We start from the raw sequence: 576,716 nt of genomic DNA, 5'->3' as shown, positions 1-576,716 counted from the left end.
GACCCAAACACCTTTAACCCCGTAACACAAAAACTCTGCGGTGATATGTACTATGATTTCCAGGAACGAATTGAAACTTTAAAAAACACCTATGGTTTGAATGTACTGGTGATTTGGGAACACGCGTGGACGACCCTGAAGCAACAGGATGTGGGGGTACAACGGTTTATGGAAACCTTGGACTTTCCTGAACGTCTAGAGCCCAGGGATGCGTTATTTGGGGGTCGTACCAACGCCCTCTGTTTACATTATGAGGTAAAGGAGGGTGAGAGAGTAGATTACTATGATTTCACCAGTCTGTACCCTTATGTCAACAAGACCAAAATGTACCCGGTGGGGCATCCAACCATTGTTTATCGTGACTTTCTCGAAATCGGACAGTACTTTGGTTTGATCAAAGTCAGCATGTACCCTCCTCGCGAGCTGTTCTTACCCGTGTTGCCTTACAGGTGTTCGGGAAAATTGATGTTCCCTCTGTGTAGAACGTGTGTGGAAACTGAAAATCAAAATACCTCTTGTCTGCACAGTGATGACGAGAGAGCGCTGACGGGTGTCTGGTGTAGCATTGAGCTTGACAAGGCGGTGGAGAAAGGTTACAGAGTCGGTAAGGTGTATGAGGTTTGGCATTTTTCTGAAAAATCTGATACTCTTTTTGCTGAGTACATTATGACCCATCTGAAAGGGAAACAGGAGGCATCGGGCTATCCCTCATGGTGTGTTGACTCCGCTGCCAAAGAGCGGTACGTTCAGCAATATTTTGAAAAGGAAGGGATCCGTCTAGAGCCGGGGAACATAACTGTAAACCCCGCCAAGAGACAAATGTCCAAACTGATTTTAAACAGTCTGTGGGGTAAGTTTGGGGAAAGAAATAACCGTCTAAACACAACCTTGATTAAAACCCCTGAACAGTTTATAGAATTTATGTTTTCCAAACAACATGCAGTATCACACTTTCAATTCTTAAATGACCACGTGGCACAGGTCCAGTGGAGGGCCCCTAAAGATTTCCCCACCAAACAGGGAAACGTTAATGTTTTCATAGCGGTTTTTACCACGGCTTACGCCCGGCTTGAACTGTACAACTTAATGGATCAGCTGCAGGAACGCACGCTCTATCATGATACTGACTCTGTAATCTTTGTCACCAGGCCAGGGGATTGGGTCCCTCCCCTCGGGGACTACCTTGGGGAGTTAACGAGTGAGCTAGATCCTCAGGACCACATAGTTGAGTTTGTTTCAGGGGGTCCTAAGACTTACGCATACAGAACGGCTGCGGGTAAGACCTGTATGAAAGTTAAGGGTTTCACTCTGAACCATTGTAACAACAAGCTCATTAACATCAAGTCTCTGACGACCCTGGTACAAAGTTTTGTAACCGAGAAAGACGCGCCTCCTCGCGAGATTATTACAGCCGGAAATCAGATCTATCGCAATAAAAAGGGGTACACATTGGAAAATAGATCACTAAACAAACGGTTCAGGGTGGTGTACAATAAAAGAGTGTTGAAGACTGATTATACCACTCTGCCTTATGGATATTAGCGGTGGTTTTGATAACAGACTTCAACACCCTTTCTCCTGTATTATAGCCGGTCCCTCCAATTCGGGTAAGAGCTATCTTATAAAGAACATCATAGAAGATGTGGATGCAACCGTGTCCCAAGCTCTTGACAACATAGTGTGGTGTTACTCTTGCTGGCAACCTCTCTACGATGATTTGGCATCAAAAAAAAATAATCTGAAATTTGTGCAAGGTCTCCCCGCCTCGTTGTGTGACGATGACCTGTTCCCGCCCGGACAAACTAATCTAGTGATCCTTGATGACCTGATGGAGCAGGCCGGTGACAACAGTGAAGTGGAAAAAGCTTTACAAAAGTACACTCATCATAGGAATTTAAGTATTATTTATTTAGTTCAAAATCTATTTTTTCAAGGTAAAAAAAGCCGCACTATTAATTTAAATGCCAATTATATAATTCTTTTTAAAAACCCCAGAGATAAACTACAGGTCACCGTCTTGGCTCGTCAAATGTACCCTAACCAGACCAAATTCTTTTTGGAGGCATTTGAGGATGCCACCAAAAAACCCTACGGGTACTTGATTGTGGACTTAAAAGCACAAACCCCAGAAGACTTTCGCCTCAGAACAGGTTTGTGCCCGCCCGATTGGCCGGCAGTGTATGTGCTAAAGAAAAGGAAATAAATAAGAATGTCTGTTCGGATTAAAAGAAATCTGCCGCTTTTGCAAATGTTATTTGAGGGGAGCCCGTGCCATAGGAAAGCTGTGCTGGCAGGGGCCCCCTCGGATTTGATCGAGACCCTGTGTGAAATAGCTTTTAATATCTTACGCGGTAATATACCCCTAACCCCTTCTCAACATTCTAAACTCAAAAAACAAAAAGCGGTTATCAAGATCATCGCTAATAAGAAGTATTCTATTAAAAGAAAAAGAAAGAAGATTAATCAAACCGGAGGTTTTATAGGACCGCTGTTGAGCATAGCCGTGCCTTTCCTAACCAGTCTTCTAGCTTCCAGAGTGGGTTAATAATGGAATATGCTCAGAAAATGTTTTTGATCCCTCAGGAGCAGCTTGAGAAACTGAGAAAAAATGTTGTCGGGCCAGAGCCCATTAGACAAACGGCCGAAAACAACCTGGACTCTGAAATGAAAGCTATACTGGCCAGGGCCGATTTAAATCAGTATTCCAAAGCCCAGATGTATAGCAACACGTTACAGCTCTACCTCCGTCTGGTTAGACAGGGTGAAAAAGATCAAAACATTTTAACTTTAACCATGGCCTCTCAAGAAAATGGTTCTGGGACTGATGCGGGGGGTACGGTTGATAAAGATGTTGCGGTGCCCGAACCTGTTGAGAGTTCAGAGGGAGATGTTGTAACGGATGTTTTGAGAAACATGCCGGCCAGAAGCAAAAGACATGCAGAATATATTCTGCACAAAATGGTTCAGAAACCGCGGGTAACGACTTGGAATGAACAGGGTGAATTTGTTTTTAAAGGACAACTGCTCAAAGGTTCACACATGTTTGATTTGTTGAAGAGTGTCACTAGCACTAATAAGGTACCCGATAGTCGCCGACCTGTAGGCTGGAATGCTTTCCTACAGGCGATGGCCTGTCTGAACATACCCCAATCAACAGTCCCTAACCAGGAAACGCGACAAAAAATCCGTCTGTGTAAAGAGGTGGTGACTGATCTGACGCCGATATCTCATTACTCTGACCGTGTTGAGCAACCCTCCTCAGGATCTATCCATCGTTGGGAAGCTTATTAATCTCATGTTTTTATTTGTCTCCCCTGTAAATAAGGAACCGACAAACCATTTTTTTATTTTTATTTTTTATTTTCAAATGTTGTACATTTATTTATAACATAACCCTGCTTTGTATAAGATTTGTGCTGAATAAAAACAAAACTAATGATTCAAAGGCTGTTTTCATTATTTTTTCACTTTAACACGCATGACATCTTTTAAAATCCTCACAAGAACACCCCATCTGTATACATGGCTGGCTAGGGTCGTAAGTAATTGTGTTATAAGGGGGGGTCCACAGTGTCCTGACAAACTCTGCCACTTTTTTATCATTTTGGCCTAAATCCTCACTGTACAAGGACATAATATCGGGGTATGACCTTCCTTTAGATCTATGATATAAGAAAAACACACAGTGTTGACCACAAGTGAAGGTCTGAAGACTTTGTACTTGACGACCGCTGTAAATGGTTTCTTGACAGTTGTTGAGCAGAAAGTTATTGATCTTCCGAGGGAAAGGTCTGAAATCCGGGGGGTTTCCATAGGAATCAAAAAATTCCCCACGGCGGTCCTCCCTTAGATAAATAGCCAGCCAATGTTCTCCGGGCATATTTTTAGGGTGTGTGTTGATTATGTACATTGCAGGTAAATTCTTGATCTTAAATTTAGGCTGCTGGTCGCAGGCGTAGACTCCTTGAAACACTTTCCGTGAGCCGTCCAGGGCATTCATGATGTGGTTGAGCTCTCTGGTGTTCATTTTAATAATAATCATACAGAACGTTTCTCCTCTGATTCACCTCAATAATGTTGTCAAACACAGCATACACGACCATATTTACAGTGCGTGGTAGAGGCTGCTTGAAACGCATCTCCAAACGCATATTGCCCGTCTTCATCAGTGAAAAATGTTGTCCACACTCTTCGTCAGGGGTCAGGTTGAAACCGTACAGGGTGTAACCGCTGCAGTATTCCCGGCGATCGATCAGCAGAGGTTGATCCTTGAGATGGCGACCCGTAGCCAGTACTAGACTGTAATATTCACGAACCGCGTTGCCGTTTTCAAAGTCAGGTTGAAAAGGTCTGGATGGAACCTGCACACCATCGACGTACAGTGCTATAAATTCCGCGTTATAATGTTTAAAGTTAAAGGGGTTCTTGTTGTAAACCCCGGTAAATGCATCATTATCCACGAGACCTATAATAACCTGTTTTGGGAGCTGGCCTAGAAACAGATTTTCCTGGTTCATCACCCGTGTCCCTGCGGGGATACTGTGGACTTTCATATAGACTCTTTCGATCGGGTACTTGGCGTTTGCCGTCATTAAAGCCTGCGCATGTCCTAGTTTAACCGCCGGGGAGACGGATACTTTTTTCACAAACAGCGAGGCCGATAATATGGTCAGTTTATATTTTTCAGTATCAGGGGTCATCAGACAAAAAGCACTTTTACTACGGATCATTTTAATTTTAATGTCTACCCCGTTGAGCATGAGTTTTTCTTGGAAAAATATGTCTGCATGAATATGTCCCATTAGCTCAAAGGTCCTCCCTTCTGTTGAAAAGGCCGTTCTTTTTTGCAAACCCTTATTGAGTCCCTCTGGATCCTGGTCGTCCATAGCTTCCGGGGTGTCTTTGAAGAAAAGGCCGGGGCTGAACTGTTTGCTTAGGGTCTCCTCACTATAATTAAGGATACACTCCATCATGGCCCTATAGGGGTAAGTATTGCTGCTTTGACTAATGAGCCGATCTCCCAGGGTCACATCCACCTGTGAAAACATGGTGGCCACCGGGTAATTGATGACCCCAGCGTTGGCCGTCTTCTCGATTGCATCGCCATCCTCATCAGTCACTTTACAGTTCATTAAAATAAATGTGTTATTCAAATCAATATAATCCTCGCCATTGCCAGCTATAAAAAACTCCAGAGGGGCCGTATCTGAAATTGCGGAAAGAGGGGGTATCTCTATATATATGCTCTTATCTATACTCGTTTGAGTGTATGGAACTGTAAACAGATCCAGTTCTGATTTGACGCATTCTTCCGATAGACTGTGGACAAAAGACATTTTTAAAAGATGTATCCTGAGGCTCTATTTGTCTTTCTTTGAGACTTTCTTTTTGCAGGTTTTTTCTTGTGCTGCTTCCTTCTCCGAGTGTTTCCACGATATGTTGGAGAATGAGAGCTTCTTCGTTTTTTGTTAGCCACGGATCTTCGTCGCCCTGGTGGACACATACTGTTTCTTCTTTTACCCCCCCTCCTCGCCATTACCATGAGACCCGAACCCTCCTGCTGCTCATGGCTAGCTGCCCGGTTCATAACATTGGTGAACACGTCACTAACAATATTTTTAGCCGCTGATTTCAAGTGGGGTCTGGCTATAGCAAAGCCTCTCTTAAGCAGGGGTACGGCCATTCTAAAGAGACCACGAAAGAGTCCTCCTAGACCGGCTCCATACATTGTGGGGGCTCCTACAAAACCGGGCAAGCCGTTCCCGGCTTGCATCTTGTAATAATCCACATAGGCGCTAGGATCTACATAACCCCTCGAGGTAGCCATTTTAATAATGTACACACTGTTTCAGGGGTCGAAAATGTAGTTTGACAATAACTTTACCGAAGCGGAAGGGTACGTTGATATTCTGATCCGATTTTACTTCGATCGTGATGTTGTCAAAGTGGGTCTTTGAGACTGGTACGTAGTGTGGCTTGTCATAAGTAATTGTGACCATGTCATTGCTTTTACCTTTAATAAGTACATTTCTCAAAAGGGGGACATAGCTATCCCCGACCCTCTGGTGTGTTATGATATCCGTATACACATAAAGAGTGTAAAAGCCGCCCCTGATGTCAGCCGGGAAGGGGGCCACCACTTCTGAGAACCTGCTCTCTGTGTCAGAATAGAACCCTAATATACGCCCCAGTTGTCCTTTGGTTTGAATGCTAATACCAGGTTTTGACACCTTGTACACTCTGTTTTTAATAGGGTTGTAATATAGCTTGATGTTGGGGGTGCCTTCTGAGAACTGTTTATGCATCTCATCTAATATTGTATCCACATTGTCATAATAACCTCCTTGCATCGTGAATGTCCATTGACTCTTTTTAACATCGTCAAAAATGGCGAAGGTGGCATCCTTATCTTGTAAAACAGCCCAAGTGTAAGGATACTGTATTTCCGCCAACCCCACTTCCCACGACCCCCTTAGATCTATAGATTTTCCAAATTGTACCGTGTAACTGGATATTTCATTTTTAGGGTATATATCGAGAGAGGCGTTACTGGGTAGAGTCACGTAGAAGCCTCCTGATTCCATCTTGAGTATCGAATGTAATGACCCCCTCACACCGGCGGGCATGTTGTTATAAGGCTTGAATATCACAAACCTGTTGTTCAGGGACCCAACTATTGAACTTTTCAGGCCATCCAAGCCATTTCACCAACACATATTTTTTCCGGTTCTGGGTTTTCTCAGCTAATATCTTTTCAACTCTGTATACAATGTCTTTACCCACAATAATTTTTTGTAACTCGGCTTCGTAAAACGTTCCTTCTATATCCTCCCCGTCATAGTCTTTTAACCGGTACACGGGGGGGTCTCTAGCCACCTGTTCGGTAACTGTAAAATATTCGTCAGAAAATGTTTGTTCATAATCTTTGGCAAAAGTACTCCTTAGCTTTAAAACGCGAACCACATCGCCGATGTTGAACTTATAAGTAGTTTTCCCCTTCTTAATAAATGGGCCGTATAATTTTTTATAGACCTTAAAAGAATTACTTTGATCAACATCTATAGGCTTCATTTTAATACTGGCGTGATACCCTTGGTTGTAAGCATCGATAAAATCCTGAACTTTATCAAAATACTTGAACGTGTTGACCGCTGTAAAATATCTCCACATTTTGGTCTTTATGGTGCGGTTAAACCTCTCCACCACCGATGCCTTAAGCTCATTACCGGTGGTGAAATGATGTATTTTGTGTCTCTTCAGTAGATTCTGAAATTCTCTGTTGAGAAACTCTTTTCCTTTATCAGTCTGCAGTTTTTTAGGACATCGTCCCTGGGACAATATATCCTCAAAGGCCCTTGTCACCGCCCGACCTGTTTTATTATGTAGAATGCGAGCCCAGGCATATTTTGATAACACATCGATACACATCAACATAAATTTGTGACCATTGTTATGTTTTGATAAATTTGACATATCGACTAGATCCATTTGCCATTGTGAGTCTATGTCAGTTGCATATACACGGTTTCTTTTAAAGTTAATCCTGAGAGGTTTATGTAAGGTATAGGAGTCTTGTTTCCGTAACCATTCTGAAACAACCACATCATTAACCTTCACACCGGCCTCAGCGAGTCCCCTTTGAAAACCCTTCTTACCCGCCAAACCCCCAATCTTGGCTGGGTTGTAGTATAGTTCATGCATTTGGGGAGCTTGCCGAGTCATTCTGCCAAATAAACACACAGACCCACACTATGCGCAAAGTTTTTATACAAGGTTTTTTATTCAACTTCAGGAGAGCAGATACCCCTTTTTAGACATTTGAGAAAAGTATAACATACACAACAATTTTTTCTACGGTCCAGACAAAAAGAAATCAGATGATTCGTTACTTGATCTATATCAACAAATACCTGTTTCTTTATCTTGTAGGCACACACCTCAGTTACATATGTAAATAAAACAACAATATGACCTATTTTAAAAGTAAACAGAGGGGTATTAAACATGCTCAGTAAAAGGTCATACAGATGTTGATGAAATGGCCTAATATCATTCTTGGCCCCCTTGAGCGCTTCATCCCAGTGTTCATACCCCCCGGTCTTTGTTACAGCAACCATTAACTTTTCCAGGTTTGAAAGTTGATCCTCATCGATGGTTAAATCTGTAGAGAAAAGGCTCGCGTTGGCTACTTTTCTGTCAAGCACATGGTGTAATAGCGCAATCAGGTTAGCTGCAGAGTGTTGATGACAGAACCAGTTGCAGAAGCAGTCCAGAACATTCCCCATGTTCAAAGTCCCTTAGTTCAGGTCAGAGTCTGAATCAGTGGCGTAGGTGTCGAATTCTTCGTCGCTGCCCCCAGCTTTAACTTCTTTACGGAAGAAATAAGCTTTTAGCTTGCCAGCGGTTTTTCTACTTGGCTCATCCAGGTCATTGAGCAGCTGCCCAAGTTTCTCTATTATAAACGGCTCCTTTTTCAGCTCCAGCAAAATCTCATCTATGATTTTCTGGACTTGTCCAGCAGTGACATGTATGTGGGAGTAAGACAGAGCCTTGATTAGTGCCGGTTTCAGCCACGGTTTGTTCAGTCTTCTGTAAAACACGTTGAAATAGAACAGGAAATAGTAACGGTCTGGTTCAAACAAACAACTGTGTCTCAACTGACTGGGGTGATTCACTTCACACCCCCGACAGACTTCTTTCAGAGCTCGGTCGATGAGAGCACTCAGAATATACACCAGGGTGCTTTTAACCACTCTGCTTACTTGGACACCTACCCCGGGCATAAATCCTGCATCTTCATCACGCCCCCGAGACAGTCCAATGCTCATTGGGTCGCCTGGTGGTTTGTGGGGTGTTTCTACATCCATTGGACTGACCCCCTCCTGAGACGCACAGACGGTAGACAGTTCGGCAAAATCGAGGCCCTCCATGAGCTCCAGAGGCTGGGGATCCCCGAGACTCATTTGGACATCCATCGCTCCGCATGTTGTTTCGTCCTGAGGGACCGGGGTCTGAGGTCTTGGAGGGTAACCGCAGTCAGAGGGTTCCGGAGTGTATACAAAATCTGGGGAATAGAACCAGGGGTGATCCCGGGTTTGAAGAGGCCTGTAGAGCCTGTCGACGTCCACAGCTTTCGGGTAAGACATTCTCTTTAATTTTAAACCATGAATGAATTGTTGCGCCTTTTATCCTATCTCTTCACTACGTCACGACACACCGCCCTCTTAGAAGAGAGTAGACCCTGAGCCGTCAGACCCCCCTCCAACCCCCCACAGGTCGTCTGTTTTATCATCGTCGTCGTCATTCAAGGGGGATATATAATCCATAATCCAGCATATTCTCCTTCTAACAGAATCCAGTTGTGAACATTTGGTCAAGATGTCAAAACCATCATTTATACAGTTTATGACCTCTTTCAAGAACGGCCAGTCAACGGCGTCAAACATAATTTCAGTAACCTGTTTTTCTGGATCCTCCACAACCCCTTCAATAGGGTTTGTAATCAGGGTACTGCTAAACAAAACCTTACGATCAGTAGTTAGAGATAGACTCTTCACCACTGTACCGTAGTTCTGCAAGCTTTCCCATTCACACCTTTCAAAACTCTGAGTCGGAGACTCCGTTTCGCCTTCTCTTGGACCCTCTTACAAGCCTTCTAGAGTCTTATCCACAAGCCCCAGGTCTCTCCATGCCATCACCTTCAACCAGTCCTCAAAAGAGTATTCAATCACCGTCTCAAAAGGTTCCAACGTACCCTCCTTCTCTCCCAAAGCAAAAAGCTCCACTCCAACATAGCTGGGATCCCTTTTAAAGCGGTAACCCCGTCGACCCCCCCAGAACAACACCCAGGAGCGTTCAATCTTCAAATTGGTGAGTACAGGAACCCTTGCCCGGGATTGTTTCTTGCGGGGTTTCATGTTGATGTTGCTGGACATGTTGAAGAAGCGGGATGTTTCAGATGCTGAGAATTAAAGAGGTATTGCCTAAAAGCAGCGCGGGGTCTTAAATAGAGAGGAGAGTTTCGGGGCGTTGCCTTCAGAGGGGGGGGGGGTCTTTATGGGTGGCCTTGTTGTTCAGGGTTTTAGGGGTGTACACTTTCTGACGGATATGACGTAGGAATAATTAAGGAAATAACTCTAAAATCACGCCCCCCAATTATGACGTAGGAATATTAATAAGCTTAGGGCATACGTCATAACAAAATAGGCCGCGCCCAAAAAACCCTACTATCTACTGATGTGCGGTCCTAATTAATCGGCTACGTAAATCATTCCTTTCCGACCGAACCTGTAACGCTCAAATAAATAATCTGTATAATTTATTTAGCCATCTAACTTCAAGTTAACCTGACACTGAGCAGGTTTGATTTTTGTTTGTCCGTGTTCCACCTCGGGGGGTAAATTCAATAAACTATGCGCTAAATAAAAACTGACCTTTAAATAAACAGTATTCATCTATCGAGAATCTATGTTCATGGTTTGTATAGAAGTATTTCCACATATGCATCTGGACACTCGGGCAAGCCAGCTGAGAAGTCGCTCAAGTCGCCGCAGCTAAGTATCGCCTTTTTCTCTCGCGTTTCCTAGTTTAGTTAAGAGTTACATTGATTGTTTACATGGTTTGTTTAGCTAAGAATGATATATCTTGCACCTGTTTTGTAGTAAGAGCAGCGACTGTTTGTTAGTGAATTTAGCAAGTTACTTAGCACACTCAACATGCCCTGTCTGTAATCAGAAGCTTTACACTGTAGGCTGTGATTATTCGCATGTATCTAGTCAGATGAATGATCTGAAATGCATCAAAAGTCATGGAATGAGAGACTTTCTGGGCGTTGGTGGTATAGTGGTGAGCATAGCTGCCTTCCAAGAAGTTGACCCGGGTTCGATTCCCGGCCAACGCAACGTTTTCTTTCTAGGCTTCTGCCAATAGCCATCATTCAAGCTATTGCGACCCTACTAAGCCTGCACTTACCGCTGTTTTCACTAACACACTTCTGGTGAACCGTTGCGCATGAACAGATGACGAATAAATGGCCTTACACTAGTATCCCACAGCACCAGCTTCGTCTGTAGAAAAACAAAGGTTCCTCTGCCTGCTGCAGGATACCCACATCACACTTGACTCGCAGACCTTTACTGCGCCCTCTTGCTTGACGTGGGCCGTGCTCCCAGAAGCGCTGTAACATACATGTGCACTTGCGTGCAAAAGTATTCGGTATTACATTTATTTGACGTGTTCATTGCTTGAATATACTTTAAAAGCTAATACACTCCTCTCCATGCTCACCAACAACAATGTTGGCGACGATGACGGCTAAAGTAAGGAGAAATAGAAATGCCACTTCCATTCACTCCAATTACTATTGTTGTTATTATTACAAGGGAAAACTATGACCCTTGGTCATCAGTGTCTTGGGCGGACAGTTATGTCATTTAACAACATCCAAGATACCCGAGCCATCAGTCATGGCGGCAGTCAGACACTCATGCAATGTTTGAAGGAGAAGTGTTCAAATAGAGGAGCGCACAACTCTCTACGTGGCACCGATGTTAACTAGTTTTCACAGAAACCTGTGCTATGTGGCTCGTTGGTCTAGGGGTATGATTCAAAGGGTTCAAATCCCGGACGAGCCCTTTGTTTTAGTCTTCTCTCATTCATTTTCATTTTGACAGGGTACTTTTGCCAACATGAAAAACATTTCCTTCATGTATCATGACTTCATTATGGTAATATCTCATTTCGTATGTTTCCAAATAGGCCTCTTAACAATCATCTACAAGCCTACATATACCAGCATGATTTCATACAATGTGCACGATATGTAGTCCATGTCTGTCTCTCTGTCTCTCTAGATATATGTTTATAATTGAGTTGATGATAGTTGCATCTGTGCGCCAAACTGTGTCTGAGCAGCAGACTGTAACTTGAAATAATTGCATGAAAATGTCTGTATCTTCTTAATTTTATGCAGGTTAGTTCAGCTAGTAAAAAAGGTCACTATCTTTTTTATCTTTTTCTATAACTAAACCATTCAGTCTTTCTACATGATGCCGTAAATCCAACATTTCCCCAATTCGCTCCCTGCGAGAAGACAATGCGGTGTGCAATGAAAGTGATAGCCTGTCACTTGGCACTTCAGTTCTGCGTACCACCAAGTCTTATTAGACTCCTTAGTTCTAACTGCAAGTTCCCTGCCATGTCCATGAAAGGGGATTGAGTCCGTATTGAACCATTATCTAAAACACAAAACTATGAGAAAGCTTTCGTGATCTATTGGTGCGCATCGCTACCTTCCGAGTAGTGGCCAGTACTACTACTACTAAAGGTAATTATACTAAGGAACGAATGAACGAAAGAGAGAGTATCATTACTCAGTACACTTAGAGGCTATGTGTGTACTAGTAACTTGTTACTTGATTTAAGTCACGAAAAGTCGCATCCAACGTCAGTCCCATCCTATGTAATGTGTGATGTCCAGAGCCGGCCCTAGCCATTTGGGGGCCATATGCGAGATTTGATAGTAGCCCCAGAACCATCCCCCCTCTCGATGAAAAACATTTTAGTGGTGCCCATGTTTATGGCGTATAGAGAATGTTTAGTTAAAACTAAAATAAACACAAACATTTAAATAATGCACATCACAGAACATGTATTGCACTTTAACATACACTGTACTTGTTGAAGAAATTGATGTAATAATCAATACAAATGTAAATAGTGCACTATGCATATTGAAATCAGAGCAATAACTAATAAACTGTTTAGGTAAAATAACATCCACACCAAAAATACTCAATACTGAAAATACTATAGTGCACAAAAAACTGAATTTAAATAATACAATACTATCAAAAATCATTAGCTGACAACTGGCAAACTACTGCAGTACTTAACTACTAGCTGATCATTATCATCATTTGGATGGCAACTGGCAGTAGGCTAGCTAGCAAAGTGAGCTGGATTATTACTTTATAATGATATATAATTTATAAAGACATGTAAATTCCTCACAAAGTTATGACTTAAAGTCCCACTGCTTGGAATTTAGAAAACACAGAACATCACTAAAGTTCCCCTGACATTATCTTTATAAACTCCACCACAATATACATTATATCCATCATATTTACATTACATTTAGCATACATATCCCTGACGCGTGTATTGACCTCACTGGAGACAATATGCTCGAGTCACAGATTAAATGCCCCTCTCCCTCTCGGGTTTACATGGTCTTAGTTTATTGCACTAGAGACGAGTTGTTTACCCGCAGCACTGCACAGGGCAAAGGACTGTCTTGTGCATTGCGCCTTGTTTAATACTTTGTTTTAATGATCTTACCGAGTGGTTTTTTACGTCACTGGTGGGGCTACAAAGCCATGAATCGAAGTGTTTTATCAAGTTAGGATTAAAACACGATGTACAGTACTGAACAGTGTACAACAGACCCACAACAATTTAGAGAGCATAATGATAAAGGAAACCACTGATCTGCATTAACCATGAAACGTCCATCAGCAATGTACTTTACCTTGAAACCCACAATAAATGGACCAGACCGTTACCTTGCACTTTTAAAATGCGTCCATTTCCGGAATGTTACATGGATACCATCATCTCAGACATTAGAATTTGCACGTAAACTGTGGGCTTAGATCGTGGAAAATTGTGCGTGTTTTTAAAATTTCTACGCCATTTACTGGTGTTCTTGGGATGCTCCTTCTGTGTGACCGTATACCTCGAGTAAACGTTTACTCGGTCTGCTTGAGCAAGTGGGTTGAAATGACGTGTGTAAGCCGAAAGCCAGTAATGTATTTTGATACCAGACATTACAGCTTTCATGACCAGGGGCGCAGCCAGGATTTCAGGGCCCCATGAAAGTAAAAAAGGTAGTTACCGAAGTGTGACCCATCGGGAGGATAGCTAAACCCGGGGGTTATGCCTGTGAGGAGAGGTTGAGGGGTGGATGAGGAAGCTCGCCACTTGATAGGTCCGGTCGTTGAGGTAGGAGGAGAAACAAGTGAGAGCAGTCCCAGAGATTCCAAGGTCAGCGAGGCAGGAGAGGAGGGTGGAGTGATCGACGGTGTCAAATGTTGCGGAGAGACCAAGGAGGATGAGGATTGAGGAGAGGGAGGCTGCCCGAGCACAGTTGAGGGAGTCAGTGACTGCCAGGAGAGCAGTCTCAGTGGTGTGAGCGGTGTTTGGAAGGCGGATTGCAGAGGATCAAGAAGTGAGAGATGGGAAAGGAATGCAGAGAGCTGACAGTGGAAAGTGAATAAATAAAACAAAACAAGAAGCAATAAAAAACACACAAAACAAATACCAAAATAGGCTAACGCCCATTGCTAGTGATGCAATAAAGGGACACTGTTTGGAATGAATGAGAATTGTGCATTCTTACCGATGCCCCACAACGATCACACCTTTTGATCGATCAGCTATTTAACTCTTTCATCAACCTCCATTACCTATAACATAATTCTGAGAAATATACCTTTTCTTTCAAGTGTGCTGCAGGAAACATCCACTTATTTATAATTCGTTTTATGTCACTTGTTTGCTGCAAGAAAGGCAAGGCGAGTAAGGCTGTAGAACAATGCTACATTATGCATCTTGCACTATGGTGTCTGTAATATAGTTTTTTCGTGCAATACTTATTTATATTGTAGTCATAATTCGTTTTGTCACTTGTTTCTTGCATACTGTTTTTATTTTGTGTGGTTTTTTATTGTTTCAAAAATAAAGAAAATCTAAGACATGGAGCTATGCAGTTTCTGTGTGAGTGTATGAACACAATGATCGGTGGTGGAATTGGCTGCGATGCCAGGGGCACCAGCTAAAATCTTGCCTAGGGCATCAAATTGGTCAGGGCCGGCCCAGGGCGGAATGACTGATGTGCGGTCCTAATTAATCGGCTACGTAAATCATTCCTTTCCGACCGAACCTGTAACGCTCAAATAATTAATCTGTATAATTTAAATCTATAATCTCTATGAATTATTCCTCGCAGAAAAGCTACTGGGTCTGGATCACTACTGGATCTGTTAGGAACTGCGCCGTCATTGTTGGGGGACACAGTCAGCTGTCATTTAACTGGGCAGATGAAATACAGTCAGATTGTTAGCCATCTAACTTCAAGTTATCCTGACAGGGAGCAGGTTTGAGATGCTGGACATGCTGCTCTGGAAACATAGCTGGTTGAACTTTAAACTCGCTACGGAGAATGGAAAATCCCGAGTTAATGCCAAGTTATCCTGAAACTTAGCCGGCTAACCTACTTATCCAAGTAGGAAGAACACACCCAGGTGCCTATATGTTGTTGGTTTCTTTACAATGCTTGTGTAACTTAATAATATATATACTTTTCCTTGTGCAGAAAACATATCGGCACAATTCGAACTTATGCAAGTTTTATTGTAGAATACTACTACTAATAATAATAATTACAATTATTATGATAATAAACACGAAACAGAGACTGATTAGCATACGTTGAGGTTATCAACAAAGCTATTAACTCTTTACCATAATGCATTTTTACTATTAAGTTGTATCTGAAGCATATCATCTTTCGTGAAACTTGATTTGATTATGTACTTACCCAGCGTTACTTTTAACTTTTCTGTATGTGCACATATTCCTGTTATCCACAAACCACTGTAGTTATTTAAAGCAACTAAACGCAATAACTTCATCGTCACTCTTGTAACATTAAAACCCAATATTCACTGGCGCTGTTTAAACTGTGAATAACTAGGTGAGTGCATGTTTTTTTCAGATAATGGCCAATTCTACCTGTTCACCAAAAGCAAGCATGTGCAAATATGTACATTTATTATTTGGACCTTATTATATTAAACCTATTGTAAAATAAAATACAATATTAGTAAAGGCAAATACACTCACCTAAAGGATTATTAGATACACCTGTTCAATTTCTCATTAATGCAATTATCTAACCAACCAATCACATGGCAGTTGCTTCAATGCATTTAGGGGTGTGGTCCTGGTCAAGACAATCTCCTGAACTCCAAACTGGATGTCTGAATGGGAAAGAAAGGTGATTTAAGCAATTTTGAGCGTGGCATGGTTCTTGGTGCCAGACGGGCCGGTCTGAGTATTTCACAATCTGCTCAGTTACTGGGATTTTCACGCACAACCATTTCTAGGGTTTACAAAAAATGGTGTGAAAAGGGAAAAACATCCAGTATGCGGCAGTCCTGTGGGCGAAAATGCCTTGTTGATGCTAGAGGTCAGAGGAGAATGGGCCGACTGATTCAAGCTGATAGAAGAGCAACTTTGACTGAAATAACCACTCGTTACAACCGAGGTATGCAGCAAGGCATTTGTGAAGCCACAACACGTACAACCTTGAGGCGGATGGGCTACAACAGCAGAAGACCCCACCGGGTACCACTCATGTCCACTACAAATAGGAAAAAGAGGCTACAATTTGCACAAGCTCACCAAAATTGGACAGTTGAAGACTGGAAAAATGTTGCCTGGTCTGATGAGTCTCGATTTCTGTTGAGACCTTCAGATGGTAGAGTCAGAATTTGGCGTAAACAGAATGAGAACATGGATCCATCATGCCTTGTTACCACTGTGCAGGCTGGTGGTGGTGGTGTAATGGTGTGGGGGATGTTTTCTTGGCACACTTTAGGCCCCTTAGTGCCTATTGGGCATTGTTTAAATGCCACGGCCTACCTGAGCATTGTTTCTGACCATGTCCATCCCTTTATGACCACCATGTACCCATCCTCTGATGGCTACTTCCAGCAGGATAATGCACCATGTCACAAAGGTCGAATCATTTCAAATTGGTTTCTTGAACATGACAATGAGTTCACTGTAATAAACTGGCCCCCACAGTCACCAGATCTCAACCCAATAGAGCATCTTTGGGATGTGGTGGAACGGGAGCTTCGTGCCCTGGATGTGCATCCCACAAATCTCGATCAACTGCAAGATGCTATCCTATCAATATGGGCCAACATTTCTAAAGAATGCTTTCAGCACCTTGTTGAATCAATGCCACGTAGAATTAAGGCAGTTCTGAAGGCGAAAGGGGGTTAAACACAGTATTAGTATGGTGTTCCTAATAATCCTTTAGGTGAGTGTATAAGCGGAATATATTTGTTATAAATATAACAGATATAGTTATATTTTCACTGTATTTTCCATTTCATGGGATTCCAGAATAATTTCTGTATCAAATTTAAACTACTGAGATATCATATTAAAGATATAGGAAAGACCAAACACATGTGCAGTATCCGTTTTTTTTTCTTTCTTTCTGTAATTTCTGCTATAAGTTTAACTTGGTATTCACGTCATGCCATGTGTTCTGTGTCATGCTCACTGTCACTATCTCTTTAGCATTCTGTTTAACTTCTTCATCACGTCAATGCTTCAGTTGCCCATTCATTAACCTAATGGTCACTAGCAAAACATCACCATAGTTCCCAATATTTTTCCTTGACGTCCTGTGTTAACTGAAGTTTAAGGACCTCGTGGCGCAACGGTAGCGCGTCTGACTCCAGATCAGAAGGTTGTGTGTTCAAATCACGTCGGGGTCAGTCTTTTACTCAACATTCCCTGTAATATCACTCAATAATTCCTGCTCTGGAGAGTGTTATTAATATCCTAGAATGCAAACGTTGTTAGTCTAAGTAACATGCATCTACACCCGAGAGGATGCATAATAGTCAGTCTGGCCTCCTGCACGTTGAAATTATATTTGATTTTAAGAATCCGTATCGTTTGTTATATTTTAATCTGCCTTGTTATAGGCTATTAACAGTGGACTGTCACAATCCGTGTTTTATTCACCTGCTGTATAGCTCCCTTTTATGTATTTCTTGTGCTTTCGATTACCGCCTACCCTATACTGTCTCACTTTCTGATCCCTGGTCGACACAATTCATACACTAATAAAAACGTATAGAAATACTTTAGATAACATCAACACTACTAGGTAATAATAGTAGATGGGATTCAATGTTCATTTCTCGGTTCATGTTTGAGCGATTCCGAGGCCTCGCTAAGGTGCCTTTTAGTGATGCGCTAAGGTCGCTGCACTGTGGCGCGGCACACCGACCCCCCAGGATGTTGCCATATTATTAGGAATATTATTAGGGTTCCACTGTACAAGATCTGCTGCCGTGCTCGGCATTACCAGCAGCTTATCCAGACGGAGGCGCCGGGTGTCACAGAGAGATGCAGGTCGGTGCTGCTAGTGGAGCGAGTCACTCATACTTTGACAATCACTCTTTGGGTGCATCGGGGTGTGTATATTGAAGTCACTAGACTTTCATTGACGTACACGGAGTAGCCTACACAGCATCAGCTGAGTTTGCGCCTGTAGAAAAGCCTGGCTGAATTTCTGCCAGCCCCAGCTCCTCTAGTCCAATAGTGCTATTAGTCAGCAACATTAGATGGCAGTCACACACAAGGTGCTTGAACTTGAGACTGAGAAAGTTTCCAGCTGTTGGAGCGCACCGCTTTCTACGTGGCACTAGTGTAAAGATGTCACTAATGTAAGTTTGTTCGAGATATGATTCTCTCTTAGAGTGCGAGAGGTCCTGGTTTAAAATGCCTTTCTTTTACGGTTTTCTTAATTTCTCATTGTATAAAACACATTATTATTATTTTTATTTCTTGGCAGACGCCCTTATGCAGGGCGACTTGCAACATAAGTGCAAGAATACAGTTAAATACAAGGCATCAAACATTACAAATTCAAATTTACATTAAACAAAGCAATTCAAGATAATACATTTTACAACTTCCAATGTATACAGTTAAGTACAGTAAGTGCAGTCATACATTGTGAAAAGTAAAGCTAAGTGCCGTCAAGATGTACGACAATTGTCGAAATCAGGTATTTGGCCAGTGAATAAGATCTCTTCTCCTCTCATCAGCATTTTATTATGGTATTACCCCTTTTCTGTAAAGATTAGTTTATAATACACATGCATATACTACATATACTATTATCATTTAAAATATTGTAGACAGACGCCATCCGACTGTCTATCCGTCTATTTTTAAATCCATCTAGTTTTGTCCATTTGTCCAAAATGTGGCTAGAGACAGTGGCTTGCTTTCTACCTAGTTCCCCCAGTAAAAGCCATTAACCACTGAAGAAACTCAATTCATTTCTGACAGTCATTTAAGGTAAGGTACATCCTTGCCATTCTTAACAATGACTGTGATGTCATCTACGTAAGCCACCGCTTTGAAAAGTTTCATTAATACACCAGGAACAATCAGCCCAAATAGTCTGTAGGTTATGTAAATGCATCACTACCAGCAGGTGACACACACACACACACACTTTTTTCTCGAGTTTGTTTTTCCATTCCAATGGGTGTCCAAGTTACTCCAACAGTCCAAGTTACACTGTCAATCAAATACATCATTGTCCGTGTTCCACCTCGGGGGGTAAATTCAATAAACTATGCGCTAAATAAAAACTGACCTTTAAATAAACAGTATTCATCTATCGAGAATCTATGTTCATGGTTTGTATAGAAGTATTTCCACATATGCATCTGGACACTCGGGCAAGCCAGCTGAGAAGTCGCTCAAGTCGCCGCAGCTAAGTATCGCCTTTTTCTCTCGCGTTTCCTAGTTTAGTTAAGAGTTACATTGATTGTTTACGTGGTTTGTTTAGCTAAGAATGATATATCTTGCACCTGTTTTGTAGTAAGAGCAGCGACTGTTTGTTAGTGAATTTAGCAAGTTACTTAGCACACTCAACACGCCCTGTCTGTAATCAGAAGCTTTACACTGTAGGCTGTGATTATTCGCATGTATCTAGTCAGATGAATGATCTGAAATGCATCAAAAGTCATGGAATGAGAGACTTTCTGGGCGTTGGTGGTATAGTGGTGAGCATAGCTGCCTTCCAAGCAGTTGACCCGGGTTCGATTCCCGGCCAACGCAACGTTTTCTTTCTAGGCTTCCGCCATCACACTTGTGATGCTTCGGGGGAGTTCGACACCATTCAAGCTATTGCGACCCTACTAAGCCTGCACTTACCGCTGTTTTCACTAACACACTTCTGGTGAACCGTTGCGCATGAACAGATGACGAATAAATGGCCTTACACTAGTATCCCACAGCACCAGCTTCGTCTGTAGAAAAACAAAGGTTCCTCTCCCTGCTGCAGGATACCCACATCACACTTGACTCGCAGACCTTTACTGCGCCCTCTTGCTTCACGTGGGCCGTGCTCCCAGAAGCGCTGTAACATACATGTGCACTTGCGTGCAAAAGTATTCGGTATTACATTTATTTGACGTGTTCATTGCTTGAATATACTTTAAAAGCTAATACACTCCTCTCCATGCTCACCAACAACAATGTTGGCGACGATGACGGCTAAAGTAAGGAGAAATAGAAATGCCACTTCCATTCACTCCAATTACTATTGTTGTTATTATTACAGGGGAAAACTATGACCCTTGGTCATCAGTGTCTTGGGCGGACAGTTATGTCATTTAACAACATCCAAGATACCCGAGCCATCAGTCAGTCAGCACCGCTAGATGGCGGCAGTCAGACACTCATGCAATGTTTGAAGAAGAAAGTGTTCAAATAGAGGAGCGCACAACTCTCTACGTGGCACCGATGTTAACTAGTTTTCACAGAAACCTGTGCTATGTGGCTCGTTGGTCTAGGGGTATGATTCAAAGGGTTCAAATCCCGGACGAGCCCTTTGTTTTAGTCTTCTCTCATTCATTTTCATTTTCTCAGCAAAGCACCCTTGACAGGGTACTTTTACCAACATGAAAAACATTTCCTTCATGTATCATGACTTCATTATGGTAATATCTCATTTCGTATGTTTCCAAATAGGCCTCTTAACAATCATCTACAAGCCTACATATACCAGCATGATTTCATACAATGTGCACGATATGTAGTCCATGTCTGTCTCTCTGTCTCTCTAGATATATGTTTATAATTGAGTTGATGATAGTTGCATATGTGCGCCAAACTGTGTCTGAGCAGCAGACTGTAACTTGAAATAATTGCATGAAAATGTCTGTATCTTCTTAATTTTATGCAGGTTAGTTCAGCTAGTAAGAAAGGTCACTATCTTTTTTATCTTTTTCTGTAACTAAACCATTCAGTCTTTCTACATAATGCCGTAAATCCAACATTTCCCAAATTCGCTCCCTGCGAGAAGACAATGCGGTGTGCAATGAAAGTGATAGCCTGTCACTTGGCACTTCAGTTCTGCGTACCACCAAGTCTTATTAGACTCCTTAGTTCTAACTGCAAGTTCCCTGCCATGTCCATGAAAGGGGATTGAGTCCGTATTGAACCATTATCTAAAACACAAAACTATGAGAAAGCTTTCGTGATCTATTGGTGCGCATCGCTGCCTTCCGAGTAGTGGCCAGTACTACTACTACTAAAGGTAATTATACTAAGGAACGAATGAACGAATGAGAGAGTATCATTACTCAGTACACTTAGAGGCTATGTGTGTACTAGTAACTTGTTACTTGATTTAAGTCACGAAAAGTCGCATCCAACGTCAGTCCCATCCTATGTAATGTGTGATGTCCAGAGCCGGCCCTAGCCATTTGGGGGCCATATGCGAGATTTGATAGTAGCCCCAAAACCATCCCCCCTCTCGATAAAAAACATTTTAGTGGTGCCCATGTTTATGGCGTATAGAGAATGTTTAGTTAAAACTAAAATAAACACAAACAATTAAATAATGCACATCACAGAACATGTATTGCACTTTAACATTCACTGTACTTGTTGAAGAAATTGATGTAATAATCAATACAAATGTAAATAGTGCACTATGCATATTGAAATCAGAGCAATAACTAATAAACTGTTTAGGTAAAATAACATCCACACCAAAAATACTCAATACTGAAAATACTATAGTGCACAAGAAACTGAATTTAAATAATACAATACTATGAAAAATCATTAGCTGACAACTGGCAAACTACTGCAGTACTTAACTACTAGCTGATCATTATCATCATTTGGATGGCAACTGGCAGTAGGCTAGCTAGCATAGTGAGCTGGATTATTACTTTATAATGATATATAATTTATAAAGACATGTAAATTCCTCACAAAGTTATGACTTAAAGTCCCACTGCTTGGAATTTAGAAAACACAGAACATCACTAAAGTTCCCCTGACATTATCTTTATAAACTCCACCACAATATACATTATATCCATCATATTTACATTACATTTAGCATACATATCCCTGACGCATGTATTGACCTCACTGGAGACAATATGCTCGAGTCACAGATTAAATGCCCCTCTCCCTCTCGGGTTTACATGGTCTTAGTTTATTGCACTAGAGACGAGTTGTTTACCCACAGCACTGCACAGGGCAAAGGACTGTCTTGTGCATTGCGCCTTGTTTAATACTTTGTTTCAATGATCTTACCGAGTGTTTTTTTACATCACTGGTGGGGCTACAAAGCCATGAATCGAAGTGTTTTATCAAGTTAGGATTAAAACACGATGTACAGTACTGAACAGTGTACAACAGACCCACAACAATTTAGAGAGCATAATGATAAAGGAAACCACTGATCCGCATTATCCATGAAACGTCCATCAGCAATGTACTTTACCTTGAAACCCACAATAAATGGACCAGACCGTTACCTTGCACTTTTAAAATGCGTCCATTTCGGGAATGTTACATGGATACCATCATCTCAGACATTAGATTTTGCATGTAAACTGTGGGCTTAGATCGTGGAAAATTGTGCATGTTTTCAAAATTTCTACGCCATTTACTGGTGTTCTTGGGATGCTCCTTCTGTGTGACCGTATACCTCGAGTAAACGTTTACTCGTTTTGCTTGAGCAAGTGGGTTGAAATGACGTGTGTAAGCCGAAAGCCAGTAATGTATTTTGATACCAGACATTACAGCTTTCATGACCAGGGGCGCAGCGAGGATTTCAGGGCCCCATGAAAGTAAAAAAGGTAGCTACCGAAGTGTGACCCATCGGGAGGATAGCTAAACCCGGGGGTTATGCCTGTGAGGAGAGGTTGAGGGGTGGATGAGGAACCTCGCCACTTGATAGGTCCGGTCGTTGAGGTAGGAGGAGAAACAAGTGAGAGCAGTCCCAGAGATTCCAAGGTCAGCGAGGCAGGAGAGGAGGATGGAGTGATCGACGGTGTCAAATGTTGCGGAGAGACCAAGGAGGATGAGGATTGAGGAGAGGGAGGCTGCCCGAGCACAGTTGAGGGAGTCAGTGACTGCCAGGAGAGCAGTCTCAGTGGTGTGAGCGGTGTTTGGAAGGCGGATTGCAGAGGATCAAGAAGTGAGAGATGGGAAAGGAATGCAGAGAGCTGACAGTGGAAAGTGAATAAATAAAACAAAACAAGAAGCAATAAAAAACACACAAAACAAATACCAAAATAGGCTAACGCCCATTGCTAGTGATGCAATAAAGGGACACTGTTTGGAATGAATGAGAATTGTGCATTCTTACCGATGCCCCACAACGATCACACCTTTTGATCGATCAGCTATTTAACTCTTTCATCAACCTCCATTACCTATAACATAATTTTGAGAAATGTACTTTTTCTTACAAGTGTGCTGCAGGAAACATCCACTTATTTATAATTCGTTTTATGTCACTTGTTTGCTGCAAGAAAGGCAAGGCGAGTAAGGCTGTAGAACAATGCTACATTATGCATCTTGCACTATGGTGTCTGTAATATAGTTTTTTCGTGCAATACTTATTTATATTGTAGTCATAATTCGTTTTGTCACTTGTTTCTTGCATACTGTTTTTATTTTGTGTGGTTTTTTATTGTTTCAAAAATAAAGAAAATCTAAGACATGGAGCTATGCAGTTTCTGTGTGAGTGTATGAACACAATGATCGGTGGTGGAATTGGCTGCGATGCCAGGGGCACCAGCTAAAATCTTGCCTAGGGCATCAAATTGGTCAGGGCCGGCCCAGGGCGGAATGACTGATGTGCGGTCCTAATTAATCGGCTACGTAAATCATTCCTTTCCGACCGAACCTGTAACGCTCAAATAATTAATCTGTATAATTTAAATCTATAATCTCTATGAATTATTCCTCGCAGAAAAGCTACTGGGTCTGGATCACTACTGGATCTGTTAGGAACTGCGCCGTCATTGTTGGGGGACACAGTCAGCTGTCATTTAACTGGGCAGATGAAATACAGTCAGATTGTTAGCCATCTAACTTCAAGTTATCCTGACAGGGAGCAGGTTTGAGATGCTGGACATGCTGCTCTGGAAACATAGCTGGTTGAACTTTAAACTCGCTACGGAGAATGGAAAATCCCGAGTTAATGCCAAGTTATCCTGAAACTTAGCCGGCTAACCTACTTATCCAAGTAGGAAGAACACACCCAGGTGCCTATATGTTGTTGGTTTCTTTACAATGCTTGTGTAACTTAATAATATATATACTTTTCCTTGTGCAGAAAACATATCGGCACAATTCGAACTTATGCAAGTTTTATTGTAGAATACTACTACTAATAATAATAATTACAATTATTATGATAATAAACACGAAACAGAGACTGATTAGCATACGTTGAGGTTATCAACAAAGCTATTAACTCTTTACCATAATGCATTTTTACTATTAAGTTGTATCTGAAGCATATCATCTTTCGTGAAACTTGATTTGATTATGTACTTACCCAGCGTTACTTTTAACTTTTCTGTATGTGCACATATTCCTGTTATCCACAAACCACTGTAGTTATTTAAAGCAACTAAACGCAATAACTTCATCGTCACTCTTGTAACTTTAAAACCCAATATTCACTGGCGCTGTTTAAACTGTGAATAACTAGGTGAGTGCATGTTTTTTTCAGATAATGGCCAATTCTACCTGTTCACCAAAAGCAAGCATGTGCAAATATGTACATTTATTATTTGGACCTTATTATATTAAACCTATTGTAAAATAAAATACAATATTAGTAAAGGCAAATACACTCACCTAAAGGATTATTAGATACACCTGTTCAATTTCTCATTAATGCAATTATCTAACCAACCAATCACATGACAGTTGCTTCAATGCATTTAGGGGTGTGGTCCTGGTCAAGACAATCTCCTGAACTCCAAACTGAATGTCTGAATGGGAAAGAAAGGTGATTTAAGCAATTTTGAGCGTGGCATGGTTGTTGGTGCCAGACGGGCCGGTCTGAGTATTTCACAATCTGCTCAGTTACTGGGATTTTCACGCACAACCATTTCTAGGGTTTACAAAGAATGGTGTGAAAAGGGAAAAACATCCAGTATGCGGCAGTCCTGTGGGCGAAAATGCCTTGTTGATGCTAGAGGTCAGAGGAGAATGGGCCGACTGATTCAAGCTGATAGAAGAGCAACTTTGACTGAAATAACCACTCGTTACAACCGAGGTATGCAGCAAGGCATTTGTGAAGCCACAACACGTACAACCTTGAGGCGGATGGGCTACAACAGCAGAAGACCCCACCGGGTACCACTCATCTCCACTACAAATAGGAAAAAGAGGCTACAATTTGCACAAGCTCACCAAAATTGGACAGTTGAAGACTGGAAAAATGTTGCCTGGTCTGATGAGTCTCGATTTCTGTTGAGACCTTCAGATGGTAGAGTCAGAATTTGGCGTAAACAGAATGAGAACATGGATCCATCATGCCTTGTTACCACTGTGCAGGCTGGTGGTGGTGGTGTAATGGTGTGGGGGATGTTTTCTTGGCACACTTTAGGCCCCTTAGTGCCAATTGGGCATCGTTTAAATGCCACGGCCTACCTGAGCATTGTTTCTGAGCATGTCCATCCCTTTATGACCACCATGTACCCATCCTCTGATGGCTACTTCCAGCAGGATAATGCACCATGTCACAAAGGTCGAATCATTTCAAATTGGTTTCTTGAACATGACAATGAGTTCACTGTACTAAACTGGCCCCCACAGTCACCACATCTCAACCCAATAGAGCATCTTTGGGATGTGGTGGAACGGGAGCTTCGTGCCCTGGATGTGCATCCCACAAATCTCGATCAACTGCAAGATGCTATCCTATCAATATGGGCCAACATTTCTAAAGAATGCTGTCAGCACCTTGTTGAATCAATGCCATGTAGAATGAAGGCAGTTCTGAAGGCGAAAGGGGGTCAAACACAGTATTAGTATGGTGTTCCTAATAATCCTTTAGGTGAGTGTATAAGTGGAATATATTTGTTATGAATATAACAAATATAGTTTTATATTCACTGCATTTTCCATTTTATGGGATTCCAGAATAATTTCTGTATCAAATTTAAACTACTGAGATATCATATTAAAGATATAGGAAAGACCAAACACATGTGCAGTTTTCTTTTTTTTTCTTTCTTTCTGTAATTTCTGCTATAAGTTTAACTTGGTATTCACGTCATGCCATGTGTTCTGTGTCATGCTCACTGTCACTATCTCTTTAGCATTCTGTTTAACTTCTTCATCACGTCAATGCTTCAGTTGCCCATTCATTAACCTAATGGTCACTAGCAAAACATCACCATAGTTCCCAATATTTTTCCTTGACGTCCTGTGTTAACTGAAGTTTAAGGACCTCGTGGCGCAACGGTAGCGCGTCTGACTCCAGATCAGAAGGTTGTGTGTTCAAATCACGTCGGGGTCAGTCTTTTACTCAACATTCCCTGTAATATCACTCAATAATTCCTGCTCTGGAGAGTGTTATTAATATCCTAGAATGCAAACGTTGTTAGTCTAAGTAACATGCATCTACACCCGAGAGGATGCATAATAGTCAGTCTGGTCTCCTGCACGTTGAAATTATATTTGATTTTAAGAATCCGTATCGTTTGTTATATTTTAATCTGCCTTGTTATAGGCTATTAACAGTGGACTGTCACAATCCGTGTTTTATTCACCTGCTGTATAGCTCCCTTTTATGTATTTCTTGTGCTTTCGATTACCGCCTACCCTATACTGTCTCACTTTCTGATCCCTGGTCGACACAATTCATACACTAATAAAAACGTATAGAAATACTTTAGATAACATCAACACTACTAGGTAATAATAGTAGATGGGATTCAATGTTCATTTCTCGGTTCATGTTTGAGCGATTCCGAGGCCTCGCTAAGGTGCCTTTTAGTGATGCGCTAAGGTCGCTGCACTGTGGCGCGGCACACCGACCCCCCAGGATGTTGCCATATTATTAGGAATATTATTAGGGTTCCACTGTACAAGATCTGCTGCCGTGCTCGGCATTACCAGCAGCTTATCCAGACGGAGGCGCCGGGTGTCACAGAGAGATGCAGGTCGGTGCTGCTAGTGGAGCGAGTCACTCATACTTTGACAATCACTCTTTGGGTGCATCGGGGTGTGTATATTGAAGTCACTAGACTTTCATTGACGTACACGGAGTAGCCTACACAGCATCAGCTGAGTTTGCGCCTGTAGAAAAGCCTGGCTGAATTTCTGCCAGCCCCAGCTCCTCTAGTCCAATAGTGCTATTAGTCAGCAACATTAGATGGCAGTCACACACAAGGTGCTTGAACTTGAGACTGAGAAAGTTTCCAGCTGTTGGAGCGCACCGCTTTCTACGTGGCACTAGTGTAAAGATGTCACTAATGTAAGTTTGTTCGAGATATGATTCTCTCTTAGAGTGCGAGAGGTCCTGGTTTAAAATGCCTTTCTTTTACGGTTTTCTTAATTTCTCATTGTATAAAACACATTATTATTATTTTTATTTCTTGGCAGACGCCCTTATGCAGGGCGACTTGCAACATAAGTGCAAGAATACAGTTAAATACAAGGCATCAAACATTACAAATTCAAATTTACATTAAACAAAGCAATTCAAGATAATACATTTTACAACTTCCAATGTATACAGTTAAGTACAGTAAGTGCAGTCATACATTGTGAAAAGTAAAGCTAAGTGCCGTCAAGATGTACGACAATTGTCGAAATCAGGTATTTGGCCAGTGAATAAGATCTCTTCTCCTCTCATCAGCATTTTATTATGGTATTACCCCTTTTCTGTAAAGATTAGTTTATAATACACATGCATATACTACATATACTATTATCATTTAAAATATTGTAGACAGACGCCATCCGACTGTCTATCCGTCTATTTTTAAATCCATCTAGTTTTGTCCATTTGTCCAAAATGTGGCTAGAGACAGTGGCTTGCTTTCTACCTAGTTCCCCCAGTAAAAGCCATTAACCACTGAAGAAACTCAATTCATTTCTGACAGTCATTTAAGGTAAGGTACATCCTTGCCATTCTTAACAATGACTGTGATGTCATCTACGTAAGCCACCGCTTTGAAAAGTTTCATTAATACACCAGGAACAATCAGCCCAAATAGTCTGTAGGTTATGTAAATGCATCACTACCAGCAGGTGACACACACACACACACACTTTTTTCTCGAGTTTGTTTTTCCATTCCAATGGGTGTCCAAGTTACTCCAACAGTCCAAGTTACACTGTCAATCAAATACATCATTGTCCGTGTTCCACCTCGGGGGGTAAATTCAATAAACTATGCGCTAAATAAAAACTGACCTTTAAATAAACAGTATTCATCTATCGAGAATCTATGTTCATGGTTTGTATAGAAGTATTTCCACATATGCATCTGGACACTCGGGCAAGCCAGCTGAGAAGTCGCTCAAGTCGCCGCAGCTAAGTATCGCCTTTTTCTCTCGCGTTTCCTAGTTTAGTTAAGAGTTACATTGATTGTTTACGTGGTTTGTTTAGCTAAGAATGATATATCTTGCACCTGTTTTGTAGTAAGAGCAGCGACTGTTTGTTAGTGAATTTAGCAAGTTACTTAGCACACTCAACACGCCCTGTCTGTAATCAGAAGCTTTACACTGTAGGCTGTGATTATTCGCATGTATCTAGTCAGATGAATGATCTGAAATGCATCAAAAGTCATGGAATGAGAGACTTTCTGGGCGTTGGTGGTATAGTGGTGAGCATAGCTGCCTTCCAAGCAGTTGACCCGGGTTCGATTCCCGGCCAACGCAACGTTTTCTTTCTAGGCTTCCGCCATCACACTTGTGATGCTTCGGGGGAGTTCGACACCATTCAAGCTATTGCGACCCTACTAAGCCTGCACTTACCGCTGTTTTCACTAACACACTTCTGGTGAACCGTTGCGCATGAACAGATGACGAATAAATGGCCTTACACTAGTATCCCACAGCACCAGCTTCGTCTGTAGAAAAACAAAGGTTCCTCTCCCTGCTGCAGGATACCCACATCACACTTGACTCGCAGACCTTTACTGCGCCCTCTTGCTTCACGTGGGCCGTGCTCCCAGAAGCGCTGTAACATACATGTGCACTTGCGTGCAAAAGTATTCGGTATTACATTTATTTGACGTGTTCATTGCTTGAATATACTTTAAAAGCTAATACACTCCTCTCCATGCTCACCAACAACAATGTTGGCGACGATGACGGCTAAAGTAAGGAGAAATAGAAATGCCACTTCCATTCACTCCAATTACTATTGTTGTTATTATTACAGGGGAAAACTATGACCCTTGGTCATCAGTGTCTTGGGCGGACAGTTATGTCATTTAACAACATCCAAGATACCCGAGCCATCAGTCAGTCAGCACCGCTAGATGGCGGCAGTCAGACACTCATGCAATGTTTGAAGAAGAAAGTGTTCAAATAGAGGAGCGCACAACTCTCTACGTGGCACCGATGTTAACTAGTTTTCACAGAAACCTGTGCTATGTGGCTCGTTGGTCTAGGGGTATGATTCAAAGGGTTCAAATCCCGGACGAGCCCTTTGTTTTAGTCTTCTCTCATTCATTTTCATTTTCTCAGCAAAGCACCCTTGACAGGGTACTTTTACCAACATGAAAAACATTTCCTTCATGTATCATGACTTCATTATGGTAATATCTCATTTCGTATGTTTCCAAATAGGCCTCTTAACAATCATCTACAAGCCTACATATACCAGCATGATTTCATACAATGTGCACGATATGTAGTCCATGTCTGTCTCTCTGTCTCTCTAGATATATGTTTATAATTGAGTTGATGATAGTTGCATCTGTGCGCCAAACTGTGTCTGAGCAGCAGACTGTAACTTGAAATAATTGCATGAAAATGTCTGTATCTTCTTAATTTTATGCAGGTTAGTTCAGCTAGTAAGAAAGGTCACTATCTTTTTTATCTTTTTCTGTAACTAAACCATTCAGTCTTTCTACATAATGCCGTAAATCCAACATTTCCCAAATTCGCTCCCTGCGAGAAGACAATGCGGTGTGCAATGAAAGTGATAGCCTGTCACTTGGCACTTCAGTTCTGCGTACCACCAAGTCTTATTAGACTCCTTAGTTCTAACTGCAAGTTCCCTGCCATGTCCATGAAAGGGGATTGAGTCCGTATTGAACCATTATCTAAAACACAAAACTATGAGAAAGCTTTCGTGATCTATTGGTGCGCATCGCTGCCTTCCGAGTAGTGGCCAGTACTACTACTACTAAAGGTAATTATACTAAGGAACGAATGAACGAATGAGAGAGTATCATTACTCAGTACACTTAGAGGCTATGTGTGTACTAGTAACTTGTTACTTGATTTAAGTCACGAAAAGTCGCATCCAACGTCAGTCCCATCCTATGTAATGTGTGATGTCCAGAGCCGGCCCTAGCCATTTGGGGGCCATATGCGAGATTTGATAGTAGCCCCAAAACCATCCCCCCTCTCGATAAAAAACATTTTAGTGGTGCCCATGTTTATGGCGTATAGAGAATGTTTAGTTAAAACTAAAATAAACACAAACAATTAAATAATGCACATCACAGAACATGTATTGCACTTTAACATTCACTGTACTTGTTGAAGAAATTGATGTAATAATCAATACAAATGTAAATAGTGCACTATGCATATTGAAATCAGAGCAATAACTAATAAACTGTTTAGGTAAAATAACATCCACACCAAAAATACTCAATACTGAAAATACTATAGTGCACAAGAAACTGAATTTAAATAATACAATACTATGAAAAATCATTAGCTGACAACTGGCAAACTACTGCAGTACTTAACTACTAGCTGATCATTATCATCATTTGGATGGCAACTGGCAGTAGGCTAGCTAGCATAGTGAGCTGGATTATTACTTTATAATGATATATAATTTATAAAGACATGTAAATTCCTCACAAAGTTATGACTTAAAGTCCCACTGCTTGGAATTTAGAAAACACAGAACATCACTAAAGTTCCCCTGACATTATCTTTATAAACTCCACCACAATATACATTATATCCATCATATTTACATTACATTTAGCATACATATCCCTGACGCGTGTATTGACCTCACTGGAGACAATATGCTCGAGTCACAGATTAAATGCCCCTCTCCCTCTCGGGTTTACATGGTCTTAGTTTATTGCACTAGAGACGAGTTGTTTACCCGCAGCACTGCACAGGGCAAAGGACTGTCTTGTGCATTGCGCCTTGTTTAATACTTTGTTTCAATGATCTTACCGAGTGTTTTTTTACATCACTGGTGGGGCTACAAAGCCATGAATCGAAGTGTTTTATCAAGTTAGGATTAAAACACGATGTACAGTACTGAACAGTGTACAACAGACCCACAACAATTTAGAGAGCATAATGATAAAGGAAACCACTGATCCGCATTATCCATGAAACGTCCATCAGCAATGTACTTTACCTTGAAACCCACAATAAATGGACCAGACCGTTACCTTGCACTTTTAAAATGCGTCCATTTCGGGAATGTTACATGGATACCATCATCTCAGACATTAGATTTTGCATGTAAACTGTGGGCTTAGATCGTGGAAAATTGTGCATGTTTTCAAAATTTCTACGCCATTTACTGGTGTTCTTGGGATGCTCCTTCTGTGTGACCGTATACCTCGAGTAAACGTTTACTCGTTTTGCTTGAGCAAGTGGGTTGAAATGACGTGTGTAAGCCGAAAGCCAGTAATGTATTTTGATACCAGACATTACAGCTTTCATGACCAGGGGCGCAGCGAGGATTTCAGGGCCCCATGAAAGTAAAAAAGGTAGCTACCGAAGTGTGACCCATCGGGAGGATAGCTAAACCCGGGGGTTATGCCTGTGAGGAGAGGTTGAGGGGTGGATGAGGAACCTCGCCACTTGATAGGTCCGGTCGTTGAGGTAGGAGGAGAAACAAGTGAGAGCAGTCCCAGAGATTCCAAGGTCAGCGAGGCAGGAGAGGAGGATGGAGTGATCGACGGTGTCAAATGTTGCGGAGAGACCAAGGAGGATGAGGATTGAGGAGAGGGAGGCTGCCCGAGCACAGTTGAGGGAGTCAGTGACTGCCAGGAGAGCAGTCTCAGTGGTGTGAGCGGTGTTTGGAAGGCGGATTGCAGAGGATCAAGAAGTGAGAGATGGGAAAGGAATGCAGAGAGCTGACAGTGGAAAGTGAATAAATAAAACAAAACAAGAAGCAATAAAAAACACACAAAACAAATACCAAAATAGGCTAACGCCCATTGCTAGTGATGCAATAAAGGGACACTGTTTGGAATGAATGAGAATTGTGCATTCTTACCGATGCCCCACAACGATCACACCTTTTGATCGATCAGCTATTTAACTCTTTCATCAACCTCCATTACCTATAACATAATTCTGAGAAATGTACTTTTTCTTTCAAGTGTGCTGCAGGAAACATCCACTTATTTATAATTCGTTTTATGTCACTTGTTTGCTGCAAGAAAGGCAAGGCGAGTAATGCTGTAGAACACTGCTACATTATGCATCTTGCACTATGGTGTCTGTAATATAGTTTTTTCGTGCAATACTTATTTATATTGTATTCATAATTCGTTTTGTCACTTGTTTCTTGCATACTGTTTATATTTTGTGTGGTTTTTTATTGTTTCAAAAATAAAGAAAATCTAAGACATGAAGCTATGCAGTTTCTGTGTGAGTGTATGAACACAATGATCGGTGGTGGAATTGGCTGCGATGCCAGGGGCACCAGCTAAAATCTTGCCTAGGGCATTAAATTGGTCAGGGCCGGCCCAGGGCGGAATGACTGATGTGCGGTCCTAATTAATCGGCTACGTAAATCATTCCTTTCCGACCGAACCTGTAACGCTCAAATAATTATTCTGCATAATTTAAATCTATAATCTCTATGAATTATTCCTCGCAGAAAAGCTACTGGGTCTGGATCACTACTGGATCTGTTAGGAACGGCGCCGTCATTGTTGGGGGACACAGTCAGCTGTCATTTAACTGGGCAGATGAAATACAGTCAGATTGTTAGCCATCTAACTTCAAGTTAACCTGACAGGGAGCAGGTTTGAGATGCTGGACATGCTGCTCTGGAAACATAGCTGGCTGAACTTTAAACTCGCTACGGAGAATGGAAAATCCCGAGTTAATGCCAAGTTATCCTGAAACTTAGCCGGCTAACCTACTTATCCAAGTAGGAAGAACACACCCAGGTGCCTATATGTTGTTGGTTTCCTTACAATGCTTGTGTAACTTAATAATATATATACTTTTCCTTGTGCAGAAAACATATCGGCACAATTCGAACTTATGCAAGTTCTATTGTAGAATACTACTACTAATAATAATAATTACAATTATTATGATAATAAACACGAAACAGAGACTGATTAGCATACGTTGAGGTTATCAACAAAGCTATTAACTCTTTACCATAATGCATTTTTACTATTAAGTTGTATCTGAAGCATATCATCTTTCGTGAAACTTGATTTGATTATGTACTTACCCAGCGTTACTTTTAACTTTTCTGTATGTGCACATATTCCTGTTATCCACAAACCACTGTAGTTATTTAAAGCAACTAAACGCAATAACTTCATCGTCACTCTTGTAACATTAAAACCCAATATTCACTGGCGCTGTTTAAACTGTGAATAACTAGGTGAGTGCATGTTTTTTTCAGATAATGGCCAATTCTACCTGTTCACCAAAAGCAAGCATGTGCAAATATGTACATTAATTATTTGGACCTTATTATATTAAACCTATTGTAAAATAAAATACAATATTAGTAAAGGCAAATACACTCACCTAAAGGATTATTAGATACACCTGTTCAATTTCTCATTAATGCAAATATCTAACCAACCAATCACATGGCAGTTGCTTCAATGCATTTAGGGGTGTGGTCCTGGTCAAGACAATCTCCTGAACTCCAAACTGGATGTCTGAATGGGAAAGAAAGGTGATTTAAGCAATTTTGAGCGTGGCATGGTTGTTGGTGCCAGACGGGCCGGTCTGAGTATTTCACAATCTGCTCAGTTACTGGGATTTTCACGCACAACCATTTCTAGGGTTTACAAAGAATGGTGTGAAAAGGGAAAAACATCCAGTATGCGGCAGTCCTGTGGGCGAAAATGCCTTGTTGATGCTAGAGGTCAGAGGAGAATGGGCCGACTGATTCAAGCTGATAGAAGAGCAACTTTGACTGAAATAACCACTCGTTACAACCGAGGTATGCAGCAAGGCATTTGTGAAGCCACAACACGTACAACCTTGAGGCGGATGGGCTACAACAGCAGAAGACCCCACCGGGTACCACTCATCTCCACTGCAAATAGGAAAAAGAGGCTACAATTTGCACAAGCTCACCAAAATTGGACAGTTGAAGACTGGAAAAATGTTGCCTGGTCTGATGAGTCTCGATTTCTGTTGAGACCTTCAGATGGTAGAGTCAGAATTTGGCGTAAACAGAATGAGAACATGGATCCATCATGCCTTGTTACCACTGTGCAGGCTGGTGGTGGTGTAATGGTGTGGGAGATGTTTTCTTGGCACACTTTAGGCCCCTTAGTGCCAATTGGGCATCGTTTAAATGCCACGGCCTACATGAGCATGTCCATCCCTTTATGACCACCATGTACCCATCCTCTGATGGCTACTTCCAGCAGGATAATGCACCATGTCACAAAGGTCAAATCATTTCAAATTGGTTTCTTGAACATGACAATGAGTTCACTGTACTAAACTGGCCCCCACAGTCACCAGATCTCGACCCAATTGAGCATCTTTGGGATGTGGTGGAACGGGAGCTTCGTGCCCTGGATGTGCATCCCACAAATCTCGATCAACTACAAGATGCTATCCTATCAATATGGGCCAACATTTCTAAAGAATGCTTTCAGCACCTTGTTGAATCAATGCCACGTAGAATTAAGGCAGTTCTGAAGGCGAAAGGGGGTAAAACACAGTATTAGTATGGTGTTCCTAATAATCCTTTAGGTGAGTGTATAAGCGGAATATATTTGTTATAAATACAGCAAATATAGTTTTATATTCACTGTATTTTCCATTTCATGGGATTCCAGAATAATTTCTGTATCAAATTTAAACTACTGAGATATCATATTAAAGATATAGGAAAGACCAAACATATGTGCAGTGTCCGGTTTTCTTTTTTTTCTTTCTTTCTGTAATTTCTGCTTTAAGTTTAACTTGGTATTCACGTCATGCCATGTGTTCTGTGTCATGCTCACTGTCACTATCTCTTTAGCATTCTGTTTAACTTCTTCATCACGTCAATGCTTCAGTTGCCCATTCATTAACCTAATGGTCACTAGCAAAACATCACCATAGTTCCCAATATTTTTCCTTGACGTCCTGTGTTAACTGAAGTTTAAGGACCTCGTGGCGCAACGGTAGCGCGTCTGACTCCAGATCAGAAGGTTGTGTGTTCAAATCACGTCGGGGTCAGTCTTTTACTCTACATTCCCTGTAATATCACTCAATAATTCCTGCTCTGGAGAGTGTTATTAATATCCTAGAATGCAAACGTTGTTAGTCTAAGTAACATGCATCAACACCCGAGGGGATGCATAAAAGTCAGTCTGGTCTCCTGCACGTTGAAATTATATTTGATTTTAAGAATCCGTATCGTTTGTTATATTTTAATCTGCCTTGTTATAGGCTATTAACAGTCGACTGTCACAATCCGTGTTTTATTCACCTGCTGTATAGCTCCCTTTTATGTATTTCTTGTGCTTTCGATTACCGCCTACCCTATACTGTCTCACTTTCTGATCCCTGGTCGACACAATTCATACACTAATAAAAACGTATAGAAATACTTCAGATAACATCAACACTACTAGGTAATAATAGTAGATGTGATTCAATGTTCATTTCTCGGTTCATGTTTGAGCGATTCCGAGGCCTCGCTAAGGTGCCTTTTAGTGATGCGCTAAGGTCGCTGCACTGTGGCGCGGCACACCGACCCCCCAGGATGTTGCCATATTATTAGGAATATTATTAGGGTTCCACTGTACAAGATCTGCTGCCGTGCTCGGCATTACCAGCAGCTTATCCAGACGGAGGCGCCGGGTGTCACAGAGAGATGCAGGTCGGTGCTGCTAGTGGAGCGAGTCACTCATACTTTGACAATCACTCTTTGGGTGCATCGGGGTGTGTATATTGAAGTCACTAGACTTTCATTGACGTACACGGAGTAGCCTACACAGCATCAGCTGAGTTTGCGCCTGTAGAAAAGCCTGGCTGAATTTCTGCCAGCCCCAGCTCCTCTAGTCCAATAGTGCTATTAGTCAGCAACATTAGATGGCAGTCACACACAAGGTGCTTGAACTTGAGACTGAGAAAGTTTCCAGCTGTTGGAGCGCACCGCTTTCTACGTGGCACTAGTGTAAAGATGTCACTAATGTAAGTTTGTTCGAGATATGATTCTCTCTTAGAGTGCGAGAGGTCCTGGTTTAAAATGCCTTTCTTTTACGGTTTTCTTAATTTCTCATTGTATAAAACACATTATTATTATTTTTATTTCTTGGCAGACGCCCTTATGCAGGGCGACATGCAACATAAGTGCAAGAATACAGTTAAGTACAAGGCATCAAACATTACAAATTCAAATTTACATTAAACAAAGCAATTCAAGATAATACATTTTACAACTTCCAATGTATACAGTTAAGTACAGTAAGTGCAGTCATACATTGTGAAAAGTAAAGCTAAGTGCCGTCAAGATGTACGACAATTGTCGAAATCATGTATTTGGCCAGTGAATAAGATCTCTTCTCCTCTCATCAGCATTTTATTATGGTATTACCCCTTTTCTGTAAAGATTAGTTTATAATGCACATGCATATACTACATATACTATTATCATTTAAAATATTGTAGACAGACGCCATCCGACTGTCTATCCGTCTATTTTTAAATCCATCTAGTTTTGTCCATTTGTCCAAAATGTGGCTAGAGACAGTGGCTTGCTTTCTACCTAGTTCCCCCAGTAAAAGCCATTAACCACTGAAGAAACTCAATTCCTTTCTGACAGTCATTTAAGGTAAGGTACATCCTTGCCATTCTTAACAATGACTGTGATGTCATCTACGTAAGCCACCGCTTTGAAAAGTTTCATTAATACACCAGGAACAATCAGCCCAAATAGTCTGTAGGTTATGTAAATGCATCACTACCAGCAGGTGACACACACACACACACACTTTTTTCTCGAGTTTGTTTTTCCATTCCAATGGGTGTCCAAGTTACTCCAACAGTCCAAGTTACACTGTCAATCAAATACATCATTGTCCGTGTTCCACCTCGGGGGGTAAATTCAATAAACTATGCGCTAAATAAAAACTGACCTTTAAATAAACAGTATTCATTTATCGAGAATCTATGTTCATGGTTTGTATAGAAGTATTTCCACATATGCATCTGGACACTCGGGCAAGCCAGCTGAGAAGTCGCTCAAGTCGCCGCAGCTAAGTATCGCCTTTTTCTCTCGCGTTTCCTAGTTTAGTTAAGAGTAACATTGATTGTTTACGTGGTTTGTTTAGCTAAGAATGATATATCTTGCACCTGTTTTGTAGTAAGAGCAGCGACTGTTTGTTAGTGAATTTAGCAAGTTACTTAGCACACTCAACACGCCCTGTCTGTAATCAGAAGCTTTACACTGTAGGCTGTGATTATTCGCATGTATCTAGTCAGATGAATGATCTGAAATGCATCAAAAGTCATGGAATGAGAGACTTTCTGGGCGTTGGTGGTATAGTGGTGAGCATAGCTGCCTTCCAAGCAGTTGACCCGGGTTCGATTCCCGGCCAACGCAACGTTTTCTTTCTAGGCTTCCGCCATCACACTTGTGATGCTTCGGGGGAGTTCGACACCATTCAAGCTATTGCGACCCTACTAAGCCTGCACTTACCGCTGTTTTCACTAACACACTTCTGGTGAACCGTTGCGCATGAACAGATGACGAATAAATGGCCTTACACTAGTATCCCACAGCACCAGCTTCGTCTGTAGAAAAACAAAGGTTCCTCTCCCTGCTGCAGGATACCCACATCACACTTGACTCGCAGACCTTTACTGCGCCCTCTTGCTTCACGTGGGCCGTGCTCCCAGAAGCGCTGTAACATACATGTGCACTTGCGTGCAAAAGTATTCGGTATTACATTTATTTGACTTGTTCATTGCTTGAATATACTTTAAAAGCTAATACACTCCTCTCCATGCTCACCAACAACAATGTTGGCGACGATGACGGCTAAAGTAAGGAGAAATAGAAATGCCACTTCCATTCACTCCAATTACTATTGTTGTTATTATTACAGGGGAAAACTATGACCCTTGGTCATCAGTGTCTTGGGCGGACAGTTATGTCATTTAACAACATCCAAGATACCCGAGCCATCAGTCAGTCAGCACCGCTAGATGGCGGCAGTCAGACACTCATGCAATGTTTGAAGAAGAAAGTGTTCAAATAGAGGAGCGCACAACTCTCTACGTGGCACCGATGTTAACTAGTTTTCACAGAAACCTGTGCTATGTGGCTCGTTGGTCTAGGGGTATTATTCAAAGGGTTCTAATCCCGGACGAGCCCTTTGTTTTAGTCTTCTCTCATTCATTTTCATTTTCTCAGCAAAGCACCCTTGACAGGGTACTTTTACCAACATGAAAAACATTTCCTTCATGTATCATGACTTCATTATGGTAATATCTCATTTCGTATGTTTCCAAATAGGCCTCTTAACAATCATCTACAAGCCTACATATACCAGCATGATTTCATACAATGTGCACGATATGTAGTCCATGTCTGTCTCTCTGTCTCTCTAGATATATGTTTATAATTGAGTTGATGATAGTTGCATCTGTGCGCCAAACTGTGTCTGAGCAGCAGACTGTAACTTGAAATAATTGCATGAAAATGTCTGTATCTTCTTAATTTTATGCAGGTTAGTTCAGCTAGTAAGAAAGGTCACTATCTTTTTTGTCTTTTTCTGTAACTAAACCATTCAGTCTTTCTACATGATGCCGTGAATCCAACATTTCCCCAATTCGCTCCCTGCGAGAAGACAATGCGATGTGCAATGAAAGTGATAGCCTGTCACTTGGCACTTCAGTTCTGCGTACCACCAAGTCTTATTAGACTCCTTAGTTCTAACTGCAAGTTCCCTGCCATGTCCATGAAAGGGGATTGAGTCCGTATTGAACCATTATCTAAAACACAAAACTATGAGAAAGCTTTCGTGATCTATTGGTGCGCATCGCTGCCTTCCGAGTAGTGGCCAGTACTACTACTACTAAATGTAATTATACTAAGGAACGAATGAACGAAAGAGAGAGTATCATTACTCAGTACACTTAGAGGCTATGTGTGTACTAGTAACTTGTTACTTGATTTAAGTCACGAAAAGTCCCATCCAACGTCAGTCCCATCCTATGTAATGTGTGATGTCCAGAGCCGGCCCTAGCCATTTGGGGGCCATATGCGAGATTTGATAGTAGCCCCAAAACCATCCCCCCTCTCGATGAAAAACATTTTAGTGGTGCCCATGTTTATGGCGTATAGAGAATGTTTAGTTAAAACTAAAATAAACACAAACAATTAAATAATGCACATCACAGAACATGTATTGCACTTTAACATACACTGTACTTGTTGAAGAAATTGATGTAATAATCAATACAAATGTAAATAGTGCACTATGCATATTGAAATCAGAGCAATAACTAATAAACTGTTTAGGTAAAATAACATCCACACCAAAAATACTCAATACTGAAAATACTATAGTGCACAAGAAACTGAATTTAAATAATACAATACTATGAAAAATCATTAGCTGACAACTGGCAAACTACTGCAGTACTTAACTACTAGCTGATCATTATCATCATTTGGATGGCAACTGGCAGTAGGCTAGCTAGCAAAGTGAGCTGGATTATTACTTTATAATGATATATAATTTATAAAGACATGTAAATTCCTCACAAAGTTATGACTTAAAGTCCCACTGCTTGGAATTTAGAAAACACAGAACATCACTAAAGTTCCCCTGACATTATCTTTATAAACTCCACCACAATATACATTATATCCATCATATTTACATTACATTTAGCATACATATCCCTGACGCATGTATTGACCTCACTGGAGACAATATGCTCGAGTCACAGATTAAATGCCCCTCTCCCTCTCGGGTTTACATGGTCTTAGTTTATTGCACTAGAGACGAGTTGTTTACCCGCAGCACTGCACAGGGCAAAGGACTGTCTTGTGCATTGCGCCTTGTTTAATACTTTGTTTTAATGATCTTACCGAGTGTTTTTTTACATCACTGGTGGGGCTACAAAGCCATGAATCGAAGTGTTTTATCAAGTTAGGATTAAAACACGATGTACAGTACTGAACAGTGTACAACAGACCCACAACAATTTAGAGAGCATAATGATAAAGGAAACCACTGATCCGCATTATCCATGAAACGTCCATCAGCAATGTACTTTACCTTGAAACCCACAATAAATGGACCAGACCGTTACCTTGCACTTTTAAAATGCGTCCATTTCGGGAATGTTACATGGATACCATCATCTCAGACATTAGATTTTGCATGTAAACTGTGGGCTTAGATCGTGGAAAATTGTGCATGTTTTCAAAATTTCTACGCCATTTACTGGTGTTCTTGGGATGCTCCTTCTGTGTGACCGTATACCTCGAGTAAACGTTTACTCGGTCTGCTTGAGCAAGTGGGTTGAAATGACGTGTGTAAGCCGAAAGCCAGTAATGTATTTTGATACCAGACATTACAGCTTTCATGACCAGGGGCGCAGCGAGGATTTCAGGGCCCCATGAAAGTAAAAAAGGTAGCTACCGAAGTGTGACCCATCGGGAGGATAGCTAAACCCGGGGGTTATGCCTGTGAGGAGAGGTTGAGGGGTGGATGAGGAACCTCGCCACTTGATAGGTCCGGTCGTTGAGGTAGGAGGAGAATCAAGTGAGAGCAGTCCCAGAGATTCCAAGGTCAGCGAGGCAGGAGAGGAGGATGGAGTGATCGACGTTGTCAAATGTTGCGGAGAGACCAAGGAGGATGAGGATTGAGGAGAGGGAGGCTGCCCGAGCACAGTTGAGGGAGTCAGTGACTGCCAGGAGAGCAGTCTCAGTGGTGTGAGCGGTGTTTGGAAGGCGGATTGCAGAGGATCAAGAAGTGAGAGATGGGAAAGGAATGCAGAGAGCTGACAGTGGAAAGTGAATAAATAAAACAAAACAAGAAGCAATAAAAAACACACAAAACAAATACCAAAATAGGCTAACGCCCATTGCTAGTGATGCAATAAAGGGACACTGTTTGGAATGAATGAGAATTGTGCATTCTTACCAATGCCCCACAACGATCACACCTTTTGATCGATCAGCTATTTAACTCTTTCATCAACCTCCATTACCTATAACATAATTTTGAGAAATGTACTTTTTCTTTCAAGTGTGCTGCAGGAAACATCCACTTATTTATAATTCGTTTTATGTCACTTGTTTGCTGCAAGAAAGGCAAGGCGAGTAAGGCTGTAGAACACTGCTACATTATGCATCTTGCACTATGGTGTCTGTAATATAGTTTTTTCGTGCAATACTTATTTATATTGTATTCATAATTCGTTTTGTCACTTGTTTCTTGCATACTGTTTTTATTTTGTGTGGTTTTTTATTGTTTCAAAAATAAAGAAAATCTAAGACATGAAGCTATGCAGTTTCTGTGTGAGTGTATGAACACAATGATCGGTGGTGGAATTGGCTGCGATGCCAGGGGCACCAGCTAAAATCTTGCCTAGGGCATTAAATTGGTCAGGGCCGGCCCAGGGCGGAATGACTGATGTGCGGTCCTAATTAATCGGCTACGTAAATCATTCCTTTACGACCGAACCTGTAACGCTCAAATAATTAATCTGCATAATTTAAATCTATAATCTCTATGAATTATTCCTCGCAGAAAAGCTACTGGGTCTGGATCACTACTGGCTCTGTTAGGAACGGCGCCGTCATTGTTGGGGGACACAGTCAGCTGTCATTTAACTGGGCAGATGAAATACAGTCAGATTGTTAGCCATCTAACTTCAAGTTAACCTGACAGGGAGCAGGTATGAGATGCTGGACATGCTGCTCTGGAAACATAGCTGGCTGAACTTTAAACTCGCTACGGAGAATGGAAAATCCCGAGTTAATGCCAAGTTATCCTGAAACTTAGCCGGCTAACCTACTTATCCAAGTAGGAAGAACACACCCAGGTGCCTATATGTTGTTGGTTTCTTTACAATGCTTGTGTAACTTAATAATATATATACTTTTCCTTGTGCAGAAAACATATCGGCACAATTCGAACTTATGCAAGTTTTATTGTAGAATACTACTACTACTAATAATAATTACAATTATTATGATAATAAACACGAAACAGAGACTGATTAGCATACGTTGAGGTTATCAACAAAGCTATTAACTCTTTACCATAATGCATTTTTACTATTAAGTTGTATCTGAAGCATCTCATCTTTCGTGAAACTTGATTTGATTATGTACTTACCCAGCGTTACTTTTAACTTTTCTGTATGTGCACATATTCCTGTTATCCACAAACCACTGTAGTTATTTAAAGCAACTAAACGCAATAACTTCATCGTCACTCTTGTAACATTAAAACCCAATATTCACTGGCGCTGTTTAAACTGTGAATAACTAGGTGAGTGCATGTTTTTTTCAGATAATGGCCAATTCTACCTGTTCACCAAAAGCAAGCATGTGCAAATATGTACATTTATTATTTGGACCTTATTATATTAAACCTATTGTAAAATAAAATACAATATTAGTAAAGGCAAATACACTCACCTAAAGGATTATTAGATACACCTGTTCAATTTCTCATTAATGCAATTATCTAACCAACCAATCACATGACAGTTGCTTCAATGCATTTAGGGGTGTGGTCCTGGTCAAGACAATCTCCTGAACTCCAAACTGAATGTCTGAATGGGAAAGAAAGGTGATTTAAGCAATTTTGAGCGTGGCATGGTTGTTGGTGCCAGACGGGCCGGTCTGAGTATTTCACAATCTGCTCAGTTACTGGGATTTTCACGCACAACCATTTCTAGGGTTTACAAAGAATGGTGTGAAAAGGGAAAAACATCCAGTATGCGGCAGTCCTGTGGGCGAAAATGCCTTGTTGATGCTAGAGGTCAGAGGAGAATGGGCCGACTGATTCAAGCTGATAGAAGAGCAACTTTGACTGAAATAACCACTCGTTACAACCGAGGTATGCAGCAAGGCATTTGTGAAGCCACAACACGTACAACCTTGAGGCGGATGGGCTACAACAGCAGAAGACCCCACCGGGTACCACTCATCTCCACTACAGATAGGAAAAAGAGGCTACAATTTGCACAAGCTCACCAAAATTGGACAGTTGAAGACTGGAAAAATGTTGCCTGGTCTGATGAGTCTCGATTTCTGTTGAGACATTCAGATGGTAGAGTCAGAATTTGGCGTAAACAGAATGAGAACATGGATCCATCATGCCTTGTTACCACTGTGCAGGCTGGTGGTGGTGGTGTAATGTTGTGGGGGATGTTTTCTTGGCACACTTTAGGCCCCTTAGTGCCAATTGGGCATCGTTTAAATGCCACGGCCTACCTGAGCATTGTTTCTGAGCATGTCCATCCCTTTATGACCACCATGTACCCATCCTCTGATGGCTACTTCCAGCAGGATAATGCACCATGTCACAAAGGTCGAATCATTTCAAATTGGTTTCTTGAACATGACAATGAGTTCACTGTACTAAACTGGCCCCCACAGTCACCAGATCTCGACCCCAATTGAGCATCTTTGGGATGTGGTGGAACGGGAGCTTCGTGCCCTGGATGTGCATCCCACAAATCTCGATCAACTGCAAGATGCTATCCTATCAATATGGGCCAACATTTCTAAAGAATGCTTTCAGCACCTTGTTGAATCAATGCCACGTAGAATTAAGGCAGTTCTGAAGGCGAAAGGGGGTAAAACACAGTATTAGTATGGTGTTCCTAATAATCCTTTAGGTGAGTGTATAAGCGGAATATATTTGTTATAAATACAGCAAATATAGTTTTATATTCACTGTATTTTCCATTTCATGGAAATCCAGAATAATTTCTGTATCAAATTTAAACTACTGAGATATCATATTAAAGATATAGGAAAGACCAAACATATGTGCAGTGTCCGGTTTTCTTTTTTTTATTTCTTTCTGTAATTTCTGCTTTAAGTTTAACTTGGTATTCACGTCATGCCATGTGTTCTGTGTCATGCTCACTGTCACTATCTCTTTAGCATTCTGTTTAACTTCTTCATCACGTCAATGCTTCAGTTGCCCATTCATTAACCTAATGGTCACTAGCAAAACATCACCATAGTTCCCAATATTTTTCCTTGACGTCCTGTGTTAACTGAAGTTTAAGGACCTCGTGGCGCAACGGTAGCGCGTCTGACTCCAGATCAGAAGGTTGTGTGTTCAAATCACGTCGGGGTCAGTCTTTTACTCAACATTCCCTGTAATATCACTCAATAATTCCTGCTCTGGAGAGTGTTATTAATATCCTAGAATGCAAACGTTGTTAGACTAAGTAACATGCATCTACACCCGAGAGGATGCATAAAAGTCAGTCTGGTCTCCTCCACGTAGAAATTATATTTGATTTTAAGAATCCGTATCGTTTGTTATATTTTAATCTGCCTTGTAATAGGCTATTAACAGTGGACTGTCACAATCCGTGTTTTATTCACCTGCTGTATAGCTCCCTTTTATGTATTTCTTGTGCTTTCGATTACCGCCTACCCTATACTGTCTCACTTTCTGATCCCTGGTCGACACAATTCATACACTAATAAAAACGTATAGAAATACTTCAGATAACATCAACACTACTAGGTAATAATAGTAGATGGGATTCAATGTTCATTTCTCGGTTCATGTTTGAGCGATTCCGAGGCCTCGCTAAGGTGCCTTTTAGTGATGCGCTAAGGTCGCTGCACTGTGGCGCGGCACACCGACCCCCCAGGATGTTGCCATATTATTAGGAATATTATTAGGGTTCCACTGTACAAGATCTGCTGCCGTGCTCGGCATTACCAGCAGCTTATCCAGACGGAGGCGCCGGGTGTCACAGAGAGATGCAGGTCGGTGCTGCTAGTGGAGCGAGTCACTCATACTTTGACAATCACTCTTTGGGTGCATCGGGGTGTGTATATTGAAGTCACTAGACTTTCATTGACGTACACGGAGTAGCCTACACAGCATCAGCTGAGTTTGCGCCTGTAGAAAAGCCTGGCTGAATTTCTGCCAGCCCCAGCTCCTCTAGTCCAATAGTGCTATTAGTCAGCAACACTAGATGGCAGTCACACACAAGGTGCTTGAACTTGAGACTGAGAAAGTTTCCAGCTGTTGGAGCGCACCGCTTTCAACGTGGCACTAGTGTAAAGATGTCACTAATGAAAGTTTGTTCGAGATATGATTCTCTCTTAGAGTGCGAGAGGTCCTGGTTTAAAATGCCTTTCTTTTACGGTTTTCTTAATTTCTCATCAGCATTTTATTATGGTATTACCCCTTTTCTGTAAAGATTAGTTTATAATACACATGCATATACTACATATACTATTATGAAACATTATTATTATTTTTATTTCTTGGCAGACGCCCTTATGCAGGGCGACTTGCAACATAAGTGCAAGAATACAGTTAAGTACAAGGCATCAAACATTACAAATTCAAATTTACATTAAACAAAGCAATTCAAGATAATACATTTTACAACTTCCAATGTATACAGTTAAGTACAGTAAGTGCAGTCATACATTGTGAAAAGTAAAGCTAAGTGCCGTCAAGATGTACGACAATTGTCGAAATCATGTATTTGGCCAGTGAATAAGATCTCTTCACCTCTCATCAGCATTTTATTATGGTATTACCCCTTTTCTGTAAAGATTAGTTTATAATACACATGCATATACTACATATACTATTATCATTTAAAATATTGTAGACAGACGCCATCCGACTGTCTATCCGTCTATTTTTAAATCCATCTAGTTTTGTCCATTTGTCCAAAATGTGGCTAGAGACAGTGGCTTGCTTTCTACCTAGTTCCCCCAGTAAAAGCCATTAACCACTGAAGAAACTCAATTCATTTCTGACAGTCATTTAAGGTAAGGTACATCCTTGCCATTCTTAACAATGACTGTGATGTCATCTACGTAAGCCACCGCTTTGAAAAGTTTCATTAATACACCAGGAACAATCAGCCCAAATAGTCTGTAGGTTATGTAAATGCATCACTACCAGCAGGTGACACACACACACACACACACACACTTTTTTCTCGAGTTTGTTTTTCCATTCCAATGGGTGTCCAAGTTACTCCAACAGTCCAAGTTACACTGTCAATCAAATACATCATTGTCCGTGTTCCACCTCGGGGGGTAACTTCAATAAACTATGCGCTAAATAAAAACTGACCTTTAAATAAACAGTATTCATTTATCGAGAATCTATGTTCATGGTTTGTATAGAAGTATTTCCACATATGCATCTGGACACTCGGGCAAGCCAGCTGAGAAGTCGCTCAAGTCGCCGCAGCTAAGTATCGCCTTTTTCTCTCGCGTTTCCTAGTTTAGTTAAGAGTTACATTGATTGTTTACGTGGTTTGTTTAGCTAAGAATGATATATCTTGCACCTGTTTTGTAGTAAGAGCAGCGACTGTTTGTTAGTGAATTTAGCAAGTTACTTAGCACACTCAACAGAAATCAGAAGCTTTACACTGTAGGCTGTGATTATTCGCATGTATCTAGTCAGATGAATGATCTGAAATGCATCAAAAATTCATAGAAGGAGAGACTTTCTGGGCGTTGGTGGTATAGTGGTGAGCATAGCTGCCTTCCAAACAGTTGACCCGGGTTCGATTCCCGGCCAACGCAACGTTTTCTTTCTAGGCTTCCGCCATCACACTTGTGATGCTTCGGGGGAGTTCGACACCATTCAAGCTATTGCGACCCTACTAAGCCTGCACTTACCGCTGTTTTCACTAACACACTTCTGGTGAACCGTTGCGCATGAACAGATGACGAATAAATGGCCTTACACTAGTATCCCACAGCACCAGCTTCGTCTGTAGAAAAACAAAGGTTCCTCTCCCTGCTGCAGGATACCCACATCACACTTGACTCGCAGACCTTTACTGCGCCCTCTTGCTTCACGTGGGCCGTGCTCCCAGAAGCGCAGTAACATACATGTGCACTTGCGTGCAAAAGTATTCGGTATTACATTTATTTGACGTGTTCATTGCTTGAATATACTTTAAAAGCTAATACACTCCTCTCCATGCTCACCAACAACAATGTTGGCGACGATGACGGCTAAAGTAAGGAGAAATAGAAATGCCACTTCCATTCACTCCAATTACTATTGTTGTTATTATTACAAGGGAAAACTATGACCCTTGGTCATCAGTGTCTTGGGCGGACAGTTATGTCATTTAACAACATCCAAGATACCCGAGCCATCGGTCAGTCAGCACCGCTAGATGGCGGCAGTCAGACACTCATGCAATGTTTGAAGAAGAAAGTGTTCAAATAGAGGAGCGCACAACTCTCTACGTGGCACCGATGTTAACTAGTTTTCACAGAAACCTGTGCTATGTGGCTCGTTGGTCTAGCGGTATGATTCAAAGGGTTCAAATCCCGGACGAGCCCTTTGTTTTAGTCTTCTCTCATTCATTTTCATTTTCTCAGCAAAGCACCCTTGACAGGGTACTTTTGCCAACATGAAAAACATTTCCTTCATGTATCATGACTTCATTATGGTAATATCTCATTTCGTATGTTTCCAAATAGGCCTCTTAACAATCATCTACAAGCCTACATATACCAGCATGATTTCATACTATGTGCACGATATGTAGTCCATGTCTGTCTCTCTGTCTCTCTAGATATATGTTTATAATTGAGTTGATGATAGTTGCATCTGTGCGCCAAACTGTGTCTGAGCAGCAGACTGTAACTTGAAATAATTGCATGAAAATGTCTGTATCTTCTTAATTTTATGCAGGTTAGTTCAGCTAGTAAGAAAGGTCACTATCTTTTTTATCTTTTTCTGTAACTAAACCATTCAGTCTTTCTACATGATGCCGTGAATCCAACATTTCCCCAATTCGCTCCCTGCGAGAAGACAATGCGATGTGCAATGAAAGTAATAGCCTGTCACTTGGCACTTCAGTTCTGCGTACCACCAAGTCTTATTAGACTCCTTAGTTCTAACTGCAAGTTCCCTGCCATGTCCATGAAAGGGGATTGAGTCCGTATTGAACCAATATCTAAAACACAAAACTATGAGAAAGCTTTCGTGATCTATTGGTGCGCATCGCTACCTTCCGAGTAGTGGCCAGTACTACTACTACTAAAGGTAATTATACTAAGGAACGAATGAACGAAAGAGAGAGTATCATTACTCAGTACACTTAGAGGCTATGTGTGTACTAGTAACTTGTTACTTGATTTAAGTCACGAAAAGTCGCATCCAACGTCAGTCCCATCCTATGTAATGTGTGATGTCCAGAGCCGGCCCTAGCCATTTGGGGGCCATATGCGAGATTTGATAGTAGCCCCAAAACCATCCCCCCTCTCGATGAAAAACATTTTAGTGGTGCCCATGTTTATGGCGTATAGAGAATGTTTAGTTAAAACTAAAATAAACACAAACATTTAAATAATGCACATCACAGAACATGTAATGCACTTTAACATACACTGTACTTGTTGAAGAAATTGATGTAATAATCAATACAAATGTAAATAGTGCACTATGCATATTGAAATCAGAGCAATAACTAATAAACTGTTTAGGTAAAATAACATCCACACCAAAAATACTCAATACTGAAAATACTATAGTGCACAAAAAACTGAATTTAAATAATACAATTCTATCAAAAATCATTAGCTGACAACTGGCAAACTACTGCAGTACTTAACTACTAGCTGATCATTATCATCATTTGGATGGCAACTGGCAGTAGGCTAGCTAGCAAAGTGAGCTGGATTATTACTTTATAATGATATATAATTTATAAAGACATGTAAATTCCTCACAAAGTTATGACTTAAAGTCCCACTGCTTGGAATTTAGAAAACACAGAACATCACTAAAGTTCCCCTGACATTATCTTTATAAACTCCACCACAATATACATTATATCCATCATATTTACATTACATTTAGCATACATATCCCTGACGCGTGTATTGACCTCACTGGAGACAATATGCTCGAGTCACAGATTAAATGCCCCTCTCCCTCTCGGGTTTACATGGTCTTAGTTTATTGCACTAGAGACGAGTTGTTTACCCGCAGCACTGCACAGGGCAAAGGACTGTCTTGTGCATTGCGCCTTGATTAATACTTTGTTTTAATGATCTTACCGAGTGGTTTTTTACGTCACTGGTGGGGCTACAAAGCCATGAATCGAAGTGTTTTATCAAGTTAGGATTAAAACACGATGTACAGTACTGAACAGTGTACAACAGACCCACAACAATTTAGAGAGCATAATGATAAAGGAAACCACTGATCCGCATTAACCATGAAACGTCCATCAGCAATGTACTTTACCTTGAAACCCACAATAAATGGACCAGACCGTTACCTTGCACTTTTAAAATGCGTCCATTTCGGGAATGTTACATGGATACCATCATCTCAGACATTAGATTTTGCACGTAAACTGTGGGCTTAGATCGTGGAAAATTGTGCATGTTTTCAAAATTTCTACGCCATTTACTGGTGTTCTTGGGATGCTCCTTCTGTGTGACCGTATACCTCGAGTAAACGTTTACTCGGTCTGCTTGAGCAAGTGGGTTGAAATGACGTGTGTAAGCCGAAAGCCAGTAATGTATTTTGATACCAGACATTACAGCTTTCATGACCAGGGGCGCAGCGAGGATTTCAGGGCCCCATGAAAGTAAAAAAGGTAGCTACCGAAGTGTGACCCATCGGGAGGATAGCTAAACCCGGGGGTTATGCCTGTGAGGAGAGGTTGAGGGGTGGATGAGGAACCTCGCCACTTGATAGGTCCGGTCGTTGAGGTAGGAGGAGAATCAAGTGAGAGCAGTCCCAGAGATTCCAAGGTCAGCGAGGCAGGAGAGGAGGATGGAGTGATCGACGGTGTCAAATGTTGCGGAGAGACCAAGGAGGATGAGGATTGAGGAGAGGGAGGCTGCCCGAGCACAGTTGAGGGAGTCAGTGACTGCCAGGACAGCAGTCTCAGTGGTGTGAGCGGTGTTTGGAAGGCGGATTGCAGAGGATCAAGAAGTGAGAGATGGGAAAGGAATGCAGAGAGCTGACAGTGGACCGCACGCTCGAGGGTCTTTGAGAGGAAAGGGAGTAGGGCGACAGGGCAGAGACAGGTGCCTCTGAGGAGAGGTGGGGTCAAGGGTAGGTTTCTTGAGGAGTGGGATGACCGCAGCTTGTTTAAATGCAAGAGGGGAAACAGCCAGAGAGGAGTGAGGAGTTGAGGAGGGAGGAGAAGAAGGGGAGTTGAAATGGAGCAGACGCTTGCAGGAGGCGAGTAGAGAGAGGGTCCAGGGGACATATTATGGGTTTGTGACCTAGGAGGAGAGAGGAAAGTTCAGAGTCTGAGAGAGGAGAGAATGAAGAAATGGAAGCTTGATCGGTGGGAGACTTGGGCAGGGTGGGAGTGGAGAGGAGACTGTTGAAGAGCTTGTGGATGTCTGTGATCTTGTAGAAGAATGAGGCAAAATGATGAGGTGAGATGAGATGAGGGAGGAGGGGGGAGATGAGAGAGAAGGTGGAGTAAAGCTTGCAGGGGTTGTGGACAGTGGATTCAAAGAATGACTGGAAGTAAGACTGAGGTGAGCGAGGAGGGGAATGTGGGCAGTAGAGAGTGGTAGAGTGCGAGGGTCGTTGGGAGTTTGGATCTCTTCCACTTGTGCTCAGTGGTGCGCAGACTGGATCAGGTTGAGCGGAGAACAGAAGAGATCCAAGGCTGAGGAGGGGAGGGACGGACAGAACGAGAAGGTGTAAATGAAGAACTTTTTCCTGAATCAGGAGCGATTCAAACTTCCGGTTTGAAATAGCTGTAGAACTGTCGCTATTTCGGTTGGAATTTCATGAATAAATTAATATAGGGACAACCTATGGACTGCCTACAAGACGCACAATCCCAAGAAAAAGGGAGCAAAGTCGATCCACGAATTGTTTATGAAGGCAAAAAAAAAATAGGCAATTAACCAATCGTGAAGCATGAACCGATTCCAAAGTACTACCCTGCTAGCACATTGCCTCAATGCTGTAGCAATATAAATTATATTGCTACAATGTTATTGGCAATGTTGTGTGTTAGCAGGGAATACCTGTACAGTTTTTTTCCAACAATCTGCAAAGTTAAATACTGGTGCTGAAAAATTAGGTACTAATAAAACAGAAGTATTTGGCACACACAAGTAATGTGTGTTGGTTCGGCAGTTACTGCTCTCAGGAAGGTAATGTGACTGCCTCCCATCTCCCCAAAGCTCCCTTCATTGATGAAGCAGGCGTGACCGCACCTTCCCAAGCTCTTCACTATGACTTCACATCTTGTCGCTATTAAAATCTAGGATGTGTCACAGAGTGGAAGTTATACAGTACCACTGGGGGGTAAAACTTATGGAAGCACGACTACACCACCTAGCGGTTGTCTACAGCCGCTAGGACCCATTGGGAGGTTGTCGATTGCCCAAATATGCCCATTTTGCATTTACTACCTCTCAATTCTCCCTTCGATTTAGGTTATTTAAATTGGGGAATGTCAAGCCAGGAGCACACCACAGACCACACAAGACAGGTATACAATTAACTGGATTACAAATCTCTAATATAAAATCCATCAGACTTCCTCTTTATGTTAAAAAGACAAAAGTTCAAACTAAAAAATGCATTCGTGGAGGGTTCTGTTGGTCTCCTCCGGCAGCACCAGGAGCTGGAATGGGGCAGGCAATAGTCCACGTGTCCTAGTACAAAGTAATGAGGGGCTCCGACAAAAATTCAGCTTCTGCTCTGGTCCGGGTTTGGCAATACAAAGAAATTACAATGTCCATGTACAGTCCAAGAAAACAATGGCCGAGTAAAAAAAAAAAAAAACAGGTTGTTTGTTGTTATCCTTTGAAACACTACTGTAGTTCAAAAAGCCTGTACGCTATCCCTTCTCTGGACACTCTCGCTAGCGTTGCAGAGGTCGCCTCAGCTCTCCTCTGGGTCTCTTAGCCCTTTCCGTTACTTGTCCATCAAGTCCTTCGTTCGCCTTTGGCTCCACGTTTCGTTCCCGTTGCTCTGCAATCCCGTCCCCCCCAGCTCCACCCCGGGAGCATTTTATCTCCAGCCTAACAGGTGCTCCTCATGGTCAATTATTGAATTTCGTAGAACCTGGCGAATAAGCGGGTACTCTCATGAATGCGTGATTAGCCATGTGTATATTTAAATCAATCAATCGTAAATAAAACTCGTGCATTTCCGTGAAGTGGGGCGGGACATTCAAAGTAAACAAACGTGATTTTAATGGGAATAATGTGATAATATAAGAGGTTTAAAGTGAATTAATAAAACAAAACAAAAAGCAATCAAAAACACACAAAACAAATACCAAAATAGGCTAACGCCCATTGCTAGTGATGCAGTAAAGGGACACTGTTTGGAATGAATGAGAATTGTGCATTCTTACCGATGCCCCACAACGATCACACCTTTTGATCGATCAGCTATTTAACTCTTTCATCAACCTCCATTACCTATAACATAATTCTGAGAAATATACCTTTTCTTTCAAGTGTGCTGCAGGAAACATCCACTTATTTATAATTCGTTTTATGTCACTTGTTTGCTGCAAGAAAGGTAAGGCGGTAAGGCTGTAGAACACTGCTACATTGTGCATCTTGCACTATGGTGTCGGTAATATAGTTTTTTCGTGCAATACTTATTTATATTGTATTCATAATTCGTTTTGTCACTTGTTTCTTGCATACTGTTTTTATTTTGTGTGTTTTTTTCTTGTTTCAAACATAAAGAAAATCTAAGACATGAAGCTATGCAGTTTCTGTGTAAGTGTATGAACACAATGATCGGTGGTGGAATTGGCTGCGATGCAAGGGGACCAGCTAAAATCTTGCCTAGGGCATCAAATTGGTCAGGGCCGGCCCAGGGCGGAATGACTGATGTGAGTAGATAGTAGGGTTTTTTGGGCGCGGCCTATTTTGTTATGACGTATGCCCTAAGCTTATTAATATTCCTACGTCATAATTGGGGGGCGTGATTTTAGAGTTATTTCCTTAATTATTCCTACGTCATATCCGTCAGAAAGTGTACACCCCTAAAACCCTGAACAACAAGGCCCCCCATAACCGGTTTGTCTTGTTGGTCAACTGTAGAGTGTGAATGGGTCGGCTCTTCCTGTAGCGGTTGGGGGTCTTTTTTAAATATACATGTAAGGGGCCCAGGTCTTAACAATGCCATTTTGAATAGTGCGTTTATCATATTCACACTGTCTCTGTCTCTGTCTCTGTCTGTCTCTCTCTCTCTGTCTCTCTCGCCCAAGCATTTTATAAGATCAACAAGTTCTGTTGTCTGTAATGGTCCCAGGTCTTAACAATGCCATTTTGAATAGTGCGTTTATCATATTCACACTGTCTCTGTCTCTGTCTCTGTCTGTCTCTCTCTCTGTCTCTCTCGCCCAAGCATTTTATAAGATCAACAAGTTCTGTTGTCTGTAATGGTCCCAGGTCTTAACAATGCCATTTTGAATAGTGCGTTTATCATATTCACACTGGCTCTGTCTCTGTCTGTCTCTATATCTCTCTCTCTCGCCCAATCATTTTATAAGATCAACAAGTTCTGTTGTCTGTAATGGTCACAGGTCCTAACAATGCCTGTTTTGCATAGGGTACTTATGTTAACCCCAATGTATATGGCTCTGTCTCTCCCCTCAAATTTAATTAAAAATAAAATTAAAAAAAGTGGGTGTGTGTGTGTGTGGGTGTTTGTGGGTATAGGTTAATTGTATTTGTATAAAAAAAAAAAAAAAAAAAAAAAAAAAAAAAGCTGTGGTTATATTTTATCTCACACATAATGTGTTCATTCGTTTTACTTAAATACATTCTAGGGTCTTAAAGCTCATAAGAGTTAGACTTAAGATAAGGATATGTTTTTAAGGTATTTTAGCAGGCTCAATCCCTGATGATAAGGAATCATTTAAAAAATAAAAACAACTGATCACTCAATGCTAAATAGATCACAACACTCAAGGCTAAATCACTCACACCACGGGGGACGGGGGTGGGCTCAGACAAACGTAGGCATGGCGTGTGGTCTCAAAACATTCAGAATACTTTTAAACTATATAATTTATAAGCTTTGTAAAATAAACCCAAATATCTCTTTTGTGGGGATAAACGCTGTTCTGAGTAGTTTGTGACTTGTTTAATACCAAACAAAGCATCGCTATTAAAAAAAAAAAAAAAAAAAAAAATCACTGTAAAAGCGCTACTTATTTTAGATCTTTATAGTTATTTTCTTGGCTCAGGTTGTTTTTTAGCGCGTATAAAGGCCTGAAATATTCTTAGTGTTTATTGACTATAGGTCTTGATGCTTAAAAATGTTTTTTTGAGAGACCAAAAGGTTCTAATAAAAGTTTAGAGTAGAGAGGAGAGAGATCGTCGCCATCTTGGTTTCTATTTGAAATTGATGCAGGGTCATTTTATTGGTTGGTTTTGATATGTTAATTGATAACAGGACGGCACAAAGGCCAGCCCAGAACAATGCCTTACAAGCAGATCCGGCATCCGGCCATCAGTATAAGTATGAAGGTCTGGTCTTCAGCTCGACAGACTCATACTGACCTTTCGATTTAAGCCTAAAGATCAACAATGTCCGGAAACAACATCAACGACTTCGATTTAAACGAGTTTTTAGGTAAGTCTTCAGATTATTTTCATTGACTCAGAGCGTGGGCATGTATTGTAAATAAGGTTATAACATCTGTTTTAAGTTCTGTAAAATTATTTTTCAGCCAGTCAACAGGAGTTAATTCCCAACGCTGAGGAGATCATCTGGAACAACGACGGTAAGATTTTTGTGTTTGCGCTCAAGGGTTCTTATGTATGGGTCTGTGGTTGTGTTTTGAAGCGGCTCATTAGAGTTATGAAAACGTTTTAATATATATTAATGGCGGTCTCTTTAATTACACAGAAACTATCGAAAGGCCTGTGATTAATGTCTCCGAGGATCAACCAAGAGAAGTGGTTGTCCCTAGACAGGCTGTCTGCCGACCGTGTAAGAACTAAACCCCTGTTTGTTTGTATAACGTTTCGGTAAGATGTTTGAGGCCCGTTTTGTTAATTTAAAAAAATATCCTTTCTAACAGTATTAAGAAACGTGGTTCGAGACAACGAAAGGCCTTCCACATCGAGGGATTGTTTCGTTTTACCTTCGAGAACCGTAACCTTTCAAGAATCTGAAAGGCCGTCAGCCCCTGTATCTGATAGCGGTGAGTATATATCTGCCGCTTGTAAGAGGTTAAAGCTTTTTATAAAGAGGGGTGGTTAAAGGTTAAACATGTCTCTTACCTTCACAGAAGTGCAAAAAGCTAAATCAGCTGAAAAACATAAGAAACGATTATTCTTTGGAGGTAAGTAAGATCTTTCAAACTTTAATGTTTTTAAAAGGGTTTTGTTTGCCCGTTGAGGGCTAATATTTAAGCGAGGGGTGTCCATTTCCTGTAGGTCTTGGGGGTTCTGGGAAAGATCTTTAGAAGTCCGGACAGGTCTAGGCTTGTTTCTGGGGCATGTGTTTAGAAATGACCGATTGCCCGACCGTCTGGTTAGGAAGTAAAGCTGTCCGAAAGGTTTTAGTAAGTTGTTTGGCTTATCTCCCGCAATTATACTTCTGTTTTAAAGTGGCTGTAGGAAAAGGCTTGAAGGTGTTCATTGTATTTAATATTTAAACAGATCATGAAAACGTTTGTGAAACAGGAAGTCCCGGGATCAGGAAGCGTTTACACTTGGAAGGTTCGTTTAAAAATGAAATGTTTCTCTGTTTTACATTTATTATCAAGTCCTAATAAATATATTGTCTGTAAATAATAAGGCGTTGTAGTGAATGTCTAAGCCTATTTTCAAAGGTCTAAAAAAGCTAAAGGTTTTGAAGGTCCTGGACATGTTGTTTTAAGTTTGATTTCTGTCGCCGTTTAAAGATGTAAATGTAATGTATATTTTTATTCTTCCCAAGACTCTTGGGATAGTCATTCTGTGGATGAGCTATTGAGGACAATTACCCCGTCTAAGTGGGATCAAACATCTTCCCCGGAGAGATCACCGAGAGGATCCCCCACGGTGGTCTTGGAGACCCCCCAACATCTACTCAGGCCACAGCCTTCTGGGGGTAATTCAACAATCCAGATTCAGCCCGCCGCATTGTCGGGCGGAACAAATACAGGCAACCAACAACCTCAGGGGTCGCCGTCAGTCAGGGTTGACACACCACCCAACGACGGACTGGTTTCAACATCGTCCCCCCAGCCCCGTTTCTTGGCTACAGAAACGCTGAACAGTACACCGCGATTGGCCAGGGTGTCACCGCAAAGGCCTTCTTGGTCTCCGTCCGTGAGTATACGCTCGCTCCCTGCCTCCTTCGACCGAGATTTACCGGAGCGACCATCCTTTGCAGCTGAGCCAGGACACCATCCCCCGGAGCTACTTCCTGAAGGTCGGCATGAGTTGCTACATACCTTGTTACTAAATCAAAGACTTGTGTTAGTGGGGCAAAACCTTGTGATAGAGAGTCAAAACACCCTTATTAATACCCTTACTAACGAATTGTACCGTATTTAATGTTTTAATAGATACAAAACGCCTTACTATTGTGGGTTGTTGGAAAAATAAAAAATAAAAAAAAATGTCCGGACTTGGTAAAAGAACTCACAAACTAAAGGATTATGAACAAGTTAGGGCCCCAAAAAGACCTTCCCGAGAGAACACCCCCGGCCCTGTTGTGAACTCCTCTGATGTCCCAATGAACCAGGAACTATTACAAATGATAAATGATTTAAATAACCCCCAATCACCACCGATAGAATGTGAATTACCAGACTTACCGGTGAACCCCGACCTGTTACAGATGGTCAATGATCTAAATAACCACCTCCCAACGGTAGCGCTTATAGAGGTTCAACCCCTAGTTCACCCCGATTTGTTTGAAATGGTGGAGGCTTTGGAGACGCTACCCCGACCAAATTCTGCCCCTATTATAAATGATTTGAGACCATTAGAACACAGTATGGCGGCAGAAGCAGCCGTCACTATAGAGGAGGGTCTTGACATTAACCGGGTGGATATCTTTGAAGGACTTTTACAGGCTTTAAATGAGCCTCCTCAAAAAGGGGGTTTTGTAGATGTCAGCGGTGGGGGTGTTCGGAATGTGGAGGGTTCTGAGACTGATAAGGCTGTGGATGACATGCTCTGTGAGAATGTAGGGGTTGAAGGCTTTGTTCAAAATGATGATGTGTCCAAGAGTACCAGTGATCCCGTGATTATAGATAGACCGGCCTATAACAATTTTGAAATGATTCAGCGTTTTAATTTTGCAGAACTTTTAAATTGTGACAATTATGCAGAAATATTTGTCAACATACACGAGGCCTTGCAAAACATGCTTGAACAGGTTGCTGAAAGGGTCAGACCTCGAGATGTTGTACAGTTAGAACTCAGAGGGGATGATTTGTTTAGCAACCTATCTGTAATGCTGAGTGGAGATAATTTAGATGTTGATGAATTTCTGGCTAAAATCGAAGCGTTATTGCAAAGTAACGCATCCATCTTAGCTGATGAAAGTCTGTCTCTGGTAATGAATGTGGTTCGTAACCCTGAGGGTGGGGCGCTTAGAAGACTGTCGAAACGCTTGAAGAACGACATAATTAGGAACAAGCTCAGGCAATTAGTGGTGAGTTCCAATGGTGACAATAAGCTCTGTTTTGCTTACAGTTTAATAAAACTACTCACCCCCGACATGCCTGAACCCCAAGCTATGCAAGAGGCTTTAATGCTTCATCAGAGGGCCGGCTTAAACTCTCAACAGATGGTTGCCTTTTCAGACATTGCCATGTTTGAGGAGTTGTTGTCTTTAAAAATTGTTGTGTGGTACCGTTGTGAGGTAAAGGAAGTATTTGTGAAATTTCAGACACATCCTGAAACCCATACACAGACACTGTTTCTCTTCCTAAGTGATAGTCATTACTTTGGAATAAAGAGTTTGACGGCTTTTTTGGGTTGTTCGTATGTTTGTCATTGGTGTTATAAGGCCTTCAATGATAAGCTTAAGCACCGCTGTGACGGTTACTGTAACGTCTGTTTCAATCCGCAATGTCGTAAGGGTTTGGCCCCTACCATTCGATGTAAAGATTGCTTAAGGATTTGTCTCTCCGCGTTCTGTTTTTCCGAACATAAGGTGCAGAGGGCCGCTGCTGAGGGGGTTAAAAAACGGAGTTATTGTGATCAAACTAAATATTGCCCGCAGTGTTGCCTCCAGTACCGTTTTCATGAGGTTAAACCACACAAATGTCTGGAACCGAGATGTAGGATCTGTAATGCGGATTTAACCCCGGGGTCTGAACACCAGTGCTTTATTCAGCCGGTTAAAAAGGAGCCGCCGCACAACCGGTATGTCTTTTTTGATTTTGAATGCCGGCAAGAAAACGGGGTCCATGTTGCTAATTATATACACTGTATTGACATGTTGGATTGTGAGTGGTCAGCTAGCTAGTCCAAAATACCTCAATTACACATTTATTGCCCACAATGCTAAGGGTTATGATTCTTACATATTGATGAAGTATCTGGTGGAAAATGGGGTGACCCCAAAAATAATAGCTCAGGGTAGCAAGATCATGTGTTTCACCGACGAGGCTTTCAACCAACGTTACATAGACTCGTTAAATTTCCTCCCCATGAAATTGAGCGCTTTGCCTAAAGCTCTGGGTTTTGAGGCTCAGAAGAAAGGTTGGTTCTGCCATTTTTTTAATACTAAGGACACTCAAAATTATCGAGGGTCCTACCCGCCCGCCTCTTATTATGGGGTTGATACTATGATGTCTCATGAGAGGGAGGAATTCTTTAAATGGTACAATACGGTTAAGGGAGGTGTTTTTGATTTCCGAGAAGAGATGGCCGCTTATTGTAAAAATGATGTGGTGATCCTTAAAGAAGCCTGTTTGCGTTTCCGCGCCGAGGTTATCAACACGTCGGGTCTCGACCCTTTGCAAAGTGTGACCATAGCGTCTCTCTGCATGAAAATGTATCGATCCAATTTCTTGCAGAAAAACACTATAGCGGTCACCACTTCTGACAACTATCGTGCTAGACAAAAGAACTTTTCGACTGTCTCCATACAGTGGCTGGAATATCTGAGTGCCCGGGATAACATCTTCATCAGACATGCTTTAAATCAAGGGGAAGTCAAAATGGGTCCTTACTACTTAGACGGTTTTAGCGACGTGTCCGGGCGGCGTACCGCTTATGAGTTTGCTGGTTGTATTTACCAGGGCTGTCCTCAGTGCTTCGACCCAAACACCTTTAACCCCGTAACACAAAAACTCTGCGGTGATATGTACTATGATTTCCAGGAACGAATTGAAACTTTAAAAAACACCTATGGTTTGAATGTACTGGTGATTTGGGAACACGCGTGGACGACCCTGAAGCAACAGGATGTGGGGGTACAACGGTTTATGGAAACCTTGGACTTTCCTGAACGTCTAGAGCCCAGGGATGCGTTATTTGGGGGTCGTACCAACGCCCTCTGTTTACATTATGAGGTAAAGGAGGGTGAGAGAGTAGATTACTATGATTTCACCAGTCTGTACCCTTATGTCAACAAGACCAAAATGTACCCGGTGGGGCATCCAACCATTGTTTATCGTGACTTTCTCGAAATCGGACAGTACTTTGGTTTGATCAAAGTCAGCATGTACCCTCCTCGCGAGCTGTTCTTACCCGTGTTGCCTTACAGGTGTTCGGGAAAATTGATGTTCCCTCTGTGTAGAACGTGTGTGGAAACTGAAAATCAAAATACCTCTTGTCTGCACAGTGATGACGAGAGAGCGCTGACGGGTGTCTGGTGTAGCATTGAGCTTGACAAGGCGGTGGAGAAAGGTTACAGAGTCGGTAAGGTGTATGAGGTTTGGCATTTTTCTGAAAAATCTGATACTCTTTTTGCTGAGTACATTATGACCCATCTGAAAGGGAAACAGGAGGCATCGGGCTATCCCTCATGGTGTGTTGACTCCGCTGCCAAAGAGCGGTACGTTCAGCAATATTTTGAAAAGGAAGGGATCCGTCTAGAGCCGGGGAACATAACTGTAAACCCCGCCAAGAGACAAATGTCCAAACTGATTTTAAACAGTCTGTGGGGTAAGTTTGGGGAAAGAAATAACCGTCTAAACACAACCTTGATTAAAACCCCTGAACAGTTTATAGAATTTATGTTTTCCAAACAACATGCAGTATCACACTTTCAATTCTTAAATGACCACGTGGCACAGGTCCAGTGGAGGGCCCCTAAAGATTTCCCCACCAAACAGGGAAACGTTAATGTTTTCATAGCGGTTTTTACCACGGCTTACGCCCGGCTTGAACTGTACAACTTAATGGATCAGCTGCAGGAACGCACGCTCTATCATGATACTGACTCTGTAATCTTTGTCACCAGGCCAGGGGATTGGGTCCCTCCCCTCGGGGACTACCTTGGGGAGTTAACGAGTGAGCTAGATCCTCAGGACCACATAGTTGAGTTTGTTTCAGGGGGTCCTAAGACTTACGCATACAGAACGGCTGCGGGTAAGACCTGTATGAAAGTTAAGGGTTTCACTCTGAACCATTGTAACAACAAGCTCATTAACATCAAGTCTCTGACGACCCTGGTACAAAGTTTTGTAACCGAGAAAGACGCGCCTCCTCGCGAGATTATTACAGCCGGAAATCAGATCTATCGCAATAAAAAGGGGTACACATTGGAAAATAGATCACTAAACAAACGGTTCAGGGTGGTGTACAATAAAAGAGTGTTGAAGACTGATTATACCACTCTGCCTTATGGATATTAGCGGTGGTTTTGATAACAGACTTCAACACCCTTTCTCCTGTATTATAGCCGGTCCCTCCAATTCGGGTAAGAGCTATCTTATAAAGAACATCATAGAAGATGTGGACGCAACCGTGTCCCAAGCTCTTGACAACATAGTGTGGTGTTACTCTTGCTGGCAACCTCTCTACGATGATTTGGCATCAAAAAAAAATAATCTGAAATTTGTGCAAGGTCTCCCCGCCTCGTTGTGTGACGATGACCTGTTCCCGCCCGGACAAACTAATCTAGTGATCCTTGATGACCTGATGGAGCAGGCCGGTGACAACAGTGAAGTGGAAAAAGCTTTACAAAAGTACACTCATCATAGGAATTTAAGTATTATTTATTTAGTTCAAAATCTATTTTTTCAAGGTAAAAAAAGCCGCACTATTAATTTAAATGCCAATTATATAATTCTTTTTAAAAACCCCAGAGATAAACTACAGGTCACCGTCTTGGCTCGTCAAATGTACCCTAACCAGACCAAATTCTTTTTGGAGGCATTTGAGGATGCCACCAAAAAACCCTACGGGTACTTGATTGTGGACTTAAAAGCACAAACCCCAGAAGACTTTCGCCTCAGAACAGGTTTGTGCCCGCCCGATTGGCCGGCAGTGTATGTGCTAAAGAAAAGGAAATAAATAAGAATGTCTGTTCGGATTAAAAGAAATCTGCCGCTTTTGCAAATGTTATTTGAGGGGAGCCCGTGCCATAGGAAAGCTGTGCTGGCAGGGGCCCCCTCGGATTTGATCGAGACCCTGTGTAAAATAGCTTTTAACATCTTACGCGGTAATATACCCCTAACCCCTTCTCAACATTCTAAACTCAAAAAACAAAAAGCGGTTATCAAGATCATCGCTAATAAGAAGTATTCTATTAAAAGAAAAAGAAAGAAGATTAATCAAACCGGAGGTTTTATAGGACCGCTGTTGAGCATAGCCGTGCCTTTCCTAACCAGTCTTCTAGCTTCCAGAGTGGGTTAATAATGGAATATGCTCAGAAAATGTTTTTGATCCCTCAGGAGCAGCTTGAGAAACTGAGAAAAAATGTTGTCGGGCCAGAGCCCATTAGACAAACGGCCGAAAACAACCTGGACTCTGAAATGAAAGCTATACTGGCCAGGGCCGATTTAAATCAGTATTCCAAAGCCCAGATGTATAGCAACACGTTACAGCTCTACCTCCGTCTGGTTAGACAGGGTGAAAAAGATCAAAACATTTTAACTTTAACCATGGCCTCTCAAGAAAATGGTTCTGGGACTGATGCGGGGGGTACGGTTGATAAAGATGTTGCGGTGCCCGAACCTGTTGAGAGTTCAGAGGGAGATGTTGTAACGGATGTTTTGAGAAACATGCCGGCCAGAAGCAAAAGACATGCAGAATATATTCTGCACAAAATGGTTCAGAAACCGCGGGTAACGACTTGGAATGAACAGGGTGAATTTGTTTTTAAAGGACAACTGCTCAAAGGTTCACACATGTTTGATTTGTTGAAGAGTGTCACTAGCACTAATAAGGTACCCGATAGTCGCCGACCTGTAGGCTGGAATGCTTTCCTACAGGCGATGGCCTGTCTGAACATACCCCAATCAACAGTCCCTAACCAGGAAACGCGACAAAAAATCCGTCTGTGTAAAGAGGTGGTGACTGATCTGACGCCGATATCTCATTACTCTGACCGTGTTGAGCAACCCTCCTCAGGATCTATCCATCGTTGGGAAGCTTATTAATCTCATGTTTTTATTTGTCTCCCCTGTAAATAAGGAACCGACAAACCATTTTTTTATTTTTATTTTTTATTTTCAAATGTTGTACATTTATTTATAACATAACCCTGCTTTGTATAAGATTTGTGCTGAATAAAAACAAAACTAATGATTCAAAGGCTGTTTTCATTATTTTTTCACTTTAACACGCATGACATCTTTTAAAATCCTCACAAGAACACCCCATCTGTATACATGGCTGGCTAGGGTCGTAAGTCATTGTGTTATAAGGGGGGGTCCACAGTGTCCTGACAAACTCTGCCACTTTTTTATCATTTTGGCCTAAATCCTCACTGTACAAGGACATAATATCGGGGTATGACCTTCCTTTAGATCTATGATATAAGAAAAACACACAGTGTTGACCACAAGTGAAGGTCTGAAGACTTTGTACTTGACGACCGCTGTAAATGGTTTCTTGACAGTTGTTGAGCAGAAAGTTATTGATCTTCCGAGGGAAAGGTCTGAAATCCGGGGGGTTTCCATAGGAATCAAAAAATTCCCCACGGCGGTCCTCCCTTAGATAAATAGCCAGCCAATGTTCTCCGGGCATATTTTTAGGGTGTGTGTTGATTATGTACATTGCAGGTAAATTCTTGATCTTAAATTTAGGCAGCTGGTCGCAGGCGTAGACTCCTTGAAACACTTTCCGTGAGCCGTCCAGGGCATTCATGATGTGGTTGAGCTCTCTGGTGTTCATTTTAATAATAATCATACAGAACGTTTCTCCTCTGATTCACCTCAATAATGTTGTCAAACACAGCATACACGACCATATTTACAGTGCGTGGTAGAGGCTGCTTGAAACGCATCTCCAAACGCATATTGCCCGTCTTCATCAGTGAAAAATGTTGTCCACACTCTTCGTCAGGGGTCAGGTTGAAACCGTACAGGGTGTAACCGCTGCAGTATTCCCGGCGATCGATCAGCAGAGGTTGATCCTTGAGATGGCGACCCGTAGCCAGTACTAGACTGTAATATTCACGAACCGCGTTGCCGTTTTCAAAGTCAGGTTGAAAAGGTCTGGATGGAACCTGCACACCATCGACGTACAGTGCTATAAATTCCGCGTTATAATGTTTAAAGTTAAAGGGGTTCTTGTTGTAAACCCCGGTAAACGCATCATTATCCACGAGACCTATAATAACCTGTTTTGGGAGCTGGCCTAGAAACAGATTTTCCTGGTTCATCACCCGTGTCCCTGCGGGGATACTGTGGACTTTCATATAGACTCTTTCGATCGGGTACTTGGCGTTTGCCGTCATTAAAGCCTGCGCATGTCCTAGTTTAACCGCCGGGGAGACGGATACTTTTTTCACAAACAGCGAGGCCGATAATATGGTCAGTTTATATTTTTCAGTATCAGGGGTCATCAGACAAAAAGCACTTTTACTACGGATCATTTTAATTTTAATGTCTACCCCGTTGAGCATGAGTTTTTCTTGGAAAAATATGTCTGCATGAATATGTCCCATTAGCTCAAAGGTCCTCCCTTCTGTTGAAAAGGCCGTTCTTTTTTGCAAACCCTTATTGAGTCCCTCTGGATCCTGGTCGTCCATAGCTTCCGGGGTGTCTTTGAAGAAAAGGCCGGGGCTGAACTGTTTGCTTAGGGTCTCCTCACTATAATTAAGGATACACTCCATCATGGCCCTATAGGGGTAAGTATTGCTGCTTTGACTAATGAGCCGATCTCCCAGGGTCACATCCACCTGTGAAAACATGGTGGCCACCGGGTAATTGATGACCCCAGCGTTGGCCGTCTTCTCGATTGCATCGCCATCCTCATCAGTCACTTTACAGTTCATTAAAATAAATGTGTTATTCAAATCAATATAATCCTCGCCATTGCCAGCTATAAAAAACTCCAGAGGGGCCGTATCTGAAATTGCGGAAAGAGGGGGTATCTCTACATATATGCTCTTATCTATACTCGTTTGAGTGTATGGAACTGTAAACAGATCCAGTTCTGATTTGACGCATTCTTCCGATAGACTGTGGACAAAAGACATTTTTAAAAGATGTATCCTGAGGCTCTATTTGTCTTTCTTTGAGACTTTCTTTTTGCAGGTTTTTTCTTGTGCTGCTTCCTTCTCCGAGTGTTTCCACGATATGTTGGAGAATGAGAGCTTCTTCGTTTTTTGTTAGCCACGGATCTTCGTCGCCCTGGTGGACACATACTGTTTCTTCTTTTACCCCCCCTCCTCGCCATTACCATGAGACCCGAACCCTCCTGCTGCTCATGGCTAGCTGCCCGGTTCATAACATTGGTGAACACGTCACTAACAATATTTTTAGCCGCTGATTTCAAGTGGGGTCTGGCTATAGCAAAGCCTCTCTTAAGCAGGGGTACGGCCATTCTAAAGAGACCACGAAAGAGTCCTCCTAGACCGGCTCCATACATTGTGGGGGCTCCTACAAAACCGGGCAAGCCGTTCCCGGCTTGCATCTTGTAATAATCCACATAGGCGCTAGGATCTACATAACCCCTCGAGGTAGCCATTTTAATAATGTACACACTGTTTCAGGGGTCGAAAATGTAGTTTGACAATAACTTTACCGAAGCGGAAGGGTACGTTGATATTCTGATCCGATTTTACTTCGATCGTGATGTTGTCAAAGTGGGTCTTTGAGACTGGTACGTAGTGTGGCTTGTCATAAGTAATTGTGACCATGTCATTGCTTTTACCTTTAATAAGTACATTTCTCAAAAGGGGGACATAGCTATCCCCGACCCTCTGGTGTGTTATGATATCCGTATACACATAAAGAGTGTAAAAGCCGCCCCTGATGTCAGCCGGGAAGGGGGCCACCACTTCTGAGAACCTGCTCTCTGTGTCAGAATAGAACCCTAATATACGCCCCAGTTGTCCTTTGGTTTGAATGCTAATACCAGGTTTTGACACCTTGTACACTCTGTTTTTAATAGGGTTGTAATATAGCTTGATGTTGGGGGTGCCTTCTGAGAACTGTTTATGCATCTCATCTAATATTGTATCCACATTGTCATAATAACCTCCTTGCATCGTGAATGTCCATTGACTCTTTTTAACATCGTCAAAAATGGCGAAGGTGGCATCCTTATCTTGTAAAACAGCCCAAGTGTAAGGATACTGTATTTCCGCCAACCCCACTTCCCACGACCCCCTTAGATCTATAGATTTTCCAAATTGTACCGTGTAACTGGATATTTCATTTTTAGGGTATATATCGAGAGAGGCGTTACTGGGTAGAGTCACGTAGAAGCCTCCTGATTCCATCTTGAGTATCGAATGTAATGACCCCCTCACACCGGCGGGCATGTTGTTATAAGGCTTGAATATCACAAACCTGTTGTTCAGGGACCCAACTATTGAACTTTTCAGGCCATCCAAGCCATTTCACCAACACATATTTTTTCCGGTTCTGGGTTTTCTCAGCTAATATTTTTTCAACTCTGTATACAATGTCTTTACCCACAATAATTTTTTGTAACTCGGCTTCGTAAAACGTTCCTTCTATATCCTCCCCGTCATAGTCTTTTAACCGGTACACGGGGGGGTCTCTAGCCACCTGTTCGGTAACTGTAAAATATTCGTCAGAAAATGTTTGTTCATAATCTTTGGCAAAAGTACTCCTTAGCTTTGAAACGCGAACCACATCGCCGATGTTGAACTTATAAGTAGTTTTCCCCTTCTTAATAAATGGGCCGTATAATTTTTTATAGACCTTAAAAGAATTACTTTGATCAACATCTATAGGCTTCATTTTAATACTGGCGTGATACCCTTGGTTGTAAGCATCGATAAAATCCTGAACTTTATCAAAATACTTGAACGTGTTGACCGCTGTAAAATATCTCCACATTTTGGTCTTTATGGTGCGGTTAAACCTCTCCACCACCGATGCCTTAAGCTCATTACCGGTGGTGAAATGATGTATTTTGTGTCTCTTCAGTAGATTCTGAAATTCTCTGTTGAGAAACTCTTTTCCTTTATCAGTCTGCAGTTTTTTAGGACATCGTCCCTGGGACAATATATCCTCAAAGGCCCTTGTCACCGCCCGACCTGTTTTATTATGTAGAATGCGAGCCCAGGCATATTTTGATAACACATCGATACACATCAACATGAATTTGTGACCATTGTTATGTTTTGATAAATTTGACATATCGACTAGATCCATTTGCCATTGTGAGTCTATGTCAGTTGCATATACACGGTTTCTTTTAAAGTTAATCCTGAGAGGTTTATGTAAGGTATAGGCGTCTTGTTCCCGTAACCATTCTGAAACAACCACATCATTAACCTTCACACCGGCCTCAGCGAGTCCCCTTTGAAAACCCTTCTTACCCGCCAAACCCCCAATCGTGGCTGGGTTGTAGTATAGTTCATGCATTTGGGGAGCTTGCCGAGTCATTCTGCCAAATAAACACACAGACCCACACTATGCGCAAAGTTTTTATACAAGGTTTTTTATTCAACTTCAGGAGAGCAGATACCCCTTTTTAGACATTTGAGAAAAGTATAACATACACAACAATTTTTTCTACGGTCCAGACAAAAAGAAATCAGATGATTGGTTACTTGATCTATATCAACAAATACCTGTTTCTTTATCTTGTAGGCACACACCTCAGTTACATATGTAAATAAAACAACAATATGACCTATTTTAAAAGTAAACAGAGGGGTATTAAACATGCTCAGTAAAAGGTCATACAGATGTTGATGAAATGGCCTAATATCATTCTTGGCCCCCTTGAGCGCTTCATCCCAGTGTTCATACCCCCCGGTCTTTGTTACAGCAACCATTAACTTTTCCAGGTTTGAAAGTTGATCCTCATCGATGGTTAAATCTGTAGAGAAAAGGCTCGCGTTGGCTACTTTTCTGTCAAGCACATGGTGTAATAGCGCTCTCAGGTTAGCTGCAGAGTGTTGATGACAGAACCAGTTGCAGCAGCAGTCCAGAACATTCCCCATGTTCAAAGTCCCTTAGTTCAGGTCAGAGTCTGAATCAGTGGCGTAGATGTCGAATTCTTCGTCGCTGCCCCCAGCTTTAACTTCTTTACGGAAGAAATAAGCTTTTAGCTTGCCAGCGGTTTTTCTACTTGGCTCATCCAGGTCATTGAGCAGCTGCCCAAGTTTCTCTATTATAAACGGCTCCTTTTTCAGCTCCAGCAAAATCTCATCTATGATTTTCTGGACTTGTCCAGCAGTGACATGTATGTGGGAGTAAGACAGAGCCTTGATTAGTGCCGGTTTCAGCCACGGTTTGTTCAGTCTTCTGTAAAACACGTTGAAATAGAACAGGAAATAGTAACGGTCTGGTTCAAACAAACAACTGTGTCTCAACTGACTGGGGTGATTCACTTCACACCCCCGACAGACTTCTTTCAGAGCTCGGTCGATGAGAGCACTCAGAATATACACCAGGGTGCTTTTAACCACTCTGCTTACTTGGACACCTACCCCGGGCACAAATCCTGCGTCTTCATCACGCCCCCGAGACAGTCCGATGCTCATTGGGTCGCCTGGTGGTTTGTGGGGTGTTTCTACATCCATTGGACTGACCCCCTCCTGAGACGCACAGACGGTAGACAGTTCGGCAAAATCGAGGCCCTCCATGAGCTCCAGAGGCTGGGGATCCCCGAGACTCATTTGGACATCCATCGCTCCGCATGTTGTTTCGTCCTGAGGGACCGGGGTCTGAGGTCTTGGAGGGTAACCGCAGTCAGAGGGTTCCGGAGTGTATACAAAATCTGGGGAATAGAACCAGGGGTGATCCCGGGTTTGAAGAGGCCTGTAGAGCCTGTCGACGTCCGCAGCTTTCGGGTAAGACATTCTCTTTAAATTTAAACCATGAATGAATTGTTGCGCCTTTTATCCTATCTCTTCACTACGTCACGACACACCGCCCTCTTAGAAGAGAGTAGACCCTGAGCCGTCAGACCCCCCTCCAACCCCCCACAGGTCGTCTGTTTTATCATCGTCGTCGTCATTCAAGGGGGATATATAATCCATAATCCAGCATATTCAACTTCTAAAAGAATCCAGTTGTGAACATTTGGTCAAGATGTCAAAACCATCATTTATACAGTTTATGACCTCTTTCAAGAACGGCCAGTCCACGGCGTCAAACATAATTTCAGTAACCTGTTTTTCTGGATCCTCCACAACCCCTTCAATAGGGTTTGTAATCAGGGTACTGCTAAACAAAACCTTACGATCAGTAGTTAGAGATAGACTCTTCACCACTGTACCGTAGTTCTGCAAGCTTTCCCATTCACACCTTTCAAAACTCTGAGTCGGAGACTCCGTTTCGCCTTCTCTTGGACCCTCTTGCAAGCCTTCTAGAGTCTTATCCACAAGCCCCAGGTCTCTCCATGCCATCACCTTCAACCAGTCCTCAAAAGAGTATTCAATCACCGTCTCAAAAGGTTCCAACGTACCCTCCTTCTCTCCCAAAGCAAAAAGCTCCACTCCAACATAGCTGGGATCCCTTTTAAAGCGGTAACCCCGTCGACCCCCCCAGAACAACACCCAGGAGCGTTCAATCTTCAAATTGGTGAGTACAGGAACCCTTGCCCGGGATTGTTTCTTGCGGGGTTTCATGTTGATGTTGCTGGACATGTTGAAGAAGCGGGATGTTTCAGATGCTGAGAATTAAAGAGGTATTGCCTAAAAGCAGCGCGGGGTCTTAAATAGAGAGGAGAGTTTCGGGGCGTTGCCTTCAAAGGGGGGGGGGGGTCTTTATGGGTGGCCTTGTTGTTCAGGGTTTTAGGGGTGTACACTTTCTGACGGATATGACGTAGGAATAATTAAGGAAATAACTCTAAAATCACGCCCCCCAATTATGACGTAGGAATATTAATAAGCTTAGGGCATACGTCATAACAAAATAGGCCGCGCCCAAAAAACCCTACTATCTACTGATGTGCGGTCCTAATTAATCGGCTACGTAAATCATTCCTTTCCGACCGAACCTGTAACGCTCAAATAAATAATCTGTATAATTTATTTAGCCATCTAACTTCAAGTTAACCTGACACTGAGCAGGTTTGATTTTTGTTTGTCCGTGTTCCACCTCGGGGGGTAAATTCAATAAACTATGCGCTAAATAAAAACTGACCTTTAAATAAACAGTATTCATCTATCGAGAATCTATGTTCATGGTTTGTATAGAAGTATTTCCACATATGCATCTGGACACTCGGGCAAGCCAGCTGAGAAGTCGCTCAAGTCGCCGCAGCTAAGTATTGCCTTTTTCTCTCGCGTTTCCTAGTTTAGTTAAGAGTTACATTGATTGTTTACGTGGTTTGTTTAGCTAAGAATGATATATCTTGCACCTGTTTTGTAGTAAGAGCAGCGACTGTTTGTTAGTGAATTTAGCAAGTTACTTAGCACACTCAACACGCCCTGTCTGTAATCAGAAGCTTTACACTGTAGGCTGTGATTATTCGCATGTATCTAGTCAGATGAATGATCTGAAATGCATCAAAAGTCATGGAATGAGAGACTTTCCGGGCGTTGGTGGTATAGTGGTGAGCATAGCTGCCTTCCAAGCAGTTGACCCGGGTTCGATTCCCGGCCAACGCAACGTTTTCTTTCTAGGCTTCCGCCATCACACTTGTGATGCTTCGGGGGAGTTCGACACCATTCAAGCTATTGCGACCCTACTATGCCTGCACTTACCGCTGTTTTCACTAACACACTTCTGGTGAACCGTTGCGCATGAACAGATGACGAATAAATGGCCTTACACTAGTATCCCACAGCACCAGCTTCGTCTGTAGAAAAACAAAGGTTCCTCTCCCTGCTGCAGGATACCCACATCACACTTGACTCGCAGACCTTTACTGCGCCCTCTTGCTTCACGTGGGCCGTGCTCCCAGAAGCGCTGTAACATACATGTGCACTTGCGTGCAAAAGTATTCGGTATTACATTTATTTGACGTGTTCATTGCTTGAATATACTTTAAAAGCTAATACACTCCTCTCCATGCTCACCAACAACAATGTTGGCGACGATGACGGCTAAAGTAAGGAGAAATAGAAATGCCACTTCCATTCACTCCAATTACTATTGTTGTTATTATTACAAGGGAAAACTATGACCCTTGAACTATGACGGACAGTTATGTCATTTAACAACATCCAAGATACCCAAGCCATCGGTCAGTCAGCACCGCTAGATGGCGGCAGTCAGACACTCATGCAATGTTTGAAGGAGAAAGTGTTCAAATAGAGGAGCGCACAACTCTCTACGTGGCACCGATGTTAACTAGTTTTCACAGAAACCTGTGCTATGTGGCTCGTTGGTCTAGGGGTATGATTCAAAGGGTTCAAATCCCGGACGAGCCCTTTGTTTTAGTCTTCTCTCATTCATTTTCATTTTGACAGGGTACTTTTGCCAACATGAAAAACATTTCCTTCATGTATCATGACTTCATTATGGTAATATCTCATTTCGTATGTTTCCAAATAGGCCTCTTAACAATCATCTACAAGCCTACATATACCAGCATGATTTCATACAATGTGCACGATATGTAGTCCATGTCTGTCTCTCTGTCTCTCTAGATATATGTTTATAATTGAGTTGATGATAGTTGCATCTGTGCGCCAAACTGTGTCTGAGCAGCAGACTGTAACTTGAAATAATTGCATGAAAATGTCTGTATCTTCTTAATTTTATGCAGGTTAGTTCAGCTAGTAAGAAAGGTCACTATCTTTTTTATCTTTTTCTGTAACTAAACCATTCAGTCTTTCTACATGATGCCGTAAATCCAACATTTCCCCAATTCGCTCCCTGCGAGAAGACAATGCGGTGTGCAATGAAAGTGATAGCCTGTCACTTGGCACTTCAGTTCTGCGTACCACCAAGTCTTATTAGACTCCTTAGTTCTAACTGCAAGTTCCCTGCCATGTCCATGAAAGGGGATTGAGTCCGTATTGAACCATTATCTAAAACACAAAACTATGAGAAAGCTGGTGCGCATCGCTACCTTCCGAGTAGTGGCCAGTACTACTACTACTAAAGGTAATTATACTAAGGAACGAATGAACGAAAGAGAGAGTATCATTACTCAGTACACTTAGAGGCTATGTGTGTACTAGTAACTTGTTACTTGATTTAAGTCACGAAAAGTCGCATCCAACGTCAGTCCCATCCTATGTAATGTGTGATGTCCAGAGCCGGCCCTAGCCATTTGGGGGCCATATGCGAGATTTGATAGTAGCCCCAGAACCATCCCCCCTCTCGATGAAAAACATTTTAGTGGTGCCCATGTTTATGGCGTATAGAGAATGTTTAGTTAAAACTAAAATAAACACAAACATTTAAATAATGCACATCACAGAACATGTATTGCACTTTAACATACACTGTACTTGTTGAAGAAATTGATGTAATAATCAATACAAATGTAAATAGTGCACTATGCATATTGAAATCAGAGCAATAACTAATAAACTGTTTAGGTAAAATAACATCCACACAAAAAATACTCAATATTGAAAATACTATAGTGCACAAAAAACTGAATTTAAATAATACAATACTATCAAAAATCATTAGCTGACAACTGGCAAACTACTGCAGTACTTAACTACTAGCTGATCATTATCATCATTTGGATGGCAACTGGCAGTAGGCTAGCTAGCAAAGTGAGCTGGATTATTACTTTATAATGATATATAATTTATAAAGACATGTAAATTCCTCACAAAGTTATGACTTAAAGTCCCACTGCTTGGAATTTAGAAAACACAGAACATCACTAAAGTTCCCCTGACATTATCTTTATAAACTCCACCACAATATACATTATATCCATCATATTTACATTACATTTAGCATACATATCCCTGACGCGTGTATTGACCTCACTGGAGACAATATGCTAGAGTCACAGATTAAATGCCCCTCTCCCTCTCGGGTTTACATGGTCTTAGTTTATTGCACTAGAGACGAGTTGTTTACCCGCAGCCCTGTACAGGGCAAAGGACTGTCTTGTGCATTGCGCCTTGTTTAATACTTTGTTTTAATGATCTTACCGAGTGGTTTTTTACGTCACTGGTGGGGCTACAAAGCCATGAATCGAAGTGTTTTATCAAGTTAGGATTAAAACACGATGTACAGTACTGAACAGTGTACAACAGACCCACAACAATTTAGAGAGCATAATGATAAAGGAAACCACTGATCTGCATTAACCATGAAACGTCCATCAGCAATGTACTTTACCTTGAAACCCACAATAAATGGACCAGACCGTTACCTTGCACTTTTAAAATGCGTCCATTTCCGGAATGTTACATGGATACCATCATCTCAGACATTAGAATTTGCACGTAAACTGTGGGCTTAGATCGTGGAAAATTGTGCATGTTTTCAAAATTTCTACGCCATTTACTGGTGTTCTTGGGATGCTCCTTCTGTGTGACCGTATACCTCGAGTAAACGTTTACTCGGTCTGCTTGAGCAAGTGGGTTGAAATGACGTGTGTAAGCCGAAAGCCAGTAATGTATTTTGATACCAGACATTACAGCTTTCATGACCAGGGGCGCAGCCAGGATTTCAGGGCCCCATGAAAGTAAAAAAGGTAGTTACCGAAGTGTGACCCATCGCGAGGATAGCTAAACCCGGGGGTTATGCCTGTGAGGAGAGGTTGAGGGGTGGATGAGGAAGCTCGCCACTTGATAGGTCCGGTCGTTGAGGTAGGAGGAGAAACAAGTGAGAGCAGTCCCAGAGATTCCAAGGTCAGCGAGGCAGGAGAGGAGGATGGAGTGATCGACGGTGTCAAATGTTGCGGAGAGACCAAGGAGGATGAGGATTGAGGAGAGGGAGGCTGCCCGAGCACAGTTGAGGGAGTCAGTGACTGCCAGGACAGCAGTCTCAGTGGTGTGAGCGGTGTTTGGAAGGCGGATTGCAGAGGATCAAGAAGTGAGAGATGGGAAAGGAATGCAGAGAGCTGACAGTGGACCGCACGCTCGAGGGTCTTTGAGAGGAAGGGGAGTAGGGCGACAGGGCAGAGACAGGTGCCTCTGAGGAGAGGTGGGGTCAAGGGTAGGTTTCTTGAGGAGTGGGATGACCGCAGCTTGTTTAAATGCAAGAGGGGAAACAGCCAGAGAGGAGTGAGGAGTTGAGGAGGGAGGAGAAGAAGGGGAGTTGAAATGGAGCAGACGCTTGCAGGAGGCGAGTAGAGAGAGGGTCCAGGGGACATATTATGGGTTTGTGACCTAGGAGGAGAGAGGAAAGTTCAGAGTCTGAGAGAGGAGAGAATGAAGAAATGGAAGCTTGATCGGTGGGAGACTTGGGCAGGGTGGGAGTGGAGAGGAGACTGTTGAAGAGCTTGTGGATGTCTGTGATCTTGTAGAAGAATGAGGCAAAATGATGAGGTGAGATGAGATGAGGGAGGAGGGGGGAGAAGAGAGAGAAGGTGGAGTAAAGCTTGCGGGGGTTGTGGACAGTGGATTCAAAGAATGACTGGAAGTAAGACTGAGGTGAGCGAGGAGGGGAATGTGGGCAGTAGAGAGTGGTAGAGTGCGAGGGTCGCTGGGAGTTTGGATCTCTTCCACTTGTGCTCAGTGGTGCGCAGACTGGATCAGGTTGAGCGGAGAACAGAAGAGATCCAAGGCTGAGGAGGGGAGGGACGGACAGAACGAGACGGTGTAAATGAAGAACTCTTTCCTGAAATCAGGAGCGATTCAAACTTCCGGTTTGAAATAGCTGTAGAACTGTCGCTATTTCGGTTGGAATTTCATGAATAAATTAATATAGGGACAACCTATGGACTGCCTACAAGACGCACAATCCCAAGAAAAAGGGAGCAAAGTCGATCCACGAATTGTTTATGAAGGCAAAAAAAAATAAATAGGCAATTAACCAATCGTGAAGCATGAACCGATTCCAAAGTACAACAACCCTGCTAGCACATTGCCTCAATGCTGTAGCAATATAAATTATATTGCTACAATGTTATTGGCAATGTTGTGTGTTAGCAGGGAATACCTGTACAGTTTTTTTCCAACAATCTGCAAAGTTAAATACTGGTGCTGAAAAATTAGGTACTAATAAAACAGAAGTATTTGGCACACACAAGTAATGTGTGTTGGTTCGGCAGTTACTGCTCTCAGGAAGGTAATGTGACTGCCTCCCGTCTCCCCAAAGCTCCCGTCATTGATGAAGCAGGCGTGACCGCACCTTCCCAAGCTCTTCACTATGACTTCACATCTTGTCGCTATTAAAATCTAGGATGTGTCACAGAGTGGAAGTTATACAGTACCACTGGGGGGTAAAACTTATGGAAGCACGACTACACCACCTAGCGGTTGTCTACAGCCGCTAGGACCCATTGGGAGGTTGTCGATTGCCCAAATATGCCCATTTTGCATTTACTACCTCAATTCTCCCTTCGATTTAGGTTATTTAAATTGGGGAATCTCAAGCCAGGAGCACACCACAGACCACACAAGACAGGTATACAATTAACTGGATTACAAATCTCTAATATAAAATCCATCAGACTTCCTCTTTATGTTAAAAAGACAAAAAAGTTCAAACTAAAAAATGCATTCGTGGAGGGTTCTGTTGGTCTCCTCCGGCAGCACCAGGAGCTGGAATGGGGCAGGCAATAGTCCACGTGTCCTAGTACAAAGTAATGAGGGGCTCCGACAAAAATTCAGCTTCTGCTCTGGTCCGGGTTTGGCAATACAAAGAAATTACAATGTCCATGTACAGTCCAAGAAAACAATGGCCGAGTTGAAAAAAAAAAAAAAAAACAGGTTGTTCGTTGTTATCCTTTGAAACACTACTGTAGTTCAAAAAGCCTGTACGCTATCCCTTCTCTGGATACTCTCGCTAGCGTTGCAGAGGTCGCCTCAGCTCTCCTCTGGGTCTCTTAGCCCTTTCCGTTACTTGTCCATCAAGTCCTTCGTTCGCCTTTGGCTCCACGTTTCGTTCCCGTTGCTCTGCAATCCCGTCCCCCCCAGCTCCACCCCGGGAGCATTTTATCTCCAGCCTAACAGGTGCTCCTCATGGTCAATTATTGAATTTCGTAGAACCTGGCGAATAAGCGGGTACTCTCATGAATGCGTGATTAGCCATGTGTATATTTAAATCAATCAATCGTAAATAAAACTCGTGCATTTCCGTGAAGTGGGGCGGGACATTCAAAGTAAACAAACGTGATTTTAATGGGAATAATGTGATAATATAAGAGGTTTAAAGTGAATTAATAAAACAAAACAAAAAGCAATAAAAAACACACAAAACAAATACCAAAATAGGATAACGCCCATTGCTAGTGATGCAGTAAAGGGACACTGTTTGGAATGAATGAGAATTGTGCATTCTTACCGATGCCCCACAACGATCACACCTTTTGATCGATCAGCTATTTAACTCTTTCATCAACCTCCATTACCTATAACTTAATTCTGAGAAATATACCTTTTCTTTCAAGTGTGCTGCAGGAAACATCCACTTATTTATAATTCGTTTTATGTCACTTGTTTGCTGCAAGAAAGGCAAGGCGGTAAGGCTGTAGAACACTGCTACATTATGCATCTTGCACTATGGTGTCGGTAATATAGTTTTTTCGTGCAATACTTATTTATATTGTATTCATAATTCGTTTTGTCACTTGTTTCTTGCATACTGTTTTTATTTTGTGTGTTTTTTTCTTGTTTCAAAAATAAAGAAAATCTAAGACATGAAGCTATGCAGTTTCTGTGTAAGTGTATGAACACAATGATCGGTGGTGGAATTGGCTGCGATGCAAGGGGACCAGCTAAAATCTTGCCTAGGGCATCAAATTGGTCAGGGCCGGCCCAGGGCGGAATGACTGATGTGCGGTCCTAATTAATCGGCTACGTAAATCATTCCTTTCCGACCGAACCTGTAACGCTCAAATAAATAATCTGTATAATTTAAATCTATAATCTCTATGAATTATTCCTCGCAGAAAAGCTACTGGGTCTGGATCACTACTGGATCTGTTAGGAACGGCGCCGTCATTGTTGGGGGACACAGTCAGCTGTCATTTAACTGGGCAGATGAAATACAGTCAGATTGTTAGCCATCTAACTTCAAGTTAACCTGACAGGGAGCAGGTTTGAGATGCTGGACATGCTGCTCTGGAAACATAGCTGGCTGAACTTTAAACTCGCTACGGAGAATGGAAAATCCCGAATTAATGCCAAGTTATCCTGAAACTTAGCCGGCTAACCTACTTATCCAAGTAGGAAGAACACACCCAGGTGCCTATATGTTGTTGGTTTCTTTACAATGCTTGTGTAACTTAATAATATATATACTTTTCCTTGTGCAGAAAACATATCGGTACAATTCGAACTTATGCAAGTTTTATTGTAGAATACTACTACTACTAATAATAATTACAATTATTATGATAATAAACACGAAACAGAGACTGATTAGCATACGTTGAGGTTATCAACAAAGCTATTAACTCTTTACCATAATGCATTTTTACTATTAAGTTGTATCTGAAGCATATCATCTTTCGTGAAACTTGATTTGATTATGTACTTACCCAGCGTTACTTTTAACTTTTCTGTATGTGCACATATTCCTGTTATCCACAAACCACTGTAGTTATTTAAAGCAACTAAACGCAATAACTTCATCGTCACTCTCGTAACATTAAAACCCAATATTCACTGGCGCTGTTTAAACTGTGAATAACTAGGTGAGTGCATGTTTTTTCAGACAATGGCCAATTCTACCTGTTCACCAAAAGCAAGCATGTGCAAATATGTACATTTATTATTTGGACCTTATTATATTAAACCTATTGTAGAGGAGAATGGGCCAACTGATTCAAGTTGATAGAAGAGCAACTTTGACTGAAATAACCACTCGTTACAACCGAGGTATGCAGCAAGGCATTTGTGAAGCCACAACACGTACAACCTTGAGGCGGATGGGCTACAACAGCAGAAGACCCCACCGGGTACCACTCATCTCCACTACAGATAGGAAAAAGAGGCTACAATTTGCACAAGCTCACCAAAATTGGACAGTTGAAGACTGGAAAAATGTTGCCTGGTCTGATGAGTCTCGATTTCTGTTGAGACATTCAGATGGTAGAGTCAGAATTTGGCGTAAACAGAATGAGAACATGGATCCATCATGCCTTGTTACCACTGTGCAGGCTGGTGGTGGTGGTGTAATGGTGTGGGGGATGTTTTCTTGGCACACTTTAGGCCCCTTAGTGCCAATTGGGCATCGTTTAAATGCCACGGCCTACATGAGCATGTCCATCCCTTTATGACCACCATGTACCCATCCTCTGATGGCTACTTCCAGCAGGATAATGCACCATGTCACAAAGGTCGAATCATTTCAAATTGGTTTCTTGAACATGACAATGAGTTCACTGTACTAAACTGGCCCCCACAGTCACCAGATCTCGACCCAATTGAGCATCTTTGGGATGTGGTGGAACGGGAGCTTCGTGCCCTGGATGTGCATCCCACAAATCTCGATCAACTGCAAGATGCTATCCTATCAATATGGGCCAACATTTCTAAAGAATGCTTTCAGCACCTTGTTGAATCAATGCCACGTAGAATTAAGGCAGTTCTGAAGGCGAAAGGGGGTAAAACACAGTATTAGTATGGTGTTCCTAATAATCCTTTAGGTGAGTGTATAAGCGGAATATATTTGTTATAAATACAGCAAATATAGTTTTATATTCACTGTATTTTCCATTTCATGGGATTCCAGAATAATTTCTGTATCAAATTTAAACTACTGAGATATCATATTAAAGATATAGGAAAGACCAAACATATGTGCAGTGTCCGGTTTTCTTTTTTTTCTTTCTATCTGTAATTTCTGCTTTAAGTTTAACTTGGTATTCACGTCATGCCATGTGTTCTGTGTCATGCTCACTGTCACTATCTCTTTAGCATTCTGTTTAACTTCTTCATCACGTCAATGCTTCAGTTGCCCATTCATTAACCTAAATGGTCACTAGCAAAACATCACCATAGTTCCCAATATTTTTCCTTGACGTCCTGTGTTAACTGAAGTTTAAGGACCTCGTGGCGCAACGGTAGCGCGTCTGACTCCAGATCAGAAGGTTGTGTGTTCAAATCACGTCGGGGTCAGTCTTTTACTCTACATTCCCTGTAATATCACTCAATAATTCCTGCTCTGGAGAGTGTTATTAATATCCTAGAATGCAAACGTTGTTAGTCTAAGTAACATGCATCTACACCCGAGAGGATGCATAAAAGTCAGTCTGGTCTCCTGCACGTTGAAATTATATTTGATTTTAAGAATCCGTATCGTTTGTTATATTTTAATCTGCCTTGTTATAGGCTATTAACAGTAGACTGTCACAATCCGTGTTTAATTCACCTGCTGTATAGCTCCCTTTTATGTATTTCTTGTGCTTTCGATTACCGCCTACCCAATACTGTCTCACTTTCTGATCCCTGGTCGACACAATTCATACACTAATAAAAACGTATAGAAATACTTTAGATAACATCAACACTACTAGGTAATAATAGTAGATGGGATTCAATGTTCATTTCTCGGTTCATGTTTGAGCGATTCCGAGGCCTCGCTAAGGTGCCTTTTAGTGATGCGCTAAGGTCGCTGCACTGTGGCGCGGCACACCGACCCCCCAGGATGTTGCCATATTATTAGGAATATTATTAGGGTTCCACTGTACAAGATCTGCTGCCGTGCTCGGCATTACCAGCAGCTTATCCAGACGGAGGCGCCGGGTGTCACAGAGAGATGCAGGTCGGTGCTGCTAGTGGAGCGAGTCACTCATACTTTGACAATCACTCTTTGGGTGCATCGGGGTGTGTATATTGAAGTCACTAGACTTTCATTGACGTACACGGAGTAGCCTACACAGCATCAGCTGAGTTTGCGCCTGTAGAAAAGCCTGGCTGAATTTCTGCCAGCCCCAGCTCCTCTAGTCCAATAGTGCTATTAGTCAGCAACACTAGATGGCAGTCACACACAAGGTGCTTGAACTTGAGACTGAGAAAGTTTCCGGCTGTTGGAGCGCACCGCTTTCTACGTGGCACTAGTGTAAAGATGTCACTAATGTAAGTTTGTTCGAGATATGATTCTCTCTTAGAGTGCGAGAGGTCCTGGTTTAAAATGCCTTTCTTTTACGGATTTCTTAATTTCTGATCAGCATTTTATTATGGTATAACCCCTTTTCTATAAAGATTAGTTTATAATACACATGCATATACTACATATACTATTATTAAACATTATTATTATTTTTATTTCTTGGCAGACGCCCTTATGCAGGGCGACTTGCAACATAAGTGCAAGAATACAGTTAAGTACAAGGCATCAAACATTACAAATTCAAATTTACATTAAACAAAGCAATTCAAGATAATACATTTTACAACTTCCAATGTATACAGTTAAGTACAGTAAGTGCAGTCATACATTGTGAAAAGTAAAGCTAAGTGCCGTCAAGATGTACGACAATTGTCGAAATCATGTATTTGGCCAGTGAATAAGATCTCTTCTCCTCTCATCAGCATTTTATTATGGTATTACCCCTTTTCTGTAAAGATTAGTTTATAATGCACATGCATATACTACATATACTATTATCATTTAAAATATTGTAGACAGACGCCATCCGACTGTCTATCCGTCTATTTTTAAATCCATCTAGTTTTGTCCATTTGTCCAAAATGTGGCTAGAGACAGTGGCTTGCTTTCTACCTAGTTCCCCCAGTAAAAGCCATTAACCACTGAAGAAACTCAATTCATTTCTGACAGTCATTTAAGGTAAGGTACATCCTTGCCATTCTTAACAATGACTGTGATGTCATCTACGTAAGCCACCGCTTTGAAAAGTTTCATTAATACACCAGGAACAATCAGCCCAAATAGTCTGTAGGTTATGTAAATGCATCACTACCAGCAGGTGACACACACACACACACACACACTTTTTTCTCGAGTTTGTTTTTCCATTCCAATGGGTGTCCAAGTTACTCCAACGGTCCAAGTTACACTGTCAATCAAATACATCATTGTCCGTGTTCCACCTTGGTGGGTAAATTCAATAAACTATGCGCTAAATAAAAACTGACCTTAAATAAACAGTATTCATCTATCGAGAATCTATGTTCATGGTTTGTATAGAAGTATTTCCACATATGCATCTGGACACTCGGGCAAGCCAGCTGAGAAGTCGCTCAAGTCGCCGCAGCTAAGTATCGCCTTTTTCTCTCGCGTTTCCTAGTTTAGTTAAGAGTTTCATTGATTGTTTACGTGGTTTGTTTAGCTAAGAATGATATATCTTGCACCTGTTTTGTAGTAAGAGCAGCGACTGTTTGTTAGTGAATTTAGCAAGTTACTTAGCACACTCAACACGCCCTGTCTGTAATCAGAAGCTTTACACTGTAGGCTGTGATTATTCGCATGTATCTAGTCAGATGAATGATCTGAAATGCATCAAAAGTCATGGAATGAGAGACTTTCTGGGCGTTGGTGGTATAGTGGTGAGCATAGCTGCCTTCCAAGCAGTTGACCCGGGTTCGATTCCCGGCCAACGCAACGTTTTCTTTCTAGGCTTCCGCCATCACACTTGTGATGCTTCGGGGGAGTTCGACACCATTCAAGCTATTGCGACCCTACTAAGCCTGCACTTACCGCTGTTTTCACTAACACACTTCTGGTGAACCGTTGCGCATGAACAGATGACGAATAAATGGCCTTACACTAGTATCCCACAGCACCAGCTTCGTCTGTAGAAAAACAAAGGTTCCTCTGCCTGCTGCAGGATACCCACATCACACTTGACTCGCAGACCTTTACTGCGCCCTCTTGCTTCACGTGGGCCGTGCTCCCAGAAGCGCTGTAACATACATGTGCACTTGCGTGCAAAAGTATTCGGTATTACATTTATTAGACGTGTTCATTGCTTGAATATACTTTAAAAGCTAATACACTCCTCTCCATGCTCACCAACAACAATGTTGGCGACGATGACGGCTAAAGTAAGGAGAAATAGAAATGCCACTTCCATTCACTCCAATTACTATTGTTGTTATTATTACAGGGGAAAACTATGACCCTTGGTCATCAGTGTCTTGGGCGGACAGTTATGTCATTTAACAACATCCAAGATACCCGAGCCATCGGTCAGTCAGCACCGCTAGATGGCGGCATTCAGACACTCATGCAATGTTTGAAGAAGAAAGTGTTCAAATAGAGGAGCGCACAACTCTCTACGTGGCACCGATGTTAACTAGTTTTCACAGAAACCTGTGCTATGTGGCTCGTTGGTCTAGGGGTATGATTCAAAGGGTTCAAATCCCGGACGAGCCCTTTGTTTTAGTCTTCTCTCATTCATTTTCATTTTCTCAGCAAAGCACCCTTGACAGGGTACTTTTGCCAACATGAAAAACATTTCCTTCATGTATCATGACTTCATTATGGTAATATCTCATTTCGTATGTTTCCAAATAGGCCTCTTAACAATCATCTACAAGCCTACATATACCAGCATGATTTCATACAATGTGCACGATATGTAGTCCATGTCTGTCTCTCTGTCTCTCTAGATATATGTTTATAATTGAGTTGATGATAGTTGCATCTGTGCGCCAAACTGTGTCTGAGCAGCAGACTGTAACTTGAAATAATTGCATGAAAATGTCTGTATCTTCTTAATTTTATGCAGGTTAGTTCAGCTAGTAAGAAAGGTCACTATCTTTTTTATCTCTTTCTGTAACTAAACCATTCAGTCTTTCTACATGATGCCGTAAATCCAACATTTCCCCAATTCGCTCCCTGCGAGAAGACAATGCGATGTGCAATGAAAGTGATAGCCTGTCACTTGGCACTTCAGTTCTGCGTACCACCAAGTCTTATTAGACTCCTTAGTTCTAACTGCAAGTTCCCTGCCATGTCCATGAAAGGGGATTGAGTCCGTATTGAACCATTATCTAAAACACAAAACTATGAGATAGCTTTCGTGATCTATTGGTGCGCATCGCTGCCTTCCGAGTAGTGGCCAGTACTACTACTACTAAAGGTAATTATATTAAGGAACGAATGAACGAAAGAGAGAGTATCATTACTCAGTACACTTAGAGGCTATGTGTGTACTAGTAACTTGTTACTTGATTTAAGTCACGAAAAGTCCCATCCAACGTCAGTCCCATCCTATGTAATGTGTGATGTCCAGAGCCGGCCCTAGCCATTTGGGGGCCATATGCGAGATTTGATAGTAGCCCCAGAACCATCCCCCCTCTCGATGAAAAACATTTTAGTGGTGCCCATGTTTATGGCGTATAGAGAATGTTTAGTTAAAACTAAAATAAACACAAACATTTAAATAATGCACATCACAGAACATGTATTGCACTTTAACATTCACTGTACTTGTTGAAGAAATTGATGTAATAATCAATACAAATGTAAATAGTGCACTATGCATATTGAAATCAGAGCAATAACTAATAAACTGTTTAGGTAAAATAACATCCACACCAAAAATACTCAATACTGAAAATACTATAGTGCACAAAAAACTGAATTTAAATAATACAATACTATGAAAAATCATTAGCTGACAACTGGCAAACTACTGCAGTACTTAACTACTAGCTGATCATTATCATCATTTGGATGGCAACTGGCAGTAGGCTAGCTAGCAAAGTGAGCTGGATTATTACTTTATAATGATATACAATTTATAAAGACATGTAAATTCCTCACAAAGTTATGACTTAAAGTCCCACTGCTTGGAATTTAGAAAACACAGAACATCACTAAAGTTCCCCTGACATTATCTTTATAAACTCCACCACAATATACATTATATCCATCATATTTACATTACATTTAGCATACATATCCCTGACGCGTGTATTGACCTCACTGGAGACAATATGCTCGAGTCACAGATTAAATGCCCCTCTCCCTCTCGGGTTTACATGGTCTTAGTTTATTGCACTAGAGACGAGTTGTTTACCCGCAGCCCTGTACAGGGCAAAGGACTGTCTTGTGCATTGCGCCTTGTTTAATACTTTGTTTTAATGATCTTACCGAGTGGTTTTTTACATCACTGGTGGGGCTACAAAGCCATGAATCGAAGTGTTTTATCAAGTTAAAATTAAAACACGATGTACAGTACTGAACAGTGTACAACAGACCCACAACAATTTGGTCTGGATCACTACTGGATCTGTTAGGAACGGCGCCGTCATTGTTGGGGGACACAGTCAGCTGTCATTTAACTGGGCAGATGAAATACAGTCAGATTGTTAGCCATCTAACTTCAAGTTAACCTGACAGGGAGCAGGTATGAGATGCTGGACATGCTGCTCTGGAAACATAGCTGGCTGAACTTTAAACTCGCTACGGAGAATGGAAAATCCCGAGTTAATGCCAAGTTATCCTGAAACTTAGCCGGCTAACCTACTTATCCAAGTAGGAAGAACACACCCAGGTGCCTATATGTTGTTGGTTTCTTTACAATGCTTGTGTAACTTAATAATATATATACTTTTCCTTGTGCAGAAAACATATCGGCACAATTCGAACTTATGCAAGTTTTATTGTAGAATACTACTACTACTAATAATAATTACAATTATTATGATAATAAACAAGAAACAGAGACTGATTAGCATACGTTGAGGTTATCAACAAAGCTATTAACTCTTTACCATAATGCATTTTTACTATTAAGTTGTATCTGAAGCATATCATCTTTCGTGAAACTTGATTTGATTGTGTACTTACCCAGCGTTACTTTTCACTTTTCTGTATGTGCACATATTCCTGTTATCCACAAACCACTGTAGTTATTTAAAGCAACTAAACGCAATAACTTCATCGTCACTCTTGTAACATTAAAACCCAATATTCACTGGCGCTGTTTAAACTGTGAATAACTAGGTGAGTCCATGTTTTTTCAGATAATGGCCAATTCTACCTGTTCACCAAAAGCAAGCATGTGCAAATATGTACATTTATTATTTGGACCTTATTATATTAAACCTATTGTAAAATAAAATACAATATTAGTAAAGGCAAATACACTCACCTAAAGGATTATTAGATACACCTGTTCAATTTCTCATTAATGCAATTATCTAACCAACCAATCACATGGCAGTTGCTTCAATGCATTTAGGGGTGTGGTCCTGGTCAAGACAATCTCCTGAACTCCAAACTGGATGTCTGAATGGGAAAGAAAGGTGATTTAAGCAATTTTGAGCGTGGCATGGTTGTTGGTGCCAGACGGGCCGGTCTGAGTATTTCACAATCTGCTCAGTTACTGGGATTTTCACGCACAACCATTTCTAGGGTTTACAAAGAATGGTGTGAAAAGGGAAAAACATCCAGTATGCGGCAGTCCTGTGGGCGAAAATGCCTTGTTGATGCTAGAGGTCAGAGGAGAATGGGCCGACTGATTCAAGCTGATAGAAGAGCAACTTTGACTGAAATAACCACTCGTTACAACCGAGGTATGCAGCAAGGCATTTGTGAAGCCACAACACGTACAACCTTGAGGCGGATGGGCTACAACAGCAGAAGACCCCACCGGGTACCACTCATCTCCACTACAGATAGGAAAAAGAGGCTACAATTTGCACAAGCTCACCAAAATTGGACAGTTGAAGACTGGAAAAATGTTGCCTGGTCTGATGAGTCTCGATTTCTGTTGAGACATTCAGATGGTAGAGTCAGAATTTGGCGTAAACAGAATGAGAACATGGATCCATCATGCCTTGTTACCACTGTGCAGGCTGGTGGTGGTGGTGTAATGGTGTGGGGGATGTTTTCTTGGCACACTTTAGGCCCCTTAGTGCCAATTGGGCATCGTTTAAATGCCACGGCCTACCTGAGCATTGTTTCTGACCATGTCCATCCCTTTATGACCACCATGTACCCATCCTCTGATGGCTACTTCCAGCAGGATAATGCACCATGTCACAAAGGTCGAATCATTTCAAATTGGTTTCTTGAACATGACAATGAGTTCACTGTACTAAACTGGCCCCCACAGTCACCAGATCTCAACCCAATAGAGCATCTTTGGGATGTGGTGGAACGGGAGCTTCGTGCCCTGGATGTGCATCCCACAAATCTCGATCAACTGCAAGATGCTATCCTATCAATATGGGCCAACATTTCTAAAGAATGCTTTCAGCACCTTGTTGAATCAATGCCACGTAGAATTAAGGCAGTTCTGAAGGCGAAAGGGGGTAAAACACAGTATTAGTATGGTGTTCCTAATAATCCTTTAGGTGAGTGTATAAGCGGAATATATTTGTTATAAATACAGCAAATATAGTTTTATATTCACTGTATTTTCCATTTCATGGGATTCCAGAATAATTTCTGTATCAAATTTAAACTACTGAGATATCATATTAAAGATATAGGAAAGACCAAACATATGTGCAGTGTCCGGTTTTCTTTTTTTTCTTTCTTTCTGTAATTTCTGCTTTAAGTTTAACTTGGTATTCACGTCATGCCATGTGTTCTGTGTCATGCTCACTGTCACTATCTCTTTAGCATTCTGTTTAACTTCTTCATCACGTCAATGCTTCAGTTGCCCATTCATTAACCTAATGGTCACTAGCAAAACATCACCATAGTTCCCAATATTTTTCCTTGACGTCCTGTGTTAACTGAAGTTTAAGGACCTCGTGGCGCAACGGTAGCGCGTCTGACTCCAGATCAGAAGGTTGTGTGTTCAAATCACGTCGGGGTCAGTCTTTTACTCAACATTCCCTGTAATATCACTCAATAATTCCTGCTGTGGAAAGTGTTATTAATATCCTAGAATGCAAACGTTGTTAGTCTAAGTAACATGCATCTACACCCGAGAGGATGCATAAAAGTCAGTCTGGTCTCCTCCACGTAGAAATTATATTTGATTTTAAGAATCCGTATCGTTTGTTATATTTTAATCTGCCTTGTAATAGGCTATTAACAGTGGACTGTCACAATCCGTGTTTTATTCACCTGCTGTATAGCTCCCTTTTATGTATTTCTTGTGCTTTCGATTACCGCCTACCCAATACTGTCTCACTTTCTGATCCCTGGTCGACACAATTCATACACTAATAAAAACGTATAGAAATACTTCAGATAACATCAACACTACTAGGTAATAATAGTAGATGGGATTCAATGTTCATTTCTCGGTTCATGTTTGAGCGATTCCGAGGCCTCGCTAAGGTGGCTTTTAGTGATGCGCTGAGGTCGCTGCACTGTGGCGCGGCACACCGACCCCCCAGGATGTTGCCATATTATTAGGAATATTATTAGGGTTCCACTGTACAAGATCTGCTGCCGTGCTCGGCATTACCAGCAGCTTATCCAGACGGAGGCGCCGGGTGTCACAGAGAGATGCAGGTCGGTGCTGCTAGTGGAGCGAGTCACTCATACTTTGACAATCACTCTTTGGGTGCATCGGGGTGTGTATATTGAAGTCACTAGACTTTCATTGACGTACACGGAGTAGCCTACACAGCATCAGCTGAGTTTGCGCCTGTAGAAAAGCCTGGCTGAATTTCTGCCAGCCCCAGCTCCTCTAGTCCAATAGTGCTATTAGTCAGCAACACTAGATGGCAGTCACACACAAGGTGCTTGAACTTGAGACTGAGAAAGTTTCCGGCTGTTGGAGCGCACCGCTTTCTACGTGGCACTAGTGTAAAGATATCACTAATGTAAGTTTGTTCGAGATATGATTTTCTCTTAGAGTGCGAGAGGTCCTGGTTTAAAATGCCTTTCTTTTACGGTTTTCTTAATTTCTCATTGTATAAAACACATTATTATTATTTTTATTTCTTGGCAGACGCCCTTATGCAGGGCGACTTGCAACATAAGTGCAAGAATACAGTTAAGTACAAGGCATCAAACATTACAAATTCAAATTTACATTAAACAAAGCAATTCAAGATAATACATTTTACAACTTCCAATGTATACAGTTAAGTACAGTAAGTGCAGTCATACATTGTGAAAAGTAAAGCTAAGTGCCGTCAAGATGTACGACAATTGTCGAAATCATGTATTTGGCCAGTGAATAAGATCTCTTCTTCTCTCATCAGCATTTTATTATGGTATTACCCCTTTTCTGTAAAGATTAGTTTATAATACACATGCATATACTACATATACTATTATCATTTAAAATATTGTAGACAGACGCCATCCGACTGTCTATCCGTCTATTTTTAAATCCAACTAGTTTTGTCCATTTGTCCAAAATGTGGCTAGAGACAGTGGCTTGCTTTCTACCTAGTTCCCCCAGTAAAAGCCATTAACCACTGAAGAAACTCAATTCATTTCTGACAGTCATTTAAGGTAAGGTACATCCTTGCCATTCTTAACAATGACTGTGATGTCATCTACGTAAGCCACCGCTTTGAAAAGTTTCATTAATACACCAGGAACAATCAGCCCAAATAGTCTGTAGGTTATGTAAATGCATCACTACCAGCAGGTGACACACACACACACACACACACACACACACACTTTTTTCTCGAGTTTGTTTTTCCATTCCAATGGGTGTCCAAGTTACTCCAACAGTCCAAGTTACACTGTCAATCAAATACATCATTGTCCGTGTTCCACCTCGGGGGGTAAATTCAATAAACTATGCGCTAAATAAAAACTGACCTTTAAATAAACAGTATTCATCTATCGAGAATCTATGTTCATGGTTTGTATAGAAGTATTTCCACATATGCATCTGGACACTCGGGCAAGCCAGCTGAGAAGTCGCTCAAGTCGCCGCAGCTAAGTATCGCCTTTTTCTCTCGCGTTTCCTAGTTTAGTTAAGAGTTACATTGATTGTTTACGTGGTTTGTTTAGCTAAGAATGATATATCTTGCACCTGTTTTGTAGTAAGAGCAGCGACTGTTTGTTAGTGAATTTAGCAAGTTACTTAGCACACTCAACACGCCCTGTCTGTAATCAGAAGCTTTACACTGTAGGCTGTGATTATTCGCATGTATCTAGTCAGATGAATGATCTGAAATGCTTCAAAAGTCATGGAATGAGAGACTTTCTGGGCGTTGGTGGTATAGTGGTGAGCATAGCTGCCTTCCAAGCAGTTGACCCGGGTACGATTCCCGGCCAACGCAACGTTTTCTTTCTAGGCTTCCGCCATCACACTTGTGATGCTTCGGGGGAGTTCGACACCATTCAAGCTATTGCGACCCTACTAAGCCTGCACTTACCGCTGTTTTCACTAACACACTTCTGGTAAACCGTTGCGCATGAACAGATGACGAATAAATGGCCTTACACTAGTATCCCACAGCACCAGCTTCGTCTGTAGAAAAACAAAGGTTCCTCTCCCTGCTGCAGGGTACACACATCACACTTGACTCGCAGACCTTTACTGCGCCCTCTTGCTTCACGTGGGCCGTGCTCCCAGAAGCGCTGTAACATACATGTGCACTTGCGTGCAAAAGTATTCGGTATTACATTTATTTGACGTGTTCATTGCTTGAATGTACTTTAAAAGCTAATACACTCCTCTCTATGCTCACCAACAACAATGTTGGCGACGATGACGGCTAAAGTAAGGAGAAATAGAAATGCCACTTCCATTCACTCCAATTACTATTGTTGTTATTATTACAAGGGAAAACTATGACCCTTGGTCATCAGTGTCTTGGGCGGACAGTTATGTCATTTAACAACATCCAAGATACCCGAGCCATCGGTCAGTCAGCACCGCTAGATGGCGGCAGTCAGACACTCATGCAATGTTTGAAGAAGAAAGTGTTCAAATAGAGGAGCGCACAACTCTCTACGTGGCCCTTTGTTTTAGTCTTCTCTCATTCATTTTCATTTTCTCAGCAAAGCACCCTTGACAGGGTACTTTTGCCAACATGAAAAACATTTCCTTCATGTATCATGACTTCATTATGGTAATATCTCATTTCGTATGTTTCCAAATAGGCCTCTTAACAATCATCTACAAGCCTACATATACCAGCATGATTTCATACAATGTGCACGATATGTAGTCCATGTCTGTCTCTCTGTCTCTCTAGATATATGTTTATAATTGAGTTGATGATAGTTGCATCTGTGCGCCAAACTGTGTCTGAGCAGCAGACTGTAACTTGAAATAATTGCATGAAAATGTCTGTATCTTCTTAATTTTATGCAGGTTAGTTCAGCTAGTAAGAAAGGTCACTATCTTTTTTATCTCTTTCTGTAACTAAACCATTCAGTCTTTCTACATGATGCCGTAAATCCAACATTTCCCCAATTCGCTCCCTGCGAGAAGACAATGCGATGTGCAATGAAAGTGATAGCCTGTCACTTGGCACTTCAGTTCTGCGTACCACCAAGTCTTATTAGACTCCTTAGTTCTAACTGCAAGTTCTCTGCCATGTCCATGAAAGGGGATTGAGTCCGTATTGAACCATTATCTAAAACACAAAACTATGAGATAGCTTTCGTGATCTATTGGTGCGCATCGCTGCCTTCCGAGTAGTGGCCAGTACTACTACTACTAAAGGTAATTATATTAAGGAACGAATGAACGAAAGAGAGAGTATCATTACTCAGTACACTTAGAGGCTATGTGTGTACTAGTAACTTGTTACTTGATTTAAGTCACGAAAAGTCCCATCCAACGTCAGTCCCATCCTATGTAATGTGTGATGTCCAGAGCCGGCCCTAGCCATTTGGGGGCCATATGCGAGATTTGATAGTAGCCCCAGAACCATCCCCCCTCTCGATGAAAAACATTTTAGTGGTGCCCATGTTTATGGCGTATAGAGAATGTTTAGTTAAAACTAAAATAAACACAAACATTTAAATAATGCACATCACAGAACATGTATTGCACTTTAACATTCACTGTACTTGTTGAAGTAATTGATGTAATAATCAATACAAATGTAAATAGTGCACTATGCATATTGAAATCAGAGCAATAACTAATAAACTGTTAAAGGTAAAATAACATCCACACCAAAAATACTCAATACTGAAAATACTATAGTGCACAAAAAACTGAATTTAAATAATACAATACTATGAAAAATCATTAGCTGACAACTGGCAAACTACTGCAGTACTTAACTACTAGCTGATCATTATCATCATTTGGATGGCAACTGGCAGTAGGCTAGGTAGCAAAGTGAGCTGGATTATTACTTTATAATGATATATAATTTATAAAGACATGTATATTCCTCACAAAGTTATGACTTAAAGTCCCACTGCTTGGAATTTAGAAAACACAGAATATCACTAAAGTTCACCTGACATTATGTTTATGAACTCCACCACAATATACATTATATCCATCATATTTACATTATATTTAGCATACATATCCCTGACGCGTGTATTGACCTCACTGGAGACAATATGCTCGAGTCACAGATTAAATGCCCCTGGTCTTAGTGGTCTTAGTTTATTGCACTAGAGACGAGTTGTTTACCCGCAGCCCTGCACAGGGCAAAGGACTGTCTTGTGCATTGCGCCTTGTTTAATACTTTGTTTTAATGATCTTACCGAGTGGTTTTTTACGTCACTGGTGGGGCTACAAAGCCATGAATCGAAGTGTTTTATCAAGTTAGGATTAAAACACGATGTACAGTACTGAACAGTGTACAACAGACCCACAACAATTTAGAGAGCATAATGATAAAGGAAACCACTGATCTGCATTAACCATGAAACGTCCATCAGCAATGTACTTTACCTTGAAACCCACAATAAATGGACCAGACCGTTACCTTGCATTTTTAAAATGCGTCCATTTCGGGAATGTTACATGGATACCATCATCTCAGACGTTAGATTTTGCACGTAAACTGTGGGCTTAGATCGTGGAAAATTGTGCATGTTTTCAAAATTTCTACGCCATTTACTGGTGTTCTTGGGATGCTCCTTCTGTGTGACCGTATACCTCGAGTAAACGTTTACTCGGTCTGCTTGAGCAAGTGGGTTGAAATGACGTGTGTAAGCCGAAAGCCAGTAATGTATTTTGATACCAGACATTACAGCTTTCATGACCAGGGGCGCAGCGAGGATTTCAGGGCCCCATGAAAGTAAAAAAGGTAGCTACCGAAGTGTGACCCATCGGGAGGATAGCTAAACCCGGGGGTTATGCCTGTGAGGAGAGGTTGAGAGGTGGATGAGGAACCTCGCCACTTGATAGGTCCGGTCGTTGAGGTAGGAGGAGAAACAAGTGAGAGCAGTCCCAGAGATTCCAAGGTCAGCGAGGCAGGAGAGGAGGATGGAGTGATCGACGGTGTCAAATGTTGCGGAGAGACCAAGGAGGATGAGGATTGAGGAGAGGGAGGCTGCCCGAGCACAGTTGAGGGAGTCAGTGACTGCCAGGAGAGCAGTCTCAGTGGTGTGAGCGGTGTTTGGAAGGCGGATTGCAGAGGATCAAGAAGTGAGAGATGGGAAAGGAATGCAGAGAGCTGACAGTGGAAAGTGAATAAATAAAACAAAACAAGAAGCAATAAAAAACACACAAAACAAATACCAAAATAGGCTAACGCCCATTGCTAGTGATGCAATAAAGGGACACTGTTTGGAATGAATGAGAATTGTGCATTCTTACCGATGCCCCACAACGATCACACCTTTTGATCGATCAGCTATTTAACTCTTTCATCAACCTCCATTACCTATAACATAATTTTGAGAAATGTACTTTTTCTTTCAAGTGTGCTGCAGGAAACATCCACTTATTTATAATTCGTTTTATGTCACTTGTTTGCTGCAAGAAAGGCAAGGCGAGTAAGGCTGTAGAACACTGCTACATTATGCATCTTGCACTATGGTGTCGGTAATATAGTTTTTTCGTGCAATACTTATTTATATTGTATTCATAATTCGTTTTGTCACTTGTTTCTTGCATACTGTTTTTATTTTGTGTGGTTTTTTCTTGTTTCAAAAATAAAGAAAATCTAAGACATTAAGCTATTCAGATTCTGTGTGAGTGTATGAACACAATGATCGGTGGTGGAATTGGCTGCGATGCCAGGGGCACCAGCTAAAATCTTGCCGAGAGCATCAAATTGGTCAGGGCCGGCCCAGGGCGGAATGACTGATGTGCGGTCCTAATTAATCGGCTACGTAAATCATTCCTTTTCAACCGAACCTGTAACGCTCAAATAATTAATCTGTATAATTTAAATCTATAATCTCTATGAATTATTCCTCTCAGAAAAGCTACTGGGTCTGGATCACTACTGGATCTGTTAGGAACTGCGCCGTCATTGTTGGGGGACACAGTCAGCTGTCATTTAACTGGGCAGATGAAATACAGTCAGATTGTTAGCCATCTAACTTCAAGTTAACCTGACAGGGAGCAGGTTTGAGATGCTGGACATGCTGCTCTGGAAACATAGCTGGCTGAACTTTAAACTCGCTACGGATAATGGAAAATCCCGAGTTAATGCCAAGTTATCCTGAAACTTAGCCGGCTAACCTACTTATCCAAGTAGGAAGAACACACCCAGGTGCCTATATGTTGTTGTTTTCTTTACAATGCTTGTGTAACTTAATAATATATATACTTTTCCTTGTGCAGAAAACATATCGGCACAATTCGAACTTATGCAAGTTTTATTGTAGAATACTACTACTACTAATAATAATTACAATTATTATGATAATAAACAAGAAACAGAGACTGATTAGCATACGTTGAGGTTATCAACAAAGCTATTAACTCTTTACCATAATGCATTTTTACTATTAAGTTGTATCTGAAGCATATCATCTTTCGTGAAACTTGATTTGATTGTGTACTTACCCAGCGTTACTTTTCACTTTTCTGTATGTGCACATATTCCTGTTATCCACAAACCACTGTAGTTATTTAAAGCAACTAAACGCAATAACTTCATCGTCACTCTTGTAACATTAAAACCCAATATTCACTGGCGCTGTTTAAACTGTGAATAACTAGGTGAGTCCATGTTTTTTCAGATAATGGCCAATTCTACCTGTTCACCAAAAGCAAGCATGTGCAAATATGTACATTTATTATTTGGACCTTATTATATTAAACCTATTGTAAAATAAAATACAATATTAGTAAAGGCAAATACACTCACCTAAAGGATTATTAGATACACCTGTTCAATTTCTCATTAATGCAATTATCTAACCAACCAATCACATGGCAGTTGCTTCAATGCATTTAGGGGTGTGGTCCTGGTCAAGACAATCTCCTGAACTCCAAACTGGATGTCTGAATGGGAAAGAAAGGTGATTTAAGCAATTTTGAGCGTGGCATGGTTGTTGGTGCCAGACGGGCCGGTCTGAGTATTTCACAATCTGCTCAGTTACTGGGATTTTCACGCACAACCATTTCTAGGGTTTACAAAGAATGGTGTGAAAAGGGAAAAACATCCAGTATGCGGCAGTCCTGTGGGCGAAAATGCCTTGTTGATGCTAGAGGTCAGAGGAGAATGGGCCGACTGATTCAAGCTGATAGAAGAGCAACTTTGACTGAAATAACCACTCGTTACAACCGAGGTATGCAGCAAGGCATTTGTGAAGCCACAACACGTACAACCTTGAGGCGGATGGGCTACAACAGCAGAAGACCCCACCGGGTACCACTCATCTCCACTACAGATAGGAAAAAGAGGCTACAATTTGCACAAGCTCACCAAAATTGGACAGTTGAAGACTGGAAAAATGTTGCCTGGTCTGATGAGTCTCGATTTCTGTTGAGACATTCAGATGGTAGAGTCAGAATTTGGCGTAAACAGAATGAGAACATGGATCCATCATGCCTTGTTACCACTGTGCAGGCTGGTGGTGGTGGTGTAATGGTGTGGGGGATGTTTTCTTGGCACACTTTAGGCCCCTTAGTGCCAATTGGGCATCGTTTAAATGCCACGGCCTACCTGAGCATTGTTTCTGACCATGTCCATCCCTTTATGACCACCATGTACCCATCCTCTGATGGCTACTTCCAGCAGGATAATGCACCATGTCACAAAGGTCGAATCATTTCAAATTGGTTTCTTGAACATGACAATGAGTTCACTGTACTAAACTGGCCCCCACAGTCACCAGATCTCAACCCAATAGAGCATCTTTGGGATGTGGTGGAACGGGAGCTTCGTGCCCTGGATGTGCATCCCACAAATCTCGATCAACTGCAAGATGCTATCCTATCAATATGGGCCAACATTTCTAAAGAATGCTTTCAGCACCTTGTTGAATCAATGCCACGTAGAATTAAGGCAGTTCTGAAGGCGAAAGGGGGTAAAACACAGTATTAGTATGGTGTTCCTAATAATCCTTTAGGTGAGTGTATAAGCGGAATATATTTGTTATAAATACAGCAAATATAGTTTTATATTCACTGTATTTTCCATTTCATGGGATTCCAGAATAATTTCTGTATCAAATTTAAACTACTGAGATATCATATTAAAGATATAGGAAAGACCAAACATATGTGCAGTGTCCGGTTTTCTTTTTTTTCTTTCTTTCTGTAATTTCTGCTTTAAGTTTAACTTGGTATTCACGTCATGCCATGTGTTCTGTGTCATGCTCACTGTCACTATCTCTTTAGCATTCTGTTTAACTTCTTCATCACGTCAATGCTTCAGTTGCCCATTCATTAACCTAATGGTCACTAGCAAAACATCACCATAGTTCCCAATATTTTTCCTTGACGTCCTGTGTTAACTGAAGTTTAAGGACCTCGTGGCGCAACGGTAGCGCGTCTGACTCCAGATCAGAAGGTTGTGTGTTCAAATCACGTCGGGGTCAGTCTTTTACTCAACATTCCCTGTAATATCACTCAATAATTCCTGCTGTGGAAAGTGTTATTAATATCCTAGAATGCAAACGTTGTTAGTCTAAGTAACATGCATCTACACCCGAGAGGATGCATAAAAGTCAGTCTGGTCTCCTCCACGTAGAAATTATATTTGATTTTAAGAATCCGTATCGTTTGTTATATTTTAATCTGCCTTGTAATAGGCTATTAACAGTGGACTGTCACAATCCGTGTTTTATTCACCTGCTGTATAGCTCCCTTTTATGTATTTCTTGTGCTTTCGATTACCGCCTACCCAATACTGTCTCACTTTCTGATCCCTGGTCGACACAATTCATACACTAATAAAAACGTATAGAAATACTTCAGATAACATCAACACTACTAGGTAATAATAGTAGATGGGATTCAATGTTCATTTCTCGGTTCATGTTTGAGCGATTCCGAGGCCTCGCTAAGGTGCCTTTTAGTGATGCGCTAAGGTCGCTGCACTGTGGCGCGGCACACCGACCCCCCAGGATGTTGCCATATTATTAGGAATATTATTAGGGTTCCACTGTACAAGATCTGCTGCCGTGCTCGGCATTACCAGCAGCTTATCCAGACGGAGGCGCCGGGTGTCACAGAGAGATGCAGGTCGGTGCTGCTAGTGGAGCGAGTCACTCATACTTTGACAATCACTCTTTGGGTGCATCGGGGTGTGTATATTGAAGTCACTAGACTTTCATTGACGTACACGGAGTAGCCTACACAGCATCAGCTGAGTTTGCGCCTGTAGAAAAGCCTGGCTGAATTTCTGCCAGCCCCAGCTCCTCTAGTCCAATAGTGCTATTAGTCAGCAACATTAGATGGCAGTCACACACAAGGTGCTTGAACTTGAGACTGAGAAAGTTTCCGGCTGTTGGAGCGCACCGCTTTCTACGTGGCACTAGTGTAAAGATGTCACTAATGTAAGTTTGTTCGAGATATGATTTTCTCTTAGAGTGCGAGAGGTCCTGGTTTAAAATGCCTTTCTTTTACGGTTTTCTTAATTTCTCATTGTATAAAACACATTATTATTATTTTTATTTCTTGGCAGACGCCCTTATGCAGGGCGACTTGCAACATAAGTGCAAGAATACAGTTAAGTACAAGGCATCAAACATTACAAATTCAAATTTACATTAAACAAAGCAATTCAAGATAATACATTTTACAACTTCCAATGTATACAGTTAAGTACAGTAAGTGCAGTCATACATTGTGAAAAGTAAAGCTAAGTGCCGTCAAGATGTACGACAATTGTCGAAATCATGTATTTGGCCAGTGAATAAGATCTCTTCTTCTCTCATCAGCATTTTATTATGGTATTACCCCTTTTCTGTAAAGATTAGTTTATAATACACATGCATATACTACATATACTATTATCATTTAAAATATTGTAGACAGACGCCATCCGACTGTCTATCCGTCTATTTTTAAATCCAACTAGTTTTGTCCATTTGTCCAAAATGTGGCTAGAGACAGTGGCTTGCTTTCTACCTAGTTCCCCCAGTAAAAGCCATTAACCACTGAAGAAACTCAATTCATTTCTGACAGTCATTTAAGGTAAGGTACATCCTTGCCATTCTTAACAATGACTGTGATGTCATCTACGTAAGCCACCGCTTTGAAAAGTTTCATTAATACACCAGGAACAATCAGCCCAAATAGTCTGTAGGTTATGTAAATGCATCACTACCAGCAGGTGACACACACACACACACACACACACACACACACTTTTTTCTCGAGTTTGTTTTTCCATTCCAATGGGTGTCCAAGTTACTCCAACAGTCCAAGTTACACTGTCAATCAAATACATCATTGTCCGTGTTCCACCTCGGGGGGTAAATTCAATAAACTATGCGCTAAATAAAAACTGACCTTTAAATAAACAGTATTCATCTATCGAGAATCTATGTTCATGGTTTGTATAGAAGTATTTCCACATATGCATCTGGACACTCGGGCAAGCCAGCTGAGAAGTCGCTCAAGTCGCCGCAGCTAAGTATCGCCTTTTTCTCTCGCGTTTCCTAGTTTAGTTAAGAGTTACATTGATTGTTTACGTGGTTTGTTTAGCTAAGAATGATATATCTTGCACCTGTTTTGTAGTAAGAGCAGCGACTGTTTGTTAGTGAATTTAGCAAGTTACTTAGCACACTCAACACGCCCTGTCTGTAATCAGAAGCTTTACACTGTAGGCTGTGATTATTCGCATGTATCTAGTCAGATGAATGATCTGAAATGCTTCAAAAGTCATGGAATGAGAGACTTTCTGGGCGTTGGTGGTATAGTGGTGAGCATAGCTGCCTTCCAAGCAGTTGACCCGGGTACGATTCCCGGCCAACGCAACGTTTTCTTTCTAGGCTTCCGCCATCACACTTGTGATGCTTCGGGGGAGTTCGACACCATTCAAGCTATTGCGACCCTACTAAGCCTGCACTTACCGCTGTTTTCACTAACACACTTCTGGTGAACCGTTGCGCATGAACAGATGACGAATAAATGGCCTTACACTAGTATCCCACAGCACCAGCTTCGTCTGTAGAAAAACAAAGGTTCCTCTCCCTGCTGCAGGGTACACACATCACACTTGACTCGCAGACCTTTACTGCGCCCTCTTGCTTCACGTGGGCCGTGCTCCCAGAAGCGCTGTAACATACATGTGCACTTGCGTGCAAAAGTATTCGGTATTACATTTATTTGACGTGTTCATTGCTTGAATGTACTTTAAAAGCTAATACACTCCTCTCTATGCTCACCAACAACAATGTTGGCGACGATGACGGCTAAAGTAAGGAGAAATAGAAATGCCACTTCCATTCACTCCAATTACTATTGTTGTTATTATTACAAGGGAAAACTATGACCCTTGGTCATCAGTGTCTTGGGCGGACAGTTATGTCATTTAACAACATCCAAGATACCCGAGCCATCGGTCAGTCAGCACCGCTAGATGGCGGCAGTCAGACACTCATGCAATGTTTGAAGAAGAAAGTGTTCAAATAGAGGAGCGCACAACTCTCTACGTGGCCCTTTGTTTTAGTCTTCTCTCATTCATTTTCATTTTCTCAGCAAAGCACCCTTGACAGGGTACTTTTGCCAACATGAAAAACATTTCCTTCATGTATCATGACTTCATTATGGTAATATCTCATTTCGTATGTTTCCAAATAGGCCTCTTAACAATCATCTACAAGCCTACATATACCAGCATGATTTCATACAATGTGCACGATATGTAGTCCATGTCTGTCTCTCTGTCTCTCTAGATATATGTTTATAATTGAGTTGATGATAGTTGCATCTGTGCGCCAAACTGTGTCTGAGCAGCAGACTGTAACTTGAAATAATTGCATGAAAATGTCTGTATCTTCTTAATTTTATGCAGGTTAGTTCAGCTAGTAAGAAAGGTCACTATCTTTTTTATCTCTTTCTGTAACTAAACCATTCAGTCTTTCTACATGATGCCGTAAATCCAACATTTCCCCAATTCGCTCCCTGCGAGAAGACAATGCGATGTGCAATGAAAGTGATAGCCTGTCACTTGGCACTTCAGTTCTGCGTACCACCAAGTCTTATTAGACTCCTTAGTTCTAACTGCAAGTTCTCTGCCATGTCCATGAAAGGGGATTGAGTCCGTATTGAACCATTATCTAAAACACAAAACTATGAGATAGCTTTCGTGATCTATTGGTGCGCATCGCTGCCTTCCGAGTAGTGGCCAGTACTACTACTACTAAAGGTAATTATATTAAGGAACGAATGAACGAAAGAGAGAGTATCATTACTCAGTACACTTAGAGGCTATGTGTGTACTAGTAACTTGTTACTTGATTTAAGTCACGAAAAGTCCCATCCAACGTCAGTCCCATCCTATGTAATGTGTGATGTCCAGAGCCGGCCCTAGCCATTTGGGGGCCATATGCGAGATTTGATAGTAGCCCCAGAACCATCCCCCCTCTCGATGAAAAACATTTTAGTGGTGCCCATGTTTATGGCGTATAGAGAATGTTTAGTTAAAACTAAAATAAACACAAACATTTAAATAATGCACATCACAGAACATGTATTGCACTTTAACATTCACTGTACTTGTTGAAGTAATTGATGTAATAATCAATACAAATGTAAATAGTGCACTATGCATATTGAAATCAGAGCAATAACTAATAAACTGTTAAAGGTAAAATAACATCCACACCAAAAATACTCAATACTGAAAATACTATAGTGCACAAAAAACTGAATTTAAATAATACAATACTATGAAAAATCATTAGCTGACAACTGGCAAACTACTGCAGTACTTAACTACTAGCTGATCATTATCATCATTTGGATGGCAACTGGCAGTAGGCTAGGTAGCAAAGTGAGCTGGATTATTACTTTATAATGATATATAATTTATAAAGACATGTATATTCCTCACAAAGTTATGACTTAAAGTCCCACTGCTTGGAATTTAGAAAACACAGAATATCACTAAAGTTCACCTGACATTATGTTTATGAACTCCACCACAATATACATTATATCCATCATATTTACATTACATTTAGCATACATATCCCTGACGCGTGTATTGACCTCACTGGAGACAATATGCTCGAGTCACAGATTAAATGCCCCTGGTCTTAGTGGTCTTAGTTTATTGCACTAGAGACGAGTTGTTTACCCGCAGCCCTGCACAGGGCAAAGGACTGTCTTGTGCATTGCGCCTTGTTTAATACTTTGTTTTAATGATCTTACCGAGTGGTTTTTTACGTCACTGGTGGGGCTACAAAGCCATGAATCGAAGTGTTTTATCAAGTTAGGATTAAAACACGATGTACAGTACTGAACAGTGTACAACAGACCCACAACAATTTAGAGAGCATAATGATAAAGGAAACCACTGATCTGCATTAACCATGAAACGTCCATCAGCAATGTACTTTACCTTGAAACCCACAATAAATGGACCAGACCGTTACCTTGCATTTTTAAAATGCGTCCATTTCGGGAATGTTACATGGATACCATCATCTCAGACGTTAGATTTTGCACGTAAACTGTGGGCTTAGATCGTGGAAAATTGTGCATGTTTTCAAAATTTCTACGCCATTTACTGGTGTTCTTGGGATGCTCCTTCTGTGTGACCGTATACCTCGAGTAAACGTTTACTCGGTCTGCTTGAGCAAGTGGGTTGAAATGACGTGTGTAAGCCGAAAGCCAGTAATGTATTTTGATACCAGACATTACAGCTTTCATGACCAGGGGCGCAGCGAGGATTTCAGGGCCCCATGAAAGTAAAAAAGGTAGCTACCGAAGTGTGACCCATCGGGAGGATAGCTAAACCCGGGGGTTATGCCTGTGAGGAGAGGTTGAGAGGTGGATGAGGAACCTCGCCACTTGATAGGTCCGGTCGTTGAGGTAGGAGGAGAAACAAGTGAGAGCAGTCCCAGAGATTCCAAGGTCAGCGAGGCAGGAGAGGAGGATGGAGTGATCGACGGTGTCAAATGTTGCGGAGAGACCAAGGAGGATGAGGATTGAGGAGAGGGAGGCTGCCCGAGCACAGTTGAGGGAGTCAGTGACTGCCAGGAGAGCAGTCTCAGTGGTGTGAGCGGTGTTTGGAAGGCGGATTGCAGAGGATCAAGAAGTGAGAGATGGGAAAGGAATGCAGAGAGCTGACAGTGGAAAGTGAATAAATAAAACAAAACAAGAAGCAATAAAAAACACACAAAACAAATACCAAAATAGGCTAACGCCCATTGCTAGTGATGCAATAAAGGGACACTGTTTGGAATGAATGAGAATTGTGCATTCTTACCGATGCCCCACAACGATCACACCTTTTGATCGATCAGCTATTTAACTCTTTCATCAACCTCCATTACCTATAACATAATTTTGAGAAATGTACTTTTTCTTTCAAGTGTGCTGCAGGAAACATCCACTTATTTATAATTCGTTTTATGTCACTTGTTTGCTGCAAGAAAGGCAAGGCGAGTAAGGCTGTAGAACACTGCTACATTATGCATCTTGCACTATGGTGTCGGTAATATAGTTTTTTCGTGCAATACTTATTTATATTGTATTCATAATTCGTTTTGTCACTTGTTTCTTGCATACTGTTTTTATTTTGTGTGGTTTTTTCTTGTTTCAAAAATAAAGAAAATCTAAGACATTAAGCTATTCAGATTCTGTGTGAGTGTATGAACACAATGATCGGTGGTGGAATTGGCTGCGATGCCAGGGGCACCAGCTAAAATCTTGCCTAGAGCATCAAATTGGTCAGGGCCGGCCCAGGGCGGAATGACTGATGTGCGGTCCTAATTAATCGGCTACGTAAATCATTCCTTTTCAACCGAACCTGTAACGCTCAAATAATTAATCTGTATAATTTAAATCTATAATCTCTATGAATTATTCCTCTCAGAAAAGCTACTGGGTCTGGATCACTACTGGATCTGTTAGGAACTGCGCCGTCATTGTTGGGGGACACAGTCAGCTGTCATTTAACTGGGCAGATGAAATACAGTCAGATTGTTAGCCATCTAACTTCAAGTTAACCTGACAGGGAGCAGGTTTGAGATGCTGGACATGCTGCTCTGGAAACATAGCTGGCTGAACTTTAAACTCGCTACGGAGAATGGAAAATCCCGAGTTAATGCCAAGTTATCCTGAAACTTAGCCGGCTAACCTACTTATCCAAGTAGGAAGAACACACCCAGGTGCCTATATGTTGTTGGTTTCTTTACAATGCTTGTGTAACTTAATAATATATATACTTTTCCTTGTGCAGAAAACATATCGGCACAATTCGAACTTATGCACGTTTTATTGTAGAATACTACTACTAATAATAATAATTACAATTATTATGATAATAAACACGAAACAGAGACTGATTAGCATACGTTGAGGTTATCAACAAAGCTATTAACTCTTTACCATAATGCATTTTTACTATTAAGTTGTATCTGAAGCATATCATCTTTCGTGAAACTTGATTTGATTATGTACTTACCCAGCGTTACTTTTAACTTTTCTGTATGTGCACATATTCCTGTTATCCACAAACCACTGTAGTTATTTAAAGCAACTAAACGCAATAACTTCATCGTCACTCTTGTAACATTAAAACCCAATATTCACTGGCGCTGTTTAAACTGTGAATAACTAGGTGAGTCCATGTTTTTTCAGACAATGGCCAATTCTACCTGTTCACCAAAAGCAAGCATGTGCAAATATGTACATTTATTATTTGGACCTTATTATATTAAACCTATTGTAAAATAAAATACAATATTAGTAAAGGCAAATACACTCACCTAAAGGATTATTAGATACACCTGTTCAATTTCTCATTAATGCAATTATCTAACCAACCAATCACATGGCAGTTGCTTCAATGCATTTAGGGGTGTGGTCCTGGTCAAGACAATCTCCTGAACTCCAAACTGGATGTCTGAATGGGAAAGAAAGGTGATTTAAGCAATTTTGAGCGTGGCATGGTTGTTGGTGCCAGACGGGCCGGTCTGAGTATTTCACAATCTGCTCAGTTACTGGGATTTTCACGCACAACCATTTCTAGGGTTTACAAAAAATGGTGTGAAAAGGGAAAAACATCCAGTATGCGGCAGTCCTGTGGGCGAAAATGCCTTGTTGATGCTAGAGGTCAGAGGAGAATGGGCCGACTGATTCAAGCTGATAGAAGAGCAACTTTGACTGAAATAACCACTCGTTACAACCGAGGTATGCAGCAAGGCATTTGTGAAGCCACAACACGTACAACCTTGAGGCGGATGGGCTACAACAGCAGAAGACCCCACCGGGTACCACTCATCTCCACTACAAATAGGAAAAAGAGGCTACAATTTGCACAAGCTCACCAAAATTGGACAGTTGAAGACTGGAAAAATGTTGCCTGGTCTGATGAGTCTCGATTTCTGTTGAGACCTTCAGATGGTAGAGTCAGAATTTGGCGTAAACAGAATGAGAACATGGATCCATCATGCCTTGTTACCACTGTGCAGGCTGGTGGTGGTGTAATGGTGTAATGGTGTGGGGGATGTTTTCTTGGCACACTTTAGTCCCCTTAGTGCCAATTGGGCATCGTTTAAATGCCACGGCCTACATGAGCATGTCCATCCCTTTATGACCACCATGTACCCATCCTCTGATGGCTACTTCCAGCAGGATAATGCACCATGTCACAAAGGTCGAATCATTTCAAATTGGTTTCTTGAACATGACAATGAGTTCACTGTACTAAACTGGCCCCCACAGTCACCACATCTCAACCCAATAGAGCATCTTTGGGATGTGGTGGAACGGGAGCTTCGTGCCCTGGATGTGCATCCCACAAATCTCGATCAACTGCAAGATGCTATCCTATCAATATGGGCCAACATTTCTAAAGAATGCTTTCAGCACCTTGTTGAATCAATGCCACGTAGAATTAAGGCAGTTCTGAAGGCGAAAGGGGGTAAAACACAGTATTAGTATGGTGTTCCTAATAATCCTTTAGGTGAGTGTATAAGCGGAATATATTTGTTATAAATATAACAGATATAGTTTTATTTTCACTGTATTTTCCATTTTATGGGATTCCAGAATAATTTCTGTATCAAATTTAAACTACTGAGATATCATATTAAAGATATAGGAAAGACCAAACACATGTGCAGTATCCGTTTTTTTTTCTTTCTTTCTGTAATTTCTGCTTTAAGTTTAACTTGGTATTCACGTCATGCCATGTGTTCTGTGTCATGCTCACTGTCACTATCTCTTTAGCATTCTGTTTAACTTCTTCATCACGTCAATGCTTCAGTTGCCCATTCATTAACCTAATGGTCACTAGCAAAACATCACCATAGTTCCCAATATTTTTCCTTGACGTCCTGTGTTAACTGAAGTTTAAGGACCTCGTGGCGCAACGGTAGCGCGTCTGACTCCAGATCAGAAGGTTGTGTGTTCAAATCACGTCGGGGTCAGTCTTTTACTCAACATTCCCTGTAATATCACTCAATAATTCCTGCTCTGGAGAGTGTTATTAATATCCTAGAATGCAAACGTTGTTAGTCTAAGTAACATGCATCTACACCCGAGAGGATGCATAAAAGTCAGTCTGGTCTCCTGCACGTTGAAATTATATTTGATTTTAAGAATCCGTATCGTTTGTTATATTTTAATCTGCCTTGTTATAGGCTATTAACAGTGGACTGTCACAATCCGTGTTTTATTCACCTGCTGTATAGCTCCCTTTTACGTATTTCTTGTGCTTTCGATTACCGCCTACCCAATACTGTCTCACTTTCTGATCCCTGGTCGACACAATTCATACACTAATAAAAACGTATAGAAATACTTCAGATAACATCAACACTACTAGGTAATAATAGTAGATGGGATTCAATGTTCATTTCTCGGTTCATGTTTGAGCGATTCCGAGGCCTCGCTAAGGTGCCTTTTAGTGATGCGCTAAGGTCGCTGCACTGTGGCGCGGCACACCGACCCCCCAGGATGTTGCCATATTATTATGAATATTATTAGGGTTCCACTGTACAAGATCTGCTGCCGTGCTCGGCATTACCAGCAGCTTATCCAGACGGAGGCGCCGGGTGTCACAGAGAGATGCAGGTCGGTGCTGCTAGTGGAGCGAGTCACTCATACTTTGACAATCACTCTTTGGGTGCATCGGGGTGTGTATATTGAAGTCACTAGACTTTCATTGACGTACACGGAGTAGCCTACACAGCATCAGCTGAGTTTGCGCCTGTAGAAAAGCCTGGCTGAATTTCTGCCAGCCCCAGCTCCTCTAGTCCAATAGTGCTATTAGTCAGCACCACAAGATGCCAGTCACACACAAGTTGCTTGAACTTGAGACTGAGAAAGTTTCCAGCTGTTGGAGCGCACCGCTTTCTACGTGGCACTAGTGTAAAGATGTCACTAATGTAAGTTTGTTCGAGATATGATTTTCTCTTAGAGTGCGAGAGGTCCTGGTTTAAAATGCCTTTCTTTTACGGTTTTCTTAATTTCTCATTGTATAAAACACATTATTATTATTTTTATTTCTTGGCAGACGCCCTTATGCAGGGCGACTTGCAACATAAGTGCAAGAATACAGTTAAGTACAAGGCATCAAACATTACAAATTCAAATTTACATTAAACAAAGCAATTCAAGATAATACATTTTACAACTTCCAATGTATACAGTTAAGTACAGTAAGTGCAGTCATACATTGTGAAAAGTAAAGCTAAGTGCCGTCAAGATGTACGACAATTGTCGAAATCATGTATTTGGCCAGTGAATAAGATCTCTTCTTCTCTCATCAGCATTTTATTATGGTATTACCCCTTTTCTGTAAAGATTAGTTTATAATACACATGCATATACTACATATACTATTATCATTTAAAATATTGTAGACAGACGCCATCCGACTGTCTATCCGTCTATTTTTAAATCCAACTAGTTTTGTCCATTTGTCCAAAATGTGGCTAGAGACAGTGGCTTGCTTTCTACCTAGTTCCCCCAGTAAAAGCCATTAACCACTGAAGAAACTCAATTCATTTCTGACAGTCATTTAAGGTAAGGTACATCCTTGCCATTCTTAACAATGACTGTGATGTCATCTACGTAAGCCACCGCTTTGAAAAGTTTCATTAATACACCAGGAACAATCAGCCCAAATAGTCTGTAGGTTATGTAAATGCATCACTACCAGCAGGTGACACACACACACACACACACACACACACACACTTTTTTCTCGAGTTTGTTTTTCCATTCCAATGGGTGTCCAAGTTACTCCAACAGTCCAAGTTACACTGTCAATCAAATACATCATTGTCCGTGTTCCACCTCGGGGGGTAAATTCAATAAACTATGCGCTAAATAAAAACTGACCTTTAAATAAACAGTATTCATCTATCGAGAATCTATGTTCATGGTTTGTATAGAAGTATTTCCACATATGCATCTGGACACTCGGGCAAGCCAGCTGAGAAGTCGCTCAAGTCGCCGCAGCTAAGTATCGCCTTTTTCTCTCGCGTTTCCTAGTTTAGTTAAGAGTTACATTGATTGTTTACGTGGTTTGTTTAGCTAAGAATGATATATCTTGCACCTGTTTTGTAGTAAGAGCAGCGACTGTTTGTTAGTGAATTTAGCAAGTTACTTAGCACACTCAACACGCCCTGTCTGTAATCAGAAGCTTTACACTGTAGGCTGTGATTATTCGCATGTATCTAGTCAGATGAATGATCTGAAATGCTTCAAAAGTCATGGAATGAGAGACTTTCTGGGCGTTGGTGGTATAGTGGTGAGCATAGCTGCCTTCCAAGCAGTTGACCCGGGTACGATTCCCGGCCAACGCAACGTTTTCTTTCTAGGCTTCCGCCATCACACTTGTGATGCTTCGGGGGAGTTCGACACCATTCAAGCTATTGCGACCCTACTAAGCCTGCACTTACCGCTGTTTTCACTAACACGCTTCTGGTAAACCGTTGCGCATGAACAGATGACGAATAAATGGCCTTACACTAGTATCCCACAGCACCAGCTTCGTCTGTAGAAAAACAAAGGTTCCTCTCCCTGCTGCAGGGTACACACATCACACTTGACTCGCAGACCTTTACTGCGCCCTCTTGCTTCACGTGGGCCGTGCTCCCAGAAGCGCTGTAACATACATGTGCACTTGCGTGCAAAAGTATTCGGTATTACATTTATTTGACGTGTTCATTGCTTGAATGTACTTTAAAAGCTAATACACTCCTCTCTATGCTCACCAACAACAATGTTGGCGACGATGACGGCTAAAGTAAGGAGAAATAGAAATGCCACTTCCATTCACTCCAATTACTATTGTTGTTATTATTACAAGGGAAAACTATGACCCTTGGTCATCAGTGTCTTGGGCGGACAGTTATGTCATTTAACAACATCCAAGATACCCGAGCCATCGGTCAGTCAGCACCGCTAGATGGCGGCAGTCAGACACTCATGCAATGTTTGAAGAAGAAAGTGTTCAAATAGAGGAGCGCACAACTCTCTACGTGGCCCTTTGTTTTAGTCTTCTCTCATTCATTTTCATTTTCTCAGCAAAGCACCCTTGACAGGGTACTTTTGCCAACATGAAAAACATTTCCTTCATGTATCATGACTTCATTATGGTAATATCTCATTTCGTATGTTTCCAAATAGGCCTCTTAACAATCATCTACAAGCCTACATATACCAGCATGATTTCATACAATGTGCACGATATGTAGTCCATGTCTGTCTCTCTGTCTCTCTAGATATATGTTTATAATTGAGTTGATGATAGTTGCATCTGTGCGCCAAACTGTGTCTGAGCAGCAGACTGTAACTTGAAATAATTGCATGAAAATGTCTGTATCTTCTTAATTTTATGCAGGTTAGTTCAGCTAGTAAGAAAGGTCACTATCTTTTTTATCTCTTTCTGTAACTAAACCATTCAGTCTTTCTACATGATGCCGTAAATCCAACATTTCCCCAATTCGCTCCCTGCGAGAAGACAATGCGATGTGCAATGAAAGTGATAGCCTGTCACTTGGCACTTCAGTTCTGCGTACCACCAAGTCTTATTAGACTCCTTAGTTCTAACTGCAAGTTCTCTGCCATGTCCATGAAAGGGGATTGAGTCCGTATTGAACCATTATCTAAAACACAAAACTATGAGATAGCTTTCGTGATCTATTGGTGCGCATCGCTGCCTTCCGAGTAGTGGCCAGTACTACTACTACTAAAGGTAATTATATTAAGGAACGAATGAACGAAAGAGAGAGTATCATTACTCAGTACACTTAGAGGCTATGTGTGTACTAGTAACTTGTTACTTGATTTAAGTCACGAAAAGTCCCATCCAACGTCAGTCCCATCCTATGTAATGTGTGATGTCCAGAGCCGGCCCTAGCCATTTGGGGGCCATATGCGAGATTTGATAGTAGCCCCAGAACCATCCCCCCTCTCGATGAAAAACATTTTAGTGGTGCCCATGTTTATGGCGTATAGAGAATGTTTAGTTAAAACTAAAATAAACACAAACATTTAAATAATGCACATCACAGAACATGTATTGCACTTTAACATTCACTGTACTTGTTGAAGTAATTGATGTAATAATCAATACAAATGTAAATAGTGCACTATGCATATTGAAATCAGAGCAATAACTAATAAACTGTTAAAGGTAAAATAACATCCACACCAAAAATACTCAATACTGAAAATACTATAGTGCACAAAAAACTGAATTTAAATAATACAATACTATGAAAAATCATTAGCTGACAACTGGCAAACTACTGCAGTACTTAACTACTAGCTGATCATTATCATCATTTGGATGGCAACTGGCAGTAGGCTAGGTAGCAAAGTGAGCTGGATTATTACTTTATAATGATATATAATTTATAAAGACATGTATATTCCTCACAAAGTTATGACTTAAAGTCCCACTGCTTGGAATTTAGAAAACACAGAATATCACTAAAGTTCACCTGACATTATGTTTATGAACTCCACCACAATATACATTATATCCATCATATTTACATTACATTTAGCATACATATCCCTGACGCGTGTATTGACCTCACTGGAGACAATATGCTCGAGTCACAGATTAAATGCCCCTGGTCTTAGTGGTCTTAGTTTATTGCACTAGAGACGAGTTGTTTACCCGCAGCCCTGCACAGGGCAAAGGACTGTCTTGTGCATTGCGCCTTGTTTAATACTTTGTTTTAATGATCTTACCGAGTGGTTTTTTACGTCACTGGTGGGGCTACAAAGCCATGAATCGAAGTGTTTTATCAAGTTAGGATTAAAACACGATGTACAGTACTGAACAGTGTACAACAGACCCACAACAATTTAGAGAGCATAATGATAAAGGAAACCACTGATCTGCATTAACCATGAAACGTCCATCAGCAATGTACTTTACCTTGAAACCCACAATAAATGGACCAGACCGTTACCTTGCATTTTTAAAATGCGTCCATTTCGGGAATGTTACATGGATACCATCATCTCAGACGTTAGATTTTGCACGTAAACTGTGGGCTTAGATCGTGGAAAATTGTGCATGTTTTCAAAATTTCTACGCCATTTACTGGTGTTCTTGGGATGCTCCTTCTGTGTGACCGTATACCTCGAGTAAACGTTTACTCGGTCTGCTTGAGCAAGTGGGTTGAAATGACGTGTGTAAGCCGAAAGCCAGTAATGTATTTTGATACCAGACATTACAGCTTTCATGACCAGGGGCGCAGCGAGGATTTCAGGGCCCCATGAAAGTAAAAAAGGTAGCTACCGAAGTGTGACCCATCGGGAGGATAGCTAAACCCGGGGGTTATGCCTGTGAGGAGAGGTTGAGAGGTGGATGAGGAACCTCGCCACTTGATAGGTCCGGTCGTTGAGGTAGGAGGAGAAACAAGTGAGAGCAGTCCCAGAGATTCCAAGGTCAGCGAGGCAGGAGAGGAGGATGGAGTGATCGACGGTGTCAAATGTTGCGGAGAGACCAAGGAGGATGAGGATTGAGGAGAGGGAGGCTGCCCGAGCACAGTTGAGGGAGTCAGTGACTGCCAGGAGAGCAGTCTCAGTGGTGTGAGCGGTGTTTGGAAGGCGGATTGCAGAGGATCAAGAAGTGAGAGATGGGAAAGGAATGCAGAGAGCTGACAGTGGAAAGTGAATAAATAAAACAAAACAAGAAGCAATAAAAAACACACAAAACAAATACCAAAATAGGCTAACGCCCATTGCTAGTGATGCAATAAAGGGACACTGTTTGGAATGAATGAGAATTGTGCATTCTTACCGATGCCCCACAACGATCACACCTTTTGATCGATCAGCTATTTAACTCTTTCATCAACCTCCATTACCTATAACATAATTTTGAGAAATGTACTTTTTCTTTCAAGTGTGCTGCAGGAAACATCCACTTATTTATAATTCGTTTTATGTCACTTGTTTGCTGCAAGAAAGGCAAGGCGAGTAAGGCTGTAGAACACTGCTACATTATGCATCTTGCACTATGGTGTCGGTAATATAGTTTTTTCGTGCAATACTTATTTATATTGTATTCATAATTCGTTTTGTCACTTGTTTCTTGCATACTGTTTTTATTTTGTGTGGTTTTTTCTTGTTTCAAAAATAAAGAAAATCTAAGACATTAAGCTATTCAGATTCTGTGTGAGTGTATGAACACAATGATCGGTGGTGGAATTGGCTGCGATGCCAGGGGCACCAGCTAAAATCTTGCCTAGAGCATCAAATTGGTCAGGGCCGGCCCAGGGCGGAATGACTGATGTGCGGTCCTAATTAATCGGCTACGTAAATCATTCCTTTTCAACCGAACCTGTAACGCTCAAATAATTAATCTGTATAATTTAAATCTATAATCTCTATGAATTATTCCTCTCAGAAAAGCTACTGGGTCTGGATCACTACTGGATCTGTTAGGAACTGCGCCGTCATTGTTGGGGGACACAGTCAGCTGTCATTTAACTGGGCAGATGAAATACAGTCAGATTGTTAGCCATCTAACTTCAAGTTAACCTGACAGGGAGCAGGTTTGAGATGCTGGACATGCTGCTCTGGAAACATAGCTGGCTGAACTTTAAACTCGCTACGGAGAATGGAAAATCCCGAGTTAATGCCAAGTTATCCTGAAACTTAGCCGGCTAACCTACTTATCCAAGTAGGAAGAACACACCCAGGTGCCTATATGTTGTTGGTTTCTTTACAATGCTTGTGTAACTTAATAATATATATACTTTTCCTTGTGCAGAAAACATATCGGCACAATTCGAACTTATGCACGTTTTATTGTAGAATACTACTACTAATAATAATAATTACAATTATTATGATAATAAACACGAAACAGAGACTGATTAGCATACGTTGAGGTTATCAACAAAGCTATTAACTCTTTACCATAATGCATTTTTACTATTAAGTTGTATCTGAAGCATATCATCTTTCGTGAAACTTGATTTGATTGTGTACTTACCCAGCGTTACTTTTCACTTTTCTGTATGTGCACATATTCCTGTTATCCACAAACCACTGTAGTTATTTAAAGCAACTAAACACAATAACTTCATCGTCACTCTTGTAACATTAAAACCCAATATTCACTGGCGCTGTTTAATCTGTGAATAACTAGGTGAGTGCATGTTTTTTCAGACAATGGCCAATTCTACCTGTTCACCAAAAGCAAGCATGTGCAAATATGTACATTTATTATTTGGACCTTATTATATTAAACCTATTGTAAAATAAAATACAATATTAGTAAAGGCAAATACACTCACCTAAAGGATTATTAGATACACCTGTTCAATTTCTCATTAATGCAATTATCTAACCAACCAATCACATGGCAGTTGCTTCAATGCATTTAGGGGTGTGGTCCTGGTCAAGACAATCTCCTGAACTCCAAACTGAATGTCTGAATGGGAAAGAAAGGTGATTTAAGCAATTGTGAGCGTGGCATGGTTGTTGGTGCCAGACGGGCCGGTCTGAGTATTTCACAATCTGCTCAGTTACTGGGATTTTCACGCACAACCATTTCTAGGGTTTACAAAGAATGGTGTGAAAAGGGAAAAACAGCCAGTATGCGGCAGTCCTGTGGGCGAAAATGTCTTGTTGATGCTAGAGGTCAGAGGAGAATGGGCCGACTGATTCAAGCTGATAGAAGAGCAACTTTGACTGAAATAACCACTCGTTACAACCGAGGTATGCAGCAAAGCATTTGTGAAGCCACAACACGTACAACCTTGAGGCGGATGGGCTACAACAGCAGAAGACCCCACCGGGTACCACTCATCTCCACTACAAATAGGAAAAAGAGGCTACAATTTGCACAAGCTCACCAAAATTGGACAGTTGAAGACTGGAAAAATGTTGCCTGGTCTGATGAGTCTCGATTTCTGTTGAGACCTTCAGATGGTAGAGTCAGAATTTGGCGTAAACAGAATGAGAACATGGATCCATCATGCCTTGTTACCACTGTGCAGGCTGGTGGTGGTGTAATGGTGTAATGGTGTGGGGGATGTTTTCTTGGCACACTTTAGTCCCCTTAGTGCCAATTGGGCATCGTTTAAATGCCACGGCCTAAATGAGCATGTCCATCCCTTTATGACCACCATGTACCCATCCTCTGATGGCTACTTCCAGCAGGATAATGCACCATGTCACAAAGGTCGAATCATTTCAAATTGGTTTCTTGAACATGACAATGAGTTCACTGTACTAAACTGGCCCCCACAGTCACCAGATCTCAACCCAATAGAGCATCTTTGGGATGTGGTGGAACGGGAGCTTCGTGCCCTGGATGTGCATCCCACAAATCTCGATCAACTGCAAGATGCTATCCTATCAATATGGGCCAACATTTCTAAAGAATGCTGTCAGCACCTTGTTGAATCATGGCCACGTAGAATAAAGGCAGTTCTGAAGGCGAAAGGGGGTCAAACACAGTATTAGTATGTTGTTCCTAATAATCCTTTAGGTGAGTGTATAAACGGAATATATTTGTTATAAATATAACAGATATAGTTTTATATTCACTGTATTTTCCATTTTATGGGATTCCAGAATAATTTCTGTATCAAATTTAAACTACTGAGATATCATTTTAAAGATATAGGAAAGACCAAACACATGTGCAGTATCCGTTTTTTTTTTCTTTCTTTCTGTAATTTCTGCTTTAAGTTTAACTTGGTATTCACGTCATGCCATGTGTTCTGTGTCATGCTCACTGTCACTATCTCTTTAGCATTATGTTTAACTTCTTCATCACTTCAATGCTTCAGTTGCCCATTCATTAACCTAATGGTCACTAGCAAAACATCACCATAGTTCACAATATTTTTCCTTGACGTCCTGTGTTAACTGAAGTTTAAGGACCTCGTGGCGCAACGGTAGCGCGTCTGACTCCAGATCAGAAGGTTGTGTGTTCAAATCACGTCGGGGTCAGTCTTTTACTCTACATTCCCTGTAATATCACTCAATAATTCCTGCTGTGGAGAGTGTTATTAATATCCTAGAATGCAAACGTTGTTAGTCTAAGTAACATGAATCTACACCCGAGAGGATGCATAAAATGTCAGTCTGGTCTCCTGCACATTGAAATTATATTTGATTTTAAGAATCCGTATCGTTTGTTATATTTCAATCTGCCTTGTAATAGGCTATTAACAGTGGACTGTCACAATCCGTGTTTATTCACCTGCTGTATAGCTCCCTTTTATGTATTTCTTGTGCTTTCGATTACCGCCTACCCCATACTGTCTCACTTTCTGATCCATGGTCGACACAATTCAAGCTATTGCGACCCTACTAAGCCTGCACTTACCGCTGTTTTCACTAACACACTTCTGGTGAACCGTTGCGCATGAACAGATGACGAATAAATGGCCTTACACTAGTATCCCACAGCACCAGCTTCGTCTGTAGAAAAACAAAGGTTCCTCTGCCTGCTGCAGGATACCCACATCACACTTGACTCGCAGACCTTTACTGCGCCCTCTTGCTTCACGTGGGCCGTGCTCCCAGAAGCGCTGTAACATACATGTGCACTTGCGTGCAAAAGTATTCGGTATTACATTTATTTGACGTGTTCATTGCTTGAATATACTTTAAAAGCTAATACACTCCTCTCTATGCTCACCAACAACAATGTTGGCGACGATGACGGCTAAAGTAAGGAGAAATAGAAATGCCACTTCCATTCACTCCAATTACTATTGTTGTTATTATTACAAGGGAAAACTATGACCCTTGGTCATCAGTGTCTTGGGCGGACAGTTATGTCATTTAACAACATCCAAGATACCCGAGCCATCGGTCAGTCAGCACCGCTAGATGGCGGCAGTCAGACACTCATGCAATGTTTGAAGCAGAAAGCGTTCAAATAGAGGAGCGCACAACTCTCTACGTGGCACCGATGTTAACTAGTTTTCACAGAAACCTGTGCTATGTGGCTCGTTGGTCTAGGGGTATGATTCTCGCTTAGGGTGCGAGAGGTCCCGGGTTCAAATCCCGGACGAGCCCTTTGTTTTAGTCTTCTCTCATTCATTTTCATTTTCTCAGCAAAGCACCCTTGACAGGGTACTTTTGCCAACATGAAAAACATTTCCTTCATGTATCATGACTTCATTATGGTAATATCTCATTTCGTATGTTTCCAAATAGGCCTCTTAACAATCATCTACAAGCCTACATATACCAGCATGATTTCATACTATGTGCACGATATGTAGTCCATGTCTGTCTCTCTGTCTCTCTAGATATATGTTTATAATTGAGTTGATGATAGTTGCATCTGTGCACCAAACTGTGTCTGAGCAGCAGACTGTAACTTGAAATAATTGCATGAAAATGTCTGTATCTTCTTAATTTTATGCAGGTTAGTTCAGCTAGTAAGGAAGGTCACTATCTTTTTTATCTTTTTCTGTAACTAAACCATTCAGTCTTTCTACATGATGCCGTAAATCCAACATTTCCCCAATTCGCTCCCTGCGAGAAGACAATGCGGTGTGCAATGAAAGTGATAGCCTGTCACTTGGCACTTCAGTTCTGCGTACCACCAAGTCTTATTAGACTCCTTAGTTCTAACTAAAAGTTCCCTGCCATGTCCATGAAAGGGGATTGAGTCCGTATTGAACCATTATCTAAAACTTGATTTGATTGTGTACTTACCCAGCGTTACTTTTCACTTTTCTGTATGTGCACATATTCCTGTTATCCACAAACCACTGTAGTTATTTAAAGCAACTAAACACAATAACTTCATCGTCACTCTTGTAACATTAAAACCCAATATTCACTGGCGCTGTTTAATCTGTGAATAACTAGGTGAGTGCATGTTTTTTCAGACAATGGCCAATTCTACCTGTTCACCAAAAGCAAGCATGTGCAAATATGTACATTTATTATTTGGACCTTATTATATTAAACCTATTGTAAAATAAAATACAATATTAGTAAAGGCAAATACACTCACCTAAAGGATTATTAGATACACCTGTTCAATTTCTCATTAATGCAATTATCTAACCAACCAATCACATGGCAGTTGCTTCAATGCATTTAGGGGTGTGGTCCTGGTCAAGACAATCTCCTGAACTCCAAACTGAATGTCTGAATGGGAAAGAAAGGTGATTTAAGCAATTGTGAGCGTGGCATGGTTGTTGGTGCCAGACGGGCCGGTCTGAGTATTTCACAATCTGCTCAGTTACTGGGATTTTCACGCACAACCATTTCTAGGGTTTACAAAGAATGGTGTGAAAAGGGAAAAACAGCCAGTATGCGGCAGTCCTGTGGGCGAAAATGTCTTGTTGATGCTAGAGGTCAGAGGAGAATGGGCCGACTGATTCAAGCTGATAGAAGAGCAACTTTGACTGAAATAACCACTCGTTACAACCGAGGTATGCAGCAAAGCATTTGTGAAGCCACAACACGTACAACCTTGAGGCGGATGGGCTACAACAGCAGAAGACCCCACCGGGTACCACTCATCTCCACTACAAATAGGAAAAAGAGGCTACAATTTGCACAAGCTCACCAAAATTGGACAGTTGAAGACTGGAAAAATGTTGCCTGGTCTGATGAGTCTCGATTTCTGTTGAGACCTTCAGATGGTAGAGTCAGAATTTGGCGTAAACAGAATGAGAACATGGATCCATCATGCCTTGTTACCACTGTGCAGGCTGGTGGTGGTGTAATGGTGTAATGGTGTGGGGGATGTTTTCTTGGCACACTTTAGTCCCCTTAGTGCCAATTGGGCATCGTTTAAATGCCACGGCCTAAATGAGCATGTCCATCCCTTTATGACCACCATGTACCCATCCTCTGATGGCTACTTCCAGCAGGATAATGCACCATGTCACAAAGGTCGAATCATTTCAAATTGGTTTCTTGAACATGACAATGAGTTCACTGTACTAAACTGGCCCCCACAGTCACCAGATCTCAACCCAATAGAGCATCTTTGGGATGTGGTGGAACGGGAGCTTCGTGCCCTGGATGTGCATCCCACAAATCTCGATCAACTGCAAGATGCTATCCTATCAATATGGGCCAACATTTCTAAAGAATGCTGTCAGCACCTTGTTGAATCATGGCCACGTAGAATAAAGGCAGTTCTGAAGGCGAAAGGGGGTCAAACACAGTATTAGTATGTTGTTCCTAATAATCCTTTAGGTGAGTGTATAAACGGAATATATTTGTTATAAATATAACAGATATAGTTTTATATTCACTGTATTTTCCATTTTATGGGATTCCAGAATAATTTCTGTATCAAATTTAAACTACTGAGATATCATTTTAAAGATATAGGAAAGACCAAACACATGTGCAGTATCCGTTTTTTTTTTCTTTCTTTCTGTAATTTCTGCTTTAAGTTTAACTTGGTATTCACGTCATGCCATGTGTTCTGTGTCATGCTCACTGTCACTATCTCTTTAGCATTATGTTTAACTTCTTCATCACTTCAATGCTTCAGTTGCCCATTCATTAACCTAATGGTCACTAGCAAAACATCACCATAGTTCACAATATTTTTCCTTGACGTCCTGTGTTAACTGAAGTTTAAGGACCTCGTGGCGCAACGGTAGCGCGTCTGACTCCAGATCAGAAGGTTGTGTGTTCAAATCACGTCGGGGTCAGTCTTTTACTCTACATTCCCTGTAATATCACTCAATAATTCCTGCTGTGGAGAGTGTTATTAATATCCTAGAATGCAAACGTTGTTAGTCTAAGTAACATGAATCTACACCCGAGAGGATGCATAAAATGTCAGTCTGGTCTCCTGCACATTGAAATTATATTTGATTTTAAGAATCCGTATCGTTTGTTATATTTCAATCTGCCTTGTAATGAAAATGTCTGTATCTTCTTAATTTTATGCAGGTTAGTTCAGCTAGTAAGGAAGGTCACTATCTTTTTTATCTTTTTCTGTAACTAAACCATTCAGTCTTTCTACATGATGCCGTAAATCCAACATTTCCCCAATTCGCTCCCTGCGAGAAGACAATGCGGTGTGCAATGAAAGTGATAGCCTGTCACTTGGCACTTCAGTTCTGCGTACCACCAAGTCTTATTAGACTCCTTAGTTCTAACTAAAAGTTCCCTGCCATGTCCATGAAAGGGGATTGAGTCCGTATTGAACCATTATCTAAAACTTGATTTGATTGTGTACTTACCCAGCGTTACTTTTCACTTTTCTGTATGTGCACATATTCCTGTTATCCACAAACCACTGTAGTTATTTAAAGCAACTAAACACAATAACTTCATCGTCACTCTTGTAACATTAAAACCCAATATTCACTGGCGCTGTTTAATCTGTGAATAACTAGGTGAGTGCATGTTTTTTCAGACAATGGCCAATTCTACCTGTTCACCAAAAGCAAGCATGTGCAAATATGTACATTTATTATTTGGACCTTATTATATTAAACCTATTGTAAAATAAAATACAATATTAGTAAAGGCAAATACACTCACCTAAAGGATTATTAGATACACCTGTTCAATTTCTCATTAATGCAATTATCTAACCAACCAATCACATGGCAGTTGCTTCAATGCATTTAGGGGTGTGGTCCTGGTCAAGACAATCTCCTGAACTCCAAACTGAATGTCTGAATGGGAAAGAAAGGTGATTTAAGCAATTGTGAGCGTGGCATGGTTGTTGGTGCCAGACGGGCCGGTCTGAGTATTTCACAATCTGCTCAGTTACTGGGATTTTCACGCACAACCATTTCTAGGGTTTACAAAGAATGGTGTGAAAAGGGAAAAACAGCCAGTATGCGGCAGTCCTGTGGGCGAAAATGTCTTGTTGATGCTAGAGGTCAGAGGAGAATGGGCCGACTGATTCAAGCTGATAGAAGAGCAACTTTGACTGAAATAACCACTCGTTACAACCGAGGTATGCAGCAAAGCATTTGTGAAGCCACAACACGTACAACCTTGAGGCGGATGGGCTACAACAGCAGAAGACCCCACCGGGTACCACTCATCTCCACTACAAATAGGAAAAAGAGGCTACAATTTGCACAAGCTCACCAAAATTGGACAGTTGAAGACTGGAAAAATGTTGCCTGGTCTGATGAGTCTCGATTTCTGTTGAGACCTTCAGATGGTAGAGTCAGAATTTGGCGTAAACAGAATGAGAACATGGATCCATCATGCCTTGTTACCACTGTGCAGGCTGGTGGTGGTGTAATGGTGTAATGGTGTGGGGGATGTTTTCTTGGCACACTTTAGTCCCCTTAGTGCCAATTGGGCATCGTTTAAATGCCACGGCCTAAATGAGCATGTCCATCCCTTTATGACCACCATGTACCCATCCTCTGATGGCTACTTCCAGCAGGATAATGCACCATGTCACAAAGGTCGAATCATTTCAAATTGGTTTCTTGAACATGACAATGAGTTCACTGTACTAAACTGGCCCCCACAGTCACCAGATCTCAACCCAATAGAGCATCTTTGGGATGTGGTGGAACGGGAGCTTCGTGCCCTGGATGTGCATCCCACAAATCTCGATCAACTGCAAGATGCTATCCTATCAATATGGGCCAACATTTCTAAAGAATGCTGTCAGCACCTTGTTGAATCATGGCCACGTAGAATAAAGGCAGTTCTGAAGGCGAAAGGGGGTCAAACACAGTATTAGTATGTTGTTCCTAATAATCCTTTAGGTGAGTGTATAAACGGAATATATTTGTTATAAATATAACAGATATAGTTTTATATTCACTGTATTTTCCATTTTATGGGATTCCAGAATAATTTCTGTATCAAATTTAAACTACTGAGATATCATTTTAAAGATATAGGAAAGACCAAACACATGTGCAGTATCCGTTTTTTTTTTCTTTCTTTCTGTAATTTCTGCTTTAAGTTTAACTTGGTATTCACGTCATGCCATGTGTTCTGTGTCATGCTCACTGTCACTATCTCTTTAGCATTATGTTTAACTTCTTCATCACTTCAATGCTTCAGTTGCCCATTCATTAACCTAATGGTCACTAGCAAAACATCACCATAGTTCACAATATTTTTCCTTGACGTCCTGTGTTAACTGAAGTTTAAGGACCTCGTGGCGCAACGGTAGCGCGTCTGACTCCAGATCAGAAGGTTGTGTGTTCAAATCACGTCGGGGTCAGTCTTTTACTCTACATTCCCTGTAATATCACTCAATAATTCCTGCTGTGGAGAGTGTTATTAATATCCTAGAATGCAAACGTTGTTAGTCTAAGTAACATGAATCTACACCCGAGAGGATGCATAAAATGTCAGTCTGGTCTCCTGCACATTGAAATTATATTTGATTTTAAGAATCCGTATCGTTTGTTATATTTCAATCTGCCTTGTAATAGGCTATTAACAGTGGACTGTCACAATCCGTGTTTATTCACCTGCTGTATAGCTCCCTTTTATGTATTTCTTGTGCTTTCGATTACCGCCTACCCCATACTGTCTCACTTTCTGATCCATGGTCGACACAATTCAAGCTATTGCGACCCTACTAAGCCTGCACTTACCGCTGTTTTCACTAACACACTTCTGGTGAACCGTTGCGCATGAACAGATGACGAATAAATGGCCTTACACTAGTATCCCACAGCACCAGCTTCGTCTGTAGAAAAACAAAGGTTCCTCTCCCTGCTGCAGGATACCCACATCACACTTGACTCGCAGACCTTTACTGCGCCCTCTTGCTTCACGTGGGCCGTGCTCCCAGAAGCGCTGTAACATACATGTGCACTTGCGTGCAAAAGTATTCGGTATTACATTTATTTGACGTGTTCATTGCTTGAATATACTTTAAAAGCTAATACACTCCTCTCTATGCTCACCAACAACAATGTTGGCGACGATGACGGCTAAAGTAAGGAGAAATAGAAATGCCACTTCCATTCACTCCAATTACTATTGTTGTTATTATTACAAGGGAAAACTATGACCCTTGGTCATCAGTGTCTTGGGCGGACAGTTATGTCATTTAACAACATCCAAGATACCCGAGCCATCGGTCAGTCAGCACCGCTAGATGGCGGCAGTCAGACACTCATGCAATGTTTGAAGCAGAAAGCGTTCAAATAGAGGAGCGCACAACTCTCTACGTGGCACCGATGTTAACTAGTTTTCACAGAAACCTGTGCTATGTGGCTCGTTGGTCTAGGGGTATGATTCTCGCTTAGGGTGCGAGAGGTCCCGGGTTCAAATCCCGGACGAGCCCTTTGTTTTAGTCTTCTCTCATTCATTTTCATTTTCTCAGCAAAGCACCCTTGACAGGGTACTTTTGCCAACATGAAAAACATTTCCTTCATGTATCATGACTTCATTATGGTAATATCTCATTTCGTATGTTTCCAAATAGGCCTCTTAACAATCATCTACAAGCCTACATATACCAGCATGATTTCATACTATGTGCACGATATGTAGTCCATGTCTGTCTCTCTGTCTCTCTAGATATATGTTTATAATTGAGTTGATGATAGTTGCATCTGTGCACCAAACTGTGTCTGAGCAGCAGACTGTAACTTGAAATAATTGCATGAAAATGTCTGTATCTTCTTAATTTTATGCAGGTTAGTTCAGCTAGTAAGGAAGGTCACTATCTTTTTTATCTTTTTCTGTAACTAAACCATTCAGTCTTTCTACATGATGCCGTAAATCCAACATTTCCCCAATTCGCTCCCTGCGAGAAGACAATGCGGTGTGCAATGAAAGTGATAGCCTGTCACTTGGCACTTCAGTTCTGCGTACCACCAAGTCTTATTAGACTCCTTAGTTCTAACTAAAAGTTCCCTGCCATGTCCATGAAAGGGGATTGAGTCCGTATTGAACCATTATCTAAAACTTGATTTGATTGTGTACTTACCCAGCGTTACTTTTCACTTTTCTGTATGTGCACATATTCCTGTTATCCACAAACCACTGTAGTTATTTAAAGCAACTAAACACAATAACTTCATCGTCACTCTTGTAACATTAAAACCCAATATTCACTGGCGCTGTTTAATCTGTGAATAACTAGGTGAGTGCATGTTTTTTCAGACAATGGCCAATTCTACCTGTTCACCAAAAGCAAGCATGTGCAAATATGTACATTTATTATTTGGACCTTATTATATTAAACCTATTGTAAAATAAAATACAATATTAGTAAAGGCAAATACACTCACCTAAAGGATTATTAGATACACCTGTTCAATTTCTCATTAATGCAATTATCTAACCAACCAATCACATGGCAGTTGCTTCAATGCATTTAGGGGTGTGGTCCTGGTCAAGACAATCTCCTGAACTCCAAACTGAATGTCTGAATGGGAAAGAAAGGTGATTTAAGCAATTGTGAGCGTGGCATGGTTGTTGGTGCCAGACGGGCCGGTCTGAGTATTTCACAATCTGCTCAGTTACTGGGATTTTCACGCACAACCATTTCTAGGGTTTACAAAGAATGGTGTGAAAAGGGAAAAACAGCCAGTATGCGGCAGTCCTGTGGGCGAAAATGTCTTGTTGATGCTAGAGGTCAGAGGAGAATGGGCCGACTGATTCAAGCTGATAGAAGAGCAACTTTGACTGAAATAACCACTCGTTACAACCGAGGTATGCAGCAAAGCATTTGTGAAGCCACAACACGTACAACCTTGAGGCGGATGGGCTACAACAGCAGAAGACCCCACCGGGTACCACTCATCTCCACTACAAATAGGAAAAAGAGGCTACAATTTGCACAAGCTCACCAAAATTGGACAGTTGAAGACTGGAAAAATGTTGCCTGGTCTGATGAGTCTCGATTTCTGTTGAGACCTTCAGATGGTAGAGTCAGAATTTGGCGTAAACAGAATGAGAACATGGATCCATCATGCCTTGTTACCACTGTGCAGGCTGGTGGTGGTGTAATGGTGTAATGGTGTGGGGGATGTTTTCTTGGCACACTTTAGTCCCCTTAGTGCCAATTGGGCATCGTTTAAATGCCACGGCCTAAATGAGCATGTCCATCCCTTTATGACCACCATGTACCCATCCTCTGATGGCTACTTCCAGCAGGATAATGCACCATGTCACAAAGGTCGAATCATTTCAAATTGGTTTCTTGAACATGACAATGAGTTCACTGTACTAAACTGGCCCCCACAGTCACCAGATCTCAACCCAATAGAGCATCTTTGGGATGTGGTGGAACGGGAGCTTCGTGCCCTGGATGTGCATCCCACAAATCTCGATCAACTGCAAGATGCTATCCTATCAATATGGGCCAACATTTCTAAAGAATGCTGTCAGCACCTTGTTGAATCAATGCCACGTAGAATTAAGGCAGTTCTGAAGGCGAAAGGGGGTAAAACACAGTATTAGTATGTTGTTCCTAATAATCCTTTAGGTGAGTGTATAAACGGAATATATTTGTTATAAATATAACAGATATAGTTTTATATTCACTGTATTTTCCATTTTATGGGATTCCAGAATAATTTCTGTATCAAATTTAAACTACTGAGATATCATATTAAAGATATAGGAAAGACCAAACACATGTGCAGTATCCGTTTTTTTTTTCTTTCTTTCTGTAATTTCTGCTTTAAGTTTAACTTGGTATTCACGTCATGCCATGTGTTCTGTGTCATGCTCACTGTCACTATCTCTTTAGCATTATGTTTAACTTCTTCATCACTTCAATGCTTCAGTTGCCCATTCATTAACCTAATGGTCAAATCTCTAATATAAAAACCAAGCAGACTTCCTCTTTATGTTAAAAAGACAAAAAAGTTCAAACAAAAAAATACATTCGTGGAGGGTTCTGTTGGTCTCCTCCGGCAGCACCAGGAGCTGGAATGGGGCAGGCAATAGTCCACGTGTCCTAGTACGAAGTAATGAGGGGCTCCGACAAAAATTCAGCTTCTGCTCTGGTCCGGGTTTGGCAATACAAAGAAATTACAATGTCCATGTACAGTCCAAGAAAACAATGGCCGAGTTGAAAAAAAAAATGCAACAGAAAGACGTTGCATCAAAAGAGTTAATTAAAACCCAATGTCTTTGCTGTATAAAGTCCATTTGAGGCTAAAAATACTGATCCAAATCTTCAATAAGTCATCCTTTAATCCACAATGGGAATCCATAAAGGCAAAAAAGTTAACATTTAAATTCTAAAAGAGGATCTCTAAAATAAATGCTAAAAACAGGGGATGCCAGAGGAGGCATGAAAGTAACAGTATCCACAGGTTGTTCGTTCTTATCCTTTGAAACACTACTGTAGTTCAAAAAGCCTGTACGCTATCCCTTCTCTGGATACTCTCGCTAGCGTTGCAGAGGTCGCCTCAGCTCTCCTCTGGGTCTCTTAGCCCTTTCCGTTACTTGTCCATCAAGTCCTTCGTTCGCCTTTGGCTCCACGTTTCGTTCCCGTTGCTCTGCAATCCCGTCCCCCCCAGCTCCACCCCGGGAGCATTTTATCTCCAGCCTAACAGGTGCTCCTCATGGTCAATTATTAAATTTCGTAGAACCTGGCGAATAAGCGGGTACTCTCATGAATGCGTGATTAGCCATGTGTATATTTAAATCAATCAATCGTAAATAAAACTCGTGCATTTCCGTGAAGTGGGGCGGGACATTCAAAGTAAACAAACGTGATTTTAATGGGAATAATGTGATAATATAAGAGGTTTAAAGTGAATTAATAAAACAAAACAAAAAGCAATAAAAAACACACAAAACAAATACCAAAATACCATTGCTAGTGATGCAGTAAAGGGACACTGTTTGGAATGAATGAGAATTGTGCATTCTTACCGATGCCCCACAACGATCACACCTTTTGATCGATCAGCTATTTAACTCTTTCATCAACCTCCATTACCTATAACATAATTCTGAGAAATATACCTTTTCTTTCAAGTGTGCTGCAGGAAACATCCACTTATTTATAATTCGTTTTATGTCACTTGTTTGCTGCAAGAAAGGCAAGGCGGTAAGGCTGTAGAACACTGCTACATTATGCATCTTGCACTATGGTGTCGGTAATATAGTTTTTTCGTGCAATACTTATTTATATTGTATTCATAATTCGTTTTGTCACTTGTTTCTTGCATACTGTTTTTATTTTGTGTGTTTTTTTCTTGTTTCAAAAATAAAGAAAATCTAAGACATGAAGCTATGCAGTTTCTGTGTAAGTGTATGAACACAATGATCGGTGGTGGAATTGGCTGCGATGCCAGGGGCACCAGCTAAAATCTTGCCTAGGGCATCAAATTGGTCAGGGCCGGCCCAGGGCGGAATGACTGATGTGCGGTCCTAATTAATCGGCTACGTAAATCATTCCTTTCCGACCGAACCTGTAACGCTCAAATAAATAATATGTATAATTTATTTAGCCATCTAACTTCAAGTTAACCTGACACTGAGCAGGTTTGATTTTTGTTTGTCCGTGTTCCACCTCGGGGGGTAAATTCAATAAACTATGCGATAAATAAAAACTGACCTTTAAATAAACAGTATTCATCTATCGAGAATCTATGTTCATGGTTTGTATAGAAGTATTTCCACATATGCATCTGGACACTCGGGCAAGCCAGCTGAGAAGTCGCTCAAGTCGCCGCAGCTAAGTATCGCCTTTTTCTCTCGCGTTTCCTAGTTTAGTTAAGAGTTACATTGATTGTTTACGTGGTTTGTTTAGCTAAGAATGATATATCTTGCACCTGTTTTGTAGTAAGAGCAGCGACTGTTTGTTAGTGAATTTAGCAAGTTACTTATATATACTTTAAAAGCTAATACACTCCTCTCTATGCTCACCAACAACAATGTTGGCGACGATGACGGCTAAAGTAAGGAGAAATAGAAATGCCACTTCCATTCACTCCAATTACTATTGTTGTTATTATTACAAGGGAAAACTATGACCCTTGGTCATCAGTGTCTTGGGCGGACAGTTATGTCATTTAACAACATCCAAGATACCCGAGCCATCGGTCAGTCAGCACCGCTAGATGGCGGCAGTCAGACACTCATGCAATGTTTGAAGCAGAAAGCGTTCAAATAGAGGAGCGCACAACTCTCTACGTGGCACCGATGTTAACTAGTTTTCACAGAGAGCTGTTCTATGTGGCTCGTTGGTCTAGGGGTATGATTCTCGCTTAGGGTGCGAGAGGTCCCGGGTTCAAATCCCGGACGAGCCCTTTGTTTTAGTCTTCTCTCATTCAATTTCATTTTCTCAGCAAAGCACCCTTGACAGGGTACTTTTGCCAACATGAAAAACATTTCCTTAATGTATCATGACTTCATTATGGTAATATCTCATTTCGTATGTTTCCAAATAGGCCTCTTAACAATCATCTACAAGCCTACATATACCAGCATGATTTCATACAATGTGCACGATATGTAGTCCATGTCTGTCTCTCTGTCTCTCTAGATATATGTTTATAATTGAGTTGATGATAGTTGCATCTGTGCGCCAAACTGTGTCTGAGCAGCAGACTGTAACTTGAAATAATTGCATGAAAATGTCTGTATCTTCTTAATTTTATGCAGGTTAGTTCAGCTAGTAAGAAAGGTCACTATCTTTTTTATCTTTTTCTGTAACTAAACCATTCAGTCTTTCTACATGATGCCGTAAATCCAACATTTCCCCAATTCGCTCCCTGCGAGAAGACAATGCGGTGTGCAATGAAAGTGATAGCCTGTCACTTGGCACTTCAGTTCTGCGTACCACCAAGTCTTATTAGACTCCTTAGTTCTAACTAAAAGTTCCCTGCCATGTCCATGAAAGGGGATTGAGTCCGTATTGAACCATTATCTAAAACTTGATTTGATTGTGTACTTACCCAGCGTTACTTTTCACTTTTCTGTATGTGCACATATTCCTGTTATCCACAAACCACTGTAGTTATTTAAAGCAACTAAACGCAATAACTTCATCGTCACTCTTGTAACATTAAAACCCAATATTCACTGGCGCTGTTTAATCTGTGAATAACTAGGTGAGTGCATGTTTTTTCAGACAATGGCCAATTCTACCTGTTCACCAAAAGCAAGCATGTGCAAATATGTACATTTATTATTTGGACCTTATTATATTAAACCTATTGTAAAATAAAATACAATATTAGTAAAGGCAAATACACTCACCTAAAGGATTATTAGATACACCTGTTCAATTTCTCATTAATGCAATTATCTAACCAACCAATCACATGGCAGTTGCTTCAATGCATTTAGGGGTGTGGTCCTGGTCAAGACAATCTCCTGAACTCCAAACTGGATGTCTGAATGGGAAAGAAAGGTGATTTAAGCAATTTTGAGCGTAGCATGGTTGTTGGTGCCAGACGGGCCGGTCTGAGTATTTCACAATCTGCTCAGTTACTGGGATTTTCACGCACAACCATTTCTAGGGTTTACAAAGAATGGTGTGAAAAGGGAAAAACATCCAGTATGCGGCAGTCCTGTGGGCAAAAATGTCTTGTTGATGCTAGAGGTCAGAGGAGAATGGGCCGACTGATTCAAGCTGATAGAAGAGCAACTTTGACTGAAATAACCACTCGTTACAACCGAGGTATGCAGCAAAGCATTTGTGAAGCCACAACACGTACAACCTTGAGGCGGATGGGCTACAACAGCAGAAGACCCCACCGGGTACCACTCATCTCCACTACAAATAGGAAAAAGAGGCTACAATTTGCACAAGCTCACCAAAATTGGACAGTTGAAGACTGGAAAAATGTTGCCTGGTCTGATGAGTCTCGATTTCTGTTGAGACCTTCAGATGGTAGAGTCAGAATTTGGCGTAAACAGAATGAGAACATGGATCCATCATGCCTTGTTACCACTGTGCAGGCTGGTGGTGGTGTAATGGTGTAATGGTGTGGGGGATGTTTTCTTGGCACACTTTAGTCCCCTTAGTGCCAATTGGGCATCGTTTAAATGCCACGGCCTACATGAGCATGTCCATCCCTTTATGACCACCATGTACCCATCCTCTGATGGCTACTTCCAGCAGGATAATGCACCATGTCACAAAGGTCGAATCATTTCAAATTGGTTTCTTGAACATGACAATGAGTTCACTGTACTAAACTGGCCCCCACAGTCACCAGATCTCAACCCAATAGAGCATCTTTGGGATGTGGTGGAACGGGAGCTTCGTGCCCTGGATGTGCATCCCACAAATCTCCATCAACTGCAAGATGCTATCCTATCAATATGGGCCAACATTTCTAAAGAATGCTGTCAGCACCTTGTTGAATCATGGCCACGTAGAATAAAGGCAGTTCTGAAGGCGAAAGGGGGTAAAACACAGTATTAGTATGGTGTTCCTAATAATCCTTTAGGTGAGTGTATAAACGGAATATATTTGTTATAAATATAACAGATATAGTTTTATATTCACTGTATTTTCCATTTTATGGGATTCCAGAATAATTTCTGTATCAAATTTAAACTATTGAGATATCATATTAAAGATATAGGAAAGACCAAACACATGTGCAGTATCCGTTTTTTTTTTCTTTCTTTCTGTAATTTCTGCTTTAAGTTTAACTTGGTATTCACGTCATGCCATGTGTTCTGTGTCATGCTCACTGTCACTATCTCTTTAGCATTCTGTTTAACTTCTTCATCACTTCAATGCTTCAGTTGCCCATTCATTAACCTAATGGTCAAATCTCTAATATAAAAACCATCAGACTTCCTCTTTATGTTTAAAAGACAAAAAAGTTCAAACTAAAAAATGCATTCGTGGAGGGTTCTGTTGGTCTCCTCCGGCAGCACCAGGAGCTGGAATGGGGCAGGCAATAGTCCACGTGTCCTAGTACAAAGTAATGAGGGGCTCCGACAAAAATTCAGCTTCTGCTCTGGTCCGGGTTTGGCAATACAAAGAAATTACAATGTCCATGTACAGTCCAAGAAAACAATGGCCGGGTTGAAAAAAAAAAATGCAACAGAAAGACGTTGCATCAAAAGAGTTAATTAAAACCCAATGCCTTTGCTGTATTAAGTCCATTTGTGGCTAAAAATACTGATCCAAATCTTCAATAAGTCATCCTTTAATCCACAATGGGAATCCATAAAGGCAAAAAAGTTAACATTTAAATTCTAAAAGAGGATCTCTAAAATAAATGCTAAAAACAGGGGATGCCAGAGGAGGCATGAAAGTAACAGTATCCACAGGTTGTTCGTTCTTATCCTTTGAAACACTACTGTAGTTCAAAAAGCCTGTACGCTATCCCTTCTCTGGATACTCTCGCTAGCGTTGCAGAGGTCGCCTCAGCTCTCCTCTGGGTCTCTTAGCCCTTTCCGTTACTTGTCCATCAAGTCCTTCGTTCGCCTTTGGCTCCACGTTTCTTTCCCGTTGCTCTGCAATCCCGTCCCCCCCAGCTCCACCCCGGGAGCATTTTATCTCCAGCCTAACAGGTGCTCCTCATGGTCAATTATTGAATTTCGTAGAACCTGGCGAATAAGCGGGTACTCTCATGAATGCGTGATTAGCCATGTGTATATTTAAATCAATCAATCGTAAATAAAACTCGTGCATTTCCGTGAAGTGGGGCGGGACATTCAAAGTAAACAAACGTGATTTTAATGGGAATAATGTGATAATATAAGAGGTTTAAAGTGAATTAATAAAACAAAACAAAAAGCAATAAAAAAACACACAAAACAAATACCAAAATAGGCTAACGCCCATTGCTAGTGATGCAGTAAAGGGACACTGTTTGGAATGAATGAGAATTGTGCATTCTTACCGATGCCCCACAACGATCACACCTTTTGATCGATCAGCTATTTAACTCTTTCATCAACCTCCATTACCTATAACATAATTCTGAGAAATATACCTTTTCTTTCAAGTGTGCTGCAGGAAACATCCACTTATTTATAATTCGTTTTATGTCACTTGATTGCTGCAAGAAAGGCAAGGCGGTAAGGCTGTAGAACACTGCTACATTATGCATCTTGCACTATGGTGTCGGTAATATAGTTTTTTCGTGCAATACTTATTTATATTGTATTCATAATTCGTTTTGTCACTTGTTTCTTGCATACTGTTTTTATTTTGTGTGTTTTTTTCTTGTTTCAAAAATAAAGAAAATCTAAGACATGAAGCTATGCAGTTTCTGTGTGAGTGTATGAACACAATGATCGGCGGTGGAATTGGCTGCGATGCCAGGGGCACCAGCTAAAATCTTGCCTAGGGCATCAAATTGGTCAGGGCCGGCCCAGGGCGGAATGACTGATGTGCGGTCCTAATTAATCGGCTACGTAAATCATTCCTTTCCGACCGAACCTGTAACGCTCAAATAAATAATCTGTATAATTTATTTAGCCATCTAACTTCAAGTTAACCTGACACTGAGCAGGTTTGATTTTTGTTTGTCCGTGTTCCACCTCGGGGGGTAAATTCAATAAACTATGCGATACATAAAAACTGACCTTTAAATAAACAGTATTCATCTATCGAGAATCTATGTTCATGGTTTGTATAGAAGTATTTCCACATATGCATCTGGACACTCGGGCAAGCCAGCTGAGAAGTCGCTCAAGTCGCCGCAGCTAAGTATCGCCTTTTTCTCTCGCGTTTCCTAGTTTAGTTAAGAGTTACATTGATTGTTTACGTGGTTTGTTTAGCTAAGAATGATATATCTTGCACCTGTTTTGTAGTAAGAGCAGCGACTGTTTGTTAGTGAATTTAGCAAGTTACTTATATATACTTTAAAAGCTAATACACTCCTCTCTATGCTCACCAACAACAATGTTGGCGACGATGACGGCTAAAGTAAGGAGAAATAGAAATGCCACTTCCATTCACTCCAATTATTATTGTTGTTATTATTACTAGGGAAAGTGTTCAAAAGAGGAGCGGTGAAGGATGGTGGGTTCCTCAGCGCAGGGTTGAGTCCAGCACTGGCGCCTTGTGTTCGCCTCTCAACAGGTAGTCGCCGCCCGAAAGCTAACATCGCCTATGGACTATTTGTATTCGCTGCTTTGGACTGTCTTGTGTATATGTATAGTAGGTTTAGATATTGTAGAATGTAAGTACTGTTAGCCTGTAGTTGTTTTTTTCTAGGGTGACTGAGGCTCCCCTTGTCACCTTAATATCAATGTTGGGTGGCGTAGTGGGTGTTTGCTGAGGGTTGGTGGCGTTTAGCCGCGTCTCTCACACTGTACTTCTGCGGCGACATACGGTACAGTGTGGTTAAGCACTGCCATTGATCAAAGACGGGAAAGCGCTTTCCAGGTAGTTGACATATGTTGACCTATGTTTTTATTTTACTTTAACTAGGTTTCTGCTGCTAAACTGCCTGCTAAACTGCTTGGTTGATTTCAGATGTACCAAACTCTATGTAATACATGATAATTGTTGTTTCACCTTTTCGGAAATCATCTGAATCGTTTAATTTATCCACATTATCTGTTAACTTGTGTGTGAAGTGCTGATCCAGAAAGGTGGTATTGCGATCTTTCGGGAGCTTTATAAGCTACTATTCAAGGGATCACACAAACAATCTGGAAAGGCGTTACACGGGAACGCCTCCAGCTGCTGGAGAGGAGAGCGCCGCTTCCTACGTGGCACCATTCTCTAGTAAGTTTGCTGAAGTTGTAGAGATAGGTGGCTCGTTGGTCTAGGGGTATGATTCTCGCTTTGGGTGCGAGAGGTCCCGGGTTCAAATCCCGGACGAGCCCTTCTTCTTACTCTTTTCTCGTTTGTATACATTTGTTAATGTTTGAAGCCTATGCTAGATACAAGATTTACATACGGGGCAAATTGCACCATACGCGCAAATACACTCTGCAATAATTGGGCAATTGTAGCCACACCTGAGCGAATCACTGTATTAAACCCGTGAGTATTTGCAGGACAAGATCAGTTAATTATTTCACATCGTTTTTTGAACTGTGAAGGACCTGGGTAGTTTCTGAAATTGGTTTCACAAACCTTGATTAACGCATTGTGGTACAATAGTGATAATCGGAGTCTCTGAAACCAGCCCTTGAAGCTGCATTTTAACAATGTGAAATACACCGGTATACACAGAAAAATCCAGGGCATATTTTCGCATAAGGTGGCATTACAATCAGTGGCGTATGGAGGCGAGCAAAATGAGGGCGACGCAGAATATTTTGGGGGAAATGTGTGAGATTCTAGCAACAAGGTGTGAGACCGTGAGATGGAGCCTCAATGCGTGAGACTCTCTCCCACTTTGTGAGATTTGAGAGCTATGTGTAACCAAGCCTGCTGAGATCCATCTCCATGCGTGTGTGTGTCAGCGTGGTGATATGCTCAGCGCAGGATTGAGGGTGTCTCCTAGGTTCTTAGCGGATGAAGAGGGAGAGAGTGTCGTAGATTCTAAGGGGATTGAGATGGAGAGGTCAGCAGAAGCTGAGGTCAAAGGGAGAAAAAAATAGATCAGATTTGTAGAGGTTGAGCTTGAGGTGGTACAAGTGCATCCAGGTGGAAATCGCAGAGAAAGAAGAAGAGATGTGAGAGGGTGTCAGAAGATGGAAAAGACAGGAATATATGGGTGTCATCTGCATAGAAATGGTAGGAGAAACCATGGAATGTGATGAGGTGGCCCAGGGAGCTAGTATAGAGAGAAAACAGAGAGGCAGGAGAGGAGGATGGAGTGATCGATGGTGTCAAATGCTGCAGAGAGATTAAGGAGGATTAGTACTGACGAGACTGAAATTGCCTGAGCACAGCTGAGGGAGTCCGTGACTGTCAGGAGACAGTGGAAAAACTGTGAGAGTGGGGGGCTCCCCCCGGAACGAATTGAGCCACTGCCCCCCCCCCACGAGGCTCAATTGTACAGCACTGTATTTAAATGTCTTGAATATTGTTGCATTTGTTTTTAATTTTAGCATTAAATATGAACCATTTATGATGATGTGCAACTAATTTTATTTATTTATTTATTTTAAATAGTGTGGCACAGTGGCACAGTGCTCCTATGGAAAAAACTAAGCGTAGAGCCCTGGGCTCGCATTTTGGAAGCAGACATACCTCCTATCCCATCTCTGTTACTTTTAAATGATGATGACTATTTCTCTCACTGCATCTCAAGGGTAAATTCTGCTTGCAGGACTGACCGCTGCCAAAAAAAGCTATTGTCTGCCAATCTCCCAATGCTACACCACAGCATATGTGGCTGGGTATGTATAAGGACATTACTAGGCTGGAATTTACTACAGCCCACATTAACAAAGCTCAAACATCCACACTCCACGTTTGGGGTCTGACCCTCTCTGCACTTTCCAACATCCCAAGTGCTATGATTTTAGTGTAATTCTTATCTTTTATTTCTATTGTAATGTAATTTTCTTTTTGCAATCTCCGAGACTACTGTATATAGTTAATTGTCTGGTTTGACACTATCTGTCATTATCGTTATACATTATCTGTTTTGATGAAAATTGATCACAAAAAAAACATTGCAAGTATTTATGGGCCAAATAATGATGACCCATCCTTTTTTCATAATTTTTTCACAAAACTAGACTTTAACACAACCTCTAGCTGAATAGATCACTCAAATACTAATAATCATTCCAGAGTGTGGTGCTCTGTAGTAACATTCAGGCATAATAGTAATGATCTTGGTCTCTGCGATAGTTGGTGATTGCAACATCCATTAATCAAAGAATATACAGACTTCTCTCGCATTGATTTCTATTTTACTTGTAACTCAATCATGTCAGAAATATCAGACTACAATTCACCCCATTATAATATCTGACCATGCACCGGTCACATTTACGTAAACAATCGACTCTTACAACAACCTCCCACTAGATGTCGCCTCATAACGTCACTGCTTAAAAATGAAGAATTTGACACAGTCTTGGAGAAAGAGTGCACATTCTTCATGGAAATGAACGATTCTCCAGAAATATCATCATCATTACTATGGGAAACGGCCAAAGTAGTATTTATGGAGGATAATCCATGCCAAAATTAAAAATAAATACAGAGGGAAAAGAATAAATAAATAAATGTTGAAATAAATAAATGGTGGACATAATGGATTTAAAATGTAAAAGTGTTAAAAAGGTCTTTGATCAAAACATTGCGAGTCTGCGTGCCACCGAACAGAAGTGGAAAAGGACCAAACTCCCAGCTGCCCTCGCAGTCTACCGCTCTGCACTGTCCACATTCTCGTCCTCTCTCACCTCAGTCAAGAAGTCTTACTTCCAATCTCTCTTTGAATCCACTGTCAACAACCCCCACAAACTCTTCTTCACCTTCTTCTCCCTCCTTGCTCCCCCTCCCCCTCCCCCTCCCCCTCCTCCCTCTCCTCCTCCTCCCTCATCTCTCACTGCTGATGATTTCACCTCCTTCTCCTCCAAGATTGCAGACATCTGCAGGCACTCCAATAGTCCCCCCTCCTCTCCCATCACACCCAAACCTCCCTCTGATCAAGCTTACTTTTCTTCATTCTCACCTCTCTCAGATGCTGAAGTTTCTGCTCTCCTCCTAGGTCACAAACCTACAATGTGTGCCCTGGACCCTCTCCCTTCTCACCTCTTCCAAGCGACCGCTCCTGATCTTCTCCCCTTCATCTCCTCCCTCCTCTCTGGCTGTTTCCCCTCTGCATTTAAACAAGCTGCTGTCATCCCACTGCTCAAGAAACCAACCCTTGATGCCACCTCTCCTCAGAACTAATGCCCTGTCTCCCTACTCCCCTTCCTCTCAAAGACTCTCGAGCGGGCGGTCCACCATCAGCTCTCTGACTTTGTCCCAACATTCACTCCTTGATCCTCTGCAATCCAACTTCCGCACAGCTTACTCCACTGAGACAGCTCTCCTGGCAGTCACTGACTCCCTTAGCTGTGCTCGGGTGGCCTCCATCTCCTCAGTCCTCATCCTCCTTGACCTCTCTGCAGCATTTGACACCGTTGATCACTCCATCCTCCTCTCCTGCCTTGCTGACCTTGGAATCTCTGGGACTGCTCTCACCTGGTTCTCCTCCTACCTCAGCGACCGGTCCTACCAAGTGACATGGCGAGGCTCCTCATCCACCCCCCAACCTCTCCTCACAGGCGTACCCCAAGGCTCTGTCCTGGGCCCACTCCTGTTCTCGCTCTACACTCGCTCCCTGGGCCCCCTCATCACATCCCATGGTTTCTCCTACCACTTCTACGCTGATGATGCCCAGATCTTCCTGTCTTTTCCCTCTTCTGACCCTCTCATACCCTCTCACATCTCTTCCTGCTTGTCTGCCATTTCCGCCTGGATGCACTTGCACCACCTCAAGCTTAACCTCTCCAAATCGGATCTCCTGTTTTTCCCCCACTCTTCCTCACCTTGTGCTGACCTCTTCATCTCGATCCCCTTCGAATCCACCACACTCTCTCCTTCCGCTAAAAATCTAGTAGTCACCCTCGATCCTGCGCTCTCCTACACCCAGCACATCACCACGCTGACACACACCTGTAGATTCTTCCTGAGCAACATACAGCGGATCCATTCCTTCCTCACCAACTACTCGACTCAGCTGCTCGTCCAGTCACTGGTCCTCTCCCACCTGGACTACTGCAACTCCCTCCTGGCCGGCCTGCCTGCATCCACTACCCGCCCACTCCAGCTCATCCAGAACTCTGCAGCTCGTCTGGTATTCTATCTGCCACGGTTCGCACACGCTACTCCACTGCTCTGCTCCCTCCACTGGCTCCGATACTGGCACGCATTCAGTTCAAGACATTGACCCTCACCTACCGCTGTCTCGACCACACAGCACCAAGCTACCTTCAGACACTCGTCTCTCTATACATCCCCTCCAGACCACTGTGTTCCTCCAGTGCCAGAAGACTAACTCTACCTCCTCTCCACTCTCCTTCCTCCAGAGCCTACTCCTTCTCATCCCTGGCCCCTAAATGGTGGAACGACCTGCCCACCGAAGTCAAAACGGCAGAATCCTTGACCTCATTCTGGCGCTTACTCAAGACACATCTCTTCCGGCAGTACTTGTAATATTAGTCCTTTCTCCCTGCTAGATAGCACTTCACAGTTTTATTATGCTTCTCGTGTTCTTGATAGTTTTCCTCCTTGCTCCCTTTCCCGTAGCCCTTGACTGTGACCCTACATCTTGACAGCACTTAGCTTTCACTGTCCAGGACGTAGGACCTCACTTACTGTACTTGTGTAAATTGGAATTTGTAAAATCTATTGTTTTGAATTGCGATGTTTTAGTTTAATTGAATTTGTAATGATTGCCTTTTACTTAACTGTATTTTTGCACTTTGTTTTGCACTTATGTTGTAAGTCGCCCTGGATAAGGGCATCTGCCAAAAAATAAAAATAACTATACGAATATGCTAAGATAACTCCGCCTTTTATTTGTATTTATTTTTATCGATGCATTAAGGGATTTACACGGATTCGCTACTTCAGAGTTAGTTAACATGCATTCGTCACCGCCCACACAGTTCACATTTTCATTCATTTTGTGGCATATTTTTACTTTTATTCTTGTTTAAAAAACAATCACTATAGGCTAGTCTATTGATTATGGATGCGGCTGTTTTAGGAGTATTTGCAGCGCAGTCGTGGGCAGATCAATAAACTGTTGGACAATCTCAGGTGATGTTAATGGTTTGATGGGAAATTGTGCTTATTGATGAAGTCTGGGATGATGGTCCCAAATCACTGTTGCATTGTCCCTGTTGCCAGACACGCAGCAATGCTCAGATGTTCTGAAAGTCGCCTTGGATAAGAGCGTCTGCTAACAAATACACAATAATAATAATAATAATAATAATAATAATAATAATAATAATAATAATAATAATAATAATAATCCATTGTCAGCACTGCTGGCGTGTGATCGCTCGCAAAGCGCATCACTGTAACAGATCTTATTGTGTATTTGATCTTCTCTAACTGTAAAATATGTATGTTTTGTGTAATTCGCCCTGTGTTAAGAAAATTAATGTATTAATAAATTATTAATCCTGCGCAAACCAACCCGGGACACATGACTCGTAGGGGCACTGGATTCAGCGTAACACCAGTGAATGACCAGTTCATTAACAAACAACATTTCTGTCCAATCTATATCGTAACTCTCCATCATCATAATATCGCTGTAACACGGCAGGTGCGTTTAGTCGTCTTTCATTGCTGCCATTTGCCAACTCCTAACGAGTTAGTGGACCTGGTGAGACCATATTGTTACTGTATCTCTCCTCGACAGATCGCTGTTTGCTGCTCATTTCTAATCAAAACTCTCCTCAATGCTCGCGTCTCTGCTGGCAGTTTAAACATGACGGCTGCAGTCAAGCAAATAACTTTTGGTGGAGACGGCTTTACCCCGCCCCCGCCCCCTGATGTCACTGGTTCTTTGAATCCAGACCAGCAAGTTTTTGGTGCCAGAAAAAGTGGCTCCGTGCCGCCGGGAGCCAGTTCTTTTGCGGTGGAAAATCAAGGAACGGTACTAAATTAGGCACCGGCTCCGAACTGGCACCGGCTCCTTGTCGGTGGAAAAGCGCTATAGACTGCCGCTCTGCGTTCGGAAACATAACTGTGCGTTCGAGTTACAGCGAATACAAAATAAATAGCAATAGGCGGCTGTGTGTGTATTCATGTGTTTGTTGCGGTTCTCTTTCCTTTTGTGTCATATTATAATTCTGAAACTCTTTGATTCGGGTAATTAAAGAGTCGGTAATTATGACTGAAAAGTAATTAAAAGTAATTATTTTTCCACACTATTAAATCTACCCGCATTTGGAGGGTGTCGGGTGTTAATTTTATTCCCTGCTGCGGTGCTTATATCCACCCCGACCAAACCGTCTTCAAAAGTGTAAATCATACGACCTTATTTTGGCAAATATATACACAAATTCATATACCTTCCTAACTGAGAAGTGTAGGCTTGTGGTAAAGGAGTTAAGGAGAATGCTTTTAAGTTTTGTGTTTACGACAGGCCTGTGCTCACCAACGCACAACAGATAACGTCCATGCTGGAGCCGCCCAATTGACACACGGACTGCCATGCCCGTCTCCACAGAGACCAGCACCACATTGCAACTGAAGATTTATTTTGTGAAACTCAGACAATCAAGGCACTTTATATATTCCATAGACCAGGGCAACATACCCAAATACAAACTACATGCTGCTAACAGAAGTGTTACCCAGCTTTTTCCTCAGTTTGGTAACAAACAATAAAAGTTGACTTAAAACTAACGTACTGACAATTAAGTAATTCTACCTCCGAACCAAAACACGAATAAGCCATGTTTGGTCTTAAAAGAAAGAGCATTAGCTAGCTAGAACAATCATAGGACCATTTATATTTCACATGCAATGCAACATCAACATTTGGTAGGAGAATTATTCACACAACCTAATTGATCCTGCACTGACATGGGCATCAGATCCAATAAGCCTCAAATTTAACATCAACGAGAACGAACACCTGTCTTGTTTGGTATCAACTGTAAGGTTATGCTTTGAGGGACTTGAACGTGTAATTGATAGAACTAAAACTTGACAATATAGAGAGTTAGAAACTCTAGGTAATATCTGAACCATTTTCACATTCCTCAAAGCCATCACACCCCCGATACACATTCTGTAGGAATCAAGGGAGAGGAATGGCAAAGACTGCTTTGATTCAAATTTCAATTTTATTACCCCACCCCTGACCAATCAGAAGTTTGGAAGGAGAGAGATTAGAATCTCTTTGTATCAAATGTATAAAAACAGAAAGTTAAAAATTGCAATTCAGAGTGACACAACTGAGAGCGGAGTGGAGTTGAGTGTTTATAGAAACAATCGACAAATTAACCCTCTCCAAGAAACCATTATCAAAATGATATAATCTCTTATCTAAAAATGACTCATCAATATCCCTTCCAATTGGCGACTGGGAAGATGATTTAGCAATCCACACTGATACCAGTTTCTGGACACAAATCTGCAAGAATATATTCACAACGACACCCATATCTTCCTGTCTTTTCCATCTTCTGACACCCTCTCACATCTCTTCTTCTTTCTCTGCGATTTCCACCTGGATGCACGTACCAACCTAGGAGACACCCTCAATCCTGCGCTGAGCATATCACCACGCTGACACACACACGCATGGAGATGGATCTCAGCAGGCTTGGTTACACATAGCTCTCAAATCTCACAAAGTGGGAGAGAGTCTCACGCATTGAGGCTCCATCTCACGGTCTCACACCTTGTTGCTAGAATCTCACACATTTCCCCCAAAATATTCTGCGTCGCCCTCATTTTGCTCGCCTCCATACGCCACTGATTGTAATGCCACCTTATGCGAAAATATGCCCTGGATTTTTCTGTGTATACCGGTGTATTTCACATTGTTAAAATGCAGCTTCAAGGGCTGGGTTCAGAGACTCCGATTATCACTATTGTACCACAATGCGTTAATCAAGGTTTGTGAAACCAATTTCAGAAACTACCCAGGTCCTTCACAGTTCAAAAAACGATGTGAAATAATTAACTGATCTTGTCCTGCAAATACTCACGGGTTTAATACAGTGATTCGCTCAGGTGTGGCTACAATTGCCCAATTATTGCAGAGTGTATTTGCCCCGTATGTAAATCTTGTATCTAGCATAGGCTTCAAACATTAACAAATGTATACAAACGAGAAAAGAGTAAGAAGAAGGGCTCGTCCGGGATTTGAACCCGGGACCTCTCGCACCCAAAGCGAGCCTCAGTCACCCTAGAAAAAAACAACTACAGGCTAACAGTACTTACATTCTACAATATCTAAACCTACTATACATATACACAAGACAGTCCAAAGCAGCGAATACAAATAGTCCATAGGCGATGTTAGCTTTCGGGCGGCGACTACCTGTTGAGAGGCGAACACAAGGCGCCAGTGCTGGACTCAACCCTGCGCTGAGGAACCCACCATCCTTCACCGCTCCTCTTTTGAACACTTTCCCTAGTAATAATAACAACAATAATAATTGGAGTGAATGGAAGTGGCATTTCTATTTCTCCTTACTTTAGCCGTCATCGTCGCCAACATTGTTGTTGGTGAGCATAGAGAGGAGTGTATTAGCTTTTAAAGTATATATAAGTAACTTGCTAAATTCACTAACAAACAGTCGCTGCTCTTACTACAAAACAGGTGCAAGATATATCATTCTTAGCTAAACAAACCACGTAAACAATCAATGTAACTCTTAACTAAACTAGGAAACGCGAGAGAAAAAGGCGATACTTAGCTGCGGCGACTTGAGCGACTTCTCAGCTGGCTTGCCCGAGTGTCCAGATGCATATGTGGAAATACTTCTATACAAACCATGAACATAGATTCTCGATAGATGAATACTGTTTATTTAAAGGTCAGTTTTTATGTATCGCATAGTTTATTGAATTTACCCCCCGAGGTGGAACACGGACAAACAAAAATCAAACCTGCTCAGTGTCAGGTTAACTTGAAGTTAGATGGCTAAATAAATTATACAGATTATTTATTTGAGCGTTACAGGTTCGGTCGGAAAGGAATGATTTACGTAGCCGATTAATTAGGACCGCACATCAGTCATTCCGCCCTGGGCCGGCCCTGACCAATTTGATGCCCTAGGCAAGATTTTAGCTGGTGCCCCTGGCATCGCAGCCAATTCCACCACCGATCATTGTGTTCATACACTCACACAGAAACTGCATAGCTTCATGTCTTAGATTTTCTTTATTTTTGAAACAAGAAAAAAACACACAAAATAAAAACAGTATGCAAGAAACAAGTGACAAAACGAATTATGAATACAATATAAATAAGTATTGCACGAAAAAACTATATTACCGACACCATAGTGCAAGATGCATAATGTAGCAGTGTTCTACAGCCTTACTCGCCTTGCCTTTCTTGCAGCAAACAAGTGACATAAAACGAATTATAAATAAGTGGATGTTTCCTGCAGCACACTTGAAAGAAAAGGTATATTTCTCAGAATTATGTTATAGGTAATGGAGGTTGATGAAAGAGTTAAATAGCTGATCGATCAAAAGGTGTGATCGTTGTGGGGCATCGGTAAGAATGCACAATTCTCATTCATTCCAAACAGTGTCCCTTTACTGCATCACTAGCAATGGGCGTTAGCCTATTTTGGTATTTGTTTTGTGTGTTTTTTATTGCTTTTTGTTTTGTTTTATTAATTCACTTTAAACCTCTTATATTATCACATTATTCCCATTAAAATCACGTTTGTTTACTTTGAATGTCCCGCCCCACTTCACGGAAATGCACGAGTTTTATTTACGATTGATTGATTTAAATATACACATGGCTAATCACGCATTCATGAGAGTACCCGCTTATTCGCCAGGTTCTACGAAATTCAATAATTGACCATGAGGAGCACCTGTTAGGCTGGAGATAAAATGCTCCCGGGGTGGAGCTGGGGGGGACGGGATTGCAGAGCAACGGGAACGAAACGTGGAGCCAAAGGCGAACGAAGGACTTGATGGACAAGTAACGGAAAGGGCTAAGAGACCCAGAGGAGAGCTGAGGCGACCTCTGCAACGCTAGCGAGAGTATCCAGAGAAGGGATAGCGTACAGGCTTTTTGAACTACAGTAGTGTTTCAAAGGATAAGAACGAACAACCTGTGGATACTGTTACTTTCATGCCTCCTCTGGCATCCCCTGTTTTTAGCATTTATTTTAGAGATCCTCTTTTAGAATTTAAATGTAAACTTTTTTGCCTTTATGGATTCCTTTTGTGGATTAAAGGATGACTTATTGAAGATTTGGATCAGTATTTTTAGCCACAAATGGACTTAATACAGCAAAGGCATTGGGTTTTAATTAACTCTTTTGATGCAACGTCTTTCTGTTGCATTTTTTTTTTCAACTCGGCCATTGTTTTCTTGGACTGTACATGGACATTGTAATTTCTTTGTATTGCCAAACCCGGACCAGAGCAGAAGCTGAATTTTTGTCGGAGCCCTTCATTACTTTGTACTAGGACACGTGGACTATTGCCTGCCCCATTCCAGCTCCTGGTGCTGCCGGAGGAGACCAACAGAACCCTCCACGAATGCATTTTTTAGTTTGAACTTTTTTGTCTTTTTAACATAAAGAGGAAGTCTGATGGATTTTATATTAGAGATTTGTAATCCAGTTAATTGTATACCTGTCTTGTGTGGTCTGTGGTGTGCTCCTGGCTTGAGATTCCCCAATTTAAATAACCTAAATCGAAGGGAGAATTGAGGTAGTAAATGCAAAATGGGCATATTTGGGCAATCGACAACCTCCCAATGGGTCCTAGCGGCTGTAGACAACCGCTAGGCGGTGTAGTCGTGCTTCCATAAGTTTTACCCCCCAGTGGTACTGTATAACTTCCACTCTGTGACACATGCTAGATTTTAATAGCGACAAGATGTGAAGTCATAGTGAAGAGCTTGGGAAGGTGCGGTCACGCCTGCTTCATCAATGACGGGAGCTTTGGGGAGACGGGAGGCAGTCACATTACCTTCCTGAGAGCAGTAACTGCCGAACCAACACGTTTCATGGTTAATGCGGATCAGTGGTTTCCTTTATCATTATGCTCTCTAAATTGTTGTGGGTCTGTTGTACACTGTTCAGTACTGTACATCGTGATTTAATCCTAACTTGATAAAACACTTCGATTCATGGCTTTGTAGCCCCACCAGTGACGTAAAAAACCACTCGGTAAGATCATTAAAACAAAGTATTTAACAAGGCGCAATGCACAAGACAGTCCTTTGCCCTGTGCAGTGCTGCGGGTAAACAACTCGTCTCTAGTGCAATAAACTAAGACCATGTAAACCCGAGAGGGAGAGGGGCATTTAATCTGTGACTCGAGCATATTGTCTCCAGTGAGGTCAATACACGCGTCAGGGATATGTATGCTAAATGTAATGTAAATATGATGGATATAATGTATATTGTGGTGGAGTTTATAAAGATAATGTCAGGGGAACTTTAGTGATGTTCTGTGTTTTCTAAATTCCAAGCAGTGGGACTTTAAGTCATAACTTTGTGAGGAATTTACATGTCTTTATAAATTATATATCATTATAAAGTAATAATCCAGCTCACTTTGCTAGCTAGCCTACTGCCAGTTGCCATCCAAATGATGATAATGATCAGCTAGTAGTTAAGTACTGCAGTAGTTTGCCAGTTGTCAGCTAATGATTTTTGATAGTATTGTATTATTTAAATTCAGTTTTTTGTGCACTATAGTATTTTCAGTATTGAGTATTTTTGGTGTGGATGTTATTTTACCTAAACAGTTTATTAGTTATTGCTCTGATTTCAATATGCATAGTGCACTATTTACATTTGTATTGATTATTACATCAATTTCTTCAACAAGTACAGTGTATGTTAAAGTGCAATACATGTTCTGTGATGTGCATTATTTAAATGTTTGTGTTTATTTTAGTTTTAACTAAACATTCTCTATACGCCATAAACATGGGCACCACTAAAATGTTTTTCATCGAGAGGGGGGATGGTTCTGGGGCTACTATCAAATCTCGCATATGGCCCCCAAATGGCTAGGGCCGGCTCTGGACATCACACATTACATAGGATGGGACTGACGTTGGATGGGACTTTTCGTGACTTAAATCAAGTAACAAGTTACTAGTACACACATAGCCTCTAAGTGTACTGAGTAATGATACTCTCTCTTTCGTTCATTCGTTCCTTAATATAATTACCTTTAGTAGTAGTAGTACTGGCCACTACTCGGAAGGCAGCGATGCGCACCAATAGATCACGAATGCTTTCTCATAGTTTTGTGTTTTAGATAATGGTTCAATACGGACTCAATCCCCTTTCATGGACATGGCAGGGAACTTGCAGTTAGAACTAAGGAGTCTAATAAGACTTGGTGGTACGCAGAACTGAAGTGCCAAGTGACAGGCTATCACTTTCATTGCACACCGCATTGTCTTCTCGCAGGGAGCGAATTGGGGAAATGTTGGATTTACGGCATCATGTAGAAAGACTGAATGGTTTAGTTACAGAAAAAGATAAAAAAGATAGTGACCTTTCTTACTAGCTGAACTAACCTGGATAAAATTAAGAAGATACAGACATTTTCATGCAATTATTTCAAGTTACAGTCTGCTGCTCAGACACAGTTTGGCGCACAGATGCAACTATCATCAACTCAATTATAAACATATATCTAGAGAGACAGAGAGACAGACATGGACTACATATCGTGCACATTGTATGAAATCATGCTGGTATATGTAGGCTTGTAGATGATTGTTAAGAGGCCTATTTGGAAACATACGAAATGAGATATTACCATAATGAAGTCATGATACATGAAGGAAATGTTTTTCATGTTGGCAAAAGTACCCTGTCAAGGGTGCTTTGCTGAGAAAATGAAAATGAATGAGAGAAGACTAAAACTTACTTACTTAGACTAACAACGTTTGCATTCTAGGATATTAATAACACTCTCCAGAGCAGGAATTATTGAGTGATGTTACAGGGAAATTGAGTAAAAGACTGACCCCGACGTGATTTGAACACACAACCTTCTGATCTGGAGTCAGACGCGCTACCGTTGCGCCACGAGGTCCTTAAACTTCAGTTAACACAGGACGTCAAGGAAAAATATTGGGAACTATGGTGATGTTTTGCTAGTGACCATTAGGTTAATGAATGGGCAACTGAAGCATTGACGTGATGAAGAAGTTAAACAGAATGCTAAAGAGATAGTGACAGTGAGCATGACACAGAACACATGGCATGACGTGAATACCAAGTTAAACTTAAAGCAGAAATTACAGAAAGAAAGAAAAAAAAAACGGATACTGCACATGTGTTTGGTCTTTCCTATATCTTTAATATGATATCTCAGTAGTTTAAATTTGATACAGAAATTATTCTGGAATTCCATAAAATGGAAAATACAGTGAATATAAAACTATATCTGTTATATTTATAACAAATATATTCCGCTTATACACTCACCTAAAGGATTATTAGGAACAACATACTAATACTGTGTTTTACCCCCTTTCGCCTTCAGAACTGCCTTTATTCTACGTGGCATTGATTCAACAAGGTGCTGACAGCATTCTTTAGAAATGTTGGCCCATATTGATAGGATAGCATCTTGCAGTTGATGGAGATTTGTGGGATGCACATCCAGGGCACGAAGCTCCCGTTCCACCACATCCCAAAGATGCTCTATTGGGTTGAGATCTGGTGACTGTGGGGGCCAGTTTAGTACAGTGAACTCATTGTCATGTTCAAGAAACCAATTTGAAATGATTCGACCTTTGTGACATGGTGCATTATCCTGCTGGAAGTAGCCATCAGAGGATGGGTACATGGTGGTCATAAAGGGATGGACATGCTCATGTAGGCCGTGGCATTTAAACGATGCCCAATTGGCACTAAGGGGACTAAAGTGTGCCAAGAAAACATCCCCCACACCATTACACCACCACCAGCCTGCACAGTGGTAACAAGGCATGATGGATCCATGTTCTCATTCTGTTTACGCCAAATTCTGACTCTACCATCTGAAGGTCTCAACAGAAATCGAGACTCATCAGACCAGGCAACATTTTTCCAGTCTTCAACTGTCCAATTTTGGTGAGCTTGTGCAAATTGTAGCCTCTTTTTCCTATTTGTAGTGGAGATGAGTGGTACCCGGTGGGGTCTTCTGCTGTTGTAGCCCATCCGCCTCAAGGTTGTACGTGTTGTGGCTTCACAAATGCTTTGCTGCATACCTCGGTTGTAACGAGTGGTTATTTCAGTCAAAGTTGCTCTTCTATCAGCTTGAATCAGTCGGCCCATTCTCCTCTGACCTCTAGCATCAACAAGACATTTTCGCCCACAGGACTGCCGCATACTGGCTGTTTTTCCCTTTTCACACCATTCTTTGTAAACCCTAGAAATGGTTGTGCGTGAAAATCCCAGTAACTGAGCAGATTGTGAAATACTCAGACCGGCCCGTCTGGCACCAACAACCATGCCACGCTCAAAATTGCTTAAATCACCTTTCTTTCCCATTCAGACATTCAGTTTGGAGTTCAGGAGATTGTCTTGACCAGGACCACACCCCTAAATGCATTGAAGCAACTGCCATGTGATTGGTTGGTTAGATAATTGCATTAATGAGAAATTGAACAGGTGTATCTAATAATCCTTTAGGTGAGTGTATTTGCCTTTACTAATATTGTATTTTATTTTACAATAGGTTTAATATAATAAGGTCCAAATAATAAATGTACATATTTGCACATGCTTGCTTTTGGTGAACAGGTAGAATTGGCCATTGTCTGAAAAAACATGCACTCACCTAGTTATTCACAGATTAAACAGCGCAAGTGAATATTGGGTTTTAATGTTACAAGAGTGACGATGAAGTTATTGCGTTTAGTTGCTTTAAATAACTACAGTGGTTTGTGGATAACAGGAATATGTGCACATACAGAAAAGTGAAAAGTAACGCTGGGTAAGTACACAATCAAATCAAGTTTTAGATAATGGTTCAATACGGACTCAATCCCCTTTCATGGACATGGCAGGGAACTTGCAGTTAGAACTAAGGAGTCTAATAAGACTTGGTGGTACGCAGAACTGAACTGCCAAGTGACAGGCTATCACTTTCATTGCACACCGCATTGTCTTCTCGCAGGGAGCGAATTGGGGAAATGTTGGATTTACGGCATCATGTAGAAAGACTGAATGGTTTAGTTACAGAAAAAGATAAAAAAGATAGTGACCTTCCTTACTAGCTGAACTAACCTGCATAAAATTAAGAAGATACAGACATTTTCATGCAATTATTTCAAGTTACAGTCTGCTGCTCAGACACAGTTTGGCGCACAGATGCAACTATCATCAACTCAATTATAAACATATATCTAGAGAGACAGAGAGACAGACATGGACTACATATCGTGCACATTGTATGAAATCATGCTGGTATATGTAGGCTTGTAGATGATTGTTAAGAGGCCTATTTGGAAACATACGAAATGAGATATTACCATAATGAAGTCATGATACATGAAGGAAATGTTTTTCATGTTGGCAAAAGTACCCTGTCAAGGGTGCTTTGCTGAGAAAATGAAAATGAATGAGAGAAGACTAAAACAAAGGGCTCGTCCGGGATTTGAACACTTTGAATCATACCCCTAGACCAACGAGCCACATAGCACAGGTTTCTGTGAAAACTAGTTAACATCGGTGCCACGTAGAGAGTTGTGCGCTCCTCTATTTGAACACTTTCTCCTTCATACATTGCATGAGTGTCTGACTGCCGCCATCTAGCGGTGCTGACTGACCGATGGCTCTGGTATCTTGGATGTTGTTAAATGACATAACTGTCCGCCCAAGACACTGATGACCAAGGGTCATAGTTTTCCCTTGTAATAATAACAACAATAGTAATTGGAGTGAATGGAAGTGGCATTTCTATTTCTCCTTACTTTAGCCGTCATCGTCGCCAACATTGTTGTTGGTGAGCATAGAGAGGAGTGTATTAGCTTTTAAAGTATATATAAGTAACTTGCTAAATTCACTAACAAACAGTCGCTGCTCTTACTACAAAACAGGTGCAAGATATATCATTCTTAGCTAAACAAACCACGTAAACAATCAATGTAACTCTTAACTAAACTAGGAAACGCGAGAGAAAAAGGCGATACTTAGCTGCGGCGACTTGAGCGACTTCTCAGCTGGCTTGCCCGAGTGTCCAGATGCATATGTGGAAATACTTCTATACAAACCATGAACATAGATTCTCGATAGATGAATACTGTTTATTTAAAGGTCCGTTTTTATTTAGCGCATAGTTTATTGAATTTACCCCCCGAGGTGGAACACGGACAATGATGTATTTGATTGACAGTGTAACTTGGACTGTTGGAGTAACTTGGACACCCATTGGAATGGAAAAACAAACTCGAGAAAAAAGTGTGTGTGTGTGTGTGTGTGTGTGTGTGTGTGTGTGTCACCTGCTGGTAGTGATGCATTTACATGACCTACAGACTATTTGGGCTGATTGTGCCTGGTGTATTAATGAAACTTTTCAAAGCGGTGGCTTACGTAGATGACATCACAGTCATTGTTAAGAATGGCAAGGATGTACCTTACCTTAAATGACTGTCAGAAATGAATTGAGTTTCTTCAGTGGTTAATGGCTTTTACTGGGGGAACTAGGTAGAAAGCAAGCCACTGTCTCTAGCCACATTTTGGACAAATGGACAAAACTAGATGGATTTAAAAACAGACGGATTGACTGTCGGATGGCGTCTGTCTACAATATTTTTAATGATAATAGTATATGTAGTATATACATGTGTATTATAAACAAATCTATACAGAAAAGGGGTTGTACCATAATAAAATGCTGATGAGAGGAGAAGAGATCTTATTCACTGGCCAAAAACATGATTTCGACAATTGTACATCTTACATCTCGACGGCACTTAGCTTAACTTTTCACAATGTATGACTGCACTTACTGTACTTAACTGTATACATTGGAAGTTGTAAAATTTATTATCTTGAATTGCTTTGTTTAATGTAAATTTGAATTTGTAATGTTTGATGCCTTGTACTTAACTGTATTCTTGCACTTATGTTGCAAGTCGCCTTGCATAAGGGCGTCTGCCAAGAAATAAAAATAATAATAATGTGTTTTATACAATGAGAAATTAAGAAAACCGTAAAAGAAAGGCATTTTAAACCAGGACCTCTCGCACTCTAAGAGAGAATCATATCTCGAACAAACTTACATTAGTGACATCTTTACACTAGTGCCACGTAGAAAGCGGTGCGCTCCAACAGCTGGAAACTTTCTTAGTCTCAAGTTCAAGCACCTTGTGTGTGACTGCCATCTAATGTTGCTGACTAATAGCACTATTGGACTAGAGGAGCTGGGGCTGGCAGAAATTCAGCCAGGCTTTTCTACAGGCGCAAACTCAGCTGATGCTGTGTAGGCTACTCCGTGTACGTCAATGAAAGTCTAGTGACTTCAATATACACACCCCGATGCACCCAAAGAGTGATTGTCAAAGTATGAGTGACTCGCTCCACCAGCAGCACCGACCTGCATCTCTCTGTGACACCCGGCGCCTCCGTCTGGATAAGCTGCTGGTAATGCCGAGCACGGCAGCAGATCTTGTACAGTGGAACCCTAATAATATTCCTAATAATATGGCAACATCCTGGGGGGTCGGTGTGCCGCGCCACAGTGCAGCGACCTTAGCGCATCACTAAAAGGCACCTTAGCGAGGCCTCGGAATCGCTCAAACATGAACCGAGAAATGAACATTGAATCCCATCTACTACTATTACCTAGTAGTGTTGATGTTATCTAAAGTATTTCTATACGTTTTTATTAGTGTATGAATTGTGTCGACCAGGGATCAGAAAGTGAGACAGTATGGGGTAGGCGGTAATCGAAAGCACAAGAAATACATAAAAGGGAGCTATACAGCAGTGAATAAAACACGGATTGTGACAGTCCACTGTTAATAGCCTATAACAAGGCAGATTAAAATATAACAAACGATACGGATTCTTAAAATCAAATATAATTTCAATGTGCAGGAGACCAGACTGACTTTTATGCATCCTCTCGGGTGTAGATGCATGTTACTTAGACTAACAACGTTTGCATTCTAGGATATTAATAACACTCTCCAGAGCAGGAATTATTGAGTGATATTACAGGGAAATTGAGTAAAAGACTGACCCCGACGTGATTTGAACACACAACCTTCTGATCTGGAGTCAGACGCGCTACCGTTGCGCCACGAGGTCCTTAAACTTCAGTTAACACAGGACGTCAAGGAAAAATATTGGGAACTATGGTGATGTTTTGCTAGTGACCATTAGCTTAATGAATGGGCAACTGAAGCATTGACGTGATGAAGAAGTTAAACAGAATGCTAAAGAGATAGTGACAGTGAGCATGACACAGAACACATGGCATGACGAGAATACCAAGTTAAACTTAAAGCAGAAATTACAGAAAGAAAGAAACAAAACCGGATACTGCACATATGTTTGGTCTTTCCTATATCTCTAATATGATATCTCAGTAGTTTAAATTTGATACAGAAATCACAAGCCTGTGAATAGAAATAAAGAATCAGATCCAGTTTAACACCATATGCTCGAAATCTGTACACGTGACAACTGAATATCCAAGTTCTCACTCACAGCCAGCTTCTTATCCAACAATTCATTTTCTTTCTCCTTCCTCATCTTTAAGGAACTGTTATTCAAATAGGCCTAACCGGTCTCTACATTTAAATAGACTGTAATCAAGATCAAGAACATGTTCCAACAGCAGAGAAATATAGACGACTAAATTATGAATAGCCTATATATTTCAATACATTATACTGTTGGCCACCACAGAGCTCTATGTAATATCTGAATAAGTCCGGGATGAATTATATTGAACTTTGTTAACTAAACAGCCCTAAACACTTTCCCAACATTCTCTATGGTAGTGCTAAACCTCTACGGGTGTAATACTTCGTGCTGCCGCTACGTCTTCTGGCGCTGTTGCGCAGTTTCAGCCTGCGTTTGTAAAAGCCGTTTAGGTACTTTCTGTGTTTCGACAGCACGAAAAGCAGCTTTCTATTCCTCTGTATATCGATATAAAAGTGGAATTGAACGTATATATAAAGCACTCGCATTCATTCTACAGAGATCACATTTACTGGGTATTTTAAAGGATTACAAATATTTATATTTTATATCGTGGTAAGTTTTATTTTATTAGCCTTTTCAAAACATGACAAAGTGAAAATACTGTTATTTACGTTCTGTTATTTAATATCCTATAATGTTCACCTGTTTCAGTGACTACAGGAAGAACTGCTTAGATAATTTGTTTATTCTACATGATGACTGAAGTTATATTAGATGTAAATGTGTTTCAATTTTTCACTGTATTCATTTCGTTTTTTTAATAGTCTATCAGCACCCTGACTGTAAAAGCTTTATAATAGTTAAACAACAAATTAAATTCAAATGATAATTATTTGTATATGACATGCTTTTGACATCACACAGTTACACAGGAGGGGAAGGAAAATGGATGGGAATGTATATTTAAGGGGGCACCAGAAGCATTTAACTGATGAGAAAGTTATTGTCATGATCCCCTTGCACTCCCCCTCTGTCACCACTATGGGCCGTCATTTCCCTGCCTTCTCCCTGCTCTCGTCACTCAATTAACATTCCGGTCACCCATGTGCACTCCTGTTCTATCCCTCTGTTCCTATTCGCCCTGCACCTCCCAAGCCTGGTTCCTGCTCCCCTTTTAATCCCCTCACTTCCCTCAGTCTGGGCGAAGTTTTGCCAGTCCTTACTGCAATGCTGAGCCCCTGTTCCTCCGACCACGACCACGACCACGACCACGACCACGACCACGACCACGACCACGACCACGACCACGACCACGACCACGACCACGACCACGACCACCAATGCCCGACCCAGCACTGCACTTGGGTCCTCAGCTCCCTCAGGGAAACGTGACCGTTATACAGAATGATGGAGATACACTCACCTAAAGGATTATTAGGAACACCTGTTCAATTTCTCATTAATGCAATTATCTAACCAACCAATCACATGGCAGTTGCTTCAATGCATTTAGGGGTGTGGTCCTGGCCAAGACAATCTCCTGAACTCCAAACTGAATGTCTGAATGGGAAAGAAAGGTGATTTAAGCAATTTTGAGCGTGGCATGGTTGTTGGTGCCAGACGGGCCGGTCTGAGTATTTCACAATCTGCTCAGTTACTGGGATTTTCACGCACAACCATTTCTAGGGTTTACAAAGAATGGTGTGAAAAGGGAAAAACATCCAGTATGCGGCAGTCCTGTGGGCGAAAATGCCTTGTTGATGCTAGAGGTCAGAGGAGAATGGGCCGACTGATTCAAGCTGATAGAAGAGCAGCTTTGACTGAAATAACCACTCGTTACAACCGAGGTATGCAGCAAAGCATTTGTGAAGCCACAACACATACAACCTTGAGGCGGATGGGCTACAACAGCAGAAGACCCCACCGGGTACCACTCATCTCCACTACAAATAGGAAAAAGAGGCTACAATTTGCACAAGCTCACCAAAATTGGACAGTTGAAGACTGGAAAAATGTTGCCTGGTCTGATGAGTCTCGATTTCTGTTGAGACATTCAGATGGTAGAGTCAGAATTTGGCGTAAACAAAATGAGAACATGGATCCATCATGCCTTGTTACCACTGTGCAGGCTGGTGGTGGTGTAATGGTGTGGGGGATGTTTTCTTGGCACACTTTAGGCCCCTTAGTGCCAATTGGGCATCGTTTAAATGCCACGGCCTACCTGAGCATTGTTTCTGACCATGTCCATCCCTTTATGACCACCATGTAGCCATCCTCTGATGGCTACTTCCAGCAGGATAATGCACCATGTCACAAAGGTCGAATCATTTCAAATTGGTTTCATGAACATGACAATGAGTTCACTGTACTAAACTGGCCCCCACAGTCACCAGATCTCAGCCCAATAGAGCATCTTTGGGATGTGGTGGAACGGGAGCTTCGTGCCCTGGATGTGCATCCCACAAATCTCCATCAACTGCAAGATGCTATCCTATCAATATGGGCCAACATTTCTAAAGAATGCTGTCAGCACCTTGTTGAATCAATGCCACGTAGAATTAAGGCAGTTCTGAAGGCGAAAGGGGGTCAAACACAGTATTAGTATGGTGTTCCTAATAATCCTTTAGGTGAGTGTATAGTGGCATTGAGCTTGACAGAGGAAATTACATGGTGTGAATTCAAAGTATCATATTAAAAAATAAACTGAATACAGAATCAAGAGAAATAAAAAAAAATACTGTCAATATATTTTTTGTCTTTCTAACATTTTTATTTCTTTGAAATCTCAGTTTAAATTTGATACAGAAATCATTCTGGAATGGCACACAAGGAAAATAGTACAGTGGACATGAAAGTATATATGTAACATATGTTGTGGTTATATGTATTGCTGATTTTACTACTATTGTATATTATATTAAACAGTTTAAATTTAACAGAGGTTATTCTTCAAATCCAAATAATAAGTGTATATTTACACATGCTTGTTTTTGGTGAACCATTATAACTTGCCATTATCTAAAAATAATGCACCTACCTAGTTATTCAGATGTAACCAGTTCCAGCAAATATTGGGCTTTACTGTAACAATAATGACAACAAGTTATTGAATGTGCAGTATTTTTGTTATAGGTCACACAGACAGTGTGGTCTAATGGCTTTCTTTCAACTGTCCATTGGGGGAACAAAAACATTGTAATAAACTCTCTCTTACATTGTCCAATAACAGACTATGAAATGTAGTTATTTGCCATTTAATAATACATTTTACTATTTACTTATATTTTAACGTACAGCAAATTTTTCTACAATGTAGAATTTCTACATGGGAACCCGTGACTCCTAACTAACTAGTGTATTCTTGTGTTGACCTTTTTGACCTTGGACAGAGTGAAGCATGGTCTCATCACGCATTGAGCTCATGGTATAGAGGTGTTCCACTATTATTGGTGTTGTAAGAAAAATATAAACTTTTAAACTGAACAAATTAGCACACAAGAAGAACAACAATGACAACGAGCAGGACAGGAGGAAGAAGAGAGAGAGACCTGGCTGCCTGCTGCTGACTAGACTGACCACAACTGCTCTCTGTGAGGAACAGTGAGAGAAATCAGGTTTTATCGGTTTCTTTGCTGTTAGTTGTTTTAGAAATATAATTAAATTATATTAGTCTTCCCTCTTAATAATCTTATTGAGGTAAATAAATAGGCCTTCAGTTCAACTATTTATTGGATTAGCTGAAAAACCAAGCATAGAAAAAAAATCCTCTTACACTTATTATACACTTGCTAACTTAGTAAGATTAATTTAGCAGTTGGCTTAATTAAATTCAGTTATTTATTTCAACTGTCACAAGAACAAAAAACACAACTTTTCATCTTAACTTTTTAAAATGTACATATTTACCATTTACTTACTTAATGTACTTTATAACTAAGTTACATTAATCCATCAGTTGCTTGAAAGAACTACAATGGTATTTGAGTAATAGAAATGTGAGCACATACAGATAGGTAAAAAGTCACACTAGGTAAGTACACAATAAAATAAAATTACACAAAATAATATGCTTCAAATAAAACTGAAGTTGCATTACAGATAAAAGTAACTGGCATTCTTAATCACCTAGGCACTGAAAGTCTCTTTCATTTCTCTTATAATAATTGTAAGTTTAATAAGCAGTGGAGTTATTCTGCAAGCAAACTTTCATAAGTGTGATGATATTATGCTTTCCAAACAAAGAAAAGTATACATCACATTAAGTTACACAAGCAGTGTTAAAACAAAAGTAATACTTATAGGCACCAAGTTGTGACAATGTGCAATGACCACTGTAACAGGGCAATTCTCACGGTTTAGGGCTTGCAGTCTGTTACACCTATTCTCGACTGGCCGCACGGCGCTAAGCGAGAATCATACCCCTATACCAACGAGCCAGGTAAGTGTCTTAATGTATAAAGTTATATTACTGGCACGTAGAAGACGGTGCGCTGCAGTTGTCGGAATCTTCTTGATTTACACATTCTAGAATCTTTGTCTGTGAGTGCCATCTAGTGGTGCTGACTAATAATACTAAGAGGAGCTGTGGCTGGCAGAAATTAGTAGTTCCTGTTGTGTAAAAGACTGACCCCGACATGATTTAAACACGCAACCTTCTGATCTGGCGTCAGACGCGCTACCTTTGCACCACAAACTCCTTTAGTAAAAAATATTTCTGTACACAATTTCCACCTCCGCCAGTGGAAACGGGGCATCAGTTATTATTCCTGTTGTTTTGTTTGTTTGTTTTCAATTCCAGGTTGTGTGCTCCTTGAGGGAGTATAATGGGTACTGTGACTACCTGACCATGATCAAGATGGACTGGGAGAAGAGCTACATGCAGCAGCAGGTACCATACAGCTGACCCCTGTAGGCAGACAGAGCTCTACACACACAACAGCACTGCACAGTTACACATTCGCACACAGCTCACTACAGAAACACACAGATACAGCTCAGGTTTTATTAGTCCCTATGAAAGGTGCTGTTGGGATTGTGATGGATTAGGAGAGTATCCATCTGTCCCGTGTGAGAGTGGGTGGTGTAGGTAGGATTGGCCTGTTTGCAGGTGCTGTAAGGGAAGGAGATGGTGTCTTGCACAAAGAGCTGGTGAAGCAGTTCCTGGTCCGGCAAGACGAGAAGATGTGTCGGATGTGTCTGTCAGGGACATGAAGGAGTGGCTGCTGAAGCAGGGCTGGAGTATGGTCTGGCAGCAGGGGGAGGCACACAGGCTCAGGTGAAGGGGGGGCGGACAGACACAGCAGCAGCCCTGACTACAGAGAAGACAGAGAGGTGGACAGACGGGGGGTTAAGATCAGTGGTAGCATATATTGGGACAGATGGACACTTGGACAGGTAGACTTAAGTCTATTTGGAAGTCTAAAGTGGGAATCAGATGTTCGAGTGATGTTGGATATTTTGTGTAAATGTAGATATTTGTAAGCATGGGTATGTAAATAATGTGATTAAGGCTAGACAGACAGACGGGTGCACCTAGACAGGTGTTGTGGTGACCCACTCTGTGTCTGTGTGTAGGTGCTAGCAGGGCCAGCCCAGAGCAGACTGGCTTCTGAGCAGGGCTGAGTGGGTAAAAGAGAGAGGACACCGCCACCCCACAACAGAGTACACAGAGTACAGAATACACTTGAAATGCATTGATTTATTATATACTTTACTGCTTAACTAATATTCAATTTGTTAAAAAAATGTACATTTATTTATTTATTTATAACTTTTGAATGTTTTAAACTGGGACACCTGTTGCACATTACTTTTAGAAAGTAAACACAAGTGTCTGATGTGAACTGACTGATGACAGGAGGCCAGCTGCCATGCTGGTGTCTCCGCACTGTGAGGGGAACGTCACTGTGCTGATGCTGTGCACTGTGTTGACGCACTGTGCCTGGTGCTCTTTGACCAGGCCTGGAAGGTAAAGTAGCACGTGATGTGTCCTGCGTGTCCTTCACCTCCTCAGAGCTGCTTTAAGACCTGAGGTCTTGTTAGAAATTTAAATACAATAAAAGACATATCAGCTCTGCATCAATATATTTATATATGTATATATTTCTTTGCATGTAATATGTAAAATATTGTGTTGTACAGTTTTGTCTATCTCTCTCTCCCCTCCCTCTGCACATCCACTTTTCTCTCTTTGTCTGGTTCCACATGCAAAACACGTGTAACAACTCTCTCCCCCTCAGCCCTTCGTGCATCCCAGCAGGGGTGTTTTTAGGCATAGGCACCCTAAACAATATATACCCCCCCCCAAAAATAAACAATACCCGTCGCCGCCTCCGTGTCCATGCGGTGCAGTTCATCAGGGAAGGCGGAGGAGACCAGCGGATGTCGAGACTCCAGTTTAGTAGGGAGGTACTACAGAAAAGTATGGGCTTTGCTCCTAAAGACCTGAACTGTCTGGTGAAGCTGCCGCATAAATACAAAGACATCTTCGAGGTAAGCTTTGCTAATGTGATCTGCTAGAGGAGTGCTACAGTGTGTATAGAAGGGAGAAATACAGGGAGCTGGCGGGTTTCGCAATGATAATCCTGTCGGACATTCGCTATAGAATAGTGACTGTGCAGTTTTTCTGCGAGACGGTCTCTGGCAAGGACGTGGAGATCTGGCTCGTGAGGTTCAGTGAGGTCTCCACTCGAATAGATAAGGTGTTGTATGGGGACGGTGTGTGGGGGGGAGCGGGGCAGTGCTGGATCCGGTTGAGGCGGAGCGTGGAGAACCCGGAGAAGGTCTGCCACCTCCCCAGTACTATACAAATAGGAGAAGCTAGTGGGCTGGTCTACTATGATGTGATGCCAAAACTCTGCAGGCGGTGTTGGGGCCGAGACCAGATTGTTGCCCAATGCACAGCGGTGGTCTGCGGCAAGTGTAAAGGAGGTAATCTGATACACGCCTGCAGAGAAAAGATACTCTGCAACCTCTGCTGCTGAGGGAGCCATATCTATAAGAACTGCCCCCAGTCATACGCAAATAGATTCGGGTCTCCCTTCTCACAGACTAGTAATTCCATTCCGTACCCTGAGCCGAAACAGGAGGGAAGCCCAGCACGGGAGGAGGAGGGAGAGGGAGAAGAAGAACAGGTATATGCCCTGGCTCCAGGACCCCCCCCCCACCCCAAAGGAACCGCTCAAGAGAAAGGGGGAACAGTCGGAGGGAGGGGGTTGGGTGAAGGTGAGCAATAAAAAGAGAAAAGTGGTGGACAGAGAGGAGAATACTGGTAAGAACCCTAATATTGTCTCCTCTCTGGAGGAAGCCCAAGTTAGTCGAGCCCCCCCTCGCCCCCCCCACCCTGGAGCCAGGGCAGAAGCCCCCCTCCCCCCTCCAGCGAAAGCAGGGGTTGCAGAGCTACGCCGTGGTGGAAAAAGAAAAAAACAGAAAACCAGACCCACCGCGCCACCATGTGTGGGAGTGGAGAGCAGAGCCTCGGGAGCCGGGTCGAAGGACAGCGTAGCCGAGTCTGTCTCGCAGGAGAGAGCCAGCCCTCCCTCCGGCTGCGATGGGCTGGTGGTGAGAAAGAAAGCCCCAGAACCGTTGCAGCTGGAGGGTGAATTAGATCAGGTGCTGGCTCAAATAGAGAAGAAAGCAAAGGCCAGGAACATCGGCGCTGCACAGGTGTCTGACAGGGGAAGAGTCACAAAACCGCCAGCACAAAAGGGTGCCTCCTCTAGCCACCTCGGAGGTGTCGCGGCGGCTTCAGCCAGCGGTGGAGGCAAGGGGGACAGAGGGGGTGGACAGAGGAGTGGCCAGCCTACGGTCTCACCAGCCTACGGTCTCACCCTCCAGGAGTGGAGTGCACCAGCTGGACGTAAGTCCAAGGCTTTAAAGTTACTACGTCTGACTTAAATATTTGAATTACGCCTGTTGCACCAACCATGTATTTAGTCAGGCGTAACTATGCCCAGCGTTAATGATGGTTAAGTCTGGCTTATGAAATGCGCGTTCATGTGAATACAATGTATATGTAAATAAATCCACTAATTGTTTTTTAAATCATTTATACCTAATTGCAGTATGTGTAGACTGCATACATTTCCTTGGAAATCATCACTGGTAATTACAAAGTAGTTGCTAAGCACCCAGAAACAACTTTCTTAACGTTAGTTAACGGCAAGATGGATGCACCAAACGCCAAAAAGAGGAAAATTAACTTTACAGACACAGAAATTCGTAAACTAATTGAATTATATAACACAAATAAATCCTTTCTGACAGCAAAACAAAACAAAACAGTTACAAACAAGCGAAAACAGGAAATTTGGAAGGAAATAACCAATTCGGTAAATGAGTGCTGCGATGAGCATCGTAGTGTTGAAGAAATTAGGAAAAAATGGAAGGACCTTTTAGCAAGAGCTAAAAAAGACATGAGTGCTTGGAAATACCCTGCAACTGGTGGAGGACCATTGCCTAAAATATCTATTTGTAGCGACACAATAAGTGACATATTCGGAGAAGATTCTCCAGAATTTACTGGTTTGATCGGTGTTCAAGATGGCATTCAAGATGACAACGAAAACGGCCTGGCTTCTCTCGAAAGTGATGCTATTGTCGTCGAAATGACACCAGCAGGTGTGATATTTATCAGCTCCATTTATACTTAAAGTATATGAAATGGATCATATGCAGGCTACCACGTAACATTCACATTATGCTGCAAGTAATCTATTCAGTTAGAATTCGCCTACTGTAACTTTCTTATTTTTATGTAAGTTTATGGCACAGTCCCAACCCTCTACAATTTTAGTTAACACACTGGAAACGTTTGTTAAATAACAAGAAGAACAATTGCGACTTGCCTTTTTCTCTCATGACAGCGAGCATGTTTGAATTTAATTTAACCCTCCCACTGTTTACCTGCCAAAAAAGTATACATTGTAGCAATTGCCACTCACTAAAGTGATACAAATGTAGCACCCATGTTACAGGCTGCAACCAAATGCAAACCTACCGTGTAATGTAACGTTGTAGCCTATACGATTTTTAATCATTGCTACTTTTTGTAAATATATATATAAATGCATGAATTATCTCTCTGTGTGTGTGTGTGTGTGTGTGTGTGTGTGTGTGTGTGTGTGTGTGTGTGTGTGTGTGTGTGTGTGTGTGTGTGTGTGTGTGTGTAAAGAAAATGAGTGACAATCATATGCTGGTAAATTAGAAGTCATGTTTACTAAATATGTTTTACTTATTTATAGACACCAGTGTGCTCCTACTCAGTGAGTCTCAGCCAGAAACAACGCACTCTTTCACTGGGACACATAGCACACCAAAAGTGAAAGAAAGGAAAACTCGAATTGATGATTTTCAACGCTCACTCTTGGAGAAAGAAATTCTTAAAGTAGAGACAGAAACAAAGAAACTAATTGTAGAAAAATAAAAAATACAACTCGAGAAGATTAAATTAAATATGGAAATAGACATTTTGAAGCACAAGATGAAAGAGGACGGAATTTACAGCGACAGACAGAATAATGCTCTCGTGTTTGAAGATGGAGAGCAGTATTTTTTAGTTTTGTAAATTCAGAAAACAAAAGATGACTTCTTTGTATATAGTTATGTAGTGGTTTTAGTAAGTCCCAGGATACACCGATGAAGAAGTAACAAGTTTATTACAGAAAACATAAATACAGGTTAACCCGGAGCTCTCCTCTCACATGAAGTGAAGAAAAGAACTACAGATGTGAGTTGGAGAAGCCTTTTTGTATCTTCAGAGACAATGGGTTACAGTCTTCTCTGTGAGAAGTGATTACATCTCATTATGTTTACCACATACATATTAATTAACACAGACCTAAGTTTGTTACTGTTGTTGAAGTGTTTGAAGAGTTTATTGGTGATGGTCAGCATTGGTAGGCAACAGATGTTTATCAAAGACATTGTTGTGAGTCCTTAACCAAATACCTGTGCCCTAAAACACACAATCTCTATACTGTTTGACTGTTTCAGCTGATTGAATATCCAGAAGACAGTGGTTGAATGAAATCATGAAAAGTCAATGCTTGATTGAAGTAACCTAAGTTTATTGTCAGAAGCTACTCTTTTCCCCCAAACAACCCCATTGTGTAGAAACCCCCTCTTATATTGTTAAATACAGTTTCCTTGTTGCTTAAAGCTTGTCAAAGTAATTGATCTCTGTGGTTCTGTCTTGTATACATTTTAGGCGTTCTCCTCTCCCAGACCTTGCTGTGTTAACAAAGGTGGTGGCAGCTTCCATGCTACCCAGTAAACTGGTAACTTGCCTGTAGTTAGGTACTTATGATTGAACCCTAAAAATGAACCCTAAAAATGACAGACATTACAGTCCTGAAATATCTGAGTGGCATCAATTTGGTCCTACTTTTACTTTTAGGAGTAAAAGCTATTCATGAAGATTCCATAGATTTAAAAGCACTCCTAACCTGACCAACATTTAAGAGACCTCAAAAGCTCCCCTAACTAGTTAGGAGTTGGTAGATGGCAACAATGAGGACTTTAGCACACCTTCCATGAAACGAAAGTGTTACAGTGGTGTGATAAGTTATTGTGACTATATATATATTGGTCAGAAATTGAATATTGTTTGTTACTGAACTAGTCAGAAAAGCAGTTTCTTACGCCACTGTCAGCAGAAATACAGGTGTGACAATGTTGCGGTGTCTGGCCACAGTGAAAATGCAACAATGTAGCAGTGATGATCTGGGACCACCACAGCCTTCAATAAGCAGAATTGTCCATCAGACCATACTGGTATTAACAGCACCCAAGATCGTTCATCAGTTTATTGATTTCCCCACGACTGTGCGGCAAATATCCCCTAAACCAACCGCATTACATAATCAATAGGCTAACCTATATGAGACTCAAGGTCGCCTCTAGTCATTGAACTGTACAGTCCACCTCTAGAGCCAATCCTCCATGAACTAAGACCTGAGACTCCTGTCAGATTTCATCATACTACCTTGTACAATGATACAAGAGCTTCGCACATGAAAAACAACAATGACATTATGGCACAGCAGTCGGTGAGGCCAACGTCAGCACCACGCCACCATTCACATCCTCACCCATCAAAGCCACACCACAGTCACAGCTGAATGACCAAGCTAACATGAGTGATGTCGCAAGATACTGTGATGGATCAGATTCCCTGTATGGTCAATACATCTGAAAACTCACGCAACCAGATATAGTTGGAAGCGCCGGGGTGTATATTTATTGACAAAAAAACAGCAAACAAACAAAAACCTAACTCGTCTCTGAGCCCTCAAAATATACATCTAATGAAAACACCAATAGACCACAACCAAAAAAGGCTCTACCAAGATGTCCGCCTTGTCTTCAGCCTCCTTTCCCAAGATAGAGTGCACCTTCCTCAACCCGCAGGGTCCCAGAGCCTTCCACTCCAACTCTAGGAATGTATACTCCATCACAATACATAGTGTGCCGGGAGCTTGTCAACTCCGGGCTCATTAAGTTTGATGACTAGCCAGAAAGCTACTGGGCATGGAAATCATAATTTGTGAACACCATTGAGGGGCTACAATTGACATCCAGTGAATAGCTACAGCTGCAACCTCTCAAATGCTGCAAGGGCTTCAGAAGCAAGCCTCTAGAGGAGCACAAGGCTTTCCTCAAAGAGAATGGCATCTGCATTCGATGCTGCTCAACCACTACTCTGAGATTTGAAAGCCAGCTTAACAGACCACAAAACTAAGTATCCGTTCATCATTCCTGGCCACAACTATGCCGCAAAACTACTCGTGGAAAACTACCATGATAGTCAAGCACCAGGTGCTGCCGCATTCTGCAGTGTGTGACCTGCAACAAACTCTGAGGGAGAATCGAATAGAAGATGGGAGATCTACCCATTGATCGCTTGAGCATCGATACAACGTTCACGCATTCCAGACTAGACGTGTTTGGTCCCTCAACCATAGTCACAAGACTATGAGGAGGAGGTCAGGCAAGCAGTAAAAGATGGGCCATACTATTCACCTGCATGAGTACCTGTGCCCTATGTCCTGTGCTCTATGGACACAACAAGCTTTATTAATGACTTGAGAAGGTTCTTTTCCCTTCGGAGACCTGCCAAGCGGATCCGTTTGGATTGTGGAACCATATTTGTAGGCACCTGTAAAGAGGTGGAAATCCTGCTGACCGTCCCCAACCAACCCAGTGTGAGGAAGTACCTGGGTGAAGAAGGCTGCCCATGGATTTTCAACCCACCACATTCATCCCACAGGGGAGGTGCCTGGGAATGGATGATAGGTGTGTCACAACATATACTTTAATTTATGCTCCTTATGACAGGTCCCTCTCATCTCACTCATGAGGTGCTGTCCACCCTAATGGCGGAGGTTACAGCAATCATCATCTACCATTTCCACAGACTCAGATTCATCTTTTCACCTGACACCAACTATGCTCCTCACCCAGAAATTGTGCACCCCTCTTCTCCCTCCAGGAATCTTCAATGATACAGATCTTTACAGACAGTCATGTCACACATTCAGTGAACTTTACATTTGTTGTTTTCAGCACCACCTAGTAGTCAAATTGTGAAGCTACTTCATTGTATTCTTACAGGTCACATGACTTTGTATATAATTCAAGGTAATCAGTATTCTGTAACACCTTTTCTCTCCCAACAGTGTATTTGATCTTTATACTAATTTACTATACTATATACTATTTATACTAATGGTTAAAGTTTCTTCTACAGATATAAAGCATATTTAGCCTGAGGTCAGTTTAAAAAGAGAGATCTATGTGTGGTGACCCTGTCCAATGACTCGTATGGAACTATCGAGTATATAATTAAGTAAACATAGTTTTATATCCATGCTTTTATTTCTAGTGTTACAATATGCTGTTAAAACATTTTTGGCAACCATGTAAGTTTCAGAAAGTCCAGTGTGTCCACATTATGTATCATATTATTTGTGGTATTTGCCATACTAAAACTATGATGAATAGAAATGATTCACATTGAACAAAGATACTTTCCAGGATGCTGTATTTAAAAAAATATGAATGAAAAAAAACAAAAATGGGCTCGTCCGGGATTTGAACCCGGGACCTCTCGCACCCAAAGCGAGAATCATACCCCTAGACCAACGAGCCATATGCTAGATTGAATTTTGCAATCTTACTAGAGAAAATGCCACGTAGCAAGAGGTGCAATTCAACTACTGGCACATGGAGCTAAAGCAGTTGGAATTCGGCCAGGATACAGCAGGGAGTCTTGAGCATTTTCTAGAGAGATAGCTGATGCTGTGTAATACACGCATCTCGACTACTGCACAGGTTATGTATAGGTATTTATTTCGTTTTATATTTATTGTTAGTTAGATTACACAAACCCAGAAAAAGAACGTTGCGTTGGCCGGGAATCGAACCCGGGTCAACTGCTTGGAAGGCAGCTATGCTCACCACTATACCACCAACGCTGGTGCTAGAAATAAGTATTGCACATCTGCCTGTCTGTCTCTCTGTCATTATTTCCTTCTATCCCAAATTATCTGAGTTTCAGTGTTCCATTAGCGTCTGGTGTGTGGGGGTAGATAGAAAGGCAATAACACCCAGCTGTACAGAAGACACACCCACCCACCCACACACATACATTTATAACATTTTAAAGCTTTCATAATTCCATCCCCCAAGTTAATTCTGATCAAAGTCTGTCAATCTCGTCACCTTGGGCAATGTTTACTTCTAACGAGTAGCGCAGCCTCACAATCCTGTATCTTCCACAAGAAAGAACCAATACAAAGGAGCATACGTGTACAGGAAGTTGTTCTGCTTTCTCAGAGGTGAGAAGACGCCCGGCAGTCTCGCCTGCTACAGGTTAGGTTGCAGTCCACATGTAACTGAGAGTGATTCATAACTGCAAAAAATAATGCCCCCAAAATAAAAAATAAAAAAGTGCAGTCTCACCTAAGACATATGCACTGAGAACTTTCGCCTTATAATGAATACATTACCTTTAGGTTCCACGACAAGAAAATCCTGCTAAAAAGACTGACCCCGACGTGATTTGAACACGCAACCTTCTGATCTGGAGTCAGACGCGCTACCGTTGCGCCACGAGGTCTCAGCTCACCATATTTTTTGGCGCGAAATGAACGGACTAACTGAGTAATGATATGATCTGAATTGTATATCGTAACTTGACCACAAGTTATTTTGATATTTACACTGCACAAACATTTGCATATATCTATTTATATATGTCTATTTAAGTGTCACTCGAACTATTTGTATTTAAGTTATTGGATGTCTGTTGTGTAGGAGTGTCTCAGGGGTTCTCTGTCCTGTGCGGAGTTGAAGTTTGTTCTGTAGAGCTTTTACTGTATTAATAATAATAATAATAATAATAATAATAATAATAATAATAATAATAATAATACAATTAATTATATTAATATTCTTATATATTAATCTCTTGTCAGTCGATATTTTGGCAAAATTACATTTGTCTCTTTCTGATTATATAAAAAAACGTCATTAAAAATGGCATGCAAACTATATTGTACAAACTATAAGAACAATTAGGTCAATGTAATTGCAACTGAAGCACAAGGTTCCACTTTAATATATTACTACTGCTTTTATTTGGTCTTGTTGTACTATTTCTGTTTTGAATGTGGCACCCTAAACAATAATCACCACTTCCTCTCCTACCTTTAGTTTAGTCACATCTACATGTATTTCTGCATCTCCACACAGTAGCAGATCATATTGTACTAATTGTAAATGTACAGTGCCCTCCAGATTTATTGATACCTCATGCAATGTAACAAAACACAACAGTTTTTGTTTTATTTTTTGTGTAAAATATGAACTGGAAATAATTTGGAGGGGCACGTTCCACCCCCCTGCTCCAATGGCATGATGCCACTGCCTACATGTCAGTAGCCATACCATCCTGCACTCAATACTGGTGATCCAGTGCTTTGAGTGTCTTAGATAGAAAATTGCTGTAAGTGTAAAAATTATTATTGCTAATAACATTATTATTACAATCCAGTTTTGGGTTGGACATGGTTTTATAGCCCTATAGCAATCTTGAGTGACCGTGTCGATCTTGCATTACATTGCAGGAGTTCAATCATCAAAGTGGGCTCTGACATCATCATCTCCGAGGCATTTGGGGAGCTCCCCTTACCACTGGATCTCACATCCTTCTTGGCAGGTCTCCCAGAGGAGGACATCCTGAAGGACCTCCTCGTGCCCACCATGCCTCCAAAGCCAAGAGGGGCATTCCATTGCTGTGTCAGGTGCGAGGGGAAGCTGCCCTCAGACACCCACGCTCCCCCAGGAGAATATTCCCAGTACAGAGGCACTTGCTCTCCCCTAGGCACCCCTCCCTAGATGCACCCCACCCCACCGTTCTCCTCTGCCCAGGAGACAGGGAGCCTGCTTCAGCAGATGGGGGAGATGGCCATGTCCAAGCAGCAACAGATGGTGGACACAATGTGGGCAGAGAGACATGCACCCACATTCGCAGGGGAGTCATAGATGATGGGCCTGCCAGAGCACTTTGCGGGGCTGAAGGTGGAGTTCTGGAGGTAGTGGAGGTCCCAGGAGAAGGTGCCATGCAACTGGCTTATAAGGGAAATAACATCCAAGCCCTCAGAAGCCCTCCCCCTCTTCCAGGACAACGTCCAGTCCACATGGTCATGTCTGGCCTCAGGACCTGCAACCTATAAGAATGTGGAGGCCATGTACAAGACAGCGGGGGCATACCAGAAGGGCCTGGGTTCCTTCCCACGGAAGAGCACCTTTGTCCCAACAAGCATTGCAAAGTGCAGGACAACAGGTGCCATGCTGCGCAAGGCCTATGCAGCCTGTCCTGACTCAGCAGTCAGGGCAAGCAATGCACAGGCTATCTTAGTTGACAGGAACCCCTGAGGAGTTAGAGCTTGTGTCGGCTTACCTTACTGATTGGGCAGCCTGGTGGATGAGAGGCCCCCTAGAAATTACATTCCTCCTGCCCCACAACTGAGACTCTCCCAGGGGAGGGGTCAGGTATGCCCTCCCGGCAGTAGTGGGAGAGCCGCAGGTCCTCAGGAGATGAGAGTCGGCGCCAGTGTCCTTTCCCAGAAAGACATCAGGGACGTGATGGTAAGGTCACTGGCGCTGGGGGAGGAGGCCTGCGGCGGCAGACAGCCGGGAAGGGAGAGACCACCCCCTCCCCCACCATTAGTTAAAAGAACAACTAGCGGGGTCTACACAGTTTTCTCCCCAGTTGTACATAAAGCCTCTGCCCTGCCATCTGTTCGTCGGGCCTCGGCCTCAAAGGAACCAGGGAGAACCTCCAGCACCACGGGCCCTGAGCCCAGTGGAGTTTCGCCAGCCTTACCGGGTGGCGGGAGCCGAGCCCCCCCCATAGTCTTCCTAGAGGATCAAGCGGTGAGGCAAATGATTGAAATGATGGGTGCTAGCGCTAAGCTAGGTGAGGGAGAAGAGAGGAGTGGGGAAGAGAAAGGTTTCTTTACATGATTGTTACGGAGCGGGTAATTGCCCTCACAGCCATTATGGCATTAACTATTATCTCAATAAATGTGAGGAGCATTGCTGAGGTGAAAAAGAGGACCGATGTTTTAAACTCTCTGGCTGGAATGAAGGCGGATATTATTTGTTTGCAGGAGTGCGGCATCCCGTTCCAAAAAGAATATAAAGATCTCCGGGACACTTGGACCCTAGGAGAATCCTTCTGGTCGGGGTCCAATGTGTCCCGAGCGGACGGGATTGCCGTACTCCTGAAAAACCCCTTCATAACAGTTAAAACATTTAAGGTAATAGAGGCGGGCAGACTGGCCAGCCTCGATTTTAAATACAAGGGGGCTGTATTGAGGCTGGTCAATGTCTATGCCCCCACCAGCCAGAGAGAGAGAGTCCTCTTTCTCCCTCAGCTACGCCCGCTCCTGATCGGCACCTTGCCAGTTATCATTTCAGGTGATTTCAACTGTGCTCTGAGGGATGTAGACCGGAGTAAGCCCCGCAACGATAGATCCAGCAGGGATGCGTTCGTGGAGGACTTTGAACTCTGCGACGCAGGTCGGGACCTGGTCCCCTTGTTCACCTGGGTGAGTTCTTCTGGCTCCTCCTTCTCCAGGATAGATCTCGTCCTCCTCAGTAAGCCACTGGAGAGGACCGCCATGTCTTCGGAGGCGGTCTTCTTTTCAGACCACAGGCTCCTGACGACAGAGGTGCTCATTCCGAGCACACGGGAGTCGGGGCCTGGGGTCTGGAAGCTCAACACCTCCCTGCTCGATGACCCTCGTGTTATTAAGACCTTTAGCAGACGCCTCGAGGAGTGGAGGACCCTGAAGGACCTTTTTGATTCTCCCATAGAGTGGTGGGAGATGGTGAAGAAAAGAACCAAGGGCTACTTCATTCAGCTGGGGAAACGGAAAGCTCGTGAGAGGCGGGCGAGATATTCCCATCTAAACGCCCGCCTCCAGTGCCTGAGTCTTTTACAGCTCAGAGGCTTCGACCTAGCTGAGGAGGTGGCCCGGGTCAAACTGAGTCTCTCCGCCCTCTATCGGGAGGAGCAAGAGAAGATTAAGGTCCTTTCCAGGGTCCGCATCATGGAGGACGATGAGAAATGCAGCCGCTTCTTCTTCAAGAAAACGAAGGAGAGGAGGCCTGCAATGTCCTCCATGATCGACTCCTCGGGGCAAGAGGTGGAGGGCAGAGAGGCTGTTGAGACAGTGGTGCGGGATTTCTACAGGGAGTTGTACGATCAGAAGGTGGTGGATCAAAATCTGATCCATCACTTTCTGTCCCTGTTGGAGTCCCGCAATGAGGGGGACGAGGAGGAGGAGGAGGATCCAGAGATCACCACCACTGAACTCTCCCAGGTGATAAAGAGTCTTAACTCTGGAAGGACACCGGGTCCCGACGGGATCCCTGCTGAGTTCTATAAGATCTTTTGGGAGGTGCTTAAGGAAGATCTGGGCCAGGTCTTGGGGTCGATGTACAGAAAGGGCAGATTGGCCCCTTCTATGAAGAAGAGTATCCTCTCCCTTCTTCACAAGAAGGGAGACCAAAAAGATCTGAGGAACTGGCGGCCAGTCAGCCTCCTGTGCACCGACTACAAGATACTGGCCAAAGCACTGACGCTCCGGCTGCAGCGGCCACTCCCTCAAGTCGTGGGTCCCGACCAGGTCTGTGGTGCCCGGGGGAGATCGGCGGCCGACAACGCCATGCTGCTCAGGGATGTCGTGGCCTACTCGAACGAGAGAGGGCTTCCCCTGGTCCTAATCAGTTTGGACCAGGAGAAGGCCTTCGACAGAGTGGGCCACGAATACCTGCAGCTCGTCATGGAGAGGATGGGTATCGCTCTTGGCCTGAGGAAGTGGGTCAAGATCATCTACAGCGGCCTAAGCAGCAGGGTCCTTGTGAACCGCCACCTGACCGAACCATTTCCGGTCAGGTCGGGGGTCCGGCAGGGTTGTCCCCTGTCGGCCCTGCTGTACGTCCTCTGCTTGGAGCCGTTCATGCAGGCGATCCGCCGGGACGTCCGGGTGACAGGTTTCCATCTCCCGGGTTCCGGCGGAGAGCAACTGAAGGCCCTGGCCTATATGGACGACGTGGCCGTGGTCTGCACGGACGCTCCGTCCGTGGCCAGGGTCGAGGAACTGCTGGACGGCTTCTGCAGGGCGACGGGGGCCGCTGTGAACAGGGCCAAGAGCGAGGTCTACCTCTCCAGGGCATGGCCTGTCGGCCGGGGCCCGCCGACCGTGTTCCCTGTGAAGCCGTCTATCAAGGTTCTGGGGATCACGATCGACGGGACCAACACGGGCACCCGGAGCTGGGAGGAGGCGATAGCGAAGGTCCAAAGGAAGATCCACGGCTGGAGCACAAGGACCTTGACGATGGCTGGTAAGGTGCTGGTCGTAAAGGCCATCCTCTTCCCGATACTCCTCTACGTAGGAATGATCTTCCCCCCAGACAAGGTCATCGCAAAATTAGTGACCCGAATTATATTTCGGTTTGTCTGGGGGAGCAAAATGGAGAGGCTGAAAAGAGTGCAGATGGTGAAGGGTACCCTGGATGGAGGAAGGGGGGTCCCGGACGTTGTGCGGCTGATAAAGGCGCAGGGGCTGGCCTATGTGGTCAAGAACATCCAGGCTGCTGGCAAGAAAGTGAGTTTCATGAACCGCTTTTATTTTGCCAGCAGCCTGAGACCATTCGGCCTCTGCGCCATGGATAACACCAGGCCGCACTCGTGGGATCCCCCGCCGTTCTACAGGGCGCTCCGAGCCTTTGCGCTCGAAGTAGGCCTCCATAAAGTCGTGCTGGCCTCCTGGGATTACAAGACCATCTGTAGTCAGATGAGATCTACCCAGGAGACCAGCCGGATAGAAGATTTCCCTCCCGAAACCTGCCGGTTTATCTGGGCTAACGCTACGCACGTTTGCCTCACGAACACGCAGAAAGATGTCTCCTGGATGGCTGTGAGTCGGTGTCTCCCCACCCGAGTGTTCATGCACAGAAGGGGCATAGCTCCTTATGACACCTGCCCCTATAAGGGTTGCCTGGGGAAGGAGACGGAGGCTCACATCTTTAGTGAGTGCCCCTCCGCCCACAGGGTCTGGCTCCTGTTCTCTCCGTTCCTCCACAGGTTTGCCGTTCCTGCGCGGGCGACCGCCCAGCAGATCCTGTACGGTCCGGCCAGGGGAATTTCATCATCTACCCTGAGGTGCTGGTGGCGTGTCGTCTGCGCAGTGAAGCAGGCACTGTGGGAGGGACGGAACATCTGTCTGTTCAACAAGCAGGAGCTGGACCCGATCGTCATCGCGCGGAGGGGCATGGTGTTCGTAAGAGACTATGTCAATCTGGAGGTCCATCAGAGGGGCAAGGAGGAAGCCTATAAGAACTGGCACATACAAGATCTGGGGGAGCTCAGGATCCCATGATGGGACCCACCTCCGGGGACGGTCAGTTCCCCCTGCTGGAGCCCGAGTCCAAGATCTTTTAAATATTTTATGGATGATTGTTTTTAAAACGATTTAAAAATGAATCTTCATTGTTTTTAAAGATTTAGTTGTTTTTAAACCACTAATTGTTTAGGGTTTTTATGGTTTAGTTTTGTTATATTCTTTTGTCAAATACATTGACCGTTTTGGATTTAATTTTAAATGCATTGGACCTTTTTTGTTTGTTTTTTATTTTTACCTTTTTAATTGTTTCTTTATTTTGTCCAATGCATTTTCAGTTATTTTCAATGTATTTGACTTTTATGTTGGTGAGCAGTTTTTGCTTTAATCACATTTGTTTTGTTGTTTTGGGCACGTTTATTTTGAAGTTAATTGTTTTGTTTTTTGTTAAAATCACAGATTTTTTTTTTTTTTAGTTATTTTAAGAATTGAGTTTTAAAGATTTTAATCATAAGTATTAAAAAATTGAATTGTTTTTTTCATGTAAAATGTAAAATACTACACCAAATAAACAGTATTTATTTACCTTACTGACCTAGTTGTTTTTAAACCACTAATTGTTTAGGGGTTTTTTGGTTTAGTTTTGTTATATTCTTTTGTCAAATACATTGACCGTTTTGGATTTAATTTTAAATGCATTGGACCTTTTTTGTTTGTTTTTTATTTTTACCTTTTTAATTGTTTCTTTATTTTGTCCAATGCATTTTCAGTTATTTTCAATGTATTTGACTTTTATGTTGGTGAGCAGTTTTGCTTTAATCACATTTGTTTTGTTGTTTTGGGCACGTTTATTTGAAGTTAATTGTTTTGTTTTTTGTTAAAATCACAAAGATTTTAATTTTTTTTAAGTGATTTTAAGAATTGATTTTAAAAGATTTTAATCATAAGTATTAAAAAATTGAATTGTTTTTATGTAAATGTAAAATTCTAAATACAATAAAATAGTATTTACCTTACTGACCTGTCTGTTCAACAAGCAGGAGCTGGACCGCACGGAGGGGCATGGTACTTATTAGGGATTATGTCAATCTGGAGGTCCATCAGAGGGGCAAGGAGGAAGCCTTTAAGAACTGGCAGATACAAGATCTGGGGGAGCTCAGGATCCCATGATGGGACCCACCTCCGGGGACGGCCATCTCCCCCTGCTGGAGCCCGAGTCCAAGATCTTTTAACCATTTTATGAAAAGATAGGTTTTTAAAAATGACTTTAAAAAAAAATGAATTTTAACTGTTTTAAAGGTTTAGTTGTTTTTAAAGCACTAGTTGTTTGGGTTTTTTGGTTAGTTTTGTTCTGTTTCTTTTGTTTGTCAAATACATTGGCCATTAGGATTTTGATTTTAAATGCATCGGACTGTTTTGGTTTGTTTGGCTTACATCAACCACCAGGGGGGCATGCACTCACCCATACTATATCGTGGGTTGTGCAAACTTCTCCTGTGGGCCCAGGACAATCTCCATTTGAAAAGAGCAATACACCTGCCAGGTGTGCCCAACACAGCGGCAGATATCCTCTCTCGTGGAGGGCCAGACAGCTCGGAATGGAGGCTTCATCCCCAAATGGTAGAGCAAATATGGGAGAAGCAGGGACGAGCTTGAGTTGACCTCTTTGCCACCCAAGCCACGGCCCACTGCTACTGTGGTTCTCCCCGGAGACAGTAGGAGTCCCACTGGTAGTGGACGCCTTTGCTCACCCGTGGCCGCGGGAACTACTGTACACCTTCCCCCCACTACCACTTCTTCCACTGGAGAGGATTCACCAGGAAGGAGCTCATGTACTCTTGATTGCCCCCCGGTGGACGAGACAGCTATGGTTTCCAGCATTGGTGCAGATGCGCAGATGATGCAGATGGCACTGTCTTTGTCTGTATTCAGATATTAAACGGCCATTAATTGTGCTATTAGCAGTCCTGCGTGGGAGGGAGGGCCATCCTGACCAGCCTTGTGTCATTCAACGCAACACAGGTGTTTCTGTCCTAATTAGTTACAGATGTCGTATTTAACCGCCCCCCACCACTCTGCGCCAGCAGTCAACACCAGCAGCCTTCAGTGCCCCCCTTCTGAAGGGCCACACTTACAAAGGGCAGGGACTCTAGCTGCGGGGACTGCAGCGAGAAGACTGCGAGGAGACGCTGCACAGTAACAACACGCAACCATGACGATCTCTCTGATTCCTGTCCTGCTCTCTCCTCCCTCTCGGCGTGCACCTGCGCGCCATTGTTTCCCTAATCCCTCCAACCTCAACTCTCTGCCTCTCCCCCCCTCTACTCCACTCTCTGGGGGCCTGTGGAACTGCCACTCAGCTTCCAACAAGGCCGACTTCATCTCCACCTTCGCCTCCCACCAGTCTCTGGATTTCCTCGCTCTCACCGAGACATGGATCTCCCCAGACAACTCTACCACCCCTGCTGCATTATCCTCTCTGTTCGTCCTGTCCCACTCCCCTCATCTTACTGGGTGGGGAGGAGGAACAGGGCTCCTGCTCTCCCCTTCTCTCCTCTTCTCTGTGCCCCTCTCTCCTCTATCTCAACCCACAGCTTTGAATTCCATGCAGTGGAAATCACCTCTCCCTCTCATCTCTTCCTTCTAGTTCTCTACTGTCCACCTGGTCCACTCACCTCATTCCTGGATGAACTCGACTTTCTTCTCTCCTCCCTCCCCTCGCTGTCCTCACCTACCATCCTCCTGGGAGACTTCAACATCCACCTCTCCAACCCTTCCCACTGTGCCGGTTTTCTTCCTCTCCTTCACTCCTTTAATTTCTCTCTCTCCCCATCTCCCCCCACTCACAGGGCTGGCCGCCAGGTAGACCTCATCTTCTCTAGAGGCTGCTCCCCTTCAACACTCTCCGTGACCCGCGCAACCCGAACTAGTCTGCGTGCACCCGAACAGAAGTGGAAAAGGACCAAACTCCCAGCTGCCCTCGAACTCTACCACTCTCTACTGTCAACATTCTCGTCCTCTCTCACCTCAGCCAATAAGTCTTACTTCTAATCTCTCTTTGAATCCACTGTCAACAACCCCCGCAAACTCTTCTCCACCTTCTCCTCCCTCATCTCCCATCACACAGAAACCTTCCACTGATCAAGCTTCCTTTTCTTCATTCTCACCTCTCTCAGATGCTGAAGTTTCTGCTCTCCTCCTACGTCACAAACCCACGTGTGCCCTGGACCCTCTCCCTTCTCGCCTCTTCCAAGCAACCGCTCCTGATCTTCTCCCCTTCATCTCCTCCCTCCTCAACTCCTCACTTCTCTCTGGCTGTTTCCCCTCTGCATTTAAACAAGCTGCTGTCATCCCACTGCTCAAGAAACCAACCCTTGATGCCACCTCTCCTCAGAACTACCGCCCTGTCTCCCTACTCCCCTTCCTCTCAAAGACTCTCGAGCAGGCGGTCCACCGTCAGCTCTCTGACTTTCTGTCCCAACACTCACTCCTTGATCCTCTGCAATCCGGCTTCCGCACAACCCACTCCACTGAGACGGCTCTCCTGGCTGTCACTGACTCCCTCAGCTGTGCTCAGGCGGCCTCCCTCTCCTCCGTCCTCATCCTCCTTGACCTCTCCACAGCATTTGACACCGTTGATCACTCAATCCTCCTCTCCTGCCTCGCTGACCTTGGAATCTCTGGGACTGCTCTCACCTGGTTCTCCTCCTACTTCAGTGACCGGTCCTACTAAGTGACATGGCAAGGCTCCTCATCCACCCTTCAACCTCTCCTCACAGGCGTTCCCCAAGGCTCTGTCCTGGGCCTGCTCCTGTTCTCTCTCTACACTCGCTCCCTGGGCCCCCTCATCGCTTCCCATGGTTTCTCCTACCACTTCTACGCTGATGATGCCCAGATCTTCCTGTCTTTTCCCTCTTCTGACCCTCTCATACCCTCTCACATCTCTTCCTGCTTGTCTGCCATTTCTGCCTGGATGCACTTGCACCACCTCAAGCTCAACCTCTCCAAATCGGATCGCCTGTTTTTCCCCCACTCTTCCTCACCTTCTGCTGACCTCCCCATCTCGATCCCCTTGGAATCCACCACACTCTCTCCTTCTTCTTCCGCTAAAAACCTAGGAGTCACCCTCGAACCTGCGCTCTCCTACACCCAGCACATCACCACGCTGACACGCACCTGTAGATTCTTCCTGAGCAACATACGCCGGATCCGTCCCTTCCTCACCGACTACTCGACTCAGCTGCTCGTCCAGTCACTGGTCCTCTCCCACCTGGACTACTGCAACTCCCTCCTGGCCGGCCTGCCTGCATCCACTACCCGCCGCTCCAGCTCATCCAGAACTCTGCGGCTCATCTGGTATTCTATCTGCCACGCTACTCCACTGCTCCGCTCCCTCCACTGGCTCCCGATAACGGCACGCATTCAGTTCAAGACATTGACCCTCACCTACCGCTGTCTCGACCACACTGCACCAAGCTACCTTCAGTCACTCGTCTCTCCATACATCCCCTCCAGACCACTGCGGTCCTCCAGTGCTAGAAGACTAACTCTACCTTCCTCCAGAGCCCGCTCCTCCTCATCCCTGGCCCCTAAATGGTGGAACGACCTGCCCACCAAAGTCAAAACAGCAGAGTCCTTGACCTCATTCCGGCACTTACTCAAGACACATCTTTTCTGACAGTACTTGTAATATTAGTCCTCTAACCCTGCTAGATAGCACTTCACAGTTTTTATTATGCTTCTTGCGTTCTTGATTGTTTTCCTCCTTGCTCCCTTTCCCGTAGCCCTTGACTGTAACCCTACATCTTGACAGCACTTAGCTTCTCCGTCCAGGATGTAGGACCTCACTTACTTACTTACTTGTGTAAATTGTAAATTGGAATTTGTAAAATGTATTATTTTGAATTGCTATGTTTTAGATAAATTGAATTTGTAATGATTGATGCCTTGTACTTAACTGTATTTTTGCACTTTGTTTGCACTTATGTTGTAAGTCGCCCTGGTTAAGGGTGTCTGCCAAGAAATAAAAATAATAATAATAATAATGCGTTGTGGGACCTGCCAGGGTTCTGCACTGAGCAAGGACTTACTCAGTCAAGTGGACAGATTCCTGTGGCACCCCAAACCAGCACTGCTGCAAGTGGCCTACAAGTGGTAATTTTTTCAGAACTGGTGCCTGACCAGGCAAGTGGAACTGTGTCTTGTCCCATGGCAACCATACTATACTTCCTGCAGGATCTGATAGAGGAAGGCAAGTCCACATCCACCCTCAAAGTCTACCTGGTGGCTATATCAGCATGCCATGATTAAAAATGTCTCACCAGGAGCCCACTTTCTGGCTACTCGATTCCTGAAGGGAGCCAATTGAAGGTACTGCATGGGACTTGGAATTGGTTCTAAAAGCACATGAAAGACTGTAGACTGTAGGTGAGGTAGAGATTACGACTTGAATGTGATTTGCGTTTATGCAACTAAAACACAGTAGGCATATTTTATACATATATTTAGGAAAAGTCACGAACGAGTATCCACAGAGTATTCAGGAACAGAGAGTAATTAAAATTACATCGTTCAAACTCACCAGCCCTGTGCTTCTAGTGGTAAATTATAAAGGCGAATCACGCAAGAGATCACATCATGAGAAGTAGTACAGTATCTGCGCACAACTGCAGGGTTACAGCCGCTAATGGGAAAACTAAACTTTAAATTCTAACACAATTTGTAAAGAAATATTGAAGACAAATGAAAAGCTTTCTGTTTCATTTGCATGCAATGCTTTTGTTACAAGGGCAGTGTGAGTACAGTATCATTTGTAGTACCCGTTTGATGTAGCAATTACAATTTAGTTGCTGATTATAAGGATTTTAAATATACATTCCTATTTTATTTCTATTTTTGACCATTAACGTTACAGCATTGTTATACTGTAATATCAATGCCTAGTATTTATTAAATTGTGTGGCACAACCACTTAAAGTCCGTTACACTTATTTTAATAATTGCCCGATTAATCAACCAATGCCCATTGATTAACCAATCAAATATTTTAATTGACTGACAGCTCTAATATATATCTGTGTGTGTGTTATTGTAATGAAATATATGGTTTGTATTATTATTATTAGCAACAGTACGCTATCCTGAGACATCAAATATTTAACTTAAAAAGAAAAAGACGTGAAACAAAGACTAATCAAGGCTAACTTACCAGTATACAAAATAATATTTATAAATATAAATGTATAACTTTTCATGTAATTACTGGCCAAATATTTAACACAGTAACAACAAAAGACTAGAAATCTGTGAAAGAGAGCAACCCCATGTAAGATACACGACTATGATTTGAGGAAAACAAAATGGGAGGTAAGAAATACGAGACTGAAAGGAAATGCAAAACAAGTCACCTCTCTTGACATTTACATATAAATATTTACAATGCAATACAATTTAAGTGTGTGGTAGCCTTAACCTACTGTATAACTATAGACATACAGCTAATTGTACACACTGTACACACATGAAACAAAACATCAGGATAACTTTACATCATCAAGATCAAGTAGGCTACAACACAACGTAAATTGAGGCCTTTTTATGCATAAATGAAAATAAGCTTATCTTTCAAGTCGGAAGCACTGCCCAAGGGGGAGGGGTTTCTGCGCACTTCTGTAGGAACCCGATCGAAACGTCACTCTATCAAAGCTGCCATTGGCCCTGGCGCGCGTCACTCAGAACAGGTCCCTTCCACTTCCTGTTCTATAAAACGTGATGTCAGTGCAGGTTTGTCCTCTTTTGCCTCTTTGCTGGACCCGAGAATGTAAGCTCTCTGTGTCTGTGTTTGTAATAAACATTCAAACTGCGTATTTCGGCTGGCTGGCTCACTTCTTAGTGTTGTTCACCACCGTTTTTCGATACACATCGTCTCTGTCTTGTGTGTGTTTAGTTATTATTGATAGCTAATCCCGATTCTATCCTGTCCGCACACTGGAGGTCCGGCTGCGCTTTCGGTTTCAGTTTCATTCACAAGAAGAGCCTTTTAAAAATAATAGTCCTGTTTATATAGTGCTATATATATTCCGACTGCTTGCTGTGTTGTTTTTTTTTCCACAGGACCTCTTCCTCCACAGCAGGAGCGCTAGCAGCGGCAGTGTGTCATAAGAGATCTGACCTGCGTGAGGTGTTCCTCCGCCGGCTTGCGCCCGCACTACAGCCCGCAACTGTGGCTGTAGGAGATCTTGCTCTCTCAGTTCGCCGAGAACGAGGACCACTAGCCCTCCCAGTCCATGCGTGCAGGCCTCGGTTTTAGATCCTGCTATGGCTGGTGGTCTACTACCCTCGGCCCCCGCAGACCCCCGACTCTGCGTCACCCGGTGTCCCAGGAAACTGTGGCACACATGGTGTGGCCTACGGGCCTACGCTGCACTTGTATCCAGCACCTGGTGCTTGGTATACACAGTGTTCAGTCCAGCAACAGCAAGGTTGCGTGTGGTTGGTGTCGCAGTGCCCCCGTGTATATAAACGTTGCCAGGTGGCAACACTTACACTTACGCACTTACAGCAGTGGGCCTGCTAGGCACTCCACTTGTTGCAGAGGCGTTTCAGTTGTCTGCTGCACATTTCCCTGTGCACGTGCGTGTGCGCTTGGCGATGAGCTCCTCTAGCCCACCCAACTGTGCCGCTTGCGGCCAGTGCACCTTGCCCGCCTGGAGTGGGGAAGTCTTATTCCCTGTCTGTTTGAGCACCTCCGTCTCCTCCTCTAGGGCTGCAGTTACGGAGACAGCCGCGTCTTCTCCTGCTTCCGCTGCTGGGCCGGCTGCCACTACCATACCTGCCACAGCAGCTGCGCCCCCCCGTGGCTGCCTGCAGTGCCCGCAGTGCGTGCCGCTACAGCCACGTGCACGTGCATCCCCGCGGAAGCACGTGAACGACAGGGAAGAGCGGTGGAGCGACGCCCACAGGCTCTCTCCCCCTCTTCTGAGTCGTCGTTAGCCCCCTCCCTGCCACACCATTGGCGACGGAGAACCGGCTTCACAGACAGAGGTAGAGATGAAGCCATCCTTGCCCTGAATAGCAGGATGGACCACATCTGTGCCCTTCTGTCTGCACAGGCAGCGCAAACAGCAGACCCAGACCCTGGCCCATGTACCACGGGACTCTGAGGGGAGCCTCTTTGCCCTGTCTATGGACAAGGACAGTAGACAAGTCAGAGGTGGAGCTCATGGAGGAGGAACCTCAGGGAGATAGCGGTGGCGGCCGACCTGCTGGTCAATGTGATGCGTCACGGCGCAAAGGCAACTGGATGCTCCTTGGCAGCTATTGTGGCGGCACGCCACCAGCTCTGGTTGTCACAGGCAAGACGAGGGACTAGGTTAGTACCTTTACATGTATTCTTTGATGTGGGTATAATATGACTACCTCATTGTCAGGCCCACTTGTGGATGATGACTTGGAGTTACACTTACCCCTTCAGAGGCGTGGTGTGGCCGTGAAAGAGGGACCCGTGGCAGTGTTCTCTCCTGGAGAAGCGAGCAATTTGCACACTTCCTAGTTCCCATGGATAATTGTAACGGTTTGTTAAATTATATCAACTACCACTCAGAAATAAAAAAAAGAGGTGAGGTCCAGGGAATCAAAGCTAGAAAGAATAGATTACACAGTATATTGGGGTACAAATACAATAATGGGTCCCTTGAACATATCATCAGATTGGCCAAACCACTAACATAAACACATATTACTGATGACAGCAACATAGGCAACATGCAAAAGTCCAAAAACTCTTCCAGTGGTGCCACAGTCCCCAAACGTTCAATTGTCCATCCACAGTAAAATCAGTAAATCCCAGATGAAAGGTGGAAAACCCAAGCGCCAAAGAAGTCAGCAACAAATACCCAAAAGGTCAAGTCCATATCTTGTCAACTCCCAAAAGTAGATTCTTGAAGTTAAAAAAAAAACAGATGGTGATTCGCTCCTCCAGAAGAAAACCAAAATAAAAACTCCGTTGGCCCCAGAAAATGAAAAGTTCTTCTTCTATGGAGACATTACTGTCTTTGGCTAGCACCAAAAATAAAAAAACAAACATATACACAGACCAGATAGCCCTTCTCTATTGTTCTCCCAACAGCGATTCCCCATTTCCGCCCCATCTTGGATCAGAGACGCCTGAACCGCCACCTCAGGGTGGCTCAACCTGCAAACCATGTCCCAGGCCATCAGGCCCGGTGACTGGTTAATTTCAGTGGATCTGAAAGTTGTTTACTTTCACATCCCTATTGCGCAGATGCACAGGAAGTTCCTCCGCTTCACCTAAGAGGGCCGAGCGTTCGAGTTTGCTGTTCCCCCCTTCGGCCTGTCACATCTCATAGCAGAATTCCAAACTATTTGGCCTCTTCTCGGCGCCATCCTCCCCAAAACTGTCACTTTGATGCAAACCAGTTCCAAGCTGATGAGCTAAGGAAATCTGATAACTTTGGGGGGGGAGAGGTCTTCTTTAGATCAGTGCTTCAGCTCAGAGCCCAAATGCTCTTATCCAAATACACCCAACATAACGCTACATACCCCCTTTCTTGAATGGGACTGAGGTCGACTAGGACGTTATCCCCTTCAAGACAAAATAAGACGTTAAGCATTTATCTCAATGTTATGTAACAGAATTCAACAGTGGACTTCACCATTCATGACCCCGAGAAATCAAAGAAAAAAACGAATAGTTCATTATTTAAGCAGAATGTATTCCAATCAAATTGACAATCCTATACTAGCACATATACAGGTTACATATTATAACACAAGTACATTAAAACAAAAAAACAATTGGTATTAGTATTACTCAGGATTGAGTATGGTTACTGACGGTAACCAATAGGTGGAAGTTGATTAATAGAGGGAGGTGACTGGGAATTCAAGTGTTATTCAGGCACCTGACCTTCACTATATCTATAATAGTTGGTAGGGACCTGGGTTTGAATGGTTGGCTTACATGGTAAGCTGGTGCCCCCTTTAGGGACATGCACAAAAATGGTCTCATTGGGAAGTTGTACCTTGGTGGCTGTATCATATCGGTCATTCAATTCCACTTGCTTTGGTGATTGAACTTGAGCCCACAACCTGTTCAATAGATCCTGACCAATGATCAACTTCTCTGTTTCAAATTTGGAAATATAAACTGGATGAACCAACTTAATCTTCCCAAAGGTGAACTCTAACAACGCCTTTCGAGTGAGCTGTGCCTTACTCTCTGTGTAACTTGTAATGTTCACACTACAAGCTTCCACTTTCAGTCGTTGGTCTGAGGTTTCCATAATTTGTTTCAGTTCGCCAAATGTGGTGGCAGACATTAAACAAATATCAGCCCCAGTGTCCAACAAGGCTTCACACTCCCACACATTCTCAATGGTCACTTATATGTAAACTTGCTTGGCTCTGCCTCTCTGTGTCAGATCACCCAGTAACATCACCAAAGGTTCAGCTTGCCTGCAGGCAACTTCCCCCACTGGGAGGTCCCAGTGGGCTGATGTGTCAGAGAAACCCCCCTGCTGTTCCTCACATCCAATCAAAAACACGGAGGCGGGGACAGGGGGTGGTTCCAGAGCTAGTCATGCCTCAGGTGGCGAGTCCGGCCCTTTACCCTGGCTACTAACTTCCAGTTTGGGAAGAGGGGGCAAAGGGAGCAGAGCTAAGCGTAGCAGTAGCTCAGAAACTGCAACATTGCTCAGAGACTGAGTTAACCCAACTGGGTTAGGAGCAGATTTCTTTCCTTTATACTTTTTCTTGTACCTTGTTTTACTTTTAATCCACTTGGGATTTTCTTTCTTTTTTTTATTGTAAGCCTGGGTGTCTTGGGTTCCATCCTTGGGAGGTTCTTTCCTTCTTTGAATCTCTGTCCCCTCTAACTCCAGTGGAGAACTAGGGCTCTCAGAGCACCTTGCCAGTACTTGGGTGCTTGAATCTTTACGATCAGAGGCGCTATTGCTTTCCCAAGCTTTCTGTGCCATTTTACGAATTTCGGCTATGTTCGTATACGTTGCGTCTGCATGTAATATGATCATTTCCTTAATCGTTGGGAACAAATTAGCAACAAACAACCCTTTAAAGCTCACCTCTTCCTCGGCCCCGGGTCGATCTTGACCCGCAAAATAGGTTTTCCTAAGCTTTTCATAGTAATCACGGGGGGACTCATTCTTACCCTGTTTGATCTGGTGTGCGGCAGTCACTGCTGCCACTGGATCAATGAACCTGGAATAGTCCCTAACTAATGCTCTGCACAAGCGTTGAAAACTATCGCAGACCATGGACACTTGCCTCTCCATCCAAGAATGGACTTGGCGAGAGGTAGTTTTGCGGATTAGGAGAACCTTTTCCTTCTCCGTAGCCTCAGGATAGAAACGCAAAGCATACTTAATGTCCTTAATATACGCTTCCACATTTCCTTCCTTGTCTGCTGGGTTAAAGGTTTCACAATCTTTAGCCAGTTTGCTCAACTGGCGCATGTTAACCTTTCGGTCAGGACTCTCGGGAGAGGAAGTTCGTCTGTGCGACGAGCTTCTTACCCTGGGTGGAGAAAGACTACAGGGAGGGGTACGATCAGGACGAGGCAACCCGGGGCCTAAATGTGGAGACGTGCATTGGCCGGTTCCGGCTGTTCCTTTATGCTGTCAGGTGTCAGCTCTGCAGCCCACCGAGAGGCAGCTTTCAGGGCCCCTATTTGTTGCTTGAGACGCTCATTTTCAACTTCAGTTGATTTGAGTTCTCCCCTAAGCAACTGATTTACTCTCCTCATTTCTTCACTGTCCCTTTTTAAATGTATGACCTCGCCTTCGAGTATCTCCATTTTTACAGTGCCCAAATCTTTCTCCCTGACTGTTTTGCAAAGACGCATTTCCAAAACATCCCGGTCCTTCAAAACTATCCTTTCATTTTCAACCGCTTTACATCTGTCATTTTGCAGACCTTTTACTTGGATCAGAGTAGTTTCCAATTCAGCTTGACATTGTCTTAAATCATTTCCTAATTGCTCTCTCTGTTCAATTAAGTCCTCTTTTTCAGCATTCAACACAATGACTTGTTTTCCACAAGTATCTAGCTTTCCTTCAAATTCTAAAACCATTCCATGCCGTTTGGCTCTTTCTTCTTTCGCTTTAGGATACTTTTCTCCTAGCTTTTTCAGTTTTTCAAACTTGCTTATGCTCCAGTTCACTAACCTTGAGCTTGCAAGTGCTAAGCTAGCCATAACTTTCACCACCTCTATCGACTCTTTTTCGAGTTGCGTCGTAGTGTCGTTTACCAACTGAGTTCGACGCGACTCTACTTCAAAGTCCAAACTGCCTAGGCGTCCAAGGAATTCAGGAATCTCTGTTCCTGGTACCTTAACAATCAATGCTTCACATGGGGACATTTGGGTAATCATTGTTTTGGCTATTCAGTAACAACCCAACAGAACAGTACTCGATTAATCACCTAATGACTCTAATGCCAACGCTTAGGATATCAACAATTTATCACAAGTAACTAAAACAGACTTAACCTTTTGTGACTTTGGAAACCATACACATACCACGTGGGCAATTCTAGAGCGTCCTCTAGAGTACAAACAGTGTATCGCGCCTACAAAAGTTTTCTTGTTTCAAAACTTTGGAATCTGGATTTCTGGACAAAGCTATCCAATAACTATTACAGAAATTAGTACTTTTCAGTCTAAGATTCCTCACACGGGGCACCAATTATGTAGCGTAAGGTACACTTATAAATTTCAATTAAAGAAGTGAATTAATAGTATCACCTTATCACGAATCCTGGAATCTTGTAGAACTCAATTTCTGTAATAATTGGACACAGACACCAATTCCAAAGATATAAATTGTCAAATTTATTCAAAACAAAGACTAAATGTAGCACTACACTAATTATACAAAAGGGAAAAACTAATTAAAAATTCAACTGTAGATCAACAAATCAAAGACAAATCACTTCCGTGACCTAATCAAAGACCATGGGATCGCATATGATAACACAAATCGTTAAACAAAAAAGGTTATAAACACATTGACTACAATACCGGTTAGTAAGACGAAGGTGAGTCTCTCGTTAGTATTATTAGTCAGACATTAAATAACTACGCAGGTTAGTATTTATGTCAGGTAACTTCTCGTTATATATATATCAGTCTCATTTACGTTTAGGTGCCGAGAAAGATCCTATTATTACTTGTTACCACAATTTCCCTTAACTGATTATTATTCAATGATTAAGGATAGGCAGGGCCACCAATAATCTAATGTCTATTAACTTGTGTCAATTTCAGACTAAACAGTTAAACAGGAATGAGAAGATATTTCTCGGCGTTGACAGATTTCATTTCTAAAATTATCAACAAAACAGTTTAATGCAACACACATTTATATTTAAGAAAACTAAATGATATTACACATTCTAGAGTTATGAATCACAGATTAACATTTCTAATTGATTTCTCAAATGTCATGAATCATGAACTCCAAACTGTTAAACTTATCTGAACTTCGTCGCAGAGAGGCCTCTCTGCCTTCAGGGTCAGATAACAGCACACGGCACGAGGTCCGTGTGGTTTGGAACAAAGGCAGTCCGGTTCGGCTTTGTCCAAGAACTTCCACTCAGTCGATGCACGTGGAAGTTGGGGTTTCGCGAATGTAGTCTTTTCCAAACAGATTTTCCACTGGTTTGAAGGCTCCAAGGTTGTGCACAAAATCTTCTTTGTAAGCAGGGTTCCACCGTAGTTACTTGAAGACGAAGTCTTTGAGGAAAGCAGGGCCCTGTTTGTTCCAAGGGTCAAGTTTCTTAAGACTCAAATAGCTATTTAAATGACTGACACTTTCGTATACAGTCGACTTAGTCAATTGTCCAGCTGTATTCACTCCACTGATCAGGTGGGCACAGGCGGGCAGCGCAGTCTGTAAAGTTCTTTATTTAATAAAGTCCTTTAAAAGAATTCTTCGTACGGCTCAATCTCCTTCTCCCAGTTTAACTCTTCTGTTGCCGGCAAAGACTTGGTTGGTTTCTGGTTCCGGTTCGGGCAACAGAGCTACAGGTTGAGCTGTGGCAGCGAGTTACTGGTTCAGGTGAGAGAGAGAGAGAGAGAAAGACCGTCCGCTGTTCCTTATAGTCTGTCAGATCAATAGGTGATTGGTCCCTGAGTTCTTGAGATTGGATTTCGGTTTCAGCCCCCAGTGTCCTATTGGAGGGGGGCTTGATTTATGACTGATGTCAATCCATGCCATCTTTTGGAAATGCCGGTTGGCCTGGGTTCGTAGCTCTATGTCGGGATTTCGGCTCTCATCCACTTCAAAGAGTTTTTATCACCTACAGGCCCCTTTCTCCAGACATCTCATAGCAGAATTCCAAACTATTTGGCCTCTTCTCGGTGCCATCCTCCCCAAAACTGTCACTTTGATGCAAACCAGTTCTAAGCTGATGAGCTAAGGAAATCTGATAAGACCTCTCCCCCCCCAAAGTTCTTTAGATCAGTGCTTCAGCTCAGAGCCCAACATGCTCTTCTCAAAATACACCCAACATAATGCTACACTTTACAGATACATCCTCACCGCGATTATGCACGCTGAGTCACAGTCACTCCGACGTGCTGGAAGGCGTTCTGTTGGTGGTGGAGCCCTCACAATTTGACCCTCGGTGTGCCCCTGGGGCCAGTCTACCAGCGAGCAGTTATGACGACAGATGCCTCCAAGCAGGGTTGGGGAGCAGTCTGCGACGGACGTGGAGTCCGAGGCAGGTGGACGGAGCGAGCACGGGCCCTCCATATCAACGTCCTGGATCAACTCCTAGGATTGTCTCATTTGCTGCCAGTCCTGCGGGACAGACATCTGTTGATACTAACGGACAACACAGCAGTGGTCGCCTATATCAACAGGCAAGGAGGTCTCCGGTCGTGCAGACTGTACTGTCTAGCACGCCGTCTGCTTCTGTGGGCGTAGCCACGGTTCCGCTCCATCAGAGCAGTTCAACTCCCAGGCCTAGTCAACACGGCAGCAGACCTCCTCTGTCAGGGAGGCCCTCCAGTCTTAGAGGTGGATCTCTGCCTTGGCAGAGTCCACATGCTGCCCAGTTCTGCTGATAGCCCCTCGGTGGCCTCTCAGATTCTGGTTCCCAGACCTGATTGCCCTCCTCCACGGAGAGCCCTGGCAGCTCCCAGTGAGAGCGGACTTGTTGTCCCAGGTGCAGGGCACGCTTTGGCACCCCAACCCGGGCCTCCACCAGCTCTGGGCCTAGCCACTATTCAGTCGGCGAGAGCTCCCTCTACGAGGTCGCAGTATTCCTACCACTGGCGGACGTTTAGCACCTGGTGCCAAGCCAGCGGTCAAGACCCAATTCATTGTCCCATTGGGGTCATATTACAGTTTTTACAAGAGCTGTTGGACCAGGGCAAGTCCCTGTCCACGCTGCGGCTGTGCAGTTTTTAAAGGGAGCTCGACGGCTGCGGCCTCCTCGCACCCCTTCACTGCCCGCATGGCATCTTGATGTAGTGCTGGATGCACTTTTTTAAGCCCCATTTGAGCCACTGAACTCAGCTGAGCTCAAGCTGGTGTCACTTAAGACTGCATTTTTGGGGGAGTTACACGCCCTGTCCGTACACCCATCGTGTGTCCATTTTGCGGCGCGCAGACCAACAGTTTGTGTCTTATGGAGCACGGACACAGGGACAGGCACTTTTAAAGCAGCGCCTCTCGCATTGGATTGTGGACACCATTACCATGGTCTATGAGTCCACCGGGTCCCTGGTGCCTGAACACCTGGTGGCCCACTCGACTCGAGGTGTTGCCACATCTTGGGCCCTTTTTCAAGGCGCCCCCCTGGCAGACATTTGTGTGGCTGCAGCTTGGGCTTCACTGCTTACATTTGCCTGGTTCTACAGGTTGGACTTGACGGGATCGGTCCTTTCCATTGGGAACCCGGTGTTGGCTGCAGTCGAGCCCCAGTAGCCTATGGGCTCTGGCTCCTGCATTTTCCATCTCCCAGTCTGCCCCTGTTAAGTGCATCCTGAGGGAGCTAGTGAACCGTGTCTTCCCTTCCACTGGACTATGCCTTCCAGACGAGCACCCATGCGAGCTGCTCCTGGATTTACTGCCCTGTCGATGTGTTCCCAGGATCTGTCATGCGGCCTACAGGCACGTTGCTTTACGAGGCCACCCTGTATATAGTTCGTTCATTATGCATTGTGTCGCAGTGGTGCATGCGTCTGGCCTATACCCTGCTATGTATATATATAAATGTGATAAACAGCAGGACTGTGGCTCCATTTTACTTGTGCAGGATAGAGCTCACTGCCGCTGTTTCCAGCTGATGGCGCTCGAGTTTCGCTGCCTTGCTGTGTATATAGTTCCTTGGTCAGCAGGTCTGTGGCCCGCTCTGGCTGTGTACGCCATGGAGCAAGGGGACCGCTGCTGTTGTCCTCCAGTGGACGGTGCTTGAGTTTCTCCAGTGCCCCACTGTAGTACATAGTTAATTTATTCACACAGTAAGAGCTGTGGTTGCCCTGCGCTAGCTGCGCTATTCGGCAGGTGTCAACTGCTCCTGTGTTTCCACGTGTGGCGCATGAGCCGGCTCCTGTGCCCCGTGATGTATATAGTTAGTTTGTCACGACACAGTCAGGCTGGTGTGGCCTTGCTTCTAGTTGTGCTAGTGGAGCAAGCGGCCACAGCTATGATGTCCCACGTGTGGCGTATGAGCAGTCTCCTGCGTCCCGTGGTGTATATAGTTTGTTTGTATGAAATCTAATTGTCACCACAATAGAGCTCTACCAATCTGTAATATTCAGCTGATTTGGATGCTCCTGTGCTGTGTGCAGGCGGCATGAATGTTCCGATATATATTGTTGTTCATTTGTACAACATTGTAGCTCTGGTGTGGCCTCGCTCCTAGCTGGGACTTATGCGAAGAGTGGATGAATGCAATGTTATGGTTTGATGGTCATGGTAGAGCCTGCATAATGTCCTGCATTAGCTGCACTAATAGGTGAGAACTGCTCCCGTGCATGATTTGCTTCCTGCACCCTGCAATGTGTTTAGTTGTTATGACAGCACAGTGGAGCTGGATGCTCTGTACCATTCAGTGAACGTGATTTTCACGTGTTGCGCGGAGGCAGCATGAATGTTTCTGCTGCCACGCTGTGTATACTGTTATGTCCAGCTGTAGCTACTCGGTGAACTAGCCAGCTTTGTGTTATTCAGTGGGTCTGTGGCCCCGCTCCTGCAGGATCAAGTAGCTTGATTTCCCACGCTATATTTTGTGCAAGTAGATATACAGCCTCACTCCTAGATGCACTAGTAGAGCAGCCGGCCTTGCTATTGAAAGTGGAAGGCAAAAGAGTTGACTTCTGTAGCCCCGCTTTGTATATGCTGATTGCAGACAGTCCCCGGTAGAGCGTGACTAAGATCCTCGCTCCTGGACAGCCCAGTTTGGCCCCAAGGGGCCTTTGTGGGTCCTGTCTGGAGTTGTGTTGCCGAGGCCCCTAGCGGTACACCTCGAGGCAGGCTCCGTTATCAGCTCACTGCCTCCTCCCTTGCGACAGCTTGGTTATACAGTAACCCCTCCCCCTTGGGCAGTGCTTCCGACTTGAAAGAAAACGATAGGTTACGTATGCAACCCCGGTTATCTGAAAAAGGAAGCACTGCCCAAGGGTTACAAGGTTGCGCGGGAGTCCTAGCTCCCGACAAAAGAGGATGAATCTGCGCTGACGTCACATTTTATAGAACAGGAAGTGGAAGGGACCTGTTCTGAGTGATGCGAGCAGGGGCCAATGGCAGCTTTGATAGAATGACGTTTCGATTGGGTTCCTATGGAAGTGCGCAGAAAGCCCTCCCCCTTGGGCAGTGCTTCCTTTTTACGATAACCGGGGTTGCATACGCAACCTATCGTTCTTTATATAAAAAAATATTTTTCACTTAATTGTGGATTCGCGCATTTCACGGCACTTGAAGCTAATGTAGCTGTCCTGTTGCTGTTTCTCTCTCTGGTAACAGTACTGAGTACTCCACTCGCCTCTGCAGTGTAGCTGTTTGCACTATTCTTCTCTGTAACAGTAACCTGGCCTGCAACCCGCCCCAGATCTCTGCAACAAACATACACAACCCTCATTTTATTGTAATCATTTTAACATCAATTATTTAGACTATCATACAGTAGTAAGACTAGCCTCAATGACATCGTCGCGCTGCTCTGAGTCGCCAACGCCCTCTTCCTCTGCAGGACCTGTCGGCTCTGTGGAGGCCTCTTCTGGCGGATCCTCGCTGTCGTAATTCAGTCACTGTGGATGCCCCTTGCGCTGCTCCACCGTCTGAGCTTCCTCTTCGTCAGTAGCTGGGCTGCGCACTCTTGCTCAGTGTAGCCTCTCACTCGCTGGACCTCCTCACTTAAACATTTCATCAACTGTATCAGCTTCTCCCTGTCGCTCCAGTCACTTCCCAGTCCTCTCTGTTTCCAGTCCTTTTGACTCTCTCCCACCTGGACTCAACTGCCTCCTGCGGTTGCTTGGCACTGCTCACTGACTCAGTCGCTGCCTGTAGCGGGGGCTCATCACGGCCATCCTGTGGCTGCTGGGCCTCTTGCTGGCTTGTCACCGCCAGTCCGAGATCCCTGGAGCTTTCTTGCTGGCTCATCACAGCCTCAGTCTCGGGCCTGTCATCTTGCTCCACAGCCTAAACCACCCCAATTTGTTCTTAGGGCTCCCCCACGAGTGGGGTCTCCGCTGTCTCTCTCTCCTTGTGCGTGTGGCACATTGATTTTTTTGTTTCCTTTTCGAGAGGATGGAGATGTGGATTTGAATCTCTCACTTCTTGACACCAATGTAAGGAGACCGGCACTTTATTACAAGAACAGATTTTGACTGGAGTATATACTCTGCTGACTGACACAGAATCTCAGCTAAACTCACACTTAATCTCCAGTAAGAAAACTAAGTCGCGGGAACTGGGGCACCCCTATCTATTAACTAGTACCCTGTGAATGGCTCCCCCAATTCCTGTGCTTGGCCAACCGCTGACCTAAGTAACTAAACACTCTAAACAGTTACACAAGCATAACATAACCTGTGAACATATAGATCCCCAGTCCCAGATCGCTACAATATATATATATATATACACTCACCTAAAGGATTATTAGGAACACCTGTTCAATTTCTCATTAATGCAATTATCTAACCAACCAATCACATGGCAGTTGCTTCAATGCATTTAGGGGTGTGGTCCTGGTCAAGACAATCTCCTGAACTCCAAACTGAATGTCTGAATGGGAAAGAAAGGTGATTTAAGCAATTTTGAGCGTGGCATGGTTGTTGGTGCCAGACGGGCCGGTCTGAGTATTTCACAATCTGCTCAGTTACTGGGATTTTCACGCACAACCATTTCTAGGGTTTACAAAGAATGGTGTGAAAAGGGAAAAACATCCAGTATGCGGCAGTCCTGTGGGCGAAAATGCCTTGTTGATGCTAGAGGTCAGAGGAGAATGGGCCGACTGATTCAAGCTGATAGCAGAGCAACTTTGACTGAAATAACCACTCGTTACAACCGAGGTATGCAGCAAAGCATTTGTGAAGCCACAACACGTACAACCTTGAGGCGGATGGGCTACAACAGCAGAAGACCCCACCGGGTACCACTCATCTCCACTACAAATAGGAAAAAGAGGCTACAATTTGCACAAGCTCACCAAAATTGGACAGTTGAAGACTGGAAAAATGTTGCCTGGTCTGATGAGTCTCGATTTCTGTTGAGACATTCAGATGGTAGAGTCAGAATTTGGCGTAAACAAAATGAGAACATGGATCCATCATGCCTTGTTACCACTGTGCAGGCTGGTGGTGGTGGTGTAATGGTGTGGGGGATGTTTTCTTGGCACACTTTAGGCCCCTTAGTGCCAATTGGGCATCGTTTAAATGCCACGGCCTACCTGAGCATTGTTTCTGACCATGTCCATCCCTTTATGACCACCATGTACCCATCCTCTGATGGCTACTTCCAGCAGGATAATGCACCATGTCACAAAGGTCGAATCATTTCAAATTGGTTTCTTGAACATGACAATGAGTTCACTGTACTAAACTGGCCCCCACAGTCACCAGATCTCAACCCAATAGAGCATCTTTGGGATGTGGTGGATCGGGAGCTTCGTGCCCTGGATGTGCATCCCACAAATCTCCATCAACTGCAAGATGCTATCCTATCAATGTGGGCCAACATTTCTAAAGAATGCTTTCAGCACCTTGTTGAATCAATGCCACGTAGAATTAAGGCAGTTCTGAAGGCGAAAGGGGGTCAAACACAGTATTAGTATGGTGTTCCTAATAATCCTTTAGGTGAGTGTATATATATATATATATATATATATATATATATATATATATATATAATTGTATTGCGATTTGTACCGATATTTACCTTTTCCCACTAACGATAATGTCGGGTAAATTCATGAACTGAATTTCTCAGCCACGGCACTTCGTTTTCCCTGGCCCTTCGCCCCGCCGTTCTCGGAGACAATGACTGAAATGTTGTATATAATTCTGGAAATGAGCCCTGTGGCTACATATAAATTATATATTTATTATTATTATTATTATTATTATTATTATTATTGATTTCGTAGCAGACGCCCTTTTCCTTCTCATTGTGTCATATGATGTTATTATTGTGTGTAACTGACAAATAAAAAAGGGACTTTTGTTTGTTCACCAAAAAAAGCAATTGGGGTCACGTTTTAATATCTGAAAAGAGGCCCTATAATACAGCGCTGCCATGCAGGTAAAAGCGGTTTCTTTTCCAGCTAATAACAGTATGTGTTTCTCCTTCTCCAACAGCAATTACCATACACAGCCAACATACGTATCTTACTTTAAAGTCCTCCAGTGCAGGTTTGGTGCTCGCTTGTACTGAAGAGGTACTGTAATACGTAGAAGTGGCCTTGGGTTTCAAAGTATGTCGGTCGCGTTGATGTAGCGCAGATTTCCGCAGTTCTGCACAGATCTGCGGAATCCCTCAGATCCCATTGGTGCAGCATCGCAAACCCGCGCAGAAACGCGGAAATCTGCGCTACCTGAACGCGACCCTTGATGCGATCACATGACTACACTTTCCTCCAATCGCATCACTCCGGCACTTTGCTCGGAATTTCAAACTTTGTCGGTTGAATGGCGCTTCAGACAGAAAGATGCAGAAAGATGTCCTTCCGTAAGTGACGCGAAAAGACTACAGGACAGTGTTAACTGTATTTAAAATGAACTTCCAGGAATCTCGCATCGTCACCCCGGGTCCTTACAGGGCTACGAAATTGGTAAGGGTGAATTCAACGATTGACGCGTTTAATCTTTCACAAATAACAAGGCTGGTTACTAGTAGAGCATTATTTGTTAAAACAAGAATACGCCCAGTGTAACGAGTGGCACCAATTAGTCCTAACCACGGTGGCTTATAAAATCACAGGAAATGTTAAATAAGCAATGAAAATTACTGTTTTATCTTGATTAGTGTAATTCGACTCAGATCTGTCAAAGACTGATGTCAGTCTTGCTTCCGGGGTGTAATGGTTTGTTCTGCGTGGCATCATTTTTGTAAACATGCACCACAAATGGACGCATATTTGTAAATGAGAGTAGCATATTCGTCACTGACTAATAAACCGAGTAACATGTCCACACAGCAGGTTGCTTCTACATCATATTTTCTCATTTTAGTTATTAATTGGGGACTGGGTAATTGTCTGTTTCCGTTCTTTGTTGTACTAGTTGTATTGTTTCAAATCCAGCTGTGCTTTAATTATGTCGTTTTCCACTGTTTCTGCTTCGGTTTAACGCCAGATCATTACACTGCATTTGCAACTAATGTATGTACTAAAACATTTGTTTGTTCTAATGAATTACATTTAACTATTGCAATTGTTCCCTCCATCTCATTCCCATCAATTGCAGTGAGAATTAGGTCTCATTTCTGTGCATGTACAAGAAAAAACCGCTGTGTGACCAAAAGGCCCTGCAAATATAAACATTTGTATTTTTTATTATTATTAGTAGTAATATTTAAATGGTCTTTAGTGTTAGTAAAGGAATCGCAGTTCCTTTACTAACAACCTCTAAAATGCCCAGACCTGACTTTAATCTTGTACTACTACCACGTTAAGCTATTTTCCAATCTGCATTGTGAATTTAGTGCTGAAAAGAGAGTGCTATATAACCCGTTATTTTTAATGAAATGCTTTTAAAAATGTATTGTTCAAGGGAAAGTGTTTTAACTACAATTGCATGGTATATTTTCGGTGTGTACATAGATACATAAGCACAACCGCAAGGGGCTCAAAGTGCACTTCCTAAGATTTTCACCCAATAAGAGTGACAGTGTAATAATCCATAGAATAAGAATAAATCTCTTACTAGTGATAAGTAGGGCATTGCACTTGTTTCACTCTAACCATCATTCTCCCTCCCTCTCTCTCTCTCTCTCCTTGTAGTGGAATGAAGTCACAAAGCTTTTCCGTGCTGGGATGCCTTTAAAAAAACACAGGCAACACTTCCGAGTTTTTGGCAACAGTTTCACTGCTGTGGCAGCTGCAGACTGGTTACATGAGCTCCTTAGAAACAATAGCAATTTTGGCCCTGAGGTTACCAGGCAGCAGACCCTCCAGCTGCTAAGAAAATTTCTTAAAAACCATGTAATCGAAGATGTGAAGGGAAGATGGGGTTCTGAAGACCTGGAAGACAATAGTCAGCTCTTTAGGTGTGTATTGAATTTCAGGTTCCTGACAGCCTTGTAGCCACACTTCTAACGAACTTGCAATATGATACTCGTATCTGTCTATCTGAGAGAACTTAGTTTCATTTTATTTTATAGTTGCTAAACTTTTGCATAAATATACATATGCACAAGTCTGGCCGGGATTTGATTGCCTTGTGTGTTAAGTCACCAAATATCCAAAAAAGGAGGAGCACTTGGAAGGCTGTGAACCCCCAGGGGATATTTTGCTTTTACACTTCCTAGCTAATTGAAAACAGTCATTGAATGTAGAGGCCTCTCATTTCTGTCCAGAATTTCAGTGTACCTCATCCTAAAATAGGAAATGCAGCAGGCGTTAGACAATGCCTGTTTGTGGGACTACCTAAAAAAGGCATTGATAGGTTGAAACTCCAATTTTATTTTGTAAATTTAATTTGTTAGGACATACATGTATTTGAGAGAGCTCTTTGGGTTCCATTGAAGAACTGTTCTGTTTTTTTGTCTTTCATTTGTTTTTTGTCTGTCCATGCAAAATGAGTGGGTGATGCATGAAAGATAGTATTTCGATTCCATTTTGTGTACCTATTTGTTTTATTCAAAGTTCTGAAGAAACCAAAGCTTACAAATGATATGAGGACATCCGGACCATCTTGCTTGTTAAGTTGTTAGTAACTAATTGGCCTTGGAATTTCACCCAGCTGTTTATTGAGGGAACAGAGAGAGTCAGTTTGTTAAAAAGCTTATTAGTTGAAGTAAAGATGTATTTTCTCTCTTAATTGTGCCTTACCATTTTTCAAACTACTCTGATCCATGTTGAGATTTTGAACCTGTAGTCTGCGAGGTTGACTTTATCCATCCTGTTGAGAATGATGAATATCTGAAGTGTACAAGTTTGTGTGTCATGATCAGTAGGAAGTAAACCCGGATTATTTCTGAAAATATGAGAACTGTGATAGATGGCTAGAAAGGCATGGTGTATGTAATGATCACCAAAGTTTAAAATAAGAGGGGACCTAGTTAAAAAAACATAACAACAACAAATAAACACTTTAATCTACCCACCATTTACAAATATGAATTCACACAACATGATGGAGCCATCTATTTTTTTATGTTTTATTTTCATGATTTTTTTTCTATGACATAATTTCAACCTCTGCATTAAATACTTTTATTGACAAATGGGTAAAAGTTTAGATTTTTCTGGACCTCAAGCCTTTTCAGAAAAAGCTATTATTTTCCTTCACAGTTCACAAATGCATTGATTCCTGAACCATATCTATTTCATGTTCAAATTTCCATAGGTTTCCTCCAACATCACCATTAAAAGCAATTCCAAATCGACCATCGCCATTGAGGAAGAAAACGGCAGCCATTTCTACCAAGGATAAGGAGGGCTTTTTTGCTCAGTTATATAGGAGGAGTTCTAAAAAAATTGATTGTGACTCACAGGTGAGACATTCATGCTATCATGCATAGAGGAATGAATTAAATTTACATTACATTCTGCTATGAAATCCAACATTTGTTTTAAACGGCATTTGTGAAATCTTAATTTTTACTTAATTATCTAATTTGTAGGAAAACATTGATCCATTAATCCAAGAAGAGCCCACCAGTGCCCTTGAAAGGGAACAAGTACATAGCAGAGAAATAACCCAGGAAGATATTCATGATGTTTGGAGAAACATCACTCTAACGCAGTAAGTATCTTTATCTTGTGTGGAACAGACGTCTGGAAACAAAGTTTAAAGACTCTATCTGACTTTACAGGCTAGTAATTCACTATTTGAGTTGACTTTTTGTTTTCTTTTTGTTTTAGTTTGCATAAAACTTTGGGTTTGACCTCACTAGAAGATGTGATTGACCCAGCCCAAGTAAATCCTGAGCACATTGTGTACAACATGACCAATGTCAACAAGCATGGTGTTGTCACATTAGAGGACAAGTCAGGTAACTTTATTACATTAATTCAGATTAAGTCCTTTAATGCCAGCTGGAAATATACGTATGTCCTGGAAAGCAGTCATTTCAGATTTACAAATGTTTGAGGTGGTGTGCGGGTGGGGGGCTCCAGAGCGCGTATTTTGGTGACAGGTAGGGTGGATGCAAAGTGCCTTGAAAAAACTTGGTTCTCTCCTGTGGCTTCGCAGGAAACTGCAAGTTCAGGGTGTTGGCTTTTCCATCTGTATCTAATCCTCTGATTGGGCTTTCTGGGCAAAATACATATGAAATGAAGCAGCATAGAAGTTGTAGCAATGCTGAGTTTAGTCACTGGCGGTTCCAAATTGGGTGAACATTTGAAAAAAATGTAGTTGAAATAATTTGGGATTAAAAATTGTTGTGTGGAGTTGTGTGATTAAGGAAAAAAACTCATTTTTAATATTGGTCAATATTTATAGCTGCTGTGTAGCTGGTGGAAACAGCACCTTTGCGTGTGGAGTTTAAAATTTGAACTAGGCCTAGAGTGCATAGGATCTTGCAAATGTATATTGTATTGGCAAAACCGCTTTAATTCGCTAGTCTTTAAAACAGCCAACTCCAGAATATTCACAGCTGCTCCGAGGATGTGAATTTTTGATCGGTGTTATATCTTGATTTTGTTTTTTCCCCGTAGGAGACCTACCTCATTGGGTTTTGTCTGCTATGAAGTGTTTGGCAAACTGTAAGTAAAAAGCCTGTCTTTTTTTCTTTGTTATTGTTTCAATTAAATTGAAGATAATTTCAAGGATTTATTTCTTCATATTTTTATATAGATGTAAGATATGCTTTTATTGTGCATGTAAAAAGAAAATAGAAAAAAAAGGTCTGATTTTATATATATGTACATTTGTTATTAGGGCCATGTATAATTAAGGCCAACCTATTCCTGCAATAGTGTAATATTAATTGTAAAATTATTGTTATTTTTTTCCCATTCCATAAAGGGCCCAAGTATGATTCTAGCCAGCCATCCTATCCTGGGTTTGAGAGAGATGTGTTTAAAACGGTTTCAGATTATTTTCTAAACCTACCTCAGCCACTGCTCACATTTGAATACTATGAGTTGTTTGTCAACATTTTGGGTATGTATGCTGCATTTTTATTAGATGTATTTGTAGATTAAATGGTGAGGGACAGTCCTGCTGTTGTAAAATTAGCACAAGAGACTTGCACTGAGCACGTATGACCTAGGACTCAGAAACTGTGTGAAGATACATGAATGTGTATTGTGCAATATAGGACAAAGTTAATATCAGACTTTGATACTCGTACATCATTGTTAAAGAAACAAAGTGTATGTCACATTTATAAGTTCCCCCCATGAAATGCAGGCACTGTGTAGAATAGTGTACAAAAAGTGAAATGATTTTGACTGAAATTACTTTTGTAATGTTTGTATGGAAATTAGAAGGGTTTATAGAAATAATATACTTAAGAAAAGGAGTGTATCATGCCTACAGTTGTAGTCTACTATAAAGCCCAATCGAATGCCTCTGAAATGAGAACTGCTTTGAATAATGTAATTAATCGCACATGATGTATAATTGATCCTTTAAAGCAACACAAGTAAGTTAATGTATAACCAATCGCCTGTAACAGGATAGTCTTTTATATACATACTATTGCTTACATGCTTGTTGTGTTGTGTGTGTAATTGTATTTTGGCATAAGATAAAACCTTTTACTAACCCTGCGAAATGTATGTGCTGCTTGCCTTCCCCAATATACCCACCCACCAACCCAGCTTTGACTTGCCTTGCTTCAGAAGTCTTTTTTGTATGTTTTTTTATTTTATCTTGTATTGTCTGGTTTTCTGCTAGTGTGGTGTGGCTACATTGTGGTCCAAAAGCCTCAGTGCGGGAAACGCAAAAACCAGGAAGAGCCCTGCTATCCTCAGCCAGCCAAAACCCTGCACCTCAATGACAATAACCCTTTCAAATCGACCGAGTGCCTTTTGTTAAGCCTCCTCCGCAAGGAATCTTTAGATGAAAGCGAATCGCCAATGAAAGAGGTGCTGTGCTCTAATGTGGCAGCTAAGCACATGCTAAAAGGCTGTGAGAGGAGGATACAGCAGTATGGTGTGGCTGGTAGAAGAGCCAGTGACATAGTAGGCGGCAGCTGTCAGAACCTTTCAGGGTTTCAGAGCGGCGGATCCGTGCCCATGAAGTTCAGGCCGAGGTGTCATTCCCTGGAAGGAATTATGGACGTTTCTCACACCGGATCTTCGGCTTCTGCTTCACCGAGATCTTCAGAGAGCTTGTCTTTCAGTGGCACTGTGTTCAGAAGCTCCCAATGTAGAGCTGGCTCTCTGACTGACATTCGCCCACGGGCGGAACACCACGTTTCTGTTTCCACGACCAGCCTATTGCCCACCAGCGGCAGTGGAGCAGAAGTCTCCAGTTGCCAATCTTCTAGGGTTTGTACTCCATCATCCCAGAGAGTTCCCCCCGGAGAAAGTCCCCAGATTATCCGCTCCAAAAGCATCGGGAGCTGCGCTGATATCGGAGAGCATAAAGCACTCTCCTCCAGTTGCTTTAGCATCCACGCCCCTGTGGCTGAAATTACCATGAAGCCAGATTTTTCCTCCAGCATTGGCCTGAGGAGGCCCAGTGTGTTAAACTTAGCTGCCACCAAGAACCCCGGATGGAAAAGCGGGGCTGTGGGCAGACTCTACAAAAGCTCTTTGGATGTCTCTGAAAAGTTGCCCACTGTTCCAATATCCACTTTTGCACGTTACTTGAGTCCTGAACAAAGTAAGCTTACATTTGAATGTTATTGCATGCCTCCTTTTCTTTGTGTATTGTACTGCATGCTTTGTGGTTGTGTAGTGCATGCTGAAAGGAACAGTTCTGATTTTGTTTTGTTATTTGCACATTAGGAGCAAAACTTTCGCTAAAGAAGGAAGGGTTCCTTTCCATCCTGGTTTGCTCAGCAGCATTTATAACTTTGCATGAGTGTCAGAGTGACGAGCTTTTCCAGGAATGTTAAGTTGTTGCCTGATGGATAATGGGAATGGTTCGTTTACTCACATTTCAAATCTATAGCCATTGTTCTTATGCATTTTTTTTGTCTTTCTTTGAACGGTTTCAAAAATAATATTAATTTGTATTGAGCACTGGTAGGACAGAAACGTATTTTTTTAATTCTAGTTCTGCTGAAAATATTAATGAATTTAAATTGAAAGTGACTTCAATATTCAAATGCCATATGTGCTAAAAATAATGAGCTTACAGTAATACAGTGATGTCTTGTTTTAAGGTCTTTTCCAACCCCAGTTGGAAAGGGTTGCAGTAGAAGCCCTCCAGCTATGTACTCTTCTGCTGCCTCCAGCTAATCGGCGTAGGCTGCAGCTACTCATGAGAATGATCTCGCGAATGAGTCAAAATGTGGACATGCCACGTCTCCATGATGCTATAGGAACTAGGACACTGGTGAGAAATCAAATCCAAAAGAAAAAAGCATTTTTTTTAACCTTAATATATAAGCTCCTAAACTCCTCTAGTGGAAACATTGGATCTTTCCTTCTTACTGTCTACTGCTCTGATCCGTGGAAGACACGTGCCACAGCTGCTACTGTGCTCAGATCTCTCTTCCACTGGGGGGGTGGGGGTTAGGGGCTGGCTTCTTGGGTGGAGTGTTGACCACTGGGGGGGTTACTGGGTTGGTAGGCGAAAAGGATGTTTTTTTCGGTGATAACCGAAGTTTGAATTATATTTTAGTGTGTTTCCTTCCTGGATAGTTAAAAAATAAATAAAAGTAAAAGCATTTCTTAACAATACAAATGCCCAGTGTACCTCACTTTGAATAGAAAAGGTGTAGAATCGGATCGGGTGTGCATCCTTACTGATGAATCAGGGGCTTGCTTTTAAGCATCTTGGTTACTCTGATTTTTTTTTTTCTTTTCCGTTTTTTCCCGTTTTCCCAAACTGATGGAGTCATTCAAATATTACCCTTTCCTAACTGATCTCTGCCTATTTCCTAATTTTGCCATTGTGTTTTAGTGTAGGTATTGTAACATTCCTCCTGCTTTGTGTGTGTGTTGTTTTTTTGGGGAACATGACTTTGGTATGAACGCTAGGTGTCGCTGTTCTATTTCAGATGGTGCACACTTTCTCACGTTGTGTTTTGTGCTGTGAAGAGGAAGTAGACCTTGATGAGCTCCTGGCCACACGGCTGGTGTCCTTTTTAATGGATCATCACCTTGAGATTCTTCAAGTTCCGGAGTACTTGATGACTGCTGTTCAGGACCATATAGACTACCTCAGGAAAGTTCAGGTACGCACACAATCTATCTTCCCAGTAAGTGAATGTTAAATTACTACTTTATGGAACTTTTTCCACAGCAGTTATTCTGAAAGGTGGAATGCATGCTACATTAAAGCCATTTGCATGTTTGTTTAAGATATGTTGACTTAAGTGTTTTGGCAGTTCTAGGAAAAGGATATAATGCATATTTTAAAGGCTGGAGTTATTTATAAAATTGAAGATTATGAATTTAAACTGCAAAGTAACATTCTTTAGTTACTGGAAAAGAATAATTTAGAAGTAGTGACAGATCTGTCTATATTTCACAAATTCATGTTCAAGGCAGATGTTTCTTTATGAAATATACACCAGTGATGTGTCAGACATCCTTTTTTATTTCTAGATTACATACCCAGGGCCAGGGGTCAGCGTCACTCTGCCTACCTACTCCTTCTGTAGACAGATCACCTCGCAGGAGTTCGAAGAACAAAAGCTTTCGGTCTCTCAAGCTGCCATTGCTGACCTCCTAGAAAACCTCATCAAGGACAAATCGTTATCTATGAAGGAGAAAAAGAAGAAGCTTAAGCAGGTATGACTATAATATAGATTTGTGCCCCACTTTATACACTGGCTGCTCACACTTGCCTTTTCCTTTGATATGGTGATGTCACAGAATAGAAATCTTCAAGTCAAGTTCTTCTCCTCTGTTTGTCTTAGACACTTTATTCAGTTTGCATAGCTACGAGTGTTTTTCGTATCTGAAGAACCTTCTAGTGTGATGAGTAATTATGAGTACATGGTCATTATATTTGATCCGCATTGGATTTTTAACGGATAACAGTTTCTTGGGGGTAACGTAGGTAAAATATCTGACGTATCAGGCACCCACTGTCATTGTCTTTCTAAAAGTATAATGTATATTTTTGCCATAAAGTTTGAGTGTGGTTTTCCTTTCTAAGGTTTGTATATAACGTCCATGTATACTCAGGGCCTGGAGTGAATTTAATGCTTGCCTTTTATTTATTTTTTTTTAGTTTCAAAAACAGTATCCAGACATCTACCACCGTCGGTTCCCAACCACAGAAAGTGAGGCCCAGCTTTTTGTTGATAAGCCAAAAATAAAGCCTCCAATGTTGCTGAACCTGAAGAGACCGAAAACACTTGGCATGTGGAACTGAAGGCATATCTGTTCAGTGTTCGTATATTTATTTTACATTGGAAGTTTGCAAGTTGGAACTCTAAAGACCTTCACGAGGGACAATCAACAATCTCCTTTGGTTTGGGGAAGCTAATATAACATGTTTGTCCTGACATACTGACTATACTTGATCAGAGAGATTCAGAATTATATTGTAGATTAAAAAAATACTATATTTTGCTGAAGCTAGGAGGTATTTGAATGGTTAATTTATTCAGGGTTTAAATAAGAGATGTATGTATTCTCTGTAGGTAGCTGCCGTTTATATATTTTTTAAGCTCTTTTACAAACGGGCGTAATTGAGTTACAATATGATGGGGTAAATATGACAATCTTGGGAGATGAATGAAGCCCTTTTTCTCAAGGCTATAGACTGACTGGGAATGCAGAATATCTGTGCATTTGTACACACTCCAATAACCAACGTGTCACTCCTTTTGAGTTTGTATTCCACGTTCTATTTCATTATTTTCTGTGTGTGAGTGTGTGTGATCACAAGATTATTGCATCTTAATGTTTTCTGAAATTCACATGACATCCAAAGGAAGCTTTAATTTGTGTCTGTTAATTGTTTCATACATGGATTGCCCTTTGCTTTTAAGCACAGCAGGTAAGTTTTGGACTCCATGTTGATCATGTTCTGCCATGCACAGTCTGGAAGATGACATTGTTCTGCACTAGGGTCTGCTTTGTTTTGTTTGTAACACAAAGCAATGCCAACAGAATTATTTACTTCTTGTTCTGGACATACTTGTTATATATTCTTTGACTTTGAAAACATTGCTGTAAATCAGATATATAACCTTCAATGCTGAATGTGAATAATTGTTCTATATTTCTAAAGGTTTACAAATGCTGTTTACAACTTTGTATTAATGTTTTGAATGACTAAAATGACATAAACATGGTTGCAGCTATTTAAGTGAACTGTAAGGGGAGCAGGTGATTATATGGGAGAAGGTTCAAAAGGCATTTGTCAAAGGTGTCAATGGCTGTGTTTTCATGTGAATATTGTGCTTTAAGTGACAAATTTTAAATTACAGCAGGTGCTTAACATTTTTGTCCTGGTGGGTTTGTTGTAATTTTTAGGGACTGCATTGGTATTGAAGTTCTCCAGTTGTCATGTTATTTTGTGTTTTCAGATCACATTATCATGGAAGTAGGCAATATTCAGAGCATGTCAGACTTTCGCTAAGGCTAAGCCATACTCGGAGTAATACCGCATGCCCATCTAGACAAAAAGGATAGGTGCTTGTCTCTGTACCCCTGCTCTTGTAATGCAGCCTATTGTCACTTAAGTTATAGATTTGTCACTTTTTTTCTTCCTCAGTGAGATGTTTTCCTGTTACTCTTCCTGCACCTTGAGATTTAAAATGTGTGGTTATGCCCCGGGTTTCACATGACAGTTAGGCTATTCTCAGTTGTTTGTTTCAAATTGATCTCAATTTAATATGTGACCTAAGGCCTCTTGTTTGAAGACCCAGGGAAGAGATGCATGTTTACACATACAAGTGAAAATTTCATAAAAGATTAAACAATTTTTAAAACCATGTCATTGACTTATTTGTAAATTCTATTCTAATGCTTTTTTTTTATGGTTTATTTTTTCAAATACTTTTAATACAGCATTTATATTGTGTTGCCTTCTGAAGTTCCACTGGGCTCTCTCTCCCCTCCCAGTTAGTTTTTCACATGAATTCTGCATTACAACTATATTGATGCACCATTATAAAACGTAATCCCTTACACAACAGTGCTAAAACGTTCAAATACACCATAACTGCAAATCTCTGCAAGTATGCAACACTTCATGAAAGGGTCCTTCATTCCAACAAATAACAAAACTTATTGTATCCTTCTAAAGGTACACTACAGTAGTTATGTTATGCAAGGCTGGTGTCAATTCCCTTTTTCGGACCCATTCCAAATTCTAATTCTTTATGGCATTGACATCAGAGGCTCTAGTGGAATTGGAAAGTAACTGCAAATGTAATTAGACAAACTGGAACTGACCCCTGCCCTAATATGCATTGGTAAAGTGTGTGATTATATATATATATATATATATATATATATATATATATATATATATATTATAAATATATTTTATATAATTGGGTTTATAATCCTTGCCTGTAACCAGGTTTTTACCAAGAGAAGAGTTCTTTGAGTATAATTGGTTATTCTGCTGTACAGGAGGTCAAAGGTTTTAGTACATTATTTTGTACGTTATATAAGCTTCATTGTTGTCATCATGGCAGAATAATTACACAACCACAGTAAAGATGGAGGTTCTAACATTTATACAGACATCTTGTGGGAAAGAGCACCTTTTGTCCAGTATTTTTTGTAGATATGAGATAGTGAAACCAGTGCTATAGATTGATTAGTGACAAATGGGCTTTGGGAGAAATGGTGTGAATAGTAAAAGTCAAAAATAAAAAATAAAAATGTTTTTTTTTTTTTTTTTATCCTAATGAAACGCAAACCTGAAAAATCAAGAGTGTTGTTTGGTCCATACTGCTTGTTTGGTTGATGTGCAGAGGGAGAACTCCTGGCCTCAAGGTTGTCCTGGAATGTCGCTGAGCCGTTTGGAATGGGATCCTTAAATCCCCTGCTTATGTTCAGAGTGAAATGTGGAGACCAGGGACTATTTCTACTTCCTGATGCATTAATGCAGTTTCCGCCCTTCTTCTGATTAGAGTTTTAATGTAGATTTGAGAGACTTAACCTCTGTTTTTAGTTTACTGCCACTAAAGCCATATGGTTGTATTATGATCAAAAGCACAAATTCTCAGATAAGCCACATAGGGTGCGATGCAGCCCATTTGTACTTGTGTACTTTACAGAGGTTTTCATTAATTCTCTGTGGTTAAGCATGATCACTTAAAAAATAGTCAAATACAGACAGGCTGTGAAAATGACTTCCATCATGAGTCCAATTGTGAGTTGAGTAGGGGGGCTGTTTCCTGCCAAGTTGCTGAGTGTGTGTAGGGGGTATTGCTGCTGAGTTGTGGAATGGGGGAGGGGTACATTGTGCCTATGATTTAGAGCAGGGGTTCTGAATGTCTGGTGATGGAGGGCAAATTTCCAAAGGTTACATGGGATGGGGGGGCAGCAGTAGAAAATGAACCACCGATTAAAAAATGAACTATATCCCAAATCATACCTTTTTATGTCCTATACATTTTTGTTATGGAACATTTATGAACTTTAATTGTTTTATTATCTTCCCCCAAATTACATGTGCAATTTGTAATGGAACATTTTCAAAGTGTAAAAATATATAACAGGTTCGGAAAAGAGGGGGTTGAAGGTTGGCTTTGGGGGGCCACACCAAACATCCACGAGGGACACATTTGGCCCCCGGGCCACAGTTTGGGAACCCCTGATTTAGAGAAACAAATTGATGCTCTCCATATTGGGGGTGACAATTCCCCCTAAACCTTTGCCCATGCCACCCTTGACGTAGATTAAATAAGTATAACACTCAAAATAAAGTAAATCCAAACGTATGTGGCAGCTTGCTCTGAAGCTGGTTTGATAGCACCTGACCATTAAGAATATTGTTTCCATGTTAAAAAAATATCCTAAATTAAGATAGTAAAAATAAAAACAAGTCTCTAGAATAAGTGGCCACCAATTATCAATTGATGTATGTTTACACTAAGCATGTTTGTATCATAAGGGGAGTGGACAAGCTGATAGAGTGGTACAATTGTATATTTTTTATATAATAGTATGGTAATTAAAAGACATTTCTTGGGCAGCAAGCATGTCGAAGTCCAGCCTTTCCCAGGAGAGTTTGCTTAAACAATATAGTTGTTGTCCGAGTGCATGTCACTGGTAATCTCAAAAGCCTTTTTCTTGTTGGATTATTCTGGTGTTAAAGGACATTAGTGAACAGATTTACTCCAGAACAACAAAACAAAACGATGTGAAACGAAAAATCCTTCTTGCACGTGGTATTAATTAATGTTTCCTAACTTTCAAACGATAAAATTCTACTGAACTGTAGAAGTTCAGCATTGGTATATTGAACAGGAAACCATCTTGTATGACCAATTTTTGTATTTTATCTTTCATATTCAGTTAGAATGTTGCCATGCAATGTCTTCAAATGCTTGTATTTAGTATGCATCCGGCCATCAAAATGCAAAACTTTTTTCCTGATAAAGTCTAAACTAATATTTTATCCCTGATGCATTCAAACAATGATGCTTTCAGAAAACAATAACATAAAACTAGAGTTTCCTTTCAGTGCTCGTAGTAAGAATACATTGAGAATCCTCTGGTTGGGTACTTAGTAAGCAGCTAAAAGGTCAATTTTAAGAAACCACGTTTTCCCCCAATCTATAATAGAGATTTTAATAGAAACATTTTAAACATTGTAACTATCAGAATTGTTTTCCTTTCATTGCAACATGCTTTGAAATGTTCTCTTGATTCTGTTCTTAATTAAAGAGAGAAACAAAATCAGGTTGAAAGAGGTGTATTGTGTTTTAAGCCAAGCTTGACTAGAAAAGCTTCAGAATCTGGGCACAAAGGAATTCTTGTTCTTCTACGGCCTGATTGGCTGGAAAGCTCCTTTCAGTCACCGGAGTTCTTCCTTGGATGGAAATTCTGTGTGTATATATACCCAGGATTTGCCCCCAACGCAACTAAAGTTTTCCTTTCAGACATCAGAGGAACACTGAGCTGTGAAAGGAAAGGAAAAATGTGTAGCCGGTGAGTGTGCCTTTCCTTTCTTCAGTCCTCCAGTACTAGTTCACAGAATACTTCAGAGATTTCATTTCATAATATTTAAATGTCTCGGCAGCTAGAATGATATATTTTAAATGTGGGGGTGGGGCATAGGCAGAGACTCATGCAGCCTTGGAAATATGCTGAGTTTATTAGCAAACAGCACTTTTTTTCTTTCCCCCTCAACCAGTGAAAGTATTTTTCTTGCTAGGAAAATGTAATTCTTTGAAGGAATTTGTTTTTTGCAGGTCTTGAGATTACGAAGAGAGTGACTTAAAATGAACAATTCAATGTAACTGTTCGAAGCATTATGGCTCTGGCTGTGGTTTTGGAATGATTTACTTAAATTTCCCCATTTCTAAATGATTAGTCCACTGAAGTACTGTATCTGTAAGAGTTATAAAGATGTTAATGATAAAATAGGGTTAACCATGGTAAGCTTAGTTAAACTGCGGTGAAAATGGTGACCAAAGTAAACTTGCAGTCACTTTTTTTTTTTCTTTCAACCACGTGACTAAAACAGGGCTTAGTAGTCTCTTGTTTTTTTAGGTTTTTATATGCTTACATTGCTCAGCTGTTATTCTGATCAAACTTGGCAGTACAATATTTGTTGACATTGGTGTCAGAGAAAAGAATCAAGGACTTACTCCTAAACTATACAAGTTAATAACAACAATAATACAATATTTTAGTTTTAGTTTTAGTCCAAGCAGTTTTAGATTTTAAATATGTATATCTTCCAAAGCAGTCAGAAATGTCTTAGTCCTTTTCATGCATCAATACAAGTGCTCTGCGGTTAATGATTTCAGAGTTGAACATCCCGCTGGTGGCTACAAGAAAATATTTGAGACGGTGGAGGAACTTTCAGAACCAATTCCAGCCCAGGTTACAGGTGTGTTCACTGCCTGTGTCCTTTCAATATATTCTCTTTCGTACACCTTTGCTTACCTCTGTTTTATTGACATGGATGAATGTGTAACAAATTGCCTTGCTTCATTAAAATACTTTATTGCAATAAAGAAAGAACTCTGGAAATTTGTTCTATAGTATAAGACATATATACATACCAATGAATGTAATTTGCCATTTGCACCATATATTTTAAAGAAAAAACTAACTACACCTAACATCTACAAAATTCACTGTTCTAACTCCACTATGGACTGTTTCCACTGTGTGGCAAGTAAACAAATGTGTGCTTTTTAAATGGGTCCCAATTGAGGTCTGCAGTGAATTCAACCAATGTCATTTTTAGAAACTGGTGAAAGGTGTCTTTCTTGTGTCTTCAGGAAGAATTCCTCCTTGGATAAAGGGTAGTCTGCTGAGACTGGGGCCTGGTCTGTTTGAGGTTGGGGACGAGCCATTTTATCACCTGTTTGATGGCCAAGCCCTCTTGCACAAGTTTGACTTCAAGAATGGACAAGTCACCTACCACCGAAAGTAAGAAGGAGCCCCACATCAACCCACTCTCCCAAGGAGTGGTATAGAAATTACATCTATGTGGATTTTGTTTCTCTCTCTCTAAGTCATATTTTAATATTTGTTTTGTTGATTAAGTGCAGTGAAATTGTCTTGTGGAAAATTTGGTACAGATTTGTTTATTGTGTGACAACACCTGGTTATTTTCTCTTTCTAATCTTGCATTTGAATTGATCTTGTTTTCATATGTTTCAATTAGTAATGATTCCCTTATACATATAATAGTACATAACAAGGCTTTAGCTGCCATTTGTATGTAATTAGCTGTTGCGATTTTAGCTAGTAGTACAAAACTGCCATTACATAGTTGTTTTTGCCTTATTTCATGACTTGTTTTTCTGTGGAGAAAGTGGGAAGCCCTCTCATAGATGTGATTGTAGCAAATTAGCAAATTTCCTCGCATAGATTTGGAAAATCCAACTGAAAGTTAATCACTGCCACATCTAATCCAGTTTATCAAGGCATCCATGAAGGGAGCTGCTTGTGTTGTTGTAGTCTTTTCATATGACCAAGACAAGGAAGGAGGACAAAGGTCACAGACAGAGATGGCATGATTTAAGAGAGGCCTATTTTGTTTAACTATCTGGTTGGATTCTTTAATAGGCTAATGCCGCTGTGGATATATATCAGTTTCCACATGCTTTACTTAAATACTCACATGGTGAGAATCCTCAAAATGGGGTCAGCTGTGCATTTCTGCCATAGGGATTTTCCTTTTTCATTTGCTCCTCCTCGATGATGTAAAATAAATGTATCAATTTCCATCAAATACACTCCTTGAGGACCGCAATGCAAACAGTTTTTTGATGCTTCTTTTTAAATGATCACCATCAGTGACTTCAGATCAGATGAGTGAGTAATGTCATTCCCCAATCATGAGCAGAGGTGGAAAGTAAACCAGGTACGCTCCAACCCTCAAGAAGAGAAAGTGAAGAGCATGGCCCCAGACTCTATTCCAGCTAGTAAACGAGTCGGATATGCTGATGATGCGAATGTTTGAAAGCTGAAAATATTGTAGTGGCAGCAACAAGTCCACAAAATAACTTGGCTAACAATAAAGATGGAGTGGCCAGAATAATTTATGTAGAAGATAGAAGGCACTTAGTTGAGTTCTAGAATGAAATAACCAACTTGTAATTGAAACTAGTTTTCTATAATTATTTTGCTTCAAGAAAAAGCAGGTATGGAATTACTTTTAGTAACCAGACAAGGGCATTTACTTCCAGCTTCATTTTTTTTATTTGAAGCTGAAAGTTTCTCTCTTTAACACACTTTTACTTTGAGGGAGAATGTGTTCTTTCAGTCATCTCTTACATTTATTTTCCAGATTTCTGAGAACAGATACATACGTGAGAGCAATGACCGAGAAGAGAATTGTCATCACTGAGTTTGGCACCTTCGCCTTCCCTGATCCCTGCAAGAACATTTTCTCCAGGTTGGCTGTATTTCATTAAATCCTTAAAGGGCTCCTGAGATTAAGTCTGGCTTATGGCGTTAAGATTAAAAGACAAAGAAGTCACGACTGCTCCGGAGAGTAACTAGAAACTAGCTTTCCTGGGCGTTCCTCTTGTGATGTGAGTAGATACCATAATCAGCCATGTATAAGCACCCATGAAAATAATTAACACTTTCACAACCTCAGAAAACCTTTCACCCCAAAATGCATTTGATATTGACTACTCAGCTTTGTAAATGAATACAATGTTATTTTCCACGGTGCTTATACATTGTTGGTTAAGGTATTGGTGTCCCTCAGGAATCCATCAAAAGGTAGGGTCCAGCTGCTCCATAGTCAAGACTTGAGCTATTCTTATTTTTTGGGCTCCACAATGCGATAAAGCTGGCAAACATGACAGGATCTTAATACGACTACATATTTTTTATGTGTCAGGAGCCCTTTAAGTGCCAGCAGTACTGCACTTATAAATAATGGAAACTGGTACTTGTCTGGAAGTCTGGAGGTTGCTGGTTTGAATCTAGGCTATGCCACTCTCTTGCAAAGGTGTACACACAGTTTCCTGGGTTTGGCAAAGATTCTGGAGTCTTGAGGGCTGGAGTTGGAATTCATAGGAACTCGCCTGGTCAACAGACAGAACCTTTCTTTAATTATTCAAGTATTTTAAAGGCTTTATGTGACGTCCCTCTCTGATATTTTGCTTGATGAGATGCACGGATCCCCTGCCTGAACGTGACTAATTAGCTTTAGCGCTTCAGCAAATGGCTCATGAAGGCCTCAATCAAAATGGTTCCACAGCAATAGCAAGTATCATTTTATTACACAAGAATCCAGCTGTTAAGCAATAGCAAGTATCATTTTATTACACAAGAATCCAGCTGTTAGTTCATTGCACATTCCCATGAATGGTAACTCCAGATAAAAAAAAATAAAAAAAATACAGAGAGAGGGAGTATTGAAGGGCCCTAGAGTTGAAAGGCTTTGGAGTAGACTTGGAGGAGTAAGGTACCAGTTGTTATGATTTAGCCTGGTCTCAGTTGGAGAAGGGGGGAATACACTTCCAATTAATACAGTACTTATCGCCAATGCATTGAGTTAATATACAACAAATGTCATTCTCAGAAAGGAGGAGAATCAAAGTCTTAAAAAATCTGCTTTTGCATAATTACATCAACATCAACAAATGCTTCCTGGGAGACCTTCGAAAAGGCCCAGGATAAACGGACATGAGCTAACTCCCATTGGCATTGCTTTGCTTGTGTTTTAGGTTTTTCTCTTACTTCAAAGGCATTGAGGTCACAGACAATGCCCTGGTAAATGTGTATCCTGTAGGAGAGGACTTTTACGCTTGCACAGAAACAAACTACATTACAAAAGTCAACCCTGAGACTCTGGAAACAATTGCAAAGGTAATTATTAATTGTCTTGTATGACTCATTTTAAATTTGAAAAGTGTCTACATTGTTTGTGTGATTGTGACAGTTATTCCCCCAGTTTATGCTTGATGGTCTGTCTTCCCAGGTGGACCTGTGCAACTATGTTTCCATCAATGGGGTGACAGCCCATCCACACATTGAGAAAGATGGCACAGTGTATAACATTGGAAACTGTTTTGGCAAAGGCATGTCCATTGCCTACAACATTGTCTCCATCCCACCTACCCAGAAAGGTGTGTTTGAACATTAAAATTACTATTCTGTAACAAAGGTAATCTGTGTAGACCAATCACAATTTCAGATGAGTATGCTGTAGCGTAAGGTACACTTATACATTTCAATTAAAGAAGTGAATTTATAGTATCACCTTATCACGAATCCTGGAATCTTGTAGAACTCAATTTCTGTAATAATTGGACGCAGACACCAATTCCAAAGATATAAATTGTCAAATTTATTCAAAAACAAAGACTAAATGTAGCACTACACTAATTATACAAAAGGGAAAACTAATTAAAATTCAACTCTAGATCAACAAATCAAAGACAAATCACTTCCGTGACCAAATCAAAGACCATGGGATCGCATATATCACACAAATCGTTCAACAAAAAAGGTTATAAACACATTGACTACAATACCGGTTAGTAAGACGAAGGTGAGTCTCTCATTAGTATTGTTAGTCAGACATTAAATAACTACGCAGGTTAGTATTTATGTCAGGTAACTTCTCGTTATATATATATCAGTCTCATTTACGTTTAAGTACTGATTATTATTCAATGATTAAGGATAGGCAGGGCCACCAATAATCTAATGTCTATTAACTTGTGTCAATTTCAGATTAAACAGTTAAACAGGAATGAGAAGATATTTCTCGGCGTTGACAGATTTTATTTCTAAAATTATCAACAAAACAGTTTAATGCAACATACATTTATATTTAAGAAAACTAAATGATATTACACATTCTAGAGTTATGAATCACAGATTAACATTTCTAATTGATTTCTCAAATGTCATGAATCATGAACTCCAAACTGTTAAACTTATCTGAACTTCGTCGCAGAGAGGCCTCTCTGGCTTCGGGCTCAGATAACAGCACATGGCACGAGGTCCGTGTGGTTTGGAACAAAGGCAGTCCGGTTCGGCTTTGTCCAAGAACTTCCACTCAGTCGATGCACCTGGAAGTTGGGGTTTCGCGAATGTAAAGTCTTTTCCAAACAGATTTTCCACTTGTTTGAAGGCTCCAAGGTTGTGCACAAAATCTTCTTTGTAAGCAGGGTTCCACCGTAGTTACTTGAAGACAAAGTCTTTGAGGAAAGCAGGGCCCTGTTTGTTCCAAGGGTCAAGTTTCTTAAGACTCAAATAGCTATTTAAATGACTGACACTTTCGTATACAGTCGACTTAGTCAATTGTCCAGCTGTATTCACTCCACTGATCAGGTGGGCACAGGCGGGCAGCGCAGTCTGTAAAGTTCTTTATTTAATAAAGTCCTTTAAAATAATTCTTCGTACGGCTCAATCTCCTTCTCCCAGTTTAACTCTTCTGTTGCCGGCAAAGACTTGGTTGGTTTCTGGTTCCGGTTCTGGCAACAGAGCTACAGGTTGAGCTGCTGGTTCAGGAGAGAGAGAGAGAGAGAGAGAGAGAGAGAGAGAGAGAGAGAGAGAGAGAGAGAGAGAGAGAGAGAGAGAGAGAGAGAGAGAGAGAGAGAGAGAGAGAGAGAGAGAGAGAGAGAGAGAGAGAGAGAGAGAGAGAGAGAGAGAGAGAGAGAGAGAGAGAGAGAGAGAGAGAGAGAGAGAGAGAGAGGCCGTGCGTTGTTCTTTATACGTCTGTCAGATCAATAGGTGATTGGTTCTTGAGTTTTTGAGATTGGATTTCGGTTTCAGCCCCCAGTGTCCTATTGGAGGGGGGCTTGATTTATGACTGATGTCAATCCATGCCATCTTTTGGAAATGCCAGTTGGCCCGGGTTCGTAGCTCTATGTCGGGATTTCGGCTCTCGTCCACTTCAAAGAGTGCCCCTTTCTCCAGACATCTCATAGCAGGATTCCAAACTATTTGGCCTCTTCTTGGTGCCATCCTCCCCAAAACTGTCACTTTGATGCAAACCAGTTCCAAGCTGATGAGTTAAGGAAATCTGATAACTTTGGGGGGAGAGGTCTTCTTTAGATCAGTGCTTCAGCTCAGAGCTAAAATGCTCTTATCAAAATACACCCAACATAACGCTACAATGCAAACTGTCCTTTTGCATTAAATTGCAGCTATACATGAAAAAAACAGTTGCCAAGAATATATTTCTCCAGCTAGTGGAAGTAATGTACCAATGATCTTTCAAACAATTAAAAAGATAAAATCCTGAACTTTTTTTGCAGCCTTCCTTTTTGGGTTTTCAAATGTTGCCAAATATTCTGATTGGTTCTCATAACACTGACATGATAGAACCCATTTTAAAATTCAAATTTAACAATTTATTTACACAGATTATTTTGTATGTATTACTTTATTTTGGGAGAAATTATACATGTGTCAGAGTCCAGCAGGTTTTCAGTCATCACCTGTATGAAAAGAAAGGGGTTTAATTAGTTTGTTTAAATAAATAATTAATTCCTGTTACCAATTGAGAATTTTCTGAAGCCAGTTGCATAAAACAACTTCAGTCAAAATCCCCTCAAATTTCCCTTGAATGTGTCTTATATTTAAGGATGTTACACAAAGTAGCATGGCACATTGAAGCCAATACACTAGTTACAGGAAAAGCTATTGTATTCAATATCTGTGTTATTCGATACATTATTTTATACAACTGGACACTGGTCCTTGAAGTCTGGATTTGAAGAACACCTCCCTAAGGCAACTGGTTGTTAATCCAGATTATACCCACACATGCCATTCTGCTTCCAGACAAATCGGATCCCATCGACAAGATGAAGGTGGTGGTGCAGATCCCCTGCAGTGACCGGTTCAAGCCCTCCTATGTGCACAGGTTGGTCAGAGAGCTCTCCGCCACATTGGTACTGCATGGGAGCACAGTTTCTGACAACAACAGGAATTTATATTCAAGAATATATTTCAATAATAATAAACACTTACATTTAAAACATGTTTGAAACAGTATTTATATAGACAAGAAACATGTCAGATAATTTGTGTTGGTGAGCCTGTTACCATTATTTATTTATTTCTTCTCAGTTTTGGTATGACCGAGAACTACTTTGTTTTTGTGGAGACACCGGTGAAAATCCACCTGCTGAAATTTCTGGGTGCCTGGAGTATCAGAGGGGCCAACTATATGGACTGCTTTGAGTCTAATGAAACAATGGGGGTGAGTCTGTCACAATGTAGGCTGCAAGGGAGAATTAATAAATTGGATAAGTTCTCCCATGGCTGGATGGCCTACAGGTAGACCAGGTTTTCCTCAGCTTCCAAAAATGTCAGTAAACATTGTTTGCTTGCCAACAGATGGTTATCATCTGTAATGTCATCAGTTTTTGCTGTTCTGTTCGTACTTCTCACTTTCAATGTGAAAGGAAACCGATGGCTTGAAAGATTAAACAGCTCACAGAAACAATAGAAAACAATGCTCTAAAATATTAATTGTTCGGCTTTTATATGTGAGCAAAAAATACATTGGACTTTTCATTTATATGGGACAGTATTTGTCTAAGATTCATACTGTGGGGGGAAAGACATTTCACATAAACCACTTTTGACATTTTCCATAACATATTTATACACCAATCAGCTATAACATTATGACCACTTGCCTAATATTGTGTAGGTCCCCCTTTTGCCGTCAAAACAGCCCTGACCCGTCGTGGCATGGACTCCACTAGACCTCTGAAGGTGTGCTGTGGTATCTGGCACCAAGACGTTAGCGGCAGATCCTTTAAGTCCTGGAAGTTGCGAGGTGGGGCCTCCATGGATCGGACTTGTTTGGCCAGCACATCCCACAGATGCTCGATTGGATTGAGATCTGGGGAATTTGGAGGCCAAGTCCACCTTGAACTCATGATTCATCAGACCAGGCCACCTTCTTCCATTGCTCCGTGGTCCAGTTCTGATGCTCACATGCCCATTGTAGGCCCTTTCGGCAGTGGACAGGGGTCAGCATGGGCACCCTGACTGGTCTGCGGCTACGCAGCCCCATACGCAACAAACTGTGATGCACTGTGTGTTCTGACACCTTTCTATCTGAACCAGCATGAACTTTTTCAGCAATTTGAGGTACAGTAGCTCGTCTGTTGGATCGGACCACACGGGCCAGCCTTCGCTCCCCATGTGCATCAATGAGCCTTGGCCGCCCATGACCCTGTCGCCGGTTCACCGCTTTTCCTTCCTTGGCCCACTTTTGATAGGTACTGACCACTGCAGACCAGGAACACCCCACAAGAGCTGCAGTTTTGGAGATGCTCTGACCCAGTCGTCTAGCCATCACAATTTGGCCCTCGTCAAAGTCACTCAGATCCTTACGCTTGCCCATTTTTCCTACTCTAACACATCAACTTTGAGTACAAAATGTTCACTTGCTGCCTAATATATCCCACCCACTGACAGCTGCCATGATAACGAGATTATCAGTGTTATTCACTTCACCTGTCAGTGTTCATAATGTTATGGCTGATCGGCGTATATTGAAAAAAAAAAATGAAATTGAATGTTTATCCCTTGTATGAATTACCAAAAACAGATTTAATTTCATTTTCCAGACATGGTTTCATCTGGCCACTAAGAAAACTGGAGAATATCAGAAGGTGAAATTCCGGACTTCAGCAATTAACCTCTTTCATCACATCAACTGCTATGAAGATGATGGCTTTATAGTAGTGGACCTGTGCACCTGGAAAGGGTAGGGTGCAATGTATCTAAATGTGTCTAAAGCCCTGAGAAATTCACATGTGTCAACCGGGTCTGCTGTCTGAACACTTAAGCCAGTGGTGGGGTACCCTGGTTCTGAAGGGCCTATAGTGTTTGGAGGTCCTTTTATATCCCTACCTACTCACAACCTGGAAACAATGTCTAAGTGTCTCAATGAAGTAATTAAGAGTTGAGGCTGAACAAAAAAACATATACTCTAGGTTTACAGAAATGACTCCCTCTGTTCCCTCTAGGTTTGAATTTGTGTACAACTATCTCTACCTGGCAAACCTGCGGGAAAACTGGGATGAGGTAAAGAAGCAGGCCATGATGGCTCCTCAGCCGGAAGTCAGAAGATACGTGCTTCCTCTTGATGTAAACAGGGTAGGATATTTCCCCAGATCATACTTGTATTATATAGCCCAGGATTCTACTTAACCTCTCCATTAAAATCCATTTGATAGGCAGTCATTCCCTTTGTAATGCTAGCCGGCCTATTTTGGGTATACACAAGCCCTGAGGCTTCCAGACCTCTGTGGGATTCAGCCAGGTCTTCACAGGAGAACATAGCTCCAATATTTCCATATTCCAGTATAGAATACATTATCCTTAAAAAATGAAAGTTCAAATTTAGAATAAAGGTCAATATAATAAAATATTTGCCGTGCTTTATGGTAGTGGTCTTTGTACATACCAAACCTTGAATCTCTGTCTGAGATGCCCTTGAAATGAAGAAAGCATAAGCAAACATGTAGAATTTCATATAAAAGGAGTCCATGCACTGTTGACATGATGGGTGAAATGCTGGCCACTTTATTATTATTTTGTGTTTTGCAGGAGGAGCAGGGCAAGAATTTGATCTCCTTGCCATACACAACAGCCACAGCCACCATGTGGTCAGATGGCACAGTGTGGCTGGAGCCTGAAATCCTGTTCTCTGGACCTCGCCAAGGTAGGCTGTGTGCAGTCAGTTGATGGGCCATTCAGAAGGGAAGGAACTACTCTTGTTAAAAAAATTTTCCTGGAGGCTCAGAAGTGTTGCATCCAATAGATATTTATACAGAGAGTGCAGGATACATGCTGTGGTTCGTGTCCAGCTTGTCTCCAATTCTGGATATGCTTTTGCTGGCTCTAGCTAGAGTTTCCAGTAGGGTTGGGGTTGTGGGTAGATGTTGACTGTGATGCCACTGACTCCCTGACTCAATTTGTTTACTCTGTTTGTGAAGTTTTGCAGAGTAGAGACTGATATACTCCAGCTCTCAACAAAACACAGCAGTGCTGATTTTCTTTTCTCCTGCAGCTTTTGAATTCCCCCAGATCAACTACAAGAAGTTCTGTGGAAAGAACTACACCTATGCCTATGGACTGGGGCTGAACCATTTTATTCCCGACAGGGTAGGGACCAACCTCTTACCATAGAGAATATGTCTCTGCAGTCATATTATTGTAAGTAGCAGTAGTAGTATATAAGTTATTTAGCCTTATTCAAGGTGACCTACATGGTTTAACTAACACTGACCCAACAGTCCTTATGCTTACCGATAGCTTGGAGAGCTGCACACCTAATGGGAAGGCATAATGCATTAATAGAATATTAACTATCACTATTAGTGCATTAATGTATCATTCTTATTCAGTGTTCATTGTATTGAAACAGGCAATTCATCTTATTGCATTCAGATTAGTTCATTGATACACTGTATAAGTACACTGTATTTTAAATATGTAAAAAAAAAAAAAAAAAGTTTTCCATATGGGGCAGTTCTGTGGTTGCACTCAAAGTCCTTCAGAGTTAAACTGAAGCAGTAGTCGTTAGACTCTTGACTTCCTCTTGTTTTTTTTGGTTGTCTCCAAGATCTGCAAGTTGAATGTGAAGACCAAGGAAACATGGGTTTGGCAGGAACCAGATTCCTACCCATCTGAGCCTATCTTTGTGGAAACTCCTGATGCGGTAGAGGAAGATGATGGTAAGGCTGAAAGGCTGTGCAGCAGCAACAGCTGTTTACAGCGCAACAATATGGTGTGAAATGAACAGTTGAACAGTTTCTCTAGGCTGAATCTGTTCACCCAACTGTGAACAGTGAACAGTGAACAGTGTTTATTACCACCGAATAACATGGTGTGAAATGAAGGGTGTAGAGGTATATGATTTTGATCCAAACTATCCTCAGCTCAGAGGTTTATATGTTTCATCACTTATGTCTGGTTTATTTCAGGGGTTATCCTGACAATAGTGGTGAATCCTGGAGCTGCACAGAGACCAGGCTACCTGCTGATATTGAATGCCAAGGATCTGACTGAAATTGCACGGGCCGAGGTTGAAGTCATCATACCAGTGACCTTCCACGGCATGTATAAACCCTAGGACCACAGAAATGCTACACAGAACTTCAAATAATTCATAACGGTTTTTCATGAAGATGGACAAAAAGTAGTCTCTGCTCACTACGGTGCTAACAAGCATCAGACAAATTACCTGTACATGTAAAAAGTGCTTCTTTGCTGCATACATACATGCAACATATTACAATTTATTCCACTTTATTTCCCTGCAGTGCATTTATTATCATTATTGATTGATTGTTCCTATTGCCATTTTGTTTTCCAAACTAACTGTATGCATAAAGAGAGACAAGCTAGCAATGTCAATTGTAAGAAAGTGTTGTTCCAGCTATTTCGGTTAAAGGATATGGTGCAAGTTGTGCATCTTGGTGCCAGAACACAAGGAGGCAATGCAGGAAGTTCTATTCTATTCTAAGCATGCAAGAATAAACATCTCTAGAAATGAAAGTTTATTTTTCGGTGTGTGAAATGCATTTTAATTTGTCTGAATTAATGCAGTTTTACGATGAAGGACCTGGGAATTGCCTGCACCTTTCTTTTTTTCCTCCCCCCTATAACAAAGGATGAGGTGTGGCCTGAAAAATAACTCTTTGGAAAAGTTTTAGTCACAAACAGGGGCAAGAGATTTAAAGGAGTTCCAGTAACCCAGATTCCATTTGAATTACGCGTCAAATAAGCTTAATCTTAGTCATGGATTTAGGAACTAAATGACATTCCCCTTTGTTCCAAGAATAAGGGGAAAAACAAAAACTAATTTGGTTTTGTTTTACTCATCAGAGGGAACACCCGAGTAAAAGCTTAGTTACTTTTTACAAACTGTCCTATACATAGACACATTCCATTGGAAGGGGACTCTAGTAGCATACCATAGGGGTCCAATGCACTCAAATGTAGTATAAATGCACTGCACATTTCATCTGTAAAAGTATCCAATTCATTTTTCACAATATGGTTTATTCATACCCATATAAAAACGGACCTGGTTCATTTCCTAGTGTGTGTTTTTATGTGGAACTTGGTTTTCCATCACAAATTGATTTCAGTAATAATTTATTCATTGTGTTGTTTTGTTTCTGCCACATTGTGTCATCTATACACTTTGTCATTAATTCATCTAAGTGTATTTTGTACTATATAAAATAATGGTAATTATAACATCCTAATATGGTAGTAATAATAAAACAAAAAACAGAACAGTAAGGTGAATCATTGGAAAGGTAGACGTGGGCTTAGTGGTGGATACATTGTGAATAAAATCATTTTGAAAATCAACATGAACCTTAGGTACAGAAGTGCATACAGAGGAGCATTGTTCTTCCTGCAGGAGTACTAAAACACAAAATGAGCAGGCCACTGTACAGCACACCTGTACTGTTACACGTCAGAACATACTGAAACTAGAATTTCTTACAAAGACAGGGTTACGGAAAGCACACACTCTCACAGGCAGCTGGCGCTTCTGCATTGGTGAGAAGATCAGGTGCATGTAAACGGCCAAAGCATTCAAGTCTATTGCACTTATGTCTCTTTTGTATGGGCTAAGATCAGTGTGTTACTATGCTGTCAACTACCTGGAAGATCTAATGTGAAAAGCAAACCAGGAACACAGGGATTGATTTCCATTAGTACAAGTTTATTTTATTTTACAATTAAAACATGTTTTCTTCACTCGAGTAAATACAATGTCTTAAATTATTATATAGTACTAGGGATGCACCAAATCCATATTTTTGTATAAAGTTTAAAGAGGAAAAACTACAATTAATAACAGATTAATCATAGTTTGTTTTTTGTTAATAATTTATACATCGATATTTCCATTGTTTTGACAACAGATTATTCAGCAAGTCCTTCAATTCAGAAGATTAGAGAATACCTAATATATACACACACACACACACACACACACGTGTTGTACTGCACAACCATTTTTTGCAACCATTAACTACGTTAATACTTAAGTATATTCACTTACAGCGCATCCGGAAAGTATTCACAGCGCTTCACTTTTTCCACATTTTGTTGTGTTACAGCCTTATTCCAAAATTGATTAAAATTCATTATTTTCCTCAAAATTCTACAAACAATACCCCATAATGACAACGTGAAAGAAATTTGTTTGAAATCTTTGAAAATTTAATAAAAATTAAAAAAAGCTTTTGCCATGACACTCAAAATTGAGCTCCCAATGAGCACAGTGGCCTCCATCATCCATAAATGGAAGAAGTTTGGAACCACCAGGACTCTTCCTAGAGCTGGCCGCCCAGCCAAACTGAGCGATCAGGGGAGAAGGGCCTTAGTCAGGGAGGTGACCAAGAACCCGATGGTCACTCTGACAGAGCTCCAGCATGTCTCTGTGGAGAGAGGAGAACCTTCCAGAAGAAGAACCATCTCTGCAGCACTCCACCAAACAGGCCTGTATGGTAGAGTGGCCAGACGGAAGCCACTCCTCAGTAAAAGGCACATGACAGCCCGCCTGGAGTTTGCCAAAAGGCACCTGAAGGACTCTCGGACCATGAGAAACAAAATTCTCTGATCTGATTAAACAAAGATTGAACTCTTTGTCCTGAATGGCAAGCGTCATGTCTGGAGGAAACCAGGCACCGCTCATCACCTGGCCAATGCCATCCCTACAGTGAAGCATGGTGGTGGCAGCATCATGCTGTGGGATGTTTTTCAGTGGCAGGAACTGGGAGACGAGGGAAAGATGAATGCAGCAATGTGCTTCAACAAAGTATTGAGCAAAGGCTGTGAATACTTATGTGCTTTTTTTGTTTTTTATTTTTAATAAATTTGCAAAGATTTCAAACAAATTTCTTTCACTTTGTCATTATGGGGTATTCTACAAACAGAATTTTGAGGAAAATAATTAATTTAATTCATTTTGGAATAAGGCTGTAACATAACAAAATGTGGAAAAAGTGAAGCGCTGTGAATACTTTCCGGATGCACTGTATGTGACCAACTTAAGTCGGATTCCTTAACTTCCCCTTAAGAAATGTAACTTGTTTTATGAAAGCAGGCACTGGGCTGTTTTTGCCAGCAGAGTAAAGCAGTATCAGTTTTTGTTTTTGTTTTTCTGGAATTGTCAATTCCAAACTCCAAATACCTAAAATCTGATCAGAAACCGAATCCTGGATTTGGTGCATCCCTGTATAGTACTACTGTGTGCAAGAGCCTCTGTATTACAATGCTACATGCGCAAAACAGGGCATCTCTCTTTTAGTTTGGAGAGCTGATAGTCTTGCTGTTTCACAATCTTCAAACATTTGCTCAAAACCTGAAAGGCAAAACACAAGCAAATCTGAAACTTTGAGAGGTATTGGATTATGCTGCAGGTTTCAAACAGCCTATTTATTTTGTAACGTCTGCTTCAGCAGTAAATCATAATTTAAAAAAACACAACAGCTGTTCAATTAATTTATCTTGCTACCTTGAATCGGTTATTTCAAAGTGTGTTTGGCGAGGCTACTTTAAAGCAACTCAAAATGCAGTGTAATCTGAAATCTGAAATCTGTTCAGGCAGCCAGGTTGCCTTACTTTTAGGAAAAGCCAGGGGTTGATCAAATATTTAAAAATATTAATACAGTTCACTGCATTGCTTTATTATGATTAAGGTCAAGTACTGTTTACAATTTTTTTTAAATCAGTGACGTGATGCGTCTCCAAGTATCAGATGTTTTCCAGCCCTCACTTTTCCTTGAACTTTCTGTATCTTAAAAGCGAGTGATCTTTCGTTAAGTCAGTGATGCTTATTTTAGAATCTTATTGTAACTTTTTACCTGCCTAGTGTCCTCAGGCAGAATCACTCCATCATCCCACATTCTCGCAGAGGAGAAGAAGGCAGAGCTCTCCTCCTGCAATCTAAACAGAGGACATGAAGTTAGAGAAGCAGGTGGCAGGGCTACAGCTGATACTAATGTACATGCTGTGTGGCAAAAATGGGTTTTAAATGTACAGTATTGCCTTCAAGACACCCTGGACATTGCCCAATCAAGAGACCTAGTAGGATTCAGAAGATCTCAAAGGATCAAATTCAAGTTGTAAACTGGACTTTATCCACTTTGACAAAGCATTAGAATCAATCTATACATGTTTATTCAGTGCTTTAATAAACCAAAAGGTGGAGAAAACATAAAATATATCTATAACAATGCCATATCAACATCCAAGACACCGACAAAATCAAGATCTGCTGGAGAAAGGACTGCATCAGACTGTAATATTGCGCTGTGACAAAATACATTCACCTTTTTTGGTATAAATACATGCAAACTTGAAAGATTATGGTGACCATACGTCCGGGATTTAAATTAAATGTCCCAATGTCTTGTCAATGTTAGCTTTCCCATTTATACTCTCTTAAAACTATTAAAATCTTGTTTTTATGTGATCAATCGCATGAAGAAGCAAATATTTTAGTTATATTATATTAGTAAACCCTCATTACCGGTAACTATATGTATACTACTACTAGCATAATGATAATCCTAGTATAGAACTGATTGCAGAAATGCATCACTACCTTGAAAAATGTGTGATTAATACAAGCACTACCTGATCCATTAATTATGGTGTCAGGACAAGGAATTTTCAAAAGGAATACAAAATAAAAGTTGATGCCACGCACAAAGTTATTAATTTGTGATTCATTTCTTTAGTAACACTGTTTAAGCTTATGTAGGTTATAGAGAATTATTAGTTGTATTAGAATGCAAGCGTCCGTGTTGTGCCATGCCGTGCCGGACGCGTCCGTCCTCAGACGCGTCCCAGAGCTTTTTCTGCAAAACCAGGCTGTTGTGAAGTCCGTCCCTCTGAAGGAGGAGCAGCGACTGTGGGTTTGGTTTATGTTTGTGTTAAAAACAGAAACAGAGAACAACACTACGAGCGATACAGCCTGACGTGGAGAGGACTTTTGTGTCTGTTTTATTCTTTCTGCTTTACATGATTGTAAACAGCGTAATAAATATATGTTTCTGTTAAGAGAGATTAGGAAGCTAAACGTGTATTGACAACATTATATTCAGACAAGCACGTTCCCATAAGAATACGTTTCCATGTGCAACAATAATACTAAATAGCAAATATGTATTGTTATTATTATCGTCATCATTTGTGCTATGTATTTTATATGTATATATATGTATTTTAAATGGCACAGCGTGACTCCCTTAATTTATTACTATTACTACAGATTTGTAACTGCAAACAATACTTTTTGCCATATTATTTATAATTTACTTAGCAGACGTCCTTAACCAGGGCAAGTTACAGTTGAAACAAAATACACATGTTTCACGATTATTCTTCCAGCTACAATATAGCAGGTTATAATTGAACTAAAGTGTGCACATCTCAGTCATGACGTTTATGGACGCATTTATTAAACCAGTCCTTAATGTTTTAGGGGGAAACCCAGATCTACTGTATTTATTTATTCATTAATTTAACTTGTCAATGGCCATACGTTAACTTAATAGTGTTCACCTTCATACTGACTGTCTCTGCAGATTGTCCTGCACACCATTAAAAAAAAAAAGACAGCCTGAAACACCGTCCAGTTATTCATAAAATACAATCTGCTACAATCCGATTATTATCCTTCAGTTTATTCTTAACTAGTCACAGCACTGCATCGGTCCTGTGAAATCCAGGTTTTTAATGCACTCGGATATTAACTGTAAGCAGTCATTGTCTCTGTATGTGGATTTCACTCCATGCTGCTAATAAAACTGCAATTTCTTCGTGATCGCACACAGCACTTGACATTAAATCTTCCAACATAATGTATCTGATTTCTTCCCTGTCTGTCTACAGTCCAGTGCACACCTCCGCTCTTGAAAGCGAATCATGTCCTCAGTGGGGACGGACACTTACGGACACGTCCAGCACCAGATTGTTAACCGTCCACAAAACACGGACGCGTCCGGACGCTTAGCCAGTGGAAACACCCATTTAAGCATCCGGGGCCGGACGCTTCCGGACGCGTCCGCCAGTGGAAACGGGGCATTAGTTGGTTCTTAAGAAACTACATATATAGGCTGTGACTGTATATTTCAAGATATGCTAAGTGGCTACACAGGACAGACATTTTTAAGTGATGTAATTTGTTTTACAAATATTTTTTAAATATGTCCCAGTTTCTACATTTGAATATCTGGGCACCCTATCTGTTAGATATTGTAAAAATGTTTCAGTCCAAATTTGATTGCACTTTAATGTTTAAGGTATTTCAGCCTCCAGTTTTTAACACTAAATCCCAGAATGCCAAGCATCCCAGGATGTGTTTTGACCTTTGTCTCACATTCTCTTCCTAGAGCTGCTGTACCGAACGACAATGAAGGGAAACGCTGGCAGCAAAGTTTAGGTGCACAGTTACAGCCCGGCCATGCTGAGGTGCACCTGAACATGGCCAGTGGAAACAGGGTATTATTCAGAACTCTTTGATACAAGTAAAATATTTGATTTAAAAATGTATTTAAGCAAGGCCAAAGTCATGACCCTCAGAAAACTGAGAAAATTGGACTAGATCAAAAGATATACTTATGTCTACGATGGCCAACAAATCAGTCCAGATAGAAAACCAAAGGAAGTAAACAAAAACAAGGGATTGAGTATATTTGGAAGAAATTATCTGACCAATGCAGACCACTTGTGCTCACGTATGGCTTTGAAACTTTTGGTTACTACCCGTAAAAATGATACAGAAACTACAAACAACACAAAGAAGAATAAAGAGACAGAAAAACACTTGGTGAAACTAAATAACCTTTATATTTCTTTGCACAGTTCTCCTAGAGTTTTAATTCTCCATTAAGCACCTTTTTCATTAGTACTAACCTGTTTAAGCAATCACTAAAGGGGAAACAGGATATTGGGCAGGCCATTTATTTTTATTTTTCAATTATTCATCGTAAAGCAGAATTTACCTGCCTCCTAAATTATGGCTCACATAATTATACAGTGAGGGGAAAAAGTATTTGATCCCCTGCTGATTTTGTACGTTTGCCCACTGACAAAGAAATGATCAGTCTATAATTTTAATGGTAGGTGTATTTTAACAGTGAGAGACAGAATAACAGCAACAAAATCCAGAAAAACGCATTTCTAAAAAGTTATAAATTGATTTGCATGTTAATGAGGGAAATAAGTATTTGATCCCCTATCATTCAGCAAGATTTCTGGCTCCCAGGTGTCTTTTATACAGGTAACGAGCTGAGATTAGGAGCACTCTCTTAAAGGGAGTGCTCCTAATCTCAGCTCGTTACCTGTATAAAAGACACCTGTCCACAGAAGCTATCAATCAATCAGATTCCAAACTCTCCACCATGGCCAAGACCAAAGAGCTGTCCAAGGATGTCAGGGACAAGATTGTAGACCTACACAAGGCTGGAATGGGCTACAAGACCATCGCCAAGCAGCTTGGTGAGAAGGTGACAACAGCTGGTGCGATTATTCGCAAATGGAAGAAACACAAAATAACGGTCAGTCTCCCTCGGTCTGGGGCTCCATGCAAGATCTCACCTCGTGGAGTTTCAATGATCATGAGAACAGTGAGGAATCAGTCCAGAACTACACGGGAGGATCTTGTTAATGATCTCAAGGCAGCTGGGACCATAGTCACCAAGAAAACAATTGGTAACACACTATGCCGTGAAGGACTGAAACCCTGCAGCGCCCGCAAGGTCTCCCTGCTCAAGAAAGCACATGTACAGGCCCGTCTGAAGTTTGCCAATGAACATCTGAATGATTCAGAGGAGAACTGGGTGAAAGTGTTGTGGTCAGATGAGACCAAAATCGAGCTCTTTGGCATCAACTCAACTCGCCGTGTTTGGAGGAGGAGGAATGCTGCCTATGACCCCAAGAACACCATCCCCACCGTCAAACATGGAGGTGGAAACATCATGCTTTGGGGGTGTTTTTCTGCTAAGGGGACAGGACAACTGCACCGCATCAAAGGGACGATGGACCCAAATCTTGGGTGAGAACCTCCTTCCCTCAGCCAGGGCATTGAAAATGGGTCGTGGATGGGTATTCCAGCATGACAATGACCCAAAACACACAGCCAAGGCAACAAAGGAGTGGCTCAAGAAGAAGCACATTAAGGTCCTGGAGTGGCCTAGCCAGTCTCCACACCTTAATCCCATAGAAAATCTGTGGAGGGAGCTGAAGGTTCGAGTTGCCAAACATCAGCCTCGAAACGTACAAAATCAGCAGGGGATCAAATACTTTTTTCCCCTCACTGTATATGTATTGTAGGTGTGTATTTGGTTTTCTAATTCTTGTGCTTGTTCATAGTGCTGCCACCTGCTGCTGCGGTTTTCAAGAAAAAGACGACAGAATGCGTCAAAAAGATGTTCGTTTCCTGTCCGTGGCTCGAATTCTTGAAAAACATGGATGAGGCCAGAAATGAAATGATTGTTTAATTTTACAGGTCGGTAGTGGTCTTCCATTTGTAAACCAGAATAATATAACTACTCTGAATATGTATCAGTTGATAATAATTATAATCTTGAAGTCACCCTCAATAACAGCAACAGCTTTATTTAATTTCAAAGTGTTTACACAAAGTATTACAGAGATAATCATGTTGTGTATGCCATCAATAGAAAGTTGGTTGGCAATCACAGGTACTCACTGTTTGTGGATCACCTCCTCCTCCTCTTCGTGCTGCTCTGAGTACCCTGCACCCATCATTGACACCCTGGCGCTGGGCCACAGGAACAGGAAGTTGGGCTCAAATGACCTGCCACACTAAAAACCAAAAGCAGCATTCACACTTAACACATTGTTTTCGGTCTACAGGGAAAAGTCTATAACCAGTTCTCAAGAGCCAAAATAATCCTGTTTTTTGCACCACCTGAGCTCTTAATTAATCATTATTTGCTTCATAGAATAAGTTTAGGTCCTTTCCCAGGTCTAATGCAGAAAGAGACCTAAAGCATGGAAAGAGACCGAAAAACCCTGATTGACTCTGGCCTTGGAGGGCTACAGTGAAGACACATTTTGGTGTAGTTCATGCAATTGCTTAAGCTGCAAAAGACACAAAAGAAATATAATATAGAATATATAGAGAGAAAAATATACCATTGCGTAACTTTCTGCTCCATGGCAGCCTCCTATTACCACTGTGATCTTGGGGCACGACGAACAGGCTACAGCCGACATCATAGAAGCCTGGGCCTTCAGTCTGCTGGTATTGCTCTCTGCCTGTGGAGGAGAGAACATTTACTATACAAAGGATTATCTAGAGCAAAATATCCATTATTATTATTTGTTTCTTAGAAATTGCCCTTACCCATAGTGACTCAAAGGTATCTAAAAGTATACACCTGCCAAGAAAGAGTATGGTAAAAGCAAACCTTTGTTCATAGTGCAACTTAAGTCAGAGCAAATGTAAGTATGGAAATAAGTGCATCTGTGCTGAGTGCTGTGAAGTCTGGCTACTTTTGTTGTACTACTTCTAGTAGTTTGTCCAATATGCTACAGCAAAATCCCTATAAAAACACTGAGAAATCCATAACACACTGCTTAAGTAATTTTGTGTGTGTATTTATTTGAATGAAATTAACCATGATAATGTCTGGTCTTCCTTTTGGTGGGCTGGGGGAATTTCACAGGACCAAGAACAAGTGCAACATAAATAAACCGGGAAATGTACCTGGGATAAGGAGAATGTCTTTGGTGAGGAGGGGTGAGTATTCTGCAGGAATAGCAGTGGGATATCACGCTGGTCACAGAGCTGAACAAAATGGCTGCCTTTCAGGGCTGCTTCATAAGTCAGTTCCCCATTGTTCGCTACAATTCCAACTTGGTGTCTGGGAGGGGGAAAGGCAACATGAAAATGATTGCTTTATGCTGCCATTGTTGTTTAAAAACCTGAACTAGAAAGTTATCTTAAAATAGTGCTGCTCGGCCCTTAAATCTGCACCTTATTGGTTTTTAACAGTGAAATGATATGATATGATGCTTTAACTGAAATATGTATTTTTTTTCTGCTGCTGAAAAAAAGCTGTTTCTAGACCCCTGTCTGACAATTCCCCAACATTGTCATCATCCCTCTCTCAGTGCCACACGATCCTTGAGCTTCTACAATCTGTGGCCATGGCAACCACAGAGGCCCAGACAGACGCTTTTTAGTTTGGAGAGGGGGGGATAATAGAGAATAGTGGCCTTTCCTCTTGCCAAAATCAAGTAAAATCAAAACCATTGCCTACAAAATAAATAAGAAAGTCCCTTTATATACTATATAAACTACTTTATATATTAAATGCATTCAGTTTAACTGTCACTAGACTGAAACATCTGTAGACTGAGACCAGTAATTCCAGGTCTGATTTTGTAAACAAATTACAGAAATCTAATCTGATTATCTTCCTTAAAGAGTGGGAAAAGAACTGAATCTCTCATACAAAAAGCCTTTTTTTGTTTTGTGCATTCTTATGGTTTTGTTTAAAAACAGCATAATGACTGCAGGCTTAATTTCAATCAGGCAATGGTGAGAAAAAACAACTTGTTAACACCATAAACCCATGCCGCAAAATGTGTGTTGCAGGGTATAAGACAAATAGCCTCACCTCACCGCGATCAGAACAGTTCCTTAGTGTAATGAAAACTACCAATTAAAATACATCGACTTTGTGTAGATGGATACAATAAAAAAAATGGTTTGACAATTTTAAAAGGTAGACCAAAACTAAGTCATATTTTTTAAAGCAGTCATAACACATAAATAGAAGTTTACTTCTAAACACTCACTGTTTTGCAGATGAGAGCAGAAAAGACTGATCTAATACATAAAAACATCTAGAAAAAACTGTGTAAAGAAAATGTTTCATGTCATTAGTAGAAGACTTTTAAGGCCATACTTAACTTTTTTAAGTCTCAAACATGCAGGTACATCACACAACTACAAGTGTCGGGGTTACTAGAAAGGTAAAAGGTACTAGAAAAATTCCCTACCCTTCAATTCGTGCAAAACCAGTCACCAGGGTTGTGCCATAGCGGGCTTTGAATTCCTGGAACCTGCTTCCATCAACCAGGCGACTCAAAATCTGAGACAAACAGAGGATATTGTAAACAGCTGCTGCAAACTGAAACAAGTTGTAACCGAAAGCAGTGGGGGGACAGACCTGTCATTAGCTGTAACACGATCTTCCTCTCACACGCACTGGGAAGGCCAATTAAACATGTTTACTTGATTTTCAGTTGTAGGCCAAAGCAGTGAGAATTCTCCCAGTTCAGGGATTCAGAGACCTTGTCCACAGAAAGGGCTGATCACAGTATAAAGATCAAACATTATTATCTTATAAGAGACTACATGTGCCTATAAAAGACTCACACTCAAATATATTTGCCAATTCTGCTCTAGTATGTTTAAAATTGAAGTCACAGCTCTTTATAGGAATTCAAAGTTGGAAAAAGTTCTGATCAAGTGAGCTTTATGATTAGAAAAGTAGGTCTCCATTCCAGGCCCTAAAGACCCCCCAGTCCAGTTAGAGTGCTGAAGGGTATCCCAGTGTTTGTTCTAAATTACCGATGTTTAATCGCTCAGCCCTAAATGTTGCATTTGTACCCAAGACTGACCTGTGAAGAGCCTAAGCTAAAAAACCTGCTCATCCCTACTGATACAAAATCAAAATGAGAGTGATCTCTAGCCTGCGATGGGTACTACTGTGAGCACGGTGTAAAAGCTGGGCAGGTGTATGAAAAGCCAGTGTAAATAGATCACCAGTTTGATGTCCAGACTGTAGCTGTAATGTCTTGGCGCCAGCCCATGCAGCTCCTCCACACTGTACAGAGGCTCCTTATTGTCCTCTGCCCCCTCCACAGGCAGCTCAAAGTTCAGTGTAGAGATGATGTTTCTGGTGCATTCGTAGGCCTCCTCCTCCTCAGCAGCGAAATGATCCACACAGCCACTCACTCTGCAACACACAGTCCTACACTTAGCCCAGAGGGACAGAACATGTATTCACTCTTGTGCAATACATATTGAGACTGTCACAAACTTTGGTGAGGAGCCATTTCACAGGTTATTTTGCCCATTGCTGGTCCTCACTTTCAACAGCCTGCTAAGCTTCAGCAAATGTTACATCATCCAAATAAGTAAGAAATAAATCAGCAGCAGCTGCTGGTTGAAGGCCTCCCCAAGATATGTCCACTTGTTTCCATGTACAGTGTGTCTAGTTCCAGGTCACGCCAGGAAAGATTCTTATTTACTTTCCCCATTATTTTGTATTTCTTGGCAGACGCCCTTCTAGGTCTGTCATTTCGTGGGATCAATTCTATAGCTCCTTTTGTCCATCTTTGGTCTGTTCTGTTTGCAATGTGTCTGGTTCATTGTCATTTTAACATTATCACTCTTCATTATGTCAAATACTCTATATATAAACGAGTCATACTTAATATATTTGACTCTTCAAAACTGCAAAAGCAAACATTTCCTAAAGGTGTTTTAAAACATTGACAACCAAAAGTAACTATATCAGGGGATCTTTAGGACCAGGGTTGGACTACCCTGCTTTAAATCATCACCTGCATTAGAGCTGGGAAAGAGATGACATTGTTTCAGCTGAATTAATAATTACTTCAATTCACTAATGAAGTGCCGAGGTGGAATGAAAACTAGCTCATAAAATCTACAAGTTTCCATTAAATGCTGACACACAGACACCTCTAAATGAGACAGTCCAAGTGTTGCCTGGACGGTAATATTGGCCTTATAAATGGTTAAGAAAAATTACGAATTGCTTATATTTGTGTGTAAGGGACTTGCATTTCTAGAAGGATGCGTGTTCTCCGCCTCTCCCGATAGCTGAGGCTCACCTATTCTCCACAGCTCACACCGCTCACTCACTCTGCATGAAGTCTGGCTCCTCCCAGGTCCTCAGGTGTCACCTCTTCTCCAGTCGCTGCCTTCACCAGAGGTGGGCCGCCCAGGAATATGGTCCCAATTCTGTGCACCATCACTGTCTCTTCTGCCATGGTTGGGATATAAGCACCACCTGCTGTGCAAGAACCACAAACCACCGCCACCTGGAGGCCACAGAGCAGCATTGCATTACATTTAAGAATGCAAGTACTGCAAAGATCATCTTAGTTATTAGACTTCCATACATGAAGTGCTGCGATCTGAAACCTACTGATACAGCTTGAAAGCCTTAAAAGTTGCATGCAATTTCTAATTGTTATAGTTAAAATTACTTTGCATCTATGCAAGGTACTTATGATAGGCATACTATAGACCTTCACCTCATGTTATATTGTATTATATAACTATACATATTATATTGTATTAGAGTACATACAGTACAGTATATTATTTCCTAGTACAATTCTTGGAATTCTATAATGTAGTCTGACTTTCCTTTTTTTTTACCTTCTAACAGAAAAATCGGGGTATACAATTGTAAGAACTTCTAATATTGAACAGCAACTATATTGTACTTATACAAATTAATCCAGGTTGGCTCATACAGGGCCTGTGTGCATCTGCCTTTCAGTCTGTGTGTTGAGGAGTCTGTAGCAGACGGAGACACTCAATTCTCAAAACATCTGATTTCTCTTGCCTTGACACTTTCATTTTTTTTTTTTTAATATATATTAACATTATTAAGAGAATAAGAGTTTCTTTACCCCTCCTTGTCCCCCAACGACCCCTCTAACCCCACACCACCCTCTTTCACCCACCCTCCCCTACTACCCTTCCCTACCCATCCAAGACCATCCATGGCCAACCTGGGCTCCTGTATGGGGGTGCCCGACTAAGTCCCACTAATAAATTGGGCCTCTGGCTCTGTGGGGATGTGTGTGCTTAGTCCCGGAGACTAAGTTTTATCCCTGCAATGACCCGTGTTCCCATCAAATGGAGCCCTTTCTCTCCCCATCCCATTACCCACCCTCCACCCCAACATCAAATTGAGTGCATCTATTCAAGGAGATAGATGGCTTTAAAATAATTTAATTTAACAGACTCTTTGGAGTTTTGTGTGCATGTACGTGTGTGCATGAAACATTAGTTATGATGGTAAATAGAAAAAATTCAGAACTTGTGCCCAGGTTTCATTAAATCTATTTTCCTGGTTACTGTTGGTGGTTGTTTTTTTCCTGTGTAATCTGTTAGCAGGTTTAGCCATTGTGTGATGCTAAGTTTGTGTCTGCTTTTCCAGTTCAGGAGTATAGTCTTCTTGGCAATAGTTAACACTATGAGAACTTGAGTTGGGTTTTGTGGAGGGTTGAGTGTGGTTAGGTCTCCGAGTAGACGTGGATGGAGAGAGCGGGATGCTGCAGCCCAAAAAAGATTATGTTTTGTTTATCACTTCTTGCCAAAAGTGTTGAGTTGGTGGACAGAGCCAAAAGGCATGAAAGTAATTGTCAGGGGTGTTCAGCATACAGTATGAACAAGTATCAAGCTCTAAGAAACCCATTCTAAACATTTTGTGCTGGGTAATGTGCATTCTTTGAATGACTTTGTATTGTATCAGTTGTGTGAGGGTGTTATTACTCATTGTGCATATATTCTTGCAGATTTGTGTTCAGAAGCTGATATCAGTATGGATTGCTAAGTCTTTTTCCCAGTCGTCAATTGGAAGAGATATTTATGAGTCATTTTTGGATAAGAGATTATATAATTTTGATAATGGTTTCTTGAAAACGGTCAATGTATCGATTGTTTCCATAAAGGGGGGGTTGTAAATTGTTATTGATAATATTAATTTTTGATTTGATAGCATTTCTTAATTGGAGATATTGTTCTTTACCGATACCATTGATTCTTCCTAATTATTCCCATATACAAGCTTTTCTTGTACTGCACCTATGTTTGCTCAGGGCTCAGAACCTTCGCTGAGTCCAGGGATCCGCCGTATCTCTGTCACCTGTTTCTCTATATTATGTTAGTACCATTATACAATAAAGATCTTATTATTTCACCATGATCCTGTGGATTCCTTACACATCAAATTTCTTACACCAACTACAGATTCACCCCTTCTTGTGTAACCCTGCTACAATGTGCAGGGCAGAAACACCAACTATGGGAAGAAACTGCAAAGGCCAAGTAGAAGAACAAAAAACAGTCAGAGCTCAAGAATGTGAATAATCATGTCACTTAATGTACACAATTAAACGACAGGAGGAACTATAAATCGTATTGGTGAGTAGACAGCTCATCCAATCACGGTTTCATACCTGAGGAATCTTCATGGCTGACATGATAGCTTCATTGTAGAAAGTACGTCCTCCATGGTTCTTATCTGGGAATATATCTGCCTGTCAATTAAATACAATAACTAAATGGTTATGATCCTGGTTTTAACTCACAGTTGACTCTAGAAAATGCTGTTGACATGTACACTCACCTAAAGGATTATTAGGAACACCATACTAATACTGTGTTTGACCCCCTTTCGCCTTCAGAACTGCCTTAATTCTACGTGGCATTGATTCAACAAGGTGCTGAAAGCATTCTTTAGAAATGTTGGCCCATATTGATAGGATAGCATCTTGCAGTTGATGGAGATTTGTGGGATGCACATCCAGGGCACGAAGCTCCCGTTCCACCACATCCCAAAGATGCTCTATTGGGTTGAGATCTGGTGACTGTGGGGGCCAGTTTAGTACAGTGAACTCATTGTCATGTTCAAGAAACCAATTTGAAATGATTCGACCTTTGGGACATGGTGCATTATCCTGCTGGAAGTAGCCATCAGAGGATGGGTACATGGTGGTCATAAAGGGATGGACATGGTCAGAAACAATGCTCAGGTAGGCCGTGGCATTTAAACGATGCCCAATTGGCACTAAGGGGCCTAAAGTGTGCCAAAAAAACATCCCCCACACCATTACACCACCACCACCAGCCTGCACAGTGGTAACAAGGCATGATGGATCCATGTTCTCATTCTGTTTACGCCAAATTCTGACTCTACCATCTGAATGTCTCAACAGAAATCGAGACTCATCAGACCAGGCAACATTTTTCCAGTCTTCAACTGTCCAATTTTGGTGAGCTTGTGCAAATTGTAGCCTCTTTTTCCTATTTGTAGTGGAGATGAGTGGTACCCGGTGGGGTCTTCTGCTGTTGTAGCCCATCCCCCTCTAGGTTGTACGTGTTGTGGCTTCACAAATGCTTTGCTGCATACCTCGGTTGTAACGAGTGGTTATTTCAGTCAAAGTTGCTCTTCTATCAGCTTGAATCAGTCGGCCCATTCTCCTCTGACCTCTATCATCAACAAGGCATTTTCGCCCACAGGACTGCCGCATACTGGATGTTTTTCCCTTTTCACACCATTCTTTGTAAACCCTAGAAATGGTTGTGCGTGAAAATCCCAGTAACCGAGCAGATTGTGAAATACTCAGACCGGCCCGTCTGGCACCAACAACCATGCCACGCTCAAAATTGCTTAAATCACCTTTCTTTCCCATTCAGACATTCAGTTTGGAGTTCAGGAGATTGTCTTGACCAGGACCACACCCCTAAATGCATTGAAGCAACTGCCATGTGATTGGTTGGTTAGATAATTGCATTAATGAGAAATTGAACAGGTGTTCCTAATAATCCTTTAGGTGAGTGTATATTACATTATACAGTGCCATGTGACTTCAGAGGAAATTGAGCGTGGCACGTCTACAACTGAAGGGCCTTTTTTCTTTTTACCTGAAGAGGTAAGAATGCGCCTCCACTGTCCACTAAATACACGCAAGGTAGACGGTTCTGCACAGCTACATCTTGGGCTCTCAGCTGCTTCTTCACAGAAATGGGATAAGCTGTACCGCCTTTTATGGTGGCATCATTGGCAATAAAGACACACCACAAGCCGCAGATTTTACCAATGCCTAATGGGACATACACAGAGTGAGCAAGAAAGGTAAGTTAGTATTTCTGCATTTGGTTTCAGTTCATATATACATTTGTTTTTGCTTGTTAGTTTTATTTTTATGCAGTTCACCAGTGCTGAGTTGTACCGTGGAACCGATGTCAAATGTAGACTTTTGCTGATGAAACTAACGAATGACCAACCATATTGGATGCCATTGAAACAGAAAAAACTATTTCAGTCATGTACATATGCTCTGTATATTACGGTATATATAGAATTCTTGATAGTGTAATAAAGCATTGATTATGTGTGTGTGTGTAAAATGTACTTTAAGTGTCCTATGTACACATAACTACACAAACTAAGAGTACAGGTGACAGCATGATCACAGGTCACTCATACAAACATAACTTGAATAGGACTGCACCCGTAATACACCCTGCTGATGGCACGTTCCCGTAAGGCAAATCCAGCCCTGCAAAGGGTGACAGCTCCAGGTAATCCTCATCGTCCAATAGAAGCCGCAGTCTCTCCCGGACCAGGAGCTTCTTGTTCCTCTGCGTGTGCCTAGCGATGGCATTCTCGCCTCCGCCCCTTCGCACCTTTTCTATGCACTCCCAATACCTGTCAAAAACAGTAATTCTCATTATAACCTCTGTCCTGCTAGCTGGCTGGCAGTGACCAACTTGCTAAACACATTAACATTGGTGTTACATGAACTTTCAGACCAGTAATTTGGGTTTGTACCCTCTGACAAGTAAATATTGCTCTTATATTTTTTAAGTCGCCCTGGACAAGGGCATCTGCTCAGAAATAAATTAATAATAATAAGTGCATTAGACTCAACTTCTCATAACACTTAAAATTTGACTTTTTCAGCAAGCAACTATATTATATTTGATTGAAGTGGGGATGCATTTACTGCTGATGAACCTACATTGCAATCAGAGATGTGCAGAGACTGTGGGGGAGGGCAGTGGCTCAAATTAAACAAATTTTAAAAAATAAAACACCCACACCATTGCAGTCACAGACAGCCACCTTTAATTGAACTGAATGCATTCCACAGTAGCACGCCTTCCTTTGTAAGCAGGTTACACATGGGGGAACATAATGGATGGTGTTTTACAGGACAAGGAGGTGTTTAGAGTCTTTACTTCAGTAGCCTAAACTTTAGTTTTTCACAATGCAAGTCTAACCTTTGATAACAAACTGCGCTGTTGCGTGCGTTTGCCTCATAAACATGCCTATGGATTGGCTGAACGTCTTGCTCTAAAACTGGAAAGGCGCAGGGCAAGGTCTTCTTCCTCGTCGGCACAGAGCTAATAAAACACTGCGGTATCTGGCGCTGCTGTCTCTCCGCTGCCCGTTTTAAACTCTGCGGCCGGGGGGCGGCCGGGCGCCATGTCCGTGTGCAGTGCTGTCTTCTGCATTTCGCGGTGCTGTTGTTCAAGGGCTTTGAGTTCGTTGTTTCGGAAGACGAAGAGATCAATCCTTGAATCAGTCTCGCCTCTGTCCGCAGACTTCTGTAAAGTTTGAAATATATGTATATTATACTTATTTATTTATTTATTTATTAGCAGACTCCGGGGCGACTTACAAAATAAGAGCAATACAAAGTGCAGTTCAAGGCATAATACATTTTACAAATGCCAATTTCCACAAGTGTATACGAGCTATACAGTAAATAATATGAGCTGGTAAGTGCAGACAAGGTGTTAGGTCACAGCCAAGGAAAGGGAGCGTAGTATTAAGGAACATGTTACAGTTTTTGACAATCGCTTACACACTAAATGGTACTCGAGGCACTGAGTGCCAGCTCTTGTGTTTGGTTTGGAAAACACTGCCATTCAAATTACCGATTACCTCACCCAGTGTTGTGTGAAAACACTTAAAGCTAATTTCCTCACTTATAGCCGCCCCCCCACACTTCCCAGATAATGTATTATTTTTAATGTTTTCCTTGGGTCGGTGCACAGTAACTAGCTACAGTCCTGCGGACTCCAAAGGTCAGGATATGTACCTTTTCTCCATTGCACCTAGCAATAACGCTTTCCAAATGTGCGAGGAAAAGATTAAGTCCAATGTTTTCGTTCCTGATATTCTCTAATACCTACCTTGCTAGGATGCTTTTGTACATCTTTCTTCGAAGCTACACGCCACCAAAGCCCAGTTTTACAAGAATCAACAACTTCAGCTCCGCGCCGACTCACTAGCGCCTCTGGTGTCACACTAATCTCAACCTGGAGGGAAACAAAGAAAAACACTTTCTACTTTTTATCCGGGCTCTTTCAGATTTTGCACGAAAAACTGGCATTAGTAGATTTGCTCTGCATTTTATTATTATCTGCGTTGTGCCGCAAAGATAGGGGACTATTTATTAAGTTTCCAAAACTGCTAACTGCTTTATGATTGGAGCTTTGGATCATGGGATATCGCCAAAAAACACATTATACTTCGTAAGGGTGGCAGATACGATGAAGGTCACTATAGAACATGTATAGAAAACCATATGTGCTGACTCCACGGATGACCTCTAACCTCTCCATCCAGGTCAAATCACATGTTCATGCATTTCAGGCTTAAAGTTGGCAAAATCCATCACAGTCATCATGAATCATGCCATAGGGGGCCAAATGGGTTCATCTCAATACATGTTTGAACTTTGACCCTTCCCTTAGGGTCACTTAAATGTGTTTTTGCTATATAACTGCTTTCAGATTTGTCCCCTTTACTATTGCATTTGTATAGGAAACCATAAGTGTTCTATTTGAAGTCGACCTTGATTTTGACCTTTGGCCTCTCGTTTCAGGTCAAATGCAAGATTTTACTAGTTTTTGCTCTATAATGCCTCACAGAGACCATATATGGGCTTTCAATAGCACTCTGAATTTGACCTTTGACCTTTCCCTCTAGATGAAATTCACTGAGTATTATAAATCTATTATTTTCTCCTAGAAACATCTAGAAAAAATCTATTATTTTCTCCTTTCCTTAAGGTCAAAGTGAGAACTGGCTGATAACTATAAACCTAACTGCACTTACAAAAATAAACACTGCTTTATCAGTATAGTTAGAACCAGTCTGTCTGAGCCCTGTTGCAATTTCAGGAGAGAGCACTGGAACATACAGTGAGGGAAAAAAGTATTTGATCCCCTGCTGATTTTGTACGTTTGCCCACTGACAAAGAAATGATCAGTCTATAATTTTAATGGTTGGTGTATTTTAACAGTGATAGACAGAATAACAACAAAAAAATCCAGAAAAACGCATTTCAAAAAAGTTATAAATTGATTTGCATGTTAATGAGGGAAATAAGTATTTGATCCCCTATCAATCAGCAAGATTTCTGGCTCCCAGGTGTCTTTTATACAGGTAACGAGCTGAGATTAGGAGCACTCTCTTAAAGGGAGAGCTCCTAATCTCAGCTCGTTACCTGTATAAAAGACACCTGTCCACAGAAGCTATCAATCAATCAGATTCCAAACTCTCCACCATGGCCAAGACCAAAGAGCTGTCCAAGGATGTCAGGGACAAGATTGTAGACCTACACAAGGCTGGAATGGGCTACAAGACCATCGCTAAGCAGCTTGGTGAGAAGGTGACAACAGCTGGTGCGATTATTCGCAAATGAAAGAAACACAAAACAATGGTCAGTCTCCCTCGGTCTGGGGCTCCATGCAAGATCTCACCTCGTGGAGTTTCAATGAACATGAGAACGGTGAGGAATCATCCCAGAACTACACGGGAGGATCTCAAGGCAGCTGGGACCATAGTCACCAAGAAAACAATTGGTAACACACTACGCCGTGAAGGACTGAAATCCTGCAGCGCCCGCAAGGTCCCCCTGCTCAAGAAAGCACATGTTCATTGGCAAACTTCAGACGGGCCTGTACATCTGAATGATTCAGAGGAGAACTGGGTGAAAGTGTTGTGGTCAGATGAGACCAAAATCGAGCTCTTTGGCATCAACTCAACTCGCCGTGTTTGGAGGAGGAGGAATGACCCCAAGAACACCATCCCTACCGTCAGACATGGAGGTGGAAACATTATGCTTTGGGGGTGTTTTTCTGCTAAGGGGGCAGGACAACTGCACCGCATCAAAGGGACAATGGACGGGGCCATGTAGCGTCAAATCTTGGGTGAGAACCTCCTTCCCTCAGCCAGGGCACTGAAAATGGGTCGTGGATGGGTATTCCAGCATGACAATGACCCAAAACACACAGCCAAGGCAACAAAGGAGTGGCTCAAGAAGAAGCACATTAAGGTCCTGGAGTGGCCTAGCCAGTCTCCAGACCTTAATCCCATAGAAAATCTGTGGAGGGAGCTGAAAGTTCAAGTTGTCAAACGTCAGCCTCGAAACCTTAATGACTTGGAGAGGATCTGCAAAGAGGAGTGGGACAAAATCCCTCCTGAGATGTGTGCAAACCTGGTGGCCAACTCCAAGAAACGTCTGACCTCTGTGATTGCCAACAAGGGTTTTGCCACCAAGTACTAAGTCGAAGGGGTCAAATACTTATTTCCCTCATTAACATGCAAATCAAATTTATAACTTTTTTGAAATGTGTTTTTCTGGATTTTGTTGCTGTTATTCTGTCTCTCACTGTTAAAATACACCCACCATTAAAATTATAGACTGATCATTTCTTTGTCAGTGGGCAAACGTACAAAATCAGCAGGGGATCAAATACTTTTTTCCCTCACTGTAGTTATTATGGAACACATATAGGAACCCATGGAAATGCCTTTTGTGATGCACTTTGACCTTCCTGTCAGGTCAAATGCAATATGCTCTCGTAAAGCCTTCCAGAGGCAAGCTATCAAGCTTTCAAGTTACAATTATTTAAAAGGTGCTAAACATAGTGAACTGCTTATATTCATCAGATACTCTTTTAAAGGGTCTTAAAACGGTGGTTTTATAACACCAATGAAGTTTCTAGAAACTTTTTAATCTAGTTATTATTATTGTATGTATACATAAGTCCAGAACACAATATCCACAAATATATAGCATGAGTCCTAATTAAAATGAACAAAAAGTACAAAATATAGTGCAGTAGTTACATTGGTATTGTGTGTAGTGGGATTGTAGCAGGCATAATTACAAAAATTACAGAAGTTACAGTAAGGCGTTAATTGCACAAATACGTACAGGAGGTAAGGATTAGTGCAAATTAGAAAGTGAAGTATTAAGTAGGCCTACAACCTGAACAGGTGTGTCTGAACACAACTTTCTACCACTTGGGGGCAACAGTGGAGTGAAAGAGCTGGGCTCTTGAGGAAGGGGAGCGAAGAGGGTGGAAAGAGTCATATTTATGTATATATACAGTACTGTGCAAAAGTTTTAGGCAGGTGTGAAAAAATGCTGTAAAGTAAGAATGCTTTCAAAAATAGATATGTAAATAGATTATATGTATCAATTAAATAAATGCAAAGCGAGTGATAAGAAGAAATATCTAAATCAAATCCATATTTGGTGTGACCACCCTTTGACTTCAAAACAGCATCAATTCTTCTAGATTTTGTAGGCATATTGTCAGCTGTATGATTAGCACCTGTTTGGTATAATTGTTTAATGATCATCAATTCAATATGTAGGTTGAAACACAATCATTGACTGAAACAGAAACAGCTGTGTAGGAGGAATAAAACTGGGTGAGGAACAGCCAAACTCAGCTAACAAGGTGATAGTTTACTGTCAAAACTCATACACCATGGCAAGACTGAGCACAGCAACAACACACAAGGTAGTTATACTGCATCAGCAAGGTCTCTCCCAGGCAGAAATGTCAAGGCAGACAGGGGTTTCCCGATGTGCTGTCCAAGCTCTTTTGAAGAAGCACAAAGAAAAGGGCAACGCTGAGGACCGTAGACACAGTGGTCGGCCAAGGAAACTTACGGCAGCAGATGAAAGACACATCATGCTTACTTCCCTTCGCAATCGGAAGATGTCCAGCAGTGCCATCAGCTCAGAATTGGCAGAAAATTTTGGAACCCTGGTACACCCATCTACTGTCCGGAGAAGTCTGGTCAGAAGTGTCCTTCATGAAAGATTTGCGGCCAAAAAGCCATACCTCCGACGTGGAAACAAGGCCAAGCAACTCAACTATGCATGAAAACACAGAAACTGAGATGCAGAAAAATGGCAGCAGGTGCTCTGGACTGATAAGTCAAAATGTGAAATATTTGGCTGTAGCAGAAGGCAGTTTGTTCACCGAAGTGCTGGAGAACAGTACACGAATGAGTGTCTGCAGGCAACAGTGAAGCATGGTGGAGGTTCCTTGCAAGTTTGGAGCTGCATTTCTGCAAATGGAGTTGGGGATTTGGTCAGAATTAATGGTCTCCTCAATGCTGAGAAGTACAGGCAGATACTTATCCATCATGCAGTACCATCAGGGAGGCATCTGATTGGCCCCAAATTTATGCTGCAGCATGACAACGACCCCAGACATACAGCAACAGTCATTAAGCACTAACTTCAACGTAAAGAAGAACAAGGAGTCTTGGAAGTGATGGTATGGCCCCCACAGAGCCCTGATCTCAATATCATCGAGTCTGTCTGTGATTACATGGAGAGAGAAGCAACTGAGGCTACCTAAATTCACAATTTAGTTCGCCAAGATATTTGGGCCAACCAACCTGGTGAGTTCCTTCAAATCCTATCTTATATATATATATATATATATATAATTTTACCATTGTATTAAGAATTTTATTTCAAGTCGTGAACAAAAGTGAATAATGAGAATAAAATCAAAATTGAAAATTTGGACCATATGTTTGTATCATTTTCTTGCCACTAGAGGGAGCTGTTTTCTCATTTGTCTGTAGTATGCTGCAAGTCAATTAATAGATGCTGGTCTTTTTTAACAGGGCTTTTGCAGTGTTTCATTTTGCCAGCTCATCAGCCAGGTAAGATATACACACCAGTCAAAGTGAATTGTTGTCTATAATGAATTTTCAATGAAAGGGAGATAGCTAGCTCCTTTAGTGGGAACTTTCCAACATCATCAGCTTAATTGGGAACCCATTCAAATGTGGCGAAGGGGTTGAATCTTGTGAACTTGAGGACTGATGCAATACATTTTCATGGAAAAATAAGAGAATAAGATAAAGTTACAGCCAGTCTGCACAGCAAATCCTATAAGTGCTTGGAGCTTTGCAGAAAATCTATGTTTAGGATAGGACTGGATTATGAGAAATTCTATCTGTAACACCTCCTAATGCTCAATGAATTGCTCTGTATGAAAATAAAGTTTTCACTACTGTGGTGAAAAAAAATCAAAGATTAAATGTGTAGTTTTCTGTTAGTGTGTGTGCTGGTGTGTCTGACTCAAACTCTCAGGCAAGTGAATTTTATAGTGTGTCTAACATAATGCAGTTTAAAAAAACTAAAACTAAATGGCAAGGCATAAACACATTGTAGGCTGATTGAAGATGGCTATCCAGAAAGCTTTCAAATGCCTGTAAACAAAGCCAGTGGAAAAAAGGGCCTCTCAAAGCCACCCAGAAAATCACTGTAGAAGCCAGCCATAATAGTTCAGACAACCCCAAAACTCACCTTTTCAGGCGGTTCATCTAGATCACACAGCATTTCACGCCAAAGAAAAAATGTCCTTTTCTCAAAATAAAAAGAATAACTGTGCAATAGTCTGAAGCTAGAACATAAGAAAGTTTACAAATGAGAGTAGGCCATTCGACCCATTGTGCTCGTTTGGTGTCCTTTAATAACTAAGTGATCCAAGGATCCTATCCAGTCTGTTTTTAAATGTTCCCAAATTTTCAGCTTCAACCACATCGCTGGGGAGTGGCCACATTGTTACAACTCTCCGTGTGAAGAAGTGTCTCCCGTTTTCTGTCTTCAATGCCTTGAATCCCAATTTCCATTTTTGTCCCCTGGTCCATGTGTCCCTGCTGATCTGGAAAAGCTCCTCTGGTTTGATGTGGTCGATGCCTTTCATGATTTTGAAGACTTGAGTCAAGTCCCCACGTAGTCTCCTCTGTTCCAGGGTGAAAAGGTTCAGTTCCCTCAGTCTCTCAGTAGGACATTCCCTTCGGAATAAGTCTGGTTGCTCTCCTCTGAACTGCCTCTAGAGCAGCGATCACTTTCTTGAAGTGTGGAGCCCAGAACTGTACACAGTATCCAGATGAGCTCTAACTAGCGTATTGTACAGTCTGAACATCACTGCCCTTGTTCTCAATTCTACACTTTTGACAATATACCCTAGCATTCTCTTTGCCTTCTTTATTGCTTCCCCACATTGTTTAGATAGGGAGAGTGAGGAGTCCACATAGACTCCTAGGTCTTTCTCATGTGTTACTTCATCTAGTTCTATTCCTCCCATAGTGTAATTATAGTGGACATTTTTGTTACCTGCATGAAATACCTTGCACTTGTCCACATTTAATTTAATCTGCCAGGTGTCTTCCCACACCTGAATATTATCCAAGTCCCTTTGAATAGCCCATGCTGCTGAGATTGTATCTGCTGAGCCACCTATTTTAGTATCATCTGCAAATCTGACAAGTTTGCTAACTATCCCAGAGTCCAGATCATTAATATAGATTAGAAAAAGCAAAGACCCTAGTACTGATCCCTGTGGATCTCCACTAACAACCTCACTCCAGTTAGAAGCAACTCCTCTAATCGACACCCTCTGTTTCCTAGACATCAACCAGTTCATAATCCATCTACTTACATTACCCTGAATACCTACAGCTTCTAATTTTAGGATCAGTCTTTGGTGTGGAACCTTATCAAAAGTTTTTAGAAAATCTAAGTATATCATATCATATGCTTTCACATGATCCACAGCTGCAGTTACATGTTCAAAAAAACTCCAATAAATTAGTAAGACATGATCTGCCTCATCTAAACCCATGTTGACTATCTCCAAGAATATGGTTTTCATTAAGATGCTCCTCTATTTTCTGCCTAATCATATTTTCCAACATTTTACAAATAATACAGGTGAGACTGATTGGTCTGTAATTTCCTGTCTCAGTTTTGTCCCCTTTCTTGTGGATTTGTATGATATTTGCCTCCTCCTCATTTATCCTGATCTCTCTTAGGGTTTGACTGGACTGATTGTTAACCTGTGCCATGTTATCTGTGTTTTCTTTTGTAGATACCTCTGTGAAATACTAATTTACAACATTTGCCACATCTGATACTTCCATTTTTGCCCTTTATCTGTTTCACTTCCTCCTTTATTGATCTCTTGCTGTTGTAATATTGAAATAAAGCTCTTTGCATTCCAAGAGCTATGTTTCTTTCTATTTCCCACTTTGCTTTCCTGATCCCTTTCTTAAGATCTCTTTGCAGCTCAACATATTAGTTGTATTTTGTTTAATCTCTATCCCTTTTCTTTCTCTTGATATTTTTTTGCATACCTCTATTAAACCATTTTGACCAATGTTTTTTGGTCCTCAAGTTTTGGTTCAAATTTCTTTGAGCCTCAAGTAGTATATTCTTAAAATATAACCATCCATTTTCAACTGAATCTGTATCCAGTGTGTTCCAGTCTAACTCTTCTAAGCGCTGCCTCATACCTTCAAGGTTTGCTTTTCTAAAATTGTAGACCATTGTTTAAGACTTGGTCCTTGTTTATTGAAAGTATGCCTCAAAGCTAACCATATTGTCAATATCACAATTTGCCATTGGTTCTCTAACTAGTGTCCCTCTGACTCTATCCTGGTCATTTGAAAAGATCAAGTCAATGCATGCGCTCTCTCTGGTTGGTTCCCTGACAAATTGAGTTAGAAAGCAGTCATTTACCATCTCAACCATTTCTATTTCTGCTTCTGTAGTCCCAACTGGGCTTTCCCAGTCTGTTTGGGAAATGAAAATCCCCCATGATAACAGCCACATCCTTGCTACATGCAGTCCTGATTACATTGTACAATGCAACATCTGTCTGAATATCTGAATTGGGTGGTCTGTAACACACTCTTACTGCTAATCCTCCAGATCTATTATTCAAAAGTTTAACCCACAAAGATTCCGTAACTAGGATCTAATTTGAGTTCTTCTCCCTCAATGCCATTTCTGACATAATGTAACCCCACCACCTGTCTCTCCTAAACTGTGTGTTTCAACTTGTATTCATCCCCATCATTTTCTGGTAGCCATGTTTCCGTTACTCCTACAAGTCATTGTCACACACTGGCACTGTGGCTTCTAGGTCTAACATCTTGTTCTTTAAACTCCTGGCATGGAGGTACAAACATTTCAGGTCTTTCCTACTAGCAGTTTCCCTTGGTTTTATTTCCTTAGTGGAACATGTCCCATTGTCAGAGCTCCTTGCCCCCCTGGTGCCTAGTTTAAAAGATTCTCAATTACTCTGCACATACGCTCTCCCAATGCATTAGCCCCCCTTTGTTTAGATGTAGACTGTCCGGGTTGTACAGGTCCCATCTATCCCAGAAGAAAGACCCACGCTCCATAAATCTAAAACCCTCTTCCCTACACCAGGATTTCAACCACATGTTAAATTTTCTAATCTCTGCCTGTCTCTCTGGCCATGCATGTTGTACCGGAAGTATTTTGGAGAAAACTACCATGGAGGTTCTGCTCTTTAGTTTCTTTCCTAACTCTTTAAATTTGTCTTGCAGAACCTGTGCCCTACCATTTCCTATGTCATTGGTTCCAATGTGGACCATGACCAGTGGATTCCCCCTGGCTTTGGCCAGTAGCCCATCTACTAGTTTAGGGAGATCTGCAACCTGAGTACCAGGCAGGCAAAACAACATGCAGGTCTCCTTATCACTAGAACACACTGTGTGAACACACTCCCTGTCCTGGGGGGGAGTGGGCACCATGGTGCTCTGGTGCTCAACTGCCCTCCCATCACCCTCGGAGCCATCACTGTCCAACTCGGTGTCCAGCAGTTGGAACCTGTTGGGCATTTCTAGCTCTTGGGATGTCTCTAAGGGTTGTGCTTGCCCTTTTCTGCGGTTACGACCTACTGTAACCCAGCAGTTCTCTACACTTTCCTGTTCTAAAGTCTCAACTATCCTAGGTTTTGGCGTGCACACCATCTCTCTCATGGGCTGATTGACTAATTCTTCTATACTAATACAGTGCAGATCAACCAGCTGGGCCTCAAGATCACAGACCTTGATCTATATTTGTATTGGGTAAAAAAGTATATCAGTTAATATGTACATTATCATTACCTTATGTTCTAAATCAATTGCACTGTAAATAGTGCTACATGTATGACAGAGATGTTCCTACCCTTGAAACAATGTGCATACATAGTTTTACAAAATACTAATGTACAATGCTCTATGTAAGTTGTTACATAAAGGCATCTGTTAATAACATAATACAATAATAAAACAGACATATCTTTGTAAAAAAAAAACTGTGCAGGGGTTTGATTAAAAGTAAATATGCTTCCACATTTTCTGTCTTTTGGTATAGTTAAATTTGCACATTTTCATTACCTCAAATCTGGAACTGCAACTCTTGAAGAAATGTTAAAGACTTTGGACTAGGAAGAAAAAAGAATGAAGGAACTTATTTGATAAACTTACGTTTTGCTAATCACAGTGTCATATTTGCAAAAACACTTGAAGACCTGCAACTTCAAATTCAAGAACAAGAAAGAAAACTGTACTCAAAATGAATTTGAGTAAGAACAAAGAACAAAGTTTTCTTAAAATCTTCTTAAAGAAGTCAAAATGTATGTCTACCTTGGACAGCAAAATGGGTTGGAGTACATTTGGAAGAAGCGGCATGCTATTGAAAAGAAATCTACCCATTTCCCTGAAGAGAAAAGTATTTGATCGATGCATCATACTAGTGCTCACAGATTTTGGATCAAGATGGCAAGAGGAAAGGATCTAAGTGACTTTGAAAGAGGGGTCATTATTGGAGACCCAATAGCAGGAGCTTCAGTCACAAAAACTCAACTGGCTAGTGTTCTTGGTGGCGACACCAAGAGAACGGCACAGGCCTGACTGCTGGACCCCTACCGTCCGGAGGCTCTGTTATGCTGTGGGGGGCATTTTCCTGGCATGGTTTGGGTCCACTTGTCCCCTTAGAGGGAAGGGTCACTGCAAATCATTACAAAGTTATTCTGAGTGATCACTTTTATCCTATGGTGAAACATTCTGATCCTGATGGGAGTGTCTCTTCCAGGATGACAATGCCCCCATCCACAGGGCACAAGGGCTCACTGAATGGTTTGATTATGAGTATGAAAATGATGTGAATCATATGCTATGGCCTTCACAGTCACCAAATCTCAACCCAAATGAACACCTATGAGAGATTGTGGATCGACATGTTAGAGAGTGCTCTCCACCACCAGCATCAAAACATCAAATGAGGGAATATCTTTTGGAAGAATGGTGTTCCATCCCTCCAGTAGAGTCCAGAGACTTGTAGAATCTGTGCCAAGGCACATTGAAGCTGTTCTGGTGGCTCGTGTTGTCCAACACTGAGACACTTAATGTTTGTTTTTCCTTTAATTTGTCACCTGTCTGTATGTTACAACATCAGGTTGCAGATTTAGACTGATTCACACTAGATAAAGGAACCAGTCAAAAAAAATCCAATCCATTGACAATCAGAAAGCCTTTTTTTAATTAAGAAAGAATATGACTAAGAGTGATACCAAAACAAAAATTACGCCTGTTCTGTTTTTCATATGTTGAGACAGTTGATCACAGGGGAACATATGTGTAACACAAAGTGCTCAGTGAACCAGTCAGGCAAACAAGGCTTGATTTTCCTTGGAATATACACTCACCTAAAGGATTATTAGGAACACCTGTTCAATTTCTCATTAATGCAATTATCTAACCAACCAATCACATGGCAGTTGCTTCAATGCATTTAGGGGTGTGGTCCTGGTCAAGACAATCTCCTGAACTCCAAACTAAATGTCTGAATGGGAAAGAAAGGTGATTTAAGCAATTTTGAGCGTGGCATGGTTGTTGGTGCCAGACAGGCCGGTCTGAGTATTTCACAGTTACTGGGATTTTCACGCACAACCATTTCTAGGGTTTACAAAGAATGGTGTGAAAAGGGAAAAACATCCAGTATGCGGCAGTCCTGTGGGCGAAAATGCCTTGTTGATGCTAGAGGTCAGAGGAGAATGGGCCGACTGATTCAAGCTGATGGAAGAGCAACTTTGACTGAAATAACCACTCGTTACAACCGAGGTATGCAGCAAAGCATTTGTGAAGCCACAACACGTACAACCTTGAGGCGGATGGGCTACAACAGCAGAAGACCCCACCGGGTACCACTCATCTCCACTACAAATAGGAAAAAGAGGCTACAATTTGCACAAGCTCACCAAAATTGGACAGTTGAAGACTGGAAAAATGTTGCCTGGTCTGATGAGTCTCGATTTCTGTTGAGACATTCAGATGGTAGAGTCAGAATTTGGCGTAAACAGAATGAGAACATGGATCCATCATGCCTTGTTACCACTGTGCAGGCTGGTGGTGGTGGTGTAATGGTGTGGGGGATGTTTTCTTGGCACACTTTAGGCCCCTTAGTGCCAATTGGGCATCGTTTAAATGCCACGGCCTACCTGAGCATTGTTTCTGACCATGTCCATCCCTTTATGACCACCATGTACCCATCCTCTGATGGCTACTTCCAGCAGGATAATGCACCATGTCACAAAGGTCGAATCATTTCAAATTGGTTTCTTGAACATGACAATGAGTTCACTGTACTAAACTGGCCCCCACAGTCACCAGATCTCGACCCAATAGAGCATCTTTGGGATGTGGTGGAACGGGAGCTTCGTGCCCTGGATGTGCATCCCACAAATCTCCATCAACTGCAAGATGCTATCCTATCAATATGGGCCAACATTTCTAAAGAATGCTTTCAGCACCTTGTTGAATCAATGCCACGTAGAATTAAGGCAGTTCTGAAGGCAAAAGGGGGTCAAACACAGTATTAGTATGGTGTTCCTAATAATCCTTTAGGTGAGTGTATATACACTGAGTGTGTATATGTTTTTGAGTATGAATTTCCATTTTCTTAATGTACACTAACCACACTTAGTTTTATTAATTTTTTTAGGAGAATTTGACTGACTTGTTTCACTGTATTTATAACTATAACTTGTAACATATTTATCCAAAATTGATCGGAGGATATGTAATTCCAACCCCTAACCACACCAAAACACACACTATCCTGTATATATATAAATCCTTTCTTTGACTCATGAAGTATAACATTCATCCATTTAAAACAATTACTTAACCTCTGTAAAAAAAAACTGTGAACCATGCTTCACTGTGGGGATGGTGTTCCCAGTGTTTTCCTTGATGGCCAAAATGCTCAATTTTAGTCTCATCTGACCAGAGTACCTTCTTCCATATGTTTTGGGAGTCTCCCACATGCCTTTTGGCGAACAGCAAATGTGTTTGCTTATTTTTTTCTTTAAGCAATGGCTTTTTTTTAGCTCTGTGGAGTGTACGGCATAAAGTGGACCTATGGACAGATACTCCAGTCTCCGTTGTGGAGCTTTGCAGCTCCTTCAGGGTTATCTTTGGTCTCTTTGTTGCTTCTCTGATTAATGCCCTCCTTGCCTGATCCGTGAGTTTTGGTGGGCAGCCCTCTCTTGGCAGGTTTATCGTGGTGCCAAATTCTTTCAATTTTTTAATAATGGATTTTATAGTGCTACGTAGGATGTTCAAAGTTTCGGATATTCTTTATAACCCAACCCTGATCTGTACTTCTCCATAACTTTGTCCCTGACCTGTTTGGAGAGCTCCTTGGTCTTCATTGTGGCGCTTGCTTGGTGGTGTTGCAGACTCTGGGGCCTTTCAGAACAGGTGTATATATACTTAGATCATGTGACACTCAGATTGCACACAGGTGGATTTTATTTAACTAATTATGAAGGTAATTGGTTGCACCAGATCTTATTTAGGGGCTTCATAGCAAAGGGGGTGAATACATATGCACACACCACTTTCACGTTTTTTATTTTTCAGAATTTGTAATGCAATGCAACAAAATAGGAAAAACGCCAAGGGGGGTGAATACTTTCGCAAGGCACTGTATGTCAAAAATGCTCATGGCATCTCCATAAAGATATCTGGCACATTGTTACTTTTTTCAGTGACACCCATTTACTATTCTTCGAATTACTCAGACAGTGGTCTTGAGTGTGTGTGGCGCTGATCCAATCGAGGAATTTTCCATTACACCACTTCCAAACCATTACAAAATACAAGAAGTATTGGGACAACAGATTACAGTTTCTCGCAAGTTAATCCATAGAGTGTAGGCCCACCCTTGGCTGTAATGGCTTAACACATAACATAGGATTTGTTTTTTGTGATAACTGCAGTGAAGTCCCATTCTCAGACAGTGAGTAATTTAGAGCTTCACTGGTGATCAGGAAAGAGTCCACAGAGGAGATCAATTTATACCTTATCACAGCTGACTTGTATATCTTGATGCTTTTGATTATCTTACTTTTTTGTATTATTCACTCCTTATTATTTCATATAGCTGTCCAGTACTTGCAGTGATTTGGATACAACGACAAATCAGTAATGATGTATGAGGATAGTCAGTGGCAATATATTAGTTTGTAAAGTGTATACAGCATTTCAGAAAGGTAAAATATACTGCAAGTAAAAAACAAAACAAAAACAATTCTAGTCCAGTCATCTGTGATTTCCTTTTCATTATCAACCACTTATCCTGCTACGTCAACTGACATAGACTCTAGCCAGCATGGCCTCTAGTAGACTTCACTGAGGAGGCAAGGTGGCTGAGTGCTTCAGAAGATTCCTGATTCAAGCCCTCACTCTGTCCCTGACTCACTGTGCAAAACTATAAGAAAGTGACTCCAAATTCCAGATGTAATATTAATATTTGTAGTATGTAACTCTACACCAGCAGTGGATAATGAAGCCCCATTTAGACACTGCAAGATGCTTTGGAAAGATGTTTTGGCTGATTATGATGATTACTACCGTATGGTATGGTAGTAATAGAAGCAGTATGCAAAGAGGCAGAAAAAATAACCCTCACTCCTGTGGGCACAGTCAGCTGTTTTAGAACTCACCACTGAAAGGGTTAATTGAACAGTTGTCTTAAAGGACTATTTTCTCTTTGCTTTCAGTCAATCCACAAGAGACATCATACAGTGGGTGCCCCAGAGCCAGAACTGGGGAACACCTTGAAGTACTATGTTACACTTCAAGCTTGGTACATATAATTCAATTAATAATGCAATATGCACAGCCATGTATGGTGATCTACACAAAAAAACAACTAGAATATGACTTTAGTCATAATCCTTTACAAGCAGAGGGAAGATTTTCCCATTTCTTTTGGCAATATCATGTATAGCAGTCTCCCTCTTGACAGTCAAAGTTGATGGTCTGTAAAGGAAGTATAACATTTTCCCAACACAACACAATTCCCCACACAATTAAATCTGCTTGTCAATACCAATGCTCTTAAATGGAGATGGCAGTATATGTTAAAGGAGATGGTGCACCAAGCCATGTTGCCTGTGAAACACACAACTGAAAAGAGACGGGCATCACAACTGTGGTCAGTGGACACAGAAATCACACTGAGTGGACATTGGTTATGATGAGTCCATCTATGTGAAAGTGTCCCAAAGAACATAAGAACATTACAATGGCTACAAATGAGAAGTACCATTTGGACTTTCTTGCTCATTTGGTTTTCAGTAGCAGATCAACCCATTATAATCACATGCTTGGCCAGCATGTTCTTCTAGACCATTTAAACATACTGTACATAGGCTTAGACTATGACCTACCAGTGAATTTCAACTAACAAACCTGTACCCAGCTGCAGTTGTGAAGGTTTCATTTCAGAATTGGTGGGGACACGTCTCCCTAGGACTGCACTTCGCTGGACACCACAAGGCAAAAGACCTAGAGGCTGCCCCCATAAAACACCTGGCACCGAGCTCAAGCAGATGCTGAAGCAGATGGGGTGAAGCCGAAGTAAAGGCGAAAGACAGAAAGACAGAAAAACATGGAGGTTTCGTGTTTCGACCTTATGCGCCTCTTGAAGCGAAGAGGATAAGTAAAGTAAGTATGTCCCCTATGCATGTGGAGATGGGCATACATTATTGGGTGCTTCCCACACTAAACATACACCTATGCCCAGTTGCAATTTGATAAACTACTAATAAGTAAACATTCAACAGGGTTCAATTCTGTGCAATTTATGTGGATGTCAAAGTTTTTTTTTTTATCCAAACAGTTGATCTACATAAATATATCAAAACAAACACATGCCAATTAATATATATATATATATATATATATATATATATATATATATATATATATATAAACACCATTAAAAATAACTATAAAACATACATTTTCTAGGCACACTTGATCATCTATTAACTTATGTTAATCTTCTGTACATTTTTAAGTTTAGGCATCGTCACTTTTATTTTACATAATAGAGAACCTTAGTATACATCTTCTCTTGACAAAGATACAGACAATCAAAAGGTATAACTATTCCTAAGTGTAGTCTCGTATTACATTCGACATTTGGTATTAAAATACAACTTAGGCGAGAATGTTTCCTCACAAAATACATACAGCAGAGAAAGAGCCGAATTCCTTAATTGTAATGCGATTGACTCACTCGGAAAACCTGAACCTCCCGTTTCTCTGTGTCCTCCAAGATCCCAACTTCCTCTGCGAGCGGCGAGCCAGCCAGACAGCTCCAGTGAGCTGGAGCAGAGCAACAGCGCTGAGACAGGAAAGAGGGTTAGTGGCACACAGACACCGGGATCGTAAGCTTGGGAGTTTCGGCTGGGGGAACGATTACGGACAGTCGGGGAGTTTTGTCAGAAGAGGTGCAATGAGTTGGGGAACGGAGCTTTGGGTGAGTGCAAGTCACTTTTTCTCTTTTCTTTGATCAGTTTGGTGTGGAAAGAAATGCCACTCCACTGGAACAGCCCAAGGTTCTCGTCGCGCGTTCTAGAATGGAATCGTGACAATACACAGCCACCGAGGAGCACCTTTACCTTACCCACGGTCGACCACGATCGCCTGGTTGAAATGTTTTGTCCCTTCCCTGCACGGAAGGGTATTGGAAGGGGGGGCTTTTGTTGAACATAAAGGATTACAGTCTGTAATGGAGATCTGACATGGATTTTTGAGTTTCTTTTTGTTCACAATCATACGCCGTCTGAGGCCATTCACACCCAGTTTAATACAGAAAGGGGTGGGGGCTTAAAGCTTTCTTTCAAGAAAAGAAGCATATTTCCTGAAATAAAATCAAATGCATGCACTAAGATGGGAATCAACGTATTGTAATCGGGTCCACGTCGTAAAGTGGTGTGGCTGGTTGCTTTGTCGGTGTGTTTTTTGTTGTTGCTGGGTTGTAGCGATACCAGTAGGTGAGTCGATTGCGCAAGGGTGATCAAACAATGCACACTGGAGTAGGGGAGCGCAGTTCACCAACACCGAGGAACTGCGGGAAATACAATGGAAGAAACATCGGTGGAGTTTTTGATTTTTTTTTCCTCCTACCTCTTTTTCTTTGCCATATCCCGCCAATTACATTGTTAGGGAGCTGTTGACAGCCCGTGCATTTGGCACTGGAAAATGTGCTAATGAGCATTGTAGTTTTCCGTGCACCGATGATTTTCTTGGGCCATCGTTTTGTTATTTTTAAAAATCCCTTCGTGTCGTGGAAACATTTTAGTGTGTGAATGTTGCTTCCCCCCCGATTTTGTGACTGGTCTGAACAGCCAGGGAGAAACAAGATCAAATGTATTCTGATCACAGGGGTGTTGCCCACACAACTGACTCAATATGTCATTGTGTTACACCTGCCGAAGGTTTTTATAGCACATCCGATATAATGAGACGTTGTAAAGCGATAATATTGAGGCTGTACGATGAAGTTGTTGCAGAAAGATGGATTTGGGGGGAGGTTTGGACAATGTCGTCTAGGATTACAGCGCCGGCATGGCAATGAGCAACAATCAGCAGTGTAATGGATACAGCATGGGGGGGTCTCCTCCTTCGGTTGACAGTCACTCTGCCAATGCAGATGGGTTGGTGTGTGGAAAGCCCTGTAGGCACCGTTTTAATTGCTAAACCCTTCTGGAGGCTTGACAACTTGCATCGGTCACCATGAGAAGCTTTCATTGTATTCGTGGGTAGTATTATAAAATAATGCATCTCTCTCGCCCTCACACACCGTCACACATGCAGATATACATGATGGGATACAAGCATATCCAGCCACCGAGAACTAAACATTTCTCTCTCATTTCAAATTGTATTTGAAAGCTGCCACTCTATATCATACATGCTACACATGTCTCCCCCGTATCAAATCCACGAACCCACCATTACTGACAGAAGCCTGTCCAGTCAAATGACATTAAAAGTGACACTAGTAGTAAATCCTGTCGTCCCTTTACTTACAACAGAATCAAAGGTTTTCTGCTTTTAATGTGATCTGTTGGTGTTCCCAGAACAGGTTCATTTAATTTATTCAATTTTGTAAACCATAGATAGAAACCCCTTGCTATAAAGTGTTGTCTTTGTCACATACGGGACCTGCCGTCCTGTTGACCAGATTTAGAAATGGACAGAAATGAGAACTTTCTGGTTTTTGTAGGTAGTATCTATTGTTACTCCCTTTCTCATTTAACTTCATCGTGAACTACAGTGCAAAGCATGTTTCTAGCAAAGAAGTGCTGACTAATTACCTCAGTCTTACCTGTCATTACTCTCCATTGTCTGTCTGAGTCAGTGCATGTTTAGAAATATTGACATGGGAGTATTCTTCCAGTCCTTCTTGAAGAGTGCAGTATGATTCAGACATTAGCTGCAGTAGTATTAATGAAAAATAATAATTGGGCAAACATTAATAAGGCAGTCTTTTGACAGTCTTTCTAATTATCCAATGGGAATGACATTCTGCCTGTTTGTTTCTCCTTGCTCAATTGCAAGAGCCTGGCTAATCAACTGCAGAGGCCTTGAGACTTTTCTGTGGATGCAGGGGATTAATGCTATCAGGCTATTACTCTAAAATCTGCAGGATTATCCTGCCAATCGTCTGGGTGCGGGCGTAAATCTCCCCACTCTGACAGCATATTGAAGCGAGCATTGCCTATTGGATCTTGTATGTTGTATTCTGTTTACAATGCCACATCCACATTCTTGATTGAAGCTTGGTATATTCACATTAAAGTCAGAAGTCTGTGTGCTTGTCTTTGCAGCTCAGTAGATGCATACTCTCTATAATTTGGGTCTATTACATCATGGTTATTTATAGACCGAAACTTAAATGAGTAGGTAGCACATTCTGCCTGGTTTTAAGGTCCCGTGGTCCATGGAATATTGTTGCATTGCACACCTTGCCAAATTTCAAAGTGGTGATTACCTAATGATTACAGACGCATCTCTTAGATCATCTTTGACCCAATCCACATTTTGAATCTGACAATCACATTATCTGCACAGTAGAGTTTGGTTGAAACATTGATTTATATTGCTTTAAATCTTTATTACAATGTCTGCAAAATGGCCATTTTTTTCTATTTACTCATCCTTGCTTATTCAGTGTCTAACATTAGGGCAGCCTGACTAGACAAGTGTGAATGTAGGTTCCAAATGAGCAGAGTTTGGAAATGTTAAAGCATTGAATGGGGCTCATCTAGTCAAAATCATATAGAAACAACATTAAAAACTGCATTTCAAGGTTTCAGAAAAAAAAAAAATCACTGTTAAAGCTGTAGTTCTCATGAGTAATAAAAGCTAGAATTGTGACAAACAGAAATCAAACCACATCTGCCCCATAATCTTCGCAGCAGGTTAAACCATAATGTACATCTTTGGTTTGCAATGAATTTGTTTCAAATTGTTAAACTAATTTAAAAGTGATTGTGGAAGGCAGCCCAACCAGAAACAGTGGAGCAGCTGAAATCTACATAGAGTGAAAGAGTAATCCTCTACAGCAATTGACAATGAACAATGCGAATATAATATGCTAATGGTATTTCTGTCTTCTTGCTGCTTTAGTCTGTCAACCACCTATAGTAAATTCTGGTGGAGTATCTTGTGATCAGGTTACAATTACAATCCCCCCTGATTACTTACTGTAATAATGGTAGTTAAAAATACAATTACAGTTTTGTTTTTCTTTGCAGTTATAGTGAAATACAATTATGTACACGACATTTTGATTGTAATTACATTACATTAAAATACTAACTCATATTTATTTCTAAACCCAAGGAACAGTTCAATTGAAATACAGGAACAGATGGTATAACAGATATTTGTATTTTATTATTATGGATCCATTAACATTTTGTTTTCATAAATACTGTCCATTGCATCTAAGAAACATACTTTTCGAATTCAACATTCAAGACATTTTGTGGCTAAATGGGCAAACTGGTGACTGTTTACTTGGTTGTGTTGCCAGAATGTCAGTTGTTTGCATCCTTCCAGAATCTATGAGCACCTAGATACTGGGCTGACTAAATAGCTTGTAAGCAGTGTTGTGCTCAATTCTACTTTTTCAATTCCAATTCCCTTTTTTAGACTCATTCCAAATTCCAGTTGCATTTCTTTTTGCTATTGACATCATAGGCTGCACTGGAATTGGAATTGAATTAAATATGAACTTCAAATGGAATTGGAATGGAGCAACTGGAATTGACCTCAACCCTGCTTTTAAGTTGATACATGGTGACTATGAGACCATGGACACCAAAATTGTATTAAATTGTCATCAGTAAAGCAGTTGTTTTGGTGAATTCAGTAATGCGGAAATAAGTTTGGGATACATTTTTTTGTTGCCATAAGTTACACTACTGGCTGAACATGCATATCATGTCTCTAAAAATTGGGGATGTGGTGTGACCTACAAAACTAATCAGATTGCGGGGTTGTCCAGGAGAAGGCCTGGGGGGGCAGTAGTGCCTCATAGTTTGTAGTCCCACCTTTTCATGAACATGACTAGAAATTCCACAGGTTGTCAACATACAGGTTGGCTCAGTCTAGGTATCTTTTCTTGGTTAGGAAGCGCATGTGATTGTGATTGCAGGGCTGAAGTGTTGAGCATGCCCAGAGTGTTGATTGTTTACTCGTAGAACAATCCTGGACATTGAGGAGCTGGGGGTTAGGGTGTGTGAAGAGGAAACCGAGTGAGCAAGCTGCTAAGAAAGGGCTATTTTTAACTGAGAGAAACGTGAAGATCGTCAGCCTTCTTGGGTGGACTCTTTGACTACCAGATCAAACCGTTTTCAGGCCGGGAACTCCAGGGAAAACAAACCGGCAATGGGAAACGAGGCTGGAGTCTTGCAAATCGCCTGCAACAAAGGGGAGGTGGTGTGTGATTTGGAGCACAGATCTCAGAAAAGGAAGTGTATTGCACACAAAAAAAAAAAAACAGCAAAAAGTCTATTTAAATGATGTGCTGTCTTTATACATTTCACCACATTTTTAAATGTTGTATTTATATTTGAACATTTGACTCTCCAGGATTAACCCCTTGAGGTAGAACATCTTTTTTGCATGGGGGTCTCGGGGGAGCAGCTGGCAATACATAAGAGACAATCCCAACAATTACACTTCTCTCACACAGTCAATCTACAACAGCATCTGTGTTCTAACAATGACATTAATCAAGGGCTTTTGTTTAAGTTTTTTTTGTTCTGGTAAAATGTTTCTGTCATACAGTGCTAAAAAATAAAACAATCTTTCTTCCCAAACTCCCTTAACATAGATCTGTTATATGTGATGGTTTGTGCCTGTTCTGCATTAATCACTGCAACTACATGCTGCATACAAATCACAGTTGTATGTTCCGTAATCACAACCCACATAAATTATAAACCATATCCAATTAATGAAGCTGGGGTTCCATATTGCAAATTGTTTATGTATTTGGATACATAACATTCCCATAATCCAAGACAAGTATATATCCAGAAGTTAAACATGACTGTGTTTTCTAGACGACATCCTTGGATTTAGGCACTGACTTGCTTAAATTCTGTGTTTTCGTGTCTTTGAAGATTGACTTTTTTTATTTGTATGACATTGACAGGTTATTACTTGTAAGGGGAAGCCAAGGGACAATTATAATTACAGTGAGAAGCTGAGATTTTTTTTGTTATTTTAACATAAGACTGCTTAACCTGCTTTTCCAAAACCGGTTTTACCAGTCGGCATGTCCTCCATGTATAAACATTCTCTTTACCATTACCATTTAAACTACACAGGTTAACTGTATCCATTTCCACAATAATGATTTTATCAAGTTGGAGCCATGCCACTATCTATCTGCTGAAAAATACATTAAATTAAATGGTTTTCATACTTCTAGTAACTTACTTGTGTTTCGCTGTATGCTTAGTAAGTTTCCTGGGTAAGGTACTATAGCACATGATGGTTAAGTATCTGTGTGTTTTTATCCAGTTAATTAAATCATGAACATTATTACCTATTCACAATTCACATATAATTAAGTTTTACCTTATTGTGTTTTGATTTATAAGTAATAGAAAATGTCTTCTGACCGCAAATGAATCTGTAATAGGATACAGGTATATAGATGTTAATGGATGGGTAGGTCAATGTTTTGATTTGGTCCTAGCCCCTAGTGTTTGAGTGGTATAAGACCACCTCTGAACCTTAGCACAAAGCCATGCAAAGAGTGCTGAACTGTAGCATCTAAAAAAGGCACAACTTAATAGACATTGTATAATGATAGTGTGGGTTTCTGCTTTCTTGGAAATGACTAATGTGCAAATGCAGCTCAGGAACACCCAGGAAAAAATGTTGCTTCATAGCACGACGGGCAAACGTGGCTTGTCTTTAGGAGTGGCACCACTGCACCGGCTCCCTTAACATACAAACTGCCACGCGTGACTCACTCGAGACGTCTGGAAAAGAGGTGCCACATAGAGAGAGCTCCCAGCATCCAGAGGGATCATTTACATGGCAAACTCCTAATTCCTTCTCTTCTAACCTGGATAAATGTATCGGACCTTTACTTTAAAATAATGTAGCCCCCCCCCCCCCCCCATTTCTCTGCTTGTTTGTGTGCTTGGACGGACGTTTCCAATTTAACTCCAGCTGTTGCCTTGAAAATAAAAAGTTGCTCTGATGAGAGGCAGTAGGCGCCTGCAGGGAGAAGATAACTGCTCCAGCTATCTATAGGAGTCTGTGTTGTCACTCGGCAGCCCAGAGGTTGAGAGGCTATCACACATGGCTGAAACAGACTGGGTGCTCTCCTTGAGCTCAGTGAAGGCAAATGCAAACTATCAGATAGTCTCTTGCCTTTAGAGCGGATTTTCTCATCAAAATAAATGCATGTTTATTCATTTATATTTATAGAGCTATCTCCCTGTCGGCATCCATTTAATTTGCAAAGTCTTCAGACCCAAAGTCATGTCTTTGGAATGTTCTCTTGTGGAGACGCTGTTTTATTTATTTGGGATTAATTAAGTGGTGGCTTCATTACAAAAAGTGTAGTCACTTTGTTTTTTACAATCGATTTAAAACAAAAAACAAATCTTCCTTAGTTAGACTGTTTTAAACCTATTTGAGTGAGGGTTCTTTTTCATCCTTCATTCTATCATTATATTTGTTAATGTACCATTGGCCAGCAACTGATAAGAGAGACAGTGGTGATGAGAAGCCACCAGGGTTTAGGTAAATGAAGGGAATATGTTTCAGTCCCCTGATTGAGGTTTTTCTGCACGTAGATTTTTGCCTGTGTTAGTCTGGACTTCTGTCTGGCTCCACAGACTCTGATTAGCACTAATCTGGGGCTACCTGGTGTTACGGAAGGTGAGGAAAGCTAAGATTACTACTAATCTCACTCTGCTAGTCTGGAGCTGTTGTCATCTTTGCAGGGCTTCAATGGTGCCAGTCATAATGGTACCACATGACTAATGTTGTGTAACCAGAAGAGAAGTATGTTTAATAAAAATAAAAAATAAAAGGAACTGCTAATGCTAATTTGTGGTTTCTCTAGTAGCTTTTGGGTGTTGCTTTGGTCAATTGCAGCTCAAACAATAGTGCTCCCATTGGATCTGTGACAGATGTGAAGCCATATGCTCCGTAGTGGGTTTAGCCGAGTGAATTTAGGGTGTGGATATTTTCTCTTGTGGGATTATCAGGATTTGTGACCAAGGAATTACACTTTAACTTCTAAGCACTGTATGTATACATGTATTTATATATTTATTGATAATACAACGCCTTCCCTGCCATATTAAAAGTAGTAACCCCAAACTTTGAAATATCCCTCTTTTCATCTAATGACATGATATAAAAGCCAGGCTTCCAAGATGCATAAAGGCCAAGCTAACAGATGGCACTTGTGTCTTTGTCTGGTTTATTTTATGCTTGGTGTTTTAGGTTTCACATTCCACTCTCCATTCTAACGTGGTAGGACGCTGTATAATTATTTAAAACAATGCTATTAAATAGTTTATATCACACTTTCTGTGATGAACAGGGTTCCATTTTGGGTTACTGAAGTGTCTATTGTATCTTAATGATGGACAATAATAACATTTTAAGATTTTAAGATATCGATGATTTGCTATAGTGTATAATTACAAACACAATTCTGGTCTGAGTATATTAAATATGTAACCATATTTAACCACCAGCAAAATCTTATTTTAAACTGTCAGGCATTTCAGCTTACTCTAACAGGAGAAAAACAGTCATAAATGTATTTATAGAACATTTTATTATTCCACTTATCTTGTGCTTATTACACATCTGGTTTTGAGTAAGGGTGGGGGAAGGTATTGTTCAGTTGTTACAAACCTGCATAAATATGCCCAACAAAAAATATTAAACTTGAAAAAAGTAATGTAAACCTATGGGGGATATTGAAATAGTTTATATAACTGTAACTGTGCTTAAATCACGATTACTGACTTGATGGCCCTTTTGCTGCTGTGACAATAGACTGAGTGGATCTGGGTAATTGTAGATCCATTTTGGCAGAACTTGTTGCATTAAAAATATTGCTGTTCACAGTCGCCTGGATAAAGTTGCTATATGGTTGAAGTGTACTGTGCTACACATTGTGAGATACTGACACTCTATATGTAGCTTGAAGCATTGCCTTTATTTTACAAATCCCTACAACCTGCAGGGAGCGAAGTTCAGACGCAGTTCATATTTTATCCCTGTTCATTTATACCATTGGGCAACCTGCCTGCTGTTCCTATTAAATAAAAATTACAGATGCTGTGCTTTTCCTGTTAGCACTGTTCTGTAATGTCCCCAGCTATCAGCACACGCATTGCCAATGTTCTCATTTGGTAAGAATGTTAATATGGATGTTATTCCAGTGTATTACTAATACTACTGTGTTCCTTGTTAAGGGTGGGGAGTGACTTGAAAACCAGTCATTAAATTGCTTCAAGATTGATGGTTTTCTGCAGCACTTATATTCTCACAGTATATTCTCACTCGCAGCCCTGGGATGTAGTCCCAGATAGCATTCTAATAATAATGTAAAGAATTCAGTAACAAGAAAATCAGCACCGAAGATGTGTGGAGCCCTGTGTAATCATTTTATTGCTTATGTGTGCTTGCTCCGATTTGTTTTATCACTGATGATGATGATGAGCATCTATGTAATCTGTCCACCAAAATTGATCCACTGCTGGATAAAGGCCACCCCAAGATGTTTCCACTTGCATCAATTTATAGCTTCCCTTTTCTATGCAATGTCTGCAAAGTTTATTTAATCTTCCCATCTTTTATATGTTCTTCTAGGTATTTTTTAATCTCATGGGAGCCATTTCATTGCTTCCTTTGTCCATCTCTGATCTGTTCTTTAAGCAGTCCGACCCATTGTAATTTTTAACATTTTCACTTTTTCAACGATGTCTTTAATTATAATGCTTTAAAAAAAAAAAATTATCCTGTTAATTTTGTATGTATTTTTAACCTGAATTTTCTCTTTACCACCTCTTGACCGGTTTCCATTTTATAATCATAATATTGAAATGCATTTTATATGATTAAAATGATCTAAAGAAAAAGCATAAATCAGTTTATGACCATAAAAAAACTAAAACGTGTCGATCTGCAGGAGTGGTAGCTTTAATAGAAGATTGATGACAGCCAGCCTGTAGTGTAGGCTCGAGATGTTGGATCCGACGCTGTCAGTGGTCTTTTTACTGGTTAGCCATAGAGTGCCTTTAATGAGAAATGTAAGCTAGGGTGTTAGTTATCCATTGTTCTCTAAGCATGGAAAATGCATTCAAGTACAGCAGAGGCTCTCTGGGAGCTGGCGGGTTGTGTTGGAAGGGTAACTGAGTGCATTGTTCAGAGATTTCCCCCCTATCTCTGGACGTGGGCCTCTTACAGCTTGACTAATAGTTGGGGCCTGTTTACAAAAATTATACAAGCATACTGAACTTTTTTCTCTCTATCTCTCTCTCCTTTTGTTGAAGTGACAGCTGATTTCTATAGTTCCCTCGCTACCTCGTCGTACTCTGTTTTGAGTCCTGTCGTGAAAACCTACAGTGCCTTGTTGCTTTTCCCCTTTTTGTCTCGTGTGCTCATATTAATTGGCACTGCATGTGGTGTTTTCCTGTTTGGCAGGAGGAATGTGGGCCGGTGAGAAAAGGTCGCATTTGGAAATGAGCAGTCTTTCAGGCAGTTTTACGGTGACCTGCATACTAACATATTGGCCTTGAGACGCAATCTACGGTTTCCTGCAATAGTATATTTTAAATGTTGTGCAGAACTGCAGGCATGCTTTATGTAATGTGATGATCTTCTTTTGAAAATGTGATTGGTTTGTTTATATTTATTAATGCATTTATATAACTTCTACAACCACGTTTAGCTCTTGACGGTTGTACCTTGCAGGGAAATTTGAATGGATTTCCCCATTAACTAAAGACTCTTCTGTGCAGTTAGCCGATCCACTTGGTGTAGCTCTGCATTGATATGGTACTGTATTACAGCTGTTGAGTTAATTATTACACTGCTAAGAAGTTAATATTTAGTTTCTTGCACTTTTAAAGTCAAACATTCAAGTAAAATCCATGAAGCCATTCACAAATGTTTATTTATCCTCAAGGGAGATCATACTGGTTAAAATAAAACAATTTTAACCATTTACTCCCCCTTCTGTTTTCATTGATACACAAGGGCATTTGATCTTCAAAATCTTCCCAGAAACTGCTGAAACATTTGTTGAATGGAGTCATTAGGCCTGTGAGAGGTGCCCACATGTTGACACACTGAAAGAATACTTTACTTTATGGTACCTGCTGAAAGCTGGCTGTACAAACATTACTGATACAGTCACAAGGTCGGTGTATGTTGAGTCGGCTCTGATATTGTGGATTTGTGTGCTATCTTGCTAAGAAGATGGTGCAAGTATGGTTAACTTTGGCTTCTAGGATTCATTTATGATAAAAAGGGGTGAAAGTACATGTCCTTTTTGGAGATCTGACACACAGAAGGGCTGTGTTATTGAACAGTTAAATAAATGCCAATAATTGGAACAAAAAGACTGGACAAGATCAATTTAATTGTAAGTATTGTGTGGGCAATGCTTTAAAGATGCCGCATTTATTCGATTTATTTTTTGCGGCTCTAATTTAGATGTAATCAAAATGATAAAAATGTCAAAATTGTTGATGGAACACAGAAATTATTAGTTTGTCAAATTGTAATAAACATTTTGAAATTTAAAATGTTCGATACATTTAGTAAAAAGCAGTCTCTTTCTACTGCAAGCCATGCAAACCGAAATTAATGCAGCAAGATTAGTGCATTAAGCTAAGCAAAATAGTTCAGCAAAATGCATTAATATTGTCAAATTAAAATAAGAATTGGTCATGTTGTCATTCTGATCTAAATTTGACATTTCTTATAAAAAAAAAAAACCTTACACACAAATTAAAGTTAAAGGGTGACCGAAGGCAAATTCATGTTGTTTCCTTATTAACGAGATAGAAATTAATGATTTTGTCTTTGTCATTCCCTTTAAAGTGTAATTTCTGTCCTTCACTATGGTAAGGTCAATACTGTACATGTCATATGACCTACAGTATTGACCTTACCATATATATGACGTGCTCTTGCATTTCTGGTGCTCTGTAATCAGTGCATATAGTTCAGACTTCTTGTTTTCTAAGCTACCCCAAGCGGAACTAATGCACTTATATTGGGGAACCCCCTGGGAATGAGACAGTGCTATAACAGGCCTGTGAGTGTTACTGAAATGGTGAATTTCCAAAGTGAAAAAAAAATGTCAGTCATAGTTGCATAAACATTGATATTTGAGTCTCAAGTGGAATATGGTCCCAAACACTGCTTTGGAGGTTGGTGTGATCAAAGTCCCCAAACTACGTGCTCATTTTACCAAAGCTTCACTGAACTGTGTTGCATTTTCAAAACAATGTGTTTTCATTGACCTTTTCTTGAGTCAGACGGTCTTTTGCCTAATGTTATACTGGATAAACTGTTCAATGGGAGTCTTTACATTTCGTGGCTTTTTCTCAGGTGTGTTTAAATCTCCTTTTGCTTTTTGTTCTGGCTGCAGGAGCTGAAATGGCACAGAAAGAGAGCTGAATGACATTTGGAAAAGTATGTTTTCTCACCTCCTGAGTACTGTGGTCATTCGACGATTGGTGCCAAGACTGTTTCGTGGATCTGGATTGATGTACCACCTGGAAGTTGTTTTTATTATTATGAATAATAATAATGATGTTACAGTTATTGCTCTTTAAACCTCCCCCTTGTAAACACACACACACACACACACACACACAGATCTAGGTTATATCTATATTTATGAGATGCATCTATACACTGATGCCTAACCATTGACAAGATGCCAATTATGGGGAGGACTTTATTATTACAGTCAGTTCCCTTTTGCTGTACACTGGATTGTCAGCAATAAAAAGCAGCCTAAGTGTTCCTCTCTCTCTCCCATGTTTCCATGTTGTAATTACAGACCATTTGTGGTTAAGCCTGAAGTCCAGGAAAAAAAAAATGCATAAAGCTTTTAATGTGTGCTGTATCATCCCATGCTCAGGGCACTCAGACATGCTTGTCTTTTTATCTGTTTGTTTTGAATTTAACCTACAAGATGGAGGAGAAAACTGGTCGAGATCCTTTTAGCCAGTCGGGCTGTTCTGTAATCTCGCCAGCTTTGTAGTGGAGGCAGGAGATATTGATGAAGATAAGATACAAATTACTGTTTGCAGCGTGACTATCCTCAAGATCAGACCCCTTATTGAACTTTGTTGATTGTGCACTTGTGCCTGTATTTTGTCTTGAATGAAAAGAAGGGGGTTACAAAGTATGCTTTTTCAAAGGCCAAACAAACTTCAACACATGCTGCAGCTTTAGAACTGTAACGATTTAATCTTCGAAATGAAAGGAAGCATTTATTCTATACATGTTTTTATATACATTTTTTTTACATACTACATACTTTATACCATTCATTTTCTTGATAGCTTCAAATATAGATTTTACCTGCACCATTTCTTTGCAGGAGGGTGGAACTGATCTCTGCAGTTTATCAATGTTTCCTTTTATTCAATTATAGCAAGATTCGTTTTAGGAGATTTGACAAGGAAGGAGGATACCCAAAATTTTGTTTTTATTACACACAGATCTATACAGCAAGACTAAACCACCACAAGATACAGGAGCAGCTGACAATGCAGACGGGTAGAATAAAATACAAATAATTAAAATGTGATGGGGGTATAGATATCATTGAATTAAGGGCTGACATTGAATTCTTATACTTTCCAGATTCGTTTTTCCCCTGTGTAGGTTGCACATGGAATAACTTGTGGTGTCATCACAAAGTCCTGTTGCTTATATCCTTTCTGCTCTGTAAGGATCTAAAATGGATTGAAACGGGATGTCAGGAAGGAAGCCCATTCTTGTGCTGGACAGTGTGGTGACTTTATAATTAATAGCAAATGCACGGGCCAGTGGGGATATAGGGGTGGGGGGGACCAAATGTTTGCAATACATGCGCTCAGTGTTAGTCATATTCAGTTTGGCCTCTCTTCACATGGTGACAAATCGAAATGGGATATACAAGATGTAATAAGTTTCCTTTAGTTTTCCATGTTGGTTTTTAGTTAATTGGATGGATTACATTACTGAGCAATCGAGGAAATGAGCGTTGTGAGTAATAAAGCAGCTGATACAGTGACTTCAAAGCAGGCAAACCTTGTGTGACGAGTATAATCTCTGAGTCACGACTCCCATCATACATACTGTTTACCTCAAGAAGTACTGCAGGGCTGGTTTTCTGTATCCGTCAGGGTTCATTTTTGCCAAAGGAATGTAATTTCCTCAGGGATCGGAATAACACTCCTACTGCACAGAGCTTTGATCCAGTTCTGCAAGCCCCGGTACGAATTGTTTTAGAGGCAGTAAAGCATCTGTGCGTATCCTTTTTAACTCCACGTGTCCGTCTGTGCAAATTCACTCAAAGGCCTCGTACATCTGGTTCATTACAGTACAGAAGCTAATATACTAGAGCCTGCAGTTTGTAGTGCCTGTGATGGCTAAACCTTCCTTTAAGCTGGTATTTTGATGCACCAATGAAGAATGCAGGAAGTTTTCCTTTTAAATTTGAGTGTCTTTGTTGCATAAATTATCAAGGCTGCTGTGAGTGTTTGTGAGGATATAGCAAAATTTCATCGATCGCAACTGAAGGGTGCTGTGTTGCCGGGTTTTGATTGTCAATTGTCCGCTTTGGTCGCCTAGTGGAACACAAGGCTTCATTGTGTATTTTCATGGACCCCGTTGTAATGCCCACACTTCATATTACCACATCCTTCCTGCACCACTGTACGTTATTTGATAATCTGTCAATAAGTTAAACCACGCAATAGTTAGACCTTCCCACTACCACATTTATTTTCCTTTAATCATTTGACTGACATGCTTACCAAATACACTTGCAATTATATAGACTAGGTCATTTAAAGTAACAATTAGAAGTTGCAAAGTAATTGACTTCATAACAGTTATCACGATAAATGCAATACAGAAAAGTTAAGTGCAAAAGAAAATACACCTGTACAGAATATCTGTTAAAGGCCTCCTCCTCTGGGCACACAGTGTGATGTATAACCTGTAGGCCTATACCTCCAGTCATGGCTATGCTATTCTGTGTTTTGGGTTCCTGTAGATTTCCAGCTGTAGCTAACTGGGCACCTGTCAGTGTGCTGTGTAAGAGCCATAGCAGTTCTTCCCACAGTGTGAAATTCTGTGAAAATAAATGGGTGCATGTTTTGCAGGCTTGTGTATGCGATAGCTGCAAGACATGATTGACAATCGGTGCATTTTTTAATTTTCCAAATTCCAGATGGTTTGGTCTAAAGTGTTTAACTTGCTGGCAATGGAAATCCTTAGCTTATTACACGGGCTGCACAATCTTACCAGCCATCTCAAAAGCCTTGTGGGAAGAGATCCCTGAGAGATCAATAGCTGTGTTGCTGGAAAGCCAAACCTTGACACCCAACAGTCTGTGGATTTGTGTTTTTCAGACATCTCCCTCAGTTATGGCATTCCCTGTGTGGACTAGAGGTTCTCAAATGCGGTTCCTGGGGGCAGGCACAGTATCGTATGTTTTTTGTTCTGTAGCGCTTGATGACTTAATCTAGTTATGTTATCAATTATAATCATAACATTATTTGAAGGTCGTTTCACAATTTATAAACTGGCTTTTATTTCCTGCCCAGCTCTTGGCTTCTTATTTGGACTGATGAAACGATTGACTAAACTGCATGATTTAACCCTTCTTTTCCGGGATTTCTCTGTGAGTACAATACTTTGAGTGATCATTGTATTTGATGTAATCAGCTGTAAAACTTAACCAAGATTTTCTATTTTAGAATACGTGAGACAATAATGACATTCGTTGAATACCTGAGAGCTCCTGTTGGAACAAAAACCAGCAGCCACTGTGGCCCCATGGACTGTAGTCTGACTCCCCTGGCTTAGAAGTTTATTTTGAATCAAGGTACACTAACTCTAACCTAATTTGCAGCCTATAGGCTTGGAGAGAAGTTAACCAGACAATCAAACCAATAAAGTCACTTAAAGCCAGGTTGAAACAAAAGCCAGAGATACTTTCTCCTTCCAGGCATTGTGTTTGGGACTCTTGGTGTAGAAACTGCAAGTATGGTTCACTAGACGTTTTAGCCCTGGAATTAGATGCGTGTTCCACTACATCCTGAAGGCAAGTCAAGTTCCAGAAGGCAGACTCTGGCTTTCTTTCACATATGCCACCTGTTTCTGTGAAGGAGATTCTACCCCGGTTCTACAGTGCTAATCTTTCTCAGGATATCCTGCACAAAACATCAGTCTGCCTCGCACATCTGTTACCGTTAACCTGTCCAAATTCAACAGTGGAAGTGTGGCATTAATAAGTGCCAACTGAAGAAAGCCCTGAAAGTGTTAGACACGCAACAATATTTAACAAAACGTCCCCCCAGCATATGTGCAGATTAGATTACTTCACCAGGAGCTTGGAGAGGTGAATGCTAAATTGAAGGACTGTGAATAGGCACTACTGTAGTGTGTGAGATTGTCAAGCAGAAGGGAGAGCTAGAATGTGCGCCTCACTGTGAGGATACTATGATAGAATACGAACTTGGAACAAATCCATTCCTTTATATACAACCTAAGATGGTTCAGTGGTGGAAGAAATTGTGTGCATTTGGACTTACTTCCTATTTACTCCGAAAGTGATATGGCATAAGGTTCGCCACAGACGCAGCAATTTCCTTTGGTAAACATGCTGGATTTCGCATCTAGAGCTATAGGCTAAGGGTTAAAGGAATGAGGTGCAGTTCGTATCCTGTTTTGGCATCTGTACAAACTATATTCTAACCATAATGAAAAACCATAGAGGGGTGTTATAGCCCAGAAGGGGAGGAGAGATAGACTAGCCCATACTGTTTTATAGTTTTAGTCTAGTCCAAGATCTAATAGCATACGCTTCAGGCTAAAACACCAACATTTATTGCAAGTGTATTCTGGCCCTTCCATTTTAAGGTAGTATAACTAATTTTTTTCGTTCCAACACTCGGAAAACCAAACCTGTTACATTTTCTGGTTACTTTGATTTTCTCAGAACATAAAAGATTTAGACCACTTTAATACACGAGTGGTCTGGTATGTTGCAGACTTGGCTTTCCTGAGCAAGTCAATTTCCAGCTTGTTGGAAAGCCCAAACTTGAATCAGTACCTGTGTGTGAAATGTCTGAATTTTGGAGAATGCAAGAAAGCCAATTATATTGTGGACCCTTTTGAACAATACTATAGGATTTAAATGAACTGAATCGAAACATCATTGTTTATCTATAGCAATGTATATGATAAAATATGTATTTGATTATTGTGGGACTGCAACTTTTAGAGCATTTGAATAAAGTACAGTTTACTTCCCCTCATCCAACATGTAGAAGAACTTGATAGTGTAGTTCATTCTATTAAAGTGCAGCAATCTGGGCAACAGACTTCCTGTGCATCTGAGTGAACAGGGCCATAATTGCATTCAGTTGAAATATGCATTCTTGTTAGGTTGACAATGGTAGACAAAAAACAAATTAAGGATTTAATTTCTGTTGCTGCCCTATATTCATTACAAAGAAAACAGGCCCTCTTGCAGTGTTTATTACAGGTCAGTACCTATGGGATGTTCTCTGCTGTTCCCGTTTTTGTAAAGGATGAGAAACTGCAGATCTCTAACACTGCAACATTTATGGTTTCTCATGTAATTAGTTGCAGCACCATGGTCAACTCAGGTGTAAACAGGAAATAGTTTGAAAGCTGAGCATATATTTTCCTGTGTGTTTAAAATGCCTAATTGAGGATGTTAGTTTTACGTTGTTGAGAGCAATGCATTAAAACGGTATGGTATGTGTCTCTGCAAACACAAAAGTGCTTGATTCTCTTCTGGGCAGAACTCTCATTTAATTGTACAATTTAAATGAGCAAGGGCACTGTGAATAACATTTCAAAAACAGACCTTAGATTGTGAACTGGTTAATGTGCAGAACATTTAGTTTTAATGGTAAGTGATGGTGAAGTAATTAGTGGTGTACCACAGGCATCTGTCACTCCAAAGAACTAACTAATCCTCAACTCTGAAATGAGACCCCAGAGAAGTGGAAATAAAGGGCAGGTATGTTTAGGAATGCAGGGAGGCAACTTCTTTACACAAAGGTTTGTAGTGGTCTTTTACACACTATCCAGGTAGGGAGCTGACACTATCATTCTACTATCAACCAAATAAAGGACTAGAGGCTATTTTTAACCTTTCTTATGCTCTTAACACTGGTATTTGTGTCTATACTGTGCAATGGCTTGAACTGAAGTTTGTATGGTACATTTGGAATGGTTGAAATGACATTCATCTTTTGCATGGATCACTTTTCAAGTTGGCTGCAGAGTGAGTGGGCATGGTAATGGACTGTTACTACTAACTTGATTTTACATGGTTGATCCTTCCCATAAGTATTACTTGAATATTAGAAAACCTTACAACTAAGGGGTGAAATTAAACAGAAACTGACTACAACTGACATGGGTAACTGTAGGATTTAATAAAAGGCTGTTTTTGAATTGTAGGACATCTAGAAATATTCTAATCTAATTCAAAAGACAGTCTGCATGTCATTTGTAAGTGAATATGTAAATTTCACTAAAGCTGCAGTATTGGTTCCCATTTAATTCCAGGAACAACAACTGAGGGTTTAAGAAATGTCTAGGCCCAGACTGACATTTTTCCAAATTGTGCTGAACTTTTTACATACATTCTCTGGTAAATCTGCATACATTTATATTTTGTATTTAGGCTAATTTTCTTCTCTACAGAAATACAGATTGCAAGTAAGATTCCAAGTGTTCTAACGGCATCTGCTTTCAACAGTGGTCAATGAAGCGCTGACAGAAGGTACACAAAAAGTAATCCCAGTCTAAAAGAGAAATTACATGGAAATTATCGAGCATGATCTTGCATTTTGGTGGATATAGTATTTTTTTTGCTGGCCTCATCTTCACTGTCTTTCCTTTTTCCAATCGATTTTTGCATTGTATTTTTGTAAGGTTCTTTTATTGTAAGCCTCAGACAGATTGTCAGATACATGAATGCTGTACCTCAAATCAAATCCTCACATGCAATTGTCATAGCAACGAAATGCAACTCTCATACCAGTGACTTCTGTGAACCCGGGTGTATTAAGTGAACACAATAAAAAAAACTGGAAAAGAGGTAGAATGTGTACTATTTTTTGGATTCGATTTATTGTGATTTACTTTTGTTATTGTGGTTGTGTGACGGGTAATACTCATTTAACTGGAATTTCTGCAGGTTTTCGTCAATCATTTGCACTTAAGGATTCTGTCTTGCTCTAGTAATATCCCGTTCTATGGTGATTTTGTATGTCACAGATTAGGGAAATCAGAACGGGAAGTAAATGCATACCCTCCTGACATTCAGTTTTTTCATAAATGATGACTTGTTTTCAACTGCCCGCTGTCTTTTGTTGAAGGGAAAATTAGGGGTGGATCACCCAGCTGTATTAGGATCAATATCACAGATCACATTTAGATCACTGCTGGCTCTGTGATCGTCTGTGCTCTCTGTGCAGCACAACACTTTCTGTAAGCACTGGAACCTGCACACCTTTTTAACTTCCTGCATGAATTGATGTTGTGATTATATAATTGTGTTTATATGCCATAGATTGTATGCTAGTATATGGAAACGTGTAAAACGACTTGGCTTAAGACAAGTACAACATCAGGTGATTTCTGAAGTATAATTATGATATTGAACCGAAGTACATCAGGGCAAATTCTCCTGTGTACAAATGAAAGGTAGAATAAACTACATTTTACATTTTAGTATTTGAAGAGAAAATGCATAGTGAAGTGTCACCCTAAATGTCAACATACTCCACTTTGCAGTGCAAGTCTCTCGGCTTGTAGTATTCGGCAGCAGCGCTTTCTCCCAGGGGGGTCTCTCTCGGAATACATGCAGAGAAATAATGCCACGTGGCCTGCAGTATGGGAGCACAGGTTCCAGAGTGACACTGCAGTCTCTCTGTGTCTGACAAGTTTCTATTAATCATTAAATGAAAACTCTGTAATGCAAGAAAACAAATAAACCGTACATGATCTTAATCCTAATAAAGAAATGAAGTTGTATTATTAATTGCACTCCTCACTTTCCCTTTAACGGTCACAAAGGGGTCTGCAGAAATGGCAAAATCAATACTGCGCAGCATGAAAACTCTGGACGAAGTTATTAACAGTGGCCATAGTTTGTTTTTCTCTCCTCTGTTGTCCAATGAGTGACTTTACGGAAGGAAGCATTTCTCCTTTCTCAATTCCCTGCCTTGAAGGTAAGTGCTCATAAACATTGTGGATGAGGGGAAGCTACAGAAGAGAAACCTTTGTACTAAGACTGAGAGTAATGTAGTTATTGTGAAGTCATTTCCTTCATAGAATTTCCATTTGAATGGAGTCATTTAAATAAATTTTGTGAATCAGGACACTGGCAAAATTACAATTTACAGTGAATTTTGCTACCGGTAGTGGCTGAAAAAAGGACTTAAATGAACGAATAATGATTTTGAGAAAAAGGTTGAGATGCTCAAGACTATTAATGGAAAACCAAGACATCTGTTCACATTCATGTTCGCAAACATTTTTTATGTTTAGCACTGCACTGCACTTCGTACTGTGTAATGCAGTTTTTATCAGTTTTTTTTTTTTTATCAGTGAAACATTTTAATGCGAGGTGGGGGGGGGGGGTCAAAGAGAGATTGATTTATTTGCCGAGAACTGTAAAGACAAAACTGTGCTTTAGGCGTAAAATATGTAGACTGATAAGCAATGCTTCATCCTGGAGTTCTGAGCTCAGGATAAGTACTACAGATATTGTTTAGTTACTGGACTTTGTTTTATTATTTCTGTTTTGTTGAGAACATTGTAAAAGCTTTGGAAATACCAGTGCACTCTTCTCATGCGATTTAAAGCAAATTAAATTGACTTGAAAGTTCTGCCTGGTGTTCTACCATCTGCTTGGCGACTGCATTTATTTAGTCTTCCAGAAACAGACTTGATTGGTTGACGTGTAGATTCGGTCACAAGCTTTTTGTACACAACACTCTCGCTGGCACTGTTCGTGTACAAACCGATGCACAATTTTTTTGCTATACTTGTACTAATTTTTCAACCAAAATCCACATTGCCTGAGACACTGGCCTAAGCAAAGGAAAACTGCAGTACATAGAAAAATGCTTATAAAATGCAAAATGGGAACCAAAATTATACTTTTAATGTAATCTTTCTTGGTAAGGCTCACTGAATCATGCTTTGGTAGGTGATTTAGGGTTCCTGATGAAGTTCAAAGGGGCTCTTATGAGAGCTTTATTTGTTCACACACTGTCAAAGCTCATTCTCTGGCTTTCAGGCAACAATGAGCTCATTACTTCAAACCCTAACCCATATGGGTTTCTCAAGCTCAGCTCTGTCCCCAAGTCAGCTGTAGAGCCTTTCAGAACAGGGGGAGGTAGAGGCTGCGTTAAGCATTTTCTGATGTTTGTAAACGCAAAACTCAGACACTTGAGGGCCACCTCCTATAGTGCTCAAGAGTAGGCATCCTAGGATTCCTAAGTAATGGGCAAGTTAGAGTTCAAAAGAACTGACACGAAGAAGGCTTCAGTCTAAATGTTTTTGCTTGTCCTTGTGTGTAACCATTATTAGTCAAAATTATTTTGACAATAATAAAGGTTTTACCTACTTGTTTACATGACGCTAACAATCTGCATACAGATCACTCTGAGAGAAGAAACAAGTCATGTTAATGTGTTGGAATACAAGAACACAACCAGGGCTACACATAAGAGGCACAGTTTGGTCTTATCTTGCTCCTCTGGTAACAGTAACTGGTGAAATGTGTGCAGCCATTTTTTTTCAAGGAACCAATTTTCTGGAAGCTTGCATCTGACAACCACAACTCTAAACTCATGTGTAAAGACGTGCTTACTGTTTTCTCTATTAAACATAACTTTAACTTCCAGTCATGACCTCTGGTCCTTATTTTATTGTTGCATGTGAAGAAGTCCTGTAGTTTGACTTTGTGCATCCCATTCAGGATTGTGAATACCTGAATCATATCAAGATAGTAGTCAACAGATATTACGATCAGAGAGATTGTTATTTTAAGTATAAACCCTTCTTTGAGACCAGGGACTACAGTAAGGCTGAAACCGGAACAAGACTTGGCACCCCCTGCAGTCACAGCACCCCTGGTGGCAGAGTATGGAACTTACCCTTCAGATAATGGGCTCTGATCGCCATGTTAAAAAAACCAATTAAAAACTAATTTGTGAAAACTGTGTGCATATAATAGTCATACTTTGTAATTAAAGTGAATGGGTCCAAAAAGTATCAATGCATTTTATTTATAATACTATTTATTATTATGATTATAATACAATTATATTAATATAGGTCTGTTATATTAGTATAGGTCTACATATCATATGTCTGGATGGATTTGGTCATGTATCTATGTATTTTTTTCTGGGCAATGGTGCTTCCAAATAGTCCCAGAATACTTATATTGGCATTTGAAAGGTGCTACAGGGTTACCAAAATTTCCAGAGAAAACCTCTGTGTCACAGCTGTGCGAGTCTTTACAATACTTGAAAGTGGTAATTGTGTTTCAATGCAGTTTGTCGTTTTCTTTCTTTGATCACTTCATTGAGAGCGTGGAGGCCAACCCTGGCTCCATGTGCTGCACCAGCATGCTTTCAGTTTCCTGTTTTTGAGGTATTGGGAGTTGAAGGCTTCAGTGCCACTACAATTGAATCTCAGTTTTTAAAACAAATGCACAATGTTGCTAGGCAGGCTTAAGCAAATATAGGCAAGAGTGTTTTTAAACTGCGATAAGCACTAACAACAACTTCTGATAAGCCGATATTTAAACTACAATGTCCTACCACTTGGTTTCTGCTACACTAAATAAGAATGAACATGGACATTTTTTTTTTTTTTTAATGGAGAAGATCCCACTTCATATCACATACAGCCGTCATTCACATTATCCATGGGCTGTTTTGTTTGGTTTCAGGAAAATATACTAATGCCCGACCGATACAGGATTTTTGTGTCCCATACCGATACCAATAATTGGGAAGCAAATTTCCAGATTACAGATGTATCTACCGATATATCTTTTGCTAGCATGCCAAACAGACATTTTCTATCATGAATGCCTCAAATCTCTCCCTGTCGGAGATAAAGTGTGTCAATTATACATTGAAGGCAGGATTTTAAAATTTTACATAATAAACTTAACATTCATCTTCATAATAAATAACAACCACGAATCAAACATTGTAAAAAAAAAAAAAAAAAAATCTAACTTATGTAATGTATAAGGGAAATTAAAGGAAAAATACAAAAATATGCATGTTCTATACATTAGAACAAAGACCAAGGTGCTTTTTCTATACATTCGAGTGCTGGTCTGCCTTCTATCATTTACACACGTCAGGTTCTCTCCGGTTCACAGCCCTGCTCAGTGCTCAACAGGTTATAGTGCAGGACGCATAGCACAGCTGCATTTGTTTAAAAAAAAAATGTATTTAAAAATGCCCTCGAAAGTGTAACTTATTTAACATGTATATTGGTTTATAAGCTCTGTGTTTCTCACTGGGGGTGTGTGTGTTTCACCAGCGCTCAGTAGTGTTGTGTGCGTCAGTGTGGAGTCCGAGCTTCCAGTGAAAACTGAAGCATCATAACTGTGTTTAAAAAAAAAAAAAAAAACATCTTAAAATTGTTAAATAATTATAATAACGACTGTAAAACCAAATAAACGTATTTATTAATTGTCTGAAGTCTGACGAAGGATTTTATTGTAACTTAAACAAATATTTACCAAATAGTTTGAGATATAGTACAGATATTTCTGTAAAAAAAGGCCTATATCGTCCGATAATATCGGTACTCCGATGGATCTGTCAGGCCCTATCTTTCAATGACAGTGAGTCATATGAGTCACTCAGTATTGAATTCTTCCAGTTTTACCAGGTTATCCTTGGGTAAATATTAACTATGCCCTGTGAGAGTGGAAACATCCAGTCCTCCTATAATGACCCTGAAGAATGGATTTACTCATTCCAGTTACTCTGGTTTGTGCAAGGGTTAACGGAAAGCAAGTTTAAACCTGTATGAAGCCCTATTGTCTATTGAAAATGTAATTGCTGTTAATGTGCGCACAAATAAAGGCACAATTTACAGTGGCTATGGGAAGTATTCACTTGCCTTGGACTTCTTCACATTTGGTTGTTACAACCTGACATTTTGGGATAAATGGGATTTAATTTTACCTTTGATTTACACAACCTACTAAATGCATTGAAGAGGCAAGATAATTTGTATTGTGAAATCACAGTTAATGAAAATAAACCCTGAAATGTCTTGGTTAGGGAAGTTTTCAACAACCTTTGGCAGCAATTAATTTCTATAAGGTTTATATGGATCGTGCAATGTTTGCCCTTTCTTCTTGGCAAAAGTGTTCAAGCTTTGTGAAGTTTGATGGGTGTCATTCAAGTCTTGCACAGATTCTCAATTGGACTCAAGTCTGGTGTTTGACTCTAGGACATTCACTTTCTTGTTTTTAAGCCACTCTAGTGATGGTTTCGCTGTGTGCCTGGGGTCATTATCCTGCTGAAAGGTGAAACTCCATCCAGTCTTATGCTGTGCAAATTCCAAGTGGGATTTGACATGCCATTTTTTCAGGCTTCCTTCTTGACACTCTTCCATGCAGGCCAGAGTACCTGAGCTGTTTTTGATACATGGACAGTTTCCCCAATCTCAGTCATGGATTGCTGTAGTCCTTCTAGAGCTGTCACTGGCCTCTTGGTGATTTCTCTGCAGATTCTGGGTGGTGTTGTATTCCTTTAACTTCTTAATGATTGACTTGACTGTGCTCCATTGTATATTCAATGCATTTAAATATGTTTATACCCATCCCCTGATCTTTGCCTTTCCACAATCAATTTTACCCCGGAGTTGTTTTGTAATCCCCTAGATCCAGCATCTTTGTTTTGAATGCACTAGCCAACTGTGGGACTTTACAGAGACAGGTGTAAATATTTTAATCCAGTCTTTGTTTAATTTTGTTTCCCCCCCCCAACACACACACACACACACACACACACACACACACACACACACACACACACACAGATTTTGTAATCTGTTGATTAGGAAAAAAGTCCCATTTAAATGCATTAAAACTTCAGGCTGTAACACAACCTGAAATGTGAAAAAGTCCAAGGGGGGATGAATACTTCCTATAGGCACTGTATGTATTTTATAACTTGTTATTCATAATGTTTTACACATTTTAACATTTTACACATTTTCTTTTATTCACATGGGAAGTCACAGGCTGTTTGATAGCTTAAGACACTGAAATATATTTGTCAGATTCACAACGGGATCATGAGTGGGTCTTGAATGATTAATGCAGCATGAAAACGTTAGAGCTGATCTACAGTCTAGGCTATGCCATTGCCATCTTTGACCATGAGTTCCCAGGGAGCAGCACCCTACCTTATTGGCGTTGTGACGCCATGGCTGGAAAAAACTTTCTCTGCTCTGCCTTCTTGGACGACTGCGATTTCAGGGTCTTAAAGGTCCCTTCTGCCTCAAATCCTCAAATCAGTGTGCTTAGATGCACTGTAAGCAGTCGGGTCTGTTATGAAAAATATTGGATGGCCTCGACGGTGCGGGTGTGAGTTGGAGGACACGTGATGTGCCATCCCTCACTGAAGCAGCAAATGGGGGTGAACAAGATGAACAAATTATTTGAGATTCTAAATTGAAATCTAAACAAAAACACTAACAAGCATGGAATCATGAGATCTGGTGATTAGGGTTCCAGAACTTTTCAGCGTCTCTGACCGCATGTGACTGCTGCATGGGACAGATGAGCTTCGTTTTAACTGCAGGCTGTTATAGCAGACTGGGATTCACTTGGGAGACTTTAGTAAACCAACAATGCATATGCTATGAAATAGGGCTGGGCGATATGAGTTAAAAATAATATCTCGATTTCTTGTTTTTATCCAATCAAGCCACAAAATAAGACCAAAGACATTCAAACTACAAGTATTTCGTTAATCCTTCAATAAGCAAAACTAACAAATACTACATGCAGGCTGTCATGGTAAATATATGCAGAATTATTGTTATTATTTTTATTTCTTGGCAGACGCCCTTATCCAGGGCGACTTACAACATAAGTGAAAAAATACAGAGAAAGGCATCAGTCATTACAAATTCAACTTGGCTAAAACATAGCAATTCAAAATACATTTTACAAATTCCATTTACAATTTACACAAGTACAGTAAAAGACTTCCTACATCCTGGACGGTGAAAGCTAAGTGCTGTCAAGATGTAGGGTTACAGACGAGGGCTACGGGAAAGGGAGCAAGGAGGAAAACAATCAAGAACGCGAGGAGCATAATAAGCTGAAGTGCTATCTAGCAGGGATAGAGGACTAATATTACAAGTGCTGTCGGAAGAGATGCGTCTTGAGTAAGCGCCGGAATGAGGTCAAGGACTCTGCTGTTTTGACTTCGGTGGGCAGGTTGTTCCACCACTTAGGGGCCAAGGATGAGAAGGAGCGGCTCTGGAGGAAGGAGAGTGGAGAGGAGGTAGAGTGAGTCTTCTGGTACTGGAGGAGCGCAGTGGTCTGGTGGGGATGTATGGAGAGACGAGTGTCTGAAGGTAGCTTGGTGCAGTGTGGTCAAGACAGCGGTAGGTGAGGGTCAAAGTCTAGAACTGGATGCAATCTGGTATCGGGAGCCAGTGGAGGGAGCAGAGCAGTGGAGTAGCGTGTGCGAATCGTGGCAGAGAGAATACCAGACGAGCCGCAGAGTTCTGGATGAGCTGGAGCGGCGGGTAGTAGATGCAGGCAGGCAGGCCGGCCAGGAGGGAGTTGCAGTAGTCCAGGCGGGACCAGTGACTGGACGAGTAGCTGAGTCGAGTAGTCGGTGAGGAAGGGACGGATCTGGCATATGTTGCTCAGGAAGAATCTGCAGGTGCGCGTCAGCGTGGTGATGTGCTGGGTGTAGCAGAGCGCAGGATCGAGGGTGACTCCTAGATTTTTAGTGGAGGAAGAAGGAAGGTGTGGTGGATTCCAGGGGGATCGAGATGGGGAGGTCAGCAGAAGGTGAGGAAGAGTGGGGGAAAAAGAGGAGATCTGATTTGGAGAGGTTGAGCTTGAGGTGGTGCGAGTGCATCCAGGCAGAAATGGCAGACATGCAGGAAGAGACGCGTGAGGGGATGAGAGGGTCAGAAGAGGGAAAAGACAGGAAGATCTGAGCATCATCAGCGTAGAAGTGGTAGGAGAAGCCGTGGGAAGTGATGAGGGGGCCCAGGGAGCGAGTGTAGAGAGAGAACAGGAGCGGGCCCAGGACGGAGCCTTGGGGAACACCTGTGAGGAGAGGTTGGGGGGTGGATGAGGAGCCTAATGCAATACATTACAGGGCAAGTGGTGTGTGATTACTATTACGTGTTGTTATGGGATAAATATATATATATATATATATATATATACACATACATACATACACATAAGTTTAAAAATACAATAGTTTTAAAAAATCTTAAATGCGGGGTTCCTTATCCCAGGGATTTTATATAGAACAATTATGCGTATTATATTAGGATGGTACAGCAGCTCCCGTCTAAAAACAGTCCATATTCACAGATGTCTCGAAAATTATTTATTAGAGAAAGTGAACATCATAATGCTTACACGTTTCGACTTATCTTCCTCAGAGCACATATATACATATACACAGTATGATTTACTGCCACATAACCACAATAACACAAGTAACAGTGATCACGCAACACATGCGCTGTAAGGTGCAGATTCAGGTAGATTTAGCACAGCCGGGTTTATATATCGTCATATCGCACAGCCCTACTATGAAAGTTAACCCAGGAATGAATGGTCTCATGGGGCTGATTGCCGGTCTGTCTCATCTGGACGCTCTTTAGTGGAAGAGTCAAAGGGTTCAATAATCGTGTATTCTGCTGTGGTATTGAAATTACCCCATTGCCGGGTTCTGAGAAGGTTAAAGGAGCCCATGCCATATACTTTGCATGACATTGAAAATAAGAGTTATAGGAGAGATTTCCAATAGGGCTGATTTCCCCTCCCCCAGCAGGCATCAGTGTATAGATGAAATAGAGGGGGAAAAATGCTGTACGTATCAACTTACCAGATTCATAAATGTTGCACACAGGCAATTTAATACGAGTGGTGCTTTTGTCCCCCCCTTTTTATTTTTTGTTTTATAGCACCAATACCTCAAACACCATCTGTACTGCTCTCTGGCACGAAGTGAATTAAACCCAAACCCAAGAGAGGAGGGGGGTAGAGTATTGATGAGATGGGTTACACAAAGCTTGCCTATGGGCAGTCCATGAAGGGCAGGGGGTTACTTGGAGGATATGGTAAATAAAACAGGAGCTGGCACAGTTTTTAGATTTTAAGGCTTTTTTCTTCAGTGGAATCTGTCAATTCATATGATAACTTGATAACTAGGTCCTTGTAAAGTGCCTTGCTCAACTGAACAGTGAACGCATTGCTCCATACATGCACATGCTGTTATTAGTGAAGTGCCTAAAAGCATAAGATTTCCAGCTGGAGATGTTGGATATTTTCCCAGTTTGGCCTGTGATTTTAATGAAACAGGAACAAATTTAAATGTAGTTAGCTTTTCCAATTTGCCCTCAATTTCTCTTGTTACTGTAGACCAGCCTGCTGATAGCTTTCTTGATGTAATTACAGCGGGTTATACAGAATACAATTGTAGATTATTTTTACTTTAATTTTGGTCCTTTTTAACATTGAGAGAACTGTTATAACATTTCACTACAATTAATTGCTCAGCACAATACAATAGATGTCTTAGTTTTAAAGGTAGTTACTGTATGGAAAGGGTTGATAATAAATTCCTGTGTTGAACACTATGATCTTAAGTGTTGTTAGGAATGTGTTCATTAATATTTAACTACTGTGTCTAATGGCTCTTCTGTTCTAAAGGCCACAAGGTTAGGATGTGCATGAAACCTGTAGTTTAGTTTTATAGTTTTGTCGTGGATTGGGTGGACAATCAAATTTCTACACAGCCAATGCTTTAATAAATGTTTTGAAAAAGACATCTCGGCAAATCATCTGTGCCAAATGGTTTAATTTAAATTTAATGTAATTGTTTGTGGTTTATTCATTTGTTTATTTTTGTTTGTTTTCTTTAAAGTGCTCTGTGGCTACACTGCAAAGGGCACTATACAAAATAATATATTGATATGAAATCAGTGTCATTTTTTTGGTGCCAATTCTTATAATTAAATGCATAAAATGTATGTTTCCACTGTTTGAGGCATAATGCAAATGTGTTATTTATGATCACTTACATATTTATTCATTAATTCAATTAGTACAATTTGAGCTTCTGTTGCTGGGTACACAGACATCTGAGGGATACGTTGGGGAAAAAAGAAGCAGTTTTGCATTTCTATTTGAGGTGCAGAACCCTTGCACAGAGATCTTCCAAATATTCAGAACTTCTTCAAAAAGCTAGACGACCAATCTTTTTTATTTAATACTTAATTCCTCTAGTTCCCGTGTAATGTCATTCTGAAAACCTCCTAGTGGGGTCTGAAATGAATAGCTGTCCTTTTCACCATACTGACAAAACAGAAGGCGTATTGACTTACAATAGTTGATGCTCCAGATCCAGGTATTGGTCTTACTGAGATCCACTCAAATAAACAATCCATCTAAACAAGCAGTTATTAATAACTGTAAAGAAACATTCAGCCTGCTTTATGTTGTTTTAAAAAGCAGGGGTGGGGAGTGGGGCAGGGAAATGTTTATTTAAAATAAACTTCCAGGCTGTAAGTTGTTGATAGAGTTTCTGTAAAATGAGATTTGATAGGCAGCCTGGCTAAGCAGGCCGGCCCAGGGGAATCCTTGTGTATGAGATCATCCTGTTGATTATTTATGAGCACTGAGAGATTGAGCATGTGTATTAGGAAAAGCTGTCTATCCTCATGTCTGACATCTATGGATACTGCAATCTGCCAGGCTTCACCTTAACCATCCGGCAGCAGAAGCCATAATGACACAAGGGAATCCTACCGTTTGGGAGAACGGGTTTAACCGGTTTGAACTGATGTAGCCCCAGTAACATTTTTTTACTCCAGGATATTGCATATGTGCATTGGCAATGCGGTCATTTACCGAATAGTTTAGGGGGGGAGCTAGCAGATCATCGACTGGGGGGGGAATTGTTGGGTGGGCTTCGTGGTGACCAAAAGTGGGGGAGAACGGAGGGCAGAGCATGTGCGCTTGTGTTTTTTTTTTTTTCACTTTCGCTCACTGGGCTGCCCCGCCAGTACAATTGTAAGGGAAACACTGCTGGGTGTGACTAAATTATTATCAGATAACGTCCTGTACTATGCTATTACTTGTTAACAGGACAGTTAGTCTGAAACAGGCATGATTTTGTTATTTGCAAGTAAATGTAATTGGTTGATGTCTCACTTAATATCTCATTAGTTCAACTGTTAAAATCCCTCCTCAGAAAGACTTGGACCTCTTAATTCGCAGGCTGTCATCAGCTAAAATGGAGAAAATAATATATGGAGTATAACTTGTGTTTTAGCGATTTGTTTGTATGTTACAATTCTCGTAATCGGATAGTTGTGGATTTGCAACTAGTCCTATTGTAATTATGAAGTGCAATTATTTTTTCCATTTCCTGGTCATCAATAGGTTTCCAGCTAATATTCCAGACCGAGGGAATTATGGGTAAAGTACAGGAGTGTGACCCTCTTCAGCCATTCTGTTGGTTTCTGTCACCATTAATTCAATCATATCAGGCATAAACCTTCACTTAAAATAATCATGTGGACCAGCACTACACCATATTCTGGTATTGGTTCTAGTTGGTTAATCCAGTACAATGATTTCCTGATAGTTTTAAAGCTTTCAATTTATTTTTTGTTTTTTGTTGCATATGATGTATGATCTTTGAACTTCATGTGAGTATACTCATGATAACAGTCAGTGCTCCACACCTCATTTTCTCTTTAAGTTCACACAACTCTCCCTCAGTGCATACAGTTTGTGACCATATCAAACTCCACTAGCTTTCTTCATTATCTCTAATGTATTGGAAGGAAAATTTGCTGACCAGAATTCTGCTATGTTTACTTTGTAAATTCACCCTGGGAAACATCTTGCAAGGTCTTGTGCTAAGTTCCCACAGGATCTTGTACAAGGTCATTTAGGATCCAGTAAAATATTTCCTTTAGGATCTGAGACAGGATTTGCTGTGGGATCTTATAGGATCCTTTGCATGATTTGTATTATGACCATGCTGTAATGTCTTTTAATGTCTGTTGGATTTGGTGCAAGATCTTATACATTTTCCTACAAGATGTTGTAAAGCCTGTAGATTCTAACACAAGATCATATACAAGATGCTGCTAAAGGTTTCTACCAGTGTGTGGTAGTTACATGCACAGGGGGGTTGTGGGAAACCCAGGTACTCATGATGTGTTGATAGGAAACTTTTATGTAAATTAACAAATAGAAAAGCAAGACAGACTACCGACAAAATAAATATAATGTAAATCTAAAAAGACAGTAACCCAAAAAGTCTGCAGTCTTATTTATATAAGGTCAGGCTGGTTTCCACCAGGTGTCTCATGCCAGTCAGCCCTTGCAGGGTAGTTTTTCTGGGGATCCTGTCTTTTCGTCACCAGCAACAGTTTATCATCAATTTGTGTATTCATCAACAATTTGCATATTCAGTTACAAATTACACACTGACTGGACTGTCTGTTTTGGTTTAGGCTTTTATTAAATCTATTTAATTTCACCCCTTAGTTGTAATGTTTTTCAGCTCTTTCATTTCTCCCCTTTTTATTGATGAATGCATCACTCTGCACAGCCTTTCCTCATTCTGCACCAAATATTACCATTTATTCAATGATGGCTCAGTGCTCTACACCTAGGCCTAATACAAAATAATTAGCATTCATGATCAAACAGGTGACTGATCAAAGCATTGATCCAGAGACCTGGGTTTGCATCAAGATTGAATTCAACAGGAAAGTTAGAAACTCCAACTCCAATCAGGACAGGCAGAGAGCTATATATCAGGTGAAAATCTGCTAATAAAATAATGATAATATAATGTCTATAAAATCACATCTTTCAGGAATCAACACGATTATAACTTTCACAATGATTAATGTTATTACAAAACCCAGATTGTCGGCTATATTATATTCATATATATATGCGTAAACTGCAGGTCTGGCGGTTGGACAAGATACGCCGTATATGTATTTAATTAAAATATTTAGTAACATATAATAACATACATGTGGGAGAAATTCAAATAAGCATAGATGTTTGCTTTTGAATTGGAAAAGCCACACAAAAAGGAGCTATGGCGGTTCTTTGTTAAACTGTTTTCAATGTTATTGTCTGCTTGTTTTATCTGACCTATTTTTTAATTGTATTCTATTGTGTGAATAAACTGCTCTTTGGCGCATCTTTTTGAATTACACGTCAATATTCTTCCTTTAACCGAAGGGGACCTATATGGGGTGGTTTCAGTATTTGATAAATACTGTGTTTCCCTTATACAACATCGAATAAGTGTGGCGCATTCTACTTATAGAGTCTGGTATAGTTTGACGGACCCTTGGCTCGGGTTACATTTGGCTTTCATGTCAGTGACTGAGTTTTATTTATGGAGGGTAATTTGTGCCAAAATTGAAAAATAAATACATAAAATCGAAATAAATAAATACATAGCCTGGATGAATAAAAAAGGAAATAAATATGTATATTATATACATGTATTTTCTGTGAATTAAATAAATGTGCTTTTAACTTCCTCTCTGACGACATCAGAACATCAGTTGTTCATTCAGCCTAAGTTTTCATGCACTGGAATTAAACCATATTGAAATGTGTAGTAATCTACTACAAATTATGGCACTTAATTCTACCTTTCAAAGCTGTCTATGGAGACATTGTACGATCACCCTGGAGTTTGATAACTGAATTAAAAGTTAATTTTGATCACTGCTTGCTTTTTCTTCCTCTCTTCCCCACAGTGTCCTAGTTAGTGCTCCTATGCATGCTGGACATATTGGTGACTATTGTCACCTATCACAGAGGAACAAATGCCACCATCAAACCTATAAAGGCAATGACAGCGGATTAGTATGTCTGCGTTGTGAGATCCTGCCGTTTAGTGCGTATGTGTTAGCAAACAACCCTGTCGTATGTAAATTCATGCCATTACAGGCAGCATTATTTCTCCCTATTACTTCTCAATGTTAGTTTCCTGTGGAGTTAATGTTCTGGAATCAGAATGTCTGTTTTGTGCAGAGGTAGCCATAACAGCCAACTGAAACCTTACAAAAAGATGAACTTACCCTTTGTCTATAAACACTACTGGCATTTCACAAACTCCTTTTTCCACATAATGCAATTGTAAATTAGATACTTCATCAAACGGTAATACATATAGTTTTATTTTGTGTCCTTAAGCATGCAATTATTTTGCTAATAAACATTGGATGGATTAAATCTGGTATTTTGGGAGATGAGAAAAGATCAATGTTTCTTTCAATTTTAGATGTCTAGTTCATAATATCCAGGAGCTGTTGAATCGAACCAGTTTCAAAAACGAAACTTTCATCACCACCTCTTGAAACTTGAACGTTCTGGAGCTGCGGCTGTGTTTAGACGGTCTTAAGGCCAGTATTTCTGGTTGTAATAGGATCATATTGCTAAATAGTTTCCAACCAGTGGTTTGTCTTTTTCCCCTTCTTTCTTTTTTTCAATATTTGTGAAGGTTTTCTCTTGCCTGTAAATGGTCTCCCTTTTGTAAAACAGTTGTATATAGTTGAAGTTTAAACTACATTCCTGTTCCAAACCTCCCCCAACTGTTTGGGTAAAGACGTGCTTCCTAGTTTAAGTCTAGAATGCACCCCCACTTCGTTTTTGCTTGTGACCTTTAACTATTGTAGTTTTCAGGGTAGATTCTCAGAACCGTATTTTCAGGGTTTACTAGTCCCTTACCAAGTGAATCAATTTCCCGTTTTATTGTGCTTTGCCAATTTAATCATCCCTATCTTACAAGCAGATTACTTTTAGGGTAAGTGTCAGTCACCTCAGTCCTCTCCCAGAAAGCGCTATCCTCATAATCGAATAATCGGGCAGTGCACTACACAACTTCTGTTGTGAGATTGTGTCCTGGCAGAGAGTGCATGGTGTTGAGAGGAATCCCAGCCAGCCTGGAGTTTTTGTTCCACTTGATTACAGCACCAGTCTAGCGGTTAAATGATTCCCTTCACAGACCGCCCACATGTCTTTGGCTAGTGTAGTGCAAACAATCTGCTGATGCTTCATTAGCAAGGATTTCATGGTGTACTGCATATCAGAGTATTAAAGAGGAGTTTCTTCAGGACACTTACCAGAAGTCGAACATTCTTAAATGAACAAATGATAAATTAATCTGTAACATAATGACTCGAGGTAATAGATTACATTTTTGGTGTTTAAACTGCTAACTTCACATTTCTACAATACAATGGAAACTGCTAATTTCAAATTATGATTATAATGATTTTAAAGTTGTATAGGTACATGTACAGATCAGCAGATATTGTATTTGGTCTAGGGATAACTTACCCCATATTCTCAATGTTGCTGTACATTTATGTGTGACTCACAGTTGCCATCAGGGTGTCTGTAACCAAGAACCCAAACTCTTGTCTGTGAGTACCCTGGGAGACATGCTTCTGTCACTCCTCAGTACTGTCCTCCCAATCTCACTGTGGGGATCTCTGACAGACAGCTGCTAGCATTCAGGACATGTTCAGTATGCATCACCACACTCTTTTGTGTTGGGAGGGTCTTCTGCTGTTAACCCCTGGCTGCATTGCAACAGACCTTAAAGCCAAATTCAAGACTGTGAGCTTGGGAAGACTCGTAAAGAATTGTTAAAAAAAAAAAAAATCAGTGATGAGTTGTTTCCCCGACAAATGAATATTGTTCAAGAGTCTTCGTGTTGTGGAAGTAGAAATGTCTTGCAAAGGAGGCAGAACACAGAGCAAAGCAGAACACAACAAACTCTAAGGCCTGGAACATGAAAAAATGAGGGGGAAAAGAACTTGGTCAAAGTAAACCAACTCCATTGGTGACCCATGACCTTCTTTGGGAGTTTAAAACCATTAGGGGTTCCTTTTTCCATAAAAAATAAATAAATAAATAAAGAAATAAATAGTTCTGTTAATGGATCATAGCATTTTATTTTTACTAGAGTAGTCCAATTTTAACAATTAAACTTAAGTCTTTATTTGTTCTTGAATTGTCAGCATTTTTTTATCTTTTCTAATATACTACAGTTCAAGGTGCATGTAAGTACATGACATAAAGTACCGAAAGGCACAGAATATGGGCTATTACTGGCACCCTTCAATTGAAACTTACTGTATCTGCAACAAAATCTAAATAAACTGGATATATATTGATTTCTGTGAAGTACTTCTGTAAGTGTGAAGCCTTGTGTCTTTACAGTGAAGGCGCAACTCAAACACAAATATCAGGAAAAGGTTTTATTTTCTTCCAGGAAGACATGGGCTGACTGTAGTGTTGACAGGAACAAAACAAATGGGAAAAATAAAAATAGAGAAATAAAATAACATAACTAAACAATTACGCACTCTCAATGTAACAAGGACTTGATGCAAACTAACAGAGCCCACCAACATCCTCTCACCACATTTATATTTTGTCCTGGATAAGGGCGTCTGTTAAGAAATAAATAATAATATGTCTTTTAAACGATCTAGGTAATATAGTAAGTGTTATTTACAATCGTACAAACTTGTAACTTGTTCATGTTCCCTGGTGGATAGGAACACTTGCTGAGATCCATAAGGTTGCAGACCTAGTTATTGCCATCCTCTTTGTTAATAAACAATATCTCAGGAACGTACTGAATTGGTGAATAACATTATTTCACATGAAGGGGGACAGATCTTTATTCTGCGTCTGTAACTGTTACAACAGTGCACAGGTTAACTTAATGAATATACAGTGAATGAGAATTACCGTGTATCCTGTAGAGCAGGTCTAAAGCAGTTTTCCAGGGCTGGTTAAAGATCCGTTATGCCGAACTAGTGGTGAATGCGTTCCATTTTTGTTCTGTTTTTTTGTTTTATAGAAATTTTATGTTGGCAGCAAATTGAATCTTCAGAGAGCGGCTCTGAAGGGAGAGAGAGAGGCATTGTTTCACTGAGGAAGTTTTCAAACCGGGTTCTGAGCTTTGGCAGCTGTCCACGAGCACCTCAATAGAAGTGTCCCGGGAGACCGCGCCAATAGTGTTTTAAAGCGAGTGGTCAAAGACGAGTGGGGAATTTCTTGCCAATGATACACTCTAGCAGAATAGTTTAGTTGACGTGCAGAAAATGTAAGGAAAGTCAAACAGTTCCTTTAAACAGATAGATACATCGCAGAATGGCGAAAATGTCTGTACACAAGAAAACAGTTTTTGTCAAGAAGGAAAATAATGCTCATTCTTATTACATTTTCCTCCCCATGTGTTCGTGTATTTACTGGGCATTTGCAATATACAACAGTGAGCATGTTAGCCAAAGCAGTAGGGCTATTTCTGTAATGCATGTATTGCAGTCTTTAGTTTTTATTAAATCTGGAGAAAAGGAAACCCAACCTCGAAGATGGCACATGCAGATTTAAAAAACACTGTCCTAGCAATGAGATAGTATTTAAGGACCAACAGGAGTGTTATAAAGCTTCACCCACAAGAAATGCATTTGGGGAGATGCGTGATAGGGCTTTGATTGCGGAGTGCGGTTCATCACTGTACACCCAGGCGATGTGAAACGATCATTAAGTGGTGACGAAAGCCTGACTTCAGATTGTAATGCACGTGCTTTTTTGCACAGCGCTACTCAGGACGATTGTGCTGATCCAGTAAACCGCAAAGAAGGGAGATTTTGGGAGATACTGAAAGGTCTCATCAAGCTGATTAAAGTGACTTCTGATTCATGCCTAACACAAGTTGTTAGGCCATTGGAAGAAACAACTGAACTGCAGGTCATTAAACAGTTGTATCTGTTTGGGTTTGATCTCACCTCATTTTGATTTTCCCTTTTATATTGTCGGCTTTTAAATTAGAATTACTAGAGTAGAGGCTTTTGAGGCAATATTTCGGTAAAAAGATTAACTGAATCTACATAATTTGCCTGAGAAATCATCTTAACTGCAGCTTTCTACAGACTGTCGTTTGTTACTTGCCGCAGAAGTTTGATTACAACAAGCCTTTGAACTTCTGTGTCTGGAGTTCTTGCAATCAGACTTCAAACACCTTTCATCCTCTGTTCTAAGTCAGTTCTTTTCTGTCAGTTCCTGCTGAAAATAAGAAATGTAAACAAAGATAATCAAATGTTGCAAGTGTCTTTGTTAAGGTCAAATGTAGCATAGAAAAGGGAGAAGGGAAATTTGAAAACTGTAACCATCACCTGGTTTAAAAACTTCAATGATATAAGTTCATTAAAAACATGTACACCGATCAGCCATAACATTATCACCACTGACAGGTAAAGTGAATAACACTGATAATCTCGTTATCATGGCATCTGTCAGTGGGTGGGATATATTAGGCAGCAAGTGAACATTTTGTCCTCAAAATTGATAGAAGCAGGGAAAATGGGCAAGCGTAAAGATCTGAGCAACTTTGACAAGGGCCAAATTGTGATGGCTAGACGACTGGGTCAGAGCATCTCCAAAACTGCAGCTCTTTTGGGATGTTCCCGGTCTGCAGTGGTCAGTACCTATCAAAAGTGGTCCAAGGAAGGAAAAGCGGTGAACCGGCGACAGGGTCATGGGCGGCCAAGGCTCATTGATGCACGTGGGGAGCGAAGGCTGGCCCGTGTGGTCCGATCCAACAGACGAGCTACTGTAGCTCAAATTGCTGAAAAAGTTAATGCTGGTTCTGATGGAAAGGTGTCACAGTGCATCGTAGTTTGTTGTGTATGGGGCTGCGTAGCCGCAGACCAGTCAGGGTGCCCATGCTGACCCCTGTCCACTGCCGAAAGTGCCTACAGTGGGCACGTGAGCATCAGAACTGGACCACGGAGCAATTGAGGAAGGTGGCCTGGTCTGATGAATCATGAGTTCAAGATGTTGACTTGGCCTCCAAATTCCCCAGATCTCAATCTAATCGAGCATCTGTGGGATGTGCTAGACAAACAAGTCCGATCCATGGAGGCCCCACCTCGGAACCTCCAGGACTTAAAGGATCTGCTGCTAACGTCTTGGTGTCAGATACCACAGCACACCTTCAGAGGTCTAGTGGAGTCCATGCCTCGACGGGTCAGGGCTGTTTTGGCGGCAAAAGGGGGACCTACACAATATTAGGCAGGTGGTCATAATGTTATGGCTGATCTGTGTATATATTCTTGTTAGGTAATGATTTTATAATGGGGCTGTATTGTTAAATAAATGAACTCTTGAACCCGGCACTTTTTCTCTTTTGCTATGTTACCCTGCATGATTGCAGAATCACTTTTGTCAATCTGCTCTTTGCTGGTTTTGCTTTTGCATTTCTAATTCAACATTACTCTTTTTGCCCATACAAATGCCTGTGTAATATCAGAAGGGCCTGAAATTAACAATTATTCGCAATTATTCTCTATGGAAGCAAACCATTTTTTATTTAACCTGTTTGTAAAACAAAAAGGTCAGATTAATACTGGCTCAGGCTTTTACTCAATTGGGGAATCCCTGATGTGGTGTGTATATATATATAATTTTTTTTTTTTTTTTGTAATTAGAACCACTGATGATTGGATTATTCAGTGCTGTAGTTGTCACACTGTGAACAGATTTATCTAACAGCCGTGCAAACCCAAATGCCAGCATGTACATGTTAAGCCCCAAAGAAGACCATTAGCACTATGGGAATCACCCGGTGATTGAAAAACTGTGCTTGAGAACAGACAAAATACAGTTTTTGTGAATCCAAATAGACTGTAGACTGGCTGTTTCAATTCAAATAATAAAACTTTAATAAAATAACAAGAAACTGTTTTAATGGCAGTATTTTCACCTGATACATGGAGCCTGTGAGAACCCTTTTTATGGCCAATTTGCACATGCCAGGTTGAAGAGAAAAATGTAAAACCCATGCCCATTGTATAATGGTGCTACACAATTTTGTAAATTAATTAAACCCTAAATATGTATGGAACAAAAAGCAGAGTACTTCAGGCAATGATGGGGCCTGCACTCGAACCAGCAACATCTGGGCTGCTGGGTTCCACCTGCTCTATGAGCGAGTACATTTATTGGTCGAACTGTTATTGAAGAACTGAGTTTGAGTGGCAAACCAAATGATCCAAACTGAACTGAAATCACTGGAGTAAATTTCCTTGAAAAACCTGAATGTGAACACTGGAGGTCTCGGTTCTTTTACAAAAGAATGAAACGAACCAGACATTTCACACATCCAGAAATGACACGGATGTTAGTTTTGACATTTACATATGTGGATGCGGCACTCAAACAGGTGCAGAAAATTTCCAGTGGAGTGATTTCGGCAATGGTTGGAAATGGAACCACTGTTCAAAATGAGCTTGACAAAACCCATAAAAACACTAAAATATAATTTGCTTTTTTTCCTTCAAGACTGAGAGAGGTTCTATTCAGAGTTGGGACCAGTGCTGGGTGCTAAAAGTTAAAGAGGAGAGACAATTAAGAGCAATTAATCTGCTGATGTGCCCACATTTTCACAAACTTGATGCTAATGTAAACAACCAGTGTTTTATAATACAAAAAACACAGTGTTCATTTGATTACTGCAATATGAACATAAGTGAATAGTATCCTAGGAAGAACAACTAGCCCTAGTTTATTTCTAAACAATGCCCAAGGCTGGTGTGAACAACTTGTACATGGATGCATTGTCTCAATGCAATGGAATTTAATTGAAAATGTTTGAAATGCACCCAGGGTGAATACTGCCTAACAAACAGTTTCTCTGACACAGGCTTAACTTGCAGCCAAGGCCAAAGCACCTGTGCTCTTATGACTGAGGTTCCTTTACCCGGTATTTCCAGCTTTTAACCAGCTTTGCCTCGTCTTTTTAAACCTCGTCGTAGTAGTGTCACTTATTTTAATTCAAGTTCATTACTGGCCTTAAAGCACTGTCCTATAGGCCTGGGACAGAAAAGGTTTTGATGGAACAGAAAAGTATGAAAGTATTCAAGACCCAGAAAAGCTGACAACCCAATCAACAACCTTTGCTGTCCTCAGTGATGCACGAGTGAGCGGACAGGTGGAAATGTAGAGGAAGTGCTTGATAAAGTGAAGTGATGAAGTGCTTGATTGGGACGTTTGAGTTACCCAGTCATATTGTTGAAGCAGACACTCTAGGGTACTTCATGAAACCGACAGATCAGTTTGTTTTAGCATGGCATCCAAATGTACAGATGGACTTCTCTCATTTGTAGCCTTGTAATCTTACAGTGAGGGAAAAAATATTTGATCCCCTGCTGATTTTGTACGTTTGCCCACTGACAAAGAAATGATCAGTCTATAATTTTAATGGTAGGTGTATTTTAAGTGAGAGACAGAATAACAACAAAAAAATCCAGAAAAACGCATTTCAAAAAAAGTTATACATTGATTTGCATGTTAATGAGGGAAATAAGTATTTGACCCCTTCGACTTAGTACTTGGTGGCAAAACCCTTGTTGGCAATCACAGAGGTCAGACGTTTCTTGTAGTTGGCCACCAGGTTTGCACACATCTCAGGAGGGATTTTGTCCCACTCCTCTTTGCAGATCCTCTCCAAGTCATTAAGGTTTCGAGGCTGATGTTTGGCAACTCAAACCTTCAGCTCCCTCCACAGATTTTCTATGGGATTAAGGTCTGGAGACTGGCTAGGCCACTCCAGGACCTTAATGTGCTTCTTCTTGAGCCACTCCTTTGTTGCCTTGGCTGTGGGTTTTGGGTGATTGTCATGCTGGAATACCCATCCATGACCCATTTTCAATGCCCTGGCTGAGGGAAGGAGGTTCTCACCCAAGATTTGACGGTACATGGCCCCGTCCATCGTCCCTTTGATGCGGTGCAGTTGTCCTTTCCCCTTAGCAGAAAAACACCCCCAAAGCATAATGTTTCCACCTCCATGTTTGATGGTGGGGATGGTGTTCTTGGGGTCATTCCTCCTCCTCCAAACACGGCGAGTTGAGTTGATGCCAAAGAGCTCGATTTTGGTCTCATCTGACCACAACACTTTCACCCAGTTCTCCTCTGAATCATTCAGATGTTCATTGATAAACTTCAGACGGGCCTGTACATGTGCTTTCTTGAGCAGGGGGACCTTGCGGGCGCTGCAGGATTTCAGTCCTTCACGGCGTAGTGTGTTACCAATTGTTTTCTTGGTGACTGTAGTCCCAGCTGCCTTGAGATCATTAACAAGATCCTCCCGTGTAGTTCTGGGCGATTCCTCACCGTTCTCATGATCATTGAAACTCCACGAGGTGAGATCTTGCATGGAAACCCAGACCGAGGGAGACTGACAGTTATTTTGTGTTTCTTCCATTTGCGAATAATCGCACCAACTGTTGTCACCTTCTCACCAAGCTGCTTGGCGATGGTCTTGTATTCCATTCCAGCCTTGTGTAGGTCTACAATCTTGTCCCTGACATCCTTGGACAGTTCTTTGGTCTTGGCCATGGTGGAGAGTTTGGAATCTGATTGATTGATTGCTTCTGTGGACAGGTGTCTTTTATACAGGTAACGAGCTGAGATTAGGAGCACTCCCTTTAAGAGAGTCTCAGCTCGTTACCTGTATAAGAGACACCTGGGAGCCAGAAATCTTGCTGAATGATAGGGGATCAAATACTTATTTCCCTCATTAACATGCAAATCAATTTATAACTTTTTTGAAATGCGTTTTTCTGGATTTTTTTGTTGTTATTCTATCTCTCACTCTTAAAATACACCTACCATTAACATTATAGACTGATCATTTCTTTGTCAGTGGGCAAACGTACAAAATCAGCAGGGGATCAAATACTTTTTTCCATCACTGTATGTTCCAGTGCTCTTTCCTGAAATTGCAACAGGGCTCAGACAGACTGGTTCTAACTATACTGATAAAGCAGTGTTTATTTTTTTATTGTATGTTATGGTTTTGTTTTTTGGCTAATGTGGCCACCAGTGCAGTTCTTTGAGGCCTCAGCGTGGGACTAGAACTCCCAGTTGTCTTTTCCCTCCATCTTCACTTTTCTGTGTAATGTACTAATCACAAAGTAATTGTGTCCATACTGAAATACCTCCAAAGAATTTTAGGTCAGGATCTCTGAGATGACACATCTGTGCTTCAGTTCAGCAGTGAAATGCTTCCAAAATATTCTAATGATTGTATAATGAACAAATGAATACTGTAAACTGCACTACTTTGGTAAGTGTTACAGGGTCTAAAACATTTTGTGTAACAGAAGTCCTCACTAAAAATAGAAGACCAAATGGATTTTCCAGCCCCAAAATCTGGCACAATAGCATTGCTACGGTTTTGGGCAGGGGACCATAACCTGTCTGAATCTGTGAATGCTATTAAGATTACTTTTGCTAAATCCACTGGAATATTTTAACAGAACTGTTACCCTCCCCCTCACTGCCTGTTTGAATCTCTGCACTGTTGTCATGTTAATTGTTAACCTTTACAAAATTGACTTCCCTTTAGAAACGATTTCATCTTTTCATGTCTTGCTGAAACCTCTGGCAGCAGGTGGCAATGATCAGAGTTATTTGGGTATGATTGAAATTTTAACATGTATGCATTACCTGCATTATTGCAACAGAACTGTATCAGTCATTGATTGGTAAACCGCAAGTTATTTTATTTTTTTATGGAAGTTTGCACAATCCTCCTCAGGAAACCCCTGACCCCGAACACACGACCTGCATCTCACACCGTGTCACACTATATAACATTGTCCTAACTGATGCTTTTTCTGTGACTATATCAACTTGCTTATTCATTTGGTAATCTGATTTGCTTGTCATTCCCTGGTTACATGTACGAAGAAAACGGTTAACATCTAACATCCTTGTAAATCCTTGTTGGGGTAACACTGGCTGTGTTAACATGCTGGTAAATAAGTCATGTAGTCAGGTAGTTATTTAAGGTTGTTATGGCTGGTTACAATTTTTTTAATAGTTTTGAAAAATGAAACCAAAATCCAAATTAACATTAAGGTGCAAACCATTGTTAAATAATACAGTATTATCCAAAATCCAGACCTAGCGCTTTAACATGAGTCCTTACACATTATTTTTTACCTGCATGCCACCACACTGGTGATGAGTTATGATCCTATCAGTCATTAGACCAAAGGCTAATGTCACAAACTGTAAAGCGTCAGTTTCTAAACTGCAGGCTTGTGATTGTTCTCTGGTGAAGAAGCAGTTCCAGGCTGCCGAGGGAAGGTGAAAGCAGTGTATGCTGGTGCATGGCCCCGAGTATGGGTGCTGACACTTCCTATGTTTTTTTTTTTTTACTCCTCTCCAAACTGGCGTTTATGGAGCTCAGAGTTCCCACAAACCAATCAAAAACATTCTATGTTTAACTGATTATGAGGAAGGCGACAAAGTATTTCTGTTACCCAGTCATTTTTGTTCATACTATTTATTGGTGTGTATACAGGGAAACACAATCAATATGCTTAATGGAATTAAGTGGAAAGCCTCATACACTTATTGTTTTGATGAATGCTTATCTAATGATGCTTTAAAATTAAATCATACATTCTTATTTCATCTTGCTACTCTGAAACCAGACGTCTAACCTCAACATCCCGTTTTCTGAGATTGTTGACTAGTCTTGAAGTTGCTGTGACATTCCCATGACCCTTTGCTTGGCATCCTGCCTGTTTGCTAATGTATATTCTGTTAGTCTGCCTTGACATTACTTTTGAGCAGCAATATATTTCTTCCCATCTGCGGGAACCATACTAAAACCTTACACATACCGTGATATAGAGGAAGTATTGAGAATCTATTGTTCCCTTCACGACACATCTTTGAACATTTAATCCTCACATTGTATTTATTATATATAATTTTTTAATATAGAGAATTCTGGTGTCAACTCTTAGATGATAATGTAGACCCATAGTCTCTGATTGACAGCAGGCAATTTGTCATCATGAAACTGAAAAAAAACAGTTGATAAGGAAATGCAGAAGCGGGAAAGTGTAAAAAAGCAGAAAATGAGTATTTTGAAGCAGAAGTGTAAATTGAGTGACATATATATATCACATAATATTAATTCACTTTATTTCAGCATTTATTTCTTTGTAATTTCGGCATTGGAATATCCTCCATAAACCTTGTCTGAAAAACAGAAAAGTTCAAAGCAGACCTGGAAGCAGTTTACTACACCATACTGCCATGCAGTGCCTACTGAATTCTCTGACTATTTCTGAACAGTCCTCGGTTTGCCATCCCATTCCTGCAGTACCATGGCAGTCAAACACACAGCTTTAAAACATGGCTTTAAAGGTCACATATTGTGCTTTAGAATTACCTAAAGAAACCTACCCAGAGATGCCTCTTAATATATTACATACATTTTGTTTAGGAACTCTTACAACTCTACCGAGTTACAAAAAAGTACAGAATTTACTTATTCATGATGCAACAAACCAGATGCTGCAGCAGGAAACGAAAGACTGTGGAAATCGTCCCCCTACACCAAAGAAAAGCGCAGTAGATGACAGCAGTTGGGTTCATATTGTTATTTCAAGAACACAGGGAAACTATAATATGCAGGACCTGTAAAGTTAACCATAGATATTTACATGAAGAGATAAATGATCATATCTGAGTAGCACTCGTATTAAGGCATGTCATTTAAGATACTTTTTTATAGTGAGTAATTTGATATCTGGTTCTAAACACAAAACACACACATGCAAATTAGAACAAACTATCTAATTTATGTGAACCAACAGACATGCACATTGTATTGCCTAGATGTAGCCTGTTTAGCGATTTGATTCTGAATATGCTCCAATTATTATGTTACAATTTAGTTTCTGTAGACCTATGATTTTATTTGCTTGGTTTTTGGTGCTGTATTTGATAAATGCGTTTGGGTTTGAGTTTCAAATTGCTATCTCAACAAGGCCTATGTGCAGCCACAGATATCTTGATGTATTCCAATGTCCCTTTGTGATTTTGCACACAGCAAAAAGAATATTATAAAAACAATCACCTTTACATATTTCAACACACTCATATTTCATGTAGAAGTGAGTATGAAGTCGTGTCATACCCAGGACAGTACCAATCATGATCATTATGGATTTTTATCTTGTACCACAGAATTGACAAAGCTATTGACAATTGACAATAGCCATTCTGTGCTATTATATGCATTTCCTCTTGTTTCTTTGTGTATTGGGCATGTTGCTACACCTTAACATCCAAACTTTTATTTTTCAGGACCAATTTGACAACCTTGAAAAACACACGCAATGGGGAATCGACTTCCTGGAAAGATATGCAAAGTTTGTGAAAGAGAGGACGGAGATTGAACAGAACTATGCAAAACAGTTGAGGTAATTCTGTTTGTTTATACTGCACTTTCTACACTAGTGACTAGGTCAGTTTGTATTTTTCTACTGTATTGCCAGGTGCCTCAATACTTACCCATTACCCCCACAAGTTTTGAATCCTGAACCAGAGAAATCTGGTATCACAATGTGAACGTTTGATGCGATATAAATGGGTTGTGGGCTGTTTGAGGTCACAGTGTAAAAAAAAATAGTTCATGGCTTTGCCAGCGTGTGGTGGAGGCCTTTGTCGCATCTCACCTAGAAGCACATTAGTCAAAGCGAGTTGTGTAATTGTATCAGAGTGACATCCATTATATATAACAAAGTTGCACCATACATAAACGTCTTCCAAACCTTCAGATTACTGTACTGGAGTTTTCCAACTGAGCGATTAGCATAATGAAGGAGGAAATGCCAAAACTGCCAGAACCACTACAGCCAGTAGCTACTACATTTCAGGTGGCTAAGGGTATAAATTCAGACAATCTGGTTTATTGGGGGTAATACTGACAAACAATTATATATGCATGGCACTATAGTGTAGGCATTTAAATTAATAAACTGCTGATTTACTTCACCAGTTTTATAGACATAGGTATCTATCAACATCTATTACAAGGTGCAACAATTTCTTTCTACCTGTGAAGTATAGAAATAGTGCTCTCCCTGTCCAAGAAGGGAGGAGTTGGCCCAGCATTGGACTGCTGCACCACACCCCTATCTGCAAAAGGAGTTATTTTATTTTTATTTGTTTATTGTTAAATTAGGACAAATGTTGTTCGGTTTAATTTTTAATTTCTTGTTCTGTCATTCAGATGCCGAATAGTTTTCATCTGATCAGAGCCTGTTCAGTTACTGTGTTTCAGTTTGCGCCAGGAAATAAACCTGGTTTCAGCAGGTCTTAAAACAGCGCTCTATTGTATTTTTGGGGCCCCACTGCACTGTCATCAGAATCGCTGGCGAATGCGCGAATATGATATCTCGCCCCACGATAATTGCCGACACTTGTTTGGAAACGTGCTTTCTAACATGTCAGCGAGAAAGAACACCATTTGTGGTGTTTTTTTGTTTTTTCTTCGTCTGCTCCATTGGTGCTCCACAGAATTGGAGCTAGCATCTGTGCTGTGACCAGAATACAGGTCTGTCAGTTTATGAGCATTCAGAGTGAAGTCTGAGTTGACCAGCTCATTAAAGGGAATTCACCCATTCATTATTTAATGTCTGCTCTGATTTTCTGTTTGCAAAGAACACTATCCCCTTTCCCCTCCCAGAACAAAATACAAAATCTAAACTGTTTTATCGTATTTTCAAATCACAGACTTTATTTCCGAGCTTGTCTTTTCTTGTTTCAATTTGAATGTATTTATTCTGTGTGTGTGCATGTAAGCGAAACTTTGAAATCATTGTGAATGGTTGTGTACTGATCAGTACTTGCTTTCAATTAGAGATTGCTTCACGGAGTTTAAATGGATTACTTTATTACTGTGTAAAATTATAAATAAGAGACCACAATCTTGGTATGTAACATTGTTTAACACAAAATCTGCTTGATATACCACACCTTTGAGATGTCAATTAATACTCCTGTGTCCTAAAATAGTGTATATATAACAAGAGACTGACTAACATTAGTCTTTTTTAATGCTGTAGCCTCCTCTTAGTCTACAATCCCTCCCAGCAGGTTTACTGGGATGTTGCCTAGATACAGTATTGTACAGCACATCGCCTTCTGAATTATAATGAGTGTGCGGTATTCATCCAGTAAAACAATACCTCACTTCCCAACCCTACAAAATATAATTGTGATTTGTTTTTGCACTCGTATGTTTAAGGTTTTTCCTATGCACAAATGAATGCTAACACAAACAAATAAAAGTAGCACATCATAATGGTTTATAAAGACTTCAACCAAATAAAGATGTAATGGTTACACTTTACACTGGGTCTCCCAAATTACAGTTTATTAACATACTAGCTACTTAATTAAGCATTTGTTAACCAAAAGTGGGCCATGCCTGCCGGCTTAGTTCCATAGGTACCCTTACCGGGCAAATGATTAATAGTATATCTAAGTACAAATTGTTACACATTAAGAGCATGCTAACAAATGCTTAATTATACTGTTCTTATTAGTAACTAACATGTAGTTAATTAGTACCTACTATGTTAATAAATTGTAATTTGGAAGACCTATTGTAAAGTGTTAACTATGTAGTAATAACAAGTTAAAAATGTCATTAATTACTAGGTATAGCCTCCCTGAATACTTTCAATTTCCAAAAATGTCAGCTAAAAACTAAAAACTATTTTCTGAGAGAGCATCGAGTCCTCACAAATGAGTTTAGTCTAGCAGATGAGACCCAATTTTAGATTAACAAATAAAACGTGCAGTTCTAGTTCTATTTTTGCAGAAGTTTACATTTGTTTTCCATCAACTAAATTATCTATAAGATGCCTTTCAGGGCCTGCTATTATTATTATTATTATTATTATTATTATTATTATTATTATTATTATTATTATTATTGTTATTATTATATTTCTTAGCAGAAGCTTTAAGTACATTGCTCAAAGGTACAGTGACTGTGTCCCCTGACTGAACCAGATCCCTAACCACTACTCCATACTGCTGCTATGTCCCTTTACTGACTTTATTAAAGTTTTTGTCTTTATTAGTGTTGTCACAATAGTGTTTTCCTGGGGGGCTTTGGAAAATGCTGACTGAGGTGATGGACACTTCAAGCAAAGGACAGCTGCAATAATTAGTATTGATTATTCAGCACAGCTGTGGAAGTCAATTCCCTCAGCAAGAGAGGATAGGAATTCTTAATATACCAGATTTTAGGGTTTCTCCCTCTCCCTCTCCCTCCCTATGTATACCCTCTCTCGGAAAACTAATTGAACGCGAACAGACGGCATTCAGTGTAAACTAGTCTACAGAGACCCAGACCTCCTCTGCTTTTGAGCCAGTCTGAGGACCCCCACATGAATTGGGCTTTAGAGATTCAAGCCCTTTCCGTTTCATATGTTTTACCAATCCCTTAAGAACAAAGAAAGCAGCCCCTACTGCGGTGTCTTCCTCTTCGTCAAGACTTTTCAAATGAATGCTCATCCTTTGCCTCTCAATTTATTTTCTGGATGCAGTTGGGGAAAATCAAAACCCCAAAATAACAAAAAAATAAATAAATTACGCTGCCAATTATACGTCTGTATTGACCTACTTAAGCTTTAGATCCAGAACAACAGAAATAACTGAAATGTGAAGGGATTTTTCTGTATTAGCAATGGAACGCTGGTAACCCACTTAACTGTTTGCATTGGAACAGTGTTTAACTGTTTACTTCTGAATCGAGTAGCATGTAGCCTGTGTATTTATGTGTTGTTGTTGCTATTTTTTTGTGTAAAGGATTTCACTGTCGTAAGTAGGACTTCTGAAATCTGTCCCTGTTGACATTTGTTAAATTTTGTTTCAAGTTATTGGACAGCTATACTAAAGTATCTCTTTAATACATTTCCATAAGAGTTTGCCAAACCAGCAGTAAACTATTAACTCTGTAACCTTATGAATTTCTTTGAAACAGAAAGCAAATCTTCCTAGTGAAACTGAAATGCTAAACTGTAACAGTTTGGCACTGACTTTCTCTGATGTTTGACATTTCTGTAGCTGGCTACGTGTGCTTACTGGAGTCCCAGTATGTGTGTTTTCCGGCAATAAAACGAATGCATGGAATTGAATCCAGGTGTCAGCTTCTTTGTTCGGCATGTGTCAAGTTCAGTAGATGGTTTGATGAGATTTTTACTGAAGATGATTTCCTTCCTTTTTGTTTTGTTCTTGTTACAGGAACCTTGTAAAGAAATATTGCCCTAAACGCCCCAAAGATGAAGAGCCAAGGTAGGTTTTTAATTCACTTCGATAAAACAATGGGTACTTACATGGGTGTTTCGGTTGTGCCAAATGTTAGAAAATGGTTGTCAATCCTACTTTTCTGAAAATGTGTTCATCTTTAGGGATATATTTGGACTTATATAAATTTAGTATAGTATAAGCAGTCTTTGACACTGTGGAATTCTGTTTGTTCTCTGAAGCTTTGCGGTGCATTAATAAAACCAACTGGAATCTCCTGGCCTTCTTTAATGTCACAGTGAGACTCCACATGATGCTACAGAAGGGGAGTCGTTTAAAGAGCTTTCGCATTTTCCAAACGAATGACATTAGTTATGCATCGTTTAACCATTGCTTTTTTAGTCCTTGTAAATAAAACAAAATGAGGGGTCATAACATGAATAACACACAACTTTACATTAATACTGGAGAGTGAATGTGTGTGAGGGATGGGGTGGGGGAGGTGCTTTTCTGATTTAATTTGATCTTTGTTGTCTCCAGTAATGTGCCACCTGGGGCTCCCACACACGGCCTTAATGATGTAAAATGTGTTTCCTCTGGCCTGACTCTCATTAGGGTTAGAGGGGGAGGGTGATTTTTGAGGCCATTTTTAATTAAGTAGATTCAGCCAAGCAGGGAGTTTTCCTTACTCTGTGTCAATATGAACTCAGGCAGCTAATTGTGTTTCCAGCCTTCCCCCTTTTTTCTCTGTTCTCCCCCTTTTGTATAGTTTTTGGCAAGACGGAGTGAGGGCCTTAAAAAAAACTGATCATGCATTTGATTTGATAGAAAATCTACTTTTTGATCAGTGGAAGTGGGAGGAGCTCAGTTGTATTGCGCTTCCTTTATTAGTAATTGCTTTTGATTGAGAGGTCTCAATATAGTTGGTTTGGTGCAACACTTTGGTGTGGTACATCAAGGGGACAGGATCTTCATCAGCTTTTTATCTAAAAAATATAACTACAAATCTATATATGTATAGTAAATTGTGTGCAGTTCAGTCCCACCCCACGTCAGGAGATCGGTCTCTTGGCATAGCACAGTCTCTCGGCTGGCTGAACTCTGAAATGGTTTGAATCCGAGGGGGGTCCTGAGCGCACAGGCAACATGGGTCCCCCCCCCCCCCCAAACAATTGTAAATCTGCCCATACTACATTTTGAAACTTTAAAAATGTGTTTGACCCTACAGGTTTTCATCTTGTCTGTCCTTCTATACAATCTTGAATGAACTGAATGACTACGCAGGGCAGCGAGAGGTGGTGGCTGAAGAGATGGGGCACAAGGTCTACGGAGAGCTCATGCGTTATTCTCAAGAGCTCAAATCGGAAAGAAAACATGTAAGGGATGTTTTTGCTTATCCTGCTTTTGCTTTTATGCTGAATATCTAGAACCTTTTGTTTATCTTAGCTGCTGTTTCCCTATGACCTTAAATTCCAGTGGAATATGATTCTAATTAGGTATTATAATTTTCGATTTTTTGAATTCTGCTTTATAATACAAACATGGTGTAAATGTAGTTTTGAGTAGTTAACTTCAGTCATGACCTTTACTTCAATCAGAAATAACACCTGAAAATATATCATTTAAAACGCTTTACTTTTTATTTTGAATTTTTGACAGCATCTTCAAGAAGGCAGGAAAGCTCAACAATATTTGGACCATTGCTGGAAACAGATGGATAATGTGAGTTTTTTTTTTTTTTTTTTTTTTCTCCTCTTTCCTTCCAGTATAGACGGCAACCGAGTGCAACTGTGGCCTGAGGTCTGGTTACCTGAGGCTGCTGGGTCAGAGTGGGCTTTCCCCTACAGCAAGGGCAATACAGCATGGCAGACCGTACCTGTGTGTCTGTTTATGCGGAGCTTTATGTGCATCACATTTTAGATCACGAAGTGTTTGTATTGTTTTAGGGTTTTAACCTTGCTCCAGAATTGAAAGTATGCTAATGAATGCATAAGTCTTTGGACTCTATCCTTTAATGATTTAATTCTGACCTTTCCGGTCAATTAAATGGGTCCTGGAGCCAGATGTAACCTTATATTTGATAAACTAGTCTGCAGTCAGGTTTAGTTCCACTGCTCATTCTTGTGCTGATCATGATGACACAAAGTGCTCATGGCATATTGATCCGCGGATAATAGAGATTAAATACTTTCAAGTGGTTGTTTGTTTGTTTGGTATATGCTCTTGGGTGGCAGGCGGTTTACTCTGCTGTTTTTGACGTAATCAACTTAGGTGCCAAGTCCTTAATTATTTACTGTGCAAGAGTTCTGTCTCCCTGTGAATTATTGATTTTTGATTGGCAGGCATGACAATGTAGTTGAATCCTTTCTAATGGCATGCTGTGTTGTCAATTATCAAAATTCAGATTCTTTGGGAGGTTCACTTGAAGCAAGTTGTTTCCTACTGCTTTGCGAGTGCAGAATTTATGGAAAAACATGATTGTTTTGTTTAGTATCTCGTCTTCCCCTAATGATTGTTGATGAACATTCAGAAACCAAATTAAACTGTTTCTACAAAACAGGAAGGGACTTTTTGTTCCAAATAATAACCAATGTGACTCAAAAAAGAACAAGGTCATATCCCTAATACGTCCAAATGATTGTTCCATCTTGGGGCTCTTAAGGGAGGGCAGAGTTTGCTGGCTCAATCTTGAGTTGTGATTTCTAATGTTGTCATGCTTTAGGTATTCTTCTGTGATCCAGTACAATATAATGGAATTCAGATGTTTTGGCATTGCAACGGCACATATTGCATTTGTACCCCAGTCTGTTTATTCCTTATAACTGTTTAAGCTTCTGTAAGTCTTTTTCTGGTGTTTGAGCCCCAGGTCAGTTATTCTATAACAAATTAAATGTAGGGGAATGCAAAGACTACCTTCACTTGATCCTTCAAATCAAAAGTCTGTTTGTCTGTTTCCATTTTTCAGAGTAAGAAGAAGTTTGAAAGAGAGTGCAGGGAAGCCGAAAAAGCACAGCTAAACTATGAACGATTAGATAATGAAGTTAATGCCACTAAATCTGAGGTAGAGAAGGTAGGTTTTCATTTCTGCTTCTGTCTATAACCTCTTTTTCAGACTGTAAATAACTTGATGTCATTTTAACAACTCCAAACACAATTATAGGTAAGACCCAGTGAATAGAAAAGTAATGTTTATGTAATGTTGTTTAAGTAGAGATGTTAGATGGTACTTGTACACATACAATGGAAAGCACAGTGTTGGAACCAATCAAAACAACTGCAGCTCACATAGGCAACACAAATCTTTCTTTAACACAATGACATTAATGCAGTTTTGTCATGATCTATACTGTTTTGTGTAAGTACTAAATAATAAACAACAAAACTGAACAGTAACTAATAGGTAGATTTGAAAATAATGTAATCTGCACTCTATAATAATATTCCTATATTAGTATAATAAAATTACAATTACAGGTTTTATTTTGGGAAGAACCAGTAAATTGGAATGTGTCAGAGTTAATTCTACTTTGTATGCATTTCACAGGCTAAATCCCAGCTGTACCTGCGGACGCACATGGCTGATGAGAGTAAGAATGAGTATGCGGCTCAGTTACAGAACTTCAATGGGGAACAATGGAAACATTTTAATGCGGCAATCCCCCAAATATTTAAGGTAACTTGCATTTCATAATCAACGGGGTTGCAGGTGGCTCTAACACTGCAGCAAGGCACATACATCTCTGCCGCAGAAGAAGCCGACTAGAGTTCACCCACCCTGGGAGCGCTCGGCCAATAGCATACTGTCCTGCGGGGGAATCCTGGAAACGATTGGCTATTTAACAGTCCATGTTGGAAATCTAGACTATAGACTCAACCTGCTTTTACTGGTTGAGGCACTTGGGAGCCCCATTCTTGTGATCTTGATTCTTGTATCAACTCAGAATACCAACATAAACAAAATGTTAGTGTGATTTAATACGTTTCCCACCCTTTGTCAGAGAATACTCTAACCCCGGGCCAATGAAAGCTGATGGGAATATCCCTTGAATCTTTTGAGCAGATTACTTTCAAGCAAGCACAAGGTCTCAGTCACTAGACCTATATACATAACACAGGAACTGCAGTGAGGTCAGTATTGTGTGTAATTTTGTGCCTCAGGGACTGAGTCTAAGGTACTTTGGCACCATTTTTGTCTTGCCCTTAGAACCTGCAAGATATGGATGAGCGGAGGACAGTGAAGCTGGGGGACAGTTACAAAACCTTTGCTGAGGTGGAACGTCGCGTAATTCCGATCATCTCAAAGTGTCTCGAAGGAATGGTATCTGCCGCCAAATCAGTGGATGAACGCAGGGTAAGAAAAAACGGTTTCTGTGATTTCAAACTTGGATTGTCTGGTTGCTTAAACGCCTTGAATTCTCAAATAAGTCCTATAGCCAGGGGTTCAGATAATATTTACCAAAAGATTCTCAACACGCATGCCCACAGACACTACTTTAAAGGAGTGCATGAGCTGTTAAAGCCAATATAAGTGTGTTCTGTCTGTCTCTTTCTAAAATAATTTCCTAGTATGGTTAGCATTTCCTTATTGTTCTGCATGTGTAGCATGTGTATTTCAGACACCGTAAAATTATCAACAACGTATAACAGTCAATGGTGCTCACCAAAGAATCTTGATTCGAATGTTTTACAAATAACAGATCAGTTTGAAGTTGGTTTGAAATGTCAGTTTACAATACAAGTCTGAAATGTCAGCTCATAAACCGAAATGAAGTCCTAAAGGATGCTTTGAAACTGAATCTAAAATCAAGAAAAATATGAACACACCAAGATAAACAAGACCGCGGTTTTGGTTGAAAAGGTTAATGAAGATATATTCTGGTTCTTCAATAGTTTAGTTTCCACGATCTTTATGCAGAGTAGTGTAAGATCCTTTGTGATTAAATTTGCATAATAATGTCCTGCTCACATCTGTAGTTTAAAAAAGATGTTTAACAAAATGTTGTTTTCTGATTTGAAATACTCTGTCATATGTGACAAACACATATGTGCTAAGAAATATTTTTTGTTTTTTTAACCTTGGTTATTTTTATTATAAAACTTGATCCATGAACCTTATTTGTATGTTACTCATTTTATAACTTGTTACCTATTCATGCATTACGACTAGTAGCTGAAAATACTTGAATCCCATCAGTTAAGTGATAGGCATGTTCTTGGATATCGTCGGGTAAGGTGATCTTACGCATCTTGAATTATAATTTTCCCATCCGTATTAATAAGGGTTGGTTACGTTTCGGCTCAGACTTTTCACAGACATACTTCCTTACATTGATGCTTATTGTTAATATTTCAATTATAATATACACAAAATGAATTATCTATATCATATAAGGAACAGCTGTTTAATTACAGCTTGTGTGCACTCCACCATGGCAGAACACAGCTGGATTCCCCTTTTTGAACAAATTGCAAAGTGTAATAAATAGTACATTCACACTCTTAATCCACAAGAAGATGAAAGGATGACATTATAGAAATGTTTTAGATGGATCTATTGGGACAATGGACAGTGACTGTACACACCGGGGGGCTGCTCAGTTTGACACCCATGTCTCCATGACGGCTTGTATAGGTGGGAGTAGATAATACACAGCTGCATGAAGCTATTTGGTGTTCAAGAGGATAGTAGGTGTTTTTCATGGTCCAGTTTGAAAGGGCATTGCTCCATGAAATCATTTTCTGATAGGATATTGCTTTGATCATCTCTTCTGCATTGTCATTCCAGGACTCTCTGATAGTAGTGGAGTCTTTCAAATCTGGGTTTGAGCCACCAGGGGAATTTCCTTTCGAGGACTTCAGTCAGAACATCTACCGGACAGGCTCAGACGGAACCATCAGCACTCCCAAGATAGACTCCACTAAGCCCGATCCCAAGCATAGCATAGGGAAGGCCAAGAACAAACTGTGGCTGTTTGGGAAAAAGCCCAAGGTTAGCAGCTTAAATATTCATTATTTTTTGTATTTTTTTGTATTGTGTTTATCATATTTGAAGATAAAATTTAGTCCTGATTGTATCAGAGCTGCAGATCAAGTGCACTAGTTTTACAGTCAAAAGACAAGAGCCTATCTAGGATTGTTTCCCCCCAGTCGAAGACAACTCTGACATGATTTTCACCTCTATAAATGCACACTGCTTTTGAATAGAAGTGCTTCTGCACGATTTATGGTATGTGCAGTTCTGTTACATGGTTTGAACTTGTCAGGAAAAAACAAATGCAGCTATTCCCAGTGGGGAGTCCTTGTGACAGATGACTTCTCAAAGTGCTTGTCCGAGAAAGGCAAGGACAATATCCAGTCACAGCTCTTAGTTGCTCTTTTTATGAACCTTGCTGCTTGTCAAGGTTTGAAGTAATGTACTTGTATTTAGAGGTGATTGAGTTTAATAGGTCTTTATAGAATTGGAAAGGAAGGGATTAACATGTTAGGATCTCCTTTGATTTTATAATTATTCCACATAGCTCCAGGCTTATTATTGGATTTTGTATTTGTATACAGAACTTATGTTATGTCTCGTTAGTCAATAACATCATTTACATTGTATAGAAGCCCCACTTGTAAGAACATGTCTTATCTGTTACTTAATAATCTAGTTGTAAAAACCGAAGATGTTTTCCTCCCTTTGATACCATTCCACTCAATCGAGTTAAAGGGAAAAGAAGAAATATTTGTAAATGGCAATCAGAGCTCTGTGGGGGAATTTCATGCAGATCATTTCATGGCAGTAGTCATTTAAGAAACGATGACATTGGGTTTACATGTGTTTGTGAATCAAATTCAACACATTTTCCTTGAGCCATAATCCTCTCTCCTGGGGCTACAATGCTGTGAACCCATGTTGAAAAAGAAACTTAAAGAGTTCAAATTTCAAATTTAACTATGTGTTCAACTATCGTGGTAGTGTCACGGGAGAATGGTTAGAAAGGGTGGTTTACATGCAAAGAAGAACAGGGTCAAGAGAATTCCATCATGATATCTATGGTGTCATGTGACATCACATATCTCATCTGTATGAGAACCCACACTAGTAACAGTCCTGCTCTTTGAATCAATGAGATCATTCTCCTTTTGTAAATGAAAAGCAGGTTTTCATACATTGTTTTTAATCTGTCCATTATTTTATCGTACTTTTGAGTTTCATCTCATCCTCATTAGTGTCTAAATGCTAATTTTAACACTCACCATTTATTCTGGGTTGAACTAGTGATGATTTAAGCAACTATCTCATTCGTTTTGTTTGTTGCTCCAGTCTCCACCCTCCTCCCCGCCCCACTCCTGCCCTTCCTTCACTTTCAGTGACATTCAGTCTCCCAAATTTGCCAGTGACCCTATAGCTTACTGTCTCAATGAAATGAAGACAGTGAAGCCCAGGATTTCATCATTTAGGGGGCTGAAAAGAGGGGTAAGAGACTTCAGGCATGTGGGTGGTGCGTTTGCTGTGATTCTCAATGTGTTTTATCTTTAAAGCTTCCATCTCTCTTCCAGTTGCATTCCTGAAACTAAGGTCTGCTTCGGTTTTAAATTGTTTTGCACTACTGTCACCTGTAACGATGTAATCGTGTTTCTCTGTAGTCACAGGGACATTTTATGGATGACTTGATGTGGTGTAATGATGGTTAGTCCCAGTGCAAAGTCCCTGTTTAATGAATATGGGTTTTCAATTACCATACGCAGTAAAGCAGTAATGCTGATCAGCTGTAACCGATTTGATTGAGTGAACAGGTGATCAGTTACTGTTACTGATTGGGGAGAGTAATTATATGTTGGGTTTTATAGGCAATTATTATTAAGTAGAAGAAGATTAATAGGTTGCTTTGACAGCTTCATAAAAGCCAGCCTACATTGTGAAAATGAAAACTTAACACTCTGGATATTTTGAGGCTTTATTTGTATTTACAGTGCTGTCTGGGGTAATTAAGCAAACAGTACTCAATTTTACTGTGGTGTAATGCCTCATTTACACAAAGTAACCTTCTGGATACTCCAAATACAGTTTCCCTTGCACAACAAGCGTATATGACCACCAGTTATACCTAGCATGAAGAACACAATAGTTTTATAAACAAGTGCAGTTTTTTGGCTCTTTGTTAGTCTTTTACTGTGCATTTTTAATTAGTTTGTTCTACTTCATTCAGAACTAGCACTGAAAATAACCACATACTAAAAAGACCTTTTCAGCCCATTTCCAGTTAAGACTGCCCATTTAAAATAATTGATTCATAGCTATTTAATGGAAGATTCTATGAAATGAAAGGTTCTCAATTAGAACTCATAGAGTATTCAGCCTAATGTTCCAGTGTAAGGATGATTTATTCTGGCAAGTTATTTGTTAAATTGTACCACCTACACAGAGAAATGGATGTCACAGGGAACATTAAGAGCAAGTATTCTGATTTAAGGGAATTAATTAGATGTCTGTTCCTCTACAATGTTGAAAGCATGGCAGTAATTTTGCTAATGGAAGGCAGACGTAAATCAAAAGCCCAAGGAGGCAGTGGGGTACAGGTGCATGGGTGTCTGATGTAATATTATAAAGCATTTCTACAGAATTCAATTTGAATTACTCAGGCGTTGGATGCTGGAACCAGGAAACATGTCACTTAGTAACTGCTGACTTAGAGAAATGAAAAACCTTTTCAATAATGATAAAAGCATCTCTAATTGGGTCAAAGTCTTGAAGCCTGGTGTACAAATTGCTTTTCTTTATTTTAAGAAGTATATGACCTGTTGCCACTACACATAAATAATGTATTGAATATAGAATGGGGGAATGAGAGTAAGTTCCAGCTAAGCAGCATTCCCTCATTATAACATCATACAAAGGTGTTCAGGGTGGGCCATTGTCCTAAAAGTGCACCTTAGTATTTGAAAGTCTAGGGTTAACCAATCAGGGTTGATAAGAACATGTTGTGCAAAAAATGAATTCATTTAGTGCAATAGGGTGCAGTGAGTCTTTGATATATTGGTCTGTCAGCTGATTGAAGGTCAAACAGGTTAAGAGCTACAGTCTGTGCAATTAGGAAATGCATTTCTTATGCTTGCTGACGTCTGATGCAAAAGATAGATGCTTCTCCATACTTCCTATTCCCTCATGCTTTGTTTAGCTGTGAGACTGTGACATTGTCAATAGACTAGGATCATCTAGTTGTGTACTCCATATTCTGCTTTATCTAATTAAACAGCTGTTTGTCTGGTGAGCTGGTAGTGCTCAATCAAACACACACACAGCCATGGGGTGCATTGGGTGAGGGGGCATCACTTTTATCCTACAGAAGCATCTTTGTGCCTGTTAAAAGATAATACAAGGTAGTATTTTGTGTAAACATGAATTATCTTCTACATAGAATGTTTTCCTTTTTCTGTGTCTCTCGTACCTGTATTAACTTCTGCACAGAACTTTCTAGCTTCATATGGCTACCCGACAAAATATATGGAAAATAAAAACAAAACAAGAATCATTTATAGGGTTACCGAGGGAAGTGGGTACATTAATGTATAAATCGTATTTTAATCTTGATTGTTGAAACGCACGTTTAATGTACACCAAATGTTCATAAACCAGTATGACAACCTGAATAAACCCAAACATTTATCTATAATGTATTATAATGACTTTCAAATATAGAAAAGCTCATCCTGCGCTGAAGATAAAAAATCCTTCTTAGAAGACTGTGTAGAGGATATGCAAAATACTTTGTAGATGATGGTACCTCATTTGATTTTCTTATCATTGGTACAAGGACATTTTCAAGACTGCCTTTTATTTTATTTGTATTCTATTTATTTTGTATTTTTGTCAACCCCCCTTGCTGTACTGAATGATGTGGCCAGTGGTCTTTAAAGTTGGTAAGATTTCTCCCTGCTGGATTGTTGCAGTCTGTCCTCGAGCATGAATCTGGAGTGACTTTACTTACTAATACATTTGAAACATTGCCTTCCCCCACCCATTCTTCTCCACTTGTTATACCATCACTGCCTTTTCTTAATTGACACTTATGACTTCTGTCCCTGAAGGAGAAAGGCCTCTCTTAACTACTTGAACCGTTAAACTGTTTTCTTTCTGCAAAAAAATGAAACAAACACTTTAACTTTCTTCTCCCTTTGTAGTGTTTGATGTGAAAAACTGAGTGTTCGTCCCAAGTGTTGGCTGTATTTATTTAAAATAAATACATTCATAATGGTGCACACGTGGTATTGATTTGTTTGTGTTTTGTTTTATTTTTGTGTGTGTGATTTTGCAGGGACCGACACTGGAAGATTTTAGTCACCTTCCCCCAGAACAGCGGCGAAAGAAACTTCAGCAGAGGATTGATGAGCTCGGCAAAGAACTGCAGAAGGAGGTGGACCAAAGGTACTACGCCGCTAGGACAGCAGGATGCGATCCGGGTTCGACAATTGCAGCTTTTTGTGTGGTCGGGGAATTCAGTGACTAGATTAATGAGTCTAAGCTTATCAGCTCAGTTCAGTGAAGCCCATTCTGGATTTGTTATTCCCTTGCTCGAAGATAGGCCTGCCTAAAATAAATATTAATCTATTCAGGTGGTGTTTTCAGTGAGGGCTATAGAATGACATTGACTGAACTGAGTTTTGATAGCTTTAACAGTGTTTATTAATGATGTATATGGTGTACAGATTTAAACAAAGGAAACTGGAATGTCAGAGTATGCATGTGTGCTGTAAGCTGTGGGGAAACTGAATAGTCTTGTTTTCATAGTCCTTGTGGAAATCCTTGTCGTGTCATGTCAACTTTCTGGATTGCGGAAAATGTACAGAAGCACTAGATTTGTCTTCTCCGCGGCAAGTCCAAAAGAGTGCTCTCCTAGCACTCCCTTGTTGCTTTTCTGCTCAGGTACTTTGCTCTCAGCTGCAGGAAAACTGCACCTTATATAGGGAGTGATCTGGCCAAGTCATTACAGGTGTGTCTGATTTGAATTGTGAACACAGCAGGTGTGGTAGAGCAGTCATGGCAACTAGGTGCAGCCTTTCTCCAGACCTCCAGCCAATGGAGCTATTGTGTGGAAAAATATCTCCCATCCATTATCAAACGCTTTATTTTTTTTATTTATTTTACATTGATGATTTCAGGTACACCCTTTTTCTCCCCTTGGTTATTATAATACCGAACTTGAGTGTAACATATAAACAAAATACATTCTCTACTTTGGTGGTTTTGCGTTAAGGCCATGAAATGCTAACACTCAGTTGGATTCATATCCATAATGACTCGAGTTGCTGTGGGGAAGACCAATCCAGTGCTTCTGTAGTTTTCCGTTGTGTTTCCGCTATCCAGGAAGATCCAGCACATCTGGAAACTCTGAAATAACACACATGCCAGTTTATGACATCCGCCATTATTTGGTGAGTTTTCAATTTAACAGTGTTCAGTATTGCTTACATGATAGATTCCAGCTCGATAAATAGCATCTTATATATACACTAATATCTTGTCTTGTTTTACGTCTACTGGAGTTTCAACACAAGCCACAAATATTTTCACAGTTGGTTCTGCAGAATGAATACGTTTTCTTAAATGTAAATGGTGCAGCCCAGATCTAAATGTATTCTTAAGAGCCTAGGTATCCTCCGGGCCGCTCTACCTCCACATTTTAATGTCATCGTTCTCAGGAAAACGGAACTGAAAGAATGCCGTTGCTGTCAAAGTTCAAATTGGGTAATAAAAGATTAGGAAATAGGTTTTTGTTAGAGGAGGTTTTTCATTTGGATTTCAAATGGAAAGTTGTTCACAGTCTTATTGTAATGTAGATGAATTTCTAAATGATTCCTGGACTCATTTGTGAAATCCTACAGTAAGTGGAAACACGACACACAAAATTTCGCCTCAAACACAGTAGAAGTATATATGACAGTGCTATATATGTATGCAGTATCTACTGTTGTTTTTCAATTGGTTTTCTTACTCTGGTTACAGTGAGGGAAAAAAGTATTTGATCCCCTGCTGATTTTATACGTTTGCGCACTGACAAAGAAATGATCAGTCTATAATTTTAATGGTAGGTGTATTTTAACAGTGAGAGACAGAATAACAACAAAAAAATCCAGAAAAACGCATTTCATAAAAGTTATAAATTGATTTGCATGTTAATGAGGAAATAAGTATCTGACCCCTTCGACTTAGTACTTGGTGGCAAAACCCTTGTTGGCAATCACAGAGGTCACACGTTTCTTGTAGTTGGCCACCAGGTTTGCACACATCTCAGGAGGGATTTTGTCCCACTCCTCTTTGCAGATCCTCTCCAAGTCATTAAGGTTTTGAGGCTGACGTTTGGCAACTCGAACCTTCAGTTCCCTCCACAGATTTTCTATGGGATTAAGGTGTGGAGACTGGCTAGGCCACTCCAGGACCTTAATGTGCTTCTTCTTGAGCCACTCCTTTGTTGCCTTGGCTGTGTGTTTTGGGTCATTGTCATGCTGGAATACCCATCCATGACCCATTTTCAATGCCCTGGCTGAGGGAAGGAGGTTCTCACCCAAGATTTGACGCTACATGGCCCCGTCCATCGTCCTTTTGATGCGGTGCAGTTGTCCTGTCCCCTTAGCAGAAAAACACCCCCAAATCATAATGTTTCCACCTCCATGTTTGACGGTGGGGATGGTGTTCTTGGGGTCATTCCTCCTCCTCCAAACACGGCAAGTTGAGTTGATGCCAAAGAGCTCGATTTTGGTCTCAACACTTTCACCCAGTTCTCCTCTGAATCATTCAGATGTTCATTGGCAAACTTCAGACGGGCCTGTACATGTGCTTTCTTGAGCAGGGGGACCTTGCGGGCGCTGCAGGATTTCAGTCCTTCACGGTGTAGTGTGTTACCAATTGTTTTCTTGGTGACTATGGTCCCAGCTGCCTTGAGATCATTAACAAGATCCTCCCGTGTAGTTCTGGGCTGATTCCTCACCGTTCTCATGATCATTGAAACTCCATGAGGTGAGATCTTGCATGGAGCCCCAGACCGAAGGAGACTGACAGTTATTTTGTGTTTCTTCTGTTGTCACCTTCTCACCAAGCTGCTTGGCGATGGTCTTGTAGCCCATTCCAGCCTTGTGTAGGTCTACAATCTTGTCCCTGACATCCTTGGACAGTTCTTTGGTCTTGGCCATGGTGGAGAGTTTGGAATCTGATTGATTGATTGCTTCTGTGGACAGGTGTCTTTTATACAGGTAACGAGTTGAGATTAGGAGCACTCCCTTTAAGAGAGTGCTCCTAATCTCAGCTCGTTACCTGTATAAGAGACACCTGGGAGCCAGAAATCTTGCTGATTGATAGGGGGTCAAATACTTATTCATCCCTCAAATGCGTTTTTCTGGATTTTTTTGTTGTTATTCTGTCTCTCACTGTTAAAATACACCTACCATTAAAATTATAGACTAATCATTTATTTGTCAGTGGGCAAACGTACAAAATCAGCAGGGGATCAAATACTTTTTCCCCTCACTGTATGTTCTTTATCCATATAGAAAGTATGAACTCATCACAAAACATAACATCAGTTCATTATGTATATTAATCAAATAATTATTTCTTATAGTTCTATATTTTTCAAGACGTAAGTAATACCTAGTTTATAACTAGCAGTGGGTTTTACAAGATACAGGCTCTAACTTTGTGCATCTACAACAATAGTAACAAACTAAATATTAAAACCTGGCAAAACACAAGGTAGTTGTGTAAAATAATGAAACAAATCTTGTTGTACACCTTCTATAGAAATGTTAAAAAAAAAGAAGAAAGGAAACTCACTTAAAGTTATATTTAGACAAAAACACTACATATAAAAGGCACATGAAGCGGTTGGTGAGAACGCAGTCATGAATACAAGAACTAATATTAAAATAATCATTTTGATGAATTATATGTTTTTAAAATATTTGACACAACAGAACCTTTAAAGACATGCATGGTTTAATTTTTGTAATATTTGAACCTCATAGTTATCTCTTCTCTTATCATCTCTCTTCTCTGCAGAGATGCACTGAACAAAATGAAAGATGTTTATGAGAAAAGCCCCCAAATGGGAGATCCCGGGAGCCTGCAGCCCAAAATATCGGAGACCATGTGCAACATAGAGCGCCTTCGATCAGAGATCCACAAGAATGAGGTAACTGCTCAGCAGAGAGAGAGAGACAAGCTCTTATGTTTACAGATAGGCCTAAATATCTCTAGGTCCCAATATTATGAAAGGCTTTGATGCAATAGGGTGCCCAATTGAGTGGCAGTGAGTTGCCAGTGTTTCCCCATTGTTTGTGCAACAGCTCCTCCTCTGGTATACTGGGAGTCTATGAGCTTTTGCTTTTGTCTTTGGTGGACATGTGTGTCTGTGCTTGTGCACTCCCTTCCTCCCCTGTCAGCTCAAGAATTGCATTGGCAAGGCGAGTTGATTGACAATCCTTCATCCCACATTGAGAGGTACTTGGCAATCATACATTAACCACATTAAACATTGTACTTCCAAGAAAATAATTTTCTCAGGGATTTCAAACGTTGAAATATTTCAAATAATATATTTAAAAGGTTTTTTATATAGTTTTATTTCAACTTTAGATATTAGAATATGTAGACATAGATGTGATATAACATATATGAATTAGATAAAATAGACTCTAGATAAATTCTTTTAAATATTTGAAATGATTGTCTGTGATTAAGGAGTTTATTGCCCAAACAGACAGATTGGCACAACCTTGGACAATGTAATGTGAAAGAGAGTCGCCCAGGACTTTGTCTATAAAAGCCACAGTGTAGTGCTACTGCCACCTTGTGGATGAATGGAGGAATTTATTTTCCTCAAAAACATCTGAAAGTTATGCATTTTAAGCCTCTAAAAATGTCTAGTTTCATTTTCTTTCATTTAAAATAATGATATGCTGCTAATTCTCACCTGAGGACCCCACCCAGCCGTTGCTCAAGGATCCCAAATCTACTTCCATAGTATTCCTGGGTATTTTGTTCCACACTCCCCTGATCTGTCATTTTATTATGAATTATTTAATGAATTAATTAATGAAAATGTAAAATATTAAATCAGAGTCCAGTTTAATCAGTCTTATTACACACTACACTGTATAATATACACGTTTACCAGTGAGTGCTATCTTTAGGATTAATCTGCAAAATATCCTAATCTTTGCCAAAGATCGGAGAAATTAAGTTGTATGTTTGCTTTTTGACCACTTCATTCTCTCAGATCAGACTTCAAACATAGCAACATTTCAGTCAAAAGACCTTCGCTAAGATCTCAGATTTAAATGGGATTTGAACTTGGTCGCCGATGACAAGATTTGTCTAGCTCTGTAGGGTGAGGAGGGTATTTCCCAGGGTGTGAATGACCTTGCAGTTGCTGCTGTGTCCTCTCTGTCCAGTCCTGGCTCTCTGAAGTTGAAAGCAAACCGGGCATGAGGGCCGACCGGCGTCCCAGTGCCGAGGTCAACCATCACGCTCCACACGGCAGAGAGAGGTGAGTGGACCGGCCACCCAGTGGACCTCCCCCCACCCTCGCCTCGGGCCTCTGTCCAAAACATTCAAGCTGTTAATTTCAACGACACCTATGGGACACCCTCGAAGTCTGCTTCCTATCCTTTAGTAGGTTTGGAAAGATCTGGGCTGAAAAACCTTTAGATCCATAATGGGATCCTTGTATTACTTCCCTGGAATCCGAATTGAGTGTTTTTAAATTGTTTGCGATTTTTGGCTTGGGTTACACTTAGACTTTATAGTAAGTGTTGCGTTTATCTTGAATTGGCTTTGTAAATTGTATTTTAATTGTTATCCTCCAGGTGTCACTGTAGTCACTAAGGGTGAAAAAATCTAACAACAATTAGGAAATCAACATAGAAGGTCTGATTATTTCATGTGTGGGTGTGCATATGGACCACATCAAAAAGCATTTAATTAAGTGAACAGTGACGAACAATCTATCCACCAGGGGCCACTGTAACTCCATGGATAGAACTTATTTTGCACAACCTCCCTTTTGTCTTTGGGCCACACTCAAAAGACAGTAGGAGAAACTCCAGGGTCTTTTAATGACAGCTAAAAGACACTAAGAAAGAAAACCCTGACAGTGGCAGCTAGATATGGTAGTACTAACATTTCCTTTGCCTTGTTTTTCAGCCCTGAAGGCAGCTACACAGAGGACCCAAGTCAGGAGCACAGAAGCCCCCCTCAGCCAGACCCCCATGAGTTTGACGACGAGTTTGAAGACGACGACCCGCTACCAGCGATCGGACACTGCAAGGCACTCTATGGCTTTGATGGTGAGAGAGCCAGATGCAGTTGCCACATTGACCCAGTAGTCACTTTATTGGTTTCCAGCTTCCGTTCCTCCTGTCACTGCTGCTTGAATTGCGATGTAAATGTCTTCACCTTGACCAAATCACTTCTCTGCTTTGGCTCCTCAGGTCAAAATGAAGGCACCCTGGTGATGCAGGAAGGGGAGGTCCTGTACATCATCGAAGAGGACAAGGGTGACGGCTGGACAAGGGCGAGGAAGCAGAGCGGGGAGGAGGGCTACGTGCCAACATCTTACGTAGACATCACGCTTGAAAAGAACAGCAAAGGTGCAGTAACCTACATATGAATCCCGGCGCTGGCCTCTCTCGGCTCTCAATTGAACTGAAAACCTCCTGACAAACGCTTCTCTCCATCCGCCAGGCGGCTACATTGGCAGAGCCGATGTCACGTGTTCACTGTGTGAGCTCGCCTAGGGTGTGTATTGCAAGGAAATTGTACCCCCCCCCCGACCCCAGCACACATGTTGTCCTAACACAGGGGTTTAAGTCCTTTGGGCAGATGTGTGTCACAGTCCCGTCCCCTCCCTCCAGGTTTTGAAGTGATTTTAGTGGCCTTCACAGTTCGGAAACATATTTACTATAAGGGAGATGGGTGTTTTATATGGTTTTAACAAATCACTTAAGAAAGGAACTCTTTTTGCTAAATTAAAAAATGAAGTTGATTTTACATCTTTTTACGTTCTTGTTTTTGTTTTTGATCACAACTTGAAATCTGCAGCAGTCTGTCTCTTTGATTGTGGACCAGCCTTAATTATTTCCATGTGCTATTTCCAGGTCTTGTTCTGGAGAAGATACTCTTTTTTTTTTCTGAATAATATATTCACAAAATGTATATGGAATCTACAAACGTGTCCCCATGTCCTTCACAAGCATCTGTGGTTCTTCTGGTTTTGATCTTCATTGCATGGCATGCATTTGGACAATCAATATAAGATGACCTCAAGGCTTGGAGGAGTGTGATATTTTCTAAATAACACGGTTGTCCGAGTCAATTTAATCAGTCTTCTCGTGTTCTTGGTACACTTCTTTTCCAGATACTATGTGTCACTAATTAGAACCTGTGAAATCCTTGGATGAATTGGCACCACCTCACGACCTGGGTGTCAGCCCAAAACCTCAATTTCTTAATCAGTAATTGATTTAGTACAGTAATCATCACACCAGCTACAGTTTCAATAATGAGTCACCATTCTGTAATTGCTGTTTATCTTAAATGTGAGTAAGAAATACATGCAAATAAACACGCACACGCATAAAGAAGAATTGAGGGGGAAAAGTCTGGGGATCAGTTTCACTAATTGCAGAATCTGTGAACTCTCCCCGAAAACTCAAAATCATGGTTCATGTGTGTGTGTGTGTGTGTGTGTGTATATATATATATATATATATATATATATATATATATATAATTATTATTATTATTATTATTTTTTACCATGTCTAAATTGTCTCTTGCTTAGACGCATCAGACCACAATTTAAACTACAGAGCACCATGACTTACTCCAGCAATCTTCCCACTGCAGCAGCTCACTGGTCTCCTTCTATCTGTTGGGGTTAACGGTGTTATTTCTCTCCTCTTGGACTGCAGGTTCCTGAGTGGATGTGTGGGTGTCTGTCAGAGGGCGAGTCAGTGAAGGAGGGCACATGCAGCTCTGAATTTATGAGTGTGTGGGCGGGGGGGTGTGAGATGTGGAGGGACGAGTGAGCAGGTTGCTTGTTTTGCATGCCGATATCCATTACCATTAACATCATCCCATCCCCAGTGTCCAGACAAACTACCTTTGATCTCCTGAGCCCAAAGAGAGACGATTGATGAATCACTCGAAAAATAACAATAACGGTCATTCGTAACCTTCGCCATTAAAATATGATCTGGAAAGCGAATGTCTCCCTGTTTCCCTTCCCACCTGCCGTCGATTAACTTAAGGCAGCTTGGATTTCAAACCCTGAATGTTAACCAGACCTTGACCGGACTTAGAATTTCCTTTCCATCCAGTATTTGACAACTTGAAACCTCTGCCTGTGTGTCATTCTGCATCCTCGTGCCTAATATGTTGCCGCATGCGTAATAACTCCCTACACTGATGTTCAAAACTGTCGCTACAGCATCGCCTGGCTGTATCCATTTACACCTAATAGTTGTTTGTCATCGAGTCCCATTTGTATGTGTTCATGCTTTATTTAAAGTGGATTTACTTGTTAACAATCTGGTAATAAATTGTTTGATATGGTGGATAGTCTCTTAAAAGTTTGGTTCAAAATGCATTTTTTAGGGTTAGGGTAAACTCCTTAATGCATATTTTGTAAACAGATTTTTTTCCCCCCTTTGCTTTTAACTCTTCCTTAATACAATCGGACAAGTATTACTACAGCTGTTAAAAATGATACAATTTTTAAATTGTTTATGCACTGACCCAAGTCTTGCTACACACTATTATTAAGTAATCAAGAGTACTTAGTATCTAATAACCAACAGGGAATGTAATAAATACCCCAAAAGTCAATTCATTGATTTTTACAGCCACTGTACTAAAAGCAAACAACTGTCCCTTAAAATAAAGCATGAACTTTGTTTCCCCATCCCGTTTGAACATTCTCATTGTGGTACCTTTCTTTATTTATGGTTTTGTATTGCGCTGCTTCAATACACCACGCATGAGCATGTCTGGTTAGACCAGTGCCAGAGCTGCAGTGACCAGGGCTGGTGGCTCTTTCACTGACACCCCCATCTCCGACCTCATTGACGCCCAGCCAAGGAATGACCAGCATCTTCACTGCAGCCAGTCCAGCCCCAGCTCGACATACCTGGAGTCAAAAGCATGAAGCATCTGGAGTTGTTGTTGTTGTTATTGTTGTTGTTGTTTTTTTCTTTCATTCTTTTTTTTATTATTTTTTTATTTCTTCCTCCTCTTCTGGACTAAAGGTTAAAAAAGACCAAACACCACTGAAACTACAAACTCTGTGCAAACTTTGCCTTAACACAACGGTGGAAGAGTGCCTACAGTCTGCCGAGTGCCAACCCAATTACAGTAACGCAACAAGGGCTTGTTTCACCGTTGGCTCACCGCACTGCATTCTGGGAGTTTGTCAAGCGCTCTCTCTCTCTCCCCTTATTTTTTTTCCCTTTCATTACCTCGCATACATAATCTAATTTTCTAGTATGAGTATGCAGATCAGCTTCCAAAATTTGTGCAACTCATTTTCATTATTTTTAAATATACACACACACACAAACATATGTATGTATGTGTATTTGAGTTGTGTATATATATATATATATGTATGTTTTTAATGTTTTTATTACTGAGATTTATATGTATTAACCTCTCTTCTCTTCATACAGAATGTTTTTATTATGACTTTTTTAATAGGGGATTTAATCAGATATGAATGACTGTTCAGAATTGTGCCGTTATCTCTTAGTGATTTTAGTTTTGTTTTTGTCTTGAGAAATACTTAAATATAGGGACCTGTTCATATCTTAACTAAATGCACTTTTGCCCTATAAAGTCTAAAAGTACGGATGTTTCTTTTTGTACAAATGTAAATAAGCAGCAGTAACCACCGTGACTGTTTTGGTAATGAACATTTTAGCTGCGTTTTGAACTGAACTGAAAAAAAGAAGAAGAAGAAGAAGAAGAAGAAGAAAAAAAAAAACAACTCTCGAATCTTACTTCATGCGGTTACTTCTGTAGAATTGTTTTGATACTCCTAACATTTTTTGTTTATTTAATGACTTTGAAAACTGAGGAGATGAAATGTTAACTATTTCAAATATTTAGATTAAGTAGCTGACAGGGTATATGTGTAATCAATCTTTTTTTTTTTTTGTTGTTGGTTTGTTTTTGTTTTTTGTCCTTGATTTTAATTCATTGATCGCTAATGAATTAGTCAGATATATTTCAAGTGAAGGTCTCTTGATTTCGTGTCAGTCTGCTAAACTGGTACAGGTTTTTATCTGTGGCTCTTTGTGAATTGATGCATAGTCGTTTTTTTTTCTTAACCTGTAGCCCTAATATTTAAAGCTGTGAAAGTTACATGTTGATACTCTTATCCCATCTTAAAAAAAAATAAAAATAAATGAAAATAAAAATACATCCACTTCTGTTCTGACGAAGATGCATTTGAATGAAAAGCATTCACTTGTACAACGAAAGCACGTCTGTCTTAAATAAATGACCTTTTATTTTTGTGAATCCACTTAAACTACCTGAAACTTAGACTTAACTGGGGAGAAGCCTGTAGATTGTGAAAGGGAAGAATACAGAGGCTGAAAATAAATTCTTTAGACTTAATGGACAGGATACAAAATGAAATACCTCAACTCCTTTTCCCACAACAGCGTTCTTCGTTTGTTTACTTGTTTTGTATCTTTATAGTTCAGTTTATTGAGTTTCACCGAAGGGCTGGAATGGAAAAAAGTGGTTGAGATTTAAAATGTATCTAAGGACCCCAGCTTGCATTCTTTTAACTTGTTCTGTCGTCTGTAAATGCTGCTGGTCTTTGGGGTGTTTAAGTGTGGGATGGACTAGGTTGTTCTTTGTGAACACATTTCTTAAACTGTTTGAGATGTTCCTCTGTTTCCCAAAACAATTCTTTAAAAAATGAAAATGAGTTTATAAATAGCCCCCCTTTTCAGTGTTTATTTTAATCTGTTTTGTGGAAGGAAAGCAAGTGAAATGAATGAATGAATAAATACATCTTACATTTGAATTGAGTTTTAATATTCTTTTCTTCATGCACCCAGTGATTGTATGTCTCAAGGCATTATTATAGTTAAATGTCATGTGTGAGTTTCATAAATCTGTGTACAAACTGAAGTAGAACTTGACAGGATTTGTTTAAAAGTCATGGTTTACCAGCATCTCTTTTTATATAGGTCTCCCCAAATCCCCAGTTCTTACCAACTAGGAGAAAATGTTAAATCCCATTTAAATAAGTTAGTTGCTCATTTAAGGAAATTCTGGTCTGTCAGTTCTGAGGGGTATGTTTGTTCCAAATCCTCATTTAATTGACAAGAATGTTGTTTTTATATTCATGATTTAAGGGTTTTCAATAACACCTGCTGTGGACACTCCTCGTTTAGGTTGTTCCCACTCTGCTTTCAGCCATTTTTCAGCCATTTGATCTGAAATATCTGGAGTGAATGTTCAGGGACAGCCTGAGCTCCAGCCATGTTTGAAAGAGCAATGTATTGAATAATTGAGCATAAAACCCTTACACTGCTTTACAGGAGAAGCTTAAATAAGTCAAACAATGCTTTTTGAAGACTGTGGGTTACCTAGTGTGATTGTTTTGTGAATGTTCTCTGTACATGGAAAGGGTGTATGTAGGGGTGGGGGGGTGGTTTGTTATTTTGCATGGGTAAAATCTCTAAAGTAAAATATAAAACACATGGAAACTTAGCCTTAGAAATGCAGTTAATTTAGTTATGATGATGACAGCCTTCAGTGTGACACCAAACGCATGGGGACTTGCTGTATCAGTCGGTTTAGGGGGAGAGGGGCAGGCATGTTTTCAAGAATAAACCGTAGAAAACCTTATTTGGATTAAAGGGGATCAACTGAAACGCAAGTGCCCCCCCTCCCCAACCAAGTCATAGTGGCTGATTAATGGAAGAAAAAAACAAACTTGTCCTGCTGGAAACAGTGTTATTGAACTGTTGTGTGAACATGCAGCTGAGCTTTGCTAAAGAGTACGTTGTGGAAAAGTTCAAGTAGACGTTTGGAGTACAGTATTCATTAATATACGGCTGTTTCTTTGGCTAGTTTGATTTCTTATAAATTTGCATTCAATCGGACGTTCATTCAGTCATTCAGACTGTTTTCAATATCCACAATAGTTGTCTGGATGGTGGGAACAAGGCTTGAGAAATGCTGCAATAAGGAAATTGTGGAATGGACTAAACCAGTTTCTAAATAGGGTTCAGGCTAAACACAAAGACAGCACTTTCATTTCTGCAAAATGTTGTGCACATGGTGTGATCTGATTTTATTTTATTTTTTTAATGTTGTGAGACACACTTTGTTGTAAAAAAAACCGTTGTTCTAATAAAACAAAAACAAAGAAAACAATGCATGTTTCAATTTTATTTTCTGCTCCATAATGTGAAAGAAACATTTTTCTATTATTTCAATGAATTATTGCAATAGTTTTTGGTGTAAAATGAAAAGCCTTAAACCAGTACGTAGCTTGATTGCTTGTATGGCTTAACATTTATTTTCTACAATATTCCATACAAAGATACAATTAAAATGTAACCCTATTTACAAGTAAATGATATTTCAGCAGGACAATAAATTACACAATCTTGCATTAACAGGCTCCTAACTGAGACGTATTTACATGTTTTTATGCCTATAAACAGACAAATATATAAACATTTTTTTTCAGGGTTAAGAAAGTGGGATATGATGAAGTTGTAATGTGTAAATGCTAAGCAGCATGTTTTATTTTGAGTTCCTTTTCAAAAGGTAGCAGATGATATCATGGATGCCAGCTCCCTTTGAAAAGGAGTGTAATTTAAATCCTCACAGTCCCTTACAGAAGGACAATTCCTTTTCATCATTTTATCTCTGCAATTGCCTGGAATTGCCTTTTTTCATGTTATATATATTTACAAGTCTTTCAAACACATTGACACCCTAACTTGAGTGATGCATACATACAAGAAAGTATTTACGTTTTTTCCGTTCACCTTCGAGACTTACACAGACTTTCCCCCAACAAGCCTTTCACGTAGTCCGACTATCTGTTGGGTATGCGGAGTCTCCGGTAAGTGAACTAACGGACCTAAAGGCTCTTCAGCTGAACCAGAAACCGGAGTGCAAGACCATACCAGCTGGTGCAAGTGAAAATCCAGTCCTACAGTACACACTAGCAAACCACTCTATATCCAGTGATGGGCAAATTGCAACAAAATATTGACGTAAACCTTTCCAGTTTAATTTAAAATCAAACTCTTTAATGACAACCCTGCAGCTGGCTTAAGAATCTGATAAATTTACATCAAGATCTAGTTATTGAATTATACAAATCAGTGTTGGGACAAGCCATGAGGCTGGGTTTCCCTGTCCCCTTGCAGTGAAGACACAGTGGGCCAAGAACATTGCACCCTGTGGAACTATACGAACATCGAAACCCAAGACCCCCTGGTGAAAGGTGGCTATTGGTGGCCAGTGCTGTTCTTTTTCAGGTTTTGCTTTTTTGTTTCTCTCTCTCTCTCCCTCTCCCATTTGCATTCTGGTTTCCCCGTCTCAGAGTTCTGTGTGCTTGACGAGAGGCTCCAGTTTCCGTGACAGCGCCATTAGGATCAGGTTGAACTTGTCGTATCTCTCCGCTCGGTTGACCATCGCTCCTTTGCTGCCCCACAGGAGCCGGAGCTGAAAGTCAGTCTTAAAGATTTCCAGCATGTCTTCATTGGGCTTAAAATCTGAAACCAAATGGAGGGCAGAGCTGATAAGTATCCCAATCCTGAGTTAAATTTTGGGTGAATTCAGAAGCAGAAGGAATTTGTATGATATGAAGATGAAGAGCTTATTGTAGTCTTGTGACTGCCTGAGGTTAAAGTTAACTTTTTAACTGGTATGGATAGAACTCTTACACATACATAGATATGGCTATACACTCACCTAAAGGATTATTAGGAACACCATACTAATACTGTGTTTGACCCCCTTTCGCCTTCAGAACTGCCTTAATTCTACGTGGCATTGATTCAACAAGGTGCTGAAAGCATTCTTTAGAAATGTTGTCCCATATTGATAGGATAGCATCTTGCAGTTGATGGAGATTTGTGGGATGCACATCCAGGGCACGAAGCTCCCGTTCCACCACATCCCAAAGATGCTCTATTGGGTTGAGATCTGGTGACTGTGGGGGCCAGTTTAGTACAGTGAACTCATTGTCATGTTCAAGAAACCAATTTGAAATGATTCGACCTTTGTGACATGGTGCATTATCCTGCTGGAAGTAGCCATCATGGGTACATGGTGGTCATAAAGGGATGGACATGCTCATGTAGGCCGTGGCATTTAAACGATGCCCAATTGGCACTAAGGGGCCTAAAGTGTGCCAAGAAAACATCCCTCACACCATTACACCACCACCAGCCTGCACAGTGGTAACAAGGCATGATGGATCCATGTTCTCATTCTGTTTACGCCAAATTCTGACTCTACCATCTGAAGGTCTCAACAGAAATCGAGACTCATCAGACCAGGCAACATTTTTCCAGTCTTCAACTGTCCAATTTTGGTGAGCTTGTGCAAATTGTAGCCTCTTTTTCCTATTTGTAGTGGAGATGAGTGGTACCCGGTGGGGTCTTCTGCTGTTGTAGCCCATCCGCCTCAAGGTTGTACGTGTTGTGGCTTCACAAATGCTTTGCTGCATACCTCGGTTGTAACGAGTGGTTATTTCAGTCAAAGTTGCTCTTCTATCAGCTTGAATCAGTCGGCCCATTCTCCTCTGACCTCTAGCATCAACAAGGCATTTTCGCCCACAGGACTGCCGCATACTGGATGTTTTTCCCTTTTCACACCATTCTTTGTAAACCCTAGAAATGGTTGTGCGTGAAAATCCCAGTAACTGAGCAGATTGTGAAATACTCAGACCGGCCCGTCTGGCACCAACAACCATGCCACGCTCAAAATTGCTTAAATCACCTTTCTTTCCCATTCAGACATTCAGTTTGGAGTTCAGGAGATTGTCTTGACCAGGACCACACCCCTAAATGCATTGAAGCAACTGCCATGTGATTGGTTGGTTAGATAATTGCATTAATGAGAAATTGAACAGGTGTTCCTAATAATCCTTTAGGTGAGTGTATATATTACATATTCTGGTGGCAGGCTGACATTAAATAAAATAACTAGTGACAGAAAACCGTGATTGCATTGTTCCTAAAGGAAGGAAGGACAGCTTCTGACACTTTGTGATGTAGTGAATACACCAATATACCCCTCACTGTGCTGATGTTCATTATGACATTTGGCAGGCAGATGCGACTTGGAGAACTGGCCACATACCTCGAAGAATGCGCTCAGCGTTGGCACTGTAAGCGTCTGCGTTTTCGGCAACCGTTCGCGCTTCTTCCAAATGCCTCATCATGATTTCGCATCCTTGGTCGTTATTTTCCCACAGGTCCATTCCCTCGAAGGTGACCGCTGGACGCTCCATCAGAGTCAGCAGGGGCATCAAGAGGGGCACGGTTGTGTTATGGAGAGGAACGTCCACTGGAATACCAGCAGGAGAAATGTATTTTAGTACAGTGCATTATTCAGCTGATCCCTCGTGCGTCATTTATTAATTTACCTCCCAATTCCATTTTTACCTCCATCCACACATGCTTGAGACACATGGAATGGTGAACATCCATTGCATTAACAGAACTCCTAACTTTGCTGGACCCACTATAAACCAGGCCAGTCCATCCCTAATGCTTCAGAGCTAGTTTCCAGTTCTAATGGCTAATTCCAGCACAAATAGCATTCACAAAATGAATATGGAAATCAACTGAGAAGTATGTATGATCTTGGAAGAATGCTGGAGGTCCATTCTCGGACATCAGAAAGACCGTGATGGTGTAGGTTCTCTCTCATACGATCAACCAAACATACAATCTCACCACTGCCTTCGTATAATCCCTTAAAACAAGGCTTGAGTGATTTCTCATATACGATGGCTGTCTGGGTGTATTTCCGTCTTAGCGTGGTCCAGGTGTGGTCTAACCTGGTGACCTGTGGACACAGAGAGAGAGCCGGCTTGGTATAGTGTACTTCAGCTACCACAATTGCTTAGAATTAGGAACAGTCAGAATGACGTTAGCTGTGTGGATTGGTGAAGGATTATAAATTGGTCAGTTATGTCCACATGAACCACATTACAATGTAAGAAACAACCTTTGTAAAGATGGGAACTATTTAGTGGAGAAAGCTTAAGGGGAATGTATGTAAACTAATATGTCCTCTGTTAACATGGAATAAAAAAACAACTATAGTAAATAAAACATCAATAAATGCATAAGTGTCAATAATTGTATCAGAATAATACTCTTTATTATACAGTATGGTGCAGGGAATAAATGCAGGTACTTGTATTCCTGGCTGATTTAGCTTTTACACAGATTTCATCCGCTGCCATATTCACCGTACCTGGGGCATGTCCAGGGCTTTCATGATAGCAGAGAATGCAAAAAGGTCTCCCATGGAGTCCTTCAGTTCCACAGCAACCTGGATGATCCTGTTGAGTGTTGCTGCTCTCTCATCCAGACTGCCTGTGCAGCCCAAGATATCCACCGCCACCCCAATCGTCATGGTGTTGTGCCTGAAACAGAAAACCAAAAAAGCTGGCCACGTTGAGCATGGGCATACCCAGAAAAACTGCACAAAATGGCCTGCTTTGAAATCCGTTGTATTAGTGATGTTTTATCGTCATCGTCATCGAGATTTGAATCTGAAAATATGCCCATAATAAATACGAATTCATGTATATACAGAGTGTGTAATATTTCTGGAAGGTAAAGTATACAGTTTATATTAACATAGCTTGTTGAAATGATATAGGAATATTTTCATTTAAATAGCCAATACTTCCACCACTGTTGGCTATTTATTCTATTGTCTGGATTCACAGGGCCCAGATATTGTACGCTGAACACAAATATAAACACAGCATGCAACGATTTCAACGATTTTAATGCGTTTCAGTTCATGTAAGGAAATCAGTCAATTGAAATAAATTCATTAGGCCCATATCTATGGATTTCACATGACTGATATGCATCTGTCGGACACAGATACCTTAAAAAAAAGGTAGGGTTGTGGATCAGAAAACCAGTCATTAATTGATGTGACCACCGTTTGCCTCATGCAGCGCGGCATCTGCAAGTGTTGATCAGGCTGTGGTTGTGGCCTGTGGAATGCTGTCCCACTGCTCTTCAATGGCTGTGCCAAGCTGATGAATAGCTCAAGATCTCGTCACTGTATCTCTGTACATTCAAATTGCCATTGATAAAATGCAATTGTGTTCGTTGTCCATAACTTATGCCTGCCCATACCATAACCTCTGTTCACAACGTTGACATCAGCAAACCGCTCCACCACACAATGCCATACATGCTGTCTGCCATCAGCCCAGTACAGCTGAAACCAGGAGTCATGCATTTGCCCACTGAAGTTGGTTACGACATCGAACTGTTGTTGTGCAGAAATTAACAGGATTTCAAAAGAAGACTATCTTTAAAAGCTGAGTAGCTAAAACAGTAAAGTTTTGGTGATTCCAGCTGGGATGTTTACCTTTCGATGAGATCTTGTCGTAGCTGTCGTCCGTGGGGCAGAGTAACCAGTTCCAGACCAGAGTTCACGCCCATCTGCCCTTTGACCTCTTCAGAGACATTCAGAATCCTAGCAACCTGACAGGCACAACATTCCAAATGGCATGAAAACATGAAAATATGGACTGTTGAAACATGGAAATACTAAAGGAAAGTAGATATACTGAAAAAATAATATACTGAAGCCAGCCTTTTCAGGATAAGAAAATATCTCTCTAAATAATATATGCATAGATATAAAAGTAATTTATACATATATGTATATTATTTTATATAGATTATTTTAGTCTTTGATAGGTATATGGTTTAAGGGGTAACAGTGCCAATCACACTGCTCTGAATATTTTCAATGTTTTCAAGTATATTTGAATATAATTAACTAAAACGAACACATCAGAGTGAGCTTGTTTTGGTACTCTCTTCATGTTTTTTATTAACGCTAATAAAGATGTCTCCCTGAGGACTAGACATGCAGTCATGGGTTTCCCACAACATTAACTGTTCAGAGGTTAGACGAATTAAAATATGTGCCACATTGAAATGTTATTGTGGGACAGGGACAGCCCAGGCAAACACAGACAGAGCCCTGCCCTGGACTGGAGACAATCTCAATTATCTGCTACGTCTTTCTGAATGTCTTGTCTCGGCCTCTTTTATGTATTTTCCCAAATATCAAACCAGGCATGTGACCCATCCAGTTTTCTCCTGGGCTGGCAAGAACAAAAGCAGACCCGAGATCAAGATTCAACTTGCTTTCACTGGTATTAAATATTTATTCACAAAATATCAGGTTGAGAGTCATAATTTCGTGTTTTTTTTGTTATTGTTAGTTTTGCTTCATTCGTATTTACTGTAACTTTGTTGGTTTCAGTCAGGTTTTCTCAATCTCCACCCATTACAATTACACTTTCCTTGGAATAAACTAAATGTTCTGCCAAAACATTTAAGGAAATATTGCTTTTCAAAATAAAGCAAACAAAACAGAAGTATGTTTTATATGTAATGCACACGTGTAGGCAATATTTAAAATAAGCAGTAGTTGTTTTAGTTTTTTATACACTTGGTTTGACTACCCCATGTCTAACTGGGAATCCCTTATGTCATTGTAATTCATTTAGATTGTAAATCTATCTATGAGTCAAGTCTTATAGATAGCAAAGATGGCTAATTTGCCTAAAATCTGGTAGATTATTTTGCCTGAACTCTGGAGCAGTCAGGTAGCTTTATCCCAAATCCTATGAATTACTGTAATGTAAACAACACCCCAAAACCACAGCAGTTGGCACAACTATGCAGTGAAAAGAAAAAGCCTGAGTAAGACCACAATTCAATTCTTCTGTCATTTGTACCTAAATCTCCTCATGTCTCCTCCATTTCTTTATATTTTTAGATTGTTTGCTTCATCGCTTTCCTCAGCTCAGTTTTGAATGATTAAGTAATGACAAACAGCATTCTCCTGAAGACTTAGATCTAATAGACAGACTAATGTATGCTTCTTCTTCATAGGCTTCTTTGTGCTAACCTGTCACTTTTTGAGTGAGCCTAAGAAGTTGTATATCTGGTCTGTCCCATTTCCCATTCAAATCACTAATGCCAATTTAAAAGGTTAGGCTTCCCACCTGCCCCAGCTTGTGTGTGGACGGACATACCTGGCAGTCCGCCCGCAGGATGTGCTTGGCAATGGTGGTGAGGTCCTTGTTGACCAGCAGCTCCTTGGCTTTCCTGAGCACGGTCATCTCAAGCGGCTTGTTCTCCAAGGGCAGCAGCCTGGACTCGAACTCGTTGGGTCGGAAGGCTGAAACAGTCTCGAAGAGCAGCCGTCTGGACATTTTGCCCCGCTCCTCTCTTCCTCCCTTGCCTTCCCCCTCCTCCTCCTCGTTCCTGTCCGCCACCGCCTCCATTGCCGGGTGGTAGGAGTTGAGATCTAGCATGGAAAAGTTGGTCTCCGACAGCCTATATGCACTCTTCTTGTGGTCCTCTGTCCTCAGCCTCTCCACGTAGCTGTTGGAGGGCTGCTGCGTGTGGGTCTGGCTCAGCCTCTCCCACTCCGCCGGGCTGCAGGGGCTCAGCTCACAGTAGTTGACCTCCAGCAGGTGCTGCTGGGTGTGTGGGAGCCGGGGGGAGCCGGGGAGCCGCAGCGATGGCACCTTGCTGGGCTTGGGAGGGGGTTTGGGGCACAGTTGGCTGTCAGAACCCCGGATGGCCTCCCCAGCCCACGTTTCGAAGCCCATCTTCCTCGGCACTGTGGGGCTCAGGGCTGGCTCGCTCCCAGTCCTGAAGACGGGGGACTTGGGGCTGCACTGTGGCTCAATCAGCTGGGACTGGGGCTGGTGCCTTGACCCTGGAGAAAATGCAGAAAGACTCAGTAACAGACATCAGATACCGTCTTCCCAGGATAAATTGCCAGTTTCCTGAATAGGCTGCTCCCATTTCCTGTGTATAAAATTACTGTTTACAATTACATACACGGTCGCAAAAGGTTTAATGATGGAAAATGATTGTAAAAGCCATAGTTATATTTGATTAAACTGTAGATGTTTCTTAAATAAACAAAAACAGTTCAAATTGTAAAGCTAGGCTGTTTTGCTACAGCAATACTGTGCATCATTTCAATTTCATATTTGTCAGCCATAGATCCTGTTTATTTTTAATTACAGTCTTAGTCATAGTCAATCACACAATTGCACAATTCAGGGTTGCCTGCTGTGGTACAACCTTCGTGAGCACATTTTACAAGAAATCACAGGCAGTTTTTTTTTTAATCATACCACAATTTGTACTGCTAATATTCTCTGTGCAAAGGCAGACTGCTGTTGTTACAACACTCCATCAGGTAGAATAATAATTAAAGTGCAAGGAAAACAACAAAACAAGGTTTTGTCCATATAATGCTATTTACAAAGTGTTGCTAAACAGTCTTGTCATTCCATTAAATAACATCATCTCCAATTCCACTGGGTAAATCTCCTGTGATCCAATGCCTTCAGCACCAAGGCTAGACCCAGACTGAGGTATTTGTTTGCTTTCCATTGTCACTGGGTCTGTGTACAGAGGCAGGGCTGACGAGAAAGCCATATTTAATGTGGGAGGTGTGTAATTCTCCACTGCTACAGATCCTTTTAAATAATTAGTCTTTGAAAATAGGCCATTACATTGACTCTAAGTGGGGCCAAACTGAACATGCACTTTACTGCCTTTTTGCGATTGTTCCCTTCACCCTTCGATGGATGTGCATTCACATGGCAAGGAAAACAACATGCTTATCACTAATATAGAACACCTCAAGTAGTGTTTGTTCTTGTTTTTTAAGGGAATTTGATACTCAATGTACAACAATGGATTCATTGCTTTGTAATCTTTTTCTCAGACTCATCAAAAATAAAAGGTTTCAACATATAGTACTTCATGTGAGATGGAAAAAACCAAAGCAGGGTCTTACATACCGAGGGGGAGGAAACTTTCAGACTGGTGTGTCTTGAGAAGTCGTCTCCTCTCGCTTACGTGATTCAGACAAGCAGGCTGGCTGCCACACTTGTCTTTGTTTCTATTAGGGGGTAAAATAAAGAAATGGCAGCTTAACTTTGAAGGTACAGCATACAAACACATTATTATCTATTTACACATTTTCTACCGCAGCTATCCTATTCATAGGAGGAAATGGTAAGTTTCCATTATGGTATCATTTTTTTTGCAGGGGCTATTGGCTTTTATCATTCCTATCACTCCTGTAAATGTATTTGGGTAGATCAAGAAGATTATCCCCTTACCCTAGCAGGTTTCCTCTGGTGAGTGTGTGGTCCTGCGAGTGCCCGTTCATGATGTTTAAGCTCAGTCTCTTGGATGGCGTTTTCTGCTCGGCCATTGATTGCTCGATCTTGATTGGCATCACCCCGTACTTCTCCTCCAGGCAGCGCAGGGGGAGGTTGCGGTTGATGGGCTGGAAGATGATGGCCCCCACCACCTCGGATACGGCCCTGCGGTTGCCGACATAGAAGCGCACCAGGGAGGGCACGTTGTCAAAGGTCTCCCTCTCCAAGAGATACTGCACCCGGGAGTAGGCCTCGTTCATGGCCACCACTTTCTTGTTGATCTTGAAGTGCTGAGGGCTGTTTTTCCACTGGCAGGTCAGGACGTAATTCCCAGGGCTGGAGAGGGAATCTCGGATGAGGAAATCGCCATCTCTCTGAATCAGGCTTTCCGATACCTGTGGTGGTTAAGCATGATGGAGATCTTAGAAACCAACAGCATTTCCTGAAAACATAAATTTGTGTAAAATAAAATTTTACTACTCATATTATAAAATCACATATGAGAAACCAGCCAATCACAGAGCAGCATTTCCAATTATTCCTATACCGCTCATCTTGCATATAAATGTCCCGATACAATTATCAGGATTTTCTACTGTTAGCTGTGATGTTTCAGGACACTTAAATACTAGTGGTGCAAGTTTCACAAGATGTCCATTTGTTTTTAGTAATTTTGTTACATATAACCAGCATGAACACAGATTGGCTACTGTAAGTGTGTAACAGCGGATCCTGGACCAAATTGTTTGTGAGGCAGCACAGCTGAGACAACAGAGAGTATTTATTTATTACTAATTTAAATAAAGTACAAAAACGCAATATAACAAATATTACACAATCTTAATAGTATTAATAGCCATCTGATTTCCGTGTCTGCATCAATACTATACTTTAAATTGAGTGTTTCTCACGTGCAGAGAGCACAGACACTAACCAATGGCAGCGCTTCAGTCCTGTGTGGGCGTGTAGCTTGCCCATAACAGTGGTGGGGGATGAAAAAGCGGGACACGTTTTCTATTGGTACTCTAGATGACCCAATTCCATTCTTTTTGTTTTTGTTTTTCTCGTTTCGTTTTTGAGTGTTTTTTTTGCATTTGTGTTCTTTCTTTGCTTTTGCGTTCTGCTTTTTGTTTTTGTGTTTCTTTTTGCATTTGTTTCTCTATTTTCATGTGTTCTTCCTTTTGCTTTTGCATTCTGCTTTTTGTTTTTGTTTCTTTTTGCATTTGTTTTTTTTGCATTTGTGTTCTGTTTTTTGTTTTAGTGTTTTTCTTTTTGCAATTGCATTTTTCTTTTTGCAATTGTGTTTTTCTTTTTGCAATTCTGTTTTTGTTTTTGTGTTTTTCTTTTTGCAATTGTGTTCTGCTTTTTGTTTTTGTGTTTTTCTTTTTGCAATTGCATTTTTCTTTTTGCACTTGCATTTCCCTTTTTGCAATTGTGTTTCTCTTTTTGCAATTCTGTTTTTCTTTTTGTTTTTGTGTTTTTCTTTTTGCAGTTGCGGTATTCTTTTTGCATTTGTGTTTTGCACTTCAATGCATTAACCCCTGCAATTAGTTTAAAATGAATTTATGCAATTGTTCCTGTTTCTCTATTTTGAGAGTTCTGTGCACCCAATAGATGCGTTTGAGAAGAAAGGTTGATTAATAAATATCTGCTTCCATTTTAAAACACTTTTGGATGTTTCAACAGACAAAAATAAGTGATATGTCTATGTGCGATATGGAGGTGAATTTCAATATCATATCATATCAAGTATGAGCTATGACCTTAAAACAAAACAAGCTAATGTTCAAAGTGCTAGTCAAGGCTACGACGTCAGTTATAATAATACAGAATGGAGCAGCATTATCCATTATCTTCTGAAAATGTTAACAGACTAGTATATTTGAGCAACTGATTCAGTGAGAAGAAATAGGTGACCTGCAGTTCTATGGTTTTATTCCTATATTGATCCTAAGCCTTTAAAATTCTATAAGATGCGGAGCAGATTTTCTTGGAACTTTATTCACTTTCACTGTTTAGTAAAATCAATCCTATAATGTAAATGCATTTACAGGAGACCATATTCAGTACATTTCTAATGAAGTAGCACAAAACTCTTTGGACTATGGCAACCTCTTGTGCTATTTGTATTACATTTTTTACAGTTTTGTACTAGACTGCTGGAATTGTTATTAAAACAAGATTTGATTGGAGGATTTCCTTGGGATTATTTTAAACCCATTCTGATAGAATTACACTCATACATAATGTAAATTATTTATGTAATGTTATCGTGATAAATAAGCGATTGATTGATCACGATTCATTTGTTATTAATCGCAATTAAAAAGACAGCCCTAATAAAAAATTAACATTCTCAAGATTATTGTATAAATTAATATCTAAAAAATATATATTATTGAGTATAATTACTTTAAGTTACTTTAATGTGGGAAATATGTTATTTTTAATCTTCAGCATTTACAACTGTGCTTTTTATTCTCTAAATATCCTATTCCTGCTACTCCAGAAGCAAAAGGAAGGATGTAATTATACTGGATTGCTTATTATTTGGCAGCAGTGGCATATTCCATGTGGATACATAACAATTTCCTCATTAAAAGGTAAAGATCTTTGGTTTGACGTGCCAAAGTAGATTATGAAAAGTGCTGAAACGGGGAAATATATTGTGTGCCTGAGGGACTTGTAATTGCTCTGATTTAGAGTGTCCAGCTTCCTGATTTGAATTTTAATACACAAATGAATTGGTGTGATATTTTAAAGACTCAAGTAGTTGCAGAAAAGTTTTGTTTCCCCCCTTGACTGTGATATTGATATTAAAGTTAAATATATGCAATCATATTTGCATATGAACAGATGTAATGTTATGTATATGAAGAAAATGTGTTCCTTTTTTAGTAACATTTTTTCTTTTTTTGTCTTTGCTGGTATAGTAAAAAATATCTAAACATTTCTAGGAGAATATGAAGGATTTTTCAGGCATCCTTAACCTCTTGTAGTTGGAGTGATTTTTACGAGAAGTGACTGCCAAACGTGGTGTTCTAACCTGACTTCTATAGATATCACACCTATGCCTGGAGAGGTTTTGGTGTGAGCGAGTAACCTGTACATTTAGTTCTTTCTGCTTAGTAAGACTGCAACACAGACAATTTTGAGGAAATGTCGGATATCTTCAACATTGACATCTCTACAAGAAGTCTCTACAAGACTTTTATAAAATACAAGGTATTAGAGTTTAATAATGTTTCCTAAATACTCACTTATTTTGTTAAACACCTGTAGTCAATTGCAGAAAAACCCTTTTGAGATGATCCCCATTTCCTCTTTCATTCCTTGTGTGTTCCTTGAGTTCAAGGGTTTTGCAAAAGTACCCCTATATATCGTAGTCCATATCCTAATCTAAATAATGCTAGAGAGTGGGTAGGGTCATTATTTTTCTGTGAATTACTACTCTGTATACTGCTCTGGAATCTTTTTTATCCTGTACGACCAACCTCGTCATCCCTCGCTTCACTCACTGCAAGCAAATCTTAGTGAGCATCTGGAGTTTTTATTATCAAAACCGAGGCTGGGCAAACAATTTTTCAATCTCGAGTGTTAACACGACCTGTGTGCATTCTGGCTCACAGATGAAGTCTGAACAGTGCCTGTGAATATGAGTTTTCGGTTTACTTTAGCGTGTCGTGTTTATTATTAACATTAAAATTTAAACACTACTTTATTAATACTCTGCCGTTGGGTGTTTCCATTGTGTTGTTTCGGCCTAATGTCGCACAAAGCGTTGAGCAGCTTAATCGGACTTGTTTTTTTTTTCCCCCGAGGTGAAAAGGTGTCTAGGGAAATCGCAGGCTGTCAAGTAGCTACATGAAATTAGCAAACTAATTTTGGAATATACGCAGTGTAACAGGTTGTTGAGTTCTGTTTTGAGAGTCAGATTACTTTGTTTTTTATTTTTCCTGCTTTGGTTTTTCATGTTTACTTTCCTTTCCTATAGAATGTAATCTATTTTCAGATTGCAATACTCTTTTAAATGGAGCACAGAGTTATTTGAAGTCTTGGGCTCTTTGAATTAAATGTCTTTGGTGGTCAGGTAAAAGAGATCTAGATTCCTAGCTGTCCACAAAGGTTCCTCAAAGCTATTGTTTTTCGGTTATACGTATTTAAGGATTTCAGATCTGGAAAAGCCTGGAAATGTCACAGTGAAATGAAAACTGAGAGTTCCTGTACACTATGTCGGTGAAGTTCATCCTATTCCCAGGTTTATGTTTGATTTGAAACAGCTCAATATAAAATTTACTCTGTACTTCAGGTATGTCCCAGTCCAGCAGGTTCATGCATCTTCCATTTCAAAAGACTTGGAAGCATTTCATTGTGATCAATTAAGCAGCCTGTATTTTGGTGTTTTGAGAATGGCTAGTATTGATCAGCACTTATGTAGCTGCCTTTCCTTCTGTGTCTTGAGTAATCCATAGCAGACACTTTAAGTGCCTTAACACTTTCAGGGGGTGAGTTAAACATGGCTAAATTGATAACCTTCCTGTTGTTTCTATGAGTCATTCACAAGGTCGCAGATGTGGTGAGCTGGAATTCTACCAAATGATCATGACAAAGGGGCATCAAATTTACAAATTTACAAATATTGTTGATTGTTCAGTAGCCAGTATAATCTGTTAGACATGCATATCAGCATTTCCTTTAATTTATCCCATATCAAGAACCAGACTTCCTTTAACTGAGCAAGTATAGGCACTCAATGAATCAATAATTAACATTTAAACAACCCCAATCCCAATTAATGGGTTAGGATATCCCTTGGTCACTGAATGTTCAACACTGCCCACAGTATATTAACAGTGAATGGAAAAGTCTGGCATGGTGGCGATGATTAGGTTACAATCAGTTTTGTTTGCACAGACTGACTGGATGAAGACCGTGTTTCTAAAGAATAGCAGTGTTGGACAATGCGTGTCTATGTAACCTGAATGGCAGGTGCAACAGTGCTGGAGAAAGTTCCCCCTCCCACCTGCAAAGGGACTGGAAATTTCCAGTCGGAAAAGCCTGGCGACTCAGACAAACTGCTTGTGGTTTAATGCCTAGTGTTGTGATATGCCTCAGTTGATTGCAGTAATTAGCGACTTCACAACAGGGCAATGTAAGTGTCCATCTACAACACTGGAAAGAGGATAACCCTCCAACTGTTGCCAAATGGTTGCAAATGGGAATGACAGCTGCTAAATATGTCAAAGGTAGCCCTATAGGTTTCAGAAAACATTGGGGCCTTTTTGAAAAAATATTAGGACTTATATTAAGATTGTAACATATTATCAAATGTGACCCTGTACTAAAGAGTGTAGAAAGATACCATCTGTACTGTATTTACATACATCTATCTATATGTCAACATGTATTGTACAGGTACATTAACTATTGTATCCTACACTGGCATTGAAAAACAGATGTGTCATTTAATTTACTGACATCTTTTCTTAAGCTTTACGTCTTACTTTCATAATATGAAGCACAAATTTTATCCTGGTGAAAAACATCCTTGGAAATCGAGTTTTAAATCTGTCATCACTTCTCAAGGTAATTCATTACAGCATTCATTTCACAATGCAAGCTAAATATGAGACTGAACTGGTTTTGTGCAATTGGCTTTTCAAAGATAAATGTTCTGTGACACACAAATGAAACCCATAGAACATTATTGTTTGTTTTTATAGAGAATATGGACTTTGTATTCTCATTGTTGAATAAACATGTCAAAATACCAGATTCATAAACTATTATATGTGCAGTTTAGTTAGGGTGATCATATGACACCTACTTGCACCAAGACAGAGACAGGACCCACATTTGAAAGTTGGCCCTAAATTGAAATTAATTAGCATGTATATTAGGCATTACATGTACTTACATACTTTGTGGAGAAGAATATTGATGCTTAATAACTGTGCAGCAAACATGCATCACTGATAAACTTGTTCAACTATTTCTGCAGACGAGTGAACAGCTTTTCAATGCAACTGACTTGATCAGGAGCGAATCTACACATTTATATGGTTTGGTTTGTTCTTTTCTCCAGTACATTTACCTGACATTAGTCTACAGGGGATAACATTCATGTTTTAATTACTGGGAACCACACAAATACACAAACTTTGTCATAGAAATGCTATCAGCCTTTATTCCATATTTGTATTGCAGTGTAACTGTGCTCAGCATAGCAAAAGTGTTATTTAGATGTTTATGTTTTTTTTTTAGATGTTTTTATTTAGCCTAATTTAGATGTAAAAGTATTTCAGTTCAAACACATTTTTGAAAATCTTGTCCTGTCTCAAGTGTACGCTGAGCTATACAGTCACTCTGTGTTTAGTGCATGTTTGATATGCATGTTTGAGGGATGCAGAGCAGATTCTTATAAGCCTTTGAAATTAAATCAGGAAAAAGCTTTATTCAATGTGTGAGAACTGCAGAAAAAACTAAACCAGCTGCAGTGTTTGAATGCAGGTCTTGATTTTGTCCTTCTATCATTAACAGCTTTGTTTGCTTCATTTTCTTGTGTCTTTAGGTGTGCACTGATTTGTTTCCCATAATTCCAAATCTGCCTTACCAGTTTACCTAACCGGTCTGAAACTGGTTTTAAGACCGGTTAGGCAGACTGGTAAGGCAGATTTAGTCTGAGGATGATGAACCATACTTGACACTAACCTCTTAGACAAATTTAATGAAATCTCTAATGCAGCTGCATTGTCAAAGGCAGACCGGCAGCTCTACCCAGCATTTAACCTAGTGGTAAACCCAGGCATACTGCTTTATTCCGCAGCTTATCCTTCCCCACCTCTACATAACCCATGACTGTCTGCTGCAGGTGCTCTGGGTGAAATGTGATCTTTATTTTTGAACACCAGATGGAAAAATGTTCAGAGAAGCTAATTCAATTAGTATTCTTCTCATGTAAAAAGTTGTTTAATTTAATTGTCAAGTTCTGGAGATACCCCATTATTATAACTCACATTTCTAAATCTCAGATCATTGGAAACTAAAATATCTTGTTCAGTACTGTACAAACATGTTTGGAAAAAATGTATTAGATTAATCTCTGCTATATGTTTTGAAATAATAAATTACTTTACTTTAAGCATACTTTATTAATTATGTATTAAAAAGTTGTGACTGCTTAACATGAAAAACAAAATAAATATCCACCATAAAAGGCTTTATTAGGCTTATTCCCAATTACACCAGAAATAAAGACAAATACCTAACTGTATTTGAACTGATTTTCTCAAAGCTTTATTAAATGGTGTGACCAAATTAATAACCAAAACATACCTAGCAAGTTCATATAGGAGACCACCATTTCTTAAGTACAAAGTAGACACTTTAAAAAATGTCAAACACATGCTAGATGACTAAATTAGTTTCCGTTCTGCTGCAGCGTCAGACAGTCACGACCAACATTGTGGATTATTAAAAAACTATTTTCTTTCAATTAAATTATCTGTGCAGAGTATTGTGTTTATCTACTGTGAATTACTACCCCATGGCTGCTGATAATGACATATCTGGTAAAATTATCTTATTTTATATTTCGAACAACAATTGCAAAAGGAAAAGTGACTTATTTACACAGTCTGTTAGTATAGGATATTACATGTTCTAGATGAGATCAAATGCCACCTGTGCACAAACAATTATTCAGCCAGTGAGCATTTCAGATTCATGTGCAGGAGAATATGGGAAGAGATGTCATGAAGAGGCTCTTTAAAAGCATCTGACATGGAAGGAAAGGTCATTTTTGTAAAAAACACTAAATAAAAAAGCCCTCTTTCAGCACAGTCGATGAGATGACTCCTGATGTGTTTTCCATTAGTCACAGATGAGAGCTGAGTATGACAAAAGCTATCACCAGGATTTAAACAAGACTCATTAGTTGTGATCTTGCAGTTCACCATAAAACAGCACTTCTTTATAAAAACGGCCAGTAAATGACACAGGAAATGTTTGTGTTTTTACCTGAATGTATGCCAAACACAAATTCACTTCCTTCGTTTCTTTGCAACATTGTCATTCAACAAAAGACATACAGTACTGTCTAAAAAATGTCTGTACACAATGTGATATACGATTCTGAGGCCTGTGTCAAATAAAGAAAACACATTGTTGTCCCAGCGGTTAAAGGCACGCCAAATTAAAATAAACACTCAGTAAAACAAAACAAAACATTTCTCCTGTAATGGACAAAGAGCTGACATTCCTCACTTTGGCCCAGTGAATGAGAAGTGTTCTCACAACCACTGCCCACAACATCATTCATCATTGTGGCCCCATGCTCTTTTCCTAAGCCCTGATTAGGCAGTCACTGTAGAGGGGGGACCTACCTGTCTGGGAATGGCTCCGTGATACCATGCGTGGCTCCTCAGCTCTTCACTGCTCAGCTTCAGTTCCTCCTCCAGCTCTTTGCGGAGCTTCTCCGGAGGGACATCCATGATGTACTTGTCCTTGGAGAACTGCACATAAATAGGAACAAGCTGCTTGAGGGTCCTTAAAGCCATGGCTACATTTGTCAGTCTGTGTATGTGAGTGTGCTTGTTTCTCTGTGTTGCACTGCTCTCTGCTCTAGACTAGACTAGCTCCCTCCCCCGTCCTATTCCAAGCAGTGATTGTTTAGCAGGGAAACACCTCTTCTAAAAGTCCTGTTCTACCAGCATGTGCGAGACAGACTGCAGAGTAACAGACAATAAACGCAGGCAAATGAGCCGTGGGACTACAGTGCTGGAAAACGCTCACCTGGTGTGTTGCACAGATTGCGTACGTACGCCTTAAGGGAGGGGTGTGTGCCAGGGGAAGGTGTGGGGGGAGAGGGGGTGGGATTTTTCAGTTGGTTACACCCTGATTCACCTTTTCTGTGTGGTGGAAACACACCTTAATTCACACAGCCATTTTTTTTGTTTTTGTTTTTTCCCCTTTACCGGAGATTGTATTATTATTGAGAAATGACTGTCAGTTTGAGAAGGAAGAGGTTTGCCAATCCAGGAAGTCTCTTGTGGAAAATAAGCCCATATTTTGCTTTAATTGCATAAGGTTCAGTTTCAGATGTAAGTGATTTAAATGATTATGCCCTGGTATGGAAATGGAAACTAACTTTACATACAATAGTTAAACATTTACTGAGTTTTAATATGTTACTGGGAAGTGACTTGCACTTGTAACTGCCAAATAAAATCTTTGACAAAAGGGAATTTTGAAAACAATACCACATGAGGAGCAATAAAGGAATATAATTTTATTTGTCAAAGATTAAACACTTCCAATATCTAACCATTAGAGGAAATGACATGTGCTCTTCAACCCATATCACACACAAACACAAACCAAAAAACAGGTAAACATTCTCCTAGAATTAAACAAAATCCTCAACACCACATTACAACTGAAAAGACTCCTTCCCTTTGTAAATCTCTGAGCTAAAATGTAATTATTGATTTAAACAGTTTGCCTTTCTAAGAAATCTAGAAGTCTAAAAAGATCATTGTCCACTTAAAGTTTAGATCTACGCAGATTTCCGTAACTTATTAACACTTAACTAGAGCAGCTTTTAAAACTGAAAGATACCAACATGCAAATGAAGTAGTTTACCTCTGCAGAGCTGAGTATTGGCACAAACAGGAAACACTGATCTGCTGTTCACGGTTGCTATTCTTCTGCCACAAATGAGACTGAGTGAACAGCTGACCAGTGTTATTAATTTGATCGAAAGACAGGAACAACATCATATAACATTTATGAATAATTAACAGAAGGCAAACAGTAACTTTATTGCATTATAAACCGCAAGTAACCATAAGAAGAACAAATAAGAATACCATTGAATACTTTACAATACAAATATGTTGAAAGCCCTTATCATTGTTACGTTTGGTGTAAAGTTTAATTATCTAGCCACAATCAATGAACCAACGTGTTCTTATTTTAAATACCCAGATTAGCACTGGTCCTGGACTTCTCAGTGTTATTTCGAGTATTGAAGTCCTATACAAATGCTAATTGAGGTATATAATATCACCCATGAATCTAAAGGTATTTTTGTTTAAAGGCATATTTAAAAATCCTGTCTTGTCTCAAAGTGCCCCTTTGACTACACAGCCATATGGTCCCCCTAAGTGAGAATACTTTCCAGTAAAGAGCATGGAAATCTGAACCCATAGGATAGTGTTTTCTAAGAGGATTTGTAAATATTGAAATATTGGCTCAGCTTTATTGTATGGTGTTACATCCTTTACGAACAGACTTCCTGGATAAATAGCAGAGTAGTGGCTGCTGACATCTCAAGGGAAAGAGTTAATATATTGAAACTTACCCCACCCCCCTCCCCCACCACCACCCCCAAATGTTAGTGTTGAGCATGTGTTGACACTTGGATTCACATTGCTTGTCACAAATTACAATTTTGGTTGGGGCTTTAGCAAATTAAACAAACCAATCTCCCCTCAAAACAAAATCCTACCTAACATAAGACATTAAATCTTCAGGTTTACCCCATTCTTTTTTAAAAGGGAAACTGGTTTTGAAAAGTGATGTTACCCATATTGATTATTTTTTTTCATCCTGAATTTCACAGCAGGAACCTCATTAATCCACATGTGACTGTTTTCAAAGAAAGCACTGAACACAGAGATCTGTTCCCCGACATTGTCATCAGGGACATCAACTGCTACAGCACTGAAGACAAGTTGTTTTTGTGTAAACATTTTTTTAATTAAGTGCAAAAAAGAGTCAAGCAAACACTTGTACAGTGATTACACCTTGAAAACAGTCTGCTACAGTGATTATGACTTGACGAAATTAAAGATAATATTTCACGAGATGATCATGAGCTCATTTGATTATTGCCTTCAAGAAGAAAACAAAAACTGGAACTATCCAGAATATGGAAATAAAGGGAGTACCCCGTTTTGCTTTTCTGTTGTATTACAAGCGTGATATGACAACTGTGCTAGATAATGGACGTAAATGAAGCTTAACATTGTACTCCTAGTTTAAAATGGAAAAGCACTGGTTGATGTTTTCTTAAAAGTTGTTTCCTTTCCTTTCACACAGAGATATTTCTGCCCCAAACAGTTACTGTATCTGGGTCATCTGCCTCATGAGCTAAACATAGAATTTACAGTTTGTTTCGGGGATCGCCTTGTCTTTTAAAACCACAGCCTCCTACTTAATGACAAAGCTGCAGCCTAAACTGTGACTTTCAAAGCCAAGTACTTGGAATAGAAGAGGGGGGGGTGTTATTTAGGAGGCAGTGATGTCATGGGAATCTGGAACAGTACAGCTATCACATCCTCTCAAACGACAGCTTTTTGACAGTGTACAGTTCCCCGGAAACTAGCCTTATCCTTATCGTAATACAAAATTGGCCTTAAATGATCCTAAGAGAAGGCCAATTTTGTATTTAATATAGATGTATATATAAAAGATTAAAATAAAACAATTAAAGAGGACCAAGAAGGGAGGGGGGAAGAGATTAACAAAAAAAGGAAAAAGAATGGTGAAGGATATGGTGACCAAAGTTATATTGATGCAATCATTTACCAGGCCAGTAAATAAGATTACAACACCAGGTGTCCACTTGCAGGTAGAGGTTTAGCCCTCAAGACAAAAGTTGAACCATCTGAGGAATGTGTAAGAAAAAGTGTGTAACTGCGTTGAGTGATTGTGGCTGGGAACACAAAGGGACAGAGAGTGGGATGGAAGTCTGAATACAGACAATTAAGGAGAGAAAGGGATATGAGACCACAAGAAGAGATTAGTATCATGGTGCTGATGTAATCACCGGTTTTGAAGAGTAACAGAGCCAGCAGCTATGTTTGCAGCAAGGGAACATTTGACATGAGCTGATGATGAGGTCACGGGCACAATCAGTGTTGCACACCCACTCTGGAATGGTGGCAATCATCTGCTGCACTGCACTAGGAAGATGAAGCTTTAAACCCATTAAGCAACGTAAAATTATGTATTAACAATGTTGTATTGGATACTGTAACTGAAAAATTGAATCCCCTTTGGGAATAATAGGATTTGTGGCATATAACTGAAAACAGCAGTAATGAAGTGAAGAATAATGAGTCTAATGGTGTTTAACTAATAGTGGGAAAAAATGAGCAAGATCTGGATGAAGCAAGACCAAGACAGTGTTATTGTCATATAAAATCGAAAGACTTGGGGAAAGACCAGAATTCTGAATTTCACTATTATAAATTAAATGCAGCTGAAAGACACCAGATCAACTATAATTAATGTTCTGTATCATCAATACGAATAAAGAAAAAGACGTTAGATGCCAAATATTGTTTACATTTTACAGCTGAGGGCAGTATTCCTAATTAATTAACTGCATATCAATTCTGATATGATTTCAAACTCTCATTCTTGTGGCATCAATGTCTGAAACAGATACAAGAGGGTTCATATGGGAGAGCATATTATGAAATATAAAATGAATCCTGTCAGCAAACACCACGAACCTTGTTTGGGTCACTCCCTCTCAAATTATGTAGGATTGCATATGTGCTGCTAAGTACTCTGTATCTGGAAACACAGGTGCGTTTGAATTACTTCCCAAAGCCATCACACATCTGAAAGACCAACAACACCAGAACAGCTCAGAGATCAGGTCAGGGGGCAGTGTCCAACCACAGCATGCGAGAGACTATTCATTTCCATAAAGAAACAGAGCCATATCACCGTCAATAAATACTGTTCTTTTCTGGTTGTTGTGTGTCAGTTCCTAATATAATGAGTCATGTAATGGGTCATTCAAAGGGACTTGGATAATATTCAGGTGTGGGCTGACAACTAGCAGATGAAATTCAATGTGGACAAGTGCAAGGTATTACATGCAAGTAACAAAAATATCCACTATAATTAAACTATGGGAGGAATAGAACTGGAAGAAGTCACGCATGAGAAAGACCTAGGACTTCTAGGTCTAGAGGCAGTTCAGAGGAGAGCAACCAGACTTATTCCAGGTCTGAAGGGAATGTCCTACTGAGAGACTGAGGACTTGAACCTTTTCACCCTGGAACAGAGGAGACTACGTGGGGACTTGATTCAAGTCTTCAATATCATGAAAGGCATCGACCACATCAAACCAGAGGAGCTTTTCCAGATCAGCAGGGACACACGGACCCAGGGACACAAAAGGAAATTGGGCTTCAAGGCATTCAAGACGGAAAATAATTTGTTTTGAAATTAATTGTAAAGGCATTTACCTGTTATTTTTCTTTTTGTTTGTTTAATACATGTCAGACCTATACAACAAATTTACTAGTTAAGTAATAATAATTCAGGAGTGCAGACAACCTCAATAGACATATGCAGAAGGTAAATAAAGTTTATTTTGGCCTAGAGTTGCCCCTCTCACTAAGTGAAATTTGCCAAGGAGCTTCTGAAAACATGATGTTGAGGTGGAGGAGTGATTCAAAGTAATGAATGCCAGGAAAGGGCATTTGTTGTCAAATACAGTTAGGTCAATAAATATTTGGACAGTGACACAATTGTCATCATTTTGGCTCTGTATGCCACCACAATGGATTTGAAATGAAACAAAATGTGCTTTAAGTGTAGACTTTAATCTTTAATTTGAGGGTAGTTACATCCAAATTGGGTGAACAGTGTAGGAATTACACCTATTTTTATATGTGGTACCCCCAATTTTAGGGGCTCAAAAGTATTTGGACAAACTAACATAATCATGAATTAAATTGTCAGATTCAATACTTGGTTGCAAATCCTTTGCAGTCAATGACTGCCTGAAGTCTGGAACCCATAGACATCACCAGATGCTGGGTTTCTTCCCTGGTGTTGCTCTTCCAGGCCTGTACTGCAGCTGTCTTTAGTACCTGCTTGTTCTTGGGGCATTCTCCCTATCTTCCTTTTAAAACTATATTTTAAGGACCAATTTCTTCTTTATAGAGGTGAAGAGTGTGAAACATTATACTACAGTTAGTGGTTTACTTTTCACACCACTAAGTGCCATGGTAGTAACTCAGAAAAACAGGTGTAATATAAAGGCTGAAACATAATTACTCAAATAGTAATAGTGATAGTATTTATAGATGTTATGTATTCCCTCCAAGCCACATCACTTATTTGACGCACGTCTCCCTGGTTACACATGAAAATTTGTTCTATTCCTTTATTGGTTTACTTATTCATTTTTGTAAAGTTCCCTCTTGTTTGCATGAAAAGTAACACGAACAAAAACCTAAATAGCAACAGCACTGCTTTAAAGCCGATTTGTTGGCTTAGCATGTTGTGGAATCTTGCAGGAAGAAAGGAAGGCTTTGTTTGTTTATGCCTGGGGAATGTTAATCTTTTTCTTGGAAAATTGAAAGGTTCATAAACTCACACTAATTAACTGGCTACAGGAAGGCAGAGGATTGATATTGGAAGCAATTTTATTTTTAGGATTTTATATTTACGTAACAGCTACATTTGAATTGTAACTCCATTAGATACAGTGGTATACAAATATGATCCCCTTGTCAATCACTTTAGAGATAATCCCCTTTATACCTATATACATATTCGATTGTAAAGAACAAATTAAAAAAAGGCACACCACAGAGAAATTAAGTTTTTTTATTCGGACAATGTCATGTTCCCCTCTTCATCACTGAATAGCGTCATGCAGCTGTGTACATGTCCTTCTACACATGCAGTCCATCATGGACATCAACAGTGCCCACACTGAGCCATACTCTGCTGTGAAAAGTCCATGGGAACATGTTCCCCACGGTCCCATTTGTATGTGTAGAAGATTTGGATGCTCCATGGTGCACAACCTGTTATGATGCACTTGTTTCAAGAGGTTAACTAACAGAGCCACACACAGCTTGCTTCTGGCTACATTTATTTTTGGTTTCCAACGCCAATCTCGCCAATTTGAAAGAAAATATTGGGTTCTGGGAAAGTACACAGAAAAATCATATTTTTTAAGGAGGAGAAATCCCTTTTTTCTGGATCGTGTAAACATTGGTCCACCTCCCCATGAAAGTGATGATGTATTAATCTGATTCAATGTCCCCAGTGCTTTCCCTCTCCTTTGCGGAGGCAGCCAATATCTCTACGGAAGTGTAAAATTACAAGTGATAGCGTTTATGTGTTTAATGGGTTTCCTGAGGGAGTTGCAGATGTCCAGATTAAGGGGATGAAGACCTCCCTGATCCAATGTGATAATAATTACAAGGCTTTAGAGCCTGGCCCCGTCTGTACAGTCCTCTCTCTCTCTCTCATTTGGGATTTTCCTGCCAAATGGGTTTTGTCTTGTAACTGATTCCACCCTTCCTGTCAATAAATAAACTGAGACACTAACTGCGATGGCCATCTCAATATTATACACCCACATGCAACACTCCTGGGGCCTCTATTATCTGCCTTTCTTCTATATAAATTAATCGTCAAAATTGCATCTGTCACCACTGGATTGCTATTTTAAAAAAAATATTACAGGACCATAATAGTTTGAGGTCTTTTTCGACAATGTTTGAGGCAGGTGTATATCTGAACAAAATTTCTACACATTGGCCTGTTCCATATTCCCTATCATTCACTTTTTACAAAATGTATTTGCTAATGTTTTTCATGCCAGCAAAGTGATGGTTGGACCGTGTGCAGCAATGGAATCAAATCTGACTGCAGTCTTTTGTAAGGGATCTTAGCGTTTGTTTGGGAAAGATTTTGTGGGGCACCAGAGGAATACAGAAAAATAAGGTTCTTGTTTTGACCACCTCTGTCCTTCAAATCCAGAGTGTGCAAGCCATTCTACAGTGTTTCCTCTGGATGTTTGCAACACAAAAGATAAACAGGGAGGCATGAAAGGATTAGAGCCAGTTCCAGCTATACATCACTTATTGCAATGCTGGCTTACTTTAACAGTCTGAAGCTTCTAGAAAATCCACATTAGTGTGAAGAACAAAAGGTTGAGCGTGCAGAATTAAAGGGATGGCATCTCTGTAAATTCCCAACAGCTCAAAGACAACCCTGCACTCTTTCTAGGGAAAGTAGATAATAAAGCAATAACTGCTTGTGTTTCAGTGGTCAACTAGCTTGACCAGCACTGGGGGTGGTTTCAGCTCCCCATCTGTTGCAAGGACACTGGCATTGATGAATGGGATGTTTTTGCTTTTCTATTACCTTCTGAAGTCTCTTGTCAATACAGATGCCACACACCATGAATCCTAACTGTCAGCACCAGGCATTGTAATGCTCAACTCACATTCCCAGGTCCTTAAAAGCAGATGGGAGTCAGACTTCCGACTTGGCTGGCTTTGCCACCCAAACATCAGATTTTTGTGACATCACCTAGGTTTCATATTTGCACAAGTAGAGGTAAATCGATCTGTTCTAAAAGGATATATATTAAAAAGTAGTGACAGGGACAAATATATGGTTGTTTTGCTTCAAACATTGGCAAACCACCCAAACGAGTAGCACAGGATTTAAAATTAACGATTTAACAAACACAAGAACATCACAGCAAAAAGGAAGTTGACAAACAGAAAACCTCTCTTAAGTGCATCAAAACAGAGCAAGGTGCTCAGTTAGCCATATTGAATCATACAGGGAATGCACTCAATTTGAATCTGGAAACAGTTTTATTAATTAAATAAACTTTGGTGGAGATTTAGGGTTTACTATAGTTCATAGGAAACAATCCCTGAGGATTTAGGGACAACTGTCCCCACACCAAGCCACTGAGCTCTAAAGATGGCTAAAATAGTATTTTGGTCAGTGAATAACTTTGTAAGTTGCAGCATGATGCTTATTTAAAAAGTCTAAACTGGTGTTTAGTTACTATTCCTGAACTTGCTTGCCTGGGGAAGGCACACAACTGGACAAGACCGTCTCACCAGCTGTGCCTACTGTAAGTTTGAAAAAGCTAAAATTAAACATATTGAATGTCGTTTTCATTTAAAAGGAAATGAAGGCTAAGTTTAAAGTCCCTTATATAGCTAGGTCCCAGATCAGGTTCTGCTTTTTTCCCTACTCCACCCCTCTATTTCTTATGACTGTCCCCCACATTGTCAGGCCCAGTTCTGCCTCTGCATCCCAGTCTTGGTCCATCTGGGGGAAGGCCCCTAAAGCTACATTGCCATGGCAACCCAGCAGCTATTCTAAGCATGAAAAATTCAAGCCAAACTAAACAGTTACAACTCCAGGCTGGAGTCAGACCCTACAGACCCAGCACCAGACATCAGGAAAAACAGACTTTGCTCTATATTTGGGGACAAAATGATCTAGACATTCTTTCACCCAAAAAAAGAGAGAAAGGAAAAAAAAAAGCCCAAAAATGTGCATAAAAAAACTATTTATAGTCAATAGGAAAGCAGATGGCAGAAGCGTGTGATAATTAAATGCTGAAATGCTCAACGCTGCAGTATAAAAAGTCAAAACATATTTGCTTCCTCATCATGTGTGGACACCATGCATTCTAAGTGAAACCCAGATGCAAATTATTATTTCTTCAATTGCAAAGATAATGAAAGATAAAGGTTGAAAAGATAAAAAAGTAAAACACTTCCCTTGACAATGCAGGTGGAAGACGTGTGACTGCAGTTTATTCTTTGCTCGTATATTGTACATTTACTTTCTTCTAAATATCGTATTGATGGCACACATCTGGAAGACAACTTGGATAAGGGCTTCTGTTTAGTAAGTAAGTCATTAAATACACAAACAAACATTTAGCTTGCAGCAAAATCTTTATAAATTGAAAATTGACCAAGAATAACAAATAAATAATCCTCTCCTTATACAAAGCCAATACAGATAGATCTGGATATTGTTCTCTTTCACTCACATGACTTTCTATTAATATTTCGTCACTCCCCCCACCACTTCCATTCATATCATTTCCATATACATTTCGATAACCAAACCTAAATACAGTGCTACTATTTCCAGACTCATTACATCCAGTTGTAGTTTTTAGCTATGGGTGTTTTAAAGTCATAGACGCTCATCTCTATGACACAGATTCAAAAACGTTTCCGTAAATCCCATTCAAATGCAGATTTGTAATGCTGTAATATGAAATCCACTAGTCTCTCAATCATATGCACCATGTTCCTTACTTTGTTTTGGATTGTTTTGGGGTTACTTGCTCTCACTGTTTCAAAGTACATCTGTACAATCATCTTTTTCTTGGAAAGTGAGACCCGCTTTCCTTTCCACTCTGTGAATATGTCACAACCTGTTTATGGATTGAATTAATACAACTGAGAAATTAATTGAGTAGCCTGGCAAAATGACTTTGGTTTATACACACTAAGGTTGCAGATGGTCAATACAACTCCTCACCATGTTGTCATAAATATGTCTGTATGGTAGTGGTTTCTGACAGACAACGTCCATAATGACAAAGATATAATTGTGCACCATTCTCCCTTCCCCAAAATAAGCTGATTACAATTGTACATCAGTGAAATACTCTCTCTCTATTGGTTTCTAGTTGTTATTGTTGTGTGAAAATTTATTTGGGTTGCTTTTTAATATTGAATTTGTTAATAAAAGAAGTGTTAAAAGTCAAAGTCTCTCTCTCTCTCTCTCTCTCTCTCTCTCTCTCTCTCTCTCTCTCTCTCTCTCTCTCTCTCTCTCTCTCTCTCTCTCTCTCTCTCTCTCTCTCTCTCTCTCTCTCTCTCTCTCTCTCTCTCTCTCTCTCTCTCACACAAACACACACAAAGCTGAATAGGAACACTGCCACTTAGTGTCCTAATACATTCCAGTCACTGACACTGACTCACCAATAATAAAATCACTTAAAATAATAGCTCTGAGTCAGGCAGTATATTCAATCACCCAGGGCTGAGTTTAATACAGTTTGACACTTGTATGCACACCCCTATCTTTTCTATATAAAATAAGTCTATCTGGACTAACTCAAAACAATCTCAAATTTGTCACTGTTGGACAACCTGTGGAGATGACACACTTATGAAAGTGGTAGCTAAAACTTCAAACAAAGCAGCCAAAGACATCTATTTATGAGGGATTATTCTGTTGTGGATTTGTAGGTCAACAGCCGACACACATTCAGTCAATGGAGTTCCATACATCCCCAGAAAGAAACATACTTAACTTAAATGCTAGGACAAAATCCCACAGCTTAGCCTCGAAACAAATAGTCTACATGAGAAAGTGTTTTGTTTTTGAAAAGTACTGCTTTCTATTCAACCTGTTACTGCTTTTTATCTGAAAAAAAAAAAAGAAGAGACTGAGTTCATGCTCAGAATCGGTCTGATACTCAACCAAAACCCTTCAGAAAACCCTTCAGAAAAGGTCTCCAGCAGCCCTCATTCAGCAAACGAGACAGAGAAAGAGACAGAGAGACAGAGATAGCCCATCACTCACCTTCACCCCAATCACAGAGCTCTTTTGATAGAAGCAGCACAAGGCTGCCGTGAGGGTCCTCAGTATATTGCATCTCTCAGACATCTTTGAGTCCACTCTCTCACACAAAACAAAAAGGATAAGAAACAAAAGCCCTGAGAGCAGTCTGTTCTCCCCCCCCCCAAACATACAAAAAAAAAAAAAGAGATAGCTTAGTCTCTCGTGCGACTGTGTGCCTTTGGATGCATGCTGGCCCCTCTCTGGGTTGGCTCTGGCTCTGCTGAGAGGGTGAAGCAGCCAGGGATCTGTATGTGACTCTGCCTGCTAAGCCACACACTCCCATGTATGGAGTGCAGGAATCCCCATGTGATCTTGCTCTCCCGCAAATGAAATCTTAAGCATCTGGGAGTGCTTTGCTAATGACTGCCACAGCGCTGAACCCCCCACCCTGCCACCCACCCCTCCAAGTTGCACTATGCAGTTCAGAATAACCACATGGACACAGACACACACACTTACACACGAGAAGCAATTCATCCTTGTAACTCCACAGGGCTATTAAGAATACAAGCACCATGCTAGGAGACACAATTAAGGAGAATTATTTTCTTTCCTTTCATTCCTCATATGAATATATTCCCGCCCCCCCCCGCCCCCCGTGTGGCACTATGTCAGAGTGATTGCTTTTCATATGATTTTGTCTCTGCTGCAACACTGTTTTTTTGGTAGATGAAGAAATACCATGATCTGAGGCTCATCTCATTCAATCACAGCTCTCGTTGTAGAGACAGGTTTCTGCATCATTTTCAGGACACATAATCACATCCGATGTTAGCCAGAAATTTGCCGTGACGAAAGAGTCCATTTGTTTGATTTAGGAAAAAGAAAGAACAATGAAAACAAAATCCAATGAGAGATGCAAAAATAAATACATATCAAGAACAGAGTCTTACCTGCGACATCAGTTCTGGGATTTTTGTTTTCATAGGATGGTACAATTGTGTCTCAGAAGGGCTTTGAGTACCGAAAAGGACAATGCTTTGTCAACCCCGCTTTACAGACCAAGGCTTTACCGAAACCTTCATCTCTCTCCTCCGAGTTCAGATCTATTTGCTCTCAATCAACGGCCACGTGTGGTGAGTAAATGACAGCTGGAAGGCAACCTGTTTGAAAGCCACTGTGACATGCTGTCTCTTTGTGAGCTGTTGAAGGAGTTTAAACAATGCCCACAATGCCGAGGTAGCGCTGCCCTGCAAAGGTTTTGTTTTCAGTTGCAGCTGAACACTCGCTCTGCAAACACAGTGAAGAACTGGAGGAAATAAGTACATGTATCCTGGACTAGATTATATCCATGAGATGTGTTGCTATTCCAGGTCTTCACTAACATCAGCATAACATAGCAAATACAAAGATCCACTACTAACCTGGGGTGAACAAGTGCTGGTGCATTATTTATTTGATGCATTAGTTATTTGTTTCTCAGCTGGCAGTTATATTAAAAAACAGATTTCTTCAGCTACTCATTCCTACTAGAAATTTTGGATTGTATTTAATATACCCATTTAAAGTTGTGTTTGATCGTTTTTCAATGTGGTTTTGTTTAGATTAATTTACATTGTGTTGCAGGAATCATGGTGGAGTCTGCAACCTTTTAACTATACCCCCCCCCCCCCCCCCCACACACACACATACTCATACAACATGGGAAATCACAGAAAAAACTGTTCCAAATGCCATCTGTTCATGAGAAGAAAAAATACACTGCTTCTCCTGAGCTCTGAATGGCCATGGACTGTCTGTGGTATGTTTTTACACCTTTGGGCAATAAAGCTGGTTTTCTTATGTCAGCACATTGGGAAGAAGTTGTGCTGGTCTTAAAAGGAAGCATTCAATTACAGTCCAAGCCTCCCAGAGGCCAAATGTTAAGGAATTAAACTGGTCTTATGAACAGCAAAACATACATTGGCCCTCCAGGCCTTTTCTCATTTCAATTAACGGCACTGCAAACTTTAGGATTTCAAAAACACATCACATAGTAGTTATTGAGCATTTAGTCATTCAAAGCATGTTTTCTTATTTTGTAATCTTGTAGACTCTATAGTGTGAAATCTCTCTCTTCTTATATTATGGAGATGGAGTTCTGTCAGGGGGAATATTTATGTGCTAGCAGTAATGCTGTATAAAAACACAAATTTGACTAAAGGGATGGTGTTTTCTGCGACTGCGAGGACTACATTATATCACTGACAAACAACACTTAAAATTGAAGATGGGCTGTGACAGTCTGCATTGTTCGATTAGGGAAGCTGATGCACCTGGCAAGAATGGAGAGGAATACTTCACCCTACCATGTGTATCAGGGCTTATCTGTCTCTGTTCAGGTGAATTACAGTTTCCCTCATTTCTTCCCACAGTACTGATCCATCGAAACTCTTCAGCAGCATCAATCAGTGTCATTCTATAGCCCTCCCAGAAACATTGTGCAGATATACTTTTGTGCACAGAAACAAAGACACACCAAAAAAGATCAGGGACTTTCTTATAAAACATCTATAATCTGCTTAGTGGAGGAAATGTTTCAAATTCAATCCAGGCTACTACTTCACCTCCAGCACAGAAACTGGGGACTAGGAAACACAGAGGAGGGGTCGAGTGTAATGAGAACACCAAATACTATTATGATTCAGGAAACTCAAGAAAGGTCCTATAAGATTTTTTGACTTGGAAGTCATGAATACAATAAGAAAGATGGGTTAAAGGATCTTATATTTAGGCTTTATAAAATTCTTGTTTGTTTAAGTTTTGAGATACCAATTTGAAGGCTACTTAACTATACTTATGGGTTCATTGACAGCAATGGGATTTTCTTTTTTCCTTTGCTCAAGCATTTTCAGTCTGCTGCATTCCTCAGGGAAATTTACTCAGAACAAATTGTCCAAAGAAAAACAAACTGACAGATGCAAGAAAAATAATGCTTTAAATTGGAGTGGTACTTCCAAAAAGAAAGCATGGAACTCCCAACAATAGAATGAAAAACTCCATCACCAACAATTTCAATTCAAATGTAATTGTTTGGCTTTTAAATTGGCTTTAATGACTGGAACACAGGCAATACTTGAAAATTTAGTCCTAACCAGACTCTCCACTGTTGTCATTAGTTTTGTTAGTAGCCTGTGAAGACCCAGCCATTCTATTCTCATTTAAGGGACAGTAACCCTCCTATAAACAAACATTAAATAAATGTTTCACAAAAAGTTACCTCTCCATTCTCCCAAAAAACAACCATAACAAATAAATAAATACAAATATTATTTTTGTGAGCAACCCTTTAAAATATACTAACATTCGTAGATTATTATAATCATTTTTTAATATTTTTTTTAAAGCTGTGGGATATTTATCCATGTAACTCATTATTTCCCCCCTAAACTGCTAATAAACTTTAAACACGGTCATTAAACCACTCTGGCACACCCCCCGTTACACCAAAGGAATGTTCTCCTTTCGGATATTCTGCAAAACAGTCCAATTACTGTTCACTTAGGCCTTGGATGCTTGATATAAATACAGAATTCCCTGGGGCAGAACACTACCCAGTTGTTTGTTGTTCGCATTTTAAAAATACTTTTATCAAAAAGCCCAAAAAACAGATGCATATCGTCGCCCAGCACACGGACGACTTTAAGTCTTCAAAGCTTCTTACAGGGGAATGTCATTTCAATAAAGCAAGAACAATTCTAAAAATCCTACGAGTAAAGATAATGAAATTCAATATACAAATGGGAAATATGTCATCGGACGTAACGTTTCCCTCTTGAACAAGTCATGGGTTCTAATAGTGGTTTTACCCCATTGGTACAGTCCCATTTGTACGTGTTGCAAACTGTATTAACTTCCTGTATGTACCTGAGAATTATATTAAGCAATTTGCTGATTATATTTTGTTGGATTCCATTTAGAAAACTCAAGATAAACTGAAATGGTCTGCTGCCTGCCCTGTCCATCGAACATTTCATTCAAACATAAGAAAGACTACAATCAAGATGGTGACATTCACCCCATCTGGCTCCTTTGGATTTTTATTGGCGAATCAAAAAAAGACAAACTAGATAACTGAGTCAGCTTCAGCTACCTGTTTTATTGTTAGCTTGTGTGTTTGTCTGTTTTGTTTTTAGTTTTTACTGTTTGTATATGCCCTTCCTGCAGAAAAACAAATCTGGTTATCATTGAAAGAAAATAACAGGCATACAATCATTTGAGCAACTTGCTTCTTGGAAAACACTTTGAGATCCTAAAATAAGTCACTAGAGGGCGCCATTCATCTTCCACAATTTTACTATTCACTGGGAAAATAAATGAAGTACCATCCATCCCTCCAGTTTTGAAACCACTTTTCCATGTGGGTCACAGGGGATGCCGGAGCTGATCCTGCCAAGCATAGGGCACCAATCCATTGCTGGGCACACACACAACAATTTAGTGTGGCCAATTAACCTAACCAGCATCTCTTTGGATGGTGGGAGGAAACTGGAGTACCCAGAGGAAACCCATGCAGACATGGGGAGAGCATACAAACGCCACACAGACAAACACCCTGAGCTGAGACTCAAACCCAGGACCCCTGGAGCTATGAGGCAGCAGTGCTAACCACTGCACCACCATGCCACCCCATAAATGAAGTATCAAAATGCATTATGCAAGAGATACTGATATTATCCAACTCTTATCCTGAAGAGTTGTCATCTACTCTCATTGAACCTTGTTGTCTTGCTAATAGTTTACAGATATGTATAACCCTTCAGCACTATAACATACACAGCCTCAGTCCCTAAAGTTGTCTAGTGTCTCTTTCCTTTTACAGCTGTTTCTGAATTATGAAAATGAGTTGAAGAATCCACGAGGGAGACAAAATTAAACAAATAAATCTGCAAAAGATCAGGACATGCTTGGGAGAACTAAAAAAAAAGTAATTTTGGCATGCAATATTGTGTTTTCTCAGTAATAAGAATAGAGTCCGTTCGTGCCCAGCATTTGCCCTCATACCGTGTCTGGCATTTGTGTTGCACTACCAGTCACAAAGGCACATAGATTTCACTCTGAGGATATTACTGCCTTGGTGCAGCGGAGCTACACAGTCAGCCAAAAGGTCTATTATCTGGGTCATAAAGGGCTGCAGATCTCACAGACTGTACAGAGTTCCTTTGTTTTCATAAATCTCTTTCATTTCTTGTCAGCAGCTTAATCCAAACCAGACTGGATTGTGTTTTTCGTGCTGGTGGGATAAAAAGAATATTCTGAAAAGATCATTTCACAGTGACTAGGTTTTCCCCACACAGTTCAGAAGCAAGAAGAGCAGGTCAATTTACATACAGCTCAGTTTTGTACTGTCAGTCTTGTACCCTCACCCCCACTCTCTTTCCTATGCAGGCTGGGTAAAAAAAAAAGGCTTTACAATAGCTTCAGTGAACAGATTTCGGAAAGTTAACAGATTTACAAGCATGTTGAAGTAGAATATAATAAGATCAACTTGGGCATTTTTATATTTTGAAAAATTTGTTTCAGTCTTTCTCTTCAGACCCTAATGAATGTATCCCATGGGATATCTCATGGTTTACTCATGGCAATACCTTGCTTTGCTGTGGTTTGCCCAGTCTATTTTGTGGTTAAATAAACAGGTCCATGCTTTAACAAAATGATTTTCATCTGGACTCGTAACCATGTGGTTCTGGAAGCTCGCTGGGGAGAGCCTAGGAGTTCAGCATCTTTCCCTTTACCCTATTTCTCACTCAATGCACTTTCTTCGAGTGCACGGCTGCAATCCTGGCAGCCCTGAGGCTAAAGGGTGTCTGAGTACTGATGAGCTACTGTACTAACGTAGTCTCTGGAACGAGCCAAGGCCCATATGGTGTTTGTCACAGACCACCTATGCCCCTGGCTGTCAGCTCATGTGAGGACAAACATGTCAGTAGTGGTGTATGTCAATCACAAGGAGACTTAAGACCACTGCCTGAGGGAGCTGTACAGAGTAGCATTGTTTTAAAATATCTCTCTCACTTCCCGACAGCAGATTAATTATAACCAGCCTGGATTGCATTGTTGTGCTGGTGGCATAACTAACTCACCTTCCCGGATGGACCAAACTGGCAGTGCATCTCCTCTCCAGAGAATGCCCAGATGCCTCAGAGTGGTGCCATCACCCTACAATGGTACAGGCCATCTAAGACCTCTATGGCAGGGCCGGCACTGATCTTTGCTATGCAACCATCCACTGGCACTTGCCAACACCCTGGCATATGAAGTTTGCTGGTCTTTCTCCGCCTGCCGGAGTTGTGGCTCATTGGACCAGGGGTGTGGTGACATCCAAACACCCACCTCTGACACCTCTGAGCTGGAACTATCTGGGCTACACCGCACACATTCATGAGGTCATCAATGTGCTGGAACCTTCTACATGAAGTAAAGCTGATTCAGTAAGGGATGCAATTTAATTCCAAAAGGATCCCTTTCAGAGATCCAACATCTTAATTATTATTAATTTTGGATTTGCTCACCTTGCATAAATTGGACCACTTCACTCACTGCGGGGTTTGAACACAATTTTTACCCAAATTTTGTATATTCAGTCACTGATTTTTCTCAACTGCAGTTTAATGGGTAGAAATATTCTATGTATCAACAGCAAGTTATTCAAAAGTCCTGCTTAGTCCTGTCAGGCACTTGTTTGCTTTTTATGTTGGCTTGAGAATCAAGACAGATTGAGAAGTGCAAAGATCTCAAATTGTTGTGACAGGTCATGGTGTGGTGACAGAATACACTTGTAGGGGACTTGGCCCAAATCTTGGCAACAACAGATGACTACGAGTTTAATAATATTCACATTTATTTGCAGACAAAGTCCATCTTCAATCCCATTTTATGTATTAAGACATTGCGATCAATATAGTAGGCAATTCATATAGATATTGCAATTCAAGTTAATGTAATTTTACCAATTCTCTGCTTGAGAAATTAGATAATATTTTTTTAAGTGGTGCACAAAAGGCCATTTATTACTGTCTTATAACTCCTAATTGTAGATATTCATCTTCATAGCCATTCAGTTAAGTTAAAACATACATTTTCTAAACATTGAATGAAATGTGTAGGAGAACAGAGTAGAAAACACATTAACTTAAAAGGAAAAAAATGACTATTTGCAATAAAACAATACACTTTCTCAAGGGTAGCTTTCAATATCCATTTAAACATGAATGAACATGAAGGGATAAATACATACAATTTGGTCTGGACACAAGATGAGTCACATCTTGACTACACAAAACGTAAGTCTGAAAAGTGAATTATTCTTAGTAAGCACAGTTATGTTGTTTACGGGCAACTAGTTTAAGGGCAATAAACAGGAAAAGTAAACTTCTCAGGACCTCAGAGGTGGAAAGTCTGTCCCACCCTGTTTTAATCTTGATAAGGTAAAACCAAAAGTCTTCACTTGCTGAATAAGAAACTAAAATATGAAAGAACACTTCCAACCTAAATCTTTCATCTCTCCTAAAACACAAAAAGACAAGGTCAGCCAGGAATGTGACGTTCCCAAACATATATTTACATAGACAGACACAAAATAGGGGATGCTCTAAGAAAGGATTGTATTCTGTGTATATGATAGTATATACACACAAATACACACACACACAATCACCTGGAATCTTTATATTTGCTTTTCTTTGGGCTGAATCAGTATTCAACACTCAGAAAAGATCTCACTGATAAAGTAGTAGTCATACGTTGGAAATCGACAAATGAATTGGACAGAGAGTGAACGATTTTGACTACGCTGTCTTGCCAGTATATATAATTTTTGTTCTTTATTTTATTCTCTCTGTGTAGAAGTACATGTTGACAAAACAACAATCACACTGAATAATGAATATCACTTAATACACCTACTATAATTAAATGAAACAGAAAACATGCCTCTGGCAACAGCATAACCTCAAAATAAAAAGTCTTTGTTTCAATAAAATACAAACTTTTTCCCCCTCTAAGACAATCACAGAGAGGAGAGAAGCAGAGGGGTGGGAGAAGCCTGTTAAAACATGAACTTGCATTAATTAATGAATCTGAAATCACTGCTTACCTTAACATATTCCAGTGTGGGATCCATGCTGAACTTCTCTCTACAAAAATTGGGGGGGAAAAAACTCATATTAATGCACAGAAAGACAGTTTGCCTCAGTTTGCTGGGAAGCGTAATTTACGGACATTTGTGCAACATGTGTACAGCCATGCAAACCCTTTCCACTGCAGACAAATACGACTTGTGAAGAGTGCCATGCAACGACCATGTGAACTCCCATCTTCCTGGCAAGTCGACAAGATTACTGTGCTAGTGTTGAGCCACTCCACCAACAGACAGGGTTATAAGAGTTCAGGTTTCATCTCACATCTGTCCGATAATTGCATCAAAAGGATTTCAGCTGATCCAACCAGACTGAATTTGCCTTTTGAAAAGACCTTCCATATTTGGCATGATTATTATTTTGTTCTCAGCAATATTATTCTCTTAAAAGCATTAGGGGAGTAAAAGAAATCTGGAAACAAATCATTAAATGAGTCCCATTAGCCCTTGAAATAAATCACTTGCCAAGTTCTGTTACTTTTAAGTTCCCTTCTCTTGGAATGCTTTGTTTATGGGGATTGACATGATGCAATACAACATTTCAACATTTATGGATTATAACCATTGGCAAATTCATTTCTAAAATCGTAGGTGTGATTTCTAGGGTGGATTAGTTAGAAAAACATGAAATACATCAAAATGGGCGCTCCTAAAAATATTCATAGCACTGTTCTGTGAAAGTGTAACCAATGCTTGTGGAGCAAAGATGAAGCAATGGAGGAAAAGCCCATTTTTCTTATTTCAAGAGAATCCAGTCAGAACAAAAAAACAAGAACAAAACCATTCTACAGAAGAGGTAGAAAGCAAATTCAGCAGAGCTCTCCCACCATATCCGTGAACAAACTGCAAAAAGCTGCCCTTTCCAGATTCGCCAAGCTGGCCTGCTTTATATGGGGAGAAAAAGTCTCCCTATTCTTTGATCTTGGAATCCCGACTCCCACATAAACCTGTCTTTATTTTATGCAGGGTGTGTGGTCTGGCATCACAGCCCATAACAAGAAAGAACAGTGCTTAAAACACTGAAGCACTGTCTTTGGGTTTTTGGTCCATCTGACCAATTAACAATCTAATTCGATTAATTACTACCATGATAGAACCAACTGAAGTGCTCTTCCTAATTCTGAGTGTGTCAGTTACTTAAAGACAGCTGGAAAACCAGGACTGGGGACCCATGTGATTTCAAACATATCTAACTCACCAAGATATAGGTCCCTATTGCTCTTTCAATTAAAGAAAGAGAACTGTATGCTCCTTAAATTATGCTACAATGTTTAAGGTTGTGTTTTTAGGTGGACTGGCTTCCAAGCCGGCTGGGGTTTCCTGGCAATAGTGACTTCCAGAGAGTTCTGCAGTTTTATCACAGAGCGCTTTACAGAGTGATAAACATACTACAACAAAAATGAAATAAATAAACCTTTAACATTTTAAATGAACTAAACTAAAGTAAACCAACATAAGATAAACCAACATTAAATACAGATACAGTCAATTAGTAATTGTATAACAAAATACCAAATTTAAATGGTATGTGATGTAATTCAAAATACAGAAATACAAATATGTAATGGTATTTGACCCACGTCTCGTCTGTACTCAAGGTGGCCTGGATTGGGAACAGTGAATGTTTTGTCTCCGAACATTTCCACATGATCTATGCACATAGTAAAAATGGGCAGGTGTCACTCTGACAAATTAGACACTTTTCATTTGGCTACAATTAAGATTCTTTCAAGTTTTTGTCCCAACTTGCACAAGCATCACCACATCGCACGTCAATAACCACACATGGGAACTTCACCGTTGCGCTGGTCTCCATTTTGTGCACAGAAGCAAGATTTCATTGTACTTTGACCTACTTTCTGCATTTGTGATTCATTTGATGATATGGGTTTAACAATTTTGTGTTTCCGTGCTATCTTCTTACATCTAAGATATTTTCCACAATTCCCGTTACACATTTCTTCTTTAGTTTTACTTGGATGTCAGGGAGTTCTGAACAATATTAATTTAAATAAAAACATGCGGTGGTGGTACATTAAACAAAAGGGCTTGTTATGTTTTTCAGCAATGGCTACGGATGACCTAGATACTATAGATGGCCATTGTGAATTGAGTCAACTATATGAATCAAACAACTATTTCTATTCACCAGAAAATATGCAATTAAAAATATATACTTCTGAACTTGAATTTCCCATTTTTAGAAAAGACTGTTGTGTATGTATTCTGCTTTGTTTGGTTTAAAACACAGATCTATTTATTTTGGTTTAGATTTAATAGATTTTATTTCTTCAACACCTTCAACAAGGAACTGTAGCTAATTTGCTGGCATAATGGGGAACAACAAAGTTCATATTTTATTTACCAACAAAGTTTGAAGGAGGTCTGGGACACAAATATATAGTTAGTATATAGTATGCCGTGCTGTGTAAACCCCTGTACAATAAAGCCTTTTCCATGCATCTCAGTGACCTTTGGCACTGTAATGCACTAGCCTGTGGTTTTAGCTGGTGTCAAACCCCAGCCGTAAAATTAAAAAACAGCTGTGTACCAACTCCCCCTTGTGACAAGGATTTATTGCCATGGCCTGTCCAATAAAAATATTAGGTCTCGATAACCACTTTCCTCTATGCTAACACCATGTTTCTTTACACATCAAATTTCTAGAGAAAGAATTATCAAGAGGCAGCACCTGTGACGGAAAGAGGCTATGGGAGCTGGCAGGGTACAGTCAGAATCCTGCTTTTAACCATTCAAAGTGCAACGGCCCTACTAGCAGCCCGGAGTTAGACTCCATCCTGCCTGTTTTTGAAGCCCGAGACCCCCTCCCACTACCAAAGTTACACCACAGCGTGAAATATTGTGATATGTTATTCTGAAACAGTGGCTTAATTTCAACTGTGGGCTGATAGAATGTTCTCCACAATGGGAAAAACTAAAATAAAAGGTTTACACTATTTCAATATGGCAGCCCCCACAGAATACTTTTTTTTTTTTTTTTTTTTTTTTTGCAGTACAGGACAGTTTGAAAGGTAATTTCTTTCAGACTCGGCTTTTCCTAGATTACGTCCTTGTATTATTGGGTTATGCAGAAGGAAGTTTGTACTTGTTGTTGCTTTTAGATTCTTTTTATGAGCAAATCTTGAAGATAAAAAAAACATTGTTTGACATGTGTCCAGTTGGCAAAATCAGGAACCAAAGATAATATCAGAATATGCATATTTTCCCTTCTGGATTTTACTGCTTTGGGAATCAAAATTGGGGAAAGGGCTGAGCAAAACAAAATCATGGAGGTATAACCAATGTACATACTGTATACCAAACACTCAGACACAGCTGTCTATCAGCCAACCTTTAATTTGCCTTTTGTTTGTCAGCCATCTTGATCTAGTATGATTTGCTTATAATGCTGATAATCTTCAACATTACTACTGAATACAAGCAGATTACTATAAAATGCAATACAATATTAAAGCAATTTGTTGACGTTTAGCACTAACAATGGAATACAAAGGCAATTTAACAAGCTACAAATTATACTGAAAGCTAATTTGCAAGGAATTTGGATGTGAACTAACTTCTCATACAGTACTAATTTAGTAAAGCATTAATTTAAAAAGAACAAAAATAGCTTATTGATCCCAGGATTTTATCCATCCATTTTTTGGATGATCCCAGCATGTAGAACTGCGTAAACAACAAGATATATGTGTACTTATTATGTCCTGTTTATACCAGCAATGCTAGTAACTGTTTCAATGCAAAAATATACCTTGCTATTATTTAGTGTACGTAGCTTAGATTTGTTTTTCCTGAACACATTTAAATATATATATATAATTTATGTTTTCGCTTGTCATGAACTCTGAAGGCCAGTGCTACTTATCTCAGCAGCTATACCAAAGACAGCCTTGACCAGGAGGTAAGAGAACTGTTCTCCAAAATACAGAGATCTGACAGCTCAACGTTTGCAGCTCTCTCTCTCACACACCTTAAAACATTTAACATTTCAATCTTCCTCTCTTGTTTGTGTCTTGATAAATATTAATACCATTTAAAAAAAAAATTACCCAAATTTGAACATGTTTGTAAAATACCTCAAATACAATTAATAAGAGACATAAAGCCATTTAACCAGTGATGTGTTTAACCAGGTATTCAGAGTGGACTGAAGGATACTTCAGTGAAACATGTTATTCTTAACTTTTTACATGTATTCAACCAATCTCAAAGCCCTACTAACTAGTTCTGTCCTGGTTATCATCTTTGAGAAACTGAGATGCTGTGTCATTAATTCGTAGTTGTAATGTCTGAAAGAGCCTAGTTACATAAGTGACTTTGAAACTCTTAGTCTTGGAAAAAAGCCATCACAGACCACAACATTTATACTGCTTTCCAAGACCGCATTCATCCTACGAAATTCACAGCTCAATCTGTTGTGAGCATTCAAATAAGCCATTCCAGTGAAGTATATCTTAATATAAGTATAGAGAAATCATCACACCAAATACTGGCTTATTATTATTATTATTATTATTATTATTATTATTAATAATAATAATAATAATAATAATAATAATAATAATAATAATAATAATATCCTCAGACAGAAAGGGGCATGAATATAGGATTAAGCTCCTTATATAAGCTTGAATCCATACCCATGTCACTCTAAATACAACTTGTTAAGTCTAAGTAATTGTATTTGTTATGTTGAAGCACTCATTTACCTGAAGAAACAAGATCCCAAGGTGAAAAGTCCGTCTCTCCCACTTGCACTGCACTAATGGTGCCCGTTTCTTTTAAGGTTTGCCCGCTGATCTTGCAGTGCTACATATAGGACAACTGTTCACCCTCAGACAAAAAGGGATATATTTTTTTAATTCTCCTGCCAACAGGGAGACCGAAGACCATTCTACTGCCATGCAGAGTTGCATGCAGTTGTTATGGAAACCAGAGTTTCAGCTGCGGTCAATGCTGTTATCAAAGTGTAACCTGGGATTGTTTTGTTTCTCCCCATCACTCTTAGTTCCTCAGATTCAACCTTCAGTGTGAAATTGTGCACTGGCTCAGATCAGGTTAGAACTACACAGTCAAAATTAACAAAGGGCTGTGATGACCTCATTCACAACATGTTGTGCTAATGTATTGCTAAACAAATATATAGCATCTCTCATGAAATTATAAATAAAAGTTCTGTTCATGATTTACTACTTGGTGACACATTTTTCTTGCAAGTCATCTCAAATCCATGTTCATCAATGTCAAGATGTAAACATGGGAGAGTGGTCTCAAGCAAGAAGTGACACAAATCCCAAACAAGAGATCATAGCCATCTGGCAAAGTACTTTATTGCAAGCACATATATGGGTGAAAGAATGAGAGGCTTAATAGTAAACGAACAAACATTACAATACAGTCAGTAACCTTTGGTATATAATATGAAACTCGCATAAATGCAGGTGTGCACCCCATACATCCTGCTTGTATTCACATCAAAACCATACCAAAACAATTACTTTGCATTAATCCCCACCCTCAATCACTGCCTATTATGTAAACATTGACGCTATTGCAAATGGAAATTAGGTATATTACTGTAAATAAATAATTCCTACACAAGACATCTCCCTTTGCACGGCTTGTAATGTTGTATCCACAGACATGTACGCAATCTTACAGTACAGAAGGCATCTCTAGATATTACACTCTGTGACGCTGCAGTGAGGGAGCGCAGACTAAAGCTGCTCCATCACACAACCCCCTCTTTTTAAAGTTAAGGCTTCTGGAAGCCTGGACAAATAATCAGCAACCACATTTTCTGAGCCTTTGCGAAACTGAATAGTAAAGCTAAAAGGTTACAACGACAGGTACCACCTTGAGATACGGACATTAGAATCCTTCATTTTCCGCATCCATTGCAGTGCTCTATGATCAGTCTCCAGTGTAAAGTCCTTCCCTATAAGATAGTATCTTAAGATGTCTAAAGCCCACTTGACTGCTAAGGCTTCTTTCTCAACAGTAGAATATTTAACTTCTCTAGGGAACAACTTTTGACTACAGGTCGTTTATGACCATCCTCCTCCTGCAGCAACACTGCCCCAACCCCAACTCCTGAAGCATCAGTTTGAACTACAAAGGGCAAATCAAAGTTGGGACTTTGCAGTACTGGCTCTTTGCACAAACATTGTTGTAAATCCTTAAAATCGTTGTTACATTCCTCAGTCCATTTCATTTCTGTCGGAGATGACTTACGAGTGAGATCAGAAAGAGTTGCAGCTCTGGCAGAAAAGTTGGGTATAAACCGTCTGTACCACCCGACTAAACCTAAAAAGGATCGAACCTGTTGTTTAGTGGAGGGAGCAAGACAGGACTGGATTGCTTCCATTTTACCTCTTTGTGGCTTAATGACTCCATTACCTAGAGTATAGCCAAGATACTGGACTTCAGGCTTTGCCACTGTACATTTTTTTGCATTCACCACTAAGCCTGCTTTTTGGATGCGATCAAAGACATCAGATAGATGCTGTAGATGGTCTTGCCAAGTTGCACTATAAATGACCACATCATCGATGTATGCTGCTGCATACTCTCCAGCGCCCCACAACATTAAGCGCTGAAAAGTGGCTGCTGCTCCATGAAGGCCAAATGGCATAACGGTAAACTGGTAAAAACCACTTGGAGTTTGAAATGCCGTCAAGTTCTTTGCTGATTCCGTCAAGGGAACCTGCCAATAGCCTTTACATAAATCCAAAGTTGTGATGTACATAGCCTTTTCCAAGCGTTCAATGAGTTCATCAACGCAATGCATTAGATACGGATTAAAGGCTAAGATTGCATTAATCTCTGTAAAATCAATACAAAAGCATAGACCACTGTCTTTTTTAGGGACTAACACAATGGGGCTACACCATTCACTCCTTGAAGTCTCAATAACCCCCATCTCCAGCCTTAACTTCTTTCTCCAACGCTGGCAACAATTTAGCAGGAATCCGAGATCCAGTTTGACGAATTGGCTGAGTAACTTTAATTGGTATGTCATGTTGTGTCAAACCAGTACGTCCAGGAACGTCATTAAACAGGCCTTCTGGCATGCAGTCCTGCAATTCTTTCCTCTGGGGTGTTGTTAGATGAGACAAGTCAACCTCTGGCCGGCTTACCATGGGAACTGGAAAGTACTGCTCAGTCAACTCATCTTCATCAGTAATTGCTCTTACTAACATCTGTTCCCTAGGGGCCGCCTCCCGGGACACCCATGCTTTCAACAGATTTACATGGTATATGGCCTTCTTCTTTCCACTGTCAGGTCTATAAATTTCATATGTTACAGGTCCCAGTTTCCGCAACACTTCGTAGGGTCCCTGCAATTTGGCTAAAAGACTACTTTCTTGCGTAGGTAGCAGCAACAACACTTTCTCTCCAGCCTCAAAAGTACGGCTCCTGGCAGATCGGTCGTACCAACCCTTCTGCTCTTTCTGTACCTTGGCCATGTTGTCACGCACCAAGGAGTTTATCTGTTGCAGTCTGTCTCTCATCTGTATTATATAGGTGAGCACTCCTTGAGGCTGCTGCTGCTGCTGCTCTCCTTCCCATTCCTCACGAAGTACATCCAAAGGACCCCTCACTTGGCGGCCATATAACAGTTCGAATGGGGAGAACCCTGTAGACGCCTGTGGTACTTCTCTATATGCAAAAAGAAGGAAAGGAATCCACCTATCCCAATCACATCCTGTCACAGACACATATTTATGCAGCATGTTCTTCAGTATCTGATTGAAACGTTCCACCAGCCCATCAGTCTGTGGATGGTATGGGGTGGTCCTTATTCCCAGACTATAGACTTGTGATAGCAACTTAGACAGAAAATTGGTTCCTTGATCCGTAAGTATTTATTTGGGTATTCCCACTCTAGAAAAGACCTGTAACAATGCTGTTGCTCTCTGCCTAGCTTTCACCTGTCTCAGGGGAATAGCTTCAGGGTATCTAGTAGCGTTGTCAGGCATAACTAAGATGTAATGATTTCCTGCCCTACTTCGTTCTAAGGGCCCCACAATATCCATCGCAATCTTGGTAAAAGGAACATCCACTATGGGCATTGGAATAAAGGTGCTCTTTCACTCTTTTTTTGCAGCTGCAGTCATCTGACACTCGGGACATGATCTACAATAATGAATCACCTCCTGATACATCCGAGGCCAGTAGAATCGTCGTGCTATGCGATCATAAGTCTTACCCTGTCCTAAATGTCCTGCCCAAGGCTCTGAATGCCCTAATTGCAAAACCCTGGAGCGCATGCAGCTTGGCACCACTAACTGTTCTAAATCATCACAGACACGATACAAAATATCACCTTTTAACAGGAAACTTTCATTTCTGAGGGTTAAAGCTCCTCCTGGGCTATCCACTTTCCCAAATAAGGCCTCCAAAGTACTGTCTGCCCTCTGCAGTTCTGACACATTATCTGGCATTCCTTCCCCCTGTTCTGCAGGTATATCAACCAATTCCTCATCAACACATGTTCCTCTGAACTTCTCCCTGCGCCGCTGTCATCTAGTTTTATGTCTTATTATGTCTTTGGTTTCATTAAATGGTAATTCTGCCCAATTATCCATCTCAATACCTTGATGCTGCCTAGCTCTGGCTCTGGTCTCTACCATATTAACCTCCTTCCCAGCGATCAAAAAATCTGATAAATTAGGCACATCCTGTCCCAATACTACAGAGTAAGGTAAATCATCAACTATTCCTACAACCAACAGATACATCTGTCCATCTATATCCATATTCAAATTGACTGATGGATAAACCTTCTCATCACCATGTACACATTTGACACGGACACTACCTTCATGACACAACACCACGTCAGATAAACAACTCTCTCTCACCAGTGTTTGATTACTCCCGGTGTCTACTAATGCCTCCCAACTTCTACCATTAATCTTTACCTTAATGATCTATACAGTGAGGGAAAAAAGTATATGATCCCCTGCTGATTTTGTATGTTTGCCCACTGACAAAGAAATGATCAGTCTATAATTTTAATGGTAGGTGTATTTTAACAGTGAGAGACAGAATAACAACAAAAAAATCCACGAAAACGCATTTCAAAAAAGTTATCAATTGATTTGCATTTTAATGAGGGAAATAAGTATTTGACCCCTTCGAGTTAGTTCTTCGTGGCAAAACCCTTGTTGGCAATCACAGAGGTCAGACGTTTCTTGGAGTTGGCCACCAGGTTTGCACACATCTCAGGAGCGATTTTGTCCCACTCCTCTTTGCAGATCCTCTCCAAGTCATTAAGGTTTCGAGGCTGACGTTTGGCAACTCGAACCTTCAGCTCCCTCCACAGATTTTCTATGGGATTAAGGTCTGGAGACTGGCTAGGCCACTCCAGGACCTTAATGTGCTTCTTCTTGAGCCACTCCTTTGTTGCCTTGGCTGTGTGTTTTGGGTCATTGTCATGCTGGAATACCCATCCACGACCCATTTTCAATGCCCTGGCTGAGGGAAGGAGGTTCTCACCCAAGATTTGATGGTACATGGCCTTGTCCATCGTCCCATTGATGCGGTGCAGTTGTCCTGTCCCCTTAGCAGAAAAACACCCCCAAAGCATAATGTTTCCACCTCCATGTTTGACGGTGGGGATGGTGTTCTTGGGGTCATTCCTCCTCCTCCAAACACGGCGAGTTGAGTTGATGCCAAAGAGCTCGATTTTGGTCTCATCTGACCACAACACTTTCACCCAGTTCTCCTCTGAATTATTCAGATGTTCATTGGCAAACTTCAGACGGGCCTGTACATGTGCTTTCTTGAGCAGGGGGGCCTTGCGGGCGCTGCAAGATTTCAGTCCTTCAGGGCGTAGTGTGTTACCAATTGTTTTCTTGGTGACTATGGTCCCAGCTGCCTTGAGATCATTAACAAGATCCTCCCGTATAGTTCTGGGCTGATTCCTCACCGTTCTCATGATCATTGAAACTCCACGAGGTGAGATCTTGCATGGAGCCCCAGACCGAGGGAGACTGACAGTTATTTTGTGTTTCTTCCATTTGCGAATAATCGCACCAGCTGTTGTCACCTTCTCATCAAGCTGCTTGGCGATGGTCTTGTATTCCATTCCAGCCTTGTGTAGGTCTACAATCTTGTCCCTGACATCCTTGGACAGTTCTTTGGTCTTGGCCATGGTGGAGAGTTTGGAATCTGATTGATTGATTGCTTCTGTGGACAGGTGTCTTTTATACAGGTAACGAGCTGAGATTAGGAGATTAGGAGCTCCTAATCTCAGCTCGTTACCTGTATAAAAGACACCTGGGAGCCAGAAATCTTGCTGATTGATAGGGGATCAAATACTTATTTCCCTCATTAACATGCAAATCAATTTATAACTTTTATGAAATGCATTTTTCTGGATTTGTTTGTTGTTAATCTGTCTCTCACTGTTAAAATACACCTACCATTACAATTATAGACTGATCATTTCTTTGTCAGTGGGCAAACGTACAAAATCAGCAGGGGATCAAATACTTTTTTCCCCTCACTGTAACTGCACTCTCCCACTATCCTTGATCTCTGGTTTAGGGGGTACATGGCACATATTAGATGGATGAGATTTAGGCATTCAGGTTTTATGTGACCCTCTTTCCCACATTTATAACAGATAACCTGTCTCTTATGTACTCTGTCACTAATGCTAGGCCGCACTGGAGCCCTTACCAGACCACTCCCAACACCACCCACATTAGACTTACCATGGGCTGATGTACTGGGGTCCCGTTGCCTGCCAAACTGATAGCCCCTTTGGCCCTTTCTTGCAGCAATGTAAGCGTCCGCCAAGTCTGCTGCCTGCCGTGCTGTCTGCAGTTCGTGTTCCTTAACCCACACTTGAACTTCTGGGTTAAGTATTCTTAGGAACTGCTCTAGAACTATGAACTCCCCAATATCTTCTTTAGAGTGTTTATCAGGCTGAACCCATCTCTCATACAAAGTTTGTAGACGAACTTGTAGCTCTTTTGGAGTCTCTCCAGGAAGTAAGGCCATTGACCTAAACCTCTGTCGGTAAGTCTCTGAGCTAATCTCATAAGAATAGCCTCTTTGACTTTTATGTTACTCCCTGTGTCTTGTAGACTCATGGAGACATATGCAGCCCGAGCTTTGCCAGTCAGTAAAGGCACCAAATATACAGCCCACTCCTCTTCAGGCCACTGACAACCAAACACCAGTCGTTCAAAAGCAGAAAGATAATCCCGAACGAGCGATCATAGCCATCTGGCAATGTACTTTATTGCAAGCACATACACAAATAATCAGTCAATTGTAACACCTCCCGCCACCAGAATGCGCTCTTCCCAGCTCGTATATGCATGGGTGAAAGCCGTGCGCATGCCCTAATAATAAAATGCGAGAGAGACAGAGCTGCGTACATCGGAATCGCCTGTTGAGGTAAGGTTTTACATAGTAAAGCATGAAATAATTCCTACACAAAACATCTTCCTTTGCATGGCTTGTAATGTTGTATCCACAGACATGTACGTAATCTTACAGTACAGAAGGCATCTATAGATATTACACTCTGCCAGGTTTTTGATACTTATTCTTGGCTGGCCATTTTCTCTTGTTTGGTAGAAATGACCAGCCCAACTCATATATTTTTCTATATACAAATATATAAATTAATTTTCCTGCCTGATGTGTCATGTTTATAGGTGAACTTGAACCAAGACGTCCCTTATATAAAAGCAAAAGGCAACCAACAGTTTAGGATTGATTGTTTTCATTGTTTCGGTTCTGCTCTGTGTCTGTGCTCCACAGTGGCTGTCTGAGCTCTCTATTGTAAAGCCTGACATTTGTCTGGGATCATAAGGTCGGTATTTGCATTGTGTCCTGCAAGGAAAATGGAGTTCAATTTCTAAATATTTAAGGTATTATGTTATATAAAGAGGTATATGAAAATAAGTTAAAACCTTGTTCATTAAATTGGAAATGTTCTGGTACTTGCAGAGATATAATATGAATGATCATTGTTCTAAACTTAGATTGGCTATAACTTCTTTTGTCTGGCACTGTTGGTTACAACAATAGAAGTTGTTGACTGGCTTTACCGGCTGCTAGAATCATTTACATGATCAAGGAACTACTTTTGAGTGATCAATTAATGCAGATCAATTTTAGCATGATAACAGCATTCACTCAAGACTTTCATTAAGGCTACAAGCACAATAAATGCCTTTAAGCCTGACAGTAAAATGCAAATAAGATCAATCTGACCCCTGCTCTTGGACTTCAGGTCTGAACTGGTCTAAGAGATAAAGACCATGTAGCAAGATTTTCTATAAGAATTTGTGATTAGGTCATGGCATTCCAATGTTCTATATCACTGGTTCGCAAATCTGTCCTGGAGTACCACCTACCCTGCTGCTTTTGTTCCAGCCGAGCTCTCAATTATTTAATTGAACCCTTAAATGAACTAATAATTTCCTAAATCATAATTATTTTTAACAATAGGGGTTTTAAGTATACAATTGTATAAGGAAATTATCATCTTATTAAGGAACCACCTTTTTATCAAATGTAATCAAAATACTTAATTTAAGGGTTCAATTAAAAAAAATTAAAAGTAATTGAGAGCTCGGCAGGGTAAGTGGTACTACAGGACAGGTTTGAGAACCACTGCAAATCACATACCTTTTTATTAGACTTGGCCTATGCTTGACCAACTGGTTGAAAAATAGATAAATATCGGGTTGTTTACAAATGCATTGTCCACAATGCTTGAAATGCCAAGCACATACCTGAAGAAATGGCCACAAAAAGCAAACAGATGGTTATTGCTTGTCGTAAGAGGAGAGGCAAAATAGTCTAGCAGCCGTGGAGAGCTGTATTCAAGTGCCCTAGATAACATCTCTTCGCTGCAAGAAATGTGTGCCTCAAAGCGATGTGGATAACAAATGTAGTCAAAAGCAATGGTGAGCTAGTGCTAACTTGTATCGAGATGATTATACCTTTGTTGACCCCCTTGGCATGCAAGTCTCTCGATTTGTGATGCTATTTCAGGGAATTAACAAAAAAAAGTAGGAGCAAGTATAAATTCCACTAAAAGCAGTTCAACACCAGAAGGTGTTACTTCTTAAAGGAAGCATTGTGCAGTACATTTTTTTTTACACAAGAAGCCAAGACCATTTAGATTTTCATGATTTTCATTTCTCAGGATCAAAATATAATCTCTCTCAGACTTTTGTGATGTTATATTGAGATCACAAGACCATGGGATAAATTATCTTGTAATCTTTACATTTCTGTTTTTCTTTGGTATTAGCCTCAAGGAGGATTTAGTTACCTGAAAGCTGCCTTGGTGTTGCTGAAAGGCTGGAAGGGGTGCTCTTCAATGATGTTGTGAATGAGCGGGGAAGTGGGCGTCCGTGTCCGCGAGGAGTGTGGAAGGGTGCCACAGTGGCTGTACATGTCACAGGAGCGGACTGACCCAACACCTTTCTTCTTCCTGGGCAGCGTGCCATGGATGGACACGCCCTGGTAGGTGCTGGGCCGTGGCTCCGCTAGAGTAGGCCGGCTGCTTAGGAGGTCCATGGAGGAGGCTAGTGAACACTGCCGGCTCGCAGACACGTTCCTCGGGAGACTGGCAAACTTCCCCTCTGCCATCATCTTCAGCTCTGAAGAGCAGACGAGAAGAAAGGAACCAAATTATGCATTTGTCTCGGGTGAGGAGTGAAGAGAATTAGGAATTTAAACAATGAATAATGTGAAACGTATATACCCCTCATTAAAAATTGTGGTTATAGAATTGTAGAATACTAGAACAGCTGAGCTTTTCCCCTAAATTTTGATTGGCACATGTTATAAAGACAGTCTTTCTGTATTTGTTGGACTAAATTGTGTTTAGGAAATTGAAAATAGATGTTTACAGTCAATTTAATCAGTATTGAAGTGTAGAAAGTTTTAAAGTGTCAGTGCTTTCATTTTGTTTTCTCACTATCCATTCCATGTGCAGTTCAAAGCTCATTTAAATAAATTTAGGACGATTTGTGTCACCAGTAAGGAGCAGCCATTCCCCGAACAGTGCAGGCAAAATGACAATCAGACAAAAAAGACATACAACTTGTGTACAGGAGGATTACTTTCTGATTTATGACCTTTCAGAACCTGCAGCTAGTTATACCTTTATGTCATACCTGGCTGAGCATTAAAGAATCAAATACATAAATGCTGTCGGCTGCAAAGCTACTTTAAGGAATCCAACCACAGGGCTTTACATTGTAATGTTGTCAGATTGTATAATGCGTTTACATTTGCATACCAGTAATAAGGTAGAACACTACTACATGGCAACACATAAACCAGTTCCTAATTAAAGCACCATTTCATATGTTTCAATGTGTATTGTGGGCAAATGATTTATTCACTAGAGGCATGCAAGTAGAAACACCTAGGGGAGGTTTGATGGTTTTCTGCATTGAATTGGTAGGACGGCTATACAGATATCAACTATAGAAATCATGACCCAACTCATTTTAGGAGTTATTTATTAATTCTAGGCTATCTGGTTCTCCACACAACATGCGTCAAGAGGGAAAGCATTTTAAAGACCCAAAGCCCTTTACGGTCTACAATGGATGATGTCTTCGCTTTGAATACTTTGTAAAGACTCAGATCTTTACTGTACCTTTGAGTTCACAATTCTCTCTCTCTAAGTCAGACCCACTTCATTTCTGCGGTTTCAGTGTGGCAGAGTTGTACACAGTATACACTCACCTAAAGGATTATTAGGAACACCTGTTCAATTTCTCATTAATGCAATTATCTAATCAACCAATCACATGGCAGTTGCTTCAATGCATTTAGGGGTGTGGTCCTGGTCAAGACAATCTCCTGAACTCCAAACTGAATGTCTGAATGGGAAAGAAAGGTGATTTAAGCAATTTTGAGCGTGGCATGGTTGTTGGTGCCAGACGGGCCGGTCTGAGTATTTCACAATCTGCTCAGTTACTGGGATTTTCACGCACAACCATTTCTAGGGTTTACAAAGAATGGTGTGAAAAGGGAAAAACATCCAGTATGCGGCAGTCCTGTGGGCGAAAATGCCTTGTTGATGCTAGAGGTCAGAGGAGAATGGGCCGACTGATTCAAGCTGATAGAAGAGCAACTTTGACTGAAATAACCACTCGTTACAACCGAGGTATGCAACAAGGAATTTGTGAAGCCACAAAACGTACAACCTTGAGGCGGATGGGCTACAACAGCAGAAGACCCCACCGGGTACCACTCATCTCCACTACAAATAGGAAAAAGAGGCTACAATTTGCACAAGCTCACCAAAATTGGACAGTTGAAGACTGGAAAAATGTTGCCTGGTCTGATGAGTCTCGATTTCTGTTGAGACATTCAGATGGTAGAGTCAGAATTTGGCGTAAACAGAATGAGAACATGGATCCATCATGCCTTGTTACCACTGTGCAGGCTGGTGGTGGTGGTGTAATGGTGTGGGGGATGTTTTCTTGGCACACTTTAGGCCCCTTAGTGCCAATTGGGCATCGTTTAAATGCCACGGCCTACCTGAGCATTGTTTCTGACCATGTCCATCCCTTTATGACCACCATGTACCCATCCTCTAATGGCTACTTCCAGCAGGATAATGCACCATGTCACAAAAGGTCAAATCATTTCAAATTGGTTTTTTGAACATGACAATGAGTTCACTGTACTAAACTGGCCCCCACACTCACCAGATCTCAACCCAATAGAGCATCTTTGGGATGTGGTGGAATGGGAGCTTCGTGCCCTGGATGTGCATCCCACAAATCTCCATCAACTGCAAGATGCTATCCTATCAATATGGGCCAACATTTCTAAAGAATGCTTTCAGCACCTTGTTGAATCAATGCCATGTAGAATTAAGGCAGTTCTGAAGGCGAAAGGGGGTCAAACACAGTATTAGTAAGGTGTTCCTAATAATCCTTTAGGTGAGTGTAGTTTTATTCAGACTATCATACATCTCTCTGGCCAGTAGAGGTCTCTGCTACAGTTTACATTTTCTTTCAGTTTAATGATCTTAAGATGGTTTTGAGGGTTTGTTACATTGTTACCTGCTTTGGAGTACTTTTCAGCTTTGTACTTGGTTTTCCTTATGATTGCACATGGCAAAATTCATCTACCTGATTCCAAGTCAACAATAACACCTCAATTGTAACTATTGCCCAGCTATTCTCCCCCTTGGTGTAGACTCTGTAGAATCCGGTATTATTATTTCATAGCAGACACCTTATCCAGGGCAATTTGCTTTGTTTTTAACAATAAATCACATGATTTTTACTTACAATTACCCATGTATATAGCCAAGTGTCCTGGAGCTCAAGGGTACTGTCACAGTTCCCTAGCCCTGACCCTCTTTCCCCACTAGAGGCCACCAATGTTCCCTTGCCTTTTCCTGCTCCCTTCACTGCTTTCCTTTTTTCACTCAATTAGCATTCCTCCACACCCTTGTACACTTCTGCTCCTGTCCCCTGTTCTCATTGGTTCTGCTCCTGCCTTCCTAGTTTCTGCTCTCCTTTATATACCCCTCACTGCTCTCACTCTGGGTGAAGTGTTGTCAGCTCTCCCTGCATCACCAAGCCTGGTTCCTTGTTTGCCTGGTTCCTTGTTTGCCTGAGCTCTCTGTCTCTCTCTCTGTCTCTGTTTTTCTTGACCTCCTGGATTTCGACCATTGCCAGTGACCTCGACCACGCCTTTGATCTCTCCTTGGCTTTTGTCTGCTCATTGTACTAGCTCTGCACTTGGGTCCTTCTCTACAGCTTGATGGTCCTCCCACAAGGCAACCATGACAGATTCGCCTCAACATGGACCCAGTAGAGCTCATCCTTGAATTACGCCAGGGAGACCGTTCCTTAGTGGAATATATTAAGGAATTCTGTATTTTAGCCAACCAGATGCATTTCGATGAGGTCGCTCTAAGGGACATTTTTTGTTTTGGACTTAACAAGTCCATATCCAACCAGATCCCTTGTGGTAGACGTGATTGGTCCCTGGTTACATTTATTACATCTGTTCTTCTGATGAATGATCTGACCTGGGTTGCACCTGTCGCCGAATCAGAGGTTCCGACTCCATCCACGCCTGCCGCCAAACTTGAAGTCCAGAAGAAAAAGGTACCTGCCCCAGTCCCCCGAACAAGATTTCCAGATCCTGCCGTCTTTGCCGAACCAGAGGTCCCAATCCCGGTCCCGGCTGCCACCACCGAACCAGAGGTCCCGATCCCGGGCCGCCGAACCAGAGGACCTGATCCCGGCCCTCGTTGCCGAACCAGAGGTCCTAATCCCGGTCCCGATCCCGGCCGTCGAACCAGAGGTCCCGATGCCGTACCAGAGGACCCGATCCCGACTGCCACCACCACCCAGCGTACCCGGTAGCCGCCGTCCAGTCCGATGCCCCAGTTCTGGCTGTTGCCGTTCAGGCAGTACTTAGACCTCTCACGGTCTACGAACCAGTACCTGCGCCAGCCTCACGAATGATGGAACCTTCCCCGGTCCCTGCTGCTCTGCCTTCCACGCCCGCTGCAGCTTCCGAGGCTCCACCTCCTGTGGTTGAGGCTTCTGAGGCTCCGCCTCCTGTGGCAGAGGCTTCCGAAGCTTCCAAGGCTCCGCCTCCCTTCCACGGCACTGCCTTCTGTGGCTTTCACGGCTCCTGCAACTCTGCCTCCCGAGGCCCCCTCAGTTCCGCCTTCCCAGGCTCTGCCTCCAGAGGCATTAACAGCTCCGCCTTCTATGGCTTTCGTGCCTCCCGAGGCATTGACCGTATCGCCTCATGAGGCCGCGCTTTCCTCGGCTCTGCCTTATGAGGCTTCTACGGCTCCGCCTCCCTTGGCGCCGCCTCCTGTGGTTCCGCCTTCCTTGTCGCCGCCCCCTGAGACTGCGCCTCCTTCCACAGTTTCACCGTCTCTATCTCCTGAGTCTTCCAGGACTCCACCTCCATCGGCTATGCCTCCCAAGGCTCCACTCTCGGAGTCTCCTAAGCCTTCCCAGGCCCCGGCTCCTGAGGCCTCCTCCGCTCCGTCCACCAAGCCTCCAGCACCTCCTCTGCCCGACGCGGATCCTACCTCTGTCCTGCGGTTGTCTTTCAGACCTCCAGACCCTGTCCTTGACCAGAGGCTACCCCCCAGACCTCCTGAACCCGTTCCTGTCCTGAGGCCGTCTCCCTAACCACCTGAAACCCTTCCTGTTCTGAGGCCGTCTCCTAGACCTCCTGAACCTGTTTCTGTCCTGAGGTCGCCTCCCAGACCACCTGCTCCCGTTCCTTACTTGTGGCCACCTCCCAGGCCTCCCGACCTTGCCTTTTGGCCACCCTCTGGAAATCATGACCTTTGCCTCCTTCTTGTCTTCTGTATCCCCACTACCTTTGTTCCTGCTCTTCTTTCCTGTGCCGTGTCCAGTCCTGTTCGGCTGTGCAGAGCGTGGAGGGGGGGTACTGTCACAGTTCCCTAGCCCTGACCCTCTTTCCCCACTAGAGGCCACCAATGTTCCCTTGCCATTTCCTTCTCCCTTCACTGCTTTCCTTTTTTCACTCTGTCAATTAACATTCCTCCACACCCTTGTGCACTTCTGCTCCTGTCCCCTGTTCACTCTCAGTCCTGTCTTTGTCTCTATTTCTTTCTCTCTCTGTTCTGTATCTGTTTTTATTGACCTCCTGGATTTCGACCATTGCCAGTGACCTCGACCACGCCTTTGATCGCTCCTTGACTTTTGTCTGCTCATTGTACTAGCTCTGCACTTGGGTCCTTCTCTACAGCTTGACGGTCCTCCCACGAGGCAACCGTGACAGGTGCAGCAGTGTCCGTGACTGAACCCATGACACATCCAGAGTCCAGAGCCCTAACCACTACTCCACGCTGCTGCTCACTAGTTTTTTGTCTTTTGTTTCGAAAGGCTTCATCCTTTCACTCAAATGAAAACATGCCATTAAAAATACTGTGTTTATAATATCCAATCAGGTGCATCAGTATTTATGTAATCCAAATCTATGTTTAATGTTTATTATGGCTATTATTCTGTGATGGTTCTTTAAAAATGTTACATGTATTGATATAGATAGCATCTTACCTTTGTTTTGACAATTAGTTTGGCCTATCTGAACCTTAAAATCTTATACAGCTAATCCAATTCTCCAACACGTCTTTAAAACTATGTTTAATGCATAAATATGTTTTATGCCTACGCAGCAAACATCCCTGGAGAGTTAGAGAGCTCAAGCACTCAATTACATAATATAGTTAACCAATATGCATACTATAATTAAGATTTTTTTTTTTATCACCAATTTGAAAATGCACACAAAATCTGACCTAAGCAGGGGCTCTCTACGACCAGGGCTGGACATGAAAATGAAACTGAAAAGACCAATACATTTAAAGTTTGACAATGATCCAAACACTAAACAAGTTGTAATCTTCATTAAGGCTGTCCATTGAAGAGCATTTGAGAAAAGATTTGGAGCAAAGTACTCCAGTAAGCCTAATGACCTGGACAGTTACAGCAACTGGAGTGCGCTGACCCCATTTAATAGGCCTTTTAAATCTTTTCAGGCAACACTCCAGCCACAGTGCCTCTCACATTTGTACACAAGAATGATTGGTGCTGTAGCTTAAAAAAAGCTCTTTTGTGTTGAACACTTTTGTGACAAACTAACAGGTGTCTTTATTGTTGCTCTTTCTTCCTGAGAAGATCATTTGACAATACAAAGACCCAGAACCAATCAAAACTTGGGGGCGGGGGATTGGTTTCTGATTATTATTCCACATTTTTGCACGTGGCACAGATTTCTGTACTGATCTTTTTTTGCATCACTTTTAAAATTTCACTCTTTCAGGTAGAAGAAAGAAGAAAAATAAAAGTCAGATAATAAAGCATCAAGGTTTTGTATGTGTACACGTAGAAAAATGATTAGGCAGATATGCTATTGCTTCAGTTGCCCTGAACCTAATTAACATGCAAATCGAGTATTAAACCTCTCTAATTACAATGGACCTGAAAAATGTATCTATCACACATTTTAAACAATAAAAAGCATCTAGAAATCTTTATCACTTTTCATTGTAATCTATCCATAATTTGTAGTTTACCATATTTTAAAGTTACCTTAATATTATTGCCCCAGTTTGTGTTGACTACAGATCCAAAGAGTACTCCGTGGTCCATTGCACCTTTTACTGAATTACCAATTCTATCGACATCTGTGCAATTGATAAAGATCAATGAATTGAAGATAGAATGCAATGCTAAAGAATTGGATGACTGCTAATAACAAATTAAAAAGTAAGACAATATTCCCCAGATATTTTTAAATCTATGGTAAAAACTAATCTTTTTACTTTGGTAATTTAAACTGTTTGTGTGTGTGTGTGTGTGTGTGTGTGTGTGTTTTGTTTTTGTTCTTTAGCTATTTTACTTGTTTTTCCCCCTATTTTATTGATTGCTTTTTGTGTAAAGCGCTTTGGATTTTTGAGAAGGCGCTAAATTATTATTATTATTAAAGATGCCTTTTATTTTCTCAAAGTGGAGGTAGTCTACTGTATTTTCTGGCCCCACATGGTAATAAAACAAATACATTAATTTTTTCTGTCACAAAGTGTCACGGGATTATGAGGCCTGTTGACAAGCCAATTTGAGGGTGACGTGTACTGTAGCTGTGGAAAAAAGAGAAGGGGGATTCCCAGGTCTAGCCATGTTCACAGCTGTTCTACGCTGCCTAGTAACATTGACCACAAGCTGGAAAAAGCAGACCCTCACTCACCAAACAACAGATGCCTCACACAGCGTATCACACAGTCCGTGCCAGTCCTGCTGCTCACTGCATGTCATCAAATCTCTGTAGTGATAATAAATCATACTGCCCTAGTATAAACCATAATGAAAAATAAGTTTACCTTAATTTGTCCTAAAGAGAAAATGAGTGGTGGATTAAATAACTAACACTTCATTGCTTTGTTAGGATGAAGATCATAAACTGTTAATTTATTTTCTCACAAAAATATGAACCTGTCCAATGCCTGGGGACTACTGGCCGCCATGTTTTTCCCCTTAAGGTCTTCCTGAAGAAACCACCCACCCACCAATTTGGGCACTAAAAATTCAAATAGGAGTTTGAGAAAGCACTGAGAGGCACTGTAATACAAGAGTCTGTTAAAGCGTCACTGTACAATAGTACAAGCCAAGAGACAAACATTCTGGAATTTAGAGTTCTGAATTCAAGCTAATGAATCCAAATCTACTCAAAAGCAAAATGAAAAAACAAAAAACATTCCGATAGCTATCTTTAGGCCCTATGTGAGGAAAGACTTATGATCCAAATTGACTAACTGCTCTTAGTCATACCATGGGTGGAGTTATACTTTTTGGAGAAAAAAAACAACAACAGATTTAATAATAAATCTATAATTAATAGTTTAATTGAAATAAGCTAATAATATTGTGCCTTTAATTTTAAATCACATTCTATTCTAAACTTAAGGTCCAACACTAAAACACCTGCACCATCCTGTAGAAACAAAAATAAGTTTACTTGGGATTTTATACTTGTATGCCTTTGTTTCTTTAATAAATCAAACACATGTATGGCATGATTCCCTTAGGATGTGGTATTATGACGCCTTACAGATTTGTCCTACATTTTCCCCTTGTAAATGTATACTTCCCTAATGCAGTTCAGATCTGGTACAAAACCTGAACATCACAAGCATAGCTGTGTCGAGGTTTAGTGAATGGTGTGCAAGTTGAAGCAAGTAAGCAAACATTTAAATGTTCAGGCTAAACATAGTCATTATAGCACTTGTTGTTCAGGAAAAGGTCCCCCATAAAATACAGTAAAAATTACAAAATAAAATTAAAAGTGGAGGACCGGAGAGGAAATATTTATAACTATACTCTTTTCTTGAGTTTTTGCATTAGTTTGTCATTAGTCATGTGCAGACCATGAATGCTGAATTGAATCTGACCTGAGATATTAGATCTATCTCTCACAAAATATGTACATGTTAAAGCTGACACACTGCCTGCCTCAACTTAATTAAAACTGAAATCTTTGTAGTTTTCTCCAGCCTTAACTGAGGATAAAACAAACTCTGCAAAGATATCACTGATCAATCAATACATATAGGTTACGGAACAGTATCTGTTCAAATAAATGCATCACTGTATCGTGGTTTCAAATGAAGGGTGTGATTACAGTACATATGTTTTTACTTGGCTGTTTGCTGAGAGCATACTGAAAGAGCTTGCTTAAAAACAATGCTCTGTGCTGCCTGACTGTGGCAAAGGACATCTGTTAGCAGTTAAGGAATGCTATAAAGTAATTGTGTCTCCTGAGGTACTGCCCCGCATGTCGCAGCGCTGGAAGAGTTAAAGTCTTTGAAACACCAAGCCTGCTGATAATGGACAGTGTAGCATCCAGCTGGAGTAGCTGCACTGGTTCACTGTCACCCCAATCCACACTCTACTGCAGATGTCCTCTGCCCAGTGACATCATCCCCTTCAGAGCATGCAGCACAGAGTCCCTTTAATGAGCAGATCTCTGCGTTTTAATAATCACCCTCCTGGGTGCATTGCTTTATTTTGTTTTCTTAATTATGGAGTTGAGTTGCAAAATGTATTCCACTGCTTTTGATAAAATGTTACAGTATTTTTTCTGTAGAAAGGAGCCTTTTGTTTTGTGTTAGGGAACTGACAATGCCAAAAGAAAAAGAAAAAATAATCAAACAGTCAAAAATGCACAGCCATATACCAACAAGACTGCCCATGTCACGCCTTAATCAAGTGGCTTGTGTCTTGTTTTTACTATTGTGCAATTACCAAGTATAAAAAGGCAGTGCAAGGGAAACTCATTATATGGGTCAGAAAACCCAAAACAAAAATCAAGGGCACTTGGTAATGTTTGTAGTAGACGATAACTAAACACTTCCAGCACATTGCAAAACACGAGCACCATCATGTGCGTGTTTCCCGACACATCCCCCACACTCCACCATGGGAATCGTGTGAATAATGCAATCCCTTTGAATTGATGCAGTCTTTAACAGACAAAGGCTACCACAAGTGTGGGAGTTAAACACACTGAAAATGTGGAGTTGGCTACGTTTTCCTAGTGAACAAATCCAAATAACTTTTTTTTTAAATGAGTTAACTGTGCATCTCAGTATGTAGTGTATGTATCTCAGTATGTAGTGTATGTACCACGGGGTGAATTATATCCCTAACAGCGCTCATACCAACCTGTTACCGCCTTATGCACCGATTAGCAGCACGCAAGTTCAACCAGAAGAGGCTAGACAGTGGTAATATCCTTATTATCCGTATGCTCTTTGGAGATTGGATATTTAAAAAGGTCCATACTCGACCTACTCTTAATTACTTAATTATATTTCTGGATCTGTCACCTAATGTGCAGAAAAAAAGACACACTAGAATGATAAATGGATGAAGTGAATGAAGCTGAGAAAGCCTGGGATAGTTCAGTGTGCACACAAGGGGACTGAAGCGATGCTTTCACTGCCACTCTGAAAAGAAAAATGACCCCCCAACTGTCACATGACAGGCGCGATTCCCAGGGATTTCCTTTGTTGACTAGCAGGATAAAAGAAAAAAATGCACCTACACGTTTTTTTTTTCTCTACCAGTAGACGTCCTTTATGCTAGCCAGTCAGCAAAGGCAAGACAAACCTCACTTGACATATTAATCAGAAAAGTTATTAAAGAAGAGCGCAACCCACCCTCTTTGCCAAGAAATCACAGCAAGAAGTCCCCCCCCCCCCCCCGAGACAATGAAGGTTATGAAAAAGAGCACATTGATTTGGATACACTCAGTGTTTATTCAGGCGAAATGAATTGTTGGTTTGGGAATGCAGCTGTATTTACTGCCCATGACTTATTGAGAAGGACCTTCAGATGACTAGGTTTATCAAAACGGATGCGTCACATGTTTAAAGTGACATGCTTGGGAACTTGTACAGAAAGTTTTTAAGAGAGACACTTGTAGACACCAGGCACTTGAAAATAAGGGTACGTTAGCGATTAAAGATCACTTTGAAGATATTCCGTCATGAAACTTTAGTTGTGCGCAATTTATTGGACTCGTTTCTCACACCCTTCACACATACGCGCCAGCAGAAACCTTGACACAGACGCACAAGACCTCTACAAGATACTGTATAGGCTAGTTCCTCCCCTGTATGTTTCCATCCAACATTTAATACAGAAAAATACTAATAATCCCGCTAACAGTACGAACAGTCCCTCTCAAACTTACTTGTATCAAGAAAGGTCCCGTCTAGAACAAGTCCAAAGTGTTGTTTCGTTGATGAAAGCCTTTAAACAACCGGGACCAAGATGCAAGACATATTTGAACTGGAAGCCAACAGCAAAAGCATTTCGTTTCCTTCCGAGATGAATTTTCTATGGGGCGACTCTGGCTCTGTATTCCGCAGAGGCTGCACCTCCATACTGTGTGTGTCCTGCACTGGCGCTCCGTGAAGGCTTGCGCTCAGCGGTGCTCATTGATCAAGTCCCAAGCCGCGCCCTCTCCAAACCTGCCCCCGGCATCCAGGTTAGCTCATTATACCGGGGAAAGGGGCTGCTGGTTCGAGTTTCCTTTAAAAGCTGGTGACCGTAGTAAAAGGGACCACCAGACAATATTTCAAAGTATTTTTTTTTTTCGTTTTGGCTCATTTTATTTCAAAAGCTTAGGAGGTTCAAACCTGGGAATACATAGCGAGTTTGGTTTCACTTGCGCAAAGTTGTGGAATTGACCGCGACATCTCTCTGGATGTAGATAAGGTGGGAATGCATTTTCGCAGGGGAGATCAATGATAAAATGATTCCTAGTTTGGATAGCTGCGAGTTTGCATTGTTTGTTGGTTTATTTTGGTTTTGTTGTCTTTGGCTTCTGCACAATGTACTACAGAATGTTTTTGTGTGTGTGTTATTTGTTTCCTTCATTATTATTTTGTTCATTATTATTATTACTCTGTTAAAATAGCCTACATTATTCCAGTTTATTGTTATTTCATTTGAGACTTGTCTTCTAACAACGCATATGCCTTATGTGTAATTCCTCATTCTTGTATTACTATTACTACTATGGCTTCTTAAGCTTACATTACACTTCGATTTATTTTTTGTGAAATATTTTCTGAATAAAAGAAACTGTGTCACAGGAGGCCTGTACTTGTCATGCCCCTAAAGATGCCATCCTTACTGATTTGGTTCCTGAATAGCCTCCAATGATTATATTAATTGAAAGAGTACATAGGCAGAAAATTGGGTCAGACCCATATTTAGAGTACCTCTTCAATCATGTCTGTGTCTGTCACCAAATTGAAAAAACAAAACAAAACATGAATTTAGTGTTGTAATGGGTTGTGAATGCTTCAATCGTATTATATAATTATACCGTTTTCAATAACAGTAGTTTGAAATTTGCTGATAGATCACATTTTTTATTGAATCTGACCCTTGTTTAAGTTGGGTTGAGAATTAGTTAGGCTTCCAGTAGGGGTGGGTTTACACTTAGGGAATTCAGTCCTCTCAGGCTAACTAGCTCGACCACTTTCACTACTGGCTGGCTAGGTGAAAACAGCACTCGGGAGACTGAAGGGCAAACACTATCATGTAGTGCTGGTTCAATCATTGTTTTTGATGCTGATACAGTTTGACAATATTACAGTTACTTCCCAGTATTCAGTTACTTGGGAAACAGTAGAGCTGTATCTTTTTAGACCCAGAGCTTGTTTTGACTTGTGTTTCAGCATTAGTATACTGAAATGGAGATGAAGTGTACTGCAGTCAGTGCAACTAGAGCAACTTTCATTTGAAAATCAGGTCTCCGGGATTCCATTGTCTATTGTCTGGAAGGCAGACCCAGTTTTCTCTTTAAATACAGTTTTACATGTTGTAAGTTAAGTAGACACAACATACCCTCATACTTCAATCATTTATTTTAATGAAACCGCTTTTAAGAAAATCATAATATTAATAATAATAATAGTAATAAAACCCAACACTAGTGCTTTTCTTAGTCAGTTAAATCCTTTTTGAATGAAGCCCCCGCTGAAAAAGCCAGTGGCAGGCTGAAAGGAGTCTGTGCAATTCTACCTGTTCAGTTAATGCTGATATCATCCCGAGGCTACCCCGCCATATAATTTAACACAAACCTTGAGGTTTAAATTGCTTCTTTTATAATCCCTGCACGCCTATCCCTTGTCCTGTGACCTTTGCTTTAAACCCCAATTGTCAATCTGTGTTACTGAGCAGGCTTCCTCACGCTATCAACCTTATCTGATCCTATCGGAAATATCCCCAGGCACCTGTAAGTGGATAGGGGGACTAGACAGCACTCGACTGTAGAGTGTAACCCAAGCTCTTTCAGGCCCTCATTTAACCCACGTCTCAGCTGGTTAGCTTTTAAAAAAAATAGTTTTTGTGTTTGTTTGTTTTCTTAAAATGTGGAACCACCCATCATTTAGTCTTTTACACCCTCACTGCTACAGCTAATGTGCAAACACAATGTGGGCTGGATGTGGGCAGCTAACACAAACACAAGCACACACACATCCTATGAAACTTTTCTCAGTGCAGAGCTCACAGGCCACCAATAACACACAGGAGTCGCTGTGGTGTGACAAACCAAGGACATTATTATTATTTGTATTTATTGATTTATTTCTGGCAGACTCAAGCCCAAGAAACTAATAGGCAAAACTTGTCTAAACATACATGAGTCAGATTTGCTCAGTTGAGCTACTCAGAAGCTGTTAATTTAGTCAGCGTTTGCTACATTTTAATCATGGTTTGCTACATTTTCTACACTATCTGAATTCCTCACCCCATCGATGTAATAAGTAGAGACGTGCATGACAAAGGTTCTGTGTAGAAAATCTCAGAACCTTTTGAGTCACCTAAAATAAAAATAGTGTGTTAAACAACATCTTTGGAGACTCGGGACTACAGCGTCTGAATTTTTCAGCAGGCTGGACCGTGAGAATGTCTCCCCCAGGGACACTGCTACAACAACACAGCATTTTCATAGACTTAAATGAGATTGTGACAAAAAATGTAGCAAAAGTAGCAATGCCCAGGAGTTTGGTGTAGCAATAAGTAATGCCCTGTATATGAACAAAGTAATAAGAATTATAAGTTTTTGTTTGCTACTTCATTTTAGTTTTTTTTTCTTTCAAATCATCAACCTCATCATTTATTATATATTTTTTGTCCTTTTCCATGTCAGCTTAATTTTTTGGTAATGATTACACTTGTGTAATCCTTCTCAATTTATTTATTTTAATTTGAAGCCAGTAATGTCCCCTGCTCCTTTGCTCTGCCACCTAGAAAGTGCCCTCCTGCAGTCGAGACCCTGCCCCTCTAATGTCCTGTGCATGGGCTTGCTGTACTGGCTGTGAAAGCAAAGTAGACTTATCGACCCTTTGTTTGAGTTCTAGCTATCTTTGGGCCACAGCCTCAGCCCAGTACAATGTGGAATTTTCTCACCATGGTAACTAATGTTTTCCAACAGGTACACAAATAATGCCTCATCTGCATGTTCTGGAATTACTGAAATCTCCTTCAGTCTTCCCTATCACGTTACTCTGAATAGTCATTAGGGGAAGTACAGCGAAGGCACAAGAGAAACACAACAACACCACAAATACTTGCTAAGTTTAGACCTCAACGGCAGATGCTCACAGTTGTTTACTCACTGTAATGCAAGTGTGACCAATCTGTAGAATTAATGTTCTTGGCTACATAGGGAATAGGGAAATATTTCTTATGACCTGGCCATTCCTGGTATGGGGAAATCCCTAGTCTGGAGAAGTTACTTTGGAAAGGATGTTGATTTACCTGTCAGATGACTTAATTAAACATTTTAAAAATTGGTAAAATTGACAGTACTGGCAACTAGAGTGTCATACTGTACATTTTAAGGTAGAAGTAATTCCTGTAATTATTCCAGTACACAACTATTAGATCTGGTAAGAGTAACTGAATTATTAGTGCTGTTTATGTACACCAGGCGCTTTGGGTGTTTGTTAAGTTATACATATCTTTATGAGTGTTTCTCCCTTTGACAGCTCAGATAATTCTTTTTTTTTATCTTATCATAGCTCATTTCACTAGAACATTTAGTGTTTAGTTTTGTACAATGTATTCTTGGCAACAAACATAAACAGCATTGGTGTTATGAAAGTGGAGGTATGTATAGAGAGAACTGTATACACTGGTGCAAAACTGTACGAGAGAGAGAACTGAGAATTTGAGACAGGGGCAGTAGAAATCTCAAAACAGCGAAGGCATGTTCGACAGTAGTCTGTGCTTCTTGATTCGCTATTTTTGGATTTGTACAAAAGGAGATTGCAGCTTAAGCACACATCTGTATTCTAATATTCCTGAATGTAAAAAACATTCCTCTGTGGAATACAAAGCCAGAGTCACCCCCATAGAAAATAAGTCTCAGGAGGAAACAAAAATACTTTTGCCTTTGGCTTCCAGTTTAAATATGTCTTGCATTTTGGTCCAGGTTATTAAAGGCTTTCATCAACGAAACAACAATTTGGACTTGTTCAAGACAGGACCTTTCTTGATACAAGTATGTTTGGGAGGAACTGGTTGTACATTGACTGCTTCAATAACAAAAACTGCCATGTAAAATAGACAGATCATAATGTCAGATTCCCTATGTGCACACGGCACTCGTTATCCTACTGAAATGTGATATTAAATGTTTTTCTGCAAAAGTAAGCCAAAGGGGATATTCCAATAATACATAAATAAACATCAAATAAAAAAAATTCAGTACAAATATTATAATATTTGAGAGCACAACAAGGAGGAGGAGAGAAGAAGAATCAATCAATTTTACTCTGCTCCAGTCCGTATGCAGTGCATTTAAACTTTTGGCCTGTACTTTACTTTCGACAGGTAATGTATGTGGTCAGACCTCTGTATTTGTACTGCCATCACAGGCACACATAACCCAAACATTGGACAAATCCACTATAACAATAGCTTTGAACTCTTTAACCTCCACAGCAGTCACCAGAAACCAAAGCAAACTGAAATAGAAGATGGGAATAAATTAATAGATTATGAATGCTGCAATTATTCATCTGTCCTGTTTAAATAATGTATTCCAGATCTATTATGGTAAATGTCATGAAAAAAACTGTTGTTACATAAATAAAATAATTAGTTATAGTATATTAAATTATATGTGATATATGTTTAAACATCTGATACAAGACACATGTTTTTCATTGCTGGCTTTCCAGAATTACTCCATATTAAATGACAGTTTGAAGAATTACCGACTAGAAGAATAAACATGAAAGTATGATATCTGGGTTGCCAGTCATACATAGCTTCCTTTGTAAAGGCCCCTGTTTTCATGCATTCATGCTTTCGAGATGATGCCAAAGCAAGAGGTGACATTGTCCCAGCTGCCTAACAAAGACTGACGTTAGTTTCTATATTCCCCAATTTGCATCTTGAGATCCGTGAGTTCCCATGCATTATTATGGGAACAGAATCTATTGTTTGTTTGCAGAGATTCAAAGGAGCTTAACAACTCTCGCAATGGTTCCTTCGAAGGAGTAAAATCTTATTAGCATGCTAATAGAAGTCCATTATCATTCCCCAGAATTCACACTTAATAATAAGTATTAACTGCTCTCAGATGTTTAATTCAGAGGTTTCTGTCTGTCTGTCTGTCTGTCTCTCTCTCTCTCTCTGTCTCTCTCTCTCTTTCATGCAGACCACATTTTCAGTGCCCTAATTCATTAGATCATTAGATTAGATTCATTAGATTAGCTTGAACTCTTTTTAAGATTTTTTAAGCAATTAAAATTTCCTTAGTTGTTTTTTTAACCTGTCTGTGTGTTATTTACTGTATTATATGTGGTAAATTACCAGTACAGAAGCATAAGAAAGCAAAGTGAAATTGTGTGCAAATTAGCTGGGTCAAACTTACATAAGATAAATGAGGAAGGGAATAATTATTATTATTATTATTATTATTATTATTATTATTATTATTATTATTATTATTATTATTATTATTATTGTTAGGCAACTCACTTTTAAGATGGGACTGTAAAAAGTGACATAGTGTACAATTTGTTTCCCGGACCTTTATTGGACTACCCTACTTAAAATAATTTGGGGTATTCCCAGACTAGTCTGCATCAGTGAAACCAACCTGTACAGCCAGTAAACACGACCATGTTTGCAACAATGTGGAGAGGGAATATTATAACACCAGAAATGTGACTTATTTTCTTTAGGGCACCTGTTCTCATATGCTATAAGTAATATTTTATATGTATTCCTTAGGCAAAAAGAAAACAAACTAAGAAGAACAACCAGGTGATATTTAGAAAATAGACACTATTAGCAATCCTTATGGGCACTTCACAAGTATTCTTTCTGATGCTAATTACATGCAGTTTGCTCTTTTGTTAACGGATATAATCACCTGTTGGACAGAAATGTTTATTACATCTGCCTCTGGGCTTCCACTGTAATTGAGGATGACGCGCAGTCCATATTCCTGCGGTGTGGGATTCTGGTTTTATACAGTACAGTGGGAAACAAGTCTTCGCAAGAAATGTCTACAGCAAATGATCAGTTGTTGTGCTGATTTTGGGGTTAGTCAGCAAGCTGACACATTTTCTTTTTTCAATTGTTTCCCTTAAATCGCTTCAGTTCTACTGAAACACACCAAACCCCTCAACCTCACATCAGTGCAAAGTGGGTTTTTTTCTGTTTATCGAAAACAGTAAAGCCAACCATTTTCCAGGCATATGTTCCCTTGAATGTGTGTTTGTCACGGGACGTTGCAAGAGGGCAACTTCTATAAAAGCTGGAATGCTTTGGAAACCTGCTACAGTTAATCATTTCATTGAAAATAATTCATAAATCATCTATTAATAAATCATGTATTAACCTTTCGGGTTATTTCAGGTTCCTGAAGCCTCAACAGCACGTCAAAAGTGCATGGAATAAACCCAGTGCTCAACCTACCAAGTTTCCTTGACAAATAAAGTCTCAGTTTAAAAATGGATTTATGCAGACCAAGATTACACATCTTTAAATGCACACTTCAGATCATGATATTATCATCAATTTTTTATAAAAATGCTAGCACAGTGTTTTGGTTAAATTTTTTAATAAAGTAGTAGGTGCATAATGCATTTTGTGGGGCAGTCTTAAAGGTCTACTGAGCAATAGTTCATAAAAAATATATTAGCAATAACCATGATATTTCCTTTTTAACCTGTAAGAACCCAACATGCCATATATGTTGCATACATGGGCCTGGTGAATCTGGGTTTCTAGGAACTGAATAGGTAAATAAAACTGGGACATGGGATAAAATACATGGCTGGTCTGTAATTGTATCTGCTGGTTTTGATGCAGATAAGTATGGGACTGACCTGTGATCCATGAAGGAGGAATGATTGATGGAATATTGCTGGGGGGCCTGGCAAGCCCTAATGAGCTTTCATAGAAATACTGGTCTTTCCCTTTAAAATGATGAATTCCCCCCCCACACCCTTTGTAAGGCAGCTCACTTTGTCAGGCAAACATAAACAGTATGTTAAAGGCTAGAGACAAGACAAACATAGTTTTAACCCAGGCTGTAAAAACATTCGGGGTGTCTGTCAGATGGATTAGATAATGTGTGGAAATGAAACCAGTTTCCCACTGCTTTACAGAGGCTATATTTTGGTTAGTGAATTTGTATTTCAAGCTAATATTATTGTCCTTTTTTATTTTATTTTGGTGAACAAACCTTATTCACTTATTCGGTTATAATGTAGCATTTTTAAATGTAATTGTATGTTGTTTTTGTTTTTTTCTCTTTCATGTTAAATGTATTTTCCTTCCTTCTTTTCCCAGGACTTCTTTTTGAAAGATGTCATTGTGTTTTGACACCAGCAACAAATCACATGACACCTACTTCGGAATCACTTTTTCCAGAGACAGCATTGATGTTATTAACAATGTAAAAAAAGTCATAACAATTTAAAATTAGCTAAAATTATGCATTGACTCCTTTGTATATATTCAGTCATAACAATAATGAAATGCTATTGCCCATTTGACATCAAGCTCCAGCTTACCTCTCCTCCTCTCCCTTTCTCTCAGCACCTGGATACTTGAGAGGATATGGACTCTGTGCATGCGGTTGTGGACTCCCATCTGTCTTAAGTCCAGCTCAGTCAAATCCAAGAGATCCTGAGGGAAGAAAAGACAGAAGGTAAGATGCCAACTTTATGTTGCTGCAGCACAGGCCTCACTGGTACTATTGACACATTCACCTCCCCCCCCACCAACCCCACACCATAAGGACTGGCTTAAGCATTCAGCCTTGAAATGAAATATGTTGTTACTTCCCATGTCCTGAGAGTGTGGGAAAGGATTCTTCCAGTTATGGGTCAATTCGAAAACAATTCCAACCAAAAAACAAATCATTGTCTATGTATATGTTAGGTGTTCTGTTAAGTTACAGACTGTATGGCATTAAAGCAGGTTGCCTGGCTCCCATTCAGGTATGGGCTCCCTACTAAAGAAAAATCATAAATAAGAACCAATGAAATCTGTCGTATGCTCAACATAATATCAATATAACTCCTTTTCAAATGCTTTAAGTTTGTAAGCATTGTTATTAAACACCAGCTGTTTTAAAATAAGGTGTCCCTGCTAAGTTTTCATTTGATCCTGTTAACTAGCCAACACTCCCTGCTTTAACAGGTTGTTTTGCACCTGTTGAAAGCTAACAACACTGTATGGATTCAAACTAGGTTGGATGGATTTGTGACTATGCTTTTAAAAACTGCAAAGTCAGTGAAGTAAGTAACTTAAGTAATTGTGTCCCCTCAGTCAGACAAACAACACAGTTTACAGGTGTCAGAAATCATTAGTCCTCTGGGAAGGCAGGTGCCAAGGAATGGTAAAACTTAAAAACAAGTTTATTCTGAGAGGTGCCTAAAAAAAGAGACTTATGCAATGGAAAATGATAAGTCACATTATATATATATATAATTTTATCTCTTTAGATCAGGGGCTGCAAATGACACATATAAATGTTTTAAACTTCGGAAACTATTACTAAACTATAATTGTTATTATAATAGTTATTAATCATTAACTAATACCCACAGATGTTTAACAGCATTCTATTAGTGCTACTTTGTTCCTGTGTGTTCACATTTTCTGAATATATAATGCTCCCTATAATATTTTCTTTATTTATCACTTAACAATTAATATTTCCAGCCCCCAAACTAAAAAGTACCATAAGAGGTCCACATTGCATGCAACTCCAGCTTCCATTTTAGGGACATTGCTTTTCCAAGTGAGAGGTTTCTTCACAACATCAGTGTTTTGAACCAGGCCGACAAACCCCAAGCTGGGGCGCACAAGAGCAAATCCAAACCAAAACAAACGGGAGACCCTCATTAAGCTTATGCACTTTAAAGTAAAGCTCCAAAAGTGTTTTCGAAGAAGCATATCTGAAGTCTTATGCCCCTTTGTTTTTGGGAAGAAACCACAAAGTGAGGACAGGTTGTTTTTAAGTGGGCAGATCTACAGCCACGGTGCATTCAAGCTTTTTGTCTCTCTTATCTCTCTAGTCTTTATGGGGATCACAGGCAGAACCTCTGATCAGCAGACATTCTTCGGCTTTTGCCATCCCTTGTTTTGACAGCAGGGTTTGTTTTTATAAGAGCAACCTCAAGGCATATTGGCTATCTGCATACTTTTTGCTAGATCACCACCCAGACTGTTTACAGTATAGTGTTGTGGGTTTCATTGTTACTCCTCTCTGCTACCTATAGTCCAAATCTTCAAGAGGGTACTGGCCCTGTGTGACCCACATAATTAAACCTGCTGCTTTTAATGTTGGTTTTACTGTAACAAAGCACTTGTCCTTTTGACATAAAGCAATTCATGTGAGGTATTAATCTGAGCCTGTTAACTATGAGGCACATCTCATCACCTGACAGAATTAAATTTGTTTTTGTACCTGCTGAAAGGTAAAAGCTGTGCTGCACAGATGCATGTTAAGGAAGTACAAGGACAGATGCAGACATCATTTTTCCTTTAATAATGTCATACAGGAAGTGAGTGCAAGCTTCAAAGACCAGCATGTCTCTCTCTTTTTCATTCTCTTTCTTTTTCTCTTGTTCTTTCCCACATAAAACAATGCAAGCATGGGGTCATTTTAGGATTGGCACCATTTAATTCAGAAGAAAACATGCATGGCAATTTATAAATGTGTAATTTTTACTAGACCAATTCACCAGCACAGTTAACAGGTGACAGAGTCAGAAAACAAAACGGTTCTTGGTTTTAACTAAATAAATTATTGTAATAATTAAACTAAATAAACAAATAGCTTAGCATTATAAATAAAATTGGTTAATTATATATCAAAAATAATATATATAAAATTTGGGGGGCCTGTCCTTACGATACGCCTCTGTTGTTTTTTGAAGCTTGTTTTATTGTGTGCATTAGTAAGATAAATTGGAAGTGAGTTTAATTCCACCCTGGCTTGATACAACACTGTGTATTGCATTTGTTCTAGCTTTTGGAACTGTGCAGACCTCTAGTGGCATGTCTGGTGGTGTATGTGTGTGTATTAGAACTGAGTTTGAGTTGACTATACAAACACTTAGGGATTTTCAGTACATTCATGTTTCTAACAAAATTAAGAAGTGATGCTGTCAGCCTCTCCTCAGCTTTCAACCAGGAGAGACTGTCATGCATGTTATTTACACTAGATTTTAGTGTGCAGCAAAGAGCTTTAGCTTTCCTAAATCCTTCTTTGCAGCACCTGACCATACCACCTGGCAATAACCTAGATATGATAGTACTAGAGTCTGCAGGACTTGTTTGGTCAAACATAGTGTTTAAAAAGGAGAGCACCTCTTTAGCACAGATATATTTCTCCCCATTTTACAACCAGAGAATCAATATGTTTTGACCATGATAGTTTACAGTCTATAGTCAGGTTTCCTCTACCTGCTCTACCTGCTCAACAGCCACATTGTCCAGTACCAAATTAGAGCCAGTGAAGGCAGCCCTAGCATTCTTGGGTAGGGGAATGACTTTCCAGATTTGTGGACAAACATTCCTCTCAAGGCTAAGATTGAAGATATGGCAAATAGGAGTAGCAATATGGTCCGCTACCATCCTCAGGAGCAGGAGCTTTCCGTCCAGGTTGTCGGTACCAGCTGGTTTCTCATCATTGATAGACAAGTCATTTTTCCAACCAACTTTTCTATACTCACTTTGTAAAATTCAAAAGTACAATTCTTGTCTTTCAATATTTGGTCTTTTATACATTAATCAGTTGTCTCACATTTTGGTGTTGGCGTTTCCTTCCTAAGTTTACACACTTTGCCAATAAAGTGATCATTAAAATAACTGACAATATCTGCCATTTGAGATGTGCAGCCAGACTTATTTGCCACTCTGTTTGTTTCATCCATTGCAACTGTACTTTTTTCAATTCCTCATCAACCCAAGGGGCCCTAACAGTTCTAACAGTCAGCTTTTTTACAGGTGCATGCTTATCAATAATGGGAAGCAACAACTTAATAAATACATCAAGTGCAGCATCTGGGTCTCCCTGTTTTCTCACTTCAGACCAACACATATTTCTAACATCCTCTACATAAGAATCACAAACAAAAACCCTTGTACGATCTCAATTTTAGGCCTAGCCTTTGGAACTTTATCTTTCCTGGATATAGCCACTAGATTACGATTGCCAAAGCCAATGGGAACCGATTCAGCTTAAGAGCAAAGTTCAATAGCGTTCGCTCCTGTACTATTAGTAAACACCCTGGTAGCCAGATTGCAGCACTGGTTACTGTGAGAAGTTTTCTTTTCAGTGGACAATTTGATTAAATAAGATACATGTTTAAGTCTCCCAGGACATTCTCTATTCATATCACATACTCTGTCAAGCATTTCACACAGATTATCTAGATACTGACTGTTAGAACTTGTGCCCCGTTTCCACTGGCTTAAGCGTCCGGACGTGTCTGTGCTTTGTGGCTGGTTAACTATCTGCTGCCAGATGTTTTATTAGCAGCATGGAGTGAAATCCATTAAAAACTTGGATTTCACAGGATAATAATCGGAGCAGTAGCAGCCGATTTTGGTATTTTATGAACAACTGGACAGTGTTTCAGGCTGTCGTTTTGTGAATGGCGTGCAGAGACACTCAGTATGAACACGATTTAGTTAATGTGTGTCAATTGAGTCAATAAACGCCATGATTGAAACATGCACACTTTAGTTAAATTAACCTGCTATATTGTAGCTGCTGTTACTGTATGATTCATTGTGAAATGTGTGTATTTTGTTTCAATTGTAACTTTCCCTGGTTAAGGACGTCTGATAAGTAAATTATAAATAATACGACAAAAAGTGTCGTTTGCAGTTACAAATCTGTAGTAAGAGTAATTTAAGGGAGTTGTGCCATTTAAAATACTTATCTACTAGCACATATCTTGATGATTACAGTAATAACAATAATAATAATAAATAGCAAATATTTATTTTATTGTTGCACATGGAAACGTTTTCTTACGGTAACGTAATGAATATAATGTTGTCTATACACGTTTAGCTATTTCTAATATCTCTTAACAGAAACGTGTATTTATTACGCAGTCTCCAATCATGTAAAGCAGAAAGAATAAAATAGACACAAAAGTGCTCTCCACATCAGGCTCTGTCGCTCATAGTGTTGTTTTTCCTTCTTTGTTTTTGAAACGAAACACAAACCAAACCCACAATCGCTGCTCCTCCCATAAGAGGGGATGGACTTCTGACAACGGCCTGGTCTTACAAACAGCTCTGGCGCATCCAGCACGGCATGCCATGGCACGGACGCTTAAGCCAGTGGAACCGAGGCATTGGTGGCCCATAACAGCATCCCAACAGTAAAGGTTATGATGCAGATGAACCTGTAAACACACTATTTCAACATCACATTAAATCCTCTCTGAGCTTAACCGGAATGTGGCTCTGAATGTATATTGCAACTCCTCCCCCATAGGTATCCCTTCTATAGATGTTGTTTCCCTGTATTGGCACTGTTGCATCATCAAATGAGTCATCTAAATGGGTCTCAGAGATGGCTATAATATGAATATTGTCTGATGTTTGTAAATCATTGACGTCCTGAACCTTATTTCTAAGTCTACATATGTTAACATGGGCTATTTTTAGCCCTTTCCTGTGAAGTTTGTCAGATATAGACATGGTATAGGTAATAACAAACAGGGCAAGACACAACGATATTCAACATTCAGCAAAGTGCATGTGTGTGAAGTTAGGAACCCGTAGGTTTGGCGTTATTCTCTCTCTCGGTTTTTTGGGAGGGAGGATGGACGAGTCAATCATATTGGATATACACAATGTTACTTTTTGCTCTTTCAGCTTTCATGGCTGGGATGAGTTATTTTCACTTCCAGCGTACGGCCTCAATATAGTCCTCATTGAGGAAAGTGCTCGTTCTTTTTAGTTTATGGCCTCTCTCCAGAACGGCCATCTTGTCCTTCCATCACAGGAATTTCACCACTATCGACCTGGGTCTGTCTCCCAGTTTGTCACCCGTCCGGTGAACATGCTCCACCTCGATCTTCTTCTCCTCCATCCGTAGTTTACTGCAAGCATCTCATGGACCTTGTCCTGGGATTTCTCCCAGCTCTCACATGGTGACTCGGGAATGCCATCTACTATTATGTTATTCTATTTTGATTAACCCTCAAGGTAATCTACGTTCCCATTCAGTGATAGTACTGACTCACACACAGTATTAATGTCCATGCATGCGTCTTTGCACTTTATTGCCAACTCATTGTAAGTCTTTTTTGATCTTCCACCTGGGCTTGTGTAAACTCCAGACTCTGCTTGTGCTCAACAATGTCTTATACAAAATCATCGACTCATTTGTTAGTATTGTATAATTGTTGTAAAGTTTTTTCCTGAAGATCAATGGATCTTTATAGAACACTTTTTGCTGATCGAGTAGTTCATGCAGTGTATTCACTGAGACATACTCGTCTTCCACACTCGATTTTGCTGTGTTTTTTGTTGTCTAGTATTGGACATCCATTGATACTACAGTTCATTTAGCAAAATACATCCAGAGAGGTAGATTATTTAAAGCGATATACTTAGAATTCAGTAATGAAGCCCAGATCGCTTTCGAGAATACAAATCTGTTGTCGGTCTCTCCCAGTAGATCTGTTGAATGTAGTGGATATGAATGGGGACAATCCCACGGAGGCTGAACAACGATGATGTCTTCTCAAAGACAAAGAAGCAGGAGAGAGACACTGACACTGCTGTGGTGCACCTGTCTCTCAATCCATCTCTTTGTCTGGACCCCTTCAATAGAACAATGACCTGGCCATATGGACGAGGCATTGGAACGCAACCTCTTCCAAAATGTATTTTACAGCTTTTTTTATTTTAAATTTGTTGTTAACCATTAACAAATGCCAACAAAGCCCATTCAGAAGTGCTGACATGACTAATATATATATATATATGTAGGGGAAGGTAAATAGAGTTTATTTTGGTCTATACAAACTTGACTAAGGGAATGAGTACCATCTATGAGGACAAGGCTATCGAAACCCCTCTGCTAGGTTGAATAAGCCAAGGAGCTGTGTTTGGGGTGAAAGGACAGATGGAAAGCAATGAATGCTGGGAAACTAAATTTCATACAGGATATTTATGCTTGGTAAGGATGAATTCAGGTGTGAGATTGGGGTTGTCCTCCTTCTGAACTTCAGTTTAAAACTCCATATAAAATAAAGAAGGACATCACCTGCCAGAGACATTGATTCTTATGTGTGCAAAAGTGGAACAAAAGTGTGATGGAATGGTAACGACCCTACTGTGATCATCTTCCGTGGTTGATTCATTTGAATGTGTAAAGAACAACCAGGGTAACCTCCAAATGTTTCTGTTAGGGTTATAGTAAAGCTTGCCTGTGATTCACTGCCAATAAAAATGTCTCAGAACTGACTCCTACTATTGAAGGGGTTCAAACTCTGATTGGAGGTTGTGTTTTGCTTTTAACCATAGCTCTTAACTACTGAATTCTACTAATTATTGGCTTATTTAGAAGAGTTTAACAGGCATTTCCCACTATATACAATTCTGATGATGAGAGACCTAAAAACCCACAAGAGTTTGGGCCTCCAAGTCTGGAGATGTATTACATCACCCAGAGAAAAAAAAGTATGCTCTTATTTTCTGTCAAACTAATAAAACATGTTAAGCTGCTGATCTAAATCCCCCTAGACATGGGCTTAATGCTGCATATCTAAATGTTTCATAACTTTAATTATGAAAAAGGTCAATGTGGTGAAAGGAGGTAGTGATTGGACAATACTGCTGTTTATATTGATTTCTTGATTATTATTTTTTTTTAGCACATTTTGAATCCAAGCACACTTTATTACGAAGTGAAATTAAACAAGCTTCCATCAAGTAGTTCTGTGCATGAATGCCAGTATGTACTTTGATATGTTGTACAATCAACACTGGAATAGTGGAATGTGAGATTGTGGATAAAGAAGTGCGGGATATCCTGAACCAAGGAAAAATTCAACTTTCTGGGTCTCCCTGGGCTGCACCTGTGGTACTAGTGAAAAGGGGTTTATACCCAGAAAGTTCAATGCAGTCCCAATTGCCTGAGCTCCTCCAAGATGAATGAGTCTATCAACAACCAAAATACAGAGATCCACAAAAATGGCAGAAATGGGCATATCTTACAAGGGTGCAGTATGTAAGCCAAGTAGTACTCCAAACCAATCGGCCAAAGCCATAACAAAACAAATGTTTTTGTAATCCAAAGTGATCTTCCAAATGGATGAAGCTTCAGCAAACATGTCTTTATAAAGATATTGATATTATGTCTCATGTCAACTGAGAAAGAACTATGTTATATACATGTTATTAACTTTTACCACAGCTTATTCAAGTAAATCAGAGCAGCCAACAAAACCCACTCTGTTCACACAACCAATACACTTCCCCTCCCCCACTAGCCAATGCTCCTTTCAGACACCTGCAGACAGACCTGAGGAGAGAATGGAAATATACCAAGAAAAAACCTAACCTGGCTTTTCTTAAAGGGACACACCTCATAAATTCATTATTAGTAGTTTGACACATTTCCCCATTGAAACCTCTTGATTGATGTATCCATAGTACAATACCAAGAGCCTTTGCTTGTACCAGCATAACTTCCTTGTCACATGCAGTAGCAGCACTGAAAATATGTAATCTCTCTATGACTACATTTATTAGTCTGCTAAGAAATGCAGTCACTTTTAATCTGTTTGACCCAGAATCCTCACCTCAATCCCGTAGAACACCTACGGGATTAACTGGAATGGCAACAGTACATCTCTCGCCATATTTCAAGAGCTGAAAGAGACTAAAGCTAAGGGTGGGTCTACATCTCTGTTAAGTACATTGTCTTTTGGTATTTGGCTGGTATCCCAATACTGTTGGTGATATCGTGTATTGTGCTGCAGTCCACAATAATGTAGTGTATTATGTTGCAAAGAGTGATTATTCCACTGTTGGTGTGGGAGGGGCATAGAATGACATTCACTATGTTTACATGGCACGAGTTAATTTTTTCCAAAAGCCACTGTATTCGGAAAATGGAATCCCACAATTGTAAATTATAGGGCACTTGGACAGACTCAGGAGTTGTTTGCACAAGTATCTGAATGTGTTTTCTGAAACATCATTTCTGTTATGCTTCACTTTGGAATATCTCATTATGCAAATGTATATAAAATATACTGTAAATCAGTGCCATCCATTCCTGGTTTTCAGAACCAGTTCATTTTCTAGATCACATCTTAATCACTACTTTATCAAGACAGGGAACAGGTGTTGGATATTGGTTAATTCAGCAAGTACCCAAAGTTAAGATTTAATTAAGGATGAATTAAGGGAACATTGCATACATATCATTACCAAAATAATATTTTTATGACTGAATTTATTAAATGGTTCAGGGTCTTTATAAATGGATGATTTAATTGTGATGAATATTGTGGAATCTATGATGAGGTTTAAAAAGTGCACTTTGCTGATTATTCAATGTATGTAGGATCCAGGCTGGAGACCCTTGTGTTAGATAATAACCGTTCAAACACTGTCACTATATCCATTTGAATCAAAGTACCTCCACTCCATCATATGCATCATCAAACAGCTTGCAGTATTCTGGGAGGCCCAACTGGTGTAACCATTTGGGGATGGGAAGGTGTTTCATGGTGCAGCCTCTGTTCCCTCCACCTTTGCTAACAACTAGAAAAAAAATTAAGGAAATCGGTAAGTTTAACAGATTGCATTTTTAAAAACTGACAAATATTGGAAAACATTCATCTGAAACTGATAACGTTTCTAGGGTGGAATTATTTTCTGACCTTTTTAGGCTCATCTAGGGCTCAATTCTTAAAAAAGTGATTTAAAAAACAAATTTTAGACTTTTCAGTTTCACATTTATTCTCCTGAGACATGTCTTTTTTTCACATACAATTTAACTTCCTTCTTTCCTATTATTTGAACATGCATGTATCCCTTCTGCCAACATTGCTTTCTAAAAGTAGTAGAACATTGGACCATTATTGCTACATTTGTAAAAAAATTGGTTTACATGACACTGTTTTAGTTCTGATTAACTCTCAGTATGCACAGCTCTATATTTTTCAGAAAATACAGTAGTGATCAGTAGAAATGAAGGTCAAAGCTTGTACATGTACAGTAACCATCCAAATAAAATAAATAAATAAATAAATACATTCAGATCTAAGTCAGACAAAGATCTCAGCTTGTTACTTTAATGTCAGTAATATTGTTTAAAGGTGGCATGGGCACCTTTATTCACAGTTTTTAGTTTTTCAAAATAATTATGAAAAAACAACAACCACACATCTCACATACAATTTCAGGTAGTAACTATGCCTTTTTTTTTCCTTACCTGTGTATTCTTTATAATAGAATGAAATAGTTCCATATCACTTTTTAGCAAGAAATTTAGCATTTAACCTAAAGAAAAGCTGTTGGGATGGGGGATGCTGAAGGTTTACCAGTTTTATTACTGCAGCTCGTGTGTGTCACACTGTTTACTTCCCTGGAATTGATTTGAACTAAAGAGCACTTGAATAAATCCCCCAAGACAAATACTAATACAGTATTGCTACCTGCTACAAGCCTGTAACAAAGTGAATGTAATGCTTTTACACTCAAGTATTCAGTTATTGCTACTGTGTTTACCAATTTAACATATATGTTATCATTTTTAATTTGTTGTTGAATTATACATAAACAGAAATGAAACTCTGTGTTTTACATTAAGTAACCATACTCTGTGTATTAGGCATAGGTCATAAGGGAAAGAAAGAAAATCCACAATATACATTTGTGCATTGCTTGCAAATAAACAGTAGCTACTTAACATATCTGGCTTGGAAATGCATCAGCAACATTAATATCAGTACTTGAAACTCACAAGTTTCATTTTAAATTGAGTTAACTATTATCCAGCTGATTTTTGAGCCAAACTGTAATTTAAGTTTGTATAGTATAAACCTCATCCGGCCATTTTTTAATGGCTAATTTGTAAGCTGTCATGTGCTGCTTGTCTCGTAAGCTTCCGAGTTCAACAGAAACAAACCTATGGATATGATTCTCCCAATGGATTTTTTAAGACCCAGTGACCCATTATTCAGTGGCTCTGAAGACTTTATTCAGGCATATTGGATTACAGAGAATACAAATAAATACTTAGAAAATACTGTCACTCTCTTCTTTATAACAGTTTCATTTGTCTGTGGCCATATACTGCAATTGGCTTTCTGTGAGTTTTGGGTGCATTCCAAATGGAATCTATTTGGCTTTGCAAGAATAAACAAAGAACTAGATATATTTGTTGAATATATTGCTGCTATATCGTATATACAGTTTTAGAATGTTTGTTCATCTGATGCAAAAGGCTTAGCATTAAGAAATCTTAAAAAAAAACAATTCCTGTTGATGTCACAATATGCCTCATTGCACTGCAATCTAAATGGCTTTGTCACGGTTTATCTTACAATGTTAAGCACATTATCAGTGGACGTTAATGGAAATTTGCTTTGCATTACGTGCTATATTCATTATAGTATATGCTTGGATACCAGGCTACCCCAACACAGCTGGCTGAATCACAGTTGTCATCCTGTTTCTGAAAAATGAGTGGCCTCATTCACATTTCCCTTGTTTTGATAATGCAAACATCTGGCACAGTCCCTATGAAAAGCCTCTTTCCTCTTACTATTATGTATTATAGCCTTTTCCAAACAAGGGCCCATAAAAGTGACACCAGAGCTGCAATATGCATTGCACATTGTCAAGTCAGCTGGGAACAATGCTGCTGTGAGGTCTGACTCTTTCATTTAAGTTGGGCCACCTGTGTTTACAGTTCATAAATAGAAGTGCTGCAATCAGCTGAATGGTATAAATGGAGTAAAATTAATTCCTGCAATGCATGTCAATGCGACATAAACCCCATTGTATCCAGCACTGCTCTTCAGGTCTCTCTTCATTGACCAGATAGGCACTTCCTCCTTCTGTTTGCTCAAAGAATCATTAGAAAGTAGCTCTTCTGCCTTTTTTGCACCACACATGCAGGTTTTTGTCGTTGTTCCTGTTGTTTTCAAACTTTATTATCATAAAAAAATAAAATCACACAAAACTAACACTTAAACCAGTTTGTAGCTAAAAAAACATCTTCCAATTTAAATCCTAAAGACACAATGAAATAAGATTCATGTTTTTAAGATGAACGTTAACAGAACTACATCACACATACTAGCGCTAATAGAGTAAACAGCAAATTGACATCATGGGGGAAAGAATAATGGGTCTCAGTAGTAGTACTCAGTAGTTGCTCATGAAATGTACTGCTTAAAAATTGTCTGCATTGCTTCTGAAAAATTGCAGGGTGCATCTTGATTTTAAATTTTGCAGGAAATCATTTTGCAAGACAGCAAACACAGCAGCTAATTTTTAAGTAAAAAAAAGAATTGGATGTATTATTTTTAATTCTGCTTTTAATACAGCAGAGACCATTCACTGTTGGAGCAGACACACCAATCAATTAAATGTAATCTATAACACCAGAAGATTTTCAGCTTGATGAGTTTCATTAACAATGTGCAATTTGGTCAAGATGTAAAACAGAGCAGTGGAAATAAGCATTTTACTTCTGCTTATAAGTAAAGTATTTTTAATTAATTTGTCCTTTCAGACAGATTATGCTTTAAATGAGATGCATTAGTATGTGGCCCTCACCATCTGACCAAAATTAATCCCATGAGCTTTTATCTCTTTAAGAATGCAGTACTCCAGGAACGAGGGCCTTCCTGTTAAGAGTACAGTGTGGGGGTTGTAAGGATTGGCTGAATAAAGACATGCTGGGAAATCAATGAAGTTGGGTGGTGGGGGGGTTGCAAAGTGACCTCTCCCAACTTTATCTGTAATCACTTCTTTGAGAACTAAGATATGGATTCTTCTAGCCCTGAGCCACATGCTAAACATTATGCTGGAACTCTGTCTGTTGACAATCAAAGGACGTCTTGGGCTTTGCGATGGCAGGTCATGAGATACAGTGAATTGATCAGCTCTCGGCTCCATTGTTATCATCCCACAACATAACCGCACGTCCACAGCATTCAATTTCATTAAGAGCTGCCGCATGTGCATTGTCCTCTCGGTCTTGCCCGCTTTAATCTGATTAAGAGCACACAGAGGGACATTTACACGGCCTTGGAGAGACTCCAATGCGAGAGTATCTGCATGCGGCCATGGCAGAGCTCAAATCCCATGTGAAGGACTCCTCAAATGAGAACTTAAGGAGGAAGAGCTAAATTCTAAAAGTAAATGCAGAATGTGGTAGTGTATGTCAGTGGAGTCGACCCACGTAATTACACTGTTGAGCTTGTGAGGTAAACCTGTGATAAAAAGGGTCAGAACATGCTGACATTTCTAGGCAGCTTGTTGTTATCTTCCCTTCTATGCCAAGGGGTTATCAGGAGAATTTCAGATGTAATTAGTCACCTTATCCTCCATGGCTCGCCCTTTTCAGGTAATACAGAAATCAGCTACTGGACACAGCAATTACAAACTTCCACAGGGAAAGGGGATTAGGAATCCATCACAAATCAGTCTAGATAAGAAAAAACAAACAAAAAACTACACCAAACAGTGTCTATATATAAATATGTATAAAAAATGCATTCCTATGTAATATTCACAGACATTTCCATTGACATCAAATGTAATCACACTGATGCATTCAGCCAGTTTGTCCAGATCTCTCAGAAATTCCTGAAATACAGAAGCTGTTGCTCACAGGGTGGGTGGGCATGTTTTGTGTGTGAATAAAGTCAAATGTCTTGAAAGCAGTAATTATTCAGCAGATTCTGATAAATGATAAGCATCTTCTACGAGAGGCTGTATGTGTCCTACAAAACAAAACTTCGGGGGAAACGGCTATTAAACATTACAACAGAAATATAGGCTAATCACCGATTTCCATGTGCTTATATATCTATCAGTGAGACATTACATCAATGTTGTTATCTTAAGGAAAATTCATGTAGTCTTTCTGTCGCTGACCTGTAGCCTTCTTTATCAACACTTGATAGTTTAACGCACAAACGAGGAATACCCCACAGACCAGTGGGTCCCAGAGGTCACCCCCAAACCCTTTAAGGAACAATAATTTCTCAGTGGGATGCTCACCCCAGCCTCAGGCATATTCTGGCCTGACAACTACATTACATTACCCACTTCCATCCTAAAAATGCCTGCTGCTCAAAGAAACTGTGTTTTATTCAACCAGCTCACAACTTTCTTGAAAGAAGTAAGGATATTCAAAACACTGGGTTCAACTCCAGAATTTAATGCTGACTGTAAATCACACATGGATAAATGCCAACCATATGGGAAAGAAGACAGCAAAGAAATGTTGTAGAAGGAATGTGGATTAAAGCAGAAGGAATAGTTCTTAATGTAACACAAAAGGATATGAGATATACAAGACCAAGAAGAACACCACATAGAAGATGGGAAGATGAGATCAGAAGCTTTGATAGCTTGACCTAGAAGAGGCCATATTGGAACAAGTGGAAACATCTTGGGAAGGCCTTCATCCAACAGTGGATCGATATAGGCTGATGGTAACAACAAATTTGAAAGCATTATCACATTATCAGCTTAAGACGACTCCTAGTAGTGAGGGAACTGGCTACAATAAATACATACAAATAAAATCACCTTGCAGCTGAATTTTGCAATGTGTCATTTTCCTCAGAGCACCTGTTTTTGCAGAATACAGTGAGACTGGCACTTCCCTGCTGATCACTGACAGCTTGTATACACTCAGTACTGTAATTACAGGATAATCCTTCCAGCAGCCGCTGTTTTCCAGCAGTATTAAGTGAGGTTTCAGAAGAACCCCCGTGCACCCATTATGAGTTTAATTGCAGCGATTACACAAAATCCTCCAGTCCCAGTTGTTCAGAGTTACAAAGGTAATTCCAACTACAAAAGCCTGGATACAAACAGTTGCATTAACTATTGGGAGGTTTTAAAACATAGCAAGTTTTACAAGATGAACAATCTATAAAAATATGTATATATTTTAAACATTTAATGAAAAAATAACAAAAACAATAGAAATAACAATTATTATTTTTATTTATTTGTTTTATGCATTGTAAACAGACACCCTTACCCAAGGCAATTTACAGTTGTCACAGTTGCCACAAAATATACATATTTTAATAGAAGATTATACAAAAAAAACAAAGTATACATTATATAATAGTCCTAATTGAAGTAATTCACTCTAAGATGATCAGAATATGCAATGCTGTCCGCCAAAAGAGCTTTTTGTGTTACGCTCTTTGTTAATGTCTCAGGAATATAAGATCCAAAAATTAAATGCTATCCAAATTTAGATCAATATTAAGACTCCCTCATGTGTAAATATCAACTTGATACTACCTATACCATATTGTTTTCCTATCCATCTATGGACCAAACACACTAATATGTACGGGTAATACATGCAAGGTATCATAAATATGTAATAATGTGATATTTTTATGTAGCCTAACAATTGTAAGTCACCCTGGATAAGGGCGTCTGGTAAGAAATATAATAATAATAATAATAATAATAATAATAATAATAATAATAATAATAATAATAATAATAATAAATATGTGTAAGCACTATTGTACTTAGTTATCATCTTTTGAAAGGACTGTATGTGATTTTTGCAGAACATGGTCTAATTGGAAAGGTATGCTATTTCCTTCAGTCCCAAACAGTCAATACACAGAAACGAATAAGATTGACTGCTCAAATGACGGACTATTCTATTGAGTAAATTTTACTAACAATGTGCTGATTCTCATCCAAGAGTGAGATGCAAGATGACATTTTTACTAAATCAGTTGACATACAATGTCTTATACTGAAGAAGCGTGTTACTCTGACCCTGTTTAATTGCAAACATCATACTAACATCCCCTTATAGATTTGAAAGTGTCTGACAAATTAAACAAATACTTAATTTAGCTGAAAAAGCAAATTATATTGACATTTATAATATCCTCTTCAGGGAAGGGAAGGCTTTACATTTTATACATCACATTGGGTAAGACTGGGAGAAAACAAAAACACAAATGTTGTTGAGGATGACGATCTGGGGTTGAAACATATTAGATCTGATTTGTGAGGACAAACATTCGCTCTGATAGGGCAGACATTCGATTCAATTGTTTGATAATAAGTAGACTAAATACTACAACTGGAATTATTCTATTTTCCCACAAGCTAATTTATCTCCTAGCAACCAATTAGAAATAAATGCTCTCCTACTTTTATTTAAGGAACCACAACTGGACTTTCAATTGCAAATCAATGATCTGTGACACACTCTTCATTTACATGTTTCTGAAACTTTAGACTTTCAAGTACAAAAATGTAACAAACACTGAAACCCTGCATTGCAGATCACTATAGGATCCGTTCTGCAATGACAACCGGATACAAATCTACACCGATGATTAAATATATGCTTGTGAAGCTGTGTTTTGAATGCATTTTGATGACTAACCATAACTAGGAACCTGGCCATGGATGGCATTGAATGGAATATCTGAGGTAATCTACCTTTGAGCTATTGCATAAGTGCCCACTCTGTGGCTTTGAGAGGTGCTTATGTGCTGACAACCTCACAACGCATGACAGGCGCTCTCGGGCTTTGTTCAGCGCACATTGATGATGTGCGGCATTGTGGGAATGGCTGTTTTACAGCTATGAATGAAGTCAAGAACATTTCCAAATGTCAGATCATCAGACCACAGATTACTCTCATAGTTGCAGTGCATCTGGAAAGTATTCACAGCGCTTCACTTTATCCACATTTTGTTATGTTACAGCCTTATTCCAAAATGGATTAAATTAATTATTTTCCTCAAAATTCTACAAACAATACCCCATAATGACAACGTGAAAGAAGTTTGTTTGAAATCCATCATCCGTAAATGGAAGAAGAAGTTTGGAACCACCAGGACTCTTCCTAGAGCTGGCCGCCCAGCCAAACTGAGCGATCAGGGGAGAAGGGCCTGTGGGGATGTTTTTCAGCGGCAGGAACTGGGAGACTAGTCAGGATCGAGGGAAAGATGAATGCAGCAACGTACAGAGACATCCTTGATGAAAACCTGCTCCAGAGTGCTCTGGACCTCAGTCTGGGGCGAAGGTTCATCTTCCAATAATAATAATAATAATAACAATAATAATAATAATAATAATAATAATAATAATAATAATAATAATAATAATAATAATAATAATAATAATAACAGGACAATGACCCTAAGCACACAGCCAAGATCACAAAGGAGTGGCTACAGGACAACTCTGTGAATGACCTTGAGTGGCCCAGCCAGAGCCCAGACTTGAACCCGATTGAACATCGCTGGAGAGATCTGAAAATGGCTGTGTACCGACGCTCCCCATCCAACCTGATGGAGCTTGAGAGGTCCTGCAAAGAAGAATGGGAGAAACTGGCCAGAAATAGGTGTGCCAAGCTTGTAGCATCATAGTCAAAAAGACTTGAGGCTGTAATTGGTGCCAAAGGTGCTTCAACAAAGTATTGAGCAAAGGCTGTGAATACTTATGTACATGTGCTTTTTTTTGTTTTTTATTTTTAATAAATCTGCAAAGATTTCAAACAAACTTCTTTCACGTTGTCATTATGGGGTATTATTTGTAGAATTTTGAGGAAAATAATGAATTTAATCAATTTTGGAATAAGGCTGTAACATAACAAAATGTGGAAAAAGTGAAGCGCTGTGAATACTTTCCGGATGCACTGTATCTAATCTTAAAAGAAAAGAGAAACAACGTCATTATAGTTACAGCTAAACTAAACTTAGTCATAGCTTACAGCGATGTAGCACCTTTCAACCACAGCCCAGAATTCCTTCTTAATGTAGTTTTATTTTATTAAAATTAGAGTTTGACCCCCAAAAAAATCCTTTCTGCCCTTACAATTTTCAAAATGCAACCTCTGTAACATACTGCCAAACTACTTGCAGTAATGCTTTGGATTACGTGGCATTTCATATTTAGATGGCAATGGTACAGCTTGGAATCAGAGCTGTCTGGACTACAGGGCTTCACCTATGCCCAGAGAGGAAGCTTTTACCTGGTGGAATATATCGGGAACCCATCCAAATTGATTTAGAATGAAAAATGTCTCTCCTCCTTGCTTGTTAGAATGATCTGAGGCATGCTTGACAGGATCAATAAGCTAAAAGCACTTGGGCTGCTCTTCATCTCCGAGGAGGTCAAGGGTAAGTACAAAACTGCACACGTGTGCCAGGAGAAATAATATGACATGTTCAAGGACCAGCTACCCTGATTAAATCAGAATTCAATATTTATGGAATAAGACTAGTGCTCAGTAAAGGATACTGCTGCCACAATACATGTGTACTTATACCCTTTCAGGTTTCCATGTTTGTACATTTGACATTTCTGTGAAAGACATCAGAGCCGATTATTCTCTGCAATATAGCAGTAGTGGCCAAACCTGCAGCATTGTGGCCTTCCAGGAAAAGTGTTGGTCAACCCTGCACTATAGAAAAAAAGTGTGTTCCATGGGTTTCTGACTGGCATATCCAGTAAAAGCCCTTCACCCAGAGAGTAGGATAAATATAGTCTGGATCCGGCTGGTCTCCAATCATGGCTCTGATATTGTCAATTCTAGCTTGGAGTCAGGCTGATGAGACTGGCTGATCTCTGTTGGGGTGCGGTGAGTAGAAATTTGCTGGGTGATCCTTGGTTCTCACACAGTAGTGACTCCCTATGGCTTCTCAGTTGCCTGCAGGTCCAGGTTGGTAGCCATATCGAAACCTCCTATTGGTGTAATATCTGTGCTGTGGATATTCTGGGCTTGCAGTGTGAAAAATATGAGGCACGTACAGGCACTTCTGTTTGTTTTTTTCATCTTGCATCCAGTTAAAACTTGAACTTTGCTCACTCAAGGGAGGTGGTTTTGTGCCCTTGTAGAAGCCACACTGAATCATTCCCTGTGTACCTTTCTGTGTTACCCTGCTAGTACTTGACTCATCTTTTCTTGACATTTTGTCAGTAGTCCTGGAATTTTCACAGTCAGGTTTAATGTAACTTCCCTACCTGGTGCCTCTATATCTCATATAAATGAAGCAACTGCTCTGAAAACTGACAGCTTCTTTTCAGTAGGCTGTAAACAAGTAATTAAGAAAGCTCCTGGTGTACAAAGATCACATTCCATTATGCACACACATGTATATACTGTATGTACGCACGGAGAATGGAGCAATAACGGATTTCCAAATCAGTTTAAAACATCATTTTTTCTGGTTCCTTTCTTGACTAATGCAAGTTTAAAATATCAACTTCGCCTGTATAGCCTTTGCAACAATTGAAACTAGTGATGATACAATAGAACCATATAAACATTCATCCCTGAGAATCTAGTAAGGACTTATGCCTCTCATTGCTTCACTGAAATATGTCTGTACCTTGTGCCCTAGGTAACTCAATCACACCTTAATGCACTCATTCACATAAATAGGGTCTTAGATTGTTACCAACTCTAACTGCAGCAATCCTGCAAGTGATGTTAAAGTTGGGCTGAGGGCATTCAGTGTGTTGGCTTTGACAGTGGGTGTATCGTAGGATAAGTGTGAAGCGTGAAGAGGGGTGAGAGAGCGGAAACCCACCAATCAGTATAGAATCACTAGCCTCACTGGTAGGGGTGACTCAATTGTTTCAGACAGTGTCAAAATGTTGCAATTTGACTGTGTTTGTTGAAAAAGAGGGGCTTGTCTTTTTCTGAATTCCTTTGCAGTTGAATCATCTGTGCCCCCTTATCTTTCCCCCCTCCACCTTCCTTAGAAAAAGATAGCAATTAAAACATTCCTCTACATAGGCACCCCCACCAAATTCTCAAATCGGTAGCACCACAAGATTTAGGCCACAAACGCTTTTGTTCTCTTCAGAGGTGCAGTGTAGTGAGACACCACAGAAATGAAAGACCTTACTAACAAAACCACCAGGCCATTTTCAGGAAGCTAGCAAGACACAACTTGAACAAGTGTAGGTGGTACATAAGAAAGTTTACAAACAAGAGGAGGCCATTCGACCCATCGTTGTGTTTTTGATTTTCGGTCTCATTTTGAAAAGAATAAAGGGATGTTGTCACCCCCCCTCTCTCATTCGATCATTATCCTTTTCAAAATCTGGCAGACAATAGGAGAAAGATTCTCAAAAGGTCACCCAGTACAGTCAGTGCTATAAGACCACAGGGCATATGTGAAAAAGCCTGTGAATAACTTATTTTATAGCAAGTACCCTTTCTTCCCATGGTGCATTTGGCAATGTCTGTTAGGATTAAGTGACCAGACCAAGCATTCAGATATGAATGAATTGACCCATGCAACCAGCTTCTTCTCTTCTCCCTTCTTTAAATCCTCCTGTAAATATCCTTTCTTTAACCTTTTAGCCTAGGGTTCTCCAACTATATTGGAGGGCTTAATCCTGGCTCTTGCATCGGTCCAATTAACTTATTAACTTCACATTAAGAAGATCTCTCAAGGCAGCAAATTCTTTATAGGTTGCACACCAAATGTATTGAGATGAAAAAACATTTAGCGCTCCAGCTAGAACACAGACTGCCATGAATGCTTCCAGGTATATAACGTAATGGACGGTGTCTTAATGTTTAGTTAACCTGAAAAATGTGTAAAACCATGTCAGTCTATAGGCCTATATTGTAACATTTCAAACACAATCCATTATTAATAAAATACATTAATGCTAAATTTCCATATGAATGATTGAAAGTCTTTACACAATCTAAAGACTATTATACCCTATCCTACATTTTACAGATTTTCAGTGGATTTCTTTTTCTTCTCCTGTAATCGAGGAAGACAGTAAAGATAACATTTTATTTCCTAAACACATCCTCTCTGTTTCCACTTGTGTCCTCGTATCCTTTGGGGTTAACATATAAACAAGGCCTCAAGGACACAAGTGGAAATTAATAGGATGTGTTTTTAGTCCCGAAAACAGGAGGCACGGAGGGTTGTGGGAGTCTGGAACGACCTCTCCAGCCCCATTGAAGCACATTCCCTGGGAAGATTCAATAACTGAGCTGGATGAGATCATGTGATCCCATGATGAATACAGTGGCTCTCAAAAGTATTCACCCCCCTTGGACTTTTCTGTTTTGTATTTGTAATTAATTTAGAACAATTTGCAGATTATATTTTTCACTTTGACTTTAGGGACATTTTCTATGTTGATCAGAACTCCTGATTAAATTCATTCTGATTTCATGTTGTAACACAATGCAATGTGCAAAGTCCAAGGGGGGTGAATACTTTTGAGAGCCACTGTATGCTCATCTTTATGTGATTTCTTCCACCAATTTCTTTCAATATTTCCTGATCTCACCATTTTCATATAAATGTGGCAAACCGCTATTATTCTCTGTGTATATAATCTAGTATCACTCCTTTATATCTGTACAGCTATAAAGTCCAAGGGGGGTGAATACTTTTGAGAGCAACTGTCCATTACTAGCGATCAAACAAGCAAGATGGTCCTCTTCATAAGTTATCTTTCTTTGTGTTCTTGTCAATCAATCAATGAACTTATATTTGGTATAGTGCCCTCTGCAGAGTGCTTCTCAGATTAAAACAACAACACAACATTGTGATAAAAAAAGTAAAAGTAAACAATTAAGCACAAGACAAACTAAAACTCCTCTAGGATGTTGGGGGTCCATGGCTTAAGGCCTAGGCCTAATGGCTTCCTCTCCACCAGGCAAAGTCATATTTACCTTTGGATGAAAAAGATGGGCTATGGATATGCCTTTTTTCCCTTTGAAATGGCATATCCAGTAGGGGCTAAATAATAATTGCTCTTGGCACTGGTGCTGCTCACAGACCCGAAATGGCCATTGCATTATTATTAACCTGGGCTTGCAAACAATGGCAGTGCATTGCTTTCCATTATTGAAAGAGTTCCCAAGGGTTATCCCTGTGTTCCTGCAATGTGAGCAGTTGTCACAATCCAAAGAATAACCATTTAAAGCTACCTACTTTCCCCTCCAGTAGTCCTGATTTATACTTAACATGTTCTATTGATTTGTTAATGGAACAAATACAGAGAATTCAAAATGTAGAGGTACATTAGTGTCTGTAATTGGTGTGAATCAATTAGTTAACAGCAGCTCGTACATTACACCTGCTAGATGTATCCCATCTTTCTGACAGCCAACTTGTAGCAGAAACTAAAACACCAATTTAATTATTTGAGGCTAACATTTAAGATTGATTACAGTTATAGCGGTTACTTAACAAGCTGTATTTAAAAACTGTATTTACCTTTTCAATACAATATACATTCTTTCTGAAGGTATTGTGTTCAATATTCCTTAACTAATTTGTAACTACATTAATGTTTTACTGTTCTTTCTCCTTTCTCTCCTGTTCCTCCTTTAAAATAATGGCTAATTTTGAATATTCATGTTTAAATATCAATGATGATATACTGACCTACTTTTGTTTTGTTTTCAGAAGACTTTGTTGCAGTGAAAAACAATTACTTCCTTAGTAGATGTCAGTATGCTAGCTTTATTTACACAGGATTTATTAGATTAGACTACTGGGATTGGAGGCCCAGTCTCAATATTTGTTTGTTTGTTTTAATATTGAATCTGGGGAGTTGCTGCTGTACAGAAAAATGTGGATGGTCTGAAATAATTACAAAATGAGCTTTGCAAAACATGCATATTTCTATGTCATTACAAAATAGGCTCTTACAGTGAGAAATAAATATTTTGGATCAGTATCTGAAAAGAGCTGACCATTATTATTGTTATTAGTAGTAGTAATAGTTGTAGCAATAGTAATATTTTACATCTTAGCTGCGGATTTTAAAAGATGAAACAGACTGGGCAGTGTTTAAGCCGCTTATTAATTAATATGTGCTCTTTTTCTAGTCACAAATCCTTGGTGCAAAACCTTTGCTCCACTGAAAGCTTCAGGCATGACGTTCTTGGTTGATGTTCAGTTGCAGAGTATCACAGTGAACTGTGAAACCATAGGGGATTCAGTTACGGTTTTACCATCCAAATACTTGCATTCATGTTTAAATGTGCCTAACTGACTAGTGCCTAATGACTGCAGCAGAGCTGGGTAGAAATCGGAACATGTGACAAAAAAATGCATAGTATGAATAATCTTCAAATTTCTGTGTTTTCAATAGAAGTAGGTCTACTTACACTTTCATATCAATACCAAACGATTGAGAAGAAATAAATAAAAATATTCTCTGACCACGCAGCGCACTGAAGGTAGAGAAGCACTGCCCAGGTTCTAGTTGCTCAAGAAGAACACAGTTTGTTGCATTTTTGAAGCACTGAAAATCAGAGATATCAAAAACTTTTTTCAGGCTTTTGCACTGTTGCATTTAAAGCTTCAAAATAAAACAACCTTTTTAGCACTGTTATATTGAAACATGAATACAATATGATTATGTTTATTTTATGGGAAAACTTGTATTTCTTAACTGTTAATAACATGGTTATAAATACATGAATGCATACATAAGTTAAGGAATAATTGTTAGTCAATAGTAAGCACTGTACCTAATGTATCCTCCAGGAGTTACATTAACAGACACTAAACTACTTATGTTATGTTAATTAATGGTGTCTAGTGAGTGTTCACGGCAAACAGAATCTGTTCCTAAGTGGATGTACATACTACCTACTACTAACCCAGACTCCATGCTTTTAACAATTCAACTGGCAGCAAATAAAAGCCAACTGGTTATCCTAATTAATGACTAACCACAACATAAGTATATATAGTAATGTATGTGACAATGATAATGAATATATGCTGTGAGCAAAAGTACAAATTGTGGAAAATGAAATTGCTCCTTGGGAAGTCTGGTAAGGTACAAGCTGATTGTGATATTGGTACTTAATATATCTAATTGGCAGATGTGTTTCAGGGATACACAGGTTTACAGTCCCATCAAGGCAAGGATCTGGTGCTCAGATGAGTGCAGCTGATGGTATAGGAAAGATGTTTTGCAGTTGATCTAGTTAAAATAATTTGATTTGTTTTTTAAATATGTTTTGTATGACTGTTCATTTTTTCCTAATAATACTATTATACATCACTAATATTTCTGTCACTTTATTGATGCAGACCCCCCACACACATATATCAGTATCATATTTGAAGATAGGTTTGTGAAACATAGTGAAACTAGGATATCAACAAGCCAAATCATACCAAAGAAAAAGCATATAGGATTCCAAGGGTGAATTTGCACAGATACAGGCAGTTATAAATGGCAATGCCAATTTGAGTTGCAAACAAACAAACAAACAAACAAAAATAAATCAAGAAATAATCTAGAACTTCAAAAGATAAAGTAGAAAATACAGAGTACTTACCCTGTCAGTTACAAACAAAAATTACTTTTTATGTTCCTCTCAGGCAAGCCAATATGCCCCTCTTCATGAAATAAAATAATCAAGTCCAAGTTAAAGAAATAAACATTCCTGAGCCCATCTGACACCCTGGGTTTGTGTTCTTCCCCCTCACCGACTGACGGTCAAGGGAAAGTGTTGTAGCAGCCGCAGTAGTAGAGGACACACCTTGAGGCTGGCGCTGGTCACCAATCACAGCAGGGGGGCTGGCCTTGGAGCAGCCGGGACTGGTCAGACCCTGCGCACGCCTCCCCCTCGCTCTGTCAGGAGCAGAGCACTACGCTCTGAAAGGAATGCTGCATGTTGATCCACGCATTCCTCTCATGCTACTGGCAACCTGCTGCTGCAGCTGGGATATGTCAAACAAGACAGTGCATTTATTTATTTATTTTACAAGCAAGGTCAATGGATCTGCAATCGAGGCCATATCTCACCTCGTTCCCTTGGACTAATCCTTTCAAGCTTGTTTATAATAAAAAACAATAATAATAAACAGAACTGAAAGTAACAGACTTTCAGGTTGATTTATCAGGTGCCCCAAGGGTTTGAAGCCTAGACAAGTACAGGCAAAAGTTTAGCGATGAAAGGGTCAATTAAGAAGACTGCATTTTTCCTATAGACACATCAAGGAGTGTATCCCTTTTTCTAAAAGTTACTATTTCTTTAGAGACAGCAAATAATCAAACACAATAATTTCTAGATGGTATCCTTGGTTCAAGCACAACAGTATTTAATAAACAATTACACCAGGACCTACTTACTGGACTTGTTTTCCAAGTCCATATGTACTTCCTATTGTTCCTCTCCCAGATTTATTTCCACTCATGGCAATCTTGCCTAAACAAACACAAATGCACTTGAAACAGTTAGAGAAGGTATTCCTGAGCATGCGCTTTGCCAACCAGTTATAGCAATTATAGAAGGGTGTACACTACATATTCATTGGTATGTAAAGTTCATTGTGTAATATACCACATTTTGTGTAATTATAATTATACATCCTCTGAATCTAATATTTTTCCTATATTCATTGTATTGCAATGTTACTACCATGTTGTTTGGTTAGCTGGATAGCTCTTCCCTGAGATGACAGGAAGAAACAGACTCAGCTTGTCACAGCATGGAGAATTATGGGAAATTAGCAACAGAAAACAACCAATTCTACTGTCCACACACCAGTGGGTTCACTGGAGAATTACTGCCAGTGTAGACTAAATAAAACCACAACTGGATGCAAACCCTTTATGTCATAGAGACATGTGCTTTTGCAGCAATTAAACAATGGGAAACTTATCTGAATATCTGCACTTATCATCACACCTTCTGACCTTTATTCTTCTTTCTCCCTAACAGGCAATGTTATGCGCAAGGCTACAAGCACTAGAAAATTACACTTGTTTTCCCACAAGAAAAACTAGGCTGTATTATTGGCTATTGTTTCAAGCTTTTGGGAGGGATGAGGTGGCCTTGGGCTACCCTTTTTATTTTACTTCTCTAAGAACTCCATTTCCTTTGTTTAATCAAACATTATATTCAAGGAATGTTGTGGATACTTTAGATTACTTCTACAAATGTGATCATCATGTAAATTAAGCAATAACACATTTTTCATTGCAGAGGCTGGTGTTCTGACTATCAGAATGTTTCCTGATTTATAGGACCCTTAAGAAGCTTGTACTGGGTGAGTTCTCCCAACATGGAGTCGGGTTTGTATATATGCAGTTGTTCATCAAGGTATTTTTCAAATTAATGAATTTGTTATTTAGCAGATGCCTTTATCTACGGTGATTTGCATGGCTGAACACTCACTAACAGAATGATACCCAATATTAGAAGGGAATAACATCAGCTACACATTAGAGTAAATATAATTAAGGCATAAGAGAACAGTAGAATGGTCCGCAAGTATGAGATAAATAGGTACAGCTTAAAGAGGTAAGGAAAGGTGGATAGACACTGTACAGAACTATTGCTCATTTGACCGCTAAGGGACAAGAGAAGAGAAACACAGGCAGGATGACACCTTCACATTGTTAGACCTGGTCAAACAGTGCTGTCTCAAGGAGATGTCAAAAGGTGTTAGGACACTGCAGTTTTAACGCTCAATGATAGGAAGTAGAAGGTTGACGGCAGATCAACAGGTCATGTATTAAGACTCAGTATTCTGCTCACCACTCTTCTCCCTCTCCGTTCTCTTAATTCTCCTCCACAGTATCAAATTGTCATGCCCCTATGAATGGCCTCACTCACTCCTCAGTCCTCATTCCCCAGTGCTAGGACCAGCTGCCTGCGAATATCAGGACCCTTCTTACTTGTGTAATATTTTAAGGCTTATACAGGATATTCACTATATTGATGTCTTGGAAGACTTGCAAAGTGACCTTGGATAAAGACCAAATGAGTTACTGATCCTCTCAAAGGCACGCTTTTTTTAGGTTCCTTGGCTTCCATTACTGTTACTCTATGACTTGTCCTTCTCCATAATGTTTTGAGATACATACATCTGTGTCTTAACTTTGCATCTGAAGATGATTAGGTGACTGCACTCAAGTGTGTTCTGAGAATCAAAAAAGCATAAATAAGTAAATAAAATTAAACAATTGGAGGTTAACAGTGAAGTTCATTGTAACAACCCATTTTTATAAAGATATGTTCCATCCTGTGCTTTTTATATAACTGATTTTCTCTTTGATCTCCCCTGCCGGACAATTGCTCACAATGATTAATTCCCACGACACCTGCCAGCGTTGTTTTCCAATGCTGTGTGAGTGCAATTACAGATGCTAACTTGTGAGACAGAGTGGTTGTAACTTTAGCTGATGACAAAATATGCCCACACAATGGTGAAAACCAAGGCTAGATGGTTTTGTTCATGTGCAAGGGAGTGCCTATGAAAAGTGACACAATAGGCCTTCTGAAATCTACAACAAGAATGCCGTTGTTTGAGACACATATTTGTTTTACAGGAGTGGGAGACAGAGAGCACCCACTTAATTCTCTTCTACGGAAGGAATCAGAATGTTCTGTGGTTTTAACTACTGCAAGTCTGGTGCAACCTCCCATATTATAACATATGCGGTCCTTAGATCACTTAGTTATTAATAGACACCAAATGAGCACGAATGGCCTCCTCTCGATTGTAAACTTACTTATGTTCTAATGTTCTTATATAACATGGGATATGACATCGTACCTGGGTAGACTCTGAGGCTAGTTTCTGGAATGTGCTATGGAGGAGATTATGATCAATTTATCTGCTCCCTCCTCCCACAATAACCCCCCCAGCACACACACACACACACTAAAGGGTGGAAGGAAAACAATCCAATGCATCCTCAATATACTTTACTTTCAAGATATTTACTTATGTATTTGCCATAACCTCTCTTTTTCCTAAAATAAGTTATTTTACCATCCTATGTTTTAAATTGTTTTACTGTATTCCCTTTTTTGTATATGTGCAAGTATGTCTTACTCTTTCTTGCTTACTGATACTGTTTTGCTAATGTTAATGCACTGCTTTACAGAAATGCAGTTTAGAAGGTACAATTTTATTGTATTGGTTGAAAGATTGGTTTGTTGGCCAACCCTCACATCCTGATGTCACTCTAGTTTTTTGTTTTCATTATTTAACTTTTTCTGTTTGTTTGTATTATGCCAGAACTTTTACCTTAGGCCAACTGATGAATAAAATATTACACAAAACTTTTTTTTTTCTTATAAAGAGTCTGTGATAGATGATAGATTGTTTCAATTTGCATCAGGACAATGCGCTCTCTCCCCCTGTATCCTCTCACTCGCGTACCTCCTCCTCTCATCTCTCTGTTGACTGTGCTACTTCCATCTTTTTCTTCTCTCTTACCTCCTCTCTTGATTCACTCTGTCCTTTTCTCTTGCCCCCTGGACCCCCACCCTACTCACCTCCTTCAAGTGACTGATCCTGCTCTACTGCCCTTCATCACCACCCTCCTCAATACTTTACTCCTCTCTGTCTGTTTCCCCTCTGCCTTCAAACAAGCCTGATTCTGCACTCTCGACCCTACCTCTCTTCAGAACTTTTGTCTTGTCTCCCTTCTACTCTCTAAGTTCACCGTCAGCTCGGTTCGTTTCTATCTAACCACTCACTTCTCGACACTCTGCAATCTGGTTTTCACTCTGCTCACTCCATCTTAGAAAATAATAGTATGATACAAAGTAGCACTACACATTTGTACTTCTGCATTTGGCTAATGATGATTACCAGACATATCAGATGTACATGTTGCCTGTGATTAACACTGTATGGATTCTTCTTGGGCCTCCAATTAATGCAGGTTAAAAAAATGATTGATTCACAAGTTGTCAACTAGTCCCTAATCAGTCATTCATGCAAGCCTGGAGCACAGTACTCAAGTCTCTTTCTAACTACCTGCACAATAATGTGTTTTTTTCTCTTTTTAAAAGCATTTTCCAAAAATCTGATTTATCTCCTAATGATTGCGCTACAGAACATAATATATACAAGACTAATTAGAGGTTTCATTCCACACAAACTGTAGTTGATTGGGGATTTCCAGTTTTGCAAGCAATCTCTTTGTGCCAGCCAAACTCAGATGAGTTCTGACTGTGCACAATGGGGAGAGATAGATAGACTGCCTGGGAGGGTCCCATCTCCAGTAAGTAACAGCTATGAAACATACTTGTATCTGGGCCAAATGAAATGTTTTTTCCTTGTGAATGTCCTGTGCCAGCAGTACAGTTCTTGTTTAATAGCAATTTCTTCATATTTGATTCTATTCATGTATTTGATTCTTAATTCTATGTATTGTTTTCAGACACATTTTTCTCATGTTTGTTCTCCTTCATATGCTAATAATACACACATAAATAACAAACAAATAAATAACTTTATTACAGTGCTTTTTACTGTAGGAGAGTATGCCAACAATAGGCATTACCTATCCCCATCATTCGTGTAAATCAGATAAAGCAAAGATCTGCATGACTCTACATGGATCAACAAGTAAACAGTCAGTCATGCTCTGAACAGTTAAAAATTGCTTACACTGAATTTCTGCCTTTGAAATTCCATAGTCATTGGCTATCAGATAAATCTGTTGAAGAGAGTGATTTTTCTCTTTGTTCTCCTTCATTAGGCCTACTATCTTGCATTTGTGCTAGGACTTTAAAACAGGAAGCTACAGTATTCAGCAACAGAGGCATATTGCAATAATATGACTACTTTTAATCTGCAAAAAAGACACTGGTATTCTTCTTAAACCACCATCAAATGAATGGCTGGGTTGCTTGTTTTTTAGGTATACCATTTGGATGGATTAAAAACATGAGGAAAATGTTCATCCACATTAGCTGTAAATACCACAAACATAGATACTCCCTGAGAACCTGTAAATACATGTCTCTACAGATGACAAATATTACAAGAACAAGAAGCTGGATTTTTTTTCTCCTGATTTATTACAGCAACTTTAAAAATAGAATATAGCTACAATAGGCTGTTTTTTTTTCCACTGACAGGGCAAGTAGCCAACAGTTCACAATGAAAACATATCCCACATGTATTGTCAATAGTTCTTTATCTAAGTGACAGCCTAAGTGTCAGACATATTGCTTAAATATATTTTCAATCAAAAGAGCCAGATGGGCCAAGAGGCCTTTTCTCATTTCAGACCTTTCATCTTCTCCTTTGTCATCTTCTTCTTCATTTATGTTATAGGTCATTTGCCAACACTACACCAATGTCACTAATGTCAACACAACAGTAATGTCATTCAGGAGAAGTTTACTTCAACTGTGTCTTAAAAATAGATTTACATTTAAAATAAAACTGAGAGATGGACCACACTTACTGCCTTTTACAATCACTTAGCACTCGATTTTGTTGTGTTGCTATTATTCCTGGAAAAACATTACAGAGCTGGTTAAGGGTTATTAGGATTATGTCCAGGCTATGTTGCTCCAGGACCAACAGCTACACAGAAAAATCAGGCTGTGCTTAAAAACACTGATTTAGACAATACGGAAAAATAAATATTGAAAAAAATATATATTTTCTGGACATTATATTATATAATATCAGGATAAGTAAGCCTACTGCTGAATTGTTTTCCCATTGCCTTCACCTGTACTTCCCTTAAATCATTGTTCAAGCAAATCAAAGGATTACATGGTTGTTTTTGTTCTTACCAGTTAGTTTTGTCACTGTCAAATCTTACATTTTGTCTTAGGTATATCTTTTCATAATGACTTCAGTTGCTGCCAATTAAAATGTAGTTTACAGCACTCTCTCCCGCAGACAGCCACACCTATTCCCTCAAGGGATGTCTATTTGTGACCTCTCAGTGATATCCAATTTATTCTGCTGTTTGAAATAGCACTATGCAAAGAGCCTGTTAAATGCTTCTTTTCCTGTTCATTCAGGTAGACTGAGGTTTTGGCTTCAGGCTTGCAATCTACCTTGGTGTGTACTGCGGCCCTAAGCCACACCTGCCCTGACAAGCTTGGAAAGACTGAAAATGCCATCTGTAGGTGTTTGAGGTCTTGGAAGAACTTTCACTATACCGGGGTTTGTCAATTCTGGGCTTGTATTTATTAATAATGTTTGTCCCTATATTCCCTTCTAAATCATGCATTCGAATAGTATAATTTTTCAGCACAGAAGCACTGGCTCATATTTTAAAATAAATCACACCTGTCTCCCAAAGTTTGTAATACAGTGAGGGAAAAAAGTATTTGATCCCCTGCTGATTTTGTACGTTTGCCCACTGACAAAGAAATGATCAGTCTATAATTTTAATGGTAGGTGTATTTTAACAGTGAGAGACAGAATAACACAATCAAATCCAGAAAAAACGCATTTCAAAAAAGGTATAAATTGATTTGCATGTTAATGAGGGAAATAAGTATTTGACCCCTTCGACTTACTTGGTGGCAAAACCCTTGTTGGCAATCACAGAGGTCAGACGTTTCTTGTAGTTGGCCACCAGGTTTGCACACATCTCAGGAGGGATTTTGTCCCACTCCTCTTTGCAGATCCTCTCCAAGTCATTAAGGTTTTGAGGCTGACGTTTGGCAACTCGAACCTTCAGCTCCCTCCACAGATTTTCTATGGGATTAAGGTCTGGAGACTGGCTAGGCCACTCCAGGACCTTAATGTGCTTCTTCTTGAGCCACTCCTTTGTTGCCTTGGCTGTGTGTTTTGGGTCATTGTCATGCTGGAATACCCATCCACGACCCATTTTCAATGCCCTGGCTGAGGGAAGGAGGTTCTCACCCAAGATTTGACGCTACATGGCCCCGTCCATCGTCCCTTTGATGCGGTGCAGTTGTCCTGTCCCCTTAGCAGAAAAAAACCCCCAAAGCATAATGTTTGCACCTCCATGTTTGACGGTGGGGATGGTGTTCTTGGGGTCATTCCTCCTCCTCCAAACACGGCGAGTTGAGTTGATGCCAAAGAGCTCAATTTTGGTCTCATCTGACCACAACACTTTCACCCAGTTCTCCTCTGAATCATTCAGATGTTCATTGACAAACTTCAGACGGGCCTGTACATGTGCTTTCTCAAGCAGGGGGACCTTGCGGGCGCTGCAGGATTTCAGTCTTCCTTGAGATCATTAACAAGATCCTCCCGTGTAGTTCTGGGCTGATTCCTCACCGTTCTCATGATCATTGAAACTCCACGAGGTGAGATCTTGCATGGAGCCCCAGACCGAGGGAGACTGACAGTTATTTTGTGTTTCTTCCATTTGCGAATAATCGCACCAACTGTTGTCACCTTCTCACCAAGCTGCTTGGCGATGGTCTTGTATTCCATTCCAGCCTTGTGTAGGTCTACAATCTTGTCCCTGACATCCTTGGACAGCTCTTTGGTCTTGGCCATGGTGGAGAGTTTGGAATCTGATTGATTGATTGCTTCTGTGGACAGGTGTCTTTTATACAGGTAACGAGCTGAGATTAGGAGCACTCCCTTTAAGAGAGTCTCAGCTCGTTACCTGTATAAAAGACACCTGGGAGCCAGAAATCTTGCTGATTGATAGGGTATCAAATACTTATTTCCCTCATTAACATGCAAATCAATTTATAAGTTTTATGAAATGCATTTTTCTGGATTTGTTTGTTGTTAATCTGTCTCTCACTGTTAAAATACACCTACCGTTAAAATACACCTACCATTAAAATTATAGACTGATCATTTTTTTGTCAGTGGTCAAACGTACAAAATCAGCAGGGGATCAAATACTTTTTTCCCTCACTGTATGTAGTTGCACAATGATTATTCAAAACAGTTTGATATGGGGGATGGGGTCTAGGTTTTTTAACCTTCCTTGCTTTTTACCCCAAAAAACATCCCCTTGCAGTAATGTTTATTTTACTGTAATCATATAGAACAACATTTTCTCTTTGTAGTTCCCCCATTGGTTTCCTGAGATGATAAAGAAAATGTAGCTATCACAGACAATAAGTAATTTCACAATGCACTAAAGAAAATCAACTTTACCCAGGTGTACCCACACTGCCTCTTGAGAAGGTCTCAGCTGGGTTTGATCAAAGCAGCTGGTTTTAAATTCTTAAGGAGCATTCATATGCAGTGGCGATTCTAGAGTATGTGGGGGCCCCAGGCAAAATAATTCCTGACGGTGTTGGTATTTTCTCCTGTGAGAGCGGGGGAAGAGTTATCCCATTTGGGCTAATCTAGGTTGATTACTTAATTGTGTTAGTCTTTAAAGCACTTTATGTCACTGGTCCTCAATATCTTAGTGAGCTTCTAAGTCCCACCGTCTCACCATCTACTTCGGTCCAATAATCAAATACTTAATTTTGTTCCATTCTGCTATCTCAGCTCCCAGCTGTGGAACGCTTCCTCTCCTTCTTTGCATGTCCAGAACCATCACTGCCTTTAAGTCTGGGCTAAAGACTCATTTTTACCAGCTGGCTTTTGTTTAAATGTTGTAGTGGTTTCTTCTGTCTATTCTATATTTAGTTTATTATTAATTGAAATTGTTGCTGATGTACAGAGCTTTGTAATTTCTGTATAAAATGAACAGCGCTCTGCTCTATAAATAAAATATTATTATTAAATCAAATTGTATTTAGGTCTGAATATTTCAATTGCCATGTGAGAATGTTGTTTTTGTGTCCACCTAACCATTTCCTTGTAGAATTGAACATTCCAGAATGATAATGATCCAAGCATGCATCCATTTTTAACCAAGCTTCAGCTTCTTAGTAGAGGGAATCAGGTTTTTGGTCAAAATGTCCTGTTATATGCTTGAATCCATGTTTCCCTCAATTCTCAAATCTAGAAAGGCACCTAGATATAGTATAAATATTTTTGTGCATCCTCTTTCTGGCAAGGCAGCAACTGTTTCAGTAGCCTTGATGTTCCTGATGATTAAACACTATAGTGAAAACTGGTATGTTCAGCTCTTTCTTTATTCAGAATGTATTTATCATCACTACCCAACTTTTGTAGGTCAATGCCTTTGCCTACAATTTTCTAATAGCTCTCTGATTTTGACCATACCAATCAAGGCTACTAATGGACTGCTTCTGTGTGCAACCTCCCTTTATACCCAATGGAAACAGGAGACCTTTGGAAGCTTCTATAAATGTTCCAGAGGCTTTCCATTAACTTCCAGAAAATTTAAAAAACAGAAAATTTGACGCAGGATTATTTTTGCAGGATTTAATTTAGCAATACATACAGGTGTGAATAAATGTTATCACTGTGTTTTTAATTTCTTGAATTCCAATAAAAACCATTGATGTTACTCCATCATTAAAATTGTGCATATTTTCCTTAATTTTATTATTATTATTGTTATAATTTTTTTTTTCTTAGCAGACGCTATTTTAAAAACAATTGCGCATTTCATTTATTTTTGTTACAGTTTATAATGGGTATGAATATATCTGCAGGGCACTGTATTTTATAACTTTTAAAAATAATTAATTTCATGAACCAAATGACATGGCATAATAAATTACCCAGCAAAGAACCTTTTCTTTTGCCCCTCTTGAACAGTGCTGTAATCATCTTCACTGACCTATGGTTTCAGAGCTATAACAAGTAATAGTATATGATTGAGCAAAAATATAAACGTCTCTATTTCTCACTGAGTACATTCCCACAAGCTGCAGTCCCATACAGATACAGTTCAATTACATTTAAGTGATGTAACGTAGTGAAAAGGTTTTGGTCAGACCACCAAACGTAATCACACGGAAAGCTATGGAGCACAATATGCAGGCATTGTCTCCAGTGCCTGCTGCTCTTTTTTTTTTGGGGGTGGTATTCATCTGCCATCTGCAGTGAATGAGGCTGTTCTTTCTCTCCAGTGCAGACATCGTTTATCACCCACACTCACCTGCCCCACAGCTCTGTTACCAGTCCCTGTGCAGCTTTAAAGGGGAAGAGCCCAGCAGACTGAAAATCGAGAGCGGCCTGAACACCAGGTGAGGGAACAATACTGTGAAAGACGAGAAATTAATCTGATGATAAATTAATGTCACAAAAAGGTCATCCTGGCTGGATGAACAAAGAGAAAAACTTGTATTGTGACAGAACTTAATGTGCTCCTTAGCCCCCCCTCCCTGAGTGTAGAGAAGCCATGGTGATACAAACCTTTTCTGATTTAGACAGCCTCCTCTGGATGTACTGATTAAAGAGATTTTAGTTTATCTGATTTTTCTTTCAATCAGAAACTCTTGTGATCAATCACAGACTCAATCTAATGCCCCAAATGATCAAACCAAAGTTCCAGTCTTGTGCTCCAACAGTGATGTGCATATGTCACTTGTATGATTAAGTTATCCATAAATAAAACATAAATTGGAAGATCAAATATATAACAGATTATTAAATTGACTTTTTAACATTTTAAACAGCTCTGGAAAAAATTAAGAGACCACTTCAAGTTCAGAAATCAGTCTTTTTTTCCAGTGCTGTATCTAGTGTATTTTAAAATATATTTAGTATATGAATGTATGTGTGTATATATATATGTTTTAAATATGACTGTTCTAATTATAATGGCAACTCATTCTACGACTGTGGAGAAAGTTTGTAAAAGATTTTAAATAGTTGAACAATAATCAGTAATCAAATTAAAACAATGATCTGTGGGAATATTGTCTATTGTCACATAGTGGACTATTTTATTGTATCCACTTCACTGTGTGATGCATGGCTGTGAGAAAAGAGATCAAGGTTTTCTTGGATTCCCTGAGTACTTGGGTCTTGGTTTAGCTGGCTAACCTCTTACACCAGCAGCTCTCCTGAAGAGATCCTAATACAAAGTCCCATCTTGCTTTTTATGTAAAAGTTTGGTACAGAATTTCTTCTGGGAAATAATTCAATATAAAAATCAATTTTGTGCACTGGCACCCAACTGAGTCTTAATTAGAACCAAAGATAACCACAATCAACCAGAATTATGATGATGATTTTGCAAATTGATTAAGGCAAATCATAATTTGAAATACTGATAGGCTAGATGTATGGAATTCCTTTGGGTTACATTAAATTTATTTTGTTAATTTGTTTCCTTTTCCAAGATTTCATGCTAAGGATAAATGATAATGAACTGTAAATTATTCAAATAACAATTCTTACATTTTTAAGCCCAAGATTTATGACAGTTAACCAAAGCTCACCACTTTCTATTTCCTGGAATCTTTTGCACTGTAATTTATTAGCAATGCAGACGACTCTTGGCACATAAAAAAACAACGTCGAAGTCAATCCATCAATCTTCATCTTGCAGAGCACTTTTTCACATTTCAAAGCATTTCCAAAATACATATTTATATAAAGCAGTGTACAAACACTAGGATAACACCCCAGTTCTGCAATTCTCCTGGGAAGCTCCAACGTCCCTTATACAACCTGCAAAAGCGAGCCAATGGCTCATTGTGCAATTTCGTCTAATCCACTGAGTCCTATAGAAACCCAGGATCTGTGGCTCCAAAAGAAGTCTGTTATCACATCAACCAGAAAGGCAGTGGACTACATCAAAGGGGCTATAACCATGTATTCATGCAGATAAAAATATGACCCCAAAATATTAGTTCTGACAAGTGTGTTAAAACTCCAGGGGAGAGATCCAATCAAGACGACTATTATTCTGTTGGCCATTTTTATTTATTTTAGATTTTATTACAACAGGGAGAAACTGCATACCCTTTACAATAACATGTCACTATTGCAGAGTTATCGTTGTCGGCTATTCCGCTTGCTCCTTTTCTTTCAGGTGATACATCATGTCAGGTGAGCAAATGGGTAAAAAGTCAGCAAAGTCTGTCTTTGTGAGTTGGCTTTTAATTATAAATAATAATGATTTTCACTGGGAAAACTATAATGTGGCTTTGCATGGAATCATTGTCTAATTGACTTTACTCAGGGTACATATGTAAGACAGTGAGAGACCTGTTTGCTCACGCATAAGAGTTTTGTATAGAAATCCATTGTCCATAGAGAATCTGAGGCTGGTATCTCCTTGTGTGCAACCAACTATGATATTGTATTGGAACGGTATATCAGTATGGATGGTAAAGACACAATAGAAAGTATCAGTTTACATGGGACATTTGAAAAAGAACAAAGGTTAGGATAGAATAGTTCACGTTCAAAGGTCCTTAAATATTTTGTGTTGCCCATTTACCCTCTAAATTGCACACATACACAAACCATGTCCCAACTGTGGCAAGGCCTAAAAACCCTTCTTTAACCTGTCTCCTCCCCTTCATCTACACTGATTGAAGTGGATTTAACAGATTGCATAAATGGGATCATAACTTTCACCTGGATTCTGGATCATAACTGTCTGTTTCATGGAAAGGTGTTCCTAATGTTTTGTACACTCATTTTATATGTAATCCCCACCATTCTTTCATATATATCGCATTTAATTATATAAGTTATGCAACTTACCCAAACTGGTTTCTTGGAAATACATGAGCTTTTCTTCTGATCTCAGGCAACAGCAAACACCTACATTAGTGACTCACGTCCTACAGATTCGGGCACTTCACAGCTCTGTAATTATTTCCAGTGAAAATGACTTCCCGAAATACTACAGAATTATTGATTAATCCTTATTTACTTCAATGCCACATTCATGTTCTTGTTGGTTTTGCTGCATTCTTTCGATGTTAAATTATTTTATAGTCTTGAAGATCAAATTGATAAAAGTACATATCGTCATATCATCTATAGAATAGGATCAACTTTCTGCAAATTTACATAAAAACAGCTTCTCCTGCAGGCCTATGCACTCATCAAACTGTCTCTAACTTGCTTGTAACGTCACTTGCTCTTGTCGGTGCCAAAATAATAGGTCTACAGAATACTTTATTATTGTACACTTAAACAAATAGTAAACATTATTGTATGTTGTGTATTTCTGCAATTAGGAACATTTGATATAGGTTATAGGAAAGCAAGTTCATACTGAATTCCAAAATAATGCCAAATATGAACTGCAGTTGATGTGCTGAAATACTTGAACTCAGTAACTGGAGTGTTTTGGTCATAGTTTATTTTAAGCATCCCCTGAAAGTAATGTGTGTGTGACTGGTCAGATCATAGAGGGACATTGATACTCTGTGCCTATTCTCAAACACATCAAATTGTCTTGTTAGTGCTGGTGCTTTGTTCAAAGCTAGTTTGTTACAATAACCAATAAAGTGCATATCGGTCAAGGTTTATAGTGCTAGTAAAAAACAAAAAACAAAAAGCACATCTAAAACATCATAACATCGTAAAAGTTTGTTACAAACCTATAAAACGACTAACTTTTTTGTTTATTTGTTAATCACAAAACTATATTGCTATATTATTATTATTATTATTATATTATGCTATTTTATATATTGCCTTTAGAATAGCTAACATGAAAGTCGCAGAGTTTTAATCTCAGTAATAAGTGCATGCCCCTTGGATACAACAAAGCTGAATCAGCATTTACTGATTCTTTGAAAAAACCAAAGCCATCATTTTGTCTTGCAATGTATGCATATTAATTTCCTTTAAAAGCATTAAGGGGATAAAAACCTCAAAGTGCATTCTGTGAAATCCCAGTTGTTGAACGTAGTAGCCTACTTCAAAAGGCCACAACGGTATGGTAATCAAGGTATTAAGGAGTTTGAGGTATTAACACTCATATTTCAATTATTATTTGTTCTTGTTTGCCTATATTTTATTATAAACTTCAAAAACTTGATTTTTTTATTCGTCTTCCTTAACATTTAGATAGAACAGGAAATAATAAATGAAGACACCAACATGTCATGCACGATTTAAAAATGACTTTTTATTTACTTAATTACAAAGACTTTGAGTGAATTTCCAAATAAACGTTGTAAAAGAAAATCTAGTTGTGTTTCTCAAGAGATGCTGTGGGTGCTATGTATGGTTTCGGGGCTGTACTTAGAACTAAAGCAGACCTGGGCGAGGAGCTCCCCTTGCCGACTGCTTTTGGTTTTGCTACTGCAATCAGATTCATATTTCAGCCTATTGCTGACATGCAGTCCTCCACCTTGCAGCATGGCTTGTCCAGGGAGAAGGTGGCCTCTTGCCATTTGTTTATAGGTTGTATTTATTACTAGTATAAAAGGTCCAAGGGACAAAGCCCGGGCAAAATTAAACTAAATGCAAGTCATGCACAGGCAAACTCGAGACAATTGTCTTTTTGCAGAAGGTGGACCTCACTTTTCTGGAAAAATTAAATACATATTATTATATTAAGCGATTATATATAAAATATGCATTTATATGGATTAATATTTTCACTGATTCCTCCTAATGGTGGTGCACCTAGGGTGGCGGTCTTTTACCCCTTACTTTTCATGTATTTGTAATACAAAGTAAGATGCTACTATTATGCGTTTTGTAAGACTTTTCAGTAATTATCTGATATGTTAGTTGTTGCCACATCAAGTGTCGCAATTGCAGCTTCGGTTTCAAGTCCAACTCTAGAATGGATCTGATTTGTATTATTGTTGTCAGAGACAACATCAGTTGTTTTATTGCTCAGTATTTCAATGGAATTTCGACCGCTTTCATTTGATTTAATATGTTCTATATTATATTCTGTGTATACAAAATAATTAAATTATTAGTGTTATATTTAACACCTAACGGGTTTAAATGTCCAACAGGTGGCTCCGTGGCGCAATGGATAGCGCATTGGACTTCTAGAGGATTGAAGGGATTCAAAGGTTCCGGGTTCGAGTCCCGGCGGAGTTGGTTTTTGGTAATTAAGCTTTAAACGCGCTTCTCTGATTGTTTTAATTGCTACACCGAGTTGTCCTGTGAAACCATTAAACACTTAGAGCAACAACACGCTCGCAGCCTCTTACTTTCTTAGCTATAGTATTAACACATTAATAAGTTCAATACAAAATAAACAATTGATAGAAGCATATAATAGCATATATAATGACAATCCCGATGTATTTTTCGTAAATTATTATTCGAAGCAAATCTCCAACACATCAAATACTTTTTTGTTTAAGATGCAGGAAGCGATGGTCGCCATGTTTGTTTACAATAGCGAAATATTATGTTTGATCGTTATTAAATTTAATATACAAAATTATTTTCCATAACCTATAGTCTACACTAGTCGAATCTAAACAATATTCAACGTGTTTCTTAGCAACACATTGCTTTCTACGTAAGGCAATTTCTCGCAATTCACAGCCCGTTAACCTTCACTGCTTTCTCTCTGTCACTCTGGCTCTCTTAGGCTACTATTGCTTTTTGACGAGAGATGGCAGTATCTAAGCAAAATACATTTATTTAACACAAACCTTTTTCATTTCGCCTTTTGATTAACCTGTGCAGAAGAAAAAATCAATTTAAGTCCTTTTTTCAGACAACTTGGTTCGGCAAACATGAATCGCTGTTGCTGGGACAATGCTGACTATGAAACTTCCTCTTACTATGACGCACTCAAGGTCCGAAGTCCGCCTCACTGCGGCACACGTCACAGCACAAGCATGCCGGGTTCGGCAATGGGGTGTGCATTCAGAAAACTTTTTTTTTTGAGTCTCAGTCCTTCTCCCACTGCTGAAACGGGCACCGTTGTATGGTGGATAAGTGGCGTCTGCTAATAATAGAACATAAAAACATAAGAAAGTTTACAAACGAGAGGAGGCCATTCGACCCATCGTGCTCCTTTGGTGTCCATTACTAACTAAGTGATTCAAGGATCCTATCCAGTCTATTTTTAAATGTTCCCCAATTTTCAGCATCTACCACATTGCTGGGGAGTTTGTCCCAGATTGTGACTACTCTCTGTGTAAAGAAGCGTCTCCTGTTTTGCATTTTGAATGCCTTGTAGCCCAATTTCCATTTGTGTCCCCGGGTCTGTGTGTCCCTGCTGATCTGGAAAAGCTCCTCTGGTTTGATGTGGTCGATGCCCTTCATGATTTTGAAGACTTGGATCATTTTGTTAGATTTCACTGTGTCAAGGTTGTAGGGTTCTGCTGTAAGGCCATCAACATGAAAGGACTCTTCACTTTCAATTGAACTATGCAATAATTCAATTAGGTTAACAGATCTTTGGCAACTTGAGTACTTTTGTTGATATGGTGAAGACCTATAATAATATTTATTGGCAGACGCCCTTATCCAGGGCGACTTACAACATAAGTGCAATATAAAGTGTATGCTTCTATTGTTTCCCCTTGTTTTTGATTTTGTGTTAAACTTGTGTCCTTCAATTGTTATGTTTGTTTGTGGATTGCACAACTCACGACATTTGCATTTAAGACATTCTGGATCCTCCATCGGTTCAGCAGGTGTTATGATGTCCCTGCCATTTGCTGATAATATTGCCGGGGCATACACAAAGGAACGTTCTCGTTCGATGGGGTCTGAGTCTCTAAGTTTGAGAAGTATAAAAAAAAAAAGTGTTTTACCTTGCTTTTAGCTTTCTTGTCTGCTGCTGCTATGAAAATATCATTCTTGACTCTCCAATATTCAGCAATGTTACAATTAAAAACAAGAGGGCCATGTCTTCGGAATCCATCTGCCATTTATTTATTTATTTATGTATGTATGTATGTATGTATGTATGTATGTATGTATGTATGTATTTCATGTTCTGTTTGGTTATGTCCAAATGTAAACAAGTGTCGAGAAAAAAATACTGCCTGGGAATTGTTTTCTTCTCTGAGTATTATTTGGAGGACAGCTCCATGTCTGACACCATGTTGAATGACGAGTGGCAAGGCTTCATTTAGGGTTCAACAGGTAGGCATTATTTATTTGGGAACATTTTATTAACCCTTATTGCTATTGATTGCGCTTACTTCCGGAAATCAAAACCTCTCCTACTTTTCACTATGTTTTTCGGTGGCCTCTCTAATCTAAAATCCTAAGAACTAATCTAAAACCTACAATCTTTCACAAACAAGTAAAACAAAAATAAACCCTTCCCTTATCAGAGTCAATCCGCCAAGGACTTTTCTTCCTCATTACAGTGGCTCTCAAAAGTAATCAGCGGCTTGGACTTTCCAAATTTCATTGTGTTGCCACTGATCAACACAGAAAATGTCAAACTGAAAAAATATAATCTGCATATTTTTCTATATTTTTAATTACAAATACAAAACAGAAAATACTTGAATGCATAAGTAATCGTCTCTTCGGTCAACATGTGGTAGAAGCACCTTTGGCAGCAATTACAGCCATGAATCTATGCGATAAGTCACTATCAGCTTCACACATCTGGACACAGCAATTTTTGCCCATTCTTCTTGCTCAAGCTCCATCAAGTTGGATGGGGACCTTTGGTGCTGTCACAGTTCCCTAGCCCTGACCCTCTTCCTCCACTAGAGGCCGCCAATGTTCTCTTGCCTTTTCCTGCTCCCTTCACTGCTTTCCTTATTTCTTTCTATCAATTAACATTCCTCCTCACCCTTGTGCACTTCTACTCCTGTCCTTTGTTCTTATTTGTCCTGCTCCTGTCCTCCTAGTTCCTGCTCTCCTTTATAAACCCCTCACTCTGGGCAAAATGTTGTCAGCTCTACCTGCTTCACCTAGCCTTGTTCTCCTGGTTCCTTGTCCTGTACCTGTTTCTATTGACCTCCTGGACTTCGACCTTTTGCCTGTGACCTCGACCTCGCTATTGGATTCTCCTTGGTTTCTGTCCACTCAGTGTAGTAGCTCTGCAATTGGGTCCTTTCTCCATTAGCTTAATGGTCCTCTCACGAGGTAACCGTGACAGGTGAACAGAATTGTTCAACTCTTTCCACATATTCTCAGTTGGATTGAGGTCCAGGCTTTGACTGGGCCACTCCAGGACATTGACCTTTTTGTTTTTAAGACACTCCAGTGTGGCTTTGGCTGTATGTTTAGGGTCACTGTCCTACTGAAAGATTATTCTTCTCCCAAGTCCCAGGTCTCTTGCAGACTTCAGCAAGTTTTCTTCCAGGATTTCTCTGTACTTTGCTGCATCCATTTTGCTGTCTATCTTTACAAGGTTTCCAGGCCATGACATAGAGAAGCATCCCCATAGCATGATGCTGCCACCACCATGTTTCACAGTAGCGATGGTGTTCTCGGGATGATGTGCGGTGTTAGGCTTACGCTGAATGTAGTGCTTAGTGTTGAGGACAAAAAGCTCTATTTTGGTTTAATCAGACCATAGAATCTTCCTCCACTTGGTCTCAGTCACCCACATCCCTTCTGGCAAACTCTAGCCAAGATTTTATGTGAGTTTTTTTTCAACAATGACTTTCGTTTTGCCACTCTCCCATAAAGGCCACTTTTGTGAAGCACCCAGGCTATTGTTACAGTCTGCACAGTGTCTCTCATCTCAGCCGTGGAAGACTGTAACTCCTTTAGAGTGGTGAAAACTGGTTCTTATCAGACCCTGTTCTTCTAGGTATCAGGGTTGAACTATGGCACAGTGAGACCATGAGACACTGACCTTGTTCACACAAACACACAGGGAAAGAAAAGCAGTTCTTCAAACCTTATTCCAGATCTTCATCTTCATGCTGCCGTTTTTGTTAGGAATTGTACCAACCAACTGTGGGACCTCTAAAGTCAATTGGTTTCACCACAGCTCAATCAGGTGTGTCATAGCAAAGGGGGTGATTACTAATGCATTCAATTTTTTTCTGTTTTGTATTTGTAATTCATTTAGAACATTTTGCATATTATATTTTTCACTTTGACATTATGGACATTTTCTTTGTTGATCAGTGGCAAAAACGCCTGATTAAAACCTCCTACGTCGAGTAATGGCTTTCTAAGATTCAGCATGATTCAGCGATTATTGAAATGTGGCTACAGGACTGGTCCGCTGTACTCGAATGCTTCCTTTCGGACGCGCCAGACTCCAGGCCACAGTTTAGCGCATGTTTAGCGCATGTTTAGCGCATGCCTCGTCGCGTCTACCTCGCCGCTCTGCTCACGCACATGCGTAGGTGGTGCCGAGTCATTGCAGTTAAATAAAGCGCGGAGCAGACGGCGGCTGTCCGTGTGTCTGTGTGTGTAAACCGGTATCGTTTAGGTTGTAGTCCGCGCATTATCCACACACATGGAAAACCACAATGCCAAAGTGCTATTTAACCACGCCGCAACTCTGAATCTCCACACCGGGAACCTGGTCAACAGAAGCCGGCTGAAGAAAAAATGCCCTTCTTCACCCAGTGAGGAGGTGGGGCTGTTTTCAAGCTACAAGCCAGAGAGACGGAGTGGTAATTGGGGGAATGAAAGGCGTATGTGTGGGTATCAAGGGGGAGAAAGTGCGGGGATTGTACGCGGCCTGTGGGGGGTGTCGCAGTGTTTACAAGGGCCGAGGTCTGTACTGCCGTGATGTGCACGTATGGCTGTTGGATAGATGTGCTAACATAACGTTTCCACCTGTTGTGTGCGTAAATTGATTATTTCTTCTTCCTTTCCTTCCATAGTAGGCTATTGAGACATTGCATTTTTGTATTGAGCTATTTTAGACCGGACGTATTGTATAAATGAGAAGTTAATGCTTTACTACTGGTTACAACCACTCGTTCTGTAACACTGGTGTAGGTAGTAAAATAGTCTTGTTTTGGTTGAAGCATTTTGCTTGCGTTTGTTTAGTAGAGTGAAATCGGCAGATCTTTTATTAATACATATTTCTTTTAACAAAACTCGAGTAATGACAACCGTAACGATAACTCTTGTAATGGTTGTATATAGTTTAATATAGTTCTTGAAACTTGATCAAGATGTATGAACAAATTTAAGTATATACCATCATGCATGCAAATGTCTTGCTTTTGTTCGAGGTTGCATTGTTCCAGATGCATAAACCCCCTCGTTGATTTGCTTATTCTTGTCCTGTCGCATTTCGATGAGAGTGCAGCTACATTTTAAATGTGCAGATGGAACAATTTGTTCAACAAAAGTATGTAAGTAATCGCGGAAATATGTGCAATAAGTTATCATGGCCACTTGCATACCTTGGAGTCTCTTTATACTGTGCTAAAGTAGCTAAAGTAAACCTCTCTGGTACTTGAATATCTTATGTGTACTTTGAAAGGGATCAAGTATGTTGTAAAATTCCTCTAGAATTGTTTGTTCCTGTTATTTGTGAGCCAAGCCAACCGTTTTAGCTAAAGTACATCAAGCTTTCATTACAGACTATTTTAGTCCGCAAGCAGTACACCGTTTATCCATTTAATTTCAGGGCTGCATTAAATCAAAACTCCATTTAAAACCTTATACTTGATGGCAACTGATTTCCACTGGGTAGCAGCAGGACGTTTTGGTTGAACAAAAAGCTTCTTAGATTCTGTGTTTTGGTTTATTCCTGACATTTGTCTGTCAAAATAACCAGCTGATCGCTTTCCCAATTACATTGGTAGTCCTTTGAATTTTGTGAAACTCTTAACCTTGGTGCTGATATTTAAGTTAATTTCACATCCTTGCAAGAGTCTGCCCTTTATAATGAGATGGTAGGCTGAAGAATGTCCTCTTGAGGGTGGAGACTGTGCAGATTCCACACAGGATCGAACCCGACCCCCAGGAGCATGTGAGGCAGCAGTACCAACCACTGCGCCACTGTTTCCCTCCAGGGAATATTGTAATGTCTAAATGATGTTCAGCAGGTGGCACAAATGCCTCCCAAGGTCTTGTATATTCCAATGTAAAAACAAACCACATGCATTAAAACTACCTTATTCTGAAGGTATTTGGTTTTACTTGTATCCCCTTAATGTGCATTCCAATTTATGATTGATTTTGAGTTTGTGTTGTCTCTTGAATGCCTATACAAGCAATAATCTCTGCACTCCCTCCCCACCCTGTCAGCTGCAGGACTGTATTCGAGCCACCCTGACTGAATGGTGTTCAAAACTTCCCCCTGCCTTGGACAAGGTAAGGCTGATGCAATGATCATGCATATGACGTTTACCAAAGTAAACCTCAATAACTTTAAAAAGCTAAAGATCAATAAATGCAGTATTTTTATTTTATTTATTTAAAGATGGTTTATGGGTCAATGATATAAGGTTTTCAAAATGAAGGGGAAAAAAATGCACAGCAAAATGGATGTAAAATGCATTATCTTCACAAGAATTTGTTTTTTTGTATTCTTGTTTTTAAGATTTCAGATTTTTGCCACCCAAGAAATGTCAGGTGCCGCAACCGTATATTAATTTTAAAAATAGTACAATTATTCATATGCATTTGTGTCCAGTTGTGTGAAATACATTAAACTTGTCTAAAATACATAAGACATACTAAATTTACCTTTAAATTCTATATTTTATGGGGCTTTTATTACATGGAAACGGACATGTTTTTAAGCATCCAATTTCCTATAGGGAGAAACAGTTAAAAAAAAAAAAAAAAAATCTTATTACTGCAGTATAGGGGTCATTTGGGGTATTTTGTGGTGCCATATCCTGTTCATAGTTTTCTTGGTGATATTACATAAAAATACTTTTTGTTTTAAATGGGTTGCGCCATTTGACATTTGGAGAAATGCATTTTAAAGTTTATTTTTAAATAGAATACATTTAACAGCACGGGTTCACAACTTTTAATAATTTATAAGCAATTTAACATTCAATTATGCCAAACTATTTGATTAAGCAGAGTAAAATAACCTTTTCACTACAAATCTGTTCTCTGCATATATGTTCATCCAGTTTACCCCACCTGACATTTTGGGGCTTTGGAACCCCAAAACACAAATGTATTTAAATAAAATGAAAATGGTTCCATATAAGGTAGATATCCTATAATTTTATACATCTATTTATTTAAAATGTTTAGGAAAATAATGGTTTCGTACACACACAAAAAATGCACGTCATGTCATTGCAAACCTGTATAAGGGTCATTTTCCTCAAATCAATTCACCTTGGATCATGCCATAATTAATTACCCAGAGTTTTGAATGTATGGACTTTTTCCATTCAGAAGACATATGCCCTGTGCACAGACTCGTATGTAAAGAAAGCGCTGTTGAAAGATAATGTATGGACATTTATAAATGGATACATTTTAAATATATCATTGTCACTGTTTTGTGTAATAAGTACATCCTGTTGGACTACTCTGTTCCAAGATGCTTATATTTTCAGACATTTTTGTGCAGTTGGTAAAACATGACATGTTGATGTTTGGTGCAGGTAGTGAAATTGACATGTTTTGATAAGGCTAGGTAAATCTGATTATGTAGCAAAAATTGATGTTACACAAGTATGTTACTTGTAGCAACAAAAATGGAAACCTGTAAGGCTATGGGTTTAGTCACCCAACAACTTGTAAAGCATCACAGCCTTTCAAGTTGCTGAAATACTGATCAAGTCTTTTCTTCAATTTTGAAAAAGGAAAAATGGTGTGGTGGGGAATGTTTTGTGGGAGTGTTACAGTGCAAGTCTCCATCCTTTGCCAGAGTTCTGCTGCAGTCAGCGAGTCTATTTAGTGTGCTCAGTCAATGCATAGGAGTGTGACAAACGCAAAGGGAAAGATCATTGGAGCACTGCGCTGATGAAATCCCATAAGATTCAGGTCCAGAAAACCAGTGCAGTGGATTTTTAGTTGTACTCATTTTAACTGTATATAAATGACCATGGTCAGACATGCAACCAATTATATCTACAAATCCCATCCAGCACACCCTTAGCAGCAAATTTGGTGTAATATGTTGCTTTCATAATTAATTTGCCTTGAGGGTGTGAAAAGGCAGTAAATCATGGAAATGAATTGGGTTTTATATCTCGAAAGAAACCTTGTAATATTTGGTGGTGGTGGTTTTCTAACGGGTTTGTTTTATGTTCTCTGATGCTTTTATATCTAATTTTTGGTTTTCCCCTCAAGGATAAGATGGTTTGGAAAGAATTTACACACATGACCAAAAATACCTTCTGTAAAAACCAAGAGTACTGTTTTAATGCAGCCTTGGGTGCAATCTTCTGTTCTATTTGTCACTTTTACAGAGATATATCAGTATTTATAAACTAATTAAATGAGTAATTGGACTACACAATAAATAGTTTTCATAATCCTGTATTTGAAGTTTGTTTGCAAAGTTGCCTGAGACTTTTCAATAACTACTGGATGCAGACTGATTTTTTTTTTTTTTTTTTTTTTTAAATACAATTTGATTTTGCAGGAACTTCCCAACACACTGGAGTGTACCTTTACTCAGGCCACAGATGCAATTACACCTGAAGAAAGGGAGGAACTGAAGGTTTCGGGTAACATTATAGTTTCTTGACTGACAAACGTATATATTTTTTTTAATGCGTTGAAATGAAAACTAAACCATGAAATTAACCCCCTAAATCTGCTGCTAAGAGGGCATACCGTTTTTTCATTCTTGGTGCATTACAGATGACTCCTGTACCTTTTGCCCCCCGTTGTCCTAGAATGGAGAACATTTTGAAGTTTGATTTAAATACTTGGGTGTTGTAGGTGGACAAAGAAAAACATGCTTCTTTATTGTGCCGTCCGAAAACCATAACAAATCGTATCCCCCTCACAGAGGAGCCTTCATGATGGTTTCCAAAATAACGAAGTACAATTACAAACTAAAACTAAGGTAAAAGGGGGGGGTGGGGGAACCAGAACCAGAACCAGAACCTGCATACACGTACACATTTGCTATTGTGCGTGTGCGTGTGCGTGCAAGATGTCCGGCTGTTAGGGTTTGAGCTACTGCTCGGAGAGGGACAGAGGGAGCCCTGCCTTTTGTGGGGGGGGGGGGAGTGCTAGTTGTGGGTGCTCTGCAGGCAGCAGCAGCAGCTGAGCGCTAGGAGGTGTGAAATGATAACTGCTGCAGCTGTCAGCACTGATTAAATGCAATCGCTCTTCCCCAACAGGTGTGCCCAGACAGGGACAACCTATCACACTGGGGGGGGATCATTGATTAATACAAAAAATCAATTGGGGGGGGGGGGGGGGGTGGGATCAGCTTTGTCAAATGTTATGGTGTATTGTGTGTGAAAAAATCTACAGTATTTCCAGGTAGTGGACAAAAAATAGAAACGAGGGTACAAAGGCCATGCAACAATCCTTGTGGAGTAGTGGTGCCACATTCCTGCAGTTGCAGACACTAGTTGACCCTCTTCTACATTGTAACCATGCTGTCCTGGCTGCTTAGTTGTGCTCCAGCACTCTATTGAGGAACATTGTTTCCATTTATAAAAAATAAAAATAAAAGTCCACTACCTATAGTTGCTGTGTACTTTTGGACTGTGATAAGTGCTTACATAGTGCCTTTCTTGTGGGTCGGTGTTAATGTACTGTAGCAAATGTTAGTGGGTTTTCATGGAACTAGTGAGACTGATTGCTCTGGTGTGTGTTTTGTCTTTGACTACAGTGAAGCTTTTTCTCAGTGGATCAGACTGCACCTCTATCCGTAATGCTGTAGATATGGGTAAGTGCTACACCGAGACATTGTTTGTGCAATGATCCTGGAGAGCCCTAATCTCTCTTGCCACCGCCCTCTCTAAAGATGAGGAACATATTTTGATCAATTAATAGCTGTTGATCAATTAAGTCGGTTTATGGAACACTTAACGACTGAATTTACCCAAACCTTGCTTAATTGATCAGAATTAACTTTCCAGGTCTGTATATTCTGGTATTTAAACATTTGGTAAGTCTAGGTAATTTGGCTATCAAACAGCAGGTGTATAGAATTAGTGTAATACAAAATGCAAGTTTTTTTTTTTGTATAGTCCAATTTATATCTTTGAAGGATGTACATAAGTGTTTACAGTGAAATTTGTTATGTATGATGACTATATGCACAAGTATAGCTTTCTTTGCAGTAGTCCAGTGAGAATACAATTATCTATTTGTCTTATTGCATTTGATTTGAGCGTTATCCCAAAATTTACTTTCTGGGCGGGCAATTGTGAAGAATTTAGAAATGTGAAAATGTTCCTGTCATTTTGGAGGCTATTGAAACTTGTTTCTGAACATTTTTGAAACCTCATAGGAAGTGACCTTGTGATCTCTTGTTCAGATGGTTTATATTTGCATATCTTTGGGCAAATGTCCTTTAATGTGTATAATTGTACATGGGGAGGGGGGGGGGGGAACCTACTGGGTGACAATTGGTGGGAATCCAGGGAACAAGGGAATTCCTGAAAATATGCCATCCCATGTTCACAGGAGAGCTTGATTGATTTGTATTTTATTGGATGTTGGCAGCATGTTCAGGCCTGGGGGTGTCCATGCTGGACTCTGTGATCATTGCCCCCCCCCTGCTGCCTGAGGGAGAGGGCCTAGCCCTGGGTCACCTGCAGCCTCTGTGGAAGGAGCTGGAAAGCCTGGTCCAGAGCCACAAGGTCACAGCCATCGGCACCTCCGATCTGGATAAAGCTCTACTGGAACAGCTGTACTTGTGGGCGCAGGTAACGATCAGAGGTTTACCAGAGCCAAGGTGGCTATCGAAACTATACTCCTGGTGTCTTTATCAGGGCTTGCATTGAAAGGATCTACCGCTTAGGTGGAAAGGTGGGTTCTTCAAATCATGTCTCTTGTAAAATGATCACTCGCTTGCATCATTTTATGCAGTGCAGTCAGCAGAGAAAAGGTGATTTTTGTTTTTTCATTGGCCTTTCAGGTTGTGAAATGTGCCAACCTGTAGATTATTCAAATCAGTTTTTCAAGGTGCAGAAATGTATATTCTGTGCAATAATATGTATCCTCCTTTGTGTTCAGATAAAGCCCAGCAGTAATCAGGTGAACCTGGCCTCCTGCTGTGTGATGCCTCCAGACCTGACTGCATTTGCCAAGGAGTGTGATATCCAGCTGCTGACCCACAATGATCCCAAAGGTGAATTTATAACTCGACGCAGGCTGAGACGTGCAATGTGGCCTGTAGCTGTGGCGGTAGTCTGTGGTAAAGAGCCAATCTATGCAGTATTGGCACAATTTTTTATTTTTTTATTTTTTTTGTAGAACTGATGACTGCAAGCGGATTCCAGGAGGCTGTGCAGGACAGCATTGGGGAGCCGCTGGTCACAGAGTGGTTCCTGGAGTGGGTCCTACGCTACTCAGTCATTGTCAAAAGCAGAGGCATCATAAAATCAAAGGGCTACCTTGTTCAAGCCAGACGAAGCAATTTTCATGACCAGTGAATCCAGATGAATAACATCACCTTCCCCACAGATCTTTATTTCTTTAATTAGCGAGGCTAATCTGGAGACCTTTGCGGAATAAAAAAGGACCACACCTAACTGACTCATATTATCCTAATTTACAGCCTTATGGCACGTTTCCACTTATGTCTGTATGCTTTATGGCAGTGGTTTTCAAATAGGTCCTGGAGTTCCCCCTGCCCTGCTGTTTTTTGTGCCAACTGAGGTCTTCATTAATGTTCAATTAAGGATTCAATTAAGCAATTAAGACCTCAGTTGGAACAAAAAACAGCAGGGCAGGGGGAACTCCAGGACCTATTTGAAAACCACTGTTTTATGGTATCAAAGCGTGCATGTTTAAATTGCAAATATGGTTCTAAATATCTGGACATCTAAAACCAACACAAGTCCACTATGAACTCCCCAATTACCCATCCAGTGAATTTACTGTAGCGATGGCAGTTTGTTCACAGTGTTTTTACAGGGGACATCCAGGGTCAAACATCGTGCTCACATTTTTAAAGTGTACTGGAATCGGATGGTGACGCTTGTACTGTAAAATGTTCTCCCAGTGATTTTAAAACTTATTCTAGCTCCGGGGATGCTTTAACATTTTTCCAAATGTTTGCTGGGTGAATTTAGAAATGCCAACAAGACAGATCAGTTTTTAGAAATGCCTGGTTAAGTTAGATCTTTGTTTTATTCCTGGAAGGAAAAAATAAAGTGAAACCACTGTTTTTGTTTTTTAAAATCTAAATAAGTATTTCTTGCTTTGGATTGAAATTATGCATATGCCTCTAAACCAAAGCATGTATTCAACTTGGTGAACCCAACCAGATTTGAGGTGGCTGACCATTGTCAATGGGGAACAAAATTACATTCATGGTGAGCTTCTAACCTGATTTATAACTGGTCCCTAACCCATGAGTCTGGCCTAGGGGAGTTGGGATGCATTAAGTTGGGCCATCATGCAGCTGGTAATTTCATTCTTACTTTTAGAGGCACTGCTTATTCCTTGCATTTTTAAATGTGGTGGAGTACCATTCCCTATAACTGTACATAGTTAAGATTATGTTTTAAGTGTAGGTTACATTGTTCATAGTATTTATGCTTTTATATTAATTTATTTGTTAACTTTCCAAATTCAGGGAGGAGAGAAACTAACTGTGTTTCCTGCTAGTAATCTGACTTTTTAAATCAAACCCTTTCCCCATATTCTTACCCAACTGCAAATGTAAAACCTTTGTCTATGATCGACCACAGTCTAATGTCTTGGCTTAAGTGGTTTTGCCATTTTAAAAAGCAATTAATTGAGTAATTTGCTAGAATTTGGCAATAAGTTTTAAGTTAACCTTCAAATGTCTTGTATTTTTCCAAATCTGGTTTTACTTTATAGTAGTCGCATGATGCAGTAAAATTCTGACTGTGGCCTGCAAGAGTGCAAATTAAGAGTTTTAGGACAACCTCCTCAAACAAGAGAATCTCCTCCATGAAGGACAAAATTAGAGGATGGGAATAGCGCTAACAAAACCATTATTATCGTTTGCCGTTTTCGGAGGCAATTGGAAAAGGTGAGTGGTGTAAACATAAATAATAAACCATGGCATTTATGTCTGTTTGATACCAGATTGTCTAAATTGGCAAGTGCTAAAAAGGAGAAACGGAATGCATCTCTACATCTTGTCTGTTTATTCCAGAAGAATAAAAAATCCCATGAATCAGTTGGGTCTAATATTAAGTTTACTAAAAATAAAAGGTTTTGATGAACACTGAATATCTAAATTCACGTTAGATTTAAATGTATGTTTGTTTGTTTTTTCCTCTGTACATGGATTTTTAATTTTGTGTTAATAAATGTATCCAATCATTTGGGTGTGTACTGAAATACTTTGTAATCTGTTTTTTTTTTTTTTTTTTTTTTTTGGTGAATATTGGTCTTTATTGATTTAATATTTTAAAATGCATATTTGGGTGTATTAAGGTTATTTGAATTGTAATAAATGCATTGAATTAGTGCCCGTGGGAAGAAGACCTTTCAATAATAAATCAGTACGGTGAGGGCTGAGGGGGGGAGGGGAAAAAAAAAAAATGCCTCCATGCATATAAATTAAAATGTTTATTAAAGCTACACAACCCATTGGTAAACGCACAGGTTTTGGTTTTCTTCACTGAATTAGACATGCATTGTTCATCTTGTGCTCTTGAAAGAAAAATATATCTTGCTAGTAACAGATTGCAAAGTGCTTTTGGCCTACCAATTTAAACTTTGCATTTACACAGTAGGTAGTGGTTTCACCAGATTTAGGTACAAAATGTGTTTGATTTTCAGAGGTAGTTCACTTCTTAGTGTAATTTATTTTTTATGACTAGTTGTCTTTATTCATAAACAATTTGAACATTTTTAATGATTGACTTTTATATTTGTATTTAATCTTAAGAGCTTAAATAGAGCAACAGAGTAAGTGTAGGCCTAAATAGTGTGTGTGTGTGTGTGTGTGTGTGTGTATACAGTGGATTGCATAACTATTCATACCCCAAGGACTATGTTACAATCTAATGAAAATGTATTTAATAGGGATCCTCTCCTTTGATTAACACCACATACACAACTAAACATTTATTTTGAAACAAAAGTTAATACTACATGGAAAATTAAATGTGTTATGAAATGAAAAGTAACTTAAGACTCCCAAATTAATGTGAAGTACAAAACCTTCATTGATGTTTTATTTCTAGTAGTCACTCCTTAGAGCCATATATCTGATAATGTGTAAAATATCCTGGTTGCTGGTGGTGACATGCATTTAGTAAAGGAATACTAGTATACTGCAACATACTGCAAACTTTCATTTCTTCTGTGAATGTACATTTACATTTACATCAATAATCACATTTAAACATAACTAAGCCGATTGTTAAGATTTATTTTCTTAGTTAAATGCTAAGAATATTATACTCGCCGAGATCCAGCTATCAGATCTCATGAAACCTATCAATAATGACAGTTTGGTGGTGGTTCACTTTGCAACCTAGACACACTATCGACTCTATCTGTGTTCGAGTTGCATGTGGATAGATTGGTCGAGTCTTTTCCCTCACTTGGCCCCAAGCGGAAGTGGATGCAGCGGGAGGTGAAACGGCAACATGGTGGCGACCAGGAGCGGCACGCGCGTGGAGTCTCCCAGCAGCGCCGCGTCGGTGCAAGCGCCCGCACGCGCGGTAAGTCCTTGCGTCCCGTCGTCGGTGTGTATATTAGCGCTGGCGCGTTTGGGATATACACTAAATGCGATATGTTTGCTGTTCATCTAAATGTTAAAAATATGCAAAACGTAGCTGTTATATGATGTCTGTTTTTATGATTTGATTGTTTAATTTGGTCTGTCGTTTAAACGTGAAATCAAGCCTGTAGTTTAGGGAGAAGGCTGTGTGTTAGTGGTGGAAAAGGCATCCTATCATGGTGGTGTGTAACTGCATGTTCAAATATGGGCACCACGTTGGCCTTCTTGAATTAAACAGAGGAACTTGTGTGGCTTTCGCTGGCGAGCGGTTTTTATCATACGTCGTGCTTTCTGTTTTCAATCAGTCAGGTAGTATGAGTTTAGGTTTAAGTATTATTAAAAATGGAGCACGCAGGAATTACATTTATGTTTAATGACTAGGAAGTAGAGGAATGCAAACATGCCCTCGATGTAGCATACACCAAGTTAGTAAATACTATGAGGAATTCGACGGGAATGTAAATTATAGCCTACACTGTAATGTATTAGCCAGTACCTATGCATTTGGAGGAAAGTAATAAGATAGATGAAAGTTTGTTTTCGTAACATTTATTTTTTGGGACCATCTGTTAATAATGCCTGGAAACTGCTTTCTCGTTTGTATTCTTTTTTATATTGACGTTTTTTGCTTACCTAAATTAAATTGTAATACTTTTGCTTGCATGTGTCATTGTTACATGTATACTTTTAAGTACATCAAAGCCGGTCCTTCCAATGTGGATTTTGTCATTTTCTGCTTGTGAATTGTTTGATTAGTAGTCAGTAAATGTGCTTATATGATTTGAGGAGGTGGTTGAAGCAAGTATTTGTAATAGAATGCATTGAAGGCTAACAATTTGACCAACTTGAGAGCATTGTGGGAGTTTGTAGAAGACCGATATAAACCCCGGTCCTGGAGGGCCACAGTGTGTTGTACTGTTTTTTTTCTGCATCGAGTCTCCGACTAAGCCATTAATTTACTAAATGTAACCTATCAACTATTGTTTCTAGGTTCAGAACTTGCACTGTGTCCCTCCAGGTCCAGGGTTTCTAACCATTGTCTTGGAAAGATCAGTAGGTCTCCTCTGCTATAGCATCTTCATAATTTAAGCATGTCTGGGAGATTCCAGTCCTGCAGGACTTTTAGGTATCTTTCAATTAGCAATGGAATTAAAACCAGGAACCTCTGTTGCCCTTCAGGACTGGAATTAAGGTCTGCTCCTTTTTTCTTCTCTACCCCAGGAGGTCTCCCCAACTCATACACCAGCCCGGAGGACAAGGAGAGCAGCGATGAAAGACTCGCAATCGGAGGCCAACAGTGACTCTCAGCATGATGATGCAGAGGACCCGGGTTTGGGTGATCTTCCAGGGCAGCTGCCGAGCTCCACTGCCAAACGCATCGCAAGAACCGCAAGTAGGCAGCCACGCCGGCAGGGTATGGGGTCCGCAAATGAGGCCGAGGTTTCGGAGGCAGAGTCCTGCTCCTCTGCCGTGTCTGCCTCACGGGGCAGCCGCAGGAACCGAGTTCTCCTGCGGGATCTATGGAGACCGGAGGAAGCTGATGTCTCGGAAGCAGAATCATGCTCCTCCTCCGTGTCTGCAGCCACCCGCAGATCTACCAGGAACCTCCGTACCAGGGTGTGTGAGCAGAGCCAGGCCTCCACTGAGCGCCCAAATGAGGAAGCGGAGATCTCTGAGGTAGAATCCTGTTGTTCAGACACGTTAGGGATGAAAGCCCTCGGAACTCGGAGAGTGACCCGGAGTCGGCGGAGTGTTGCTCCTTCCGGTACTGCACCCAAGCCCCCTACTGAAGACGCCGAGCTCTCCGAGGCAGAATCCTGTACTTCCGGTGTGTCCGGTCTGCAGGGTTCGGCCCTCCGCAGATCAGCGAGGACGAGGAAGGGGAAGAATGTGCTTCCTCTCCCTGAGTTTCTGAAGGAAGAGGGCAACACATCTGCCACCTCGTCTGTGTCTAGTCCCCGCAGACGGACAAGTAGAGCTTCCAAACTGCACCAGGAGCTGGAATGTGCAGATGTAGGAAGTCCGAAAAGAGCCACCCTCAGACAGACCACTTCCAAAGTCACCCAAGAGGAAATGGTCATATCAGACAGCGAGTCTGACATTTCTGTGACCTGCCTTGTCCCTGGGAGCCCTGCTTCCAGGAGAGGAATGGACATCAAGCCAGTGGTGGCCTCCAAGTCCCCCAGCAGTAGTCGTACTGGGTCAGGGAGCAGTCGCCAAACAATGTCACCCCCTGGGATCATTGCTGAGGAGGAGGCAGAACTCCCCTCATCTCCTGCTGCTTCTCCTAGTGTTCCAGTTGGGGCTGCAAAAGTAAGTGAGGGAGAACAAACACGGGAGAGCAAACTTGTACAAATAGTGGCATCCCCCAAAAGGACATGCCAGTCCCCTTTAGAGCTTGCCTGCCCAACTGAAAAGCCCACCACATTGAAGGCAGAGGAGAGAATGGAGGAGGAGGCATTGGAGAAAGTAGAGGAGGTGGCATTGGAGAAAGTGGTGGAGCAGGAGGCATTGGAGAAAGTGCCGGAGGCAGATGAGAAAGTAGAGGAGGCGGCATTGGAGAAAGTGGTGGAGGAGGAGGCAGAGGAGAGAGTAGAGCAGGAGGCACTGGAGAAAGTGGCAGAGGAGGAGGCACTGGAGAAAGTGGAGGAGAGAATGGAGGAGGAGGCAGAGGAGAGAGTAGAGCAGGAGGCACTGGAGAAAGTGGCAGAGGAGGAGGCACTGGAGAAAGTGGAGGAGAGAATGGAGGAGGAGGCAGAGGAGAAAGTGGAGCAGAGAGTAGAGGAGGAGGAAACCATGGAAATGGTGGAGAGGTCAGTGGCAGATGAGGGACCATGTAGCACTGCACAGGAACCACAGTGTGTGACATCCGCTACTGAAACATCACTAGCTGTCAGTTTGCTTTTGAGTAGTGGTGAGGATGAGGACGAGGGGGAGAGTAGTTTTCCTGAAGCCGGAGATGAGAAGGAGGGAAGCGCTTCAGACAGTGACGATGAGGCAGGCCCATCCACCTCCCAGACCAAAACCCAGCTCAATGAGAAGCACTCTGCGCTAGAAGACGATATGTTCATCATAGACACTCGGCCAGGGTTTCAGACTGATACAAAGTATTACCTGGATGCAGAAGGGGAGGACGAAGCAGAAGAGAGCGAACAAGATGAAGTGAGCGATAAAGAAGTAGACCAAGGAGAAGAAAGTGAAGAATTCATAGACGAAGAAGATGATGAGACTGAGATTCTGTACAAAAGCAAAAACCCAGCTTTGTAAGTATCAAAGGCTAAGAATGTAACTTTCTCTTCTGTTACTGTTTTATTCTTTTACTGTTTAAAGTCTTTACTGTTCTCTGAAGCCCTGGATAAGTGTGTGGCTGCTTATTCCAAGGCTTTGAGATATTCCAGATATCCGTTTACAAAAGAAAAAAGTATAGTAGTAGTGTGTCAATTGCTTAAAAAAAAAAAAAAAAATTGTATATATTTGGGCAATCTTACTTGCCTTTTCCATGTTTCTTGAGAAATGTAATTGTGATTTTACTTTATCCTTTACAGTTCATATTATATATATATATATATATATATAAAAACAAAAGTAGGGTTGGCCGATATGACTTAAAAATAATCTCTATTTTTAGAAGTTTGGGCAATACATGATATGGTCACATGGTTACTTCCACCAAAACGTGCTTAGAAACGTGTCTGTACCCAGTTTGTAACGGTGAACATGTGTCTCCCAGGGCTGATCTCTCAAGCAGCATTGATCCAGGGCTAAATATGAAAGAGTTTGGGGGACTGTGTGTTAATCTTGAAGGTGGAAAAAAGAAGGCAGTCCCTAATCCCCTAAAGAAATTGAAGGAGAAACGCAATCAGGATGAGGTAAATCAATGAGTTGAATTAATGTGGTTGTGTGTACATTTCACTTGTTATAAAATTGTCATTGTCGGAAATCTATTTTGGTGATATATTGTCTTACAACTGAAGTATTCAATTGCAAATCCAAAAATAATGATGCTCTTTTAAGGCTTGATAATGTAAGTGTTTGAGAGGTTAAAATACTTGATTTGATTAGGTTCTCCCCCTTTTTTAATGTGTAATGGTTTTCCTGCATCTGTTGTGTTTGCAGCTTTTAAAGAACAGCGTGATCACTCCAGATTTTGAAAAGAAAGATGCTGTACCACCATACCAAGAATCAAAGCGTCAGCTCAAGCTGAAACGCAAGGTAAAGGCAGCGTGCTTTTTTATTTTTCTTGTTTTCTTGTTTCTTCTTTTGAACCTACACTCAGTGGAGACTTGTCTCAGTAAATGCTGTCAATAACTTGCCAAGATGATTCCCTAAAGTTTCTGCCCCAGCCTATATGTTTTGTTTTTGTGGATTCCTTTTTTTATGGTTTTGTTTAACACCCACAGGAAGAAAAAGCCAAGACCACCGGAGATGGCTGGTATAACATGAAGGCCCCTGAACTGACTGAAGAGTTAAAGAATGATCTAAAAGCCCTAAAGATGAGGTCAGCTATGGACCCCAAACGATTTTACAAGAAGAATGACCGAGAGGGATTCCCTAAGTATTTCCAGGTAAGCAAACGGCCCTTGATCTATTGTGTCCATTTTGTTCCACTTGCATACACACATCTACACCCCTTAACCTGTAGCTGCCAGAGTCTGAATCTTGAAATTACGATTTATGGAAGGCATTACTCAGTGAATGGAATTTGAGTCACCCTCTATAACTATTAATGGCTCAGGTTTGTGATCCGATTCTGTCCTCACAGACGGTATTGAGTAAGGGTGGCTGATAACATTTTCCTTCCTGGAAAATACAAGTACTGTGCCCTACGTCAAGATTCTTATTCTGTTCTATTCGCGGCTTCTCGGTCTAGTGTTTCAGGTTTCGCTCCCTACTGCTCATTGTTTATTATAGCGTTTTGGTGTTATTTTCCTGTGAGCTCCAGTGTGTTGAGTATATTTTTGTTTCACTGTATTTATTAGCATTATAGTGTAGTTTGTTTTTATCATAAACGTTATTTATTAAAGTATGTAAGTATTAAAGTAGTAATGTAAAATAAAATTAGATTTCATTTGCATTGTTTTCTTTGTTCTAACTTTTTATCTCTCTACTGAATATGATATGTAGGATGTAGGAATGTTAAAGGGTTAATGAAAAACATTTTGGTTCATTTTTTGTATTTCATTCTTCATATAATTAAATTGTAAAGTAATTTCAGGTGTTGAAACTTCATAAATATTTTCTAAATCTGATACCTAGGAATGGTTTTCTGGGATATTTATCTGGAGTTAATTATCAATGTTATTTACTGCAGTGTTGAATGAAAAGGTATAACTCAGTCCACACACATTTCAACATGCTGTTTCTTGACATCCTGATGGAAGTGTTTGGAGTGGCTGGTTTGAACTCTTCTGGACCGTGCTGTGGTATTGTTCTGTTGCCTAGGTGTCCGATTTGTTTCTTGTGTGTTTTGTATGTGTCAGGTCGGTACGGTAGTGGACACCCCTGTGGATTTCTATCACGCACGCATTCCGAAGAAGCAGAGGAAGAGAACGATTGTGGAGGAGTTGATTGCAGACGCTGAATTCAGGAGGTTTGTATTGCAGCTGAATGTGAGCCTTAAGGTCCACTACATGGTTCTTTAAATTAGAATTGGTAGTATTATCATTTTAAGGCAAAAATTTATATTTTCAGGTTAATAAACACAATCTCACAATGACTTGGTTATCGGGTCAATACCTTAACCAAGACTAAAGCCCTGCACGGACCTCAAATCTAGGCCCTGGCCTGGCCCTGGCCCGGCCCTGGCCCAAGATGCTCAGTCCCCAGCCCGGCCCTTGTCCGACAGCTGATCACAATTCTTGGCCCGAGTCCGACTGGAGCCTGTGTTTTTGTTTTTGTTTTTGTTTTTTTTCCATTACACAGCCTGTTGCAGCCATTAAAATAGTTCAGTTTTGTTTTTAATGGAAAAGTATTTCGGAGCATTTTGTGTTTGTTAAAGTTCTTGTTTTTTAAAGCGATGACCAAGCGGCCAGCGGCCATGTTGTGATGGGTTGTAAAACGTCTTTCTGTTTGTTTTACCATCATCAACTTCTCATAGTTTATTTTAATTAATTAATGTCTAAAAAATATGAAAAGGAGGAGGAGCCTAAAACAGGCCTGATGCCCTGTGTGTGGTGCCCCATAGTGTGAACTATGACGTGAAAATTGGCCTGAAGCCCGGCCCAAGGGGTGTAAATAAGTCGGGGCCCGTCGGGCTGAAATGCAGGGCTCTAACCAAGACCATCCTATCTGTGTAGATGTTGTATATAGTTAGTGTATTTAGCAGATGCCATTATCCAAGGCTAACGAGACTGTAATATAAATAATTAACAATATTATACTGTACTTATACTGTACTGCAGAAAATAAAAACTAAAATGTCTTTGTTTCAGTTACAACAAGAAAAAATACAAGCAGATCCTAGTGGAAAAAGCCGACCTCTCCGCCGGGAAAAAGAATCGCAAGAAGAATAAATTTCGCAAGAAGTGATCCCAGCAGCAATGGAGCATCCTGGTCAGTTTGTTTAGAGAGATGCAAAGGACTACTCTGCTGTAGTTGTATTAATTTCTCTTACAAAGTAATCTAAAGAGTGCGAATGTCTACATTTTATCTCGATAAGATGAGGTATGATAGAATATATAAATATATATATGCACAATAAATCAGCATTTTTTTAACTGCAAATCATATTACCCTGTACTCATGTCTTTTTTTTTTTATTAATGCCAAAGAATACATTTATTTCTCATTTGTATTTGTTTTTTGGATTCAGCAGAGAAACAGTGTAAAGCTTAACTATAAGGAAGATGTATTCAAAGGAACTGTCGCAGTGATGCTTAATATGGAAGGACACATCATTTGGCCCAAAGCATTGAGATCTAAGTTTTTGAGCAGCACCCAAAGGATTTCAAAGGTTGATAAAATAATTGCAAGAATGAGTACAGATTAAATCAGGAGCAATAGAGAGCAGGGGGGTAGCAATTTGATCATTCCACCACGAGGGGGCGTTGAAGTTTCTTACTCATGTAAGGAATCCACTGGATGATGAATCGGTAAGGTAATTTGGTAATCAAATAATCTAGAGAAATAGGTGATGGAGATGCAGAGGATCCCCAGGGCTAAGCGATGGAATTTATTTTTTCAAGTCTAACATTATATAGGCTACAGAATAATCATCAATCTAGATAATGTTGTGAACTATAAGTCTCCCTGGATAAGGGTGTCTGCCAAGAAATAAATGTGATGCCCCTTTGTCATGCCTACTTCTGTGCCTTTGCTACAGACTTCTCAATACACAGAAAGATGGGCAATTATACACAGGCCCTGTATAAGCCAAATCATTATTTGGATAAATTCAACATTGTTGCTGATCAATACTAGCATTTGTTAGTTATAACTTAGTGGCCATGGATTTGAATGCATTTAACAACACAAAACAGATAAAAGGTGAACAATGTATGCTAAAACAGACATACAGTATATTTCAAATAAACAATTCAAAGTCGAATGTTTAATTTTGTTCATGTGTTTGCAGAATGTGTTCACCTTGTTCTGGAGGATCATCAAACAGATGCAGATTGTCTTTTGAAAAACATGTATTTCCACTTCAAAGTCACCTGACACCTGTTCGTAACTCTTAGATCTGTTTGTAGCATGTTATTCACCACAGCTTTGAATCTGTGATACTGTGAGACCAGGTATTACTCCAGTTATATACTTTATTGTATAGAGATCAGTGACCTGAATCAGTGTTGTCTACTATTAATAGTTTTATGATGCATCGCTGTTATTACAGAGAATTCCTCTCCCGTTTTATAGCCTTCACACACACACTAATTCATATGAAATCAGGAAGTACATGACATATTATTGCTCAACAGAATGAGGAAATTTAACTGTCAAACTGTTTCAGCTTAGGGCTGCACTTAGAAGTGTCTCCAGGGCTGTCTACAAGTTTACGTTAGACTGTTATTGAGGTAAGAAACGGAGAATATCCTTTGTTTTGTTGTGTGTGTATGTAAATGTAATATCTTTCATTTCTAACATTTTCTAGTATTATATACAAAGCATCCTGTTATAGTTTTTTGGCAACTATAGTTTTACCATGTAGTTGTTTACTACAAAATGCACATACATTAAACCTGAAAATATTTTCAAAATGTATGAAAGTTAAGTTCAATTCATTTTAAGAGAGTCCTAATCCTCCTTGTTTTTTGTGTAAATGGGGAAAAACGTATATTTAAGAATCTTTTCCATATCCAATCTTTTATTTACATGTTACCTGTACAGAAATTCAATCTTGCACTTAATTTAAGAACTTATACATGTTCATTAGGAAACTGTTTTATTTATAAGCATGTATTTTGTCAATTCAGAAATGGACAACTATTTTTGCAATCCGACTTAATATCCAATAGTGTGCTCACTCTCCATTTTTTTTATTTTTTTTTATTTTTTCTTAAGTAATGTTACGGAGGTGTGTTGCACTGAGTGCTCGTTATTGTGTGGAACTTAGTCGCAGCGATTCCTGGTTATTGGCTGATAGGATGTTACGTATTAATAATAATAATATTTTGAACTTGGGGGAATTTAGGTGTTTGGCACAATCGATTCCCTGCCCCCCCCCTGGACCTCACTTCACGAGCACCTACCACACACCCCTCCCCCCCTGCCGCTAGACCTCACTTCAGCAGCACCACATCCCCACCCCCCCATGAGTTAATTGCTCACAGATTCCCTGTTTGGCGTCTCTGTACACATTCTGGACTGGGGCAAGAGCGGCACTTTGTACTGTCAAAAACAGGTATTCAGTTTTCCTGATTTCTATAAATAAGCAGCTAAAATGTGCATCGGTTGTCGTGTGGACTTCTGTCAACCTCGCCTCTAAAATATAAAAGTGCACACACACGACCGGGGGGTCACGGTTCCATAGCCTGTGTTCACCTAGAAACTCCTACGTCAGGGGTGGAAACAAATGATTTCCAATGCAGACGAGTATGGCTAGCAGTTGAACAAATCGAGAATTGTGCATCCTCACCCGTTTCAATCACAGGCACCCACCGACATAGATCTGTGATTGACAAGCACCAGAAACAGTGTCTAGTTTGCATATATAATGTTGGTTGAGGTGTGATTTTTCACTGGTGATATGTGGTTGTGAAACAAAGATGTTTGATTCCAAATCTGCCTGATTTCATGGAGATTTTGACCTATGTTTGAGTAAATGAATGAAATAGTAAGAATCATGCATTTCAGGTCTCCAGTTGTCAAAATCTTATGGGGGAACCCCAGACCCCCCACCCTGAATTACCCAATTGCCTTTGCCCTCATTTTTCAACACTAATTTTGTGCAGTTCACAGTGGAACAAAGGAAAATGGGAAATACTTGAATCTAATAAGACACAAAATGCGATTGTTTCGATATGTTTATCTATATGACTACAATAATCTTTAACAAATAAAAATGTAAGTGGTCTGAAACTGTTTTAATACGAATGTATAAATAAATGTATATATTTTATTTTGGTACTTTGTCAAATGAATGTACTAAATATAAGCAACGGGGTATATTAATAATTCACAGAATGTGTGTGTGTGTGTGTGTGTGTGTGTTGGAAAGGGTCATTTGAAGGTGTGACACCCCCCCGATGTCTGGACCTTGACTATACCTTGACTGTGAAATTTGGAGCCTGACACAAAATAGACTACTCTTGACAATATATTTATTCTGCTATTTTTGTTTTGTAAAGACAAATATTCCCATTTATTACATATTATTTAGAGATATTCCCATTGGGGCACACCGAATGGAAAGAAAGACAAAGATGATAGATATTGATCATGATAAACTCTGCCAATTCACATTCAAAGTATTTTAGGCTCTTAATATTGTTAAAAATGTGTTTTACAATACAGTGCACATACGCTGAGGATCACTGCATTGTGACATTATTTTGTATTTGAATCCTTTATTAAAATGACAAATACTTCTACTCAAATATGAATGGTACATAGCCTTTATAAGCATGTATCCTATGCAAAATATATAGTTCCTAAGACAATAGAAACCATGAAATTGGTATTTCTTCCAGCCACTGCTTGTTTATTTTTTTTTACAAAACATGTCTGTCTTTTGAGCACATTTGTTATCCCAATAAACTTTTTAAACATTTAAAGGCATACAGCAAATAATTCTTAAGAAAAAAAAAATAGCTTGAGTTACTTGTATCTGTTATTACCTGTTATTATCTGTTATTATCTCTGCCATGCACTGATTGGATGGAAATACATCAGAACTTGTCAGAGATTGTATAACGTTGCTGGTTTTTTTTTTTTTTAATACATGAAAAATAAGTTTAGCCATTTCAATGTCCAGTTCAGTTTTTTTCTGTTCTACAGCTGTCAATATGATGATAAATCCAAGGATTGTTGTGGTAGGAGCAGGGGTGGCTGGGATAGCAGCTGCTACCAAACTCGGAGAGTGTGGCTACAGTGATGTATATCTGCTTGAAGCAAATGCTATGGTTGGAGGGAGGGTTGCAAAATCTCAGCTGGGTAAGTGGGCAATATATGCTATGCTTTTGACAGAAATACAGGGAAAACATGACATTTGTGTGTATGTATATAATATATATATATATATATATATATATATATATATATATATATATATATATATATATATATATATAATGTATACACACACACACACACACACACAGTACTGTGCAAAAGTTTTAGGCAGGTGTGAAAAAATGCTGTAAAGTAAGTGCTTTCAAAAATAGATGTTAATAGATTATATTTATCAATTAACTAAATGCAAAGTGAGTGAACAGAATGAAAATCTACATCAAATCCATATTTGGTTTCAGATGTGCTGTCCAAGCTCTTTTGAAACAGGCTGCATTTCTTACTTTACAGCATTTTTTCACACCTGCCTAAAACGTTTGCACAGTACTGTATATAAAGTAAACAATTCCTGCCCTTTTTTGGATGAAGTACAGTGGCACTGCAGTAGTCAAGGTTTTCTGAAACACTATAGAAGGGTTTTCTTGGGGTAATATCTTGTGATTACAGACATTTTACTTTTAAAAGCGATCATGCTGGGGGAGTCAGTTTCCAAACACTTTTCTATTAGTCAAGGCATTAAAAAAATATTTTCTACTGTATAAAGTGAATTATCTCCCTGAGCCAAACGTATCTTGAACATGGAACTAAAAAGGTCACTAGTAACTACAAAATGTTCATGAAATCCCTGCACTTCAAAATTCTTACTAGAAAGGTGTATTCACAGAAAGTGCTCAAATTCTGAACTAAAAAAGTTTAATAATCACAGATGCAGTCTTGGGTTTTAAAGTATTTTCAAATATTATAGATTCTATGCACCTCTATTTATCAGGGTCACATGTTTGAGATCTTCTCAACCTGTGAAGGAGAGTTTTTAAGTTGAATAAGTCATGAACAGGTGCATTGCTTGAGTTGATTTGATTACAAGGTGTCACGTTAATGCAGAGGAGGGATTCCCATCTCTGTAGTACTTGCATAAGAATGCATAAAAATCCAAGTCTGGGTGGATGGAAATATATATTTTTTTTACAGGAAAGACTTGGGTTGATACTGGAGCTCAGTACATCCATGGAGCTTCGGAATCAAACCCTGTTTACTGCTTGTCCAGAACATATGGGCTTCTGGAGGGAGTGCCACTACAGGAAGGGGACTGGAGTGTCTTCAGTGACAAGAGAGGAAGAATGGACACAGACTTTGCAGAGCGCGTGTACAGCCAGGGAGAAAAGGTCATATATCAAACGTTCAGCGGCGTCGTGGGGAAAAGCATCGGAGGCCATTATGTCGAAAAGGTGCAGGAGATATTGGAGGGATGGTGTGATGATGACCCAGAGGTAAAGGACCAGGTGCAGGGGCTCCTTAGCTTGGTTGCCAAAGACTGCCTTACAGAAGTTGGTGCCAGGGACCTCCACTCTGTTGCTCTTCACTCCTGGCAGTTTTTCCAAGATGACACTGGAGAAGATCTCAATATTGAAGGGTACTTGAGTCTTTCCTCCTTAATCCATGTTTCTGTCATGTAAAGATGGAGGAACCCTTATGCCAGTGTAACCGGGGCTCGTTCGTGCCATAATGAGCCTGTTACAAAGTGACGTAACCCCTCGGTAAAAGTAGTACAGTGTTAAGCTTCACGTGGTAGGAGGCCCGGCCTTTTAGCGTAGAGGGCTTAAGGCTGTACTGCGCTGGAGCCGCTGCGGTGTGGAGAGATTGGAGGGGCGCCGGTGGTGCGCGGCTCGAATCCCGGGCGGGGAGCTCTGACCGCAACGGCTACACAAGCACTGCAGAGGTTAATCGCAATCCAGCATGTTTTGTAGGTCACTCTTAAATCTTCGATTCATACATGGTCTTGGAGACTTGAGAACATTTCATTATGGACATTTAGAACAAACACCTGAATACCTCTTATCTCTCCAGGAGCAGTTAATCAACATCTTAGCATGTTTTCCCAGTCTTTAGACATTGGTGAATTTGGGTGTTCTGTAAAACTACCTAAATAGGGACTATTCTGAGCCATGGCTGGGGATCCTCTATACAATGAGCTTGCTGATTGCAATAGTAGTTGATACAATGTCTTACTAAAAAGGAAGATTGAATGATGAGGATGATTGGTTTTAGGACTTGGAGAGTCAAAGGTCTTCGGCTTTCATTCCATTTCTTAGTGACTGCATTGAACACCCTCTTCTTTCTTTGTTTTTCATCAGTATAATCTGTCTTTCTATGAAGCACTTGTTCTAACCATGCAGTGCTACAGTCTTTATCCCTTGCAGATGTGAAGTTGCTGTCGAGGACTAGTGAGTATCACTGGGTTAGGTTTTCCACTTTTAGAATAAATACATATTTTCTCCATAGTTACTTATTCACCGATCAGCCATAACATTATGACCACTGACAGGTGAAGTGAATAACACTGATAATCTCGTTATCATGGCACCTGTCAGTGGGTGGGATATATTAGGCAGCAAGTGAACATACAAGCAGGAGAAATGGACAAGCGTAAGGATCTGAGCGACTTTGACAAGGGCCAAATTGTGATGGCTGGACGACTGGGTCAGAGCATCTCCAAAACTGCAGCTCTTGTGGGGTGTTCCTGGCCTGCAGTGGTCAGTACCTATCAAAAGTGGGCCAAGGAAGGAAAAGCGGTGAACCGGCGACAGGGTCATGGGTGGCCAAGGCTCATTGAAGCACGTGGGGAGCAAAGGCTGGCCAGACAAGCTACTGTAGCTCAAATTGCTGAACAACTGAATGCTGGTTCTGATACACTGTGTGTTCTGACACCTTTCTATCGCAGTTTGCTGTGTATGGGGCTGTGTAGCCGCAGACCAGTCAGGGTGCCCATGCTGACCCCTGTCCACTGCCGAAAGCACCTACAATGGGCACGTGAGCATCAGAACTGGACCACGGAGCAATGGAAGAAGGTGGTCTGGTCTGATGAATCACGAGTTCAAGGTGTTGACTTGGCCTCCAAATTCCCCAGATCCAACGCGTCAGGGCTGTTTTGGCGGCAAAAGGGGGACCTACACAATATTGGGCAGGTGGTCATAATGTTATGGCTGATCAGTGTATGTACAGCATACTGCAAGCAGTCATCCCAAGGATCTTTTTATTTATTTATGACTCACAGGAAAAAGTATGACTTGCATGCTGACTGACAGAGAGATGCCGGGATTGTCTTTTATTATAATAAACATTTTCTGCAGAAATATGTTTCGCTTAGTGGAGAGGCTGCTGGAGGGATTCCCCAAAGACAAACTGCTACTGAACAAGCCAGTCAGACTAATCGAATGGGATGCTTCTTTTAACTCGGAGGATGAGAGGCAGTACCCCGTGCGGCTGCTTTTTGGGGAAGAGGAAGAGATGCTCGCAGATCATGTTGTGGTCACCATCTCACTGGGTAAAGACCTCCTAAACTAAGCATGTGGGCCAATGGTTCTTATTCACACTGATAATAAAGTCAAAGTTGACCATTCACCCATTTTCCAATTTTTTCCCATTTTCCTAATCCAATGTCCCACATTATACTAATGCCCCATTGTACTGATCATCATGCCCCAACATCCCCAGAGTGGATGACACATTGAGGGATGCTGATTATTAGTTGTCCAGAAATGTTCACTTCTGACTCCTTACAATGTATATTTCAATTAGCAATTGATTACTTCCTGGAAATGACAGGTGATTTGACTTTTTATCCAAATAACGAGTTGAATTAAGGCCTAAAATTACCCATCCCTGCCATATATCCTATTAGTATATAATCAGTTATCCTGTCAGTATACTAATGGAAGGATATTCAATGCCTTGGAAATGTTCTTAAATCCTTGTTCTTAAATCCTTTTGAAGAACCTTATTCTGGATTTGCTTTGACTGTTCCTTCGTCTTCATGATGTAGTTTGTGTTAGGAATTGTACTAACCAACAGTGGGACCTCCCAGAGATGGGTGTATTTAACCTGAAATCATGTGACACCTTAATTGCACAGAGCTGGACTCCATTCAGCTAATTACTTGACTTCTAAAGTCAATTGGTTTCACCACAGCTCAATCAGGTGTGTCATAGCAAAGGGGGTGATTACTAATGCATTCAATTATTTTCTGTTTTGTATTTGTAATTAATTTAGAACAATTTGCAGATTATATTTTTCACTTTGACATTATGGACATTTTCTCTGTTGATCAGTGGCACAAACTCCTGATTAAATTCATTCTGATTTCATGTTGTAACACAATGAAATGTGGAAAGGTCCTAGGGGGGTGAATACTTTTGAGAGCCACTGTATGCTCATCTTTATGTGATTTCTTCCACCAACTTCCTTCAGTGTTTCTTGATCTCACCATTTTCATATAAATGGGGCAAACCACTATTATTCTCTGTGTATATAATCTAGTATCACTCCTTTACATGTGTATAGCTTAATCATTATCATCATAAAACAACAGAAAATCCTAAAACTAAAGTCAACAGAGTGTCCCCTGGCTGACTGTCACATTTTGATTCCCTCAAAGTGTCTGAAGAGATGATCTGGTGTTTTCTAGGCTGTTTGAAATCACAGGCCTGCTCCCTCTTCAGCCCCCGGCTCCCAGAAGACAAAGCACAGGCCATTGACAAGCTGCAGTTTGGCACCCTCAACAAAATCTTCCTGGAGTATGAGGAAGCCTTCTGGGATAAAGACGTGAGCAAGGTCAGCCTGCTGTGGGAAGGAGAGACTCCTGCCTCCAACCCCAATTACTGGCTCAGACATTTCCACAGCTTTACTGTGATGAGACCCCAAGAGAGGTAAGCAGCAAAGGAGAGTCGAAACATTTCTGTGATGTCACCGCTCTGGTCATCTGATTGGTCAAATATACAGATTTACTAGCTATAAGAAGCTGATTGGAATTAGTTTTATAAGTCTATGAAAAACTGGATTATTGTGAAAGGGCAAGGATTTGTTTACATAACCACAATTCAAATTCAGCAGCCAAGAACATTTGTGATTATTATGTCACAATCTTTTTCAAGTAAGTTAATTATAGTATTGCACATCATATTTGCAACATCAGTTTAGCTTTGAAGACAATGCGCTATAAAATCAGTCAGTCTTTGAAAGACAATGGAAAAAGTGTGTTTTTTCATAAAACTAAGCAATATGAGTCACAAGAAAGAGATGTCCTGCAATTTTTTTTTCTTCAATATTTGCATTAATATTTTAATTATACAGTCATATATTTTAAATGGTCAGTGCATTTTTTTCTGTGTTTTATTTTGTATTGCAATATACAGTTTCTTCCCTGATGATGCTCTGCCAGGCCTGTACTGCAGCTGTCTTTAGTTCCTGCTTGTTCTTGGGGCGTTTTGCCTAGTCACGTCATCAATAAATACCAGTTCCCTTGGCAGCCATACATGCCCATGCCATAACATGAATCACAGATGAGGTGGTATGCATCGGATCATGAGTAGTTCCTTCCCTTCTCCAAACTCTTCTCTTCCCATCATTCAAGTTGCAAGTTGATATTTGTCTCATCTGTCCATAGGATATTGTTCCAGAACTGTACAGGGTTCTTTAGATGTTTTTTGGCAAACTCTAATCTGGTCTTACTGTTTCTGGGGCTTACCAATATTTCCCCAAAATGAGTTTGTGACTGCTGACAAAAGCAGCAGGATGAATTCTGAAGTGTTTAGGGCTATATTATTTGCTCAGATTCAGACAAATGCTTCAAAACGCATTGGATGGTGCTTCACAGTGCAGCTGGACAATGAGCCAAAGCATACTGCGAAAGCAACCCAAGACTTTTTTAAGGCGAAGAAGTGGAATGTTCTGCAAACTGAAGGCAAAACACCCCAAGAACAAGCAGGAACTAAAGACAGCTGCAGTACAGGCCTGGCAGAGCATCACCAGGGAAGAAACCCAGCATCTGGTGATGTCTGTGGGTTCCAGACTTCAGGGAGTCATTGACTTCAAAGGATTTGCAACCAAGTATTGAAACTCACAATTTAATTCATGATTATGTTAGTTTTACTTTTGAGCCCCTAAAATTGGGGGGGAACGCCGTTCACCCAATTTGGATATAACTACCCTCAAATAAAAGATGAAAGTCTAGCACATCTTGATTGTTTCCTTTCATTGCATTCATTTCCATTGTGGTGGTGTACAGAGCCAAAATGATGACAATTGTGTCACTGTCCAAATATTTATGGACTGAACTGTATATGCATTTCTTTTTAGGCAGGTTTAAGTTAGTGGAAAACAATGTACAATGTTGTTGTCAGTGAGTCTGACCGATCATTGAGATGGCTGTTGATTGTAACCTGTGACTGGACTGTGGTGGTTTAGGTTTGGAAACATCCTGATTGCATGGGTTCCAGATAGTGTAGCAGAGCTGATCGAGAAGATGACTGAGGAGGACCTGTCAGGGGCAATCACAGAGCACCTCATAAAATTCACACGTGAGTAGGGCAAGAGGGAAAAAGCAGTGCGTTTCTATTAGTGTCAAGAGTAGTATTGATGCTAATAATACAGTTAAAAACAGCAATATATACTGTAAGTCATTTCAATGTATATATAAAAAAGACATTTGTATTTATGTGGTTCTATGTGCCACTAAGAATAATAATATGTAAAAAACTGTAAAATAATCTAATTATCAGAAATATTCCTTATAATGAATGCTTTGACTACACTAAGCCCAATCTTTCTCCTCTGTCCTCCCAGGGAAACCCTCTCTTCCTCCTCCTAAGAGGATTTTGCGCACCCAGTGGCTTAGTAATCCCTTCACCCGTGGTGCCTTCACCTACCTCTCTGTGGACAGCAGTGCAGCGCTGATGGACACACTGGCCCTACCTCTGTGTGGCAGGGGGATCCCTGATCAGGTGGGTCTGAAAAATGTTGCCCCTCATTGGGTCCTCTGTAATTCAGGAGCTCCCTTTCACAAGTCCCATTCACATTAGCATCCTCAAATGGGTCGACCCTACCCAGGTTACAGTATGATGTGCACACTCAAACTATCATTTCAGTAAGCAGGTTAGAGTGCACAATGCATTTTGTCTTGTTCTGCCTGGGTCAGTGCCAGGTCCACCCACTTTGTGTAGGTCCTTTCACAGAGAAATTATAACCAGCGTTGCTAAAAAAGTGTGTGATAACCTGGGCTGGTGTGCTAGTGCGAAAGGGGCTATAGTGACAGGGTTAACTGCAGCAATCTCAGGAAGATGGAACACTGTTTCTGTAAAATAACTTGAACATGTAATTTTAGCCCAAATATGAATTTGTAGTGATGTTGTCCAATAAGAAATATTAAAATAAAATAAAAAATGCAATTATGCTACAAAACTATGAATTGTTGCCTAATTTAAAAGAATGGCTGAAATAAAAACAGTGGTAACATAGGTACTCCTGTAAAACACATTAGTGAACTATATTGCCAGTTTGTACAGACATAGGTACAGTATATTAAAAGCATGTTGACTATAGTTTTTCAACTATACACTCTGGCCACATTACCGTATAACTTAATATGTGTTTCTTTGAGGTTAAAGACATAACTTGAGGCCCAAGTTGAGCTGTAAAGTTCAGACAGTGTTGTTTCCAATCTGAACTATGTCATATATGACTGTGTTCAACATTCCCTTTGTGCTGTGCATGCCAGATCAAGATGCATGCTTCTTTTATTCTAACCTCTTGGACCTTTCTTTTTCTGAACATGGATATGAAAGTCTGTTTTTCCTTGAATGTCCTTATAAATCTGTTTTTCTTTCTTGTTTGGATTCCAGAAACTGCAGATTTTGTTTGCAGGAGAGGCCACCATCAAGAGCTCATACAGCACAGTACAGGGAGCCCTGCTGTCAGGCCACAGAGAAGCAAAGAGGCTCATTGAACATTATGGTGGGACTGTGCTTTAGAGTTCCCCTCAGACAGAGGTCAAGTGTCACACTGCACTCCATTGCTTAATTACCCTGCACAGAAATAATAATAATAATAATAATAATAATAATAATAAATAATGATATTCATTTGTATTTATATTTTTTGTTGTTGTTTGATATTACAAATATGTTGAATTTACGGCTTACTTTCTGCTAATAAATTGCAAGTAAAACCACAGTTCTCCCATTCAAATCTCTAAGCTAAATTAAAACTACTGCTGCCCCCTAGATAGCTGAGGTGAATGACAACTTTCATTATACAATGAAGCTGTGAACAGCATTGTCAAAACCATAGATATAGAATTCTAGATTGACACTTGTCAATGCTTTATTAAATAATTACATGAATTATTTGTACAAAATTGAATGTAAATCTGTGATGCACAATAATTAAGTACTTACTTAAATGATTGGCAATTCTATTTTTTAAAATAACTAAAATATAAAAATAATAAATCATCCAATTACATTGATTTCTGCAGGGTTTGTGAAGAAAGGTGGTGGCATTCTTGTAGCGCAGATTTGTGCAGAGCTGCGCAGATCTGTGGAAATTTGCGTTACACGAACACTATCAGCGTTTTGTGATCAGATGCGTCTCATGTCAGACAGCGCAGTCTCAAGCAGCTGGCGCAGCAAGTTGTGGGATACGCGAACATGATCCAGTTTATTGGTAGCTGAATTCTATGACTCCATGACTCCATGACACAGTAAATAGTAAATTATTCAAAACTTTAAAATACCAATATTGAAGTAAAATTCCAAACCGGTCCGTAAATGAATACCGGTATATCATTTTTTACGGTATACCGCCCAGCCCTAATATATATATATATATATATATATATATATATATACACACACACGCACGCAACATACAAACATACGTCTTTTTCTGAATTGACAAGTTCACTTGAGACCAGTAATTCAGTCTAATCAGGACAATTGGCTGTGGTGACTATTCATTGATTAAAACAGGCCTTATATAAAGATTAAATTTCAGTTAGTATAGTGGTTAAATTGCACAACTGTGAGTCTGGTATTGTGGGTTCAAATCCTGATGTATGGATGATGTTTTCTATGTATCTATCATATTAAGACTAAAATAAATTAATATGTAGGACTTAATTTAACAACCAACAACAAACACCTCTAGTGACAGACGGACGTTGAGAGAAAGATTGATTTAGATTTTTAACAAAGCCTTTATTAAACCAAAAACAGTTAGCACTAGCAAACAACATGATAAAAAGGAAAACAAGAACCTTAAACTACCCCCCCCCCCCCCACACACACACACACACTTCTCAACCGGGCTCCATAATAGTGGAAAAACACTCCATCAACAATATCACACACTGCTCCCCCAACACTCCACTGCATCTCAAAACCCCCCAGGTTATTCATCATCTGATAAAATCTAAAGTCAGTCCTCACTCGGCACCTGATGAACACCCTAAACACTTCCAGCATGTCCTGTCCTGCCCTCCCCTCAACCTTATTTCTCCTGCTCATGTAGATGGCCATCATAGCCAGGGACGGTGTCATAGCCGTGTCCAGGGACAGTGCAATGTGGTCCAACAGGGGCTCACGAGAGGGACCCTGTTTAAAAGCAGGGCTCACCAGCTGTGTGGGGAATGGGTCACGAGGGTCTGGGAACACTGTTCCCTCAAACAACTGCTCCAGCAGCAAAGTCTCCTCTGCTGGCAATGCTGTGCGTAACAGCAACAGTATCCTGGCAGCACAGTGCTGGGATCGCAGACCCAGCACTGTGGCCAAACTGTCTGCACTACACCAACCTTGATGATCCCTGTCCAGCAGATGATGCAGTTGAGTAATGCCTTTAGCAGTCATCATGGCAGGCAGGCCAGGCAGGCCATCACAGGCAATCCACAGACATGGGGTTGTGCAGCAGCAGCTCCTCCAATAGCCAGTGTAAGGAGCAGTCCCCCCGGGCCCTCTATACCTGCATGAGGCAGGTCCAGCTGAAGGGGGGTGGCTCAGCGCAAGCAGGGCACAGGCTACAGGCCTCCAGGCCAAGCTGCCCAGGCCGTACAGCAACTGCTGAATAGACTGAAGTCTAAATGCTGCCGCACAGCTGGCCAGGTGCGTGAGACCCTGCCCGGCTCTCTTCACGGGGCAGGTACAGCATCCCCTGCCTCAGCCAGTGCAACCCATCCCAGAAGAAGCCCAAGATGATCCTCTGCACCTGTGCCAGCAGCCCTGGCCATAATGACAATGTGAAAAGTTTATTTGAAATCTTTGCAAATTTATTAAAAATAAAAAACAAAAAAAGCACATGTACGTAAGTATTCACAGCCTTTGCTCAATACTTTGTTGAAGCACCTTTGGCACCAATTACAGCCTCAAGTCTTTTTGACTATGATGCTACAAGCTTGGCACACCTATTTCTGGCCAGTTTCTCCCATTCTTCTTTGCAGGATCTCTCAAGCTCCATCAGGTTGGATGGGGAGCATCAGTGCACAGCCATTTTCAGATCTCTCCAGAGATATTCAATCGGGTTCAAGTCTGGGCTCTGGCTGGGCCACTCAAGGACATTCACAGAGTTGTCCTGTAGCCACTCCTTTGTTATCTTGGCTGTGTGCTTAGGGTCATTGTCCTGTTGGAAGATGAACCTTCGCTCCAGTCTGAGGTCCAGAGCGCTCTCGAGTAGGTTTTCATCAAGGATGTCTCTGTACGTTGCTGCATTCATCTTTCCCTCGATCCTGACTAGTCTCCCAGTTCCTGCCGCTGAAAAACATCCCCACAGCATGATGCTGCCACCACCCACTGTAGGGATGGTATTGGCCAGGTGATGAGCGGTGCCTGGTTTCCTCCAGACATGACGCTTGCCATTCAGGACAAAGAGTTCAATCTTTGTTTCATCAGACCAGAGAATTTTGTTTCTCATGGTCCGAGAGTCCTTCAGGTGCCTTTTGGCAAACTCCAGGCGGGCTGTCGTGTGCCTTTTACTGAGGAGTGGCTTCCGTCTGGCCACTCTACCATACAGGCCTGTTTGGTGGAGTGCTGCAGAGATGGTTCTTCTTCTGGAAGGTTCTCCTCTCTCCACAGAGACACGCTGGAGCTCTGTCAAAGTGACCATCGGGTTCTTGGTCACCTCCCTGACTAAGGTCCTACTCCCCCGATCGCTCAGTTTGGCCGGGCGGCCAGCTCTAGGAAGAGTCCTGGTGGTTACAAACTTCTTTCTTTTTTTGTATGATGGAGGCCACTGTGCTCATTGGGACCTTCAATGCTGCAGACATTTTTGTGTGTCTGTGCCTCAATACAATCCTGTCTCAGAGGTCTATAGACAATTCCTTGGACTTAATGGCTTGGTTTGTGCTCTGACATGCACTGTTAACTGTGGGACCTTATATAGACAGGTGTGTGCCTTTCCAAATGTCCAATCAACTGAATATACCACAGATGGACTCCAATCAAGTTGTAGAAACATCTCAAGGATGATCAGTGGAAACAGGATGCACCTGAGCTCAATTTTGAGTGTCATGGCAAAGGCTGTGAATACTTATGTACATGTGCTTTTCTTGTTTTTTATTTTTAATAAATTTGCAAACAAACTTCTTTCACGTTGTCATTATGGGGTATTGTTTGTAGAATTGTGAGGAAAATAATGAATTTAATCAATTTTGGAATAAGGCTGTAACATAACAAAATGTGGCGTTGTGAATACTTTCCGGATGCACTGTAGTTAAAAGACTGTCTTCAGACCTTGAAAGTGTCACAGAACTCCAGACCTTATATATTTATATAAAAGCCCAGTAGTATTAAGATTGCCCACTATCATTAAAAACAACTGTCGGTCCAAGCCAACCCCTCCAACCCTGCGCAGGAGTGACAGAGCCAGGCCTCTCCAGCACGCACAGCTCAGGGGTGTACAGCAGCCTCTGTGCTGCCTGCAACCTGAACGCAGTGACCCGGGAGGGGACGTCAATCAACCCCTGTCCCCCCTCATCACGGGGCAGATACAGGACAGCTGGTTTCAGCCAATGGTTTCCACTCCAGAAGAATTTAACCAGAGTCTTCTGCACCGACTCCAGCAGCCCTGGGGGGACATCCAGACACACCAGTCTGTGCCAAAGCATGGACGCCACCAGATTATTAATCACCAGGACCCTCCCCCTGAAAGAAAGGTGCTTCAACAGCTACTGCCATCTCTGCAATCTCCCCGAGACCTTCTGCAACACCCCCTCCCAGTTCAGCCGCATGTAAGCCTCCGTGCCCAAATACACTCCCAGCACCTTCAGTCCCACTCTGTTCCACTCCAGCGCCTGCGGTAGAACAGGAGGCACCTTCCCCTGCCAACTCCCCACCAGGAATGCTCCACTCTTAGCCCAATTCACCCACGCTGAGGAAGCTCTCTCAAAAGCCTGTAAACAGGACTCCAGTACAGTCACGTCACGGTCATGAGTCACAAAAACATTCACGTCATCAGCATACGCCCTGGCACACAGTATGTTTGATCGCTCTGAACCACAGTGCCCACACACTCTCTCAATCGGCTGGCCAGAGCTTTGGAGAGGATCTTGTAATCGTAGCACAGCAGGGAAACAGGGCGCCAGTTCTTCAAATCACAGAGGCCTCCTTTCTTTGGCAACAGTGTCAACAAAGCCCTGGGGCAGCTCAAAGGAAGCTCCCCCAGTGCCACACACTCCTGAAGCACCTGGAGCAAGTCACTGCTGAGACACTGCCAAAACTGTTTGTAAAACTCAGCAGGCAGACCATCCATCCCTGGTGCTGTGCCAGGGGAAAGCTGGCAACAGCGTGATGGGCGTGTCCAAACCCCGCCGCTCATCCTCACTCAGGTTGGGGAGACCCACCAGCAGCTCTTCCCTCATCTCTGAATCACAGTCCTCAGTACGGTACAAGTCAGTATAAAAGTCCACAGCAGCCCGCCACAGCTCCACAGGGCTGGAGACCTCTCTGTCCCCGTGCAGCCGCAACATCAGAATTTGTTTCTGTTCCACAGCTGTCCTCTCCAAGCCGAAGAAGAAGGCTGTGGGAGCTTCCATGTCTTTCAATTCCATAAATCTTGCTCTTACTAGCACCGCCTTGACCTTCTCCTACAGTTTTTTCGTGCAGGGCTGACTACCTACGATGTCGGAAACCAACTAGACATCAGACAGCTCTCCATCATCCTCCTCCTCCTCACAAACACACATCGCCCTCTCCTCCTCACCCTCACCCCCCTGCCTCCATGGTCTCCCCTGTCTGAGAAACTACCTCTGATGCCAGGGTCTGGCCACGACTGGAAATCAGTCCCACACTGCCTACACCCCTGGCCTCAGTGCAGGGAGGCTGCGCAACTACAGCCCGAGGGCCGCCACTGCCGCTCCCTTCCCCCAGTTCAGACTCCCTGGCTGTGGCCGCACGTTAACCCAGCACCACCACTGACCAGCGAGCCAAGACTCTGCTCCCCCAGAGCCACTGGTTGAGAACCCCCACAAACCTCAAGGGGAGCCCCCACCGGACCCCATGTCTCATCCTCTACCACCAGTGCCACGTTCGCCTTCATTTTCTTATTCCAGAGGGGGGTTTCACCCTAGTTACAGGGAGGAAAAACAGGGGAATCAGACACAGAGGTCACCATGGGTACAGAAGGCAACTCCACCACAACAACCCTCTTCAGGCATGTCCATCACCGCCACCGCCCGTGTCTCCAGACCCCCTCCAGACCCCCAACCGGCCCCCCTGCCCACAGCAGCATCACCATCTTCCCTGGGCACGGATTGCAGTTTAGGACATGCACTTTACATATGGCCTATTTCACCACAAAGAAAGCATTCCAATGTATCGGAAGACATAAAAAAAAAAAATCACACACTCCTTCCCTTCCACAAATAACCTCCAGGCCACACTTAAGTCCAGCTCTGGATTATGGGGCAGCACAAACACCTGTCTACGAAAGGAAAGCACATGCAGAATGTCAGGGTTCTTACAGCTCAAAGAAATCATCATAATGGGGGACATTATTTTTCCATACCTGGCCAACTCCCGCTGTAAGACAGCATCAGGGACAAAAGGGGAAACATTAGATAAAATATTTTTTTTCAGTGGAGTCGAGAGAGGCATTGCTGACACAAAAGCACCATCAATACTGTAACGAAACCTGTCCTAGTAAGGTTGTGTTCTAACTGGATTTGACAGAGTATCGTGTAGCTGCCACCACCTTTGGTTTACCGGGACGGTCCAGTTGAATAACCCTGGAAGCTAAAAGGAGTTATGTAAAGGGAGAGTGAAAAGCCAAGAGGAAATATATAACCAAGTCTTTTTAATAACCAATTAAATAAGCTGGGTACACAATGTGCAATTTAGGCAAATAGAATAACAAACACAGTATCACTAAACAATCCATCAAAGGTCAATATCCATTAAACAGTAAAGTTAATTTCTCCCTCAAATCAGTCCTCATACATATGACCAATTATTGTAATAAAACAGCAATTTACCTTCATTAAAGAAATACTAAAATAAAACCATACAATAAACACCAATGTAAGTGAAAAGAAACTACAATATAAAAGTCAGATAAACCATACAATAAACACATCAATATAAGTTACCACAATTCCAACAGCAATTTCAACTATAAAAGAACCCAATACAAACTCTTCAATGTAAAGCCAAATTTCACAACAAACCCAAAAAACTGGTTAATTGCTGTTTTAGATTAATTGATTGGAATATAGCTAATTGGATCAGCACAATCCAATCAATCACTTGGCCCTGTTACACAGACTGATTAATAGCAGTATGTTTAAGTCTAATCCATAAATTCATAAATTAATTAAATAAACTGTTACTATGGGCAAGGACTTGTATAAAACCAAGTTAATACAATGAAAACATTTGATCAATTACACATAATTCCACAAACAAACACATATAGATTTAAAATAGAGCCTCCCGTCAACTGAACAGCTCCCCCCCCAGAATTTGGTACAGCACACAGCACAAAGTTAATCTAAAAACAAGCAGCCCCCTATTATCTACACACAAACCAACCCAAGCAATGTTAGCCGTAGAAAGTCTCTCGTGTGTCTTCTGAGCACTGCTTATATCCCCATCTGCTCCCGATATAACATCCCATGCTCAGTCCAATTAGGGTTAATAAGAGCCAATTAAATCAGTGACAGAGCCGACTGGCTCATCACAATACTAAAACCTTCCTCCATTATTTTGTTCAAAAAAGAAAACACAACAGTGGCTTTATTCATTCTGGAAGCAGACAATGTTAGAATACCCCCACAATCTTACCTACTGCCTCCTCCACCGAAACCCCATAGCAGGAACACACCTGAACCCATGTCTCCGTGACCCCCCCCAGTGTGAGAGCCCGTGCTGGGCCTACACCACCAAACTCCCCACCCAGAAAAACAAAGATAGAAAGAAAGAAAGAAATCAAACAATCAAAAATGCATCAGTTGTAACTAAAAAAGGTAATAAAGAAAAAAGAATAAAAAAGACAAAACCAAACACTATTCAAACACACCGCTCCCAGCTCCCAAAGCCCCTCCCACAATGCCACAATCCTGAGAGAGAGAGAGAGAGAGAGAGAGTACATTAATGTGTATATTATACAATTTTACCAAACAGTACAGTATATTATACGGTACTATAATGCAGTGCAGTATACTATAGTATAGCATAGCATGAGACACAAGGCTGCAGAGATGCAGGGGGACTGACAGTGGACACGTGAGAATGAGGAGAGCAGGAGAACCCATGGTGAAGCACAGAGAGGCCACTAGAGTGTAGTACAGTTATAGTACAGTACAGTGTAATATAGTGTAGACCAGTACCATACATTATAGTGTGATGTAGTATAGTGTACTTTAGTATAGTAAATAGCATAGCATGGTATAGTATTGTAAAGTGTATTGTAATATAGCACAGTACAGTGTAGTATAGTGTCATGTATTCCAGTACAGCACAGTACAGTATAGCACAGTACAGTGTAGTAATAGTGTCATGTATTCCAGTATAGCACAGTATGATCTGATTAATGATGCAGCTCGTATTCCTGCTCAAACCCAGAAACAGTCTGTCTGCTGCATCCTGAAGCTGAGCAGATGGAGAGGCTTGTCCAGACTGAGAGAGATACTCCTGTGCACCTGGGAGAGAGGGGGGGTAGCAGTGAAATCAGTCTGAGCCAAATGGAGCTAGGCCACAGACACAGTGTAGAGGACACACTGAGCCAGGCCACAGACACAGTGTAGAGGACACACTGAGCCAGGCCACAGACACAGTGAAGAGGATGGACTGAGCCAGGCCACAGACACCAGTGTGGTGCACAGGCTGGAGAGGACAGTACCTGTGCAGAGTGGCGGCGCTGCAGCCTGAGCAGGGAGGCCAGCAGCACAGCAGGGAGGAGGGAGAGGAGAGTGGGGCGGAGTATCTCTGTATAGTGTCTCTCTCTCACCTCTGTTGGTGCAAGGCTCTGAGTGTGTGTGTGTGTATCTGTGTGTCACCTCTGTTGGCGCAGGGCTCAGGGGACAGAGCCAGGCTGCAGTACAGGGAGTTGAGCGCAGGCTGCAGGGCCTCAGAGTGGGACGGCTTCAGCCTGACAGCCAGGTTAGCCACTGCACACAGAGCAGCACGCAGCTGTGAGACACCACTCTCCACAACACAACAACGACAGTACTAACAGCAGTCCGAGGTGCTGAGTGCCGTGGCGCCGTGAGCCGCTCACCGTGGTACAGCAGTCTGAAGTCAGTGTCGTCCGTCTCTCTCTCCGCAGAGCCGCTGCTCTGGACCACACACAGCAGCTGCTGCACCAGGGGCAGGGCACTGAGCGCTGAGAGAGAGAGAGAGAAATGGGAAAGGTAGAGGGAGAGAGAGATGTTAATACAGACTTATGACTGGACACCACTGTATGTTAACAGTGCCCTGAGAGACAGACAGCGAATGACACAGCTAGAGACGATGTAACAGAGAAACAGTTTCATAGTGAGAAACAAAGGAGGAAGTGAAACTGCTAAAGGCAAAAAATTGAAGTATCTTGGAAAACGAACAAGATGTGGCAAATGTTCTCAATGAGTATTTCACAGAGCTTTTTACTAAAGATAAATGAGATACCATGCCACAGGTTAACAACCAGTCCAGTCAAACCCTAAGAGAGATCAGGATAAATGAGGAGGAGGTACAAAAGGGACTAGCAGAATTAAAAACAAACAAATCACCTGGGCCAGATGGGATATTTCCAACAGTACTTAAAGAAATTAGGGAAATGATTGTGTTAATTATCTCTAAATAACACTGGTTTCGTTGTCTTTGAATGTTTTTTTTTAAATGCTTTAAATGCATCAGATTGTTTTGATTCTGTTTTTTTTCTTTTCTTTTATCTGATGCATTATCCGTTCCTTGTTTTTGTTCAATTTTGTTGTTTTGGCAGTTTGCCATTCTATCACAAATTGAATTGTTTTGATTGATTTAATGCACTTGTTTATTGAGTTTATTTCATACTTTGGTTTAATCACTTTTAGGATTTTAAGTTTTTTAATCAGAAAATTAATCATAAGTATTACAATTTTGAAAGGTTCTATTTGTAATGTAAAATACTAATTCAATAAAAACAGTAAAGCACTCCGTCTCCATTTTCTGACTCTCTCTCTCATCCCTTTCTTCCATCACTCTATCACTGTCTCCTCATTCCTTCTCTTCTTATCCCCTCTGCCCCCCTGTCCCCTTCTCTTACCTTGCCTATCTACTCTCAACACACACATGCTCTCCTCCTTTCTCCCCTCCCTCTCTCCTTCTCTTTCACTCTGTCTGTGGGGGGGCAGGAGACACACAAACACATATGAACCAATCAGAATGAATCAGTCAGCCCCAGCCCCCCAACACTGTGCCCTGCACCCTGAACAGATACGAGTGCGTAGCGCAGGCAGTGCAGTAGCAGTGCAGGACAGGTACCCGGTCCAGGTGGGGGCTCAAGTCCTGGCTGACTGCCAGCAGGTAGAGAGCGGCCCTGAGCATTGTCATACCAGTTTGTGACGAGTCAACTGCAATATTGGCTGATCACATGTTCACATATGCATTTAAAATCTGGTTGTGTGCCTTTAAGACAAATACCATTGAATTTATGAATGTACATTATATTGATAATGATGAACTATGATATTGTGGTATATGTTGTGTTGGTCTGATGTGGGGCTATGTTGGCACAGGGCGCAGCTGTATTACTATTGTCTGAAAGGCAACGTGGTGTATAGGGGTGAACTGGTGGTTGTTGTATTTTGATCGTCCACATTTCAGGTGGGTATTGTCTGGCGCCCGATCAACCGTTTTATTAAACATGCCGTCATATTACTAAGTTCTTAGCAGACACCCTTATCCAGGGTAACTTAAAATTGTTACAGTAGTTCACATTATTTAACATTTTTTACCCAATTATACAGCTGGGCTGTACTATAATTTGGCACCCAAACAGAGACTTGAAACCTGGACCCTCAGATCTTACACTTGTATTGTATTATTGCGTTGTCCTTGTATTTGTATGTCTCTGTAGTGTATCAGTGTATCATGGCATGTGGTTTTGAGGAGGATGTGTATTATCCACTGGCCATGGATGAGTCTGGAGTTAAAGAGGAGGGTGACCTCCATCTCCAGTGACTCCTACATTGGGTAATATGGACGAGCAATGCATTTGCAACGTTTCTGGGAGCTGGACAGATTTTGTAAGTTGTGCTCCGGAGCTGGAGCCAGAGCTGAGGCCATGGAGCTGCTTCACTCTCTCCCCTCCATGAAATCTCCCACATATTAAGTCCAGTTTTTTTGAATTAGCAAAATATGTAATGTCATAGGTATTGTTGTGATTTGGGGGTTGTAAAATAAGATAAAAATGCATGATTTTTAATGATACGTTACTTTCTCAGTTGAGGCAGTGATTCTATAATCTCAGGGCACATCTCTCATGAACTACTTGCAAGTTACAGTTTGAAGTATCTACAAATGATTTCATTTTAACCAAATTCTCCATCTGCCTTAATTCACCTCCTTTTACAGCCATCTGTTATCTGAAATGTCCTGACTTTAGATTGTCCAAAGGTTGGTTGCAAGGGAGATTTCTATATTCTTATCTATTTATTGTCTTAGAAAAAGTATAGCACAGCAACACAACTTAAAAACACTTTATAAGTAATGATCCCATCCTAGTTGGCACAGTTGTTTGTGGCTCCAGAGCTGGAGTTGGTTAAAAGCAGTCGCAGCTGGAGCAGCAGTGTTGAGCTGCACTGGAGCAGGGGCTGCTGGAGCCGGCCTGGAGCTGGAGCTGAAACTCTGGAGCCGCTCTGGAGCCGAGCCAGCAAACCCGGAGCTCTGCCAACCCTAGGCCAGGGCGACGGCTCTCTTCTCTCGCTGGATTGGTGCAGGAACACATGGGCAGGTCTTCAGGCAGTGAGCGAGGTGCGTTCAGTTCTGCATGAAGAGTCTGGTCAAGTTCACACATCTGAGGATTTCATAACCGTACCCTACACAAAAGACAGCTGTGAAATCCTGGGATGGGGCAGCATTATAAGTACCATCTTCAATGTCATGTCCTGACATTTGCTGATATTGTTATTGTTATGCGTCCAGAATTCACTTCAAGTTCATTTGACTGACAAGATATTTCATACGAATTGATCCCTGACTTATGCATTTACCCTTCTTTGAAATGGAGGAAGGGGGTTAGGTCTATTTTGTTTCAAAGATAAGACAAAATTAAACTTCCCTAATACTTCGCACACAAGTAGCAGAAGCCTGACCATTCCATTACATTTGTGTGAGGTTTTGGATGTCCTCCTAATACATGTTTAGCCAGTTTTGGGACTTGCCATAATAACACAGACCATCTTTTGGAAGATTTGTTACCAAACAAATGTACAGTCATTGTTAATATCCTTAGTTTAACCCGAATATTACTATAGCTCCCAACCCTCCCTGCACAGCTCAAAAATAGTCTTAAAAATCGACATGACTGTGTGTCTGTGTTTCTCTCAGCTCTACATTCTGTTCCTGACTGCTGCCGCCCTCCCCCTCAGAGATGCTGGTGCATGGGCTGATGCAATGCATGTTGGGAAGGAGGCTGTGAAAAAGTGAGACTGCAGACATGAGCCCCTGTAAGACAGGACTAGGACACAGTGTGATGATGACTGGCAATTTGTAGACAGATTAATCATTGCAGGTGTAGGAACAACTGTCTTAGCTTAAGTCAAATATTGCTTCTTCTAAAGCTGCCTAGAAATCTGTAGTTACAACTTGACCAGCTGTCCGCTTATTGCTTATCTGCCAGTGAGTGACTTTAGTCCCATGGTGAATTTGTGGAAAAGCTGGGCACATGCTCAGGTATTATTAGCAAATCTGTCCAATGCTTATTGTGTCTCTTTAGAATGGTATAGTGTTCTCATTGCATTGACCCCCACCTGGGACCCTCAAGTGGCACTGCAAGACACAAGAGCCATTCAGTGCGACTTAAGTAGGGGCAACGCAGACTGTCAAGAGTACAATCTATAATCCAATGTTAAACAGACGCAATGACAGTCTGTTAAATCAATAGGAATGGGTCACTGGACTGTTGTGAAATTAAATGATGCAATTTGTGAAGTTTCTACTAATTAGAGAAGTCAGCACCCCAGTCAGCTTTCTTTTTAAACCCCTACTGGAGCTGTAAGGCCAGTGCGTATCGACGTGCCAGTCTACAACACGAGAGACACCTCTTCCATGACTCGATACGTCAACGTCAACATCCGTCCACGGACGACTGTGAGTGGACCCCACTCCTGACAGCGTCTTAGCAGCCCATGTCCAGCTCCTGCTCGTCTCATTCACCTTCAGCACATCTCTTTCATCGTATCTGCACTAACTAGCGTTGCTCTAGGAGCTATACATGCATAGCAAATTCCCGTCAGTTCTAGGTGGTCTGATCAAATCAGACCTCACTCTGGTGGTCACACTACGAGCTGCAGGTAGCGGTCTCGGTCTAGGACCTAGCAGGGACACCATGGTCCTCAGACGCGAGTCGTGGGAGTCCACGCTTGTTCTGGGTGGGCGGTGGTGACCACTGCCCCGGCTGTGTCTCTGGCCACTAAGGTTGCTAACGCGCTCTCGAAACAGACAGGGATTGTTCCGGGCCACAGCTCACTGGGGTCAACAATGGTGTTGTTGCAATCACCGGCCCACGGGCCAAACTGTTTACATATATATGGTGAGCGCTGCTCATTGTGATTGGATGCATTGAGTGCATGTGTCTTTGGTACTACTGACTCAAACCTAGAAACTTGTGCGTTCCAATCTCTGAAGGGTGCCATGCAGGCGTTCATACGAGGGCTTCAGGGAAGACTTGGACTTGGGCATTAAAATATCCCAAGGCTTTGGAAGGGCGTAAACACATTCCTTTGCTCACTTTACCTGTAGTCAAACTTCTTTGTGTTCAAGGCCTTTGTCACTGGACTCATGATGGTAAGACAAACTGATGTACAGCTCCAACACAACTTTCAAAACCGGTTGAAGCTCTGTTGTTGTTGCTGGCTTTCAGGGACACTATTGATCTACTGTAGCCATCAATGCCGCCTTGAATTACTATCCTCCATCTATAGGCAACACAATACAATATTAACACTGTACGAATATTTGCTTTTTTGTACAGTTCCTACTTTGCCTGTGTATCCTGGTTTAAAGATGTGCTATATTTATGATTATATTGTTATTATTATATCTTGACACTCTGATATACTATTAGGTCATCAGTACAATTGGATCCAGTGGTTATTGGAATTGTAATTTAGCCAGGACACTGGCTTGATACTTCTACTCTTTGTTTACACATGCCTTGGGATCTATAATATCCACAGAGTCAGGCGTCCGGTTTAACATCTCAGCTGAAAGACTGCATGGAAGATAGTTTGGAAATTTAACACAAACTATAAAAATACATTTTACAAATACTATTATTTCCATACTTGGACAGTATGTTTTTAACAGTATCCATTGGGTGGGAAAAGACCTAAATGTCTGTGTACACATACACATGCCTAATGGAAAATGAGACTGGGACAAAATGACAACGAAGAGTGGAGACAACGTTACAGTAGTTAGAGTCGGTTACAATACAACTTGAGTATTGTTTGTCTGGTGTCCACTATAAAGAAGATTTACATTTCAATGAAAGTCTGAAATGACAAAGTGAATTGGAAAGCAAAACCTGTAATAATAATAATAATAATAATAATAATAATAATAATAATAATAATAATAATAATAACAAACCCATTATATATTTATCCCCATTGATCAATTATGCAAATTACAGTATCAGCGATAGACAGCAACAGGAGAGACACACACAAGAACCACATAGGCTATCCATGCTCATAACTCCTGCAATCCACTAGACTCGTATTCACTTTGAATGATTTGGGATTTGACGTCAAAAGCGCTCTGTGGCTCCCTGCGAAGGGCGCTATACAAATACAAATGTATTGATTGATAGATTGATAGATTTCTGATTGTCCAGTAAATAAAGTTTAAAGTCAAGGTATATTTCTGACCAAGCAACAGGAAATCTTGCTGGTTTCCATAGCATTGGCTAGGGGAGTTTTGGACTGGTTATTTCATGACTTGGGAACACTGATACAAGTGGAAACGTCACCTTTTTTATGTTTATTCCTGCAGCCTGAGTTTGAGCTCACAATCTGAGTTCACTACAGGTCTACATTCTTCATTTCAGTAATGTAAGCGAAAATAGCTTCAAAAAGTTTTGTTTTTACCACTGGCTAGAAATAGACTTACCACTGCAATACACATCATTCCCACTAGATGGAACAGAAGTATAAGGTTCATTTTAAACCTGTAAGACTTACACTTCTGCCCCATCAGGTGGATATTCTGTGTACTGCACTGGAATGTTTTTGGTTTTGTATTCATCTCAGAAAGGCGTACAGGATATGAAAAACAGAAGCAATCGGATCTTTATACTTTATAATGCTCTTTATGATTCATACTGCTACTTCATTCCGTACTACCACCAGCCTCTGTCCTTCATGACATCCACCGAACGCATACGTTGCATCGCGTCATCTCGCAATTGTGACGTCACAGTGGTTCAAGAGTTCCAGATCGCTATCCTTATGTCAACGCATTCAGTTCCAGAGCAAGCCCAGAAGAGAGCGGACATCCCTTGAGTTTGTGGAAACGTCATATCGAAAGCGGTGTTGTAAGAGTTTTTAGAGTTTGACATCGCTTGACTACAGCATAACGAAAGTTGTGTTGTCTGTTTTAATTGGGTCGTGTGGAGGAGTGAGCCGGAGACAGACAGAGAGACGGACGGGTGTGCGTTGTGTCTGCATCGGCCCCTCTGCTATTGACAAGACTACTCCGAAGCGTGAGTATGACAACTCCTATTGGGATGATAACTAACTGCAGGGAGTTTTCTAACGGACACCAACACGACTTTTGCGTCCTGTATCATGAATTGAAAACGTGTGCTTGTATGTTGTTGTCGGTCGTTGGTGCACATCTGAAACCAAAAGCTGGCCGCAGTGCTCCGGTGGGTTTGCGGTGCTGTGGGATGTCACAGGAGTAAGATGTGTGGATGTGAAAGTGTTGCCGCAGACAAACAGTAAAAACAGTTACTTTCCATGATCCTTGATTGGAGTTTATATTTAACATTTATATTTAATATTTATATTCAGACTAATATTTATTTTGTGACTCAGATATTTAAGATTTAGTTAAATATTTAATCAAACAATAAATATATATTTTTTTAAATATGTATTTATTTAATTTATTTTAAATAAAGGATTTATTTAAGTATATATTTTAAACAAGAGTCCTTTATTAATGTGAAAAAAGTGTGCGCTGTTTTACATTTGGCGCCCCATAGAACTGCAGTGTGTTTGACAGTTTGATGGAGCCCATCAGAGCAGGATGTCCATTTCATGTATCTAATCTCCTTTTGCTTTTGCTGACTGCTAGGGTCCAGAGAATATGGGATTCAAGTCGTTCTTGAGGCTGTCCTACACCTTGCCTACCGTGCTGGGGCTCTTGTGCTGGCGGTGGTGCACGTCTCGCTGGAAAGAGCGCGACACCAGTCACCACGCAGAGGAAGGTGCTGGAGTGGGGCTGCCTGAGGCACACAGCTTCGCTCCCTCTTCCAGCCACGGCATCGAGGAGAAGAGCTGCAGGGCGCAGATGCAAGTGCATTCTGGTCTCGAGGACTTTGAATGTGTGGCTGTTCTGGGCAGAGGGGCGTTTGGAAAGGTAAATTCCAGTAATCAGAGTCATCGTGGTTATAATGTGGGGCACCTCCAACGAGCAGTAGTTCAATAGAACATGTGGAGAAGAGATATTTGCTGGACACCAGTTTTCCTAAAAAAATTCTGTGGACAATTAAGAAATGAATTTTTAAGATTTAACAAAAACATTGTCTGTGACTTATTAAAGTGCAGCATTAGTGAGGATGTGTTACTAAATGCTTGTGTTGTGAATGTAGATCCTGGGGTTAGACTGGAGTTTGACCATCTTGATTCTGTGTTGCTTTGATAGGTGCTCCTGGCTGAACACAAGAACAGCAGAGAAATGGTGGCCATCAAAGCATTAAAAAGAGTAGACCTTGTGACCCATGATCAGGTTGACAGGTAAGGTTTCATTTTTATTTTAGTTTGTAAGCAGAGCAAAGATCAATAAACCTAGTCATGTTTTTAATGCTACACAGTAATGCACTGCATTAACAAAGTCTTCGTTGACTTTGTACTTTGTACTTTCTTACTTTGCAGGAAAGCTGCCATTTTGTTGCGCTCTTTCTAAATGTATATTGACATGCTTTCTGTCTTTTGTCTCGCCTCAGGCTCAGGTGTGAAAAGAGGATTCTGGAGACCGTCAGCAGTGTGCAGCACCCATTTCTGGTGAACCTCCTGTCCTGCTTTCAGACACCACAGCATGTCTGCTTTGTGATGGAGTATGCGGCAGGAGGAGATCTCTTTGTGCACATTCAGGCAGCCAGGTTTTCGGAGCCCCGGGCCGTGTAAGTGCAGAATCGTTCATCTCGCTAGATAAGCTCGCTCTGCGAACAGTGATGATGTCACCTGAGGGGCATTTCAGCACTGTGTACCTATATGGTCAGAAATGATTGCAAATTATTATTCCTAACCATTGGCCTCAACCTCCACATAACAAAACGAAGTACAACTAAATAGGCTAATACGATCATGATCACAAAAGGAATGCAGATGCAGTTTTTGGTGTCTGTTTGTACTGTCTTTATTGACATAGATTGCTGGAGTTCCTGCATGGACAGGAAATTGGCTGGTTTGGCTCATTTACATTTGAGTGCAATCAGCTTAAAAACCAAAGAGGACAAATATTTGAACTGTGCTTTTTTTGTCGTTGGTCTCTTTTCTTGAACAGATTTTATGCGGCTTGTGTGGTGCTCGGCTTGCAGTTCCTGCATGAGCACAAAATAGTGTACAGGTAAGTTATCACACTTCAGCAATTCTTACAATATATGAAGATGAAAAAATCTTCAGTCTCACTGAGATCAAGCGCAGCCTAACTATTCACCGATGTCATTTAATTCCTGTTATGTTTTGTAAATGATTTATTGTGATGCTCACAATAGAAGACATGTCCTAAAATCATTGTGGACATGTACCTGAATGCAAATCGTTTGAGAAATGTGTGTTTCCTATCATGGTTGACAGTGGATTAGTTCTTGTGTTTCTGGCAAGTTCTCTCTATGTTCTGCAATCCAAGTGATTATACTGTGTTTTTATTGCAGGGATTTAAAGCCTGAAAATTTGGTGCTGGATTCAGAGGGCTATCTGAAAATCACAGACTTTGGTCTGTGCAAGGAAGGTACATTATAAAACAATTGTATTGTTTTCCTAGTTTGACATCTTTTGTATAATTTCCATTTCTACTACCAAGTGTTTCTTCCCAACTTTGTCTTGCTAGGCATAGGTTTCGGAGCTCGAACTCGTTCAACTTGCGGCACTGCAGAGTACTTTGCACCAGAAGTCTTGGCACAGAGGCCGTACACCCGGGCAGTGGATTGGTGGGCACTAGGCGTTGTCATCTTTTTGATGCTGGTTGGTGAGGTGGGTATTTTTAATAGAGATTCATTTTCTACCTGTTGATTTAGAAAATGACAAATATCCAGCTTGACTCACCTAGGAATTTCAGACTGCTACACATATCCTCTAAAATACTAATGCCACCAAGGCAACATTAAATCTATACCACCGAGGGCCAGTTGGGATTTAATTCAAGCTTTGATTGTGTAATTAGAGTATTTGAAAATTGAGTCTTATAGTTCCAAAAACTGATACACAAATGAGTATTTTATTTCATACAGATCTCTCATGCATTCAGAACTGAAAGCACATGCCTTTATTGCCAGGTTAGGATAGCAAAATGTTCTGTTAGCCAGGTTAGCTTCTCGGTGGGATTTCAGTTATTGCAGCGATGAACTGTGTGTTCTATCATTTATCTGCTCTAATAAGTCATGTCTAAGGTGTGCATTGACCATTGTGTTGTGCAGTAGACAATATTTGTGTCTGTGTGGCTCTTGCATTCCCAGGCTCCGAATGTGAATAATCAAAGGTTCGGCCTGGAGTAAGCCTTTAATGTGCTCTCCTCTCTCTCATTGTGCCTGTAGCATCCTTTCCAAAGTGACTTCAGAAGAGAGATGTTTCACAGAATTGCTAAGGCTAAAGTGCAATATCCTCAGTTCCTCTCCTCAACAGCCACCTCCATCATGAAAAAGGTCTGTATGCCAGGGTTATTCTTTCTTGTGACATGTTTTTGCCTCCAGCTTGTCCCTCTGTATCCTGCTTATAACCGTAATGAATGGATGTCACTGTTATTGAAATGTTGTGGAATTGGAGAAAGACCCAGTGATTGTAGCAGTGGAGTGAGATTCACAATAACAATGCAATACCAACATGTGCTCATCTGTGCTTCCAACTATGGGAACTTTTTTTTAACATCATGTTTCAACTTTAAGTACATTGATGGAAAATAACATGCTCTCCTTGTTTTCATCTGCAGCTTCTGAATAAAAGTCCCGGAAAGCGCCTTGGAGCTGGGAAGGGAGATGCTGAGGAGGTGAAGAAGCATCCCTTCTTCAGAGTACGTTGGTGCACACATCCGCTCTACAGCCGCTCTTTCACATGAAGGTGGCACCGCCTTATCCTGACCTTCTTTTTATTCGTCTCTCGTTGCAGGGTGTGGATTGGCCAGGGCTTCTGGAAAAGAAGGTGAAGCCTCCTTTCATACCTAACATCCAAGGCCGGGAGGATGTCAGCAATTTCAACAAGGACTTCACCTCAAAAGCCCCAGTCCTGACTCCATCTCGCGAGCACCGGGTCCTCACCGAGGAGGAGGAGGAGAAGTTTCAGGACTTTGGCTTCACAGCAGATTGACTGCTTGCAAATTACATTTTTTATTTTTTTAAACGGCAGCAATAAACCCACAACCCGGCTGCTGCTCACCCCAGCTGCTCACCAGTCTGCCCTGGAGGTCTCGCCCGCGTGGGGGGCTCCTCCGCCAGCTTCCTCTGCACTACAGCCCGGGCAAATGTCTCATAGTTGAAGTTCTGACCAGTGCCCACACCAGCTGGCACTGACCGCCCTCACGCAACCGGGCTCCTGCCAGCTTCCCAGGGTGCACATGCAGCAGACCCTGAAAATGCAGCCCGAAGATAATCCAATGTACAGTTTTTATGCACGAGGGTAGTGAGGTAAGTAGACTGAAAATTTGACTAAGTATTATTATTATTATTATTATTATTATTATTATGCTTTATCTGAATCAGACAACTTTAACAGTGGTTCCTGCAGGTATATACAAGCAACCCTTAACCATAATTCTCAATTTCAAGGTGTCTGCTTGCTGTTGTTATATATCTGCTGAGCCACCTATTGTAGTATCATCTGCAAATTTGACAAGTTTGCTAACTATCCCAGAGTCCAGCTCATTAATATAGATTAGAAAAAGCACAGGCCCCAAAACTGATCCCCGTGGATCTCCACTTACAACCTCACTCCAGTTAGAAGCAACTCCTCTAATCGACACCCTCTGTTTCCTATACATCAGCCAGTTCATAATCCATCTACTTACATTACCCTGAATGCCTACAGCTTCCAATTTGAGGATCAGTCTTTGGTGTGGAACCTTATCAAAAGCTTTTTGGAAATCTAAGTGTTTCATATCATATGCTTTCACATGATCTACAGCTGCAGTTGCATGTTCACAAAACTCTACTAAATTAGTAAGACATAGGGCCTGATTAAATCAAAACTTTGACCCACCCGCTAATAGCAAACTACAAACCTGTAGCGGTTTCATTTATGATTAGAAGAAAGTGGCATCTTACTAAAAATTCAGCAGTTCCGTAGTTTTCTATTAGAGGGTGGGACAAAGTTTTGATTAAATCCGGCCCATGATCTGCCTCATCTAAACCGATGTTGACTATCGCCAAGAATATGGTTTTTCATTTACATGTTCCTCTGTCTATATTCTATCTATATATCTTTTTTTAATTGTACAAATAATACAGGTGAGACTGATTGGCCTGTAATTTCTGGCTCAGTTTTGTCCCTGTTCTTGCAGATAGGCATGATATTGGAAAACTGCAAATCACTTGGCATGTCCCCTGTTCTAAGTGTCAATTGGAATATTTTAGTTTGCAGTTCATAAATAATTTCCTGTACTGTTGGAAATATCCCATCTGGCCCAGGTGATTTGATTGTTTTTAATTCTGCTAGTCCCTTTAGTACCTCCTCCTCATTTATCCTGATCTCTCTTAGGGTTTGACTGGACTGGTTGTTAACCTGTGGCATGGTATCTCATTTATCTTTAGTAAAAAGCTCTGTGAAATACTCATTGAGAACATTTGCCACATCTTGTTCGTTTTCCAAGATACTTCAATTTTTTGCCTTTAGCAGTTTCACTTCCTCCTTTGTTTCTCATTGTCAAACTGTTTCTCTGTTACATCGTCTCTCGCTGTGTCATTCGCTGTCTGTCTCTCAGGGCAGTGTTAACATACAGTGGTGTCCAGTCATAAGTCTGTATTAACATCTCTCTCTCCCTCTACCTTTCCCATATCTCTCTCTCTCTCTCTCAGCGCTCAGTGCCCTGCCCCTGGTGCAGCAGCTGCTGTGTGTGGTCCAGAGCAGCGGCTCTGCGGAGAGAGAGACGGACGACACTGACTTCAGACTGCTGTACCACGGTGAGAGGCTCACGGCGCCACGGCACTCAGCACCTCGGACTGCTGTTAGTACTGTCGTTATTGTGTTGTGGAGAGTGGTGTCTCACAGCTGCGTGCTGCTCTGTGTGCAGTGGCTAACCTGGCTGTCAGGCTGAAGCCGCCCCACTCTGAGGCCCTGCAGCCTGCGCTCAACTCCCTGTACTGCAGCCTGGCTCTGTCCTTCGAGCCCTACGCCAACAGAGGTGACACACAGATACACACACACACACTCAGAGCCTTGCACCAACAGAGGTGAGAGAGAGACACTATACAGAGATACTCCGCCCCACTCTCCTCTCCCTCCTCCCTGCTGTGCTGCCCCCGGCTGCTGCTGGCCTCCCTGCTCAGGCTGCAGCGCCGCCACTCTGCACAGGTACTGTCCTCTCCAGCCTGTGCACCACACTGGTGTCTGTGGCCTGGCTCAGTCCATCCTCTTCACTGTGTCTGTGGCCTGGCTCAGTGTGTCCTCTTCACTGTGTCTGTGGCCTGGCTCAGTGTGTCCTCTTCATTGTGTGTGTGGCCTGGCTCAGTGTGTCCTGTTCATTGTGTGTGTGGCCTGGCTCAGTGTGTCCTCTTCACTGTGTCTCTGGCCTGGCTCAGTGTGTCCTCTTCAGGTTCTCCTGCTCTCCTCATTCTCAATGGAGGGCTGCACTACACAGCGCTCTGTCCTCAGAGCTACAGGCCTGTGTCCACTGTCTGTCCCCTTGCATCTCTGCACCCTTGTGTCTCCTGCTCTTACACACGCTGCTGGACCAGAACCTGCAGTCCCCCCAGCCATCCCCGCGCGCTCAGCGGCTTCTGGCAGGACGGAGGCCGTGCTGCTTCCCCTGGGCTCCCACAGCGGGCGATGTGTCCTCACCGCCCTGCACGGCCTGCTGCTGCAGGTCAGTTACTCCACACAGGGGGCTCAGACCCCAGGCCGGCGCAGGTTACATCACAGCTCACACCGTCAGGTTTCTACAGAGTAGCAACAAGTGTCAATTACTAATCTATCCAAGGTACTATACCATACTATACTATAATATACTGCACTGCACTATAGTACTGTATAATATACTGTACTGTTTGGTAAAATGCTATAATACACATATTAATGTTCTCTCCCCCTCTCTCTCTCTCTCTCAGGAGGCAGGAGGTGTTGCTGGAGTCAGAGGTGGCCTGTAGCTCCAGCCCTGTCCTTACACAGCAGCCCCCTACAGATGAGCCAGACTCCAAGCTAAGCACTACACCGGTAAATGCAAATTCCTACTATATGTAACAGTCTACCCTTGGCAGGCAGTGTTCACTTGATGGCAGAAACGGTCAAATCTTGCATTTACTGAATGTGTATTGATGAACGCTTACTTCCTCTGGATTGTTGTTACTAGAAGGTGCGATAGGAAGTTTGACATTGATGTATCAATTGATTGAAGTAAACATGGCAGAGTTATGCATGAGTGTGTAAGAGGTCCTCAGATGGTAACATAAAAACATTAGAAAATAATGAAGATAAGAAATATATAGCCGGTGCCCACAATGTAGTTAACCTGACAAGTGTAGAAATGTCCCCACGCAACAGGACAAGAGTGTAAAGTCCTGCTATTCTCCCATAGTGTGTAATGTTCCCACAATGTAGTTCAAGTGTAAAAATCTTCCGTTGATGCCAACCACCGATGTCAATCAATGGATTAGCTCTGCAGCCCCCCACCAAAAAACTTTAAAGACTGTTAGTGGGGTTTTACACCTCTGGTGTGTGAGCAGATGAACATAGGAGATATAGATCCATGTAGGCTAAGTATTTACCAGGATTTCTATTTCAATGTTCCATACAGGCTTTCTTCAGCATTACGTTTTTGTTTTGATTTAAGGTGTTCATAATTTGAAACTTGGCTTTGACCCCAGTTTGATTGGTTTTAGAAGACAAGGAATGAAAGCAGATGGTGGGAAAGAACAGACTTGTGTTCAGAGGAAGGTGACCAGGCAGATTGTCATGTGCCAGAACTGCAGCCGACTGAAAGTGTTATTGTAAGTCTAATCGAAACGCAAACCCAGGATTTCCATCTTTTATCCTGAACGGGTGAAATTGGTAAATCAGTTTGAGTATAGGTCTTAATATTATTGAAAATAATTGTAAACGTTTCATGTATTAAATGTATTATTGATTTGATTAGCATAAGAAGCTCATAATTACACTATGCATTCTGATTTATTAGCCAATGAAATCTAAGTGAGATCTTTATTATTTTTCTGTTAGTGTTACTTTAAGTCTGTTCAGGTTTAAATTCATCAGTCTAGTCTATGCTTTATCTGCTTCAGTATTTTATAATATGTAATCGTATGAAGTAGAACAGGCTGATTGTTTTGTTGTTAAGGTTTAATTCCGTGATTTTGTTTTTCAGCTGAAGATGATATTCGATGGCTTCGCTGACTGCTCTGATTGTAGCCTGGATAACAGTGAAGACGATGATGTGTTTTCTTATAAAACATTTGAATTTAAAAAGATTAAGACCTGTACATGTATAAAACATGTATTTACATTATGCATGTTCATTTATTCTGATTGGTCACATTCAAGGTCAGTGGTTCTCAATGCTGGAGAAGTCACGATTCTACTTGTCTTCATTTCAGCTCAGTTGTTAAGTACGTAACCATGACCTTACCTGAACTATGTCAAACTGTTCAATAAATCAACTGAAACAGTTGAAATGAGGCCATTTTGAGTTTACTTAAGTGTAGCGTAAGGTACATTTATAAATTTCAATTTAAGAAGTGAATTTATAGTATCACCTTATCACGAATCCTGGAATCTTGTAGAACTCAATTCCTGTAATAATTGGACGCAGACACCAATTCCAAAGATATAAATTGTCAAATTTATTCAAAAACAAGACTAAATGTAGCACTACACTAACTCTAGATCAACAAATCAAAGACAAATCACTTTCGTGACCAAATCAAAGACCATGGGATCGCATATGATATCACACAAATCGTTCAACAAAAAAGGTTATAAACACATTGACTACAATACCGGTTAGTAAGACGAAGGTGTGTCTCTCATTAGTATTGTTAGTCAGACATTAAATAACTACGCAGGTTAGTATTTATGTCAGGTAACTTCTCGTTATATATATATATCAGTCTCATTTACGTTTAAGTGCCGAGAAAGATCCTATAATTACTTGTTACCACAATTTCCCTTAACTGATTATTATTCAATGATTAAGGATAGGCAGGGCCACCAATAATCTAATGTCTATTAACTTGTGTCAATTTCAGACTAAACAGTTAAACAGGAATGAGAAGATATTTCTCTGCGTTGACAGATTTTATTTCTAAAATTATCAACAAAACAGTTTAATGCACCACACGTTTATATTTAAGAAAACTAAATGATATTACACATTCTAGAGTTATGAATCACAGATTAACATTTCTAATTGATTTCTCAAATATCATGAATCATGAACTCCAAACTGTTAAACTTATCTGAACTTCGTCGCAGAGAGGCCTCTCTGCCTTCAGGGTCAGATAACAGCACACGGCACGAGGTCCGTGTGGTTTGGAACAAAGGCAGTCCGATTCGGCTTTGTCCAAGAACTTCCACTCAGTCGATGCACCTGGAAGTTGGGGTTTCGCGAATGTAGAGTCTTTTCCAAACAGATTTTCCACTGGTTTGAAGGCTCCAAGGTTGTGCACAAAATCTTCTTTGTAAGCAGGGTTCCACCGTAGTTACTTGAAGACAAAGTCTTTGAGGAAAGCAGGGCCCTGTTCGTTCCAAGGGTCAAGTTTCTTAAGACTCAAATAGCTATTTAAATGACTGACACTTTCGTATACAGTCGACTTAGTCAATTGTCCAGCTGTAAAACTCCACTGATCAGGTGGGCACAGGCGGGCAGCGCAGTCTGTAAAGTTCTTTATTTAATAAAGTCCTTTAAAAGAATTCTTCGTACGGCTCAATCTCCTTCTCCCAGTTTAACTCTTCTGTTGCCGACAAAGACTTGGTTGGTTTCTGGTTCCGGTTCTGGCAACAGAGCTACAGGTTGAGCTGTGGCAGCGAGTTTCTGGTTCAGGTGAGAGAGAGAGTGAGAAAGGCCGTTCGCTGTTCCTTATAGTCTGTCAGATCAATAGGTGATTGGTTCTTGAATTTTTGAGATTGGATTTCGGTTTCAGCCCCCAGTGTCCTTTTGGAGGGGGGCTTGATTTATGACTGATGTCAATCCATGCCATCTTTTGGAAATGCCGGTTGGCCCGGGTTCGTAGCTCTATGTCGGGATTTCGGCTCTCGTCCACTTCAAAGAGTTTTTATCACCTACAGGCCCCTTTCTCCAGACATTTCACAGCAGGACTCTAAACCATTCGGCCCATTCTCGGTGCCATCCTCCCCAAAACTGTCACTCTGATGCAAACCAGTTCCAAGCTGATGAGCTAAGGAAATCTGATAACTTTGGGGGGGAGAGGTCTTCTTTAGATCAGTGCTTCAGCTCAGAGTCCAAATGCTCTTATCAAAATACACCCAACATAACGCTACATAAGGGTCGAATGAAGTCATTTAGAACTGTGTTGAATGAAATACAGCAGACATAGTGGCCCTTCAGGATCAGGGTTGAAAACCACTGCAGGCTCTCATAGAAAAAGCTTAATTTCGAAGGATGTTCTGCAGGATATGATAAGTCACTTTGAGTTGCTAACTTACGGATAGTGTCATGTTTGGACAGCAGAACTTGTTAACTTGCAAACCGCAACAAAATGGTCGGAAGCTTTCACTTTGAAACAGTTCAAATACTTATTATGGGGCCAAGCAACACATTTGCTGGAAGCCTTTTGTTATTGTTTAGATTTTATTTTCTATTCCTCCAAAACGCATCTTCTCTGAAAATAATGATGCATAGGATGTGTGACCTGCTGTATAAAGTTGTGTTCAGGTTTGTTCAAGAAAAGTGCATTGTTTATATCGTATGGCCATGTTGGATTATTTTGTTAATTAACAATGTACAAACAAACTCTCAGTTGAAAATAATTCCTTCTAAAGGTTTTTTTTTTGTATGGTTGAGTTTTAAGGAGAAAGTACTTTGTAGATTTGTGTTCAGTGCAGAACCTTTGGCACTAAGATATTTGTTTCAACTCAGCCTTCATTATTAATGTGAGCTTCCATACCAGGAATAAGTAACTATAACTAGAATAGAATAAAGTAAGACAATCAACTGAATTGTTGTTAAATCAGAGTCCTGCACTGGCATAGACTAGAAGCCAATAAAACCTTCTGTAGTAGGCTGTTATTAGTTTTAAGGTTTATGGGCATTGTACAATTATTTCCAATCATTCATGCTGTACATCATTGTATACTCAGCATGTTAATCCTGCTTTAAAGCAGTGGTGGGCAATCCTGGTCCTTGAACAAATGGGTTCAATTAAGTAATTGAGAGCTCAGCAGGGTAGGGGCTTCTCCAGGACAGGTTTGAGAACCACTGGCCTATATAACCCCCCACTGTTCCTTATTCAATAACCTGCATGTATTTGAAGGAAAAGTACAGTATTTCTTGAATCATACATTGTTGTACTATATATCTACATCAGTGGTGAACTAAGGCCCTCAAATAATGTTTAGATCTTTGCTCCAAGTGTCAGGGTTTTAAGCCAACACCCTCTCTCTCCAGTAGAGGCCGCTGTCTCCCTGTCTTTCCTTTCCCTTCATTGTTCTTTTTTCACCTGTCAATCACCCAATTACCATTCCTCCATACCCTTGTGCACTTATGCTCCTGTCCTCTGTTTCCATTGGCTCTGCTCCTTTCTTCCCTGTTCCTGCTCCTTGTCTTAAACCCCTCACTGCCCTCACTTGGGGTGAAGTCTTGTCAGCATACCTGAGCAGGGGAGGACAGGACTTAGTGTCCCTGTTTTAGAGTGTTTTGAGCAGGGGAGGACAGGACTTGCTTTGTCTCCAACAATCACACACCGTATTACAGAAATACAATTAAAATACAACAAAATACTCTTGACATAACTAAATATTATTATTATTATTAATAATTTCTTAGCAGATGCCCTTATCCAGGGCGACTCACAACATATAAGCGCAATACAAAGTGCAAGAATACAGTGCAGTACAAGGCATAACATATTACAAATTCCAATTCACATAATACAGTGCAATTCAAAGCATACATTTTACAAATTCCAATTTACACAATATATCAGGCCTTACATCCTGGACTGTAAAAGCTAATAAGTGCAGACAAGATGTTAGGTCACAGTCAAGGACCAGGGGAAGGGAGCATAGGGGAGATCAAAATAAACAATACAAGTACTAGTAATGCAAAGCAAGTAGTATGATAAACGTTGTATAAGTGCTATCCAGTGGAGGGAGCGGAGCAGTGGAGTAGCGTGCGAATTGGGGCAGAGAGACACCAGGCGAGCCACAGAGTTCTGGAGAAGCTGCAGCGGGCGTGTAGTAGTTGCAGGGAGGCTGGCCAGGAGGGAGTTGCAGTAGTCCAGGCAGGAGAGGACCAGTGACTGGACGAGCAGCTGGTGTAGTTAGTGAGGAAGGGTCGGATTCGGCGTATGTTGCTCAGGAAGAATCTGCAGGTGTGTGTCAGCGTGGTGATGTGCTGAGTGTAGGAGAGCGCAGGATAGAGGGTGACTCCTAGGTTCTTAGCAGAGGAAGAGGGAGAGAGTGTCATAGATCGAGATGGAGAGATCAGCAGAAGGTGAGGAAGAGGGGGAAAAAAGAGGAGATCCGATTTGGAGAGGTTGAGCTTGAGGTGGTGTGAGTGTATCCAGGCAGAGATAGCAGACAAACAGGAAGAGATGCGAGAGGGGATGAGAGGGTCAGAAGAGGGAAAGGACAGGAATATCTGGGCATCATCTGCATAGAAGCGCTGAGACAAACCATTGGATGCGATGAGGGGGCCAGGGAGTGAGTGTAGAGAGAGAACAGGAGCGGGCCTTGGGGTTCGCCTGTGAGAAGAGGCGGGGGGGTGGATAAGGAACCTCGCCATGTCACTTGATAGGTCTAGTCGTTGAGGTAGGAGGAGAACCAGGTGATAGCAGTCGCAGAGATTCCAAGGTCAGCAAGGCGGGAGAGGAGGATGGAGTGATCAACAGTGTCAAATGCTGCGGAGAGGTCAAGGAGGATGAGGACTGAAGAGAATGAGGCCGCCCGAGCACAGCTGAGGGAGTCAGTGACTGCCAGGAAAGCAGTCTCAGTGGAGTGAGCTGTGCGGAAGCCAGATTGCATAGGATCCAGGAATGAGTGATGGGAAAGAAATGCAGAGAGCTGAAGGTGGAACGCCCGCTCGTGGGTCTTTGACAGGAAGGGGAGTAGGGAGACAGGGCGGTAGTTCTGAGGGGAGGTGGGGTCAAGGGTAGGTTTCTTGAGGAGTGGTATGACAGCAGTTTGTTTAAATACAGAGGGGAAACAGCCAGTGAGTAGTGAGGAGTTGAGGAGGGAGGAGAGTACATCAGGAGCAGTCGCTTGGAGGAGGCGAATAGGGAGAGGGTCCAGGGCACACGTTGTAGGTTTGTGACCTATGAGGAGAGAGGAAAGTTCAGAGTCCGAGACAGGAGAGAATGAAGAAAAGGAAGCTTGGTCGGTGGGAGACTTGGGCATGGCGTGAGAGGAATGGAGACTGTTGAAGTGCTTGCGGATGCCTGTGATCTTGGAGGAGAAGAAGGAGGTGAAATCATCTGCAGTGAGAGATGAGGGAGGAGGGGGAGGGGGAGGGGGAGGGGGGCGAAGAGGGAGGAGAAGGTGGAGTAGAGTTTGCGGGGGTTGTGGACAATAAAAAACTAACACATCAAACCCCTTGCAATGTCGGGAAAGTCCTTTCTTATGTGTTTACAGGCAGAACAACACAACCATCTTCCCCATGGCCACTGCCATTACTGCGTCGCACACAACCTCAAACAACGCAGACAATAAAGAAACCGTAAGATAACAATGTTTTACAACGCAGACAATATGCAGAAAAATGACAAAGAAAACAAGAAAGAACAAGATCTGCATTTTACAACGAAGATAATAAGCAAGTGAATAAGCCAATGTAAGTGAATAACATTATTCGTGATAATTAAGCTCATTAACACAATCCGTGACAGTTAAACACAGTATTAAATCAGTATTATGAAATGTTTTTACTGTAACTGCTTGAGTGGTAGTCAGCAGGTGCTTTGCAGTTTGAATGTGTTTCTTTGTATTATTATTAACCCGTACAATATGGGGGTGAAACAGTCCATTTCCGTGGACAGAGGATGCACACAGCAAGACACTCAGTCTGCCTTTGAACTTCAGAGGGACTGCCGACTGTTTGTGCAACCTCTTTGTATTACCGCAGACAGTTTTCACTGTTATCCAGTTCTCCTCTCTAGTGATAGGTGGCATTGCTGTTTGTTTATTTTGGTATTTTGTATTACATTGCTATGAACTGTGGAATGCCTTTTTTCAGGAATGTTTTCTTGAACAGAGAACTTTGTGGGAACTGCAGTAAGGACAATTGGTTTACAATGGAACTGTGCTGTCTCTGTCAGCTTTTCACATACTTCATGGCCACAAACTGCAAACACCTGAGTGAACAGGCCTGGATTGTTGCTATATGTTAGGAGCAAATCCAGTGACCATCTCCTGGGACCTCACACACAGCATACCTATTTATTTGAAGTGGTATGTCTCACTCTTCATATCACCTCACTCTTGTCTCACCTGCTCTAAGTCAAACACAGCTGGCAGGTCAAGCCTACCACTGGCTAGAGTGATCATACCTGGGCATCTGAAGCAAGGCAATCATATTGTAAGAACTGTGACAAATTCAAATGCATACAGATTTTTCATTTAATGCACTTACTTTCCAGTAGAATTATTGATCCCACAGTTTATTTAAACTTCAACCCATGTGTTTAGGAGTTTCCCAAGTCAGAGAAAGCTACTTTGTTGTGTTCCTACTTTCAGGAGTAATTAGCATTACTAATCTTGTTTTTAGTTTTGCCTTAATTGAAGTGAATCTTATTCCTATTTTGCCTTCATTGTAATTAATTCAGTACGGCTGCTGTGTTGGGTAGATTGATTGAAGGAAAGGTGACCTAGTTTAGAAATGTGGAGGTGGAGTCAGTGAGTCAGTGAGGTGTCAATTGGTGGCAAGAAGCTGAACACAACGGTTATTAAGCAGCTGCTGAGAAAGACTGAGAAAAAAAGAGAATTAGGGGAAGAAAACCAAGAGGCAGTGTTTAGGGCACCAACAAGTTACTAAATTTAGAAGCATGTAGCCACTACATTGTCAAGTTTGCAGAATGATAGCCTTCCTGGATGAATTCATCCAGGAAGATTTCATCTGTGAACATTGTCAGCATGTTGAGGTCCAAGGGATCAAAGTCTGTGATCTTGAGGTTCAGCTTGCTGATCTGTGCTGTATTAATGATATGGAAGAATTGGTCAATCAGCCCATGAGAGGGATGGTGTGCACGCCAAAACCTAGGAGAGTTGAGACCTTAGAGCAGGAAAGTGTAGAGAACCACTGGGTTACAGTAGATCGTAACTGCAGAAAAGGACGTGTACGCCCCTGAGGAGAGAATGAAATGCCCAACAGGTTCCAACTGCTGGACACTGAGTTGGACAGTGACAGCTCAGAGGGTGATGGGTGGGCAGTTGAGCCCCAGAGCACCATGGTGTCCATATTGGAACCAATGACATAGGAAAAGAACGGCAGAGGTTCTGCAAGAAAAAATTTAAAGAGTTAGGAAAGAAACTAAAGAGCAGAACCCCCACGGTAGTTTTCTCTGAAATACTTCCGGTACGACGTGCCAGGCCAGGGAGACAGGCAGAGATTAGAAGCTTCAACGCGTGGTTGAAATCCTGGTGTAGGGAAGAGGGCTTAAGATTTATGGGGCATTGGTCTTTCTTCTGGGATAGATGGGACCCATACAAACCGGACAGTCTATATCTAAACAGAAGGGGGGTTAATGCACTGGGAGAGCGTATGTGCAGAGTAATTGAGAATCTTTTAAACTAGGGACCAGGGGGGCAGGGAGCTCTGACAATGGGACATGTTCCACTAAGGAAAGAAAACAAAGGGAAACTGCTAAAAGGAAAGTCATGAAGTGTTTGTACCTCAATGACAGGAGTATAAGGAACAACATGTTAGACCTAGAAGCCACAGTGATGGCATGTGACTATGATGTTGTAGGAGTGACAGAAACATGAGGATGAATACAAGTTGAAAGGATGCACACAGTTTAGGAGAGACAGGCAAAATCAAAGAGGTGGTGGGGTAGCATTAAATATCAGAAATTACATTGAGGCAGAAGAACTCAAATTTGATCCTGCTAATGAAACAGAATCATTGTGTGTTAATTTTTTGAATAAAAGATCTGGAGGATTAGTGGGAGTGTGTTACAGACCACCCAACTCAGATATTCAGAAAGATGTTGCATTGTACAATGTAATCAGGACTGCATGCAGCAAGGATGTGGCTGTTATAATGAGGTATTTCAATTTCCCAGACATAGACTGGGAAAGTCCAGTTAGGACTACAGAAGCAGAAATAGAAATGGTTGAGATGGTAAATGGCTGCTTTCTAACTCAAATTGTCAGGGAACCAACCAGAGAGAGCACATGCATTGATCAGAGGCGATTCTAGGGTATGTGGGGGCCCCAGGCAAAATAAGTCCTGACGGTGATGGTATTTTCTCCTGCGAGAGCGGGGGGGGCGGTGGAGTTTTTCCAATTTGGGGCCCCCACCCCAACCCAGGGCCCCAGGCAATTGCCTGGTATGCCTACCCCCTTGTGACGCCCCTGGCATTGATCTGATATTTTCAAATGACCAAGAAAGAGTCAGAGGGACACTAGTTAAAGAACCAATGGCAAACTGTGATCACAATATGGTTAGCTTTGAAGCATACTTTCAAAAATCAAAGACCAATTCTAAAACAATGGTCTACAATTTTAGACGATTGTAGCACTTAGAAGAATTAGACTGGGGCACGCTGGATACAGATTCAGTCAAAAATGGATGGTTATATTTTAAGAATATGCTACTAGAGGCTCAGGAGAAATTTTGACCAAGACTTACCAAAATGAGGACCAAAACACATTGGTCAAAATGGTTTAACGGAAGTATGCAAAATATATTAAGAGAAAGAAAATGCTGGTGCATGGGCTGATGCAATGCATGCTGGGACGGAGGCTGTGAAAAGGTGAGACTGCAGACATGAGCCCCTGTAAGACAGGACTAGGACACAGTGTGATGATGACTGGCAATTTGTAGACTAATTTTGTCTAATCGTTGCAGGTGTAGGAACAACTGTCTTATCTTATGTCAAATATTGCTTCTTCTAAAACTGCCTAGAAATCTGTAGTTACAACTTGACCAGCTGTCTGCTTATTGCAAGGATTTGATCCATCTGCCAGTGAATGACTTTAGTCCCGGGGTGAGTCTGGTGTACAGCCCCTCCTAGTGGTTGCGGTGTGTAACTGCACAGTGTAGTTGTGCAGGTATGGCGGTACAGAGCCAGGGGTCAGGACCATGGTAAGAACTTCAGAACAGCAGATGGTACGGTGTGTCTGACCCCACTCCCTGGGCAGCTCTGGGGCTGTGGGTGCTGGACCTGTACAAAAAGAGCTCTGTGGAGGTTTCCTTGGCTACACGTGTCCTAAGTCTGTTCTTATCCTCACACTTTCCTCAGAGTGCCCTGCTCCTCTTGCTACCTCTCCCAGGCCTGCTGTGAGAAGTGGAGCACTGCTCTCTCTCTCTCTGTAACCAGCACTGTGACTCAGTGTAGTTACTGTGCTCTGTGTGCATGGCTGTATACACCATTGAGGACACCAAGGTCCAGACCTCTGCATTTTTTTTCGAGGTGTACATTAAAAGTCATGTGCTGGACTCAGAGCCATCGAGATTTTGACTATGTCAACGAACCGGACAGGGCAGGCCCCTTAATCCGCCGAAGCGTTTTGAGGTAACTAAAGAATTTTACTAGTCGTCTGCTTGTAGTTCATTGCTATGATTCATCCCCACCCAGTCAGACATCATCTGACAAAAAGCTCCAGTGCACGGTCGCGCTTCGTTAAACAGTGGCCGTCCATCATGAGTAAATTATGATATTATGATATGCTTTTCTTTCACATCAGTTTGTGTAGGGTTGAAATGCATGTTAAAATGATGAGGTATAGCTGTATAAAGTTTGCCCACTGACAAAGAAATGATCAGTCTATAATTGTAATGGTAGGTGTATTTTAACAGTGAGAGACAGAATAACAAAACAAAAAAACAGAAAAATGCACTTCAAAAAAAAGTTATAAATTGATTTGCATGTTAATGAGTGAAATAAGTATTTGATCCCCTATCAATCAGCAAGATTTCTGGCTCCCAGGTGTCTTTTATACAGGTAACGAGCTGAGACTCTCTTAAAGGGAGTGCTCCTAATCTCAGCTCGTTACCTGTATAAAAGACACCTGTCCACAGAAGCTATCAATCAATCAGATTCCAAACTCTCCACCATGGCCAAGACCAAAGAGCTGTCCAAGGATGTCAGGGACAAGATTGTAGACCTACACAAGGCTGGAATGGGCTACAAGACCATCGCCAAGCAGCTTGGTGAGAAGGTGACAACAGTTGGTGCGATTATTCGCAAATGGAAGAAACACAAAATAACTGTCAGTCTCCCTCGGTCTGGGGCTCCATGCAAGATCTCGGCTCGTGGAGTTTCAATGATCATGAGAACGGTGAGGAATCGCCCAGAACTACACGGGAGGATCTTGTTAATGATCTCAAGGCAGCTGGGACCATAGTCACCAAGAAAACAATTGGTAACACACTATGCCGTGAAGGACTGAAATCCTGCAGCGCCCGCAAGGTCCCCCTGCTCAAGAAAGCACATGTACAGGCCCGTCTGAAGTTTGCCAATGAACATCTGAATGATTCAGAGGAGTGTTGTGGTCAGATGAGACCAAAATCGAGCTCTTTGGCATCAACTCAACTTTTCGTGTTTGGAGGAGGAGGAATGACCCCAAGAACACCATCCCCACCGTCAAACATGGAGGTGGAAACATTCTGCTTTGGGGGTGTTTTTCTGCTAAGGGAACAGGACAACTGCACCGCATCAAAGGGACGATGGACGGGGCCATGTACTGTCAAATCTTGGGTGAGAACCTCCTTCCCTCAGCCAGGGCATTGAAAATGGGTCGTGGATGGGTATTCCAGCATGACAATCACCCAAAACCCACAGCCAAAGCAACAAAGGAGTGGCTCAAGAAGAAGCACATTAAGGTCCTGAAGTGGCCTAGCCAGTCTCCAGACCTTAATCCCATAGGAAATCTGTGGAGGGAGCTGAAGGTTCGAGTTGCCAAACGTCAGCCTCGAAACCTTAATGACTTGGAGAGGATCTGCAAAGAGGAGTGGGACAAAATCCCTCCTGAGATGTGTGCAAACAAGGTGGCCAACTACAAGAAACGTCTGACCTCTGTGATTGCCAACAAGGGTTTTGCCACCAAGTACTAAGTTGAAGGGGTCAAATATGGATTTTTTTGTTGTTATTCTGTCTCTCACTGTTAAAATACACCTACCATTAAAATTATAGACTGATAATTTCTTTGTCAGTGGGCAAATGTACAAAATCAGCAGGGGATCAAATACTTTTTTCCCTCACTGTAGGTAATGATGAAGCCTATAGGTTCAGATTATTGGGTAAATTATTTTTACTACACTTAGGCAGGAGACACAAGTGAGGAGTCACAAAGAAAAGGACAGGCAGTGAATACAGAGGGAGAGAGAAGAAAGAGTAGAAGAGGACAGAGAGAAATGAACAGAAAGATTGTAATGTTGAAGGCAGGGAGACAAGAAGAGATGAGAAACAGGGAGAAGGTTATGGAGAGCAGAGAGATACAGAAAAAGAGGCTGAGAGAAAGATCACAGGAGACACAAAAGGAAAAGACTCAGAGAGACCACACAAGCAGAGCAATACTGGAGTAGAACAGGCTGAAATGAGAGGTGATAGAGCTGATGTCAGTCAAAGGGACACATTTCTACACAAATTTGATCCAGCCCAGTTTAAAAATAAGCCACTAACAGATGGTATATTGTCAACAATGAACATTCATATAGATTAGCCTCTTCTGTATTTCCATACTGTTGTGTGGATCATTGTGTGGAGGTACATGGGGAGCACCATCTCAAAGCATTTGATAAAATGAGGCTGTGAAAGGGCCATTAAAGAGCCACTACATCAAAACCAAGTGATCAGACACATTTGCTTAGTGACTCAACACAATGCAATTCAAATCAATGTGATAGTGTTACTCAGTGTAACAAGGATTATCAGCCATTTATATACTTTGTTCAGACCAGCAGGGTTTGCTCTTTGGAAGTCCACACTACAGCTCAGTCAACTTCCACACTGCACACTCACAGGGGAATGAATCCGTATGAGCCAATCACTGTCCTCAATCAGCGGGGGCTGTGCTGGGGAAATGTGTCTGGCCTGTAGCTTGTGCCCGTGTGAACAGCGAGTTTATTCCTGGTTCAAAACGAAAGCATTCCTGACTAACTCTGGAGTGATCATTACTGTGCCGCTGTGTGTGTCTCTGTATGTGCATGTGCACGTGTGTGAGGGCGAGTGGCCTTATTCAGGCGTGCTGCTCTCGTACTGATTTTACAAACTCTTCAACATTGGACTGCACATAAAGCCAAATGATGACAGTGAAACATACATAGTGATGACATTATTATTATCATTCTTTATCATTTTCATCAGATTTCTTGAATGAAATGGTAATCAACTATGAATAAATGCATGATGCGTCAGCTGAACTCTATGATTTGACTAAGCAGTGGGCACTGAAGGACAATGCTAATTACTGCTTTAAACAATGATGAGCAGTGCTTATTACAGCAAGACATGTTAGCAGACCTACCTGTTCATTGTGTCATGTCACCACAAATCAGTAGTAAACTGTATCAAATACGGACATATTTGTCATTATTAGATAAGCTGGAATTTGTGGAAAAGCTGGGCACATGCACAGGTATTATTAGCAAATCTGTCCAATGCTTACTATGTCTCTTTAGAATAGTATAGTGTTCTCATTGCATTGACCCCCACCTGGGACCCCCAAGTGGCACTGCAAGACACGAGAGTACAATCTATAATCCAATGTCAAACAGACGCTATGACAGTCTGTTAAATCAATAGGGAAGGTGCTGCTGTGCAAAATGGGTCGCTGGACTGTTTGAAATTATGCAATTTGTGCCAGTGTGAATCGACGTGCCAGTCTACAACACGAGAGACACATCTTCCATGACTCGATACATCAACATCCGTCCACGGACGACTGTGAGTGGACCCCACTGCTGACAGCGTCTCAGCAGCCCATGTCCAGCTACTGCTCGTTTCATTCACCTTCAGCACATCTCTTTAATCTTATCTGCACTAACTAGCGTTGCTCTAGGAGCTATACATGCATAGCAAATTCCCGTCAGGTCTAGGTGGTCTGATCGAATCAGACCTCACTCTGGTGGTCACACTACAAGCTGCAAGTAGCGGTCTTGGTCTAGGACCTAGCGGGGACACCATGGTCCTCAGACACGAGTCGTGGGCGTCCACGCTTGTTCTGGGTGGGCGGTGGTGACCACTGCCCCGGCTGTGTCTCTGGCCACTAAGGTTGCTAACGCGCTCTCGAAACAGACAGGGATTGTTCCGGGCCACGGCTCACTGGGGTCAACAATGGTGTTGTTGCAATCACCGGCCCACGGGCCAAACTGTTTACATATATATGGTGAGCGCTGCTCATTGTGATTGGATGCATTGAGTGCATGTGTCTTTGGTACTACTGACTCAAACCTAGAAACTTGTGCGTTCCAATCTCTGAAGGGTGCCATGCAGGCGTTCATACGAGGGCTTCAGGGAAGACTTGGACTTGGGCATTAAAATATCCCAAGGCTTTGGAAGGGCGTAAACACATTCCTTTGCTCACTTTACCTGTAGTCAAACTTCTTTGTGTTCAAGGCCTTTGTCACTGGACTCATGATGGTAAGACAAACTGATGTACAGCTCCAACACAACTTTCAAAACCGGTTGAAGCTCTGTTGTTGTTGCTGGCTTTCAGGGACACTATTGATCTACTGTAGCTATCAATGCCGCCTTGAATTACTATCCCCCATCTATATGCAACACAATACAATATTAACACTGTACGAATATTTGCTTTTTTGTACAGTTCCTACTTTGCCTGTGTATCCTGGTTTAAAGATGTGCTATATTTATTATTATATTGTTATTATTATATCTTGACACTCTGTTATACTTTTAGGTCATCAGTACAATTGGATCCAGTGGTTATTGGAATTGTAATTTAGCCAGGACACTGGCTTGATACTTCTACTCTTTGTTTACACGTGCCTTGGGATCTATAATATCCACAGAGTCAGGCGTCTGGTTTTACATCTCAGCTGAAAGACTGCATGGAAGATAGTTTTGCAATTTAACACAAACTATAAAAATACATAGTTCATAGTACATAGTAATATTACCGTACTTGGACAGTATGTTTTTAACAGTATCCTTTGTGTGGGAAAAGACCTGTATGTCTGTGTACACATACACATGCCTAATGGAAAATCAGACTGGGACAAAATGACAACGAAGAGTGGAGACAAAGGTCAGCCATCATTCAATATATCCAAGGAACAGGTTGAATATCTCTTAGAACAGGACTTCAGCATTGCTGAAATATCATGTGTGATGTCTGCAAGTGTGAGACCCATCCGGAGGAAAATGAAATGCGATGGACAGTTTGTAAAGGCAACATACAGAGACGGCTCTGATGATCTTGTCATTGACATCACTGCAGAATATGCCGATTCAAGATATAAGAAGGTGAAAGAAGTGTGGGAGACAGGTAGGGTATTTCTTACACATACACATGCCTCATGGAAAATCAGATTGGGGAAAATAAAGTCATTTAGGTCCTGAATCATTTGCACTAATGGTTATAAAAAGAAAAAATGAAATATTTGCTATCCATACTGTAGTTACAGTCGGTTACAATGCAACGTGAGTATTGTTTGTCTGGTGTCCACTATAAAGAAGATTTACATTTCAATTAAAGTGTGAAATGACAAAGTGAATCAGAAAGCAAAACCTGTAATAATAATAATAACAAACCCATTATATATTTATCCCCATTGATTCCAGTATCAGCGATGTGCTGTGAACAGGAGAGACACACACTTTTGAAGCACCACATAGGCTATCCATGCTCATAACTCATGCAATCCACTAGACTCGTATTCACTTTGAATGATTTGGGATTTGACTTCAAAAGCGCTCTGTGGCTCCCTGCGAAGGGCGCTATACAAATACAAATGTATTGATTGATAGATTGATAGATTTCTGATTGTCCAGTAAATAAAGTTTAAAGTCAAGGTATATTTCTGACCAAGCAACAGGAAATCTTGCTGGTTTCCATAGCATTGGCTAGGGGAGTTTTGGACTGGTTATTTCATGACTTGGGAACACTGATACAAGTGGAAACGTCACCTTTTTATGTTTATTCCTGCAGCCCGAGTTTGAGCTCACAATCTGAGTTCACTACAGGTCTACATTCTTCATTTCAGTAATGTAAGCGAAAATCGATTGCTTCAAAAAGTTTTGTTTTTACCACTGGCTAGAAATAGACTTACCACTGCAATACACATCATTCCCACTAGATAGAACAGAAGTATAAGGTTCATTTTAAACCTGTAAGACTTACACTTCTGCCCCATCAGGTGGATATTCTGTGTACTGCACTGGAATGTTTTTGGTTTTGTATTCATCTTAGAAAGGCGTACAGGATATGAAAAACAGAAGCAATCGGATCTTTATACTTTATAATGCTGTTTATGATTCATACTGCTACTTCATTCCGTATTTCAAGCCAAGTACATTTTGGCAGAACTTAGATTCTGATTTGATCTACATCAGCGTAAAACCAGTTACTTTCCATGATCCTTGATTGGAATCCTTAATTTATATTTAACATCTATATTTAGCATTTATATAAATATTTTAAAACGTAATTCTGAGTCACAAAACAAAAATATCAATTTAAATATTTAATCAAACAATACATATTTATTTTTCAAAAAAGGAGATTTAACATTTAAGTATTTATTTAAAAAAATGAAAGCTTTATTAATGTGGGAAAAAACACAAGGCTTAAGTTCAATGTGTGAAAAAAGACAATTGGGGGGGGGGGGGGAAGTGTGCATGGTTTTACATTTGGCGCCCCCTCTAACTGCAGTGTGTTTGACAGTTTGATGGAGCCCATCAGAGCAGGAAAATCTCAGAATCGTCCATCTCGGTAGATAAGCTGCGAATAGTGATGTCACCTGAGGGGCATTTCAGCACTGTGTACCTATATGGTCAGAAATGATTGCAAATTATTATTCCTAACCATTGACCTCAACCTCCACATAACAAAACAAAGTACAACTAAATAGGCTAATACGATCATGATCACAAAAGGAATGCAGATGCAGTTTTTGGTGTCTGTGTGATGATGACAAAGGGGGGGGAACAATTGCCACCGTCACGTGACCACGCCACCCCCATTTTATTCCAGTGGGGGGGGGTCTCACTATTCCCCCATCTCCCCACGCAGGCTTTAGCAAGATCCCAAATGTACACACCACAGAGTCAATATTTGGAATTACAACAAGTTTATTATAATGGTTGCCAGGCGGGGCACGAAGTCCACCGGCCTAGAGGCCATTACCTACAATTAGAAACTCTAAAAATCGCCTTTAATAACAGGCGATTGCGCTAGCAAATCTATTATATAAAAAAAAAAAGTTTAAAAGACAGGAAAAAATAAAATACTAAAACTAATCCCAAGAAAATCCCCAATAAAACAATGCTAAAAGTAAAGCCTGTCTTGGCCCCCCCAAAGTCCAAGTCCCAGAATTAAGGTGCGAATGTGCTGCAAGGAGTCTTCGTCACCAATGTCCATTCAAGTTCATGGCAGGTGGATTCCTAGGAGGCTTGGCAGTACGGGGTCCCCCTCCTACTGTGTCAGACCCTGGGCCAGGCTCTGCAGTGCCACAAATCCTAGGCAGGGAGAGAGGAACAAGGAAAGGACATTCAGAGGGGACACGTCATTGAGGCCGGGTAAGTGAAACCACACATACTACAATGGTTATTTTCCCCATTCACGTCCCTCCGCTATCCCTTTTCCCCAGCGCGCCTCTCCACACAGGTGCACTGCTTTCCGTCTCAGGCTCAGCTGACCACCGGGGAACACACCGTCTCTACTAGCCCTGTCAGGGACGTAGGAAATCAGTCCAGTATCTATTCTGAAATTACCTGTCCTTTTCTCCTCAGGATACCACACATTACACAGAGGCAGCCAGGAAGGGTGCACAGCAATCAGCCAAAACGCATTCAAAACCAAGGAGAGGCAGAAGACAGAGTTTCCTTCCTTCCTTCCTTCCTTCCTTCCTTCCTTCCTTCCTTCCTTCCTTCCTTCCTTCCTTCCTTCCTTCCTTCCTTCCTTCCTTCCTTCCTTCCTTCCTTCCTTCCTTCCTTCCTTCCTTCCTTCCTTCCTTCCTTCCTTCCTTCCTTCCTTCCTTCCTTCCTTGTCCCAGCCCCCCCTGTTCTCTGCACTCTTTATACAGCAGGTGCTCTTCAGTAGGGGTCAGGAGATGAATGAAAACAGTTGTGCTAATTAAAGGAGTTGGGGACACCGCCCAAACAGACGGGTGCGTCCTTAATTGGTGTCTGCAGTTGGTGAGAATGTTGCCTTTAAGTGAAAACAATTAAGTGAAAAAAGCAAAGCAAATCAAGTAAAAATTAACAAGTAATATAACAAATACAAAAGTAATGACAAGTGAAAATAAAAACCCACAAACTCCTTAATAAAATAAACATAATAAATAACACCAATTAATAGGCAACACCAATCACCCCTTCCAGCACCTCTTGTAATATCTGTTTGTAGTGTCTTTCAGATCCGATGACATAGATTGCTGGAGTTCCTGCATGGACAGGAAATTGGCTGGTTTGGCTCACTTACATTTGAGTGCAATCAGCTTAAAAACCAAAGAGGACAAATATTTGAACTGTGCTTTTTTTGTCGTTGGTCTCTTTTCTTGAACAGATTTTATGCGGCTTGCGTGGTACTCGGCTTGCAGTTCCTGCTTATAACCGTAATGAATGGATGTCACTGTTATTGAAATGTTGTGGAATTGGAGAAAGACCCAGTGATTGTAGCAGTGGAGTGAGATTCACAATAACAATGCAATACCAACATGTGCTCATCTGTGCTTCCAACTATGGGAACTTTTTTTAACATCATGTTTCAACTTTAAGTACATTGATGGAAAATAACGTGCTCTCCTTCTTGTTTTCATCTGCAGCTTCTGAATAAAAGTCCCGGAAAGCGCCTTGGAGCTGGGAAGGGAGATGCCGAGGAGGTGAAGAAGCATCCCTTCTTCAGAGTACGTTGGCGCACACATCCGCTCTACAGCCGCTCTTTCACATGAAGGTGGAACCGCCTTATCCTGACCTTCTTTTTATTCGTCTCTCGTTGCAGGGTGTGGATTGGCCAGGGCTTCTGGAAAAGAAGGTGAAGCCTCCTTTCATACCTAACATCCAAGGCCGGGAGGATGTCAGCAATTTCAACAAGGACTTCACCTCAAAAGCCCCAGTCCTGACTCCATCTCGCGAGCACCGGGTCCTCACCGAGGAGGAGGAGAAGAAGTTCCAGGACTTTGGCTTCACAGCCATACATTTTTTGTTGAAACAGCGGTAGTAAACCCACAACCTGGCTGCTCACCAGTCTGCCCTGGAGGTCTCACCCACGTGGGGGGCTCCTCTGCTCCTCCTCAGCTTCCTCTGCACTACAGCCCGGGCAAATGTCTCATAGTTGAAGTTCTGACCAGTGCCCACACCAGCTGGCACTGACCGCCCTCACGCAACCGGGCTCCTGCCAGCTTCCCAGGATGCACACGCAGCAGACCACAGTCAAGGAAAGGGCACGCTCTTGCGGCACACAGTTCCACATGCGGCCACCGCATCCTGCCCCTGGATGATGGCCACACGTCCTGCGCCACCTGCCTGGTGCCAGACCACCTGTGCAGGGCACTGGAGGACCCCTCCTGCGCTACCCGACGCCACTGCTTGGAGCACATCTGTGGGCAGCCCTCCTCAGCACATTTTCTTAATGCCAGACTGTGCCAAATAAAGACTTGATGCTTTTAAAACAAACACTGAAGTGTGATATCAGGTTAAAAGGCAATAACTTTCTTGTCTAGCCAGAAAGGTGCATTTTATTCAATGACTTTTTTTTTTTTCCCCTCTCTGGACTTGTATTAAGAACACTAGTATGGGGCCTCAGGAAATAGACACAGGAACAGGGAGTCAAGTCTATACCCAATTGCTGCCGCTTGCGCCGTTCCCCCTGCTGCGCTCCTCTGTGTCTCACCACCCAATTGGCTCTTGCGCTCAGCTTCTCACGGACTGCAGACCCAGTGTGTCTCCTTCCCGTCTGACTCCATTCCCCTTTTCACTGGTCAGCTCCCTGTCATAGGGCTGGAGGACAGGTGAGAGCAGTCCAGCGCGGGGGGGCACCTGTGATCACCTGTGTGTGGTGAAGGGCAGAGGACCGTGATTAGTGATAAAACACAGCACTCAATAACTCGATTACATCAAGAAACACATGTGAATAATAAACAGTGGTAAAGGAAAGGAACAGTCAATAAAACAGCCAAACTGATTCCAGGTCTGAAGGGAATGTCCTACTGAGAGACTGAGGAACTGAACCTTTTCATCCTGGAACAGAGGAGACTACATGGGGACTTGATCCAAGTCTTCAAAATCATTAAAGGTATCGACCACATCAAACCAGAGGAGCTTTTCCAGATCAGCAGGGACACACAGACCCGGGGACGCAAATGGAAATTGGGCTTCTAGGCATTCAAGACAGAAAACAGGAGACACTTCTTCACAGAGAGAGTTGTCACAATCTGAACAAATTCCCCAGCGATGTGGTTGAAGCGACAATTTGGGAACATTTAGAAATAGACTGGATAGGATCCTTGGATCACTTTATTAATGGACACCAAATGAGCACGATGGGTCGAATGCCCTGCTCTCAATTGGACACTTATAATATAAAGAAAATCTTATAATATCTTATAATCTTATAATAAAGAAATTCAATATTAAGGAGCCCTTTCAAATCTTCTGACACTTACTGGCGGGGTAGGGATTGCATAGAAAATGAAATTATACACAACACAAGAAGTAAAGATTAAAATAATATTAAGCCCCCTGTCTATTGTTGCCATTCAACACTAACCATTTATTCAGTTAGGTCCTGATTAAAGTAGAAGGGGGGAGGGTGGAGCTTTGTGACGTATGCTCTCAAAGTCATTTAGTCTCTGCACTCTTTTAAGTAACCAAATGCTTCAGTGCTACATGAGGTGTCACAGTTATTAACACTCATTTACAGCATTGTTCTGACTGTTTCTTACCTTGGAACAGTTCCTGCAACTTCGGTGCTTCTTTAAACACTTTGTGTTATTGTCTTGCTGAAGAGTTTGCCCACCAATTAAACACTACAGTTTTACAGAATGAAGTACAATGGTTAGATCTGAGTGACTATTCCTGTAGGTTTAAATAAATTCCCTACCTTTCAATGTATATTTTCCTCCAGCCAGTCATACTGATGTTTTTTGTATCTTAACCAAACGTTTCATCGTCATATTTGCAACAGTGAAGATTAATAATCTATGTTCTGTTGTTTCTGACACATTACCTACCTGACACAACCATCCATCAATACGTTTCCTGGTAATTTTAAGACTGCTTTAACCTGATTTAGTCCTCTGATTTTATCTTTATCCCTTTTACATTCTCCTGTTTACCTGCGTGGAATGAATGTTAAGGGTGTACTGCCAATGTTATACATATTAATTAAATGATAATACTGTATAATATACCACTATGCTATTAAATAAAAAAAGGATTCTCATGCAAAGGTGGGAGAGGGGTTTTGATAACATGCCAGTAGATTGTGAAATGGAATCATATTAACACTTCTACACAAACTGTCACACAGCCCAGATGTGAAGGCTTACTGCAGTGACTTCCTGACAGATTATCTTGACACATAAGTACCCAAGTTAGGGGAACTGTGTGCAGCAGGTTCTCTGTGGAGCAGTCTACTTAACTATTTAAAATACAAAAACACCTTGAGTATTATCCTGCCATTGTGCTTTGCGCTCTTCTGTGAGTGAGGACCCCCCAAAAATTCCTTCTGATCTAAGTTGTCTCCTGTACTGGCCACAGTCTGGTGCTGGAAGCTTATTTGCCAGTAGTCTTTACAGAAAGCACCAAACATTCAAACCCAATATGACAATACCCATAACCAGAGGTATATTTATGGATTTAAATCTCTGAAGATCTTTGAAGAGATGCCTTATCTTTGACTTTTCTCATAATGAAATTTGGCTACTCAGTCGATATCGAAGAGGTGGTGTTACGCAAAGGAGTTTGTCCTTTTTGTAACTGTTTAACATATTTCTGTAGAAGAAAAAAGTAGCAGGAGGCATTCTTAGATATGAAGTTCAATGATAACTTGGACGAAACTCCGAAACCAAATAGATAATGTAGGAGAATAAACACAGTGTTCCAGCTTGCTAGGATTTCTGGGCCCTGCAAATGGTGGGTATCCCAATCTGTGACCATCCTTTCTCAGTTTGGGAATCTGCCCTTTGTAATTCATTTTTAAACAACACTTCTTACGTCTGAGAAGAATCATTCACTCATATCCTGGGCCCAGAATCCTTTGTCACATTAAATACAGTGGTGAACACATTCAAACCCAAACTTTGGGAATCATTAACTTGAGTTGTGTCTTTTTGTCAGGATTGATTAGGGTAGGGGTTGAATAAATGAATAACTTTCTTTGGGAACTCACAGTTTAATATATGCAGGCCTTTTTAAATTAATGGGACTCCACGGTGCCTGTTGAAAGGTTGGTCTCGTTTTTCATCAGATTAAATGCTTCAGTGCTTTGGCTTAATTGGTTTGAGGTAATTTTTCAAATTTACACTCATTCCATACATCAATGTAACAACTAAGCTGATAGCGTATGGCAGACCATAGTCATCAATCAAATATGCCCAGAAATACCTGCTTTGCACTTATTTTGTATAATTTCCAAATATTAGCCAGTGTTGAACATCAGTCCAACTTTGGGGAGATGGGGTAAAGAAAAAACAGAACAGGATTCAAAATATTTACCCAGCATATAGTAAATCAATACAATTTCTGTATCCAAGCATCAGGGGTATAGAGAAAATGTGCACTGAGTATTGACTCAGAGTGGAGAGCGTAATTTGAATAAAATTTGGAGATGAAACATGTAACAGGTTGGGCTCCTCATATCTCCAAATTTATTTCAAATTACTGTCCATCACTCTTGCTGTTATGCACTTAACTATTCTTCCTATACTCATGTGTACTTATGTATTGTTAGCACTTCTACTGTTTTTCTGCGACATCTCCTATCATAGGAGTATTTTGTATCGATTGTATTAATGCACGTTTGTAATGCTTTAACATTCTTCTTGTGTAAACTGTAAGTCGCCCTGAATAACAGCAACTGCTAATACATAAATAAAGCAAATTAAGAATTATGTTACTGTGCAACAACGAAGCACACACAGTAAGAGTCTCACTCCTAGAAGCATTTGAAACGCGCCTCGGCTTCCTTACTATGTCAGCCATTTTGGATTGACTGCGGTATGTATTCAGCGCCATGTTGGGAAGGTCTTATTGTATTGTTGTCCTCTTCCGTCATCTCGCGGTATTTGTAGACTCCCGCGAGCCGACGCGCCTGGTGTTACTGGTTTCCTGTCTCCCAAGCGTTTGTTTAATGGCGGACGGAGGAGTTAACGGCTGGTACAGACTGCGGTATTGCAACCCGGGAAAAGAGTGCCCGAGAGGCGGGTAGGGTAACACTGACACACGCGATTCATGGTCCAGACCCAGACGGAGAGGAGCAGGGCAGGACGAGGCGAGCTGCCGCAGGAGAGGGAGGCGACGGGGAACAGTGGGGACATTGTAGGGCGCTCGGCTAGCCTTGGAAAGAAAACACAAGCCCAGCACACGGGACTGTGGCACTGCAGTCTGCCAGCGCCACCGGACCGGAGACGGGCTCGTCAGCGCAGCCCTGCCAGCGGGTCTGGGGCTGAAACAGTGAGTGTGGATTGGTGTCATCGGGCTCCTCCGGTCAGTGAGCCGGACACCAGCACTGCTCTGGGGCTGAGTCTGTGTGGAGACGCTGCGAGTCCCGCAGATTTCAAGCCTCGGGGAGAGTCGTCGCTGTCGGGCTGGGCTTACTCCAGGATCGCCCTGTTCGTCTTCCTTCCAGAAAAGTGGCTTTCGAGGATTGATCCGAGCCGCCGCTGCTGTGACCGCGTCCCGGGAGGCGATCAGGACAGACCCCGGAGAAACGAGCGCCAGATTCTCTTGCTGAGGCGGAGGGAGTGTCGGGGAGAGACCGGTTTGATTCCGCTCTCGGTGCGCTGTCCGGAGGAGTGCTGTTCAGTGTTGCTCGGGGCCCGGCTGATGCCCTGCGGGTCCACAGGCAGCGGAGACCCATGTGTCGGTGAATGTCGTGGCTGAAGGTGAGTCTGCCATTATTTTATTTAAACTGTATTATATACACACAATTACTACTGATCTGTATATCTTAACGTATTCCATCTGCTGTCAAATTCACGGTTTAAATGATCAAAACAAACCTGCTACCTGCCCAGCGCTGCCTGGCTGAAGGGGTTAACTATACGTCCTCTTGGCAGACCGTCAGCCTGTCAAAATGACATCATCGCATATGAATTTAATTTCCTAGTTATGAAGAAGCAGGTTAGCAACCTGATGGTGGAACATAATATTCTGATTTTATTTATAGTTTGCTCCTCTTTTTTGTAGACTTTCACTACTGCTATAGTTTGCTCCTTTATCTGGAGATGTAATTCGCTTTTCGGTGGGGAGACAACCACAGAAAGTAACATTTCATTTAGACACTTTACCTAACCCAGCATATGTGGTATTCAATTCAGATCTTGCGAAAGGATTGATGCTTTAAATTTTAGTTTTGGCTGAACATTGGCTGGGTTGGTCCTGGAGGAGATATAGCAGCAGTCCGTAAGAGACGAGTGTGGGTTCAGATGCAATTGTTAATTCTTTCAATCAATCCAGTAAATCTACCACAGATTAAAACAGCAGGCCGAGATTGTGAATACTACACCGTGGAAAAGTAAACCAGGGATTACTTTTAAGATGCTCTTCTCAAATTCATCATAGTACGATCTAATCACCTCAACCAGTTCAGTTTTATCAATCTGTTTGTGAACGTCTCCGCGTTTGAATGGGTTGAAAACATCAGGAATAGCTGCGCTGTAAGTGAATTGATAAGAGATCAGCTTCATAATGAATAATGAGGTAAACACAATCTTCCTAGTACTAGTACTTGAACAGCAGTTGCAAATGCATTAGAAACCCAAGTCAGAAACTAGTGTCTCTTACATCGAGAGATTAAAAGAGCTCAACCTCAATTGGTTTGCAACAGAGACACTTAATGAGTCATGTTCTCATGCTTCAACAAACAAACCATGCAACAACAAGGTTCCTATAAGTAATGATTATTATTTGCTTATACAAGTCTCATCCCTCTCTGTCCAGTGTGACATTCATGTCTTCAACCAGCATCTGGATTTGTCTGAAACCATTCCGGCATCATAGTCTCAGACACCAACTTTCTACTGCGCAGAGTCTAAAGAGGCTGAGGCATTCAAAGAGATGACAGAATCCTTTACCTTCAAAAAGCAAGAAAGCTGTGAAATCCAACAAATAATAATTTGTAATTTCTGTAGCCCAGATGTTCCCCTGTTTGATGCTGCTTTTGCTCGTTCTAGCTTTTTGCACCGTAGTCACTTTTCAGCAGCTTTTCATTTTCATGAAACGGATTGAGGGGATAAAGTTAGACAAAAGAAACATGGGAAACTTAACAAACGAGAGGAGGCCATTCAACCCATCGTGCTCGTTTGGTGTCCATTAATAACTAAGTGATCCAAGGATCTGTTTTGAAATGTTCCCAAATTGTCTCTTCAGCCACATCGCTGGGGAGTTTGTTCAGATTGTGACGCCTCTCTGCGTGAAGAAGTGTTTTCCATCTTGAATGCCTTGAAGCCCAATTTCCATTTGTGTCCCCGGGTCCGTGTGTCCCTGCTGATCTGGAAAAGCTCCTCTGGTTTGATGTGGTTGATGCCTTTCATGATTTTGAAGACTTGAATCAAGTCCCCACGTAGTCTCCTCTGTTCCAGGGTGAAAAGGTTCAGTTCCTCGGTCTCTCAGTAGGACATTCCCTTGAGACCTGGAATAAGTCTGGTTGCTCTCCTCTGAACTCCCTCTAGATCAGCGATATGTGTGGAGCCCAGAACTGTACACAGTATCCAGATGAGCTCTAACTAGTGCATTGTACAGTCTGAACATCACTGCCCTTGTTCTCAATTCTACACTTTGACAATATACCCTAACATCCTGTTAGCCTGTTTTATTGCTTCCCCACATTATTTGGATAGGGAAAGTGAGGAGTCCACATAGACTCCTTGATCTTTCTCATGCGTTATGTCATCTAGTTCTATTCCTCCCATAGTGTAATTATAGTGGACATTTTTGTTACCTGCATGTAATACCTTGCACTTGTCCACATGTTGTAGTCTTTCCTTGTATTGGCACCAGGCGAAAGATTTGCACTACATAGCTTGCGATGAGCTGTTGTAATATTCTTTTCAAACTCAGTAATATTTTTTTTAAATCCAGACGCCTTTCCTTTTAAGAGATGCTTACAGCTTAGAGATCACACATTGCACACAACAGCAAATAGATTCCCATGTCAAGCTTTGAAGTTAGTTTTGCATCAAACAAGTGATACCTGTAGATAATTTGTGTATTTGTGTAAAGTATGCTTTTAAGTAAAGTATGTTGTTTTAGTTTCAGTTTTATCTTGTTTAGCCTATTTATAGCAATGGTTCGCAACCCTAGTCCTGGGGAACCTCCTACCCCGATGGTTTTTGGTCCAGCTGAGCTCTGTTTGTTAATTGAACCCTTCATTGAAGTAGTAATTTGCTTACATTTCACTTTTTAAATTGTGTAATAGATACAAATTTTGTTCCTTTAATAAAATAATTTGTTTCTTATACAATTATGCAATGCATTTCTGTAAAGAATGATGACTGAAGCTTTAGTAATGTCTTTTGTATGTGAAATAACTTGCAAAACAGTTGTAAAATCAGTGACACTGAAAATATTGATCAGTGGTTTCTTGTCTTTAGGAGGGATTGTATAGGGAGAGTTATTTAATGTAATTAAGTTGCATGTAGTAAGAATGTTCTGTATTGGTTTGCTAACACCAATGTTTGACCAAGTTAAGTTTTTACAAATGTTGTACTATATGCTATCTATCAAGCAATTGTTTAATGTCGCCACAGAATGCTTTTCAAGATTAGTATATGCATGAAGTACAATAGATAAACCATTAGGCACACAATAGAGAAAAACAAAAACTGCTACAGGCTACAGGGTTGTGAATGGAGTAAATGTCCTCAGATGGAAGTCGTCCACTGTCTCAGTGTTCAGTTTGGACTTATAGGCTGAGATATATGGGTATCTCTGACATGAATTAACTCATTCCACATCATAGGTGCCCTGTAGCCAAACACTCCTTCTCATGTGTTTGTTTTGAGTATTTTGGGGACTGCAAGAGATAATTGGCTCCATATAGAATAGATCACAGATAAGTGATACTGGTATTGGGTAAAGTGATCAAATTGTTTTAATTTCAATTAGGAGTTTTGCGGCAGCATTTGAACTAACTGGAGTACAGACAGAGTGCAGGCAGGGCAACCACCTAGTCCGGCCTTGGTGGCCTCTTATTATCCTCTTAGTATTATCCTCTCAGCATCCTGCAGTGAGAGGAGGGATTTTAGTTTGGCAATATTTGGAAGCTGCAGGATAGACACTTCAGACACACTTTTGATATATGGTCTGAAATAACCTCTCACTCAGATTAAGTGTGGTTATATCGGGCCTGATACTATACCCACAGTCATTGAAAAAATAGAAATCTGTCAGTTTAGCAAAAGGAAATTGGATGTAATTCAGTTTTTCATGATGATAAGACGAGCAGATAAACTTGTGGGTGACATGTCTGGTTTCTTAGATTAGAGTAGCAGTGGAAATGTATTTTATGTCTGTGGACAGTGTCATCTAGGGAGAGCATATAGTGGCAATCCTAGGTCTGAGAATGGAGCCCTAAGGCATGTCACATTGTATTCCTAAAAGTGCATGCAGTCCGAAGACCACAAATTCAGTCCGGTGATCCTTTAGGGTCGCCTGTGTAAAGATGTGAATTTACAGGGGGAGTCTAGTCTAGATTATGGTGCTGACCTTTACCTTTTGTAAAGTATCAGTGTGTTTACACATGTATGGTCAAATTCAGCAGTATCAACCTTCATGATGTTCAGAGACATTTCAGTACAGGAGGCAAAGGTGGCCATGTAACTCGTGACAGAATCTCAATCTTTCTACGCTCGTTCCTGGTTGCCCAACCCCAGCTGAAGGACCAGGCGTTACAGCAGGGGTCAATGTAATTAAAATTCCCTTTGGTTTTGGCAGCATGGATCAACTTGCTTCCCAGTATCGCAGTCCGTCACACAGCTAAAATAGAGAGCCAGCAGACAGCTGGCAGACCAGACTGCGACCGGTCTGCTCTCAACAGATCAGACGTCACTTGAGTTTCATATCAAGTAAAACAGCAGTTGTTGTTTCAAGAAAAATTGTAAAGAAATAAATAAATGCACATCTCTCAACCCCTCTGTTTTTGAAGGGCATTATTATTATTTTTTATTATTATTTCTTGGCAGACACCCTTATCCAGGGTAACTTACAACATAAGTGAAAACAAAGTGCAGAAATACAGTGAGGTACAAGGCATCAATCATTACAAATTCAATTTAGCTAAAACAGCAATTCAAAATACATTTTACAAATTCCAATTTACAATTTACAATTTACAAAGTACAGTAAGTGACTTCCTACATCCTGGCATTATAGGGCTGGACATCAGGTTTAAACTCAAAAGGAAGGAAGACAGAGGTGTGAATGGCCTTGCTCTCAGAGAAACTCGTTGCTTTTCTTTGTTACTGATGCTGAGTCAGGAAATATGTTAAGTCAAGGTTAAACGATGCTTCCTTTGTTCCATCACCTGAGCTGCTATTGTTACTAATTCTTTCATCGAATATGTAATTGATTATTTTTAGAAGTATTTTTTAATGTGATTTCTGTACGTTCTATATCTTTTTATCATCTTCATACTGTTACTTGAATTTGGTTTCTAATCTCAATTGATATGCGTTGAGATGCACTTGCACAAAAGCATTTTGAATTCTTCTCCCTAGCAATTGGGATTTTAATTTAATTAAAAAAATGACAATGGTAGAAAATGTACATCACGTCATTAGCTGGACCACTATACTTTAATATTGAGTCACCACACGATTTAACACAATAATAAACCTTGATGCAGAATATAATGTAGGATTTCAAGCAGTAGAGGTTGGAATCCAAAAAATTGTCTTAATTGCTTCATTCTTGGGTATTTAAGTGCAGCTTGTGATATAATGTATAATTTAACCGGCTGTATGCATTTACAAAATAAAAATGCAATGTAATCTATACTACCATTTATTGAAATTGAAATGTATTGAACCTTTTCAGTAACTTCCTTCTGAGTGTTGTAAGTATTCAACAGAATCACAAATTACTCATTTAGTTACTTTATTGACATCTTAGGATATGTAAACGTCAAAACATAAACTATAGCTAATACATATTACCTGGAGGCTATGGCATTCAGCTGCAAGAAGAAAATATATTCACTGACTGTTTTTATTTGCAATATTTAGGGAAACTGGTTATACAGCATATCAACTGACTTTCATTTTATATGTTATCGAAAGTTAGGTAATGGTATTTTGTATAATAAACCCTGCCACTTTTTCTAATCACATTCTTTGACATTTTTTGGAAATACAGAAAATATCCAGTTCTCATTACATCTTGGAAATCCACATAGTGTGTATGCGCTGCCAGCTCATCTGCTCATACTCATCTCTGAGAGAAGGTGTAATCCTTACTATGCATTTAAATGGAATGCAATTTTGCAAAAAAAATTTCCCTAATATAAATGTGTTTCCTTCACTACCAAAACTATACACAAATATGTGACTTATTTTACAAAAGGCATTAATCATGCAAATTGATGAATTTGGCTAGTGTGGGCAATTTTAAGCTGAAATTGCCTACCTGTGTTTGTCAATCTGTGTCAGACCTCTAAGGGTTTCAAATATGAAAAACTGCAGTTGATTGAGTTGAATGCATGGTAGTTGATAGAAGTGTTTTGCGAGTCTTGTTGTGATGAATAGGCATCACCACATAGGTGAATATGGTGTTTGCAAATGATTGACTAGTATTTCACATGCATTTTTTTACAGCAGTCCTATTTACAATAACACCAAATATTATATTTCATTTGGAATGTCAATTCAATGCAAAATAGTTAACTTTTGTAACACTGAAGTGCCTTTCAGTTAAAATGAACTTGCAATTGACCCAAAGTCTAGTACTGGAATGCACACCCACCCACCCTATAGAGGAGGAGGGTTTAATTGGCTTCACGGTGTGCGTGCAGACGACATGCCATGCATTATTTAGTGTGGTGATTTCTGGCTGTCACTTTGCATTAGCCACTAAATGGCCATGCAGTATTCCAGTGCAGTCTGCTGGCTTTACAGGAGACAGACAGTCTTGGCAGGCGGAGGAGTAGCAGGGGTGTCGTGAAGCGCCGCAGCACTGCGCTGGGCTATGTAGGTCACAGCACGCACCATAATCCAGACACCCTGCTTTCTGTGCTCTTTAGGAATATCGGCTGCATTTGTTTGTTGACTCTGACTGCATTCCTTAAAACACATGCTTCAACGGGACCCCTGGCAAATGTTACAAAACACCTAAAACACAGCTGCACTTAACACATGCACACAAAAGGAAAATCTCATTATATAGCAGTATCATGTTTTTATTACATATTTTAAAAATATAATTATTGTGGAAATAGGCACTGATCAAAAGAGTTTTACTCAGAGCAGGACGGCTAGCCCATCAAGGCCCATCGTAAGGACTTGCCTATGCAACGCTGCTGTTGTCAATTCAGCAATACCAATTTCAGTTTGTCACTTAAAACACAGTATTTGGTTTAACTGAAACTCGCATGAAGACTGGAAATTACAGGACTTTAATAATGATGTTGACTCTGAAAGCAGAAAGCATAGTTACTTCCCATTATGATCTTGTGATGAATCGACATTTTACATTCATCACCGTTGCTGTTGTTTTCCTTTATCTGCCTTATAACTCCACTATGTAATATACTGTGCACTAATCAGCGTTCATTGTGCCTTTCAGTTGTCATATACTTTATTCCTGAACCTTTCCCTTAACACTTGCAAACAAAGCCATTTTCACTTAGTGATGTCTGTTCACATCACAAATGTATACCAAGTTTTAATAGTGTAATTTTTCACCTTTTTTTAATCAATTGTCGCATTTCCATCCTGCCTGGGCCTCTGGTCACATCTACCCAACATCAACATCTTCACAGATCTGCATATTATCTTCTATGAAAGCCAATCACTGGGTTGTGCTACATCCCAGTGTGCTTTTTGTGACCTATCTGTCGCATTAAAAATACCTCTTCTTGGTCATCAGCCCACGTCGCTCTTGTTCAGTAGTGTCCCACATTATTGCAATGCTGGACAATTCCAGAGATGTGCTTCAATCCTCACAGTGCATTAGAGCGTCTTTGTTGGGCAGAGATGCGTCAGTGTGGTCTGACCTGGGGCTCAGCAGTGAAAACACATTGATACAGCTTGTGTTCCTGAGATGACTACGCTGCAGTCCCTGTGCCCCAGCAACTCTGCTGTATAGAAGCCAACTGTTACCACTTCAAGCATGGCCTGGCTCCTGGGTTATTTTTCTCCTCATCCTTTTTCCCCAACCGTTTTTGAGTCTGGAGTGTCAAACTCCCCCTCCTGTATTGAGCAGTGCAGCCCTGATGAATAATTTAATTTCCATTTTAATGTAAACGCTTTTGAAAACTGCTTCTCTTTGACTCGTTTAAAATCCATTTAAGGGTCAACATTAAATATTAATTGATAAACCCCACTTAAAGTCCAGTGTATGTGTGTGGGTGGGGGGGAGGCATACTCCTTTAGACTTTACAAATGCTTTCAGACAATTGTAATTTTTTTCCCTCAAATCCTACTCTAGCCCCTCTTTGCTATACCTTTGAGTGCATCAGTCTAGCTGTTGAAATTGGAAGGTAAACAGGATGATATGAGCAGAGACAACCATAAAACACTTCCAGAGCTACAGATGCTGATCTAGGAGGCGGGTGTTATACAGAGTGTTTAGTGTTATTCTTCACAGGATCTTTGTAGTTACTAGCTGTTATGTGAAATAGAACAGTGTGAAAATGGTCTCCTTTTTTCTTCTGAGGAGTGTTACTGTGCTTTGTGAAATCAAAGGCCTCTTTTTTTCCTTTTTCTTTATGTAAGACTTTCCTACCAGCAAGCTGACTAGAGGGAAGCTGTCACACTGAAGTCTATAAATTGCCCTGGAATAGAGTTTCTGCACAGAGATCGTCTGCGTTTGCCATTTTCATTCACGTCAAAACTGCAGCATTGAAAAGCACCCCCTCAATTGCTTTAATTAGCAAAGTTTGTGCTTGACTCTTCTTTTGTTTACAGGAAGCAACAGTGACAAATACAAAAGGACAAAACTGAAGGGAGTTGCAAATGCCTTTAACTATGCTCTAAAGAATTTGGAGCAAATGCTCCCCATTGATTTAGTGAGCCTTAGTTATGGGACTAATGAACTCAGTAGTAGCAGTAGCTATAAGGACATGCTGTACCTCTGTAATTGGTGCTACATTTAAAGGAAGGGCCTAGTTTGTTACATTTGAAACATCTGGTTTTGTTATGATCAAATTAGAAGGATCACATGAAACTGCCCCTCAAGAAAGACGAACCAAAAGAAAGTCAAGTACAGTGCAGGCATAGCAATGTGAAAGCTGGGCGGTTTTCCTTGCGGGTCAGAACTATTTTTAGTTTGCAGCCAGCCAGCTGAAATGTCTTCTGAGAAGGGCTGTGTGGGAATCTGCTGAGATGTAGCGATGGGACAGAACATTTCATATCTCTTGCTGTAGAGAAGTTAAGTTCTCCTCCTTGTTTGAAAAATGCTGCTGTCAAATACAGGAATTCAGAGTGTGAGTGGGAAAGTGTGGCTTGATACTGTCTAAAATCTCATCAGACTTTTTCCAGGAATCTTTTTGTCTCTAGTCCTGGTTTGTATAAGGGAGGGCAGTTTGGCAGTAGGCAGCAGTGGTTTTCTGCTGGTGATTCTTTTTTTTTTTTTTTTTAAGTTTCACCAGTAATTCTCTCTGTCAAGTAGGACAGAAATAAATCCCACATTACATTTTCTGTAAACATTTTCACTACAGCTTTCATGATATGAGATGCACCTGCAGTGAAAATGGGAACATATTTTAGTTTAGATTTTGTTGGGGAACTTCTCTAAAATATTACCATGTGTAATTTCATGAATTTACCTAAACTTGGGATCAGAGCTTGTTTCTTTCAATTAGGAAATGTTCTCAATATTTCTAATTTAAGAAATGGCTGGAAGTAATTTACAATAACCTGCTCATGTTTTATACTTATGAAGGAACTCTCTTCACTTGCAGAATAAGGGGGACAGGACATGATCTGTATATCTTGAATCTTCATGTTTGTTGTTTAAAAATAGTCAACCGTTATTGCTTAAACCAATGTGTTTATTTTAGCTTCAGCTTCTGACGTTCATCAGATAAGCTTGACTGGCATTTTGTACCTGGATATTGTGTTTGAGGTCTTGTATTCGAGTGATGCCTAGCAACTGTATACTACAGTACTACTTGCCAAGTCAAACAATAAGCACATGTAGCACAGTCTGGCAGTTTGGCTCTCTGTGTTTAGCAGGTCCATTACTGATTGAGCCATTAATTAAAGAACTGTCATGTCAGGAGTTATTCTAGGTGTAGTTTCTAGGGTGGCTGTCTTGCATTACATCAGTGAGCTCCCAAGCATCTGTACTTGTATACTTGTCAGGGAAATAAAATATATCTAAAAAGTACAGCTATACATCTGATAAATAGTGGTTTTGTTATTAAAGCCTAATTAAATTAGGTATGTTTTTAATGTCTAATGTCTGAACCTCAGCCTGGAGACTTATCGGCTTTAAGCAATCTAAGAGCCTGTTAAGTGAGCTCCATATGTTCTGTCCAAGGGACTCCGTTCCCTTGGCACTAGTTTGATGTTTACTGTATTTGACTTCTTAGCATCATGTCTGTATGTGTTTGATTTCTGGTGAGATTTGTGCTGTGTGGCTCAGTGTTGATCTTTCACCTAAAGCGTGCCATGGAAACATTCCTCAGTGACGTCGGCGCACCACGGAAACGATACCTAAGGCACAGAGACAAAGTGACCAACATTCAGGCCTACTGCATTTTTCCTCTTGGGTCTCTGTCAATTTAACAGGAACATCAATGTTGCAAATAAAATGGTTTCCTTACTGTTCCAGGCTCTCCATGTGATTGCTTCTTACAGGATCAAAGTGAATCTGAGGACGTGGTTACGGAGTTTATTCCAAAGCCCCCAAGTTTGCTTGAAGCAGTGTCTCCTAAAAAGTGCTCAAGCTTCCTAGCCTAATCTCAGCCTGTTGTTCCCTTGCATAGTTTGAGTTGTTTTTTTTCCCTGTCATTCAACACTGAAGGACACGTTTGTGGGTGATGCACTTTGATAGAATTGCAGATTGCAGTTAAACATCATGAAAGTCAGCTGAAATCAGTTTTTTTTTTTTTTTTTTTTTTTTTCCCAAACTAGGCATATTTAGTCTTATTCACTGTTTTTGACTGCAAATTTTGCAAAAGACCACACAAAATTCAACACACTTTTAAATTGCGATCATAACTCGAATGACTGCACTTGAAGTAGCCTATATACCGAACAAGTATTAATACACAAACTTTTAAAATGTGTGTGTGTGTGTGTGTGTGTGTGTGTGTGTATATATATATGATTCTATTTTTGTCCATTAAAAATGTCAGTAGGTTCAATATGAAACACAAGGAACTTCATCAATTTTTTAAATTAATCCTGTACCTCCTAATATAGGTAGAGATAGTTTAAAAACAAAAACAAAATTAAATCAACTATAAGTATCCTAGTTTCTATACAAATTGAAGGAAGTGGGTAGAATAGAGAGGTGGCACAGGTCTCAGCCTGTTTCTCAGTCAGGTCCAGGTTACACCATTCTCTTTGGAATTCCTTTTTCAATTCACTTCCAATTCCAATACCGCCTATGATGCCTATCATATCAAAGGACAAAAGAATGGGAACTGGAGTTGGAATGGGTCTGAAAAAGTAGAATTGACCCCCAACCCTGCAGTCAAGAATAAATCCAGCAATAAAACAGTCGGACAAATAAATGGACTATCTGATATATTGTAGTGTAGCCTGATAGAATAGACCCATGTCTTTGTGTGCTTGCAGCCAATCTCATATAACACATCATGTATTAAATCTGTGTATATATAAGCACTCTATGGCTTCCCTGCGAACGGCACTATACAAATAAAATTGAATTGATTGATATATTAGTCCAATGGAATATCAAGGAGAATGGGACAGCCTGCTTGATTTAATGCTCCCCCTCATAAATCTTCTGCAGCATCTCAAAGGATTTAATCCAGGGTCTCCACTAGGACAGACTGCATCTTGCTTGAATTGGGCTTTTTGTGACATGTTGTGGAGCTATAAAAGTCACCTCACTGGCTGTGTTGACTTGCATGTTTCAGCTGTGCCACATGTCTTGCCGTGAGTGAGTACGGCTCCGAGAGGAATCTTAACTCTTTGAACACTGCCAATTCCGCAACAGTTGTTTGGCAACGTGGAATAAAAACACAATGACACAAATATAGGATGAGAATTGTTCTTTTCTGTTCGGGTGTATGCGCTTAATGCAGCTTTGTTGTAGTTTTGTTTGTTTAGTTTCTCCCTCCAATGACATTTCAATCGTTGTGCTTGAAACGCATTTTGAAAACAACCTGCATGACAAGAGCTTGGATAGCAAAGCAGTTCGTAGAAATGACAGCAAGGCCATCTGGACAGCAGTGGGAAGGACTGCTCTATGTCACACTGCTGTTGTGTTTCAAGTGTAAATGCATCACTTAAAGCACAACATTTGGCACGACTGAACCTCACTTGTCAACACGGCCACTGCGAGTTGAGTGAATGCTTTATGCTGACATGGGTTATAAAGGGCTTTTAACTGGGTCACCACTGCAGGATGTTGTGATGTGCGCTGTGGATTGCTCTTGCTGAGGTCTGTGTGTGTCTTCCTCCCAGCAGGTGACCAGCAGAGATGTGGAGCGGCCAGCGGAGTGAGCTGCCGCTAACGGCCCCTGGGCAGCCTGCGTGGCAGGACACGGACAGGGGTGAGTGCTGAAGGGACGCCCTGCCAGTTACTGATCAGATGAGCAAGTTGCATGTTGAATTGAGGCAACTCTGTTCCTTCAGTGCTGCATATAACTGAATTATTATTATGACTGAGCTGTAATTGTACATACAGGCCCAAGTTATGATATTACCTGGGGTTTTTAAGGAATTGAATTGTTATTATTACTATTACTACTACAGATGAACTCCACTTATAACGTACCCCATAAGACGATGGAAATCAGTACGTTATACACGAAGTACGTTGTAACCTTTGTAATAATGAAATTATGGGAACATAGCAAGCTTAACTGCAAACTGCAAAGATTTCTTATAGCGTATATGTTGTTATTGTATCTAAATTTATTAGGAACAGTATTAGTTTAACACCATCAACAACAGTAAAGGTATACATAATTTGATATAGGCTACAGAATATTATAGTATTATAATGTGTGTACTGTATTCTTGTGACAAATATAGTAATACTACTTTAACTGTATAGTTTGATGGGTATACAATACATTGTCATTTGGTATAATATAACATAAGTAACTTCCCTTTTTGATAAAATGTTGTGTGTTAAGGGCATCCAGCATCTGGAATTTGCATACAGCGAGTTCCCACACCTTTGAAATGAATACTAAACCATGGGAATCTCTTTAAGTTTTAAAGATGAAAGACACACAAGAATGATATCTCTGTTGAAAACACCTTAGTAATATCCCACTGCTAAAAATCTGCCTGTAAGAGGATGTCCCATTGGAGAAATGGTCAGGACAGTGTCTGAGGTTCTGTTATGGAATAAGTGCTAGAGTTGTGGAATCAAATGGGATTTTTGGTCAAAGGAAAAACAGGATAAAGACGTTATTGTTAAATCTTAACTTATAACTTCTATTATCTAATAAGTTATTTTTCTTCCCCATTATCAGGAATGAAAAATATTTTAAAGCGGATTATAAGCATGTTTTGAGTTGACAGATTCTCACTGTTATTGTTGCAGTTTTGTTGAAAATGATTAAAGCTTCTCTTGTCCATTTCAGAGCTGTCAACAGCATGGGGCAGCCTGTTTCAGACGAAATCTGCTGTAAGTACATCTGTTCACATTATTCTTGCAGTGTGGTTTGTTTTGTCCAATACATCTGTCCTCCTCTGTCATGAAATCTTGTTATATGTATATTGGTTATATGATATGATATAGGCTAGATCTATTTAATTAAAAAATGGTGTTGTTTATAACTGAGATACACTGAACATTAAAAAATAGTTATACAGTACTGTATGTATATATAAGAATTTTGAATTGAATATGTCGCAACATAAAAATAAGGTTCCCAGATTCTCCAAGTAACATTTCTAACATCGTCACAGTGTTGTCGCAATGTAATGTTGACACAGCCCATAACCTTTTCTTTTGAGTATTAATCATTTGTATACAATGGCTTTGTTGACACTGATGCTATTTTGTGCTGAGTCTAATTCTCCTGGCCCTCCGTCTCCAGCTACGACACATAGAGAACCGTCTGGAGGCCACGCCAAGCTCCACGGCGCTGCTGGAGTCTGTGATGGACACCAAGAAAACGTCCAGCGTCGCCACCAGGAAGATCAGCCGCAAGGGTGAGAGGGTCCTCTGACTGACACCGTGATGTTCATGTTCCACTTTGCATTTATTTTCAGGGAGGGGTACAGAATGATCTGGACTGTGGTGATTGCAACTTCAAATCAAAGGTCTACTTTTGATAAAGCAGCTCTGTGTAACGGAGATCAGGAGAACTGATTCACCTGGCGAGAAAACCAACGGATTCTTCACACGTTTTCAGGGTTTATCTGCCTCTTACTATACTGGACACAAATATAAAAGCAACGTGTTGGTCCCATGTTTCATGGGCTGAAATGAAAAATCACAGTTTTCCATGCACATGCAAAGCTTATTTATCTGAAATTTTGTGCACAAATGTGTTGCATCCCTGTAAGGGAGCATAATCCATCCACCTGACGGGTGTGGCATCAAGCAGCTGATTAAACAGCGTGATCATCACACCGGTGCCCCTTGTGCTGGGGAAAGGAAAAAGCCACTCTAAAATTAGCAGTTTTGTCACACAACACAATGCCACAGATTTCTCAGGTTTTGAAGGGGAGTGTGATTTGCTACTGACTGCAGGAATGTCCACCAGAGCTGTTGGCATAGAATTGAATGATAATTTTTCTACCATAAGCCACCTCCAGCGTATTTTAGAGAATTTGACAGTACGTCCAACCGGCCTCACAACCGCAGACCACGTGTCACCATTCCAGCCCAGGATCTCCACATCCAGTTTCTTCACCTGTGGGGTCATCTGAGAGCAGCCGCCCGTACAGCTGATGAAACTGGGTGTTTTCCCAACCCATCATTTTCTGCACAGGCTGTCAGAAAGCGTCTTGTCATCCTCACCAGGGTCTTGACCTGACTGCAGCTCTGGTGGAAATTCCTGTGCTCAGTGTAGATTAATTGGTAACCATGTCACCTGATGAAATTATCATGGCTGTCTTATTAAAACCATCACTGATCTTCACTAAAATTAATCTGAAGTATAGTATAAGAAAGTTTATCCAAACACTTCTAGGTTTACTACAAAGAGGATCTTCTTGATTATAAGGTCGACCATCAGCGTTTTTTTAAATATGTTCCTAAAAAGTAGATCCAAGGAAAATACATTCAGTTTTTTGAGGAATTTTAGTACCAAGTCTTCCCTTCCGTTAATGCAGTATTTTTGAGGGAAAATGCTTTGAATTCCCGGTGATGTCCCTCTTTTTAAAGGGACGTGCTTCTTTTCAGAGTTTGCCCTTGTTTTTTTGGGGGGGGCTAATCCTTCTTGTTTGTCCGTCTCTCATTCTGCCAGATGGGCGGTATGCCGAAGACCACTCGCTCTCATCTGCCAGGGGTGTGGGGCGCACCCGGACCCGCAAGGAGAAGAGCTCGCGCAGCCCCCTGAGGGCAACCACGCTAGAGAGCAATGTCAGGAGGAGCTGTGTGGAGTTCAGGGAGCCCCTCGCCTCTTACAGGTCAGCAGACGTGGCCCTTTCTGAACTCAACGGGCTGTTCTTGTGCAAAGGCATCCTCCTCTTACATGTTCTCTAATCTGCAGGGGTGTGATTATAGTTTTAATGGATTTAAGTCAATGGATATTACTGGTAAAGGAAAGAAACCAATCTGAGGTACTCCTGAGTGACACGTGGAAGTGTGTGTGGAAGCTGACAGGGCAATCCTCCATTCCATGCACCCCAACGACTCCCTGTGGCCTCTGGGTCACCTCTATGTTCAGATTGTGAACAGTTCCATGTGCAAGAAATCCTCCAGTGAATGTAATCATTGGGCTGTAGGCATTCTGAGAGGGTGAAGGGGTGGGGATGGGAAAAAGAAGCAGATGGCTTTGACAGCTTTAGTTTCCGAGGACTATGGCATTCTTTATCCTTCCTGAAGAAGCGCTATTACTTGTGGCCGTCTAGCTGGCAATTTGAAACTGGGTTCAAAAGGAAAGGAAAATTACCCGAGAGGCCTCTGAAAAATATGCATTTAGCACACCTGACATTTTCATAATGCATATAGAACTCAAACTTGGGTTACAGGGAGTCTGCCTGTCTCTGTGCGTGCGTTCATGCGTGTGTTCATGCATGATGTCCGAGAGTTCGAAGACAGGCCACAGGGAGAATTCAAGCCCTGTCTTGACAGTGAGGTGTATTGCAGTGACATGTAATGAGTAACAGTGTTTTTCCTTGTCCCTGCTGCTTATAATTTAAAGTAAAATAAATGCAAAAAGGGAATGCATGTAAGGCATTTATTATATTGTTTTATATTGTGAATTAACTTTCCACAATTTGTGCAGATACTGTCATGTTCAAGACTTGGTTTGATTTTATTAAAGTTGGGAGATCGCACAAACTGAAGCCTCAAGTCTGTGGTTCGATGGAAGTTTGAATCAAGGATGCTCCCTTGAAAACCTGCAGGAGGGCTTTCATGAAAGATCCATCTGAGAAAATGTAGAGGATCTGATTGTCCCTGCCTTGTGCAGGTCATTGTTGGTGACTGTATGAGTTAACCCCGCTCTCTGAATCGGAGGAAGTCCTTATTACAGGTCAAGGATTGCCTGTGGGTGTTTGCCAAGTGGCCATATGTCTCTGACTAAAAACCTGGCATTAAAATGTCACATGTTTTTGACTTGTCCTTCCTTTCCCTTCTGCTCATTTCGCTCTAGTTTGGTCAAACAGATGTTTTCTATGTGTTTTGAATTTGTCTGGGAATTATAAAAAGCCCTTCTCTGCGTCTACAGGGAACGCACCCCGCCTCTCCCGGCATCTGCCCCGCCGGAAGCAGAGAGTGTCCCGTTAAGTGCGCAGGGGAGGGCAGAGCACATGAGCCGCCTGCTTTACCAGCGCGACACCCGCGACCTCCAGAGCCAGGAGCTGGACAGCAGCCTGACCTCGCAGATGGACAGTACAGTGGTCCACTATCTCAACGACCTGCCCGCACTCGAGGCCCTGCACTCCTCTGAGATGCCGTGTCGGTCCACCGAGCAGCACCGTGACCGGGAGACCAGGGACAGGCTGCCTGGCGCCGGGGGCGTCTCCAGCGTCCAGGAGAGAGTCCCAGTGGCCGAGGTGTCCCAGTCCTCCAGCCCCGGCTCCGCCTCACAGCGGCTGGAGAACCTGCGGCGGCGCCAGCCCGACGACAAGCTGGAGAAGCTGAAGGAGCGCATCCGCAGGCAGAGGGAGCACTCGGAGGAGGTGGACAAGAGGGACAGGACGGTGGGCTGCCTGGAGCATCCGCTGGGGGGCGCCGGTGCCGAGACTGCAGCCCCCACGGCCAAAGTGCGCAAAGTGGCCACCGCCCCGCCCCCGCCAGCATATAAAGGTATGGCTGCCATCACAAAATCTGAGTCATTCATTTGACCCCAGTGATTTCTGTCATAAATAGCCTGGAGTGGAACTGATTGTGCATATTGTGTGATTGCTGTGTGAAGTGTTTACATAGATACAGCCGCATTCAGGTCTAACAGCCCGGTCCTCATTTAGAGAGTTGCACAGCAAAGCTCAACAGCAGTGCAGGAAATAAGACAAGTAAGATATAGTGGCAATATGAATACACTATTGAAATCGTTGTGCTGAGGCTCGTGTACAGAGTTCAAGTTATCAGCGCTATGCTTTTCTGATTTACTCTCTATAACATGTTATCTCTTTTGCAAATAAATAATGCAATAAGTGAGGTAAGGATGCTCTTTTCTCTGTGGAGAACTTTTTGCGGTTTTCATCTGGTTTTCCAAGCCCATGAAACCTTTCTATCTTTTTAATGCCTCAGGGTTCAACCCCACGGAAACCAGGATCCGAACCCCAGACGGCAAGGTGTGGTGCGAGGAGGAGTTCCACAATCTCAGCCGGGAGGTCTACAGAGACCTGTCTCTGCAGCTCACAGGTGGGACGTTTCTCTTGACAGATGGGGAGGAACCATCTGAAATTCACTTCTCCATACAATTCCCCTTCCTCCTTTCATTAAACCATTTTGTAGATTTTGCAGTGTTCTCCCTTCCTGTAACTACTGTTGCCTAAGAGTGCCAAGTACTGTGCCAAGCTTTTGGCTCAGATATTAGTTTGTGTTTAAAAAAAAAAAAAAAAAAAATTGACTGAATGAATGAGTCCAAATAAATACATCGGAAACGCATCTTGCAGACGCTGTTAAATGGAATCTCTTTAGTTGGTATTTTGGAAATGAAATGGTGTTCATGGTTTTCCAGGAAGCAAGTTTTAACATTTCAGTGGAGTCTTGTGAGAGATTGAAAAGCTCTGATAAACCACCTCTTTAAGGAACAACTCGCTGACTGTGCCAGGCTGTCGTGGCACGGTTCCCTAGCCACACTCAGCCAGCGCCAAACAGCTTTTTTTGAAGTATCCTAATTAGGCAGCTATTGTTTTCCTTATGGGCCCTTGTTCTATAAACTTCCAGCTGTCTGTTTATATTTCTGGGCTGTGCTCTTACGTCTTAAGCATGCCTGCCAATGCACTTTTTTGTCAGTGGATGGAGATTTTGGCTTTCTTCCATGTATGTGTGTATTTATATATTCTCATCTTCGCTGATAACAAGGTGTATAACCTGTGAAACAACATGTGGTTAACTCACTATTAGATATGCAAAGAGTCCCAATAACTGCCCATTGCATTCTCTGCTGCTGTACACATAAAATAATACACACACACATCCAGGTATTGTCATTATTCAGTATATTGTGATATTGGAGAGACTGTGTCAATTGCGCAGCCTCTCTCGGATGTGCGTTGTGAAGACTCATACAAGAGCTGAGTGCACGTGCATGGGCTTCGGTCATGTGGCTCTCCAGTGTACGATGCGCAGTCGAACGTAAAGGAGCGCGTTGGTCACCTCTGTCATTCCTTTCACTGCAGAAAGCGGGAGGGTGAAGGAGAAGCCTGCTGACAAAGGAAAAGACAAGAAAGCAACGTCAAGACCCGTGAGGAAAGTGCACAGAGCTGAGCGATCACCCAGTCCTGACGCTAAACCAGGTTTGAGCTTTCGGTCTCATTCGTTATAATATTACTGTAACACACATGCAAAATGTTAACGTTAACTCGCTGTTAAGCCATTATAAGCGATGCCTTTGTCTTTCAGCAGTTCATAATACTGGTTTGTATTTAGTTTCATGCACATGTCTGACTATACATTCTCATATAATGCAGTTTGAGTGTGGTAGGATTTTAAAGACATTCATGTATAGAATTAAATAAGTGAATGGGACTTCAGTTAGGCCGATTTGAAGTGAAGAAGTGTTTAGGCTTAATTGTGTACATTCGTCTGCAAATGCACTGCAACTTTCACCTTTTAATTATTTTTTTTCTAAGCTGGATCCTATTCTGTATTCCTTTCTGTAATTGGGAATGAACTGAATCAAGTCTAGGACTTAAGTGAACAACTTAATATACTATAACACTTGGTTTCTTACTGCTTACTGTGCGTAAAAGCAGCGTCCGTGGCAGTGGCCGAGAAATTCAATTCGGCAGCAGTTTTAATACTGATTTAGGTGGTTGATGTCGTCTTGAGTCTGGATTAACATTTATGGCCTATCTTAGGATGTGGAACCAATTCTGCATTACTGATAAAAATTTGTAGCTATTTTTTAATGCAAAGACATTTTAAAAATAGGTCAGCCTAAGTCATTGTGTGTTTGGTCTGTTTTAAATTCCCATACGTCTTCTCTGAAATGAGAATAAATCAGAAGTGACTTCCTCAGGTCCCAGGGCCAAATCAGTCGAAGCAAGCTGTGAGTTTTTTCCTCTCTGGGATCCAGTTATTGTGTTAAGGCATTTTTAAAGACTTGAAAGGAGCTCGCTGTGACCACACCAGAAGCTAGGTCAAATAAAACTACATTTTGAAGGTAGTCTTTAAAGGGGAAATGGGCTTCATTTTCGTAAGGCAGTGGTTTGACGAGGTGGGATCAGGCAGCCACACAGGTCAATCCATGGCATTGATGAGTACTTTTGCAGAGCAGAGGTTTACTCAGCATGGGCAAACATTATTTCTTTAAGCCATATAAAGATCATGATCCTCAAAAGACTAGTTGCAGTCTGTTGTAGACCTGAGAGATCAGTATAGTCATCCACTAAGATCCTCACAAATGCCATGGCTTTGAATTGTCCATGAGGAGGATGCCACATGAGTCTTGTTGATGATGACAGTTACACTGGAACCAAAACTAATGTAACCTTACTTGTGTGTGAGTGAGAGAATAGAAGTATGGAATGTATTTGTGTGTAGACTGTTCCACACAAAGGACCCGGTTCATGGTTGGGAGCAGCGTGCACCACGTTGGGGCTCTGGAATTCCACAGCTGTCTGGGTGTAGTGGGATACGCCCTGAATCTGTTCACACACCAGTTGTAACAGCTGTTCTCTGGAGCCTTTGCCCTGAGTGAAATCGGAGGCCAGCTGGTGGTGTGCGCATGCTTCAGCACCCCCCACCCTCCCCTCACTCCTCCCTGGCCACTGCGGTGAGCGATTGCTCAGCACCGCTGGCTAAAAATAGGCTGTGAAAAATCTGCTATCAAGTTCAGCACTGTTAGCTGCTTTCCAGCCCAAACTCCTGCTTCACTGTCGTATTAGCTTTCCACTCGGTGCACGTTGTCTTGCAGGTGCCCAGAAGATGACAAGAAGGTACCTTTTCTCAGGAATTATGTAAAAAAAAAAAAAAAAAAAAAAAAAAAAAAAAAAACATCAACTGCAGGGGAACAAGTGTTTGTGAATACTGGCCTTCTTTGTCCATTTCCAGCGTTGGAAATGGACAAAGAAGGCCAGTATTCACAAACACTTGTTCCCCTGCAGTTGATGCGCAGGAAAACCCGACCTGGCAAATGCCACCTTAACACCAGAGATCTTGTATAATTCAATTACTTCAAATCAGATGTTCTCACCTGGGTGTATTTTGGCAGTGATGAAGGAGGGATTATCTTTTAGATTTCTGCTGCAGAAAAGCACTCACTGTTCTGTTGTGAATGGCTTAATCATTAATTTTACAGTTTTTGTTTGTAATGAATACTTTTCATAAATGTTCCTTAAGAATTTCCTTGTGAAAAATAGAGAAAATCTAACTAAATGGAAATGGTGGTTGTTAGAAAATGTCATTGAAATATTGGGTTGCTGGGCCCTGTAGATGGGTCCAGGGGAATACATTTATTTCGCAGTTCATCTGTGTTCCATTTTGATTGGCCGGGGGGTGATTTAGTCGAATAGTCTTGGACAACAGCTGTGGAATTATCGATAGTCTAAATATTTGTCATGCAGATCCCTAACAATTACCTCAAACGATGCGATGCTGTCTCATAATCTTTTGACAAATATTAAACGCTTACATACTACTTTACCAGGAATTTTAAAAAGTGATCCATATATTTCCCAAAATACTGCCCATTTAATCCGTCCCCTGCGAAGGGCTAAATCAATTTGGGTTTATTTCAAGATGCCCCCCTGCCTGGTTAATTGTAACAGATGACTGGTTTTGTGATTTTAAAAAAGAAGGTGATTTAGACTTCACTGTAAGCAAATTGCTTGATCCATATAGCTTCATCTAATTGGGTACATAAGATGTAGTCTTAATAAGTGTGCATGTGGATGGAGAGAAAACGGAATTGACAGTATTGGGAATTGGTGAAATGTCTTGTTTGCCAATGAACACATCGACTAGTGTCGAGTGAAAGGTGATGATTCTCTGAATGCACGGCTAGCCACTGTCCCACAGCCTGAGACATGAACACCCTTTCACCACAGTGACTGTTTACATAGCTGGTCATTCAGAATGTACATTCTGAACCAACTGTTTACGTGATTGCACGTTCATTATGTCAATCGTATAACCCAGTGGTTCTCAACCCTGGTCCTGGAGGACTCCCTACCCTACTGGTTTTTGTTCCAACAGAGCTCTCAAAAATAAATACATGTATAGATTGTTAAATGAATACAATTGAAATGTAGGTGCAACACTATATATTTAGCTCTTAGTGTTTAATACCTAATAAGGAATTGAGGGTATTGATAATTTCTTGACCAGTGTATCAATGTGTTCTCCAATGTCTACTCTGAAGAAAAGATGCAATGATCCAAGTTATAAGTAGACCTTAATTTCTCTGATAATTGATATTGCTATTGAAAGTCAAAGCAGATCTCCTGTCTTGGCAGTTCTGTTGTGTCTATTGCATATCATCGGTTCCTCAAAGTGAGCAAGTCTCCAGTGATGCTTGTTTTTACACCAGGCAGCTTATTTAGTAGCTCATTGTAGTATTCTATTGTGTTTATGCCATGGCAGGTTTTGCCACATTTGATGCCGTGCAAGCCCAGAGGAGTGCTATGTCCTAGAACCCCATTTTAAATAACCTGTTTTGCATGTTCTCTAAGGAGCTCACGTCATCAGTACAGCATCCTGGAGGGAAGGACAGAAGCTGGTGAAGATGGTACTGGGCCCAGTGCCCAAGCCTGCCCGGGACCCGATGATTGAATCTAGCGACAGAGCTGACAGAACAGGTGGGCTCAGAGCCGCGGCCTCAAAAACACCACACTGTTCTTTAAACACTGTGAAGGCAGTTTGTTCGCAAATCACAGTTAGTGTCGTATCATTGTATGTCCAGGACCATTTTAGCAAAACGAGAGCATGATGTATCTGGTTCCCTGGTTCTGTGCAGATTCAGTGCTCACGGCAACAAAACCCTGTCTTCTTGATGGGTTTGTGGATGTTATTTAATCTTTGCATTTACTTCATATTTATTTAAGTGGACTTGTGGCACTGCTGTCACGTTAAATTGAAATAAATCGCACTTCCTGTTGTTGACTCATAGGTCTATCGTATGTTTCCGAAGAGCCTGAAACCTATATCATTTGACGAGGGATTGAGTTTCTCACCACAATATCTGTATTTTGACATTACAGAGAAGGGTGATGGTCTTGTAATTACCCCAAACAGCAGAATATTATTGAACAAAACATTCAAGAAGCAAGATGAGGTCCCTCAGGTCACTGAATTACATGATTTATATATTTTATCTCTTTGAAAACAGTAAATGCAATGCATACTAACATATGCATGTCATCATCCGCCTATATCGATCCACTGCTGCAAGGTCTCAACTTGCTTTGGTCTCTAGCTTCTCTTTTCTTTGACACGCCTGCAAAGCTTCTGATTTAATCTTCCCATCTTGTATGCATTTTTTCTAGGTCTTTTTCATGTCTTGAGATCCATTTGATAGCTTCCTTTGTCCATCTTTGATGTGTTCTTCTTGCAATGCATCCAACCCATTGCCATTTTATCATTTTCACTCTTTCAATTAAGTTGCACATTTTGGTTTGATCCCTTCATCTTTTTTTTTTCTGCTTCTTGTTTTTCCCAGCATACATCTTTCCATGCTTCTTGTGTCATCCGCAGTTTCGGTTAGCATTTTTATTTATATGAAAGCACCAGGTTAGTAGAACCTGGTTTGACCCAGATCAGATTGCTCCAGTAAATGCCCTGCTATATAAATGGGTAAATGCAAAAAGCAATGTGATATAACAATTGTAAGTCTGCTAAGAAATCAAGTAATAATAATAATAATAAAACAAAAAAAAACTTCTGAAATGGGAATTTATTAGTTTCTGAGTGTAAGCATTCTTATAATTTCTAAAATAATATTCCATCATATATTATACACCCGTCATAAAGTAGGCAAAATTTTATATGTGTGAGCATTAACCCAAATGTCACCGCAGAGAGAACGCAATGTTCCAGATGTGCTCTTTGGGAATGATGGAGGGAGTGGAATGAATGTGGATTGACTTGATATTTCTGCCTGACTGCACAATCGTCTGACCTGGTTTCCCGGCACTGACCTTGTTTTTGATGCACATGAGAGTGAGCCGAGGCAGCAGAGAGAAGCACTGCCGTTATTGTGTCGCTCTGGTGCAATCAAGGGATTCTTGGAAGTCTCGGAGTTAAGACCACACTGAGACGTGGTATTTGTTGTCGGATGCGCAGGGTGCAGTGAGTGTGTGTATTGGGCCACTGGAATTGTGGTTAATCTAACATGACAATGTGTTTTCAAATATGGCAGCCTTGGAAGAAGGCTTTTGGAAGGTTTTTCAAACAAACAATGTTTCGATCTATAAAAGTTCTTCTTCATATCCTGATGAAGATCAAACTGTTTGTTCTAAAAACCTTTTAATTTACCATGGGCTAAGTAAATATTTGTATTTGTGCACTGGAGCTGTGAGGAGTGTGCGGGTATTCCCCCTTGTTTGATCTTACGTGTTTTTTTGTGCCCTGCACCTACTTAGCAAGTTGGATGTTCGTGTGATTAACTTTTTTAAATCCTCTCAACCTGAAATGCAAATTTGTCTTCCTCTCAGCCCAGTGCACTGTCGGGTATTTGGTTCTTGTCGTTTTTTTTCTCTTCTCACTCCGCTGTGTTGCTACACCAGAATTGAGCCGCCTCTTCTATTTCAGGGCCCCCCACCAGGACCACCTCTGACCCACGACTGGCATCTGGACGCAAGCCCAGAGCCAACAGCGGTGAGCGCCCCCGCAGCCGAGCCCATTCTGAGGGCCAGCTGAAGAGCTCTCGTCCAATGGCGAAGGAGGACGAGGCAGGCCTCGCCAAGGACTTACTGTCGGCCGACATCCGGTGCATCCTGGATGACTTGCAGATGGAGAGCCAGGGGGCAGGGGGGCAAGCGGAGAAAACGCAACGACGTGTAGATGGTGGGGGTGGCGGCGGTGCGGGGGGTTCCTCCTCTCGGCTCTCTCGCAGCGCCAGTCCGGCCAAGCGAAAGCAGGAGAGCTCGAAGGTGGGCCCGAAGAAGAGGCACTATGACGCTGACTCGGTGCGGCAGTACATCGCGAGGCAGCAGGAGGAGCGCCGGAAGAGGCAGACGGAGGAGAAGAGGGCACAGAGGGAGGAGGCCGAGCGCAAGAACAGGAGGCTGCAGGAGCTCTACAGGAAGCAAAAAGCCAAGCTGGCCCCTGGGGGCCCAGTGCAGAAACGGCTCCAGGAAACTTACTCCAAACTCCTCTTGGAACAGGCCAGGCTTGAGGAGACTTCACAGCCGCTGCCTGTCATTAGCAACCTGCAGGTGAGTGACTGCAGCCTGGTGAAGAACTATTTCTAAATGGCAAGATTCCCAGTAATTGATTTGAGTCAGGCCACAAAGCATACCTGCACATTGCTCTGATTCATTTGGAAGGTGTGATGATGGGTCTCAAAGGATGTGCTGTAGGTGGAGCACAGAACTGTCATTCATGCGCTCTGATGGTGTTTTCTGGGATGTGTGCAGGATAACAACTGACTTTAGATGATGAAGAACGCCTGCAAGGGTTTGTAACGATGAATCACTGTTTAGAAAGAGATGAGTGGAATTGATTCCCCTGCTGAGAGACTTGGATAAACTCTGAAAATGCGGTCTGGGGAAGACACTTTACTCTCCTGCCAGGTGAATCTGTCTCGCTCCTTTCTTCTCCGAGCTGATGCCAACCCTTGCAGCCATTCTTCATTCTGACGTGTGCATCACCTCAGTTATCCTGCATTATGGCCAGTTACAGCTAAAACAGTCTATTGAAGGGAGCTGCGTAGTGACAGATTTGCCGTTAAGTACAGCTGGTGGAGAAAAGAGGTTTGTCTGAGCAGCTGTCTCCCACGATGCAGTGAGATCGTTCAGTCCAGTCTCTGGGGGCAGGATTTTTACTCGTGTTCATTATATTGAGTTCTTGCTTTTGTGCCCTGCAGACAAAGCCCCTGTACCAGCCTTCAGGAGAGTCAGACAAGGAGAACAAAGGCCAGGAGCGGCCCCTGAGCGCCTCCTCCAGCAGCAACTTGTCCCTGTCAGAGCCGCAGGCCCCTCCTCTTGGCAGGTAACACTTCTCACAGACATCTGGGTTTCTTAGCAAAGCTCGGCAGTCTGTTCTCACACCGTGTAGTCTGCACAGCTGTTCTCCATGTGTCCATCTTCAGACCTGTAGCAGTTGGCAACGCCCAAGCCCTCCCCCAGACCTGCTATCCCAGTGAATCCCACGCTAGGGCTCTTCATTCACGCTTGAGAGGACTGAGGTAGAAAGGCGTTTTGAGAAGGCTGAACTGAAGCATTATGTTTCCATGGGTGCAGTTATGAAACAGCCACTGATTACTACTTTAGTGTGGGCAGCGTTTGTTGCATAATGATGGCAAATGCTCCCTCTCTTTAAATAAGGATCACATATGGCGCGAATAAGGCGCACAGCATACGTTTCTTAATTTTTTATACTCACTATAAAGTGATGTCCCCACCTTCCGCACTTCAAAGGTAATCTAATATTCCCCTGAGGTGTAAGTATGCACACACTGGTCATGTGTGTAATGGGTTGCATTAGCTCTGTCCTCAAATTGCAGTTGTAACTCTTGAAACGTGCAAAAAGTTTGGAGTAAATGAACTGCAGTGGGTGACTCTCCATACTTAATCTGGACCTTTTGCTCTTTTAAAATAAATGAGGCATTGCAAGGCATTGCTTACAACCAGCTCTCTTGTAAAATTGTTAGTCAGGCCCTTAATGTTTTAGATGGGATTCCTTTTCAAATATTAATTTACATAATTGCTATAGTCAGATATTCACACTCCAGCTTTTTTTGGTTTTGTTTAACAGTGGAGTTATACTTAATTTAAAACGAAACTAATTGGACTTTTATCCCTCAGTAGTTCCAGTATTTCTGAAAGCAATGTTGGTCTATCAATTACAATTCCTGTTACTGCAGCACCCAAGAGCTTGTGCAATGATGTATTCTATTTGGGTTCTTCATTCTTATATAAGTTAATAGGTTGTAAGAGATGTCATCTTGTGCAGGTTGGCTGAGAGTACTGTGAAGCTAAGCTGGCAGCAGAAACCGTGCAAAAATCATATCTTATACAGTCTATTACACTTATTAATAACACATATAATGATTAGACACACAGATACCTTTTGTGGTTAAATAGCAGTATTCCTTTAACCAGTCCTTGGTAGATCCTGGCTTTGCTTCTTGTTTGTTGCTCTACGGGGTGGTTCCACATACCAAAAATAGCACAACTCTTGGATTACACAATGTTATTTTAAGTTGGGTAGTCCAACACCAGTTCAAGGAGATTTGTACTCTAATGCCGTGTGTCCACCAAAGCGTTTTCCGCAGCTGAAAACGCCAGGAGCTCATCTGAAAGCGCCGGCTGCGAGGCTTCAGAGCACACTGGAGTGCCTGATGTCGCAGATAGTTTATTTTGCTAACAAATACTGACTGTACAATGTCGGCACAAGGTAGAGAGAAGGCTGAAGTGCGTCGAGAGAAGGCGGGCGGTCGGTGTTCTATTTGTCCTGCCCTTCCTCCACTGATTGGATGGCTGGGTAAAAAGTGACAGTGACGAGCACTGCGTTTTACTCAAAGTTGAACATTTTTCAACTCTCGGCGACCAGGAAAAAATGCGCAGCGCTCAGCGTGAAAAAGACGCTCATCGCCGCGTCACGCTGCGGGCATTTTAAAAACGTGGCGCTCCCATTAAAAACAACTGAAAAAATACGCCGACCTCGGGGAAAAAACAATTTGGTGGACACATGGCCTAAGTCAACCCTAATTTGTTATAAAATGTCATCTTTTTATAACTTCTAATCCTTGATTGTACAAAAACCCTGCTGCTGGATGTAGGGTTTTTCAAGATATTTGCCCAGTGGCTCTTACAATTGCTCTTCGTACAGATTGCTGGCCCTGTAAAACTTGGCAAAATGAAATTGTTAATGGCATGTGGGCATATCTGGGAGATACACTCCCATTGCACTCATTAGTAGTTGTGTTTGCACGCGCCCAACAGCTTAATTGCAGACGAGCAAACTATATAAATCTGTGAGGTGATTTCTGCAGCACTTGACACAGGGTTAATGCAAACTTATAACCACTCAAAAGCATTACATTTGATCAGACAAATAGTTTAATATAAGTATCCAGGAGTTCAGCAGGAACAAAACACGGATCAGACAGTGTACCCGGAGCCATATCAGAGAAACAATCCATGTCCTGTAATATTGTGGACATGTTATATGGCTAATGTGACCTCCAGATTGCAATTGCTGTGGTCAGCTTTGTATTTCCTTAGGAAACCAGTAACACAGATCTGCCTTTTAGGTTTTGAGAGCAGCAAATTAAACTGCCACAAGATGAAGCACCTTCCTCTCAAAATAATGAGTTACTCTTCTAATTATGTTTGTTGCCACACCAATGGATCAAGTGTTTGTTTACATGGAAACAGCAGACATGTCCTGGGGCCCTGGGTCCTGTGAACTGTCAGTGAGCTGCAGACGCAGCCAGTGGTGCTCTTCTCATCAGTGTTTGAGTGCATGGGCGCATGTAGGGATCCACACAGCAGCCGTGGCAGCCGTGAGCAGAAACAGCTGTGGCAGCTAATGGGTAGCGTGTGCCCGCAGCGTTCCCGCACCAGGGTTATGGGTACTGTACTGCTGGCATTAAAATCTGAGCAGGCCCAGTTTCTTGCTCAATGTAAAAAGAGGCTTAAAGACTTCAACTCAGCCGCAGTTCAGTCAGTGGTTTATCCATGTCTTCAAATATGATCTGAGCTCTCACTAGTATTCAATTCATAGATCCACTGCGCTCTGCCTAGCTGGTTGGTGCGTTGTCTTTCAAACAAGTACTTAAATCATGAAACAGGGATCACACTCATATTATTTTTCAGTTCATTTATTTAAAAACGACAAAACATTTTCAGCTACGTACAGCATGAGTGAGTAATGGCAGGAATGTGTAAACACTGAGTTTGGATAATGGATCTGGATCTGAGACAGGCATAGGCAGAGGCTCCACCATCTCTTCAATTGTCTGAACACTATGGCTCTATGTTCAGCAGGTGTTTGTTGGCTTCGACAGCGTGTAGCATGTGAGTAAAGGAACTGTATCCTCTCTGCTCTCTCTAGGAGCGATCTGGCCGGGACGTCCTGGATGCAGCCGGACCGCCTCAGCCCAGCTGGCAGGGGGCCCCTTTCTCCGGTGGCCCCCTCGGGAAGCCTGTTCACACAGCTCCTGGGTCTGGAGTCAGGGCTGTCAGCTCTGCAGAAAGAGGGCCAGACCAGGGGCCAGCCACCCCCCTCTTCAGCCCCCACTTACCCCTCGAAGGGCGCCGGCCAATACAAGAGCAAAATGAACCGCATCGAGGCCCTGAAAGCCACAGCGGCATCCCTCTCCACCCGCATCGAGAGTGAGGCGCGAAAGCTGGCCGGAGCGGGCGTCAATTACGGATCCCTTCGAGACCTGGACTCTGACGTGCTGCCTGTCCCCCCTCAGGACAACGGCCACTGGGCCAAACCGGTCAGCCCTCCGGTCCGTGAGATCAGAGAGGCCGATGACCTGTCTGCCAGAATCGAGCGGCTGCTGAATGCCAACCATGACACCTTTGAGGGTGGCCTGCCGGGAGTGGGCAACGTGCACGACTTCAGGAAGCCCCGAGAGCCGACCAGGCCTCACACCAGCCTGGCCCTGGGGTCCAGAGCACAGGCAGGGGAGCGCCAGCACGAGTGCCACCCCAGGAGCTCTCTGGATGCCGCAGAGGTGGATGGGGAATCCGCCCCTCAGGACTCCAGCGCTGGCTCTATCAGCGAGGGTCCTCTGCTGAGTGAGGGCAGCTTCTCAGACGTGGAAGAGGCCCCCCACCCCAAGGAACTTCCCAAGCCTGCTGAGAGGCTGAGGAACAGAGATTTTTGCATGGCGGAGCAGAACACCTTCCGTCCGATCGCCCACTTCCAGAAAGAGGCAGAGAAATACCCAGCATTCAGCACTACCTCTGAAGCCGTGGACACCAGGGGACCCTGGGAAGAGCTGGCCAAGGGGAGTCCTCACAGCGTCATCAACATCTTCACCAAGAACCTCCACAGCTACGGAAAAGGTCAGTATTGAAGGAGCCAAGAAGAAACCTCACTGTCACATCATAGGGCCATATTACCCACAGTTCCATACAGCTTCATCGTGTGAGAAGGGTGCCAATAATTTCATAAACCATTGTTTCAATTTTTCAATATCGACGATAATAAGAATAAACTGCGTATTGTGTTTTGTATGAAAGCACTGTACCCATACAGCGTTACAAAACATACCAAACAACTAAAACTGCAAAAGCATTTCCAAAGTAGATGCAACAGTATCCGGTTGGTTGTGGAATTCTCCAGATGCCATGTCGGATGGTTTTAGTTCACATTAGTTCATTTTCTAAATTGTATGGCTTTAGGAGATCCGGTTGTGTCTCACTGAGAGTTAGTGTGGCTTCAAGCCAAATGTGACATGCATTGTAGTGTCTCTCTAGCCCTGTCAGCAGTGTGCAGGGTGGGTTGGAATCCCCCCTTTGTCGCTGTTACGGCCCCATAGAGGACACAGACTTACTGACCTACTGCTCTAGGGCTTGTAAAACCTGGATTACGGTCTGAACATGAGGACCTGAGGTCATTTATACTGTACTGAATGCCTGATTCAGTCTGGCTGCTCAGAGAACGCCAGACACAGACGCCCATCCGAGGTGCTTGTGCAAAGTGAGTTAGAGAGCAGCCATTAATCATTCATAACAGTCTCGTTTCTTCAGTCGTTACCAATTACCGTCACAGCAGATTCATATTTACTCCTTAACCCTTACCGTCTCGGTTTCATCCACACTACCCAGGTGTTTCCTTATTGTTTTTTATATAGAGTGAAACAGATTTTTTTTTTTTTTTTTTTTTTTTTTGTAATTATTATGTAGATAGGGGCAGTGAAAAATAAGGTTAAACGAATCCATCTTTACCAGGACACAAAGTAACAGGAGAGTGTGTAGGTGGCTTAATGCCCGTGTTTGGCTGATGGTGACTCTTCCGTTTGTGTGCAGTGCTGGAGGACAAGCCAGACCGGAGCTCCCCAGCCCTGCGGCCCCTGCTGCCCGCCGCCAGCCCCGTGGACGTGGCTTCGTACGAGGACGACTTCATCTCCTCTCGCAGCAGCACCGGCCACTCCAGCAAGAGAAGCCAGCTAGGGCTCAGGTGAGCACAAACCCCTGCTCTGAGCCACAGAGAGCAGGCTGGGAGGAGGACCATGCATACACGCTGAAAGAAACCAGCCTTTTATATTGAGACCTCTGAGTCCGCCTGTGTGACTCCCCACTCTTAACATACTGATAATGGCACAAAAGCAAATTCCAGAATACTTGCAATGCAGGTTAACAACAGGTGTTGGGGACATGCAGCCCTCTGATGAAGACACTTCCACTGATGAGGTGAGAAGAGCAGGGATTTGTGGGTGCAGAACTGATACATAGGTGAAATCTATCCTGGTCATACTTCACATGATTCTGTTGGCTTGTCTTTTTCACATCCTTCTGGTCCAAATTGTATTAAGCTCTGTAGTGTGACTTGAAGCTGCTGCTGCTGTGTCTTATTGCACCTTAGTATATTGCTGGGTTTTACTGTTGCATTGTATTTGTGATCTGAAAACCACTAGGCCTATATGAAAAGACTTGTTTGGGAAAAAATTCACTAGTGTTGACCACTAGGTGGGGCTGATACCACACCATGTAAACACACTGCTTAGTGCCCCAGTCTGTGAGCTCTTTGATTGGTGCACGAGTCTCTGTGAAACTTCAATGTGTATCAAGTACAGTTGCTTTTTTGTGTTCATATGTACAGAGTGTTTGTATACATATATTGTTTTTTTTTCTTGAATGTGACGTTTAATCAGAGTTGGTTTTATTCTTAATTTTCCGGTATATATTACCACAGAATAAAATAGTCTGGCATGGTTAAACTTGTGATTCATCATAGCAGGACCATATTGGTTTTTGGTTAAAAGGTGCTTTATAATCTTTGCTGCTTGATGGACATTTTTAGACCAGATGAGTCCACCTGTGCAGTTCTGTGTGTGTGGTTATGCAAGGCTCAGCTGTGCCTGATGGCGTGCCTTCTCTGTGTCAACAGCAATGGACACAGTGCCAGCAGTCCTCATGAAGAGCTGCCCAGCCGGCGCTCTCCCTACGATGCCCGGCTCCCAGACCACCTGTCCCATCATTCCTCTACCTCCACGCCCGCCTCATCCCCTCGCTCCTCTGGTTCTGTTCGCAGGAAAGGTGAGAGATCTAACATTTTGAATCTATGTGTACATTCGGACTACAATCGATAATTGTGGTATGTAAAATCTAAACTAAAATATAGAATATAGCTTACCTTTTCAGTCTTTGTTGAGGAAATAAAGATGAGTTCTCTAGTGACACATCATTGTCAGCTGAGCTTTGTCTTCATATTGCAAATGTCATATCTTGTCAAATCCCCTACAGCTAAAATAGTTTCAATGTATCAGTGCAGTTTGGAACAATATGTCAATGTTTTCATTGTGAAATCTTCAGTATACACAAGTGTTTAGTTTTTTTATATGTACAGGTTTTACAATAAGGTATTAGAGAGCTCCAAAATAATTAGTAAAGAGACCTCCATATGTTTCATCTGGCACAAAAATAATTTCACAGTTCGCAACCTTTCCTATTAGCGCAGCAAGCAGTGTGTGCATGAATGAGCAATGCCCTTGCGGATTCATACCCCCTTCCCATATAGATCATGTCCTCCATCTCTCCTGTCGTCTGGAAACATGTCCCTGCGCTGTGGGAGGCAGTGACGTGCTGACCCAGCTCCGGTTCAGCTCTTAACCGCTTCGTGCCTGATGTCTAAGTCAGCACAGGCCAGAGCAAATTCTAATGAAAGCTATGCACATTTGCTTCTTATGAATATCCTTGCAACATTGTTTCTATGGGGTTTATAACCAGATGCACTTCTTGCATACAGGTGTGATAAGTGACTTAATTATAATTATTAAATATGTATAGAGTGTATATAGAGTGTCTATCTTGCTGCGTGTTGCCATCCCTGACCCGGTGTGTCCCGCCAGGTGGAGAGGTGTCAGGGGACGGTGCTCGGCAGCACCCCCTGCTGGAGGGAGACAGAACACCATCCTCGCAGGACTCAGAGCTAGGGTCCCAGGAGTCCAAAAGGGCTTCCCCAGGAAACGCATCATCCCGGATCTCCGAGCCAGGCCCAGACAGCCCCAGAGGAGACGCCTCGGCCCGCTCCCCCCCCAGGTAACATGATGCTGACCACTGGGAGAAAACTGATCCCGGACTGTTGACCTGTAGTCAGGGCTGGTCTCCCATACCTTCGCTACCTGGAGTATCTAAAGACTATAAATCTGCTGTCCTTCCTAGGAAGTACACCTTTGTCACTGCAGACGATGTGTGAGTCCATACTGCAGTCCTCTGCAGGGGAATGGAGATGGGGGTCCATAGTTGTCCTTTGCCATATTTCAGTTGTGAAACTCAACTTTTATCAGTATTGGTAAAGTTGGTTTGCACACATTCTTGTTCAAACTAGACCCACCAAGACAAGATGATCTCTCTCATGTTGTTCCTGTACAACAGCACAGGATGCATTTTCCTTGAGAGGAGCTACTTGTTTGTTTCCTAGGGATCAGAACATGATTATGATTCTGTTCCCTGTATTAGCTGGCAGGCTGTGTTCATGTGAATTATACATCACCAAACAGATTATACACACAGTCAGAAGACTCTTGAAATGGTAGTTCAGAATGGACCTCACGTGTGGCATACCTCGTTTTGGGACCTTTTCAGTAACAGCGCTGCACTGAAGGAGCCAATGCATTTCCAGGCATCCTGGTGGCCCTTGTTCATCTCCTTTTTTTTAATTAACTCGTGTCAGATTTGCCTCTGAGCCGTTACTCTTGAAGCTGTTTTTAAGCAAGCACTCTCACATGTGCTGCATTTTGAGGGCCTGCCAATGTGATTCAATGTTTAAAAAAAACACGGGCACACAATTTATTCCACACCGGCATGCAGAGATCAACAAAATGTGCTTTGTAGCCCTGCAGCACAATGTACCTGATTCTCTCTATCAATCACACATGGAATTAAATGGAAGATGCAGCGTCAACACTAATCTACCTAAAAGATTTAATCAGCTGGTGTTGTATTGCTATATACTTTTTTGTAACTGTACAATTTCTAAAGGACGTTTTCCAAACACTTGGCTTTGGGAGTATGCAGATATATTTTCTGTAGTCAAATGACACTCTTCCTACATGTGTTAGCACTCAGCTGCAGGGAGACGTAGAGGGCTAGCTGTGTAACAAGATCTAGGAGAAGAGCTTCTTTGACATTTTGGTTTTGCTGGTTAAGATGCAGATCTTTGAAATGGCAAAAGAGTATTTAAGGGAAGGAAAGGGAAACTCGAGAGCTTGCGTTCAGCTAAATGTAAAGAAAACAAATCGACCATAAACTGAGCACAAATCATTAAAAGCGTCAACAGGCCCTGATTGAAACTGTGCCAGCTAAAACACCTCGGTGACCACAGAGCTGGTCGGGTCAGAGGTTCTGCGTCCGGTGAGGTAGGTGGGACGGCCCGGGGAGACACTGTACCCTTTGTTCAAGAGTGGGGTGGTCTGATCCTCACCACTGCAGTCTGGGCTGCCGGCCAGTGGGGGATTCTAGGGACATTTGAATGTTTTTTTTTCCCTTCCCCAGAGAGCGCCCAAACTCTGTGTGTGAACATATTTTAAGCTCGCAAAATACAAGTTCACTCTGAATCCATCCTGGCTTCTGTAAAATCTGAACCACAATGGAGATGTATGCTTGGCCCATTGTGTAACTCTTTGACTGAAATGTGGAGCTCCATGTAAACACAGTCTGTCCTTGGGTATTTATAGTTGTGTGTGGGTGTATCTGCGTGTTTTGTCAGTCAGTGCTTCAGCTGTGACATGGGACCTTTCAGTAACAGTAATATTTTACTATGAGGATTGTATGTAGATTGGGTTACACTCAAGGTTTAGGGCAGAAGAAGAGATACAAATGGGTTTCTTAAAGAAACCCACAGTCCACTTTAACTACCACCAGATCTCATTATGTTTAGAAATTCAGTCCCAAATGCGCTCATCATTTTTCCAGTTGTGACCACTGGTCTTTAGTTAACTTTTTCCATGTCCTCTAGAGTATTGTAATATGTTATAATGATAAGTCATGAACACTAAATAAATACCAAAGTTTCCCCTACCATGTCGGGGAGCCCTTCATCCAGCCATGGATCGCTACAGGCGGTTGCAGTTTCTGATATTGAGAAATGTCCTCCCTCAATATATACAGTGAGGGAAAAAAGTATTTGATCCCCTACTGATTTTGTACGTTTGCCCACTGACAAAGAAATGATCAGTCTATAATTTTAATGGTAGGTGTATTTTAACAGTGAGAGAGAGAATAACAAAAAAAAAAAATTATAAATTGATTTGCATGTTAATGAGGGAAATAAGTATTTCATCCCCTATCAATCAACAAGATTTCTGTCTCCCAGGTGTCTCTTATACAGGTAACGAGCTGAGATTAGGAGCACTCTCTTAAAGGGAGAGCTCCTAATCTCAGCTCGTTACCTGTATAAAAGACACCTGTCCACAGAAGCAATCAATCAGATTCCAAACTCTCCACCATGGCCAAGACCAAAGAGCTGTCCAAGGATGTCAGGGACAAGATTGTAGACCTACACAAGGCTGGAATGGGCTACAAGACCATCGCCAAGCAGCTTGGTGAGAAGGTGACAACAGAAGAAACACAAAATAACTGTCAGTCTCCTTCGGTCTGGGGCTCCATGCAAGATCTCACCTCGTGGAGTTTCAATGATCATGAGACCGGTGAGGAATCGGCCCAGAACTACACGGGAGGATCTTGTTAATGATCTCAAGGCAGCTGGGACCATAGTCACCAAGAAAACAATTGGTAACACACTACGCCGTGAAGGACTGAAATCCTGCAGCGCCCGCAAGGTCCCCCTGCTCAAGAAAGCACATGTATAAGCCCGTCTGAAGTTTGCCAATGAACATCTGAATGATTCAGAGGAGAACTGGGTGAAAGTGTTGTGGTCAGATGAGACCAAAATCGAGCTCTTTGGCATCAACTCGACTCGCCGTGTTTGGAGGAGGAGGAGGAATGCTGCCTATGACCCCAAGAACACCATCCCCACCATCAAACATGGAGGTGGAAACATTATGCTTTGGGGGTGTTTTTCTGCTAAGGGGACAGGACAACTGCACCGCATCAAAGGGACGATGGACGGGGCCATGTAGCGTCAAATCTTGGGTGAGAACCTCCTTCCCTCAGCCAGGGCATTGAAAATGGGTCGTGGATGGGTATTCCAGCATGACAATGACCCAAAACACACAGCCAAGGCAACAAAGGAGTGGCTCAAGAAGAAGCACATTAAGGTCCTGGAGTGGCCTAGCCAGTCTCCAGACCTTAATCCCATAGAAAATCTGTGGAGGGAACTGAAGGTTCGAGTTGCCAAACGTCAGCCTCGAAACCTTAATGACTTGGAGAGGATCTGCAAAGAGGAGTGGGACAAAATCCCTCCTGAGATGTGTGCAAACCTGGTGGCCAACTACAAGAAACGTCTGACCTCTGTGATTGCCAACAAGGGTTTTGCCACCAAGTACTAAGTCAAAGGGGTCAAATTCTTATTTCCCTCATTAACATGCAAATCAATTTATAACTTTTTTGAAATGTGTTTTTCTGGATTTTTTTGTTGTTATTCTGTCTCTCACTGTTAAAATACACCTACCATTAAAATTACAGACTGATCATTTCTTTGTCAGTGGGCAAACGTACAAAATTAGCAGGGGATCAAATACTTATTACCCTCACTGTAGGTGCACAAGAAATCTGGTTTAATTAGAATAATACCAAAATTGTTAATTGAGCTTGTCGGGAAGTTTTTCTAAAGAACATACTATCATATAGAAGATGACTCCCTTTGGTTGCCGGGCAACTCCATGACATTAATAAGGAACCCCAAACTTTGTCACACTTCTTCTGTTCTCTCTATGGCCTTGGATGACAATGTTTTTCTAAAAATCAGTTACACAGAACTACTGTACCTGGCCTCTGAGGAACAGTACACAATGCTGAACTTCACACATGGGTTACACAATCTCGCCGCAACAATGGTACAAATAGATTGTGTTTAGCGATTGCCTAAATCTTTAAAGTGTCTGAAATTTTAATCTGAAGATGTGGAACTGCTGCAGTCCTGTGAAACTCTGCGATAAAAGTGTCTTTCACATGAGATGAGCGTGTCCTGGTGCTCTCTCACACCACACGTGGTCTTTGTGTTTCCAGCTCTGGGTCAGAGGGACTGAAGTCCCCTCGGCATCCAGCTTCCTCTCCCTCTGGCTCCCCCACGAACTCTGCTGCTCAGAAGAGTCCAGCCAGCGATGGGTCCTCAGCGGGGACCGACAGGGCCAGGACTGGGGCCCCTCACGCCACTGCTGTGCCTTCTCCCAATGCCAGGCTGAGGCCCATGACTGTCTCCAGTGCCTTTACTGAGTTCAGTGTGGGAGGCAGCGGAGAGCCCAGTGTGACAGGTATGAGCTGAATGAACTGTGAAAACACTGTGATTTAGGTCTTGTAATTTGTGGTTTGTGCGTGTTTCTTAATCGGGGCAATTCTAGTTTTGCGAATACGATCAGAATCCGGAGTGTGTAATGGGAAGTGCTGTCGATCTCCAGGTCCTCTCCAGTTCTCGCCAGGGGTGTTGGAGCAGCGCATGGCCGCAGAGCTGAGCTACCTAGATGCCATGGAGGAGTCGGTACGGCAGCTCTCTGACGTGGAGCGTGTCCGCGGTGTCTCCCTGGCACAGCAAGAGAGCGTCTCCTTGGCACAGATCCTCAAGGTAGGCAAGGTAGGCAAGGCAGCTGCTGCAGATATGAATGAAATCATAGCTTGAGCAATCAGTCCTCTTGCCCCGTGACCTTTGACCTCTCGGGCAAAGCAGTATCATCTTAATGTTGTAAATCGCAGCTAGATATCAAGGCTTGTTTTAAGGCTTTGATAGACTGCTCGTTGTCTAGCAGCCAATGCAGACATATCTAATGTAGGTGATATATTTCATGGCAAGGCTGGCTGTGTGGTTGATGGAGTTCTGGTCTTTATCCTCCCAGGCCCAACAACAGAGACATGAGCGGGACCTGTACCTGCTGAAGCTCAAGGCAGAGCAGGAGGCCCTGGACTCTCAGAGACAGCTGGACGAGACACGGCAGAGGGCCGCCCAGGTGTGTGTCTGTCGGGGAGTGGTGTACAGGGTTTGCTGGCTTTTTTCAATGGACTCATTTTGTTTCTGGGCCATAATTACAGTGGGTGTTTTTGATATACGGGCCGGTTTCTTTGTAATTTCAGTTATCAGGGTTTGCACCAGAAACAAAATCTTCAAACTTAATTCCAAAGTGTTGAAAAAGCACAGAAAATACCTTGTGCAACTGTTGACATAATGATAATGATAAGTCCATATTGCCACTAATCATATTACAATATGTGAGAGTCCTAAGAAGCTGAAGAGAGCTCAGAAATAGCTGTATCACAGGGCTGTATGGCGTCATGGAGACCCATGCTGAAATTACGTAGAGAAGTTATTGCAAACTTCAGCTTGAGCTCTTGAGGGAATGCAAGTGAGTACAGTGTCTGAGTTTGGGCCTGTGTAAGTTTAACTGAGCCCTGGACCATCACCTCTACTCAACCTGCAGCTGCTGGCCGACCAAAGCTGGCAGACAACTTGTGCTGACTTAAGGTGGGGGGGGACCAGTATCAAATAAAAATAAGTTTGAGAGCCAATGAGCCAATGTCTTTTCAACTAGACAGTTGTTCCTATGAGACAGACCTAAGCCGTCCACCTCTTCTCTGACTGTTTAATTGACTGTGGTCTTGGGACTGAGTACTAAATGAGTCCAGGCTCTGGCGTTCGATGTACTCTGGGCCTGGGTGTTGGGTGGTCCTGCCAGGGGTGACCGTGTGCTTCTCCCTGTTCAAGGCCCACGCAGAGTCCCAGCAGTCCTTGGCTCATTCGCAGCAGGAGGCCCTGGGCACCATGCAGGATGCCACCAGCAAGATGATCTCCCAGCAGGCCGAGGCCGTCAGATACAGTGCAGACGCTGCTCGCCACATCAAGGAGGTACACGGCACCCCAAGAATCCTTCTCCCCTCTCCATGACTGTATGCTTCCCTACATTCACTGTGTGTTGATGGCATGGTCTGTGTAGTTTGGTATAGATGCATGAAGTCTAAGCAAATACCTCCATTGCTCCACTCTACTTTGAGGTAACAATAATAACAAATATAGGCTGCAGTGCTGCTCTCACACGTGAGGTTCCGTTGTCCCAAATGTCTTGCTTTATTGACACATTGCAACAGGTGAAGCTGTATTATCATGTTATCACAGACTTCTCCTTGTTCAATAAGGGTATTCTTATTAGGATCACTCTCTCCCTACTTGCTCTGTAATGTGTACAACTGTTTAAATAGTTTGGACACCTAGAACAGAACCTATGCATAGCCTGCTTCCCTGCAAAGTGACTGAAAATCAAATCCCTCAGATGATTCTTTGTTTAATTGAATGGCAATGTTCTCTCCAAATGTTCCAGCTGTTGGTTTGATGTAAATTGAGAACCACAATTAATAAAATGAGTAACTATGTGGAGATCCTCATATGAAGTTTCTTAATGCAGTTCTCAGATATTGGTGGCCTAGTTCTTCAGCAGAAAACACTAATACAGAGAGTCCACCTTTCAGCGATCGCGTCTCCTCGTGAGGCTTTAGCTGGTCCGTCTGTGTCGTATGTGTCAATGATGAGTCCTGTGTTCAGTGAGGAATTAAGCCCCCTGGTCGCCCCTCTCTCCAGATGACGGAGCTGGCCCGCTCTCAGATCGCGGGGGCGCTGAGCGTGCCCGCTGCCCCCCTCACAGCCCTGTTCGACCAGCAGCGCCAGCAGCACTCCAGCTTCATGAAGCAGCTGCGCTCCCGCACGGACACGGACAGGTAACCTGAGCAAAGCCTGAGTCTTAGAGCCCCTTAAAATTTGGGTTTCTCTCAAAATATTGCCTGATACTTCCCCATGCCTTACTGCAGAACTTTAAATACTTTAATTTAAACAAATTCAATCCATAAGCCAAGAACAACACAGATATTGACAATAACCCTGGATCTCAGTTTGTGGAAAGTACCAGAATCATCCTCCTTGTCATGTAGTTTTCCATGTGCTTCTCTCTCACTCATGATTGTGGGTAATGTAGTACCTTGGTGGTTTGTGCGTTGACCGGGGATAATCCAATTCCCTGGTTCACACCAAGGTGTCAGCTGTCTCACCCTTCCTCTCCCATTGATCTGCAGCAGGAAAAGTGAGGGGTCTCCTTTGAGAACGAGGACGGAGGAGGGCCATTCCTCCTTCGACAGCTACTCCGAGTCCTCCCACTGCAACACACAGACACCCAGGTAGACGCACTCTTCCTAGATGACATCTCCTGAATTTCAAAGGAGACCAATAGTCTCTGTTGTTTATTTCAGATTTTGTATATTCTTTTATTCTGTCATTCGTGTTTTATCATTCAGGACACATTCATGCCCACTATTATTGGGAATACGCAAGTCTTTCCAAATGTCATCATTCTAACACTCCTGTTTCCAGTGTCTAAGAGCAGCTTTAATCTATCACTCAGGGCTCCCAGGGTTTGTTCAATCAAAGTCTTTGCTCATTTGCATAAACCAAAGTACAATTTTCTAATAAACTTAAAGCTAGGGTATGCAATCCTGAGAGGCCAGCAGTTAGCAAGCTTGTTTTGAAAGTGGCTTTGGAGACACCCTCGCTTCAGAGGTGTCTCCAAAGCCACACCCCCTCTATCACACATGCGCGCGCGCACAGAGCAGAGTCTCAGCACCAGAAGGAGAGACGTGTGGGTGGAATCGATCGCAACGGGTTCAGATTACCGCATGTCTAATTCATAGGTTAGACATTACAATAATAATGAACGTAAACATCTTATTTACGGTTATTTTGTTTTTAAAAATAGTAGCTGCGGCTCGCCTTCCATTCTCTCGCTCGATCTGCACAGCATAAAGGTTCCCGCGCAGATGACATGTGATTGTCTGCGCGAACAAGTTGCGTGGCCGTATGGAAATATAGATTGACAGACAGGAAGGACATCCTATCATTACATTTGGACCGAATGCAATGATTGGTCAATCACTTTTAGTCCTGTCCCTTCCACAGAAGATGTATATATATATTTTTTTACATTTAGACCACTTTAATTATTGATTTCTATCAGGATGTGAAGAGACTTTCAACCAGTATAACAAAAAATGTTTCTGGAAAAGATTGCATACACAACCTTTAACTTGGGACTGGAAAAAAAAGACAACACAGGCAAATGCATTTACATATTCCTGAGGCGGGAATCCGGCTGTGGAGTGACTATAGTACCATTGATGCCAAGCTCTCTGTGTAGCTTGGTCAGGGCGGTGTTCAGAGGGTGTGCTGATTCCCGGAGATCACTGGCTGCTGACTTAAATCCTGCAATTGCTGTTGTTTTGTGCTCATATGCCCGTTTGCAATATAGTACTTCTTTTTATACCAGACAGTAAGGCAAAAACATCACAGGCCTTAGCTGCAGGCATCATTTGCAGGACTATCCTATTTCAGTTCCTGGATACCCTAAATCGACTGTTCCTTAGTTAGTTACTTGGGTAGTTGATTCATTAAGCAAGTGACTTATTATATTTAAGGGGATCTGATCCTCAATGGCTGATGGGCATTCAGGTATTTGATCCACAAGCTTTCCAATGCATCAAATACTCCACACCCACTTCACTGATTTGAATGAATCTCGCCTAGTGATCACAATAGCTGTACTGATGGCTGGGCTTGAGACCTGGTTCCCCACTTCAGTCATGAGCTTGAGATGGTGTTCAGTGCTGTCTGACTAACTGTATCTGGGGCTGTCCGCAGCAGTGCCAGCAGTCAGCAGGACAGGCCGTCCACGGGTTCACTGGACAGGAAGGAAGGAAGTTCCCTAGTGAAGGAACGGAGAGGAAGCTCTGAGTTGGAGGAGGAGGTCCAGATGGCCGCTGATGACTCCATCCGCAGTGACAGCGCCCCATCGCTGCCCGAGGAGAAGGGTAAGAGCTGAGCGGTGTCAGTATTTTCACAGCGCAAGTGCTTCTACAAGCAGCATTGTCTTACTGACCGCATAGACAGTCTGCATTGCACCAACTGCACTCCCACAGATCTCCTACTTAGAAACTTTCCTCCTTCCTCTTCCCCTGGGAGCAGACACCACCTCCATCGCCACAGAGTACTCCCTGAAGTTCGACGAGTCCATGACAGAGGATGAGATCGAGGAGAAGTCGTTCCGCTCCCTCCTGCCTTCCGAGTCGCACCGCCGTTTCACCCTGGAGAAGAGGCGAGGCCCCCACGAAGACTCGGACGACGAGCCGTCCCAGGAAAAGGCCGTGCTCTATGCAACCAAGGTCAGGCCGCTCAAATTACGAAAAAAACATCTTGTAAAACACACTCTTTAGATAGCAAACACAGCATTATAATTTAGACCTGAGGCCAGAAAGTGTCTGTAACTGCAAGATTGTAACTCTACGCCATCTTTTGTGGTACTGTGAAAGTGTTAGTAGTAGGACAGCAAGGAAGGGGTGATAGTCTGTAATGCAAACAACAGAGCATTTTGTGTGAGCTGCAGCCCTTCTCTCCTTCCTCTCAATCAGGATGGACGGATGCCCTTCTCCAGCGGCCAGGACAGCTTCTCCAAGTTCACCATGGAGATGGTGCGGCAGTACATGAAGGAGGAGGAGGTGCGCGCCCAGCACCAGTCCTCCCTGCTGCGGCTGCGGGAGAAGGCCCTCAAGGAGAAGACAAAAGCAGAGCTGGCCTGGCTGGAGCACCAGAAGAGGTGAGGTGGCCCTGCCCCTACCCAGCATCCACCTGCCTAGAGCTTTTCATCTGGCACCCTCTCTTCACCTCCATCGGACATTGACATGATGCCCAAATCGCCCAGATCGCCCAAAATACGCAGATTAACAATATATTCTTTCTTCTCACCAGACGGCTGAGAGACAAAGGAGAGGATGACAAGATGCCGCCCCTGCGAAAGAGACAGCGAGGCCTGCTGCTGAAACTCCAACAGGAGCAGGTAAGCGCAGTGCTTTTACTCTTCTAGTGCCCAGGCTTCACTGCCCTGTCCTAGTGTGGGCAGCACAGTCTTGATGTGTGTCGTCCCTCCCATTCAGGCCGAGATCAAGCGCCTGCAGGAGGCCAACAAGGCAGCCCGCAAGGAGAGGCAGCTGCTCCTCAAGCAGCAGGAGGAGATCGAAAGGATGCGCCACACCACCATGAAGCTGCAGGAGAGGCTGAAGTCGGCCGGGGACACCCAACTGGTCAGTGTCTTTCAGCGTTACTGCCTCCTCTCCCGGCACTGCAGCCATTAGACTGGCAATTCTCCTGTATGTAGAAGCATCCCTACCTACGTCCGTGTCCCATCTGTGTGTCAGTACAGGGAGGTCACGCCCAACACGCTTTCATTTAGCACAGTTTCAGAACAGCACGGTTTGGGAGTGGGTGCCCTTCAAACGAGAATATTTTTAAATCTCTTATCGTGTTCTCTCTCGACATTTTGGATGCAGATTACAAGTATTTTTTTTTTTTACGGTAAATGATTTTTGATTTACCTTCTGTGCAGGACGCTCCCCATTCGGACACCGTGGAGGAGGAGGTGAAGCCCAGCCCTGCCCAGACCGACCTGGAGACGCGCAGCCCGTCCCCCCTCTCCGTCTCCGGCAGCGAGACTAGCAGCATCATGCAGAAGCTCAAGAAGATGCGCAGCCACATGGACGAAAAGTAATCTTTGATTTTGTGCAGAAAGCCTGATGTTTAAAAGCATGCTATTAGCATTCTTTGGATCTTTCTCTTTGTGGCTGCCCTATGTTACACCAGAGCCCCTTCTGGGAGTGGTGCACATTAACAACTCCCTGAAAATGCCAATCTTTCCTCACCCTCGCTCTGGTCTGTTATGAAGACCTGTTTCCTGTTGGACCAGAATGCGGTCCCTCACAGGGCTGTGCCAGGTACTCAAGAGCAGCGGCCTGGAGCAGAACAGGCAGAAGCTGAGCATTGTGTCCATCCCTGCTATGACTGGTCCAGTCAACTGGAAAGAGTTAGTGTCAGATTTGACAAACAATTAATGAGCTTAATGTGACTGCATGGACACAGAGAGACAATGGACAGGTGATAAGGCAGCACACTGCTGTGTTTCACATGGGAGTGCTGCTGTGCTGGGTTCATTTTGGGACTCCCATTTTAATGATGCAGGGTTTTGTTTTAGCATACTAGGATCTTGGTATTATAATAAATATGGTTTTAAATGATTGCTGGTGGGTCAGTGAAGCACTCCTTTACAGAACTGCCTGCATATTACCTAGTAAAAAAATAAAACCAAATCTTTCGTTATCAAAGTTTTTCCCTCAGCATTGTTTAATAGTCATTTTTATATTGAAAGAGGATGATGGTCAGTTCTATAGAAATTGAATCCTTATCCAAGAAAGCCCTTTAGCTTAATGATAACAAGATTGTTTTGAACAATAACCACTCTGACACCTGATTCTATTGGGTGGTTTGGTTTATTTATATCATGGGGCAACATTTAAACCTTATCTCTTGGTCTCAGCCCATGGGCTGCCTGTGAATGTTGATGTTTGCATTGCATTGCGTTCTAAAGGGTTAAGGGTTAGCATGTTGTGGGGCTGTATCCGGACTCGGCCGGGACAAGGGATGAAGGCCTGTGAAGTAGGGTGTTTGTGTCTTCAGATCATCATAGTGCAGCAGGCATATTGAAGATATTTGTCCCATGTTTGATTGTCACCAAGGGGATGCACTGCTGTCTGGGCACCAGCTAGTCTGAGATTATTATTCTGAAAAGGTTTACTAAAACAATAGTTTACCAGATGCAATATTAACTAACATTTATTCTGCTTATCCCCTGCCTTCTGCTCCTTTAAAAGCCTTTTGAGGTCCTTGAATGCTACGCTGCTGTGGATTTCAGTGCTGGGTCCCTGCATTTCTGTCTTCCCTCGCTAGGGTGATGTTTTGATTTCCCCCTGTGTGGTGTGCATGTGAAGAGGAGCATGCTCTAAACCACACATCCCCTCTCCCTCACTTTGGAGGGGAGGAAAAACAAAAAATCATGTCCGCTTTTGCTGCAAGCTTCTACAGATCTGTACATGGGTATATATTTGTAGCTGTACACCAACCACTGCTCACTTTTGTCCCATCGGCTTGCTTGAATTAACATTTCCCTAGAAATTGGTTTGCTTTTGAAATTTGCATTGCAAATTGAAATTCATTACACCTACCATTTGTTTCTGTCATTATTATTATTATTATTATTATTATTATTATTATTATTATTATTATAGTCATGCTTGCTTTGAGTAAAGCACTGGTTATTCTAATGTGGTTTAGTCTTAATCTGGTTTTAGTGATCAGGCAATGCATCAACCAAATTTTTACCAAATTAAAATTCCATATTCCATAATTCCATAATAATTTTTCTAGTAAATTAAATTTAGGAAAAGCCAAGTCCAGTGGGGCAGAAAATTAGAAAAACCCCACTATACTTTTTGGGATTAGCACACACACCGTTCCATCTGGAAAAGGATCCTTTTTCTCTTCATGCGAACGTTTTGGATAATTCAGTTCTCAAAACAAGTATATCTCCTTTTTAACAGGATGCCATGGCATAGTGTCATTTTAATGTAGGTAAATTGGCTGAAAAATATTATACTGCAGGTCCCAATACATTACGCATAGGTCAACCTTTGTGAAATAACTGCATTCAAGTTTTGAATTAACCCTTATCATTAAATGCAAAAACAAGAGAACCTGCTGATTCACTCACTTTCTCTTTTTCTCTCTCCTCTTCCTTAATTTCAAAATGATACCCCGCTGTAAGAGCTTCCTCCTTATTGCTTTTATTTTCTTTTTGTTTTTTTTCTTCTTCTTCGTTGTAGACACTGCTCTCCTGTCCACTACTTCTTCTCTGTCTTTACGTCTCATCACTGGGCCTCTCTCAGTGTCTGTTTCCCCAACCTCCATCCCAAATTCCAGCTGTTTATCTACAACCAGTTGGTCAGGTACAGTGCACAAGCCTTTCTCACTGCTTCGTCTGCTCCCCCCACCCCTCCCCCCCTCCCATAGAGCATGCTCTGATCACAGGCCACCACTGGGTGGGAGGTGTGGGTGGGTGGGGTGGGGTGGCAAGGGCAAGTGAGGGTATCTGTTTGATGCCAGGGAAACGGGCTTCAATGCAAGCTCATCAAATCAAGCAGGAGGCCTATCTGTGTTGGCGTAGCTGTTGAACATGTTTTGTATGGGTTGACTCACAGAAAGGAAATGGCCTGTTGGCATCTTGAACACTTTGACAGTGAAATAATCAAGTTGCATTTCCACTCCGTGACCTCTATTGTGACTGGATGAACAACAACTGCAAACCTCCCCTCTCCTCGTTTTTCTCTCTCCATAACTGATTGAAGCGCTCAACCCTAACTCCAACCGCACTCCTCTGACATATTGAGCTGTGGGGGATCACGTTGTGGTCTTTTCTTCACGTTGCAAACTATTCTAACTATTTTGAAATTTCGTCAGCCCCCAGTCGCCCTCCAAATAACAATTTGCAATCTCCTGCAGAATCGCAGAGTCTTGGGAAATGGCCCAGTCAGCAGTCTGGATCTGCTGTGGCCTTTCACTCCACTATCTTGGCACATGAACGATACCGTTCCAAAGTTCGTTAGGCATTTCTTGACATGTTTTTTGAGGATCTGAATGAATCTGAAATGCAATTAAGTCTGTAAATTAATAGATGCAGCCATCTAACATAAGGTTGTTAAAGATAAAATAATCAAAAAGCTCTGTCTTAGCCAGGTTGACCATTAGTTATTAGTGTGTCCATAGTTAGTACAAACTACTCAGACATTTCAACAGACAAGTCAGTTTTAGTTTTTCCAAATCTGTCTGTGTATGTATGAATTTATTTATAATTATAAAGACTTTTTTTAATATGCAGACTACATTTTGTTTTGGCATGCATGTACTGTAAGGTCTTTCCAGAACTGAGCAGAATCCATGGCACAGCACAGCACTAAACCGATCAGGCCTGAAAAGGGGCTGAATAATGACGCGGCCGCTTTCCCTCGTCTGGAAAATCTATCTTCAAGCCAGAACGTGAATTGGGGGGCTCTGCCTTTTACACTAATTGCTGAATTATTTCTCAGTGATAAAATATGTGCCATTTCTGTGTGTTTGTTCCCTTATTGATCAAACTTAATCTTGTAACCAACGTCCCTTATTAACTAATTATTGCTTCTGATGAGGAAATCCGTTAGTCTTGTAACTGAAATGAGAATGTATTGCTGGCTGGCCTGACGGGATTGGAGATGGGCTGGGTTTTAAACACAGCGACTTGGCTGTTTTGTATTTTTTTTATGTCCCTTTCTTAATCAGAATCGTTGTAAATTAGCCGTTTTCTGAACTTGCTATTCGATTTCCAGTTAATCTATGTACGTTTTCCTTTCTCATGAGCTACAGAGGAGGAAATCCTCTAAAGGGGCAGGTCTACAATGTTGATTTACAGACACATATTGTAGTGTATGTATTTTTGTTTTAAAGTAGCTGAATACAAAATCCATGTATATACTTGTATACATATGTCTGGGTGCATGTGTCCACCCATGCGTGTCACATGTCTAGTGCCCAAATAATTAAAAGGAAAGTTAAACGGGTAGAAGAGAGTCTTGCACTTTGTTGTGGGAAATGTAGCATGCTTTTTTCACACAGCCTTCCTCCATCCTCCACTGTGACCCCAAAGACCCTGTGTGTCACCTTGGTGGGACTGGTATATCTTTTTTCATTAAATTCAGTCACCCCCCCCCCCACCCCCATCATAAAACAGATGCATGGGATTGTCTGTGTTGGTTGGGCCGGTGGGTGAATCCCCCAGCGAGCTGTGCATGTGGGGCCGGTGTTTCCGTATCCCCGTGGTGGCACTCACAGTCCCCACATTGGCCCTCATGCTCTGCTCTCTCCCAGGTTCCTGACCAAGCGAGAGCAGCAGCTGATGCAGCGGCGGCGCCACGCGGAGGAGCTGCTGGAGTGGAAGCGCCGGCTGGACGAGGAGGAGGCCGAGGTGCGGCGCATGGAGCGGCAGGCCCTGGCGGCCTGGGACACCGAGATGAACCGCGACCGGCCACCCCGCAGAGAGCCTGGCCCAGCCAGCCTCGACTCTGCAGGTGAGCGCACGTCTGGGGCAGGTCACTGTCGTGTGCCGTCAATCCCCAGAGGGCCCGTGGCACAGTGGGCCTGACGCTGCCAGAGAAGTCGGACATTTCTCATGGCACCAACAGCTCGCCATGGCTTCATCAGTAACGAGGTTCTCATCGTTAGTGGTTCCAGCTACATCACATCCAGCTGGTGTGATAAATGGGCTCGGGAGAAACACAGGTCTGGGCAGTGGACTAATTGGCGAATCCAATTGAGGAGAGAAATGAGCGAGATAATTGCTGAAACACAAAATATATAATGTTAGTAGTAGTTTAAATACAGTGAAACAAAACCGTTTCAGTGTGATGCGTTTCCTATAGCAGACGTCCATTCGGTTTACTTATAAAATCATTCTATTTATCACGTTTTATTAAATAAGCGAGGGGCTGGAGCACTGCAGGAGGATGGATGAGGAGGTGCAGGATTACTCACCCCAGTTTACAATCCAATTAGCAATTCCTTTAGGGGTAAACTCTCCAATCAACTTCTGTATTTGAAGCATGGCTCTTCCTCAGTGTGTTACAGTGAGGGGAAAAAAGTATTTGATCCCCTGCTGATTTTGTACGTTTGCCCACTGACAAAGAAATGATCAGTCTGTAATTGTAATGGTAGGTGTATTTTAACAGTGAGAGACAGAATAACAAAACAAAATAACAGAAAAACGCACTTCAAAAAAAAGTTATAAATTGATTTACATGTTAATGAGTGAAATAAGTATATGATCCCCAATCAATCAGCAAAATTTCTGGCTCCCAGGTGTCTCTTATACAGGTAACGAGCTGAGATTAGGAGCACTCTCTTAAAGGGAGTGCTCCTAATCTCAGCTCGTTACCTGTATAAAAGACACCTGTCCACAGAAGCAATCAATCAATCAGATTCCAAACTCTCCACCATGGCCAAGACCAAAGAACTGTCCAAGGATGTCAGGGACAAGATTGTAGACCTACACAAGGCTGGAATGGGCTACAAGACCATCGCCAAGCAGCTTGGTGAGAAGGTGACAACAGTTGGTGCGATTATTCGCAAATGGAAAAAACAAAATCAGTCTCCCTCGGGCTGGGGCTCCATGCAAGATCTCACCTCGTGGAGTTTCAATGATCATGAGAACGGTGAGGAATCAGCCCAAACTACACGGGAGGATCTTGTTAATGATCTCAAGGCAGCTGGGACCATAGTCACCAAGAAAACAATTGGTAACACACTATGCCGTGAAGGACTGAAATCCTGCAGCGCCCGCAAGGCCCCCCTGCTCAAGAAAGCACATGTATAAGCCCGTCTGAAGTTTGCCAATGAACATCTGAATGATTCAGAGGAGAACTGGGTGAAAGTGTTGTGGTCAGATGAGACCAAAATCGAGCTCTTTGGCATCAACTCGACTCGCCGTGTTTGGAGGAGGAGGAATGCTGCCTATGACCCCAAGAACACCATCCCCACCATCAAACATGGAGGTGGAAACATTATGCTTTTGGGGTGTTTTTCTGCTAAGGGGACAGGACAACTGCACCGCATCAAAGGGACGATGGACGGGGCCATGTAGCGTCAAATCTTGGGTGAGAACCTCCTTCCCTCAGCCAGGGCATTGAGAATGGGTTGTGGATGGGTATTCCAGCATGACAATGACCCAAAACACACAGCCAAGGCAACAAAGGAGTGGCTCAAGAAGAAGCACATTAAGGTCCTGGAGTGGCCTAGCCAGTCTCCAGACCTTAATCCCATAGAAAATCTGTGGAGGGAGCTGAAGGTTCGAGTTGCCAAACGTCAGCCTCGAAACCTTAATGACTTGGAGAGGATCTGCAAAGAGAAGTGGGACAAAATCCCTCCTGAGATGTGTGCAAACCTGGTGGCCAACTACAAGAAACGTCTGACCTCTGTGATTGCCAACAAGGGTTTTGCCACCAAGTACTAAGTCGAAGGGGTCAAATACTTATTTCCCTCATTAACATGCAAATCAATTTATAACTTTTTTGAAATGCGTTTTTCTGGATTTTTTTGTTGTTATTCTGTCTCTCACTGTTAAAATACACCTACCATTAAAATTATAGACTGATCATTTCTTTGTCAGTGGGCAAACGTACAAAATCAGCAGGGGATCAAATACTTTTTTCCCTCACTATACCTGTGTGTGTGTTCATGTGTGTCTCTTTCAGAGCCAGTGAGTGAGGAACAGGAGACCCCAGGAGTGACCCACTCCAGTTCCCACAGCGACCTCTCCATCCCCGAGGAAGTGGGCAGCCCGGCAAAAGAGACCCCCGTGTCCGAGCTGCCCTCCCCTGGCAAAGATGCCACCCCCCTGGACAACACCACCTACTCGCAAGACTTCGACACCCCATCCTCCTACAGCAAGACGGTGAGCCCACACTGCAGCCTGTTAGCGCTACCTCGTGGAGCCGCACCCCCACGCCCATGGATTTAAATTTAAATTTGCAGACTTGTGCAGATACACCTAACACAGGCATTAAGTACGGTTAGAAACAAGTCCTTGTCCTTGTTTGGTTACTGCCAGATGTATGTATAATACTAACAAAGGCAAATATTATACAAATCAGTCAATACGAAGAGTATTGGACACACACACAGTACATTTTACAAGCAAGGAATAAAAGACAGAATACAAACTAGGCTTTATCCAGTTAAAGATGGCTATGAATTACAATTACCCTCACAGTATTGACTTGCTTGATCAGTTCTTTATTTTAAGTGCTTTTTAAATGTCTGTATGCTCAGTCAGTTCACTGAAGAGCACAAACAAACACCAAACAACCCCAAAGCATTGCCCTCATAAGCAGGCCTCTGCGCTCTGCCGGCTGTGGTGCAAATGCCCTGTGGGTTAATGTGGTTTGAGAGGTGCGAGTGTCTTCTGCCTCTTCCTTCCTGTGAACACGGAGAACAAGTCCTCGCTCTCCCAAACTCTCGGCAGCCCCGTTGAATGTTGTCCTTTGTCCAGCGAAATCAATGCTCCTTTTGAAGAGATAATGTTTTGTTTCCAGCGATGAGGAGACTGACATGTGCCTTTGTTGTAAACAGCTGTGGACCAAACCAAGCCAAGCTTCATTACTGTGTACTGTCAACATTTCCCGGCTAAACAAGTGCATTGATGTTATTTTCTATTCTTTAAATTCAAGATTACAGTTTTATACTGGTGTGTGTGGCGGTTCTCTGCTCTGCTTATTCTGCTTGACACTGTTCACATTAGTTAAATCAAAACATTTTCTAGTTTTGTTGTATTAATTAATCCTTTAATGAACATCTCATCTGAACACCTGAGTATATTTAATTTCTGCTGTGCAGTTTTAGGATGTAAACGACTCCCTGTCATGCCAGCAAGTGACAATGTGTATTGTTAGTGAGAGCTCAGATTTATTTTAGCATGAATGCTTGATCAATCTGCTGTCCTCGTCTGTCATCCTGCATTTTTCTTTGCTTTTGATATATAATAGCTGTATTAGTAATGCTGTATATCAGTGCCTCGCTGTGTCTCAGCTGAAGGGGACCTCTTGATCAGAAAAAATGGCTGCACTATGGATTGTTGCAATGCCTAGTGATTAGGATTGTAAACCTGAGAGTGTGCTTTTTATATCTCCATCCCCCCGGGCGCTATCCTGTTCCTCTGTTTGACAGTCTCCTTCATCGAAAGCCAGCCTCAGCATTTCAAAGCAGGATGCCACCAAAGGAGGCAGCGCCAGCAGCAAAATGCAGCTCAAGCCCTCCCCCAAGCCCGGCACACTTTCGGGGCACTGGTCTGACGAATCGCTGTCCGTCACACAATCGGGTATGTTTGAACCACCTTTTAAGGCTTTTGAGATGTTGAGCCACAGAAAGGTTTCTTGTCCTAAAAGCATACAAATAATTTAAATGTCAAAATAATTTGTTAAGCTTCTCATGACTTAATTAGTCTTCTACATCATCTAGTATGACATTGAAAATCCTTTTTTTTCGGAGGGTTAAGCTTTCCAGCGCTAACTTGAAATGTAACTGTGGATTTTCGTGGGTTAGCAAAATCCTGTCTGGGTTTGTTTTTTTTGTCTTTTGAGAGGGTTCGTTTTAAAGAAGTTGAAGAAAGGTGGAGATATTTCCCAGGCAATGAGAACACGGTCTGCATGGAAGGAGCACATTGATAATACCAGCAGTTAGGAAAACAAACTCGCCTGACACCCATCTCCTTTCACAGAAACGGCGTCTGATCAGAGTGACATCGAGAGCCGCATCCGTGCTCTGAAGGACGAGCTGCGCAGACGCAAGTCCATCGTGTACCAGCTGAAGAAAGAGCAGAAGAAACGCCACAAGGAGCGCCTCAAAGCCCAGGAGGCCAGCCTGCTCAAACAGCTGGAGGTCAGTCCCTGTGCTCTCGCCACAGTCTGAGATCGGGTTTAGAATCACCTGCATACGGCACACATATGGGAGTAACAGTCTGAATAGATAGACTGTCCTTAGATATCCCTCTTTTACAGTCATGAGCTCAGAATTATATCTGAAATATATCTTATATCCTGTAACTTTTGGGGGACCCTGTTTTTGCCCAAATTCAATCTTTTTAGGTGGCATTTTGCGTCCTAGAGTTTTGTGGTGGTAAATGAGAGCTGAGAAAACCGTGTTCTTCATGAGATCATAATATTGTTTAACCTTCTTCTCCCTCTAGTCTTATGATGACTTTATTAAGAAGACCACGGCAGAGCTGGATGAAGAGACCGACACTTCACCCTCCACCAAACCGCAGATCAAAACACTGTCTTCTGTCGCAGAGAAACCAAGGATCAAGCCCCCACCGCTGCAAAGGTATGCAGTCACACTCCCATCCCCTTCAGGACAGTGAGCCAGAATATGGGATGTAATCCCTTCATTTCAGTACAAATATTCTCAGTTTAGTCTTTGTTCTTTAAAGGGGTCATGAACTGAAAATCAAAATTCCCTTGATCTTGATCTTTTGACATATAAGAGGTAATTGTACTATAAAAACATCCCGTAAGTTTCAGAACTCAAAACTTTATCGTTAGTCTAAAAACAGCTTATATTGAAGCCAATCTGCAAAAACGACAGGATGTGGAATGTGCCACTTTATTATGTAATAGTGTGGCTAAACCCCACCTCCACAGAAGAAGATCAATACCTGCTTCTACATTACTGCCTGTTTAGCCCCGCACACCGATTCACACATATAGTAGGTAAATAACGAGAGAGACAAACGCAGGTCTATGCAGAAACCAAACGATAAAGATGGCTACGAACACAACAATTGACAAGTTTTTTACTTTAATGAAAATAATGGACAATGAATATAAGAACGACAGCTTGACAAACGATGGTACATTCATTTATACTTTGTTTACATGAAGCAGCACGAATTATCCTTTGTCAGATATAACTGTATTAATGCCTAGTATGTAAACTTTATATGCAACAACCATTGAAATATAAAATGTGTAATATGCATAAATTTTGACAACGTAACGACACAAACTGCTTAATGTAGCGTCTTCGGCTAAACTCTAATATAATGTAATAGGCTAACTACCTCACAAATACATAAAGTATGAATATAAATAAAGATGATTATTTACCACGCTGTCGCAGGCTGTAGTATCCTTGCCATTTGAGGTGCAGGTTTGTTGTCTTCTGATTCGGGATCAGACTCTGGCTCAAATGTGTTTGGCTGAATTTCACCGGCTGCCATTTCTCAACATCAGAAATTTTCAAAACAATTCCACACGTGTACTGACGGGGGAGTTGAAATATTTTAAATATGCAAAACTGTTAGCCAATCATATCAGTGGGCATTTACTTCCGAGTCTACAATCCGCCACGCCTATTCAAACGGTGTAGTCCGATGAGGGGGGTCAAAACAGGACAGAAAATAGCCTATTACTTCTAAATTATGATGTTATTTGATGTAAAAATCTTTAACATTATAAGTGGACCTCGGAGAACAGTACAAAATAAAAATAAAAAAGGCAGGTCGTGACCCCTTTAATTGTATTGATTTTATTTTGGAGTTGAAACGCATCAGCACCCAACAGCTGAGGGATCTGACTGCGGGTTTATTAATTTCTGTAAAAATACAAGGTGATACAATTTGATAGAAATACTCATTAACTCAGATCTTTCAAATCGTAAGCTGTCTTGAACAGGCAACAGCAAACTCAGTACAGAGTCTGTTTGAAAAGCAATTGAAAGGAGAGAGGTTGTATTTCTTTTTTTTTTTTTTTTTAAGGACTGAAACACACAAGAACTGGAAGCTTGCAAGTGAATCGGAGAGATCTCAAGTATTGCCAGACCATGGTATGTATGTTTTGGAGGAATTAATATTGATGTATAACACTAGTGTTCATTCCAGATTGAATTGTGTATGTATTACTGTGAATACATCTTTAAATATATATAAGAAGCTGAATAAAACATCATGATGCATTGTTTCATGATTTCAGAATCATGCCATTTGAACATATATATATATTTTTTTTTCCCCAGATGTTCTTACCCCAGCAACTCACAGTAGATCTAAGCCTGCAAATGAGAGCAGGACTTCTGAAGAGGAGTCCACTGTCTCATCCCCCACCAGGACCAGCCCAGAGCTTGCCACTGCTCCAGAGAGCCCAGCCTCACCTCAGCCTGTTCTCGGGAACCTTTCCGAGGGACGGACAACTCAAGAAGGACTAGCCGACAGGTTTGAAGATGTTTCTGGTGATGAAAGGGCAATCACGAGCCAGAGATCTGAAATCGTGGAAGAACTTGACCTGAAGTCGGAGGAATCAGAGGCTGAAGATCTCCACTCGCAATCGGAAGACCTGCGCTCTGAACATCTGCTCAGACTCGATCCGGGGTTGCTTTCTGAAACCCAAGAGCTGTCCTCGCAGAAGAATGTTCTGTCTCCTGACCATGTGGGACCAGTAGCAGAAGATCAGTCAGATTTGGGGGAGGAAGCTGACATTGCAGATGGAAAGAGGAAAGATTACACTGAAGATGAGGTTGGAGAAGACCAGAGTAGCAAGTCGAGTGTTTCCCTTAAAAGTCAACAACTGGAAAAGCCTCTTGTGAGCGTTTATAAAGAGCACCCAGTTGTAGAACGACAGTCATCAGAGACGAGCCTCCCGACGAGAGATGTCTCTTACTCTCCTGATTTTGATGTTTTATCACCAGATAAACAAACGTCAGCCAAGGAAAAGAAAGAGTCTCCTCGAGCCGAGAGCTACCTGGATGATTTTGAGTCTTCTCTGGACTCCACACCACGGAAAGACATGAGTTTTCATGAATCCAAGATGGCCACCTCCAACACACCTGAGAGAGAGGAGGATAAGAGCCCTCGGAGCAAGTCTCCTAGCATGAGTAGCGAGGAGGAAATCGACGAGGAGCTGAGTGTAAAATCCCTCTCTGTTAGTGGCAGCTTCCACTCTGAAAGGCTTCTGGAAATCAAGTCGCCCACTGAGGATTCTGCCCGCAAAGAAAGGAATAACGGGAAGCAGAACTGGAGCCCAGCGCTGTCTCCGCCCACTACCCCACCTCTCTTGGACCTTGATCTCATGTCGGACTTCAACGTTGGGGACAGAGTGGTGGTAAGCAATGTGCAGCCAGGCACTCTGCGCTTCAAAGGCAAAACCAGCTTCGCCAATGGCTTTTGGGCCGGAGTGGAGCTGGACAAGTCAGAAGGAAGCAATAATGGGACATATGATGGGGTGGTTTACTTTGAGTGCGAGGAGGGGCACGGTATCTTTGCACCACCTGACAAGATCAGTCATCTACCAGAGAAATTTGAGGTGTATGTGGATACCACAGAAGACGAGGACTCCTTCTTTGATGACCAGTGTGATGAGGAGACCAAAGGAAAGGACGAGCAGAAGGATGAGGAACCAAAGCCTAGCGGAAGAGAAGAAAAGCAAGAGCAAGATGAGCCTGAAAGTCAACCAAAAGGCAAAGCCTTAGGAAGGGAAGCCTCCTCTGCACACCCTGCACTCCAGACTCCCATTGAAGAAATGGACTCGCATGGGACAATCGGACAGATGGTGAAAGCTGTTGAGTTCAGTGACCTGGAATTCAATTTGAGTGAGAAGTCAATTGAGGACAAGCATCTGATTCTGAACGGAAGAAACAACATTGTCCTGGACCTCAAAAATTCAGAAGAGTACGATCTTCTGATTTCAGAAGTTGGACGAGTTACAAATGGGCATTCCACCAAGCAGGTTGAGGAGACATCACCCACTCCCCTTCTTGACCTTCTGGCCAGAGAGAAGGACCATCTGGAGGCTCAGATAAAGCCTCCTGTGTCAGAGGTGACCTTAGAGAAAGGTGTAGAAGAGAAGCGAGATGAAAAGGAGGAGCATGCCAGCGCTTTCACCGAAAAGCTGCTTAACAACTTCATCAAGGATGCTGTCGACCAGTTCCAGCAGATCAAGAAGGTTCGCAATGAGAAGATCATTGCCGCGAATCAGAACAAGGACAATGAGCAAGAAGAGGAGACTTCCCCCAGAGTTCTTCCTGGAAAGTGCCTCCCTCCTGACGCACTGAGAGACAGCCTCCCTAGCCTCCTGGAAGAAGAGCGCGAGGAGGCCTCCTCCCCCGAGCTCTGCCCCCGACCGGTGAGTTTACACCCATAGAGCTACATAAACCAACCTTTATCTCCCAAGTTGTACTATTACAAATGGTCTCCGTTTCAGTTGTACTGCACTCAGGTATAGATTACAGTTTAGAAATGGCACAAAACGTGGTTGTGTGAACAGTTCTTTTGCCCCGTTTCCCAGGTGAATCCATTTGTCATTTCCTCCTACTGTTTAATCGATAGAGGGTCTTGAGTGCTTCAACCTTCAGTCAGTGTCATTGTATCCAGTGCTTAAAATGAGTGAGAACGGTGGCCACCCATTGAAGAAAGTTTCCTTTGCAATCTATTTACAATCTAAAAGAATAATCTGAATAGTTTTTTAACCTTTAAATCCTATAGATTCAAAATGACCCATCTCATATCAATGAAAAGGAAACAAAATGCCCACACTCCTAATGTTGGTTAAGAGCTTGAAGATTACTGATCAATTTTGACTAGATCCCCCACCAGAAGACACAATCCCAGTTTAGTTTAGTTGTTTTCTTAAGTATCTTGACTGCATCTCCTGTTGCTCCAGGAAGTCCCTTTTCCTCCTTTTTACTCCCAGGGTTTGCAGTTTAAATCAGTTTAATGTAAATAGCTTAATTAAAAAAAAAAAAAAAATTGAATGAAATATATTTTTGTTTTGCTTCTCATTGTAAATTTTTAAATTATTTTAAAACCTCTTATCAATACACACACATCTTACTGTCTATGAATCAAAGCTGGTTCTGTCTATAAACCGATTTACTTCATATTCAATGCTTTGAATTGGAAACCCTGTTTGGCTGCTCTTTCAGTGCCAAGGAGATACTTAGATTTCACTGCTTTTATTTACACATTGTATTAGTTACACCACTTTGAACTCAAACTTCATCTCTCTGAACCGATTTACATTTTGAGGCATTTTAATCAAGGCTAATTTCACACACTGCAATATTTGTATTTATCGATTCATTTTAGACTTATTTGCTCTGCTTCGATGCCATGTGGCCATCCCAGGTTTCTCAAACATTGCAGGAAGGACAGTGTAAAGTCCACTGCATTGGCTAAATAATCCAATGTCTGAGCTGGTGAATGATTACATGTTGAAACTGATAACCTGGCTTAGCAAGCATCTTATAAAAAAAATAATTTGAATTTGTCCATCAATACAGCTGGGCAGAATAACATTTTAACAGAGTCCAAAGACTTATTGAAATTAATCGGATCTTTTTTCCGGCGAATGGTTATGTAAATATAGACTGATAAGAATACCAACAGTCTGTTTTAGCCCTGCACATAAACCAGATTATAGGTCACGTATAAGAAACCAGCCAATCACAGAGCAGCATTTGCAAACAGTCCTAGGCCTCTTATCTTGTGTATGAATGTCATTGCATGCATTGACTTATTATAAAAAACAAAAAGAAAAAAAACACTCAAATCTTCAGGAAAAAATGGTGCCTAGTAATAGTTTTCTTATACCAAACCAGAGTAATGGTTTCAACTCTTTAGGTAGCAGTGACATTTCAGGACACTTAAATGGTAATGGTGCAGTAACATATTTAACAAAACCTAAATCTATTTGTTTTGCTGTAAATATATTTTTTTGTGTAATCCTTACACAAGTGATTTTATAATAAGTTAATAGTGTCTTACTGTATAAGAGATGGCATTTCGTGTAGTTTATGCAACTTGACTTTGTTTCACGCTCCACTTGCCAAAACTACACAAGATAACATCTCTTGTACAACCAGAGGCACCCTTTACAAAATGAATTAACTTGTATATTTGGCCATTCAGCAAGACCTCTTTGTGGTTTGACTTGGTAAAAACATGCTGTCTGTCTTGTGCTGCTGACACAGACCTTGACCTGCTGAGCTCTTGATGTCACTTGGACTCAGTTGTTACAATTCTGTGTGATGTTTCCAGCCTCAGATTGGCCTGACGTTTAAAGACAGCTCTGGATCAGTAACACGTTGGCAGTAATAATATGAGAGGGGCAATCCCTACACTACAGCTCGTTGACATCTTGAAAGTGACTAAAGTTGACCTCTTGTGAATTAACTGGAAGAATTAGGTTAACATTGTTGACACAGTTGTGGCAAAAGCTTGGTGATTTGTCACAGGCGAACCACTGGTCTATTGTGTGTGTACAATTGTCCTGCCAGTCCTGACACTTACCCACTGTGGCTTTGTTCTTGTGTTCTAGGAGAGCCCAGTGTTTGGAGCCAGTGGCCAGGAGGAGCTGGCCAAGCGTCTAGCGGAGCTGGAGCTCAGCAGGGAGCTTCTGGACGTCCTGGGAGGAGACGAACAGGACTGGTTTGATGAGGACTTTGGCCTGAGCTCCCGCAAGGAGCAGCAGAAGCAGCAGCAGCAGCAGCAGGGCCAGGGAGCAGGGGGGGCGCTCGTGGCAGGAGCCGTGGGGGTGGATCAAGCCAAGCTGCTACCTCGCCCCGAACCCCCACCCTCTGTGAAGCCACGAGAGGAGCCTCTGATGGTAGTGCCCCACACTGCCCCCGAGCTGGAGAGGCTGGTACACGCCGCCACCGCAGAGCTGTGGAAGAGCCAGGAGCTGGGCCACAGCATCCCACCTACCTCCGCTCCGGCGCACTTCCTGGGCAACGACAGCAAGGGCCAGGACATCGACAGCCTTAGCAAGCGCAGCTACAGACAGGTAGGATTCAGATGCCCAGGCAGGACACCGCTCCCAGGAGTCCCTGGGCTGAGACACTGTACCAGTGGCTGAGAGGAGATACTCCATATTATTTCACAGTCTCTGATGAGCACCAGTCATGGACTACCCAATATTATTTTAGGTTTGGGTAGTCCAAGACTAGTGCTGATCAAGGTGTGTGAAACCAGATATACATCTAATAGGTTTTTGGACTTCAGACTATGGCCTAGACCAACTCAAAGTTTTGACCTCCCCTCAAATCACATATTACAAACTTGTACCCAGTCACATTTGTAATTTATAGAAAGTGGCAAAAATCTGCCAAAAATAATTTACAGCGATTTGGAACAAATTTGTGCTGTGTGGTTAGGTAAGGGTTTTTGATTCGGTCTAATTGGGGAGGGGGGGGGGGTCACCTTTAGTTGTTGACAATGAAATGCCCGTCACCATAGAAAAGCCCAAGAGGAAATTGCAAACCAGCTTTTGCTGAACTGTATGGCCTGATTCAATAGTCTTTGTTTTCAGCTGGGTTTTCTCCTGAAGGAAAAAAACATCAACAAAATGCTCACGTGAATCTTATCCCAAGTGTTTGTATTCAATGCAGAGGGGTTTTTATTTGCTTGTTTTTTTAGTTTAAGGGACACCATCTTTCTTTCCTAACCTCCCAGCTGACAACTGCCCAACGTTAATCAACTTGGTTCACCTCCATTTTATTAACACTTAGGCTTGTTGACATCCATTTGATTGTGGTATTTATTGATTTTGTTTTTGTAGGCTGTGTTTGACCTGACCGCTGAGATCTTCCAGGAGATCTTTGCAGAGGACCCCAACTTTAACCAGCCGCAATGGAAGAAAACACTGCGAGTGAGTTCTTCCTACTTCAGAAGAGTCAAGAATCCCAGCGACCTCTCGGAAGTCGAAGTAAGGCGAATACAGTTTTACTGTTTGTAAATCCTATTTGTGTCTCTGCCCAGGATCTTTTCAGCACTTCAGCTATAACCACAAAGCCAGATAAGAAAGCTCTCTCTGCTCTTTTCCCATTGTAGTCATCTGAAGGTTAAAACTCAGCTCCGGTTACACATGGACCTTAAACCAAACCAATCGAGAGTAGATTCAGAGCTCCTGAGCCACAATATCCTGGAAAAACACTCACTGTTGAACTGTAGTGTTTACTTAGTCATCAGCGAGGGATCAGTCTGTGCTTAAGGCATCAGTGTGTGTTTAACACAGGTCAGTCAGCAGTCTGACATCAAAACATAGGGTGGTGGTAGGAAAACCAAAAGGTAAACCATTTGGATTGTGTGTGTGCTTCACAGACAAGCTCAACCCACAGAAAACGCATGCATTCCCAGCTGTTAATGGGAACTTCTTGCCTCCTAAATCACCCTTCATTTTGCATATCCCACACAAATACGATGTTATTCTCCTCCTCTGTTGTCGAAGACATATTTCCTCCTGTGTTTTGCAGACATTTCATAGCCTCTGCGGACTCGAGGCACCCTGTGTGATTGTGGGTCAGACTGTTAGGTAATGGCATTTAGCAAGATCACTGCGTCAGCATCGAAAGCTCCTTTTGTGTGCTTATTCTCAAGAGCAGGACCGTAGATCATGTCACACGTGTGTTATTCTACCTAACATATGTGTGGCCTTTGCTCGTTTCTCCTTTGTTTTGGTGTACCATTGAGGAGTGTTGTTTATTCCTCTGTGAATACAATCTGATCTCTGTTCCTGTTCTGCCCCCAGACCTTCATTGCTGCAGAGGTGCTGAAGTTGTTTGGCCTTAAGAAAGACCACAATCAGAAGACAGACTGGCAGAAGATGCTGAAGTTTGGGAGGAAGAAGCGTGACCGTGTGGATCACATCCTGGTAAGATCATGATGCCACATTTAGGAAGTGTTGGGGGTTCCATTCCTATTCCCTTTTCATTCCCATTCCAATCCCCAATCCTGTTTGACATCATGGGCTCTGTTGGGAATTGGAATTGAATTGGAAATGAAATCACAAACTGACCTGGACTTGGGTTCATCCCTGCACAAAGCAACATGGCAGGCGTCTCAAACACAGCAGGCATGTCCTGTTACTGCACTACATCGAAGAATACTAAAACATTGATATCTAATAAGCCTATGCATTATAAATATTCCTCAACTGTTAGCCACCTGTAAGACAAGATACATTTATCTGCCTGACTTTTTAAAAGTATCATTGAAGAAAATATTAATTTGACATTAAAATCCCCATGGAAAAAAACTTTCCAGCTAATCTTAATATACTAATAACATGGACAGCTCTTAGTGTTGGGTGCAGTTTACGTCACTAACTCAGGGGTATCACATCACCTGCATTTACAGTAGTGCAACTAAAATGCCCCCCTCTCACTCTGTCTCCCTCCCTCTCTCCTCTCTTCTCTCTCTCTCTCCCTTCCCTCTATATCTGTGTCTGTAGGTGCAGGAGCTGCACGAGGAGGAGTCACAGTGGGTTAATTATGACGAAGACGAGCTGTACGTGAAGATGCAGCTGGCCGACGGGATCTTTGATGCCTTACTGAAGGACACAGTCGATGTGCTGAATCAGATCCAGGACAAGAAGGCTAAACGGGCCCTCTCGTGAGCCCTGCTGTGACCTCCCCCTCCCCAGCTCACAGCTCCCCAGCCCAGTGTGCCAAGTCAAGCCCGATGCCTTCCTCTCACAGCGCGCCCCAGTCCCTCATTGCCTGGCAGCAGAACCACAGGGTACTGTCAGCCAGCTGGGACTCCAGAGCACTTTATTGTCACGGAAATTATGGCATTCGTCCTCTGCCATCGGCATTGCAGCAGCTGCAAGACTGACTTCTTCTGAGCTCTGTTCTGTCCTGGATTTGTCCTGGAATCTGTGTCCATCTCCCCTCGTCCTTCGATGCCACATTATTTCCTTTTCAGGATTTGTTGGGTAACAGAAGACAATTGTGCTTCAGCCTGGCTGTACAGTGCCGGCGGCTGGACGATGCACCACTGGAAGAGCCGAGACACCAAGCTGCTTTTACCCGCCCTCCACACACTGTACCTGCCTGGAGTCCAGCAGAATGCAGTAATGAGATGCAACAAGCCTCAGGTCTGGATACTATAGCGGGAGGATTCAGTCCGTGACTTTGGAGAGGGGAGTTGGTGGCAATGAGGACCTTTTTAATTTCGTGGGCAATGTGGCTATTGAAGTTTGACACTGAAGTTGAGCTTCACTGATGGGCTCTTCTACTGTTTGCACAAAGACTGGTGAAGACAAAATCAAAAGAGTTCTGCACAGAAAAGTATAGAATAAGAAATATAAGAGCAATGGAGATGAGCATTTATAATTAGAAAAAGTGTTTTATTTCCATAATGCTGTATCCTTATATCATTGTCTTAATTTATATATAACGTTCAAGGCTGGAAAACAATGGGCCGAATGACAGAATGCTCTGTTCATTTGGAGATCTATACTAAAACAATTTGGTGTGTGTGACCAGCAAAACAATCTTAATTTTGCATCTCCAGATTTTGATGAATACATGCATTATTAGTCAAATATAGACACTAGCATATAGACAATAGAGTTCTTTAAAATGCCCAGTTTCCAAGCAGAAAGTGTCCCGTGATCGATTCAGCTTCCTTGCTTCAGTTCAGTTGTGTGTGCTGTGAAGAGGGGTCTTTATAACGCAAATGAAGATCGATTTTCTGCAATTAAAGAGACTCTGTGATGGGTCATAGGTGTGAACGTGCAAGGAACTGGAGATGGTCAGATTCTGGAGAGCATAAAGTTTTTGCTTCTGGCATGAAAACGTTTGGCTAATTCTCTGATTTCAGCCTTTTTTGGTCACATTTTAAAATACAGTTCTAAAATGAGGATTTTGGCCATTGTTTTATGACTTGCAGCTCTTCTGCAGATCAAACACTTCATATCTGTTGATTGTACCCCAGAACAGTCATATAGGAAATACAGGGAAAAATAACTAAAGAGAACAGTCTGCCTTTTTCAAGTCTAACGGAGTGCGTCCTGTCACATAGGTGCACTGTAATGCTGGATTGTTATTTTATGAGCTGCCTTTTCGGTTACTTGAGTATGTTTTAAGTGCCTCAGCGATTTATGGGCTGATGTTGATCGCATCACTAAAGATCAGGAACGTTTCATCTGGCCTTTGAAAAAATCCTGAACTTGATCCTACTGGTCTCTGTGAAGTGTGCCACTCTCACCTCCCAGGCCGCACGTTTTAGTTTCTGTTTTGGATTATTCTAATTGTCACCTCAGTCATGCTGATGATTTTCATTAATGGAGAAACACTCCATTTCTGATAATGGCAGAAAGAAGTTGGATTCCTTAGTGCAGTTTATTTTTATTTTTTTTAAGTGATCTTTGATTTCTGTGGTCAGCTAAGCAAAGGGTGCAGAAGCAGATTTCTCCATGAGGGATTGTAGTCCCGAAATGTTCAAGTGTCCGCTAGGTGGCTGTTCTGTATTTGTAAGTATCTCTCAACTCTTTGCCTCTCGACTCTCATTCTTGCCATTCTGGAGAGAGATCTGAATACTGGTACGGTACAAGGACGTTCTTCACAACCAGTTTAGTCTCTTCTTAAAACCACTAAGCAAAATAAACATTGAAAAATGATGTATACATTGGCAAAATCCAGAATAAGAAGTTACAGGCTGAGCACAGGTCATGTGCAGTATTCAGGATATCCGAGAAATTTGAATCACTTGGTGGTTTTGCAGGATTTTCAGTCTGTTATTCTATACTTACTCCTGAAGAATCCTCTGACAGAAGCAATGGTCTGTTTTCTTTCCTGTACTCTCACATACTCGACTGAATGACAGGCTGAACTGGGAATATGCCCAGATGATGGTACGTGAACTGAAGGACTGGCTTAGCCTGATTTCGGTACAGCTTCTGTTAAGGGAATCTGCTCAGAACCCCTTTGGTTACGTGTGTGTTTGAGATGCTCCCTAACCGGTTTAGAAGAAGAGGTGATTACTCCAACTGTAGTTGTGACTCATTAATGACTGATCTGTGCAGGAAATGAATCAAGAAAAGTGTCCTTAAAAATACTGTTGTTAATGCAGTTTCTTACATTTCAACTTTTCGCGAAATTGTGTGTTGCCAATCTACACCACGGAGTCTTGGTTGTCAGCTTCTCGATATCTGTCGTATACTGTGATATACTGTGATATCTGTGGTATACTGTGGGTGGGCTGATGGTGAAATGGAGGTAGAAACGCACCCCTTTGAAAATGCCTTGGGAGCGAAAAGGGCTTCTACACTGCAGTACCGCTAAAACATTGTAATGGTCACCACAAGGACAGTATCTTGATTTTCCCCCCCACACACACACATTTCTGTAAGTCCGGCATGTTCAGAGGGGCCGTGTGGTACAGGCCTGTTCTCTTCAGATACACAGTTTTTGGGGTATGCCATTTTTGTTCCCCCATTATCTGTTAGGGCTTTCCCATTGATTGACATGAATGGGGCAAGGCCAACTCTACTTCCTGACTGCCACAGACTGTTTTGTTTTTCTTGCTCTACTAACAAGACCATGGAAGACCATTTCTTTTCGATGTGTACCAGTTGAGTCACAAAGCTGTAGCACTTGTGGTTATGCATTAAAAGGTGAACTGAAGCCATATATTACTAGGCAAAACAGCAAAGTAGGGCATCCTGAGTTTATTGTAATCCAAGGCTGGTTTTGGAATTATACGTGATGCACAAATGGTTCGATAATCTTTTTTTATTAGTGTAGGGTAACAACTGTAATTCAAAGTGTGCGACAATTGAAATGAGGAAAATAAAGTACTGTGAGCAGCGCAGCTATACATGAAGACTTGTGAACTGTCCGTCAGCGTGTAAATACGTGGCGCTCGCCTCCCGCCTCAGACGACTCGGTTACTAATGAACCTGTAAGATTGTTGTAAAATAACCTGGTTCTTTTCTGTGTATACGAATATGTATATATTATACATATATATATTTGTTAACTAAATTGAACTTTAAAAATGTAAATAAAGGTTTAATGATTTCTAAATTAAAATGAATCCTTCTCCTTGTTTTTATTTACACGTTCTTTCAAACCATGGGGACTTTCATGTGCCAGCTCGTGCACATCCTCTGCGCCTGACGGTGCCGTACGTTTGTCAGCTGCAGTGATAGTATGAACCACGGCCGTGTGCGTGGAATGAGAACAGGCCTCCGAACTGAGCCCGTGAGAGTCACCTTGAGCCCATGCCAGGTGACGAGAGGAAGAGGAGCTGTCAGGAGGCTGCCGTCTCTGGCTCGGGGGGCCCCGATGTCTCCCTGGTGATTTATAGCAACGCTCAGCACAGGAGCCACTTTCGGGACGGATGAGGGACAAGCCGCACTAATGGTCTCAAGTCATGAATTATACAGTCTCCAGCGATACCTGTCTGCCGACTGACATGAGAGGGTGATCCATGTTCACCGGGTGCTTTTGCAGGAATCCTGCGGTGAGCCGTTTGAGAGGTTGGCGTTCTTGGGGCAGCTGTATTGATTGATGTTTAACTGGGGAGGGGCATGCCCGTGTCTTCAGATTTTCACTTCAGCTCAAGCCTAAATGACGCCCACACTTAACTGGACTAAAGATTGCTCAAGTAGACCCATTTGAACTGTACTGTATCTTTGCACTACATGTTGCTCTTATGTTTTGTAAGTCTGCCAAGAAATAAATCATCATAATATTTAAATCTTCTCGTATGTGAAAGTTGAATTGTGCAGTGGCTCACCGCATAGCTTACTGAGGGGTTCTCTCTCTTCCTCTCTTCTTGTGTTGTATGTGTTTGTTTTGTTGCTATTTCTGTTTTTTTGGAAGAGACGCACAGTCTCTCCATTTGGACATTGCATACTGAATACCGAGATGAGCTGTGGCTTTACACAGAAATGTGCTACAATTCCTTCCTAGGCTGACATCTCCAGCAGCCGAGGATCACCTCTCTCAGTAATGTTGTCCTAGATGGTAAGTGCCGTCTTTC

General features: G+C 41.1%; 10 protein-coding genes, 2 long non-coding RNA genes and 31 other non-coding genes across 56 annotated transcripts; 35 read left to right on the top strand and 8 right to left on the bottom strand.

Moving 5' to 3' along the window:
• The first annotated feature begins 10,828 nt into the window (after nucleotides 1-10,828).
• Nucleotides 10,829-10,900, top strand: trnag-ucc (transfer RNA glycine (anticodon UCC)). Its single transcript has one exon. It is a non-coding gene; the product is annotated as a tRNA-Gly (tRNA).
• Nucleotides 10,901-17,507: 6,607 nt separating this feature from the next.
• trnaw-cca (transfer RNA tryptophan (anticodon CCA)) lies at nucleotides 17,508-17,579 on the top strand. Its single transcript has one exon. It is a non-coding gene; the product is annotated as a tRNA-Trp (tRNA).
• Nucleotides 17,580-19,878: 2,299 nt separating this feature from the next.
• trnag-ucc (transfer RNA glycine (anticodon UCC)) lies at nucleotides 19,879-19,950 on the top strand. Its single transcript has one exon. It is a non-coding gene; the product is annotated as a tRNA-Gly (tRNA).
• Nucleotides 19,951-26,614: 6,664 nt separating this feature from the next.
• trnaw-cca (transfer RNA tryptophan (anticodon CCA)) lies at nucleotides 26,615-26,686 on the top strand. Its single transcript has one exon. It is a non-coding gene; the product is annotated as a tRNA-Trp (tRNA).
• Nucleotides 26,687-28,985: 2,299 nt separating this feature from the next.
• On the top strand, nucleotides 28,986-29,057 carry trnag-ucc (transfer RNA glycine (anticodon UCC)). The gene has a single exon. It is a non-coding gene; the product is annotated as a tRNA-Gly (tRNA).
• Nucleotides 29,058-35,711: 6,654 nt separating this feature from the next.
• trnaw-cca (transfer RNA tryptophan (anticodon CCA)) lies at nucleotides 35,712-35,783 on the top strand. Its single transcript has one exon. It is a non-coding gene; the product is annotated as a tRNA-Trp (tRNA).
• A 2,299-nt stretch (nucleotides 35,784-38,082) lies between these two features.
• Nucleotides 38,083-38,154, top strand: trnag-ucc (transfer RNA glycine (anticodon UCC)). Its single transcript has one exon. It is a non-coding gene; the product is annotated as a tRNA-Gly (tRNA).
• A 6,671-nt stretch (nucleotides 38,155-44,825) lies between these two features.
• trnaw-cca (transfer RNA tryptophan (anticodon CCA)) lies at nucleotides 44,826-44,897 on the top strand. The gene has a single exon. It is a non-coding gene; the product is annotated as a tRNA-Trp (tRNA).
• Nucleotides 44,898-47,265: 2,368 nt separating this feature from the next.
• Nucleotides 47,266-47,337, top strand: trnag-ucc (transfer RNA glycine (anticodon UCC)). The gene has a single exon. It is a non-coding gene; the product is annotated as a tRNA-Gly (tRNA).
• Nucleotides 47,338-70,840: 23,503 nt separating this feature from the next.
• On the top strand, nucleotides 70,841-70,912 carry trnag-ucc (transfer RNA glycine (anticodon UCC)). The gene has a single exon. It is a non-coding gene; the product is annotated as a tRNA-Gly (tRNA).
• Nucleotides 70,913-79,384: 8,472 nt separating this feature from the next.
• Nucleotides 79,385-79,456, top strand: trnaw-cca (transfer RNA tryptophan (anticodon CCA)). The gene has a single exon. It is a non-coding gene; the product is annotated as a tRNA-Trp (tRNA).
• Nucleotides 79,457-81,830: 2,374 nt separating this feature from the next.
• On the top strand, nucleotides 81,831-81,902 carry trnag-ucc (transfer RNA glycine (anticodon UCC)). The gene has a single exon. It is a non-coding gene; the product is annotated as a tRNA-Gly (tRNA).
• A 5,108-nt stretch (nucleotides 81,903-87,010) lies between these two features.
• On the top strand, nucleotides 87,011-87,082 carry trnaw-cca (transfer RNA tryptophan (anticodon CCA)). Its single transcript has one exon. It is a non-coding gene; the product is annotated as a tRNA-Trp (tRNA).
• A 2,313-nt stretch (nucleotides 87,083-89,395) lies between these two features.
• trnag-ucc (transfer RNA glycine (anticodon UCC)) lies at nucleotides 89,396-89,467 on the top strand. The gene has a single exon. It is a non-coding gene; the product is annotated as a tRNA-Gly (tRNA).
• A 6,571-nt stretch (nucleotides 89,468-96,038) lies between these two features.
• On the top strand, nucleotides 96,039-96,110 carry trnaw-cca (transfer RNA tryptophan (anticodon CCA)). The gene has a single exon. It is a non-coding gene; the product is annotated as a tRNA-Trp (tRNA).
• Nucleotides 96,111-98,423: 2,313 nt separating this feature from the next.
• On the top strand, nucleotides 98,424-98,495 carry trnag-ucc (transfer RNA glycine (anticodon UCC)). Its single transcript has one exon. It is a non-coding gene; the product is annotated as a tRNA-Gly (tRNA).
• Nucleotides 98,496-105,053: 6,558 nt separating this feature from the next.
• trnaw-cca (transfer RNA tryptophan (anticodon CCA)) lies at nucleotides 105,054-105,125 on the top strand. The gene has a single exon. It is a non-coding gene; the product is annotated as a tRNA-Trp (tRNA).
• Nucleotides 105,126-107,438: 2,313 nt separating this feature from the next.
• Nucleotides 107,439-107,510, top strand: trnag-ucc (transfer RNA glycine (anticodon UCC)). Its single transcript has one exon. It is a non-coding gene; the product is annotated as a tRNA-Gly (tRNA).
• Nucleotides 107,511-114,069: 6,559 nt separating this feature from the next.
• Nucleotides 114,070-114,141, top strand: trnaw-cca (transfer RNA tryptophan (anticodon CCA)). Its single transcript has one exon. It is a non-coding gene; the product is annotated as a tRNA-Trp (tRNA).
• A 1,005-nt stretch (nucleotides 114,142-115,146) lies between these two features.
• On the top strand, nucleotides 115,147-115,218 carry trnap-agg (transfer RNA proline (anticodon AGG)). Its single transcript has one exon. It is a non-coding gene; the product is annotated as a tRNA-Pro (tRNA).
• A 2,546-nt stretch (nucleotides 115,219-117,764) lies between these two features.
• trnaw-cca (transfer RNA tryptophan (anticodon CCA)) lies at nucleotides 117,765-117,836 on the top strand. Its single transcript has one exon. It is a non-coding gene; the product is annotated as a tRNA-Trp (tRNA).
• A 2,435-nt stretch (nucleotides 117,837-120,271) lies between these two features.
• On the top strand, nucleotides 120,272-120,343 carry trnaw-cca (transfer RNA tryptophan (anticodon CCA)). The gene has a single exon. It is a non-coding gene; the product is annotated as a tRNA-Trp (tRNA).
• Nucleotides 120,344-121,348: 1,005 nt separating this feature from the next.
• On the top strand, nucleotides 121,349-121,420 carry trnap-agg (transfer RNA proline (anticodon AGG)). The gene has a single exon. It is a non-coding gene; the product is annotated as a tRNA-Pro (tRNA).
• Nucleotides 121,421-126,284: 4,864 nt separating this feature from the next.
• Nucleotides 126,285-126,356, top strand: trnap-agg (transfer RNA proline (anticodon AGG)). The gene has a single exon. It is a non-coding gene; the product is annotated as a tRNA-Pro (tRNA).
• A 5,431-nt stretch (nucleotides 126,357-131,787) lies between these two features.
• trnap-ugg (transfer RNA proline (anticodon UGG)) lies at nucleotides 131,788-131,859 on the top strand. Its single transcript has one exon. It is a non-coding gene; the product is annotated as a tRNA-Pro (tRNA).
• Nucleotides 131,860-144,658: 12,799 nt separating this feature from the next.
• On the bottom strand, nucleotides 144,659-144,730 carry trnaw-cca (transfer RNA tryptophan (anticodon CCA)). Its single transcript has one exon. It is a non-coding gene; the product is annotated as a tRNA-Trp (tRNA).
• A 5,138-nt stretch (nucleotides 144,731-149,868) lies between these two features.
• On the bottom strand, nucleotides 149,869-149,940 carry trnaw-cca (transfer RNA tryptophan (anticodon CCA)). Its single transcript has one exon. It is a non-coding gene; the product is annotated as a tRNA-Trp (tRNA).
• Nucleotides 149,941-163,359: 13,419 nt separating this feature from the next.
• On the bottom strand, nucleotides 163,360-163,431 carry trnap-ugg (transfer RNA proline (anticodon UGG)). The gene has a single exon. It is a non-coding gene; the product is annotated as a tRNA-Pro (tRNA).
• A 254-nt stretch (nucleotides 163,432-163,685) lies between these two features.
• On the bottom strand, nucleotides 163,686-163,757 carry trnag-ucc (transfer RNA glycine (anticodon UCC)). Its single transcript has one exon. It is a non-coding gene; the product is annotated as a tRNA-Gly (tRNA).
• Nucleotides 163,758-164,329: 572 nt separating this feature from the next.
• On the bottom strand, nucleotides 164,330-164,401 carry trnaw-cca (transfer RNA tryptophan (anticodon CCA)). Its single transcript has one exon. It is a non-coding gene; the product is annotated as a tRNA-Trp (tRNA).
• A 26,953-nt stretch (nucleotides 164,402-191,354) lies between these two features.
• LOC136714856 (DEP domain-containing protein 1A) lies at nucleotides 191,355-201,925 on the top strand. Its single transcript, XM_066692479.1, has 12 exons — nucleotides 191,355-191,516; nucleotides 192,687-192,952; nucleotides 194,254-194,401; nucleotides 194,531-194,652; nucleotides 194,772-194,902; nucleotides 195,567-195,614; nucleotides 195,877-196,014; nucleotides 196,753-197,685; nucleotides 198,191-198,363; nucleotides 199,031-199,207; nucleotides 199,581-199,766; nucleotides 200,212-201,925. Exons 1-12 carry the CDS (start codon nucleotides 191,460-191,462, stop codon nucleotides 200,353-200,355), a joined length of 2,523 nt encoding a protein of 840 aa, XP_066548576.1. The 5' UTR covers nucleotides 191,355-191,459; the 3' UTR covers nucleotides 200,356-201,925.
• A 3,073-nt stretch (nucleotides 201,926-204,998) lies between these two features.
• On the top strand, nucleotides 204,999-217,141 carry LOC136714860 (retinoid isomerohydrolase). The gene is made up of 14 exons (XM_066692485.1): nucleotides 204,999-205,103; nucleotides 205,928-206,010; nucleotides 206,408-206,558; nucleotides 207,925-208,032; nucleotides 209,321-209,462; nucleotides 209,575-209,722; nucleotides 212,394-212,475; nucleotides 212,682-212,814; nucleotides 214,199-214,338; nucleotides 214,601-214,730; nucleotides 215,184-215,298; nucleotides 215,647-215,741; nucleotides 216,202-216,313; nucleotides 216,563-217,141. The coding sequence occupies exons 1-14, from the start codon at nucleotides 205,093-205,095 to the stop codon at nucleotides 216,709-216,711; spliced, it is 1,599 nt and encodes a 532-aa protein (XP_066548582.1). The 5' UTR covers nucleotides 204,999-205,092; the 3' UTR covers nucleotides 216,712-217,141.
• Nucleotides 217,142-218,301: 1,160 nt separating this feature from the next.
• LOC136714857 (methylcrotonoyl-CoA carboxylase beta chain, mitochondrial) lies at nucleotides 218,302-251,259 on the bottom strand. Of its 2 annotated transcripts, XM_066692481.1 has the most exons (15): nucleotides 251,157-251,259; nucleotides 250,325-250,467; nucleotides 235,627-235,752; nucleotides 234,709-235,035; nucleotides 233,937-234,133; nucleotides 233,347-233,525; nucleotides 231,879-231,959; nucleotides 229,546-229,724; nucleotides 228,421-228,613; nucleotides 227,652-227,743; nucleotides 226,351-226,507; nucleotides 225,777-225,899; nucleotides 225,328-225,443; nucleotides 220,472-220,553; nucleotides 218,302-219,969 (listed from the first exon to the last, which is right to left on the bottom strand). In XM_066692481.1, the coding sequence occupies exons 3-15, from the start codon at nucleotides 235,647-235,649 to the stop codon at nucleotides 219,883-219,885; spliced, it is 1,836 nt and encodes a 611-aa protein (XP_066548578.1). In that variant the 5' UTR covers nucleotides 235,650-235,752; nucleotides 250,325-250,467; nucleotides 251,157-251,259; the 3' UTR covers nucleotides 218,302-219,882. The 2 variants fall into 2 exon arrangements, with proteins under 2 accessions (XP_066548578.1, XP_066548577.1); XM_066692480.1 differs by lacking the exon at nucleotides 250,325-250,467.
• A 16-nt stretch (nucleotides 251,260-251,275) lies between these two features.
• On the top strand, nucleotides 251,276-322,617 carry fnbp1l (formin binding protein 1-like). Of its 3 annotated transcripts, XM_066692484.1 has the most exons (15): nucleotides 251,276-251,399; nucleotides 296,226-296,341; nucleotides 300,180-300,230; nucleotides 301,411-301,558; nucleotides 301,842-301,904; nucleotides 303,148-303,252; nucleotides 303,727-303,855; nucleotides 304,387-304,533; nucleotides 305,968-306,171; nucleotides 310,481-310,590; nucleotides 314,218-314,350; nucleotides 315,612-315,706; nucleotides 316,363-316,505; nucleotides 316,650-316,808; nucleotides 318,132-322,617. In XM_066692484.1, exons 1-15 carry the CDS (start codon nucleotides 251,376-251,378, stop codon nucleotides 318,137-318,139), a joined length of 1,635 nt encoding a protein of 544 aa, XP_066548581.1. In that variant the 5' UTR covers nucleotides 251,276-251,375; the 3' UTR covers nucleotides 318,140-322,617. The 3 variants fall into 3 exon arrangements, with proteins under 3 accessions (XP_066548581.1, XP_066548580.1, XP_066548579.1); XM_066692483.1 differs by lacking the exon at nucleotides 318,132-322,617 and having other exon boundaries at nucleotides 303,148-303,243; nucleotides 316,650-317,208; XM_066692482.1 differs by lacking the exon at nucleotides 318,132-322,617 and having other exon boundaries at nucleotides 316,650-317,208.
• On the bottom strand, nucleotides 322,613-415,600 carry bcar3 (BCAR3 adaptor protein, NSP family member). Of its 4 annotated transcripts, XM_066692476.1 has the most exons (15): nucleotides 415,446-415,600; nucleotides 414,258-414,394; nucleotides 400,539-400,663; nucleotides 391,417-391,531; nucleotides 372,586-372,916; nucleotides 359,211-359,250; nucleotides 340,069-340,197; nucleotides 331,643-332,079; nucleotides 331,319-331,419; nucleotides 329,525-330,216; nucleotides 327,838-327,953; nucleotides 326,695-326,866; nucleotides 326,169-326,280; nucleotides 325,570-325,776; nucleotides 322,613-323,975 (listed from the first exon to the last, which is right to left on the bottom strand). In XM_066692476.1, exons 3-15 carry the CDS (start codon nucleotides 400,626-400,628, stop codon nucleotides 323,800-323,802), a joined length of 2,718 nt encoding a protein of 905 aa, XP_066548573.1. In that variant the 5' UTR covers nucleotides 400,629-400,663; nucleotides 414,258-414,394; nucleotides 415,446-415,600; the 3' UTR covers nucleotides 322,613-323,799. The 4 variants fall into 4 exon arrangements, with proteins under 4 accessions (XP_066548573.1, XP_066548572.1, XP_066548574.1 ...); XM_066692475.1 differs by lacking the exon at nucleotides 414,258-414,394; XM_066692477.1 differs by lacking the exons at nucleotides 391,417-391,531; nucleotides 400,539-400,663; nucleotides 414,258-414,394; nucleotides 415,446-415,600 and adding an exon at nucleotides 383,550-383,771.
• Nucleotides 415,601-430,642: 15,042 nt separating this feature from the next.
• trnar-ucu (transfer RNA arginine (anticodon UCU)) lies at nucleotides 430,643-430,728 on the top strand. The gene is given in 2 exon segments: nucleotides 430,643-430,679; nucleotides 430,693-430,728. It is a non-coding gene; the product is annotated as a tRNA-Arg (tRNA).
• A 4,176-nt stretch (nucleotides 430,729-434,904) lies between these two features.
• gclm (glutamate-cysteine ligase, modifier subunit) lies at nucleotides 434,905-443,954 on the top strand. Of its 3 annotated transcripts, none has more exons than XM_066691900.1 (7): nucleotides 434,905-435,157; nucleotides 436,792-436,857; nucleotides 439,106-439,190; nucleotides 440,315-440,371; nucleotides 441,154-441,356; nucleotides 441,667-441,781; nucleotides 441,907-443,954. In XM_066691900.1, exons 1-7 carry the CDS (start codon nucleotides 435,038-435,040, stop codon nucleotides 442,083-442,085), a joined length of 825 nt encoding a protein of 274 aa, XP_066547997.1. In that variant the 5' UTR covers nucleotides 434,905-435,037; the 3' UTR covers nucleotides 442,086-443,954. The 3 variants fall into 3 exon arrangements, with proteins under 3 accessions (XP_066547997.1, XP_066547999.1, XP_066547998.1); XM_066691902.1 differs by lacking the exon at nucleotides 434,905-435,157 and adding an exon at nucleotides 435,195-435,218; XM_066691901.1 differs by lacking the exon at nucleotides 434,905-435,157 and adding an exon at nucleotides 435,195-435,224.
• A 1,250-nt stretch (nucleotides 443,955-445,204) lies between these two features.
• Nucleotides 445,205-452,091, top strand: dnttip2 (deoxynucleotidyltransferase, terminal, interacting protein 2). The gene is made up of 7 exons (XM_066692650.1): nucleotides 445,205-445,304; nucleotides 446,585-448,626; nucleotides 449,094-449,232; nucleotides 449,480-449,575; nucleotides 449,764-449,928; nucleotides 450,844-450,953; nucleotides 451,795-452,091. The coding sequence occupies exons 1-7, from the start codon at nucleotides 445,230-445,232 to the stop codon at nucleotides 451,889-451,891; spliced, it is 2,724 nt and encodes a 907-aa protein (XP_066548747.1). The 5' UTR covers nucleotides 445,205-445,229; the 3' UTR covers nucleotides 451,892-452,091.
• A 938-nt stretch (nucleotides 452,092-453,029) lies between these two features.
• On the top strand, nucleotides 453,030-464,033 carry paox1 (polyamine oxidase (exo-N4-amino) 1). The gene is made up of 8 exons (XM_066692651.1): nucleotides 453,030-453,378; nucleotides 455,801-455,956; nucleotides 457,001-457,442; nucleotides 459,160-459,353; nucleotides 460,494-460,734; nucleotides 462,272-462,384; nucleotides 462,650-462,807; nucleotides 463,705-464,033. The coding sequence occupies exons 2-8, from the start codon at nucleotides 455,809-455,811 to the stop codon at nucleotides 463,831-463,833; spliced, it is 1,425 nt and encodes a 474-aa protein (XP_066548748.1). The 5' UTR covers nucleotides 453,030-453,378; nucleotides 455,801-455,808; the 3' UTR covers nucleotides 463,834-464,033.
• A 15,802-nt stretch (nucleotides 464,034-479,835) lies between these two features.
• Nucleotides 479,836-483,586, top strand: LOC136714689 (serine/threonine-protein kinase N2). Its single transcript, XM_066692292.1, has 9 exons — nucleotides 479,836-480,114; nucleotides 480,400-480,491; nucleotides 480,701-480,877; nucleotides 481,261-481,323; nucleotides 481,631-481,707; nucleotides 481,807-481,949; nucleotides 482,510-482,617; nucleotides 482,902-482,982; nucleotides 483,078-483,586. Exons 1-9 carry the CDS (start codon nucleotides 479,842-479,844, stop codon nucleotides 483,273-483,275), a joined length of 1,212 nt encoding a protein of 403 aa, XP_066548389.1. The 5' UTR covers nucleotides 479,836-479,841; the 3' UTR covers nucleotides 483,276-483,586.
• A 1,400-nt stretch (nucleotides 483,587-484,986) lies between these two features.
• On the top strand, nucleotides 484,987-487,729 carry LOC136714661 (uncharacterized). Of its 2 annotated transcripts, none has more exons than XR_010805040.1 (4): nucleotides 484,987-485,985; nucleotides 486,227-486,332; nucleotides 487,001-487,105; nucleotides 487,480-487,729. It is a non-coding gene; the product is annotated as an uncharacterized LOC136714661 (long non-coding RNA). The 2 variants fall into 2 exon arrangements; XR_010805039.1 differs by having other exon boundaries at nucleotides 486,998-487,105.
• Nucleotides 487,730-503,846: 16,117 nt separating this feature from the next.
• On the bottom strand, nucleotides 503,847-504,568 carry LOC136714943 (uncharacterized). Its single transcript, XR_010805070.1, has 2 exons — nucleotides 504,407-504,568; nucleotides 503,847-504,151 (listed from the first exon to the last, which is right to left on the bottom strand). It is a non-coding gene; the product is annotated as an uncharacterized LOC136714943 (long non-coding RNA).
• A 5,386-nt stretch (nucleotides 504,569-509,954) lies between these two features.
• Nucleotides 509,955-575,765, top strand: cep350 (centrosomal protein 350). 5 transcript variants are annotated; one of them, XM_066692509.1, is made up of 39 exons: nucleotides 509,955-510,738; nucleotides 522,676-522,761; nucleotides 523,806-523,849; nucleotides 524,265-524,379; nucleotides 525,642-525,804; nucleotides 527,070-527,650; nucleotides 528,095-528,208; nucleotides 529,192-529,308; nucleotides 532,687-532,812; nucleotides 534,764-535,389; nucleotides 536,040-536,164; nucleotides 539,234-540,198; nucleotides 541,165-541,315; nucleotides 542,246-542,394; nucleotides 543,207-543,396; nucleotides 547,486-547,730; nucleotides 547,875-548,047; nucleotides 548,307-548,417; nucleotides 549,170-549,310; nucleotides 550,037-550,173; nucleotides 550,525-550,626; nucleotides 552,140-552,309; nucleotides 552,464-552,660; nucleotides 552,907-553,091; nucleotides 553,244-553,331; nucleotides 553,429-553,575; nucleotides 553,878-554,035; nucleotides 556,204-556,326; nucleotides 558,278-558,477; nucleotides 560,656-560,855; nucleotides 562,127-562,277; nucleotides 562,677-562,837; nucleotides 563,145-563,281; nucleotides 564,714-564,781; nucleotides 564,971-567,072; nucleotides 569,266-569,730; nucleotides 570,505-570,651; nucleotides 571,474-571,596; nucleotides 572,176-575,765. In XM_066692509.1, the coding sequence occupies exons 2-39, from the start codon at nucleotides 522,689-522,691 to the stop codon at nucleotides 572,338-572,340; spliced, it is 9,435 nt and encodes a 3,144-aa protein (XP_066548606.1). In that variant the 5' UTR covers nucleotides 509,955-510,738; nucleotides 522,676-522,688; the 3' UTR covers nucleotides 572,341-575,765. The 5 variants fall into 5 exon arrangements, with proteins under 5 accessions (XP_066548606.1, XP_066548607.1, XP_066548605.1 ...); XM_066692510.1 differs by having other exon boundaries at nucleotides 522,673-522,761; nucleotides 547,875-548,038; XM_066692508.1 differs by having other exon boundaries at nucleotides 522,673-522,761.
• The last annotated feature ends 951 nt before the right edge of the window (nucleotides 575,766-576,716 follow it).

The sequence above is a fragment of the Amia ocellicauda genome, chromosome 19 (assembly GCF_036373705.1).
Source record: "Amia ocellicauda isolate fAmiCal2 chromosome 19, fAmiCal2.hap1, whole genome shotgun sequence".
Classification (NCBI taxonomy): Eukaryota; Metazoa; Chordata; class Actinopteri; order Amiiformes; family Amiidae; genus Amia; species Amia ocellicauda.
This window is presented reverse-complemented; position numbering and strand designations above follow the sequence as displayed.

Excerpts from the sequence above, each read along its gene's own strand:
- LOC136714856 (XM_066692479.1), top strand. The coding sequence starts at position 191,460 with ATGAACTTCCAGGAATCTCGCATCGTCACCCCGGGTCCTTACAGGGCT. Across the intron at positions 194,903-195,566 it reads CACATTAGAGGACAAGTCAG|GAGACCTACCTCATTGGGTT; the intron begins GTAACTTTATTA and ends TTTTCCCCGTAG. Across the intron at positions 195,615-195,876 it reads TATGAAGTGTTTGGCAAACT|GGCCCAAGTATGATTCTAGC; the intron begins GTAAGTAAAAAG and ends CATTCCATAAAG.
- LOC136714860 (XM_066692485.1), top strand. Across the intron at positions 209,463-209,574 it reads CTCTGGAAACAATTGCAAAG|GTGGACCTGTGCAACTATGT; the intron begins GTAATTATTAAT and ends CTGTCTTCCCAG. Across the intron at positions 216,314-216,562 it reads TGCGGTAGAGGAAGATGATG|GGGTTATCCTGACAATAGTG; the intron begins GTAAGGCTGAAA and ends GGTTTATTTCAG.
- LOC136714857 (XM_066692481.1), bottom strand. The coding sequence starts at position 235,649 with ATGTACAAAAGCATCCTAGCAAG. Across the intron at positions 227,744-228,420 it reads ACAGTCTGGACATCAAACTG|ATTTTGAGTCGCCTGGTTGA; the intron begins GTGATCTATTTA and ends TGTTTGTCTCAG. Across the intron at positions 220,554-225,327 it reads GAGGAGGTGATCCACAAACA|ATTGCAGGAGGAGAGCTCTG; the intron begins GTGAGTACCTGT and ends TCCTCTGTTTAG.
- fnbp1l (XM_066692482.1), top strand. The coding sequence starts at position 251,376 with ATGAGTTGGGGAACGGAGCTTTGG. Across the intron at positions 300,231-301,410 it reads CCCAAAGATGAAGAGCCAAG|GTTTTCATCTTGTCTGTCCT; the intron begins GTAGGTTTTTAA and ends TTGACCCTACAG. Across the intron at positions 310,591-314,217 it reads CAGAAGGAGGTGGACCAAAG|AGATGCACTGAACAAAATGA; the intron begins GTACTACGCCGC and ends TCTTCTCTGCAG.
- bcar3 (XM_066692476.1), bottom strand. The coding sequence starts at position 400,628 with ATGAAACACCTTCCCATCCCCAAATGGTTACACCAGTTGGGCCTCCCA. Across the intron at positions 372,917-391,416 it reads AGAAAGGGAGAGGAGGAGAG|AGCTGAAGATGATGGCAGAG; the intron begins GTAAGCTGGAGC and ends TCTGCTCTTCAG. Across the intron at positions 359,251-372,585 it reads AACACCAAGGCAGCTTTCAG|AGAGAAGTTCAGCATGGATC; the intron begins GTAACTAAATCC and ends CAATTTTTGTAG.
- gclm (XM_066691900.1), top strand. The coding sequence starts at position 435,038 with ATGGAAAACCACAATGCCAAAGTGCTATTTAACCACGCCGCAACTCTG. Across the intron at positions 435,158-436,791 it reads CTTCTTCACCCAGTGAGGAG|CTGCAGGACTGTATTCGAGC; the intron begins GTGGGGCTGTTT and ends CCACCCTGTCAG. Across the intron at positions 436,858-439,105 it reads TTCCCCCTGCCTTGGACAAG|GAACTTCCCAACACACTGGA; the intron begins GTAAGGCTGATG and ends TTGATTTTGCAG.
- dnttip2 (XM_066692650.1), top strand. The coding sequence starts at position 445,230 with ATGGTGGCGACCAGGAGCGGCACGCGCGTGGAGTCTCCCAGCAGCGCC. Across the intron at positions 445,305-446,584 it reads TGCAAGCGCCCGCACGCGCG|GAGGTCTCCCCAACTCATAC; the intron begins GTAAGTCCTTGC and ends TCTCTACCCCAG. Across the intron at positions 448,627-449,093 it reads AAAAGCAAAAACCCAGCTTT|GGCTGATCTCTCAAGCAGCA; the intron begins GTAAGTATCAAA and ends TGTGTCTCCCAG.
- paox1 (XM_066692651.1), top strand. The coding sequence starts at position 455,809 with ATGATGATAAATCCAAGGATTGTTGTGGTAGGAGCAGGGGTGGCTGGG. Across the intron at positions 457,443-459,159 it reads GAAGATCTCAATATTGAAGG|AAATATGTTTCGCTTAGTGG; the intron begins GTACTTGAGTCT and ends CATTTTCTGCAG. Across the intron at positions 462,808-463,704 it reads GCAGGGGGATCCCTGATCAG|AAACTGCAGATTTTGTTTGC; the intron begins GTGGGTCTGAAA and ends TTTGGATTCCAG.
- LOC136714689 (XM_066692292.1), top strand. The coding sequence starts at position 479,842 with ATGGGATTCAAGTCGTTCTTGAGGCTGTCCTACACCTTGCCTACCGTG. Across the intron at positions 480,492-480,700 it reads ACCCATGATCAGGTTGACAG|GCTCAGGTGTGAAAAGAGGA; the intron begins GTAAGGTTTCAT and ends GTCTCGCCTCAG. Across the intron at positions 482,618-482,901 it reads CCACCTCCATCATGAAAAAG|CTTCTGAATAAAAGTCCCGG; the intron begins GTCTGTATGCCA and ends TTTCATCTGCAG.
- cep350 (XM_066692509.1), top strand. The coding sequence starts at position 522,689 with ATGTGGAGCGGCCAGCGGAGTGAGCTGCCGCTAACGGCCCCTGGGCAG. Across the intron at positions 525,805-527,069 it reads GAGCCCCTCGCCTCTTACAG|GGAACGCACCCCGCCTCTCC; the intron begins GTCAGCAGACGT and ends CTGCGTCTACAG. Across the intron at positions 527,651-528,094 it reads GCCCCCGCCAGCATATAAAG|GGTTCAACCCCACGGAAACC; the intron begins GTATGGCTGCCA and ends TTAATGCCTCAG.